The sequence below is a fragment of the Polyergus mexicanus genome, unplaced genomic scaffold, assembly GCF_030449975.1.
Source record: "Polyergus mexicanus isolate NDT 795.1 unplaced genomic scaffold, iyPolMexi1.0 SCAF_15, whole genome shotgun sequence".
NCBI lineage: Eukaryota > Metazoa > Arthropoda > Insecta > Hymenoptera > Formicidae > Polyergus > Polyergus mexicanus.
Genome location: NW_027223335.1, coordinates 6,217,018 through 6,648,057, shown reverse-complemented (window position 1 = coordinate 6,648,057; position 431,040 = coordinate 6,217,018). Strand labels below are relative to the sequence as shown.

General features: G+C 31.7%; 6 protein-coding genes across 18 annotated transcripts; 3 read left to right on the top strand and 3 right to left on the bottom strand.

Annotated features, from left to right (window-relative positions):
- Positions 1–11,192: 11,192 nt before the first annotated feature.
- On the top strand, positions 11,193–51,933 carry LOC138939669 (uncharacterized). 4 transcript variants are annotated; one of them, XM_070307693.1, is made up of 4 exons: positions 11,193–11,340; positions 29,026–29,109; positions 35,240–35,546; positions 51,017–51,933. In XM_070307693.1, exons 1-3 carry the CDS (start codon positions 11,206–11,208, stop codon positions 35,378–35,380), a joined length of 360 nt encoding a protein of 119 aa, XP_070163794.1. In that variant the 5' UTR covers positions 11,193–11,205; the 3' UTR covers positions 35,381–35,546; positions 51,017–51,933. The 4 variants fall into 4 exon arrangements, with proteins under 4 accessions (XP_070163794.1, XP_070163792.1, XP_070163795.1 ...); XM_070307691.1 differs by lacking the exon at positions 51,017–51,933 and adding an exon at positions 37,619–39,416; XM_070307694.1 differs by lacking the exons at positions 29,026–29,109; positions 51,017–51,933 and adding exons at positions 23,381–23,431; positions 37,619–39,416.
- A 309-nt stretch (positions 51,934–52,242) lies between these two features.
- On the bottom strand, positions 52,243–63,776 carry LOC138939846 (Histamine-gated chloride channel subunit 1). 7 transcript variants are annotated; one of them, XM_070308077.1, is made up of 10 exons: positions 63,479–63,776; positions 62,675–62,741; positions 62,426–62,576; positions 61,711–61,795; positions 58,718–58,895; positions 57,998–58,224; positions 56,247–56,329; positions 55,591–55,902; positions 54,630–54,835; positions 52,244–52,920 (listed from the first exon to the last, which is right to left on the bottom strand). In XM_070308077.1, exons 4-10 carry the CDS (start codon positions 61,791–61,793, stop codon positions 52,744–52,746), a joined length of 1,266 nt encoding a protein of 421 aa, XP_070164178.1. In that variant the 5' UTR covers positions 61,794–61,795; positions 62,426–62,576; positions 62,675–62,741; positions 63,479–63,776; the 3' UTR covers positions 52,244–52,743. The 7 variants fall into 7 exon arrangements, with proteins under 7 accessions (XP_070164182.1, XP_070164178.1, XP_070164180.1 ...); XM_070308079.1 differs by having other exon boundaries at positions 62,675–62,737; XM_070308081.1 differs by lacking the exon at positions 63,479–63,776 and having other exon boundaries at positions 52,243–52,920; positions 61,711–61,808; positions 62,675–63,092.
- Positions 63,777–66,486: 2,710 nt separating this feature from the next.
- On the bottom strand, positions 66,487–353,403 carry Gfrl (Glial cell line-derived neurotrophic family receptor-like). Of its 4 annotated transcripts, none has more exons than XM_070308329.1 (17): positions 351,356–353,403; positions 226,025–226,147; positions 200,474–200,644; positions 198,439–198,583; positions 128,384–128,511; positions 118,670–119,584; positions 116,965–117,141; positions 108,352–108,457; positions 108,127–108,279; positions 104,892–105,029; positions 100,640–100,845; positions 97,696–97,983; positions 96,777–96,841; positions 93,872–94,076; positions 93,255–93,400; positions 92,692–92,820; positions 66,487–74,533 (listed from the first exon to the last, which is right to left on the bottom strand). In XM_070308329.1, exons 1-17 carry the CDS (start codon positions 351,783–351,785, stop codon positions 74,315–74,317), a joined length of 3,744 nt encoding a protein of 1,247 aa, XP_070164430.1. In that variant the 5' UTR covers positions 351,786–353,403; the 3' UTR covers positions 66,487–74,314. The 4 variants fall into 4 exon arrangements, with proteins under 4 accessions (XP_070164430.1, XP_070164431.1, XP_070164432.1 ...); XM_070308330.1 differs by having other exon boundaries at positions 119,477–119,584; XM_070308331.1 differs by lacking the exon at positions 118,670–119,584.
- Positions 353,404–363,762: 10,359 nt separating this feature from the next.
- On the top strand, positions 363,763–366,894 carry LOC138939935 (myogenesis-regulating glycosidase-like). The gene is made up of 6 exons (XM_070308288.1): positions 363,763–363,850; positions 364,037–364,207; positions 364,397–365,329; positions 365,591–366,114; positions 366,270–366,426; positions 366,621–366,894. The coding sequence occupies exons 1-6, from the start codon at positions 363,829–363,831 to the stop codon at positions 366,806–366,808; spliced, it is 1,995 nt and encodes a 664-aa protein (XP_070164389.1). The 5' UTR covers positions 363,763–363,828; the 3' UTR covers positions 366,809–366,894.
- A 7,462-nt stretch (positions 366,895–374,356) lies between these two features.
- Positions 374,357–387,488, top strand: Qvr (protein quiver). Its single transcript, XM_070307776.1, has 5 exons — positions 374,357–374,763; positions 376,051–376,193; positions 378,267–378,314; positions 379,323–379,469; positions 379,808–387,488. The coding sequence occupies exons 2-5, from the start codon at positions 376,169–376,171 to the stop codon at positions 380,062–380,064; spliced, it is 477 nt and encodes a 158-aa protein (XP_070163877.1). The 5' UTR covers positions 374,357–374,763; positions 376,051–376,168; the 3' UTR covers positions 380,065–387,488.
- A 556-nt stretch (positions 387,489–388,044) lies between these two features.
- Hdc (histidine decarboxylase) lies at positions 388,045–402,729 on the bottom strand. Its single transcript, XM_070307730.1, has 16 exons — positions 402,590–402,729; positions 397,612–397,644; positions 396,161–396,447; positions 394,763–395,017; positions 393,987–394,130; positions 392,513–392,579; positions 392,229–392,391; positions 391,193–391,263; positions 390,908–390,927; positions 390,552–390,650; positions 390,179–390,399; positions 389,888–389,997; positions 389,411–389,581; positions 389,027–389,103; positions 388,799–388,922; positions 388,045–388,726 (listed from the first exon to the last, which is right to left on the bottom strand). The coding sequence occupies exons 2-16, from the start codon at positions 397,637–397,639 to the stop codon at positions 388,389–388,391; spliced, it is 2,175 nt and encodes a 724-aa protein (XP_070163831.1). The 5' UTR covers positions 397,640–397,644; positions 402,590–402,729; the 3' UTR covers positions 388,045–388,388.
- Between the last annotated feature and the right edge of the window lie 28,311 nt (positions 402,730–431,040).

Genomic DNA, 431,040 nt, shown 5'->3' with positions numbered 1-431,040 from the left:
AAGCAGTGGTATCAACGCAGAGTACTAATAACTCCCACAGTTTTGGAGATAGGAGAAAATGTTTGAAATAAAAGTTGTATGGTATCGGCGGGGAAATCTTGTGGAAGTGAACTTTTTTTTTAGGTGGAGGCGCTTAGGAGATTTGAAGATCATCTTTATTTTTTTTAAATGGAACCAGTTAAATTTTTTTATACAAATCGATTCCTCGTAATATTTGGCACAAAAGAATATAAGGGTAAGATGGCCAAAAAGTGAATAGTTTACGAAATATTTTGTACTTGAGGAATCGATTTGTATAAAAAAATTAGGGTGGTTTCATTTAAAAAAATAAAGATGACTTTCGAATCTTCTAAGCGCTTCCACCTAAAAAAAAAAATGTTCACTTTCACAAGATTTCCCCCTCGATACGATACAACTTTTATTTCAAACATTTTCTCCTATCTCCAAAACTGTGGCACTTATTCGGGTGGCCTGTCTTAAGATGCCTCACCCTGATATATATATATATATATATATATATATATATATATATATATATATATATATCACATAATTTAATTTGAATTCGAGAAGAGCTTTTGATATTTTGTTGTTACATGATTAATTTTTTAATTAATGCATTTTTTAATTTATGATATGCTTTAACAGGTATAAGTAATTTTTTGCATGCTTAAAAATTATACAGAGATATTATTCCTGATATATTAATAATATAATATATTATACTTATTAATTTTTTTATATAAAATTGATTAGCAGAGAAAAATATTATATCTGCTAGTTTTATCAAATTGTTTGAAACGTGATAAATAAAAAAAAAATATTATTTTTATAATATATTTAATAAAAAAATTAATTTTAGATTCAAGTACATTGACGATCAAAAGCGATCGTGAATGTTTAGTTATTGCGGTAAAGTGTTTATATTTAGCCTGACATAATTTGGGAAGATTGGTCATCGTTATATAGCTAATTTTATCATTAAATTCGACATTTCCGATATTGCGACAACGGTGTCATTTCTGACGATGGAGTGCTTCTTGTATCATAGACGATGACGTCGTCGGGCTACGGGGTCAGGTTTTCAATCGATTCGTCCACGTCATCTATTCACGAAGCTGGCGAATCTTTAATCCGAACTTTGAATTTCGCACAAATTGTGTAATAATAGGTCTATTTTTTACAGCTGAACTGGCTACACTAGTTCAGAGCACTAATTTATCCTTTTCTCTCTATATTGGAAGGAGAAAGATAAGCTCTGGAGCTCTAGTACAGCCAGTTGAACTATAAAGAACAGACCCAATGTTTCCTGAGGGTGCAACCTTCGCGTGATCTCCGTTCGACACGGAGATATCGAAGAAAACGAACGATTTCTGCTGATCAAAGAATAATGTAGCGGATTTGCTGACCAAACGCAGCGCGAAACGCAAAATGCACTTTTGGACGCAGACGTGAACTGGTTTAGATATTTGTTTGATAAGCGAGAAGTGTGACAAATCAGGCATGCATCTTCTTTATTTTAATAATATATTATTTAATATATTATTTGGAAATAATTTTTCTAAAAGTTTGTAAAAAATAAAGATTTAATTTTCATAGAATTTTTAAACGATAAAAAAAGAAAAACGTGAAAAATAAATTAACTTAATATTTTTTGTTTATTGTATATGATTTTGATAAAAATGTAAAATATGATAACGTCGATATTAATATCGATATGTCAATAAATCGGGAAATAAATAAGGAAATTTCCGATATTGGAACGATCTTCGTAATGAATGGTTTGAACGGAGACTTAAGAGTTAAATTGAAGTTTATTGAATGTAAAATGCCATTTTTTTACGATAAACAATTATTCTTTTAGAACGCAAGTATACTGACATATTACTTTTAATTTATTTAAAATAATCTGTATTTTAATAAAAAAATTTGGAATTCGAGATTTAATTGCGGGAATGATTATAATATAAAGAAATTTGTCAATGATTGAAATACTTTTAGTTTTACACATCTTCTATATCACACGACATATCGCATATTAGACAAAATGGAATCTGGCATGTCGCGTGAAACAGAGCTACAAAGTTATTTGACAAATTTTTCATATAATGAAATAGAAATGATATATCTATTAAATATTTTTTTGTCGACGAAGAGAAGAGAGAGAGAGAGAGAGAGAGAGAGAGAGAGAGAGAGGAAAAAGAAATTTTTAATAAAAGAACACATTTCGCGCGATATGTTCATAAAAACGTTCTCTCAGAATTGAATATTCTCATCCAGACCCGTCACACACAGACGCGCTACCAAAGCGCATACTAGATGTACCCCTTTACGTCATCGTGCCGCTAGTATTCGTCCAAACGCGAAGATATTTTGAGAATCTGACAAGAGATAGAGTGGGGCTCTCTCCTCTTCGTGGATATTCCGGCGGAATCCTTGTGCCTTTCGTGAATTTGCATTGTTACACGTGAAGGGAGCGCATCACGGTAAGGCGATGAAATAACAGTGCAATCAACATTTCAATTTACGGATTATGCACTTCCCTTGTGAATAACAAATATGCGATTAATGATTTATCCTTTGCCGTTTATTAACGTCGTATTTCAGAATTTTAATATACTTCTTTTTCTTTATATAACAATTGCTTATCGACCCGGTTTTATTTCTATATTTTATTTTGTCACGATTTCTCCTCTTGAGAAAGTTTCTCTTCGTCTTTCATGGACGCGGCCAATCGTCGGTATCTTCAGGGCGGCGTATTGATTTCTTCCGGGACGCAGTCATAGGCTCGATCGAACGTCATCAGGATCGTAGACGTGGTACGTCGTCACCGTGACTAATTGTACTCCATCACGATATCGAGAAACGATTCGATGATAGCGATTGTCAGTTTTTTTTTTTCATTTTGCGTAGCGCAATCGTCGGGTGATAAAAATTATCAGCGAAAAGATTTTTAAGCGATTGGAAGATATATCGAAAAGAGATGGGAAGAGACAAATCTCGAAATCTAATGAAAGAAGATTACATTTTATTGGCCGGAAGCATCGCGAAAAAAATTTTTTAATTTTCTTTTTAAACCACGATAATTCTACTAGTAATAATTATATTTTGCAGAGAGAGAGAGAGAGAGAGATGGAAAGTAAAATCTGCTTGGGGGGAGGGAGAAGGGGGGGACTGATATAATACAATACTAAATTTTAGATTAAAACGGACACTCTCTCTTCTCGAATTGCAACATTAAAACCGTCAAAACTAGAACAAGTTTGAGGAGTGAATTGAATAAATATGTAAAGTGATCGTGTAAATTTTTAGAGAGATCATGTAAAAATGAACGGAATTATCGCCATTTGTTCTAGAAAGGGCGTTAATTTTTTTTTAAATGAAATGAGATTGTACGAAAAGAATATTTTCTGCGATAGAGGATAGTAATCAATCAAATAAAATGTATTAAGTGAATGAATTCCAATAAATAATTTAATATATAATAGATCGTGGCTCTTAATGAAGAATATTCAGAGTTCAGGTTATTAATAAAATATTTTTGGCGCGTTCTGAGAAATTGTTGGCGAAAAATGACATTTTCCATTAAAATTGAAAAAAATTTTATTATTAAGGATTGTATATTTTTGTTTCTTCTTCAGATATATATATTTAATTAAATTTTGTGGATAAAAAAATTTTGTGGATAAAAATAGTGAGAAAATGATAGTGCGCCCGAACAGTTCGTGAAATTTTGTGAAATGTCAAGTATTATTTCAACGAAAATTATATACACAGTTCAATTAATACTTGACATTTCGGTAAATCCAATGTGATACAACATTATTCTGGCCGAAATTAAAAAAAAAAATGTCGCATCCGTGTTCCCTCTTTTTTTCCGCTATTTAGATAAATTTTTAGTGAGTTTCGCCGCGCGTTCCGTAGAATAGAACATTTATTCGCATAACAAATGTTTCTCCGAAATCAACCCCGAAGAAACGGACGGACACAATGTGGCTATAGTTACGAATGCATTACCTGTCGAGAAGAGGTGGGTATGCACGGGCGCTCCTGAATTTAATATCAGCCAACTAGAAACGAATCTTTACCGGAAAGAGCGAAAGGCTAAATAGAGAATAGCAACGGAATGGAGCAAATAAAGTAACTGTATTCTGACTGTCGTGACCTGACAGAGAGTCTTTTCGGGTGGAGACGTTTTTGACCGTGAGAATTCTGCTATAGCGAAATAAGTAACGTCAAAATTTTTTAACAATTTATCATTTACGTGTTAGAGAGATACATTCGTATTAATATAATATATTTCTATGATCAAAAATTAAATCAAATAAACACAAAAAAATCTTACATATGGTATATTGTTATAATATCTACTGCAACATTTTTGATCAAAGGATTTTATTTATCGATCGTCTTTTCTATATTTCGAGGAATATTTTAAAATCATTCTTTTCAAAATATCAATATTGTATTCATCCAATTTGCATCTTCAAAAGACGCATTTCGGTCCTTTCATCAACAATTACAGTTATATAGTTCGTGTTACCGTGTAGCGTATCCGAACGTATCATTTCTGATTATTTTGATAAATCTGACGATTGGTCTAGTCAAACAGACGATGTCTGATATGCGGTACGTCGGTTTGCGGCTGATATCAATGCGTGTGCAACGGTCATTCCGTTGATTCCGCAGATACCGTGGCATTTAGACAATGCATGCTCGTAATTCCGTCGTTGTACTTCTGAAAATGCGTTTATTCTTGATCGTAATTCTGTACGTCGTCGCGGAATGTTGTAAAATATTTTATCAATCAAATAATCGCCCGCTCATAATTATCGCGTTGGGTAATGTCGCGAGGATATTTTATTTGTTATTATTATTTTTATTTGATTTTTATTTATTTTCATAATGATTAAATGTTGAATCCGTTTCAACATTCATCATTTTTATTTTTGAGAATTTTGATATATTTTTATTATTGCATATAATATTATTAGTTTATATGGATATATATAATATATTTATTATAATAAAATATATATAATATATTTATTATAATAAAATATATATATATATATAATATATATAATATATTTTATTATGAAATAATTTTATAGAAATGAAATATGAAATGGAACGATAGTCAAACAAACACTTTCATGTCGCGCCGTCTAATATTTCTATCATTAATGAATACGTAAAATCGTCGTAATTGTCATATATTCCAATTAATTTTCCGCAATCGTCATGAGAATTACATCGTTACGCGCATCGTTTCACTATCAACGAACCAAAACCGGAAGTTATGGTCCGATACATTCTCGTAACGTAGAGTATCTCGCGTAATGTAATGAACGAATTGTGCTAAAATTTCTGAGATCAAATGTAAGAATAAAATTGTCGTTTAAATCGACTCACTTGTATTTGCATTAAGTGAGATATTTACTTTGCGCATACACGACAATTCGCGTTGCGAAAGATATAACATTCTCGTACTGCTTTGTAAAAGTAAATAGTAGCGAGTGATTTTATGCGTACGAGAAACTTAAAGAAGACTTTCTCGAGAAATTCTAGTATGCACGATATTATACTCTAAGAAACATTGCAGGAAGCGATATCTTTTATGCGAATGGATGTTTAAAAGCTACCATTATATCTTTTCTCTTATTCAAAGTCGGCTCTAATATTTTAAATAAATTTGAATCGGTAAACAAATGCGATAATATAAATTAACTAATTTATCTGCTACGCCATTTTATTGTTATTCGAGAAAGTTTCTATATCTATATAAAGTAAATATAGCTTTGAAAGAAAAGATAGCAAATAAGAAGAAGAAAAGTTTAGCAATGTAATATAAATATAAATGATAAAAAAAATTATATAAAATATAAATATAGATATAAATGATAAAAAATGATAAAAAAAAAACGAGAATATAAATGATAAAAAAAACTCTCGATGCATATTTCACACTTAAATGCGATTATATTAAATTTTTTTAAAGTCTTTATTTTAATTAAAAAATGATAAATGGATAATTTGGAGATAAAATACACATGAAATCAACATGTAGTAATTATATCCTTCTATATTTTCCGAGAAGAAATGTAGAGAAGGTATAAAGATCTGCGAGTTTCCGAGAGATCATTACGAGTTACGTGTCGACTTGTCCTTTCGCCAAGTAAGGAATCGCATGAGTGTATCGGAACATCGTTAGGGTCGTAAAATCGCGCAGCATGGCGGGTCACGATGTCGTATCGAGTTATTTATGAAGCAATGTCACAGTCGCTGATTTACGAACGCCGGGAATGTGTCACGTCGGGAATGCATATATGCATCCCGATCGTGTCTTATGATTTCTGATCCGCCATTGTAGCTCTACATATATTGAATTATGATTACGAAAGACGAGCAATGATCGTGAAATAAATTAGTTTAACACGTGTCAATGTTTATCTTTGATCGAGCATGTTTGCAAAATTTACTGCTGATTTTTCCTTCTTCTTTCTTTTCTTTTAGCATTTAAAATGTATAGATTAAATTATATGATAATTTGTCGAGATGAGCGAGATCTTTTAAAAAGTCCTCGATACAATTCTATTTTATTAAATGCGAACGATTGAGCAGCTTGACGTATATCTATAGTAACGAAGGAACGCAAATGATTATATAGAAAACCTTGAATGAATATCAAATTTAAAGCGATACGCGTATCGGAAGGGGAAAAAGCCGCGCTGTTCGTAAATCTGAAGAGATTCTGATTTCACGTTAATTCCTCGTCCATCAGAGTACGGGATTGGCGAAAGTTTCGAGGGATCGATCGATCCATCGCACACCGGCGCATACAACCCATCCATCTTTCTGAAACCGTCATTACCGGCGTTCCCTTTCGCGCGCTACCCGCGCGAATAATTCGATACGGGCAGGAGAGTATCGCGAGCTCTCACGAGAAAATAACAGGGATAGGGGAGTCGAGCGGCATCTTTTATTGGACAAATATCTCTGTCCCAGCTCCTCGTTTTATTCCTACGCTCGGTTACCTCCTCCCGAAGAGGAGCAACGCGATAAGGACGAGTCTAATCTGGTCTTCGCGAAGGCAGCAAGGAAGATCCCTGCCGATAGAGAATAGGTCGGTCTTTCGTGAATAATCCTGTGGCATGGTCGCTATATCCATATAAATGTTTACCCAAACATCCGTTCTTCCCCTAAAAAGGAAAAAGAATATATATAAAAAAATCGGTAAAATGATCTCCGTTATATGAAATGCGTGTCTGCGCGTTTGAACATTACATTACTGATAATATACAGGGTGTCCCATTTTAATCTCCTCAGGCAAATATCTCGAAAACCAAGCCCGGAAGAGAAAAATGTTTCAGACAAAAGTTGTTTGGTTTCGAGGGGGCCATAAGACGGTACCATTGGTTTGACCTTGGAAAATCATTTGAAAGTCATGTGAAGGTCAATTTTAAAATCTTAAATGGAAACCCCCATTTTTTATTTAGTATTCTTGTAGCTGACATCGAGAGCTTTCCAAAACACTGTAATAAAGTGTTTTTTCACTTTTTGAATTATTTTATATTTTAATCTGACATATTTTGATATAAAAAATAAAATATTTCGTAAAATATTCAGTTTTCGATAATCTTACCGTAATACTTTTATGTACAGATTAATGAGACAAATTAATTAGTGCCAAAAAAAAATAAATAATTGTTTAAAAAAATACATTGTAAATAATTTTCTTAAAAACAATTATTTTTTTTTATACTAATTGATTTCTCTCATTATTCTGTACATAGAAGTATTACGGTAAAATTATCGAAAACTGAATATTTTACGAAATATTTTATTTTTTTATATCAAAATATGTCAGATTAAAATATAAAATAACACGAAAAGTACTTAATAAAAAAATACTTTATTATAGTGTTTTGGAAAGCTCTCGATGTCAGCTACAAGAATACTAAATAAAAAATGGGAGTTTCCATTTAAGATTTTAAAGTTGACCTTCACATGATCTTCAAATGATTTTCCAAGGTCAAATCATTATCACCATCTTATGACCCCCTTGAAGCCACATAACTTTTGTCTGAAACATTTTTCTCTTCCGAGCTTGGTTTTTGAGATATTTGCCTGAGGAGATTAAAATAGGATACTCTGTATATACATAATATTACTTATAATGTATTGCGAGATTTTCTAAATAGATCTTGCGGGATTATTATTGATAATCTTACATAATGTTTCTTGTAGAAATTGCATAACTTTGCGCCGGATTACGTTGACACGAATAATGAGAGTTTCACGAAGACAAATCGCATCTCTTCGGAAAGCTTGCGCGTTGAAATACGAACAGTCTCTCGTGAGTAATCCTGTAGTTCTCCAAGATCGGGTTTGCTAGAATGTGAGCCATCTGTAGCTTTGAAAGCCATGGTTTCCTCGGGGAATTCTTCGAGAAGCTGACGAAAACCGTTTCGTATATGAGGCGATAACTTTTCGTTATATGATATCAATGCTTTATATTGATCGATACTATTATATATCATAGGTTATTAACAACAGATATTCGCACAGTGTTTCTCTTTCTTTTATTATACAATATTAACGCACTACAGCTTATTAGAATAAAAAAATCATTAATCATTTAGAAACTATTTGATTTTTTTTTCTTATAATTGTCGATGCGCATATTAGTAAAATAATGTAAAATTATAATGATATTATTATTATATTAAGTTATACCGGAAACGGAGAATAGTGGTGGAGTAAAAATAAAAAAATTTGCATTTTTCATTCTTAACGTTAATCAATTAATGTAATCTGCGAAAGCAATCAAATATAATGTCGTAGCATGAACCTGTTAATTATGGAAAATGGCGAGAAAATATTTATCGCGGTTGCTATCGTGAACTTTCGCACGGGAAAAGCGTTTTCCCGTTTGCGTGAATCACGTTTACGAATCGTTTCGAGGGCGTTTATCGCAAAGGAGATTGAGGTGCTGCTCCATTCTGTACGAGCAATATCCTTTTTCGCGACGCCGAAGAAACGGCGACGTTCACTCGGCCGACATCGAGATCACTCGATAACCTCCTCATTTTTCCGAGCATTGTCCCCGCAGGGTTTCTTTAAGACATCTCGTTTCTCACATCTCGGATCACAGAATTTTCGTATATCTACTGGAGCTGCTCCAATAATCAACTAACAACAAGAGATCGCGCGCGAAGAATGTAAAAAAAAATCTAATTCATATAAATATTAAAAGGAAAGTTTCGCAAGATATCTAAAACGGCATATGTCTTTTTTTTTTCACTAAGTTGCATTTTATTTTCATTAGCATGATTCGATACATTTTTTTAATAATTAGCAGTAAGAGCGTTAAGAGTTGGTAAAAACATCGAATTTTGCAAGTGTGAAAAATTTGATTAAAAAATATTTCAAATAATATATTAATTTATTATATCTGCTATTGTGCTTGTTATTTTGATATAATTTATTTTCTTATTTTACGATAAAGAAAGATTTTTCACGTTAACAGATATAAAGTTAAACAATCTGCGAAATTCTGGACATTTTTCGTCTTCAAATATGTGTGATATTTATTCTTTTCTGAACACAATTTATCAAAACAAAACAAATTTATATATATATAAAAAAAAAAGTAGAAATTCCTCGAAATCTTTAACACAAAATATTATTGTTTTTTTTTTAGCTATTTAATAAGTAACGTATAAGAGATTGTAAATAGATAATATGAAAAAGATATCATTGGATTAAAAATGCCATTGATATCATTAAAATAAAATATCGATTTGGATTAAAATTAAATTTTTCTCGAGCAAATAAATAGGCAAGTATTGCTGATTGATACATTTGATCGGCATTTGATCTATCGTAACTCACTTAAGTGATAATGTACATGTAGGTGTAGTTAAAGTATTAATAACTGTCTTGAAATTAGTGCGAGATATGATGCGTTCTAACAATAAGCAGAAATTCATAGATGAAACATAAACATGGAATAGCTTAACGACGAGCAACAACTTCGCTGTTTGCTTTCTCGTCTCGCCGTAATTCGGGTTAATCAGCAACTTTGTATATAAATTAAACAATACAAGGCAAACTTAAGTCGGTAACATGTGGAGAAATACAGCTTTGTTTGTTTCGCAAAGATAATCAAAAGTATATGCAAAATAAATTAATTAATTATTTCGCTGTAACGAGAATTCATTATCCGCTAGAAATTAATATTTTATGAAGAATGTGCATTGTGTGCGGGAAAGAGTTCTATATTTTAAACAGAATGCATTATACATGGTCAAGAAAGTGTAAAATATATATATATGCTGAAAGCGTGCTAACATATTTTTGCCGCGATACACTTTATACACGATTAACCATTTTCATATTAATATAAGATATTTGAAAAAGAAAATAATTTATTAGATAATAATTCTATCATACCTGGTTAAAACCTGGTACGTGATGATGATTTTATAGATATGTTCCCGCTGTAGTTAATGTATCGTGTATAAAGTAGCAATGTTTTTTTAATCATTTCTTCAGCATGTCCAATATTATATGGAGTTACTTAGATAATAATTTCAACAACAGCGTAATTATTCATCACACAGTTTAAACCGAGCTTACCAGTAATGCGACTGGTTCTAATTAATTGCGTCCCACTTAAGAATCGGTGCCGTTTTCAGCTTCACAGCTCCTTGCTCTTTTTCATAAGACGAATGGAACTAGGATGATCTTGCACGTCGCAGTTTTTTCTTATTCTATTCTTCTTATCCGATCCAATGACTTATTTCTGTCCTTCAGTTACGTTGCGCTATTCATTGTCTCAATCCGTTGGATCTTCTCTTCGGCATTTGTATTATCATTCTTTTTTATAATCTTTCTTCCGATCCCTATATTTCTTCATCCTTTTTCTGTCTTTCTCATCCCCCGATTTCTTCGATAGTTTATCGGATATCCGTCGTGTCTCCTTTAACATTTTCCATTTTCGTTTCCTTTATTTTATCTTGCTTGTTCTCTTATTCGTTATCCGAGTTTTTCACAGTTCGACGTATCTTTTCATCAACATCATTGCGCATGAATGAATCTTTACGCCCTGTAACACCGCTCGTCTCTCGAGTGTAAGAGTCTCTTACTCAACCTTAACCTGTTTGTTATTGTTTTTTCCAGGACCGTGAATTCGTGGAGATGGAAGTGCCGTACAACGGTGCCCCGAAGAGGCCGGGCTCGCCGTCGCCCTTGACTTCCCCCGCGCACAGCACTGCCTCCAGGGGCGGCCTGCTACAGTCCTGCTGCGGCCGCTGCTACCCCCAACGTTACCAGGTACGCGGTCGACGTATACTCGCCTCGATTACCTCCATAAGCGAGACCGCGCCCTCGTCCTCCTCCCATTCTCATCAATCGCAACCCGGTCGGTCGCATTGTCAGCAGGCTGCGGTCGATCCAACGGCCGTGCCGAACGTCGTGTTCAACGTGCCGGGCGACGCTGACCGGCAGCGTCGTCAGGACACGAGCTCGTCCAGTCCGTACAACGAGACCAGGGTGTGAGCCAGGGGTAAGGACTATCGGCGCAATTATCCTAGCCACCCGGCTTCCGTCGAATCCAATTGTAGACTGTCGATTGGAGTTCTTGTTTCTCGAGGACGTTTCGATTGTTTTCTGTCGAATTTTCAGCTGCCGGTGAGTGATTCGGTGGGCTTTCGCGGATATTTCGCGGATTTACGGGATGTTGTAGCGTTATATTTCGAGTCTCGAGTCGTTGAAACTAATGGCTCCAAGAGCGACGAAAGTATTATTTATAAGCTCTCTTGGGCTCGCGGGCCAAATAAATCGACATTCTCGCACATGAAAGAAGTAAATCGAGACGAGAACATAGCTTGTAAAAGACTGCAATTGCACCCAGATTGCAGAATTTTAATTAAGCTAGCGTCTTCGAGCAGCATTCAGTTTGGATGGAGCGCTTTTAATCACCGTTGCGTTAATGAAAATCAGCTGTTCCCAGCTCAATGAACGACTTTAAGATCGCAGCTCAGCTAATTCTTGACGCTTTAGGGTTGCCCTAGTAACTCTCAGCCAAAGTTCACAATTAACTAACTAGGCTCTCTGACGATAAAGACTAACCGCAATGCGTATAAATAAAGGAATAATAAGACGACTGCACATATTCCGCCTCTTTTTATAGAGCACTGCAGGTACTCTATCTTTGTTTTCCTTGTCGTTGATATGTTGTGCAATTTTTATTCTAGCTGGAATGTTAATTATCATTATTGCGCCATTTTTTCTCTTCGGCGCGATTAATTTTTCTGAAGAATAAATCAAGTCAATGTCGACAGATTAATGGAATTGATGGAGATAATTATATTCATTCGGATCAAATCTTTCGATTCTCAAGATAACTTTGTGAAGATTCAAGAACGATTGATTATGCGGATTGAATTAAATCTGTGGATTTAATGTGTTCGTAATTCACGAGCTGGCTGTGCTAAATAATGAGATTACAGTCTGCGTTTCCATCGAGAAATTCATCTAATTATGTCGATTTTGTTGTTTTATTTTATTGTCTTTCTTTTAAAATAATGTTTATAAATGCACACAAGAATCTATTTAGATGAATATATAATTTATCTTAAACAGACACGCAATAGGAACTTTAATATGTTATCTGAACAGTATTAAATCTAATATATAAAAATATCTTGTTATTATTATTTTTTAAATATATAAAGTTACGAGATGAGAGTGATTAATAAGAAAAGAAATTTTTATTTTTCTCTTTAAAAGAGGAGGAACTCAAAATTCAAAGAATATAAGAATAGCATTTATGATAGGAGGAGTTGAAAGAGCTAGATTGGAAATGTAATCGATCTTATTTACTTTTAATGGTTTATCACAGATTAAAGTGAGAAGCGAATCTTGCAATTAGCAATATATCCCGATTGTCGAAGAGGATCTAAAGCTTCCATCTGATGTTTATCTCCCTTCGAAATTTTGAATTTTGAATTTAGTCTCTCAGGAATCAGCCGATAATCTCGATCCTAATCTTCATAAGGACGTAGCGATTAATCGGATCGTCGACGTTTTGCTTGCTTGGTTTCCAGAGATTTATCGTTAAAAATGTCCAGATTGGCAGACCAATGAGGTGTCTAGTATGCGAACGTTCCGATTTGCTACGTTATTGTTGATTAATCTCTAAGATTACTCAAGTATGCATTGTGGCCTAAAAATATTCTCGTACATTAATCGTGGCCAGTTAGGATTTTCTCGTAGGTAACTCTTAGCAAAGGACTAAAAAAGCGTTATCTTTTATAGTCATTATTATCCCTTTGCTAAATTCTAAATGGGTGTTGTAGTTATCAAGATAGCGTAATGACGAACGCATTGAAAATTTTCTGCTCTCTCCTCGTAATTATATTTGCCATTTTTTTTTTTTATATCATTTATACGATTAAATTCATAGCAAAAAAATATTATTCGTCCAGAGAAACGAGATAAATTATATTAAATTAAATAATATATATAATAGTTTTATACTTACGTATGCCATTATTCATAATATTTAATTTGTGTATATTTACATTTTTCTTTGCGATTGTTTCAATGACCTTTTTTCTATAATATAATTTCAGAATTTTTAATTTATTTAATTTATACATTTTTATAGAAAATTTTTATTTTGTTATTTCTTCGTGCCAAATGCGATTCATTTATAAAAATTTACCATCAAGAAAATTGCTATTGTCAAATTTGTATTTGTCTTTTTAAAATTTTTTCAAATATATTTTCGTTTTTGATCGGGTATGCATATGTGTATGTGTGTGTGTGTGTGTGTGTATTTAAATCTTGATCGTCTCAAGTAACTTGTGAGATGAATAAAATTATCGTGTGCGCGTGTGTATGTGTGTTTGTCTTCCTTCGTTATTTTTTCGGCTCTTTCTGACGTAGCATCATCTATTTTCGTTTTATCACTCTGAATGACAGTTTCAGATGCCGAACAAAATAACTGAGGTCTTCTCTCTGAATCGCTTTTGTGCTTTGAAAAAATCTCAGGAGTTACGCGATTTTTTAAAATGTCAATAAATTTCATAAAAGTTCAGTAATTACATTTTCTTAATAACATTATTATAAATATGTCAAAACGCGTTTAAATTGTTAAATTTTCAGCGGTTTCTAAAACAGCGTCTTTATTCCAACATTTGCATTGAGTTGCTCGAAACATTATAGACAATAAAATATCAGTTTTTTCTATGCATTATATTTTATATTAAGTTTCCTTTCTGTTTTCTTTTTCCTCGAACATTTATTATTTATTTTTATATTGATCATATCATATAGATGATGGAAGAGTGTCATTCTTGATCTGAAACTTTGTTTTCTGTTGAAAGAAATATTGCCTGAATTTCAAGGAAGTTTAGTGAAACAAGTCTCTAATCTCCCCTTCACTTGTCATATCGTAGAGTCACGAAGGATCCGAAATCCAATAAAATATCTTTCACTGATCTAGGATTTAGGAACAAGCACTCTCTATTATATCTCAGATTACGACACGCAACCCCCCATCCTTTTTTGACTTTATATTTTCATTAAGTTACCCACAATTATTCATAATTATAAATAATTGTAACAATTATACAATTATCGTTATGTAATAATGTTATAATTATATTTAACTTGCCATGCTCATTAAATTGAAATAACAGTATAATGAGTCTTTGATTTGTATAATTATTATTTGATATATATATATATATATATATATATATATAATTTTTATAATTTTGCAAATATATCAAGAAATGAGAAAAAATGTGCAAGTTACGAGGGTTGCGTTTCGTTGTATTTAGATCTATAGAGGATCCAGGATCGATCCGTCTTCCAGAAGAAATTACCGACCTCACCTCTCGCGGAGCAAGTATCTCCGCAGCCCCGTGTGTCCCGTGTCTTCCATTTTTAGATTAACTCGAAATATATATCGCCGCATCGAGTCCTGCCCTGAGCTCGCCATCACCCCGCTCTCGTCTAATATAATCGCTCATATTAATAACCCGTAACTCGATCTATATAATCCCCGTTCCATTACAATCTATCGAATCGCTTAACGCGAGCGCACCGCGTCAATAGTTTATCCGCAAACTCGATCCAATTTGGCCGATTCACGAACGAACAGCTAATCGATACGCTGAAATAAAAATCCAGAGCTCGTGTTTTATTATTTATAGAAATTATAACTGCTATTTTTGCGAACATACTGGCGTAACGTATTTTGACCGAAACGCGATGATGCAAAGCCGCTGTACTTTTAATCTCGACTTGTTTTAATTAAATTGTAATTAACTTGTTTTAATTGAAAACGTAGAAAGAGAATTGCGTGCGAGATAATCTTAAAGAATGTTCAATTTTATAATTGAATCAGAATTTATTGAATTTATACAATACATATAAACTCAGAATTAATTAAGCATAAAATGTTAAGAATATATGAAGACTGTCTGTAAAGAAACCGAACTTAAAAAAATCGTCCGAATGAGATGACGTAGGGTCATCCGCCTTGTGGTATCGTATAGTGAGGTTCTTGGCTTCTGCGGACTTTTTCTCGTTCAAAAAATTAAAATTAACGCTGAAATGCCGCCGTTTTTAAACGATAGAAAAGATTAAGCAAAATTTGCTATCATCTACGCACTATTCCAAAAACAGAAAATTGCCACGAACAGAACCACATTCAAGCCATCGTAAAACGTAAACTAAGAACGATAACGTCATCTTCTTAGTGTGAGAGAGTTGCTAAAGAACCTACACAGTGCCACAAGGTGGATAGTCCCACGCCATTTAAACGCGTTTTTTTTTTTAAATTCGATTTCTTTATGAACAGCCTTCATATATTGTATACTCATATTTGCATTAAGTCATAGAATGACAAGTTTATAATCGTTGAGATTGAAATTAATATCAAGATTATTACATTTTGCTATTTAATTTTTTTTTGTTGAAATTATTTTATACTTCAATCTTTAAATAACTTTCCGCAAAAAAAAAAAAAAAAAAAAATTATCGCATTTCTATCTAAAATCTACGTGACGCTAATGAAAATCGCGAATATCATGAATTGGCAATACCATAAATGATATCAACAATAATTATCTACGATAATTAACTTTCTTCGATAGTGGCAGAAAATTGCGCGAGGAATTTTGAGACTTTTTCTCATAAAAATGGTGACATTAGTCGCAAAAAAAAAAAAAAAAAAGAGATTTTGAAATTAAGTCCCCTGACGAAAGATCGATCAATAGGGGCAAGATTCTTTTTGCTCTGAACTAGTTTTAAGATGAATGAGTCCTTCCCCCGTAGGTAGATTCGACGATAGATAACGAAGAAGCGTTCGAATTATTACGATTAATTATCGATCGATAGCGATAATGCAACCGGTAACAATGTAGGAGCTCGCATGGCGCGAGAGATGTGTACATATACAATATATAATATTCATTAATGCCCAAATCGTTTCACGGATCGTTAGAGATTGGTTTTGATTTCGATACTTTATATCTAATTTTTTAAACGATTTTAATTTCGCTCACAATTTGAAATCTCTTTTTGCAGCAAGGAAATGATAACTCGCAAATTCGCAGTTGTAAGGCCATCAATAAAGGAATAACTAGAAATAAAAAAAAAAAACCTAGAATAATACAATACAAAATAACCTAATCTAACTAGCGGGTGAAGGATAAAACAAATCTTTTTTTATCGATTTTGATAATATCTTTAATATCGCATTTTTAAAGTTTTTTTTTGTTTAATAAAAAATTAATTTAAAATGAAAAGAGAGATAGTTACAAGAAATTTAAGTATTTGTAATTTTGAAATATATTTTTATCTGTACGAATTATCATTGCCTTGCTGTAAAGAATTCAATTATAAATATTGTCGATCGGATATCACATAGGCATCTTTTAATTTCGAGCCAAGCTCGTTTTCATGATTTGAAGGTGATAAACGGGGCGCATGCCAATTTGATACAAGTAGTTTTCCCACCGTGAGCGATTCACGTAGAAATACGGCGTGTTTTTTATTTATTCTTTTTTTTTTTTTACTCTCGCGGAGATTCGTGTCAACGTCATCCATTCGTCATGCAATCAATTTTACGAGACGATTAACGATCGATCGCAAACCAACGTGCAATTTTTTTTTTTTTTTTTTTAGGAAAATTAAAAATCAGATGCTGTCACGTATAATGAGTTCCTAAAGGGGTATAAAAATTTTTAATTTGGTTTGTCTAATTTAAGAAAAGTCATTACCCTATGCTTGAGATCACTATTCTTTTTCAAGATCTTTATTTTCTGAATTTTATAATAAAGTTTTTTGTTATTTGAAGAATTTTACATCTCGATATAACGTTGTATTGATTTATCGATTGTTATATCGATAATGTTAATGTACTATCGTAGTTTGCGATCGGCCCTTAACTTACATTTTAGCTACGAAATACTTGCCACATTCCAGAGCGATCTGTTATTCTCGATAATGCGATTATTTTTCCCACGTATCGCGGCCTAAGCGCGACACGATGAAATCAAATCAACAAAATCAAGGAAATAAAGAAATAAAGATTTTTTTAAGAAGCTCCTTTATATTCCTCGAACAATTCTTTTTGGTACAAATATAAATATCGTATTCTTTATATAATTAGTGATGAACGTATAAATAAAAATATTTAAAATATAATGTAATCACATTTTATAAGGATTTTTATGCAATAAAATGTCTCTTTCACATTACAAGTATGATAAAGTGATGATTTTGTTTTATGTATTTTTCTAGTAACATTTGCAATATTTTAACAGATTATACCAAAGACAAATTATTGAATGTGATATTTATATTTTGCGTGTAATATAAAAATCTTTTTTTTTTATACGAGACAAAAATTACGGGATCTACATTGAAAAAAATTTCGCAATTTATATCACGTTGATACGATTACTTATTAGCGCTATTTAGATAACATAGGAAAAAAAACGTCAAAATATTTGTAACATGACAAATTATATATATAAAATATCTGCTTGTTTTTTTATAAAATTTTTAAATTATACGCTCGATGTATACGTTTGTTAATCTCGGTGGTAAAGTTCGTATTGCGCATGCGGAAAAGAGATAATTTATTTACGTTATTTATTAGGCAGGAAAGGGGACGGGAATCGATAATACTAATTACGGCTGACAATTAAAAGTGTGAAAAAAATAGCGGAAAATGTTAGTCGGGCAAAGTAAAAATAAAACGTTTGACGAGAAAATCGCTGTCCCTGCGCGTGAAGTTTTTACAAGTCGCTGTACATAACCGCGTGTGGTCATCCTTGCACAATTATCGACTTCAAGTTGATACAACAGCCCTGACCTTAGGGCTAAGCCGCGTGATGTAATAACGCTTTATAAAGTGCGAATACGGAAAGTAGATTCGATCGTTTCTCTATACCCTTTCATAAAGCGACACTCGCCCATTGCAACGTTATATCGTCGAGATATAAATTTATGGGAACCAAGGTGTTATAAATGTATCCTTCGGAAACAAAATTTTCATCAAAAATGTATATTATTTAATTTAATAATTGGAAATTGAAAATTTGTATGCTAAAAATTTAAAATTGCTCATTTAACGTATATTATGAAAATTGAGATTTTGTATGGATAATTAGCTGTTGTTAATTATGCGCATTACGAAACTCACACTCTTTTCGTTATGGATTCAATCACTTATTTAACATATCCGGTAATGTATAATAATTTTTTGTCAATGTTGAGAAGAAAAGCAGAAATTATTAGCCAGAGAATATTGATATTGATACAGGAACTGAGAAAACATATTCTAATACATATTTTCTACAAAGACATTTATAGTCTTAAATGCTTTATGCAATGCGTGACGCATTATAATCAAAGACTGGACGGGCATGCAAAAATAACGAGGTATGCTAAGAGACACGCAAAATTTGGCGAAATAAAATTTACAATAATCAAAAATAAAAAAATAAAAAAAAGCCATTGGATACTTCTGTTTGATTTTTTTCTTTCATTTTGTTATATTATATTTTGTCAAATTTACATTAAGAGCTACAATTTATGATTCTTGATTCAATATACGGTACAAACGAAAAAGTGAAATTCAATCATTGATAAACAGAATTTCGGACATATCAATTTGCTCTCGGATACTTTGGCGGAATTGATACGATCGTGATTATTTATATTGTACAATCCGCAATCGTGCAACTGCGTACAGGTCGCGTGCAGTTTGTACATCCGTACGCGGCATACGGTTTGTATACATTGTATGATAAGTGGCATATCCACGTTACGAAACGATGATCGATCGGTTGGTACAATTCGCACGTGACCTCCTGTGTAATGGGCGAAACAGGCATCGCGAATGCACATCGTGTGAGAAACGTTTTGTGTACAAACCTGATCGACAAATTAATTTTAATCATGGCAATATCAATAGCAATATATCACGGCGATCAATTTCGGTATCGAGGAAGTTACTCTGCGAGTTATACGGGGTGTAACAGAGCGCCCGTATCAGCAGTTTTTTGAGGAAACAAGGCATTTTCGCGAAAAATGTTTCATGCAAAAGTTGTAGAACTCCGAGTGGTGATTTATATAATAATATTAGTATGACCTTGTGTAGCACCGTCAAGGTCATATAAAAATCACTTTGAACTTTTTAAATGAAACCCCCTATTTTTCATTACGCATTCTCGTATAGCTTACCTCGAGAGCTTTCCAAAACACTATAATAAAGTATTTTTTTTATTAAGTACTCTTTGAGTTATTTTATATCTTAATCTGACATATTTTGATATAAAAAATTAAATATCTCGTAAAATATTCAGTTTTTGTAAATCTTACCGTAATACTTTTATATATAGAATAATGAGACAAATCAACTTTATCAATATTATTATACAATATAATGCGCCACTTAAAAGCTCTACAACTTTCGCATGAAACATTTTTCACGAAAATGCATTGTTTCCTCAAAAAATTACTGATACGGGCGCTCTGTTACACTCTGTATATGCGCACAAACGATATATTTCTCTTATTATAATTCTCTTAATTTATTTCTGTTAAATTTTTAATAAGATATCTTTTACGTAGCGTAAAGCTAAATATAGCTAAAATAGATAGAAAATATAGATCTATATTTCTTCAATTTTTTGTATATATGATATTTTTTTTATAATGAATATACGTACGTATACTCATGAATGAATAGCTCGCATTTAATGTCTCAACTCGTTTAATTTGTAAAGTTAAAAGCTTAAAATTGAAAAGCTTTTTATGAAATATATATTTAATATTGGAAAAAATTTAAATACTATATTTATATTTTATGTAAATCGAAGAGTAACCGGACAGGAATAAATGAACAGAAAATATCGAAGCTAGATTTAATGATCGAAGATTTTATCAGTTCGTAGGTTACAGTACGAAGGCTACAGTCCCATATTAATTAAGTAACAGGATAGTCGCCGAGCATCGTCAATTTAATCGCTCGTGAAATGTCCGGGGGTTCTGAAAACAGTTTCTGATCATGCGAATATGTCACGTGAATAATTCATTCCTTAGAATCGGCCGAGTAAGATCCGTTTTTTTTTCTTTTTTCTTCGTCCGAGCCACCCGCGTTCCAATTAGAGCGAAACTTCGATCGTTCTCTGCTCGTTACGAAAACTCTCGTTGATCTTTTATATAGGCACGAGCGAGGAAAGGGCAAGATGAAAGGAATGGCAGCATGAAAGATACACAGAAAGAGAACGATGGACGGCCTCAGTAACTCGCGCACTCATTAAGCTCCGTTTTACTTGAGCTTTTCTCTAATACCTATCGCTTTATCCTCATTGCTTTTATTTTAATCAACGTCGATTTGCTCGAGAAGAAATTCGTATTAAATTCACATAAAATTCGTTGAAATCGACATTTGTTATTCTCGCGTTTGCATTGTTTTGAATTCTTGTAATATATTATATTACTTCTATTTTTTTTTGTGGTGCTCCTTCTCTGGTGGAATTAAATATTTTGAAATTAATTATGATATTTTATGATATTATTTTGATATGTTTCGTATCCTCGCGCAATATAACTCGATGTTTACTCAACAACAAAAAGTCTTTAAAAATACTTTTTAAGATTTCGAATAAATCTTTTTTTTTTTTAGAGAAATAAACTTTTAGATTTTTTTTAGATTTTTAAACTAAAATAAATTTTTTTAGAGAAATGTTTCAATTTGTCACACAGTAATACTCTTCTTCAAATGTTTGCGCGCAAGTATAATATGTTTTAGAAAAGAGAGCGCATAAATTCTATTATTCTCATATATTTAGAAACTATTGATTACTCAATACGCGGACAGTAATCAGATTGATAATTGACTAAATCTGAATCCATTAATAGTAACAATAAGCAACGGTATTATGTATCTTCGCTGTCCGCTTCAAATAATCCTCTATTACGCGGTATAAAATATCGATCCCGGCAAATTGCGATTCCGTAACTCCGATCCGTGTGATTATGTTGTGCTTTATGCGAATTACGAGTAATAACAGGTGGTTTACAATAAAATACATTTGAGATTACTTCAATCTATGTGAATCTTTAGTTTTTAAAAAATATATATAATTCGGTAATTTTGTGAATAAGATATAGTACGTACCATACGTTAAGTAATTATTAATTGCAAACAACAATGTATTTTTTATTTAACAGAATCTTAAGTTAATTTCTTTTTTAATTGTCAAAGCAGTTATATCAGACATTTAGAGCTAGAAGGAATCCTTAAGAAAGGATCTTTATTACAAATATATTTCGATCATTTTGAAATGTTTTTATAGCAGTTTAATATATATGTTAGATTAAAATGCACGTCATCTGCAAAATACGTAATATATGTTTTTTTAGTTTTAAATAGAATCGTCTTATTATATGTAGTTGGTACTCGTAAAGAAATTTCTTTTGACATCAAAAGTTTTAGTGATTCTATATTTTTTATAAATATTACTTTTTGAAATCGAGAAGCTCTATTAAACCTCGCTCGATATCGTTTAGCATACGATTATACATAACAAAAGAGTGTAAAGTCTAAAAGACGCCGCTTTGTGTCTTTACACGGATATAACGTGCAATATAAAGCGCTATTGTATATATATATATTGTATAAGCATGAATGTAGATATGTAGCTTCGTACGTGTATCTATAATCATGAAGTCATGTAAAATATAAAGTATCAATATGTCATTACGATCTTCGAAAGAAACATATTATCGATACAGCTAAATAATCCATGGATCATATTTTCAGACTATCTTTGACAATCTTACGCGATAGAGAATTTGAGAAAGCGGTGAGCTTTAGTTATTCCTTTTTAAATAATAGCGATATTAGAACATATAATATATATATATATAGAATTTATTAGAAAATTTTTTTAGTATTCGCTAAATGCTGTAAAAAAAAACGCGCACATATTTTTTTACAAACACGCAATGTACTTGTAATTGCTTCATTTTGTGTAAATAGAATCTTTCGCGCGGATATTGTAACGTTTCGTGATATACGTCAGGACATAATCAAAGATCTTAACGTTACACAATTATAAGCTTTCTGGTCCTTTTTTTTTTTTTTTTTTTTTAAATTATTATCTACAATACAATTTATCTTTCGATATTTGCTGAGTGTATTAAATTCGAAGACAGTATGGAGATATAAATATGGAAAACATCAATATAAAATTCAGAGAATGTTCGCGAAAATGACAGGCTGTCATTTTTGTTTAAGGAAAGCTTCAACTTTCGAAGATTCGGATGTAGAACTTTTATATTGGCGGGATTTTCGGATTCGCCTAAAGCGCAATCCGAGTCTTCGTCGGAATTTCTTTCGCGGACACGGGAATTCAATTAAGCCTCACGCGCAAACATATACGTATATATTGTCAGTGAAATCTCTTTGGATTGAAAGGTGGAATTCCGAGAGGTAGAAAAAGTTGAACACGGCAGATTTGCTAGCCTTCAGTTTTATCGCATTATCGTAATAACGTAATAGCTACGTAATATTATCAAGCTATAACCCAGTTTTCGATCCCTTACAATCGATGTCATTAATCATCATAAACGGCTATCACATTTTATGAAGACGTTCGGAAATTAATAGAGATCGTATCGTTAGATTAGCACGTTAATATTTATAATTTCCTACTTTTTCGTTCAAAAAGTCGTCAAAGCTCGCGCCAACGTTGGCGATGACGTCGCGCCGGATTAACCGGCGCATTATGCACGCTATAATGTAATACGAGTTGCTTTTATGAATAATGCATAGCCGAAGGAACAGCGGGAGCCTGTAGTGGAGCATCCACTTCAGATCAGCCAGGCAAGACAAAATTGAATCTTAAGTGTACGTTCTAAAAAGCTCCGTCGATCCACTACTCGTCGTCGACCCAGTAACAAGCACTGCCTTTTTAATCACCGTTCCCGGCTCTATTACTATTAATTGTTAACCATACGACAAAGGAGAGTCTAGTGCGCTCGATCGCGTAATTTTGACTCGCATACTTTGATGGAAGATATCAGTAATTTACATATTTGTAAATTTGCATAGACTTTTTAAAGAAATGTGTATACACATATTGTGGAAAATTAACATAATACTTTTGAAGCGTAATATTTGTTAAGTTTGATATTAAATCAAATTTATGAATCAAACAACTAGAACTAACTAAACTGATTAAAAATTCATTTAATTCAATTTTAATTAATTCTGAAATATCGAAAATTTGAGGATTAATAAAATAAGTGAGAGAATATAATCAAATATTGCTTCGGAAATAATTAAGAATAAAGGGAATATTTGTGGAATATTAACATTTTCCGTGAGAGAAAATGAAATAATTACAATGCTTAACAGCTTAGAAAATTGAGGGATAGGAGGGATTCGTAAAGCGAATAATACAATATATTGGGTAATTGCATAAGTTTGTGCCCGATTTAAATATAAACATCAATAGATTATATTTTAGAGATAACACTTTTATTAATCAATTATATAGTCTCCATTCTTTTCTACAATGGTTTTCCAACGATCTATAAGCTTGTCGATTCCATTTTTGAAGAAAGAACTTGGTTTTTCTCGAAAAAAGTTTGTAAGGTGGTTTTCGACAGCTTCCTCGGAATTGAGATTCTTGCCATTTAAACTATTCTGCAAAGATCGGAACAGATAAAAATCTGAAGGCGCAATATCTGGAGAATATGGCGGGTGCTGCAGAATTTCCCATTGCGACTCCTGCAGTTTTCCTGCAGCTTATTCCTTTCAGTCAGGAGATGCGGCACCCACGTATCAAGCTTGGAAATGTATCCAAGCTTTTTTAAATGACGAAAAGCGGTTGAATTATCGATGTTCAGCCTCTCAGCAATATCCTCAGTTGTAATCCTTAGGTTTCTTTCCACTAAGGCATGCACAATGTCATCATCGATGCCAGAAGGCCGTCCAGAGCGGGGTAGATCCTCCATGTTGAAATCACCATTTCGAAATCTGCCAAACCACTTTTTGACTGTTCGGAGAGCAAGAGCGCGGTCCAAATAAACGCTTTGAATATTTTTTTGTGCAATTCCAACACTCACGCCTTTCCGAAATTCATATAGCATTACATGCCGCAAATGCACCTTTTCGTTCTCCATTTTTAATGATTTCTCTTATGCACAAATGGACTTATCTGAACAATGTCTGACGCTAAATTGACATAAGACAACGTCGTCTATTCGGTGTAAGCAACAATTACCACACGAAAACAATAGAACTCCGCCATGTAGCAATTTAATGCCATCTATAAAAATCGGGCACGAACTTATGCAATCATCCAATATCATATAAAAGTGAAGGAAGCTGAAAATTTTTTTGAAGGATTGAAAATTGTATATTAGGCGACTCCATATAAAATTAGCATATTTATAAGATGTAGGACTGAAACTCATTACCGTAAGTCATTTTGGTATTACTGCAAAAACAATCTTATAAGCTATATTAATTCAATTTTAATAAATGATTTTGCCATGACTGTCATATTTGTCATGAGATTAATTAATTCAAGCATCATCCAATTATGTAAAGCTGCGTTGAAATTATCGTTAGGATGAGATGCGAAAGTGCCTGTTAAATCTAGTCAGTTGAAAATACTCGCTCGAGCGTGCCGGTGCTCTTCCCCAACATGTCACTTAATTTATGTGCAACACATGTCAGCGCGTACGATTACGATTACGCCTTGAATTTATTTAGTTTGTCGTGCGGACCTCACCTTGTACATATATATAATATCAAATACTTCCGATCGTGTAATTGCATGAATTCCAGTCGCAGAAATTTTATCACTTTGCATAAATATCGAAAATCGTATTTATGTACGTTATATATTTCTATATTCTCCATTTCTATCTCAATTACTTCTAGCAAGTATATTAAATACATTATACAGGTTGTCGCAAAGTATTTTTAAGAAATTTTTCTTTTACAATGTATCAATTTTTAAATTTTCCGTTTATAATACCGTAAGTCTCTTTTTTAAGTGACTTTTTAAATTATCTGATTTTTGAAAATTTGTACATAGTATTTAATATTCTATATTCAAGCTCTTTTCACACATTAATAATATATATTTTAGATATTTTGAATTTTTTTTTCGCGATACAATGGATTATATTTTCTGCCGTTTATTGTTTCGACGATTACTCTATCATGCTTATAATCGTATTTTTTTATCTACGCAAAGATCGACCGTTTTATCGCTCAAGTTACAAGTTTCGCGACGTCCTGTATAATTGTCTGTATATAACTATATACGTATATATACTATATCATCCGTTACTTTTCGGCTCGAGATCTTATTCCATCGTAGCGAGTAAGATTAATTACGTATTACTCGTTATTCTGTCAAGTGGCGTCGATTACAACCAGCCGGATGATTAATCGATCTGAAAATCGAGCGCTTTCTCCTTCGTTAATAACTCGCAAAGATTCTTCGCTATGTCCATCCACGTTACGATTACGCCGTCAATTTGCATTGATTAATCGGCGTCCAAGAGGTATTATGAGATCGGCTGTAAACGTCGCGAGAATGTCACGCTACAGTTTCGATCGATCGTTACGAAAAAAGCACGATACGCTTTTTTTTTTTAGCGATCTCAATCGGCATTTAAACGATGCGAGAAGCAGAGAGAGTATCAAAATTCGTAAATACATAATATTTTTTTTTTTATCATTGATGCTAATAAAATTTAAATAACATGATTTAAATTCATATCATCTATTCTGCAGTTATTTTTTGAAATTATTTTTTCATAAACTTGATAGCTCCCCTACCGTGTTGTCCAATAGATTTTTCTGTATCTTCAATATTCATATTTTCATAGTTGTTGTTATGTTTTGAAAGGGTTTAGCAAAAAGGAGAAAATTTTTTAGATCGAAAATATTATTCCCAGAATCATGTGTGCACTTTTAAAATATTCGTTACTGCATCGTTTTTTTTTTTTTTTTTTTAAGCAGTTGGTTCGCTAAAAATACGTAACATTTGTATATCTTATATTATAAACATGTTGACGTTTGTGTGAAAAGTCCTTAGGAAATATTTCTTTCTATATAAGGTAAGAATTGATAATGTACGGATCGTCTCTCTTTAATTCTTGACTTCGTTCTGTCTCTTATTGTACGTTTTGTACTCCCGTCGTTGGCAGCACACGATATATTGTTTAAAACATGCACTTATTTTCTTGCACTTTTTGTGTAAATATGATATATTAATTTATGTGTACGTAATTATTAATCTCTAATATTTATATTAATTTATGTATATACATAATTAATAATCTCTAATAATTATATCTTTTACCTTACCATAAACGATCTTGAATTTTTCGATGAAACTTATCGAATATGGAGACAATATGTGAACATACGATCTTTATTTCTCTCGCACGGTAACACCCGTTATTACGATAGCAATTTGACGGAAAATGATTGCATCGAAAATCGCGTTGTCTGCAGGCACTCATTAGTTTACCGCTTTGCCGATCAGCGGAAAACGTGCGATTCGTTCGAATGCGAAATTGTCCTTCGCGCTTTCGAATACGAATTGTTCGACTCGGTTGACAGAATGCACGCGATGCGTCACATCGACGTTTGCGAATTAATTCGTTTTCGTCGACGATGCGCGCAGTATGTGCGTCACTTCGTCAATTTGCAGGCTCTTTCGTCGTTGAAAATATATCCTTTGAAAATCGATGAAATCGATCTTATTGTGCACACTGAAAGGTCGGACTGAAAAACATTGGATCGTGAAATTAAGAAGTTACTTCCTTCCGGCACATACCATATAAGCTTATAATAAATGCATCCTTCAGGTTTTTTAATGAAAATATTAGTTAGGAAGCGGAAATTGCGATAAATAAGGAAGAGAATAAATATATCTTTCGAGATTACTTTTCATTTTTATTTGAACGTAAGAATATGTACTATGAAAAACTGTTTTTTTTTCTTTTTTTTTTCTTTTGTACGAATAAGCTTTCGATGATATACTTGCAATCAGAAACTCTATATTGTTGCTAATTAGAAAGACTATATTGAAAATAAATAATTACAATGAGCGTTTCTGAAACATCTTCTCTCATCTATGTCGAAAACTATAGCATAAATCAATCGATTGAAAAGTCAAATGGTTTGTTCGAAAAATTAAAAAAAATTTCATTTCCACACCCATTCACAAACACATACACACACACACACACACACACATACGTAGATCGATAGATTGCGAAAGTAGATGAAAGTTTAGGAAGAGTTTGTAGGAAGCATTAGCATAGGTATGCCTAGCGTGCAACAATGTAGTGTGTGCTTGTGGTTGTGGATTTCAGCAGGCGTACAGCCAGTACATCCCGGCTACAAGAGCCCAAGTGTCCGAGGCCCAGGTTGGGCAGACGGGGGTCGCCATGGAAGGCACTTACCTCGTCGAGGCCTCGTTCTGAAAAACCCCTTCGCGCACTGTAAAACTGACATTCTAAAACCGAAATCGAATCGGATTTTTCGACAAACAAACAAACAAACAAAAAAAAAAAATAAAGAATGAAAAATGATAAACAAAAAGATGTCGATACCGTGTCGCATTGTGACTTGAGAGCAATTAAAAGTAAAAATCGAGAAATGCATTAGAGGATGTGTCGGCAAAATAAAAATATAAATAAGTATCTAGAAATTTGGATCATATACATTGCGGATCCATAGCAGAGCTGAGACATGCTTGTTCGTCGACGTAAAGCGGATGTAATCTAGAATAACCGAAACGAAGATAAAAGATATAATGCATATAAACGCACGTGTTTAAGAAAACGAAAGAAGGCGACTGGATATATGCGAGTAGTCGGACGAGTAATTGAATGAGAGAGAGAGAGAAAGTATTTAAGAGTAAAGATATATATATATATATATATATATATATATATATATATATATATATTATATATATTATAGAGCCAAAATATATAATATATGTATATCCGATTCTCGCGTCAATAAACGTAGGCAGTCTAAGAAAATCACCAAAAAAGCACAAACAACACAAGTAAAGTCACACACAGTCGCGCAGAATCTACAGAAAGTCAATCAATCAAATTCTTCTATTTCATCATTTCCGTGCCATCTTCTACCCCCAATGATGATCAACAACGACCACAACGATGATCGCAATGACGCCGCTGCTTGGATCCATCGATGACGATTGGCGCCGCTTCATCATTCTTTCTTCTTTATCATCGTCCTTGGCATACCTGGTGGACGAAACCGTCATCGATGACGACGACGACGACAATGTGGACGAAAACATCGACAAACGCGGAAAAACAAACCATACAAATTTATGTATGACGATAATAATAATGTGATGGACGTTATTGCCTTCATCGAATGATCGATCGAAAATTACATAGAGTCTATCCTATCAATTAACTACGAACGAGAGCAAGGACAGAGTGGTGATCATATACGGCGACCGTATACAGGTGCGAAAAAAGGTAAAGAAACAACGTTGCTGCAAACAATTGTGGAAACGATAATAATAATAATTTTTAATAATGATGATGATGATGATGATACTAATGATAAGAGAAGAATGTGATGGGATATGACATAAATGTGATAGATTTATGTGTGATATATCAATTATTCGAGAAGCGCTTCTGCGTTTTCTGCCATGATATGAAGGACGCTACATCAGGATCTCCCCAGCAGTCCCTATCCCTCCCGGTGCTCGATAATGTCTTTAAGAACGATTTCTGGATTGGCTTCCTCGTTGTCCGCTTTCGAAAAAAAGAAAATCTTCTCCTTTCATTACGCTTGTTTAGGGATTCTTGCATCTTTCGAAGACTCGTCGCTGAGAGGCTATGCATTTAATATTGTACTTATACTATTTAATGTTCAATTTGCTTCTTGAATGTATGATTGCCATGCTTTTAGGGGGATGGTGTTGAATGCTTTTAGAGATATTTAATATATTCGTACGATTTTAAGGATAACTAATGGTTTTCTGCGCTGGCTGAATGATTTGTTTCGAATGATTTGCGCAGTTTATAGATATAAATACATGTATAAATATAAGATATAAATATAAATATTCTAAATCTAATCAGTTTTATTCGCACATTTTTTATTATTTTTGAATACATGTGTTTAATTCTATACGTGTATCTAAATTCATTATCGTGTTATCATTGAATTATTTATCTATTTGAAATGTTTTATCTAAATGTATGTAATTATATGTAATAAATTTTACTTAAATATAAAACATAATTGCGCAACTCGCACAAAAATCTCGTATATTAAATTAGCATTTAAAAATATTTTCTATTTTATTACAATTTATTGAAAGGATTTATGAACGCATTTAATAACATAACTATAATGTGATACAGGTAAAATAATTATTAATATTCCACAATGAAATTTCTTGGTTGGTCCTCAAAACGGTCGCTGTTTAATTAATTCTTGCATGATCGATGATGATTGATATGCTGCAAAATAAATATTATATGTAGCGATAATTCCTTTTCTCTCTGCCTATCTTTCATTAAATCTTTATTACGCTCACAAATTTATATCGATCTTTGCGCGAAATGGGGTTTATTTATGAGATTTATTATGAGAAAAAAGTTTGGGAAAAGATCATAGATATTTTATTTTCACCATATATTATATACTATGGATGAAAAATATATAATATAGCTCAATAAATTTATGCTATGCGACATTCGTCGTATTTAGGTATCGACATATTTCACTTAACAGATCTATTATCGCAAATCGAAATTTTTACTATTTTACCCGTGTGTGAATATATATTGCATTATAATTAAGTTAAACAAAGAAAATATTGGGGAGTTATCGTATTGTTAGTTTTCATTCGTATGGATATTTCTACTAGAAATATTGTATTTACCGCGCGCGTACAATTTGAGGTATTTTATTATCCTTACGAAGTTTGTTAAGTTAGTAATTTGATTGCGGTGAATATAAAAATTGACGATGAATATCGATATTATAATGCGCCAGCTTGGCTTTTCTTTTTTATACAATAGTATAGCGTCACTCATGTCTCTGTAATGCTTGCGGTTTCGTTGTATCTTGTAACTTGCAACAATCCCGATTTTCTTTTTTAATCTTTACACAAAACAAGCTGGATTTATTCGAACGAGAAGAAAAAATTGATCCTTTTTTTTTTTTTTTTTTTTTTTAAATTACGCTCGAAATATTTTGGCTATCTTCTTCAATCTTCAATCTTCTTACTCTTTTTATACATATGATTTATCTATTTGGATTGGATTTTTTTGTCATCATTTTGTTTGAAAAAATTTTAAACTTATTGTGAGCGACGTGAAAGTTGTGAAATATTCTTTAGAATCGTTTTTTAAAGAACTTTTTATATAAAGTTGAGTATTTTGCAAATGTAATATTTTTTTATAAGCATATAATGTGTTTACAATATTCTTTATAATTAGAATAATTTTAATCATTTTGGAAAGAGAAAGACAAATATCTTATATAAATCATTTTACAATTGTCAAAACATTTTAATGCCATTTTTTGTGATCGAATCAAATTTGAAATTAATTTTATTCAACTAATACTTTTTACTAAAATTTTAATAAAATAAAAAATATAATTTTCTCATATATATATATATATATTTATTTTAGTAAAATAAATGGTGAAAATCATATTTCATATCTTTATGAAAGAGAAATTAACTTTAAATTAAATAAAATGTATTTTTATTTTTAAATTATAGAAAATCTGACATCGTTTATTTATATGACTTTATTTATACTACTTATTCACTTTCAAATTATGAAATATAATATTAGTTTTAGTCCAAATATCGATATTTTGTCAGATACATAAATAAATTTGAATATCGCTGACTATGCTTTCATTTTCTTTTCTATAGCTTCTCGTACTTTTTCAACTACATAAAAATACGAAAGGCAGGTTTAGAGGAGAGGTAAAAGGGACGTAAACGAAAGCAACAGCCGTGGAATAGATCGTTTCTTTCTCTCGCTCTGTTTCTTTTTTCCGTAGCTGCGCAATTTTCTTTCGAGGCGATCTTTAAAAGTGTCATTGATTGGAATACAAAAGTTTCGTGTCTCTTTCGAGACTTTGCGATCTGAAAAATATCTTTGCAGTCGAATGCTCGCTTTTTTTCTCTTTTCTGTTTTTGCGATATTCACACGTGTACGACGAAAATATTTTTTTAAACGTTCCGCAAACGGATGATATAGGAATAGGACGACTCGTTGTAGCATTTGCATTCACGGCAAGGCTATCCGCGTGTTGTGTATCCCTTTTGTCTCGAGTTTTTTATTTTGTCGATTAATTTATTCCGCAAGTACATATTCAACATGACGAATTTTTTGCTTCATATTTTTTATAAAGTCATATAGTTGTGTGTACACACACATATAGATATGTAAAATAAAATATAGTTCTAAGGTATCTTCATATATAATTAATTAAAAAATTATTGGAAAGCGAGAGGAATACAGTAACTTTATATGTTTATTTTTCGCAACAATTTGAATTTAAAAATATACTCGTTTCAATTCCTGTACACGCGCGTGATTTTGCAATTCTACTCATAAAAAATCCATAACATTAAAATGCATCTCGGATGTCACGTAACAAACAAAACTATGGTTAAACAAGCGACTTTGTCGTGTTTGTACTACACACAACAGAATTTAATTTGAAATAATCAGAGGTTAAATGACTATCTCGACACTGCGTATTTGCCGTTCGAGTTGCAAAAAAACACATGCTTGTATAAATATATTTTGTAAAAATCGCAAACGGTTGTCGAAGCATTTGCAATTTTAATCAAAGTACTGTCGTTCAAAAAATAAGAGACATCAATTGGTGTAAAGAAAATAAAACAAGATTGACATTGAAACGCCTCCACCCAAGGTCAAACTAATGGCACCATCTTATGACTCCCTCAGAACCGAACAACTTTTGTCTGAAACATTTCTTTCTATCTTGCTTTATTTTTTAGATATTTAGGTATCTCATTATAAAATTTTATAAAAAATCAACCCCTTTTTACCGATCCTCACCAAATTCAATATCAACGATTCTTTAACGATGCTCTATTTATATAAAAAAATTTAACCCGATATTTAAAAATTTGCAAAAGTTAAAGCGTGTATTCAAAAAATTCAAAAGCATTTCGCAAAAAATTCCAAATATTATGAAAGATCAACTTTTTCATCGATTTTCACCAAATTCAATACAAATCTTTGATGATACTCTATTCATTTTATAAATAGAGAATTATTAAAGGATGGTTGGTGAATTGAATTTGATAAGAATCGATGAAAGGGTTTATACGTATACATACATATATACATGTATACAGACATTTTCTTAAAATATGATTTTTCGACGTTTCGAAACATTCTAAACACTGGCATAGAAATTTGGAAAAAAGATTTTATCACGAAAATAAATCTTCCTCTATGAAGAAATAAAAGAATAAAAAATAATTTTTATTACTTTTTTTTAACTTTTTAACGTTCTAAAGTTACGTATAGATAAATCTAAAATTTTTAAAAGATTTCAATTAAACATCCACATAAATTTTCCGCAAATTTCATTTGATAGATAAAATAAGACAAGAATGAATCGCGCGGTAATTGAATACGTTTCTATTTTATCTTCCTCCAATCGATCGTTATCTTGGCACATTCACGCTACTAATTGCAAAATCGATTTACGATTACCACTATACTGCGCAATTACTAATAGTATAATTAAACTCGGATAAGACCGATCTGTGCTGTTATTAGTCACGAAAGACGTATCGTAGAAAGTTACATTGGTTAAGTGCAATACAATAGCCGTACGATTATTGCAATAAAGTTCTGTAATAAACGTTTGAAAGGATCATGCTGCCAGGATAAACTGTAAACTCAACTTAGGAAAATGTAAAGTATAATGACTGCTTGTTGTGACTGTTACGCTGCGATATCATGATTATTTAATTTACAATTTCCGCTTGTAAGACTTATAACGCACCTCGCATGCGGCTGTCATAAGGATCTCTCGCGATCCTTTTATCCTGCGGAGAATTTTCATTTCCTAAAGGATATTACGGCTTTCTCTCACTATTATTGTACACAATAAGAAATTACAATTATATTTCGTTTTATATTAGTATAATTTTAATATAATTTCGATCTTTAAAGAAAAACAAAATGCGTAGCATGATAATTTATAATCACATTTAAAAGTTACAATTATATTTTAAGCAGAAATTTATCGCATGTTCTTTTTTTTTTTTTTTTTTTAAACCGGTATAAATTTTTTTATATATTGCACGTCTTTTTTAAATATCACATTACATTTAAATTTCAACAAAAAACAGGATTTTTGAGCATTTTAATCTGTGGAACGAGTTTGGTAAATTTTTTATTCTTAACTCTTTACAATTTAACATAATTTAATTATGACTTTATTAAAATATACGCAAGATATACATATCCTTATATTGCTTTTTAGAAATTATCTCTCAATATAGCATTGCTGTATAATATATATATATATAATTATATCTTTATCTTTAAAATTAAGATTTTTGTTTAGAAGAAGAGACATATATTGGCCGTTATAATTAATCTATAAATAAAATCTACGTTCTTTTGGCGAGCAGAAGAATAATTATATAGTTTATAGTGGCTCAAACTGCGCGTTTAAGTCAATTTGAACAATACATGTGCACATAACAAGTAAGCGAATCGAACATACGTACTGTATTACCACGCAAAGTGTCTTGATTCGGCCCTGTGTGCATCGTTTGCTTCCTTTTACCTTCGTCTTTTACATGTAATGAAATGTTTGGCTCGTTCTTGTTATTGTTGTTGTAATTGTTGTCGTTATCTTTCTTATTTGTATATTGTGTCGTTATTTGTTCCGTATCTTGATTTTCTCTCGATTGCTCCTGCTCGTTATATCTCTTTCTCATTCGTCGCATGTTTCTCTTAATGCACGCGTAATTCTTTCTTCGTCTTACTTCCTACATTCTCATCTTTCGATCTCTCCTCGTTCTTCTCTGTCTTTTTGGGACACGGAAGTCATCGAAAACTTTTCCCGAATCTCTCGTCCCCGGGAGATTTATACGGGTCTTGCGAGCTCGAGGATCGTTCAAAGTCGATCATCAGTTTGGGCCATGTCACTTCATTCCAATTCGATCACCAAAGATCGTGTAATTTTACACGATTGACATCTCAGCTCAATTATAGCATCAAGAATTATTTCTTTCCCGAGGGGGACGAGGAGCGAAAAGAAAGAGAGAGAGAGAGAGAGAGAGAGAGAAAGGGGTAGACATAATGTACGTACTTGCTTAGTTCGGATCTAGAGATTAGAAGTGAGAGAACGATTGAGGGCTAGAGTAAAAGTGGCGAGAATGCAAGTGTGAGCGAGAAAGTGTGAGAGAAAATAATTGAGAAAGTGAGAAAAGGAGATAGAAAAGAGAAAAAGAGAGAGAGAGAGAGAGAGAGAAAGGGAGCGCGAAATGGCAATAAAGAATAGCAGTGAGAGGAAGAGCGAGAGAGGGAGAAAATTCAAACATGTTCGAAATACCACTTGTTCCAGGACCTAAAGAAGCGCGATTCGCACATCTGCGACATGCAGGCCCTACAGCCACTTCCGGCCCCCGCCAACACCGCCAACACCGCGCCCGTCATGACTACTTCCGGTGGGCAACCACCGCTCCCGGTATCGGAGACCGTTTGAATCGCGACGATCACGAGAACCGATCACGATCGTCTGTGTGCGACAATGCGTTAATCATGCGTTATCACACCGCCGTTCACCTATAAACTCACCGCCGTCCCCCTCCACATCTGCGCTTGCTGAACCCGATGAACGAAACCACGGTCGACTACGGTCGAAGCAAACGGTGAGCCATCACAATCACGATCTTTAAAGGGCGCAAGCGCGAACCACCGGAAGTAGTCGTGGTTAATCTTGTTAACCCGTGCTGCGCATTTTTGTTTCGCATGTTTCGAAAGTTCCGTAAGTGATATCGCGATCGTCTGTTTATTCAAAATTTACGTTTATCCTTATTTTTATGTAAAATTTATTAAGAAAATAATTTAATAAATTTAATTCGAACTTTAATTGAAAGTTTTCATTTAAATAATTACCATAAATACTAATAATTAAATTTCTGTATATATATATTTTTTTTTTATATGAAATATATATACATAAATATAAATAACGAAGTCTTTAATTTATAATTAAATTAAAAATTTTAAGTTTTAATCATTTTGAAAAAAAAAATGAAACTATTATTTTAAAAAGGTTTATTTTATAAGTAACTGCCAAGAAAGAGAGAAAGAGATTGAGAGAGAGAGAGAGAGAGAGAGAGATTATGCCGCTTTTTGTTGCTACTGTAAATATATGATGCTTCAGATAGGATCGATCTGTATTGAATATATTCTCGAGTTATGATGCTCACTAGCACAACCTCGATAAATTACGTGCATCGTGATTGCAAGTATATCGTTGAATTCACGCGCCATTAGTTTTTGCTTACAAAATCTACTCGCATTTACTTCCGGCGATTCGCACTACTACCCTCGAATATATATCTAGATCAATTTCTATAGCTTGAGAAATTTGAGGTACGATGATTGAGATTTAAATGAACGCTCACAAAAGTCAACTCGAGTCTTATAATCAGAATCGGAGTTGATTTATTCATTTAAAAAATGACGACGCTAGTTTTCTACGATAGACGAATAGTTGGCTAATATTTTTTAATCATCCTTCTTTATACAACTTTGTACGTGTGTGTATATACTTGACGTATATGTAAGAAATTTAATATATAATCAATAATTTTGAATTTACTTTAAATTTGTTAATAAATATTAAAACATCTTCTGTAATTTATAGCAACGATGCGCGTAAAAAATTTGCGTCCTTCTCGTAAAGAGTTCTTATTTTTTATGTAACCTTTGCCACATTCGGGGGAAAAAAAAAAAGAAAGCAACCTCTCCTTTTCTTCTATTACGAAGAAATCATGCCGATAAGTAAACCAATCGAATCGTTCGAAAGCGGATCTGGACGATCGGGACTGGTCAAGAGGAAAGGTGATTTATGATTTATCGGTCGGCGAGTAATATGACAATTTTCCGAGATTACTTTCGCTTCGTTTGCCGCCTTGAAATACGGCGCGAGCCCTGAGTGCAGGCGCAATTTTTTCGGATTTACCGTCGTCTTTCCCTGACGCGGCCTAGTTTCGTCGTAGATTCTCGTTGAATCGAGCTACGACAAAGCAATCTCCCGAATCGCGGACAAATTTCTAGTGACACGCATCCTACAAATTGGATAATCGAATAGGCCTACGTGTCTTGAATTTGGCGAGGTGGGTAAATTTATACGCGAATCTCTTGCATTCTTCTCACGAAGATGCATTATTTTGTGAAAAGCAATTACATATGAAAAAAAAAAAAAACTTATTTTCTCTATAATATTTTCTCTTCTTGATGGCATATTTTCTCTTTCATTCATCCGATATGGAGTATCCTTTGCCCTTCGCGTAAATTGTTGTGTGTTACTATAATTACAAGTAATTAATTAAAAGATAACTATCTCTTACACAATCTCAATCATCATACAATCGCTATGTATCTTTTGCGAAGCGAATGTTTTGCTTCAATTTCAGGCTTGACAATTACTGCCTAATCAATATGCAGTGACATATATATATTTTTATTTATATATGTTGTAGGCTTTATGTATAAAAATTCAACTTTTTTTACAATTAACATAGGTTTTTTTAAGATATCTAGGCTTTTAAAACTGGCTTATAAAAAACGAGTTTTTCGACGCCTTATAAAAAAAAGGCTAACAATAAGTCTTTTAGTAAAAAGCCTACAATACACACACAAATACTATTTAATATTAATTCGAAGCCGTGCAATTACGTGGCTATGAACTTTTCGCGCCTTTTAATTCCAGTAATAAAAATTAATTGTTCGCATCGATGCCACGCGAGGTGGAGATCATCATCAGGTTCAACAGCATTCTATTCGCGATTGATTCGCTCCTCAGAGGACACGGTAATGGTTCGACGGGATTCACGGAGGATCTACAAGGAAGATTCAGATTATCGTGGATGTTCTTTCGCGATCTACTTCGCCGCGGATTGATCGTTATCGGAGCATGAGGATCGACGCGCGGTTTAACCCCTGTGATAATAATTCTATCAGGATTTGCGTCGTTCCGCAGATTTTAACAGTTGAAATATCTCATGTGTTAACACGTCCTCGTTGCAGTCGCATATTGGATGGATTTCTGTATGGAGGAGAGAACGTCGAGTCTCTTCTGCGGAAGATTGTGCCGCGATTTACCGATTAATTTACGCCAGCAGCGAGAGACGGGTTCGCGAAATGGGTAACCCAGGTGTGGCTGAGCGACTGCGATCAGGGTCGCGAATTATACGGGATTTGTTCATGCGGGATCGTGCACTCGAAGATTTGGCACTACTATTTCGTGTCAGACCGTTCCATAAATAATGTTCCTTCTTAATTGAGATTCTTGAAGGAAACGAAAAGACGCGTACCGTTTATTGTAATTATTTAAATAGTCAAGGATTTATTAATTAGTCAAGATTAGAAATTTATTTGCACAATAGTGACGATTAGTTACTTCACGATTTATAATGCTTATTATAACAATTATGAATACATATTAATAATCGGTGCTAAGCTGATGCTCACACATATCGTTAGCTCTATATGCAGTTGTTTGATTCTTTTATTGTCTTGGTATTAAAGAATTTGTATTATATGATGTTTTTTTTTTTTTTGCATAATTACAATACAGACAAATACGTTTCAGATCAGGCATATACCATTTAGCGATCAAGAGAAGAAGAATATGTATTTATATGTTTATTTCAGGGTTATACGATGCAAAATTATTTCCAGAAAACAAAACATTTTATGTTAATTGGTTATAGTATATAATATTACAGTTGAGAGAATTCTTAGAGAATAAAACTCTCCTACACACAAGTATCAATCTTAGCACTATATATGAATTCAATGATTTCTAATATGTATTGTACGAATTACATGCAGAGCACACAATTATGAAACTGTATATCATGGTAAATACTAATCGTTAAAGTTAATGAAATAAATTTAATAATTTTTTTTATGTTATTTTAAACATTTCGATAATCTCGAATATACCTATATGATTAAAATTTTCTTTGTATATTATATTATAATTAAATATTTATTGCATACATTACGCATTTATATTTCACTATTTATTATTTTTGAACATCATTTTTATTAATATTAATATATTTCTGTAAATACATATACATTCTCATGTAAAATTTTATTGTTTATTACACAATTTTTTAGAAAAAATTATCATTGTTTAATGATTTAACGGAACTTTTAATAGTATAGGGTTATTCATTTATTTTACACACATATTATGATAAGAATTATGATAATAAAAATCAAAGAGATCAGTACGAAATCAGAAGACAGAGAGACAGAACATATCAAAAATTCAAGAACGAAAGCCGCGGAGACATTAATTAATATAAAGTTGTCGAAACCAAATGTAATTTATTATGATTGCTGCTTTTAATTTTGGAAGAGAAATCACGAAGAATTTCATTATTTCGACAAATAAAATTATTTCGATTTATTTATTTTCTTCATTACGTATATTCGAGGTCAAATTATGTAATTTAAACAAACCATGATTTTCCAACAGAGAAAGAGAAAAAGAAAGAGCTCAATATATATATATATATATATGTATACAAATTTTTTTCTTAATTTTGGTTTTTGGGAAAGAAAATTATTATTTATATATATAATTTTAAATTTTAAATTTTCTACACAATTAATTCTCTTCATTTTACTGATACGCCTTCTTAAATAAATAAATTGCAGAGATTGTTGTCACGTTGTTATTTTTTTCTAGTGAGATTTGTATATTTTCATTGTCTTTTTCATATATATTTTGTTTAGTCTTTAATATATTTAAGAATGAATGTGAAATGTGTGTGTATGTGTGTCTCTATATGTGTGTGTGTGTGTGTGTGTGATATAAATATTGCTTTATTGTAGATCTCTTGCGACAATATTTTTTCTTAAATACGTTTATGTGTTTTATATAGATTAACACGAAGTAAACATTATTGCCAAGACGGTTTGACGCGACATAGTCAAGATGTGATTAACGAGTCGATGTAAAAATGGAGGTAGGGACCTACGTACCTTTATATTCTAACTTAGGATGATGCCCTCGTTCTTTCAAAGCTTCGCGGCCGATCTTACTCGATCGCGAGACTCTTAAGCAGTAATTAATTAAAACGAGATACCTCGTTCGATCACTTATTACGACGTTATCATAGCGTTGCTCGGCTGTAGCGATCGATCGTCCGCTTTCTTTTGCTAGTCATGAAACAAACTTGCTCTGACTTGCGCTATTTTATGGAAAATAAAAAGTATCTTTTATTTATTTTATTCTGTTTCTTTGAGAGAGAGAGAGAGAGAGAGAGAGAAATCATTTCTCTTAAGAATATCTTGTAATTTTTTATATCATGAGACCAATCGGAATTATATTTAAAATATTATTGATAAAACTTGATGAAAAAAGGATTAAAGCGATCTTAATATTATTTATATATAAATAATTATATTTGTGAAATATTATATTTAAAATTATATTAAAAATATTATTAATAAAACTTTATAAAAAAAATATTAAAGCAATTTTAATATTATCTATATTACTTTCATCCTTTTTTCATAAAGTTTTATTAATAATATTTTAAATATAATTCCGATTGATCTCACGATGTATATATATTGTGTGTGTGTATGTGTATATATATATATATATATATTAAGGTGATTGTTAAAAAAAAAAAAAATTATCGCTGCCGCCCCCTAAAAGAGTAATTGATAAAAAAAAAAGTTCTGTAAAATCCCAAGTCTGTAAATCAAAGGGAACAGGTGCCTCTTGAAGATACAAGTTTAATAATCTATTCTTTTTCCATTTTTTATTATTAATACAACCATGTGTTATAAATTATACAACTAATTAATTTGTTTTTACTTGAGCTGCTATCAACGATCAACAAATCAAAGATTTAATTAAAGATGAATGTTTCTTTTTTTCAAATTGTTTAAGAGTATAAAATGTCAATTTATTTAAAAGGTAAGAAATAATGGGGTAGATAAAGTCAAGTGAATAGCAGCTCAAATAAAAACAAATTAATTAATTGTATAATTTATACCACACATTTGTATTAATAATATAAAATGAAAAAAAAAAAAGAAAAACAGATTATTAAATTTGTATTTTCAAGAGGCAATTGTTTCCTTTAATTTACAGACTTGGGGTTTTACAGAACTCTCTCTCTCTCTCTCTCTCTCTCTTTCTCTCTTTTTTATTGATTACTACTCTTTTAGGGAGTGGCAGCAACAATTTTTTTTTTAACGACCAACCTAATATATATACAATATTAAAATTGCTTTAAGCGAATGAAATTTTCACGGTTCTCCGTTTAATATATTGATTTATGTTTGTGAATTAATAAATTTATTTTACGACTATTTTATGGCCAATTCAATAAAATTTTTAAGGCATTTTAGCAAAGCATTATAACGCGTTGTAATATTTATAATATTACAAGCAATATTATCAACTATCGGAATAAATGCATTATGCAAGGTTATTACAAAACATCACATCAAGTAAATTTCACAAAAAGAAAATAAGAGTTATATAAAGTTACATGAGATTCTATAGCACCGCGGACGATTGATTGATGCAACCAGATATGCCGAAAAAAAAATGAAGAGAAGAAAAATAAAGACGCTATATTTGAACAATAGAAATTGCTTAACAATATTGTAATGTGATGTAAATATTTGCGGAGTCTAGAAAGGAGAGAGGAGAGAAGAATGCACAGTTTGTCTGTAAGAAATCTTTGTAATTGATGATGTGATTCGCCCTTTTAAACAGAAGATTAACGAAAAGAATATATATAAATATGTATAAAAAAAAGATTATATTATATAACGTAAATATGAAGGAAGAAATATACATATGAGTCTATGATATACACGAACACACACGATACACGTACGTGAAGAGTGAGCACTCGCTCATTGCGATAACACACTCACATCTACTTGCAGCACCCTTGCATCACGCAATAAAATAAATTCTAAATTGTTCCGTATTAGAAAGTGTGCCTGAGTGTATGAGAAACCGAACAAGAGAGAGTGTTTAAAGAAAAAGTATGTGTGTGTGTATATATTGTATATATATATATATACACACATAAAAAAATGAGATTAATAAATGAAGAAATTAATAAATACATAATGCAATCGGTCTCTCGTTGTTCAAGGAGCACCGGTTATATTTGAGATAGTGTCGAAAAAAGGTAGCAGTTTAATTGAGGAGCAGCAAACGCGCGAGTCAAATGGAAAAAAGATATCGCAAAAATCGTCACGTGAATTTTTTTTCTTTTTTCAAGATTAGCTGTTAATAATTGCCTGCATTTTCATCAATAATTAATTAATCCGCGGGACACGCATCTACTGTGTACTTTCCCTGCGTGTGTGCCAAACTTATGAAAACAATTTATTTCCGAGCTTTGAAATGTGCTGAACAACCGTCCTTTAATACCACAGATTTCACACATACATTTACATACTTTTCAATTTTTAAATAAATTTATAATGATATAATGTTCAATTGTATTATCATACAATATTATCTGCATGATGTTTTTGCTTAATGAAAATTGGATATAAAAATTCAAGCATTATGTTAATAAAATTTATTATGTTAACGTAATTTCTTCATTGATGTTATATATTTATTGTAATTTAGATTAATCTTTCACAGACATTTTATTTTTGGAGATTATTTTCGATGCTGTTACATGTGTATATATTGTAATTTTAATCTATTAAGCGATCTATTTGATACACCTGGGATGAATTTTCTCATAAATCGATGTCAGGAGAGAATATTGAATTACTTTAATTAATTTAATTAACACGTAACATATATAGTTTATATATGACATCAGAGAGATCGACGACGCGGCGCGTCGCGATGCAGTTGATCGTCCTGTGAGCTAGCCTGTAATCAATAAATAATTCGTAAGTAATTTAAGCGTGCAATTAAGAATAAAAAGATTGAATAGAGACTTTCGTTGATGTTGTGATTCGTAGCGCGTGTGCGTGTATGTGCGTGTGCGCGCGTCTGTAAAACTAGCGCGCCGAGATAAAATTTCGCGAATTTCAGGAATTTCGCGAAAGTATTTGCGATTACATGTCGCCTTCTATTTTAATGTAAGAATTGAAATTTTGATCTAAATAGGATGCTATTACATTGTTCTTTGTTGTTTTGTTTTATTTCTTGGGGGAAATATGTTTTGACACATCTGTAATAAATTTCTGAAGAAAAATTTAGTTTTTTTTCTTTTTTCGTTCTTATATAGATGTTTATACTTTCATATTCTTATACACGTAGACATTTATGCCATCAAACTAATAATTGGCTTCAATTTTGTAATATTTATCTTTTGAAAAAAAAATACGGAACAAAGACAATTTTACTTCAATTTAAAATTAAATAATATATTCTACAAATTCGCGATACATTATTTTATTGGCGCATAGCGAGAAGGAAAAAGATGAAAAGAATTGTGTGAATAAACAGCGAGTAGTATGACTACAATAACGCTACTGTAAATGGCAACAGCAAGTCTAAAAGGAGCAGGAAGAACAAAAGCAACAAACAATACTGAAGCATACCGAAGATAAAAATGAGTCTTTCACAACTTACTACCGTACTGCCAATATTTTCCGAAGCAACGTAATAATTTTAATAAGGATATTAGGATGAAGAGTATAAGAAAAATGCGCACTCGTCAAGAGTTTTCCCTTTCGTTTCCTTTCGCCGCTCCAAGCCTTTGTGAATTTATTTGGAGGGAGGAAATATCTAAACAGGTTTTGATCTATGTATCGTTGAAGATATAAATTGTCGGAGGATCGAAAGATATAACGAATGCACGTCGCTCAGTGGGAAGTTTTTGAAACGATAAATATGCATATTTTGATATTAAAAATATGCCGGACCTCCATTTGCGATCTTAATTAAAAAAAAAGAGACGTGAAAACTATTCTAAAAAATTCTAAAAAAAAAAAAAACCCGTTTTATGTATAGTTGTAATATATTTCTTAAATACTGCATTTCTAAAGAAAAAAAGAAAAAGAGAAAATGTAATGAGAAGTTAAAACATCTTTTAATTAAAAGTTTGTAATCTTAAAATAAATAATTTTTTTTTTTTTTAATATCTTGTACTTAAAGATTTAGATTTCAGTGTTACATGTATTATATACATATAAAACGGTTAGATTTTTGTCTTAGAGACGGATGAATCTATATAGAATTTGTCAAACATACATCTTACATCTTCATTAAAATTCTATTTAAATTGCCGATTTGCTGCTGAGCAACACGAATTCGTAATGATCAAAATTATATCTTTCTTGCACGATCAGTACTACAATAATCAATTTGTCATTAGTGTATTCTATCTATAGCGTGTTTCACAAAATCGATGATATTGTATAATTAATCTCTTGACGTTAAAAACTTTTCCATGGGATAGCAAAAGTCAAACTATTTTCGCTTAATAATGGAGATAAACTAAAAATTGCGCAAAAAAAAAAAAAGAAAAGACTTTTGTGCAATCATGACAAACAGATAAGAATTATATATTATAAATGTCTTATGGCAATAATTTCGTATAGTATCGTTAAATAAAGAAGAGATTTATGCAGAGAAATTATCATATATGTCGCGGATATATCTAGGATTGCGATATAATTACTGATCGTGCGAGACATACTTACGGAAAAAATTTTCACCTTATTTTTTTCCACTCTGTAGAGAACTCGCGAGATTCGGGGCATTTGAAAAGCGACATCACTTCATTCTAGGCGTTGATTGATTCTTTACCAAGTGCACGATTATTTTTCCTTTTTTCTTTTTTTTTTTCTTAAGCAGGATACCGTCCACGATCTCGTCGAGTCTCGACAGATGCCGATAATTGCGGCGCATGACAAATTACTATATCAATTAAGCGATCAAGTTCCCAAAATTGTTCGATCAATCGGAGAATTCCTCGAAAAATTCATATATTCACAGACCCGCTGCATGATACGATATCATGCCGAATAGGATTTTTATACAATGTGTTATTATATTGAATAAGATATACTCAAGGGTATTGTGTCAATCGAGATGTTTTCAAATCAAATATCAAGATATTTTACATGATATTTTAACATAATTTTCATTCTTATATATGATTTGCTATGTTATTTAATACATTGCAAATATTATTATTATACAATTTTTCTATTAGTTTTAATAATCCTTCTGTATCGTTTATAAATAGATACAATTGGACATATTTTGAGACTTGATTGCTTGTTTGAAAAGTCAAGTGAATGAATTTGTTAGAAATATTTTTGAAAGTTTTTACACAGCGTTGATAAATTACAATTTAATTTAATTTAATTTAGTTCTCTTTGACATGTTATTCTTCTATATATAATTATTAATTTAATAATTGAATTTTCGCAAATTTATGCGATATAATTATTTCGTTTAGTTGGCTTTTCAATTATTAGCTTGCATATTCTGTGCATGTTACAAGAAATGAATGCTGACGTACATATGCGCGTCTTTTTACGTAAATATAACACTCACTTGTATGTACGGATACAACCGAGCTTGTATCGCATATTTCTCAGGTCAGACTAATTAAATCAGGAGATTACGACTCGTTCAGAGAGACGCGACACGACCGGCGCTTGAAATAAATGCGCGCACTGATTTTTCACTAGGGATGTCTCATTAAATCTAGAAATTATTTTAACGTCAGTTTCTTTTTATCAATATACGGAGTTATAATTTAAAATATCTTTTTAAAAAATTTGAATACAACTTTATCGCCTTTTTTCTTTCTTCCTTTTTTTTTCTTTTTCTTTTGACAGAGAAATTAAATCAAAAATTTAATTGCCGAGAAGATATTAAACATGTGAAGCAATTCTAGTGAATGAGATTTCGATAAATATATGAAAAATCTATTTTTAATTTATTAAAGAGTTATTAAAAATATTTTCTAAATAAAGTAAGAGATGTCCTGTATATTTTCTTGATCCGTTTCAGAAGTGTCGATGGCCGCGAAGTTCACCGGCGTGTTCATAAGATTTATGAAATCTTTGCGCGTGAATCATAGATCCATAAAAAAAAGATTATTCTTATTTACTTGTTTGGTACAATTACTTGAAATAATGTCTAATTAAACGACTAAATTATCACAATAATTAGTATTAATGTACAAAATGATACGCTGTTGTAATAATGGGAAAGCTAGCCTCCCACGGTCTACAAAGAGTTGATAAAGTGGTTAATTGCATCGGGCTGTACGTAGTATAATTTTAGAATAATTAAAGAAACTGTGTTTAGCGAAATTTAACAAGAGATCTTAATGTAAAAAAATTAATTAATATAAGATATCTCATTTTTTTTTTTCCTAATAATTTCACTATTTCTATGTATGCATGACGCGTATTGCAATTTTGTACTATATATTATCATAATTGGCGTGTAACGAATATAAACGAAGTGAAATATCATAATGACGTTTGAAACTTACGATCGAGATATTTATCGGTAAGAAGCGGTGGAGCTTTGACTTTTTGCATTCGCAGATGAGAATTAAAATTAATATTAGGAGGTAGGGATGAATTCGCTCTTGATCGATCCCTTGTACAATATTGTTTTCGGCGTACGATTTTTAGATTTATAAAAATGGACGCGAATCGAAATTCGAGAAATGCGCCGCATGAGCTGGGCCGTCGATATTGTTATTCAGGCATTTGAGTTGAGAATAATTCGGAGTACGAATACTCGAAAGAATCATTACTCAAAGAACTCAAAGATCTAAATTTTTAATACACCCAATGTCGTTAAGCATTCTATTAATAATTTATAAATTATTATTTTAATATACTTATAAATTATATTATTGCAAGCAATATGTAAATATTGTGCATATTGTTGTTAAAAGTAAGTTTTATATTTTATAGAAATTATATAAGCGAAACTGGTTATATAAATGTAATAGCATACGTTATAATATCACATAATCGCCGTATAATTTATTCTTATTTTGCATTGTGTAAAATTCTTTTGTCTTGTAATCATCATTATCTCGAAGGGATTTACATAGCGACATTCGAATGTGCAGATCTCTAGGATGTAAACTCGTCGGACATTTGTGCAACGACTGGCAGAATGTTGATACATCCAACGATAATAATATTTTTTATCGAAGCGTCTGGAGAAAAATTACAATATTCTAATTTCCGGCGATTGTAATTAGAAATGAAGACGTTTTAGCCAAAGATGTTGTCCATTTTCGGTAGCTTCCATGCCTTACTTAAAGAGAAAATAAACTAAAATTCATATTTCCAGCTCGACTTTACTGTAAACCCTATTAGTTCTTCTGCAAGAAACCAACATTCTTATTTCAACGAAAATTCAAGAAAGCATAAAGGATAAATCAATATTTGTATTTATAACTGTATATTATTGTCGCTTTTTATTGTTGCTTCTTGTATTTGTATTCGAAATTCGAAAGTCACTTTCCGAATATTGTAATAATAATTATTAGATATTATTCTTTAGCATCGTTTATATAGGAAACATAAATAAAAGAAAATAGCGGAGGTAAACGGAAGATAAATGAAGAGATATATAATTTTAAAAGTTAATCAGAGAAAGATACAGAGAACTAATATTTATTTAATGATTTATTGCCAATGTTTTATGTTTATTATCAATATTATGTTCATTAACATAAAAACTTCAATGATCTTTTTGAGAATTTTATATAGCTGGCAATGAAAGATCTCCTTATTCTTGTATAATTCCACAAAATTAGAAGACATCAGAAATAAACAAATAAATAAGTTCAAAGATACTTATTATTAGAAGGATAAATTAAAAAATTTATATTTATAACACATATCATTTTATAAAATAAAAATTATAGATGTGATATTTTTTTTACAGTTTTTTTATCGCGATTAGATTCTATTCGTATCGGATTAAACATAAAATTAGATTGGAACATAGAGCATGAAATGAACGTACACACGCAGGTAATAAATTATAATTTATAGTTTGAGTTTATCTCTTCTGGAAAGCGATACTACGTTTTCAACAATTAAAACGGATATCCGTTGAATTCCATTTATGCTTGATTTGCATAAATATCAAAGTGCTCTACGCGTCAAGTTTCTACCTTCATCATTTATTCTGTTATTCTGAGAGCACGATAAATTGTCAATCACATTCGTATTTATTTGTTAATATCTTCAAAATTACATAATTGTTGCTCTCTTCTTCTGGTCGCATTGTTGTGCATTTTTAATTGAGCCTTGAGTTTATTTAAATGTATCTTAAGCTTAGTGCTTTTTCGTTTAATGAAAGAAAAAAAAAAAGAAATAAATAAACGAAAACCGAATTAAACAAAAGGACTATTTTAATGCCGCGGCAAGCTATATTTTTCTAATTATATTGGAAATTGTGAGGACTTGACATATTTAGTTTTATGAGCATAAAGATTTTATTAACTTGTATGTAACTGACTATACTATGGATGACTGACAATTTGCGCCAAGTATAATAATTGTTTAGCCGCTTCTCCCTCTCCTTAGAATCCACCTACGTTATCTGGAATCCATTAACGATCGGTGGGACGCTCGTTAACTGCGCTGGCGACAGAAAGTCGATAGTTAATTACGCAAATGAAGGGATCTCGTTAACAACCATGGCAAACACGACTACTATAGATCGTTAAGTAACGTGCCCACCACTGATTCGATTGCCATCGAAAGTGCACAAATCAATGAGCTGCGTGTGAATATCCGATGCATTTCCATTTAGATCCCAGATGCAGCCATATTAGATTGCATTTGGCTTTTAAATCGGGCAATAACTTTTATATCCCCTTATTTACAATATTTTCAGTTCGTAAAACGACTGTCAAGAGCAAAATGCAGTCTGATGTAGTATCAGAATGCAATGTACACTAGCTCGATTGGATTTTACAACGAGTTTTCACATAATCATTATATGTATATACAGAGATATGTTAATTTAGATCAATTTCTTAATTTAAAGAAAGCAGAACTTTTCCTATTAAAAAGTTTATTTTTTTCAAGTTACATATTTTGGCACACAATATTATGCTTTAAAATAAATTTTTCTTTATATATATATATATATATATATATATATATATATATATAAATTTAATTCGAAGAATTTATAGCATAATATTTATTATATATATTATGAATATTCAAAATTTCCTTATTTAATTTATACAGGGTATTTAAAGCAGGCACTGCTAACTTAATTTACTTTATTAAATATAAAAGTCAAAGTAGACCGCGTACGATACTTTTACTCAAATAACATTAAATTAATATCGATTATACATATACGGGCTGCTGGTTTGATAGACGATAGGCAATTGTATTAATTATAATGGCTAATTAAGCACGGCACGCTCGTGACATGTGTCACATGCAGGTAACAGTTCGCGGCGAAATTATCGTCTGCGTTCTCACGGAAATGACAGATCCGTGAAGAAAGGCAGCGTCAGATCGAAACGGTAGAATAAAGATGAAGAGTCGGTGTGAATGGAATATTTTGGGACACGACGTATAAGGGGAAACGGATGACAATTATGATTTCTTACGTGAATGTAATTATTTGTGGCGCGAGTGCGGCCCCCTTCAATTACTTGCGCCTTGTCGAGCAATTACCGGATGATGAGGACCGATGCAGCTAACTACAGCAATTAAAAGAGAGATTAAAAGGGCATAGGTATCTCGAATTCAATCCTCACCGTATGTCCTCGCGATATATCAGAGGCATTTCTGTTATCCGTGATGAACATTACGGACATAGAGATCCGTAAGAGATGCTAAAATTTGCTTCGAGAAACTAGATTGAACAATTTTACTTTTAAATCTGTTTTCGCGCGATTAAATATTTTTATAAACTATCGTATTACTTTATATTATATTAACTACAATATTAATATTGCCATGTAAATCTGGAAAATCTTATCATTATTTCAGAAGAAAGATATCAAAAAGTTAAATAATCGTCTCAAGTAAATGTACGCAAAATTTTTATCGCGCTATCTATTTTTACTTGAACAATTTCGGACGTCTCGATTAAAATACTTTCGCATTAAAACAATTTCGATGTAGCTTAATTAAATTCGATCGTGCGAGTTGTGCTGAAAGTTTCAGTTAATTATCTATTTAATAAGTTTCACTTAATTAGTAATTTTATTTGCCAAGAATTCTAGATTATATTCATATTTTTTAATAGAAGAAAAATCCCAACTTAAAAATTCGGATGTCTGAAAGGAAAGAAAAGGTTTTTTTTTTTTCATTATTTGGTTAAGTAGATTTATTACATAATGCTTAATTAATAAAAACAACGATAAAAATGATATTGAGAAAACTTGTCACTATCATCTTTCTTTGTTTCTTTGCACTTTCTGTTCATGTTCTCTAAAAAAACCAGATGATATTAATGATGATTGGAAATTGTATATATGGGAAAGTATGGTAAAACCGGGTACTTTTTTGGATTTGATTTCCCACAAGAAATTAGAGAGTAAAAACAAAATCGCGCTAATCATTAATAATCTTCAGTGGATCTTAAACTATGAGAAAATGAGGCTGGTTGCTGGAAAAAAAATTTGCTTACCAAGGATAACAAGATTTTTTGGAGAAGTCAAAATACCCGGTTTTGTCCTACCGTAAAAGTTTCTCTCTCGAAGCATTAATTATGAAGAAAATTATTTATGTTTTATAAAGATAAAAAATAATTAATAAAGTAATGATATTTAGAATGATTTAATTATTTGTTTGAGAGTAATATTTAAGACTGATTTTCGGAGTTCTCGTTGGTTACTATGAATGATATAAATGATATGAGTGATATAAATAATAATTAAAATGTTTAAAGAAAGATATATAAAAATTACAATATAATAAAAAAAGAATATGATTTTATTTGTTTAAATTATTTTAAACAAATTAGATTTAAACATTACATTACGTTGTTTGCGCTGATAAATATTTTTTATTTAGTTTTCATTGTTACTATCAATTACATACGTTATGGATTTTATTTTCACGCTTAATTTCATCGATTTTATCGCATCTTATTTCTGTATTGCAGTATTGCGACTGTTGATCTGCGCTGAGGATCCGTTGCAAATTTACTATCGCTGCGCGTAGATCTTCAATCAAAAAAAGCTTGTGCAAGGATGACCCGGAATTTATTTAAATAATGAAAAGAGCGAGCGATCGTAATATAATCAAAAGGTGCTTAGATAATATAAATAATAATTAATTTTATTTTTATATTTATTAATAAATTACAATATAAAGAAGTAAATATTTTCCGCAACCGTCGTTAATATTAATACATTTTTATCAAATATGTATATTTTCTAAAATTCTCAACTTTCTTAATCGTTATATCCTAAATTAAATTTATATAATTTAATATTTTTATTTAATATATTTGTAAATATAAAATATTATCTAACAACCTTAGAAATATATTATTAAAATTTATTAAAATTTATATTAAGTGAGTTCTTTTTTTTTTATATATATATAATTATTTCTTTCTTTATTGATTACTCGAAATTTTTACTTTAAATCCTATTTGTATTTTTTTTCTAGTGTAAAGTTATTATAAATATTTTAAATTTATTTAAACAATTATTCGTAAGCATAGCAGGGCACGCTACATATTGCGTTATAGTTGAGAAACACTGACGCAAATGCTTAATTTATTAGTGCACCAGGCAGTAATGATCTGCCACAGTGGTAACACTCCGTAATATGTCAGACAATGCGCTCTATTATCTCACAAGACAAGGTTTAGCTCTGCTGGACAGAATAATGAAATAATGTTTGTGATATTTTTGATAGTAATTCAGGATATTATCAAGAATTCTAGAATAATATATTTTGCAAATTTTGTAATTATATTTTGTATAAATATTAGTTAAATTTATTCTTTTCAAATTATTCTCGTTTTCTTTCGCGATTGTCTTTTACTAAATCTCTTCAAAGATTTTATATATGTGCTATATATAATTCTCTTCTCTATTAATCAAATATTTTTTATTCCAATCGAAATTAATTAAATATATTTACTTAAATATATTTAATCCTATCAGAAATTAAACTAATAATTTTATATTAATATTATAATTTATGTCAATTGTGTCTAAGTATTTTGTTTTAGATTAAAATATTACAACACATAAGCATTAAATAATATTATCAGTATATTAGATTAAATTTTTATGCAAAATCGCATTATTTTATTAATGAACTTTTTATACAATAAATTATATGGTGTTTGACAAGAAAATTATACAATGGCACATCGAATAAAAGTTACAGTCACCAGAATATACAAATACAGCACAGATTACTTATAAATTTTAGAGATGATATGCTTTTTAAATTGCATTATAATAAGAAAATTAATATCTTAAAAAAATTTAATATAAAGATTAGATTAGTCAATGATCAAAAAATAAAGCAAAATGTTTTTAAAGTGTCTTATACGTAACTATTTTGCAACATTTCTTACAAGTTGTTATAGAAGTTGACTGTACTTTGTGATTTGTATAAAGATTTAGTTGAATTTATCGTAATTTATTAAACATATTTTCAATAAATGTGCAAATTTCACAATTTATTACATTTATTTATTACGTCGTCTTTTATACACGATAACTTATAGTATATAATTTTTATTAGCTTGTTTTAATAAATTTATTGCTGCGTATGCTATATGTATTGTATTTTTTATGAAATTCGATATCTATGAAAATATATTTGACCCTGGCTGAGTCCGGTAGGTCTCGTCTTTTAGTTGTATTACAGGAAGGTGCTCCAATAAACGACGTTAAGGATGAAGAACGAGAAAGGGAAGAAGAATCTGGAAACCTTGTCGATGTAAATGGCGGTGGCTCGTCCTTGGCAGCATTGCTCGTACTGAACCGTTGGTGTCCTCATTGGACTTCTATTTCTTTCAGCATCCGGTCTCATCGGCGTCTATCGGATTTAGAATTAAAAATACATCACGACATAAATAACATATAAATATAGAAAATTAATTCATGTGCACTATTTATTTCGATTTTTATCTTCTTCTTTTCCCTTTTCAATTAGCTTATATTATATTAATCAAGATTATATTAAAAGGTAAGTATGTATATATTATATTATTATATTTATGTTATACAATTAATTGTGCAATTAATTGTTATATTAAGAACGTAATTGCGATACGATCAGAAATATAGAGAAAGAATTAAATTTTATTTTTATAAATCTTTTAATATAATATTAATATATATAATTTTTTAATGATACGTGTCCTTAAATCATATACAGGGTGAGGCATCTAAGACAGGCCACCACAAAATATTTCGTAAACTATTCACTTTTTGGCCATCTTACCCTTATATTTTTTTGTGCCAAATATTACGAGGAATCGATTTGTATAAAAAAATTTACCTGGTTCCATTTAAAAAAAATAAAGATGATCTTCAAATCTCCTAAGCGCCTCCACCTAAAAAAAAAGTTCACTTCCACAAGATTTCCCCCTCGATACCATACAACTTTTATTTCAAACATTTTCTCCTATCTCCAAAACTGTGGGAGTTATTCGGGTGGCCTGTCTTAGATGCCTCATCCTGTATAGTTTAGCATTGTTTTCATAATTTACATCGCACGTTAGAATAAATTTAGCATATTTATTAAGTTCAAAAGCTTTTATGTATTGTTTTTTTTTGTGCAAATAGACTATATATTATTTTTTCAAACTTCGTATGTATTATATAATTGCTATATTTGCCCGTAATATCACAATATATGTATATTTAAAAAATGATAATTACATTGCTTGACAAAATAAAAAGAATTAGATTTGACCAAATATTGCATTCTGATATCAATTTGTCTGCTCAATTAAAGGACATAGCAGATGATAATAGAAAACATATTTAAACTGTGAAATATAAAGTAACCTTTATTTATCAGCTGTCAAACAATGATGATATATGTTTAGCGTATAAACGATTTATTGTTGTAGAGCTAGTGAAAGTAAACAGTTGCGCACAGTAGTACAAGTAAATATCATGCGCAACGGATACAGTGAAAACAGAATACGTTATATGTATAGCGCTCGGCAAACTGCAAAGTCTGCATAAACTACACGAAGAAAAGGAGAGAACAGAATATTGCTCTGCAAATTGAAGCGGAGGATGAATGCAATAAAATAGAATTTTGAAACTTATAATAAGAGAAAAGTTACTTGCGACAAGTTACTCGCCAGGCTATACGAGCGATTGTCTAATAGAGTGATTGTATTTTGAATGGCACTTTCTGTTATCGATGCTATTTCTAAATCTTCATAAGATGAATTCTTTACGTATGTAGAAAGAAAATTATAATTCACAAATGGAAACATTTGGCTCAAAATAAATTTTCTGTGTGGTTAGATTGTACGCGAAATATTTATTTTCTCTTTCTCTCTCTTATCAAGAAAAATGATGTAACATTTGTTACAACGATAGTGTCATCTATTTTAGGCGTTTTTATTCAATTGAGCGATAACGCACTGACGCGATGGAAAAAAATCGCATTATTACTCTTGAGCGATGATGCCTGCATATTTCGCTTTATCTCGACTATCAATTTCGCGGAGGCCAACAAAGAGCGTTTGTGCCGTAACAAATATTGCGCCTTTTCTCGTTTACCTTGAAATCGTCGATGGCCTCTCGAAGATCTTCGTCCGAATAGCCTTTCATGGCCTTCGTAGCGATTGGTCCCATGTAGTTGTTCACTACTGCAAATTCCATGAGGGACAGAAAGACGAATACGCTGCACGAGGACATCCACACGTCGATTGCTTTTACATATGAAACCGGCGGCAGAGATTGCTGAGATTGCGTGTTTTGAGTAGCTGAAGGAAAAACGTTAATCCTTGATTTTCATATGATGACTATGTATATACAATAATTCAATTGTTGACGTCTATCTCTATCTTTTATTTATGTATTAGAGATCATCTTTTTATGATTATCTCGCAAATTATATTAATATCAATTGTCGATTACAGAGTTTAAAAAAAAAAAAAAAAAAAAAAAAAAAAAAAAAAAAACACCGAAACGGGACTAATTCCGTTTCCGAAATTGCTCCATCACGTTAGAATTTTGAGAAATTTGCAATTAAAGTTGCAAAAGAGGGTTATTTTCATGAGCTTTATCATATTATAACTACAATATGTGACGTGTTGAAAAAGTTTTATTGCAATTAAAATAAAGTATGTTGTTAGGACTTTCAACCCTTAAAAAGAATTTTTGGTATCGAAAAACCTATAAGAAACGACTAGTTTTCCCCTTCCAGTGTTCGAGAAAAAAATCATCTTTGGTCGAACGGTGTCATTGATGTTATACGTACATTCTAATTATTTCCGTTTTTTTTTTTTTTAAGACAAAAACCATGTTGATATTTATCGCAAATAATTTTATTTGAACAATTACAGAATTAAGTTAGTTTTATTATAAAATCAAAGGATACGTATTAAAATTTTTTTTATAATAATCGATTAGTCGATATTCATGCCATCGTTGTTATATCTCGATTAAAGGCTCTACCTTAGTTGCACATATCATGAATAGTTAACGTGAACAATGGATATAGGAGAAGTGGTCTTACCGAGGGTCAGTAGTGACGTCACGCCCAGAGTGACACGTGCCGGGATAGCTTCCGGCTTGATCCAGAAGGCGATCCAGGACATGACGACGATAAGAGCGGACGGGATATACGTGTGGAACAAATGATAACCCAGTCTCCGGCGTAGATTGAAGACAATCTGTATGCACGTAAAATTTCCGGTCGAGTATTCGATCGTACAGTCGGTCGTGTAGTTGTTCGATATGTCGAGCTGCGGTAGCTCAATCTCTGGATTAACTACAAGAGGATCCGTCATGTTCCATAGGAATACCAGGTCTTGAGTCGTGTGCGAAACTGCGAAAAAATTAGGCATGTTTATACATATATAGGAAAAATTGACGCGCGCAAAGATATTATACGGAACAATAATATAAAAATAAATATAAAAATTATACAGCTTTAAACCGAATGGATGTTGAATATTTTTATATTAAATATAGTTGATATCTATATTATTAATTATAAATAGCTTGTGTGTTATAATTAATGTTATAAATATTGTAATTACAGAGATAAATGTCTCAGTGGCAAAATTGTGTCATGTATAAATCGTCGTATGGTTTTTTTTTCTGGAAGATTAATTATGAGAAATATTATAATACTACGATTTGTATTGCTGCTATTTATTATGTACTTACGACTCTCGATCATCATTGAGCAAATTTGTGTGTCGTGAGGATAGGATTCAAACTTCATCGCGCAGGAAAGCACCAATGTCAATCTAAAACGAGTATTGCGTTTTTTAATATTATGTAATCCATTAATCAAATTGCATTTTAATCTCTAGTACGAGTTAATTACTCTATAGCGTTATTTTCGAACAATGACAAACACTATTGAAACATTTTACTATTTTTCTTTTTGACGATGCGGATCATTCAGAACAAGAGAATGTAAATTTGTATCTTTTGTTGACAATAAAATTTTTGACAAAACGAACGACAACAAACTTGCCTATTCAATACGCCGAATTAAAATCGCCTACAGATGGAAACAAATGTGAGATCGAGATAGAGAGACTTTTATGAAGCAAAAATGAGTGCGACGTATGCACGAATTGAAAATACATAAATGTTGAATTGAATATATAAATAAATTGCGTTCCTAAAAATTCTTGATTAATAATTTAATATTTTAATTAATAATAAATTGATTTAAGAATATTAAAAAATCTATTATTTAAATTATAATTGAAAGTTCTCTGAGATATATACAATACTTTTACATAATCACAATTATTTGAACATCTAATTATTGTATATTCTAAGAAACGTAATTATATATATTCAATACTATTACATTACCTGAAAAAAATTATACGCAAACGTAATAAAATATTTTACAAATTTTAAATATTGCTTTTTCTTTTCAATTTAAAACAATTTATATAAATAATATAGAAGTTTAAGAAGTACCAAAAGAGTCGCGCGTGTACATACTTATCATTCGAACAATTGAAACTTTAGAGTTAATAGCACTTCGCAAACGAAGATCGCCAAAGCTAAAAGTAAATTTGCTAAACTGTAGTATTTCTTTGAGTTCTAATGTGTGGTGTTGGATGTGTGGTATATATCTCATTGTGATAGTCTCGTTCGCTCAAAGGGGAGTGCTTTTGTAATCGAGGAATAGAAAAAGAATAAGCTAATATTTTTCAAAGTTTTTCCTCGAAATGGCTCTTCCTAAAAAAAGAACATATGCTTGAAAAATATGTTTTACATTAAATTTTGGAGATTATTTTTTTTTTTTGGGGGGGGAGGGGTATTTCCTGATTATGTATAGTTTTTAATCATAATATATCGTTTGTTAAAAAAGAATATCTCAGAGAGAAGGTTTTAAATATTTTTTATTTTAATTAAAAAAAAGAATATATATATATTTTTTTTTAAGTCATTTATTATTAACGTAATTTGAATTTCCTATATGTGTGAAAAGACATGCGCAGAAAAATTTTTGTTTCATTCATATTTAGCTTATGTTATTTAATAAGATTGTAAAAATAACCATCAACACCATGAAAATTGTATTGGGATAAAAGATTTTTGAACTCTTCTACTAACAAATATAATTTTTGTACATTTGCAGAAAACTCTTTTCATCGCATATTTAGCGCTACGACGATGATATGATTATTTGATTCCAACTATTTATTATGTGAATGTTATGTAAATGTTATATAATATTATATCGCATTATAAATATTTTCAAATTCGAATATTTAATCATTCAGCTATAATAATATTTATCTAATTAATTATTATTAATATTGATATTATTATTAACTGTTATTAATATTATCTATAAACTCTGCACTATTTTATACGAACAAAATTCGGACAATCATATTTATTGCTAAATATTCAAGAATAATGTCAGAATTTATAGCTCTTACTTGGACATGTAAAGCAATGTCTTGTCGTGATACAGCCAGAGATAATGGTTTGGTATTGACATCTCGTGAAAGGTAACCTTTTTTGCGTTTTTGAAGAAACAATCAGGTCTCCAGATGTTACGCAGCCAATCCACGTCGAGTATTCTGTACTCTTCGGACATATTCTCCGGCAATCGCAATCTAGAGTCCCGCCAACTCTGCGCGAGAAATATATCGGCCACGTACGTCTGTTGCCGCGGAAAAACAATGTGTGAGAACACAGATGCTGCGCTTTATATATGCAAACATAATTATTTCTAGGTGACATTAATCAATGTTTCCCCGAATAAAAAAACCTTATTTGACCTATACAATTTAATAGGATCTTATGTTATTTATTCTTATGTTAATTATTGCTATGTGATTAACAAAATTTGTATATGAAATAAAATGATAAATAGTCTACTTGATCTCATCAATAAATATATATGAGACAAATTCTTATATATATTATTTCATGTAACATATAAATACATTTATCAGCTATTATGCCATCTTTATTCTTCTCTTACCAAAATATTTTACTACAATCAAGATTAATGTAGAAAATAATCTAGTAGAGATAAATAAAATAATAATAAGAATAGGCAGATGTGATATTTTTAAGAGCATTTGATAAACGAGAAAATGAATTTTTCGATGTGTCGAAAGATACAATATATGTCCGACTCCTTCACTCACCATCGATTCTTCATTTATCGAGTCTAGGCTGAGCACTGTCACGTGAAAATAAACGATAGTGGGCTGTCCGAGAAATTTCGGTGCTCTGTGCTTGTCGTACTGCTTCGGATTCAAAGGCAGGATGTCCTTTAGCGACAAAGAAGATTCCTTTTTCCCGTACTCATCAAAGTCTAGCTGCCTGAAATGTCAGCAGATGCGAGAAACGATCTGTTAATGGATACGGCGTGTACATTCCTCGCGTCTATTTATCAAAGATTATCTTGACTGTGATAAATCACATTTGATGCAATCTTTCGTACAATATTTTATGTTTATAAAAAAATAGAACTCAAGGTTATTTATAATTAAGGTGTTCTTCTTCATATATCGCTTAATTAAATATTTCTGTTAAAAATATATTAATTTCAGGGTTGGGAAGTAACGCGTTACTTGTAACGCCGTTACCGTTACAGTTACTTTTTTTCGGTAACTGTAACGGTAATGGCGTTACAAATTTTATTTGTAACGGAAAAAGTAACTTTGTTACATTTTTCGGTAACGAGTAACGAATTTAACAGTTACTTTTATCGTTATTTTTTTCAAATTTTTTGATTTATTTAAGATATTATTCTTGCTATTGTGCGTGATAAAATTTTTATCTTAACCGTAAAGCCGTAAGCAAATCGACCAATTAGCATTCTTATTATGTTGTAATCTCATTTACTACCAGTTCTAAGTACCTTGCAACGAAAATTAGAAAATCTCAATAAATCTGACCTTATAGATTGCCATTCATTAGTTGAAGCTATTCAGCAAGGTTTAAATAAAAGGTAACTTATTAATTTGATTAATACATATGTTATTTAATTTTAAATAAGGATTTAATTGAAAAATATTATTTTATTTTAAACTATTGATTCAAAAGTATTAATTTCAATAAAACAAACAAACTTAATTTACTATATTTGATTTTAGATTTTTTACAATATTTGAAACAAAAGAATTAATAATACCAGCATGTTTACATCCAAAATTTAAGTTAAACTGGTTAACCGGAGAAAAAAGAAAACGTGCTGAAAATTACTTGGAGGATTTATTGGGAATCCGATCAACTGAAAATTCTTCAAAAGCTGGAAAATCTGACGATCACGATGATTTTTTCATTTTTGAGCAAAAAACGGTGCAAAATGAATCTGAACAAGAAGATTTGCAACGGTTTTTAAAATGAAATAATTGTAATATAGAAATGTTAAACGACTATCCAAAACTTAAAAAACTTTTTATTAAATATAATACAGCTCTACCAAGCAGTGCATCTGTAGAAAGAATGTTTAGCATCGGTGGCTCTGTATTAACATCACAAAGAGGGCATTTAAATGATGATACTATGGAGCAACAAATTTTATTAAAAATTAATAAAGAATTTCGATAAAATTTAGTCATTTATTTTGTAATAAACCTTGAATGAAATCTTGCTTACAATTTTTTAAAAGTTTTTCTTATGCAAAATAATTTATTAGTTTGTATTGTAAAAAAGTAACGGAAATTGTAACGACTCGTTACTTTTTAGTAACTGTAACGGTAACGAGTTACTTTTTAAAATTAGTAACGAGTAACGGTAACGAGTTACTTTTTAGAAAAAATAACGGTAACGGTAACGAGTTACTTTTATAAAGTAACTTTCCCAAGCCTGATTAATTTTAAACCATGTAGCGCTAAAAAAATCTGCAGACGTATAGAAATTTCGAAAAATTTTCTATGTTATTCAGAAAACAATTGTTTCTTAAAATAATTTTTTTATTCTTAGATATTCTTGAGAGTTATCGGTTAACGCGTATACTTACATCTAAAATCTAGAATAATGTTAGAATTAATAATTATGTTGTTCGTGAGTGAACAATTCAAACTGACAATAATTAAATCATGTATGCTGTATTTTACGTGTATTGTAGTAATGTAAATTCGTCTTAAAATCGTCTTATATCACTGTGAAACCTGCCAAGCCGATAATACATAACAAGGCTTTCGAGAATTTTTCGCCTATTTCTAGCTTTCTCGGAAATGTAATTTAATACAACAATATCGAATACAACATAAATATATTATTAAATTTTGTACTTGATAGTTTTGACAAAAGAAATCAAATTATTTCAAGACTTTAATTATTATCAAACATATCTTATTCTCGCATGAGCGTCAGCCATTGAAATTGAAACAAGATGAATCAATCGCGATAAAAAAAGAAAAGGAGTTTTGCATTCTAGCTTTTAATTTTCGATTGCGACCAATTTGCAGCGATGACCTTAAAAGTTAAATAATATCTTCGGCAGTGGTATAGATTTTTATTGCGACATCGACGATACTCGTAAATTATTCACAGACTATAAGAACCAAGCACGGTCAGAGTCGACAATTTATTATTACAGAGAATGGATCCTATATATATATATATATATATATATATATATTTTTTTTTCAACCAAGCCGGTCACATCGATGTCACGATTGCTAACTGTACGATTTTCTTTGTTCAATTAAGATGTGATTGCAGTTATTGATTGAGATACCGCAGTATATAACATACGTTGGTGTAATATATGCGACACTCACTATTAAATTGAGAGATGTTTACCATGTTACGCGTACAAATATAAAGTATGACGCAATATAATAATAAAATATAGGTATCATAATGAAAAAATAGCCAAAAGAGCTTATGGATTTATTTTTATAAATTAAGTAAATTTATCATTATTTATGTTTAATCAATTTTTCTTTTTACGATTATCATTAAAATACAGTTAAAATACAATTATATGTGTATTCTTAACAATCTCTTCTTAGATATTAAATTTTTTCAAGAAAGAAAGAATATAGTTTAAACAACAAGAAAGCAATAAATTTAAATGCAAAGTACCTTTTTCCTTGTGCTAAAATTTTTGATACAAATTTTATATTTCAATATAAGAGATCTCTTATGTTCGGCAAAGAATGCAATATAATTGCGTACTCACGAGAAGTTTGGAGCAGTCATGCCAAACAGTGTATACAAATAGCAGCATATGAAGCATATTATCATCCGAGAGTGTCTTGCCATTCCTAGAGAAAGAAACTAATATGCTATATAGAGTACGTTATAAAGAATTCACAGACACACCGAAGAATCAATGAAATTATATTAAGCTTGCGGTCATTAAATCTTTTACACTTTTAAACGGATACGTTCGGTTCGTCATGTTACACCGATGAGCGGTATATTAAGTCTATTAATATTCCAACGTAATTGCATAATTAACTCAATGCAATTCAATTAATAATATCTCATTTGCTTCTATTGTCAATGTCGCGCGGTGTCGAATAATAATGGACGATTCATTATGGAAGAAGACAATTTATACAAGGCGTACAAATAATAAGTCAATTATCTATTCTAAATAGTGATTAATATATCATTTGAATGTATGTTTTGACGAAATATGAAATAATATTCGTCGTCATAATAAATGAATGGTGCAATAGAGAATTTAATAATCTTGATTTGCATTGTTTCATAAAAAGGCACTCTTTATTATAACTATAAAATTATATTGTACATTAATTAAATAATTTACTAATATTCCCGTGTTTCTTATTTATTTGCGATCTAAATATATATTTCACGAGCAATTTCCTGCATCGCGTCCCTTATTTTAAAATTTTTATGGTCTTTCGATCAAATTTTCCACTCACCGATCAGCTGCACATTCTATCGTTCGGAAATCCGGCGAATGCTCTCGACGAAGATCGAACGGAAGCTATCAGCCGCTCGTCCAAAAATCTCCCCTATCGGATCTTGATCGCTTCCGGTCCCTCGTGAATCAATGAACATCTGAATTTACATCTGAAAATTTAAGAATCTAACATAAAAATTATAACTTCATCAATAACTTTTATCGATAAAATTTTTAAAAAGAACCTTCAACGATGAAGCTCTCTTACCTCGAATTTTTTGATTGATCTTTCCTTGACCGTTTATAATAATCCCTAAATAATGAAACTTCACTGTCTTTGTTTAAATAAATTTACAATTTTTTTTTTACAATTACAAAAGAATAGTTATAGTTAGAACTTTAAACCGAGAGTTGGGTTTACTAACTATAAAAAAGTTTATTAACGAATTTGTGTAGATGTATAGTAAAAGCATAAGCTGGCTTTAAAAATCGTCTTAAATCACCTATATAAAGTGTATCTTTTAAGAGAAGATAAACGTATTAATTTTTACAACTAAAAATCGTTTCCGGATAGCGTTTTATAAAGATACAAATAAAAATTAGTTGTAATGAAACTTTTAAATGCATAAATTTTAATGTGAACATAAGATCAAATTATAAATTATATAAAAATAAAAGTACGTTTGTATTTTACAATAGAAAATAAGAATTAAAAAGAGATTAAAGAAAAAAATAAAGAATTAAGTTTTGCTATCGATCTTTTATTCAAAAATTCAAAAAATAATTTCAAAAATAAACGATTTTTAAATTAATAAGATATGAAAGATCTAATCAAATGCATTTTTCTGATTCTATAAACGATTAGATATTAATATTATTAAATAAATAAATAAGTAATTTCAATTAATATATTTGGCTTTTGAAAGTAATCTTTTTATTTTGGTTTTAATATCAACTACGAATGACATGGAAGCGTTGTTGCACTAATTTTTGTAAAAAAAAATCGATTAATATATATTGCAATCATTTTCTTGATTTCTAATGAAGTTTTCTAGTAATATAAATTACGGACCTGCTTCTCTATTGCCAGACCTGCCGCTTCTTTTTGTCAGCTTTGATTTAAGGCACGTTAAAAGGTCAACAACAGTTCAATAATGTTTCGATCAAGATTTTGTTTTGTAATCATGACCTCCGGAAACTTATTTGTTTATATATATATATTTAACTCCCAAGGAAACTTTAAGAATGATGCGTCGTTATCGCATCGTTGGACTTTCTCGCTCAGTAGATGCTCGTGAGGTTGTCAGACAGAAACTAGTCATACCCCGTTGCACTTTCTTTTCCGCTGTATAAACCACCCCATCGCACAGCCGTCTCTAAGCCAATTTGTTTATCGACTAACTGATTAAGCCCTACTCTCTTTCATCGGCAGTATCGTATGTCAAAGCATGTGAATCTTAATTAGAGATTCTGTAATTTTTCAATCAAAAGTATATCGCAAAGAGCGTAAGATAAAAAAAACGTGAAAAAAGAATTAGATTATATTTTAAATGTCAAATCCAATTAGCGTAATTTATAGATAAACTCATACACGTGTTTACATTGACAAATATACAATATAAAATTTACAAAAGCTATGTAAGAGTAAACTTTATAATATAAATTATACGTACGTAAAAATGTATAAAATAAGTTTCTCTTTTTTAATTAGACTATATTTTATTAGAGACAGAGAAAGAGAGAGAGAGAAAGAGAGAGAGAGGGGCAAATATAGTTTTCTTACCAGTTAAAAAGAACATTTCTGTTAGCTAAAATTAAAGATTACGTTATTATATTTTAGTTAATAATTATTTAAAGTTATTATATAAATTCAATCATGATTATAACAACAAAATAATAAGCAAATTAATTAATTTTTTTTTTTTTTTTTGTAGTAGAAAAAGCGTGATACTTTTAACGATAATGTATAATTTATGCTTTTTAAGTTTACCTCCGCATATTTTACGTTCAACGTATACAATTAATAAATTTTAATATGTAATAAAATATTATTATATATGTGAATAAAATGTGAATAAATATCGATAGCCATGTAATAAGAATTTAAACTTATCGACATGTGTAAAATTTCTTCTCGCCATCTCATAATAGACGGCTTAACCAATTCGAGGAATTATTAGAATTCATTTTTCGTATATATTTGTTTTTATTTATAGAATAATTTACTTATATTTTAATAGAAAATCTGATATATACTTTAGAAACATATTGAAATTGTATGTTTTCCTTAATATTCGCAGTTGATACGGAAGCTTTCTCCTCTTACTGAAAGCTGTTAATATGACCACCGACGAGATACTATTAATAGACAAAAGCCTGAAAGACCATCAGAGATGTTTTCTATAAGAGCAATTATTTTTGATTTTCTTATTTTCTATCAACTTAGCAAAAAAATTTTTTAATAATTATTTCTTTATGATATTTAGAATCAAATATATTTCATCTGATACTTTATTGTTTGAATTCTTGACGATTTAAATATAATTCGGATTGAGAAATTCAGATTGCATATACATAATTGATATAAAATTATATATATTTATATATAATCGAAAAATTAGAAAATATTAAATATTAAGTTACAGATAATGTTGTTTCGAATAAAAGGGAATAATTAGTTGTGTGATGAATAAATAAACAACAACTCCAGTGGACAGAGGATTCTCTTGTATATTTATATATCATATATTAAATTTTCCAAGATAATCCTTGGAAGCTGCGCATATTATCGCGCGATCGAGCCGCTTTGCGAGCTCTCACATGTGTTTCTTATCGCGAAAAGAAGAGTCGAAAAAAATAGAATCTATGCGAAATCAGAATAGAAATCTGGATATATATTTTTTTTTGGCTAGCCTTTTCTACGAGGCTTTGATATGTTCAGTTGGAAACTATTATCTTTGTTTTCGGTTTTGAACAGTGAAAATAGTATAACTACACATTTATATAATTCCTTGCGTCTTATAATTTTCACAAATATATCACTATAAAAAATATAAAAATATACTTCTATAATAAATATACAATATTATAAAATGTCGAAAAAATGTACGAAAAGATTAAATATTTTTTAAATAAATGCTGAAACTAGTATATAATATTTATATTCCATATGTGTAAATATTAATTAATGTTATGTATAAGAATATAAAAAATGTAATATTAAATTTACCTTAATATATCGAATTTATTAATTTTGTTTCATAATTTTCAATTTGTTTTACTTTATTTATTTATAGCTGCAATTCAGTTCAAAATTGATATTTATCTCGATAATTGATTTTATCAAAATTGTCCTTTTCAAACATTTCGACAATTCAATTTCATATAACACATTTTTAATAAACGTTTTTTTCTTAAAGAATGAATTGATGAATTGGATATAATAATAATGACGCAAGGAACTAATTGATTTTAACAATTAATCAAGTAATCATTATAATTTCGATTCGTTTGTCTTCCAATCTCATTTGTTGCAAAATATGTTCAAAGTTGCTGACATAACCGATTTCGCGGGTCTTCGTACTTCACAATTGTCTAATGACTAAATTAATTCGTATTTTATAACATCTTAACAAGATACCCTAATATTAATAATTTATCATTTACAATGTAACTCTCAAAGCATATATGGAGCTATAAGAAAACGACGAATCGTTGGATATGACGTAATTGACAGTTACAGATAAATTGTTATTTTCAGACCTTTATAATGTAAAGCTGTAGTACCTTAAACCATTATGCATCCGATGAAAATATCTATTATCGCAAAAAATAAATTATAAGTTTAACTCTATAATATTAGCATCTAGTGAAAATCAAAAATTTTTATATCAACAAAGATATATTTCACCAGAAAATGAATATATATATCTTTATAATCTTATATATTATAATCGTCAAATTTAATTATAATAGAATATGCGTAATATATATATATATATATATATATATATATATATTTATATATATTTATAATAATAACAATTAATATTATATTAATATATATCTGTGGATATTTTTATTAGTCTATCAATTTATTTAATCAAAATCAAAATATATATGGATATTCAATAATTAACGCATATTTTAATTAAATTTGGTATTTTTCCATATTACTAAAAAAATGCGTATTGCAATATTTTATATACAATTGATGCATATGGTTTAAGGACAACGCGCGAAAGAAGTGAAACATTCTTAATTATACAATATAATATATGTATAAAATTTGTTTTATACATGTTGCGTTTGGCGCAGTTTTTTCTTTTCTTTTTCTCGTCTTTTCTTCAAATTTGTCGATTATTTCCTTAATAGCACTACATTGAAAATAGTAGCAAAGTCATAGTTATATGAAATTTTAACATGTAACACTATTTCTGCGTTGTAACAATTTTTGATAAACATTTTTATATATTAAAGGATTCATTGTAAAATTACCAGTAAGATTGTATAACTTTGTTACTTAATTCGTAACATTTTTTTGATAGTTTTAACAAACTCGAAATTATATACTCGACGCCCCGTAAATCTTCAAAATTATTAATCCTTGAAAATTTTATACATAACCGGATTTGCGTAAAATTCATAAACTTTAAAACCACTTTGTGGCATTGCAATAACTTTCAAAAGTCTAACTTCACATTTGAAAAAAAATTTCTATTCGATTAAGAACGTTTCTCTCTGTATCGACCTAACTTTATTATAATATATAGCGCGTTTTAAAGAAACACGGTATATATAGATCTAATTATAATAGAACGCCATTGTTTCAATAAACAATTTATACGATTGAGTTATTTAATTTAAACATTTTCGATTATATTCGCGCATGAAAGCTGATCCTTTGAAATATTCCGTACATATTTTCTAAAATAATTCATCAAATTGCGACAATTGGGCAAAAGATTTGCGGAGCATCTTATAGAAGAGCGTGTATTCTCACAAGAATTTCGTTAAGTTGTTTCGACCAGTATGACGAAACGGTTAATCGCGTAGATTGCAATGATTGATACACGACAAAGTCAGAATTCACACGATTTGTACGAAGACCCACGCCCGCAGTTCATTTGGAAGAAATTCATATCTTGAAGAGAAATCACATATCTTGTAATCGCGACATTGCTTCGTTGAGAATTTCCCTTCCAGAGAGAACTATTTATAAATAATTACGGAATTTAATTTAGCTGCAAATTGCTGTGACAAATTTTTCAGAATGTATGAAACTAAAAAGTACGAGAGAATTATTAAGATAATTTATAACAAAATATCTAATATGTATATTGAATAAAACAATATTGATTTCATAACCAGCGCGATATAATTACTAATTAAATCTTTTAGTTCTTATACAAAATTAGGATTAAACTTTAAACCATATAATTTACAACTTATAGATTGCTATTTCGTAATTTTTTTTTTCCACACTTCATTAGTAATTAATTTAATAATAAATAAATTTTTTCGATTTAACGAATAAGATTTACTACAGCTGATAAATATCTGATGTTCACAAAACACATTGTTTCGCAAACTTTATAATTAAACAAAATGTATAATATAAATTTTATACTAACGCAAGAGGGAGAATGACTGAATATGAGAAACGTGAAAGTTTGTCAAAATTCTCTCAAACAGGATCATCGTGTTAGTTACTCCTCACAAAGTAACGTCGCAAGTCACAAAGCGGGCTCTTTATAATAACATATCCTTTGACGCGTCGGTCACACATACTCACATACATATGCGCGATCTCGCATGCATGCGTAATTATTGCATCGTCGTCGTGTCGATTTTTACGATTAAGCAGTCATTCTCACGCTCACACGAAACACGGAAATTATAATGTAACGATGATATGAGAAATGTTAAGTGAGACGTACGAAAAAAAGACAAAAAAAAGATCAATCAAAATAAAGTTGTAAAAAATTATTCTAGGATAGGAGAGAGAACAAGTAAAATTATGTTATAACTAGCGAATTAATTTTTTTCTTTTAATTTTTAAGGGAAAACAATTTTTCTTTAGCAACAGATCATATCGATGAACTTTTTATTAAGCTATCTTAAAGCGTATTTATTATATGATAAAATATGACAGGAATGACTTGTCATATTTCAGAGATCTATACCGAGCTAGATATTATATTCGAAATCGTGATTTCTCGACATGCGCGTGTATCTAATGCGCGATATATTACGGGGAGTAATTAGGCCGTGTGCAGTCTCCGTGACTTTGAAGTCGGGTATTTGATTATCTGATTCAGCTGGACCGTATGAGATGGCCGCGAATAGATACACGAGCAGTATTCAGCGTAGATTAATAATGATTACGCGTGCATATACGCTACATATGATTAGCATATTCATTGAAAGAAAAAAAAAAAAAGAAAAATATTGCCAGAGAAATTGCTTCTGGCAAGAAGCATGGAGTTCGATTTTGCAAGAGAGAAATTGAAAGAAAAATTAAATTAAAAAGTGCAAGAGAAGATATTAAAGAAACAATGTACGCTTCTCGTGCGTGTAATATAAAACAAATAATAAAATCTTCGATTAAAGATTTTCTACATGACAGATTAAATGTGTGATATAAGAATTCTGTGTATATAAGGTCATAAGAAAATCTCTTGTAATAAAAAATAGAGCTTATTTGCAAATATGTTTGGCGAATTGACATACACATCGTTCTGCGAAATGTCCGTGCTTCGCGGAGGAAAGTTGCATCCGCGTTATTAACGCAGCAGTATTAAAGCTACTCGCCCTCTTAGCGAATCTTAGTGCGTCAAAAGTACCTTGCCAGTGAGTAGTAATTGAGCGTAATGGTTCTTATCGGCTGATTTCGTGCATCTACAATCGGCGTTCTACGATCGCCAGGGGCGTTTCTTTTCTTTTTTTTTTCTTTTTTTTTTTTTGCGCAAGTATTTACAATCCGATGCAGCAAGCGCCTTCGAGCAAACGCCGTCGAATTCGTCGAGAGTTATTCTACTCGGGCGTATTTTCGAGACACCCCATGTCGATCAAGGTCGAATTATAGAGAATTCTGAGGATAACGATCGTGCAATATTTTCGAGTAAAGATTTCATTCAAATCCAGCATGATTTAGAATGCACAACGCGTTTCATTAATTATTAATTAAAATATGTGAACGCAGTCATAAATGTGCGGAATTAATTAATATATGACATTTTATGGAATATAATTAATGAAAACACGCTATATTAAATACATGGAATTAATATAGGCATTAAATTAACGAAGGAATAATTCAAGACAATAAAGTATGCAATTTGCATTTCTATCAAACTAATTGAATTGAGTGCCCATTAAATTTTTTTTAACGTGCATTATATTGTAATCGAGCACGAATCTCTCGATTAGATTTATATTAGCAATAATTAATGATAAAAATTTGAAACGTCCGCGCATCCGTTTGACGCGTCATATTTTCACTTCGCGGATTGAAAGAGGATCTCTCAATCTTGATCCTTCAACCTTGATCCACTTTTTGTGAGATTTTCGTCCATTTGGTCCATATCTTCGAGATTGATCGAGATCGAGAAATTAATCTCACTTCTCGATCGATTTTTCCCGAAGAGTCCATCTCGTCGCCGCTGAAACGATTAGCCACGCCGCTTTTTAACTAGTCAACATATATTCTCGCTACGTGCATGTATGTATAACGTGACATTAACATCCGCTGTCTCTTTGAGCGATGTACCCGCGGTTCCTAAATTTTATATTTACATTATTGCTTTTCCATGTCGCGCACGCACAATCTGCTCTGCGCTCTTTTTCCTCTCTGTTTGCTTAATACAATAGTTTCCATTAAATTGTCATTATTCGATAAAATATGTTTCTTTCTGTTTTGTTAAAGAATGATCATTAGTCAAAATTAACAAATATATCGGAGAGAGATAAATCAGTAAGAATATCAATTTCTATTTGTTTCATGTGCAAATTTGCAAATAACACTGACGTAAAATTCTCAGTGTTATGATTATAAATTATTTATATTAACTTTTAATTAATTTTACATCTTAAAGTAGAGAGCACAGTTGAACAGAATACGAAAGAATAAAATACCAATATCCACGTTTATGTAATTATTTTGTCATTTGCTAATATCACTTACATTATAGTTTTTAATATAATGATAATTTTAGGGAAGCGAGCGCAGAAAATAATTGGCTTGCGCAAACGCACTCTCGCATTTCGCACGCAGGACTCCCACAAAAAAAGACGCAACTCACATTCGCGCCTAAGATCGACGAGTGCCACCTAATTGAATTACCGTATTATAACTTGTCGTCTTATTCGTACTTGTCGTCCATGTACAAACAATATGACAGCCAGAACGCGCTGGCTGTCCGCCTTTATCTCTCCGCGTTATCTATATTTATATTTATATATGTATATGCACTTATGTATAACGTGTATTTATAGAGTATATCGTACGCATAGAAGGGCTCTATTTATTTGCCGTATTGTTCCTGCCGTTACATTGTCTAGCAAGTTTCCATTAGTTAACTCCGGAGGGTCACATAGATTCGCCCGAAGCTTCAGCGCAATTATAATCCTCGGGATCCCATCTGACGGATTCTCATTACTTTCTTCAAATGGCGAAAGTCGCAAGGATAACGAAAGTCCTCGTGATAATCGTTTCATTCGTTGCATTTCCATCGACTCTTCGTATAATCCGTATCTACTTTCGGAGATTTATTCTTTTCATTTATCGATCGTAATTCTTTTTGGTAATAAAAATAGAAAGATAAATAATTAACAGGTTATAGAAATTTAATGAATTATAGAAAAATTATAAATATATTAATAAGTTATAGAAAACAGAAATTAAAAAATTATTTTTAAAACGACGAATTTTCATATGATTAAAAGAGAGAATGAGATTTAAAATATGATCGACAATATGTATTTTTACCTTTACCATTTTTCCATAATTTGTCGAGCGTTTATTTATAAAAGGGAAATAAATTATTACATTTCATATGACGTGATTATGCGGTGATTTTTTTAGCATAATTAAAAAGCGAAAACAATTTTTTCAAGTCTTAATTAAAATTTCATCATTAAATTCAGCTATTATCTTTCTCTGATTTACATCTATAATTGATATATCTCGATGCGTTTAAAATTAAACACATTAAACACGCTTTTGTTGGTCAAAATATTGTAAATTAATGATAAAAGAATCATTGAAATTTTCTATCAAATTCAGATTAATTTTCAGATTCTTCTAGAGCACTAAATTCGTTATATTCTAGTGCCATCTGAAAAACAGCGTAATGATAATCGTGAGATCGTTGCGGGAAGGGATAATTATAGGAATCTCGAGGATTATTAATCGCCGGTATCGAGATTATGATCGAGTCAGCGGAAGGACTTCTCTCTCCCACACACACACACACACACACACACACCAGCTTGCTGAATAATTCCAGTTCGTGAATATCTGAGTAATTTGTAAATGTCAAGCATTTGCCTACCGTTTACAAGTTTTCCGCTTCGTATCCCCTTCTCTCGTCTTTTATGTTGACAAATCGACCGTTTATACAATACATATATAGTGCCATAGTCACGAACTATTGACATTGCGCGTCATAATTAGAGACGCGATGCGAAGCGATGTGAGGCGCCGTTTCGCATTTATATTTGTCGTTGTTATCGGCGTCATCGGCTGATAAAATAATCGATGACACGAATACGACAGATAAAAGGGCGAATAAAAGTATACCTACATTATAAATAATTGATATCGGTCGATGTTTAACGAATAAATTATCTTTTTTTTTTGTTATAAGTAATAAAAAAATTATATCTATTTTTCAATGATACGTGATTGCTTTTATTTTAAATAAATTAATAGGTCATTATTAAATTTGTGTGTCAAATTTCATTTTTAAAAGTACAAGTAAAATATAGAGTATGTTCGAAAATATATGTAATAATAGTATTGGCGATATCAATTATCGGAGTTTTGTGGCCATATTTTATCAGCAAAAATCTGATTGGACGATTCGCCTTATAAATTTTCTGAGACATCTAATATATTTCTCCAATAATATTTAGATATATAAATACGAGATTCAATAATACAGATAATAAAAAAAAATGAGAAATTACTTTTACGTTAAGATCAATTTGATATTGCAAAATACATCGCATATTGACGCGAAGAAACTTGGAAACGCGCGGGCCGCGATCGAATTTTTCGTTCCATCGTATTTTTAGCCTATCTCTATTACACACCTTCTGTTTTTTTTTTTTATACTTACGTTGCTATCAACAATCTACATTTATCTACACACTCGCGACGCACCGCAGATGCGCGTATGGTTTCGGGTTTAGGTTTCAACTTTAACAAACACCTAATGGTCCAGTTACGGGAGAAGATTTGCGTTGTTTGGCCATTAATTATACAATAGATCAGTGCTTAGCCATTTATACAGACTGCATCTCTCGCGTTACGATCGATTTATATTATACACGCGTCATATATCAGTCTTGACGATCCCGAATCGCGCTCACCGTTCTTTATCTCGATTTCTCTCTCGAACCTTCCTCGCGCGAGGCTAATTTTGAAACTACAATTTTTTTCATTTATTTTAGTTATCGATTTTTTTTTATATTTTCGTCTTTTTTCGATTAAGTAATTTATCGAGATTGTTACCTGACCGATTGCATCACAAGTACAATGCTGATTTTGTGCGAAATGTTCGGTTACCGTTTACGTGAACATTGCGTCGTACTATCAACAATTATATAATCGCAAAAATTTTTAACATTTAAAAATAAATACTTCGAGTATATATATATATATATATATATATATATATATATAATATCCTTCAACAATTTGCAAGAAAGTATTCGTAGCTATCGGCGAACTCTGCGTTAATTATCTCCCTCAACATGATTCTAACAAATTTAATTTCTCTGCCAATCGTAGGCATCGAGAGGAGAAATTTTATTCTACACATACATTTGATATAGAATATACATATTATTTATATATTTATATTGGCTAATTGTTTATGCGTTAAAACGTCAATAATTTCAATTATTTAGTTTTCAATATTTTCCAATGCATGCATATCTCGTCAATTGTTCTCTACTAATCATTCGCTTGCAAATCACCGTGTAACCAAACATCATCAGCACCGTACGCGATTGTTAATGCTTGCGATGCAACTCTTGTGTTGAAGTCACGTCGGTTGCATGTCGATCGCGCGACCATCTCGTCACAAGACACTTTTGACGGTGAATTATATACCGAACGCGTAAAATGAAAATACGGTTAAATAATAAGATAAAATAAAGAGAAACAAATAGACGAGAATATGCTAAAATTTGGAACATTTATTTTTGTTGTAAATTTATCATTTTATATCTTCTAAGAAAAATAACTTTTTATACAATTATTGTACGTTCTAGTATTAAATTCGGAATTATTCAAATCGCGACTGTTAAAGGGTTAAGAAGAAAATTCGATGAGACTGCATACGGAGGTAGGAATAAAAATATTATTAAACATTTATATACATTTAATAATATCTTGAACGGCGTGACGAGCGATTCGTGATCGGCAAAATACGTACAGGGATCATCGCGCAGATCTGTCGATCGATCCTTACATCAGATCCTTACCGGATCAGCACGATGATCGAGAAGGTGAAAAATCCTTCTCTTCGTTGTTTTGTGGCCTTCAAGGCCACAAGTACTCCTTCCTTTGGATAGACTCCGTTGTCGGAATCACAGTAATCGCGTACGCGCGACACGTGGCGATCCTTCGCGAGGGAGACGTTCGATATAGACTTCTTATGGTGTCTCGGTGTCCCTGTCACGAATCGAAGAGACACGTCGAACCGAAAAGGCCGACTGCCAGTAGAATGACGAGAAGGACTAACGATGACCTGAAGACAGCCGCCTCGTTACTGTATGGCATTTTTACCTCTACCTCGGCCATCTTGAAGATCGAGAGTAGCGGATGCGAATGCACTTCGTGATGCTTGTTGTTGATCTTGTCGCTGAGATCTTGCATCATTGACGCGCATTCCTCCTGCAAATCGAGTATCTCGATCAATACGTTTATAAAAAAATATCTAGTTCGAAGCAATATTAATTCAAAGTGGATTCTATTTTAATAAATTTCCACATTTGGCATTTATTTAATATTTAAATCGAGAATATATTTTTATATCGTATATCTATTGTAATAATCATATTCTTGCTTGATACCTAATATCTCAATACGATTATAAATTCGCAGACTGCTCTCGTTCAAAATCACATACGATATGTTCTGCTCTGAGTTCTTATTTATATTCGATATCTCTTCATATAATTTTATACATCAAAAACGATTTACGAGATACACAAACATTTCAAATGGAAGAAGAAATACCAATTGTTTTCGACTCAAGGCACATAATACAAATGAAAATCAATTCCTCCAATAATTTTATTTATAATCAATCCTGTCATTTTGACAACAAGATATTGTGATTAATAAAACTGGTACGTAAAAACGGATTAATCAGAATCGATAAAATTCATATTTCAAAAAGTTATCTCAAGATTAGAAGGATTTGCAAATTAAAAAAAAAAGCAAAAGAGATGCTATGATAAATTCTAAATCGTTATACAATGATATACAATGATACAAATAAATTTCCCCCGCAAAAGTATAAGATTCGCAGAAACACATAGTATTTTCCGTTTCACTATCGATAGTTGTTCTTATAGAATTCGAGTCACTCTCGAATACGATTTAACGACGTCGAATATACTCTCCCTCCCCCATCCTCTTCATTCTCTACTTTCTCTCAGACCGAATTCGGCATCGATTTCCATTTTCAACCCTCTCCCTCCCGTTATCCTCCGCGCGCGAACCTTGTTCCCCGTCCCCGAAAATTACCCTCGGCTCGTTGAATCTTTAATTTCCGGCGTAGAAATTCGTGAGGCTGAGAGCGATTTTTGGCGATGTCTTTCTGGTGCGCCACGTGGCCCGACCAGATTTCTCGTCGCCAGCGTTTCGTCCGCGCGAGCTTTTCAATGAGATTAAATTCCGCGTGGAAGCTGGAATCTTGCGCGAATAACTTTGCCGTGACGAGACGGCATAGCCTCGAGCGTGGAATGAAACTTTCGACGAATTCGACGAATGATATGTTTGGTGTCCATGAAAAAGAACACGCTGAATTATCTACAATAATTTGAGATATGTTTTCGAACAATTTATATTAAAAATATACACTCTAAACTCGATTATATATATATATATATTTTATTTCAACGTAAAATAATTTCAACAGTGATCCCATGATCTTAATATCGTAAAAAGAATTTTTCTTTCTCCTTGGGAAAAAGGAAAGATTCATTTATTGTTAGATAATTTTTATAATTGCGACAATATATCTGATATTTGCACAATTAGATTAGATCTACTTCTCTGAAATTCATGTAGTGCGATTGTTCGTATTCTTTTCGAGATTCAAGTATTTTATAGGATACTTGTGACATATGTCGCGGCATGCAAGAGTAAAGATGTCGCGAACATTGTAGCGTATCCGTATATTCAGTACATTAACCCGCATCGCGCGAGAAACTCGGGACTACAATTAGCACGAGCCAATACGTAAAATGAATTATCGGGAATTACTGGGCTTTTGTCCGGCCGTGTTTGGGTCATTACTGCTTCGCGCAATTCCAGTCAATTAGCTTAAAAACTTGGCGAAACACATTCTCGGCATGTTCCGCGGTTCCTTTTCATCAATAGCCAGTATAAAATGGCAAGTATGTGAATAAATCAAAATAAATAGAATTAAGTTAGAATATAAAAATAGTTTAAATCGTACATAACGATATAAAAATCTTTAAAGAAACATTTTTTTCAACTCGATTCACTTCTCGCAATTTGATCCTCTATACACTCTCAGAAAGGATTTCTGATAACGAGACAAAAAATATTCTTGACATATTTAATCGTATCACAACCTTATGCGGTACAAAAATAAAACAATTTTAAAATTAAATCAATAATTCCTTTTCTTCTCTCTCGAATTAAATAAGATTGTCTTACTATCTTGAGACAAGAGTAACATATACAAATCTAAGCTTATATATTCTTGCATTTAGAATAACTTGATGTTAGATCGCTACAAATTTCCATCTTCATGTTTGTGAGAAAATTAACGGGATAGCACCAAGAGCATTTTATTCTAGATTTAAGAATTTTCCATTTAAGATTAAAATATTCCTTTTTCAATAATAAATATGATTGCCGCTATATCGATCCTATTTTATGATAGATTGAAGAGTAATAGCATTAGATCCGGAAATCTTTTCTGCGGGTGTAATTCAAATGCTATAATTTAAAAGAATATGTGTACAAGAAAAAAATAAACATTACAAATATTACGTAAGCGAATAAAAAGAGAGAATAGTTGTTACGCAATGTAATTTATAATTTATTTTTGAAAATTATATCCCCCTGCGAAGAATTTTCGATTGTAGACGAGCTCATTGTTCAAAAGCTCTGCGTTGTATAATTTGTGCATTAATTAGAATGGTTGAATATGTGAGAGTCGCTGGTTATTTATTTTACTTTTTGCTATATCATCATAATTTTGTTACGACGAGAAGTCGGAGAGCCTTTTAATTGCTACGTGTGTGCTCGGTTTCCCTACCAGAATAATCCAGCTTTGAATGCAAATGTGCGGCCTGGCTTTTTCTTCCATCGGGATTATCCGACAGATTCGCAACAGTATCGCATGCTGCGGATATGTAACTCCTATTTTTTTACCTCGTCGATTGCGCTGCTTATCTCTCATCGTGCTTTAACATTAGCCGACACGTTCTTAATTTTTTCCCTGGATAATATTTTATTTAATCCTGCCTCTCGGAACATAAAATAATACATACATATATATATATATAATATACGTGAAATAATTTTTCGCGAGATTCTCATTTGTTTCTTTAAAAGTTCTCGAAGAATCAACCCCACAGTGGAAATATCAAATTACATTCAACAAAGATTTTAGTGATGTTAAATAAAGTCAAACCTTTTTTAAAATTCAAATTAGATAATTTTTACAGAGATTTCTATGTTAAATTATTCTTGGTTAAACTAATTAATAGATATACTTGATAAAGAAGACTTCACATTTTGCGTAACAATAATAATTCTATTTGAGATTGTATGCTTTTAATTATTAATGTTCTTTTAATTAATAATATATTAGAAGTATTTGACATTTTAAATAAAACTCGCTCGATAAATATTATCGATAAAATTATATGCACAATAACATCCTTCATATATCCGTATTGCTTAACGAACAATTTCTGGCTATTTAATTTTTTTTTTACGATTGTTAGCTCATTATTATTTATTTATTTTTTGTTTTTTTTTTTCGAAAAAATATTCTCGTTATAATAATTTCATTCTACTGAAATAATTAATGGTGATCAAAGTAATCAAATTGATCGTGAGTTGCCGCGATTTCGTGCTGAATGTAACATTCCGCTGTTTACGCTGGTTGTTTAACGTTATGGTTTAATTAATACCGAACCGTGCCACACGACGAAACTCACCGGCAGCTCGATGGCTGTTCTAATTTACGCTCTCTTGTATTATGCGGTACGTGCCTCTTCTACCATATTAATCCATGGTTAGAAGTACATCCGTATTACGTCGCGTTTCGAAATTGTATTCTGAAATAATTTCGCTTTACACGCAGATACGCGCTAATACAATTATTCGGATATTTGCAAATGCATGAGTAAATATATACAGGTAAAGCTAATAAATTATTTACATAAATATGTAATTTTAGAAAGCCTATTACGAATAATGTTAAACTTATTCACAAAGGATCCGTAGTGTAAGCGATCCTAAGCGGCTTAGAAATGAAAATTATTAAGGCTACGTTTAACGATCATAGGTGGAAATAAGTTAAGTATATTTAAGTCTTTATTTTATTTAAGTTTGAGTTAATTATTATTAAAGCTATTTTTCGTCAAATAACTTGTATGTGATAAATGTGTAGAATTAAAATTAAAAGCAACATGATAAATTTTCATAAATTTTAATACGCATATTAAATTTTTCAAATAGCATTTATATAATTTTCAAGATAATTGTTAAGTTATTGTTATACATTATAATACAGTAAAAATATTAAAAAAATACAATAAAAATATAAAGAAATGATAATCAAAGAAAATAAACTGCAGAATTACTTTCACTGGTAGTACAATTTAAAATTAGTCAGCCTTTTTCAAGTAGTGTAAATCGAGATTAAACGGTGCTTATTTTTAGACGAAACTGTTAATTATGTGTGATATATTGGTCTAAGAATTTATTGAAGAGCAAATTAAGAGATTTTAAGAAATAAAAATCAAACTTTATATTCAGTAGCGCAGTACAAAATTAGTCAGACTTCTTTCAAGTAGCATAAACTGAAATTAAGCAGCAGTAATCGTGCTTATCTTAACAAGAAACTGTTCAATAGCTCCAAAGAAATGTCGCGAGCTAAAGTGCAACTCGAGGATGATTGTGCAGTTCCCTACAAAAGACGATCTCAATTCGCGATCACCGAAAACCTAATGGTTCTCCTTACAGCTGGCGTAGTCACGGGATCGGCCATTTATCCCCGCGTGAATGAAGACAGGTGCAAGACACAGTGCAGTGCACCGGCAGGTGCAACTGCAGCTGACGATGGGGCGGATACTATTATCTCTTCCGTCAAGAGGAATCCCTTATTAATGGTCGGCTAATTGGATTTCTGAATGTAGGAGTGATTATGTCAAAACACGGAGACGTGCATATGTTGACAGGAAAGCGATATAAGATAGGAAAGAGATATACAAGGTGTCCTCAGTTTTTTTCAGATTTTCTCTCCGTTATAAATTTTTTGATTTAAAAGTAATTATTTTTTAATAAGGAATTATTTTTTTTGAATTATAACCAGTTAAACAATTTGAATGTTCTTAACTCAAATTTTATACAAAGAAAAAATAATATCTTATATTCTTGTATCTTATTTCACGTAAATTGTATTTCAAACAATAGATTCATGAAAAAAATTTATTACAAGAAAATAATATTCGGAATTAAACATTTTATAAATATTACGTAATATTACGAAAAAAGTGATATCCAAATTTTCGTAAAAAATTAATCAGCGTATGTATTATCGAGAAATTAAAGCGAATTCTGGAACACTCAGTATGCAGTTAATAGCAGATAGATTTATCATACAATATAATAGTTATCCCTCTATTGGACCTTGCATCTCACCCGATACCCTCCCTTTCAATCGAGCAAATGCATTCGATAACGTGGAATGCTTGTACCTGTCATCCCTCAAAGATGACTCGTAATTGTAACTTACAATGATGAAACAATCTCATCCCAATATATAATACGCGCGAATACAGAATTTATATGTAAATTACGCGACGATAACTAGACGCCACTGTAAATAGATGATAAATGATTATAACGGAATAATTGTACTAGTTTGTAAGGATTAAATGTGGAACGTATAATAGTTTTAATGTTATATAATATTAATTTATATAATATTAATAGTTATAAATAGATTCACCCTCCCTCCCCCCCCCCCGAAATTGTGTTCTTTTTACATAGCGGCAAAAAATTCAAATATGTAATATTTTTATTTGTATTTCACGCAAAATTTTCTTTCGGCAATATTCTTTTTCGAGCATTCCTATCAATTTTTTTACATATTTTTTAAAATAAGTACATAGCAAGTACATACGAATCTCTCTGAGATTTTCTATCACAATTTTTTATAAATAATTACATACGTATAATAATGTTATTTAAATTATCATTAATTTGTTAAAGAGCGAGAGAAAGGAGAGGGGGGAGGGAGAGAGAGAGAGAGAGAGGGAGAGATGGGAGAAAGGGAGAGGGGGAGAGAGAGGGGAAAGGAAGAAAAGAGTATAAAACAGTGTGCAGAAAAATTATAATTTTTACAAGCAACAAAATAGTTTTTGGTGTAATAAAATTTCGCGTGGCTCAACAGAATTTTTTGGCATTAAAAATAGCGATACATCCTAAGTCGCGATTACGTGGCATCGCGTCTCGTGCCTCGAAATTTTTCGCCGTCTAAGTCGCCGCCGAGTCGAGAGGAGGGAAATTGCCGTCGCAAGTTCAGCCGCCAATAAAAATTTCGCCATTAAAAAATCCAAGCTCGCGCTCTCGCGTGGCTACTTAATCAATAACGACGTCGAGAAGTTCGCTCGCCGTTGCTCGTTAGGAGGGACGTAAAAAGAAAAAAAAAAAAAAAGACGAAGGGCCGCGCGAGCAAAATCCGTCAGGATAAGAATGGGTAAGCGTCACCGAGGAGGGAAGAAAGAGAACAAAGAAAAAAAAAAAGATTCGAAGAGAGGGAGTAACGACATGCAACGCACCCTGGCTTTATAACACGTAAAGGCTTGCGGAAAGCGGACTCGTCACGCAATGCAAATGAGCATAACGCCCGCGAAAAGCGATAGCGACTTTTCCCTTCGGCAGGCCTTTCACGTCGGGGCCCTTTAAGAATATCAAGTTATCTCTCGGTTATAAATGCCGGAAAATGAAATCAAAATATAAGAATCTGCGACAGAAAACTTATGGTTTCACAATATTATTCCATATTTTTACAAAGTAGTGATTTATAAGAATCGTAGTGATTTATAAAAATCTCTGTGTAATAATTTTTACTTTCTTATTTCGCATAATTTAATATTATTCTCTGTTGTGTAAATTTATGACTTCGTTGACTATTTCCTTACAATTCTACGTGTCCGTACGTGCCCGATTAGTGTACCCGAGTAAATGTGCCATAAAATTCTATGAGAAGATTCTTAGAAGTTCTAGAACACGAAAATATATCCTGTTTTACAATACTTTGTTCTACGTTTAATGCTGGCGCGTAAAAAAACCCTCGACGCTTACACGTTAAGGAGTTCGTCCCCTTTTCTTGCCAGAGGATGCATCGTTAACGGGATCTTCGTTCATATTTCATCCTCAGTGTATCTCATTGAAGCGAACGGAGACTTCGACTATCCAACGATCTCTCATTTTTCTGCGTCTGTCCTTACTCGAGGGTGCAAATCTCGACTTCAGTTCTCTCGAGGCTGACCTTTCCTTCCCTTCCTTTTGGTCTTTCTGCGAGCGAGCGGTCTTCGCTCGTTCGAGTAATCGTCAGATTTGGCGAATCTTACATCCCTCGCACGTCGACGCTAATCGTCATCCGGTTTAAAAGCCCTTCAAAGGGGATAAGAGGATTTGCTGCTTGTAAGTGGTCGACAATTCATCCTGACTCGTCACAATATTTCTAGCAATTCTCGATAATACAAATAGAGAAACTTCTATTTCCCATCGATTTTAGAGCGAAACGTTTATGATCAATACAGATAATTTCGTATCACTAGATATAGTTTTACTTCCTCTTCTCCCTTTTTTTTCATCCATCTCAATTCCGAGCACGTACTGTCATGAATTATTAAAGTGGAAGAAAAATTTCTTACGAGACTTATTTATTCATACATCTTGAATACTTATATTCGGTATTCTTCGCGAAATCTCTGTGATGGCTGATTTTATCAAAGCCAACACACAAATTGATTGCAATTAAAAATAGACGATAAATAAAATTACTAAAAAAACTTGCCTAAAAAAAAATTACTTTGATACATTATACACGATGTTCTAAATATCGTCATTTTCAATTCATTGATCAATTCTTTATTTAATTAATATTGATAATAGAAAATATATTTTGCATATTGTTGCATTTTTAATTACATTAAAATGGTGATATAAAGGCAAGAAATATACAATATAAATATTAAGCACAATATATTTTAGCTACTCCTATTAGAAATATGCAAATTCATGCGTGATTTTTATTAACTACATTAAATATAATAATTATACAATTTAAATAATGAATGAATTCATACCTTTTCATTCCTTATCGGTTTATCTTTTGTAATAATAAATTCTATAGGGATATAATAAAAAATTAGTCAGAAATATGGAAAAATTATAAGGGAAATTTGCTTCAATACACGCATTATTTTTATGCATTATTGTAAAAATATTGTATGCAATATAACGACTTTGCGCCGATTTAGCCCGATTTAGTTCTGTTTTATATCAATTATTTATTATTCGTTATTTGTAAAACCGTCTTAGAAAATTCTCGATTTTAATTTAATAATATTAAAATAATAAGTTCATTCTGATTAAAATATGTAAGATACAATATCATTATATTGAAGTATCATAAAAATATTATCTTCAATATTCTGTTATATGTTTCGCGAACACACGAACAATGCTCGTGCGGAGAAACAAAAGAAATCGCGCCGGCAAATTGCCTCGCTTTCGAATCTTGTTCCAATTTACTGTCTGAAGAGGTATCTTGCATAATGGAGCCGCAGCCAAAATCACATTAATCTCCAAAAACAATTGGCACGAAAGCGGCCCCCCATTGTTGCTGAGCGTGTTGCAAGCGGTAGGTAGATAAGTACGTGCAAACACATCGCGGCGTTAGCTTACGCGAAAACTTTTTAAGTAAACGAAATGAGTCAAGAGTAGTCGACAGGAAAAAAAGACAGTAACGTGTTGCAGTAATAAATTCTCCTAAAAAAAAAAAAAAAAAAAAAAAAAAACGGCCGCATTGACAGGGTTGTTTTTACGCGAATATTCTTTATGTAAAAAGATTTTAAAATCCAAAAATTTAAATTATAGTTTCCTAATACATATTATAATTATAGATGTTTTCATTAGCATACGTTTCATGTGTATGCATTTAATAAATATGTAAAAAGTTGCAGACTGAAAAGAAATTTTAATATAATACTATATGACAGAGAAAAAGATTCTCTCTTTTTTTTCTCTTATTTTTTTTATATATCGTCAATAATGTTTCATTTGTATACTTATATATTGTGTACGAGAAAGAAGAAAAGAGAGACTTGCGCTTATATATTATATTTTTAATATTTTTATTCGATTTTAAATGTATGTGTATACATATAATAAAATTTCTTTTCGAAAGAGTGAAACGATTGCATGTCGAGCTCGGGGATTCAAAAATTGCAAGAGCGACCCTGTCAGTTGCAGCCTGCACGAGTTGTTTCCCTTTAAATCGGCGAAAATAAGGGGTTTGCGTGTTAAAGGCTCTTTGCCGTTGTTCCGCGTGTTCGTTCTTAAACTCTAAAGCCCTCGAGGCGTCGGCGCTCCGTTGAACTGTTCTAAAAATGGAAGAGAGAGATTTCGTATACTCCCACGAAGATCGACTGTTCAGACTTCAGAGCGAGAAGAGTTACTTGACACTTAACATTTTTACGAACGAATATTGAGCGCAAAGGAAAATAAAATATTTAGTCTTGTAAAACAAAATGTGTTACACTTATTTTTCATTATAAATATAAAATTATTATTCTCAACTTTTAAGACAGTTTTCTGAACTTCTTTTTATTTACTGGTTAAAAAAGAAGGAAATATAGTCAAGAATAAAATATAAGAAGTAAATAACGTAAATTACACTATAAATATAAAAGATATAGGGGAATAATTATATTTTTCATTATACATAAACAAGGAATTATATTTTTTATTATACAATACAAGATAAAAAAATAATTATAAATCCTTTTATTATTTTGAGATTGAGAAATAATAATATCTTTATTTATTTATCAAATTTAATTGTGCTGTAAGAAAACTGTAAGAACTGTATAATAACTGTAAGAAAAGATTCTCTTAAATAGATATAATACTTTAGAATGTAATAATGAAAAAACGAGATTGTATGTCAATTTTTTTATTTTTATTAATCTGAAGAATTAAGAATTTCTTCCGTAAGTCACTAGTTTATATTATTATTTTTGTTGTAAGTAAAAAAAAATAAATATTATATATAATTCATTTGTGAAATTATATATATTTATAATTATATACATATACACGTAACATGTATACTTGTCAGTATTTCGTCGAATTTCGATATTAAAGCGTGATTAAAATTGACGAGTCGACTGTGTCAAAGAAAGTCCCTTTTTTCAAGTCTTTCACGTGATCTTAAAACGCCCGTAGCATCGACGTGCCACATTAAAAATGAAGGATCGCTCTTTTCTGACTTTCGCTTTGTAGTCGCGCCTTTCGTACCGTTGTCCCGATGTTGCTGAACTTTAGCCGGCAAGAAGATTTTGCGTACGTCGAGTTCGTAGCCTCGATATGTTTTAGAATGGGATCGATTTTTGAAAATTTAAGGGAGGATCATTGGACAAAATTTTCAGACGCAGCAAAATTGAAATCGCTATTAATTATTTTTCCAATCGTTATCCAAATATGTTAATTATATTCTATCAATTTTTGTAGCGGTAAATTATTTATATTGTTTATAACTTTCGTTCAAGATATACAGATTTATCTGCGTGTCAGATGGTCGAAAAGCAATAATGCTGCTCTGATATGCTGTGTAAGTTACAAATCGCAAAGGATGGCTTCAGCTGAAGGATCATCCGCGCACGTCAGCTCGAACAGAGGCAGAGACTGATAACAAGCAGCTTTCTGCTTCGTCTTTCGCTGTTGCAGAGCGAGTTGATAGACGCCGAGGAACCGCGTCGTTCGTCGAAAGCGATCGTCGCGGAGCGTGAGCGGAATCCTCGCGTGAACACGTAGCGCGCGAATACGTGTCTCGCCAGCCGTGACGACAAGTCATTTCTCTTCTCGTCGAATTGGCAGCCCGGCAATACGTATATATATAAAGAGCTATTATCAGAGGCGCGTCGTTTCACAGCGTTGTCGTTCTCTTGGGTATCGCGATGCTAAAGCAGATAACGAAATCTAGACTAGCTTTCGTATAGCGCCATGTAAGATGATTCTATGGATTAATGCAAACTCTGACAAATCCGAATTAATGAGAAATTATACGAAAGATAAGAATGAGAAAAAAAAAGATAGACGAAGAGAAGGAGACAGGGGGGAGGCATCAGAAAAAGGCAGAGAGAATCAGATGATGAATTTCGCTGTAATATTTAAACGAAATATAGAGCAGAATCTTAGAGATAAGTCGAAAAGTTTTTTAATTCTAATTATCTGGTTACCTCATTTTTATAATTATTTAATTCGAATTCGTTAGTATTTAGTCAAACAGAAAATTAAAAAAAAAATATTTCATTAACACGCTACGATCGACAACGACTTTACGCCGGAGTCGACAATCGCTATGCAACGCGTTTCTTCTATCAAACAAAAATCTAAGAAAGTCACTCAGTGTGTCGGATAGTTTGACGCTCTCATGCATCTTCGATGAAGCCCGTAAGAAGCCTCGGGGCTTCGGCCCGTTTCTCTCCCTATTTCTCTTCCTCTGTCCCTCCTCCATCATAAAATTTGGATCGATCTCTTTATGACACACGGTTGGAATGGCACTGCCGCCTCTAAATTATAAATCGAAATTTCAAATACAACTGGTTATATCGTACAACTGAAATATTTAATATTCCGTGGATTATGACAGGGGCAAAAATTGTGCCGTTTTTTTTTTATGAAGATATAAGAGAATTAACATCCAATACAGATTATCAAATATTTAATTGGAGGCTTTAATGGAGACTTGTGTATCTATGAGAGTCATGTAGATGCTATTAGTTCATAAAACTTTCCGAAAAGTGTGTCGTTATTTTTATTTCCAGAATCAAATGGCTTAACAATTTTATTTTATTTTTACTTCAAAGGGTACATGCAATTTCGATTATTTCCTATTATTATTTAAAAGAAAAGAAAGAATGAAAAAATAAAATTATTAAAATAAAATAAAATAAAAATAAAAATTATAATAAAATATATATATTTAAATACTATCTATAAATTTTATATATACATACTAAGAAAAATAAGTAACATCACTATCGCGCCTGTTCACATCGACATTCTCGTTACACAAAGCGCCGACAATGTTTGGATGTTAGATGGTCTTGTTCGATAGATCGATCTATTAATGTATCGAGACCTTATCTCAATGAAGATGACGATATTACGCAAACGAACAGAGCATCATTTCGAGTCCTATCTCGATCGAGCGATAAACACCAAACTGCAACGATATCACATCATGTCTATTATTTCGAATTTTTTTATTATAAGACTCATGTACAGTAAAACTTGCTTTATAATTTATTATTATTTATTTCAATTACATATACATAAAATTTTCCTCATTACATTATTATCGATCAAAAAAAAAAAAAAAAAAAAAAGATAAAAACGCAAGAAGATAAAGTTTCTGTCATAATTATCCTATCATTGTAATAAAAATCTTATCAAAGTTTTATAACATAATCGAACTCAACTAAAGATAAAATAGCAATGCTCTCCGTTTCGTTTCAGAACCATCGTTTGTTCGCTCTTTTGTCTTAAGATTCTCCCATTGTTCGATCTGTCGCGATTCGAGACATCGAGCAGACACAGGTGTTCCATATAGATAGCAAGGATTGGCACAAGGCCAATAAAGGCACCTATATCTTCCCCTTTCCCTTTTCCCTTGATATTCCCTTTTGCCCTCCCGTCATGTTCAACTCCGCATCTAAGTATCGATCTTGAAACTCCCGTGACTTTTCATTGAATTTTTATGCGTTACTTAGGAGATCTTTCTTTGATACTTTTCTTTTCTTTTTAACCGATAGCGAAAAATGTTAAAAGATCGTTAAAACTTTGTATTTTTTAAAAAGGTTGTTTTTCAAAAATATCTAAAAAAATATAATCGTACATATATAAATATACTATCGTTTCGTTATCATTAGACCTTTAAGATAAATGATACAACAATTTTTAATTAAAAATATATTCTAAAAGAATATTTGATAATGATATTGTTCATAACATTACCGATTTTAGTTAGTGGAGGAAAATATTAATTTTAAAAATAATTTGTTATTATATTGTTAAAGCTCGTCGATAATTGAAATTGAATTATTTTCCATTATTTCTTTCGATAATGAAAGAGGATTAATAGTAGCAAGAGGGTAAGATAGTTCTTCTCGAACCACTCCTTGTACCTCGTTTCATGACAAAAGCCTCGTTTCCTTGCGATTTGTCCTTCAAAGCACTCGATTTCTCGCACGTTGTCGTAAAAACCTACCTTGCCTTTTTTGTTATAGTCGCGAACGATGTTTAGCGATGACGTTGAACCAACTGTCCTGTCGATTTAAGTTGAGATTTTAACAAGCCCCAATCTTTCTGTTATTCTCCTCTTAATGCCAATGTAAAGGATTGAGCGGCAAGCGGTGAAAATATGGAAAGAGGTCGCAGATCCTTACAATAGCATCGAAACAATTCTTTGATATTATTAGAAATTCTGCAGACATGTCTGACTTTTCTATTTCTTGGTTTTTAATTTTCTGTTTTGACGATATTCACGAATAGAACGCTCTACATTCCGATTTTTTCAGATAATTGCCTTTTGTACGAGTAATACGCGACGTTTATAAGAAATTCTAACAATCCGCGAGAGAGAAATTATCTAAATTAAAATTTTTCAAAATTTACTGAGAAATAGAAAGATATTCAATCTGTTTACATTATAGTACGCGCATTAAAATATATATACACAATTCTTTAATATTATATTAACATTTTCTATCTATTTAATGAAAATGCTTATTGCGAAAAAAGGCAAAGACGCGAGGATCTTTGGACAATTTTGGGAATTTAAAACTTTCATCGCATAAAATCGGAATAAACAATAGTAACGAGCATACTCGTGGATATCACGGGAACACCGAATGTATAGCGCCGTAAAGATGGTGTGTGGCGTTGAATTATTGTTAACCTCGTAAATGCAGTCCGGCAGCTGTCGTCGCGCTCGTCGCCGAATGCGACAAGACATTCCGGTAAAATATGCGAATGCATAATTGAAAAATGGCGCGGAACATCGGCAAACCGTGGCTTTTTCGCCGTTTCTCGAACTGCCGCAGAATAGGATTGCGCCGTCACACGGAAGTAAGCGTCGCACTGAATAAAGATCCTAGTGTCATTCGGTACCCAGGGGAATAATTCGTTAACTTCACTTACGATATTTACGAGATTTTGAAATCTATCTTTATATTAGCGCGTGGCAAGGTTTGCCTCGCATAATGTTTTAGCTCATTGTTCTTCGATGTAAAGATTCTCGTCCCGAAATAAAGAGAGAAATGTAGTAATTTCTTTAACAAATTAATTATTTTAATAAAAAAAGGAAAATGTACTAATCAAATGTATAGAAAAAAGTGTAAATTATAAATAAATACAATAATACTATATGGTATATTTTTGATATAAACAATAGTTATTAATATAATAATATTTCTAGAGATTTGAAATAAATTTTTAACTTATTTTTGCATATCGACATTTAAGATAACAATTATTGGTGTCTTAAATATTTATTTGATAAAGAATTGACAAAAATCAAATTAAAAACTTAGCAGAAAAGTATTCGACAATTTATAAATTAAACATCATTTAGAGATGTATTTCGAAGCTTTTGTAACTATAATCATATAACTGTAATTATAACTAGAACGAAATAAAAATACATAATTAAACGAGTATACATAATTGAGCTCATAAATTCTAAAAGATGTTAAATTCTAAAAAATGATAAATTCTAAACAATGTTATCAAGTCAGATCAAATTATCAAACAATAACAATTGAATCAATATTCATATAAATCGAACGAAAATAGAATCGTTCAGACGATAGGTATCTAGTATACTCCCAATTAAAGACAATCAATATTTTCTCTTCGATAGAAGGCACTCGATTGCATTTGACTTATATAAACGATTATGTGATTCAAATAATGATTTAAATAACAAGCGTAAAATTCTACACCAGCTACGAATTAAATAAATCCAATTCGATATTGGATAGAGAAAAAGAAGAAAGAGAGAGAGAGAGAGAGAGAATGAGAATGCGCAGGAAGTTAAAAAGTGAAAGATGAGAGAAAGCAAGACGAATGCCGACTCGGTAGGAGAGAAACGAGCGATTTCGAGTCAAAGACGGCACCGCGGTTCTTCGCTATATTAGCAAAGTTTTATGACATATGTAGCTGCGTGTAGTCACGCCGAGGGAAAATGCAAGTTTCCGTACTCCTTGCTCTCTATGGTGCAGTCCGCTGCCGTTACGAGCCTCATGGGTTTTGAGAGAGAAGGGAGACGGAGTTGGGAACGAACCACGGGCCGACTGCCATAGAGAAACTTATATGAATCTGAAAATTTTTAGATACACTTCGCGCGAATATGGTAGATGTACGATAGTTGGATATTTTTAAATGCCATTTTATACACATAGTAAAATTAACACTGTTAATCTTTCGTTATTTGGAGAAAAATGCACATTATATAATTAAGTACAATATATTTGCGCGAAATTGAACTTGAACATATGTATAATGTTTCTATTATATTGTTAAAAAATAGTTACTACTTAGTAGAGTAACAATATTTATCTATCGACATGTTTAAAGGGTAATTTAAAAAGATTATATAAAAATTATATTTCCAAAAAGAATTCTTTCAGTTATCTCGTGATATCAATAAATTCATTCAGTTCCTCAAACTGCTTTTTCTCCGCGATCGTTGCTTAGCGCGATTCTCAATCGATTTATCTACAATATATATCTATCGTATAGTTGCCCATTTTGTTCGAATCGAAACTTGCTATCTCTCCCGCAGGTAACGGTAGAAACGAATTCCCGTAATTCTGTCAGACGTTCTCCGTCGAGCCGTTATTTAAAGCCGTCCAACGGATATTCCATGAGCGAAGCCACAAAATAACACATTGATATTGTTCGTACTAAAATACAAATACAATTTCAATTTTTAATTTAATTTTAAAAATGTATTATTTAATTATTTAAATAAAATCTTTCAATTTATTATATACGTGTGTTATCAAGTTCATTATTGGTAAAAGTAAATAAATTGGTATTACAACACTGTAATTTTTTTTTTATTTTTTGCATTTTAATATAAATCAAGTTTGCGATTAATAATTTTTGTGGATATTATTATAAAGATATTGTTGGACAAATTTACAAATTAAATTAGCTCGTAATAATAAATATACTCTATCGAATCCGTAATTTTCTCTGCAAAATTCAATGTTATAATTTATTTAAAATTCATTACAGTCGTGCCCCTCTCTCTCTCTCTCTCTCTCAAACGTACGAGATGGCGTTGAGAAATTCTTTCGCCAGCGTTTTCGGTGCACCGTTTAAAAAATCGAAATAGTGTGTAATTTTCCGCCAATATCGTTTAGTATCGATTGTGATGCATCTCCTCGACACCCTGTGTGTCACTAAATACGCGTTGCTTTCTGCTCGCAGCACGCATTTTACACAGTTGTACAGGTTCCCGGGGCGATTTCCAATCTGTGATCAAGCGCTGGTCCATTTGCAACTTGATGGAGGTATTCTGGATTCAAATTGGCGTGTGTTGTTCCGTTGACCGATCCATCCTCTTTCCGCGCAAATTTCTCGCGATGACAAAAATTCGCGATTATAAAAATCTCATTCGCGTTGAATATTCATTGCAAGCGAACGTTAATCGAAGAGGTGAGAATTCATTATTGCTTTTGGTGATTATGTTCAATATGTGAATAAATATCATCATCACTAATTGCTTTCTCTGTTATTTTATATGGACAATTATTGTAGCAAATTATTATGTCGAAATATTAAACTTGATTATAATATTAAACTTAATTGTAAAAGCTATTGTATTTTAAATATAAATTAAAACTTAAGATTTAAAATATATAATGACTTATATTATTAAATATATTAAGGATTTATTAAAACGACGACAGATTTTCTATTAATTCTATATAATTTTTAATTATTATTTTAAAAATTCATAAAAACTTTTCACGTTTATTGTCAGTGAATGGGAACTTTTAATTTGTTAAGAAATTTCTTTTTTTCCAAGTTACAATAATTTTTTCAATCACTCAATTGATCAATTAATATTTTTTTTTTTTTAAATCAGCTGTTTGATTCTTAATCAGTCATTACTTCTTTAATCAGCTGTTATAAATATTTGAATCGCGACACTGTGTATACGAGCCGGTCATGAATCACAAAGTTTTAATTACCCCGCGTGCATTTTAAGCGGGCGCATTATGTGTTCCGGACACGCGTAAGGCTGCATTATCGCGTGCAATAATGCACCGGAGGGAGATCGATTTGCTATTTGTACGCTCGCTCAAGATCTATCGCGGCGCGAAGGGTGAAATTCGGCAAGCGGATTAATCGCGATAATCTCTTTCGAGCGACGCCGAGATATTTGCTTGGGGAAATTAAAACTTTCGCGAGAACGCGTTATATACATTGCCCTCCCGCACCGACTTCCTGTCGGGTGCACGCACGCGCGTGCATCGAATCGCCATCGTTCACGCGAAGCTTTTCTTTAATCCAGGGCCGCTGCAAGAGATCCTCGCAGATCCTATAAACTCACCTTAGCAGTTGTAATCTTACCCATTCAAGAATAATAACAGTCACTTTCTTTTAATTATAATTCTTCATAAACGTCAAAGAAAAGAATAATAAAGCCTAACTTCGAGAGAATAAAACTATATCACGTCTTGCTGGCTTGTTACGTATTCTAATCGGATTGCATGTTATTACTCTTGCTATATTTTTAATATATTGCGCTACAAACTTTTAAAGTAATAGCATTCTATGTCGTATATGTAATATATGTATGTGTGTCAAATTCATAATATTAAATCATATGATAAATAATAACTAAAAATTTACGTGTATTTATATAAATTATAAGAAAATATATAAAGAGGAAATAAAAAATATATAAATCCCTGTTTAAGTATAAATCTTTATTTTGGTCAACATGTACTTTCAATGTATAAAGATAAAGTTTCAAGATTAAAAAAAAAAAAAAATGCATTGCGTTAAGCTTAAATTGTTTCAATGCAAGCGCAGGATCTAAAAAAGTGATGATAAAAAGTTCTCGTATATTCGTAGAAGAAATAATAAAATGTTATTTCTCTCTTGATAACACAGGAATTTTTCCTTGTCTCGCGGTTTCTCGAATACTACATCCCCGTGGGCTTATCCAGCTCTCCCACCAAAGCTTTCAATTTTCGCGCACGCAGTGCGAAAAGGTCCATCCAAGATTCTCTTACCTTGACACGTAACAGGTGCTGTAGATTCTGTGCCTGGCTGCTATTTAATGGTGGATTGTCGGTCCTAAGCCGTGCTACCGCAATCACATTTTCTCGGGTCGCATTGTACAAGAAGAGCGTGCATACTGTCTGTAAATGGAAGACGAGAATTGGCCTCGATAGATCGGTAGCTAGGTAGATTGGCGCGTCATCCGTCGCGATGTACCGCGCGACGGAATTTATTAAATTCCGCGCTGCCCGATTTACTTTTTAATCGACGGGCAGTTTGACGAGCCATTACATTTCTCATTGACATTTCTCATTATCGGAATTTCGCGCTCCGATCGGAGACGCTGCGTATTAATTGCATTCTGGGAATTTCTCTACGAGACCTAAATCGACTGATTTTAGATTCTTTTCTAGGTCGTCGCATTCGTATAACGGATTGTTCCAAAATAATCTTGATTTCGAAATTTTAGCGATATTTCTCTGTACTAAGTCGTGAGATTTCTCTCCAAAGGATAAAAATTTTCAAGTGTCATCCAGCGAAAATTAACGAATAGGAAAGACGACGTCTCTCTCACCTGATTATTGACTTCCTCTCTCATGAAATTGTCGAGAGATGATACCGCGTCCAGCACGGTTACATTATTGTGCTGCTTCAATAAGGTCTCGTCTTTTTCGCTGTACCCCAGGAACATGAAAACCCCGTGCGGTATATTGTACGTGTCTGCGAAAATAATACAATGCTGGTATTATACGACGCGAAGAGAAATCGTTTTCTACGTCGGATCATTCCAAACTTGTTATATTTCATCCTGCGATCAAAGTTTAGAAAAATAAAGAAAAGGAGAAAGAGAGATTTTCTTTTTTTTTTATTAAGCATGCGTATAATATAAATCACAAAGTAATTATTGGATACTTAATGTGTGACCAGCTTATATAAAAAATAAATCATATCTTAATTTGGCTAGATCTTAAGTTTGCATAAACTGCACGAGATAAAATATGATAAATTTTGATTCTTTTTAACTTACTCATTTTTATGAGTATAAAACAAAAATATATACGCTAAGAAAAAATATAATAATGATTTGGAAACCGCGCACGCACGCGCCTTCTAAAGAATTCAATAAAAGTGTCGTTCGATTAATCGATGTTTCATTTAACAGTATTAATCGTGAGAAAGATGATCGCTCACCGGGCGAAGGCCGCATGCATATGAAAGCACCACTATAGCAAAGGCAAGGACCTCGATGTGCCTGATAAGCCGGCGCTTCGTGGTTATAGAAAGCGAAATCCGTCTTGCAGGGTGACGAATCGACGCAGATGGTGTTACAGACAAGTTGCTCACCCTCGCTGCAGTGACAGAGCTCCGAGCATTCGGGCTCGTCCTCACGATACAGCTACATAAATGCATGCGATATAATATATAATTAATACGTTCATCTATCAATGTACGTACATTTTTTAAAAGTACCTGCTAAACATATAAAAAAGATGTATAGATTTTTATGTTATTCAGTTTTGACATATAGCGTTATAAAGAATCTTCTAAATTATACCAATATATAATATTTGCTTTACGATCAAAATATAATCTTTATTTAATATATTTTTATTAAAAAAAAATATATATATATATATATATAATGTATATACACATATATGGATCATATATATTTGTAGGTAATCGAAACAATGTTTGCTAAAAATGTTGGAAGAAGAATTAATAAATTGCCATATGTTCCCTGCGTGCGCAATAAAATTTTCGTCTTATCAAAAATCTATAGCTTCTTTATAAAGTTTCTAAAAAAATGTTTACAGCTACATAAATGCATGCAATACATTATATAATTAATACGTTCATCTATCAATGTACGTACATTTTTTTAAAATACCTGCTAAACACATAAAAAATATGTATAGATTTTTATGTTATTCAGTTTTGACATATAGCGTTATAAAGAATCTTCTAAATTATACCAATATATAATATTTGCTTTACGATCAAAATATAATCTTTATTTAATATATTTTTATTAAAAAAAATATATATATATATAATGTATATACACATATATGGATCATATATATTTGTAGGTAATCGAAACAATGTTTGCTAAAAATGTTGGAAGAAGAATTAATAAATTGCCATATGTTCCCTGCGTGCGCAATAAAATTTTCGTCTTATTAAAAATTTATAGCTTCTTTATAAAGTTTCTAAAAAAATGTTTACAGCTACATAAATGCATGCGATACATTATATAATTAATACGTTTATCTATCAATGTACGTACATTTTTTTAAAATACCTGCTAAACATATAAAAAAGATGTATAGATTTTTATGTTATTCAGTTTTGACATATAGCGTTATAAAGAATCTTCTAAATTATACCAATATATAATATTTGCTTTACGATCAAAATATAATCTTTATTTAATATATTTTTATTAAAAAAAAAAATATATATATAATGTATATACACATATATGGATCATATATATTTGTAGGTAATCGAAACAATGTTTGCTAAAAATGTTGGAAGAAGAATTAATAAATTGCCATATGTTCCCTGCGTGCGCAATAAAATTTTCGTCTTATTAAAAATTTATAGCTTCTTTATAAAGTTTCTAAAAAAATGTTTACAGCTACATAAATGCATGCGATACATTATATAATTAATACGTTTATCTATCAATGTACGTACATTTTTTTAAAATACCTGCTAAACATATAAAAAAGATGTATAGATTTTTATGTTATTCAGTTTTGACATATAGCGTTATAAAGAATCTTCTAAATTATACCAATATATAATATTTGCTTTACGATCAAGATATAATCTTTATTTAATATATTTTTATTTAAAAAAAATATATATATAATGTATATACACATATATGGATCATATATATTTGTAGGTAATCGAAACAATGTTTGCTAAAAATGTTGGAAGAAGAATTAATAAATTGCCATATGTTCCCTGCGTGCGCAATAAAATTTTCGTCTTATTAAAAATTTATAGCTTCTTTATAAAGTTTCTAAAAAAATGTTTACAGCTACATAAATGCATGCGATACATTATATAATTAATACGTTTATCTATCAATGTACGTACATTTTTTTAAAATACCTGCTAAACATATAAAAAAGATGTATAGATTTTTATGTTATTCAGTTTTGACATATAGCGTTATAAAGAATCTTCTAAATTATACCAATATATAATATTTGCTTTACGATCAAGATATAATCTTTATTTAATATATTTTTATTTAAAAAAAATATATATATAATGTATATACACATATATGGATCATATATATTTGTAGGTAATCGAAACAATGTTTGCTAAAAATGTTGGAAGAAGAATTAATAAATTGCCATATGTTCCCTGCGTGCGCAATAAAATTTTCGTCTTATTAAAAATTTATAGCTTCTTTATAAAGTTTCTAAAAAAATGTTTACAGCTACATAAATGCATGCGATACATTATATAATTAATACGTTTATCTATCAATGTACGTACATTTTTTTAAAATACCTGCTAAACATATAAAAAAGATGTATAGATTTTTATGTTATTCAGTTTTGACATATAGCGTTATAAAGAATCTTCTAAATTATACCAATATATAATATTTGTTTTACGATCCAGATATAATCTTTATTTAATATATTTTTATTAAAAAAAAATATATATATAATGTATATACACATATATGGATCATATATATTTGTAGGTAATCGAAACAATGTTTGCTAAAAATGTTGGAAGAAGAATTAATAAATTGCCATATGTTCCCTGCATGCGCAATAAAATTTTCGTCTTATTAAAAATCTATAGCTTCTTTATAAAGTTTCTAAAAAAATGTTTCGTTGACGAGAAGGATCAAAGAGATATAGTATCGTGACGTGCCAACATATGAGAGAAAAATCCCGCTCGACTCGCTCGCTTTATAGTAAAATTTCTCTAGTGCACGACGACCGTAAAACCCTCGTTCTCCTTCTGTCTCACGAACGGTTAGCCCTCGAGAGCGACGGTGGTTTGTATCACCAATGAGGATCGCGAGAAATTTGCGAGATTGCTAGCGACTTACCCTTTTGCCCTTGCCCTCTCTTATGTATTGGTGGCTGTGTGTCGGCCTTTGAACCACGCAGAAGCCTACGAGAAAAGAGTAACGTAAGTGAGAAAAGCTATCTTTCCCGTCAGTTTGTTTCTCCAACCCTTTATCAACATCTCCTTCCATCGCATCTTCCAACGCCCAGAGGCGATCTACCTAATTTGCTTCTCGATGCGGCAGACGAAAGAAATTAAAAACTGTTTTTTTTTTTTTTTTTTTTTTCCCTTAAGCTTCCCATACGCGGAATTTTATTTGTAAAAAACAGATTGAATTAAAAAAAATGTAGATATTTAAAATACATATAATAATTGGCAAACCGAAAGTTTCAAAATTCAAAATGTCAGAAATATATATTTAACGAATAATAGGATGAAGGATTACCATCAGAAATAATGTCTTAAAAATAGAAATAGACTTCGTCTGCACTTGGATAGTTTTTAAAAGATATTGCAATGAGTTGAATTTTCATCATTAAATATGTAACTCTCATTTAAATCTCATCGACAGATAAAATATTAATATCTAATCTTGATATATAAAATTTATATTTAATCTATTATGTAAGATTTATATAAATAATTTTTTATATATGAATTATATATATGTATATGAATACTTAATTTTAATTTATCTTTCTCATAAAAATTATAATATATTTCATTCAGTTCATAATATATTACTATGAATGTGTTTCTATAAATCCAAAAATTCGCATCAATTTGACAAGCGTTTTGTGATTGAAATTTAATCATAAGAAAAATTAAGAATTAGATTCTTTCGATTAATAAGAGTTGATAATAAAATGTAATGTGAGAGAATTTGATGAAACAATAATTATTAGAAAATTATTTTAATAAAGAAAACTAATAATCTTTCGGGGTGCTTTTACGCTCACGTGGTGGCATAGTAGTAGTCGTAGTGGTCGTAGTAGTACTCGAAGTGGTGCTCATAGCGGTGGTTGTGATTTCCCAAGTTTCCATGGGTTCGGTGGTCGGCCATTTCGTCACTTCCGGTATTTGATTATCCTCCTCTTGTTCGATCGTGATGGTCGCCGTCATGCTCGCCGGTGGCCTCATCGTCGTCGTCGCGACGGCCGTCGTCGTCGTCGTCGTCGTCGTCGTCGTCGTCGTTGTACGCGAATGATGGTGTTTCTTGCGCGCGTGATAATCCTTCTGCGATTCCACTGTAATTAACGACATTGTACTTGAAACGATGCGAATTAAGGAAACGAAACCGATTGAGACAAGATCGTAGAAAAAACACGAAATTACATATGTACAATAACACGGATAGCTTTTTAATGTCAATATAAAAAAAAAAAATTATAAGTTTATATTTTATTTATAATATATTTTCATTTATATTAAATTGAAGTAGATTATAACCCCTTTGTTGTTTTGGAGGCAATTTTATATATCGTTGAAATATATTTTTATATAAAAATATATGGAAACGATATTATTTTTTTAATATTAAATTATTAAGTAAATTCGATTTCCACATATAAGCTATCTATTAAATAATTCTTAATTCAAACTCTTTCATAAATTTTATCATAATATTTATTATTTCGCGCGCCATTACTTCTGTATAAAATTATCTATTATAGATTCTGCGTTTTACGATAATTCATACTGATATGAGAAATATTGTCATAACTTTCTTTTTTCTTTATAGCATTTCACGGTGCAATAATCAATTCTAAGAAAAACTGTCGACTCGAATCGGCATCGTTGCCTTGAAGTAACTTTAACTTAATACCTTCTCTCGCGCGCGTCAGGAAACGGACGTGTGACCGCAAATAACAAACCGCTAAGCAATATAAAGTGCCGAACGGAGAGCTTGTAAAATTGCAGTTGAATGTACACGTGTAACCATCCGACGCGGAAGTATGAAAGTATCGGAAAAGTCGCGCGGTCCCGTATCGCCAGCGGCACAGCTGCTGCGAAATATTTCAGGTACTGTGGAGGGGACTCTAGGGTGATTACACTTTCAAGGGGCACTGCCTCTCCTCTCACGGGATCCGTGCGAGCAATAATAGGGAACGTAAGATGCGCGTAATAATGTTTTATGAGCAGCAACTTGCAACTTTTATTTTCGCGAAATAGATTATATTTATCAGCATTTGGAAATTGGCTATGAAACGGCGGCGATCCGGTTCTCTGTTTTTCTTTCTTTCTTTTTTTTTTTTAACATGTCAATTATATGTAAAAATTGACAATAATGTGTGTGAAAAATATACTAATAGAATAAATAATTATAAACATATATGTTACAATTGCTCGTATATCAAACAACCTAAATAAAATATATCAGTAGAATTATAAAAATTTCAGAATGAACAAGATTCAGTGATGCGACGATCTCTAACGATCTACGACAGTCTATGCAGTTATACATCGTGATGCTACACGCACAATTGCAATTACACCTGTGTCGAACAAACGACACAGCCCTTATCGATCCTTCTTGACCCCGACGAGTTGTAAAGCACAATGAGTGCAATGGGCTGTATTCAGCCGGTAGATAAGTCATTTAGATACGAAGAAATAGCATCTCCTACTGCGTTCTAGAAATGCATCGTGTCGAGTGCATCGGCAGCTTTTCTGTCTGTTATGCGCTATTTATGCGCTGTAATGTTTGTATATATAATGACTTACAACACAAAAAAAAAGAACTAGCACAGATAACTTTTCTCTAGTAAACTTCCAAGTATTAAATATTAAGTATTTAAGAGCAAATTGAAAACTAAATTTAATTTATTTTAAAATAAGATAAAATTAAAAGATAAAATTAAAGTTGAAAGATAACAATTTATTAATTAGTTCTTACATAATTTATAATGTATCTTCTCTTCAATCTTCAATATTAGACAAATTATTTACATCAAATTCAGCTTAAATTTAAATTCTATTAAAGTCGAATAAAAATTTAAGAAAAGGGGATACAACTTGATGTTAATATATAATAAGTTTATATAACTTACGGCACAATTTATTCTCATAGTAAATCGTGAAAATATTTTCTCACGGATTAAACAGATACGAGATACGCTCGTTGTCGCTCATTAAAACGCCATTTTAATGAAGAATCGAATGCCGATATCGTCACGCGGTTGTTCACGCTGATAACATTTACGAAGATTAATTAAACTTTAGAACAATATATCGTCAGTCTGCATTAATTAACATTCTTACATCGGCTAGTATCCGTTTATTTTTATTTAGTTCCGATAATTCGATATATTGATTTAAATTAATTTTCATATTTTTGCGAATAACTTATCCAAAATATTTATACTTTTTAACAAATAGTTTAACCATTTCAAAAAATATTATTTTTGTTATAAAAAATTAAAAAGTATTGATCATTTTTGCCCCAATATTATATTGTTAAATAATATATAAATAAATGTTTAAAAATTATAAGTAAAATATGTATATATATATATGTATAAATTTCTTTTTATGCAGGATTTCTATTTGTTTTCTTTTTCAATTATAATATTAAAGAAGCGATACATTATAAAAAGAGACAGAAATCAATTTTATAATATTAATATATAATATTATATAATACGTATAATAATATTATAATATTCAAAGATCTCACGTTTTTGACACTAAAAAGTTTTGAAGTATAAAAGCATTACGATGTTTTTACAGTTGCACCCCAATGTAGCTTAAAGTAAACTTTGATTTAAATAGATGTTCTCTATCTACATATATCCATTATTTATAAAAAAAATAGTAAATTGTTAAGCCCGATCTTTCAATCCAAATTACTATTGTAATCGGGATTGCAAATAATGAATGTCTTAAAGAGAATTTGTCACTTACCTACGCAAGGATTCACCCAGAGAAGCCGCTGCCAGCCTAGGCAGCCATAAAGCTGACTGATCTCAGTACCCTTGCACGCGCAATTAGTGTGAAGATCGGTGCCAAGAATACCCAGCATCGCTTTTCTGCATTCCGAAGTTGGTCCGGCGCATTTCTTCGTCACGCTGTCAACCGCGCAGCTCTGTTCGTAATACTCCAATCTAAGTCTAAAAATTTGGTATTTTATTTTTGATATTGCTCTTGGCGATCAACGAAACTATAAACAATTTATGATCAATTCTATCAGCGGTTTGTGTAAGAAAAAAATATAATTGAAGATTTTCAAAGAGTATCAAGGATTACTTTTTGAGAGATAAATTAAAGAGTTAGTAGTTAATATATCGCAAAATTAATACATCGATTATTATGATAGTCACAATCAGCGCTCATACTAATACTTATATGTTTAATAAAAAAAAAAAATAAGATTAATTATTATATTTAAAAATTTATTATACATTCTCTATCATTAGAGAAGACAAATTAATATAAATTAGTACCACACAAGATGTATTTATTCTAAATATTTATAATTTTTTAAAAATGCTAAACGCTATTGCAAAGACTGATATTTATTTGTTAATTAATTATAACTATTTTATTATTGTAGAACGTCAATGATTAGCTGTAATTAAAAATGAGGCTTTATCAAATTATTAAACGAAAAATTGATTTAATTGACAAATAGATTGATTGTCTAAGTCTAGACAAATAATTAAATTAATTAGAAAAATGTCTGAAAGAGTATTTCTGACATTTATTGATAATTATTAAGTGGTATTCTAATAATCATTAAACGTATTCGTATGATTATTAATGTTAACTGATCGAGGGAATTAATGTTGGAATAATAGATAATCGCCGGATGTATATATTCTTCATGACCATACAGACCGTAATTGGTGTAACAATTGATCGATTTGTTCAGGCATTACTCGGATCCGATAATCTAAGGTACTTTCAACACAAGACAAACCTCATATAAATACACGGTTCACCTCGCTGTTTGCTGCACGTGACTTGACGCGAGACAGGACACGTGTCTCTTGATACATAGGTATATATAATGTCAATGAATACATAGCAAAGTATAAACTTTGTTTTCCTAAAATCGTTTCAGCTAAAATATATAATTGTTAATTGTATAATAATGATTTGTGATATAGTGATCATTAATCTATTACTTAATATAATGCACAAATTAATATAATAAAATAAATATACTGTAATTAAAATAAATCTTACATTATATTAGATTTTTATCTATAAATTAGTATTTTTATACAATTTGTATTACAAATTAATAAAAATTACATTATGTACAGATTTCTATAAGTTAAAAATACGCAAATAAATAAAAATAATAACTCCTGTATTAATAAAACATAATAAATTAAGATTAATAAACATTTAGAAAACTTAATAAAAAGTAATAATATAATTAAATAACTTAATTAATAATTAATAAGTTAATCAATGATTAGCCAATCAAATTATTTTGTGCATTATGTTAATAATTATAATAATTTATTGAAATAATTCTAATTTATTTATTACAGCAAACTATTACGGTAAAAATGATAGGCATATATTTCAAGCAATCATTGTAGAAAGCAATTAAATAATAGAAACTATCGAGACATCTTGAAGCGTGGGAATGCATCAAGGTACAAAGTGTGCATCAATAGCACGCGGCAATCGCTCGTTTTCGTATCGTCCATAGATATCTCTAAATGGCAAAATTAAAAATGGATTCGTTCGCCCTCGGCGATAAATCAATTAAAACGCCGATTCAAGCCGTGCGTGCGTGCGTACATGCACGCATGTGCTAATTTAATCGATCGGCGAAGCGCGTACACACGATCCATCGCGCGCGTTTGTGCGCCCCTTCCATTCAATAATTTTAATCCGTTATACCCGCTGGTTTTTTTTTTTTTACTATATTCATTAGCGCAAAGTGTTTTACCCTCCAATATAATGTTTCAATTTTCGTTGTTATATCTGATATTTTATTATTTAATAAAAATAAAAAGAACAGCTAAAATATCTCCAACTTGCAATATACAATATTATACGTGTGTGTGTATTACTGCTTATATATATATATATATATACACACATATATATTTTTTTTAATAGATGAGATATATCATAACAAATTTGATTGATAAAAGATTCTCAACTAATCTATTTATTGAACTCTAAATTATATCTTTTATATCCCGAGTAATAGTAGAATAATCGGCGCCTCAATATATTGCGTGATGATTAAAAGAATGTGTCGAACTAAATGTAAGTTATTGAATTTCTATAAAAAAATGTAAAATAAATATATAATAAATATTTAATATACAAATCATTAGAATGCAAAATATATTTATTTATCAATATAGATATGCAATATAATTTTGTATAAGAAGGATGATGAATCATTATCATTTTAAGAAAACAACACAGTCATATATTCTTAGATCAAAAAATAATATATCTCTGTGTCTTTCTTAATAATCTTTTTTAATAAGTAGGAAAGTTATTTTTTTTAAATTTTTTATGTCTGTATATGTAAATACTTATTTATTCTTAAAAAAAAAAAAAATTTATTATTTGTCGCGTATCTTCGATAATAACGAAATATATAAAAAAAAGTATCTTTTACTAGGGAGAATTATCTTACTTTTAATAGAGAATTTTAGTCAATGTCTAGAATTATAATACATTTTCTGTTCCGTAAAATTAATATAATTAAATAATTGAAATTAATTAAATTTGTATTAATAAGAATAGAGATCACGTGCAGTTTCAGGCAGTAGAGTGACCGGGAATTAGACGAGACATGAATGATGCATCGTCTTATTTTAGAAACTTGCTAAAATTGATTTGCATCAATAATTTAAATTAACTGATTCTAACTGATTGATTAGTCCTTTCTGTCCTTCTCTCTGAACTATATCCTTAAATCTTAAATAATAAAAAGAAAAAAAAAGGAAAAGGAAGAAAGATAGAAAAAGGCAACGTTAATTAATTGGAATAACGTTAATCGATATTTTGATGTTACTCTGATTTTATATATTTCTATGTTATGTGTCGATTGTGTAGCTTTACACTTTGCAACCTTAATTTACGATAGATTTTTTCCTTAATTCAAGATAGACTTTTTAAACTAATTTACGATGTCAAGGTATCAATATTTTTTGAATATTAATCACGTGCGGTTACTATTCTACCTTTATGCCTTGATTATAATATTCATGTACCACTTAGCTTGTATAGAAGCTAATGAACAAAATTCTCAGACCATTTTGCACGAGATGTTTAGCTCAAGTTGTTAAATTGCAATGTATCTTCCGCAAGAAGCTGCCGCTTTAAAAAATGAATTACTCTTCTTCGCATAAAAAAGAGAAAAAGATAAAGTTTCTCTTTTCTCGTCTTTGCAGTTTACCAGGAGATTCTTCACGGCGAGCGAATATCGTCGTACGATGTAAAACGGAGCAAAATTGACATGTAAATAATAATGTCCAATTAGAATGAGACGCGATCTTATCTCGCTGAGTAAACCAAAGAAGTACCCTATTAAACATCGCAAACACGTCATCCCTTATTTTTTTCTCGCGGTTCCGCCGGAACTTTTTCAATTTTAAAGTTAAATCGCGATTCAACAAGATTTATTCGCGCGCTAATGCAATATTTCCTTAGACAAGAGGACATTGGTCGGAGGATCAGTGCGACTATGAGGGATGAAAATAATCGTCCCTTCATTTTCTGCAACACGAGTATGTGGCGGTGTACATGAATGTCGTTTTAAGTAAAGCCGTTTAAGCGCTGAGAAAACCATTTTACTTTATAGGAGAGAGATTTTTGTATCGCTTTGTATCCGATAGAACTTTTAAATCCGATAAAACTATTAAACGATAAAATCGCGATATCAAATCTCATTACGATTTTTTTGAAAATCTTTTAATTCTTAATTCTCTATAATTATAACAAAAAATTCCGCTTTGAGATCAATTTTTTTTTCTTTTTTTGGGTATTGTTCGTAATAATTATTAACCCTAGAATTAAAGCACACATGTTATATACATTAATTTTAACCGGCTACTATTTTATATATTTTTTTCACTTTACGTTTCTGTATGCAAAATCTGTAGCGACGCACGGATAATTTATGAAGAAACACGTAATTTTTCTAAAATATGAATATAATATGCTGCCTCACCTGCAACTTCTAATCTCTTTGCAAGTTTCAGCCAGGCTGTGACACGTCGGCATTTCAGCGCCGTCTATGCGCTGCGCGCACATCGGATGCATTTTTTCTTGCGCCATTATGCACTCGTCCTTTTTGCTATCAGTTTTCCTATAACAGGAAAAACAAAACTACAATAAGACGTAGAAAAATATAAATTTTTCACAAGGTATTATAGTCTACGAAGAAATACTCTTTGTATACAATATATATATGTACATTGTGACTGAAATATTACAAGATAATTGAAATAAAAAGTAATCCATATTTATGTAAAAATAATTAAAAATTTTCAAAGTTGATAGAATTTGAAAACTAATTCTTTTTTATCATTAAATAATTAATTTATCATTAAAAGGCGTATAATTAGTGTATTATAGTGGTCGTAAAAAATTTAAAAAATATATAAGTGATATTTTATAATACATAACGTTTTCTTTTTTCTGTTTAGCTGAAATATCTTTCGAATGATTTTTTTATCACATTGTAACATGACACAGAAATGGACAAGATTGGAATAATTAATTTTTATATTTTCTAACCCACTAATCTGGATTATAATTTACAAATGAGTATTTATATAAGTAGTTCTCTCTCTCTCTCTCTCTCTCTCTCTCTCTCTCTCTCTTTCTCTTTCTCTGTTGCAAGATAATAATATCACAATGCAATAATTATAGAAAATATTTGAGAGAACAGAATTTGCGCGGCATGTATTGTTTAGCAAATGTATAAAGTAACGATTATATATATATATTTACAATCAGCTGCATTTTCTTGTCTTATCTTCTCTGTACTTATTTTAAGACGTATGTTTGAACAAAATGACGGATTCGATGGAAAAGATTGGCACAAAGATTTCGGCGGATAAAAATAAGACGCGAGGCAAGAACGAAAAGTTTCCGCATTGTTTCGCGGTCGAAAGCCACTTAAAAGTTAAAGAAGCCTCGTTAAAAAGGACGGATCTCCTCAAGACTGATTCTCCCGCGCGAGAGGAATATTGGTCACCTTGGAAAATACCGTCGAAATCATCATTGCAACATTTTGAAATCGCTCTCCGTTCTTTCTTTTCTCCTCCTCCTCTCTCTCTCTCTCTCTCTCTCTCTCTCTCTCCCTCTCTTTCTCTCTCTCTCGCGCGCGCGCGCGATTTTTCCTAAGAGCTCATTGTCAGATTTTATAATTGATTGCAGGCTCAATATTAATTTTTAAAATTGGCTTGAAGAAAACTTATCTAATTTCAGCAATTTTTTTTCTTAAATTAATCATTAAGATTATAAAATATTTTGTAAAAGAAATTGCAATTATCTTACGCTAAGGTCAAATTGCATTAACAATTATTTTGTGCCGTAATTTGTATGAAGATTGTTATTTAATATCGGAGAATATAATTTCGTAATTACAAGTATTTTTTCCCATTGTTTTTCTTCTATTAATTCCATCGACTCGGTTTTGTACTTTCTTTCACATGATTTCCCTTCACGTCAATTATATATTCTAAAAGTAATTTATGTTTATAAAATAAATTTATTAAAATCGCGCTAAGAACATTAGTGTGCAACGTGCATGCAACACATAAACAGAGAATTCTTCTTATTTAAAAATAAAATAAGGACAATAATAAGGATTTAACTTGCTAATGCTTCTATCTTTTCATTACGACTACATTGAAGAAAACTTCTCTTCTATCCAGAGAGAAGAAAAGGATGAATAGACGTATTTGTAACGAAATGTTGCGGCACACAAGAAATATTGTGGCTTATCATTACGTCTATATAATTCTAACTTTTCATAATACATGGAACAATGTGGATCGCAGCAATCGTGCGTTCCTTATTTCTTTCCCTTTAATTTATTCGGTCCTGTAATTCCGCATATTGTGCTCATGATTATCTTCGTCCGAACTCAACAGAATGCATAATGCACCGAGCTGCATCAGCTATGGATCGAGATCATGATCTGGCATTTCTGTCAGTTAAACGCATTGCACATTTTCTTTTTCGGCATGTCGATCGGTTGCGCGTAACCGGATGCAACTCGGCATTATGTATCGCGATTCAATAGCTCGATATGCCAGATTTCGGAAAATTTTTCATCGCGAACGTGCGCGCATCGCGCGAGCGTAATTAGGACGCAGAGTTAACAACGCGGCGCGTTCTTCGATTAATTTCCAATTAATTTACAATCGATGCCGATAGTTGATTCGTCGCGCGCAGATGCGTCGCTTGCGCGTTACAATAATAATTCACGTTATTAATTCACATCGCACCGCGCATTGTGTCGCCCGCGATGCGTTAATAATTTAACGCGACTTTCTCGCAACAATAAAAGTCCAATTAAACACTTAACTCAGATGGAATACAAACCGAAAAGCGGTCATCCTCCCAACATATTTTTTCATATCAATATATTTTTTGCTAGAAAATATGCTATTAGAATGAAACGTGAAATATGCGATCTTCGTATTTTCCAAATGAACTGATTTGCAGTAACAAATAATGAATGTAAATAATGAAAAACAGAGAGGGGGAGAGAGAGAGAGAGAAAGTGCAGGACTCTTTAAAATGATATGAAAAAAAGAAAAACAAGTTGAAAATTGTGCACATTAGAAGAGGAATTTTATTTCGCTCACAAAGCTTAAGCTTCTTAAAGCAAACGAGTTTTTCAATTTTGGCTTCCTCATAGAGGAAGTAAATTCAATACCATTATCCTTTAATGATACTCTATTCATATAAAAAGATTTAACAGGATATTTTAAATTTTCCGAAAGTTACAGCGTGCACAGACAATCCTCGAAAAATTCAAAATTTTACAAAAAATGAACCCTTTCACCGATACTCGCCAAATTCAGTACCAATCATTCTTTAATAATACTCTATCCATGTAAAAAAATTTAACCCGATATCTAAAAAATTGCGGAAGTTAGAAGTTGTACCAATATATTGCGTACACATATGGTACACACACACACATACATACATACATGCAGACAGATATTTTCTAGGAATACGAGTTTTCCGTCTCTTAGAACATTCTAAATACATTGGGCACAGAAAACTCGAAGAAAAAAAATTTTGTCGCGAAAACAAAGCTTCCTCTATAAGGAAGTAATACATAAAGAAGTACAAATTGAAATTAAAAAAAATAATATAAGAAACAATGATGAGATAGCAATGGAGTTGAAAAAAGAGATTGCTATATCTATTGAACTAACCTGCAGAGACAGAAAGCGATTTCCACGGAATGTCTGTGATTGGCGGTTTTGTAGAAATGCTGCAGCGCTTCCATGCACTCGTTCCTCGCGCACGTCGTCGAGTCGCAATGATTCAGAACAGGCTGTAGCAGATTCTTGCATTCCGGATCGTTTCTGCGCAAGAGAAAAAATTTTATATTGTTTATTCGGTGTAATCGGTGTCGATTACCAGACTTGAAAACTTACTTGCAAGATGTATAAGCATGATGGCATGTGCTGGGCAGAATAAGTTTAACTGGCGGCTGAATTTTGTCGATTTCCGACATGGACGATGTTGATGTCACGCCTATTTCTAGAAAATAAATAAAAAAAAAAAAAAATTACTGAACAGAAAGCGCTAAGTCGATAATTAGGAAGCTAATAGGGCCTGATTTTAATTCTTTTGCACGTCATGGATTGTGCATCTTTAAGCGAAACAATAGTATAAATCACATTTTCTTATTCTATATAAAAGAAAAGGGCAATTAATTTAAAATCCGATTATTATATCATAATATCTCTTTTCAATGTCAGTCCATTATTATAAATTTTATAAAATAAAGATTTAAAAAAATTTTATGTATCTGTTGCAAGTTAAGAAAAAGCTTAATGTTTATAAAAGTGAAATATAAGAAATACAGTTGCGCGATTCATATTGATTCTAAATATGAAACCGGAATTTTTGTATAGAAAATACACGTTTATTGTATGAAAATGATAAAAAATATTTTATTCCAAGTATTGCCCATTGCTAGCTATACATTTTTCCCATCTCTCTGACAATTTGTGGATGCCACGCCAAAAAAACTGTTGCTCCTTTGAGGCAAACCAGTCATCGAGCCATTTTCGTACATTTTCGTAAGAAGTGAAGCGCTGCTCAGCAAGTGCGAGTCCCATCGATGCAAATAAGTAGTAATCGGATGGAGCCAAGTCTGGTGAGTAAGCCGCATGCGAAAGTATTTCCCAACTAAACGCCTCAATCGTTTCCTTGACCGGTTTTGCTGTGCGCGATGATGCATTATCATGAAGCAAAATCACTTTGTGTCGCCTTTTTTGATATTCTGGTCGTTTTTCACGCAAAGCCTGATTCAAATCGAGTTGTTGTTGCGTTTGAGCGTCATCCTCATCCAACAATGTTTGCAATTCGCTGTCTTCAAACTTTTTCGGTGGTCTTGCACGTTCTTCGTTTCTCGCGTCAAAATCGCCACTTTTGAATTTTTTAAACCACTCAAAGCACTGTGATTTACCAAGAGCATGCTCACCGTAAGCTTCGACAAGCATTCGATGCGATTCTGCAGCAGTTTTCTTCAAATGGTAACGGAAAATCAATGCTGTCCGCAAATCGTAGTTTCCAGGCACAAAATTCGACATGTTCAACGCTATTAAATACTATGCTGTTGTATGAAACTTGTATTGTTATGAGTTGAAAATCTTTATCAGATGTCAAAACAAGAAAATGGCGCCAATGACGCGATTTGACGGTAACTACATTGACAGCTAGGGCCAGCTATGGGCAAATTCCGCTTTCATATTTATATACCTGGTATACACCATATGCACGGACACGCATTCACAAAATGTCTTACTTTAAATTTATATTGATCGAGTACGCGTATGAAAATAAGAAAATAAAATTTTCATTATAACGGGTGAAACTTTTCCAATTAGCGCCATGTTATGCAGTTGTACCACAGGCGCGCGCGGTCGTATTTGATAAATTGTGAAAAGCATCGTTTATCATGAATACGTCTACTATTGTATGACGTCAAGATTCTTCCAGCACAAATTGAAACGCTAGCTTCTATCATCGATCGCAACATCGAGCGCAACACCTTTCCTTAAAAAAGATCGATATCGATGTAGTTAAACATGGTAGCCTGAGCTCTTCGTCCATTATATATGTAATGTTTACACAGCCACTGAGGAGACCCACTTTTCTCACCGGTGGACACAAATAAATGATAAATCATCAGCGTCGTACCGAGTGCATTGACGCGTTATAAAAAAAAAAAAAAAAAAAAACGATGAATATCGTCTCTCCGTTATATCCAAGAGCTCCGTGAACGCTCATGAATTAGAATTGGAACAAATGATTAAAATCTCATTATCATTTAAATGCAATGTTATTAAAATTCACAAAATTTTTGATCAAATTTGATGAAACCAAAAAATTGATCAGACCAGATTATTCTGACCTTTTAAACGAATATTTTCCCTATGGATTACAAGAGAAGAGAAATCGATATTTCGCGTCCTGCAAAATGTTTCCCCGATTGGAAACATAACAAGGGATCGTCGTGGAAATATTTGTTGCACGATTCCAGATTTCATAATAGAATCAAATCCAACAAATAATTATCATGGGAGGAGGAAAAGGGTAGTTTCCTCCTCCCTTCAATGACGAATGACTATCATGATTAACCATCTGTCATGATTAACATCCCCTCTTCGATTGATGGACTCCGGCGACGGGGTTAATGATCGCGGGAAAGAAACGCCCGTAAATATCGGGAAGAAAGAAAGAAGCTACCTTTTAGCCGCATAGAGGGGGGAAAAGAAGAGTCTAGGATTCCCCATGAGAAGAGCCGCCCTATCAGATGACTGACCATAACTCAACCACCATAGCGAGCGTGGCTACGACGCACTTTATTAAGACAAACGAGCGCCCGCCAAACCCCTGGCAGTCCTTCGGAGGCCTTAATCGCACCCCTGAATCGTTTGTAAGCTATGTATTGTATATACGTGTATTTGTTTCGACATACAGAAAGGAATACCGATTACTGTTTAAAGTTTCAATAAAAGCGGCGATCAAAGATAGATAATTTTTACAGAAAATTGCAGTAATACGATATAACAAAAAAATGTTAGTTTTAAAGTGTAAAAGTTTTAAAAAAAAAATTATTCTAGCTTTTATCAAATTAATATTAAGTATAAAGATTAATGGAAAATATATTATTTAGTTTTAAAAGACTCTCTTGATATTTTTAAATAATTCCGATATATTCGATTATTAATAACGAGAATTTGAAGAGAAATTAAAAATATCTCCTTCTATTTTTATGTGTATTGATTTAATAAAAGTCGGAAGTAACATATATGAGACCGCAGATACCGAAGTCCGACAAGATTGAAATGTATTTCGAAGATTGTCAGAACGTAAATCGGAACACGCATCAAGCACATTTCCGATAGAATATCAATATTACAAGTTTCAGATCCGTTCGGCGCATCGCAGGAAGAAGAACAAGGGCAATTCCGAACGGCAGTAATTGAAACTCGTGTCACCTGACCAACTTCTCGAAATCGATACCGGGCTCGCTTTTGCGGGTCGCAAGATATATCGCGGTTTCTCGATCGGATGAGGATCTCTCTTCGGTGACACAGGTGCACGGATGCAGAAACTTGCTTGGCGACTCATTAGACTTTCGTACGAACGACATCATTTGCTCGTGGAGAATGCAGCCGGTTAAAACGTCGCGAGTAAAGCATGTGCTCATCCTATGCTCAGCACTTAGGCTAACGGTGGCAAATATTGTATAAAGTGCACTTTTCGCGATATCAAGCGAGAGAAATCGTGTTTATCTCAAATAAAAGATATCCTCGATATTGATTTGAATATCTAAGCGTTTTACAAAGTACTAAAATTAATTAGAAAAATGTAAATTATATAAGATCCTACAGACTAATATATTGTCGATAAAAAAATTTGATAAGAAAAAAAGCGCCAGGTAAGAGATACTAGTAAGTTAATATTCTCAGTTCTGTGACTGACCAACACAAATATTTTTAATATCTTTGTATTAGTTATTTTAAAGCAAGAGAACGCACATATATTTCTTACAACATCAATAAATCCACGCGCGCGTTTTAATTCGGTAAAATAGATTCATATAGATATATATATATATATATAAAATGAGACACAATGAGACACATCACATAGAAAGGATGAAATGTGACAGGAGCTGTCAGGATGTTTGAAACCCTTCAAACCAGATTGTAATTTACGCTTGACTTCACGTTCCTGTGACTTCTATTAAATTTCACTTATTACACCCAGAATCGTGAATGCGTCTTTTAAGCTCGTGGCCGCGATTTTTGTCGCGATGCAGCGCGAAGTTGACGGGAACGCAAACTCGTCGGTTAACGAAATTGCGAAGTTTAACGTCAACGCTCAACGTGACTTGTCTGTTCGTATTGCATATTCAGCGCAGACATTAAACTGGCGAGAAGCACATCCCGACGTTGCGCGATCCTAACGATCGAAAGCGGTTGTTAAAGAAGATCAAGATTCATAGTGTAATTCACTTTCTCATTCGTCGCAAGACCAGTTCGAGAAATCTAAAATTATTAATTCTTCTTCATAGCCGTGAGCTTTAGCGTTAAATTAATAAAATCGACTGAAATTTTCTCATTATATATTCGATTTGAACATTAAATGTTTTATGTAAAAAAATATTGAACGTGATACGTAAAAATTAAATTAGATAAAATTAAATAAGACGTTTGTCTCTGTAATATAAATTTATAACGATAATATACCCCTTCATATTTTATTTCTTTTATGTCATATTTTGTTCTTTTATTTTATTAGTGTAAATTAAATATGTCTAAAATTAAATATTGTCTAAAATTTTATTACATTTAAATATATATATATATATATATATGTATATATAACTTAATGTAATGAAGAACTCAAAAATATATAAAGAAACCAAGTTTAAAGAGAAAAAGAAACAAACAAATCAAATAATGATAGAAAAACTCTTCTCTATAATTTACATTATATAATAATAGTATTAATTTGACAGTTCTTTTAATAAAATAATCATGTATATAACAAATTATTTTAATATGCAAAATAAAAGGGAAAATACACAATCTGTCAAATGTGACGATTAATAAAGAAACGAGCAAATATTGTGTGCTAATTAATTATTAGCCTACTATCGTAGAGCACATCTCGGTTTTATAACAGTTATTTATATATGTGAAACCGCAATAAATATCCGTAATTGATCGGCCAACCGAGTAATTAGCGCAGCTGTAATTGAGAGAAAATCGGTTTAAAGAAATGCGCAAAACGTTGAGCGAGAAGCGTTTCCCGATCGCAATTGTATTTCCCATATTTGACGTTAATTGGTCGCGCAGGCAATTAGCAATAATTATAGAGAAACAAGATCTGCGCTGGTGCCAAAAACACTGGCTAATCGCGACTGTTATTTACAGCGTGATGTCAGACAAAAAATTTACCAACGATCTAATATTATTGTACTTTAATCAATGAAAAGTCTAAATTAGTTTATCTACGTTATTTCCAATAAACTGTAACATTTATCTTTTTAGGAAAAAATATAACAAAACAAAAAAAAGATCCCTGTTTTAAAGCTGCAAGATAAGCACGATAAACCTTCTTGGTTATGAAATATATTTTTATATTTCTTAAATCTTTTATTTCGTTTTAGCAAAACTAAAATAAAAAAAAAAAATTTTTGTAAGTTTACAGCTCGTGTGCTATATATTATATTATACATTTCAGTTGTTTTATTATTTTAGGAAAAGAGACAACAGTATTATAAAACTTCGATATCTTCGAATAATCAACTTTACATGTTTTTGAAAAAATTGGTTTTATACTTAATTTTTTTCTGGTTTCTTAACTACTCAGATGCCGAAAATGTATATAGACGATAGATATCATATCGCAACGTTAACTAGTTAATAAGAAACTGGCCAAAGAATTTGTCAATTGACAAGAAAAGCGGGCGTAACGCGAGATATTATTAGATAGGATTTTAATTACTAGTTGTTTCTTTCGTGGTGTTAATTGCTGCAGCAGAATTCCAATGTGTCTATCTGGATACATGTGCAAGCGTGGTTTTTTCATTTCTTTTTTCTTCATCTTTTTTTACGTTCATCATTCCCTTGAACATGACAATGTACAAATAAATGGATACGTGACGTAGACACAAATCGTTATCGACAAAACTAAACAATTATAATTATAATAAATGCCCTGTTATAATTATTATAATTATAATGAACGAGTACTGATGTTCATCGAAAACACGATATCTACTGTCAATTGGCAGTATTCCGAATGCTATAATATTTTGTGAGCAAATTTTGATATGATTTATTAAATTGAGCAAATAATAGAAAATAAATCTTTATATATTTAGAAATTTAGCTCTGATATTTGTCAGATTGCAGATATGTAATTTGATTGAGAAGATTGAAATATAGTTAAACTACATGGCAAATAAAAATTCTTTATTTAGTATTTCTAATTTAACATAAAAAAAAAATTGTTGAAAAATAGATTTTGATGGTGATAAATTTGACAAAGGAAGTGACAAGGTGTCAAGATATTTTTGCAGCTACAAATTCGCAATTTTACAAATTCTTTTTTTTTGGAATTTTATTTTATTTGATATGAGTCATTTTAAAATTAAAAAAAAGCAGTATATGTATGTGTGACTATAAATCATTGCCCCATAAAAGTTTCTATCTGTGTTTCAGTTGAGCGTACCATATACAATACAAATAAATACGAAAAGAACTTGAAAATATAGACAGAACAGAATTAATCTCCTGACAGAAAATATTTCTCTTAATCAATAACGAATGAGAGATCAAGTGAATGCGCTTGCTTTTTCAAGCGAGTTTCTCTCGTGTACGAGAAATGGCGGTTTCACTGTATGTAAAATCGTAGTATAATATCGAATACGACGAAAACTTGGGCAAATCTTGGGCACGATGGCGGATTAAAGTTCGAAATCCGGCGGCTTGAGAAATAATATGCGAACGCGCAAAAGAGATACGAGAAGCGGCAGGAAATGAGAGTAACCGGAGAGAAAGTCGAAATTAAATTAAACTTTCGCCGCGATAAATCTTACTCGTTGAGGTGATATCTTTGCGAGATGCGATCGATCGTCCGCTCTTTCATCGTGTCGACGAAAGATCGCGATCGTCGAAGTAGTCTGAAGATTAATTCCTACTATTTGCCCGTTCGATCATTTATCTTGATTACCCGCGGATTAATAATTGTTGATATTATATTTTTATTATATTTTCTATATATATATTTTTCGAAACTTTTTCTATTTATAAAGTTTCTAAAAAACTCAGCTGTAATTGATATATTTATATTAAGTATCATATAATCTTGTTTTCTTTTTAATTGTATGCAGAAATAATATAATATATATTTTTCTCGCTATATATTTTTATTATATAATTTTTTCAGGATAATATCTGCATAATTTTAATTTTATAGTATAGTATATTATATAATGTATGGTATATACATATATAATTATTTAATTATTTATAATTAAATAATAAAATAAAACTATGTATACAACATATAAAATAGAAACATTGAAAATAAAATACTATAAAGGAGTAAAAGTTTAAAAAATCAGTTTTTGCAGGTATCTCGATATATATATTGTATATATATATACCAAATGAAGCAATTTATTTATTTGGTATGTAATAAACTTGCACGTGGAAATATATTTTTTGCATGAAAACTAATGAATTTCACTTTTTGGTGCATTGAATCGGTTCACTGGGAAGCATTTCTATTGTAATTAATTATCACTATTCGATATTGAAACGGATATGTTTTTTTTCCGTCAGGAACACGAAAAATTATGTCGGAAACGCAAAAATTCACCCAACCGCGATGTAATTAATATTTTCTGCGGATATATGTTATATAAATTTTAATATTATGTTATACATTTTCAAAATTCTATCGTAATACGATAAACTTCCTCCCTCTCTCTCTCTCTCTTTTATTTATCTCGTTTTCTGTATTTGCCATATGCAAACAGATTTGAATAAAAAATGTTTACCGCGTCACATTTATTTCTCGCGTATGAAAATTAATTTTTAGTTTTTGTCTTTTTTTTTTTTTTAAATAAGAGTGCACAATTATTTTTGCATTTTATTGCTACGTCTTATAAAGATAGAGAAATGAAACATTTGCAATACATTCTTGTATAAAACGACTCATTGCTGTTCGTCGAAACTAATGACAATTACCGCATCACAATCAACAATGAAAGTCATATACATAAAAATAGTCTCATATATCCATTTTCTCTAGGTTTGCCTCGTGCAAAACTCACGTATCCATCAACTGTATGCTGTCGCGGGCAGTTTGTAGAAAGATACGAATTCGCGCGGCACATTAAAACAAATGGAATTTTTCATGACGTGCAACAGTGATGTTGCGATATTTTCAACATTTTTAATCCACCGCCACAAGCAGAAGTGATCATCTTGGTGGAAAAATTTATGATTCTGCATCGGGCGCGTTGTTACTTGTACTGATTGCGTCCAATTGCGTGAATATCGAAGAATGCAGTCGTTGGCAGTTCAGTTTTCACGCGTCATTTCGCATAAGATAGTTCATGGTAACGATGAACACAGACAAGACAATTTAAATAGTTCAATTTTTTTAAATTATAAAATGTATATTTGATAATAAATATAATATTATAAGTAATTTTAAAATTAAAATAATTCGTATATCTTTATGTTATATGTATAATACAAAGGAATATATATAATTAATGATAGATATACGTATATTTCTAAGATCATTATATTAATATGAAACTATTTTAACTTTATATTTAGTCAAAAATCAAGTCAAATTAAGTCAGTCACATTTATTCTGCACGAGATGCAATATCCATTTTTATTCGCACATATGGCCACATTCTTTAAAAGATAATCTATTAGCGTACTAATTTGTTTAACATGTTAAGAATAAGATTACAATGGCGATGGAAAACTCACGTTCGAGATCATCAGTTTGATTTCTCTTGTGATGAATCCGATGATGATGGCTGATTGGGATAGGGATTTGCTTCATGGTGAGTAGATCCCGATGCTTAGCGTCGATCAATGGATTTTCCAATTGCGACTCAATCACTTCGAAGCTGGTAGAATTGTCAGGATGGGCGATGACCTTCACTGTAAACGACCGAGCGTAACAAGTTGCGCATAGAGAAAGTAATCTTCGCAATAAATCCACGCGAAAGAGGACGTCCTTTAACAGGATCTTTCATTCATCTCCCTTATAAAGAGGAAACGGAAGAAAAATCGTGATCGCGCGCAATTTGGAAAATTATAGGGGAATCGCGCCCATTTGAAATTACAGCTACCCCTCGCTTGTTGCGAAATTGCAAAAGCATCATCTTTGAATAATCTACGAAAATATTTATGATGACAGCGAAATTTGCTGTGAATGATGCCGCAGCGCAATGCGACGAATCTGAAAAATTAATGCAACAAAATTGAAAGCTTTTTTTTCTCAGCTACTGCAATCGCATCAGAAAGAGGCTAAGAACGAGGCAAATGATTAATCACGACTTTCTGATCCGTCTTAAGTGCACTCAGAGGCATTAGATAATTTTTTTTTTTTTTTACTGAATAAAGAAATAAGCAAAGAAGTTATTGCCCTTCCATCTGCAATAAAATTTATTCTTTTTTTTTCATTAATAAATAAAAAAAAGGTCTCAGATAATTCGAAATATTGAAGAACGCTTAAGATGAATATTTCCTTAATAATCGAGATCTGTTTTCGATAATAATAATATGTCATGTCTATAATAAAATTATTATCTTATATAATACAGTATTATCATTTCTTTTTTCACTTTTTATAATATTTGTATAAGAAACATTAAATTTTACTGTTCGATTTTTTAAATTCGATTGATCCTTATATTAATATTAACGTAATTAATAATTTTAGTTTTTATTACGTTAAAACGAAATAAAATACTTATAAATTCTAATATTTTTGAAAAAATGTTATTAATATATTAAAAAATTATTTCTAAAGTGCGTCAAAATAATTCAAAATGTGGTAAGCTAAGAATTATAAAAGAATGTATTAACTAGTAACATAAATTTTTAATCTTCCCTTCCATCTTGCTATCAAAAATTCATTCACATTAATTCTCTCTGTTACTATTGTAATATTATAAGACAGCATCAAATATATATCTTTATCCATAATCTACCTATTCTATATTTATTGTACATGCGTTTATTGTACATAAATAATCAGTTCCTCTTGCTGTTAAATTAACGAAGCGGATTACATTGACAGATAAATGGATATTTTCATTTTTCATATCAATTTTATATTCTTAATTTTAAGGAAATATAAATTGTAAAAATTTTTTTTCTTACTTGATTAATTATCGTAATTAATAAAATTAATTAAACTTAACAGCTTTCTTATCTCGATCGATCATTTCCAATTCTAATTAAAAATTTTTCATACCATCAATTCACCTCTCTCCGTTTCTAATTTCTCGAATCTGTCGTTGTCAAAGTACGATTAAAGAAAAGACACGATTGTGTCCACCATCGCAGTGCTCGACATACTCGCGCGATTTGACGTTTTCTGCCAGAGTATCCTAACGTATCTCTGGCTAGCGCCCTTCTCAAAATAAGATCCCTTGAGCGCGTCGGTGGGCCCAGTACGAACCTTGGTCGACGAACCCTTCGAAGATCTGGGGATCGAAGAGCCGGTCGACGGGCAGCGCGCCTGGCTTGAACTCGTCATCGAGATCGTCGTCGTCGACAATCGCGCGGTGCTCGTAGGTAGGCCTGGGCGCGAACTTCCTCTGGGCCGGAAGCCGGGGCGGCTCGGCGTGGCCGGGCCCGCGTGCCCCTAACGGCTCGTCCAGCACGGTAGGCGTGGGACGAGCGGCCGCCGACGCGTACGAGCCCGCCGACGACGACGACGACAGCGTCGCGACGACGGACGGCGGTGCAGGTAGTGCAGGGTGCTGACGATGGTGGTGGTGCTGGTGATGGTGGTGTTGGTGCCGATGCTGGTGCAGGTGCGCGTCATGCTCGCTTTGGGGCTGCAGGTGCACTGTGCTGGAGACGCGATCATGCTTGGACAACGAAGAAGAAGAAGAAGAAGAAGAAGAAGAAGAAGAAGAGGAAGAAGAAGAAGAAGAAGAGGAGGAGAAGGAGGAAGATCTATCCGTCGATCGATCCGGATGATCAGCGCCTGGAGGACGCGAGGTCGCCACACGATCCTCGTACCGATTCACGTCGGTTTGGTACCGATGTAAATCCATCCGAGGATCGTACGTCTCGACGACGAGGACGGCTGGATTGCCGGGTATTTCCGGCGCCTCCTGGTAGCCATGATGATGCCGATTGCCGAGACGGTGGTGGTCTTGGCGTCGGTCGCCGGGCTCCCGTAAGTCGTACGTGCTGTCGGGGTCGTAGTACGATGGGGTGCGCGCGGTCCCGGGGAACAGAAAATAGGGGTACATACTGGTCGGTGGCAACCAGATCTCCTGGTAGTTCTCCTGCTGCGGGTCGAACGGGTACAGGGCCGAATCCGTGCCCGACAGGTCTACGGAGATGGAGGAGGGCAGGACCTCTGTAACACAGAAGCAGAGCCGCGGACGAGAACGGAGTGAGTGAGGGTGCGCGTTCGCCATCGGTAACGCAACGTGCGAGGTCTGCGTGCTGTTGTTGTAGGGTAGTGTCGTGACAGTGATGATGGTGGTGATGGTGATGATGATAATTATGGTGCATTGGCATTACGGGCATTGACGAAGGATCGTCGCGAAGAGTAGATTTCGGCACGATATCGTTAGAGAATGATACATCAGCTTATATCTGTCGCGACCTAAAGAATCGCGATTAGATCTTCGATATTATCGATGCTCCAAAATGTTAGATGCGAGAACGAGTAATTACGTAACATTACATCGTAAATTAATTAGGAACGTTTCAATTACTAAATGCATCTATACATTCGTGTTTCTTTCGAAATTTTATAAGTATCGGAAATTTTATTTAGACGGCGAATTTTTTAGGAAAGATATAAATTAAATGGAAAGGAATAAATATATTATAAAGATAACGACAAACAATTGTGAGATGTTCAATCAAAAATTAAAAAAAAATTAAAAAACGCGTTTAAATCAATCATCTTCTAAACAAATCTAAATTATATTGTCCGTTTAAATGTAGTATTTAATTTCGCTCATTATTCGATAATATTTATTTAAAAAAATCTTAATACCTTCGATATCGTATACAATTCTGTTTAAAAAACATACTATCATATATTTATATTTATTTTTTAGATTTATGAGTTCTTTTATTAATAGTGTTTTTTTTTTTTTTTTTTTTTTTTTTTTTTTTTTTTTTTTTTTTTAAAGATACTTGATTAAAAGTCAATTTTTTGCGCAAAGTTCAAATTTTTGTCATTGAATATTAAATTGGGAAAATTTTTCCATGTACAATCGCTTTCTCTGTCACGTTATTTCAATACTTTTGTTATGGAAAAATCGAGGAACAAAATTATAAACGATAGGAAATATGATAATACTCTCATTCTATTGTTCTATATTTGAGAATTTAGCGAAATGAATATGTCGAAAGAGTATATGAGGTAAATTAGAGTGAGAGAAGCAATATTGTACGCAGAACTATAATTACGGAAAGAAGATATACACGTGGAAGTAAACCCGGGCAATTGTACCACGTTGCAAATAAGATAATCAACGAACAATGCTTCGTTGCGGACCGTGATATCCAATTGTTTTTGAAATAAATATCAAACACACGCGGATGTATTCAGAGAAATTGCAATAAAAGAAATTAAAACGTCCGTAAATGAATAGGTAATTTAACTTGCTATTATTGGATTCTCTTTTAATAGTCAGTTAAAAAATCCACTTTTAATATATCTGCATTTTTAATCATTCCAAATACGTTGATAACATATTAGTAAGAGAGAACAAAAAACCGGTTTTTTTTTCTCTACACATACTCGCAATAAAAAAATTTCAGCATTATTAAATTTATTAAATACTGTAAATGCAAATCGTATATTTATAAAATAAGATTTGACAACAATTTATTTTACTTATTGTATCTGAAATTACTTGTGAATCGAGTTCTGTAGAAACAAGAAACCATTCATTAGAGTATATTATTAGAAATCGTTTTTAAAAGGAATATCAAGCACAGATACATTCAGGCAAATAACAACGCGAGATATCTTCTTTCCTTTAATTGAAAAATCCACCTTTCTCACAATTCGCTTTTAATTCTTAAACTTTCAACTGGCATGAAACTAATTTGATCCAATTGCCTTTGCGAAAGAGATAACGAACGCAAATATACTCGGAAAATCATGAAATGGTATTTGAGAGGAAATGGTAAGTACCATTTAAACCAATTGACGATTCAATCGAAAGCAATTCAAGTTCAATCCTCGGAACCAATCCTTGAGGTTCGATCCTTTTAACGTCAATTATATAATTCGGTTTTATCGCACTTTTACATTTACACTTTCCGCATGCTTATAATGTGATGTCAAATTTGATTCGGCGAATGAAATTTATTTTATCGAAGCTCACATTTCTATCATCGGCACTTTCGACATTTTTAAACTACTGCTCGCGTAATTAATCAATTGTAAGTTACTTCGAGCGCGTTATTAACGAGCCGCGAACATCATCGTAAATCTCGCGACGATGTTGATATTTTCTCGGTTTGCCGGGCGCGACGCCGGGAAATAAAAAGCTGGCCAGAATACGAAGTTAAACGAACCGGCCGGTAATCGAAATCGACGGACGATCCCGGATCTCGGGCTCCTTCGGGAATTTCACCGAAACTCCATTCAGAATCGAGGGATCCTCGCATCGAGCGTTACTGCGCGCGAGAAATTATCCCGGAGTGACGCGGTGCTCGTCGGGCGTGATTTTGTTCTTAAGAGATTTTCGGATTCCCGAGGGATCGTCGCAAGACTGCCGACTAGGACTGCCGTTAACCTTCTGTTCCACGTCGATCGTTCGCAAACGAAATAGAGGTCTGAATAAATTATTCGCATCGCGCGTACCATTTCCTCTCCCACGCGCACTTAATTATATTATTCTTCCTTCTCAATCGTCATATGTTAGGTTCTTTATCTCGAAAATCTTTTATCGCGAGTGGATTTGTAATTGAGAGAAGAAAAATAAAGATATCGTATATTGATATAAATTTATAATCTTGTTTATTGAGATTAGATGATATACGAATAGTGAAACTTATTTTAATCTTGATAAGGATTAAATCATATCATCAGAATTCAATTCGTTTACTCGATTAGTTTTTTGATTATTCATTTTTTATATTTTCAAACAAAACATGTTTATATAAAAGAGAAAATTTTACAAGATACTTTGTTATACTTACCTATTGGATATTTTTACTAGAATATAAAGGAAGGACGTTAGATACTTTAAGAGACAAATTTATTTTTATTAGAATAATAAAAGTTATTTTTTAATCGTCGAAACGATTCATTTGTCGTCGAATAAACTCTGATAACGATCTGGTGTCTTTCGATAAATCGTTCGACGACGCTGGGGAAAGAAGGGGAGAGTATAGTGAGTCGAGTACAGAGAGTAGATAGAGTCGTAGTAGACATACTATACACACTAATAGGCTACACATTTTAGATAGAAAACAAGCTGTAAGTTACAGGCATGCGGATGCCGATTCATCGATTCTCCAGTGCGGATTCTCAACATGCAGAACATGCGGTGCACGATTTCTGGTGCTCTCCGCCCCGTAGGATCATCCGGGAGTCTTATCGCCACCACTTTTGACTCGCGCTTCATCCGTCAAGCGTTTCATATCTCACGATCCGAGCAATCTTGACCGATCGTGACGTAAAGATTCGTCCTAGTGGATTTATGACAATAAAGGAAAATTGTGGGCGTCGATGCGAGCGATCGAATCCTGCCAATCATTTTATCGCAGTAGTTCCAGCAGTACAAAAGGATTGATAAGTCGATGACGCCATGAAAGTGTGATACAAAATTGGAAAAGTGTTTGGATTTAGAACAACGTAAAAAAAAAAAAAAGAGAGAACGTAATTAAAAAAGGGAATGAATTGCCCGGTGTAGAATAATAATCAAACCATGAAAATACCTTGTGTCGATTATTCATAGAGACTGCGAAAGGGAATAAATCAATTACAGCCATTAATATTAGAATAGAGAATCCGACTAAGCTAATGTAAGAGTCGCACAATCGCAAATATTATGCAGCAATATTCCCATGACGGCGCTTCGTATCGATAGTGTTTTCCCCATCTCGTCGATTTATCTCGCGAATGTTTGTCGATAGGGCGCGAGCGATCGCGCGTCGAAATATTCATGACGTATATATGGCACGAAGTGGAAATATATTTATATGTGTATATATATATTATATACATATATGTACTGCGGGATCGCAGACGGATGAGACGAGAGACACTCTCGGGGATAGCCACCAAGGACGACGGCAAGGATATTGGTCTCGGAATGCGAATCCTCCCCGGGCGGAGTGCGTCCTTATGGGGGGTGCCGGGGTGCGCTTTCTCGTGCAGACGTTTCTCTCGTACGTTCCGGGATTTCGAGGATCGATCTTCGCGCGCGATTCCTCCGGCTATCCTCTATCGGAGGAGAGAGGGGAAATATAAACCGTCTTCCTCTCGTATATCGGACCGGCAAGGAGGAGGACACTCCCCCGCCCCTCTCAACCCTGAACCCCTTCGAGGTAACGATCGTACGTCTCGAGACGTCTTCGATTCTGAGTGTCACGTGCTCCGTTGCGCCGGTGTGCTTCTTTTTATTAACCTCGGATGAGTAACGTGAGACCCAGCGATAACCAAGATAGCTGGAAGCTTTGGTGATATTTGAAGAGAGATACGATAGTTATAGAAAGAGTTTAGTGCCTTACATTTTGAAAATTTTCGTACTTTTACGCAACGTGGTAAAAATATCTCTCAAATATCATGGCTGTTGAATTCGGATAGATGTCAGCTATCAAGGCCGTCAATATTGAAACATCGCACGTTACTAGAAATATCGCACTTTCGGAATGTTATGTGTCCAATATTAACAATCGAGCGACGATCTCGTTGGAATCAGATTTCTATCTTACTGAAAAGACAGTTTGACTTTTCAAATAATAAGCAGAATTGTAAAAAAATAATTGTGTGAAAAAATATTGATAATACTTTATTATTAAAAAAAAAAAAAAAAAAAAACAGTTAAGTGCTCAAAATTTTGTAAATGCTATTATTAAAACAAATGATCACTACTAATAATAGTTTAAATATTTCACATTTTTGCAATCAATTACAGATTTAATAAACGAGATTCATAACAAGTTCTTTTTTAGTATATTAATTTTATTTCACAAGATCAAACTTCTCTTTCTATATATTAATTTCTATATACAATATTATAAAGGAAAATAATTTTTTATTATTAATATTTTATATGCAAAAGTATTAAAAATTATTACACCCATACATCAGCTATAGAATTAAGAGATAAAATTTATTATTAAACAAAAGTTAATAAATAAGTAATTACCTATAGATAATTAAAAATTATATATAGTTAATTAAAAATATAGATGGAAATTAATTTGATCTTTTAAAATTAAATTTTGAACTTGTTTATAAATATCCTGAATTTAATAGCAATTATATTTTATATTTTCAAATTATTGATTTAATATGTCTAGAATGATATGTAGAGAATTTAAAATGTGATGTTGACGTCTAATTTGTATCAAAATTATTGCATTTTAACGACAATCACCTCTCGTTTGCTTGATATGATTATTAATAGATATGATTATCAATAGCTACTAAATAATATTTAAGTGGTAACATAAATTATCATCCATCTTTTGGATGACAGATGATTATCAAACCGCGAATAATCGATCAGCGAAATATATTCTTTCTGATTAATTTGCAATTCGCGAAAAGATAGAAACGTAATTGAATGATCGATAGATACGACTGAGTAACAAGGCAAGTCTGGAATACATCTTCGTGTCGAAGATTCGATCGTTCGCAACAACAAGAAGTAATTTAATTCGATTGCGAAGGAATAGCTCGAGCGTTTAAATAAATTTCGTGTTGGAGCGACGCTCCTTTTCCTTTCTCGCTCTCCTTTCTCCCTCATTACTATTCATACACCTACCGTCTAGTTGTTCGATATCTTGGGGAAAGAAGAACGGAGCATGGCAAAGGGCCGGCCTATTTAAAGTCGCGCTTCCAATTTCAATTCAAGATCCAGATTTACATATCAGACGAATCGTTTGGCATTACCACGGCTCGAACGTATAGTTTATTTTTAAGCTTGCATGGGGGCGAGAAACAGTAACTAAAAAATCAATTCGCTTTTAAAGGCGTATGAAAATTTCTTAAAGCAAAATTAAAAAAAAATCTTTTATCCATAAATATTTATAATTATCAGATATATTCTATAGTTGTTGAAAATTTTTCACACGTGTATAGAAATACTCGAAAGTACAATGTGTATATTATTCAATTAGCTATCAAAGTATAATTATATTATATAAATATTTGTATATATTTGGAGAGAAATTGCGATTAATAATAATTGTGCTTTTAATTATAATTATTATATGCATATGAGCAGAAACGATAAAATCTTCGACAGTGAACAAAGTTGAATACGAGAGACAAATTATACGTTTATACGAGAGACAAATAGCATTCCCAATATCAATTTAAAATTCTATTTATCAATTTGCAAAATTTTCAATACATTATTTATTTTAGTGCAATATTTTTCCTTGTAATAACTGTATTTCGAATTCATTGGTTTATGGATGGAAAAAATAATTTTTCCAGGTTGTAAGAGGCATTTGACATTTGAATCTGTTACGAGAATTGTCGCTAAATTATATCAGTTTGCATTTGTTATAGCTGAGCTGTCATCGAGGTAATGTATAACATTTAAAATTAATTCGAAATTGCGGTAAAGAGGCGCAGAATTTCTTCTTCGCAAAGTAAAGTAGTTTGCCCCGTCGAGAGCTATTGTAAACCGAAATGTTTGTACATTATGTTCGTGTAGCGTCGAGGTTAATTACGTAATAACATTGTTACCGTAATAACTAATTGTTCGCTTATGTTTCCGTGCTGCAAAACTGCTCTCGACCAGTCACGCATTCCACAAATGTTAATGCTATATCGTAGATAGAATGTGTATGCCGTATTCATCGCACGCATATGCATCGTTGGCGCGCTTCATTCGTCAAACGCAACGCAAGAGACACATTTGTCACACATGCGTGTGGTGTGTGTAAAGATACTTACGTTTTGTGTGCGCGCACTGCACGCTTGAATCTTAATGTTGCCTTAAATTATGATTGCGAGGCACGAGCGGAAGCGTCGTCGATCCTGGTTATACAGTCGATATCTCAATATTTAAATAAAATACAAATGATGATAAAAGTGCAAAAGTTTTGCATAAATAAATATAAGTATAGGAATCGGCTTTTGTTAATATTTTATAAATAAGATATTATATCTCAAGTATATATATATCAATATATATATATATATATATATATATATATATCATATCAAAATATGAAGTTTAAAAAGCTTATTATTACTTTTATTAATAATTAATAGTAATATATTATTAATAACACGGTTTTATAAAAGTTATAGAAAAGGATAATAATATTGAAAAAATGCGTTAAAATAGCAATAAAAATATAAAAAAGTAGTAACACATTATGAAAAAATATTGCAATTGCTAAGTTATAATATTTCAATCTTAATAATAATATAAAAATTGAATAACGTTCATATTGTAAATCCTACTAAGTAGCTGAAGTTATAGTATGAACATTTCGAAATAAAATAAAAATTCATCAAAGGGATTGTAATTGAAAATTACATTTTTCTATTATAAAAGATTCTTGTTTCCCAACTGTTGCATTACGATACATATTTAAAGTATCATTTATTATCTTTCTCGAAATTAGAGGGCTTATTGTTATCTTCATTTTAATGCCTGCAACTCCCCCTTATTTAGTTAATTACAAAGAAAGTAGCTTATCCGAGGGTGAGGATAACGTTCTCCGACGAGTCTTGAACACCGCGGTACCGCTTAAAAGTAATTGCCTCGTCGAGCAGCATCCTACCTTGCTCGCAACTTTGACGTCCGGGAAAAAAATGAGAGAGTAACAGGAAGTGGCTTTAGTTTAGTGCATGTCAGTTCTCAGTCGTTGCAAATGCGAGAGCGATGCAACAATGAGCCTTCTCGTCTATGCACTATGTTGATAACAAACATCATACTTTGTCGTAAAAACTTGAGAGTAATGTCGATTATGTGTATAAATATAATCATCGTCGTATCCCTTAACGTTAAACAAAATTTTTTTTTTAATGTCGCAAATGAAAATTATAAATATTAATTATATAATTTTCCTAAAGATATTCTAAATTTACATTATATATATATATATATATATTTTTTTTTTTTTTGCGAGAAAACATCTTTATACATAACATCTAAAACAATACACGAAACATATTTAAATTAAATAAATATTTTAAAATAATGAAAAATTCAAATCGACTGTTATAAATGTAATTAGTTTGTATCGATTAGAATCTACGTATATCGTGCAAATCTACACACTAAATTATTGAGATTTATCGCTGTTGTCCAGGATCGACACGGACGCTTCAATGTACACATAAAAAAAAAAAAATAAAAAAAAAACTGGTACAAGATACACACAGACAGACACGCAAGGGTAAACCCCATAGACTCAACGAAGATACGATAGAGAAAAAAAACTTCTTGAATATTGAAAATTATTTCACAAAACACCGACAATTGCTTTTCACAAAGTGCTGATATAATTGTACTCATGTTCATTCATGTCACAACAGTCCGTTCGAATCTCAATTTACGATAAAATTTGTTATCAAACGAAATCCCATACACGTATTTACGTGTCACGTGACGTACACGCGTTTATGCACACCGATAAAATTTAATTAACAAACTATTTATCCGGCATTCGAATCCGCGAACATATTTCTACCAATAACTAAACTTGATAATGAGTTTGCTTTTGCAGCGACACAGCTTTTGTACGATTACCAATTTACATTCTAGTAATAGAGAGCACATTAAATTCTTACTTTTTACAATCAAATAGCAATTATTGCTTGTTGACGGGAAGCCAGCGCAAAATTTTCCACGTGACATACGCAATTACGTGTACGATGGATATATATATATATATATATATATATATATATATATATATACGAACACACGATAGAGAGAAGGACAGAGAAACTTTACGAATCGCGTATTATAGTTGGACTCACCAACGCAGGGATTATGGTTCACCGTCAAGAAGATCTTGTCGCATCGCCGCTTCATGTGATTATTCGGGCATATACAGCCAAACAGTGGCGATAGTCGCAGCTGCGTCCAGGACTCATAGCAAGCTTCTCTGAAACAGTAACGATAAGACGTGGTTACTATCTCTCAAATGCAGCTACTAGAAGATTTTATATATCGTGAATTTTAGATTAGAGAGAGGAAAATTTATTAGAAAATACCTTAAAGCATTATTCCGCGGATATATATGCATCATTAATTATAAAAGAACGCGTCCGTTGCACTAATATTATAATATAAAAAAATAATAAAAAATATATAAAAGTAAATAAAACAAAATAATAATATGATAATAAAAAGAGGAATGCATTAAGGCGTCAGCTTTATAAATGAGAAGGTTGCGCTGCACGTTTAAATGCAGGATTTAAAATCACGTTAACATGCCATTGCGGTGCATTGTAATTGCTGTGACCCCCGTTGCTTTATAAATATTATTAATTAATCGCGATGAATTCCCGCTTCGCCATCGGGCGCGTAAATCTCTCGCTCGGAGGATTAATGACTGGCCATCAAATATATATATATATATATATATATATGTGTATATATTGGCGTTTTGCCAAATACGTTGACCCACATCTGTGCGCGGCCCCTCCAATAGCCGTAATAAATATTAAAATACGCAAACTCCGATATTCACCGAGCTGCTGTACCTCCAATATTTCGTAATACTTTTGCGCACGTCTGTGTTCCAATAATCCGCGGTAATTGCAAGACATTATCGACACGATACATATCGGAATTTCAATACGCGCGTAATTAGTGATCGCTATCTTCGGTGTATACGTATATTAATGCAGAAATGTATAGAAATAATCTTTTATAAAGTGGCAAATTTTTAGTTGCCACGTGATATAATAAATAAATTTCACATATATAAACGGTATATAAAATTAAATTTTTTATAAAATGTTTTACAAGATAATAAAAGAAATTTTACAATTTTTGATTAATTTTGCGAAAACTTGATAACATTATTAAAATTGATATAATATCAAAGCCAAATTAATTTTACGCAGAAATACTGAAATAGTTATATAAAAATATATAGTATAACAATATAATATAATAGTATAAGTATATAATTTTAATACTTTATTCTTCTATATATATACAAAATCATTTGTATAATATATCGTTTATAAATTCATTATTATATAATATTTTTAAATTTTAAGCAACGCGTTATTTTAATTATTACGAATACTTTTCTGGAATATCCGAACAGATTGAAATTCACGAATCTACAGAGCGTATCTGTTTTAGATTAGAATTGGAAAGCGATATTTCGGATATCCCGAAAAGTTTGATATTGAAAACGCTATATGAACTTTTGAGGAAAAAAAAAAACAAAAAAAAAACAAAAAACAAAACATGGAAAGTATTTTTATTAACACATGCAAACAATATATTTTTCAAATAATACTAATAAATAAGAAAACATTTCCAGTTAAACGACTAATTATATTAAAGCATTATTAGAACAGAATCTTTTAGAAATAGAAAACTTGGGTCATTGTTTACTCTCTTCTTATTTTATCGATCCAATTGACGCGCGCGCACGCGCTCTACGGATAATACCGGAGAACTTTGACCATTATAGTTGTAAATAGAAGTTCCTTTCCCCTCTGTGGTAAAAGTTCCGTTAGCTTCGGAAAGTCAATCGCGTTTACACCACGCGCCATATCTGGCGTGAGAATCCTGATCGAGAACCGAAACGTACTCAACTCTTTCCTCCCTTCTTCCGTCGAAGGTAACGTAGAAACTTTACGCGAGAGTGCCGATCAATTGACTTTTGAACTTACACAGGAACGTATTTAAGGAACTTTTCCTGCGCCGACAATCCGCCGCGAAATTCGATACAATACAATATAATCGATGACACGTTGAGCAATTAAGATTATCTCGTTGGTAATTAGAAAAATTATATCAGATATCATTTTGCGATAGTACAAAGTAAATTATACCGGATAAAAAATATCTTGGCGCATGTTTTAGGCGTGCGCATACATAATTAATGCATAATTAATACTTATTAATAATAGTTGTGCGAACTATTATATTACAAACAGAACTGATATTAGACAACTAAAATGAACTAAAAAACTAACAATGATAATAATTATAATAGTAATTATGCAATTAATTTATTTGTGGAAATGTTCTTTTTTAGAAATGTTCTTTCTAAGCTATGTTTAATGGTAAACCATCATCATTTAACCTAAGTTTTTATTAAGCCAATTTTTTTATTAGGTCACTCTCTCGACGGGAATAAAGAAAAATATGGACGAGAGAGCAAGACAGAAGAGCGGATAGCTAAAGAGAAATTCGATGTGGAGACTCTGAAATTCAAAATTATTTGGGTTAATGGCACACACGCTACGGTGAATTTTGCTCGTTGAATTCTCAGAGGTCAAAGGAGAGGCAAAAGCGAAGGGATGGTAAAGCTGGAACTGAAGAGACGCCGCAACCAGCGAGGAAGACGCATCAAAGGGTTGCAAAGGTTCACATAAGAACCAGAACGCGAGTCACGTTTCATTCCGCATCGTGTGATTTTGTTTGACTTCTTCTTCTCTTTCTTTTTGTTGGAATTATTTTATCAAGCGACGCGGTAGCGTCGCGACGCCAAGTATTGTATATAAAAAAATTCTTTATCCGGTTTATCAACACTTTTGTCTACGTACAGGGGCCGCGGCGCCGCTTATCCGGAATTTCATGTTCAATAAAACTTTCGATTAAGATATTTTAGGAACTGAAGCCGTAATGAAAAATCTAATTGGCACTTTTATTATATAACGTGAATATAAGCTTTCGATTGCGATCAGTTTTGAATAAGATTGGTGCAATCCTGAGAAATGATAATATCATATCGGGACTTTCTTCATTTCAGTCATTCTTCAATTTTCCGTCTCACGTACGTATGCCCGCACGCACACACGCAAAGCGATTTTGTCCCTCAAGGCGCGTTTGCAACGCTCGTGTACGATTATTCGCTTGAGTGCGCAAATGCGCCTTGAGAGACAATGTTGCGTATGTGCGTATGTACATATAAGGTAAAAAATCAAAACTAAATATGAAATCAAGTTAACTAGCCAAGTACATAGAAGCAGTTCAATTTGTGAGGGTTTGTAATTTGGAATATATTTGTCATAAAATCAATCTTGCATTTATAGAAATATCATAGATTCTCTCGAGAAAATTAAAATGTATTTTATTTTTATAAAATTACGCTATTACGTCCTCCCCAAATAAATATTATATATAATATATAAAATACTATTATATCGTGGATCTCGTTAGAAATTAGTACATCATAAAACTACTTAATCCTTACTACAATAACATCGATCACATCGATCACCAATTTCGAGTTTAAAAGTGCCCTATGTCAAACTGATCGATTTATTTTGAAATTAATTTTATAAGCTTTACCAGATAGGCCCGGAACGAAAGAATTAAAATTAAAATGACGTACAGAAACTCGGCGTATACTTGTTAGAAAACGTCTTACGAAAAATAACGAATTTATTATTACTTCTATATTCATGTCTAAAAACACTGTTTCTGAGATAGAGAACATTTTTTATAAAAAGAGTAACAGATTTATAAAACAATTTCATATCTAAATTATGTAATTAACATAATATATATATATATATATATATATATATATATATATATATATATATATAATAAATAAATAAGGAAAAATTTTATATTAAATATTTTTTGAGAATTCATGCTACAATACATTTATATAATAATTCCAAATGTGGATTAATTTATAATTTAATGATATTTAAAACATGAAGTATCAAATTTTGTTTATTGAAGTATTTACACTTGCTTTACAATCAAAGGAATTTAATTTAGCTACATATTAAATTACTTTTCGTCGATACTATAATGTTAAGCATACTTAAAAATAGATATTATAACATTAGTATGTTGGTATATTAGATGTTCGAAATTATATCTGTTTATATATTTTCTTTATTTCACCTTATTATTTAATATTTTATATTATTCCTTTCTTCGTACTCTCTACTTATCTGCATCGTTATTCTATTGCCGTTATACTTGATCGCTTTGATAATATTGAATTCATGTGGCAGCTGCAAATTTCGCAATCCAGTGACCCGCGCGTTTACGCCATTGGCGTAAATAAATCGTGCCATCGTGATATGAATGCGCATAACCGGCTGAAATGTAAGAAACAATAGAATATAGAGATTCATGAACCTCATATACCGATTTCCCCGGATTCGTTGTACGTCTTGTATCCGATCGATAAGTAATGTATCCGTTTTCGTTCCATCAACTGAAAAAAACTATTTCGAAGAAAGTCCACATGCTGAGACAATTCGTTTTTCAACGTATAAATAGCAGTAACGGTTCTTTCTGAAGTCTCCCTCGTTCTTAAAGTTTCCCGAATTTTGTATAACAAGATCAAAAGGATATCTTACGGAACATTAATTTTTGACGTATAAAATCGATCTAAATGAAGAAGTTAAATAAAACACGCAAGTCAGAATAAAATAGAAAGATATGTTTTATAATTAGATCTCTGTGAAAAGTTTTATAAAAATTAAGATTAAACTTTCTAAAAATTAAATAACAATATGTATTACTTTATATTACTATAATTATAAATTATTTTTGTGAATGCTGTTAAAAAAGTATAATAGTTATATCGTTTCTTTTTCTTTAATATTTTATTATATTTAATAAAACTTATTATTTCTTAAATAATAGATATTTGAATAACTATTGGTATCGCTATTTCACGAAACATAAATTCGTGTTCCGGTAAAGTCGAATGAGTCTGAAATTTGCGCGGAGAATCGATAGCGAGACGAAGTAGTACAGACGCGAATTAGTCAGCCGCTTCTGCGGAGGAAATCGCGATGGCTCGTAGGAGTTTCCACGACTTGGAGTGTCGACGACAGACACACGAGATGTCGTTTCCTTATGTTCTACAGCCGACCGGTGGTTTTGTTCCGCTTCGAAGGTAAACCATAATCCTATGCACGATTTCGAGCTATTATAATGCGGCTCGAACAGACATAAGACGAAAGATAAACCTTCTGTCAAAAGACAGAAGAGATTCGCTCAACAAAGTAAAAAAATATTGTCGACGTAACATTATTGCATCAATATTGATCGACATATATCATCAAATAACTGTTTCATTTAGTATCCAATAAAAGATTAAAATTATAGAAAAACATATTGAAATCCCTAAAAGAATATTTCTGAGACGGATTTTGCGAATATGTATAGGCAAGTGAAGAAAATCGCGCGGAAAAGCACGGTTTACATTCATTAAACACGCGGTGTTTTGAAATATTAGCGCGTATTTAATATGCAGCGCAAGTAGAAGAAGGTAAAAATTTATTAAATATCGTTACATCAAAAAAGATATTACGATTTCCACGATTCATTTATTATACAAGATGCAGAATTAATTCGCAGAGATGTACATGTATTGCTAACTTGTTTAATTCTTCATTAAATGTTAATTCTTTACAGAAGAATGATCAATTAGAATACTGTTAATGAGACGTTGATTCATTTTCACACTAGCATCTCGATTTTTCTTGTATATATTTATACCAGGTATATAAATATGAAAGCGGAATTTGCCCATACATGGCCCTAGCTGTCAATGTAGTTACCGTCACACCGCGTCATTGGCGCCATTTTCTTGTTTTGACATCTGATAAAGATTTTCAACTCGCAACAATACAAGTTTCATACAACAGCATAGTTTTTAATAGCGTTGAACATGTCGAATTTTGTGCCTGGAAACTACGATTTGCGGACAGCATTGATTTTCCGTTACCATTTGAAGAAAACTGCTGCAGAATCGCATCGAATGCTTGTCGAAGCTTACGGTGAGCATGCTCTTGGTAAATCACAGTGCTTCGAGTGGTTTAAAAAATTCAAAAGTGGCGATTTTGACGTGAGAAACGAAGAACGTGCAAGACCACCGAAAAAGTTTGAAGACAGCGAATTGCAGACATTGTTGGATGAGGATGACGCTCAAACGCAACAACAACTCGATTTGAATCAGGCTTTGCGTGAAAAACGACCAGAATATCAAAAAAGGCGACACAAAGTGATTTTGCTTCATAATAATGCATCATCACACACAGCAAAACCGGTCAAGGAAACGATTGAGGCGTTTAGTTGGGAAATACTTTCGCATGCGGCTTACTCACCAGACTTGGCTCCATCCGATTACTACTTATTTGCATCGATGGGACACGCACTTGCTGAGCAGCGCTTCACTTTTTACGAAAATGTACGAAAATGGCTCGATGACTGTTTTGCCTCAAAGGAGCAACAGTTTTTTTGGCGTGGCATCCACAAATTGTCAGAGAGATGGGAAAAATGTATAGCTAGCAATGGGCAATACTTGGAATAAAATATTTTTTATCATTTTCATACAATAAACGTGTATTTTCTATACAAAAATTCCGGTTTCATATTCATATACCTGGTAATATCATTATTTCTCTCGAATCATATTCTTTAGACACATATACACATTGAAGTAGCTCTTATATATAAAGAAACAATTTTATGTATATATAAAAATTTATATCTATACAGGCAATACTTTGATACGAAATGGGCTGCTCAAAAGTCCTATAGCGGTCCGTAATAAAATGACCGCGTTATCACGAATAAATTACATTGAGGGTCCCATATGCGGCCGATACTGTCCCGCAATAGAGACCCACCATCTTTCCACACGAGCCCGATAGGTTTTTCGACGAATGCGGCCGCTTGAAACATCGACAAAACCTATGCATAACCGGCATCGAAAAGCTACTGAATAATACATGTGCCTATCGATGCCCGCGTTCGAATGATTAACGACGCGTGAGGTCCGAAAAGTCGAACCATTTCTTTTTTACTCGATTTTGCTCACCCTTTCTCTCATCTTCTTGCTTTCTCCAGATTTTTCAGAATATCCTCGAATATATTTTTTTTCAAATACAAAATTATAAAGCGTAACAATATGTGCGTACACATTTAAAGATAATGCTCGCTCTTTAAAATTAGAAAACAGGATAATTTTTTTTTGGCGTAAAAAAAAATATATATATATATATATGCAGCGAATTTATTATATCAACTTTAATTCATATCTATATTTATTTTTAATATCTTGTTTTTTTAGTCTCATTTCGCGATGCAAAAAGTTGCAAGTTCCTTGCATATAATAAATACTTTGACTTTTACCGCTCGCTAAAATGTCACCGTTCGCATCTCTCGTGGACCATCTTCCGACCCGTAAGATCATAGTGACGATAGGAATTTGCAGCTTGGTTAAGGGTTGTTTGACAGCGCGGGTACGAAGCCCGACAACGAGGGACAACCCTTACACGTATCACGTGACGATACGGTCTCATCAAAATTCATAAAGCGATTCGCTGGTTCTCGTTTTAGTACTCCGCGTCGTATCAAGCGCGTATTATATATTTATAGATGTCCATGTATATACGAGATACATATATGTCTATACAAGTTATCTCGGTTTCACATGTATCTACTTGCGCGATTCAAAATACACGCACGTATCTCATTTTGTATATACGTACTGTATATCATTGATTTTGCTTATTTTTTATTTATAACTTTTAGAATGAAAATGAAACTTCAATGTGATAAAAATACTTATACGAATAATTAGATTGTTAAGAAAATAAACTTTTAAAAATCTTATAAAAAAATCGTACACAAATATACTGATAGAAAAAATTATCAAAAAATATATTTATTAAATATATTTTTCTATCTATCGTTACTTCTTTTTAGAAAGACTCTTATAATAAAAAAAAAATGTTCGCTTGTAGCGCGCAATTACTGTTAGAGTATCGAAATACGGTATATAATTACGTCGTGTTAAAAAATCACGCCAAACAGGAAGAAGCTTACAAAAACTAAAATGTATTTCTATGTACCTAGTATACGCGCTTTCCATTTCTCTCATCGCAACCAAAGATTGTTCCTCTTTCCTTCACTATTCCTACCGAACCACTTTTACTCCACACGTTCCCCCTTACTTTCTTCTTGTTCGCTTTTCTCAAAAAGTTACATCAGGCAAAGTCGGTGAGCTCCAAGTTCCGCCGGAAACTCGCACTCGCAACTGCATTCTCCGATTGTGTTGGGCGTTGGGCGTGCGCGCGCGCGCATACGGGAAAAGTTCGCAATTAGCGCTAATTACGCTCGAATGGTCGACAATTAATTCGTGCAATCTGCCTCTAAGTCTCGATCACGGTTACCGGGTTTTGCGAAATAGCGCGACCGGCGCAGTTGCACTTCATTTGACTGATGACGTTGGACTGAAAAGCCAGAAATAATTTACCGTCCTTTGAATCATTCATTATCCAAAATTACGTAGTTTGTTATCGATGCTCTCTAAAATGTGAACATTCGTATATTAACTCTCCTCCTTATTCCCTCTCTTGTCACAATTTTATACCAATTAAATATTTTTTGTAAATGATAAAGACATAAATAATTGTTTTTCAATATTGTTACATAATATATCTTTTCTCTTTTATTTTTGAATATAAAAAAGAACATCATGAATATTAAATAATCGATAAATACATATTACAATATTATATCTCTTAATGTGTGTACAGCAACATATTCATTATTATGCGCCATTTATCTATTATATAATATATAAATTTTCTCTATTATATATATTGTATAATTTTTAATCAGAGAGAGAGAAATTATATATATATATATATATATTCTTTTTTTTTCTTATTTAGTTCTAATGAAATTATTTTTCTACAAATGTACGATCATTATGTACAATTTATTTGGAAATATCTATATTATTTATACGTTTCGGTAACACAAGAAACTTAATATTCTTCGCTTAATGTTCTCAATTAGTGAATATAGAGATTTTGCATTCTAAAGCGTTTCGGAATTACATTTTACGAATATGAAATCGTATTTCACGCCGAGCGAACATACGAAGGTAATGGTATTTGCGATGAAGGCAACGCTACATTACTCTTTATTCATATCCTGAGAAAGTTGCAATAACTTCAGCACTGTGCGATAAATGAAAAGTTTTATCGAAGTTCGCGCTCGGCACTCGCGCGGATTGCACGCGTTCCTCGCCTCCCAAACTTCGATATTAACGCTAATTAAGGGACGAGATTAATTTCGGTACAGGAACCGCCATCCAGTTGATAACCCGCAAAAAAAAAAAATATGACTTAGTCAAAGAAATTTAATGGCAAAGATAATAGTACGGAAAAAAATCCTTCCGAGAGATAAAAATATTGAACATTCTTGAGAAGGATAACATTATGAAAAAATTTGTCTTTTCATTGTTGAAAGAAATATCAATTTTTAATTCATTAAAATATTCTACAATCGAATGACTATAAAGCGACGCATACGATGCGCGATTTCGATTTATCATTATTTAATTTGCGCGCTTCAATTCACCTAAGATAACAACTCAAGAACGCAGAGACGATTATTAATCGCGCAATACCATGCTTTAATTAACTAACCGCGTATTTGCAATCGCTTCCATATGACCGATAGCAAGAATCCATATCATTGCCATCGCTCTCCTTAGTCGCAATGCGCCGGAATTCCGCGCTGAAACCATCGAAAATCCCATTACGGAACTACGTCGTCGTAATTATGGCGTGGCTGGTTACATATGTGCCGTACGTATGTTGCATCCTGCCGCGTTCGCACATTCACATGCACACGCACACGCACACGGGGATTCTCATTGCGCGCTCGCAATGAGAAATATAGTTTTACGATAAGGTCGTTGCCGCCGAAGGAGCGTTTGTGAAATTATGATCGATTCATCGGAAGATAATCACAAAGTGCAGAATCTTAAACGTACAGTTTTCCCATATATCGATCACTCTGTATATAAAAAAAAAAAAAGCAAGAATTCTTTTTCTTTCGAATAAATGTGCATCCGAGTCTCGAGCCGATTACAGATTTTTAATATACATCATTTATTCGAATCGTAAGATCTATTTTTTTTTTTTAAATCTCTGCAAAGTACACTTTAATTCACGTGTACACACATGTATACTTTTTATGTCTCGAAACATGAAAAACTTTTAAGAAATTACGATCAATTTTTGGATAAAAGTATCAATGGGGATGCTAATGGTGTGCTAAATATTTAAGATCTTTTACAGAACTAATATATGGAATCGTGTAAAAGATGGGACTTCTCGTCTCTCTTAGAATTGTCATCGCGACGTTTTCAGGGAATGCAATTTACGGGACTGCGTTTACACACGATGAGATATTCAGGATTCGTTAGCGTAGTAATGCGATCACGATGATTAAAGGGCAGTGGAATGGACGACGTTGATGGCGAGAGAAAGAGAGAGAGAGAGAGAGAGAGGGAGGGAGAAAGAGGGATGCTGAAGAAGGTTGCTTGAAATATATGGAAAAGCGGGGATGGCAGATGGAAGAGACCCGTTCTCACCTGCATATTGTATGGCGTATGCTGCGAGTTTACCGTACTGAATTATCCACCGCCGTTCCCCCGGCGGTTGCCTTCACGGCACGTCCTCTACATCCCCATCGTCGATCCTCACCCCCCCCCCACCCCCCTCCACCCCCAACGTTGACTCGCTCGCGTGGTCGCGTAGTACGCCAGGCACGGGGCTAACGCATAAATTAACACTTTGCCCTCTCTTCGTTCCGGCGAACACGGAAATTCTTCGGAACGCGGACCGCGCTCGAGAATCCCGGTGTAATTAACCCTCAAGTTAACTCCGCGCGTCGCGATTATCATTGCTAGGGGAATCCCGCGTATTAGGGCAATCCCCCGCGGATCCGCGCGCACGGGATGGGATATCGGTCTCGATCGCGAGAGAATCGCCACGGGATTTCGCTCGGGTGAGATACGGTCGTGATGGATGATACCCGACTTAATTCCGCTCGTGTTCCCGCGTTGATTACGCGTTAAAAGTAAGTAATATCGAGGAGATAGAGTTGCGCGAATTTATATACAATTCTTGATACAGATTAGATTCTTTGGCTAGTGAATAATAAAAATGTATTTTAAATTAATTTTTTTAATATTTAACATTAATTTGAATTTTAGTAAATGATCAGTTTTACTTCATCCTTCTATACGCGTGATAATAAAAAATATAATGATTCAAAAATGAAGAATACATGCGTAAACGTATCTTCGATAGAGATATAGATATAAATCTCTTTACAGATTTTTCGACTTGCTACGCCTAAAAATAAATATCCCGCAGTGTGTTCGCGTCAGCTATTTCTGCCTTCAGCTTTTATTATGTCAGAATGCAATGATGCGCCCTGACGCGCGGGCGCCGTAATTCCCGGTTGCTCTCGGCGTCAGGACGTGCGTAAAAAGAGCTAGCGGAGAAGGAACTGGACCGGAAAGGACGCAGGCGGGCAAGCGGCGGGATGGCGCTTTCAACCGCATTGCAGAATTACCCGGCCAAGTTCCTGTTCGGGGAGCATAAAACAACCGCCAGCGGCTGCTGGCCGACGCGAAATTTATGACGCGCTTATATGCCGAAATAGAAGCGCGTCGGAAGTCGGCCCCTATCTAAACTCCAACCGGGCTGCACGATTTTATCGAAACTCTACGCGGCCATCGTGAATCATAACGATACATAAATACCATTTTTTTCAAATCCTTAATACTTTAAAATTCAGTCTATTGCGGTGTGTTTATGTTATAAATTATATTAGTTAAATGTATATTATTTATATTAAAAATCTATCCTCTATGAAAAAGAAGTAAAAAAATATATACGTTTCCCTCTAAATTTGATAAATATTATTAAAAATTTATCTCCACGCTTATTTCTTTCTTTAAGTGTCGAATTCTGTAATTTTTATTTCGGCATTTACATTTTTCTTTATATCTTTAATTGTAATTGTTATAAAAACATTCGATAATGAACGTTGAATATCGGATCAGTCAGACATTGGTCGTATCTTTAGGTAATAAATTACGAGGATCATATCGAAGCGAATAGCTTCGTCAGGACTCGTTCTCAAAGAGAAGCAAATTCGCTCTTTATACCGAATAATTGGGCTCGCTCTTCTGGGTTTGATGGTCTGTTATAGGCGTCTACTAGAGCTGGTCTTGTCTTTCTACCTTCTCTCCTTATTTCGCGTGCGATTCCCGTTGTAAGCGTTACTTCTCCGCGCCAGGAATCGCGTCCACGTCCGTGCCAGTTTCACGAGATGTAACTCCGGAGATCGTGACTGCGCAAAACGACCCGAGGGAGACATACGTTCACCGCTCCGTCGTTTCTCCTCCAAAGTATCTCGATGGGCGCAATGTCTTGGATCGAGGAGTCCGGTGTAACGTCAAGAATGCAACTCGTGTGAAAACTTGTGAGAAAATTTGTCCTTCATATTTCAAGTATTTAAACGATAAATCCAATTCTTACGCTGTCTGGCTCGATCACAGATACTCGACTTTTTGCTATTTTTCATTAATTTCAGATCTCAGAATATTCACGCGTTTGAAATATTCGAATATGCGGATATCGTGTATTAAATCGATATGTTGTGACCGTTAATGGTACAAAAATTTTCGTGTTCGATTAGATTATGATACGCATACTAAAGAGTATCGAGAAAATTGATTAATTAATTACTATTACCATGAAAGACCATATTAATTAATGACGATGTTGCGCAAACAGTTTCTGTCGAAATTACGAACGACAATATTGTTGTCGAACACGATCAGTCGTATCATCGATTATGCGTTCGCCAAATTATTACGTGTGCGTGTCATTATTATAATATCATAACACGACAGTATATATGTTTTACACAATTGCAACATAGTTAATACTTAGAAAGCTATATGTATTTCGTTATCTCATCAATATTAAAGCTATAATTTTATTAAAGATTACGCGAAAATATAGAACGGAAAACACATTATTTCTTCTTAAAATTCATTATCGAGATACAATATATGACGATACTCTCTCGATTGACCATTCGCATATATCTCTGACTGTCCATGAATCAGTCTGAGATCCAACAAAGAAAGATGAATCCGTTTCGCGATCTAAGATTTGCGTGTCGGAAAAGACAGCGAATAAATCAAATAGCAAATGCATTTGACATGCAGTCAGATTGCCAAGTTTTTCGCGGAATTGGCCACAAAGGCTCTATCATCGATCAAGGCGATCGTGCGTTTGTTCCGCGCAGTTGTTCGCGTGATTTGATGCACAAATTTTATCGCCAGGAACAGATGCATCGCTTCTCTTTCCCGATTGCGCTAGTGCGAGAATTGTTATGCAGGGTGTCCCCAATTTAAATGGCAAAACTTCAGAAGCGTGTAAAGGACCAAAAAGCTAAGACAAAAAGTCCTTTAGAGGTTTGCTCGTTTTTGCTCCATTTTAAAGAAAATCACAAAAAAAAAGAAACGAAACAAGTTTCCATTTTTTTACTTATTTATTTGCATTTTATTTATGTTAACATCTATTTAATGCAGATATTGTTTAAAATGTTGCCCTCTCGCAGCAATGCGAGCATTACATCTAGCACTGACCTCATTAATTGCAGCTAGACATTATTCAAGTAATATTTGGTGCACCGCATCTATGATTCGGTCTCTTAATTGCTCTCTTAAATTGATTGGCATCGTAAAGGAGAACATCAAGTGTTTACATATGTAAGGAACCTTGAAGCAGAAAGTTTATTCGGTGCCAGTCGACTCAAGAGAGCAACTGACAATGAGAGATTGAATTTTTGCGATTTTCTCTAAAATGGAGCAAAAACGAGCAAACCTCTAAAGGACTTCCTGTCTTAGTTTTTCGGTCCCCTACACGCTTTTGAAGTTTTGCCATTTAAATTGGGAACACCCTGTACATTGGAAGATACCATGAAGATGTCACGATGCGACGTAATGTTGAAGAATTTTATTCGATTAATTTATTTGAAGAAATATATACGTGTATATACTTTTAGCAATTATTTATTTTTAGCAATTTATATTATATATTGTATATATAATGTATACGCATATTGTATTAATCTAAATACATATATGTTTTTAAGAAAAAAAAAATGATATCGATCTCGACAATAAATAATAGATTCCAATATCTTTAACACGAATTTAATGATTACGATAATCCTTTTTGAGAATGATCGTAAAATTTGCTAATCGGTCTGATCGAAAATTGAGCCCCTTCGATTAGTTGCGTAATTAGTTATATGTAATACCGTGGAGAATACGCGGGGAGGTTTGAGGAAGCTGAACGAAGGAGGGACTCCGGGGATTAGTGAATCCGGTCACGGTGAAAATTAATTTTCGACGCGCAGAAGGAGAATTTAACAGCTTCCACTCCGCTTTATTCTCTCATATCCTTGTAAATACTCGGCCGAAATCATCCAAAGAGAATTTACGCTAAAGTCAATACGTATCAATTTTCTCGATATAATCAATTATAAAAGTAAAAATGTTAAAGTAAACATCATTTGAAATTAAGTGAAGTATAAATTTGCATCTATTTATTGTGCTAAAATTTGCGAAGCGTTAACATTTCTATATTTTTGTATCTCTACAAGATGCAATTTCTAAATAGATAGTAAAATTGAAAAACAAATTGTTCAAAATGCTGGAAATTGGGATAAAAGGATGATAGTTATTGGATATACGATAGGGCCGATGAGAGATTCCGATCATAAATATATAAATATATAATATAATATAATATATGAATGTATAAATCAGATTACCGATCACAAGATGACGGAATGATTAATCTCCTTTTTTTTTTTTGCACAATTTTCCGAATAGAGAGAAGACGAATGAGACGCGATTATAAAAACTGGTGCCCGAAATCGGGTAAATATTTATCGAGCAACACGGGCGATCGTTCGGTCATGTGAGAGCGGCGGCGCTATTGTTACGTTCGGACATTAACGGATGGCTTCCGCGGCTCGGCTGTGCATAAAGATGCAATCGTTTTTTTTTCTCCTGGCCACCGACAACTTTTCATTCTATACCGTACGCCGCATTCGATCGCGTGCGATCGATGTGTTCCTGCCGAACGTCCCGATTTGAAACTTAATCAAAATTGCTTACGACATTTTGATAGTGCCAAAATGTACCGTTTTATATTGCTCTCAATTGTACTGTCTATAATATATGTCTATACTGTCTATAATATATGAAACTAGTATCCAAAAAATTATAGATTTTAATTTTTTTTTTTAATTTATTTTAAAGATTTATCTTATTATTCAATTTTTTTATATCATTTTCAAATGAATACAGGAGATAGCTGAAAGATTCAATTTAAAAATAACTTTAAATATATCAAGATGTAAACTTTTTTTCTTTATACATTTATGCGCTATCGCGTCGCTTTTGTACTATTCATTATTTTGAAAACAACTTTATATGAGAATTAGAGGGATGATGAAAAGAAAGGGAGGAGAGAGCGCCAAAACAAGAGGGAATGGCGGCATTGATTGTTCGCAAAAAGCCCGTCCTTCGTTAAGAAACCGCCTCATCGTCATCTTTGTTCATTTTGGCGTGCTCATACGTGAGTCGCATCATCCGTTGCAATTACGCTGACTTCGAAAAACTCGTTAATTCGGAAGATAATCAGCCGGCCGAAATGCAAGCTCGAACGCGCCGCGCTGCGCCACGACGGAATCCATTAAGTCTCAATACGTGCGCGGAAAATTAGTAAGATAAATCCGCAATGGCGAAAAGAGTGGAAGTCACAATTATGAATCTCAGTTGCAAAATAATTAAGATACTTTTCCCGTAAGATATTTCTCTTACAAAACACTAGTCAGAATCATAGACGCGCATACAATTTTTAATAGCACTAGAACAAAATACCTGCGCGCTACGTGCGCGCTATTTATTGTATTTGTGTATAATTACTTACATATTAATTCTAATTCTCTGTTTTTTTCAAAATCATTAGATAAAATTACACACTTAATATTTGAATTCTCAAGTGCGTCGCTGTCAGTCATGATAAACTTTTATTGATATAAAATAATGCGCAGCGTCGAGATGACCAATCAACATCATGGAAAAAAAATTAACGATACTTGAATATTGATTTAACATGCCTTTTTAAAAATGAATATCTCGATAAAAGCTACTCATGCCATATTATTAGAATATTACAAAATGTATGTGTGTATGTGTGTTATATAAAATATTATAAAATACGCGCCAATTAGTTTTTATAAATGATAATAGATAAAAATGATTAAAAAATCGCGATTTTTCTTGCAACATTGATTGGAGCGTAAGAATGTTAAGAGATTTTTTTTTTTTATATCTCGTGGAATGCTATCCAGAACTTTAAATAAAAAGCCGGAATTGCGAAAAAATTTACTTTTGAAATATTTAAAATTAATTTAAAATATACGCTTGTATATAAAATTTAATATTTTATGTGTGTATATATATATATATATATGTGTGTGTGTATCATAGTACGTAAAATATTTTGGCAGCAAATAATCAATAACATAGGACATAGGGTATCTCTCAACTCTGTTATCATTCGCGCAACGACACTCGACCAAGAAAGTAGTCGTGCAAAAGACGCTCCGTCAAATTCCTTCTCTAAACGCGATCGCGATCGGGAAATTATTTGCTATTATAATATAATTAATAATTAATTAACATTTATAAATAATATGTAACTATATATATATATATATATATATATATATATATCGCGACGATAGATCTCGAATCACATATTTTGTAATTTATTCATTTTTAATTACACAAATAAGAATTAAAGTAATAAAAGACCAAATTACAAATCATTGTTTCGTTGCGACAATAATTATTTCTTTAACAAACACAGAATCAAATATATACGATGCTATAATATATCATTTGACTTTTCGACGATCTACATAATATAATTTGTATTAAGAACGTGCTGTAAAACAATCGAATCGCAAAATTGAATAATTAATATAACGATAAATTCCGTGATACATTAATCGTTTAATAAATAATTAATCCAATTTGAAATACTTATATAATAATTTAATATCTTGTAATATATAATACGCAAAATTTTATAATACGTAAATTATTTCGGCAACGAATTAAGACGATACCTAACATGGTTCTTGGCCTTGGCGGCGTAAACATTGACGCGCGTAAACATTGTTTACGTATCACAGCCTTGTTATCATTCGTATGAAGACACTTGAATAGAACTGTGGTGAGGTGAGACGATCCATTCCTTTCTTAAACGCGAGCGCGACAAGTATCGGGAAATAATTTAATAAGATTAATAATCAATTATCTTTTACATACTTTAAATAATACGTAATTATATCACAACAATAAATCTTCAGGCGTGCATGTCGCGTATCAAGCGACGCGGCAGCTTCGCGACGCCAAGTACATTTTTTTTTAACTTTCTGACATTTTTCGATACATATTTAATCGAGAGTCGAAGTGAAGAATCAAAATTGTAAATTATTGTTTTGTTGCGATCTTGTTTTTTTTTTTGGTCTCCCTCTTTCCCTTCCTCTCTTCACAAGCAATTATTTCTTTAAAGATTATTACTTAAAGTTAAATGTATTTTGTCCTATGCTTTATCGTTCAACTTGTTGACGATTTAAATATGATTCGGATTGAAAACGGGCAATAAATTAATCGTTTATTAAATAAACGATCTATAATTTGAAATATTTGTATAATTTAACACGTGATATTCCTTCAGTCTTCATATCTTGTCAAATTCCTTTTCTAAACGGTCGCGCCTATTATCGACACATAATTGCTATTATTTTAATTATTACAATTAATAATTAATTAGCTTTTGATAAACGACGTAAAACTGTATTGCGACAGTAATAAAGTGCGTATCTCGTGTAATTGTTCTACGATCGAAAATACGGGGCAAAATCTTGCAATAATATCGTTGTGTATGCGATTAATTATAATTAATCGTATTTTGCGCGAATGAGTGTGAGTGCTATAAGAAAACAGCAGATGAGAGCAAGAGGGGAAAAGAAAATTTGAGTAACGGACGCATCAACAATATGCGGTAAGTAATTTATAAATTATTTAATTATTTTCAAAATAGACATATTGTGTGTTCCTTCCTCATTTCCTACGATAGTTCCTCGATCCTTAGAAATTGAAATAATACGGTTAAAATTATAGGAAAATATAATAAAATAGATCTCCGTGTTTCGGAAATTATAATTTCACTTATATCGCATAAATATGTATCTGTCCTTTGAGAAAAGTAGACCTTCTCGCATTTTCGGCTTTATAATTAAAATTCTGAGTTGAATTCGACGCGATATAGAAGACACTCTTAACATTAATTATTTATTAAAATCAATATTGCAAAAAAATATCGCGACTTTTTGTATGACACTTTGAGTTAATTAAGAAATGAAATATCTCGAATAAGCGTTTAATGTTTAATCACGGCAAAAAATCTTGTGCTTCGAAGGGAAAATAGGAACGGAACGTGGACAACATACATTACTTTTTGGTCAAACATATATTCATGGCAAATTTGACTTAATTGCTCTCAAAGCGATCAAACCTACTCGAAAACGCTAATAATTACCGGTAAGTTCACCTATACCGAACAGGTCAAAGGGGAAGAGTCAAACTAAGAGAGATACCGTAATTATTATATATATATATATATATATATATATATATATATATATATATATATATATATTAATATTTCGAAATAAAATAGAAGCAAAAGAGACAGTAATCGAGAGAATAGAGAGAAAAGGGGCACCAAAATAATTTTCGTACTCCCCTCGGGGCTAATTTTTCTATAGTTTTGTAATCTTTTATTTTTTACAGAATTTTAATCAGTAGCAGCATTAATTAATTTTTTTTTACGTTCATATGGTATATAGGTATACTGTCAGGTTTTCGTAAAATGTTATACAAAAAATCGTGATATCTCTTGCAATATTGGTTGAAGCTACACAGGATTCTAATTAAAAAATGGCCGGAAATGTGAAAAATTTACTTATCCTAATACTTGGATGTGTCTTTATATCACATGCGGAAAAGTGTCTTTTTGAATCCATGGAGTTTTAATCATTAATAGCGTTAATTTTTAATTTTTAATTTCTTTCACACACATTTATAAAATTATTTACATATTAATCAAAATTATACACACATACTTAATATTTGAACTGTCAAATACACGGCTTAACCGTGACAGGCTTTTATTGATATGAAATAACGCACAGCGCAATGTCGAGATAAGCAAACAGCATGAACGGAAAAGAAGCAGGGATACTTGCCAATATCGATTTAACGTGTCTTGTTTAAGAGTGGATAATATGCACAAATTTTCATTGCGTTTTATTATTTTTTAACTGATATGTAAATAGTAATTAGCAGAGTTGAAACATATACAATTGCATAGTCGTTTATATACAAAATTAACAAATTATTAGAATTTATATTAAATAATTGAAGAGAAAGATGCGACCAATTATTCGCATTAACAAACTAAATCCTTATCTTTGTGAATATTAAATATACGCAAAATTTCATAAAAATTGTAAATTTTAGATTATTTTATACATTGCGTCGATTAGACTCGCTTTCGCGGTCGTGCATTTAATCAGTGTGCGGAATTTCTTGGGAATTGTGACGGCAGGTCGCATACGTGCGATTGCGCGGACCAGGCCAGATAATATGTAACGTTGGGCGGGGAAATCCCATATGAATTATTCCGCGTACGATAGATTCGGTTGACCGTCTGCTGTGTCGTCACTTTCGGATGGTCGCCTCGACGGGATTTCTACGATGCGCCAAAAGCAGGGCGCACTCGCAGCGCGAATCGGCATTCGCCGCAATTGGCCGTGTAATGAACGTTTGCCGAGTAATTAATGCGACCGCGTAATTAAGAAAACGTACGGGCCACATCGCTTTCCTCGTATCTCTCCCGGCAATTTTTTTTTCTCTCCGACTAGACTGGATTAGCGATATTCTCACGCGCTGATGCACATCGCGCAATTCAGCGCGAATTGCCCGCGTTTGCGCGATATCGAGATTTTTGCGAGGATTACTTGGGCGCGTTACGCAAGATTTATTTTCGTAGCCAGAGTAAAGTTGAGTATATAACGAGGTGCCCCCAGACTGTGCTGCGTTTAAAAATGTTTAGGAAGTGGCGTGTGTGTTTTATTCGATAATTTCCTAGAACATAGTTCCCAAGTAATATATATGTATTATTAAATTGTTCGGAAAAATTGCCTATAAAACTCTCCCTTACAAAACCCATTTTATGTATATTGATTACAGATCTCAACAATTATAATATTTTTTAATTTAAAGAAACAATTACTGTATCATCTCTTATTTCTATCTTTTTATTTGTCAATTTATTTATTGCGATATTTTCGATGAAATCAATCTTTGTGCTGGATATTTCTAATTTTGATGATAATTCATATTATTAATCAACACTAAGAAAAATTTATTTTTGCGGTTGTAGTTAGTTTGATACTTTAATTATGAGTTTATTAGATATAATTTTTAGTTTGTGAGATGCTGCATTTTGATTTATTGCTTATGAAACGTTTTATATTACATATATTATAATAATTAAATCCGTTTGCTGGCTCTATATTGGAATTGTATATTTTTATTTCTCCTGTAATCAAAATGAGATATTAATCTAATTGATTTTAATTATTCAATGTCAGAAAAGAATCAAGATAATCCATTAATAATATAAAATATAAAATATAAAATATAAAATATAAAATATAAAATATAAAATATAAAATATATTAAATATAAGATTCGTATCAAAAATTCAACAAATTTCAAAAATTCTGTTATCTACAAATCATAAAGAAGAGAAAAACTATTGTTTACTACGATACTTTAACATTATTTATTCATTGCCGAGCAAAGGAGCTGTAAGCAACGATAATGTGTTATTACTTATTCCAAAAAATTAATCACGCAAGTCCTGTGGAATTTTGATCTAGAGCAGGCAAAAACGAACTGACAATCTGTACAGAGTGTAGCGCGGCAACAAGGATGAGGTCTTCGAGGCGGAATTGAAGGAACGAAGAACCGATGGAACAAAATTGCCTGATGTACGATGAACGAGGGCGGGGATGAATCGCGAGGGAGAGTTAGGTCCCCGACCTCGTTAAGACACAATAAAATTACGCGACGTAAAAAAAGGCCGAGAGACAGAGATTGCCCCGAGCGATCTCCTAATCAAGCTTCCACTTCCTCCCTCTTTCTCTCTCTCTCTCTCTCTCTTGCCCTTTTTCTATCTTTTTCCTTCTCGCAATCTCGGACACTTATTATCGCTCGCGGCGCCTCGATCTCGATCGAGACGGACAGAACAAAAATTCGATCTCAGTGATGATGTTTTGATCGATAGGAATTTTCATGCTGGCGTGTCCAAATTTTTCTAAATGTCTATGAAATATTTTCAGTATGCATTATTATGTTTTGGATTAGAATCAAATTATGATTTCTTCTCGCATTTTGTGTGCATGGCTCATTAATTTAATCTTTCATTTTATATACATTGTTATATAGATGATATTTAATATAGATATATTTTATACTTTATGTTAATTTTTAATTTTAGATAAAGATAATTTTTTTAAAAACTTTTTTATTGTTAGATTAAATATTTTTATTATTAAATTATTATTTATTATTATTAGCATAACGGACAGAACTTGTCGTCGCGGGCTCGATATTACAATTTTCCTTGTTCTTTAAAAGCAGTGACATTAAGTTCGCATCAAATAAATAAAATTACTTATTATTAACTCCTACTAAAATTTATTACACTAGTAATTCCTTCACAATATACGAGCTGTTTAAATTATATGATCTTTGTTCACATCCTCACTGAGATCAAATTTTTATTCAATAAGAGATTTCCATCCATACGAAGTAATACGCATATCGAGATTAACAATACGGTAATCTAACAATTAAAATTAATATAAATATATCATTTATATTAGCTTTGTGAAGATTCTTGTTTTTGTTTCCTTATAGAGGAAGCTTTGTTTCCGTGACAAATTTTTTTTTCGAGTTTTTTATGCCAATGTGTTTAGAATGTTCCAAAACGTCGAAAAATTATATTCCTAAAAAAATGTATGTATGCATGTACGTATGTATGCAACTTTGTATTGTGTAACTTCTAATTTCCACAAATTTTGAGATATCGGGTTAAATTGTTTTACACGGATAGATTATTATTAAAGGATGGTTGATATTGAATTTGATGAGAATCGATGAAAGAGTTCATTTTTTATAAAATTTTAAATTTTTTAAGAAATATCTGTACACATCTTAACGTTCGCAAATTTTGAGATATCTTCCTCTATTAGGAAGCCAAAATTTAAAAACCCGCTTGCTTTAAAGAGCTTAAGTTTTGTAAGCAAAATCAAATAATTAGGAAGCAAGTTTCTAATTTGCATAATTTTCAGCTTGTTAATCTTATTAAGGGGATATACCCGTTTGAAACCTCGAAAATTGAGTACATTTTCTAGATTTTTTTCCAGCGCAACGACTTGATAAAAATTTTTAATTTTTTAACGATATTAATACAATATTATTAACTACTTAAATACAAATTTCCAACTTAAAAAAAATTGTTTTTTTAAAGTTAGATTTGAAATATTTGCGAAGCTTCTACAAATTTTAGGTGGCTGCACGGTGTGCATGAAAACGTTCGCAGATCATATCTAAAATTAAAAATCGAAGTTTTTTCTTATTAAATATTGTAATAGCTATCTGCTATCCAAGCGTTTCTTTAAAATTTTAAAAAATAAGAAAATGGTGGCGTGTTAAAAAAAAGTTCCGTTGTCTTTGAAAGAAAGTCCATCATTTTTTTTTATAACAAAAATAGGAAATCGGATTAAAAAAGGGCTTCGTTGGCAGATGTGGAATCTTATTAAAAACTCGCATGTAAAATTGAAAGTCAATCCTGTCGAACGTAGCCCGAATTTTCATGCATACTGTGCATGAAGATATAAATCTGCAAACGTTCACATAATCCTTAATTAAAAAATTGTTTAGGCTGAAAATTTTTATTTAAGTAGTTAATAATATATTATATTAATATTGTAAAAAAAAATTAATTAAATTTTTATCAAGTTGTTGCGCTGCAAAAGAAATCTAAAAATATGTACTCATTTTTCGAAGTTTTAAACGGGTATGCCTTAAAGCACGAATAAATTTGCCGATTCTCTTTGACAATCTTTTTATTCTTTTTCAACAAATCTCTTCATATTATACATATACTAGGCTTCTCAAGAGACTTATGACTATTAAAATAGATACGTAAAAACTTGATCGTCAATGTGACGCTAAATATAAGCAATTTATATTGGCTTTGTGCAACATTTTATTATTGTCATCGTTAATTAAGTTCAACAATTCTCTCTCTATAAAAATTTTTTATTATTCTCTAAAAAATGCGTTTTTTTACTCACACATTACATTTTTGCTTTTAATTAACTATTACATCTTCTGGCACAAATACACGTATTAAAATGAGGGATGCGAGAATTGGCTAAATATATCTCAGCCGTAACAGAAAATTGAACCGATAGAGGAATTAAAAATATATATAAACATCTATTGAGTCAATAGTAATAAAGCTTTGTTTTATTATAGAAAAAGATTCATAGTCGCAATTATCGTAATAGAAAGTTTGCGTGAAATAGCATAATGATTTCAAAAGAGCTCTCAAACAACAGATATTTCATCTTCAAATATATATATATATATGTGTGTGTGTGTGTGTGTGTGTAAGAAAATACTACGTATTTTTGTTCTATCCGTATAGATTTTTTTTTTTAATTTTTTAACGTTCAACAATATAAAAATCTGATTTGATAATTTTTTAATAACATATTTTTTTGCACTTGTGTATCTATACTTTATATATATATATATATATATATATATTTAATAAATAAAGGCAGAATTTTGTTTATTTGCATATTGATAAAAGTATTATTTCCCGATCATATCCAGGCTTTCATTCGCTATTCGAACAAATCGTGAAACAATAATTCAATGTTTATTGTCTATTGCACAAGTATGCTGGAATTCGCATTTAATCGCAATTCTTGTTTACAGTAATTTTGATTTACGATGAGATCCGCAGTGAATCGGCTATAATTTTGTTCAATAAATGTTTCAAATATTTCTAGAACATTGGCGTGCATGATTTTATTCAAAATCGCGAAACGTATTATTCTGAATCAATGCCGAAGACAGAAACAAGAATTATATCGTTAATCAATTATTAACGACAGATTAAATCGACCGAGAGAGAGTTTTTCTCGATACGCTAATGTTGAAAAATTATTTTACTGTCTTAAAATATTCCGCACAATTATTGTATTTTAATCTATCAAAAAATTTCTCTATACAAAATATCCCAATTCTCGTGGCGCAATAGATTTTTTTTTTTTTCGTGAAAATAAATAGTTTGAAAACGAGAGGACACATGTCACAGTTACTCGTAGAAAGAGACGCGGGGAATATTTCACGAAATCTGACGTGCGCGTGTGCTGTTGTACACGCGGTGCATTTAGGCGGTTAATTCGGTAGACAATTCCGGCGCGCGCGCGGAACGCGCGGCATAATCGCGATCCCGGGAGCCGCTGGCGCGCGCGCGCGCGCGCGTGTATCGGCGCGGTTCTAATTTGTCCGGATGCAGCCGGGATTGCGGCGTAATCGCGTATGAATGCGTGCATCGCGCGAGCAACCGCGGCGTATCGTAACGCGCATCCCAACGGATTCCAACGCGTGATCGCATCCAGAGTAGAATTTTCATGAGGTGAACGAATTACACGACTATGCGTATCTGGCCAAGTTAAAATATCTCGCAAGCTTGACCGGGACCTTTTTTTTGAAGCTGATGCTTTCCTTGCGGATCGTTAAAAATGCAAAAGGTATAAGAAAATTAATAAATGAATGTCTTCTGTGTAACATAACATGGACACGTAATATGATTTAGCAGATAAATCAAATATTAATTAAAATTAATAAATAAAATAATCAGTATCATATATGCAGTATGAAAAATTATAAATTTAAAAATTTGTACCAAAATATCTAATGCATGCATAATGTAATAAAAGGCGTAGTAAATCTAAATATTAAATATTTTTCTTCATATTTTCTTTTTAATCTGTGCATCCTGGTAAGATATTACTTTCGTAGAAAGTAATCGAAACATGTTGTATCCATGCAATACTTACACCGGAAAAAATAATTACGATAGATCTCTTATTGACATAGTAAAAGTTAAGAATTAATAAGATATGAATGGGAAATAGCGACATTTTAAGCTACACAAAGATTTCATAATTTTATTTTTCGGTACAACATGGTTTTCGTCTAGACAGTCTAAAAAAAAAAAAAAAATTATAGTATATCTATTTAAAGTGCGCTAGTAGACAATCACGGATTTATTTTTAATATTACGTAATTTTACGCAACTTTTGCGCGAATTTAATTGGTTTATTGGTTCGCCTCACGTAGCGCTATTTATTTAAAATGCTTGTCATTTATTTATAAGTTCATCTCGATATCATTGAATAGAGCCCGAAATGTGCCGAAACGTTTGATATAATGTAACAATTTTTGTGTCACCATAATACATTTATTTACGCTATAATTACTGCGTCTGGGCTCCGATTGACCTTTTTATTAATTAATTTTATCTTTTGAACCCTTTATATATATATTTTATTTTTCATTTATTTTGTTCTGCTGTTGTATCTGCGCTGTATTGTTTTACTCTGGAAAAATTTTATAGCATCTTTATAAATCTTTCTTTATAAATTGTTTTATATAAACTATATTTAGAGAAAAATCTACACGATAATTATCTGAACAATGTGATACAGCATTTCTCCTAAATTTAACAGTTGCAAAATTGTAGCCGACGGATAATATTCTCTCAGAAATCGGCAAGTCAGATGTTTGCAAAAGCGGAAGTGTGCAAAGTTTGATAGAGAATTGGACGACTTGTCTGTATAATCCACGGTTTCCGAATTTTCATATCCATCCGTACTTGAAATTCTAGTTTCTCGACCGGGTTAAACCACTGTTTTGTATTCATCTAAAGTTTGCTCAAGAAATTCTATCCGAGTCGTATTATCTCGTCGCGAGTGGCTTTACTGACGCTTCTTATAAATTGAATTTCGGAGAGACTTTAATGCAACACGCAAATCATGTGTGTATCGTTTGAAAGTAACAATTGTGCGTGCACGTATACATTTTTACTTTGATTTATTAATATATTACGCGCGCGTTTATATTTCTAAAATACTCACCTTAATACTATAATGTTATTTATTTATATTAGCTCGTGAAAATGATATCCTATATAAATCTATCGTATAAATTACGATAAGAATCCGCATCGATAGTACGGGACATGGATAACGCGGTTGTGACCTCAGTTAAATAAAATGTCATTGAGAATATTTTGAAAGGCAAAAGACTGAAGAATAAATACGCGAACGCAATCGTCTCGTAATATTTAATGCTGCAGAGACGACAGGGCATCGATCGGTCGTAGACTTCTGTCTAGAGCCATGGCCTCAACAAGGTCTCGCGTTATTTCATCCAACCGAATATGTAGCCATTGACATAATTTTACAGCGATAATTTTATATAATGTCTGATCTTTTATTTTTAAGTAAAATAAGATAGTAAACGATTATACGAAGCAGATATATCAGCAGCAATATTGCACTTTTACTTAAATTGATCGTATTGTATACTAATAATATTTAACATTTGCATATATATATATATATATATATATATATATATATATATATATATATAATAGCAATAATAAAACAGATTTTAAATAATAATTTTTAACTTATAAAATTTTTGTTCCCGTATATTAAACTCTATTATCAAATTCTAAAGTGTAGAGATTTCAAATTAATATTTTTTATTTGCTAAAATCACCAGATTGTCAAATTTTGCCGAAAATAATATTCTTGAAAATTTATCAGTTCGTCCATCTTGGAATCATAATTTTAGAATAATTAATTTTAAATTATTCGCGATTTGAAAACGCAAATTTTACATTTCAAACATTCTGCAAATTGAAGAGTTAAAAGTTTAGCATTATGAAAATGTGAAGATTCAGAAATCTTGATATTTGCGAAAATCAAATAAGATTTGAAATTTGATTAAAATATAAAAATTGCAAGTTTGATAATATTAAACGTTACAAATAATTTTGGCAGCATGACAATGCCTATAGAGATTTCGCTGTTCAGCAATTTGACAATGTGGACATTTGAAAATTTTCGCGACCCGTCGTAAAGTATCGAAAGTTCGTGGATACAGCAACTTCGTGAAATTTTTATTCCCGCAGTTGAAACAAATAAAACCATCCAGCTTCGATTGGACGATCGCCAAAGATGGCACCAAACCGCGCGCAATGGAATCATCAAAAATATTCGGATTGTCAAACTTTCATATTTAAAGATCCATTAATACATCCTGATAACGCGCGAGATACAGAGAATATAATATCGGCGATACACACGTATGCGTATATACATCGAATAATCTCGACCCCAATATCCGACTGACGTTTTGCGACGGTGACTGCATCTCCTTACTATTTCATACTTCGCCATTCCCAGGGGGAAACCCGGCTTCCTTTCCGTTTCTCGGAAAACCTATTTCTTGGGATATCCGGACGGCGGCGAAATAAAAGGGGTAGCTGAAACAAAAGGAGCGGATAAAATAAAAGAAGGGCAGTGGCGAGATCGGCGAGGTTTGGCATTCCAACTTTGCAACGGTACAGTATAGAGATCGGCCCCTCTCTCCCCATTCCTTGTTCGGCTCTCAATTCTTTCCCACATTTTTCAAGATATAAAAAAAAAATTCGACGCATTCGTGAAAATCGTACATCTGATTGTTTATATCAACGCCGAAGAATTATGTACGCTGCATCGACATATCTACCGAGTGTCTCGGGGAAAAACGGAGGATGATGATCTTTTTTCAGATATTCTTCTCTCTTTATGCGCATCCCTTCGGAAATAAAATTATTAAATCCAATGTGCACCGACGCGAACCCGTCAACTGGTATCGCATGTCTCTTAAATCTCGGTATCTTCTTTTGGAAATCACAATTGTGCGTATATATAGAGTGACCTGAATGTGTCGTAAAATAAAAGAAAATCTTATTTAGATATTGATTGAGAATCAAGTATAGAATCTTATTTTATATCCGGTCGGCTCATAATAATAAATAATAGATACACTGATATAACATATTATTTTAATATAAATTATCAAAAGGTATATAAATTAAAAATTTAATTAATTCCATTTAACCTGAACTAAAGTAAAATTTGTCATTTTAGTTGAAATAAAAATAATCAAGTCATTTTTATTAAATTGATGACAAGTCGCTATTAATGATCTAAATTTATGCCAGGACAAAAGTCAAATAGCCAAAATTTTATTTAAAGCACCCGATATGTATAGAGAATTCCCGATTTCCCAAGCGTTTCATCTTCTCCACTTTCTTCGCTTTCTGCTCCATGCTCGCAGGAAAACGAGTGGTGGAAACACTTGGCTCGGTGACCGTGTCGAAATCCGGCACGTGTATGTGTGCATGCGTGTTCAGCAAATACACACACGTATAGTTACAGTTACGTTTCGAGTAGCATTCGTTCTCTCCATATCCTAGTGACGTTATATGATAACGATTGCATCTCATTCAACGATTTCATGCGTTCTATTCCATCGAAAACCATTTTGTATACATATAACAAAGTAATGCAAGTTAAATGATGCAATAGAATTGACAAAATAGAGAAGTCATTGTTAAATATTATAAAAATATGCAGTTCAAACAGTTATAAAAATTAATAAAAATATTTGTATAAAAATTTTAATATTTCTCTAAAATATTTTTATCGGTTGACATCACTTTCGGTGTATCGCTTCGAATTGACTTAATTTTTCTATATTCGCCGTTCTCTCAATTTAATATCGTTTTATCATCCGGATATCGAAAATCATTTGAATCTATTCGTGAGATCTTCGCGCACGATTTAACATATCAATCGCAATTTGTCTCGTGGCTTGCGTACATCGAAGTGCGCCTAAAATAACGGAAGTGCATCGAATGTAATACAGTTAACGGAGAGTGCAATGTATCGTGGCGTATAAACGATATATGCATAGTTTGTCAGACAAGGTTTTACCACGGGAAATTTCCAAATAAATAGAAGCTGCATACCACGGAACATACATCCGGGCTTGCAAATACTGTGAGGGAGTTTAGTCGACTAGAAAGTGTGGTGGAAGTGAAGATCATAATGCTGAGGCTTGCGCAAAATGTACGCGTTGGCAGAAACCCGACGTTGAAACACACTAGCGTAATCTTTATATATATATAATATACAAGGTGTCCCCAATTTAAATGGCAAAACTTCAAGAGCGTGTAGGGGAGCAAAAAACTAAGACAAGAAGTCCTTTAGAGGTTTGCTCGTTTTTGCTCCATTTTAGAGAAAATTGCAAAAATTCAATCTCTCATTGTCAGTTGCTCTCTTGAGTCGACTGGCACCGAATAAACTTTCTGCTTCAAGGTTCCTTACATATGTAAACACTTGATGTTATCCTTTACGATGCCAAACAATTTAAGAGAGCAATTAAGAGACCGAATCATAGATGCGGTGTACCAAATATTACTAGAATAATGTCTAGCTGCAATTAATGAAGTCAGTGCTAGATGTAATGCTTGCATTGAGTTGCAAGAGAGCAACATTTTGAACAATATCCGCATTAAATAGATGATAATATAAATAAAATGTAAATGAATAAGTAAAAAAACGAAAACTTGTTTTGTTTCTTTTTTTGTGATTTTCTCCAAAATGGAGCAAAAAGCAACGAGCAAACCTCTAAAGAACTTTCTGCCCTACACGCTCCTGAAGTTTTGCCATTTAAATTGAGGACACCCTGTATATTTCGAGTACTAAATATAATTACAACATTCAAGTTTTGCTGATTTTAGTTGAGTTATAATTAAGTAAATTAAAATTGAATTCGATATTAGAGCATGACGTATGACTTGGTGAACATGTTTGTTTTATATGATTATAAATATCGATTAATATAATAAAATTATATTATGCGTTTATTGATGTGATAATTGATTTTATCATTACATCATATCTATTATTTCTTGCATACAGAGCTTTTAATAAATATTAAAAATTATTTTCATGTCTCTATAATATTTAACCCTCTAGTATATTTATATTGTTATCTCTTTTTTCTCATATGATGCAAATCTTAGACAGATTATTAGTGTAAAAATGGTGAATTTTTAAATTTATTGCAAACAGCAGTGCAAATGTCCAGTCTCCTCGTTAGATACTCGTATTATCGATGTGCGAGAGAGGCTGAGCTTCGTCAATATTGGTCTCAAGTGACAAAGGACTAATCAGGACTAGGTCCAGTAGTGGACATATTGCTTATTACTACCATTGCCCGTTTATACAATCTCACATACGAACCTTGTAACATACCAATGTCTGGTGAACAATACAGATACCGCTATGTAGGCGCAGGTTACGATTAGATCAATTGTGTTCGATTGGTTCGTCAATTCTTGCGATAATTGCAAATTACACATCACACCAGAAAGTTCGAAAGAGAAATTATATATTTTTAATATATAAAAAATTGGAGCAAAAACAAGCAAACCTCTGAAGAATTTCTTGTCTTAATTTTTCGGCCATTTAAATTGGGAACACTCTATAATACTGTTAAATAATGCATTACGTCAAAATAATCAGTTGTTGTCAGTATGCGTCATTAAAATTTTATCTTTCTTATCTTCCTCTTTTTTCCATGATTATTATCTTTTGTTTCATTATTCTTTCGGCGACAATTCTTAGCGAGAAAATAATGAGAAGCGATTTGCATTGCGGATACGCGCTCAACAACAATGCACGAGAATTCTTCGCTCAATAGGGGAGGTTGTATCCTGAACGCGATTGGAAGTAGTTCTCGCAGTTTTGCCAGTAATTGCATATCTTCAGCTCTCAATCGAATGCATTTTAATCGTCATTCCATAATATTTTCCACGTCTCGATATAGCAATTAAAAGCAAGAAAGACATCAATCCGAATAATTATTGACACCGCGCGCAAAGTATATTGAAAATATTCACTTTGATTAATTAGAACGATATTGAAATAACAAAGCTAAAATTAATTAAGAATTTCTATCAAGAAATTAAATTTACAACGGGACATCTATTCGTCTGTTATTGTTTGAATGTACATAATTTAACGAATTATATTGTAATAACTTCATTGAAATCAGCACTCTATTGTAGACAATTTTCTACGATTCTCTCTGATCACTCTGTTCTTCCTATTCTTCTTTATGGATACAAACATGGTAACATTTTGCGCGCGCGCATTTCAACGGTGTACAAAAGCTGGCGGAGATATTCGTTTCTCCAACGAAAGAACGGACGGCACGAATATTGAGCGGGAATTGCTTGCTGCCGGATTAAACGCTCGCGTTTCCATGGGCGATCGATCAAAAGATTGACTGTCGAACGCACGCTGTTGTCTGAATCCAATGAAGCCGAACGTAATGTCAGTTTAATCCTCTGTACGTTCCTCATCTCTGTCACACTTTATCTGCATTGCACTCGTCATGTAGATAAGTGTTCTTATCTTACGCCGTTTGCGCGTTCGCATCACATTACAATATTGACTCTCCCTAATGTAATGTTAAATACTTAATCCTAATTCTCTTTTTAATTTTTAACTAACATAATATAATATTATATAAAAAAATGAAATCGTGTTTTTTAGAGATACGATATCAATCTTAATTTTCAAATTATGAAAGATGCAAATGTGGATAAATGTATTAAAGTAATATCTAAAATCTAAAACAACATATAATGCTAAAAAAAAAAAAGATATATATTTGTTCTGTATTTATTATATTTAATAAATGTGTTAAAAATTTAACGGATTAAAGAAGATTGATTATTTTGCAAGTAATTATTGTTTCCTTCAAAAGATTTAATTTTGCAATTATAATATAACCAGTCAGATAAATTCTTCCTTGAATGCAATTAATACAATCTTATTTCGTGGAATATCATATACCTCTTTCTCTCTCTCTCCTTCTTCTTCTTCTTCTTCTTCTTCTTCTTCTCTTTTTCTCTGTTTCTTTTTTTCTCTCGACGACAATATCAAGATAAATTAAAAATTATAAAACGTAAGGAAAAAATCCAACAATCTCTTGTGACCGAGGAAAAACGCAAAGAGATACAAAAGACAGGATGAGCAAAATAAAATTTGTTTGTCCTACGATGGAATAAAATTCTATTCTATTTCGTTTTTGCGATAATTCGTAATTCAATTAATTCGAAACAATAAAAAAAGTGCGCGAGATATCGGGATAAATTATATGATTGCTCGATGCAATTGAATAATATAATATACGTTATTGTATAAATCCATCTATATAAAAGAAACGCAACATGCGAATTAGTGAGAAGAGAAAGGCGAGGGGACAAGATATAGTGGGTAAATGTCATCCTTCTATTTCCTTAGCGATGTATTGATGTACAAAGAATCGAGTCGATCGATGTCAAGTAGATACTATCGCTTGTTATGACTAAATACGGTTCGTTTCATGGATATACTTTTATTTACTCCGATTACAATTGCAGAACTTCTGTATAATCATACAAATAATACGCGGATTTTTAGAGAATACATTGTCGGCATTTTCACTATTGAAGAATGAAGAAAAACGAATAAATGTTCCGTATACAAAAAATTCTAAGGATTTGTTAAGTTTTTAATATTTACCTTCAGATTCTTTAATTAATTTAGACTCAATATCTGAATAATACGCTATTCAAAAATCTAGAAAAAAAAAATCTTTAAACCTTAGGGATAAAATTTTTTTTTCTCGCATCAAGAAAATCTGCTTTAATCTATCATCCTTTAATGAATGTTAATTTTTAGGCTAGATGCAATAGATATTTTACATATTAAATATTTGTTTCGCTATTATACCTCTTTTATCTCGTCTTATTTTTTTTTTTTTTTTGTCGTATTACATATTTTTAAGCTATATATTATAATCCTAGATATATGATATCTCTTAATGTACATATTATTTTTATCGTAATTTTTCATAATTAAATATCTAGATGCGGCTAATTTTCTCATCTTTGCAAATTCCATATGAGTGATATCTGGTTCGCTTACATTTCTTTAGCTTACCAATTTGATGTATATTACAGAGGCGTACGGTGAGGGGGAGGGGAAGGGGGGGAGAGGGAGAAAAATATCGGTTCACACACCGATCAGGTCCCGGCGCCCAAGCGCAAACATTGCGGTCGGAGCAAACAGGTGGCCCAATATCTAGCGTGTTTGCAGGCGAATTAGCGATTCTATTGGATACTTTATTCCGGAGCAGCGACGTCAATGCTGACATCGCATATACTATACATATGTTGTACAATATATAAGCCTATTATGTATAAACACAATGCATAGTAAATCGATTTAGCTGACCACATCGCTGTGTTTCGTTCAAATATCGCGTTTTTAGATGGCGATCATCCCCTCATCGGCCTCACCTGCGACACTTTGTCGGAAGTGCCGGCGACACGTGTTCCATCGCGCAATCTATCGATAAGAACGGAACGCGATCGTACGTCCTGCCAACTCCGGATAACTCGATAGGATAATTACCCCCGTACTGACCTTGACATTCGATCGCGCGAGGGTGCGTTGCGCGAAGGAGACGTCGAAAATAGAAAAGCCGATGTGGGATGCACGCGAATACTCGTGACATAAATAGGCGCTTAAGAACGCGAGAGAGAGAGAACTTGTGTATATGTGCGCGTATACGTATGCATGCGCGGACGCGTGTATGCGTATCGTCCCCTTATCGATTCGCCAGTGTCGCTCGTGTCTATGTATACATTGCGTCCTGCAAATGTGCATACACCTGCGCTTTCACCGTCGAGATTTACCCGGCCTTGAGAGATACATACATCATTCAGCGAGAACGAGAATGTCGAGAGGCCCTTGCGTAACTTTGCGCGCCCGAAAACGCCGACCTACTCCACTTCTCGATCCGAGAGAGAGTTTACTTTCGGCTATAGCAAAGCTTGAAGACATATAGACATTCCGATGGAATGCGAAAAGTTGATGCAAGATATATTACATAAATATAAATGCATCGCAAAAGATCTAAATAAGCGCATAAATTTCGAATAGTAAGTACAGTTCTGACGCAAATTATTATTTTATTATTATTATTATTTTTTTTTTTTATCAAATTCACATGACACATCTTTCATAATTGATCTTAAAAAATAAGTGATAGGAAGTGGCTAATTTTGAAAAAGAGCGTTAAACTTTTTCGGCATTTTTTAGAAAAAAAGATTTTGTATATATGAAAAAAATATCCATGCTAAATAACAAATAATATATGACGAAACTATTTTCTCGCTATAAATAATAAATATAAAATATGTATTATCTATAAATAAACATATTTAAATTTCTCTTATATCCGAAATATTTCTAGTTTTCACAATTTTAATCTTAATAATTTAAAAATTATTTATCTTATATTATAATATTTTGAATAAAACATTTTTATTTATTTTTATTATTATTAAAATATCTGCACGTTCAAGTATATCGCGTTCCGTTTTTAGCAGCAAGAGATTTAAATTTCGCTCAGCGAATTCTAACCCCGTTTCTTACATCTCGCTCTAAAGCTCAACCCGAAGACGAAGATGCCCGGCGCGGCGCTAAACATTCATCTCGCGCGAGGTCGGCACGATTGATGCTCACCATAATGCAAACCGAATTGCCAGAGCCCTCATTCTGCGGGGATGCCATTGTGCCGTAACCATTTTTCACTATTTTTGCGAGCGCCGGAGGTCGATCTTGGAATCGGTAAGCGGCTAGAAAGAGGAAGTGTAAATTCCATAGGGGTTGCGACTTTTCAAGAATGCGGCCGTAAACATATTCATAAGATTGAGAATTATGCGTACGGTTTTGCGTTCGAGTAGCTAAATTCTGCTAATATTTATTCACGGTTTATATTATCGGTATTCGACAATGAATAATAAAAACTCATTTTTTTGTTAACAATTTATATAAATTATTTAATAATTAAATTTAAACATCTAGTTTAATTATAACTTTTTATATAAATTAATATTAAATTAAATTTATGAAATTTTTAAATTTAAATTTAAATATACATATATTTCTTAATTTATTTAAAAATTGCAAAATTTTTTAAATATATTATAATTGTTATGTAATTTTACCAACTTGTGACAAACTAATTTTAAAAAATACAAATAGAAAACAAATTTTTTTTTACTTAATCTCAACTAAAAAACACTTAATAAACATATAATTTTAAATTAAAGATATAATTATTTAAATTTTTATAGATTTAAATTGCATTACTTGAGAAGTACTTTTAAGCTGATCAGAAGACGCGTTAATCCATTTTCTTCCGATACATATTGTGTATATTTTATCGATGAAAAACGAGACTCGTCATTTTTGAAGGCAGCTCGTAAAATCACGTTTCTCTCTTCAATTTCTCCATTACCTCTGAATTGTCTGGAATTATAGCAATGTGTATAAAGCATTAGAAGAAAGCGGGATTAGCAGTCGGGTAAATTGCACGCATAAGTAGAACGCATGCCGGTGTTTATTGTCGTGTGAACATCGTCAAACGCGAAGTAACGACGTGATGGTGTACCGCGTAAAGCAAATTATACGGCCTCCACTCTAGAGGAAAATTATCGTGGCATGCATTTCACACGGTGGTTAGACACATTCTTATGCATTATATCGCTGTTATTTTCAAATGTACTCCAAGCAAACGTTTTAGTAATGAAGGCATATTTTGTTAATACAATCGCACTATAATTGTGAAAATTTTCTTTGTTCATTGCATAAGAAAGATTATTTATGCGCTAAATATCTATCCCTCTTTTTTTAATGTATGTGATATATATAATAGCAAAATTTTTTTTTTTACGATAATTTACAAGAGGTTTAGAAAAGGCGTATTTCTTCAATTAGCGCATATATTGTTGTATTATTCATATTTCAAAGAAAGAGAAATTATTTTACGATTTAATCGGTCCACGGAAGAGGATTAAGATAGAAAATCCTTAATTTAAGTTTGTAAACCAAAGAAAAATGGCCGGATTATATCACGCAAACATATATGCGAGGATATCGCGAGTTGGGAGCCGTTGACACGAACAACGTCAAGTGCAAAGTCACGAGAAAGCCACATCGGTGTATACAGCAAGCGATATACGTATAGTTTCACCTACAGTTCATTGCATAACTTTTGCATCACGTTAAATATAATTTAACGCAGCTATGATTTCTTCTTATTGTTAGCGCAAATGTAACGCTGTAGATCTTTTATAAATTTTTCGTTTAAAATTTTTTCTCCAATCTGTAGAATAAAAACATTAAAATAGAATTAACGTTAAGTAGGAAATAAGTTTTCTTCATCCGTCTGTTGCTCTGAAACCTAATAAGTTTTCTTAAGTAAAAAGTATTTAATATTAAATAAAAAATCAATTGCATTATATTGACTGTTCAAAGATTCATCCATTAAAGATTCCCTCGATATCTAAATTTATCTTACAAGTAATTTGCGCAAAAAATGAGAAGATCGAACACTAGGATATCGAGACAAAATTAGATACAAGACAGAAATTAATAATCAATTATCAAGCGCATCTGTACCAAGAATTGATGCATCACGAGTGACGTGATTAATTGTAGTTGCGGCAGATTCGCATTTGGCAATTTCATTTCTGTTCATTCTACCGTACAATGTGCCGTGAGAGAGCAGGAGGGTGAGAGCGATATTACGGCAGCCGTAGCACCGCAAAGAGGGTGATTGTCGTCGGCCGTTATTGGCGAGCCCTTAACCCTAACCGTGTGTGTGTGTGTGTGTGTGTCGGGGCGCACATTACCAGTCGTCCCGAGTTATCTACGTCGGCCACCTACGTTACCGTACAAGCTCGACCCCGTCGTCGAGCAGCTGCACTACGAGATCCTGATAGCGCACGTATCGGCGGACTATGTGCAGCGTCGAATCCAGTCGTCGTTCATGCGCTTGCTCGCATCCTATTTCGATTCTCCCTCTCAGTCATGACGTAAATGACGATTTTAGACCGCGGATTTCCGAGAATGACATCGCGATATGCGGCAACAATAGATTATTATAATAATCCATTATTGCGTTATACAGGATGTCCCCAATTTAAATGGCAAAACTTCAGGACCGCGTGTAGGGGACCGAAAAGTTAAAACGGAAAGTTCTTTAGAGGTTTGCTCGTTTTTGCTCCATTTTCGAGAAAATTACAAAAAAAAGAAACAAAACAAGTTTTCGTTTTTTTACTTATTTATTTACATTTTATTCATGTTATCATCTATTTAATGCGGATATTGTTCAAAATGTTGCCCTCTCGCAGCAATGCGAGCATTACATCTAGCACTGACCTCATTAATCGCAGCTAGACATTGTTCTAGTGATATTTGGTGCACCGCATCTATGATTCGGTCTCTTAATTGCTCTCTTGAATTGATTGGCATTGTAAAGGATAACATCAAGTGTTTACATATGTAAGGAACCTTGAAGCAGAAAGTTTATTCGGTGCCAGTCGACTCAAGAGAGCAACTGACAATGGGAGATTGAATTTTTGCAAACTTTAGTTTTTCGATCCCCTTCACGCTCTTGAAGTTTTGCCATTTAAATTGGAGACACCTTGTATAATGATATTATAGTAATATTTGCTTAGTAAATATTTATGATCCTTTTCTATATTTTATGACAAAGTTAATTTTTTTAATACGGAAAATGTTACTATGTAATCCATTTCATTTTTATCTTTTATTGACACACGGAGGGCTAATTAAACCTATATTAATATCTCAAATATCTTTTATATTTTATTGACATTTATTAGTTATAATAATTGATAATTTTGATATGTGTGAGAATTTTTCTATTATTGCACATGAAACAAATATCAACATTCTCGTCTAAAAATTGAACGAAATAGAGTTTATCATGTTTATTATAGAAGTTAGAAGTTGATAATATTAAGATAAAATGGAGAATATTTACTTCTGTAGATTATTTTGAATAGCAAGCAATTAAAATCGCTTTCCCCTTTAATGCGTCGTAAATAGTCCGAGAAATTATTAATTCAATCCTCGTTGATTAAAATTTAAAAAAGCTTGATAAAATCACTTAGCAGAATATATTTTAGTTTCACAAAAAAAAAAAAAAACATATTCTATATATACATATATATACGCACATAATTGTCACGTCAGCCGGAAAGGACGACATTAATTCCAGATTTTTGTCATGGAGGCTACACACATTTTGAACAGGTCTGCGTATGTGCTATACATGCCCAAGTGCATACGTGCACAACGACATGGCTGGAGGGCGGTAAGAAGAGTGGTTTGAAGAGATTGTAGATTTAAGTCATGTCTTATCGCGAGGGAGTTATAACTCGCGAACCAGCATCAAGGCTCATCGTTTTGAGCTGGCTCGGAGATGCCTAGATTTTCATATGCATCTCTCTATACGTACAGATTCAAGAATCGTCCTCAAAAAGAATCGATATATAAATTTGCCAATTTGCAATAGCGTAAATTTAAGCCGAACAAGCATCTCATAACGTTAGAGAGTACATGTATATTTTCTTCGAAAAAATTTAAAGCGGAGAGAAATTGAAATTTAATATAAATCGAAAGAAAAATGTAGATAATCAGGTTGAGAGAGAGAGAGAGAGAGAGAGAGAGAGAGAGAGAGAAGATAAGAACATATATTTCTGTAAAATTAAATGACTAAAGATACATGTTTTTATACTCTACACTTATTAAATTATCAAACAATTTTAATATTTAATTATTTGTGTGAGACGATTTTTCGTATCACAAGATACATTTATAAAACGTAAATAGAGTGAAAAAATTAAGTCTACTCGATAATTAATCGCTTTCGACTTTGATTTCGCTACGTCGATGCGCCAGGCGGCCTTGTGCCGCGCTTGTTCCCCTGTTAAGTCTGACTCTCGTGCCTAGCTATGCCTGAATTACATGCACACGTGGACGGGCGACTGCATTGCAGTACTCTCTCCTCCATATGCCAGGTCGGCGTGCATCGGTCAAGAGAGACCTCATGGAAAGAAAGAAAGAGATGGAAATAGTGAAAGAAAGGACGACGATTTATCGAGTTTTCGAATTTCAAATTGCCCACCAACAAACTTTCTTATCGGATTATTTTACAAGTGATCGATATTACGACGAACATTCCAAGCTAAATACGCGCTTCACAACGATGGAACGATAGCTCTTTGTGATTCCTCTATTTTTACATTTCAAGATTCAGAAACAGTACTCTCTTCGATTCTTTATCTAGGTAAAAAATTATTATGTAACACTTTCAGACAACAAAACAATACTAAATAAAATTACTTTTAAATAAAATGAAATAATCTTTGTAACAGAATAATTATTTTATAATAGAAATAGCTTGCATATTTGCAAGATATATAGGGGAAAGTTGGGTAAAATCGGATAGGCGGGTCAAACCGGGTACCCCTGTTTTCTCGTAATAAATACTGCTATCTATAGCTAACTTGTGTTTATTAGTCGTAGATTGGCGCCATCATTATTTTAAAACAAACCGTACCCCTGTGTACACGATATTTCTTTTTTAATAGAAGCTGAAAGTTTTTAGCCCGCAAAAGATCGATATCGAGGCAAGAATCGAGTCGTCGTGCACTTTTTTTTTTTATATAGAGCATCTGTTTCGATAAGTGCAACAATGCACTCTGTACATATTAGAGAGTATATCATATTGGTTTTGATCGGCACTTTGTACGCCGGAATATACAACCGCCGTATTTGTTACTTTTCTTGTGTTGGGACAAAACCGGGTACTTATACATCTCATATAATAAAAAGAGGAAGAACTTTTATCCTGACTATGTGTCCCTACGAAAAGCGGTTGGAAACAAAAACTAATGTTCAGAAAAAGAAATGACTAAGGAAAAAGTTTTTTAAGATCCTTAAAAGTTAAAAAGTTAAATAAGGAATTCCCGCGACAATATCGAACGAGAGGATATCTTCATCTATGATTTTTGTCAATAGAATACATCTTTATATTGTATTTTGATTAAAATAAATGTAAATTTTGTAATTTCACGATGTTTTGCATATTTTCAAATGGTTACCCGGTTTGACCCTATCGATAGGACAAAACCGGGTACTTTGACTTCTCCAGACAAAATCTTGTTATTGTTGGTAGTCAAAAATTTTTTTTTTCAACAACTAGCTTTATTCTCTCATAGTTTAAGATTCACTAAAGGCTACTAACGGTCGGCAAAATTTTTTTTACTCTCAGATCTTTTGTAGGAAGGCAAATCCAAAAAAAATACCCGGTTTTACTTTACTTTCCCCTGCGTATAATCTATCTTACAGTAATAAAAAGATTTCGGTATAGATAATTTTGCGAATTGTTGCGAAAATCTTCAGTCAGATGGATACAGCTAGCCGAGTATGTAATGCACCGGAGAATTCTCTGACAATTTCATCTTCCTCGATCATACGCGCGTAAAATATCGCAAAAGGAAGAAGTAGTAACCTGGCTCACGTAGACGAATATGAAGGCCCTTCGGGCGCTTTTGGATGATTCTTCTAAAACCACGTATAAAATTAATTATAACAGATTGTTATTGAAATTATAAATCGTTTCAAAAACGTATATTTCTCACAATTAGTAATTAAGATATATTATTATTCTTATTATGTAAAAATATATATGTGTAGAAATCAAATTTTGAAAAAAATGTCAAACTCTATAAAAAACTGTATATTCTTGTTGAAAAAACAAATACAGTAATATTCTCTCTCTCTCTCTTTCTTTTTCTCTCTTTGTCTCTGTCTTTTCTACTAAACTTTTTCAATGGAAGAGATATATCAAGTTTGATAAAAACACAAAGAAATAAAATGTCGAAAACGTGTGAAAACCGCGACTCTTTGTAAAATCTGTAACCTTTACATTTTCAAAGAGGCAATAAAATTTTTCCGTGCAACTCGAGGAAACTCTGATATCGTACATAGATTACGTAAAGAGACTCAATAATAATCCCACTATGCAAAAATGAAAAACGTGTAAAACTCGTGCTTGTTTCGAAAGAAATTCCCAGAGAGGCCAAGAAAAATTCTTCGAATCAATGCCTTTTGTCATGAAAGACTCGTCTTTCTCATTCTCGATTCTGCTCAAAGTTTTAACCAGAATGATAGATATAAGAAAGTGGGCGCGTAAAAAAGTCTCATAAGAAGCAATAGTGTCGTTCGCTGTAATTCAACGTCTCGCGAGAACGTCTACGGTAAATGGCGGCAGCTCTGGCAGTTTCGAAAAGTACATAAGACTGCAAAAGGAGCAAGAGACTCGGTGAAGGACGACGGTACGCGAGTGCGAAGGAAAACGGATGCGCCGCGCCGTAGAGGGATGGTGGAGTGGAAAAGGGATGGGAGGAAGGATCGAAGAGAAGGTAAAGGTGGAGGGTGACATATTTTCCGGGTGCAACGTCGGACCGTGGCAATTTTGCCACGCGTGTTTTTCCCAAGATTTATGTCCGACCGTGCCGCCGTTTAACGGGGGGTGCCTCTTGCCTTCTCCACGGTTATTATCGCCCCGACGCCGAGGGTGCCGCCCCGCGACGCTCCACGAGTTATCGTCCGATAACAGTCTGGCCTTTTCGGCAGCGCGATGCACACGAAATTCCAGAGGCAAGCCCGACGACGACGACGATGTTTGCATGGTCGACCAACCGGCGCGTCGCGATGCTTCGCTTAGCATTCCGGACATTACCTCGCACCGAATTAGATCTTTATCGCGCAATTTCGGAATTTTACACGAAGAATCTGAATAAACGAATAAGCAATTGTATAATTGTAAACGCATATGTAAGTATAATTTAACTATACATATATGCGCAAATATCGAACATATACAATCGAAAGCATTAATGCCGTCCGGTATGCTTATTTTCAACGATCAAAGTTTTCTTTAGTGTTTAAGAAACCTATATTTTTATTTATATAGAGTCAATAAAACTCGTTACTTTACTTTGTGAAAGAATAGAAACACACAATTGCTAAATTATCATCAAGTCTTTTTGTGAATGCGAACATATCGTGGCAATAACTCTTCTGATTTTACTTCATGTGTATTATATTATATAAATTATTAATTTTTTAACAAAATTATAATTATATATATATACCATATATATATATATATATATATATATATATATATCAAAGAATTTGTAACAATTACATTATAAAATTCTAAAATAAGGATGTAATTAAAAAATATTTATATTTATATTTATATTATAAAATTATTTATATTAAGAAAATATTTTGTTTATTCAACAATTTATACACAATATATACAAGTTTCCAATTATTCGTATAAAAAAATTATTTAAAAAAGTTCTAATTCACGATTTGTTAAAAATTGCAATTCTTCTCTGCATATATCTTTTCAATTTAATAGCACAATATTTTCAAAATACTAAAAAAATGTCTTTAATAATATTCGCGTGACTCTGTTCTTTATTATCTCTATCATAACTATATTTCGCTCGTCGAGACAGCAAAAGGAAAAAAAGAATCGAAGCGTGCGAGAAGAGCCGCGAAATTAGAAGCGCGGCTGCCGAGATCCTGCGGGAGAATCCTTTTTGAAAATTTCGATAAGGTCGGCCGACGGAAAACTAATTTTTAGCCGGAAGATTACAAAACGGACGACGGAACACGGTTCGATGGAAATTTACCAGCTGGATCGGTACGCTTAGCGAAAAATCGAGATCTCGCGCCAACGGCTTCGATCGGGCCCGACATAATTGCCGCAATTACAGAGAACTGCCGTCCGTCCGAGCGATCTGAAGAGGCTAAATCCTCCGACTGATGAGCTCGTCTTGCGTAATTGTTATTCCACCTGTCGCTCGTACCGAGAACAGACCTGACGATCGCGCTAAACGGCTGTCAATCTTTTAAGAGCGATAACTTTAGAAGCAGATGCGAATAGGTTTTTCGGGGTCTGAAAAGAACATCTTTTTTTTTTTTTTATAAAATCAAGATTTTATTGTAATTTCACGTTTGATTGTTCTACGTTGACATTAGATTTCTGCGCGATATAAAATTATTGCATGAACTCATTCTATAAACTCCATATTTATCGAAGAATTTGTCATTAAGCGTTAAGTCTGTTAAAAGAATATGTATTGTATTAGCTATATTATAATTAAATTTTTAAAAGATGCAAGGTAATAAAAAAATAGAAAAGAATGAGAAATAAAATAATCAAAAAACTAATAAAAAATACAAAACTAAAATTAAACATAAATATTGCACAGTTAAGAAAAATAGTCCAACTTCATTAAAATAATATGTATTTTAAAGGAAAGTGTACCGACCACTATTCACAATCAAGACCTATTTAAGGAGAACGATTTTCAAACCATATCGTATAAAAATTCTGACCAGATTACATTAATTTCCGTGAGAATTTATTCATACGTTACGCTCGCGAGATAAAGGTCGCGCGAGAGAAGGAGAAAAAGACGAGGCAAGTCGGACGCTTTCACGCGTTCCGGCATTCAATGAAAAATTGGGGCGAGTGCTTTGAAATTCGGTTGAAAATGGGAGAGAGAGAGAGAGAGAGGGAGAGAGGCGGGAAAGGAAAGGAGAGACGAGAAAAAAGCGAATTTCTAGTACAGGCGAATTTGGAGAGAGTCTTATTTCGTCTCTGAAAGGACCGCGTACACTCGTCCGATACTTGTTATCGTCCTGTATCTCGATTATCCCACACGGAGAAATTTTCTCTCACGCGAACGAATTCGTGCTTTCTTTCTTCTCTTTCCTTCTTTCTTTTTTCTACAGCGCGTTTTCTCACTCTCCTATTTTACTGTTACCCTTAAAAAACACGTTGATCGCCTCAGGGATGATTTTCAATCGTGTTTCTAATTGTATCGCGCGCAAAAGTGCACCGGTACGTGCAAATTGACAGAGCGCGCACACATTTATACGAGTGCGTGCATTTTCTTTGTCATGAAAAAATAGGGAAAATAAAAAGAGACGTAGACTCGAGTGAGCTTTTTGCGGTCTTTTGCGTCGCGAAATGAGTGTATTGTCCCGCAAGTACATACTTCATTCAGTCGATCACAGCGTGAGGCAACCGAATGACGTTTCGTCCGGATGTCATATTTATATTGCAATAATTAGACTTCTGCAAAATTGAAAAAAAAATTAAATATAAAATAAAAATAGATTATGTCAAAATCATTATAATAAAAAAAAAGATTATTTTATTAAAAAATGCCTGTATAATATAAAAATGGCATTTTTATATAGGCATTTTAAGAAAAAGCATATTCGCAAAATATATATAGTAGAAAAATGCCATCTCTCTTCTTTCCCTTCTCATTTCGGAATAAATCTCTCTCGCGATTTGTCTCTCTAATTAATTAAATTCCTATCGAATATAATAATGCAAAAAATATTGATTACTGTAACATAGTTCATATATGAATTTATCACGATTACAATAAAGTTTGATAATAACATTTAACATCTATAAAAATACAAACTTTACAATTAACTAAATAATTAAAGCAAGATATATTGTTAAGCGTACAAGTCTCTTTCTCCTCATTGAAGCAAGTCAATAATTCATCAACAAATATGTTTTCGTCAAAGCTGTCATCGTCACGTTACCGTTGTTGAAGAAAAACATCCGCGAGACGTTATGCTGTGCCGCAAAATGGCGGACGGAATTTACCACCTGCAGCTGGACGAGCGGACACGTAATTAAGCCGAGCGGATAAACACGCAATTACCTCGGCGACGACGTGGGGTTGGGTGATGGTCGTACTTGGTAGAACCGACGATGGTGTTGGTGGTGATGGTAGAACCGTCGGCGGCAGCGCTGCTGTTGTCGGACGAGAGACGCAAGGAAGAGAAACAGTTGTTCCCAATCCCGTTACTTCGCCCCGCGGCCATCACTTTTTACGTTACCCTTACTGCAGCAGCAGCAGCATAATAATGTTCGTCGTCGGGCGCGCGACTTGTGCTGCGTTAACTTTCCAGCATTATTAATCCGCCCGAAAGACCCCGGATAGATAATAATGATGCTGTCGAGGATAAATTACGAGCTTAATCCTGTCATTATCAACGCGCTTCATAATATACGCGCTTACGCTAATATACGATAGCACGGAAAATTTCATTATCTAATTATGGACATAAAAGTGGAATTAAGATAATATAGTTTTTTGGACACTTTTATATATATATATATATATTTTTTATCTCTACGGATAATGTTTACAGAAAAATAATATACCTTAATAATAAAAAAATTATATATATATAAATATAAAGATTAATAAACTTTATAAATTTGAAGTACAAGTGATCGAACTGTTTTACTTTTGCGTTATTTAATATCGAACGAGACAATTATAATATTATACCATCTTCTATTCTCTTAAATACACTTAAGTTCTCTTACTACAACTTCAACAAATGAAACAAAGAAAGCAATGTCTAATATCTGTATCAAAAGTTTCATGTTGAAATACCGGTAGCTTTATAATCTACTTGTACTGCGACGCTCACCGACTAATAAAAGGCAGTAGGATTTTTCACGGTAACAAATCATCTGGCCATTTCTTCGGTTTTTGACAGCCGAATTTTCCGCTCGCCGACGCGCGAGATTGAAATATGGCCAGGCAAAGGAATCGCATCGCACGGCTGTTGCTCCATTCCATTGGTGGCAATACGAGTTTCTCGTTCTCGAACTCGCATCTCGATAGAAAAATGAGATTTCGCGGTCGACGAGCACTATTTCTTTTAGAAATGAATAAAAAGCATGGATTGTATCGATCTATTGTATATTTTAATTATCTTGATAAATTACAAAAATACCAAAAGTAATAAGATATAAAAACACATGATGCTTTTTACTATGAGAAATAATGTTAGTTTATTAAAAAGAAATAAAACGGAATTTTCTTTAAATAAGATAATTCTATGTTAGATTTCATGATATTTCTTCTTCGATCCTTTGTTCTGTAAAAATGTAAAATCTTGTTTTTGTAAAAATTTACATATTTTTATATCGAGATCTCTTTTTCTGTGTACGTGCATGTATTATAATTTTATACCTTCAATATGTTTTTTTTTTTTTTATTTTGAACGGGATTATATAGAATTATTTATTTTAAAGAATTTGCGTACAATAATGTTAAGCCGATAGCATTGCCGAGATCTCTACAATTATACAATTTCATTAAGATTTGTCGAAGCAAGAACAACGAGTATTTAGTGAAAGCTTTTCATAATTTATTATCCGACTACGTTCCAACTTGCGGCACATTGTGACTCTATTTTAAAAGTATTATAAAGTAGGGGGGAAGAAGATTTAAGCGGCGAATACAGAACGGAAGTTGTGGCGGAGTTTCGGTTGCAATTTATTGTTTTTCCCCGTGTGGCGAAAGCTTTCGGGGTGTAGAAGCCGCGAGCCGAAGCCGGAGCGCGCTCGAGCAAGCATAATCGTGTTAAGAACAATAACGGAGGTAATAATGGGACTTTATTACACGACGTCGTGAAGCCAGGTGCCGGCTGTGTACCCCGTTACAACGCATGAGTATTATAAGTAACGGGAGAAATTACGGCTCCCGCGAGATGCTCAATGGCGAACAACTGACGTCCAAGCAGAGACACTAACGAGATTTCAAAGCTGATTTATAACCGATTGTATTTCACAACATCGACAAATGTCAACGAAGCGAGAAACGCGAACGATTTGAAAATAATTTTATGTTAAAAGAAATTGCCAATTGAATTAAGGAGAAAGGGCGCCGCTAGAGCAAGAGAGACTATGCGAGATTGATCGTATTTAAAACACATTGTTGCAAGAGATGGTTGCTTCGTTAAAAATAAAAAGGAATTTATAATTCTTAAAAATAAAAAGTTTGACATATACAAAAAGAGAGGGAAATTGAGATTATGATCGTGTCAGTGACGACAAAATATTGTACATCTTTAGAGAGGGTACGAGCGATCGTCGTTGTTGTCGCGAACTTGAATTGCACTAATGCAAACGCGTCGAGTTATATTCTGACTCCGGTTGTATACACCAACATCTCGGGAATTACATGCGCGGGCATCATTGAGCGATTCTTGGGGAGGTTCATTAAGGAAGATAAGGGCCTTTACTGTGCAAGAAGGTCGATCCCTTCTCCCCTTCGTGGAATCGAGAATCGACGTCCTTCAACGCTGCATTCTCCCCTCTAGCGATTGCTTGGAAAACTTTTCGCGAGGAAATCCGGGGGTGGGCGTAAAGGATAGACTAAATGGAAGTGAGAGAGGAGAAGGAAGGGAGCGACTTATACTTTTGCGGCTGGAATGTGGGGCGCGTGAAAATGCAATCTTCTGCCTCGATGTACCGTGCAATGGCTGGTATCCGTAGAGGATCCGTAGCAATTTTCTTTATGTTGGATCATAAGTGGAAATGCGTGGTGTGGTTATGAACTGTGTATTGCGCGCTGTGTATATAAAGCAAATCTTCCATTAAAAAGATAATGATTGCGATTATAAACTTTTTAGAACAAGCAAACAGCATCATTCATAAAAAAATTTAAGACTTTATAATAATAAATTTTGTATATTAATTATATATTAAAATTCATTTAGCCTATCATAAAAATTATAATGATATCAAGATCTCATAGAAAAAAAAGGAAAAATGTGATGTCTAATAAAGGAAAAAATTCAGTATACAGGGTGTCCCCCTGTATTTTAAATGGCAAAACTTCAAGAGCGTGTAGGGGACCGAAAAACTACGACAAGAAGTCCTTTAGAGATTTGCTCGTTTTTGCTCCATTTTAGAGAAAATCGCAAAAATTCAATCTCTCATTGTCAGTTGCTCTCTTGAGTCGATTGGCACCGAATAAACTTTCCGCTTCAAGGCTCCTTACATATGTAAACACTTGATGTTATCCTTTACGGTGCCAATCAATTCAAGAGAGCAATTAAGAGACTGAATCATTGATGCGATGTACCAAATATCACTAGAATAATGTCTAGCTGCGATTAATGAGGTCAGTGCTAGATGTAATGCTCGCATTGCTGCAAGAAGGCAACATTTTGAATAATATCTGCATTAAATAGATGATAACATAAATAAAATGTAAATAAATAAATAAAAAAACCAAAAACTTGTTTTGTTTCTTTTTTTTTGTAATTTTCTTCAAAATGGGGCAAAAACGAGCAAACCTTTAAAGGACTTTCTGTCTTAGCTTTTCGGTCCTCTACACCCTCCTAAAGTTTTGCCATTTAAATTGGGGATACCCTGTATATATAATGTATTTCTTTTGTTATATAAATTATGTATACAAAATATATTTTCAATATTTTTCTCTCTCTTCTCTTAACTTAGGGATAACTATCAACAGAAGATGCTTTTGTAATCTTTGCCAAAAGCTTTATGAAAGTACAAATAAACATATCGAAGGCGCGGATCAAAGGTGCGCATGTTACTTTTGTCGGATGTGAACGGAACATCGTCGTAGTGTAATGGCCGTACATGACAGAGTATATCCTTTACTATCTCATCCCCTGCGGCCCATTTACTGCTCGGAAGATGATCCAGTTCGAGCTTAGCGGTTCGATACACGTGACCGATACAGCCGCTGTGCACTTTGCCATTAAGGCATAATTGAGAATCGATAGCCGATTCTACACACGGCGTATCCGATATCAGGGCTCCCCCGTGATTTTAATAAGACGACGCTGATGCCTTTCGAGGTGCCTCGTCGTCTGATTCGCCAAAATTGCTGTAGAGACGAATATCGACACTTTATGTAAACAAAAATTGCTTCGATCAAATCTTTTTTCACTTATAGATTCCACTATGCTACGAACAAATTATAATTATATACCGCGTAATGATAATAAAAGTAGCCTAATAAATAAATAGTAATAAATAACTAATAAGATATATTCTTTCCATTACTAAAAAAATAAAAATTTTATTTATTGTAGTTTGTTTAATTAAACAAGAATTTCGAAAAGAAATTGTGTCCAATTATATATTTTATTTCAGATAATTGTCAAATAAATGCTGTCAAAATTTGATCCCTCGTATAAATTCAGTTCTTCTCATTATATAATTCTCTATAAATAATATTAATTTTAATTTTATGATGCCAATTTTAACCTTTTTTTTTTTTTTATTTTTCTCGCATGTCACCGTTCAGATTTTTCCACAAATTTTTCGCGACATTTGCTCAAACTAGTTTTATGTGCGAGTGTGTATTGTTATGCAATTAGTATATTTAAAGTTTTCAAGTTAAGGAATTTGCAAGTAAATTATAAAATTTCCGAGAGCTTTTGTTTCTTTCTCTTTTTTTCCATGTAATTCTGCTTGCAAATCCTCTATTTTTTCGTCTTGCGATCGTCGAAAGCAAATCCTCCGTATCATCCCCAGGAAACTTATCTCAGGAAATTTATGTATAAAAATATTTAGAATGTATATCTGTATTATATTGGGTTGAACGGAAAGTTCGCGCTGTTTCTTCGATCTTCATTTGTTAGCAAAAAACGGCACAAACTTTCCGTTTAACTCAATATATCGGGATTGGCCAATTTAAAGAAATCAAATTAAAATTAAAATTTATATTATTATAAAATAATTATTATATATATAATTATTATAATAATTAATAATAATAATAATAAATAAAATAATTATTATAAAAAATATCAAAAACTGCATAAAACAATTATCATATCCTCGTATTGAAAATCTGTAAATCTATCGAATTTGATGATGACAACTGAGCCCTTTCTCTGTTCTCATCCGTTTTTTTTTTTTTTCATCTTCCCTTCCATCGTTTAGATATACTCGATATTTCCCGCAGCGTAATTTCTCATTATAAAAAAAAATCTAGAGTCTTCATAAAAAATTTTCTAATCCTCTAGAAAAAAAGATTCGTATTATTATTTCCTCTCTTCAAATATGCAATATTAAAAAGCAATATATATTATAATTTATAGTATATTATTTTAATTTATGCATAACATAATTTATTTTACATGAGAAAGAGAGTACATTTAGTCTCTTTATGAATAAAATATGTTTTACTCACTTTATCATGTTTTAAAAGTAAATTGTATACTATAATGTATATTCTATAATTTTATATCCTATGAAAATTTAGCAAAAGGTCACAATCAGCTTTATTTATTTATATTTTAAATATGAGTAAATAGTAACGTATCGAATCAATTCAATAAAATAAAATGATGTATCTTATTGATTTTGTGATATACTCGCTTTTGTTTGATAAAATATGTGTACATATATCCCATATTAATTATAACGTCCATACTAATTTATATCGTAAAATATAAATTTCATGGAAGTATTATTTAATCATAGATAATTATACATATATCTGAAGTGAATATTTCTCAGACAAAAAACACGATTGAAGTAAAATGGCAATATAGTCACTCTTTACAACAATCACAATAATTATTAAATGAATGTTTAAATAAACCGTTAAATATTGAACAAAAGATTAAACTATTGGCGGGACTGTCATTTACGATCACATATTAAGGTATTGAGAACATTAAAATAACAGCAGCTTTTTGCGTGTTGAATATATTGAAATTTTGGCACTTGTTCTTTTTGATGACGTAGAGAAAAATAGAGAAAATAAACTAACAATTAATTGCCGGCTGTATTCGTGTTAATGATATCGTTTTGGCACATAATAACAACTTTTAGTCGCCGTTTGGATTTACAAGTTGTATCATGGTTACGGCACTCCAACAGCCATGATGGAGTCTCTTGGTAGGCTGAAGCGATGAATACATTAATCAGCAACATGCAAATTAAATATCGTATGCAAATGAATGCGACAAAAATGTTTTTTATTTTATATTCTGAAAGCAATTGAACGAACAAGCTATTAGGAGAAACAGTTTTGTAAGGAAAACACGAAAAAAAATTGCAGTGGATCTCTGAATACATAATTGACTCAAAATGGACTTTCCGCTGTAGCTTTTTGTCTTCCAAGGGACGCTTTTAGGATCAAATCGAGTTTCAAAAAATACTTATTCTAGAAATAAAAATTAAAAATATATATTATATCCAGAATCTAAAAAAAAATTGTAAAAATATACAATAGAAAAGAATTAATAAGAATCAAATTGTTGAAGAAAAAAAATTAAAATATTGACAGAAACATAAATATTATATGATCAAATTGATGTAAGAGGTGAGGAGTTAAAATTTATATTTTACGCATAAAAAAGTAATTACGTATTTTCTATTTTTCAGTTCTTCTAATAAATCTATAATTAAAATTTGTGTGTGTTGTGTGTGTGTGATAAAAATTATTAATAAGATCTTAATAATAAATAATAAATTCTTATTAATAAATCTAATTTTATTAAATAAGTTTACAATTAATAATATTAAATAATTTAAACAAAAATTAAATTAATATTTTAATTTATAACTCAATTATCAAATTATTTGCTGTCAATAATTAAAGAAACAATGATAGCCTTGAAACAAATTTACGTATAAAACTATATATATAAAATATAATTCTTGTGTGTGTATGATATGCATTATATATATAACAATAGATAACGAGTGTGATTGTTACAAGAGTATCAAGCTTCATCTCGTTAATGATACGTAACATTTGACTCGCATGATTAGATTCGTGCTTGACACAAGCTTTTGATTATGGGATAATAATTGATCTGATTATGTCGGCTATCGCTATGCATTGTTCCTATTTGTTTGAGCATTATCAGTATTATAATAGTCTATAAACAGTCATAATTTTCTAATCAAACATTCATGGTTTTCGATCGATGAAAAATAAATTGAATTTATTACAAGTTCCTTCTTTTTTGCATAACAAATTTGCAATGGCTAATTAATATTGATTTTTACATTGCAACGACTAATCAATTCTGATTTATAATAAAATTTGTACAATTAATTGCTACGTTAAGAATAATGTAAAAGCATGTATATATATGTGTATAAGTAGTTTTAAAAAATATATTTTTCTACACCTTTTCAATTTTTGAATAGAATATTTTGCGTATGTGAGTATAAATTTTCTGTTATAAAAAAAATATGAGGTTCATCGATATATAATATATTAAAGTATTAATTTTAAAATTGTAAATTATTGTAAATTAAAAAACAAAAGAATTTAGATTATATATATTATAATATTATTTTTTATATTTTTTATAACTAATAATTAGAAAAGTAAATTTATATAAATATAACAAATAAAATATATTTATAATGAAATATATAATATAACATATAAAAGAAAAAGAAAGTGCTCTATAAAATATTCTCGCTTTTAACTTTCCGATCAGTTTGTACATCGCAGCCATTATTACGAAGGATCTAAGACTTCTTGGACTTGTTAAACAAGATCGGCTCTCAAGTGACGATGAGAAAAAGTACGAAGGGACCGCATTTGAAAGATTGGCGCGTCGATCGAGTAATTAGTCACGACGCGCTGGAAAGCGACGAGAAGAGCTTTGCGGAAAATAAGAGGAGCAAATAAAGGCGCAATGAATCACGGTCCGCGATTTGTAGGCGCAAGGCGATCGTGCGAGCCGTTCGAGCTCGTTGAAATTCCGCGTAGGCACCAAGACTTTTTAAGAATAAACCGTTTGTAAAAAAGCGCGGGCTCCTACCGGACCAATTAACTTGCCGCGACACGCGAGAATGCAGATGTTCTGCGACGATCCAAACCTCTCGCGAGATAGACGCGGAGAGTTATCGCAAAATGCCAAAACTCACATGTTTGTCATAAAAAAATTTTTTGTCCACAATTTCACAAAACTTCTCTATTTTTCCAATTAAACATTTATTTCAATTTCGAGGTAATTTAAAGTTTGCACATTAACAATCGTAGAATTTCTGCAGAATCGATATTGGAATTTTAATAAATAAAAATATTGAATCAAAATTGTGCAAATAGAACGATAGGAGGATGCGAGATTTATTACAGATAATTACAGTGACAAAAATTATTATTCATTATTAAAGATTCATTTCATAAATATTATGTCGCGTAATTATTATGGTCAAAACTTATCCTTTATAAAATAAAAACGTAATTAAGCATAATTAATTGCCAGTACAATTTACGGGTCATATCTATTAACCTTTAGGAAACTTTTTCCTGGGTAGACGGATAAAGTTTACGCTTTAATTATTACTTGCTACGAATGCCTAATATTATAGAAGAATTTTCCGTAGCACAACTAATTAATGTAAATCGCGAGATCTGAAATACACGATTGCTATAGAATCTTTCTACATTGTTAACTTACGATGAGATTTCTTTCATTTAGATTATTTTGATGAATTACGTCGAAAATACTCTCACGCATTAGACGACGTAAATGTCGAAAATTATAATTTGTGATATTATAATATAATATAATAATATTATATAATATTATTTGTATATTCATAATAAAATAAACAATTTAAAAAGTGATGAAATGTCGTGACGTTATAGTACTTTTATTTTATTTTTTTTTTTCACAAAAAGAAAAATAAAAAGTTTAGACGTAGACTGCGCTTATAAATGATATTATTCGTTCCGTTCTGTGGCGCGTTTTGCAACTAATTTTAAGCGTCGAATATTGCGCGACCAACCGTGCGAACACTCGCGAAATTGACTTGATGCGCTCATCACGAAACTCTCGCGCGGATATACGAATATTAAATACATCCCCGCAATGTAATTTTGCGCGAGCAAGTTTAGTGCCGGTAGAGACGAGTGGCTGGTAAAAGCCGATAAATTTACAATAAAATTACATTGTCAATCGAGCCAGGTGCCATACTTTATTATTGTCATTATGCTTAAACGATTTATCGTGTATCATAGATCAATTTGATAGTCAGATTGATAATCGTCCCAATGGCGAATGTTATCATATACGGTTTATTTTCACGCCGATTTATATCCTAATCGCTTAACAAAAACGTCAATGCGCCAAATGGATGCAAATGTAAGCTGTAAAAGCTGTCATGAAACAATCTGTTACACGCGATGCCACCGATGATGGTAGCAAAAATATTAAATATTTAATTCAATGATAATTAAATCTCAAGAAAAGAATAAGTTCTATATATATATTTAAAAATTTACGTTCAAAGAGAGCATATCAAATTTGTCACGCATACAGTTTAAGGAGACGATTAAATTTATTTTCTTTTTTTACACATTATTTAATCATTCTCTCAATATACATAATAGAAAATAGAAAATATCACTAAAATGTAAAATATATAAGAAAAGATTTGTCTCCAGCTTATACGAGAGATGAGTAATCGCGTTTAAGTGGCATTTTAATACTGCTTGAGGCTATCTAGCTATTCTCGTCGATGTTTTTCAAACTCTCTTTTGCTTATGCAGGGCTGCGTTCGAAAACGTCATCCGTCTTCATCGAGCGTCGTTCTATCTTTGTTATTTATTGAAAGTTGAAGAAAGATAATCAAACTTATTTGCATATTTGTAAGCTTTTTAAATTTGTGGAATTACAAATGCAATATTGGCTAAAAATGAAACGAGAGAGGAAAATGAGCTTGTCAAAATTAATACACAATGTATTAATTTGTGTATTAATTTTTATTCAGGCTAATAAACTTACAGAAATATAAATGCAACAGCGAAAGATTATCAATGTTCGCAAAACCTGCACGCAATCATATTAGATCTTGTCTCGTCTACCACCACCATTGCATTGCATGCACAAATTTTGATAGATCTTATATAAAATTATTAATCTTATAAAAAATTTTGCAAAAATATTTTATGATATTTATATAAAAGTACGTAAATGTATATATATATATATATATATATATATATATATATATATATATATATATAGCGAGAAAATTATATCCTATAAAAGATGTTATTCAAATTCCGGATTAATTCAGCTTCTAACTAGTAGTAGAGCTTTCGCCTGATTATCGCGGTGAAAATTATCGCAAGAGGAGAATAAATAAAGAATAAATTTAAATGACTTTGCGAAAATGCATTGTTCAATTTAAAATGTTGAATATTATTCAATAATAGCAGCTCTCAAAATATTGTACTTTCCAGTGATATCACGTTTTTCGTTTCAATGTATATGATATTGCGATATAAAATATTTATAAAAATTTTCAGCTGTAATAAACTTTTCTCAAAGTAGAAAGTTTTATAAAAACTTTTACAACTTTTACTTTGCAATCTTTTAGGTTTAAAAAAAAAATGGCTATATTATATATTTTATTTTCGGAAAACATTTTTAAAAATGTTTATTTTTTTATATTATTATTAACATCTAGAATAACAGATACTATGATAATAGACAATCAAATGGGTACATACTGGAACAACAGCTGTTTCGAATCTTTCGAATGGATGTCCTGTATCCTATTCTATTCAAGCGACATGAGGCGTGCTACGCTTGCTCTTTTTTCTCTCTTTTTATCAATAATCGGAAAACAATCGCTCGTTGTCATCGTTCTTCTCGCAAGCGCTTTTATTCGTAACCGACCAGTCGGCGTGTGCTAATTTCTAACGTGAATTCGGCTTAACCAGCGAAGAGAGTTCGTCGACGCTAAAATAATCCGACTAACGCGAAAACTCGCATCAGACACGCAATTCGCGCTAATTGTCCGACTAGTCTTTTTAGACGACTTCATCTCGTTTTTCGCCGGTATTAATTGCCTGTCTACTAATTTCCGAACACGTGCTACAATACGGTGATGATTGCTCGAATGATATAATTCGTTATCCTCGAAATGGAGAACATGACAGGAGAGAATATCCTTCTTGTCGATTCTCTTTATGCGACGCTCTAAAATGTGTCATCCATTTATTCAACAATTTTAAATAGTCCAGTAAATATAATCTTGAAAAAGGAAGCGTGTGCTAGTGATTGTATAACTGAACATTGATCTAACGTAAAATAATCTTCAAACAATCGCTAAAATATTTAAATAATGAAATATCAAAATGTCATATTGCATGACTAACTCTGAACATTTTTGAATTTTCATAAATATTAACAGTTTTTTTATATTTTTGTATTTTAATTAAAAACATTTATACGATTCGTGATCGCCTGTATTTTATTTTCGGCGATTCTCTCGGTGTTGTAGTTTTTGAACCGAAAACAATGCGTTTAATTGCGCGAAATTATCGCGGGAATAGTTATTCTTTATACTTCTATTTCTCGTTCTATTCGCAATAGATTGTATCTCTCCTGGCAGTGATCCATCTCCTTCTCGTCGTTCGTAGATACATGTATTTATCTGAACATCCGTCTAGCACGTACATCTCCAGAGAATTATAGCTCTTCGCGCCCCGAAAAGTACTTTCCGTTCACTGCCTCGGCAGGGTCCTCTTTCTTCTTCAGTCTTCCCTTTTCTTCGATCATCTCTTTTATTCCTTTTCTATCTATATTTCGTCCCTTAACAATGTAAGCCCGTAGTATTTGCATATAAAAAAGTCGAACTACGATGGTTCTCGCGCTTACGAAAACTATTTTTTCATAAAATACTATAATATATATGTACCGTGAGTAAATCTCTTAATGAAGAAAATATTGTGATCGAGATGAGTTGAAATTTTTTAAAAATACGATTATTTATGTTTTCGCGGTAAAAGATTGAACTTTTTAACTGACGCCTTTTTCTTGTCAAATGTTTTAAATTTTTGCAAAATCTAAATTTGACGCTCTTTCCGGAATTATGGCCAAAAAAAATATCGTCAGTTTCGGAATCGAAAGAAATTCACTCGATTGGCGGTTGCATTGGCAACTACGACGCGTAACGAGGCGAGCAAGAAGCGCAACGGGATGTGTGTGGTCATCGAAATGATTCATGCGTTCCGGAGCGGCGACAAAGCGACGCGCCTCCGAAAACTGACACGCTTCATAACCACAGAGGACGCACCGGGTCGGATAAACGTGTTATTGGAAAGCAATCAGCGGGATAACGTAATTATCGAAGTGTACGCTACGCATAGGATCGTTATGACGACACGAGTGTTTGTCACGAGCTGAGAAATAGAGCGAATACTCGACGATCGTGTGCGGATATTTCCGATAAAACGATCGACCTCAAACGGATAAAAGACCGAAAATATACAAGCTAACCGCAATCTGAGTTGTCTTTTTTTTTTTTTTTTTTTTATTTCATATCAAACCTTTCGACAAAATTCAGATATAATAATTAGTAATCATTTGATTGAATTCCAATAAGCATAATCATGTTAAAATAAACATGATATAAATATTTTTATTAAATATGAAGCTTATCGAAATACCGATCTGCGATACATTTTGTTTAAGATATCCAATATATATCTATAGTATATTTTATTGCGCAGTAAACGAATGTCGTAAGATCTGCTCCGAAGAAGTCGTATCGGAAAAGCGTAAAAAAGGCCATGTCCCTCCGTCGAGTTGTTCTCGTGACGCGAGAAACGCGTCAATGTCAAAAACGAAAATCAAGGTAAACTTGAGAGCCGGGTGGAAATGACAATCCGGGCGGAAGATGAACAAGCAAAAAGCTATCCACCCGGGGGCGAATAAATATTAATTCTTTTATAAATATGAAACGCGCTCGGCGCATCCTCTTGTTACCGCCGACGAACGAACGTGGCCGCGGGGTAAGAATAATGGAGAAGCGTAGAGAAACGGAAAATTGCCATGAAAGTACAGATTAAAAGAAGCATAATGCATATTGCGCTTTGCCGGTGCTAGAATTTAATTTACCATCACCGTCTATCGATACTGTTGATGTTAGCGTCTGAAAAACAGCACAGCATACTCCAATCTTAATGTATACTTTATTGTAAAATAAAGAAGTAAATAAAGAAGTAAAATTTCTTTAGAGATACATATTAAGAAATAACATAAAAATTATAACTTATTAATAATAAAAATTATAACTTTTCGTTCGCGAATATTTCTAAAAAAATATTCTAATCCACCAAAAGTATAAATATATATATATATATATAAATAATTGCTTCTTCCCCCATAACCGTTTTAAAGATAAAAGCTAAGAATACAGTCCCCTCTCAAAAAATGCAGTGACTGGATATATGTCCCCGAGGAGCCCGAAGAGTTCCCCTTCTGGGAGACGTTCCGTTCGCACTACAAGCGTAAGCGCGGATTTCAATAAACTCCGCCTCGGAAACGTATCGAAGTCTCTCTCTCTCTCTACATATGGAAATCCAGTTTCGCCCGGCTTTTCTCATGCTTTCCGAGAAGATTCCGGAAGCTCGTATCTCCGCTAAACAGCAGTTCGAATCGTGGCACGGAGCGGAAAAGAGAGAAGAGCGAGTGCATCGAGAAGATGCACACGGGAGAGAGGAAGGGTGGCTAAAGCCGATTCAAACAATCGACGATCAGTGTTCGGTGATCCCGCTCGGAAATAGCCGAAGAAAGGGGGAAGAAATCTCGCAACCTCTCTCTCCCGTTTCGCGAACAATCCTCAGGCGTCGAATAGGCTAAATCTTCGTCGGATGCAGCCGCCTCACGACAGGGAAATAAAAGCGGCGGGATTTAGCGGCGGCTTGTCGATAAATTTTGTATTGATTTATTTATTTTTTTTTTTTTTCCGGGGGAGGATTTGGAAAGGCGATTGTGAAATTCGCGTTATGTAATTGACGAAATGCTCCGTCGAAGCGTAAAGTTTTAACCTAAATAAGTTATGTATTGCTCAAAAGAGAGATATATTTATTGCGAGAAATATTTCGTCAAGTTTGCAATTTTTATGAAACATATTTTATATTTAACTTTCTCGCAATAAAAATTTAAAGTTAGCTTTATGCAAAAAACTTAATTTTAAATTAAGCTGAAGAGAAAGAAAGAAGCTTAAGTTATACTTTATAAGCATAATTTGAATTTAGATAAACAAAATGTATACGAAAACTCTGCAGTGAAAAATAGATAGACTATTGAATATGACATTACTGTTGAGGCGCCAAAAAAGACCTCGTTACCTCGACAATCTTTACTTAATTAATGTTTAATTATCCTAAAATAGTTTCGATTAATTAAAGATAGAAGAAAATCGACGTTTCGACTAAAGAGAATTCCTTCGTGTTCGATACTTTGAAATTCTGTCCGGACTTGCTAAGCCGTAAACGCTAATGCACTTCGGTAACTCAAGATCCATATATATATATATATATGTGTGTGTGTGTGCGCATGCATTTAGCACGTAGCTTTGAAAATCCCAGACCACTTATAATAATGAAATTATTTCTCTCTTGATACGCCAAGACGGCGGTGCTAGCGCGATCTCCGAGGAGATCATAATGTCGACTTTAAATTTTCATCACGGTTACGTATGTTGCATACATTGTATCAAATAAATCAAACATAAACAATGTAAATTTTAAATATTAAAAATTAAAAATCTTTAAGCTATCGCAAAATTGTAAAGCGGTTGCACAAAAATTAAAGTTTATTAAGTTAATAGTCGGTGATCTCGATTGCATTTACTGTTAAATCGCATAAAATCACACAACTAATTTAAGACCGTAATAAAATGTCACTATTTTAAATTTTATACTAACGTTTGTTATTTCCGGAATCGTTCGATTCTGTATCGAGTAAAAAAATCCCATCGTGGTACTCGATAAACGATTAACGACGTTCGATCTTGGCCGGAAATGAGATGGAGACAGCGCCTCGACCCTCAGGTGGTAAAGCCCATCGTGCCGTCTTCGTCTCGTTTCTCCGGTGTGAAATTGCCGGTGCAATCCACCTGCCATCTACTCCCTTCGCATTTTCTCTATCATGAGATAGGAGAGATAGTGTAAGCGAGAGATTCTGCGCGTAAAAGGCCTTGCCGCGGATCAAAGTAATTTTTTCAAAGCTACGTTTTCCCGCGGGGATCGACGAGAACGGCCTAGTAGGAGCGACGATATTTTGGGGATGGGGTATATTTTTGCCTCCAAATTCCTCAAAGCGAGAACGATGGTATAAAAAAAAATTCGAGATGAAAAGATAAATAAAAATTTGATGGACATACAAGTGTTTCTTTGAATTCTTTGCGCGTGTATAGGTTTATTTTTAAAGTGACTCGAGAGAGTTGCAGGGGTAGAACTGCAATTGACAAGTCGGAAACTGATCAAACAAATTTTTTTATTTTGATCAATTTTTACATTTTACAATATCCCATAATCTTATCTGAAAAATAAATGTTATAATTAATGTTACTTCCTTTTTTACCTAAATATAAATACATGTAGATGTATAAAGTTTATTAACAGTTTAATTTTATACTCTAATTGATTTAATTAACGATTCTATATTAATTCTAAGTAATGTTTTAAATAATATAATATAAATAATTTATAAATTGCAAATTTTAATGAATTTTAGGATAAATATTTTTAAATTACAAAATAATTATGTATTGCGTTTTTATTTTATAGAAAAAATTGTAATATATCTTTCAACTGCTACTTCCTTGTAAGAAAAAAAATCTAAGCATTATCCTAGTTTGTGTACTTATCTATGTACTTACTTTACTTCTCACTGAAAATCTTACATTCTCATTCTCTCACAGACGGCATTAAGAAATTAAAAACCACGAAAAACTAATTGTCATAGAAATTGTCATTTCGTTCATCGGCCTCGCCGTGAGCATGGGAAAGAAGGCGAAGAATTTTTAATTAACGAATAGGGAAGAAAATAAAACGAGTTTGCGTAGCCGAGATCGGCCAAGTTGCATGTCCCTCGATGAAGAACAAACGCACGCGACGACTTGCTGATCGAGTAAAGTTGGAACTCGGAGAAGGCTGTTGACATTTAATTTAAATTGAGCGGGGTGCGAGACGAACTTTTGCGGTATCGATCGCAACCGGTTACGGCGATGATGAGAGAATGCTCGTTACATTTGTCTGACTTTCATTCTGTCACGGAATCTCTATAAGAATTATTTAATATTGCAACCACGTTGCTGTGGTTTCGTCCGTGTAAAGGTGCTGGAGAAATTAATAATTTTCTGTTTTCGCTTGCGAAAATGGACATATGTATGTATACGTCTATTTTAAATGATTATACGATTATTAAAGAAAAATAGACAAAAAGGATTCTTTTTTTTTTTTTTTTTTAATTATTCGTGGGGTAAGATTATCTTTGACATAACAAAATGTAATTATCGTGTTATACGAAAGAAAAATATTTTTTAATATAAATTACTTTTTAACATTACATGACATACAATACATCGTATACATATTATTATATATTATAAAAAAATAAATAAAACTATAACAGCAACATGGAATAGATTTGTGCAGATAAAATGAAAAATTTATAATAAATTTTAAAAGAATACAATTTATCTGAAAGAGAAAAAAAGTATTAAATCTATTTAGTAAAAGATATTGACGCGTTTTATAGAATAAACTGCATCAATTGAGTTAAATACATCAAAATTGTTTAATAACTTCCATTCCGAATAATTTTCGTTTTATCTCGGCTTGCTCATTAATTTTCGCGAATAATTCGTCATATGGCTTCGCGTATTTGAGAGATCGACACGACGACGCCAATGTGATGTACCGATCGATGCAATCCATTCGTTTCGGACGTCAGTTCCTTCGTCAGGGACCGACAGTCTCGCCGACACGTCCGTAATTATCTTCGCTTTCCGATCCTTTGAGAATTCCGTGGCAACCCTAATTAACGCGCTACACAGTTTGGCCATTTCGCGTCATAAATATTTTCGACGAGAGATGCGTTCTGTCACGCTTACGTCCGTTCGTTCGCCGCGCCGATATGACGAAATTCACGAATCTAATTTGCCCGAATGTAATTACGAGATATAATAACTTTTTTAACAGTCCCTACTTATAATGCTTATTTAAAACCGTAATAATTATTATTCGATGTCATGTAAATTAATATAGCGATCTTTTCTCATGTATTTATTTTATCCACTCTTCATTTCAATTTAATCTCATCTCATTTTAATTAATAATAATTTTTTGTTACTATGCGTATTCTATATGGCAAATTATCGTTACGATTTTTTAATGCCGATACAAATAAAATAAGATAACATCAGATATATTAGAATAATAAATAGACAAAACAATTTTTAGAAAATCATTTATTTTAAAAAGTTAATCAACTAGTCAACGAACCAAATAAAAGGAGGGTTCTAACAAATTGAAAATTAAAACTTTGAAATTTACAAATGATTTTTATTTAAACCTGTTTCTTCTCAGATTCTGTTTTTTTTTTTTTTTTTTTTTTTTTTCTCTCTACAAGTCACTACTTTGCAATATGCTTTACGTTATGAAAAGAAAAATGTTTTACAATTTATAGAGTTATCTAGAGGGATATATTTTATGTAATAAAATATATTTTATATGTGTGTTCCAGAACTTTGTTTAGTATATTATATTCTGTACGCGTTTATTGTTATGTATTATTATCAAACATAATTTAATGTCGATAAATAAAATTACTTGAAGGAATAAAAATATTAATATATACAAAATATCTAAAGATTATGAATTATAATATAAACAACTTTGGCACGATTACGATCGATTCAATTTCATTCCGCAATCTATTTCGAGCATCCATTCGAGTCGAGATATCTTAGATGAAATTACGAAACTCATTTACGGACACGAAGCTTGATCATCATTTAATAAAGGAAACGTTAAGGATTTTTTTCGACAGAAAGATCATTGTTTCCAGAAAAGTGTATTATATTCTCCTCTTTTCTTGCTACAAGAATACACGCGTAAGTGTGTGCGTGCGCGAGTGGATATTCTTTTACTACGACGTCGCGGATGGCGAAACGCGCCGTCGAGAAAGGTTTGTCTTCGTCAAGACAGCCGAAAAGAGCGGAAAAGCGGCAGCTTTTTAGAAAGCACACTCTCTCTGCCCTCGTCTTCGAGACGATTCACTCGTCGGGGAGAAAGATGGTGTATTGCCCCTTGATAAATGAATAAATCGTCAGTGGCGAGAGGAAATTCTGCACTGTCGAGCCAATCGGCCTCCAACGAATGACGCAACATATTTCGCAACAATACTTGCGAGAGACTATGTTTTGAACCCTCAAAAAGATCTCAGCAGATTCTTTCTGTTTTTTTATTCACAATAAAATAAAATTATACATATATGATATATTATAAATCGCAGAACATAATATAGTTTGTGACAGAATAAAATTACATTAATTTTTAACTTTAGATGAAGAAAGTATTTTTCTTGCGGATTATCATCCCTCGTTCTTGCACACAAGCTCTTTCGTTTTAATTATTAACCCGAGATTAATCCCCGACATAACCCCCGTACAACGCATCCGGCGATGCATCCGACGATTTCTCTCCTCCTTCATCATCGCTACGTCTCGCTCACGCAAGAAACTCGACGCAGGTCGGCAAGAAAATTTCCGCCCCTCGAGAAGGAAAGACAATTTCCTCCCTGCTTAAGGATCCTCATTCTTCCGGCCCTCGTAGCATCCTCGCTGCACCCTCTAACGATACTTGTACTGGATGCGATGGAGGAAGGAGAAGAGAAGGAGAGAGAGAGAGAGAGAGAGAGAATGATACAGTAGAAAATCCGCACGCCCGCGGGATCCAAAGTTTCCAGCAACATGTAAGTGGGTAGTTAAGCCACACGATAGTGACTCCGACTTCTCAATCCCTTTCCCCTTACATAGTAAGGTGGACTTTCTATCCTTTACTCAACTCATCGTCCTAATTAATATCAATTTCGCTAATCTGTAACGCGAGCGTCATTTCGCTCGGTTCTTCTTACGAAGATATTTCTCGATTCCGATTACACGAGTGATTTACTACGACGTCGTCGTTTTCAAATGTGTTCGCGGTCACGTCTATTCAATTTCTACTGCGCGATATTAATGATAACTCGACGAACATTAAAGAGATAAATTTAATATTATAATAAAAAATTTAGATAGAAAAAACTATATTAATAATACAAAAGAAAGATGGATGTTTTATTTATGAATTGGACAAGATTTCAAACGAGATATAAAACTTGCAATTTTAATTAAAATTATCGCCTTACGTAAAATTTTATATCAATAATGAAAAAATATACAATAAAGAATAATGTAATTTTCAAGTAATGAAATTTTCTTGAAAAATATAGCTAAATTGTGGGGTGTTATAGTTTTTTTTTTTTTTTTTATCGGTACGTGATTTATAATCACAATTTTATTTAGGTGGGTTCTTTGCGTGTTCAATATGACGTTACATATTTTAATTTTAAACAACAGTATATAAATACCTATCGATATTATGCTAATATCAAATTTAATACAGATCATGTTTTAGTACAAAGTGCCGACTGTGTAGCGTATGAGTAACATACGTATAGCATGATATTCTAAATGCTAATACGCGGACAATGGGATATACAGAATTTCTAATAATTTCGAATAATCCAATGTTTGTAATCTCAAATTTTGATTTCAATAGTCGGATCGCTAGATTATTGTTACAAAACACACACAAATAATTATAATTAATTTACGATCAGTTATTTAATAAATTAAAATAAAATAATTTTAACGCATTTAATAAAATTAATCTGAGCTGTAATAAAGAACACATTTTCTAATCTAAAGAATATTTCTTTTAGTTTTTATTCTTTTTTCATTTTTAATAATAGTTATCTTAAATCTAATGTATTCTTTACAATTTAAATTGAGAAGCGTAATTGGCAGTATGTGTGTGTTTAATTATCGATAAAATATTTAAAATATAGATGAATTAAAAATCGCATTAGAATTTAGCCAATCAGATAAATTAAAAAATGCAGATTTTAACAAATTAAACACTGAACAGAAACAGAATGCTGTTTCATAATTAATTCTTAATAGAATTTATTTTTATACTTATTTTATTTTGTAGTATTTCTAGATAATAAAAATAATGAAAAAAACTTTTAATTAACTCTTCTTTACAATAATATATGAATATTTACGAAAAATAATCAGTTGTATAATAATGCGATATTTTCAAGATATGCTGTATTTGTAATTGTTGTTACGATAATTAATCGCATCGTTCGCAAAGTTCATTTTCTTCAACGACGAGCTTGCGACGTTTTTTCGAAAGAAACTCTCGCGACGTCACCGACAGAAATAAAATAGAATCTTATTGACACGCTAGAAAAAGAGAGGAGAGTGAAAGGATTTTCCACGTCTAAAGAAGGTCGGCGTTTCGATATCGAACTTGTTACATTCTCCACCGATCGACAAATTCTCAATTCTACTAATTGAGCCGCCGAATGCAATAAGAAGGCAAGAGGGTAGAGCATCTTCTCTCTTTTCTTTTTTTTTTTTAACTTATTCCTTCCATGATTTCGAAGATCCTCGGTATTATGTCACCGACGATGACAAGAATATCGTGGAAGGCAATAAAAAATTGATGAGAGAAGAAGTATGAATTTTTTGATGAATTAATTTGATTAGGTATTGAAAGAGGACAGAGTATTTCTTTAATCTTATAAAGTAGAGCCAGTTTATATTACAAATGAGAAATCTATTTATTGCATTACGAATAATATTTAATAAGAGAAGTGCGCTAAGAAAAATAAATTATATGTATTAGTTAAAGAGTAAAAGCAAATAATTATTACATTTTGTTACATATTTATTACATACTTGATACGATCTCTTTCTCTCGCGATGTTGCTTCAATGTAATTATTCGCAGATTATTATATATTATTTCCGGCGTTGAAGAAGCTAGCAATAGTTATTTGATCCCGCCTGTTTAATTATTAATGCTCGCGTGACAGGATTGAATGACCGGCTGATCTCTCTGAAAATTGTAGAGGCGATAACAGTTTCATGGATCCACCATCTTGCTCGATCTCGATATCGCAGATTAAAGGAAAATGGGAACAAGGATAAAGACCGATGATCGAGAAACTTCACCGGCGAGGTTTACTTTTATCAGGAAGAACGACGGATTGAATTTCAATGTTATTACGGATAAGGAGAGCACTATCGCGCACAGGAGAGAACGTAAGAAAACGAGACCTTAAGAGAACTTTACGGAGACTTCTTCGGAATTTTGCAGAACCATATTCGTGACGCGACTCGCGAAAAGTACGATATTATTTTATAGCGTCGCTATTCAAAACTATCATCGATATTTGTTAGTTCGATGCACTTTATAATCTCCATAACTATTCTCATTATTATTTTTACTGTGAATCTACGATTCGATTAATACAGATACAATTAATTACATTATAAGGAATGGATATAAAAGTTAATGTTATAATTAAACAGTAAAGATGTAGTGTCTATACGTGATGTGCTTTTCTTGCACTCGTCTAATCGTGTCATAAAGACACGAGAGTTCGCCGCAAAATCGTCCTTCGAGCAGTTCACACGAATTTACGGAGATGCGGTATTCTCGAGCAACTCGAGACGTTACGATTAATGATCCTGTTAATTTAATTAATGTTTACCGTAAAAACCGCAGTTGGCTTAGAGTTAGATTTCATCTCGCAGTAAGAAGAAACGAGTAATCCTTGAGATAAGGAATATGAGCGAGGTAATCTTGCCTGAAATAATTACATATGATGTACAGTTTTAGTTATACCTGCGAATATACTGTACGTGTAAAAAGTTCTTGAAAAGAGGTACATTTTTCTTTAATCATAGATAATAGAAATTAAATAAGAAAAAATACTTTTTTATAATAATTACATATATGGTATATTGAAAAATTTATTTAAAATAAAATTAAATAATATTACTTATTTTAATATCTTAAATAATTTCTGTTTTAACATTTTAATATGTCTACAATTGTATTGGATATTAAAAAATAAAACATAAAAGGAAATATCAATTAAATTTCTTTATGTAGGAAGATTGATATTGAATTCAATAAATCGTGATTTTTGACAATATTGTATACACTATAGATAATAAATAATTATTTATATAATAATAAGCCATAATTATATCATGTAACGTTGATTTCATGTATTATTCAGCTCTCATGAAATATTACTCGCACGTTTTACTCTTCTCATAACTCATTTAAAATATTATTTTATAATTTCTATACAAAATAATTTTATATTCTCATATTATATTCTTATCGCATTTAAACGCTTATTTTATATATTTACATTAACGTATAAATCAAAATACGAATTAAGGATCAAACAGTCATATCCATTATCAATGTTAAAATGCAATAAGAGAAATACACCAGAAATATTTTCCTCTTTATCAAAATGTGGAAATGATTATTTATAAAGAAATAAATGTGACACGCTATTCTAATTTCTATCAATTTACATTAATTTATCAGAATACTGCTATTTTAGCAGTTTCACAAAAATAAATCGATTGAATTGACCCATATACATTTCTTTTTCGTTCACTTCAAGAATCGCAAAGTGAAGAGAACAAAGTGACAGTACAGCGAGCTAATTCATTTCCACGAAGGAAATTATGTGGCGTTGCATGCGATTGCAGTTGCAGCGCGCTCGCCGATTATTTGCAGAAACGTAGTCCGGCGTTTTCCCACGATACTTTCAATCCGGTAATTTTAGCGCCAGCGACGCTCGTGTCGCCTCTTTGTGCGATTAATGAGCTAATTTGCACATGCTGCTTTAACGACAATTAGTTTATTGACATTTCGCAAAGACGAGTACATCCATGAATACACAATTGCTCTCGAGAATCAAAGATTTGATACGCGGTTAATTTTAGTTTCTAATTAGGTGGAATTAAAGAAATCAATCCTTTTATACGCGCACTTTATTTAAAAATGTATAATAAAGTCCTAATAATCTATTCCATTTGAAATTTCAGATAAATTAAGAAGTAGATTTTTCTGTAGTAGAAGAAATTTCGCAGATATCGGCATTAAAAGAAAATAAAAATCATAAGAAATATCAGAGGTCATTCCGCGTCGCGAAAAGTTTGCTCGTAAACCTTTAGCTAATAGTCGGAGAACGCCCATAATTAAAAGTGCGTACGCGTGTGCATTTGATAAAATTGATAAAATTGATTGTTGTTCATCAAAATCAGATATATTGCTTATATTGTATTATCGCGCACTCTCAAAGTATTTGTCACAAATTTTCTCCTCTCTATATTGTACTATTCTGAAAATTCAAATCTCGCAAAATCAAGTTTACATGTAGAAAAAAAAATTTATATACATACATATATCTATAAACATATAATAGTATAAAACTAAATTTCTTTTTTTCTCCTCTATATATGCATATTCTCGAAATACAATTTGTTGAAAATTTTTAATGTCAAAAGTTCCTTCCCTTAATTTCAATCCCATCGTATCTCAAATTTTCTCTTTAAGAAGAAAAATAAATTTTCCTTTGACAAGTTTATGAAACTGTAATAAGATTAAAATTATTCGACATCTTGTGCCGAGATCCTTTCGATAAAAGAAAACTTACCGATATAAAATTTTTGCATTATCCAGAAATGTGACGATCCGATAAATTATCGTCTATGCCTCGTTTATGGATCACACAGCTCATTGTCTAATACATCGCTGATCTCGAAAGTTCGCAAGCTCCGGCCTCAACGTTAACTTGGCGGAGTTACGATACTAGACTAGAGGGGCTCGTATCTCGAGGTTTAATGGGATCGGGACAAAGTGGCCGCGAAAATTCCGCAGCGAGATAAAACGAGATAGCAGAGTGGTGCGAGATGCGCAACTTTTAAAACTACGCTGGGAAACATAATTTACTGTCGATGCTATTATGTAGCGCGACAATCCCACTTTGTTTCTACGAGTTAATTGCATGCAAACAATTAATTAACCGCGCGTCCATCGTCGTATTGTTTGTCTTCGCGAATACTTCTCCGAAATGGCCGAAATTTTTCAAATTATTTATCATTGTTTCCACTGATTCCATTAATTTTTAGCGACGCAAAGTGCTAACTTAATTTAGTTAAAGCAAATTTTAGAAATGCACGAAGAGATGATAATTCTTAAATCTCTACTAATATTAATCACATTTTGTTTATTTTAGAACTGATGCCAATCCCTTTTTCTAAATAATGTTAAATTTTTATTTGTTATAGCGCAAAGCTAATTTTTAATGTAATAAAGTTTCATCACGTTTTATATTTACATTGTAAATTTGTCGCGTAATCATAAAAATTCAACTCTCTCGCAACATGACAATTTCTCATATCATTTTGTTAGAGCCGCATAAAATGAAATATTCCATTTATATTTGTTTGTAATGTATACAATTTTATACTAAATATATATAAATATATGATATCACCGAGTTATTATACTAATACGTACGTTAATGCATAACGGTAAAATAAATAAAAGAAAATAAATTAATTTATGATCCTCGTAGAATCGAGATTCTCAATTAAATCTTCCCCTATATATTCTCTCCATTTCAAAGTAAACACTCACGCCGTTTTATTACAGTAATACAAAATTTAATTTTTTTATTATATTCAGTCAAACGTATGCAGTTTTTACTCTATCTCCGCAATGTTGTGGTGCAAGAAACAAACATCGCAACATAATCCAATAACATTGGATTAATAAATGAAAAACAAATATAAACAAACTGGTTGGCTCACTTACCGATTTTCCATTTTACACTGGCTCTCTTGAATTTTGCAGTTGGTTTTGAAATCTTTGTAAATCTGATTGCAAGACTTTCCACGTTGACAAACGTTGAGCGCGTGATTGCACGTTGGCAATGCATCCACTGGATATGGATCCTTGTCTGTAAATACATTTACATACGAATAATTAAACAAACAATTCCTTTAGATACGTTTGTCAAAGATTGATATTAAATAAATCAATAAGAAATAAATCAAAATGATAATAAATAAAATTAAAGCTTGACATAGAAAACATCCATTTCAATGAGCAAATTAAAGTTTATGGATTTTAACAAAGCAATGATTATTCTCATAGTCAAGATCATTTATCTATCTACGTTCGCGACTCATTGTCAATGCACGTTTTTGTTTTCAAATACGGTCGCGCTTCCCTTTCGCACTAAGCCCACCCATTGTTTGTCAAAGAAGTAAAGAAATAGGCTGTTGACCGACCATTCTCTTATCTTGCTTCACTTATCTTATCAAAAATCAAAAAATCTCTGTAGAAAAATATCTAGCTAGTTCTCACGTATCTGAAATTTTTAATTTTACCTAAAGAAATATATGCAACCTAGTAATATATACACTCTACAAAACTAAAGAAAATTCGAGAAAGCTGCACTTTTCCGTCTCTAGGAACATATAACGAAGTTTGTTCAAATTTTTACAAACTTTTATAGAAAGAGTCATGCTTGTGTATGAAATTGTTTTGACTTTCTTAAAATTTTTTGGAATTGCAAACTATGAAGTATGTAAAGTTTAGTAATCTACCTCTTGATCTGTATTACTTGACACATAACATACATATATACGTATATATATATATATATATATATATATATATATATATATATATGTAATTTAGCTTGCGGTTCGGGGGCCGAATTTTTTTGCAGCCTTCCCGCTTCCGCTTCCTTTTTCGAGAGTGAATTTAATCTCATTAAGTGCCGAAGCTTCCTGGTTTCGTAGCCGGAGCCGGTTACGCTGCGGGGTTCCCATTATCCGTTCCCGTATGACCGGCTTTTGGATAAATGTAATTAAGCCGCGATCCGGAGTGGCCTAATTGCGCAACTTATTACCTCGTCGAATTATATTCACCCCTCTTTGCCGTAGTTTAGCCGAGTTATAGTTAGTCGTCGATCTACGTAACTAATTTCTATATAAGCTGGATAAGAAAATGTATTTTAGTTTCTGTTCTAACTGATTTAACTGTTAAATATATTATTGGCATTAGCCAATAATATAAATTAACAAAAATATAACATTTAATTAAATGTACTAACTTTAAATAAGAGAACGTGCTTACTGTGTCAATAATTTTACGCCGTATCAATATTAAATTAAAAATAGAAAATGGGTATAGTTTAAATCAGAAAATATATAACTAAAACCGTTAAGACGCGTAAATATAAAATTGTTGATCCGTACGGTGAATCTAAAATTTACGTTTCGATGTCTGAAAATATCTGTCTATAAAGAGCTTTCTCGAAGATAATGATTTTTTCTAGAATGAAGGATAGGAATTGGAAATGCAAAAAATAGAAAAGATACAGAGACGAAGAGATAGAACGAGCAGAAAAAGTGCACCATGAAAGAATTATCTGTGAATCATTTGGAAAAGTTCAACGGCGTGAATCGAGTGAGAGAGTTCTCGGGAAAATCAAAACAATAAAGCTTGTAGAAGTAAAATTATATAGGATGGCAAAGTAATATAAAGATTTCATCAGCCTTTCATTTTGTCTTTAAAGAAAAATGCCTGACAATAAGTGATTATTTCACTTGTGCATTTTCCATAATGTTGTCCGCGATCGATGTTTTTGCCTTTACATAGAGAATTTATGTAGTTTAAAAAAAGCATTATAAAATAATTCCAAGTGTTGACAGAAGAAATAACGTATTTATCATTCTCAATTATCATCGCAAAATTAAATCAATAATATGCATACATATGCATGTAATTAAAAGTTAACTTTTCTTTTGCAATTTATCGCAGATACGCAGATCTTTACCTTTCCATACTACATAGTCGCACGGATGGTCAAACAGGAAGTTCTGAAAGCTGTTGCAGTCCGGATCGACATGCGGCTCCCTGCAGAGGCACGTCGGTCGGAAGTAAGTGAAAGCCTGTAGGGTACGCAGAGCCGCTTGACACTTAGTCACCGTCACCGTCGAGCAAGCCACTGCAAACGCGAAATTATTATTAAAGCGACGCAGCGATGTCTCGGCCGGGTATGACAAATTACACGTGCGAATTTTATCACGCGATAACGGCTATCGTGCACAAATTGGCATGACAGCATAACATATAAGCTTCATGTGACTCTAATAGCACGCTAAATATAAGTCGTTGTAATACTAGAATTTATGCGCAGAGTATTTTTATCTATCGAGAGAGTCTTATATATGCTTGTGCTTTTAAATTGATATAGATGCACGGGATGATTTTAAATCGCGAATGTGCAAGCGCAAAACACACAATATCATAACGTTTTCTCGCACGATCATTATTTGCGAGAGAGAGACTTCGTTTTGCGAGAGATTGTTGTACAATACGATGAAGCGAGATCTCCGCGGAGTGATTAATTTCTCTATAGATAAGTTCTGTTCTCCTTCGTTCCCCATTTTCGTGTTGATCCGATCAGTTTCATCGGCAACAATCCAAAATCATAGAGCGTACAAATAATTGGTTAAATTGTCTCGTGTCTATAATCATATTGAAATAAAACTAACATATAACGAAAACAAATCTATGAAAACAATTTATGAAACAATCATAAATACAAAAAAAAAAAAAAATCAAATATTAAAATTTTAGTGATATGTTTACGAAAACATGTCATATTATTACTTAAGCATAATAATTATAAATAATAACGTATTGTGTAGAAGGTGTCCAGCTATGGTAAATGTATAAATACAATATGGACACATCGGATTGTGTCGAATGTCCGCACATGGTTGTTGAATTCGAAATAATCATGAAATTTGGACAAAAGTAATTATGCAACGCTCGAGTAGATTTATCAATAATATAGTGCTATGTTGTAATGTAACAATAACAATTATTCGCTATGGCGCATGTTCGTGCATTAATCGTGTCGCAACTATATGATGGCATTAATGCGAGTATTACACAACGTTTACCATATGATTTTCTTAATTTATTTTTTGGTTAATAAAAGAAATTTTGTCTTTACAAATTTATTATTTATTAAAAAAAAAAAAAAGAAATATTTGCAGTAGAAAAATTAAAAAAAAAATGTCCAAGTTTTTTTCTTTTTCTCTATATGTATTTTCTTTTGATTTTTAAAAGCTTAATTTTTTAACTTGCATTCCACAATTATTAAACAAATATTTACGATTTGTTGATTTTGATTGTAATAAAGATTGATTGTGAGTAAGCACATCTAAATGTATTAAGATTATGAAAAAGAGATTATTTCACAAAGATCTGTATAGCAGACATAAATAACTAGCTAAAACTATGATTAAAACACTCTGTTTAACGATCGATATTAATATTTTAAATATATATATATATATATATATATATATATAGGTATTACGCAATATGTTTTTTTTTGTGTTTTTTCCAAAAGATTTGGGAGTGGCTTTTTTAAAAGACCTCCAAGCAGTGAGTAGCTTGGGGTTTGCTATGCTCGTATTCATTATTGTGAGTCCCTGAAGAAAAATTTATTCGACGACTGCGAATATATAATACGCATACTATTTTCTCCCTTCACTTTTTTTACACAATGAATAATTTTTTATGAAACATTATATTTTTCGGCGCGACTAAGACGATGTTCTAAACCTTTTCTATTAAAACAGACTAAAGACTTTATTCAAGATTCCAGCTTAATTAGTATAACGTCGTTCAGAAAAAAAAAAAAAAACGAAAGTGAGAGAGCGTCTTAATTGCTATCCCAAGACACCGTAAGTTTCATAATAACTGAGCGGTGCCATATACTATAAGTAATGAATCCAGATGTTGGCGTTACCGTCGACGTTGGCGTTCGTCGTCGTCGTTGCCGAATGTCAGACAGAAAAATAACGGAGCAGCAGTGCGAAAGTTTCAATTTCATTCTGATGTTATCACCTGCCGCTTCCTCGTTCCCTTTCTTCAATTCATGCCGCCTTTTCCAATGTTAAACCCCATTCCAGACCATCCCATCCTTGTACCCCCCCACGTTTCTTCATTAAATACGAAGCCGGGCACTTAAAACGGAACATCTCTCGGTAGTTTGCGAGTCAAAAGGAAAAAAAGGTTTTTGCGAGAAGTTTCAGGGGCTAATATTGTGACAGGGGGTAATCTCTTATCGGGTCAGCTGTTTCGAGCCTTCTCAAAAGCAATATTAATTTGCATCAGTCTCCCTCAGGACTGATCGCGTGATTCCCAAAGCGACGATTAAAAATGGCAGATGGACAACTAAGAAATTTTATGAAAAAAAAAAAAAAAAAAAAAAAATTACTACTAATTAATACTTTAGAATTGTACATAAGCTAATAGAACTTTTTTATCCCGATACGGCAATTGCATTTAAAAAGTAAAATTTAAAAAAGATTTTTAAAAAAATTTTTGTAAATTACATTAGTCAAATATTGTTGTCTCCTTGTCTATGCAGCTACAAATGGAAACTGTATATGTGACTTTGTGTTTTGTCGAAATAACAATTATCCTGCATTTACATAGATTTTTATCGATATTACACCTATACAAATACACACACATACATATAACTAGAAATTCGTCTAAATAAAAAATACTGTAATATAACCAATGGATTACTACATAAATAATAATAAATTCCTAATTTATTAAACTGCTAAAACAAATAATCATTTATTGCATTATATATGTATTAATTAATAATATAAATATATATATATTAATTTAAAAAGATAAAAATATTTAAAGAATTTGATAGCAAATATTAAGAAAACTAAATTGTGTAAGTGTATGTGTGTGTGCGAACTGTCAAAAGCATTATATATTAACAAATTATCAAAAACGTATAATCGGTGATTAGATGGCTCTTTCACTTTTTCTATAATTTTTAAGATTATTAAAAGAATTTGATTTCTATTGTTTGTGAATATTCTTAGATATTCTCAGTTTTCATAAAAATATATTTATTAAAGCAAAAGTATATTATGCATACATACGCAGACAGATATGGAGAAAAAAGTCGGAACGGGACAAATGAACTATCGGCCAGAAAAGTCTAGAAACGTACTTTTTATTCTCGCGTAATAAAAGCGAGGAATGTATATGTATATGCAAAAGTAGTTTTGAATTCGGCGCTTGACTATCACTTGCAGGCACGTACCTACATCTGTCTCTGACGTGTTCCTGCTTTCGAACAGCTGTAATAATTGCACAAAATTTATCGCAATATTACATATCGTACGTATTATATACATAATAATTTTAAACCTATTTGTAATGGTAATACGTAACAGTTATGCATTTTAAAAATGATTTTGCAAAATTAACTTTACGAATAAAATTTTTTAACTAATAACAAAACTAGCTGATATATAATAAGAATAATTAACTAATCATAAATAAACATATTTGTCGTGCGCAAAAATTTACAAATGTTAATTTTAATATATACACGTAACAATTTTTTAATTATTTAAAATATTATCCTCTCCACAAAAGTGGTTTATAATAATTGTATTAATTATAATTTAATAGATGTATTGTATTTGTCTTTAAACTAATTTGTTCTTTCAAAAATTATCATATGACATAAAAATATTGCAATATTTATGTATATATATATTATTAAATTTTGTTTCTAATATAAGTTTCTCTCTACATAGTTTTTAAATAAATTTAAATTCAAATTCTTCGCTCCTCTTTCGTATGAAACAAATTATATATATCTTTTTTATAATTCCAAATATTTATTAATTAATTTTTCTTAATTGGGTTATGTAGATACAAGGCGATATCAACAAGAGTTAAAAACCCGAAACAAAAATTTCTTGCTGAGGAAATGTTTAAAATAAATATAAGGCTGGACTCATCCCGCGAGGTCCTGCTCCGCTTTAATTATCGGGATGTGTATCCGCGAACATCCTGCGATGATGAACGGCGACCGCGGCTCCATAAAAAGCGAGTGTTCCAGAATCGTTCTACCGTGAGCCATAATTCATGGATGGGAAAAAACAGTATCGGAAAAAAGTGTGTCAGAGAAAAAGAGAGAGAGAGAGAGAGAGAAAGAGAGAGCAGAGTTGGGAAAAGTTGTAGTCTCCGCGCCGAAACTGACGATGCGTATTCTCTTTTCGCGGGCACGCGCTATCTTCCTCCCGCACCGTCGCCATTGTACTCGAGGGTTGTGCATGCCGCTTTGATATAACAACCTACATTGTACTTCCGAACAATGCTATCCTTCTGTCAGTCTGTACAACCATCCTCCCTGCATCCCCGCCGTTTTCTACCTTATCGTACGGCGGGAGCTCGTCCCTTTTTTCGAGCCAGGCTTTTTGGAAGGATAAACGACAACACGATTGACAGTTAAGGGGGGTGCGAATAGCTCGTGTCATTTCGAACAAGCATCATAAAATCGAAAAATTGATGAGCTAACCTTGAGAGTCACTTATTTATTTTTTTAAGAAATTGTTTTCATAATGCAATATAATTTTTTGACATAATGATTATCTCATCCTCAAAGAACATTTTTTATATTATACGACAATATATTTCCCGTAAATTGATATTGGAAATTGGAAACTTGAAATTGAAAATTGGGAATCATTAAGGCAAACATAAATATAGAAAAAAAAACTGTTTTAAGATGTTTTGTCAGATGTTTTAATTATTGCAATCTTAATAACTCGACCGTTAGATGTGCAATGAGCTAACAAAATTACTTGAATGTAAAATAATGAAATAAGAAAAGTATGCCAGAGAGGAAGGAAAAATGGCTGTTTCTTTAGCATTAGCGATGCCAAAAGACGACGAGTAGCAGCTGCTCACTCAAAAACTCGCTCAGCCTGATGATGCCGGATTTCAAAGTCCACTCAGAACTCGCGGCCCTTTAACTCTCATGAAAGTACTGGGTCAAGAATTTTTCTCGACCCTACGGTAATGGCCGCTACATTGCTCACTCCTCGTGAAAGTTTTGCCGGTTAAGATGGCACGCATTATTCAAAAATTTTTACTATTCTTCACGCCAAAGTGGAATTATCTTATTTATATTTTCTCGCGTAAAATATTATCATCGACACAGATTATATTTATATCAATATTTTTGTATAGAATAAGTATAATGATTTACCACGATAAATAATCAGGGTTGGGAAGTAACGCGTTACTTGTAACGTCGTTACAGTTACTTTTTTTCGGTAACGATCGTTACTTTTTTCTGTCTGTGACAGTAACGGTAACGAATTAGCCGTTACTTTTATCGTTATCTTTTGGTTCTTCATTATCTTATATCTACTCAATAGATGTGTTTTTTAAAAAATATTTTGTAGCCTTCTATCATAGGCTGCATTCTGATAATCACTGCCAGTACTGAAAATAACGTAAATTATAGATTTTACGATACTGACAGTGAATATTGGAATACACTCTTATTAATATCAATATTTCTCTTATCAATATTTAAAAACAATGTTTGATAAAAATTTTCGACAAAATTGAAATTTGTAAATTACAATTTAAATGCATATAAAGATAAGTGTATTAAAAAGTAAAGATATTAACATAAAAAATTAGAATCATTAAGTAAATTTAATATTAAAAAACGCATGCTATATGAAGACTAATTTAGAGTTTTTAATTGTAACATAGATTATTACATTTAATATTGATTATTAAATAATTTTATAATCTAATAGCTTATTTTAGTATTACAAAAAACAAACACATAACGAAAAAGTGACGAATCGTTACTTTCCAAGTAACGGTAACGGTAACGCGTTATTTTTATAGAGTAACTTTCCCAACCCTGTAAATAATATAATAAACTTTGTAAAGAATACGCAAGAGCAAAGAATTAGATGAAAAATGAATAAAAAGAAAAATGAATAAGAAACACATGACATATATAATAAAACCTTGCGTTGTTGTATAAAAAAGTTTCAATCCTTTCCAAGTTCCGTCGCTCTCTTTACATTGGATTATCTTTTTTTTTTTTTTATGTTGAGAACATAAATGAAATAAGCGGCACGCTATGCATCGTTTCTAAAATAAAGACTTGTCCATAACCCTTTGCCCAGTCAATTGCTCCTCGTTTCCTATGGAGATTACCATACACTATGAGCACTCTTTTTGAAGATAGAATTAAGTGCGGTGATCTGTAGATTGTATTCTGATTAAAATTGATTAAAATGATCAAAACTTTTCGAGAGCTTCGTGAATTAAAATCTATTCTCTTTTCTTCTCGTAATTGCGAAAATAAATATAAATATATATGTAACATTTGAATGAAAGGATTGCGTTACGCAACACAATTGAATTAAGAAACTAATAAATATTTATTTTAATATATTATATACATAAATAATTAAATAGTAACAGAATAATAAAATTATATTTATAATATAAATATTTATGATATGTATATAAATATTTATATTATTAATATAATTATACTAATTAATATTACTAATATAAATTGTTCTGAGTTCCGATAAGGCCTTCGTTTCAATAATTTATTTTGATAATTAAATTCTACAATATATTACTCATATATGCATATCTTGATTTTTTTAATTACTTCAATATATGTAATCGTCATTTTTTTTCAATAAATATGACAATAGAGACGAACAGTCGAAAGAACAGCCCATAAATTAATAATTAACATCCATCTAAATTACTTAGCTGCATGCAAACATTTCTTTAATCAGATTACAAATTGCTACGTAATGAAGCAGTTATTAAAATTGATCAATCAAACAATTTCATCATTTTCTTTTCGATTTTTCAAGATGTACAAATTTATAACATTTATTAATTTGTAACAGTGATATACTATGCCGAAATCGATCGATCGGTATCGAGATATAACGTCGCAACTTATTCATGGCTATAATTCAGTTCTGTATGCAAATTAATGTACATATATGGTTGCGCACAGCCGAGCTCATCTTCTCGCGCCACATTCGACGACCTGATTAAAGATAAAATCGAACTCGCTCTCTCCGGCGCCGGTACTCACATTCCAGCTATTATTAGATTATCAGTTTGATAACAGTTGGCAAACCAATCACGATCGTCGATAATGCGACGAACCCGAAACAATACGCAGAGAAAAATCTTTTATATACAAGTTTTGAAGACACGGTAATTGAGAAAATTTTACTATAAAAATATCTTGAGAAATTTTAATTGATTTATAAAATTTCATCAATTCTTTTATTGCAATTCAAATGCAATTGTCAAGCAATTAAAACAGAATATTCATAAATTCTAAAATCTGCTTTCTTTCTTTCGTAATATAATAGAACTATACTAAACATGTTTTGTTCTACAAATAACAATAAAAAAACATAAATTTGGTTTTTTTGTTTCCAATAAATTTTTTTTTTTTTTTCGCACATACATGATGCAAAACGAGCGTAATCAGCCTAGATAACATCGACACCGACAGATTTTCACGTAGTTATTGATTACTGGCTCAAGATAGAGAAACAATTAATTTTATTTGTTGCAATCAAAGGAACGTTTCTTCATAATATAATCTTTTTCAATATTCTCAACGGTATGCGAGGCAATATGAGTGCTTTTATTTATGATCTGGCGCTTATATACAGGTCGCCATATTGCCTTCGCGGTCTGAAATATTACCGCTGCGTCGAATATATTCTGCATAACTACTGGCCATGGCAACGATGCAACAAGCGTCCTTTCTGTTCCGTTTATAAATAAGTGAAAAGCAAATATTAAGCGACGCCGTGCGTCGCATTTTACTTGTATATTTATTAATGCAATCCTGGTTGGTATTTTAATGCTGAAAAATAGGGTTTGCATAGATTCGGCGGCAGACTTTTCGCTTGCCATAAGCAAAATACACAGATATTTCATAATGCTTATGTAAACCAAAAAAAATATTTTATGTTTCATTTGGTTGGTGCTTTTCAGGTAAAAATAGATTTAATTACAAAATTATATAGCATTATTAATCAATGAATTAATAAATCGCCTTAATAATGATTTAATGAACTAATTGTATGTTAAATCATGTAATTAAATAGAGACTATTTTCATATTTTTATTTTTATTTAGCTAGGCTTTTTTAGATGTTAGTTTTATCTATTGTCAAAATAAAAAATGTAAAAAATTAAAAAGAAGATGAAGAACGGTTATTAACAAAATTCTTAAATTAGACAGATTGATATTTCAACTTTGTTATTATAAAATTATCTTTACTGAAAAAAGCTCTATATTTGATTCTTTTAAGAATATTAAAAGAAAAGAAAAATAAAGATAAAATCCTCACTAACAGATAAAAAATAGAACAAAAAGGCTTTAAGCAGCAAAATGTGAACGTACATGCATATATTTAAATTATAAATCTCGAAAATATTGAAAATATTAAAAAATATTAGCTAATTTAATCATGAATTTTATTAATCAAATTTTATATATTTTTAAATAATTAATTACAAAATTAATGATAAAATTTTGAGATTTGAAATTGCTGACTTAATACAGTAGATTAAAATACGGAAATTGCATGCACTTTTTCGTATTTTAAATAGAGATAAAAAGATGTTTATTTAAAAAAATCAGTTTATATGCAAATTCGAACGATGTTTGAGATTCTAAATTCGCTATTGTAAAAATCCCCAAAATATCTAATGTGATATTTTTCAAATGTTTTCATTAATTTCAAATTTCGAGAATTGCAATTTTAATGTTTTACATAAAAATTTCTTAAATTACAAATAATTTTAATATTTAACTATTCTATTGCAGGTTTTTACAGAAAAATTTTCAGTTTTTGCGAAAGATTTTTCCACACGAGTATTTTGTATCAGTATCAGTATATTGTGCTTTTTCTTGGAAATCGTACATCTGTTGGCGAATATATCTTCAAAGTGGCAAAATTTCATGGTAAAATGCGATCAGCCGTGTACGGTTAGCCGCGAGTCAGTGACGGTGACTCCGGCGACCCCGGTTCTGGCATGCCGTGTGTCTCGCTGGCACTTGCAACGACGAGCCCGCGGCCCAAGAAGAGCGATACGACCTCCACTTTAGAGTCGGACCAAAATCTCCTGAGTGGTCCAAACGCGCCTTTGGACCCCCTCGGAACTGTGCGCTTGACAGCCCGCGGCGGCTAACCGGCTGCCTTGGCAGAAACGGTCGAATGGATAGTAGTCGGTCCGGGGATTTCCGACTCTGTAGAAGTGTCAATGTGTACACGTTCTATCGGCAAAGCCCCTTTCTGCACAATCCTGCCGCCTTGTACAAGCCGAGACGTCGTCTATTCCCCAAAGTTCTCTTTAGATTTATTCGCGCGACACCCTGTGAAAAATTTTCCCAACGGATTATTATAAAAAATCGGAAGTCTTTTTCACTCCATAGAGATATACGTGTAATCTATTTATCAATGGAGAAAATAGCGGTCTAGTTTATGGTATATATCCCCATAAGTATCTGGAATATAAAACTCAAGGAAATAATATATATAATCAGAATTTTCAAAGTTATTATATATAATAATAAAGAATTAAAGTAAAATATCAATTTATTATTTTCTACAGATGGATTTAAAAGTTATAAGCTATTCAAGATCTATTGGCTAAATTGATAATAAAATTTGGACTAATTTTGAATAAATAATTAAAGTATGTACAAGTTAATATTTTAAGATATATTGTTATTATATTAAACTAAATATGTAAGTGCGTGATATAAATATATATCAAATATATAATATAATATGTGATGTTATGTATATATTATATATAATAAGTTTATAATGTAAAACAGCACAAATTAATGATTTATTATCAATAGTAGGGAATCGGATTAACCTAACTAATGATTTATTAATTATTTTCGAAAGAAACATTACAGCAATATTACGCAATAATTAACGATAAGAAACGTACTTATATAATATATGAAGATACTATATGTATGTAAATTAATCTCTTTTGTTAATATCCCCTTGTTATCGGCGGTATCACTATTACATATTATGTATAGCGTTCTCAAGTCTCGATTGTGTATTGTTAATAAGTTAATAGAACTTTATAGTATGATCAGGAATGCACGCACCACCGTTGCGATCTGTTCATCATATTGGGCAAAACAAGTCGCATTGGCTGAAAAAGCGCAATGTTATTTCGAGTCAGTCTTTTAGAGCAAGCCGCTTTTTACATGAAAGATTCTCAAAACCCCATATCGTTTTTTGTACATTAATTGGCTATTAGGGGAAACATGCGAATTTTTTAACTAGATTTTTTAATACTGCTAGTTTTTCGTGACAAACTAACGCAATATGGCCTACAAATAATCAATGCATATCTTTCAGTAGATATATAATAAAAAACAAAAAGCGTAACACTATTTATTGAAATACTAGCTTTAAGATCGCGCTACGCGCGGAAGTAGATTTTTTTTTTTTCTCGTAAGAGAGGGAGAAATACGTTATATACACCCTGTCATCAGGTATGGCAAAGTAATGTGGAACTCTCACCCACTAAAAATCCTCTCTGTACACGACTTCCTCTGGTCAAAACTAACAATCTTATTCCTTTTTGCGATATAGCAATTTAAAAACTAATTTAACATTATATAGTTCAATGTCTATGTATATCAGTCAAAATCACATAGTAGCCATTCTCGAAAAATTAGCAAAATTTTTGTACTATTTTCGAGAAAATTGGTCCGTGGAACATAGTGTGTGGGTGGAGGTGTAAAACTAAAAAAAACGCATAATAGCCATCCCCGAAAAAGTAGCATAATTTTGGTACCAATTTCGAGAAAAATCGGTCCATAAATGTGGAACATAGTGTATGGATGCGTTAATGTAAAATTTGAAAAAAAAAAAAAAAAACACACACATAGTAGCCATCCCCGAAAAATTAGCAAAATTTGCAAAATTTTGGTACCAATTTCGAGAAAATCGGTCCATAAATATGGAAGTAGTTCGCGATCAGACAGACAGACAGACAGACAGACGTCAGCGATTTATATATAAGATATGTTATATGTTCTCTGCTTTTTTAACAAATAGAACTTTTTCTAGAACTCATATAAAACTATAAATTAAATCTATAATATTTAAAAATCTAAGAAAAATTGCATGAAACTAAATAACTTTGATAATGCTAACTTATAAATCAAATTAATTGGTAGAACAATTTGCAGACTTATTTAATAAAATATCCTTTTTACAGTTTATTAAATTTGAATATTAATTATTCTAATAGATTTTAAAGCGTAAAGAAAATTTTTTGAAACTTTTCAAAACAATAAGGTTCGAGGGCATGCAGTTAATGCATCCGCGAAAATTCGCGAGACTCACAATTGACGGGCCGTTAACAATGCGGGCCTTTGCGCATAGTATCGAAATATCGATCTCGGTGAGGTTTTCATGGCTTGTTCAAGTTGAGATTTCGTCAGTGGAAAGTGATAGAAACAAGTCAGGCGGAAATACAAGCCGCGTTCTCACGCAGGTTATTATCGTTCTATGAAACCCGCACTGCAGCAGGGCCGACCCTCTCAGTAACGTTATCCGCAAGCCCTTATTTCACAGCCCACTACTTTGTAAGATGAGCATTGCAGACTGGTCCTTACTTCGTTTCCCGCGAGATTTGCTCCATCCGCGATGTTGCTAGATGGGCGTATTTTTTCCCAAAATGGGAGAATTACAAAGAAATTATACATAAAAAAGAGAGAGAAAAAGAAACTTTAGGAAAAATAAAATTAAATGTAAAAAAAAGAAAATATTTCTTTTTACTTAAAGAATTGTTGGAAAATAAATTTTTGATGTCTATACTTTCTCTAATAGATCGTTATTTAAAATTTTAACTTAAATTTATATAAGAAAAAATCTTTATGGAAAAGAAGAAGGAAGAAAAGGGTACAAAAATATGCAATGAGTGTAAGAATATTATGTAAAAATAAATAAAAAAAATATTCTCATTGAAATTTTATATGTATAATAAAACACTATAAGCGCGCGCTACGTGCGCGCCATTTATTCTGTGTGTGTATAATTATTTATACATATTAATTCTAGTTCTTCGTTTTTAAAAATAAATTAAATAAAAATTACACACACAGTTAATATTTGAACTGTCAAATGCGTCGCTCGGTTATGACAGGCTTTTATTGATATAAAAAAATAATGCACAGCGCAGTTTTGAGATAACCAATCAGTATCGATTCAACGCACCTTTTTAAAAGTGGATATCTCAATGAGACCTGCTTACGGCATATTATTAGAATGTTATATGTGTATGTGTTATATATAAAATGCACCATTTAATTTTTATAAATAATAATAGACAAAAATGATTAAAAAATCGCTGTATCTCTTGGAGCGTAAGAATATTAAGAAATTCTTTTATATCTCACGGGATGCTACCCAGAATTCTAAATAAAAAACCGCAATTGCAAAAAAATTTATTTTTGAAATATTTAAAATTAATTTAAGATATATACTTATATATAAAATTTAATATTTTTTTTATGTTGTAGTACGTGAAATATTTCGCAGCAATAATATGGTATTTAGCTTGGCGATACTGCGAAAAAGTAGTACGAGACGCTCCGTCGAATTTCTTCTCTAAACGCGATCGCGATCAGTATCGGGAAATTATTTGCTATTATAATATAATTAATAATTAATTAACGTTTATAAATATGTAACTACATATATATATATATATATATATATATATATATATATATATATATATATATATATACTCGCGACGTGCCAGCCCCAACCATCCGGTAGCCACTTTTTGTAATCATTATCTGTATCACAAGTTAAATTTATATTTTATTTCTTACTACTTATTTACTGTAAAAATATATAATTAAAAATATAATTAAATATAATTAAAAATATTTAAACTACCTTATTTTAATTGTATTTAACGGTAAGAATAATTTTTTATTTAGGCAGAAATGAATAAATATCGCGATGATAGATCTCGAATTATATATTTTGTAATTTATTCATTTAATCAAATAAGAATCAAAGTAATAAAAAATCAAATTATAAATTATCGTTTCGTTGCGATCTTTACGGACAATAATTATTTTTTTAACGATACATAGAGTTAAATATATTATATCCACGATGTTATATCATTTGACTTTTCGATGATCCAAATATAATTTGGATTAAGAATGTGCTCTAAAACGATCGAATCGCAAAATGAAATAATTAATATAACGATAAGTTACGTGATACATTAATTGTTTAATAAATAATTGATTTATAATTTAAAATATTTATATAATTTAATATTTCCCATATATATTTTATAGGACGTCAAATAATTCGGCAGCGAATTAAAATAATATCTAACATGGGCTTTGGAGGCGTAAACATTGACGCGCGTAAACATTGTTTACGTATCACAGTGTTCTTATTATTTATACGAAGGCACTTGAATAGAACTGTAGTGGGGCGAGACGCTCAAATTCCTTTCTTACGTGTTTGTTATCATTCGCGCGGCGATACTCGGGCAGTAATGTAGCAGTGCGAGACTCGATAAAATTCTTTTCCTTAATACGATCGCGATAAGTATCGAGAAGATTAATAATTAATTAGTCGTCGGTACCGTCATCGTGCCGCGGACGGTTTTCGCATCTTTCGCGTCGCGTGTCCGTACAGCATTGCCACGAGTCGCACAATGGCTCATATGTGGCACGCGCATTTGTGCGTTGAACGCACATTAGTGCGTCGTCGTTGCCGTCATCGTGCCGTACGAGCAACGATGCGTCGCGTCGTCGCGTCTTCGCGGTGAACTTTTATCTCGTTTTCATAATTGTCATCGAGAATCATACTTTTATTAATAAATTAAAATTATTTCAAAAATATAAGAAATATATTTAGTTTAAAAATATAGAAAATATAAAAGTTTTATAAAAATTTTTATATATTAAATAAGAGCACTTTGTTTGACGTTATAATAAATTTATATAAAATAGTTTTTAATGTGTATCGGTGCGCACTAATGCATCCAAATAATAAATTCATAAATATAAAAATTAATTATCAATTAGAAAAAGCATCTTATAAAAAATTGCAGGCTTCTCTTCGCTTACAATAATTTTAGCACCTATTATGAGAATAACTACGATTTAAAAAATTTGAATATAGCGCCTTTTCTGATTCGCGACAAAGCGAGCAATTCACAGTTTATCGTTCCCGCGTTCGCGAAACGTATTTCGTTGCATCTAGTTGCGTTGCTCGCAATGAGCTTTGAACTTTCGATTGCAAAACTAAAGAAGATTAGGAATTTCAGGTAATTTTTCTACAATAAAGTTATTCATTATTAGTATTAAAGCGTGTAATGTAATATTGTTGAAAAGTTGTTGCGGGAAAGAAAATATAATCAGAAATTTATATCGCGCTATGACTGGCTTCAGCGGACGGTATACGCGCTTTTAGGTTTGTATATATTTTTTGAGATCGCATCGTTTTTTCTCAGAAAGATCTAAAATTGATACAAGACATAAAATATGGTTTTTGGCCTTGGCGGCGTAAACATTAGCACGATATTATTAACGTATTATGGTCTATCAGTCGCACGGCGACACTCGAACGGTAAGGTAGTAGAGCGCGAAACATTATCAAATTCCTTTTCTAAACGAAATCGCAACAAGTATCGGAAAATAATTTAATACGATAAATAAAATTAATTATCTTTTATCTTATATATCTTAAATAATTATATCGCAACGATAAATTTCGAGGCGCGTATTTCGCGTGATATACATTTAACCAAGAGTCCAAGTGACAGGAATGAAAATTGTTTCGTCGTGATTTTTTTCTTCCTTTATAAGCAATAATTAATCTCTTTAAAAATATTTCAAATTTAATAATATTTTGTCCGATACTTTATCGTTTGACTTTTCGACGATTTAAATATGATTCGGATCGAGAACGCGCAATAAAATAGTCGAATTGTATCCGCTCGAGTAATTAACGATAAGCTCCGTAATATTATTAATCGTTTATTAAGTAAATAATTTAAAATACTTGTACGATTTAATATTCCGCGATATATGTCATAGTACGCAAAATATTCGGCTACAAATTATCAATAACATGGTTTTCGGCCTTGGCGGCGTAAACATTAGCACGCTATTGTTAACGTATTATGGCCTATCAATCGCACGGCGACACTCGAACAGTAAGGTAGTAGAGCGCGAGACATCGTCGATTCTTTTTCTAAACGAGATCGCAACAAGTATCGAAAAATAATTTAATGTGATTATTGTAATTAACAATTGATTAACTTTTAAAAATAAGAGATAAAACAAAATAATTCAATAATAGAGATAGTATTGTTGTAACGAGTGGCGCATGATTTTGGCGTCGTATAAAATCAAGCAAATCGTATTTTTCATATTTTCTCTCTTACGATATAATAAAGTGTGTCTCGTGTGATTGTTTCGTGATCGGGAGTGCCGGTACAAAGTACGCCGCGATCGTCGCATATTCGACTAATCGTAATTAACTGTGTTTTCGCAAGTGAGTGTAAATGTCACGAGGAATCAGCAAGGGATGAACAAGAGAAGAAAAGGAAATTCTGATAAGTATCCGACGATGGATGGAGCAACGATATGTGCGATAAGTAATTTATATTTTTATTTACCATCTATATTATTTTCAAAATATATTACGGCCGAACAATTAAGTTTCGAGATTCGCTTCGCATTTCCGAATGTTTAATCCGTTCGTGCTGCTATTTTAGGGGATTATTCACAACTCAATACTTAACATGTGGTGTAAGTTTTAAATTATTTAAATCAATAGTTAACGAGATACAATTACGCAAAGTTGCGTTAATATAATTTTGTTTAAAAATCTGTGTAATGGAAAGAACGCTTGACAACGCGCCAACATTAAATTCTGCGTTAAATTAGCGAAATCTCTAACAGAACCGTTACAAATGATTCAGCAAGCCTAGTTTTCTGAAGCAAGCCCTTTTAAAATGTGATTTACGTTTTTTTATGTCATCTATATGTAGGCTTGTTGAATCATTTGTAACATTTCTGTTAGAGACTTCTCTAATTTAGCACAGAATTTAATGTTGGTGTGCTGTCAAGCGTTTCTTCCATTACACCGATTTTTAAACAAATTTTTAACACTACTTTGCATAACTGTGTCTCATTAATTATTGAACCAAATAATTTAAAATTTGCACCAAGTGTTGAGTATTGAGTTGTAAATAACCCGCTAAAATAGCAGCGCAAACGGATCAAACGGAAATGCGAAGCGAGTCTCAAAACTTAATTGTACATTGCTCGTTCTTTTTTCGTTTCTTTAATAATGTATGAGATCCAATCTAAATTATCGTATAATATTATGCATGTATTGCTTGTTTTTTCAAAATATATCTACATCGCATCTCTTTTAATCGAGGAAAAAAAAGGGATATATGCGATATAGTTAATCTCTCAATTATAAAGTATATTTTTCATCTCTCTTAAGTTATATATTATATTACAAAATTATTTATTGTATAAAATAACCCTCCATGGGTACACCTTGACGTGGTGGAGTGGCTTCAGTACCTGGACGGTATGCCTTAAGGTCCTAAGGGTCCTCAAGGTTTACTGTGAAGGGGAAACCAAGTACCCAGCGTCGTTGTTGCTGTCATCGTGCCGCGGACGGCCCGCCGTATCGTTGGTGCTGTCATCGTGCCGCGGATGGCTTGTCGCGTCGTCGGCACCGTCATCGTGTCGCGGACGGCTTTCGCGTCTTTCGCGTCGCGTGTCCGTACAGCATTGCCACGAGTCGCACAATGGCTCATATGTGGCACGCGCATTTGTGCGTTGAACGCACGTTAGTGCGTCGTCGTTGCCGTCATCGTGCCGTACGAGCAACGATGCGTCGCGTTGTCGCGGTATCGCGTTTTCGCGTCGTCGCGTCTTCGCGTTGGACTTTTATCTCGTTTTCACGATTGTCACCGAGGATCATACTTTGTTGCCGACTAAATGGGATGTCTCTCAGCGTTGCAATCTTTAATATATTAATACCTATTAATATAATTAATTTTATATTAATATCAGTTAATATTAATACTATATTAATATTATATATTATATAAATATTTATGTATTAATAAATTTAATATATTAATGTAGGCGCAACGTTAAAACGCCTCAGTATCGCGGCTGAGGTGAATGCCGGCCGCGTAGCAACGTATGTTCGTGCATAGTATAGATGCATGTTCGCGCGGTTAATCTTGAACTTCGGTTCGAGAATCGGCTGTTGAGGGCACGTTCTGCTCCGACGAACGGTTCGGCCCGAATCGGTTAGAGTTCGGTCGATTGTTTTGGAATCATCGTTAATGGGTCCCTTCTCTTGTACCGTCTAACAGCACATTGTAGAAATACTAACATGTTTGGCATCTGAGGAGTCGGCTGTTCTAATTAGGTTCGATTTTCGCTCGCTAGAGAAGTTGATCTCCCGCTTTCGAAATGCTAGATTGTTAGCACGTAGAAGGTGGGTATCTTCATTCTCGACCCGTCTATCAGCCTTACGATAAACCCGGCTCAGTCTGTATGATAGAGACTTGGTGGTTCGTATGAAATCGTTCCTAACGATGTTCTAGTCGGCCCTCGATGGGAGCAGGCGCGGGTTAAGAGTCGAGCGAACCCCATTCGCGATTATTCCATCGATCGATTTCGTCTTCTTCCGCTTCCGCTTAACCTTTGCTCGAAGTAATCGGTGAATTCCCGACTTGTCGACTCGAAGTGTGATTCTCACGCGAAGCGGGATTCGATCGTATCGAAATTCGAAAGTGCGGGAGTGTCGTTCGAAGTATCGCGCGTACAAGTGCGGAAGTAATCTTTTAATAAAAGTGCGGGAGTGCCGTTTAAGTATCGCGTGTGTAAATCGATCTGAGAGGAGGAGGAGGCCTAGGAGAGGCATCGGGCACCGGTCAAACAACCCTGTGGTAAGTAATTTGTTATTTGTATATTAATTATTTACTAATTGTGTAAAATTTACGTACAATTTAATTTAAACAATTGATCGCGAAATTTGGCTTTTTATTTATATGATTTAGACAAGAGAGAATTAGAGAAAAAGATTTTTATACGAAAGCTATAATCTTGTAAAAGTTTTCACTTTTAAATTATAGCTTATATATGAAATTATTAGTAGTAATGTTTTTTTTTCAAAATTTATAAAATTTTATTAATTTGCATATTAATATATGCATTGAATACAAAATTCAATGCGTATAATAAATTTTTTTTAAATATTAATTATTTTGAGCGCTGCTATAATTTCGATCTTCTATTTGCATGTTACAGAACAACGTAGCGACCCTTACATCCTGGGAGAAGGAGAAGGCCTAGGAAAGGCATCCTGCACCGGCGGAGCAACCCTAGGGTGAGTATTTATTATTTTTATATCGGTTGTTAAAAATCGCGTACGCGTATTAATTCGATCTCATTATTTGAATGAATTAAACAAAAGAAAAAATTAGAAAGAAATACTTTTGTATAAATCCTATAAAGGTTTCCATGTGAAAAAAAAATCTCATTATAATTTATAAAATTTGATCTATATTTATATAGAGCTTCTTAGTATTGTTCGCATCGGATATAAAATATTTTGCACGAAATATTAATTATATTTTGAACGTTGTTATAATTTGGACTTTATATTTGTATATTACAGATAACGTAGCCTCAAGACCAACAACTCCGCTGTTGCGCATCAGTGCCGGTGAGTGATGAATTTTATTTTATTTCGAGTTAACGGATCTGTAGATATTGTAGATGCAACTGTAGATTGTAGATTATAGATTGTAAATAGATCCGTTGCCTCAAAATGGATGGGCTAGAATAGATTAAATCAAATAACTTTTAATAGATTCTTTAATATATATTGAAACATATTACAGATCTAATTTAAAGTATAAATTAAAGCAAAAAATTCGAAAATAATGTAAAATTTTTTTTCAATTGATAAATTTTATTTAATTTATTTTATGAAGAAGGCGCTAGTAATCTTATTAATTATATGAAATAATTATAATTTATTCTCATATTGCGCCGATTTTATACTAATTTTGTACAGCCCATTCATCTATATTATCATATCAATTAAAAAGCTTTGCTTTAATTGATATAAAGCCAAATTATTGATATATTAAAGTATATGTTTTATTTAATTTTATTTAAAGTAAATGTTAATTTTTTTTAATATAAATTATATATTATTATAAATAATATTATATTATTATATAAGAATGCAATCAATTAATTTTGATATTATTATAAGAAATCAATCAATTAATTTTGATTGATAATTTGGCATTATATAAATTAAAGTAAAATTATATCGAAACGATGCATGACAAACGATCGTAATATCTCACGACCATAAAAGAGCGTAAAATTACGCCCATGCACCGACGATAATGATTAGCCGGTAACGGAAGGAATTTCTCTCCTTCGTTGCCCCTTGATTAAGGTCGAAACTACATCTCTGGCTAGATGTAGCCAGAATGAATATGGTCAAGATCAACGGAAGGTAGGTCCAACTGGTCCAACGGAAGCAACACACGGTGCATTTTATTAGGGCACGCGAGTAGGGCACGCGGTTGGGACAAATTTCTCCCCCAAATTTCGATAACCGCGAATTTCCGCTGACTTAGCCAGCAAAGTAGGGGCTAGGATTATTAGGATCAATTAAAATTAAAAATTATTATATTTTCTATAATTTAAATTAAAAATTAAACTGTAGGAAAATTAAACTTAATTATAACATTTTAAAAATATACATGCTACGTCTTTTTTAATAAATCAAGGATTCCATTTATATTTATTATGTAAATAAAATTAGTATTTGTTAAGTAACAAAATTTAATACATATATGTTACATTTTATTTTATAGATTAAAAACTTGTATATATTGTATATATTTATTATATTGGTATGTCAATTTATGTAATATTGAACTTTTGGATGTAAATGCTGTCAGTATCAAATTATCTGCATTATTGGGTATATTGGATATATCTTTTTCATACTGTTAATATCATTAATTGTAAATTGTACTCTAATTACAATTGTATATTAATTAATTGGAATTATAATTGTGTTAATAATACTATAATTTATATATATAATATTTTCCTTTTTTTTTTTTTTTTTTGGTAAATTACACGAAAATTTACCGAAAGATCATATATAATGGCAATATAATAGAAATTCTAAATTAATATATTTGTTAAATATTAGTTTTTCTATATTATTTATTTTTTAAATATTTATAAATTTAGAGCTTGTGTTTTCATGTCAAAGAATCGTTGATAAATTCGGAAAATTTTATTTCAAATTTTATAAATATCATCTAATTCTTCTGGTGTTTAATAAAAAAGTTATTGAATAAAAATGTGAAGATTCAATGTTAAGTCGACGATTAAATATTAGCTTTTCATGCTAATATCGATTTAACATGTCTTTTTAAAGAGTGGATAATAGTTCGTGAGTTACAAATATTCGGAGAAACTTTTTACTAAAAACTATTAAATTATTTACTAAGGTTTTAGAAGTTTACATATTGATGTAATAAATATGATATAATAAATATTTTATTCAATTAATAACAATATGAAGTTCTATTTGTTATAATTATGTTTCTATTATGCAAACTATTAATTTACATATCTCCACTGCGATATAATAATAACATTGTAATATTATATAATTTGAAATCGGATTATGCTTTACGTTCTCAAAATATGCGATGTACCATATAATGCAATAAATAATTTTTTCTCAAAATGACCATATTTTAGTTTTGATCAAATTCATTTTTAATAGATTCTTTTTTTTTTTAAATAAAAAGAAAAGTTTTCCCAAGAGAAAAAAATATGGAGTCTTGTCATTTTGAGAATTAACATAATAAAGAATTAATTTCATGAACACTTACGTATTGTTGTTAATCATTATACATAATCTTTTATTATAGATGTGTGTAATATTGACAAGAAAAGAAGCGCAATATATATATATATTAAGTTAAACATAATTCCGCGAATAAAAATATAATATTATGCAAAGAATGAAGATTTCTCGCACGCATATTTAAATAGCCGTGATATCATAATTCGTTGTAATTCGTACATAAATAGTTTTCATCATTAGTAAGTGGGATTAATCGAAAATTTGATTGCACGGACTATAACATTTATCTCGTTGTATTAATTATAGTTTATTGATGTGTTATAGTTAATTTACATACAACAATATTAGCAATATTATTAATATCAAAAATTATACGTCAAATTAATTCGATTTAACAAACACACTCTCTCTCTTTCTCATTTTTCTCTCCCCCTCTTATTTTTCAGAATTATTGGACGTATTTAACTTTATAATTAACAAAAACTTAAAAAAAAAAGAAATAACGATTAATGACGTGCATAGTAATGTGATATCCAATATTATCTCATATTATAGATCTAAAAATGAAAAGAGAAGTAGATAATTTTCAATCTTGATAAAAATCCATTTGAAGGATAAGAATAACATGTACCTTTTTAAAATGCGAATCAAAAAACTTGTTTTAATATCTGTGATAAAATTGATAAATATCCCAAAGTATAGAGACAAATAAATTAGATCTCGTAAAGATTAAATTTATTACCAGAAACATATATAAAGTTTCGGATATAAAATTTATCAACAAGAACGAGGCGAAAAAGAAGAAGAACGTATGATCAAACTTGCTATATTTTATAAAGTCAAAAATGTTATTTATTTCTCAAGCTAATCCATATTTTGGAATGATCATTGTAATGAAATTTTAGTATGCAAAATTATATAAATGTGCATAAAAATTACTTTTAAAATATCTTAAAAGATTCATTAGCAAAGATATATATGCCTGTATATATATACATATATATATTTAGAGACAGAGAGAGAAAGAGAGAGAGAGAGAGTGTGTGTGTGTGTGTTTAATTATAATAATTTAAATATGTAGAAGATCGGTCCTATGTATGGATCCAAATAGATTTCTCAGTAAAGTTCGAATTTATTTCAATATATCTTTCGAAATCTTTCGATAATACCGTTACTATTAGGCAAAATAATACGACAATCCGATAGCAAATTACGCGCGCGGATCTATTATCGCGATTCCATGATGATCAATAAATTATTTTTCGGTTGATAATTCAATTGCAAAATCTATTTATTATCAAATTCTTCGAGCATGATATTGAGGTTTTTGCAGTTATTAGTTACCGGATACTCGCAATATTCAAGGGGAGAAATGAGTTTGACAATATTTTTATTAACTTATATATAAAACCATGATTTCGTGTATTAAAACGGATAAATCTTTCGATAAATATACACATTAAAAGAAGATAGCAAAGTATTTTAAAATATTCAAATAAATTATAAAACATCTTACTGTTTTTTCAACAATATATAATATAATTTAAAAATATTTTATTTTGATTCTTTAATGCGTGCGTGCATATATGACGAATAGAGTACTGAAAATTTTGAAATTTATTAATATCTGACCAAATTAGCATTCAATTATTCATTTCTGTTTAATTAATTTACGCATATAATATAATTACGCATGCGTATAATTATATTATATAATTATCGAAAAAAAGCGAGCGTAATTCGTCGCATTTCACGTTGATGTAGTTTAATTGCATGAATTCCTCATAGCAGAACTCTTTCCACGGACATATAATAAGCGTTTCCGCTTTTCGCCTTTCATTTTCCTAGTTAGCATGTAATAAAAACAAAGAACAATTATTTGATATAGAAATAATTGTCACTGCGTTCTCGATAATCGCATCGTGTCAAACATTTTTAAATCTCCGCAGTCGACTTATTTAAGCTTTTTTTTTTTCCGAAATAATTGTCCTTGCGCGAGCGATTGATTCAATGACGAGATAGAAGAGTGTAGAGTTGAGTTCTCCATCATCCCCGACGCAACCGTAACGAGAGAGGGAAAACGAGGTCGACTCGAGAGGATACGGTCGACGACCTCGTTCTTCCCATCTTCGTTGTCCCCTCCCGTTCTCAGTCGTATCTTTTTCCTTCGTCGCCTCCGAATGGAAATCACGTTACGAACGATCGTAGCGCGAACTGTTAAATTATCCACGACGCCGATAAATCTCACCATCATCAGGTGCCTATCGCATCTAATTGTCACGTTGCCAGCGAAAGAAAACTTAATACACGTCATCAAGAGAAAATCTTCAAAGTTTTATTCTTATTTATTATTAATTTTTTATCTACACAAATATATACGCGGAATTTATAATTAAAATAATTTTAATAAAATAATACACGCTAAAAGAAAAAAAGAGAAAGAGAGGAATTTCTATAATCGAAAAAATAGTAGTCCCTATGTACGACAGAATTAGTGTAATTTAAATGGTATCGCTAAATCTTGCAAATTTTAAGATCAAGTTTTTATTGATAAAAACGAGACAATTTAAAATTATTTTAACAAATCGGTATGAGTTTCGATTAAAAATTATTAGATAAGATCAAATTACTAAATCTTTTAAAACTTCAAAAGTTAACTTTTCATTAGTTTTTATTACATCTTAATATGTAAATAATATTGTGTAATAAAGCTTCGTGTTGTCACTTTTCTTCATCTATCTTTTAATCGCAAACGAAATGCGGTTGTCGCCTCGCAAAAAACGCGTCCGGAGCTCTTGCTGTCGTCGACGTGCAAAATGCAAAATGACGCGTGTCGCGTTAAAAAGCAGGTCCAGCGAAGTCAATGGGCACACGCATGCATGCCGTTATATGTATATTTTATTTCGTTCGACGTAGCCGCGCACGTGACTTTTTAAAACAAAGACATCGTCCATTGTGATTTATGCCGCGGCTTTCGCGCTCCTTTCTGATACCGGCGAGTTACGTGAATAATCTATCATGTAATCGCCAAAGCGAAAGTAAAACAAATGGCATTGCTTTCGGGAAGCTTTTAGCTCGGAAAACCTACCGAAGCTTTTACTCCTGTATCAAGAACAGTGTGCAACGAGGATACGTCTTTTATTTATCAATGTCCAATACGGAGCTACTGTTCAAGGCATCCATTATGATTCATAATCATTCCGAAGAAAAATGGCGTTGTAAATTCTATAGATAGTATCGAGAAATTTAAAAACAGAATTTTTCAACTTAATGAAATATATTAGGAGTGCAAGAATTTAGATATTATGATATGTATGTACGTGTGTATGGAAAGATTCAAATTTATATTATATAAATATTATCAAAATATCATTAAATATCATTGAATATTCATAAATCAGATTAACGCTAATCTATAATAAATTCTAGCAAGATGGTTTCAGAAGATTTATGAAATTTTCACACAGAAATCAAAATTCAGATAATAATGTCATCATCGTTTCCATAAGAAATTTCTCGAGATTTCGAGAACCGCATGCAAATTTCATGGAAATGCGGTACGGTGTCTCGACATTGCGAAATTTCAAATGTGATGCCGTCGCGCTTGTGGGACACCTTTTATTGCACACAGATCAGATGAGATGTACTATTTAAAACAATGATTATTACAAAATCAGACATAAATAATGTATTGTGCGAGACTCTAAGTACATGTGTTAAAACTCTCGCTCAAATTTTCTAATAATAACAGATTGGGCTGTTATTTTCTTAACAAATATCGAAACTGTGTTTACTCGGATCATAAAAATAATGGATTATATAAATATATATACAATATAAATAAAAATTAAAAGAAGACAATACTGGCGCACAGAGAGCAAATTAGTTTCTATTTTCCAAGACAAAACTAGCTTGCATTTCGATTGCATCCTTTTATTTTTCCTCTTAAATTTTTTGATTCATCAATTTATATCGATATGTATGACATAAATTGTTGCTAATGATGAAATGACGCAAGATGCATTGTATGAATATAAATATACGCAAATAATGCTTCAATTTTTGATTGTCTCATTTCGATTACTTCCAATAATGAATATAAAGATTATTTTAGAGCACATGAAAGCTGTATATAAATCAGAGAATTTAGATATGAAATTCAATTTGATTTTATCTGAATTAAAGTTCAATATATAGAAATTCAAATTATACATGTCTCTGACCTATCAACTGTACTGTTAGATAATATCATATAACACCAACTGCCTCAATTACCATTGATCCGGCTATCATTAATTCGGATTTAACCCAATATTGAAAATCCAGATTAACCACGCATGATTAATATTGAGGTATAAATGAGGCATAAATGTGTAATTAATAATTAATTATTAACGCAATGGTAATTAATTAATTATTCCAAATTATGCTGATAAAAAAAAAAAAATCTGGCTCACTTACCTAATTCCGGACCACAGACTCTCGGTATAATCTCCAAAATAGCGCTACACGATGAGTCTTCGTAGCACAATTGACGGGCGTAGAGACAATTCAGTATGGCCATCGGCACCTTGATGTTCAATCCTGAAACAAGATAGACGCGATATTAAAAAGCCAATACGCGCATAAAGAATGCGCTTTCAACATTTTTCTCGCGTTGCAGCGCGACGGGCAAGATTAAAACCCGACATTACGGTCGGGAAAGAAGAAAAGGAAAGGGGAATTTCATTGAGATCAGTTTGCCAGCGCCGAAAAATTCGGGAAATTCGTCGTTATTACGGCAAATTATCGCGTGACAAAACCGTTCGAAGGACGATGCCGCGGCGTGGCAAGGGTGGAGATGCGAAAGTATACGCAGTGATTTAATATCCCCGGCGCGATAAAACGTTTTCGTTATTTATAACCGGCCGACGTGAAACTCTCCGACGACGACAAATTATATTTCATTAGGCGCGCACGGATAGTTTGAACGAGAATAAAAGAGCGCGAATAAAATGGACGCACGCGTCTGTACCGACTCGTCGTAAATCAACGCGAATAAAATGTCATGTCCGAATAGAATACTTTTTGATAAGGATAAACGCATTTGGGAGAAAAATTTTTTTCTAAAGCATCGAAAAATCTAGTTAGCTTTGATACAACAATAAAGTTAACGAAATAATTAAATAGTTTTATCTAAAATTTATAATTTTTTCGAAAAAAAATGCAATCGACAATTCATGATTTTACAGAATCTTGATATGTGGAGAGCTCCAACATGCTTTATGAATCAGAAATATAAAAACTATTTATATTAAGATATATGTCTGGAAAAAATATATAGATATCAAAAAATTTTGAATTAAAAATGTAGATTAGCATATAATTTTAAAATTTATTGACTTATGTTAGATATATACATTCTATAGAATATTTTTAAAACTAATTTTTTAAAATTGCAGATATGAGAGAGAATAAAGTTCAAAAATGTCGCTTGTTTTAATATTGATCAAATTTTAGAGCTTCTGCAAAAATTGTACGATCGTAAAATTAAAGAATTCTCGTTAAAAGAGTTTTATAAATTTTGAAATTCTCATATTTATCCATATATTTCTGAAAATTTTCCAATTCTCACTTCTTCATTTGAACGTATAAAGATTTGCAAGCAGACAATTATGTGCGTCCTACTTTATCATTTATATACTATGCAATTTTTTGCAGCCACAAAAATGCAAATTGCGTTGCCGTTAATGCATCGATAAAGCTGCATTAAACGAACTTTTCAGTTAATCAAACGATGTGATCAGATGTGCATGTGTATAAAATAGTGCAATGTGACTCTTCGATTTCGTCAATACATGATAGTTATCTTTCCGTGATTTATTTTACCTAATTCTTATAATTCTGTATAATTCAATTTATATAAACAATCGCGAGTCCTTTACCATAGGATCGTTTTTTCATTAGAATTTTTATTATGTGTGGAAATATATATTCATATGTAGTAAAATTCATAAAATATATTTATATAGAAAATAAAGATCTCTCTCTCTCTCTCTCTCTCTCTTGTTACATATACAAAAGCGTAGAATTCTTTTCAAATGAAAATTATTAAAAAATAGAAAACTAAATAAATCATTAATAAATAATAATTTTTATTACATAAATAAAATATTGAAATAAATTATCTTATGAAAGGATGATTACTTTTTTCTAAAAAAGATATTTCTTATTTATGAGAAAGCAATATATCGAATGTCAAATAATATTTCATTCTATTTCTCCGAATACCTGTATTGTCCTAGTAAACAGTATCGAGAATTGAGTTGCCACCGTGGAGATGTCTTTTCGTATTACTGTATACCGGAAATGTCGTTGGCAGTCGGATTACATCCTGCGAGATGAACGAATGAAAGCGGCGTTGTCGGAGCAGAAGAGGGTCACGAGCATCGCTTATGATACCTTATGATATCACAATGTGCCCCTCCGTGCGCGCACAAATTTGTTTCGCGTTTGATGCATCGCGCAATAGCGTAACGGAAATACGAATCTCCCCTTTCATTTCTCTTTCTCTCTTTGGACGAAATTCTCAAAGATGTAGGAGCACTTTCGGAAATGGCCGCTGTCAAAGACTGCATTCGACCCTCGCGATTGCAGAAATACGTCTATTTCGGCGCCAAACGCGAGGAGAAATACGACATTGTGATCTGGGCTCTTTCAAAATAGCTCCGACGATTGTCAAAGTTTCCCATTTCTCGCGGGATTGTACCGCATCGTAAATCGCAAATGCACGAATATTTCCGAGCGTATAATTAAATTTCCGTCTTTGAAATTATGTTCCCTAAAATTCCCAATATTTGATTATAATTGATTCAGTAATGTCAATAAAATATGCATACATAATATATGTGCATTTGTTTGTATAAATGTTATATTATTTTATACTCGGACATTTTGTCGTTTGCCTAAATGGTTGATTAAAAAAACGTCGCTTTGATCAACCATATTAACATTACCTTCTCGCTTATATTCGCGAACGTATTAATATATCGCCGCTATATAATATAATATATATATATATACCAGTTAACTACCGCTGCTATAAATTCTGCCCCTTATTCATACAGGATGATCGGAAAAATCCTGCTGTCACAATGTGGTGCCCGAGCCAATATACGCTCGAGTACGGTCACGGGGCGACTGCGTTTCCTATATACAGAATTTTTTATAGTCGCTTGTACCCGCCAAGGGTCCTTTTCCCTGCAACACCCTGCTCGTTCACCCCTTCTCCATCGCGAACGTTTCGTAATTAATTACTGTACAGGCAGAAGAAAGAACCGTGCACTCCTCTTTTATCGACTTCCTTTTCGTGAGAGACTCGTAAAAATCCGCGCGTTCGATTTTTGCCGTATCTTTCTCGCTCTCTTCCATATCTGTTTTACCCCATTTTCTCCATCCCTCTATATATATTCTCTCATCGTCTGTTTTTCTCTCATCGCGAAAAATCTCGTTGCAGCAATTCACTGCTATAATGAGAGAGGAACGAACAACGGATGGATTGTTAAACTAGAATAGGCAACATACTTCCGGTATTTCGTGTCGCTGGAAGATGAGGACATTATTTAGTTTATATAATAATTGCAATTCTCTAAATCGGTTACATATATGCAAATTTATTATTTAGGATCATAGTCATAAAAATGTCGAATCTTTTGTATATATAATATTTGAAGTATATATACATATATAACAATATTATACTATAGTTTTAAAAAAGATTAAATATTAATTCTTAATTAATGAGGAAATTCTAATTGCTGATTATCAAAAACTTCAATTCTTGCATCAGTGAAATAAAAAAAAAAAAAAAAAGAATCCAATCTTGTCTACTAAATTTTCACTTTTACTATAAAAATCATTCTCATTAAAGAAACACGAATTTTAACAAATACATGCAATATCCTTAACAATAATATCCTGTATCCTCGCACATATCTCAGTACTCATCAATTTTTTCAAACTTCATCTATTCCGGTTACAAATCGGTTTTTAAACCGAACGTTCCTTTAAAATTCAATTTAACGAATGGATTTCGCGTGCACGCTTCTTCTCAAGATGCACAGCGCTTTATGTCCTGCATTAAAAACGAGTAGTACTACTTATTTTTCTTCCCGCCGTCGTTAAGCGAGAAAGTGCCTCCGCGAAAGAGTGCAGAAGAAAAAGAAGAGTGGCAGAGAAGAGAATAAAAGAAGGTATACATAGAAAGAAAGAAAGAAAAAGAGCGCGAGAGAGAGAGAGAGAGAGTAACAGAGAGAGAGAGAGAGAGAGAGAGAGAGAGAGAGAGAGAGAGAGAGAGAACTTTCATTCGCCTAAAACAACGAGCGATTATAAAACCGCGGCCGAGACGCCACAAAAAGGTTTAGAGGGGGAAAAAAGCTGCGCGCTGCAAGGAAGAATAATTATTCCACGGAAGAAAGGCAACAAATGGCGGTAAGGAGAGAGGCTTCTGGACCAGAGCATATAATAAAGCAAAATGGAAATATTATTCCGCCCGCTTCTCTTTTTCTCTCTTCGTTTTTCCCGTCATTTTTACGATGCGTTGATGAAGCACAAACAATACCATAATATATACAGGTGTTTGTGTGAAAATTGGAACTTCTATATCCGGTAATTCATGGTAAAGAGTATGTAAGATAAAAAAATTTCTGCGAGAGTAATCTGGGAGCGCTCAAGCCCTCCGCTAAAAGCATTTTCAATCATGAAAATCATGAAAATCATCTTTTTAACGTCGCTTTTTTAACAGTTTTATAAAGTATTTTAAAATGACAGTTGTACTGAAATTAATTGTAACACAAAACTATTTTCTTTTGTAATAAATAAATAGAGTAAAATTATATACTTTTGTGTCATGTACAATACATGAGTACAGTTGCGTGAGTACAATACATTAGTTATTATATAGCCCAACTGTATTATACGACTGTTTCATATACACACATTTATGTAATAAATATGCTTTGGGTATACTTAAATAAGAATATTTCCTTAGGCAATATCTTTGCTATTAAACAGAGAAATAAACAATTAGGGAAGAAATATATAAAAAATGTGTCCACTGTTGTATACAATCTATTGTATCCTCTTTCTGAAACGCGTTGACCCATCTCCGCCGAATAATCCGACGATATTTATCATGCGCGTGTTCGAAGAATCAAGATAAGCGAACAATATTGTACATCTGGTCGATTCGCAGGACCCGTTGTGAAAATCAGGCCGCCATCAGTCACAATTATATATTGATATTCGAGTACGTCACGATGTTTCTGGGCAAGGCAAGCGCACGCAAGTTTATCGCAATGTAAATCATAATGCGTAGCGTGTGATTACAAATTACGCTACTACCTTCGTACTCAGCGCCCTTCCATCATGTCAGCATTATTAGATATATCGCTGTTAAATCATGTATGGAGGTGGCATTTGTATCAAGACGTATCCAAGAAAACTTTATTATAAATACACAATACAAAGATACAAATTAGAAAATAAAACATTTAATGCGCATGAGAATCAAACGAGTTTTGGTGTCTGGTGTATTATTATTTTGAAAGATATTAAAGATATTAAATCTAGAACGGAGCAAATTAAAATTATATGTCATGATTGGATGATTTTATAAAGAAAAAGCAAACTAAACCACAGAAAACTCTCTATTCCAAATCTAAAAAAAAAACCAAGATACTTTACGAATTCTAAAAAAGCTGTAAAAGCTTCTCTCTCTCTCTCTCTCAAATTAAAAAAAAAAAAATGAAAAACATAAATTAATATATTATATTCAAAATTACACGCCTTTTTCTAATTGTAGATATTTCAAAAAAAAACATGCCTGTTATATTGAATATATTATACATATAAATCTTTCTCGTTATTTTTTAATTCGATTTAATTTGAGAACAACGAGAAAAGAGAGAGAGAGAGAGGGAGAGAGACAAAGAGAGAAAGATATTATTAATCATATCTCAGATCATTGAATATAAATGAACTAAAGATGTATACATACAAATCTACTGAGATATGCATTAATTTAAAAAAGTATTATTCAAAAATGTCTAAATATCAATTATTTGTTTATTTATAAATCACATAGAAAATTGTAAATTTATTAAAATTCCTTTCTGAGCAATACAAAAAAAAAAATCATTTATAGCATTTAATATTTAAAACAGATAATTGAACTTGTCGAGAGCCGTGATCACAAATAAAATTCTGAGGGGGAGAAATCCAATAGGGAATTCATTGATTAAAGAATGAGCGACGGTCGAAAAATGTCGACTTCAATTTTCACCAGTTGGTGCAACACAATTCCGTTTTTAATTTATTCGTTTTCCAGCTGATTTTTTTCGCTTGCCGTGAAATCTCTCAGTGCTTAAAATTGCTTCGATTATTTTCGTCCTTTTCGTTTTCATCGAAGCATTTTGATGCGCAGAAATATTTATAAAGATAATTTTTTTTTTTTTTTTTTTTCCAAAAGCATTGCTAGTTAATTATTATCGTGCATAGTACTTCATGTGAATTTCTTATATATATTCTTGCTTAGTTGCAACTTTAACATTCTAAGTTATCTCTTGATTAACTACACGCTTATATACATACGCATATCATTAGATTTCTATAATATAAATAATGATTCATTATATAGTGGTATCGTGGTATTTATATAAATTTACAAATTCTCATATTTTATAAAGTCAGCAATTTGTAATTCCTTTCGTCCTATACTTCAAAGCGATCTTTTTCATTCAACTGCTTTATATTTTTAATTTCAATTGCAATTCAATAGCTTCACGCTTTAATTAGTCAAATATATACAAAATCGTTACGTGTTTAATTATCTTATATACAACATATGCTTTAAAGAGAGAGAGAAAGTTTCGCAAATTTTAAATATATTTCAATATTACAATTGCAATTTTCAATCACAAATATACAATATTTTTATGTCCAGATATTTATAAGAATTGCTAAAATAAATTATCATAGAAATCTTATATATATCTGGACATTCATATAATGTGTTGATTGTTTCAATGAAAATTAATACTATTGACTTAACAAGACTTTTATATAATTTAAACCTTTATATAATTAGCGAAAATTGTATCATAACTTTATAAGCAAATTTCAAACAAACAAAAGTTATAAAAATACAATAGTAAAAAGATTTATGTTGACAGAACGCAGAAGAAAATTTTATTAAATTTGTGTTCTTGTATTAAAGATAAGAACGCAGGGGTAATCTTTTCTCTATTAAAGCTTGTCGGTTTTCGCAAATTAAATTGGTTCCTTCGGGACGTCGATGTCGCAGTGTCGCGAGCCAAGAATCGCGCTATATGCGGCATAATAATTACAGTCTTTCGTTTGCGACTAACTTTGTCGAGTGGAAGTTCGCGCGGGGCTAACTCGATTGAAATAAAAGAAAAAATGAAATTTAATGGCGCTTCTCTCGAGAGATCTATAAGGCAACAATTTTAAACGAGATTCTTGTCGTGTATCACACCTCGGAAGACAATAAAATGGCGATTTGCGCCACGATACTGTTTTCTAGAAATAGATATGCTTATGTATACGCGTATGCTGCAACGTTTCTCGATTTATTGTATGCCGCTGCAAGCAGCTGCGCAACGCACAGATGTGCCGCGACGGTACTAATAAAAAGTTATTTTCCGTATGAATCTGCACCGAGATTTCGAGTAGAAATTATTATACAATTTTCTATATTAAGAATCGTAAAATGTGTAAAATAAAAATTTAAATAAATATTATATATTATCGACTTGTAAAAACGTTTTTCTATATCATAAATCTTACATAGAATTAACAATATTACTGTTGATAAAAATTTTAGTTTCTATTAAGTTTCTATTTTAGTTTCTAGTAATATTGTTAATTTTTGTGTGTGTGCGCTTTAATACTAATATTTTGCATAATAAAATAACACAAAAACCTCAAAAATATTGAAATGTGAGACAATAAAACGAATAATAAAATTTCTAAATTATGTCAAAGGCTGTTACTAAGATATCCAGATATAATTATGATAAATTTAACGATTTGTTTTTTTTGAAGACTTTCTTAAAAATAAAAATAAGCTTAAGTTTTTTCTGGATATCAGAATATGAGCAGTTCGTAATTTTGTTGAAATTATTACACTTCCTGTAAGCTTTGCAACGTCATGACTAGTATAACTCGAGACCCGCTTTAGCATGACAAGATCATCAACAAAGCGAAAAGAAAGCTTCAATGATATAACGAGAAAAGCAAGAGAGACATCGAAAGAAAGAAAACTTTCCCCGGCAGCGCTGTTTCTGAACAGGAAAATCCTTATCGCGGCCCTCGTCCAGACGAGAAAATCCATTTGAGCATTTTCCGTGCGCGGATATATTTAATTATCTCAGACGATAGCGGGACCGGCGCCGGCGGAGTGAAGGATAATTCCGACGAAACTTTCGCGCTCGAACTGCGCGTCGCGACCGACCGTGCTCAGGCAGAAAGTATAACTCTCCGTCTTATTAAATATAGATCCAGTCGGTAATTGGAACTTCCGTCCGAGCAGTTACTTCCGTCTCGTTTCTGCCTTCCCACTTCACTCTTCTTCCTTTAACCCTTTCTATTCGTGGATCGCGCTTAAGACGGTCAATATTGCTCGACCCATTTTACGTCCCCTCATCTACGTCGGCAAGGAGCAATTATGTATTAATCATTATTATCACCGCGGATTAAAGTTTATTTAGGTAATGCGCTTGCGAAATAAAAATATTGTCATAAACAGCGCACCTCAATCCACAACGTGACTATCGTTTCAGTAAAATTTTAAGTGACAGATTATTTATGATAAAATTAGATAATTGTCTTCTATCCAGAGAGTCTATCATCTCTATAAAAATTGATAATTTGGTAATTACACGATTTTTTGCATATTTTTAAATGGACAAAATCGGATACTTTGACTTCTCCTCACAAAATCTTGTTATTCTTGATAACCAAAAATTTTTTTTCCCAGCAATTAGCATTATTTTCTCATAGTTTAAGGTTCACTAAAGACTACTAACGGTCGGCAAAATCTTTTATACTCTCAGATTTTTTTATAGGAAGACAAATCCAAAAAGATACCCGATTTTATCCTACTTTCCCCTATATATATATATTTTTTTTTTTAAATATTGCATTCTCTTTCTAAATACACTATTTTCTAACGTATTTCTCTATTTTTTGACGTACAACTATTATGAGACATTAACAGAAAAAGTACATTTTTACATATAAATATATCTAATTTTTATGAAGAAAAAAATATTTTCCATGGTTTTTTTCTTCATAAATAAAAATCAATTGACAACTGTGTCATGACAACGGCAATATCGAGCAGATGCGTATAAGCAAAATTTCAAACCTATAACCGCGCGTTAATTCGAGGGGATAGCCGTTTTATCGTGAAACGCGTTTTATCGTGGAACGAGCAGCCTGTTTTATCTTGCGCATGAAGAGTCCGATTTTTCAACCGCTCGTTATCACGCAGCCGACCGCGTGTTGCATAATTTGTTAGGCGTCCCCTTCGCTGTCGCACATTGCATCCACGAAATCCGGAAAATCCTCTTAGTATTCATATTCGGCCAGCTGACTGAGGATTATACCGATTACAACACGAAAAATTACTTTCCTCGACAACGCATACGGCGAAAATGAGCAAAAATGGACCGGTGAATTTAACACGAAACGGATCGTCGCTATATTTTCTATTACTCGTGGATCTTTCAAAATTTTTTTAAATATTTGTATACTTAAATTATTTCTAAACAATAAAATTTTATCTTTAAGCATTAACTGTTTAAAATCTACAAATTTTTAAATTTAATATTTAAATATGATTTTAGTGTTGAAATGAGAGATGATCTGTTTTTTAGCTTAATTATATAGTAAGCTATATTATATACAGGGTGTCCCCAATTTAAATGACAAAACTTTAAGAGCGTATATCGACAACAAGTCCTTTAGATGTTTGTTCGTTTTTGGTTCATTTTAGAGAAAATCGCAAAAATTCAATCTCTCATTGTCAGTTGCTCTCTTGAGTCGACTGGCACCGAATAAACTTTCTGCTTCAAGATTCCTTACATATGTAAACACTTGATGTTATCCTTTACGATGTCAATTTAAGAGAGCAATTAAGAGACCGAATCATAGATGCGGTGCACCAAATATCGGTAGAACAATGTCTAGCTGCGATTAATGAGGTCAGTGCTAGATGTAATGCTCGCATTGCTGCGAGAGGGCAACATTTTGAACAATATCTGCATTAAATAGATGTTAACATAAATAAAATGCAAATAAATAAGTAAAAAAATGAAACTTGTTTCGTTTCTTTTTTTGTGATTTTCTCCAAAATGGAGCAAAAACGAGCAAACCTCTAAAGGACTTTCTGTCTTAGCTTTTCGATCCCCTACACGCTCCTGAAATTTTGCCATTTAAAAATTGGGAATACCCTGTATAATATTATTTTATATCCTAAAATTCTTTTAAAAAAAATTATTTTCAAGAAGAAATATATAAAAGAAAATAAATCGAAAACATTTAGAATATATTTTTTTTAGATTCGCTAAAGATACTTAAAATACCACAAATTTGTGCGCAAGATTATGTTTTCGTATTGAAATAATAGACACGTCTGACACTTCTTCCAATCTATAACAATAAGTTTTTCATTTGACATATGAGCATTCTTCAATGATGGTCTGTGCATCGAATAAATAATATTGTATGAACAAAAATTACAGATATATATTTTTTGAAAATTTCTGCAATAGAATTTTTATTTAAAATTTCTCTTTTTTCCCATCTTTTTGTCATCAGGATATGGTATGATATATAATTTTGCTATTTGACATATTAACGAAAATAATAAAACGTGTGCATTAAACATTTTCATGGGAAAGTTGAACGGGTTCGCGAATAACGAAGCACAGGTAAAGGGACGTATACGTTTAGAGATTCGACAATCCGGCGAATCGATATATGGGACACTGATTTTCAATTATCGGCTCGACGCAATGCGGAATTTGCGCGCCCCACGTTCTGTTCATCCGTCCGACAGATCATGAGATGTTATCGTTTTCGGGACGTGCAACGGCGCGAACAATCGTCCTCGCGCTACCTGCAGCTTGCGCGAGAATTGCCGCGCGATGCACGAGTTGCACTCGTTCGGGATTTGCCAGGGATTTTCTCGGTGCAGTTCGGCCGTTCGTACGCGATTAACCCATGAGTGTCCGCGTCACGAAACACGCGTCCTTTTAAATTAAAATAGCGAAGTGTACAATGAATATCGGTGATGCCGAATACGCAAATTATACAGTGTCGTCCCTTGCTTTATGATCACACTAAATATATCATTCTCTTAAAAATTATATTTGCGCTGAATTAAAAGTCAAAAATTCATGATTTATATACATTTTTACAACTTAACTAATTAAAGATATTTAATTTTTATATGTTTCTAATTGAAAATTATAATTTACATCTAAAAAAGTAATCAAAAATATTTTAACTCCACCATTTAATATAATTCAAATCTATGCTATATATATTAAAATAGCAAAGTACAACATAGCGGATATATAAAAATATCTCTCTATTTTATTGAAAGAGAGAAAGAGATTCATAAGGAGCGCCTATTGAGATATAGACAACACGCTGCAAATGGGCTTCCACACGGTGTGTTCGACGATAAAAGCAATACAAATTAATTATTTTATATATTTGTTTTCCACTATTTTTAATAGTATATATATATTTTTTTAAATTTATATGTAAAAAAATAAATGTTTATATTAGAATTCTATATATAATATTTAATAGATAAGATAAATAATATTGTAACAAACATCGAAGAATAAATTCTTATCAATACTATAAATCGTAAATCCGAGCGATTCTTTCAAAACAGAATTTCGATAGGATTCTACGAGTCTTTCAAACTGCGAAAGCGATTAAAATGTTCCATCACCGATAAAATACATCCACACGAAGCGACTATGTACACAATGAAATAGCCAAAAGGGAATCAGACGGGTGCGAAACGCTCGTTTAATTTCGACGAAGGCCGCGAGCACTCGATAAAAGCGGGTGTTTTTTCCGTTATAAATCCAGATTATGCTACAAAATACGACGTTCGTCCGCGATGGTTGTTTGTGACTAAAGGGTAGGTTTACAACGCGCATAGATAATGTCGTTGCGAAGTTGCTTAAAAATCGTATCATTTTTCCCTTGGTATAGCTTGTGCAGAAGAAGTTCATTAAGTATCATTATATCTTTTAAAAATATGGCAGAAACTTTGAATCGCTTTTAAATAATCTATATTTATATCCCATTTCTGCCTTCTTTTAATATTAATTTATATATATATACATAATATATATCATAAATATTTCATAAATTTAGATTTGAGTACATATAATATAGAGAAAAGTAACCAACTTACAACTTAAATTAAAATAACGTAAATTTCAAAATAAAATAAAATTAGCATTAACGTTTATGCTAATGCGTTATGTTGGCTGATAAAAATATCATTATTACATAAGTATTATAATGCCAAGTCTTAACAATTCGCAAAATATGAAATAAAAAAGAATTTTATCTAGATGATATCTAATCTATGTTGTGGAACATAAGGAGTATTTTCAGGATCGAGTATTATGCGAGTTCGAATTAATGTATGCGAAGCATGGTCTAATAGAGAACCGTAATCGATTCTCGTACCTAGTGGTCGAATATTGTCAGCGATCCAACCGCTCATTCACATTCTCGTTGTTGTTCAGTTATTAATGCTTGCGATCGACGATAACAACAGCGAGATAATTTTGAAATAATTGCGAAGTAGTTGAATGGCGGATAATGCAACGCTAGGCAGTATGATAATTGGCGAAATACGATAGCCGTTCGCTTCTATGACGGGCGTTCGCAGACAAAATAAAGCTCAACGATGCAATTTGTCCAGTATCGAAAATTTTACACACACCGAATGAAGTTCCGTTTAATTTCAACAAAGCTCCGCGATCAGCCGGCTGTCGGTGCATCGATATAAATTGAGATTACGTCGTAAAAAATGCATCAATACACACGGGACTGTTTTAATTCTCTTACGTACAGAGGAATATTAAAAACAATACAAATACAAATATTCTGCTTTGATCCGTTTCCTTCACTGATTTTAAAACAAATATTTTGTAAATTGTCTGATTAATCGATTAATTACGGAAACGTACTTTCTCGAACTTTGCTTATGATTATCTACGTAGTTTTATAAATTTCTCGTGATTATTCAATTTCATTTAAAATAGACTCAAGTAAATCTCGTGTAATAACTTTGAGTAAATTTCTTTGTTTTTTCCTCAATTATTAAATCAATTTAGGATTTCCTTGTGAACAATATGCATTATTGAAAACGCACAATTTAAAGAATTGACCAAAATAAAATCTTCTTTTAAATAACTCTTCAAATAATCTTTTATCATTATTTATCTCTTTCTTTCTTATTATCTTTAATTAATTATAAATAATTGATTAATCTCAATAATGTTTTTCATTATATTAATAAAAATGTTTTGCTAATAAAAATTCCAATAATAAAAAGTAAAATTAAATTATGAACAATAAATGCATTGGAAATTGTAAGATGCAAAAAATTTTTTTTTTTTTTTTTTTATGTAAACGCTGAATATATTAAATTTATCCTACGGCAGAATAATTTTATCGTATAGAGTTTTTATTTTCTCACCGTATTTTGAAAGCCAGTGATATGTACCGGATGCATTAATTGAATTATAACTCATCCATACACAACTGCAATATTAACGAATTGTTTATTATTGCGACGAAAATTCTATAGACTCTTAATTTTGTATTACAGAGTTATTTTTATACATAATTAATTATTGTCGAAATTGAACATTGTTTCTAACAAAGAAACACACTATCGATTTTCTTGTAAAATAATATATTGCATTTCAAAATTCGGTATTACAGATATAATAAAATTAATGATTAAGACAAAATTATCGAATAATTCATGTTGATTAATGGATATTAAGAAAATTTACATATTTTAGCGTGCAATTTGTGTTTTAAAATAAAATTATTATATCGTAAAAAATAATCGATCACAAATGATTACAAAAATAACTTTCTGTGGCTTCTAAACTACAGACAATGAATAAAATCATTAATTCTAATTTAATTAAAATTCTAAGAAAATACGATTATTCATTCTTACGCTTACACTTTCATGTTCATTTTCTCCTTGACAAGTGGATCATCAATCATACATTGTCGCTCAACTGCATCATGCGACTGCTCATGTTCGCGCGTAGACCGCAATTTCGATCGCGCGATTATGGCCGAACGAGCACACGTAAACGCCGTAAATTGCATAACCCCTGCGGCCGCGGATCGACGGCATTGCAGTTAATACACTCGCCGATAACAAGAAGTGTCGTGCCCTCGAACGCTCACATCGAGATTCTCGAGTGTATGTTAATTAAATCAAAGTGTTTTCAAGATAATATTCTGTAAGCAATTAGGCGACAGGGGCTATATACGAGATATATGTATATACACATAAATGAAAGAAAACGTGATATAAATCGGTTTATAAGATCAAAGTCTTTTTTTTTTCGAAAAAACAGATAGTTCCAATGATTTATCGATATAATAATAATTCATGGTTACAGTAATTAGATTTCGGAGAGAGATCAAATGTGCATTAATGGAAACATAAGCCATACGACTTATAAGTCCAATATTCAAATATAAGCTCTAACTGTATAATTTAAACTGAATTCTTGCTTGTAATTAAATTATGAAAATGTATTTTCTTGCAGAGTGTATATATATATATATAAAAGCAGAATGTATAAAAGCAGAATATATATATATATATATATATATATATATACTCTGCCTTTATATACACTTTGCAAGAAAATGCATTTTTATAATTGGATTATAAGTATGCAGTTAAAATTATATAGTTAAAGTTTATATCTGGATATTAGACTTATAAATTGCTTGGTTTATGTTTCCATCAATTATTCATTTCATCTCTCTTCGAAATCTAATTACTGTAATCATGAATTATTATTATATGGATAAATTATTGATATCGTTTACTTTTTTGAAAAAAAAAAAAAAAAAAAAAAAACTTGAATCTTACAAATCAATTTACATCATGTTTTCTTTCATATATGCTTTTGTAAAGAATCATATTAGAAATATACATGTAAAAATTTATAAAAAATTGTCAATATGTTTTTATTCTAAATTATAAAGGTACTTGTTTTGACAAGGAATGCGAAATTTGCTTTAATATTTCAATAAAACGTTTTTATATAAATTATAATCTGTGTGGGAACAATTTTTCTAAAACAAAATCTAAATAGAAAAAAAATGTGCAAATGTTAAATTCAATTTTTGTTAATAGAATACTAAAAAAGAATTTTTTTCATATTTGTTCTAAATCGTGTACGCGAGCGCGCGCGTTTATCAAAAGACGTTAAAAATATTGTAGAATAGATTTTTGATACAGAAATAATATGTTAAATACTTAACCGATGGTCCACTGTTTCTGCAGAAGAGAGATATAAGACCCAGGAAAACTCAAAAAGCGAGCAGTTTCAATAAACGCACACTCGCCGATCAGTGCAAGTCGCGTTTGAAAAATACATGAAAACTCCGCCAAGGGAAATCAAAAAAGCGGACTCGTAACTTAGCGAGATGGCAAGACGCGTGTATCCATGTGTATATGTATGTATTACATATATATATATATATATATATATATATATATATACGCACCACATATGTAGATACGCATATATATCGATATATGTATATATGCCATCGATATCTCGAGCTTGTACATCTACAATTCATCGCAGAAGAACCATGTCTAGTAACGATATAAATCACACTATAAGACTTTTCACTTTTTCTTCTTTAAACAATGTTTATTCGCGCTAGCGGGGAAGAATGATAATATCGGCACGTAGGTACACTTACATAAAAAGTCAAGAAAGTTAAGAACAAGATTTTCTTGAACGATTATTATGTTATCTATGGTTTATTCCGTATTTTTAGTGTAGAAAATAAACTATTACATAAATAAATAAAAATGATTAAGTAAATGGAGATTAGATATATTTACAATCTCATGATTAAAAATAATTAAAAAATAGTTGTTGCTCTTCTTTCTTGATTAAACTATTATGAAATGTGTAATTATATATTATCATATAGGGAAAATCCTTATTTTCTTTCAAATTCTTTTTATATAATATATAATATTAAATAATATAATATATAATGTTAAATAATATTATATCATATTTTATATTATATGTAAATTCTATTTATATATAATATATATTTATATAATAATTGTTAATTTTAATATGGTGCAAACGTGGCAACTCTTTCTTTACTTCTGTTTTCATTCTTTCGATAATCTTCTAAATAATTTAATAAAGTTGAAAATGACATCCAATATCGGCATCCAATATATACTTTGTAAATATTAAAATTATGAATCTTTTCAATAATCTGTTATAAATATTGAACGATAATTTTTTGACAAGAAATATATTTGACAAATTTTGTTTTCCTATATTTAAGTTGTATTATTTTCATAAATATTTTCCTATCAATTTTGTTAAAATCCACAACTGATATTCGTTTCTTGCAAAAACATTATGCGATAGAAGGCGAAGATATTTCGAAGATTAAGTACGATCGGTGATAAAATTGTGCATCCCCCAATCGAACGACCCTCAAAGGGAAGCAAGTCGCGCGCGCCTATTTTTAAACTTTTAAAAACATCTCCGAAACTAACTTACGAAAGTGCCTATCCACTCGCCTAATCTTCCCCTTCTCGTCTTCTTCCACGACTTCTCGATAGCAATATGGGAATCCGAAGCGGCGCGGCATCCCTTCGAACGTTGTCCATTTGTATCCCCGGATGCATTATCCAATGGAGCTCGTCTCTCTCCTGCCGAGTCGTAAGAAGTCGAAGCAAGGGATAACTTTTTTCTTCGGTTGTAATTCCGCGCGTTTTTTCCTACCGTGCAAAATCCCGTGGAAAGTTGCGCGCAAGCAGAGAAAGGAAAAAGAAGAGGATACAAGGATGCAAAGAGCTACATTAGATATCTACACGAATATTACAAACATAGTGAGCTCGTCTACGGATTGATACCTGAATTTAAACTTAGATACCATCCTTTTTTTCTATTTTTATAAATTTTACTTATAATAAACAAATCGAATAAATGGATTAATAAGAATTAATTTGTGTCTCTACAATCTTGCAACTTTTAAGAACAACCTTCGATAATAACTGAACATCTATTTAAAAAAATGAAACATACATATTTTTGAAATATATTATTCTTTCACACCCTATAGTACACCATTTTCAGCCATTCGTCCCTTCGATTGAATTGAAAGCCACATATGGTGGTTTTCTAATCAAGGAGAATGACGAGTGAGAATGAAAGAAAGGTAACCGCATGCAGCCTCGATCACGAGGGTCAATCACGGTAAAAGATAATGATCGCATTGGGACGCACGCCAACCTAGCGAGGGGATGGGTGACTTTAATTGTCGGGTAGAGATCGATTTGTCGCCATGAGGTGACATATCGTGCGCACACGAACTACTTTTTAGCCCCTTTCTTTTTTTACCCACGTCTTTTTCCTCTGCCCAGTTGGTTGTTGGAAGCGTGAGTGCGTTTTCACGTTGCGAAAACACTTATCGTTATTATGCCACGTCGCTTGCAAAGCCGCCAAAATCGAATATGAAATCCAGCGTGCGAGTGAAATTTTCCGACGTGCTTTTGTGCCGCTTAGACATTTTTTATACGATGGAACAATGCCGTCTTTTTATTTGATAAAATTTTAAAATCGTTGTAGAAAGTAAATTATTCTCGAACTATCTTTTCTCCTATTTGCAGCTCGATTATCAAATTATCGATTATTAAATAATCAATCATTAAAATAAAATAGGGAAATTATTATCATGTGGTTTATGATCAAGATATTATTGTTGTGATTAATATTATCATGTTTAAAATAATTTTCACAAAAGTCGCAAACATAAATTGTTCGAATAACCAATGATGGTTCGAATTATTATTTTAATACTTGACATCTGAAATTTTAATTTTTAAAATATAGATCTTTTTCAATAAAAGCTAGATTCGAAAAAAATATTCGAAGCAATGTCGACTGCAGAATCGCATACCATGCAACGTTAACTGCCTGCAAAATTCAAACTAAAGTCCAAAAGAATCGCAATCTTTTTTTAAAGACGAACGTTTTCTTCTCTACTATCGGCAGTTTGTCTTCATAATGGTTCTTATCTAGCGACGATTCGCGCACGGGCGTATTCCATTATCGATTTCGCTTCATTTCACGGCCAGAAAGCTTCGAGCGCAGAAAACGGCAGAGCGTAGGAACGCGCGGCATTCCGCATCGGAATCGCTGCGATGTCTGTGAACGATGGACGATTATTCGAGTTTCCATTTTCTCGGTCGAAAAGGAGGAACCGCGTTTGTTCGGTTACAAGTATCGGTTCGGTTATAAGTATTTTTTGCATTAAAATCGTAGCCGATCGACATATTTCACAAATACACATATCTATAATTATGTTAAAATTTCGAAACTCAAGTATAAACTTGGGCGGCTTTGTCACAAAAGTTGTATAACTTGAAAAATCTTAAGCTATAAATAATGACACATAATTAAAGAATGTTTAAGGATTGATTAATTATTTGCGCGACGCTTGTCCAGCGAACTTTCAGCAAGTCTACAAAGATCGTGAGAGGACTTTAAAAGTAACTAGGAGCTAGTTATCGAGTTCTTGCATATTACATCTAATCATTTTCACGATCGACAAGAGAAACCGAAGGGACGCGGGCGTTTCACGAGAGAATCGTTCAACGTCTATCGGCGATCGACGAGTATTCGAGTTTCCCAAGCGCGAAGTAATTTCTATAGGAGCAAATTGCACTTACAAATGCATGAAGTCGGGGCTTTTCCGCCGTTCGGCATTTGTTGGCAATCTCAGAAGCTTGATCATATTAGAGAGAATCGATGAAACTAATAAGATTGACCCCAAGTTTTTTAAAATTGCCCAAAGTACATAAATTGATCAGTTTTTTTTTTTTTTTTTTTTTTTTACGGAAAGGCCGAACAAATTATAACATACCTCGTATAAATTCTCCATATTTTTATTTATATCTTTGAATATTTTTGTGAGTTAAAATTTTAATTTTTATATAATATAACAAATTTTATTCTTATATTAAATGTAAGATAAGAAAATTATATGAAAAAATAAATCCATTTAAAATCGTATCAGAAGCAAAGTTTTATTATTTTCACTTTTCAAATTTAATTCGCTAAAGGATCTTCAGCTGCTGATAATTCAAAAGCTTTTCAATCTATGTTAAAATAAAGAATATTCTTAGTTTTATCAAAATAATGTTGACAATCGAAGAAAGTACCATACACGATGAACACAACTTTATATAATTAAAATGATGTGTAAAAAAAAAGAGATAAACTATATTTTATTTATTATCCCAAGAGCAATCGTAATTTATTAAATTAACAACAAGCGTGAGAGTGAAATCGCGACGCAGCTTTAAAATAAAAGAAGGAGAGAGAACTTTCGGCAAGATTTATGCAAATTAAACGAGAGAATTGTGCACAGAAAGCATGCGTTTCAACGTTCCGTCGTCGACGAAAGCCGGAAGCTTTTAACTCGATCTACAGTCGTCCATTTATAGCGGATTTACGGTGGCTTTAGCTTAAACGCGATTGTCTCGCTGCGTTTACTGCCTGATGCGAATCATCTAATATCAACTTCGTTTACCGTCAAATTTTGCAGTACATCGACAGAACATTACGCGGGATGCACTCATTGTACTTCCGCATATGCATATTAAAATGTAACATGTGCGATGTAATCTGCGCCTCGCGGGATATTCGCTGTGCTATTCATTGGCCGTGATTGAAATATTTAATCCGACGCGTTAATATTTAATCGCAAACCCTAATTAATAGTTTAACGGCAAACTAGTGTGTTATAAACTTGTTTATGAATTAGATCACATTTTTTAATAAATATGTGGAGATGATCTTTAAACGGGGACGTGTAATGCGACGACAATAATAAATAGACATGTGTGTACATGCCATATAAAATTTGAATCGAGTATTAGAAACATGTTCTTTAACAACACAGTTGTTCCTCAAAAAATATTTTATATTCAATATAAAATATGCTGTTCTTCCACTATTCTCAACAATATTCGACATTTAATGTCTGGCAATATCATATTTCAAGTTATATAAATTATAGTTTCTGGGTAAAAAAAGTAAAATCATTCTAAAGGTGATAGATTTTTATTTTTAATTATTTCATATTTTGTACAAAACGCATATAATATTCAACAAAATACTACGTATTATGAATCGTCATGAGTTTCTCGAGATAAAAAGTAAATAAGCGCCCTACATAATTGTACATATGTTGCTAAGCATCGATCCCATGCTTGCGTAAAGTCTCGTTAAAAGCACAGTTATTATAGTAATAGCCATTTACATGCGTGTAGAGAATAAGGAAAGCTCCGTAATTACTGAAAAGCTTGAACATCAGATTTTCTATGAATGTAGTTTGCAAAAAGATAATTATGCCTTGCTTAAAATCCTTCAAAGAATCTGTAATATTGATGTCGAAATGATATAACTGACTTAAGAGTTCGCTACATTTTTACATAAATATCTCTCGTTATGTAACTTTATAAAATTATGTATTTTTGGTGTGAAATAAACATAAATCTATTATTTATGAAGTATCTTATTAGAATTTTGCGCTGATACACTTTACATAGAATCGCAAATTTAATGTCTCGTCCAATTCTATGCAGCTGTAAACTATTTCAGTTCTTGTATACATATATGTGAAATAGGAATTCAATTTATTTCTCCAAATTAAAATAAAATATAGCTTCTTAAATTTGCAAATGGCTTAGCGAAAATCTCATCGCGTTTAACAATCGTAATAAAAATATATCCAATTATTTAATTTAAATCAATTATTCGTAGTATGTCTTCTGAGATTCTCGCGAACGCAGTTCAGTAGATTGTCTTAAACGTTGAACAAATCTTAGTAACAGGACAGAAAATCCCAAAGGTTGGTGCTTGTCACTGTGTATACAGTTATGTATGACGTGCTGTTTGTAAAATTACCGTCTCGAGAGAAATTCTCACTCCAAAAAATATGGTATCGTGCGTAGTGTATATTTGAATCGGATACACAAAATATACAAAATAAATGTGAATTATTCTTGATATTTTGTTGAATAATATCTTTAAAAATAAAAAAAAAACTACACTTTTAGCTATCTCAAATTCCCAATGTATTTTACATATAATTCTTAATATATTAACTTATATTCATTTCGTTCTTACAATACATATAACAGTTACGTCCATTTTAAAATGCATATTCTTCGTTACGTAATTATATTCGTGCTATATCGTTTTATTATTATTATTATAAATGTGTAATATATATATTGTTACATTATTATTAATACAGCTACTTATTATAATAAAATTATTAAACATTTATTATTATTTAATATATCGTATAATATTTCTTTATTATTATCCACACGCTTCAATAAATCGTAATATAATTAATAGTAAAAATAATGCTAAATTATTTTTTCATTTTGCATATAATTGCATTTTTTGGAGATTATAATACTCTCTTACTAATTGATAAGTTCTAACAAAATCAATTTTAATTTAAAAATACATGATTAATAAAACAATTGTTTTATTAATCAGCACAAGGGTGTAAATTATTCAACGATTTTAGCAGCATATAGTGTGCAATGAGTTTTGATTAATTTATGATTCTCGTGGCGCGTTTGAGAGCGTGGTTTATCGATCGAATCTATCTTATCGGTAACATCTGCAGAGCTCACGGATTATTTAAGTAGCCACCGCAAATGACTATAAAGTCAGCAGTTACGTCGAGCCCAGCCCATATGCATAATGCGTTCTATTAGAACGGGAACGATGTTTGCACAGCATAAAGCACCGTGCACACTGCGCACCCTATTATTTCTTCGACTCTCCCCCTGCCCTGATAAAAGCTTAAACTTATGCAACATGCCGTCCTAGAAATTCGTTATGTTTACCGTAGGACAAACGAATTACAATAAATTTATCATCAAGGTACGGCGGATACTGATTAACATTTATAGAAACAATATCATGATAAATGCTTTGTTCCATAAATTTATTGCAAACGTAAAATTTTTGGTTACACGAATCTAATTTATTATAAATATCCTCATTTAACTGTTATATTTTAAAATGCAAAATTATATAAATTTGTCATCTGATTATTCTTCATATTGGTTTCTATCGATTCACTCCATAATACATATATTGAATAGTTTTTTGAATAAAATGATATTAATTCTCCTGATGACGCATGATCTATAATTGACGAATGAATAGAAAAATCGATATTGTTTCTTTCTTTCATTTATTCTAAATTATTGATCACTGCAGTTTTATTTAATCAATAATCAACTATCAAATTAAAGAATACCTTAATAAAGATCAGTACTAGGTCCGTAATAAAGTTTTTTTTTTTTTTTTTTTTTTTTTTTTTTTTTTTTTTTTGAGTGTCTACGTACTGATAGATTAAATACTGTATTACTCAAATGTTAATGTTTGAAAGAACTCGTCTAGCTTAAATATCCTTATTTAAAAGTATTTAATCTTCTGAAAAAAAGATATGAGATAATTTCGAGTGAACTTATTACGCAATATTCCACAGTACAAGGTGATTCAGACGTAGAATAATTTTTCCAAAGTATAAATGCCGCGCTGGACGCGCTGCTATAAGTAAAATATATTATTTTTTACATATTTATTAAAACTGCTTCATCAGGACGCGTGTGTGCGCGTTTTTCAATTCTGCTCCGCCGAAGGTACGCGCGTCGAAAAAGCTCGTTTTTCTCTCAAATTACGTTAGCCGTGCAGCCTACAAAATATTCGTGTAGCTCGCGGAATTGAAATTATAACGAAGAAATGCGTGAATAGAAGTTGACGATGTCGATAACGATGTGCCGGTGATGTGATTCGGAAAAGCATGCAAAAATCGATGGTCACCGAACTAAGAATACTTGAGAAGTTTTATCTTTTATGTAATGGAACGTATATGGTTGGATTAATATTATTCACACACTTAATAAATTTGCGAAAATAATATTCAATAATTATTGTAATATTTATATATGCCTGCAAGAAAAAAATTATATCATACAAATATAAATAAAACAAATATACTTGTGCCTTAAAACACACATAAGTTCTCTACAAATTATACACCTATTACATGATTGGATTTGCTATTACATGATATGTAATAGCAAATATAATAAAATAAATTATAATAAACGTACAATATCAAGATAAATAAAAATGTTTAAATTTGATTTTTGCTAATAAAAAATATATTTAATATGTAATTAATATTATATATGTATACAATAATATTATAATATAAAAATAATAATATTAAACTTTATGTTTAATAAAGAGTAATAAGTAATAATCCTTCGATTTTTTTTTTTTAACCTTTTTAACCTGTAATTTATGCAACTACAGAATTATACACTATAGAAGATACAACGAACTCAACAAAGTACATTATGAAATATTATCCAAGTAAAACTTTGCCTCTGTACAAATCCGACGAGATCTAATTTTGTAATTTCCTGAATTCTCCACCAATAGCGTTAATACCATCAGCATCGCAAAGAAACGGGTAAATATTTTGAATTTTCTCAATAAAATGTCAATTGCGAAAAAATTTTATTGTAACTTATATCCATACAGATTCATTTAAGTTTTGAATTATTTCTTTCAGTTTTGTAATAAATTGTGTCGAAAAATCCATTTATATATATTGCTTTATGTGTTTTATCAATATTGCACAAACCTATGACTTTTAATATTCACTTGATTGTAACACTAATTTATTTAATAATTTACTTGTAAAAATCATAAATTTTTAATTGCTTATAATTAAATAATTTTTCTTGATATTTTTTTATAATTAATTCTAAATAAATAAATACTTAATTAATTTAATTAAATGCAATTTCATCAGTTGTAATTTCATTCTTTTATTATAAAAAATAAAGAAATATTAAGTAGCTTCTCTCACAGACAAAATTCTCAGTTCTCAATTTGAAATTAATCGCCACTACGCGCGAAACCGCTGTGGAGAATCTCCGTGTAAAAAGAAGAATGTACCGAACAGTGAAAACGTATGACGATAAACGGTAAAGAGACTTCGTGTCAGCATATTGGAAATTTGATGTCCCGCGGCCGATAAAAAGCGCAATAACACGCGCTTGTAAATTATGTTTTTCCATTGACGTAAATTCTTCGTCGCGCTATGAAGCAATCCGAGATCACCGCAATTTCGCGATTAAACTGCAACAAGCTTCTCCCACTGCTAATTGGCTAGTTCATTATTCGGCATCATATAAACGAGCATGACGCCTTTGATTGCGAGTTACGATTGCTCTGACAATAAGATAAGGAAAATAATGAAATAAACTATTACTCTACTGTTGACTTTTGTTTATATAAATCATTATAAAGCAACAAAAATATATTTTAAGATTAATAACAAATAATTTAAAGATTAAAGTTGGAATAATTTAATAACTGCACTTAACGTAACTCTACTTCGCATAAGAAGGCGACATAAGACAATTGAATTTTTTTCATGGATCTAATGTCGTCGTAGAGACGACGATAACTTTCAGTCTGTCGGGATATTTATATCACGGACGTAAAGTATTGTGGAATGGTGAGAAATGTCTCGTCCGGAATGTTGATATTGCGCAGGAAGCAGAAAGTACAATACAACAATATCTTTCGATTCTGTTCCGTCGCGATAAATCGCGATTCCCGCATGCTGTAAATTCTTGTCAATGAAAATCGAGCTTCGTTCGCTTTCAATTTCACGATCCTCGTATGAAAAGCTCGTCTACCTTTGCTTACGACTTTAAGCATTGAACTTAGATACAATAAAAAAATATCCTTCATTTTACTTATATATATTTTTTTTTAATATAAAAATATTTACGAATTACACATATAATAAAAGAATAAAGAATTTGTCATAAAAAAAAGTCGAGACGGATCTTTCTAATTACTGGGTTTATTTTTATTCCCGCTTATCTCGCTCGGATTTGCTTTATTTAGGATAGCGGCATGAATTTTAAATGCATTTTAAAAGGAAAATTTTTCAACCCTCCGGCATTTCTCGACGTGAGCGTCTCGACGGGCGTCATTAAAATTAGCGCGGGATAACGAGGGTCTCAATCGGTGATCCCGTTGGGTTCTCGATTAGCGAACGAGCTCTCGAGAAGATTAAAGACGAAGCAGTTGAGGATCGGGCGCAGCCGCGTACTTAATGAAACGTAATTTCGCGTCCATTACAGCGGAAAAACTGCACTCGCGTACATTTTAATACAACGCGGACTCAAAGAGGACGAAATTTGCGCAAGTTCGTGCCAGTAATATGCGCCATGCGAAACGAACACAGATTCGCCCGACCTATTTAGAACCTCTGCAATTTTTATTTCGCCGCAGAATGCGCGACTGTTGTGCTCGCAATTTGATCGCTAACTCTTGCGGAAGAAAAAAGTATTGGCGCCTCTATAACGCGCTTAACACAGAGTTCCTTTTGAAGCAGTTTGAATAATCCTTTTTTTTTTTTTTTTTATGAAAATGCAGAAACGCATGTGTATGTATTTAGTAATTTTTGTATGATTTTTATTTTACTAAAATTAGTTTTCAAAAAATATCACGCGTATTTATATAATAATATATCTCTTTTATTTCTCCGATGCTTGAATGCTAATTTTAAAAGTAATCAGACAATATTTTTGTGAATACTTAGATCATTAATGATTAAATCTGTGATAAAAGCAAATCGAGAATATATATAATAAATAAATAATTAATAAAGTAAAATAAATCAATAAAATAAATTATCAAAAAATTTGTATGTACTTTCCATAAGTTATTCGCATTTAAAACATCTCAATTTATTACTCCTAAAGCTCCGTAACGAGCGGAGATATATTCAAATTTACACTCGTACACAAAATTTAAACCGCTCTTAATTACTTCCACCAAATTTCAAAGAATCGGATTCGGTTCTTAATTGTGAGCGAACAAATGCATAAAAAAAAAAATAATAATAATAATCATCGTCACAAATCAAATCAAACGTCAGGAATAATCATCGTCGCGTTTGATTTATACAAAATCGACGGTGTTTGTCCAGCACGCCCGCAAACGTACGTATGTCGCGTTTTCCCGGACATTTTCGTCTCGATAATTACACGAGAGAGCGGACACTCGCTTCTCCACGTGTTCCCTCGCGCGTTTGACGTAAAGAATGCATGCACACTCGAACGGCCTTTCCGACTTGTATGTTTTCAAGTGGACTCGACCTCGCACGAAGAGAGAAAAAAAAATTGAAAAAATAAAAGGGAGAAAAAAACACTATCCATCTCACCGGCCGCCATGAATCCGTAAGATCGCTCGGTATATCGGCCATACATGGCGGAGAAAAAAAAAGAGGGAAAGGAAGCCCGACGGAAGAGGATGATTCTCCACACGTTGCTCGTACGCCTTCGATCGGAAAGGGAAGAGGGTTGCAACGATGTGTGCGAACGCGTATACAGGGTATGCCGATGTTAACACGCGGTCCGATCTACGCGCGATTAATCATGATCATGGAAACTATATTTATCCTAGCACGGATAACTGGTACTATTACTTAGCTCTCGGAAATATATTTTTACCTTAATTTTTCATAAGAAAAATTATATTTGGAGAGAGATCTTTTCTCTTTTTCGAAAAAAAAAAAAAAAAAAAATTTATTTAATACGAGTTACTATTCTATTTAATAAAAATTAAAGTTAACGATAAACAAATTATTTCGTACGTACACATACAGTCTTTTTCCAAATTGCAATATTGCTACGCGCGCGTAATTGCGGTGAAACTAAATAAATCTTATCTTATTTTTTATAATATTCATTATTTTCAATGCAAATAGAATAATTTAAAATCAAGAAAACTAAAACATTGTAAAAAAATAAACTTGTTTCCTTAAAATCAATGTTTTAAATTAAGATTTTCTACAAAATTAATGATCAAATAAAATGTTCAAATCTACCCCTTATACGGAGAAATCACAGAGATATTTGAATTTACTTTCCATAAATTAGTAGAAAATCGTTCAAATTTGCCTTCCAGATTAGGGTCGTACAAAGTATCCCATTTGCTTCCTATTTTCCACGGAAATCTAACGCCCGTAAGTTTACTTTCAACACTCCGCGGTAATAGCGAGTACTCAAATTTACTCTCCGCAAGTTGCATCAAAGATTCGACGCAATTTACTTACGTTCCACAAACCGAAATAACTCGGAATGTACGTATTCACTCTACGAGAATTATGGAAGTCCGAAACATTGCGATTTACCGGATCTGAGGATCGCAGATTCAAAGTATTCAGATTTCCGTTATTTCGGGGACACCCAGTGCACGCACGCGCGCACAGAATCCTACAGAATCCTCGGGAGAAGGTCGACCGAGAGCCGGAGATGAAGCCAAATCTAGAGGAAAATTTTATCGTATATTCAGGACGCGCGTGTTTCGATTCGCAAATGCGCGGTCTGTTAGAACGAGAGAGATGGAAAAGGGAAAAGACGAGAGGGAAGAGGAAAACGCGCTCGCTCAGTTACGCTCCAACAAGATAGAGGGGATAGGCGCCCGGAAGGGACGACCAAAATCGTTGAATTTTATTGCCAGCTTAAACGGTTTGCAGTCGAACACATACACGGCCGGTCACAAAATTGCGCAGCCATTTAGCAGCCATAATTTTTGTCACTGGCTACATATCGCAATAATATTATATATTTAAAGTAGAAAAGCGCGATATATTTCTTGAGATCTCTTAAAACTGAAATTACAGTCTTCTGCGCTTCACTTGTATTTCAATTTGGAATTTTTTAAGCTGTTTGTATTTCAGATGTGTAAACTACGGTTTTTCTCTAAGAAAATTTATACTTTGAAAATTTTACAAAACTTTACGTACACGCGCAAAAATATCTTTGAATAATTTTTACAAATGCAAAATGCACACACACAATATACATGAAGCTGCATTAGCGCACATGCATTGTGAATTTTCAAACCTTCCTTTATATATATCTAGACAATAAAAAGAGAAAGATACTATAACTTGTCGTATCTTTATACATTGACAACATACGTTCGCGTATCTTTATACATTGATGTCTTGATAAATTTATTTGTGCTATATTATATTGCGCTGGTTCCTAATTGCCATTTCTATTTCTATTAATTATTAAGTTTTACTATAATTTATGTTTGAAAATATTTATAAAATTTCAAAATAATTTTAACATGTAAAAAACTAATAATTATATATATATACAAAGTAGCCCCGAACGTTCCAGCCAGACATTGCGATCTTATAGGAAATATTTATTCTGAACAAAAAATTTCCTACAAACATGGGTCGAAAAATGCTTGCTTAAGAAATTATCGCTCAAAAACTTCTGAAATCGTGATTATTTTACACATTTTTCCAAATATCATAGAAAATATGCTTTCGATCAATTAAGGTTGAATCAGGAGGAAATCCGTAAAGCGATCATTACTCGATACCGAAAGTGTATCGGAGCTAAGGAAAGACATTTTGAGAACAGTTAGTTTTTTCACGTCTTTATTCATTTTCTACTATTACGTGCTATTTTAGTTTTAAAAAAAAATTATTTTATTTTCATAAAAGAAAAAGATTTTTATTTTTTATTTTTATTGTTTTTTCAAGAAATTTATCAAGTTTTATTTCCTTTTTATTTCATTTTTTTTCACCTTTTGCTCTTCCTTTCAGAGGTTTTTGAGCGATAACTTCTTAAGGAAGCATTTTTCGACTCATGTTTATAGGAAATTTTTTGTTCAGAATTAAATTTCCTATAAGATCTAAAAGTCTGGCTGGAACGTTCGAGGCCACCCTGTATATATTTAATAAAATATTATTAAATATTTTTGTATTTAACAATATGATAAAAAGAATATTTTGTTTTGACAATAGACTCGATTAAAAAGCATTACGTTTTATATACTTCTTTCTCTCATGAAACCGATTGCTAAAAGTATCACAAGAGAAAGTAAAACGGTTTTTATCGCGCTAAAAATCACAATAAAGCGGATCTATCAATTAACTTTTTCCTCGTCGCGGATAAATGCGCCTTTTTTATTTCCTTCAATGCAACGTAAGGTGCGGACGCGATGCGACATTGAGAAGTAATTACGCGGGGGCGAGCAGAGATGAAACGGGAAACGTTTTTGAAAAGCTCTACGTCGCCAAATGACAATAATAAAACTGGAAAAAGTGGATAATAATTCTAAGAGCGACAGAAGGATCCGCGAGCTCTGGCGCCTCTCCAGAACAACCACGAGCTCGGCGGCCATTACGGGCTTGAAAAAAAAAAAAAAAAGATAAAGAAATAGAAGTAGAAGAGAGAGGACTATTGCGGCCTGAGACAATTCCGGCAAATTCCTGTATCGCGGAATTTCGCGCCGAACATGCAAATTCGCTTGAATGAGGAACGTGGAAAAATGCACTGCGAACAATGCGCAACTTTTTCCATTTTGCGCCGCTATTTCGCGTTCTTGTGCTCTCTCTTTACCGTTGCGTGTCAAATCGACGACACATTCGTGATTCAATCTCTCGCGGCAAAAAACGTCCCGCGACAAATGAGCTCTACTTGCTATATTTTCTCATTTGCGTCGTTGGATTTATGGGGCTTGAGAAGAGAAAAGTTTGTCATACGCGGCATTTCTTGTACCGTTGTAACTCAAGCCAGCCTGCTCTAAAAAGTTAAAAAAACAACAAAATAGCTTGTGAAGATATAACAATTAATATTTGTTTATCTCAATAATCCACATGTTCATGTTAAAATTTTACTAAAGGTTAAAAAAAAATATTTTTGAAAGAATAAAATTATGTACGACATATTATAAGAATTATGTGATCTGCATTTAAAAAAAATTGATTCACTTAATCCGATTTTACATACTGAATGTCTGCGATAAATGAAATTAGATATCCATGATTAAGTCTACGACTAAGCGTTATAAGTTAATTCTGAAATCGCTTTCTTTCATATATTCATATTCATTGAGCTGTTAAATATTATATTCATACATTTATCGCAGCAAGAATAATGAGAGGGAGAATACATTAATTAACTATGTTTAGAAATTCATTAATCTCTCAAAGTTGATAACTCTATAAATTTAACTAAATCTATTTTATTTTATTTAAAGAGAAATTAAAATGTACGCAATTGAAAGATTAATAAATCGAAGCAAAACATAAAAGTTATATTGCATTGATACACGTACGTATGTATGTGTATACGTAGTGTAAAATCTGTGCGAGCTGCATTAAAATCAGATAATCAATGGTCGCAAGTCAAGCATATGATTCGCGCAAAACGTAACTGTCTTAATCAAAAAGATCGCGTTAATGCGACTGATTGCGTCGGAAAATTCGCATTGTACAAAATTTCTCGCGAGCAATTGCAAAAATGCACGAGTGCAACGAGCTGATAATTTCGCTCGAATGCACAAAATCAAAGCATCTTAAATACGGCTGTAGCAGTCGAATTCAAAAGGCCATTGACATTGTGACATTTGACATCGAGATACAATGTCTATTGATATTGGTACGCGTAGTTGACATTTCTCTTCTCAAATACGTACAATACGTAAATATGATGCATCAATTGTGAATAGAATATTGCACTAGTCCATTAACTGCCGTTTCCAATTGAAAGTCGTATTGGCATTTACAAAAATAATATACTTGCTAAATATACCATCCATGTATATGCTACGTAATTGAATTGCTTTATTTTTCAGTGAAATCAAATCTGTCGATTAGCAGATTACGTAAATAAACATATATAATAAAAAAATCTGATTTCAATATCAGAGAGAAAAAAAAACAAATTGCGCTACAATTTATATTATTCAATTTTCTTTCCGCAATCAAGATATCTAGTAATATAAAAATATTTATTTATTCTTTTAGGCGTAAAATTCACAATTCATATTCTAATCTTGCTATTTCTATTCGAGAGAAGGCGTTCTCCTCGGACATTCCGTATACCAAACCGCCATACATCTTAAGATAATAGATTCGCTAGTCGATCGATCAGCTGCAGAATGAAACGAGCAATTCTACCCTCGATATAATGCATCAATCGCGCCCTCGTTACCGACAGCTTCATCCGCCCCATACCTTGAAGATTCTTCCGGAAGGGAAGAGAGGATGGACATTCTCCCTCCCCTTGCTCTCCTCATCCGCTTTTCGCTCTTTGTGGACAATGTTTCGTTCCTTGTCAACGAAGGATTTGCCAGTGACCGAGGAGAATAAGAAAAAAAAAAAAAGAAGCCGAGGAGGTTGGAAAGCGTGCCATCTCGAAGATCACGAATGTTGGCGAGGCGCCACTCTCTAAATGCCGGATACAGAGAAAGATTGATTGGAAGGGGATTACTTTCGCGCTTGTCTTACTAAGCAACGATCGACGTTTCGTTTAAGCGTTTTAGCGGAAAAAAGAGGAAATCTACCATCCCGTCAGTTCGCTACCTGCAGTGTTACACGAATCAAGAAGTTATCGAAGTTTCTTGAAAAAAAATTTCCAAAAGCTCAGGTACAAATATGAGGCAGATCTGTTTCTCGAATACTACAGATAGAACGATTGATGCGAATATAATATTGTTATTCAGAAAAAAATTCATACCCAGACACATTTAAAGATTTATCAATATTCAGTTATATTAATAAGAATTATTGCAATATTCTACTTTTTATTCTTTTTTTTTTATCTTTTTTATATTCATTGAACGTAATATTGAACCATTATTTTTATTATAGCTAAGTAGTAAACAAGTCGCTTATCGCGAAATAACATTTTCTAATTTTTGTATTTTCAAATCCTTGCTATTTCGAGATAGTCGGCGATTTTCTGAAATTAAAAACGGACTCGCTCTAGAATTTTGTTTCGTTGAGATACGTTTGTGTATGTTTCGTGCAGTTTGCCGTATAAACAGAAACACTAATACGTGATACGGAGTTATACAATAGTTTGAGGATATTCAACGGGTGCAGTCAGTCTAACGGATAGTGATTTCATAATGAGTTTTGTGCATTGAGATACGTCAACAGAACAGGAAGTGTTTGGGAGCACTTTGTGTTCATTCGGGAAGACTTGTGTTTGATAATACGTTATTTTAATAATTAGCTTATATATACATGTGTGTTAATTCGGGATAAATTATTTCGGTAATTTAAATATTAGACACATTTTACAGATAATAAAATAATGTAAAAAATATACATATATATACAATCGCACATTTTAGAAAGCGTTAGAAGAAAAGAAATATTACTAAAAGCACATTTAAAAAAGATTAAAATAATTAAGTCGATCAACCAGATTAAATAACAATGATACATATATATATATAATAATTTTTTTTTTAAATTAAAACATTTTCTTTTATAATACATTTTTTCGTCGAATAAATCATGCAATTTAGATACTTTATATAACACACCTAATATAGATACTAAAAAATATATTTCTTACATTTTCTCACTTATATTATCAATAATCATTTATTATATTTCATTGCTGATAAATGTATTAGTCCGACAAAATTCACGCGATGCGAGCATTAGATGATGCATTATTGAAGCGAATTAAAATTATAATTGAAGAACGAGAAAATATCAGAGCATATCTATACGAGTAGCAACGGATACTCAGACGCTTTGACTTTCCAATTTGTACAATCTTCTTTGAAAATTAAAGAAGGAAACTTTAAAACTTACAGATCGGGCACACTCATGCTTTCAATCGTGTATGTTTTAACAATTGCTCTATAATATTATTGTCATATTTGATCTCAATTGTTGTTAGTATATATGTAATGTCTGTTAAACGAACAAGAAATAATCCGAAATTACCACGTTCAGGAATAAAGCCATGCGACGCCATTATCTACAGCCCCTATCATCCCCGGGCCCTTTATCCCTTTATCCACCGTAGCTTTCCTAACGACAAAAACGCCGGAGGAAGCGGGGGGATGGGGGGAGCGCTTATCCACTGTCAGTCCCAGAAGATACCGAGAAAATGTCAATGAGGAGAAGGAGTAGGATCAGAGCTCGAGGGGAGGGCCCACGGCAAATTTGTCGAAGTGGAAGTAGCAAAGGACGTATTATCCGAACGGATCGAATTGTCCTGCTCGTCATTCAAATTCGTTTAAGCCGAGCTCCTCGACGACCTTGGATATCTTGAAAGCTACGCCGGTAAGAAGGAAAGCGTTATCATTGTCCGTGAGACAGTCCCTCCCCATCCTCTTGATCGATCCTCCTTTTGGCCCTTCGACAACATCCTCGACCCTTCGAGAGAGAACCGACCAGCAAAAAGTACGAATTGAACCGCCCGACGAAAGTTCCGCTCGTTGCCGCGAAATGATACGTTCTGTTTTCCCTGATGCGGAAATCGGTTTAGAAATTGCTGCCGATAAAGCGATTTTCAGAAATCTTTTAGTCCAATTAATAAATAATTTATTAGACTCAAATTTTTTACGTTATTTTACCGATATTACAAAAATTGATCTGTATGTTTGTGTATTTGTGTTTAACTATTTTCAATTAAATAAATTTCAAATAATAGTAGAATGTATAGAGCGCATAAGGCGTTAAGAGATTAATTTACATGAGAAAATTATTTATTGCAAGATTTATAAAAATTTATAAGAAGATTTATAAGAATTGTAATTTTCTTGATTTGTAAGAATTGTAAAATATATTAAAGACAAAAGATATGAAAAGTGGATGTGAAAGTGATGCTTCTCGAATTAAAGATCTTCTAAATTTATATCATAAATGTGTCTCCGCACGACGGTATATCATTGTCGGTCATAACCATAGCTGCATTTTCTAAGAGCATCCGTAGGAAAGTGCACTAAATCACTCGAATTAACGAACGATGTCAGTCGTTCGCTGGTGCTTCCTCCGACAGGCGTGCAGAAAATACAGCAAGATCTTTGAAAAGATTTTCGTTACGAGCTGAGAATAGAAGAGGCAATCGAGGGCATCGACTTAATTATGCGATAATAAAAACTCAAAATATTATCTACGTTCATTTAAATACACACGCCAATACTAGCGCCCGCTCAAATGTCGAGATTTTGCTCGTTAATTTCCTGGAACGATCTTGCGATATATCGAGCAAGATTCTCCTCAAAAGATAGAATTTCATATAAAGATGTAATATTACGATTGGTCTTTGGATCATCAAGATTGAAGAATATAAAAAAATATTTAATAAGTATACGGAATTTAATAGACTATTCTGTTTGTCGATAAAATCAAACTCATTTGTTCCGAGAATGAATCTCTTGTATAATTCAACAATTAATTTTAACCACGATGCGCGTCATTTGCCTCTGAGGTTGAATCTCTTGTACAACTCAATAATTCATTTTCACCGATGTGTGTCCAATCAATGCCGGTAGTGTGTATGTGGTGATGGAGCCTTTATTCATTCATAAATAAATTATCCACTAATTATTCCCATATAACTACTCAATATGCCCTTGAATAGCAAAGATCAATTATCTTATTTCCCATTATCTAATAAAAGAACTCACTCTCTTTCTCTTTCTATAATAATGTATTTATCTTACTCTTTTTATTTTTTTATATTCCAAAAATTGATATTTTAATATGAGATTAATTAAAATTTAATTAAAGTTTAATTTAACATGATTGTACAATGTATAATCAAAACTCACTCTCTTTAAATTTCTGTTAAATGTATTAATGTAAAATAAAACTAATGATAATTTTTATTTCTTTATATTTAAGTCTATATATATTATTTTTCCATTACAACATTATCGAAAAGAAATATTTAACTCAAATTCATAAATATTTCCAACTTTTATATTAAACAGTTTGAATCCGTATAATTTAAATATCTCCTTTGTTAACCAAAAGATAAAAAAATAAATACAAATATTTTTCTACATTGTAATGTATTATTACATCCCTATAATGTACATATATCAAGGACAGATATGTTTGAAATAGAATAAAGAAACATTTGAAAACCAATAATTCCATCCTAAGAGCGTCATAGGATTCCGTGATGGAAAACGTTCATTGCGTTCGCGTACGAATATCCTCGACGAAAAACCGTGTCTTACGCGTCGCAAAGTTTTCGAGAGAGATGTGGCAAACGGAGTTTGCGCGACGCTGAGAATTTGCCGAGCAAATGCGTTCCAACCGGCTGATTGATTTTACTTCTCGAATTGCATCGCAGCCCGGCTGAATTCGATTCGACCTCGACCGAGTTATGCGTCATGTAAAAGAGAATGACAAAAAAAATGTCTACGTGAAAGAAAGATATGGAATGTTAAGGAAAAGAATTCAAACATAGGCGCACAAATATTCGTTGAAAATTAGAATAAACAAGCATTGTTTAACATATATCAAACTGCAGATAAATTTCTTCGTAAATGAGAGATTACTTTATGCGTAGATTTTATGCATGACATAATTTTGCGCAAGTCAGTACATCAGTAAAATACTGAAAAATTATAACTTATATTAATTTTTTCGAGATCACCCTTTCTTTTAAGTGTATAAATAAAAATCTTGTTTATATTGTATATATATATATATGTGTGTGTGTGTGTAATATATATGTCTCTCTTTATCATTATTTAAAATATTTTACGATAGAACAGATTACACAATCATTTTATGGCAACTTAAAAAAATTTGTGTAAATGAAAATATAAGCTACATTTTGTAAATAAAATATTACATTAAAATATAAATTCTAAAATCTTAAAATCAAATGTATATTACCAATATACGTATACGGCAGAATCAAACCAAATCTTTTCTCACTGTTTAAAGCAGTCGAACAAACAATTAGTAAAAAATTTCATGATATGCAGTTTAAATATGTTGTAAGATAACAATATAATAAAAACGGAGAAAGTTATATATAATTTAAAAAAAATTTACAATAACAAAATAATGTTTTATGTTTTAATAAGATAGTTAATTTTAGAATATATATACATATACTATACTCCATTAATTTTTTCGAATGAAAAAATTAGAACTAGATATAGAAAATATGATCAAACATCTATATCTATACATATTTAATATACATATAACATCATTTTTTTAATATGAATCATGATTAAATAATTTTAATACATTTATAAATTCAAAAATAAACTAACTTTATTTTAAACTCTTAGACCACAAGAGTATGTCAAGTATAAAGCTATGAAATCAAAATAATTAGTATAATTTATATGTTGACATTGCATACTATATATATAAATTTCCGTTATAGATCATTTATCCAACACATTAAATGTCTCTATATTATTATTACATTATTTAATAAAAAATACAATCTAATCGTATGTTTAAACATTTGTTTAAGCTTCCCATTATCGTTCATCTCGTTATGGAACATTTAGCAGAACTTAGCTAACTTCAATATCGGAGATATCAATCTTGCCTGCGCAGAAATATTTCTAAGACGAAGTGAGCTTCATGGAAAGAAAGATTCCAAACTATGTATGGCGCCATATCGGTTTTTCATTACCAGTTTATCTTGTGCTTTATCGAGTGAAAACTTCGTTAGAGGGAGAATTAGCGCGGGCAGGCATACCTTTGACTTTTAACAAAATTGCAACGATGATCCAATTATTACGGGGACGCGATTAAATTTCTTGATGACAATAATTGCACTCAAAAGAGAGATAGAGAAAGAGAGAGACATAAAGAATTATGCGCAAATATTTCGAGCGAGCCATATTTCGAATCATGTTAAATTTTATTTTGCTTGGAAATTAGAAATAAAAAATTGCAATTGCAAGAAGAGCGAGCAATCTGAAGCTTTCTCTATACATGTATATTTGCTATATAATATATTTTTCCTTTATATATTTATTGCGTAATATATTTAATACAGATTTGTGTGTATTGTTAAATATATATTCTATCGCCTCTTGCTATAATTGTTGGTTGAAATTCCTCTCCGATGAAAATTGATGCTACGCATGCACATCATCATTATAGTGGAATATTCAACGCGAGTATCTCCCTATTTCAAAAATATCATATTTCGTGTATTGATATATAGAGAATTTCTACCATTTTGGATATTATACTAAATTTGTTCTAAATGTTGTTGTGTTAATATTTCTATTTTTTTTAGCCATGCATGTCACGCTTTCACAAGCGGTTCGACAGAATTCTGAGTCATTCTGTTTAACGAAAGGAGCTTTTTGTTTGGCTTGTGCGTGAGAGGGTGCAAATATTTTGAATAATTTCACAGAACCAAAACGTAAGTTTTCAAATGCTAGAAATTATGCTAAAGCTAATTTTAAAACATTTTATTATAAGATAAACATTAAATTAATATATCTAAAATTATATTATAAAATATTTAAATGTACAAAATAATTATATACCTATATTGTTATATAAGAGATTATTAAACATTATTTAAAGTTAAATATTCTGTTATAAATAAAAATAATAAATAAATAAATTATTTCAAAAATATCGAATATATTTACGATTGTATTATACATTTTCTTAATGCAATTAAAAATTACTTGACTCTAAAAAAATTGGCTAATAGGGTGACGTTAATATTGCTGGAATTACCATGGATAATAATATAGTTTTTCTTTGACAAAATACAGTGCCAAAAATACAGTGTTTCCGGCAAGAGTTTGCACTCTATCCAACAATAATTTACCATCGATTTCGAGATAAACATTGCGTGACGGCAATGGAACGCAGATACCTGACCTACATTCGGATACAATCGCATATGTGTGTACACATGTAGAATGCATACATACACTCGCTTCAGTATAATTATCGACGCTTATCGTTCAGCCGCACTCGAGATTCCCGAATTTAGCTTGCGAAATTAATTGCAAAAATTGATCTTCTACAGCAGCGGATAACGTTACTTGTAATTAATTCAATAATATACGTACGTATAATCGACCATTAAATTTTCACATGGTTACATGATGTAACAGCCAAAAACAGCGTAAAGCTGATTCGACTTACCTGAAACAATAAATATGAAAAATGTGTTAGTCCAAAAAAAGTATTGAATTATACTCTATTTTTATTATAATACAGATAATCTTGAATATAAATAATATTCATAAAATTTAATAGACTATTCTTACGCAAAAAAGAGATATAATCATCGATATGCATTTGACATAAGTATGTTCAATTAAACGTTAAATATGTAAATAAATAATATGTATTGTGTATTTATATTTTCTTAACTTTAATTTTTTTTTTTTTTTTTATCAAGAATATATTTCGATCTCCCCTTTTATCTAGATATGTAATTTAAAATATTATCAAAGTGTATGACAAATGATAGCTGTCCATTAAATATGCATCATAATAAAAATGAGCAAACAGCTCAAAAGCTAAAAAAAAAAAAAAAAAAACAGTCAGCTTGACACACCCTATATATTTTTTCAGACACGCTACAAATGCGTTATACATATAAGTCCGGAGGTGTATATTCGCAGTGCCTTGCCGTGAGATAAAAGCGTCATAAACGAGCGAGCTCGATCGCGCGACCGCCGATACCAAATGCGCGCCGTGTATAAATCGACGCGGGCATCGCACGTATGCAAATTATCACGTATCGCCATTAGATTACTTAAGCGCAATTAGTGTCGCATAGGGCGCGTGCATAGTATCCTAATTGCCGCGATCGCAAAGCCACTTTCAATGCCCGAACGCTCGGGAAAGATCCTCAGTATACTCATATACGGTTTTCGATAAGCTGTTGCTTAACAAGGGATTTTGCCATCAATATTTCAACAATCCGATACGAGGAAATCCAATGCCGTTTAATATCTTGTAAGTAAAAAAAAAACGGATATCTTGTATCGATTTAATAACTTCTTTCTTCTGCTCTTCTAATCCACAGAAGGTTATTGTTTCGTGTTTCGTTCTAGAGATATTGATTTATATATTAAGAAAAATATATATCATATTCTATATATATCCTGCACACGCGAAAAATAAGCACGAGCGTTCGAAAGAAAGGAAAAGCAATATAATTCAAGAATTCGATGCCGTTAAATAAGTAAAGAAAAACAATTTTACATATTTCTTTACTGCGTAATTAGTTGTAATTCTTAGAATGGACTTCTTTTTTTCATAATCTGTTGTAACTTTTCGCCATTTTTTACAGTGCTATAACCATAGACATTACAAAGTTATCAGATAAGTTATGATTAAAATAAAAATAATTAAGGTCATTACTTAACAGTAATAAAGATTATTAAACGGCAACATTGAACACTTTTATAAAAACGTTTTTTCACGGTACATTAATTCAATAAAATTCATGTTCTACCATTTCGCGATTCTCGTTTCTTTACCCTTTTCCCATGTTTAATGCAATCCTCGATCGATTCGTCCTACATCGTCATCTGAAGGCCGAGTAAATTCATTCCTCTTCCCAGAAAAATGTCGAAAAGTTTAAAGGAGGCTAAGGATGCAAAGCGAAGCTGACATGAAAAGAGCCGCGGATATCGGTGTTGATCGTTCGCTTCGAAGCGGCCGAAGCGCTGGATGGAGGGCGTGAGAAATTTCAGTTTTATAGTGGCCTGAAAAATCGTCGTCCGTATTCCGCTGGCATGAAAAATCACCCAGAAAGCCCGGAAGATCCTCTTTCGATCGACAGCCATCGCTAGCATGTCGAAGCTCTTTCTCTCTTTCTCTAGTTAAATCAAAATTAAAAGATTGCGCTGCTGAATAAAAAAAAAATTTCTTTAATTTATTTTCAATTGGATTTTCAGGTCTTATATCTAATTACAATTCATATTTCATCAAATAGATAATGAAAAGCTATTTGCGAGTGTGCATATTAAGAAGATAAACAATTAATTTTCAAATCATTTTACTTTAGAAGTATAAGCCCTTCTCTTCCTTCCTTACTCCTTTGGCAAACCAGATATTTTAGCTTTAGCTATTCGTTTTATCCCGATCGATGGATCGGTAAACTTTTGAATAATTATAACATGAAAGATGATATATGAACGGCAATCTGATTATATATAAACCGGATCAGGCAGCCAGAAAATTGGAATTGGCTCAACCGATGGTACGGAGATCAACTTTTACTCCCTTCCTAATAATTCGCCTGGTTACCTTCTAAATTTTCGTTGAACGGCAAGAGAAAATGTGGAAAACTTGCGACAACTTATATTATTATATTATAATTAAAGAGAATTATATCAACATGCAAGACTGCAAAGGTTGTATTTCTTTATCGTTTGTTTCATAACAGAAATTATGAAGTACTCTTAATAATATTGAACTATTAAATTTAAATATATTTGTCTAAATATTATATGTATTGTAGATATGCTTTATAATAATATAGATTAATAAAATGCACAGGAAGAGTTGTGTTATTTCAAAATAATTCTAAAAATAACTCTAAATATACTCTAAGAAATTAGAATGTTTAATTTTTGTCGTTTGCTTTCATTATATTAAATTTTTTAAACGAGGTAACGAAGGTAAAATCACAGGCAAATTCACGAGCCTCTTGAAAGTTCGCGTCATTTTTTTCGGAAAATTTTCGATCCTCCCTTCCGTCGATGGCATCTCGACACTAACGATTTATGGCATCGCGGATGCCGCAAAAGTTTGTGCATAAATTTCATGCCGATTCGAAGCGCCGGCACGTTTCCCTCTTTTTGAATTCCAAGCTTTCCGTGACCCGTCATAATTATAAGAGATGACTAATGTTATTCCACGTCAATCGATCGTTTCTTTAAAAACACCTTTTTCTATTATTTATACATTTTATTCGATTTTTATGATGTATTTTAACGCGGCGATTGATTTCGATGCTTTTAAATTGTTTAAATAACATAACTTAGTTTCTATAAAAATTCTGTTATTGCAAACATTTTTAATCAGTACGATATGCAAAGTGTTTACGTAAAGAATCCTTATAGAAATATAAATAATTAATTGTTTTAATGGAAATCTGGATAAAAGTGACAAATGCGATAGCCAACTAGTATTATAATATTCATTTTGTTAATATTTAACATCTATCAATCAAATGTGGTTACGGTATATGTTAGTCTATACGGGGTGTATTTATAATGCGCATGCAACTTTAAAGTTTCTCACTTTCATTATGTTGCACTCGCGAAATTATGGAAAGCAATATAAGAATAAGTCGATTATTAGTCAATTTTTCATTTCTAGATAAAGCCAAAATAATTTTAGAATGATGCGTTTTCCATGCCAATGCAGATTTGGATAATGAGGGTATATTTTTATAGTGAAAAATTTTGCATCGGCAACGGGGAAAAGAGCAAAGCTGTCGGATCGCATTATTCTCGGCGCGATCGTCGCACTCTTTGGAGTTGGCGACATTGACGGATCGTCGGCGGCGTCGATAATGAAATAAAAGTGACGAAAAAAAAATGGAAGCCCGCAGAAAATTGATGCATTGAACGAAGCGGTCCATCGAGCCGCGGGACTTTAGCGTCACTTCGTCATCGAAAAGGTGTAATTTCAAACAAAATGCACGCTTCCGGACAGCAACGAGAAAAGCTTTTACTTGTTGCGAAATCAATTTCTCGTCCGAGATGCCTGTCATCATCATTTTATCGTATCTCGACGCATTTTATCGGCGCAAAATTAAACGCAGCAAGCCACGACAGTTTGATAATTTCATTCGCGATACTGAAGCTACATGTATTTTACTCATCTAAAAAATAGTTGTACAAACAAGCATAAAGAAGATTTCACAATCGTAAGAAACCCCTAAAAAAACGAAACACACATATAACGTAGTCTTAATAATTTCAAACTCGCGAAGATTCCATGTAGATAATTAAAGTTAATTAAAAATTTTTGCTCCCATCCAATTCAAATTATTGAGATTTCACTGTTCTTAAGAGATTAATCAAAATTGATTAATTAGAATATATTCATAAATGGATTCGCGGATATGTTAAAAAAAGTGTACGTACAATATGTCGAGCGATGAAACATTTCATTCCTATGCGGATATCTTGTTCCTGACCAATTGATTTGTCTAATGTCTAATTAAAAGAGCTTTCAACGATCGGCAGTTCGATACGAGCTTCGGACATGTAAGCATGGGAATCGCATTTATTTATGAGATGCAAGCGGCTTTATTACAACAACAATCTACTATGTCTGATAAAAATAGTTTTGAAAGGAGAAGTTTGTATATTTTAAAATCGTATTAAAAGATCGCTGATTTATAATATGAAAATGATGAAATTTTGTCTGAAACATTTCTTTCTATCTTGTTTTATTTTTTAGATATTTATCTCAAAATAAATGTTCCACCCTATATATATATAATATATAACTTAAAAATATGAATTATATATATAAATGTATGTATATATGTATGTGTGTATATGTGTCAAAAATTATAAGAAAATATTGTATTTCTTAAGATTTGATAAAAATTTTAAGAGTATAAGAAAAATAGCATAAATAAAAAAATAAATATAATAATGATAAGGACTTATACAATATATGCGACTCGTAATAAAAATAAATTAAAATCACAGTACTAAAAAAAAAAAAAAAAAATCACGGTTTATATATATTAATATTAATTTTAATTTTTGTTATTTGTCTTTTTCATGAATAAAAATTGAAAACATCCAAATTTTACAATCCGGAATTTTCCATATCGTTAACGTCTATCAAATAAACAAGCCGCTCGCGAAATGTATTACCTAGCATTAATGCAAACTCAGTCTTCCTTTTCGCACAATCGAATTGCATTGAAATGCAAAGTGTATCTGGACTTTATAAAATGCAGATTCCGCTCTTTAAATTTAAGGTTCCCTGGGACGGAGCTTTCTACTCTGTTAAGAACAATAAAAACGAACGTAAACAGAAGAGGAACGTGGAAGAAAATGTATTGTAAAATATAAATCGTTATTGGGAGCGAGTGAATTATAAATAATTCATTAATATTCAACGTTATTTTTTTTTAAATTTAATTATAGTGCGATAATTAATACCGTTGTGTTTCAGTTCCGCTGAAATAAAAAGTTATAGAAAAATTAATAAATATTATAAAGTAGTACGTAGAATAAAAATTAATGTGATATAGTAATAATAATAGATATGTAATAAAAAAATGTAACAATCAAATATCTCTCTTAATGCGTAATATTTAAAAGATAATTAAACTCGTAATAATGTTTCGTTACGCTTCAATGCTTAACAATAATGTTTAATAAAAAGAGCATAAAAAGATTTATGTCTATATCTGCCAAGCACATTTGCATAATGTTCATTACGACGTGGTAATTAGGAAAACTTTACCATCATCTACACAGTTTCAATGATCCTCTTAAAATTTCAACAGGATTTATCAGTTTCGGTAGTAATTTCATTATGGAAACTTCTCTCTCGAATTTCATTGGACATTGGTAGCCGCATATTACTATCGCATTAAACACGTAATTAACCATAATTAGCGGGCAGAGGAAAATAAATACATTGTTTGTGGCAGTTATTAATAAAATTAAATTTAGATTAATATAATAGAATAAAAGATTATATCTAGAATCAAATGCTTGTAGAGATAATATTTAAAATATGGTATCTTAATAAATAAATAGTAAGAAGAAGCAGTTATATCTCTTTACTCACTTATATATTCTTTATTCACTTTTTATCTCTATTTTTAATAATAATAATAATATAAAAAATAATTATTATATTTTTCAATTTTAATACACAATTCGTATATATATATTAATGTGTTTCGTGCGAGTAATTTATAATTAAATTCACTTCATTTCGTACTTTACAATTGATCATTACTCTCAAGAATCGTTTCACGATTGAGTTCCCGCGACCTCGGTAAAGAATAGAGATCCCGTATCAATTTTCTATTAAGTGCGTAATCACCCGATATAATCTTTAAAAAGGAGACTTCATCTCTCTTCAAATAGTCCATCATAGTTATTGTATGTGTGTGTGTGTGTGTGTGTGTGTGTGTGTGTGTGTGTGTGTGTGTGTGTGTGTGTGTGTGTGGAGAGAGAGAGAGAGAGAGAGAGAGAGAGAGAGAGAGAGAGAAACGCAAAAAGATTTATTATAAAAATTTTGATAAGTAAGTTTTAATTAAATATTTTTTATTTAATTAAATATATAAAACGCTTCTAAATAAATCATCTCTCAGCAGTATCTTTTCCTTCTTGTCAAACTTTCGGTAAGTTTTAATCTTTAAGCATTTCTCATAAATTTTATTGTATCTCTGATTGCTTATTATCAATCATTAATAAACATTCGATCGGTTTCAAATGGCATCTTATATTTGTTAAAAACACTATTTCTAATTCCTTTCGAGTGTCCAATTTTTGATTAATATTCCAACAATGATAAAAGCAACATACCGCGAGCGAACTTAGTCGTTGCACGCTCGACATTAATAAAACCATCAAAATAGATAATCTCTGCAATGACAGCCTTTCTTGTTTTAAGCTGGAATTTCCAACATAAAATATTTATAAAGCTAACGATCAATGTTGGCAAAAAATGATATTTTCCGGTTAAAATGAGCCGAGTCGCGATGCTCATTTCCCGCTTACAAGTTGAATTGTTTGTTTAAACAGAAATACAATGTCGTAAATATTCAATGGGCCTGATATTATTCTCAAACTACGCGTATTTAGCTTAGCGATAATAAAGCAACGTGTATAACGGATGTCGTGACGTTTACAGAAGCGACTTATGTTTCCGTCTCACGTACAAAGCGATTTATTTCGTGCCAACGTTCTTCGCCGTGAGCTTAATTAAGGTCATCTCACGCCCGTAGACACGCGAAGAGGAGACCGCTTTGACGAACGCGTGCGCTCGCACAGTGATATGATCGTGATTAACGATCGAACGAGACAAGACGACGACGACGGGAGATAAAAGATGTCACCACGATATATTATATACATTCATCGAAGAATTTATTTGATTTCTTTCGATGTGTCATGACTGAATTTTGAAGGGTGCAATGATTAAGAGATAAGAAAAGACATCCATATATCGCTGCGTATTCATAATGAGATATGCAAACTATGTCGAAACTATGATGTATAGTAGCTTGCGTAATGTCATTGCGTAATACATATTTATACACGTAGAAATGAGAAGCTAGTATTCTTTAATTAAAATTCCATGAATTTGTTGCATGACTCAAAAATGGAGAATATAAAAAATATATAATATTTATATATTCATTCAACGTTGTATAAATTTTTTATATTATTTATTTATGTATAATTTTTTATCTCATGTCTGAATTATATATTAATTTATTTATTTATTTGTACATTAATACTTTTATTATGCGTGCATGCAATTACAAGCAATATGAATACTTTTATCGTACATTGCATCATCATATAACAATTGCAATCTAAATTTGAATTATTCAAATTAATTCGAATAACGGATTTTCTATTTTTATTATTCCTTCAAAAGGCATTCGTTCTATTCCGTTTTGTCTTTTTGGGGAAATGACAAAGCCTCGTTCGGATCGGGACTAAATCGGGATTAAATGCGCACGAGCGAAGAGAAAGGGAGAGAAACTCTCTTTGGAAAACTTCCGAGAAAGGGGATAAAGAGTATAAAGAAGTATAAGAAGAAGTATTTCAAGATGGGGGCAGCGATCTATCTACAAAAGGTTCCGCGAGGGTTGCACACTCGATCGGACGAGGCATCTCATCTCTATTGTCGCAAACGCTGAATCCGTTTACGGCGATTTAATTGAGCCAAACTAATCGGCCATTCAAAAGCACGAGCTCGAAAGACACTCATTGCGCTAAAGAAAGAAAAGAACGTGTTCGTCGGACTCGCAAATTAATTTTTTGCTTCTCCCATATAGCCAATTATTTTTAATCTCGCGCCGTATGGATTTTTAATTTAATTGCTTTTAGAATTAGATTACATCATTATTAAGAAAATTGAGAATATGTAAGTTTAAAGTTTTTTTTTTTTTTTTTTGATTGATTAAAAGAGAGATTATTGAAAATGCTTTATTAAACAATTTTTTTATAAAAAACCAAAGTACTTCTTTGTCTGACAAAACTAAAATAATATTTTTTATTCATTAGTTAATAGTATAATTAATAAATTAATGATTAGAGAATTATGGTATCAATAAATAATTTATAAATTATTAAAGCTAATTAAGCTGATACTTATTGCAAAATATTAGATTTTTGATTGGTAAATATCGGAAAATATTCATATTTAATGTTTCACGTGCGTCGTCGTATTTGTCTCGTATCAATATAATAAATATGATATATAATATTAATGTAACACATTCAATAATAACATTTATAAAATTAATGATAATTTCAATTGCACATCAGTATTGAGATATTGAAGTTATAGCAATAATACAAACGTTGAATAATTATGACAAATATAAATTTACAGATTTTTGTATGAAGAAATGTAGAGATTTTTTTTTATTAATATCTCAGGATATATTCGATTAGGAATTGCAGATTTTGATTCATACATGAATAAATGTTGTTTTTCGTTTATCCTCATCACACACACATTTTTCATGATTAATCGAGTACGCGACTTGATTTGATTTCATGTGACATAAACGATGTGATTATTCTGGTAAATTTCTATAATAGACTATAATAAAGTTTACTTTTAAATCCTGCAATATTAATAATAACCAGATAATTTATTTTTACTGATATTTGTCATAGTTTATCAATTTAATGAGTTACGGATGTTATATATATATCAATCTCAAAATTTTTCTTATATATTTTCTTCCATTTTCCTGATTCGTAAATGATAAAAGGATATATAGGATAAAGTTTTCTTCGCAAATATACGCAAATTCGAAGCGTATATTATTCGTAGAAATCACGTAGCAAAAACGTTTAATATATTTATTTATATATTTAACATTAACTTTATATAAATTATATTTATCTAGGATTACTTCAAAAATATTCGTGTATAATACAACGTACTAAACTATGAAATAGAATAGAATGCTTTTTCAATAATAGACAAAATATTATGGAATATTAATGCCGTTTCAATGCTTCAAAATCCTTCTTCGTCTCAGAATTAATGACAGACGGAAAAAACAAATCACATTTATTTCCAAAGCTGGAACAATTCGCCTGGCATCGCTCTTTTATTTCCTCGCGGAGTCGCGTAAAATTGGTCGAGTTCGAGGTTCCTTCTTGGCGGACTCCATTTCCAAGTGTCGCAAATTGGTCGTACGAGGTCGACACACCTCGGCAACGAAGTTAAGTCGCTTTCTGGTTAGAGACGGGGTTGTTCCGGCAAACCTCCGTTAGATTCGCCGGTGTGTAACTGCGCGTGTCGCCCTTAGTGACGACATTTTAACTAGAAAGACCATTCGAACAGTCACGAACAACTTCCATCGTGTACCTCACGCGCGCAGTTACCCCGCGAACTAAGCGTAGGAGATTCCGCCTCCCGTTGTTCCGCTGCGATACGAGACGATATACTCTTCCTCGTTGCCTTCAACAATCTCCGCTGTAGAATGCTTGTACAATAATATCCCGTTCATAAACTGTGAAAACGATCGGATGATCGTATCATATCTTCTTTAAATCGCACAAATCAAAAGTACGGCCCAATAGCAAAAATTGAAATCATAATTATTTTATATACAGGGTGTCCCCAATTTAAATGGCTTCAGGAGCGTGTAGGCGACCAAAAAGCTAAGACAGAAAGTCCTTTAGAGGTTTGCTCGTTTTTGCTCCATTTTGGAGAAAATCACAAAAAGAGAAATAAAACAAGTTTTTGTTTTTTTACTTATTTATTTACATTTTATTTATGTTAACATCTATTTAATGCAGATATTGTTCAAAATGTTGCCCTCTCGCAGCAATGCGAGCATTACATCTAGCACTGACCTCATTAATTGCAGCTAGACATTGTTCTAGTGATATTTGGTTCACTGCATCTACGATTCGGTCTCTTAATCGCTCTCTTGAATTGATTGGCACCGTAAAGGATAACATCAAGTGTTTACATATGTAAGGAACCTTGAAGCAGAAAGTTTATTCGATGCCAATCGACTCAAGAGATCAACTGACAATGAGAGATTGAATTCTTGCGATTTTTTCTAAAATGGAGCAAAAACGAGCAAACCTCCAAAGGACTTCCTGTCTTACTTTTTCGGTCCCCTTGTACGCTCTTGAAGTTTTGCCATTTAAATTGGGGACACCCTATATACAAAAATATACATATATCATGATTTAATATCTCATTCAAAAGTTATGTAAAAACATGTTAGATTAATTGCATAATTTGACTTTTATTAAAATTTATCAAAGAAAGTATGTCCATGATTTAAAAATATACATCTTCTAAAAATTAGAATGCAAATAATAATGTTTATATTAAGAAAAACAATGTTTGCTAATATATTTCTATTGACTTAATCATAGTTAATATAGCTTTCCATATAAAACAACATTATATCCATATAATAAAACGTCAAATATCATTATCATATTTTTAAACTTATTGTGATGGGATTTGCATTATCGATCCATCAAAAATTGGATATAATATACTGTGGAGATGAGGAAAGACTCGTTATACTGATGATCGTAACGAATTTTCGTTTGTCGCAAGATACATCGATTGAAAATGACGGTTTAGTCTCAACTTTCGAGATGTAACTAATCAAAAAACGGACTACTGTCGCCTTTTTTAGGGATTCCGATGTAATCACAATTATCTTGAAAAATGAAATTGTGAAGAATTAATACGCGACTTTTGTACATGTCAACTCATGCATCATCCTGATTTATTTTCGCTTTATTTCACAATGATTATTCGCATACATTAGATGATCCCACTTACATTTGACTTTTGCTACTCGTATCGCAGTATCGAATTTGCTTTAAAACAAGTACAAGAAATTACTTAGCGGTTGCAAATTTAGAAATATATAAAAATTTGTGGTAATAATATGCTATTTTATTCAGTTTCTAAATTAATATAACCATTTGCATAAACTTGAAATTTTCAATTATTTTACAAATTTTTAAAGAAATTTTTCTTACCTTCAATAATCATTTTATACTTTTGATGATTATTTTAAAATTTTAAACAAAATCTCACTACGAAATCTTTAAATATTATAAATTCTAATAATTAATTTCAAAATTATGTACATATATTATTATACAATATATTATCTGCATATTCATCGATTAATTTTGTTTGAAAGAGAAATATCATCTAAAAAAATTGAATAATAAAATAAAATACTTGTTCTACCATTAACTCAGTATATTCTTTGATCTTTTATTTGTATCTATAATGCATGCTATTTCCCCTAGATTCACTAGATCGCTTTCGATCTCGCGGTGAGACATTCTCGATTGTCGCCAAAATCCTGGCGATCGAGCATCCTTGGCATGGAATTCCACACACAAGACATTCCAACCATAGCGAGCAATCATACCGTTCATTCCAAATAGATTGCGACTACGTGCGATCCGACTGTTCTTTCCATATGACAGGCAAGATCGAGAGCCGGGATCGAGAACCGAAAAAGACTCGACTTTACACTTTATTTCGCGCGCCATTTGGCAGGCTCGCTTTTAAGGTACACTTTATCTTGAAGTAGGTAAATAAGTGGATTTACCTATGCGTCCGCACATATGAACCGGGGATAAAGAAGGTTAACGAGATTCGGGTTTACTTTTGGTTAAACTAGCAGATGGACGAAATAAAAGAACATATTAAACATATTATCGACTCAATTAAAAATTGATGAATTTGGTTCATAATACAAATAACATACACTACGCAAAAAAATTAAAGGGCTAGACTTTTTTCCTTCTACAAAAAAGGTAATTTTCAAGTGGCTGCAACTTCGTCGCATATAATCGGATTGAGATCAATAAAAAAGCGTTATAAGGCTTCAAGTTTTAGAATCTTTTACTCAAGTTCAATTCTTTTCATTAAGTTGAATTGATTTAAATGAAAAAGGGAAAAAGTGCAATTTTTACTTGATTTGAAAGTAATGTTTACAATGAATATTAATTGAAAAAGCAATTAGTGCATGTTAAAGTGCCAACTGTTTCCTTTAAATTGCTTTTTTAATGTGCGATAATTTTTTCACTAGTTATGAACGCTCAAAGTCAATAGATCGATTTTACTTCAGTAGTGAATAACTCGGCGAAAGAAGACCATAGGACATTCATTAAAAAAGCAAATTAAAGATAAAACTCTGCTCTTTAAAATCCAATTAACGAAATTGTGCTAAAAATTTTGTTTTTCTTCGGCATTCTTTGACAAACTTTTGAAAAATTTAAGTCAATCGACAGACGTTTCATAATGTAACTTCGTAACAAATGAAAAGAATTAAACTCGACTGAAAGATTCTGAAACTAGAAATTTCAATCTTTGTAACGCTTTTTTATTGATCTCAATCCGATTATATGCGACGAAGTTGCAGCCACTTGAAAATTGCCTTCTTTGTAGAAGGATGAAAGTGGCCCTTTTTGCGTAATGTATAAGAAATTACAATAATAAAATAATATTTTCGTATACATATAATATTATATAGTGCACAAAATTGTATTATTTTATTTATAAAAAAATAAAAACCATTTAACTGTTACGTTTTATTATTTACAACTTCTTCAGTTATAATCAAATTAGCCTCCGGCTAAAGAACTAATCTAGTAGCAACATTGCTATAAAATTACAGACTACAAGAAATAATTTAAAACTATAGGAGGGTGATGCTTTTAAAAAGATACATATAATGTATTATATATAATACTTGAAACTAATATGTATCACGCCGAAAATATTGACGTACAATTATAATCATACCACTTCGACGTAAATGTTTATCGACGTCAGCTTAAAGCTTCAGATTGCGATAGCAAACAGATCAAATTTCTGTTTAAACTGTTGGTCATCCACGCTTCCCCGAGGGAGAATGCCTCTGTGCACGGGCCACGTGCGGTATGCTCTAACTACTTGCGAAACTGCAGCGAAATCGCTAGCCTGCGAACTTGATCCTCTCCTTAAGCGTTCGAATATGAATCGCGCGCGCTTTGCGAACTAACACTAGAGCGAATCGGACGGATCGTATTAATCTTCAACGACTAAAAACTCCAAAGGTTTGTTGAAGCGTATAACGACTACGCGGTTAAGCATTCGTAACCTAATATTTAAATTTAGTTATTTAAAAATAATATTTTTTTTTTTTTAAATATAATATTTCTATATTTATCATACAAACATTTATATTGTAACTTACTTTATCTCTCCCTCATTCTGTGTATAGTATAGGATTGTAAAATATATTTGGAAAACATGATGTGTTGAAAAATCCTGAAAGTATTTTGAACAAAAGTATTCTTTAAAATGTAACATATTGATGTACTCAAAAATATATATATATGGTATATATAATTATTGTTTATTAATTTGCATTTTTTTATAGACAAATCTAGAGAATCTAGAAATAGAGAAATATTCTTTAAACATGTGTTGAATAATTCAACTACTAGAAAAAAACTTTAGAAACATTTAAAATGCTAAATATATTTAATATACCTATATTTGCGTGTTACGCTTTTCATTAATTTTATTTCCTTATAATACAGAGAAAATTTTCGATCTTTCATGATGTTAAATATACAATTTCTTAACAAGGGTTCGCGTTAACGTTGTCAACTGTTAAATCGCTCCTATTTTCAACGAACCATGAAATATAAGTGCTTCATCAATTTAACGTTCGTTAACGAGAACTTGACGAAGCTTGTCGAAGTGGGTCATCATCAGAATATTTTGCATTTATACGCTATAACGCGTTGCGCGAACAAACCGCTTTGCTCAAGGGACACGTTTCTCAATTACCATAATTAAAAAGATTCGCGCGCGTCGCAAGTGTTAATCCGCGAAAATGTAAATCCTCGTTGCTCGCACTGAGTATGCTCGACTTTTTCAAATTTTTCTCAAATTTTTCACGCATGTGCCGAGCGAATTTCATGGTTGCCTCTATCATCGCAAATTACGTTGAAACTTGTTTACTTGGTAGACGGTGAGTTTCTTGTTTCACATAGTTCCACTCGTCTTCGACAATTCCCCGATGAGATCCCAAGAACAATGAAGTGGCATACCTGGTTACATTAGAAGTAGCAAATCCTCGTACATGTAAACCCAAGGGATTAATCAAAATCTTCCGCTACAGTGCATGAGAAAATAGCTACACGCCAAGTCGAACGCAGAATTAATTTTCCGCATATAAACGCCATTTAATATTCGTCTCGGTTTTATTTATATCACTTTTCGTTTGTTTTTCCGTTAATATTTTTTTATGATAATAAAATATCTTTCGAGTAAAATAAGATCTTAATTTTAGATCCTTGTAGCTGCAAGAGCTACTTTGTTGTTGATGAGCTTCTTAACGTCAATTATTTATATCCTTTCGCACAATATGTATTGTTTTAGTCATACAAAAAAATTATATTTAATACATTTTTAAATAAATAAAAAGAAGATTATTTTATAGTATTAAAATATAATTTAAATTAATTTTATCATTAAAAGAGAAAAAGAGAGAAAAAGAAAAATATCTGCAATAAAACGTTACATTAAGTTTTCTTTGTGCGATCAAGAACAACTTCTATATAAAACAAGCTATAATAGTCTCTATATGAAAAAGAAAAAACTGACTCTTATTTAAAATATTTATATAAGAAATCTTCAAAAATTAACTACAGCGACATCTTTGAAATGAATTCACCTTATAATAAACTTCAGATTATTGTTCTGAATCTATTTTCAAGTTAATCTTATGCATTTGTTAACTCTAATATCTTAGCATCATTCTGATTTTATCTTCATTCAATATTCGTGAGAATGTCTCGCGGAAGCAAGCCAACAAACTCTTGGAAGCGCAAGCATCTGAGATCTGTAACTGCGCGTTTCAGCGCCATAATTAACGCCCAGTATGTCGTTTATCCTTCTGTTTCATTCGAGAGCTTACGAGATCGATAGTCGGATTACGGAGAGCCACTAAACGCTCTCGTAGTCGCGGCAACATTTGCTTCAATCTTCACGATACGGATCTGTAATCCCGCGATTAGCTCTGCGCCGACTTATACATACGCGTTCGAATTCACGCGAGAGAGATGCTATGAGGGGTTGGCAGCAGAGCGCCGTGATTCCAATCGATCCGAAACTGAATTTAGGTGCCTTTAACGACTGTTCGAACCGTATTTTGATACAAAGCAACGTCGAAAAAAATCGCCGATTAAATCTTATCCTCAAATTTAAAGAAAACTTGAAAAAAAAAGGTGTAAAATGTTATATATAAAATGTTAAATATCATTTATATGAGGACTTATTTATCTTATAATTATCAATTTTTATTTTGCCCAAAGAATTTAAAATAGCATTTAATTCAAAAAAGGAATAAAAAATAAAGTTTCAAGGAAAATTAAATGTGAAATATATACGCATTTATATTTTACCCAAAAATGATAAGGAAATATCTCATTGTTAGTTGATAAGAAGTATCATTAGTTCTTATCAACTAACGATAAGAAACATATTCATACATATGAATATTCAACTATTCATTCTTCTTTATAGGAAGACTACAAAATATAATATTTTTTATAAAAAATAATTTTTCTTAGAGAATTCTAGATTATAATTAACAAGAATACTACAAAGTTTTCCTTTCAAAATCAAATCTATAATCTCACGACTTAATAAATTTTATATATGGCAATAAATTTATGTTTAATATTGCTACATATATTATTGCAATATAATCATCTTACTGAATCGATCAACAAGAATTAAATTTTCCAACTGGACAGCAACACAAACAGACACGTTCGTCGCGTGTCGGGCGATAAACGAGTCGAAAAAGGGACATAATGATAATTTTAGCAGACCTGGTCGTCTCGGCTTTACGAGGCGAGTGTGAGACAGGCGAATAGGTATCTACGTGCCTAATGGGAGGTCGCGCCACGGCTTATTGTTTGATCAACGAGTTTGTGCAGACGACTTCTGCTCCACTGCGAGCTTTCGCTCCAGCATCTCAAACGTATTCGAGCTGTGTGCCGTGTGTCGACCCACCGTTCCAATATCCCCCATGGATATTTGTCAAAGTGTAGCTACGCCGTTTGGAGACCAATAAGTCCGCTAATACCAAACAACTCCTATTGAATTCCAAGCAGAGAAACGCGTCATCGCGGATCGATGTTGTTCTTCCGAAACGAACGTCCGTTATCGCAATATGTATGACTTCTTGTAAGGAATATTCCGTAAAACAAGATCTTTCAATTTTGATTGATTCGGCATTTGTCAATAATAAAAATAATATCTAGAAAATGTATTATTTTTATTAATTTTCTCCATTCGTTTGTACGCTATTTGTAATTCGATTAAAATATTTTAATTCGAGCTAATTCAAATTAATTCATTGCACATGTAATAATCAAAATTGGGTTCTGATTTTTTCGAGGTAAACTATGAGTATGTAATATGTGTATTTCTGTCGTTATGAGTGTTTACGAACAAGAAACTTTTCATGAATAACACACGATGACCGAGAGATTAATCGAACAAGCGACAAACGCGACAAACGATCGCCTGCGCGACGCGACGCGTCGTTCAGAATTCATGAATTCGTTAACGAGCATAGAACTCTTTTTTAAAGGGCGCTTATCGCGGATACGAGCCTGCGCGAGAAAATTAAAAAACCGATCGCCCCGCGGTGCCCGGCAATTTTTCAAGCGTTACTGTCGCCGCTGTCATCGTCGCCGTTATTGGCCTCGTTGTCGTTCGCGTTTTCGTACGACGGGTCTTTTTGCGGGAATCACGCGAACCAGGTATCAATCAGACGTACCTGCCCTCGGCCCGGTATCACGATAACCCCAGTTTCGACGAATATATTTACGTACCGGGCAAAATGCGCGCGACACGACAGTTGTTTGACGAACAGAACTCTTATGACATAATTTTTCATCTAAAAGTTGGCTTTTTGCGAGACTTAGTTTTTATGATCGTTCTTTTAAAACAGTAGTTTTTCAGATCTTGAAATGACGCTAAGAAGAAATATTTTCCATCCTTGAATATATCCATCGTTATCGATAAAATAACTTCCCCCTCATGACTTGGCAATTTCGATCTGTCGTAAGATTTATTTTCAAATGTTCAACTTTACATGTAAATGAATATGTCAAGAATGAAATTATGATTAATGTCACTGACGTTTTACAGATTTTCAATATCGCAGTTTTTGACAGATTGCGATTTCTAATTCTTAGATACGAACTGCATATAACATATGTTATGTAAAAGCAAGTCAAATAATCTTTTAATCTCTGACCTCTTCTTTCCTAATACTTTATATAATTAAAACGTGCTTATTATTTGTTTAAACGAATCTAATGACCTACTGCGATCTCTGTGAAAAATTGACGCGTCCTCGCAAAGGGATGCCATAGTCACGTGCTCGGCAGCATGTCGAGCTAATTTTCTAATTTCCAGTTCTAGCGTTCTAATTTGCCGGCTAATATCCCATTAGGTTGTGCCTCTCCGCCTGCCTCTAATTCTGTCGTTAATATCTAATTAGCCATCGGGCTTGCAGCCGATCCAACTAGAACGCCGGCGAAGGGCTTTCCTCCAAGATCCACATGCTCGCGCAGCACGTGATTGTGCAAACGGTGCTTTCGAATTTCCGCGGAAACTTCGAAAACAATCGAAAAAATCACAGCTTGTGGGAATAATATTGAAATAAAATGCACCTTTTCTCTTGCAAATATTAATGAAGCTCTCTTAATTCTAATCGTCGCGTAAAATATGTCAAAAAATTATAAAAATAGTAAACTCTCTACTCGATTAGATTAGCGTGGTAAAAATATTCAGTGAAAATGTATAGCTAACGAATGCGGCATCGAATAAATTCTAAAAATCTTTCGACGCCATTTAGCATCAATCAAAAATTGTAAAAGAAAGAAATATTGAGTTAACTTGACAGTTATATGATGTATTACGTAAATAAATAGGATTGCTTTACGATAACTGGAGTAGAAAAGAGGAAGATGAGAAAGATCGAGAACGCGGTGGACGTCGTGGTCTGAGAACGACTGAAATAATTAAATGGGATACCTTTAATCGTTTATTTACCGCAAATAATTGACGAAGGAGAGATTCTAGAGAATGAATCTTGTTGCCTGTAAAGGCACAAAATTGGTACGTCGATTATAACTGCTTCACCAGATACAAGAAACCGCTACAATCCAGTATTTCGTATAAATTAAACTGTATAACATTTATCTCTCCTTTATTATATTTTTCACTTTTGTATCTTTAAAATAAGATACTTATTATTCTAAAATACAAATATATGTAGATAAAAACTGTGATAAAAATTGTGTCTTATGTGTGTGTGCATGTAATTTATAATAAATTTATTTAAAAAAGATTTTTTTTATAAATATATAAAAAGCTATACAAGATAATCTCACAAGATTAAGAGTTTTCAAAATTATTTCATGTTGCAATAGAAAATCGGAAATTTACAATCATACGGGCATATATATATATATATGTCCAAAATTTTTCGATTTCTAGAGATTAGAATCTCTTGTCTTCAATAAAAATTTATTATATTTAAAGCAACGGAAATTATACATAAGTTTGAAAAAAGCGCTATGCGATTAACCGATTTGCCTTTACTTTGAAATCAAGATTCGTTGCGTTCATTTTCGCGGTGCTCCTTTAATTAAGAGCCAAAGTGGAAGAGATAAAAAAATGCAATACAGATCGCAGAGTCATATGTGCCTGACAAAGTGCGGCCGCCATCCCGGGCAGACGTATAAATTCACAACTCTTTATTTTAGCGGTACGCGTTCGTCCGCAAAAAGGGGATAAAGAGTCGACGAAAAAAAAAGGGGGACAAAACGGAAGTCGCACATCCGTCCGTTCGCCGGAAAGTGTGACTTGATTAACGAGCCCGTTATTGGAATTAGTTATCCATAACTAGTCTCTGCAAATACTTTTTCTCGCCTCTCTCGGTGCAGCACCACTTCAACTTCGAAATATAGCAAAAATGAGGATAAAACAGGAGAAGAACGTCGTTTGTCATTAACGCAAATGAGTAAAACACTCCCGTCTTCGAGAAATCGGCGAAAAAAATTTGTTTCTTTGCATAAAAATTGTGCTAATTTATCATTGATCTGATAAGAAAATTTTGAAATTTTCAAGATATTTACAAAAAGACAAAAAGAAGTTTTAACATACAAAAAAAAAACAAAGTTTTATGTAAAAAAAAAATTAATTAATTTAAAAAATTCATTGCGAAAGAAATCGAATTAAAAAATTTATATAATTTTTTAATTATATAATATATACGAGATAATTATATATGTAGTAATATATAGTATATATATATATATATAAGAATTATTTTTGTGCACGTAAAAACTTTTTCAAATCTTAGTTATAAATTATTGTAATTTTAAAAACATATAATTAAGAACCGGTTTGGTTAAGCTCATTACAAAAACACTTGTACAATTAGATTAAATTCAATTTTAATAACTAATCTCAATTAATATTTCTGTTATTAAATTCCAACATTTTTTTTTTTAAATTACGTTTAGCTAAGATTATAGGTGTACATTTGTATTACAAATCCATGTTTTATCATCTTCAAGCGCATACATCAAACCATTTTCCTTTCCTCAAAAAGGGTATCATTTAGATGTTTATGGGCAGTTTACAGGCGAGATAACAGTACATATATGGAGCAAGCTTGCTTATCTCTGCCAAAGGGGTTGGAATGGCAGCAGACTAAAATACATCGTTATGGCGTCCTCGAGGCAGCACACGAATTAATTCATAATATGCCATACAATTAAAGCCTCTGGCAAATTCGAGATCGTTGTTATGAGTTAAAGCTAGGTATGCGAGCTAAGTATACTTCCTCTTATTCTTTTTTTTCTCGCTTAGGAAAGCAATTTTTTGATACAACAGGAGCTTTAAAGTTAGTTTAGTGCTTCAATCGAGTCGAAACTTTCTCCCCCCGACTTTTCTGTTTTTCCCTCTTTTCCTCTTCCTTATATTTCTTTCACTATCGCAGACCTCGTTCCATCGAAACGTCTTCACTCGGCAAATGTTAGAGGGGATAAAGAAAACCCGGAGGGTGCTGGCGCTTTACAGGAGGCTTAACGACAAAACTTCTCGATTAGGGTGACGACGAAAAATTCGCAACGGCCAGAAGCTACATATCTGCTGTGATTTTTCAGCCTTGCTTCCTTTTACAAATGACGAAGCAGACGCAAACACTCGATTAATCGAGGAGACACGAGTCAGATGGTTGTTTGTTCGCTCACTCGATTATTCACAACGATGTTTAATGTCTCGGCTGGCAAATAAATCTAACAATTATAGATAATCGTGAAAAATAATCTAAATCAATTTATCTTCTTGCAGCTCAATCTTAATTTATTCATTTCAGATGATATCGCTATAATGCAAACTAGGGCAAACAGATGTTATTTTATATCACAAAAAATATAATTTTATCGAAAAGAATAATTTCAAAATTAAAATATAAGAAAGAAAAATTTATTTAAGTACTTGACATTTTGTTTTGTTAAAATATAAATTTTAGATAAAAATGTAAACATATAGATAAATTTACCATCTTCCTGTTTTCGCATTTGTAAATGCATTTGATATTTATCGATCGTTCGCGCGAGGTAACTCATAGTGGTTACGTAAGGGAAACACGGAATCGAGAGGAATGAGGGAAGATCTACAGGGTGCATACACACTGTTTCTACCGGAGAACAGGATCGCCATATAAATCTGAGAAGGCGGTAGTTTGGGGATTTTACTTCCATGCTCGCACGGCGAATAAATCTCACTGGCGGTCCCGAATGCAGGAATCGAGCCGAAAAGCTCGAGATTTCGTGGACGATTCAGGGAGCGCGCGCGTTTTCTCGCCGAAGTGGCTCCATTAATCATCATTTGTCGAAGCGATTGCCGAGATCGAATCGTGCACTCGATTAATCACGACACCGCGAGTAGGGATAAAGCCGGGAGGAAGCGAACTCGTCGCACGAATTTTCTACGAAATTTATTCGCCGTGATAATTTCAAACCACTCTTCAGATGTCGCCGTTTTCCCCACAAAGAGGATGAGGTTTATTTGTATCTTTTTAAACTGCTTTAAAAGAGATTAATTGTTATATTACTTTACGAGAGAAGTTTAGTGTTTCGCTCTCTTTACGATCCGTCATATTATTTTAAAAATATATAGATGTAATAATATAAATGATATTGATTAATAAATACGTAATATGGAATATTGTTAGAGAGCATTTTTAACATTTTGAACTGATAAACATCGGTAAACCCTACAAGCATAATGTAATAAAGAAAGTGGGATTATCGATATTCCTTAGTAAACCTTCTACGAACAACCTTTACGATGCCGTTCGATCCTTCAAGCTTTCCAAGATACTTGAACAAAATTGATGCGAGTATCAATTTATTGATGTCAAATAAAATGCGTTCAAAATGCTTTGTACAATCGTGCAGATCCATTAATATTTCTCCATCATATTCGAAAGATAAATATTTTATCAATTATAGCGTTCGAATTTGAAAGATATTTAATAATTCGATTGGATTTACAGTTTATTTTCTTGCATTTATTTCAATATTTCATATTTAATAAATATATAATTAAAAGCAATTTAATATATTCTTAACAACATAAAAAATTGAAAAATACTTAACTATATTAAATTTTGCGCAAGAAAAGGGAACGCAACTTTCATAAAATATATAATATCTTTAAAATTGAAATCAATGTATGAAATTTTGCTTATACAATATACGATTGATCAGCAAATAAAAAAAAACAGATAAATTGCATGTTTACAATATTATGCACAATATATTTTTATCAAGATTGCGACATCATACAAGGGGTTCGATAAAATGGTCCAATCCATCCTGCAGCCTCACATTTTGGCTGTCAGATTATAGACCGTTCAATCGCAATGCTATTTTGCCTCCCAATGTGAGATCGACCATCGAAACTTGCTATGTATCCACAGGCGGTACCAGATTTAGTCGGGATTTTATTTTGCAAAATAAAAAGAAAAGCGAGTCGAACTTTCAAAGCAAGAGAAAATCCAATTACTATTTATCGATATTAATCGAACATTGCAACGTTCTAATTTATGTCTAATCAATATATTAATATTTTATTAAGCAATTTATTCGCTAACTGTATAATTGCTGAAAACAATTTTATTGCAATAATATATTTTTAACATTTTATAAGTTCTTTCATATATATATATATATATATATAATTGATAAGAAAATTATATTAATTAGTAATCTGTAATATTTGATCCCGATCAAAGAGTTTTATGCATAACTTTTCTACAATCTTTTATTTATCTTTTTATTCTACAATATTTTAATACAATCTCTTCATTTATGATGCAAGAATCTCTTGGATTAATATACTATTTTATCATCATATACTATTCATACTATAGAAATTTCTACTTTTTACTTTATCATTAATCCAACCTTTATTACACATAATTTATTATATGCTTCACAACTTGCTTGTATATCTTTATATCTTTATCGCGTGTATTGCATAAATTATACCGTAATATATGATATCATTGTAAGACATTTCGAAATAACTTTAAAATAAAAATTATCACAAAAAAATAATTTACCATTCGCAATAACACAATACGTTCCGTGTCTAATCAATGTCGTGCGTCAAACAAAACTGCCCCTGACATTATGAACAATGCATGTATCCAAGCACTCGTGCACCGACGCGGTGTATGACATTTGAAGAGGCCCTCCGTATCTTCGTCGCAGCGCAGTATGAACCCTTCAACTCACGCCCGACCCTAGTCCTCTTCAGTTCCACCACCGGAGACTTATTGTCTCGAGCGAGGAGCTGCTTTGATTCAAAGTCATCGAGAGAGGCTAGCTCCCTTGACGAACACACAAGTGATTTTTGAAACTTTTTACGATCTTTTCCGAGGCCCTTTTCTCACTCCGCGTGTAACGTAGCTCTTCTATCGTGGCTTCGAGAAAATGATAGAAATTTTCTATCACGACAAAATTACGTATAATTTAAGACTAAAACTTCCTGTATGTGGTCGACTCTCGTAACAAGAAAAGACATATATATTTCTTCTCTAAATTTTTTATTTTATATAAAAGATTTTATATTTATTTTATTTTATATATTATAAAAAGGAAAATGTTTTATGTATTTAAAATTATCTTATATGTGTTCGTTTTCTTATTAATTTGCCTTTCAAAGAAACATAATGAACATTGACTTATAAATATTTAATATTAATAAAAACTGAAATATTGTAGCGTTAATTCTTATCTCGAGATAACGGTTCTGCCACGTCGAGTTTACACATTGAGCCGTATAGAAATAAATTTTACGATATAGTGGACCTAGATATGTGATGCGATCGATGTAATTTTCTTCCCGGGCTAAGCTGCTTCTGTAAACTTACAGGCTATGTAATGTGCAATCATTCACCGTTAGTTTTCTTTTCCGGACACTTCATTTTTCATATTTCTCGTCGCAGTTGACGTATAGTGACACTTTCGATTACCTGTGCAATCTCCATGCATGCCAGTACATATATTCGTGTATGTGCATCTCGAAATATATTATGTGCTTTTTCATTGATGCTTCTCTCCATTTTATTATTACATTTTTATTATAAATTTTATATGAATAATATAAAACCAAATAATCACAAAATTTCAGACACTTTTCCAACCATTTTTCGATTACTGTTATAATTATCTCTCATTGAAAATAATTCTGAAAGATAATCTTTTACATTTACTAATATACACAACGACTTTGTAAATTAAAATATTTTAAATTTAAATATTTAACTTTTTAGATTATTTCAGAAATTATAGTAAAAAACATAAATTGTACAATGTATAACTTAAATTAATGCTAAAGTAATTATGTCTACAGTAACATATGATATTGAAGAAAAGTAAAATATAAAAAAAGATAAACATACTTTCATCGAACTTTAAAATCGAAACTTTTAATTCTCATTCAAACTGAACGAAAGTTCTTGGAAACTACATATTACGCGCGTACAGATGCAACCCCGGAGCTAAACGCGGTTATAATTGAGTTATTTATTCGTGGCATAATTTCCCTCGCATTTCCGCCTCTCGCACCGCCATTCCATCCACTCTTCCGCTCTTTACGCCTTTCTCCACCGTTTATCTCCTTCTTTCCGAGCACTTCATTTCATATATCTCGTCCCTTCGACGTATTGTCGCTTTTTGCAATTTTCCATACATTTCCGTGTCGCGTATTTCACGTCACGCCGACCGCGCATCCACCGCTATTTTTGCGACACGGCTAGACGTTATCGCATGATGAAGCAGATGAGGCGACATAGGTACACGCCAGTAAATTTTTGATTTACCTGTCATAAAGAAATCGCATCGATCCGTACGACCTAGACAAAATCAGGACCGTTGCCAAAAATTTTCACATCCCTGCAGAGTATTTTTTGATAAACGTTACTCTAAGTGACATTAGATTATTGCAGACGTAACTTTGTATCACAGTGAACAAGGTTTTTACGAGTTGTTGAGTTCTAAAAAAGTAATTAACTTTGACTCTGTCCTATTTACAAAAGAAAATAATTAATTATTATTTTACTAATAACAATTTACTCATAACAATTTTATTAACTACACAATTTTGAGATAAGATTTTTAATATTGCGCAAAGCTAGTATGTAACAGACCATATTCAATTTATTAAATGCTGAAAGTGATAGAGTGTTTTCTACATTTTAAACATTTTATAATGTTAAATGTTAAAAGTATTATATATTCCAGTATTAATTTCTTTTATATTAAAATTATTTCTTTGAATATTTTGGAAATTAACATTTCCAAAAAGTGTAGTACATGATAATAGATTTTTAGGGATTTCGGCATATGTCACTTGAATCACATTCAAGAGATGAAAATTATTTGTAAATTATTTGCAAATAACATTTACAAACATTTTTAACATAATAATAATTTTTAAAAAATCATCGAAAAATAAATTTTATTTTCATAGATCCAAGTAACGTATGAAATAATTGCAAACAATAAAACAGTATAAGTTATTCCTCAGTTAACATGCAAATGTGGCAATATACTTTCTGGATATATCAGTGTCACATATCATTCATTAAAAAAGCATTAATGACAAATATACATTTTAAAAATATAATTATACATTATATAAAATATTATTCTTTACAAAATAATATAACTTAGATATAGAAAGATATATAAAAAGAACCTACAAAAAAATTCATATAAAGAATCATCATTATGTTTAATATTTGTTTTCTTCTCGACATCTTTTAACGCTATTTGTAAGTTAGATAACTGTTATCTCCAGAGGGAATAACTTAAGACAATTAAAACAAGTAAAGAAATTGCCTGTAAATGAGACTTATGTGCCATACTTATGCACAATCTTTCATCGTAACGTTCATGCTGACTTTAATTCGAGCCATCCCTCGGATAAGGTAGTCCGGGTAGGAAAGCGAGGGCAAAAGATCGCGCTATAGTTGGTATGCGAAGGGTTGCTCGCGCACCGGGTTCGTGTATCTATCACGCCGGTTCGAACAGCCTCGGCGAAACTGGTCGTCCCTCACCCTGCGAGCCACGATAGGGCTGGGAGAAGACAGATGCGACCCGTACTTCGCCGGTGAGCCACGAACTGACGGGAACCAATCTCCGAGTCCCGTCCTACCCCGTGGTACCCGCCGGCAACCCACGTTTCGTACGCGACCCCGAATGGCTAAACTGGCTCTATCCATGCCACGTAGCTTGTCTCGAAAGATCAACAGAGCGGTCTAATTCCACGTTAAACGACTGTAACAGACGGTACTTTCGAGCTTTGCAAGCCACAAACGATTACGCTCTAGTATCGGAGGGCAAAACGCCCTCCGTTCACCGATCTTCCAAAAGCTAATTGCGCATTGGAAATATCGGGCATTGAACGAGAATGAAAACCCTTGTTGTTCGCAATGTATAGAGAAATATAATATAATATATATATAAATCTAAATATAAATGTAAATCTGATTTAAATAAAATAATAAATTAGTTTCTCTTAATTATGTCATGTCATTCTTAAAAAGTTTAATTACGAATTTTAAATTGAATAATATATATTCTATAAAGTATATTTTTAGTTTTCATTGTGTATCGAGAGAAATTTATCGTATGTGTATCTTTCCAATTTTAAATATATATTCTCACATTTAAAAACTTATATAAGTTAGATAACGTTGATATATTAAGCTGATTTTATTTTTAAAATAAATTAATGATATGATTAAATAGCAATTAAGAGTCAATGCCATAGTTGGTGCGCGTACATTATTTATAATTTATTACAATGTAAAAATCATCAAATTACAGTAAAACGGACGCTTTGACCCCTTTTTTGGGTCTTCATCGGCCTAAGAAATACTTTAAAATACTAATTATATAATTATGTTCATTGTAGACAAGTTAATACTAGCGCAGTAGGAACTTAAATAGAACGCAAATGTTATGTTAACGAGAGATTAAAATACATGTAAATTAAAATCCACTATGGAACAATACCAGGGACCCGAAGGTATGTCATCCATGATACGAGATGTTTGAATTCCCCTCTATCCCCGGTTGACTTGCCGGGAAGCATGAGAATTAATCAGGGTTAAAAATGTGACGTGTTCACGATTATGTGCTTCATGGAAATCAACAAGAATGGGATAAGTCATCAGGCATCACAGTATTATTTATTTGACAAACCACGCCAGTCAATATAATAAACACATAGCAGATAAATAAAAGTCAGATCAAAAAATGAAAAATTATGAACTAATTATTTTACAGAACATAAAACTAATATTAAAATCAAGCATGAGTTAAAGTTAAATGTAGTCATGTAAATAAAATTAAAATTGTGAAAGCGATTAGAATGTTAACTTTATTTTTATCAAACTTAATCGCTTGCTAGTTTTAAAAATATTTTTTTTTGCTTGTACATTTCTTTTATGCATAATATATTACAAAATATATCAGCATTCAAAGTCAAACTCACGAAAATTAAAATCGTTAATCTTAAAAAATAACTCTATGTTTCTAGTAATAAAATCCAAATGTGAGAATAATTAAAACTTTCTCTTGAATACATAATAGCATCTTGCAATATCGATAAATCTCTCTCAAATAATCAAGAATTTTATAAAAACTTATTCTATATAAATGCCTTTACTCTCAATGTCCAAATTGATTAGAAAAGATGCTCGGTTTGTTTTAAAAATACAATTTTTAGGATAATCTTAGAATCGAATTAAGAGGTTTTACAACAAGAGTGTTTACATTTCTGTAATAATCGATTGAAATTGCGATATTCATGGGAGCGTCGTTTCAGCATGGCGAGTATCGATAAAACAAGCTTCACTAAAGACAAAATGGCACAACTCCTGATTCATCCTCGTCTTTATCGTCCTAAAACATTAATCTACCATCGGAATATTGCAACATAAAATTGTTTATATTTTGCAACTTATAAAAGGGCATGTTATTCTGTGCAAACGTATCTACCTAGGTATCGCTAAATTTATATAGAACGTAAAATTGCTATTGCTATAACGGTTAGATGGAATACTGATATATTGACGAAAAATTTTCAAAGCTACCAGATCCACCAAAAACGATCGACGCTAAATAGATTTTCGAAACTCAATACCTAGAGCTAGCGTATTGATATCTTCTTTCCTTTTCTTTTCTTTCTCATACCGTCTTTATCCCTTCGCCTCGTCTGCCTTTGAAACTTCGATTTCATGCAAGTATGTATACGTGCATGCATGAAAGAGTTTATATAAGGTATTCTAGAAGCTATATATTGTACTTTTTCTCTTTTGTGTGTCTAATAAAATCAAATCGTTGGCCACGAGTGTTAAATTTTCAATATTAAGTATTTAGATAACTAAATTAAATCTCATAAATAGAATTTCTATTGAAACAAAAATTTTCTCAATTTGTTGTATATCTATAATTATTTAAGATTTTGACACAATGGTTCGGAATAATTGAAAAAATGGCATGTAATAAAAACGTAATTTAAAGAATTATATTTATTAATCTTTTTGGCCAAACAAAAATAAGAAACACAGTATACTTGTTATTGAGTTTTATTTATAACTTTCTATACCTTAATCAGCATAAAAATTTTCCCTACAAATTTATTATATCTCAACTCTCTATTGCTTCAATTTTCTTTTTAATTATCTTTTTCTTGAAAAGGACCGGGATATTTTTGGAACACCCAATATACATGTACGTGCATGTATTCGATAGAAAATCGATCCGAAGCTCTCGTGTTTCTCATTGTCAACCGGATAGCTTCTCGTGGACCACGCATTTATATTGTAAAAGGCGCTTGTATCTCTCCCCTTGCCCGCGTAGGATCGCAAATCCTTCCAGGATATTTTCCGATCCCGGCGACATCCAGCTTTAACGTCATCTTGCATTTATTCAAATGCATCCCTCGCCTCGAGCTTAACGACGCTGATATCCGTATTCGCGCCCAGCGTCTTCTTTTTCGCGAAGCAATTTGTCGCGCTATTGAAAAGCGGGTATCGTTGTGAATTTTTCAACTTTATTGCATTTTATTCCGCCCCGTTGCCGCATTCTCACGGTAAAGAAATCGATATAATATTGACAGTCGCGTCAACCTCGCGTTTTGTCGCCGCAGAAATAATTTAAATCAACAAGAATGCAAAAGCGTCATATCTTTGTGCAATTTTCATATTTCCGCAATTCCTTTAAAAATATTCAGCTTCAAACCATGTTATGCATTTATATTAAAATATTTTAAAATAATTTTTTGTGTTATGTATATATGGGTGTGTGCGTCCGATAAAAAATGTTACGGGAAAATCTCAATTATTATATAATTACTTGTGTTTTCTATCAATGTCTGAGATTGATTATAAAATTTTAGAGACAACTTTTTATTAGCAAGAATATATATATATATATATATATATATATTCTTTATCTTTATTAAAAGACACACAGTGTAAAGATAAAACATAATAGATCGATCAAATATTAAACATCAGTTTCCATTTTCAGAGATTGATATCAAAGAATGAACAAATCCAATGTTATTACTTTTCACGCGTACCATCAAAAAGTTATCGTACATCTCGATGATTCGATATACATATCTCGCATCTATACCAACTATAGTCCCTACATACAAGAATAAACGTACGTTGAAATTAATTCCTGAAATTGAAACACTTCCGAACGTCGACCGGTTATAACGTTTCCAGCTCACCGCTGGATTAATGTCGAGGAACCAACGGATTCTAGAACGTGATTTAACTCGATGGGAATACAATTTCACGGCAATTCTGCAGACTCTTCTTTCTGAAGCAGATAACGATTTGATTCCAATTCACGAATTTTGCATACATATGTCATCCCTATACTATAAAAATATGCAAAATTATATAAACAATAAGTGTAAAATTATACACGACAATTATATATTATACATTTTTATTACTTATCGTGTAATTTTACACTTATTGCTCATATAATTCTACAGTATTTCTTACAGTGTATGTGAGATTGCAAACTAGAAAAAGTATTCTTCACACAAAATTAACAAAGTCGATGAAAATTAATACATAAATAAATTTCAATTATTATATTGACATTGATCGGTGTTAAATTTATGTTTGGCTTGATTTAAAATTCTATATATTACAGACAAATATATTGAATTTTCTTAAATACTTTTCTTGGATTTTTTCAAAAATGAGAAAGAGATAGATCACTATGTTCAGAATTTGTTTATAGAGTAATTAATTATACAATTATATTTACTATATAATGATATACCATATATAGCAATATATGTAACTCTAATAAAATAAAATATTTCTTTTTTTTGTATTTATATGTATATCTTGATTGTGTTTATAAAAATAATATTTATGCACACAAATTATTCGGTAAAAAGAGAGAACCGCAAAATAAATTATTCGTTTCTTACATGTATCTACTTACTACTGTAAATAATCAAAGAGACTCATACTTTCTAATCGTCTCAACTTCAGTTTTAAAATGCGCTCAAATATATTATAAATTAAATATATATATCAATTTGTATCTTAACAGCAAGCAAGAACAGCATAATAGTGAAATTTTTTTCTGAAGCTTTACTGTTTATAATTTTCCCTCGATTAAACCAAGATCAGAATAAAACATTGTACGTTTGACTATTTATCCGTATAAAACAAAATAGTTTAAAAAATTATGTCAAAAATAAGTAATTTTCTATGCATTTGGTTGGATATTTCAAATATTTCTTTTCCCATATCTTCAATCGCCATTTCCCCGCCTTATATATTCCTCTATACAGAGACCCATGGCGAAATTCCGACACAGCTTATCCGAAAAACATTTGATCCTCCCCTCACATGGCTGTCTCTTCATCCTTTAATCCTGAGGGTTAAGCTGCTTGCGGTGGCAAGCGGTGACAAAAAAAGACGAAAAGAATCACACCTTTTTGTTCCGCTTTTGTGTACGATAATGCATTGTTTTCAATCCGCGGAAAGTGAACGTGAAACGGTAATCCTGATAATTGTTGAGTTTATATTAGAAAATAATAGAAAATATTTTTATATGTAATTATGAAAAATAATTATCTTTAATTTTATTCATAAAATATATCCGTTATTTTTTATTAATCTATTATTAATTCTGTTTTAAATTAATCTTTTTTTTTGTTTTCTTTGTGCAAATTTTCTCTCCTTTCTTTCCGTTATTTATATTTGATACATACAATCTTATTTAAAATATATAATCCTTTATGTATATTTTTTAATGTAAAACACACAATTTTTTTTAAGACGGAATATTATTTCTCATCCTTCTTTTTATAAGATAATACTATATAATTTTAAGAATGCAATTTTATAAGCAGTTTGATTGCATTAAATGAACTAATGTATATGTATGTTTAAACTATGAAACTCAGATTTGCAATCGAATTGTATTGATGTGATCTAATCAATTGATCGAGTCAAATGCGATCTCTCATTCAAGCAAGAGACATCGGCTCTGCTTTTAATCGGATTACCATGATTGATCTCGAGAATCGATACACAAAGCGCCATTATCTAAACGCCTATCGCTGCTGTTCCGTTAATTTTCTGGTTGCTGCAGGATTTCTGATTGTCCGGCGTACAAAACATTGCTTCGCTTATTGCTTTGAAAAGAAGAAGTTCTCAATTGTGCTTTCTAAACTCAATCCATAAATTAGATGTTTGATAGCAATGTAAATTTCTACCTAATCCATTATACAATATCCGAATAAATGTAATATTTGTTGCGCATTTCCATAAACATTTTCATGCAAATAAGATTCCTTGTTTCGAAATGTCTAATTTCATAATTTCTCATGCTCTTTCCCTCTCTTTTTTTTTCCAGAAAAAAAGAATAAAAGTAATAGTAAATTTTCAGAGCTATCGAAGAGAATACAGGTCACAGAGGATTGTGCAATTTCCCGAACATTCTCGGTGTCGCATTGATGTCGACGGCGCGATATCGATAACTACATGTATCCCAATAACTGCACACATTAGCCTCGTTTATCGCGAATTTACGCGAAAATTTATATAAAGAGCCCCTGGAATATTCTTTCGGAGATTGCTATTCGTATATCAGTACTGTGATATAAAGATATTTCAGAATAGATTCCATCTATATCGAATACGTATGACAACTGGAGGAGCATGTGATTGAAGAAATTACGTCCCATTCTTGAAAAAGCTCGTTCTCTAGCGAACAAACCTCGTTTGTATTTCATTTACTATCAATTTATAATTACAGATGTGTATGTAATAGTTTTTTTTAATTTATCAAAACTTATTTATTTTTCTTAATAAAATCGAAAGAAAGATAAATATATACTGTATTTTATATATAATATATATATCTGTAAATTAATAGATATAATATCGTATAATCAAGACTGTAGTACAATTTCTCATTATTCGTATATGATCTAATTTCTATTCAATTTCTAGGAAAATGTCGCTAAAGATATGTAATAAGCTTATACGGTTTTTTACTAATTCAGAGTAAAGTTTGTCTCGTCATCCTTTGATGTGGTGCGCTTTATGCTTCTCGCATACCTGTTCTTATCAATAGTCAGGTTATTTCACATGCAAAATTAAAAATTCTGCGGTGCGCGTGATGCGATCAATGCTGCTACAAAGAGCGCTTTAACACTTTGTGAAGGTAAAATGTTAATTAATATGGTAATTAATTTTGTGACCGCTTTTGCCATAGCGACTTCGATTCTATATAACAATACTCTTTCGAACGTCAAATGTCTTGTATGAGGAAAGATGTAAATATCACTGAAAGAAATTAGATGAAAAAAAAAAAAAAAAAATACAGCTATGTATAATTGTTCTATCCGCTATCTGAGTATCAAAATAGATTGTAAATTAAATTCAAAAAGAATATTATAATCTTGAGGCTCACGTTAATACATACTTTATATTATATTAGATGATATCACGCATAAATTTTACATTGGCGCATATCCATCAAGATAAAAATATTAAATATAAAAGCATATTGCAGTATTAATATTTGCGCTATAAAATAAGCATCAAATTAAATATCAAAATATTATGTCAAAATGTATATAATAGATAATCAGATTTAAATATTTTTTATTTAATATCATATATTTTTACAATAATAATTTTACGAATATTTAATTTTCGATAATTTTTCGATAATTTTTTCCATAATTTTATTGTAATACCTTTATGTTCAGAATAATAAGACAAATCAATTAATATAAAAAAAATAATTGTTTTTAAGAAAAAGTATGTTATTATTTAAAATGTATTTTTTTAAACAATTATTTGTTTCTTTCTTTACACTAATTGATTATATTCCACCTGTTACGTTTGAAACTTAACACCCTGTATATATATTTAATTGCAATTATAAAATAAACAAATACGAATAAGAAAAAATTAAATTATTGAATCGAATTAGTCATTTATTCTTTTCTTATTATGTTGCTATTAAATTGTGTTAATTAAGTATCGAACAAGTATTGCGACATTTCTCGATAGTCAATGGTTTGAAAATAAAGTTACCAGTTAAAATTACCAGTATCTCTCAACAGAAATTGGATCGCGGTTGCATCAACTTTTCGATTTCCTCAATCTGGAAGAACGATTGGATGAAGGAAGAAGCCCTTTTCGTGTTCGAATTACTTTCCGTGTTCGTACAATAGAAGGAATTCGCTTTCCCCGATGCACACATACCGCCAACAATGGCGGACAATGGCAAAGGGCTGGCAGTTTGGAGATGAGAGATAGATACGAACGAAGAGACAGGAAAATAGGAAAGAATTACAAATGTGGCTGCAGCGGAAAAATCTGAGACGATAGATGGGAAACTCGATCAGCGGCTCACATATACGTGTTAAACAAGAATCACCGATCAGAAACTCATTCTCTACCGAGTATATATTACATATTAACTTATTTTAACTTACTTATATATATATATATATATATATTTACTAATAAAGAATAAGTAAAATATATTTTTTTGAAATTATTTCTCTCTTGTTTTATATAATTTGTGTAGTCACAATATATGACAGTATGTATTGAGAATATATATAAACGCAATAATAAAATAAATAATATATTTATGATAATTATATTATCTATTATTAAATTCATGAGTATATTCGATTAATTATTAACTATAATAAAAATATTAATCATTTTGAGCTTCAACATTACATATTGAAAATTTAAGGATAATAGAAACTTTGAAAAATTTTAACATTGTAAAATATTTTATAGAATCGAAATAGTAGATTTATTGATCTTTTGTCGGTGTATTAAAGTTTGTAAAGCTATTGAAAGGCGAGAAATGTGGTCACTCGAAATCTCGAAATCTCTTCGTCTTATCGTAAATTCTCATCTCGAATTTCTTGAACGAAGAGTAAGTCCAATTTCTCGAACGTATTTATCGTCTGCTCAAAAGAAGCGATGCCGATGATTTAATTATAAAATTTGCGAGTACTATTAAAAGAATACTTAAATTAAACAACTGATTAAAATAACAATTGAATAACAACGATCTAAAATCAGATATTCGTTAATAAATAATGTGTAAATCATACGCGCAAAAGAAAAATTTATTCCGAAGAAGCAGCAAATCTATTATATATATTTATACTTTTCTCATTTAATAATGCAATAAGAACGAGGAATGTCAATAAAATATATCAGAAGTTCAGCAAAGTACGGACTCTGGAAGTAAGTTGACGCGAGTTATACACCGTGACAAAAACAGCGAGATGGTACACCATGCACGGTTGCTTTTTCTGGTCGAAGGTAAATAACTTTTCGCCTTAAAGTCTACCTTCTCTACTTTCGACTTTTTACAAAGATCGAATTTGCGAGAGAAGACTTTTGACGATGTTTAACGCAACTCTGCGATTATCGTAAATTTTCGAGAGAGAATATATTGATTTGTCGAGAAAAATTATTTTTTCGATATGCGTACATATAGAAGGATTTATTTCCCGAAAAAGGACAGTTAATTACATATTCATCTCAACGTAAAACGCCAATTGGAAAATATTGTACCTCGCGCGAAATCTTGTATTACGAAGTATTTAAGATTATATTATGTTTTTTTCAAAAGTCTCACATTCCATTTTTTAAATATATTTTCTGAAATGATTATATAATATAATAATAATTATTTAACAATTATTCTCTCTCTCTCTCTCTTTCTCCGTCTCTTCCTTCGTTTCTTCTTTTTGCTATAGCTTAATCTTTCCCTCGCCGTTGCGGTTATCGAAAGGCCATCGTCTGCGCGCTGCGAAATGGCAGACTTGTACAGCGGAACTATAATGTTGGCCGACGCACGTAAAGGAAAAGCAATGCGGCGGAAGAATTTCCGTTTTCTGCTTCTGATGCCGAGTGCAACGGAAGTTCGTAAATATAACCAACATGGAGAAGAAATCGCTTTGTTACTGAAGACTGAAGCAACGAAAAAACGATTACACAACGGATCATAGAGAGATTGAAACTTGTGGAAAACAAGCACTCCTTCGCTTATCGCACTCATTCTTGAAAATCAAAAGAATCGAAATTTTCAATTGCACAATATTTAATTACGCCGATTATAATACCGATAAAATCTATTGGTAATAATCATGTAAAATAGAAAAATTATTTTACATATAATTAATATAAATAATATACTATTTATATTAATTATTATATGTAAAATAATTTATTAATATAAATAATATATTATTTATATACGTATTTAATTAAATTTTATAATCTTCAATAAATCGCAGCTAATATTTTTAAAAAATACAAAAAGCATTTGTAGTACAATAGAATTAAAATATTCAAATCATACATAATCGCTAATATATTTTAATTTAAGAATTTAATTAAAAATAAAAAAAAATAAAAAAGATGTATATCCATTAAATATATTATGTTTAAATATAACATACTATAATGGCCAACAAATAGCGTAATATTCTCTTGCATTGTTCACGATAAAAGTATTAAGATCTCTACTGGAGCCTGAGGCACTGATATTATTCCTACTAGAGGACATTATTCTGTCGCATTCGCGCTCTTAGAATCTATCGGAAACTTGCTTCAATCAAATAAACTCAATGTCGACTCGATCGATCTTTCCCATCTCTCGTTCGTACATCATTCAACCATCTCTTATCAATCTTCCATCTCAATTCACCTCGCGGTCTACATCGCCCTAAGGGATTCGCTCGTGTTCTAATCTCGAGGAAAGTGCAGTCGACGCTCGTCCACTACCACTTACCACCACTATCACTACCAGTATTATTACTAACTTCATCGAACACTCGAGAATCATCAGACTTGGCCGACCAAGCATCGCTCCGTAAGCGATTATTTTATCGCCACAGGGCGATATGCCATTCTTTAGTGTGCTTGCAATTCTTGCAATTTGTGCTGGAGTTTTGCCATTTGTGCACTTACCTCGTGTATTCGTTAACTTACAAATCAAATCCCAATTTCAGAATGAAAATAGGGCAATTCGAGATAGTTATCAGAAAAATGAAATCTAGATACGAAAGATTAAAGTAAGTTAATGGTGTTAAGAAAAATCTAATCTTTTCTACAATAGTCTATTATGACAAAATTATATCTTTTTTTTTTTTTTTTTTTTTTTTTTTTTTTAATATAAAAAGAAATCTTTGATTAGCTTACAATATAAAGTTAATATAATTTTATTTAAACAAACATCTTAATTCAAAACGTTTCTTTCGATTAAAAAAAAAGAAATTAGATTGGCTATCAATTAAAATGAGTTTAACAAACTGATAAAGTTAATATAATTTTATTTAAACAAACTCTATATAAGCTTTATCAAGTTAATATAATTTTATTTAAACAAACATCTTAATTCAAAACATTTCTTTCGATAAAAAAAAAAAGAAATTAGATTGGCTATCAATTAAAATGAGTTTAACAAACTGAGTTAACAACTCACCGAGTGCATTATTATCAATCCTTTTCAGAGTAAGCTTTATTTGTCCTATCATTAAAATATGCTCTTAATTCTACATAATCCATCCTCTTCAATAATCTAATGCTTACTTTATAAATACCTAAAGCTCTCCTGCCAGAAACTACAAAGCTTTTACAAGCAGCAATAAGAAACAGCATCTTGTTATAACAAGAAACGATCGATCGCAAGAGCGAGGAGCAAATGCCAGGAAGGCTGCCTCCTTTATCAATATCCAAATTGATTTCAGATCTAATGATATACGATAAGAGCTTTCTCACGCTCCTCTTCCCTAGCTTTTCCCCATTATTAATCGTACGAGACGCATAAACGCGCACGTATCAGACAATCCAAATGCAAAGTTACCGCGACGTCACGTACCCTACCAGGTATATAAATATGAAACCGGAATTTTTGTATAGAAAATACACGTTTATTGTATGAAAATGATAAAAAATATTTTATTACAAGTATTGCCCATTGCTAGCTATACATTTTTCCCATCTCTCTGACAATTTGTGGATGCCACGCCAAAAAAACTGTTGCTCCTTTGAGGCAAACCAGTCATCGAGCCATTTTCGTACATTTTCGTAAAAAGTGAAGCGCTGCTCAGCAAGTGCGTGTCCCATCGATGCAAATAAGTAGTAATCGGATGGAGCCAAGTCTGGTGAGTAAGCCGCATGCGAAAGTATTTCCCAACTAAACGCCTCAATCGTTTCCTTGATCGGTTTTGCCGTGTGTGATGGTGCATTATCATGAAGCAAAATCACTTTGCGTTGCCTTTTTTGATATTCTGGTCGTTTTTCACGCAAAGCTTGATTCAAATCGAGTTGTTGTTGCGTTTGAGCGTCATCCTCATCCAACAATGTTTGCAATTCGCTGTCTTCAAACTTTTTCGGTGGTCTTCCACATTCTTCGTTTCTCACGTCAAAATCGCCACTTTTGAATTTTTTAAACCACTCAAAGCACTGTGATTTACCAAGAGCATGCTCACCGTAAGCTTCGACAAGCATTCGATGCGATTCTGCAGCAGTTTTCTTCAAATGGTAACGGAAAATCAATGCTGTCCGCAAATCGTAGTTTCCAGGCACAAAATTCGACATGTTCAACGCTATTAAAAACTATGCTATTGTATGAAACTTGTATTGTTGTGAGTTGAAAATCTTTATCAGATATCAAAACAAGAAAATGGCGCCAATGACGCGGTTTAACGGTAACTACATTGACAGCTAGGGCCAACTATGGACAAATTCCGCTTTCATATTTATATACCTGGTATATATCACAAGGCACTCTTCTGCGTTTCCGTCCTCCGCCAACTTGTATACCCTTGATAATAATGAGCTACCTGCTTCATCTCGTAGTTCCATCCCTTACAGAGAATTTCAGAGCGAAATAGACTAGCATAATCGATGCAGCACGGTGCGATGCCGCTGTATTCGTGTTACGAGAAAATGTAACCTGAGATACATATTACCTATATGTAATGAACAGGCGTTTGAACATGTAAGCTTAGTGGTAAAATAATCGTTTAACTTGTGAGCTTAATTAATTGGAAAACTTTTTATTTTTATTTTGCAAATGTTATTAGTATTTTATAATTTTATTAACATTGCTATTCCTTCTAATGTAGTATTAATCTTTTATTCCTAATACTTCAACGACTTTATACCCTCACTGCACTTTTAATAATAAAACAATGCATACATACATACATACGTGCATGTACGTATACATTTATATTCTATTATTTTTATAATTCAATTAATTTATCTATTTTATTATTTTTATTAATTTTTACTTAATTTAAATTAACTTGTACTTTTCTATTGCATTTATATTAATGTACAATAAAATTCAAATTCTTTTTGAACAGATAAATCTTAACTTATATAAAAAGAAATTTATATTACATTTCATTGTATATTGATCTTAAATCAGTCAAGCCCATGTTAAAAAGGTATGGCTGACAGATGATCGATCGAGATAAACAGTGCATGGTTAGGCAGAAAATTGTCAACCATAGGTGTTTATTCGTAAATGCGACAGATCATCGGATTTAACTCGTTGGTGCATACTGATAGCAGCTTATGCGCAAATAAATTTTTGAACAAGCTGATAGCTAATGGATTAAAAAGGGAAAGAAGATAAAAATTAAAAATAAAACCAATAATATGAAATTTATGATAAAATTAATATATTATCTTGTCAAATTTATCTCTTTACTTGTCAAATTAATAAAATATATAAAGTCATAAACATTATTTAAATTATATAAATGCTGGACAAATTATTAATGATTAATTATAAAACATGTAGAATCTGAATATCTAAAATATTAAGTGACATAAAGAAGATTTACTATCATCTACTATTATTGCACGAATAAACTAGAAAAGCGGAAAGAGATTTTCTGGTTTAATTGGCTTGCCACTGAATTTGCTTGTGTGTATCCTTAGCGAATTTGGCCTTTTGTCCTCTTTTGCCCTGTGCGCCAGATAACATAGTCAATGTGCTCTCCGACCGCCATTATAACTTCATTCAGACCCATACAATACAGTGGCGAAAGTTTTTCTCTCAAACATTTTTGGCATAAATTATTAAGCTTTAAATATTGCAAAATGCGAAGAAAAATCTTTCAAAATAATGATAGATGTTTTTAAATTATAAAGTATCAATTTAAATATTATTTATGGATTATGAAAATAATTATGCGATCTCTTGCCACGCGCATACGAATATATTAACTAATGAAATACATTATTAATGTAGAATCATTATTTGTGCAGACATGTAATTTTTTAAAGTATAATTTATTAAAAACTATTAGTTAAAAAATATTGCGCTTCTTTTTAATTAATGCAGCAAAATATCTCGCGCCATTTGATTTCTGAACGATTTAATCATTTTACAACCGTTAAATTTCCATCAAAAATAAAATTCAGTAAACGATGAAAGCTTATGCAGCTCAAAAGAAGAATTTTTTCAAACGCAACATACTAATAAACAAAATCAAAAAGTTACAACTATGTCACATTATTTGATTAAATTATCAAAACAGATTGATAAATATTGCCTAGCAAATCGCGAGAGTCATAATTAATAAATTACATTCCTTTCATCTAATTCCCCTCGGGATTTAAACGTCAAACAGCTAATGACAGCATCCGAGGAGAATCGGCCGTTCGTACAATCGCATTTTATTATTTGAAGTACTATGAGAGTTGGATACAGCTGAGAGTGCAGCGACAGGCCAATTAACGAAGAGAACGGTTTAAATCCTATGAAATCGTTACGGTGAAAACGCTTTTTGAGGGTTCCGTTATTATTACCGCGGCACACACAAGATACCTTTGATGCCGCTATCCCGAATAGATAGAGGGAAAACAAAGCCGACTACACGGAAGAGAGAAATGGAAATTTTAATTACGCGAAAGGGAGAACCCGTATCTTTTACTCCCTTCTCTCTTCTCGCGTTTCCTCCTACTCCTTCCCATCTTCTGGATTATTTTCAGATCTTGACGGTAACATCCTTTTTATTTCTGCCTGTTTCATTACGTTCCTCTCCCGTGTCAGTCTCCTTCGGTTCGAACGAGTGAAGATTAAACGCGCAGCATTTAATGCCGGAATCGCGTTTTCCATACAATATCGCGTTCGGCGAGAAGATGATTTCACATAGCAAATATAAGAACAGCGAATATTATGCGATTTTGATAAATTTTTGATATTATCGAAGAGTACATTTTCCTCTTTATATAATTTTCTTTCATATAAGTTATTTCCTTGTCATATTTACTTTATCAATTGTAGAGATATAAAATAAATTCTAAAACAGTCTATATAATATTGTATTTCTGGAGATTATTATCTACAAGATATAAAAATAGGAAATAGAGGTAAATTGAAATGATTAATAGAAATAAGAAGAATTATTTCTCTCTTAAGTTTTCAATCTTTATTTTCTCCGATTGACTTAAATAAAAATAATATATTAGCTTCTTATATTCACAAAAAGTCATAAATTATTAAGTATTCAAATAGAGCATTTTGTGCACTATATATATTTGCCGATATACATTGTATTATATACCATGGCTGCGTATTGTATACTCTCTTGTTGTAAAAGACATTTGTTAACAATTCATCACAATCGCGATGAACACAACTGCATTTCTCGCACGTGAGTAAAGTGCATTCGCAGTGCGGTGAATTGTTTCGAACTTATAATGCCGAGACGCCGCAAGGCATTTCGAATCGATACAACGATGCCTAAACACTGCGAGAAATGCTTATCGATTAAGGAACGTTTCAATAAGCATCGCACGCGTTTATCAATGATAAGATGTCAGATGCACAATCGCCTGTTCCCTTCAATAATATATCGCTGCAAGGCGCGCATGTCTTGCTATCTTATCGATTCTGTGCGCGATTATCATTTGAGAAAATATTATCTGCAATAATAACGATGCGAGTGCCTCTATACTTAATAATTCCACAAAGGATATATACAGGGTGGTCCTGAAATAGTTGGTCAAAATCAGGGATTGGATTGGGCTCGTCATAAGGATGAAAAAAGTTCCCATAAAGGTTAGTCCAAAAACGTATGGAAATATATTAATATTGTATAATGAAAATTAAAAGTGAAATTATATTTGTAATTTTGTCTTTTCCCAGAAATAATACTTACTACCTCGGAAATACACTTATTTCTAAATTCACAAAAATATAGTTAATTAATATAGTTAAATATAATAGAGAGAGAGAGTACAATATATAGAAGTTTAAAATTACATTAATTTTGTTAAAATAAATATTAAAGTTAGACTATTTAAGATATTTTAAGATATAAATACCACTTGTGATATATAGCCAATATAAATTCATTTATCTTATTCTTTATTTATCTATATTCTTATTTCTGGATTTAAATTCAAAAATTAAATCAAATATTAAATTTTTAATTATTTTAATGATGAAAGACTTGATATAAATAACATTAATTGTAACAGTGCCCATAATATGTATATTGATTATTAACAAACATTTTGTATCAAAAATTAGTAAATTATTAATATCTTTAGTGAGATTTTTTTATCGCAATTTATTTATTTCCGAGATCAACATATTCTAATTTTAATATAGAAATAATTAATTCTTTAACATAATTAAGATTAATCGCAATTAACTTTTTATTATTTTTGTAATAAAGCTATGCTCTCGTCTACTCTCATAGAATCTTATGATTTTTATAGCAATTTTTCCAAAGCATTCGTTCGTCTTTCGTAAAGTGTCGCGACGCGAAGTGAAGTAACCGCGACGAGAAGGGCGAAAGTCGAGGAAAATAGAGTGTATATGAAAGGGATAAGCGAACAGCGAAGAGTTGCTTGTAACGGCACATTGAAAAAGAAGAAAAAAAATGAGAGAGAGAGAGAGAGAGAAAGTAGCGTATCTGCCATAACAATTATCGCGGGCTTTCTTCTTCGCATGTTGCGAGAGCAACAGGTGGCCGCGTTTACGCAATCGTTAGCAACCGCGCGGACAAATCGTTTAGGATAACGACGAATCGCAATCGAAGTCTGGTAATTAGCATACCTGATAGAGACTCGATTACCGCCGTCAGTTGAAGGGCAAACTCGATTGCACATTATGATCGAAACAGAAAAGGTATGAAAGCTGAGTTTTCGCTTATTTCTTAAGCATTATTTCGCATCTTTTATCTACAACACTGAATACTTTATCGTAAAAATATCAAAATAGAAAGAGAGAAAAATAATTATATATCAATCTGACTAAATTTCAAAATATACTAAATTTTTGAATTATACATAATTTTCATCACATTTTTTCAGGAAAAAATTGATTCTCTAAATCTTTTGTATTGTATCTGCAACATTATATTAAACCTTTTTAAAATAATTGCATTGCATTTTATCTTTATTTTAATGTAGATGAATACAACTGATAAATGTAAATAACAGAGAAAGAAAATAATTATTTATCTCGATTAATTTTATTATACAATTGATTATATTGTAATATATTTATATCATTTTATTCAGAGAGATGAAAATGCATTTAAAATCATTTTAAGAATGTATAATATGTAATGGACAGAATGGAAAACTAGAACCAGCATACAGGACATCACTATCGCTTTAGACGAATACAACTTTTCTTTCTAACAGGCTGTGTAACGTTAAGTACTATTTACATTGATGTGCTCAGCATGCAATCATCCTAATGGCGTATGAAGTTTAAAGGAACAAGGGTACTTTGGCCAGCTTCCCGACTTTCCTGTTCGCGCCCTTTGCACGGAAGGATGCACCTTCAGGGAGCTATTTGCATGGACTGATTGCAGCTTCAATTAGGAGAAAGCGACATAACTTTTTCGCGAGTTACAAAGGCGCCGCGACGAGCGGAGCGGAAAGGAAGGAGACTGAGAAAAGAAAAGAGGAAGAAAAAAGTGAGCAAGGTGAAAGGAGTTTGCCGTATTCTATTGTCGACGGAGAGTACAATGAAGCCGGCAATCCTTCGATAGATGCGACTGTTTTTGTACTAATGCAAAATGGATCGATCCATAATTCAAAAATTATAGTCAGACAATGCAATAAAAAATCTTGTTCGCAATATACAGCGCGATACAAAAGATAAATAATGCAAAGTTCTTTTATACGTGTCTTTTTCTATAATCTAAGATCGTTAATCAAAGAAAAAAATAATTTAAAAAAGTAATTATTTATTCCTTCTATTTTTAACTGTATTTTCATGTCACGCTTCTCTCTCTCTCTCTCTCTCCCACCTTCCTTCCTTTTTTCTCTTTTTTAAATTGTCATGCAATTTAATGACTCATTCATAATTACTAATGAAATTTATAAATAATGATAAACAACTTTGACAATTCAATTATCTTAAATAATTTATTGCAAGAGTAATACAGATAAAAAATTATTTCTCTCCAGTTACTTTTTATCTTTAATAACATCGTAGGTATTATCAGAGTTGGTAAAGTTATTTTGTAAAAGTAACTCGTTATTATTACTGGTTTTTTTTTTCTGAAAAGAAACTCGTTACGTTTTTAAAAATTAACTCGTTATCATTATCCATAAATAATGAGTTGTTGCAATTTCCGTTATTCTTTTTAATTTTAACATGGCCAAGGCATATTGATGTCGAGATAAAGTATATGGAAATTTTAATAATTTTGAATCTCTCACTCATTTCTTTTAAATATACAGAGTAAGATATTTAAAACAGAACACTTGACTATCTCCATCTTGAACGTACAAAGAAGTGACAATAATAAAAATTATTCAATGTTTTTTTCGGTAACTATCACTGCAACCTTAATTTTTTATTATTTTATTGATTATTATTATATTTCTTATATCAATACGAGCATATTGAAATAATTTCATAACAAGCAACTAAACAATTTAATAACTTAGTTTACAGATTTGCAATAAGATGTCAATTCGTCAATCTACAAACTTTGCTTATCTTGTGAATTATTACATTGTTATCAAATCATGAATTATTTATGCCTGTTAACAAGAGCCAAAAATTTCATAAAACCAGACATGTTCGTTTACCAGCGTGATGTCGGAATCAATTTAAAGGGGATCGCGATGAAGATCTGAACTAATCGGTCATCGCTTATTTTTATAGTTTTCCCATAATGCTAGTGATGAAAATTCTTAACGATTTATTATGTCTAATTATAGATATGTAAGAGTTATAATTTGAGATACATACACACACATACACGCTATACGTGGCAAGTTAATCTTTATAACACTTGCACAGCGTATGCAATTTAAATCGTAGCTTGTAATAAAAAATTTAAAAATTAATAAAAAAATTGCATTTATTTTTAGATATCAATTTTATTTTCTATAATAAAGTTGCAAAAACTAAAGGATCAAATATAAACATAGAATTACACTGATTCCTCCATTGTTTCATCTATTTTTACTATCCGTTCTAGCGGCAAGAGCATCGCGGAACGTATCCTCCTGTACGATTCGAAGCTCGTGGTCTCTTTCTGTCTTGCGACGATATATAAATTGCGCGCGTGTACCGATGTGTATCACTCGAAATTGAATTTCGAGATATGAACGCGATCCCATGTCCAATTCTCGATACACGCACACACAAATGTGTATACGTATACGTATATATGTATACTCGTATGTATGCACACACATACATACGTAAACGTGTGCATGCACAATCGATACTCTTCGACCTACTTGTGGAAAAGAGCTCTGGAAGCGGAGCATATATGTGTGTCGGAAAGACATTATATATCGGTATCTCTCGAGTTATAATGATCCGTAGGACATTACACGTAACGGGTCAATGCTTCCAATGTGAGCCTCTTTATTGCTCGCGAAAATGTCCCATCTCAAAGAAGTTGTCGAACGACGGATATGTCTGTGTAAATAATATCCGGCTAATGTTCTGGCACAATATACAGAGTAATCTGATAATCAATTAAACGAAGAAATAATGCGCATTCGAAGCATTTTTTTTGGGGGGGGGGGCGGTTTTATAAACAAAAAAAATATGTAGCAATTTTTCTCTTTCTCTCTCTTATAATATTGAAATTTCCAATTGCTATACTACGTAAAAAATATGTATTATTATAATTAATAATAAAAAAAGGATGTCAAAATAATAGAATCATTATTAAATGAGAACTAGATATCTTATATAGCTTTAAGAAAACAGAAATAAGCATTAACTCGATGTGTTAATTATTTATTGATAATTTTTTTATTCCGCCATTTATCTCAAGTGTAAATTGGGGCATTCTTGGGCGTAATCCGAGAATATGTAACTCACTATATCGGCATTAATCGAACTGATCTGTTTCATGGAGTTCTGGCGGAACATGCGAATGCGCAGTATGTGTCTGTTCACACGTCCGCGGATATGGCATTCCAATAGCTCACCAAACGGCGTTAATTAGCCGGAAACATGGAGGAAACGGTATTCAAAGATTACCATACACGTTTAAATTTTTGCGAAATTACGTGACGTGCTGTATCGGAATTTCTGTGCTGTTGTCGACATAATCAATATAAATAGAAACACAATTTTATTATCAATCTTAAAAAATTTTATTCTTAATTTTAAACAGTTCTAAAGATTAATCTTCGATATAATAATGCGCGAATAGTCTCTCTCTTTTAATTTTCTACAGTTTATTAACTTTTATCCTTTTAATCATAAATATTAAAAATTAATTTAGTTCACTTTTAATAAAACACTTCAAAAAAATAATGCTTATATGTGTAAAAAGTTTTACACAAAAGTTTATAAAATACAATACATATACATACATATATATGTATATATACGGAGGTATGTATATTGGTATAAAAATGTATATATTTTATGACTATAAATTCTGTTAAATGTAACAAATATAAATTCAATGATTATCAGAAATCACAATCTTTATTTAACATGACTTTTTTTTAACCTAAGTTAAATAAGATAATTATTAAAGTAAACGAATTTTGGATATCGTGATTTTTTTATATTTAAAATGATCTTGTGTCATTTTATGTTTGATATAAAGAATATAGCTTTATTATGGTAAATTATTAAAGTGTTAATAATTTTTTAGCTTAATTACTACAAAGAATTTTTTCAGCGTATATTGTGTGCGATTCTGAATTTGCTGCTTTAATTAATTATATCATTGTACGAAATAGAGTATAGAATCAAGGCACATATCTGGTTGCGAGGAAGTCAATGCGTTTCCTAACCAGCTATATCCCTACGGAAATTATCGAATTGCATGAAAGTAGGACTTTGTAATAAAACGGCAATCGGCAAGTAGTTTAATTAAACCTCGCCGCTAATTAACGCCCATTTTACAGCGTCCACATCTCTCGAGATTCGCGTCGCGGTCGAATAATTTCGAATGATCGTCAGACGTTTAAAACATTGCTGCAAAACGAAAAGTACAAAGATGCACGATGAACATCAATAAATTGCAATTTTAGTTAATTTATGTATGCGTCGATGATCAAATAAAGAATGTACCGAGCCGTATATGTGTAGAGTGAGGGGGAGGGAGGGATGATTCTTATATAATTACGCATTTCCGTAAATACATCTTACAAGCTTCTTGTTAGATATCGCAATAAAGACTATAAACAGACAGGTTGATGTTCTCATGAAATTTTTCATTAAGGAATTAGCCAATAAAGTTATTTTATAATTAAAAACTTGGAAGCAAAATTATAATAAATGCGGTGTTGAAAAATTGACGCGAGGAATGAACGCTATCATCGAGAAGCAATTCTCGTAGTTTCTAATTATATTATTGCAATAATAAAAATAACAAATCGTATTGTTGCAAAAATATTTAAAAAACAGATACACTTCTTTAGTATTTAATAAAAATTAATTCGTCTATATTTTTAAAATTATTATATTTTAAATATTTTAAAACTATTAATCAAAACTTGTAATCACTGACATCGATATTTTATAAAAAGACATCATATAAGCATGTCTAGCTTTGATTTAAAAAATAACGCGCATACAACACGTGCACATTACGATTGAATGAAATATTTTCAAGAAATTATGGCACCGTTTAAATAATAACATTTTACAATCAATGTTACATAACATATTCTATAAATTATGATGATTATTACGATAGAGAATACGCGCAAACAAAATAAATGAGCAATTAATTAAATAAATATATTGAATTAGATAAACCAATTGTTTTTATTTATTTAAAAAATATAAAAAAAATATAAAGATATTTAATTATAAAAAATATTGTGTTCTGTGTGTGTATATGTATGTATAGATATGAACAATAAAAAGTATACGAGAAAATTATACGTATCGTAATCTTCTCTCTGTGTATATACTTGTATATTTAGAAATATATTCTGATAAATAATAATAGGCAATGAATTAGCATGATGATTATTTGTTTGATATTTTCGGGGCTTATATGAATATTTAGAGCGTCTTTAATGAACAAAATAAGAACGTAAATAGTCCTTAAATAAAAAAAATATGATAGGATCCTTTCAACATATTAGCCGTATATACGTAACGCCTTTTCTGTCGCATTTACTGCCCACGAACAGAACATCGCAAACAACTAGGTATACGCTAAGCAAAACACTTTAATTAACACGCTACGACGATCACTCAATCTTAATTAACATGCCAGGCGGAAAGTTCACGTAGCATTTGCATAAGTTAACCCACCCATGCACGCAATATAATGATATAATATATAGTAAGAATATCTTTCACACACATTAAAAACCATAGTATTCATAATCTTACAAGTTAATAAAGAATACCAACAATCTTATTATTTACATATTTCAAAATATCTACTTCTTGTGCAAGCAACCAGTCCTAAATTATAAAAAATATAATAATTGATCTTGAATACATCATCAAATATATGTAGCAGAAATTTTGGCTTTTTTATATTTGATAACTGATATATACATATATTACAAAATCATCGTAAATTCAATCTGTAAAAAGTCTTTTAACCAATTCATTAGTGGATCCGAAATCAACATTTTGTGTCAAAATTGGTAAAACTAAATAATTTTGTATTAGTCATTGATCCAAAAAACACGGGTGTATCAAGTTTAATGTAAATCCGTTGAAAATTGGCATTCGTAGTGCTCATTTATGAGTTATTACCAGTTTTGCCACTTTTTTTTTGCCCATATATAAGTCATTATACCTAAGTCAATGAACTAGTTAATAAAGTGCCGTCCTAAAAATATTGATAAAAAATGCTTTATAAAAAGGCTAAGACTTTTTATATATGAGAAAATTATTTTATATAATTCTATATATATATACACATATAAGATAATAAATTTGCGAATATTCTATATCAAATATACGTATTAAATGTATAAATCTCTAGAATTTTATAAAATAATTTTCTCATATATAAAAAGACATATATATGAAGGTTTATATATGTACATGTATATGTATATATGTATATATATATATATATATATATAATTATACAATTAAAAATAATTTAAAACTCACCGATATAATGCGCAACGGTGGATTTGTAGTATATAATGTTGATCTGTAAAATACAAATTTACCTAAATTGAATATACTATAAAGCAATGCCCAAAATAATATTTATAATATATTTATGATGTAATATTTATAAAAGGAATTATTGCGTCCACATTAGAATTTTATATTTATTCTTTAACAAAATATTTAATAAAATAAGTTATGTAACCATCGAAATAAAAAATTTTATAAAATGAATAAAGTAATAAATAATATATATATATATATATATATATATATATATATATATATATATATATATATAATATAAAAAATCTAATTTTTATATTTATGTAATAATGTAAATAATATTATACATTTGAGATAATGTATTGAAACATATTAAATACATATACAGGGTAAGGCATTTATATTGAAACAACTAAATATCTAAAAAATAAAGCAAGATAGAAAGAAACGTTTCAGACAAAAGTTGTTCGGTTCTAAAAGGATCATAAGATGGTGCCATTAGTTTAATCTTGGGTGAAAATGCTTCGGAGATTTCAATGTCAATCTTGTTTTATTTTCTTTACACCAATTAATGTCTCTCATTTTTTTGAGCTTAAAATATTAAGGTAACATTATTGGAAAATAAATAATTTTATGAGATATAGTTTATGTAAAGTTATGTCGAAGTAAAGTAATAAAATAAAGTATAAAATATCTCGTAAACTATAATATCAAACTTTTGGCCATCATACTTCTATAACTTTTTATGCGGAATATTGCAAGGAATTGATTTATGTAAAAAAATTGGGGTGTTTCCGTTTAAAAAAACAAGATTGACATTGAAATCTCTGAAGCGCCCCCATCCAAGATCAGACTAATGGCACCATCTTATGACCCTCTTAGAACCGAACAACTTTTGTCTGAAACATTTCTTTCTATCCTGCTTTATTTTTTAGATATTTAGATGTCTCAATATAAATGCCCCACCCTGTTTATGTATATGGTATATGTATAAATTATTATAAAATTTTCTTATAAATATATATATTTTAAGATCTCAAAAATAAAAAAAGAATTTAAAACCCTTTATATATTATATTACACAATAATGAAACAATATAATGTATAAAAATTGCCGTTTATGTAGTAAAAATAAACGAGCAGTTAATTTCGAAAGTAACAAATAATAAATTCAATAAGTTACAAACTTCGCTTACCTCACAATTGATCCACCGTCGCCTGATGCCTCCCCGAGCCCTCACCTCGTCTTTTATTCGTGCTGATTTCTCATGGCGCTTACAACTCGCGAAAACAAATATTAATTACGATCGCACTAATCGCATACACATGTAACAATCACGCGACACTTTGTATGTACACGATCCTCCCGAGACTTTGCTCATATGAGACGTTCGCTTTATTATATTACAACAAAAAGAATTTATAGCCAAAGTCGCAAATCACTTGTTGATAATACGCTACCTCTTTTAATTTTAACGAATAATGTACGTAATACTATTTCTTATCCTATACATTTATATAATGTAAATGTATAAATTATTATTAAAGACAAATATATATTCGCGAAATGCCGTATTCGAAAATATCATCGTCACTTTATTGATTACCCGAACGATAAATCTCGATTGTATAAATCTCTTAAAATACACGAGTCACCGATTAAATGCCGAATTTTTAGTATATACGGTTGATAGGCATTAAGGTATCAAGTACATATCAAGTGTGTTAAATACTATTGCTAACTAATTGAATGCATCATAATGCCGTTTGGCTCAAAATCAATCCATCTTATTTATGGCGCGATACTACCCGCGTCAAAATAAGATTAATTTATGTTAGTTGAGACGCGATACTCGCACGAATTAATTAATCACGGATACATAAACGTCGAGTGATTATTACAATCACTGCTAATTCTAATAATATAATAATAATCGTACAATATAATTACGTTTGGCCTGTTATTTGTCACGATTGTTTATTTCGAGAGATAATACGACACGGAGCATCTCACGCCAGTACCTTCCTGCCTGAAAGTTACCGCGCGAAAGGACACGGAATACGGAATTTAAGTAGTAGGACCGCGAAAATAGCGCGCCAAACTCTCCCTCACCATGTTTACAAATACGGGCTTTATTTCCATTTGTTTCCTTCAAACGAATATATCGCACGAGATATCCGTTCGACGTACACCAGGCCAAACGTAATCACATTTCATACGATTATTAGAATTACAGCAACATTTATTATACGATTATGTACGATTAATTCCCGCAAATTAATATCGCGTTTTAACTACAATTTAATCTTAACTTGATGTAATATCGGGCCACATTAAATGCATCGCTTTCGATCCGAACGGCATTGTAACGCATTCAATTAATTAGTACAATTATATTTAACATGATGCACTGATACGCGTATCTATTATCACGTATCTTAATATTTGTCAGCTGCGTACTAACAATTCTATCGCGCGAGTAGTCCATAAAGCAACGACGTATTTTTGAATACGGCATTTTGCAGATATTTATCTTGAATTTTAATTTTGATATTTATTTTCATACTTACGTTGTAAATTATAAGATTATAATTAAAAGCGTACATTATTTGTTAAAATCAGATAAGTATTATCGATGAGTACTTCACGATTTTAGCCACAGATCGTATGTATGTAGTTTTCGTACACTTTCTTCTTGTGATATAAATTTAATAAAGTGAGCGTCTCGAGTGATTAATGTCGGAAGTACCATACAAAGTATCGCGCAATCATTGTATATCTAATAATTAATGCGCAAATAATATCTGTTTTCCTGAGTGCCACGAGAAATCAGCACGAACAAGAGAGGAGATGGAGGTCCGGGGAAGCATCGGGCGACGACGAAGCAACCATGAGGTGAATAAAATTTATAACTCAATTTATTATTTGTTGCTATTGAAATTGATTGCTTATTTATTTTTGCAATAATAATTTATTTTACATTATTGTGTAATATAATCCATATAAAATATTCTAAATTTTATTTTGAAAATCTCAAAATATTTGTATTACAATCTTTTATAATAATTATATATATGTATATATATATATATATAGTATATATAATACATTATCTCTAAAATCTATATTATTATTTAGATTGTATACCTCTATAAAATTTAGATTTTTACTTTTAGTACATTTTATAGAAATTTAATGTAAAAAAAGTTTTTTTTACGCAAAGGCCACATGTAATTTGATTAAATATGTGTCGAAGGATAATTAAAAATTTTCAATGAGGAGAGTGTTAATTATATTTTTTTTAATATTAATTATTTTGGGCATTGCTTTACTTAACTTAGGTAAATTTGCATTTTACATATCAATATTATGTATTACAACTCCCCTGTTGCGCATCATATCGATCAGTGCTAAATAATTTTTTATTGTATTGTATTTTTGAGATAATGAATTTACAAATATCCTATATCTTAGATGTTTGTATTAGATGTAGGGAAAGTAGGGTAAAACAGGATACTTTTTTGGATTTGTCTTCCTATAAAAAATTTGAGAGTAAAAAAAATTTTGCCGACCGTTTGTAGTCTTTAGTGAACCTTAAACTATGAGAGAATAAAGCTAGTTGTTGAAAAAAATATTTTTCGTTACCAAGAAGAACAAGATTTTATGGAGGAGTCAAAGTACCCGATTTTGTCCTACCGGTAGGGTCAAACCCATTGTGAGAATATGCAAAACATCGTTTAATTACAAAATTTAGATTTATTTTAATCAAAATATAATATATATAAAGATGTGTTCTATTGATAAAAATCATAAATAAAGATATCCTCTTGTTCGACATTGCTGCAGGATTTCCTTATTTAACTTTTTAACTTTAGGGATCTTAAAAAGCTTTTTTTTTTTTTTAATGGTTTCTTTTTCTGAGCATTTATTTTCGTTTTCAACTTCTTTTTGTAGGAATATAAAGTCAGGATAACACTTCCTCCTCTTTTCAACAAATGAGATGTATAAGCACCCGGTTTTGCCCCAACACAAAAAAGTAACAAATACAACGCTTGTACATATTGGTTTCGTGCAAAATTAATTTTCTTTTTATCTTTTAATAAAATTTATACGCTTTTTTATAATGTGCCAAATCTATATAGAACTATATGTATGTGTGTGTGTGTATGTGTGTGTGTGTGTGTTGTGTGTGCGTATGTATACGATTCGTCTTAAAATATTTTATAGAAATAGATAATATATTTAATAATATTTAATAAATATACATGCTTTGTGCAGTTTTTTGGAAACTCAGCTTTCTCGCGCACTATTTTTTTGACTATCTAAGCTTTTAATATAAAAATGCTGGTCTCTCTTTCTATATCGGTATTTTATTTTAAAAAATTGTCTTTTTATATATAAAATGCACTGTTTTTTTTGTATAAAATGCATGCAACATATATACATTTCATCTTCAATAACTATCATAAATTTTCTTTATTTACAAAATAAAATTCTACACGAAATTAAAAAATAATATAAAAAATATGCATTAATACACACTAAGAGAACTAATATTATATATAAAAGTGGATATATTATAATATTTAAAGATATTTAATGCTCTTATATAAATTTGCAAAAATTTTACGTAATTTGTCCAATATGTTATAAATAAATTCTATATTTATCTATTATTTATCTGGAATTATAAAAAAAATGTCTAAATAAAAATGCAAACAAAGGAATAAAGATGTCTCTTATTTGAAATATGAATAAAATCCGGAATGAGCTGGAAGCGAAACTCTAAGTATTCGGAAGGAACGTCTGCTCACACAAAAGATGAAAGCAAAAGAACTGGAAATAGTCGGGCTTTCAAATGGAAACCCAAAAAACGTATCCGATTTCAGTTAGACGAACGCGTTACTGTCGCTTTTACGTCCAGTTCATTCCAGTAGCGAGTAAACTTCCGACCGCAACGAGTAAATTTCCTATCGTGTCAACCAGCCGGGAAATAGCATTTCCGGATGGGCTAACGTTTGGAAAAGCATATTCTGACCAATCTGAAATTTGACAACTTTTGGTATTTTTATTTACTTCAGACTCTCGAGATGGATATCATTCGATGTATTTTTTTAAAGAACACAATGGGAACTTATTTTAATAACCGTTGCCATAATTATTGAAATATTTAAAAAAAAGACAATAGTATCAATTAATTGTAGTTATACAATAATAAATAAATTGACAAGAATAAAAAATAGAAGCTAGAATAATTCCCTCTCTTTCTAATTATTTTTTCAAATATTTTACATATAAAGCTATACATGTTTCATAACAAGATATATAATTTGCATTTATATTCTATGTTTACATTATCATAAACACTCTATCCGTTGATTAAATAAATTTCATCTATATATGGGATTCATCATCAAACCCGCTTATTATGATTTGATTTACGTTATATTTCAACACACACACACAATAGTATTAATTTCTCACCGCATTCAGCTCGCGTTTATTCGTTATTAAGCATCGCCGCGATGAAAGTCACGCAATTAATTCATCGTGCGATTGCCGTTTGTCTACTGCAAATGATCACCCATAACCGCAAAATTCTACCTTTAATTCGTTCAACGTTATCATCATGCATCTGATAATGCTGCCAATAAGGTCTCGTTAAAATTTGCCTCCACGCAGCAATTAGAGCGATCAATTTTTCATTATACGGTCGTGGCATCGTACTGGAAATTTTGGACAAAATCCGCAGACAAATAATAAACCGCTGCATTCGACGGCTGGTCAGCAAAAGCGATTTCTCACACAAAATACTGTATATTGATATTGGCAGAATATTAATATTTTCCTTCTATACAATATGTTCGTTATTTATATATATATATTCCTTTAATTTAAGAAATTATTAGATAAACTTAAAAATAAATAGCCTATACATAAATTGCTGCATATCATTACAACTGCCTTTCTGTATCAAATGTATGTTTTAATTGTATTTAATTAAGTCTTGATCTGTTTATTTAAACTTAAAATTTTAATTGAATAAACAATAGTTAAAATATCGAAAATAAATTTTTGAAAAATATAAACAATTTTTTTAAATAACCATTTTTTCAGTTTTATTGATAAAATTTTGTATAATGTAAAAAGAGAAAAAAATTGTTTTGCTTGAAAATTTGTCTAACCGTTAACAAATTTTCAATTTTCTAAGCGCTGTTAAAAATTCGTAAAATCCGTTTTTTTTTTTTTTTTTTTTTATTCCGATTAAACGATCAAAACCTGACTTTGTATCGTTGCAAAGCACATGAACGCGAATTTGGCTGTGCTGATTTTACAGAAAATTCCAATTTGTCATGTTGATAGCAAAATTATAACAATTAATTTTTAACGTGAACGTAATACTTGATGTATGTTGTCCAAAATAATGATTTGACAATAAACCAAACTAGCTGCCAATATTAAAATAATATTTATGCCAATAAAAACTGCAGTGTTTGTATCAACTATAATTTTATAAAAAATAACTATTTTTATTTCCCGATTGGATAAATGTAAAGACATATCTTTGTAAATTATTCTATGACCCGCTTTTACATTTTCGTTCATTTCTGAATAAGCTTTTCCAATATCAGCTTGGTCTGTTTGTTGGAGCTTTTTATTATACGTACGTATTTACAATGCACATATTGGATTATCGCTGTTTGATTTAATTAATCAACCAATATATTCTTTTTCATTATATATGCATTATGTTATATTTTTGCAAGATATGTACCATTGTTTATTCTCTGGTATTATATACTTTTTTAATTATTAATAACGTAATATATATGAGAGTATACAAGCGTATTATTACAATCCTGCATACCAATCGCCCAATTTCTAAATTTAATTTTCCATCACAAATTTTCTTGATAATGATTGAGAATATATTATACATTATTTTCAACAGCAGACACATAATAATAATTTATAGTTTTAAGTATAAAATTAGAATAAAAAGATATCTTTCTAATTCGTTTTATTTGACACATTTGCGTTAATTTCTCATTACATTTTTATGGAAACCATAAAATCGTTATAACGAGGACTTGATCCTTTTACAAAAAATCCTGTATTGGACAGTTAATCTTTCTCATGCAATTTTCAAGAACAGCGATTAAACTTTGCGTGCAGATTTGAATGCTATTGATGCGAGTTAACTAGCGAAGACTTATTGTTAATCAAATTTTTTTTTAATTTTTTTATAATATTTTCAAATAAATTAATATAAATATAGAAATATAATTTTTCTCGTAATAATGTAAAATTTTCAATAATTCAATAATTTTCAATAACAATGCTATCAATTTATTCGGATTTGTTTACAAGTTTTTTTGCTTCCATTTATATCATCCACCTTATATCACTCGTCCTGTGCCTTTCGATCTAGGTTTGAGATCGATCGGGCATAACGTGAGCGCGTGCACACGCATTGAATTTCTATGATATGGAATTCTCCATTCATTCATACCGTTTGTTCGCGATTTCATCACAGATGTATTCATACGAATTCATAACGCACTTCGTCGTTTCGATTCCTCGATCATATCGGAAATGCATCGCGATGAATGCAACGTACACACGCGAGGCTATTCAACACGCATTTTTTTTGACCCAATGCAATTTTTTATTGTTAGATCTAAACTTTCTAAATTTAAAAAATAAGATCTTTTTCTTATCTTTCTGTCTTTCCATATTATACATACAATAAAGTCTTAAGTATATTTTATATGACTTATAATTCGCGAAGTTTGAGACAGTTCTTATCTGTATAATTTTATGTATCATGTGTACAGGGTGGCCCCGAACGTTCCAGCCAGACTTTGACATCTTATAGGAAATTTAATTCTGAACAAAAAATTTATTAAGTTTCATTTTCTTTTTATTTCATTTTCTTTTCATCTTTTGCTCTTTCTTTGCATCAGAGATTTTTAAGCGATAACTTCTTAAGGAAGTATTTTTCGATCCACGTTTATAGGAAATTTTTTATTCGGAATTAAATTTCCTATAAAGAACATAAATCTGGCTGAAACGTTCGGGGCCATCCTGTACATAATACACACAGAAAGCATGTAAGGAAATTAAAAATACTCTATTTTAGAATTCATTATAAAATATGCTTGATATTGATATATTGATATATTGATACACGTATAAAGAATATACGGTACTAAAATTATAAATAAATGTTTATCTTAAATTTTATCACGAATTATAGATCGTCTAAATAAATAGTAACTTTAGCAAACAACAGTGAGATGTCCAAATATTGATTTTGAGATATAAACGAGAAAAACAGTTTTATATAGCACACAAACAGAAAATGCACAAATATAAATTTTAGATACAATTATTTAAAATTAGAGAGAGAGATTACTATGATAACAAAAAGAACATTATTTTATGTGGGTGCTATTGGTGCGATTGCATCATCGCATCAACGATGAGTCTGCATCTCGTTAAATATTTAACAATGTCTTCCCTATATTCTGATCATCGTTATCTTCTTACGACCTTATGTCGCGTTGCATAATGCAAGTCGAATTGCTAGCAGTGCTCGGCGCGAGAAAACCCGTTTGTCGTATAAATTCGCGGCTACGGAAAAACCTTCTGGTCGGCTCGCTCTCTCGCGAAAAGTGCTCGCCGAGACGAGCTTTATCGTGCGAAAAGCACGCCCGCTAGCGAGACCACGCGAACAATTTGCGTGCGAAATTTTTGTTTCGGCTAAACAAATGTTTCTTCATTTTTCAGCTACGATTATTGTCAGATAAATAATATATAAAAATCGATTAATAAACTTATTACGGTTACGTTAGTTATAAATGTGCAATAACTATTGATTAAAAAACTCACATTATAGTTCATTCTTGTTCGCCAATTTCTTTAAGTTTATTTATGTTACATAAATTATACATATACGAGATTTTGAAATATCACACTCTGAAATGTACTCTCTTTTTATATATTATTTTGTATATATTTTGAACTCTCTCTATTTGCTAAATATGTGTATTTGTGCGTGTGTAGTATAAAAAGTATAAGAGAGAACGTAAAATATGTATATGTATGTGTGTGTGTGTGTGTGTGTATGTGCGCATTATAAATCTTTTATGAATTTAGACTATACTGTGTTGGATACAAAATATTTAAATAGTAAATATTGCAAAAGATCGAGAAACATATATTTTTTAAACATATTAAAAAGTTATAACACACAATGAAAGATTTATTCCTGTATTTATACATTAAAAAATTTGGGCATTAAAATATTTGACGATTTCCAAAAAAAAAAAAAAAAACATTATCCATTTTTCATAAATTATCTCCGGCAAAATCATTGATACGTTAAATATAATTAGCATTATTTCAATATTCTTCTGCCAATTAGCATCAATCTTCGTTAACGGCAGAAACGGTAAATTTTTCTTATTTTTAACGAAATTTAAAAAAAAAAAACAGAAAATTTTTATTCGTTTAATATTCGTCAATGGCGATTAAAATTTGAACAGATTTTTGCTTTGATGATTTATTTTTTGCAAATATTTATACGAGGTATATCAGAGATTTTCTCATCTCTCGTTTATACTTCGCCGACAAAAAATATCGTTATTTCTTTCTTTCCATTCTTTTTTTCCTTGTTGCTTTGTCCTCAGCCGACCGCATCATGCGATCCTTTCATGGTTTTCTTCGCGAGTTTTGTGGCAGAATTCACCTGGGTGAACATTTGTTGCTTCCGGCGAAAGCTTTCGGTCTTTCAGCCGAAAACGTTTTCCCTTGATGCTAAGAAAAAAAATCGTAATTTTCCAGCTATTAAATTAATTCACAGATCTCAGCACTAATTTTGGAAATTAGAAACAAAATTAAATGACAATATTTTAAGACCAAAATGTATATATATATACAATATATATTGTTATTTTCAAAGATATAATTTTTAAAAACACAGACACATAATAATGCTTAAATATAATTTGCATTTATCATTCTGGTATTGGTTGGTTATTTTTATTTGTCAAGACACATTTTACTATTTCTATTTGTTACTTTCCATTTGTTTATTACGTAACTACTAACTGCTTAATTAATTTGAATTATATGGAAATAAAGAAATTTTATTTAATTTTCATATTTAGTTTAGTAATATCTTGATTTATTTTTTTTCCCTTTGTAATCGTGTTGTATAATTATTTTCTTTTCTTAATTATCTAAGTGAAAACTCTCTATAACTAATTTTACATTTTAAGTATCGACATAAAATTAAACGCCATTCATTAAGCGATACAACATTATATAGATTTAAGTAAGATTTTCTATATTCTAAGAAAATTACAAAAAACAATACCATTGATATGTATTCTGTTATAATGTCGTTTTTTTGTTTTAACAAAGAAAAGAATACCGCGAGAGACCATCTCGCCGTATTCCGACCGCTTCTCTCCTTATTTTCGAAAATACAATAATAACTTAAGACTGATTTGTAAAGTTCCTATCTCGTTGATGGGAGATACGCCTTTATCTCTGTATAATTCTCAAATGGAGTGCTGATGTAAAATTTAATCTTGCTTAAACTTTTGCGACCGATAAAACCTGACGATTGTCGGCCTCGTCGCATCATGGCAGGGTTCAAACTTCGCGATCGATCCCGATAAAAGCCGGCCCGTTACAATATCGTACCATTGTTCTTATCGGTGTTTTATTTTTACGGACGGTATGGATTTTTGCCAGCCGTGCCAAAGTATCAAACGTATCCCGCGATTTCCGTTATCCTATTATTTCCGTGTCGAGCGACTTTTTTCAGTTGAGAGTTTGAAATGCGTCATCGATGCGTCCGGCTACGTGGAATCAAGTTTTCATCGCGATCGTTTTTCCCCAACGACTGCTCAAGTGCATCGGGGATACCGGTAACTGGATAGAAAGACCAACACGCGATGTGCTTCCTCGCTTTTATAAAGCGAACTAGAGTTGCCTCATGAATCGAAATTGTTTACGAGAGCATTGTTTCAAACCAATTTCGCGATCTTACATCGATTCGCGGAGAAAATAAAAAAAGATCACTTATTTTATAAACTACACATCAAATTACTACACACAATCACATACTTTACATATTTACTTTAAAAAAATACCAATATTTAAATTTTATCTATTATTATCTTCCGCAAACTTGTACTGTAATCACAATAATTATTTTATCTCTTCTACCACTTTGAAATAAATATTTAAAATAATAACACCAAAATATATTATATATAAAATACTAAAGCACAAAATATTTGTCTTGTATAGGTATTTCAACACAGTTCTGAATTTTAATTGAATTAGCTAATCCGAAGAAAAAATCGCGTCGTTCAAAAACAGTTACATAATTCCATAAAGAGAAAGAAGAAAGAATACGGTTATTGCAATTTTTAGTGATATGAATATTTTGTACACGTCGAATAGAAACTATTATCAAAAATAAGCGGTTTTAGCGTCAGCTTCTTTGACACAAAAGAGCAAAATTTTCCAAGATCTGCAAAATTTACGGGGCGCAAAGTCGTGCTAGTTTAAAATTTAGCGAGAGTCTCGTTCTCGTAGCCTGAAGCCGTGGATACTCTTAATACATCGTTGATTCTTTCGAAGGCGAAGCTCGAGTGAAAAAAGTATTTCTTGGCTGTTAGACGCTGGCTTTCATCCTAGGTTTATAAGAAAAATAAAAGTTTGATAAAAAAATAATAATAATGACGAAAAAAATTCTGAATCTTTTAATCCATAACAAGTTAGTATTATATAATATAAATTCGTAATAATTAATTTTTGCAAAAAAAGTGTTTTTAATAAGATAATCATCTTATTAATCCAATGAAAAATAACGTAATAAATAATGAAAATTTTAGAGAAAATAATTTCCCAAAAGAATATTTATCATTAATAGTTACGTTCTGTGTCGTGTGTGTGTGTGTATGCGTCGTTATTTTTAACTTCATAAAATGTAATTAAATATATAGCTAATGTATAAAATATATAGCTATGTGTGTATTAAATATATATTAAATATATAGCTATTAACTATCATTTAAAAAAGTCTTTTTATTAATAATCTTATTAACAAAAATTTATTTACAATAACATCGTCAAAACAATGCTCTAAAGAAAAAGGAAAACTATAATACGGCAGCATGGATGCGTGCGAAGTGAAATAATCAACGGCAGGTCGTCAGACTTTCTAAAAGGGTCGCTTTTCCAACCACGTTTCAGAGATAGGGAGGCCGATAGAATTATGGTAAGAGGAGAGAGGAGAGAGGAAATAGTTACGGAAGAAAGGAAGTCCCGGGAAAAAGGAGAGAGAGAGAGGAGGATGTTACCCTTTATCTACTCGCGAGTTACGACGCGGTTGTTTGGCAGAGACCATTGTACCGTTTCTATGGTCAAGACACGTAACGTGCGGAAACAGCCGGCTCTTCTCTCGACTCTTTCCCTTTCCATCCCTAGCAGAGATGATCTTCGCGAAAGTAGAGGAACATTAAGGTATGAAACTTCTCCATCCGATCTCTCCGCCACGGATTCTTCCTGAACGAGGATATTTATTTTCGTATTTTTCGTCTCCGAGGAATAGGGGATTATATGCAAAAATTCTTTCAGACTGATGTTGGTGAAAATAAATAATCTTGAGTGTAATCAATAATAATTTCATTCAGAAGAAAGGATCTATATCAGATTCCTAATTGGACATATATAGTCTTATAAGCGACGAAGATAAATTTTTAAAAATATGGCACACTTATAGCTTTTCCCCCGTATATCTAAAGTATCTCCCTTAAAAATATCATCAGAAATATAATTCTTGAAAAAAATGTTCTTTTGCAATTTTATCTTTTTAAATATATTCCGAGAGCAAGGATTTTTCTCTGCAAGATCGGAGATATACGAATCAACAAGCATTCATTAAGAGTTGAAGCTTGAGAAAATGGTAAAAGGACGGGAATGTGTTCGGCATGGATAGAGTTGGTTCGAGCTCGTCCGTTCCCTGTCTAAGTCCGGGGGATAACAACCCGGATTAGCGCGCGAGGATGCAGCGTTAATGCCACCGCCCACCCGCCACTCGCCCGGTTCCTCTCGTTCCTTATGCACCAACGCACTCCTGATGCACTACGCCGAGTTAAATTCCCACCAAGGAAAACAGTAACGGGGTAACCGGCGGCGAACTTTCGACTTAAGTCAATCTGGCGCAGTCGACTTTTGCCGCCATCTTCGCCGGCTTTCGGATCCGTGAAAACAGGATTTCCGGCTAAGCATCATTACGCACTTCGTGTCGGGTGGTAGCTGCCGCTGTAAAATGTAATATAGGATGCGCGGGATTTGATTAAAATTGGGAACGCGAGTTCGCTGATTCCGCGATTATGACGAGTGTCGTGCAGAAAGTGCAAATGTCGTAGAATAAAATTGCAAATGAACCTTAAGAAATTTTACGAGAGAGACGGATTATTTATAATATTTTTCTGCGCAACACAATTTAAAACAAAATGATCGGTACTTTAACATTCAATAATTCAATAATTTCACATTTTCGCCTCTTTATTCTACTTGAAATCGTTATTTTCAAATTATTTATGCGAAGAAATTTTGTACTTTTCATTTCTTTTAAAGTTAAAAGGAAAATATAATTTGTTTTTCATTGAGAACATATGTGTTTATTCGACGAATATTTTTCTTAAATTTAAATATTTCGTAAATATGCATGAAAGGTTACACCTCACCGATTTTATCGCTATTTAAATATATAGTAGGGGAGATTCTTCTGAGTGATTTGCCGCAAGAAAAAAGTAGAGAAAAGCACTCGTTTAGAAGATATGACAAATTAAAGTTTGACATTAAAGTTTGTATACGCCGCAATAATATATTATTTTTTTTATTGAAAAAGGCTTACAACTTTAACGCGTGAGCGGGGGAGAGAAAGGACCCCTTCCCCTGCATCCCCGCGCCAAAGAAATTCCACCCCCGAGTTACAATTTAGATTATATAACGTAATCCAAACCAAATTTTAGTTTTAAATCAGAAATAGATTTGGATTAGGTTATATCTTCCGGAAGTGGAGCCTCCCCGGTGAGGAGGGGAAGGGGGGGAAGGGGGGGGAGGAGGAGGGCGGAACCTACTGTCCACATATATTTTACAACGCAAAGCAAGGTCCACCCTACAATTGTTGTGCGAATGGGAAAGTGTGGATGCAATGGGTTCCGTCCCTCCCCCCCCTCCCTCCCGGGGAAGGGCTCCACTTCCGGAAGATATAACCTAACCCAAACCTATTTCTGATTTAAAACTAAAATTTGATTTAAATTACGTTATATAACCCATCGATGATCCTGTATATATCTCGTAAATGTAAACAAAAACATTTCCTACGTCATCTGCAACAAATAAAATGTGGACAAATATATCACTGTTCCTAATTTTATTTTATAATACTTCGAAGAAAACGTTAAAATTGTAAAATTTCAATTTATTATATCTTCTAAACGAATGCTTTCCCCCCCCCCCCCCCCACTTGTTTTCTTGCAGGGAATTACTCAGAAGAACCTCCCTTACAACATATTTAAGAGGCGATAAAATCGGTGACGTATAATCATTTATGTATATTTACCGAATATTTATTGCGGACTGATAAGATTGCCATTACTTTAATCAACTTTTTATTTCAATCATACAACGTTTTTATTTTGATTCGTATAAAAGAAGGTCATGTACAAATGTGAAACGCTTAATAACGGTATGCGCTTCAATGTGAGACTGCATTCGACATATGAATATGACCGAAGATGCGTGCCCCTCGATTGCTCTATTAGAAATTATGAATGCCTTTCGCGGGTTCCCTTTGCCAATGCCCTTTATCAAGTCAAACCCTCGAGCGCCGTAATTATTGTAGCCGGTCGTGCAGCAAGGGCGGGTTTAAACAGTCGCCGCCGGCATGCATAAAATATGGATTGGTCCTGGGATGCTGATCACTAATTAATAAAGAAGACAAAAACGAAAGAAAGAGGTTTTCATTCGTCATTTAAGCGATTCGTCGTCTTTCCTTTAGATTCATGTATGTGAACGGAATACAATCTTATTATGCATCGATGAAGGTTCCTTCGGAGTTTAGAAAAAATGATATAAACAGAATAAAAGAGAATACTGTGTCTTAGAACTCTAATTATGCCTTCTTTATAATGACGAGATCATTGTGTCATTTGCATTTGCGGAGCTAACAGTTTTTTGAGTTTCTAGCATAACGAAGCATAGAAAGTTATTAAAGGAAAACGTGTTTTCCTCTTTTATGCTACAAAATGCATAATTTAAACAATTCTTCTAAATCTTTAGAATCATGAAATTCAAATTAAATTTTGTCTGTTGAAATCTTATTAGTTCTTGTCGATATATGCAAAGCCCATGCATAGTAAAAACTACAAGTGATAAAAAGAATTAATTTGCGCAACTGCTTTATGTTATTTGTGCTCAGTTTATTCTTCACTATAGTTTCGAAATAAAATAAACAACTTTGGTTGTTGGTAAATGTAAGAGTAGAAGCGATATAGTGATGCATTTTTGTGGCTCAAAAGTGGAATAATAAGTAAATATTGTCGAATAAATATTGACGCGCATCGAGCAGGCATCGTTTGTTCAACCGCAATATCTGATATTGCTGGTCTTTGTTGACATTTAATCGTATTTTGTTAGTAAAAGAAACGAAATTATTTGCAACAAAACTTTTAAATAATTTAAATTTTAAGATTGTAAATACACATACACATACACACACACACACACACACACATACATCATATATACATACACCACATATAAACTTATTCATTATTTATTTCATATAAGATAAAATAGATAAAATAGATCAACGAAATTAATAAAAAGAGATAGAAACTGTTACGTTTATAACATTCATGCGTAGAATCATGTACAAATTATAACATTAATAAATAAATTTAACTTATAGATTAGAGCGATAACTAATTAGCAAATTATAAAAATATCTATTTAATGTAGCGCGGAAAAATATTTATTAATTTAAACATTTCTTTGAACTTCTGCAGATTTAATGACAAAAATTGCGCGTTACGTCACAAGCTTGCAATTACAATTGACAAATTTTCGCTAATTAATCAATAAAACAATAGCTATCATTTAATTGATAAACACAAAATATAAGTTGAATAATGAGAATACTTTACAACTTGCATCTTTCCTCTAGATAATTCTCTTTACTGAAAATAAAAGTTTGCTCGTTAAATGTAAAAAATTGAGATATTTTTCCAGAAACTTCAAATATCAGTTTTTGCCAGGCATATTTTTCAAAATTGGAATAGTATTATTGATATTGAAAAAGAGATACTGTTGAAGGATGAAACAACAAGCTTCTAGTTCTACATCCATAATTTTATATTAATTTTATATTAAAGAAAGGAATATACTGTCCGATAAAAAAATTAAATGCAAAGAAAAGCACTTATTTACGTGTTTATTCAACATTTATGCTTAGACGCGGGTTTGTATTAAGGAAACGGCACTCTTATAAGTTAAGGCATTCCAACAAATGGCGGCACTCGAACAGCGTTTAGACCGACTTCAGTCGAAAGTTTATATGTCGTCATGACTCGGTTTGAAGTTAAACTCGGCGAAGTGCGTCAACGATGCATCAACGACATCGTGGATGTACAGAAAGACAGTGCTGAAGCAGCGATTAAATCGTCTGAGATGTTTCGCGATTTCAAACAAACGCCGCGGTTAAGACGGATGAGACGAAAATTAATTTTGTCGATCTTATCGTTTTGTGATCCGTAGTCTTAAAACGTAATGAAAAAAAGATCCATTTGATTGTATAATATATAATTGTAAAACTTGTATAAACTATATTATATAATCTATATAATCTATATAAACTTGTTTTATATAGATATAAATTCAAAAATAAAAAGAAAAGCACGCATTCTCTTTTCTTTAAAAATAGATTATTTTTCATATTTTTTTTTTTTTTTTGTTAGAAAAAAATTCTACGAAAATTATTCTGTTAATTCTATAATTTTAGAATTATAACTATACTAAAGTTATTTTAAATTCGACTTTAAAAAAATATGCGAAGACTATTTTCCTATATAAGTAGAGAAGTTTATGCTTAAGCTTTCGCATTATAGCATAACCATTATTATTATAAAACAAATATTGTTAGGATTAACACGTAGTCCGTTATGTCCGTTATGAATGTTCTAATCACAGTTCCACAATCCGTTTGGTTCGCTCTCAGCTGTTCCGTGCACTTCTCATGTACTCCAGCTGCAAACTCCAAGGATAACAATGAGATGACGGCGAAGGACAGAATTTCCGTCTTAAATCAGAGCGAGCAAGCAGTTGTTCCTCAACGATCGTTCTTATCCCTTTGAACCAGGTTCGCGAAAACAAGATTTTGCAGTTGACGGCCATTACTGGCTTCATTTCGCATACAGTTCGCTCGGAGCCGATCCATTGCGATTTATCTGTTTGATTTTCTGCCCCTCGCTCTTGTTTTGACTTTGCAAATTCACCCGTCACTTGTCAGAAGTGTCCTGGTTTTCCCGAGTGCGAAATTCACAGTGGATCCGCTTTGATGCATTGGCACGTTGCATCCGATATATCAACGCACTTCTGACATATTTTATTGATCGCGACTTCAAAGATTGGACTTATTGACATGAGCCAATTCGCGTCTCGTGAATAGCCTTGCTCCTTTTAGCACATAAATTATAAATCAAATTTAATGTGCAATTATTTTTTTTCTAATTTTACAAAAATTAGAAAAAATCAAGAAGAAAGCCAATTGAAAAACAGAAACCTCTCTCCTTTAAAGAAAATATAAGAAAAAAGATACAAGAGAATATTAATAATTATTTTCCATTACTCTTCAAAACTAAATGTACAATCCAATAGAATAATATAATATATTTTAATATAATATGATTTTACATAAGATTAAAAATTACTTATGTTATTATTATATAATCTTAGGAGACTCGTGTTGTATTTTGTTGTTTTAATTAATCCCAATTTCAAAGTGCAAAAGCAAACAGGGTTAATCAATAATCGGTAAAAAATAAAATATATGCAATAAAATATTTATACAAATATTTCGCTAAATTTTGTAATTTGTATTGTTATATAATCTGCATGGAAAATAGAATAAATCAACTTTTGGAAGTTCTATTGAAATCAATATAAATAAAATATCATACTATTACAATATATATGTATATACACATTTACATTCCCTACATTCGTCAATTTAGCTTTGAAATGAAGTGTTTGCATCGCATATAATATAATAAAGTATAACAAATAAAATAACGCAAATAAAAACGCAATGAAAAATACAAGTTATCTGCTCTCACAATTATTTTGGGACAAGTTAATTATCGATACATTTCTCTTTTTTCTCTAATTAAATGTATTAAATATATTTTTTTTTACTTTATCCTGTTATATGTTCTGACTTTATTATAAAAGGGAAGTCAAGAGATTACGAACATACAATTAATTTAAATAGAATATAAATATGCATATAATTTTTATTTGAATAAAAGCTTTAAAATTTATTTTACATTATTTAAAATTAATTCAATATTAAAATATATTTTTGAAAAAGAAATTGTTATCCAACTATTATTTAAATTAAATAAAAAATTAATTTAATTAGTTTACATTAAAACTTCGAGATTAACATTATCTTATTTTCTCTGCGGAAACGAAACTATTTTATGTAACAAAACACGCAGAAGCGTATATCGTCTCTTGAACGATAACATTTGTGTCGTCATGTCGTCATATTTTCCTTTATCTCTTCGCTGGTATTACCAGTTTCTAACAAACCAAAGTTGTCTTTATCGTTTCTATTTCTCTCGCAATTTACGGAAAATAAAGTAGGAAACTAACTCCCTCATTTTTAACAACGAGTTGTCGCAAAGATCCATCCGAGAAAATAATGGAACGATCTCTTGCAAAGTTCTTTCTTTCTTTATTGTACATTGTAACATCGTGTGTACAGAAACCGAAAACACGATCGCAAAAAGAAATGGGCAGTCGCCCTTCCTTGCTTTGTTTACTGATGGGTTGCAGATACTCGTCCGATTTTCCTCGGAGAGATCCCAAGAACGTTATGGGAACTATCTCGTTTTCTTCTTTCCGTTAGGTTCATTCCTTCGTTTGCGATAACAGAGACTCGATCTAGTGAACAATAAATATTATTCACAGCAAAAACTCGATCTCAAGCCGTAATAATTTTTTGTTTTCTACCTTGTTTTTATTTTACATTACTTCGACAAAAATCAATTTAGACTGTATGTTTCCCGCGTGCAAATTGCAATGTATTACTTCCTTTATTTTTTTAAACTGTTCTATATTTTTCTGCATTTGTTTTTTACACCTATTTTTATATATATTTTTTTTACTATTTGCAAATTTCTCTTGTTTAACTTATTTTTTGTATTTGTAAAAAATATTTTTAATTATTTTCTTTCTTTTATCAATATGTACTGATTTCTTTGATCGAATATATCAAATACATTAATACAATATCATTTGCAACAGAAAATTGTATCGACGGAAAGTTTCATTTTTTATTGTTGAAGAGATCAATTTGATTCACGAAATATAAATTGAAATATATTTTACTTTGCATTTTTTTATATATTTTTTCTTTAACAATATTTTTATGATTTTTCTCTTACAATTTTTCCTTTCCTTATTCGTGAATTCTCACAAACTTTTCCTTTTTATTATACTTGTTTCTTTTACAAATATAATCAATTTGTTGGCACACCGTGGCGACCGCCTGTGAAAACACAATATTCTACTCGCCACGTTTATAATTATCACCGTTTACGAACAGTCGATCGATTGTGTCAAAGAAGATACCGCTAAAAATGAAGTGTGATAATAATTAACAAATATTTATATGCCCAAAGACTTCAAAGCAACGAGCGCAGTAATCATAATCGATAAAAAATTATTAACCAATTAAAAGAAAGTACAATGCTTATCCTTTGCAGCCTTTGTTAATCTTTTGCATCATATATAAAATGTCTTTGCTAAACTACGATTATGGAGTATAACTTTTTTTTATTATCAATATCTAATTTAGTATTTATATAAGCATTTTTTTTCTTTATATAAAATTATGATCTAAGAACTATAAATTATGATTTAAGATATAAAATATAATTATCTCTGTCATACTTTTTAAGCTTTAAATAAATCTAAAAGGTCTATTTTTTTATTGCTTTAAAGTATAACCAAATCTGTTATCTTACACTTTCATGTAAAATTGAATAATTTAACGATTAATCGTTTAGGCGCAAGACGGCATCAAGACGGTTTTGTAATCCGCATTTTCGCAAGCGGAAACGAGCGGGAACGAGCAGACCGTCGAAGCGGCCGTCGTCGTCGTCGTGCTCAACCCGATCGATGCCTCGCACGAAAGTGAGGTCACGAGATTCCGTCGTTTCGTTTATAATTTTGCCGTACTCTGTCGAGGGAAATGAATCGCACGTGAGCGCAAAGAGACCAGCAGGAATAAGAATCGGGAAAGAAGGCGGCCCGTCGTTGGGAAATCAATAACGTACCTGGTGTGTTTTATAAACGGCTGCAAGATGCGCCATTGACATTTGTCGAGATGAAGTTTCTTGTTTATAGATGGCCATTATATCACGCAGATATCTATGTGTCTCGGGATTCTTTTTTGTTACCGATCCGAGATTTATTAGCGCGATATAATTTTAAATTGCACGGCCATAAAAATGTTACGCTCACGTGGCAATTTAGAGATAGTAGGATATCTAATATTCTCTTGCATATCTTTTGATAGGATATGTATCAAATAGATGTATGCTGATAATAAACAAGATATCGTATAAAAATGTCAATCACATAAAATATAAAAATAGATTGATTAAGGGTTTATTCTTGATTAAATTTATTTTCGAATGATTAAGTTTATAACTTTTCGCTACTTAAATCATTGTTCTTAAGCTAAAGAATTACAAAGAAATTTTGAATTGGTATCATAATATCTCATTATTGAGATATCTTTCAAGGTAATTCGAAAAATCATTAACATTCATAAAATAAAATGATCAACGCTGAATTCATTATAATTGAACGAGATCAAGGCGCGAGTAACAATAATCGCTCAACGTTATCGAGAATGACTTGTCGTCGGTAATATTTTTGAACCGTGTAATCGGCATGCACGCCTTTCCGTCCGCATCACATAATTGCGTTGCAACATGCTGCACAACGATGCAACGTAGCAACGAAATTGCAGCGAGCTTCCTATTGCTCCGTCCGACAATAATTTATCCGCCTAACCCGATGCGCCGGGCGTCGGTTTATTGCCAATATATCGTTGCACCTCCGGCGTACTTTCCTAATCTGCATCGCGCCGGCGATGCATCGAGTGTCTCACGACGAGAGAAGATCGCGCGCGAACGGATGCCCTTTCTAGCGACGTTAGAAGGATGATTTAGGTAAGCCGCACGATCTATCGAAATTGAGAAAATCTCTTCATCGTAAGTTTTACGTCGCAATAAACTTTAACACTCTTAAATATCGATATCGTATACCATTTCATGAAGAAGTCTTTGATGAAAGAGTCTTGTAATTGTTATAAGACCTTAATAAATAAAATAATAACAAAATTGTATTAAATTAAATGTAAACGTCTCTCTCTCTCTCTCTCTCTCTCCCCTTACTCCCTCCCTCTTAGATATTTTACAAGTTAAATAATCTTTTTCATTATTACTAACATTATCATTATTATTAATTACAAAACTTTCCCATTTTTAAAAATTACTATACACTGTGCTAAATTCTTTCATTTTTCGTAGAATCATATTTATATAAAAATTTATAATTAGCACGTATATATATATTAACATAATTTATTAATAATTATTAAAATGCACAAAATATCAATAATCAAATTTAAATTTATAACAATTACATAAGAATTATCGATATTGATATGATATAAAGTATTTCTAGTAGTAAGAGTCGACGGCGAGTGCGACCGGCTCAACTCGACTTTCGATCGATACCCATTGCCCATGATCGAATCAAATGTTTTTCTCCAAACGTTTTTGTGGTTTTTACCGCGGTATTTGCTCTTGCATTTTCGTCGCGATAAAGCTGTCATTTCATCGTGTAACTTTTACCAACGTGTAACTTTTACCGACCTATCACCTGGATGTCTCGGATAAAAACGCAAAAAGAGAAAATGATTTCTTGCAATCATAATTTGTAAAGTGGTATTAAAAAATATCGAATAAAATAATTTAATAACATTGTTCTAGAATTTCTAGAGTTAATGCTACATGAATCAAATATGCGATATTTGCGTGCGTAATACAGTATATTACGACCTAGTATATCTAAAAATATAATCAGTTAATCCTAGTATACACGAAAATATAATCAGAATCGGTTAAAACTTGTTTTGTATTCTTACCCATATCATTATATGATTGTTACATACATTTTAGCTATTGAATAGTTTTAATGTTGGCTTAAATGTTAATATAGGAACACATTTTACTTTACAGAATTAATTCATACAACAATTTTTTATAAAAAATTTAAAAGAGACATTTTTATAAATGTTTATATTAAATTGAATTAAAGTTTTTTATAATATTCTAAGATTAATCGATATAATATATTACAATTCATTCACGTCGCGAAAAGTAATAACGAAAACGTGTCTGCGAATAAATGCATTTCATGTTCCCCCATGGGAACTTATAAAACTTATTATTACTCGGCGAAGAGAGAGCGACCCCGCATACGTTTGCAAATTCTGCCACCTTTTCGCACGATCACCAGGAATCACGCCCGATCCTTTATTTTGGACTGAGGAACAAGTCGGGACTATGACGACGACTTCACACGCCACGTGGCGTACCAACCACCGCAGGTTTCTGTTTTTAATGTCGTCGCCGACACGCGAATTAACTTGAGGAAAAAATATAAAACCAATGTGGTAGAATAACTACAGAATGTCATCTCCAATGAACTATTGCCGCTTATTTCGTTTATGTAATATTTGATTTTAAATAATGAAATAAATAGTTATCTCTTTCTCGATAACTACTTCATTCTCTAGTTTTGAACCATCCTACAGAAAATGCTGCATTTAAACAAGAAATTTACAATTGTTGATTTTTTTAAATAAAAATATACAGAATTTTTGTTGTAATTTAATAAAAATTAATGTCAAATAAGACTAATTATGCATATATTGTATAATCAATAAAAAATAAATTTAAGATATCAAGTTTATGATATGGTAACACGAGAAGAAAGTATAAACATCATCTAGTAATGTTTATTTTCATAATTAACAAAAGGGCATTTGTCGATTTTATTTTAAAAATATTCCAGAGTTATAGAAAAAATTCTAAATTTTATCGCTATTCTTTATTTGAGATCTCCCTCCGTGTTCGCGTGTCAAAATCGACGACAGCATTAAAGTTAACGTATGCTTACCGGATGGCGTGTAAACTTGTCATCGTCGCCCAAGCGGAGGTCGAGGGCGGAGCAGCCGATCGTCTAGAGAGCCTCTGATGGTCATAAATGACGGTGAAGGTTGATTACAACGCTCCTTTCATTATATGCCTTCTCGCGGCTCGACGATGATTTTGTTATTCAATTGCAGTGAATCGAACTGTCTTGGCCGGCAAATTTGTGACGGCTGGCCCGCCTATGGAAACTCGGCTTCTCTATACTGAACCCTTCATTACTGAAATCTATTTTTAGCATGATACTCAATTGATAATGTATACGAGAGTACAAAAATTATTATGCATATATTTTTTAATATGCATTATTTTTTTATTAATTGCTTTGCAAAGTAAAAATGTATGTTAATATTTATTCCAATATTTTATTAAATAATTGGATGATAATAACAATAAAATAAGCTGCTCTTGTAATTATAAACAGATGTAGAACAAAACGTACTTTTCTCTCGATTGTTTTATTGAATTTCTCTCTCTCTCTCTCTCTCTCTCTCTCTCTCTCTCTCTCTCTCTCTCTCTCTCTGTTTTAAATTTTAAGTTTAAGTAATAATTTTTACAGGATTTCTATCGGATTTTTCTATCATTGTTCTATATATTTTTATAGGATGCTGTTTTCACTTCGATTTTCTTCAAACAAAAATATTATAACTAAAACTATAAATATTGGATGAGATATTGTTTTACTTAAACTATTATCTCTTACCGCGGGATATTATTTTTGAGCAATGTTTATCAAACTGCGAACATCTAGATTATTTTCAAAGAATTCGTTATACGTGTATTTTTTCAAAACTCAATATTCGAAGAACTTCGTGAAAAAAAAAATTGCTAAAAATAAATATTTAGTTTTATTTTAGACAGCAGTAACGGAAGCAAAAATAGTAAAGGCGGAAAAAAATAGAAATCTACAAGAAGTAGATTATATATAAATAAAAAATACGTGTATAAATTTTAAAATCAGCAAATTATCCATAAGCGTGGTCAAGTTTAAAAAAATCGAAAAGATACGAACGATCAATGAAGGATTCGCCGAGTCCCTCCGCCATACTTACGTGCGCCTTTTAAGAAGCCAGAATTCGCGTCACAAATGCTCGCGTATCGAAGGAACCATATGCTCTCGCATATTTTTATAACACTGTCGCCACACAGTGCTGATCGGGGGAAAGGAGGGGAGGGGAGGGATGGGGGAGAGAGAATTGTCGTAGACGTAACACGCGAAGGGGCGTCGGGTTTCGACACGAAAGCTCCGTGAACGGGCGCGTTTTCAGGCCTTATCGCAAACGTGGGGCCCTGGTGGAGCTTAACCGTACGAAGGAAAGATCTAATCTGACCGGCGGTTTTTCCTTGAGCTCGCCGCTGCTCGTTCTCGTGCTCGCTGCTCTCCTACATCCTGCGCAAAGAACCGTCGTCACCACCCTAGAAAATCATCCCACCTCTTCGCGCTCTCACCCTATCCATCCCCCTTCTTACCACCGGCGATCGCGGCCGATCGTTTACTTCCGTCTGGCGCTCGACACGATGACGACGATCTCGCACGCCACCCGCAAGAAAGCGAACACGCTCGCACGCTTTAAACGCGAACGACCCGGCGTATGTGTACATGTGTGCGTTTTCCAGATATATTCCAACAGCGTCGCGTGGAGTCGCGCGGTCGATCATTTATTCATATGTAATCTATAGGGTAGGTAGCGAAGCGCGCAGTTTGCCGCGCGCGACAACCCGCCGGGATCGAACGACCCGAGGTAGCGGAGCGCTAATCCCCGTTAATTGCGTTTTGCGATAAGGCAAACTTGAGATTTCCATTAATACTTATATGGACGGAAATTAAATTTTGACGGAATTAAAGAATTCTGATGAACTTTACACATCTATAGAAATTCGCAAAATGAAAAGTAACTCTCGAGTTAATTTGTACAACAGCGGTGCTTAAAGGTTTGATAGATTCTATTCTTACTAATATTTATGAGGATGAGATTTTTATACTGACTCAATATTCGATATATAAATTTGTGATTGTAGAAATTTTAAATATTTCTCAACTTTGTTATAATTGATGAAAATATATATATTTCAGAATACTCTGATACAAAAATACCGATATACTCAACGAATTCGTATTTCCCTACTATTTTCCTTCCTATTTTTCTCATCAAATTTGTAACGGCTGGTTAATTTTATTTGCTTATTATGATTATTTCATACAAATTATATCAATTTTAATAAGTGGATTATATCTGTAATTTAATCTCGAGAATTTTTTTCTCACGCGTTTCAATTCTATAGACAAGAACAAAGAGTTTTCCAATCTACAATATTTATTTCATCTCTTTCTGTAAATTTAATTTTTTATTGGCAATTTATTTTTGAAAATCAGTTTGTACAAATAGTAATTATAAAAATGTATAATTCCGTGTTCGGAATATAAGAAAATCGATTCTAATTTCCACATCAAAATGTGTTTTGGATAGATAAATTAAACAAGGTGCGAATTTGGATTTCTCGAAATTAGGATACGTCAATATGATGCTGCGACGATTCATTACAATGTCCCATCAACGCGAATGCATCGCGAATGCGTAATTGCATATGGAGAACGTTTAATGCAGCGTTTTGCCGGAATAATCTTTCGGCCGTGTCTTCGCCGACGATGTATATCGACAATATGTATTCGCGTACTCGTGTTTGTGCACGTGCATGTGCAAACCACTCGGTCCACGTGCGCGTTTCTACGTGATCGCGCCGAGGCGCCGACTAGCATAGCATTATGGCAGTTGTAACTCATCGCGAGTCGCCGCCACGTTTGCGGAAAAATGGTCGTAGCGGTGAGAAAAATACGCCGCATGCATTTCCGAGCGGGCTCGATCGCTCGGAAAACTTCTATTTTACCGCACTTCCGATTTATCGCGGGCACGTCGCGAGCTTTAGCGCGCTTTCCGCCGTACAGTATCCTAACGATATTACGAGTATATACCGTCATCACGATTTTATTTCATATATGGTATAAATAAAATACAGATTAAGATAGATATAAATTATTTTCTGCGAAATTGGAATATCCCTGTTTAGAAAAAATCCGGAAATGTTTTTCCCAAATACTATATCCATTCAAAATGCTAGTCACGTTATGTTCAAACGAGTGATATCGTAATATAATATAATTCGATGTATGATTTTTATAATCCGAATAGTAATATTTCATCGATCATTAGAAAAAACACATACTTCAATTATTTCTTTCAATAACGAAACATAACATTGTCGTAAAATATTTAACACATTATATATTAACTTTGATTAACGTAATTATTTGTTGCAATATTGCATAAGGAACATAAATTATTAAGAGAGTGTGTAATCGATTATTACGATTAATATATAGTAATTGCATGCATATCATATAAGAAAATCTCATGTGTGAGAGTATTTGTAAATGATTTTTTTAAATCTGCAAATACTATATACAATATATATATATATATTTTGTAAAACATCAATACTCGACAAAGCAATTTTGAAGCTTTTGTGGGTCGCATTGTAACTTGTCACATTACGTATAACGACATTATACGTGATTTACTATTTGTATTTTTACCAATATATATTTATAAATAATAAATTTTATGTGAAATAAAATAAGTAATTTCTATCAAATATATACAAAAATAGGAAAAATTAAGAAAATATTTAAAAATAATAATTATAATTACTGCCTTTTATTTGCTTAAATTAAAAACAAAGTAAAGTGATTTATACATATTTATTATACGTAGTTGTATAATTATAAAAATAAATAATTAATTTAATACGTTAAATAAACTTATCGGTCAAAGCCTGATTTTAGGAAAATTTAAGAGAAGAAAATTCAGATTTGTTTCTTAATAAATAAAGACATATAGGAAGAAGATTGAACAAACTTACTCTGCTTTTCAATTCACAACTTCGTTCTAACCAATCATGTTGCGCACCTAATCAAGTCAGCCGCTGTTTTTATTTAAACACAGCCGGCATATTTAGCGGGCATGTTGACACGAGAAAAGAGAGAGACGCGACTCGTTTCGGTAATCATATTACATAAATGTACATGCACACGCGAATGGCGAAGAGCACGAAGGATGCGTACGTAAAGAGCCGGCTCGAGTGCTCGATAAATCGCGTTCAAACGCCGGTGATATTTGCGTCCCGTTTATCTTCCGGGAGTTTACTCAGAAATCATTGGCGCGAACGAGGCGCAATTTCTACAGACGAGGCCTGTAATAAGGATGTAAACGATGAACCGACGACTTGGCGTCCCATCGAGAGTCTCTTCGCGATTTGACGAATATACGTGCTATGGCAATAAAAAGCACATAAAAGAATTTTTCTCGCATTGCAATTCTATAGAAAGTCGCTTTTTAAGAATACTTTCCTAAAAATATCATTTTTATGTAATAAGTAAATAGAAAATGTGTTACGAAACTTAGCAATTAAAGACAAAAATCTTTCTACAAACTAAGAAAGTAACTTCAAGAAGTAGATATAAGAATATTTTCCGTAATTCAAGATAATTTCAGGTAAAATTTAATTTAATTCAAAGCTCCCATTTGTGGAAAGCTCCCAAATATTTAACGTTAAAAGGTTAAAAAAATCTAGTAAAGAATAATTTTCAATAAAATTTTGAGCAAAAATTTGGCTTCGAAAGCTTTCGCGCGCGATCTTTCGCCGGATAATAGTTTGCATTGTATTTAATACAGTATAACACACTAAATTTTTAAAAAGATTAAGCCTACGCGCGCTAAAGCGTCCATTTTAAAACGCGATACACTCGAAAATCGCATGGGTGTAATATCGAGGGTCATCCGAGAGATTGATAACGGACTCCATTTCCAACTGTATCCGAATGAAAAAAGCTATTTCATGAATTCGATACTCTTCGAGATCGACAAACGCCAGTTTCGTAACATGGTATTTCATACACGGTGTGCAGCGAAGAATTCCATGAGCCGCGAGTAGTTGTTCCACGCGAATGCATTTAATTTGGGAGATTTCAAAACGATCGATTTACAACGTGCTATACGCGTGCATTCGTTCAAACATATCTCATTGTCGCGTTTATATGACGACAATTATACTTCTACGTATACACATTTGCTTTATTTTAAAAGATGACTTAATTTAAGCTTTAACGAAATTGTATAAATTTGATACAATAATACTTGTGTGGATTTATATTTCATAATATTTTCTTTCTTTTATTGCGTAAACGCTGCTGCGTGTTATAAGCTTATGATAATATGTCTTTTGAATTATATCAAGAATGCGTGGTTATAGCAATTTATAAACTGACAAGATTGAAATATAGTCATATGATTATACGCTCATTATGTAACATATTCTAAAAAGATATTTTTGTGAATTGTATTTTTTTATCCTGTTTGTTGTATATGTCGTGTTCGTGTGTATTGTGTTAACTCATCGGCAAAAATCTCTTATAAAAAAGGATAATAATAGTAAAAAAATAGCGTTTGTGACGACTGACGCAATAGCGCTTTGCAAGTAGAAACATCATTTCGCGGAAAATGTAACGTTTTACGAACGGATAGTTATACAACCCATGATCGATGAGGGTAACGGACGCGCGCCTTATTTTCCTCCTTCTCCACCATACCCCCTCTCTATCCGGTTTCCTGCTTCTTCGCCGCAACGCTATTGCCGGAAGTTGCCTTTGCCCAACGAACTCGACCAGGAAACTTTTGTCTCGCAGCAACCGAGGCTTTGCCAATATTGGTTTCTCGAACGTTATTTACCCTTTCCCCTGACCCCGGTCTCTCGCGCAACCCCTGTAACCTGCATCAAGCGATGCTGCTGGTTCATAATAAGGGTTCGACGCCCCGCGAAGCGTCGACTGATTCCACTGAATTGCGATGGACGTAATGCCAGATCGCTTTCGATTAAATATATCTGTTCTGTCTTTTCTGTATCTACTGATCTGCAGGAATATTATAAAGCAAATCGAAGCAATAATAATATTTATTATTTTATATGAAAATTAAATTAAATTATTATTATTATATTATCTTTTCGCAATATTATATTTGTTGAGGATTTTGAGAAAACAGTAAACGAAAGTTAAAAGCTATCACTGTCGAACTATCTTTTGTAAAAAATCTTTCAGAAACTAGTATGTATTAATTAGGAAATAATTTTGTCGACAGTCTAGTCTAGTTTGAGAAATATTATGAACATTTCAAAATGTTTCCAATTAAAATTTTATAATATTAAAATAATTGTTACGTATTATAATGAGATATTTCAAATTTCGAAATGAAATATTCGAACAGTCTCTGAAAATTTCGAAAAAATAATGCTAAACTGTTTCCTTGTCAAGTGACCACAAGTAAGTAAGATTAACATGGATTAACAACGCTTCATATTTTTTAATTACTTAATTTTATTTCAAACAATTCGATATCGAGCTTACTCAATTTATTTTATTTCAGTTAGAACGCGCTTGTCTTGTTTATTTTCTCTCGAGCAGATTGCGATCTCGTAGTCGCTTAACTTATCTTATTGTTAGTTTTGTTAGACTGTGATTACACTTATCTAATCTATTTTATCTTAATCGGATTTTAATCAGACTTATCTATACTATTTTGTTTTAATTGAGACGATCTTGCAATCCGTATATTTTCTATTATTTTAAAGTATATTAAAATATTATAGTTTAATTATATGTATCTAAATTTATTTTAATTTTATTTATTAGCAACATTTATAGTACTTTATTTTAATTATAATAAAAGTTTAATTATCTATTTCTTTTTTGAACATTATTTACAACACTTAATACTTACTTTCATTAAACTTATTATTTTAATGATTAATTATATCTAGTTACATTATTAGCTAAGTTTTTTTAGAAATTTATAATAAATGTAATCTTTGTAAAACGAAATCTGTTTGAGGGAGAAAGAGAGAGAGAAATTAATAGTTATTATTGTTATACATGTTATACATGTAATGTGTGATTCATTAATTTTAGATATTAAGCAGTTTCACAATTACAATAGATTATTTGATTTGCAATAGATTTCCTTTAAAAATACTATGACATATATATATATATATTTTTATATAGATACTTTTCTTTTCTTCATATATATTTCTTCTTCAATTAATTTATTATTATTATATATATATATATATATGTTTGTCACAATTTTTTCTACATTCAAATATATTAACTATTTTGCTTAACAAAATTCTCCGGAAGAATTTTTCTGTGCGAATTTATCTTTACTGTCTTCTCATATTGCGCGACGGAAGCAACCCCGAAGGCGGCAGGAAGCATCATATACCACCGCGAAGCTGATACGTCCCCAGGAGGCGAGTTTGACGAGCAGGGCTATGTTCAAATAGACGGAAGAGACATAGAGAGAGTAAACACTCGAGCGCGGGTGAAAAAGCTGAGACGAGTAGACACGTGGAGGAGTAGGACGACACGAAAGGGCTTATATGATCCGAGTGTTCAACCGGTGTAGCTCTTCTTCTTGATGACGTTGGAATTTCGGGGTGGTCTCGTGAACGCGGCTACTCCGTCGCGATGCCGCTGGACGACTTTGCCGGCGCGCATATGAAACGTCATTCCATGTGATTAACGGCCGTGAAATTAATTTTCCCGCGACGCCAAACGTGCTTTAAGCGCCGTCATTTGAGAAGAATGCGCCAACTATTTTGAGCCGGTATGGCATGCTCGATTACACCGAACGACGAAATAAAGCGTCTTTTGTGTAGACTAAGATTGTTAATTATATTTAAAATTAAATATTAAGATAGAAATAATAATTTGATACTTTTAACTCGATGACACAATAATGTTTTTTCACCAAGGAATAAAATTACGCGATTATGACGGGGATAAAATCGCAACACTAGCTGAGAGTTGTGGTAAAATTTTTGGTGAAAACGATATTATCGGAACAGTAAAAAATTTCGCGATTGCCAAACGAACGACCGGAAACGTCGACTTGAAGGCACTTTGAATTTGTTCGAAAGCAAGCTCGTTACGGCGCGACTCGACATAAAGTAGGTCGCATGAAAATAGCTGCGACGTTAAAACCGGTCCAGCGTGCGATTTAACATCAATGAAAATATTCATCCCTGCCTCTTTTGCATCGTCACTCTGCTTTTCATCCTACGATCTTATCTATTTTATACATGTGCATTGTGTGACCGAAATAAGATGCAATTCAATATTTAAAAGACCTGTTTAAAAGATGTTGATGATATTTTTAAATAATATATGTATAAAACAAGAATGTATAAAATTATAAATTGCTACTTAAAATACTTAATGTTATTCCAAAAGATACTTTGCATTTAAAAATTATTTAATTATTTTTTATTATTTATTGATTAATTATTTAAGATAAAAATTATTATCTATCTATTAATATATACATATATATATATATATTTTTTTTTTATTAATATAATTATTATATAATATCTTTAGTGATAAATACATTTCTTAAATTAGGATACATAAAATACATATTTTCAGTGAGAAAATCAATATTATCTAATAAATATGTTTTATGCTTGTAGGCATGCATTAAAATATCTTCATTGAGAATATGATTTGCGATTTATTTTAATTAAAACAATTTTTATTTTAGATCTCTGAATTTAGAATTGTCTAAATATCTATAAACATTATATTACATATGTGAACATTATATGTTATATATTTCTATTTCATAATAGTAATAACTTTTTGTATAGGAAAAAGTTCAAAAACAAATTAGAAAATGATTTTAATAATTAAAAGAACACATATTATTCAAAATGGATTCTAAATTTGCAAAAAATGTTTATGATTTTTATATCATTATTAAATTTCTGTTAATAATTATATAATTAACAGAAAGTTTTAATGTATAGATAAAAATATACATTCTCAAAAATGCAACACTAAAATGTTAGTAAAGAAAAGACATTGCCAATAAATCGTTGATTATGCAACTTTTCTTTCTCTTATCGGATTGATCTTCAAGGAAGGAAAACGTGTCAAGATGCAAACGCTTCGAGAATTTCTTCCCCTTTTTAATCTCGCAGTTTGATATTTTATTTTCTCGAAAAAGTTTCTTTTATATAAACGAAGTGGCACCTTCCGCTATACTGCTTGTCTTAACGCATTTCGGCAGATGTAAGAAGCGCTTTGACACCCGAAATGCACGACAAAGAAAGACAGTTGATGCAAAGAACTTGTTAGTATAAAAAGCGCATCACAATATACAAAGAAATACATTTTTTTTTTTTTTTTTTTTAAATAAATAAAGAAGTCAAGTTATAAAAATAATTGAAAATCTTTTCAATATTAAAACCGTAACTTTCAAATCATAAACAATAAAAAGTGCAAAAGACTTTATAGATTAGAAATATCTGACTTCAAGATATTTTCAGGTCACTTTTCTAAAGTACAAGATAAACTGTGCATCTAAAAACTAGGTTTTAAGAGAACACAAATAGCAAAATCTTGTTAAAAGAGCGCTTTATCTGTTACTCTTTGATAAGAGAAAAAAATCGATAACGAATAGATTATATTTTATTTTTTAATAAGAGAAAGAATTTTTGATGTGCATTTGTGATACACATTGTCCTATTAAAGTGTATGAAACTGCTTTCTATAAGAATATAAAATTCTTGAATGAATTTATAATTAAATTAATGTTTTTTAACCAAATATTTTTAATTAATTCACATGTTAATTTTTTTCAAGATTTAAATTAAAAACATCTAGAAATAATTTTTTGTCTAAAAAATGAAATAGAAATTGTATAAATTATACAATACTTTAGAACACTACACATATACTTGTGAATCGATATTATACACAGAATAAAACAGCAACGTCCGAGAATCCATTCGGTTCGTGTCGTGAGGAGTATTCTGTGGTACGATTCACAAATCCAGCGTGCTAAGAATTGATGAATTATGCAACATATCGAACGATAAATCTTGGGATTAGCCAGGTTTGATCGGATTAAACGTATTTCGTTATTTATACCCAACGTCTAGATACAGTCAATGTTTCGGACATGCGGCACTTCCATAGGGAAATGAACAATTTCCATCGTGGAATGTCTACTGATACCGTATGGCGTGGAAATCAATACAGAGATATCAATATACATTACGTTGCAGGTTAATTTAATTATTTCAAATTATCTCTTGATTTTTCATTATTTCAATGCGCTAATAATGGATCAGAAATTCGTAACTCGCAATAGTCACGATATTTGATCATTGTCGCGATATTTTATAATAATTTTTAATAAGTTTTATAATAGTTTTATAAAAATTTTTAATGTGTGAAAATCACGAATTGAACGAGACAGACAGAATTTAATTACATTATGTCGCTATTCTTTGGAAAAAGCTATACACTAGAAATTAATATTTTACATATAATTCACAAATTGTAAATTTTCATTGAACGGTAATGAATATTGCTTTGTCTTATATTATGTATAATACAAATCAATGCCGCTATATGTCATTACAAATCGCATAAATTTGATGTATTTAACAACTCTGATTAATACAATCAATTTGTAAAATCAATATTAATTTAAATGAAATATTACAACACTTTTGTCTTCGTAATAAAATTTTGCGTAATATGTGCACACTAAATGATAATTTGAACACAGTGGAAAATATTGTTAAAAAGATTGATATTTCCCATAAATGTATTTAAATTATTGTAGAATTCTATAAAAGATTTATTGAAGTTATCTTTTTTTATCCCATAGTATGTTGAATGCCATTTGATGTCATTTTGCACGACATGGTAGAATTTTATTCTGGATTATGATGGATTATCTGAGTGCTTAACTTCCAGCAAAATTGCTATCAATTCTTGGGGCAAAGTTTTCCAATTAACGCAAATTAAACGTTCTGCCGCAAGTTTTGCGAAGAGAATTGTTTCGTCCTCGATCGGTCCGAACGTTTATGAAACGCCGGCCGATAAACGAGCGATAAATTGGGGCCCGCCCGAACGATCATCTTTCATCATTAAGCAGTAGAAGACCGCGCCACCGCGGCGAAGTATCGTGGGGGAATGTAAGACGATTCCCTCGCGGAAGCTTATTTCGGGATGTCACGGGATGAGAAGGAGTGCAAACGAACCGACTGCAATTATGCATTTACGTGACTCCCGTCTCGCTTCTGATTACTTGGCGAAAATTCAGCGCCCCTGAAAAAGAAGCCGACTACGTTTCGCGAGCTCATAATCGCCCACCAGCAAATTAATTCTACGATCGTTAAGCGGGGCAATCGATGAAGCAGATCACGTTTCGTCATTAAATCTTTCCCGATAGACACTTTGCAGGAAACGTTTATATAATATGCTCGCGAAAGAGAATAGCCTATAAGTAAAAAGTATCGTTTCTTGAACACTTGACCGACACATAGCGAATATAATTAACGCGAATGATTATATTTTACAATAAAAATTAAATATTGAAAATTGTATAACTGAAATTATTTCTATATATTGCTTATTGTCTATTTTTGTTTTTCAGCGTTAATTAGCGTTTTAGTTCCGTTAATAGTAACGGCATGCCAATTCTACTTAGGAAAGAGAATGATAAATTCGATTGGTTTCTGTTTATGCGCGATTGCATGGAAATAAAGAATTATTTGGAGCAAAATGCGTTAAATGCCAACGGTAAAATATGGATATAAATAAATACGGATGATTTTAAATGGCAAAAATGCGAGAGTAATTACATTTGTGCGTAACGGAGTAAAAATTACGCTCAGCTATGTTTTGTATTCACGTAGCCATATATATGTACAAAGTGTTGATTAAATCGGATAATTTCTCTTAACATGTAAATGAATTGCATGACGTATAGCGTGTACTGAAAATTCTAAAACTCTACATTATTATAATATGGATAATTTATCATAAAACTATCATTTATGGCATTAATAATTTGAAAATCGATAATTGACGATTTCTGAAAAAAAAAAAAAAAAAATTCTCTTTATTAAAGAAGCTATTTATATGTAATAGTTCATCTACTTGTATTCATAATTGGAACAGTGCCAAGTAATATAGTTCGGGGTCATCTGGTATAAATTTGCGAATAGAGCGGATCGGGTTGATCGTCTTTCATCATTAATGCTCTCTATGGTCACGTAGCCGACGCCTTGCGAGAAATTCCACAAGGGGTACAAACGGCTTCCACTCTGCCAGAACTTACGCTATCGCTCTAGAGCGAGCGAGGAGCGTAGATAATCTTCGATCGCGAGCGCGCGACCTCAATCGAAGTTCATCCGGATACGAGGCTGGAGTGCTCACACGGACACAAATAATGCGATCAATTACGCGGTAACTTCCCTCGTTATTTTATACAGCGACGCGGCACAACTAGGAACTTCGACTTAATTCGAGAAAGCCATGAGTCGTGAGAAAGTCGTGTGAGCCATGCTTTACTCGTATTGGCAAATCAAAAAACTCTAAAGATTTTTAATATTAGCTACTTAAGTTCATATTTACATTTGCTGCATAAAATGTTATTAACAATTCCATAATATAACATAATATAAATAATACGTTTGATTTTTAACTCTGTGCTATAATTTGTGTATGTATATGTGTATGTATGAGAGTCTTTCTTCAAAAAATTTATTGATTAACTGTCACTGAGAATTTTTTCTGTTAAAAAATATAATGCTTTTAGTAGATATTTTTATAAGCGCTATTCAAATAATTTAACAATTGTTCAGCGCATATATCATTATAATAAATAAATCAAAACGTTTTTTTAGATATTTTTTCTAAATAAATCTGTAATTTACCTTTTTTCTATATAGAGAAAGCTTAAATCTACATTATTATCAATTCTTCGATTTTGTATTAAACATTACGATCCTGGAAAACTGCTAAGGTTTAGGTAAATCAGTATCATGACAAGCAATTGAGATAAATTACACATGTCAATTTTTGATTGCGGTAATATTTGTATTAATCATATCCCGATAGCGAAGTTAAAGACACGCGAGTTATGGACTCGCTGGGTTTATCACTAAATTTATAATGCGACAAACTTGAGTTGGCTATGCATTGTTAAATTAATAAGCCGTTATAACCGAATTAATGATCCGCTCATCCGCGAACAGGAATCGTAGTATCTACAATAGTAGCTGTGGTTAGCGAAACGTGGCTAGGGCATACCTACAGTTATTGGTTTCCGTCCAATTATTGGAACCTATCTTCCCTCTGCTGTCAGTGTATTCTAGTCAAATAGAGAATATTATATTATATGGCATAAAAAATTAATATTTTTAAAAATAGAGATTAGTTATACGAATATACAGCACATTTTAAGACCGTCACATAACATCTATTATTTTTGACATTTTCAAATTTACAGTACTCTCTTTTACTTTGCCTTTTTCTATCGATTTTACTTTCATCTTATTTTACATCATAAATATTTTTTCAAATCGTATTGTTACTCCATAAAACATATCTTATTGTTAAAATTAACTCTACGAAAATATACATTTTTATTTTATGCCAATATATATATATATATATATATATATATACATATATATATTGCACAGCATTTAGTTTTACAGGAGTACTAATAAAAATGTACTCTTATAGCGAATAACTATATAGGACCGCTGTAATTAAATTGGAATTTATTTTCCAGTCAGTTGCCAATAGTGCCGGAATATTATTTCATTGTTTCGCTAATAATTGGCGTTGTGTGCAAATTGCATGAAAGCAGATTTTCGCGCTCGTGACCCGGTTTATATCCCCTCGGTATCTCATTAAAAATCAAAATTCACCGGCGTTGACCTTAATCGATAAACGCTATTGATAATAATAATATGCATAACTAATAGCATAATAAATTTTATGCTCGTTTATATTTACAGATAAAACAATTTTTAGCTAATTTACAATAATCTTTTCTCAGAACCTTATATTTTGCATCTATCTATAATTATTTTTATAATATTATTATGTAAAGATATATACAGGACGTACCCAATTTAAATGGCAAAACTTCAAGAGCGCGTAGGGGACCGAAAAACGAAGACGAGAAGTCCTTTAGAGGTTTGCTCGTTTTTGCTCCATTTTAGAGAAAATTGCAAAAATTCAATCTCTCATTGTCATTTCTTGAATCGATTGGCATCGAATAAACTTTCTGCTTCAAGGTTCCTTATATATGTAAACACTTGATGTTATCTTTTACGATGCCAATTAATTCAAGAGAGCAATTAAGAGACCGAATCATAGATGCGGTGCACCAAATATCACTAGAACAATGTCTAGCTTCAATTAATGAGGTCAGTGCTAGATGTAATGCTCGCATTGCTGCGAGAGGGCAACATTTTGAACAATATCCGCATTAAATAGATGATAACATAAATAAAATGTAAATAAATAAGTAAAAAAACGAAAACTTGTTTTGTTTCTTTTTTTGTGATTTTCTCCAAAATGGAGCAAAAACGAGCAAACCTCTAAAGGACTTTCCGTCTTAGCTTTTCGGTCCCCCACATGCTTCTGAAGTTTTTCCATTTAAATTGGGGGACATCCTGTATATCATAATTTTATTTATTGTTTTATTAATAAATTTATTTTTATAATCTTCTTCGTATCTCATATCCTATAGATTAAAAATATCTATAAAAATACTAGCTATTATAAATTTATTATATATGTCACTTATATGTATTCTTCGACGTTTTATAAATAAATATGTATTCATAGCGGAAAATTTCCCCGCTACGTACCGACATCCGTTTTTAATTCCGTATTTAAAATACGATTATTTTTGGTATTAAGCATATATTCCTTAAGACGACTCACCGCTCCTTCCGGTCGGCGTCGGCGCGGATGTGGACCTGCCGGTGGGTTCCGGGATCGGGTAGGGTAGGTCGCAGCATTCCCGTTCGGGGAATTCACTGGCGCGAGCGCAGCAGCAGGACAGCACGACGAGCAGCATCGTCAGGGTCGTCAGTAGGGCTCGCGAACGCGACGCGAGCGTCCCGATGACGCGCGGCGTGACGCGCGCCGTTAGAACATCATGATGCCCCGTCATCGGTCCTATCAATCGTGGACTGCGAGCGAATTCGCACCGCGAGATCTCTCTTCCGTTCTTCCCGCTCGCAGCATCCTGCGAGCCGCGGTACCACCCGGTTCCCCAAGTATCACTTCCGCCGTCGTCGTCGTCGTCGCCGCCGCAACCGCGAGTCACCTCGACGGTCCCCGCGGCGCGATCGTCATCGTCATCACACATACACAAACGAAAATCCTACGCTCGCAGAAATGCAACTTCCGCCGGCGGATACCCGGATCCGTCTGCGAAATCGATGGCACGGCGAGAGAGAGTTTATCTTCGCTCTCAATGTTGCGATGACTGTTTCGAGATGTTGACTTGATTATTTCAGGACTGTTCCTATCTCTATTCGATTATTCGGATCTGTAATTAGTTCTTTACCGCATAGCGTCTTGAGTAAATTAGCTGAATGCGGAAAATTAAAAGATTTCAATACTTCCCATAAGCGTTCATTGAGAATTTACGAGAGATCCTTCTTCTATCATAGATTTAGATCTAATGAATAATCGATCATACAAGTAATTCTGATTTTTAGCAAGATATAGATTAATCGAAATTTTTTACGTACATATATTTAACATTTATAAATTATTCTCTCAATGCTGACGATCCTAATACACCGTGATACGAACACAAAATGGAAAAAATTAAACGTTTTATTCAAATTTTTATCATATTCTCGTGGGTGCAGGATCTATCTAGATCAGTCACGATCTTTTGGATAAAAATTAAAATTATGTAGATCCACAGATCGAAAAGATCGAAACATTGCTCGATGAAAATATTTAGCAAGATTTTACTGTGTGTATGAGAAAGCCCTTCCTCTTTCTCTCTCTCTCTCTCTCTCTCTCTTTCGTGCAGACTTAGAATTTATAAATTCTTCTCATGATACTAAGAACCTTTCTCCAGCGAGGCGTTAAATGAATTAAAGGATAAACACTTTGCAAAAATGTTCTCCAACGCTTTTCATTAAGACACTTCTTGCAGTTTTAAAGATCTTTTTTTTTTTTTTTTTTTTTTTTTTTTTTTTTTTTTAAATTTGTAATCTATCTCATTTGAAGCATCTCTTTTTGTATATCAAGTTTAAGACACTTTAAAAAAAAATATTGCACTACTCCCCACTACACTGAATCTTCTTTTATCTCTCAAGATTTAGGATCGATAAATTCAAGCCAAATCCAAGAAGCGAGGATTTTTTTGAGCAACGCGCACGGCTTCGATTGGAAGAATATCGATATTGAAATAACGAGGATCACGCGGTCTTCTCATTCATCCTCTTCGGATCGTAACACACACGTGCACATATATACACACACTTACAATCTATCCATTAAAAATTGTCAATCTTCCGGAAGATTGAATTATCCGCGACCTATTATCGGTGTTCCCCGCGCAATCCCGTTGACAGATTCTCACGATCGTCGTCACTCGCAAGAACGACAAGTTGGACGATCCGCGATAACTAATATCATCTCTCGCACGAGATTGATGTCCCCGAGAGAAGTCAATTGATCGCTGATCCCGGAGCGACGTCGCGATCTTCCTCGAAATGGATCAGCGAATTTTCCTGCTTTCAGATGCGTGTCTCCTTCGAGGAAGCTCGCGGTTGGCTCGCGCGATTTTCGCAAGTTCGCAAAACGAATATTCCAGCGAGGAATCCCCTCAAAAGGATTCCGTCCTCGTGTCACGGCACACTTGGCGATCGCGCTTTCGCGTTTCGGAACCGAGACGGCGTCCCGACGCCCAATGACGCTGAGGCCGCTCGGCGTACAAGCGAGAACCGCTACGAGGACGTCCACCCCCGCCAACCCCTGTACCCTCCGGCTCGTCGACACGCGATAGCTCCTGCGCACGAACTGGCGCTGGCTTGCTCGCCCATGTGTACGGGGTGGCGCGGATTTACCCCTCGATAGCGGAAAATAAGTTATGTGCTGATCGTTCCATTTTTTGTGTTATAGCATCCCGATAATACCCGAGAAATTTTAATATCCGCGATTCAAGTACATTATAAATTCCATATCTCACTCTTTGATTTGAAGAGTAAATTGCAACAATTTATAGAATGTTGCCTCTCTTTTAATTAGATTCAATTTTAATTCTAGTTTTAACACGAAAGAAATTTTTCGACAAGCTTAATCATCGAAAGATTTAACGCTTAAATGGCATGTGTTTTATATCTATTCGAGAGTTGCATTAAAATGCGAATAATGCAGAAACGAAGATAACAAAAAGATCATGTATTAAATTACAAATTTAAAGTTAAGAAACAGATCTGTACGAATCAGGCATCGTATTTAAGATTGAAAAAAGTCCCCTTCGTCGAATTTTCGAAAGAAAGATCCTTTCATTATTAGAAAAGAATTCACGAGTCGTAAGGGGGACGATGCGAAAAGTTTCCGAACACCCCATAGAGTACGTATGCAGGTGTGTGTGACTGCGCGTTGCAGGTGTGCAGGTGGAGTGCCGGCGACGGTGTCCCCGCGCTGCGTCGTCGCGTCGAATCGAGCCGAACAGTTCCGAGAGGGGCAAACTACCCCCGGCTAGGGGCAGCTAGCCTGCCGCGGCGCCGGTGGGCCGCGGAAGCAAACGCGCGACCCTCGTTCGGCATCGTGTTCGCCGTTCCTGACCTCATTTTGCCCCGGCTTGTCGAGGTCGGTTACGCGGAAGTGCCCGCCGGCTGGCTCGACTATAGTCGTCGTTCGTAACCAGTCTGGGGATTGTTTAAATATGTATAACGATGTATTGATATATCCCTTACTCTCGCGCACATTTTCGACGTCGAACACCGCAAACACCGATAACTCGATACTCTTTCTGCGAACGGTATCTTCGGTATCTCGCTGTATTGACAGTGTCCGCTATAACCGAGAAAAGCGGTGTCTAGAAGCGATAAATCAATACGGATAAAGGCGAATAATTATCATAATTGTACATGAGCGTTTCCTAGAATCGACAGATAACTGTTTTTCGTTTAACATTTTGTTCAGCGAGAACACGTCAATAATTTCCACACGATACTGGATTTTAAATACTTTTGTAAATCTCTGCAGTATTAAAATATTTGATATCAAATTTCGCATAATAAGAGTAACATATCGATTAGCGCATTTTCTCTTTGTATTGTTACAAGATGGATATAATTTGTATATAATTTAAATAGTAATATTAATCATGAAATTACATATAATCAAGATGAAGCTTAATATAAAGCGGTTTAAGACTGAATTAATAAATTCGTTTAAAAAGATCATTTTTCATATATAAAAGACATACTTTTTTGCCATGATTCTACACACCGCGGGGTTACAGGTATTCTATAACGAGAGATCAAACATGACCTAGATTTTCCATTGTGTCTCGAAAATTTAAAATTCATACAAATATTAATTAAAAGAGATGGATTATAATATTTGTACATACGTTCTCTGGAAAAAAGATGCTTCACATTTTCAATTAAAAGTTATTGCTTTATCAAGATAATTTACCTTCTTACAATTAGATAAGAATATTTTCTTTTTTAAATCCAAAAGGATATCTTTCACCTATGTCTTTTATATACTTGGTAATAATTTTGTGTCTGATGGTTTGTGTGCGTATGTATCTTTTCAGATATTTTATTATCTTAACAAAGAGATATATGAAAGACAATCGACAAAAGAAATAAAAATTGGACGAAAATAGAGACCGTTCTATACATCTCGTGTAATCGATGTAAATGGCATTACATACGAATTACACGAGACATAACGCTTTTATACAAGTAAATTTAATTTAAAACTATTGCTCGCATTATACAAAATCGACAAAAAAGTTAGCATGTGGGCAGTCGAGATTAATCAACGCTAAATGTATGCGCTCAATATATTAATTTGCTGTAGATTCGACTATCGACAAATTTTCATCCTGCGGTTACAAAATTGGCATCCGAAATCGCGGTTTAACCTTTTTGATTGCGCGCTCCAGTTTTTATTTTGTCCTTCCCCTTTCGATCGATAAATGTGGAATTAACCTGCAAGCGTCATGCTTTGAGTGAATTATTTGCTCTTGTTCATTTTGTAAATCGTATATTTGATAGAACTTTTTCTATAGATATTTGTGAAAGCGAAATTATATCGAATACTGTGAAGAGTTATTTTACAGTTTGCAAAATTATTTACGATCAAATGCTCAAAATTCTTTTTAAGATAGCATTGAACAAATTTGTTTTATAAAAGTATTATGATCGTATATTCGAAATACTAACTTAAGAGAGAAATGCAACGACTATTTAAGCCTTTTTATACGCTTCATTAAATGTGCATGCATTAAATATAATCAAATTGCTACTCTATGAATAATTAGCGTATGCAACTATATTACACAGTTTCTAATGCTGGTCAATATAAATTCTACTTTCCATTACTAATGTAAAAGGACGCGCACCGCGCACAATCGTAATTCGCTTATGTCCATTAAGCGCGATTGAACTAATATTGGCGAGTAATATTAACTAAGTTTAATTGCTCGAGATCGTAATTGTTTGATTAGCAGAGTGCAGAAGTGCTGATGGATCGCTCTCCAACTTCGTACTCTTGATTGCAATCGTTTCAACTTTAAGCATTTGTACGACATAATGTTATCGACATCACATTTTCGTGATTAATATGTTTAAAATTTATCTTTTTTATTTTTATTTTCCCATTGCTAGAATTGAAATACTTCTTTTACCCACAGACTTCTATATATTTTATCTAGACTGCTAACAGCGATGTGATAGATAAAGCCAAAGCAGCCATTTAGAATTGAGCAGGATATATATATATATATAGATTGGGTTAATACACATTTGTGTGTATTCTTACATTTACTTACATATACATTATATATATACTTCCAATTTGTCCAATTGTAAATAGTTATTCTTCTTTCACATGTCACCATATATGAAATATAGTTGTGTTAATAATTTGGGTATAATGTACAGGATACTCTCGAATTAAATAGCCAAACTTGAAATATGAATTTAGGACCTCAAAACAGAAACCATTTTTCTCTGGAAATATCCTCGCAAACACTTCGTTCAAGAGATATTGACTTTTTAAGTTACAGAACTATAGAAATGAATAATGTCGTTCATCGAATTTAATACCATTAGATTTTATTATATGGAATGTTCTCAAGCAAAAGGTGTACGAAGTGCCTGTCAATGACTTTTAATCATTAAAACGGAGGATAATGCAAATGTGCAAAGAAATTACAGACGCACAATGTCAATCGCCCACTCGTTCTCTCATTGATAGGTGCAATGCTTGTCTCCGGGTTGGAGTCCATCATTTTGAATAAAACATTTAATAATTAAATTTTAATTACTCTAAAGCAATAAAGAGAATAAACCCAGATTATTTCGACATTATTCATTCCTATAAGTTATAACTTAAAAAGTCAATATCTCTTGAAGGAAGCGTTCGCGAGCATACTTCCAGAGGAAATTTTTGTTTTGTTTTGAGGTCCTACATTAATATTTCAAGTTTGGCCATTTAACCCGGAAGCACCCATTTGCAATATACAAAAAAATTAACTTTTTTCTTAAATTTGACTTTTAACGTGTACGATGTAGAAACTTATGCAATACGTGTGTACGTACATAAAACAAATTCATTGGAAAGATTCGACAACATATTTTCAACAATGTTATTTACAATTACAATAATTAAGCAAATCTTGCATCGGCAAGTAATAAATTAGTACAGTCACTTATCAGTCAAATTTACTAATCAGAAAGTATGAGTAGAACTAGTATTTTATTGATGCAACAGACGCTATTCCTCTTTATCGGTAAAAATAAAAGTTTACTATATATTCAACGAATCGCGCGTTCTGCAATAGCGAAATTGTCGACACGTCAAACTGTACAATACTTGTAGAAAAAAAAAAAAAAAAAACACGAAGCTCGTATTTCTGTTTTTTCTTGAATATGGAACAGTAAAATTGAATATCAATTTAATTTGTGTGAAAAAAAATTTCTTTTTATTACAATTTAAATTTATTTCACATCTGCTTTTTTAAATATTTTAATAAACTTTAAAATTTTACTTAATTTTATTATTATAAAATGTTTTTTTTTTTTTAACCCAATCCTTATTTAAAACAATGCGTAATTGTGCAATTTGTTTTCTCAGCAATAATATTTTCAGTGGGCTCGATAAATATAGCTGTAAGAACAAATAGCACATACTATAAACAACATTCGTGAATAAATCCAATGATCCGAAAAGATAACTGTAGAAACGAATGGATTAAAGCCCTAAATTTAAATTTAATCTAAGTTAACTATATCGCATAGTTCGATCATATCCCTTCTCGTCCAATTTTAAAGTAGGCCATGCGGTCATCTTGCCGCCAGCTCAAAATCAAATTGGCCAAGCCGGCTCGCTACTGAAATTTATATTTGAGAAAGTTAATTCGGTATATCTTCAATGCAAAGAGAGAGAGAAAGAGAAATGTGCGATCGACATGCACCAGTGGAGGGTATGGAATTAGCGTAACGAAGCAATATTTTACGAGGCTGGCGCCAACCACCGCGGACTTATTTCAGCAACTGTGCAACGTCACCGAGCGCAAATAGGATTCGTGAAAGAATATGTAAAGGTCAGGGAGCCGGTGATCACGCAATCGCGATCATGCATCGCATGCCCTGACGATGAGCCGCAAGGGACGATCCTCAAGTTCGGTGATTTATCTAATACTCGCGAATATTTAATATGTACTTATAGCGTTGGCCAAGTGTTTCGATCGGTCAACTCGGGCAAAGTTAAAAGCTATCCTAGCGCGAACAATACAAAAACCTACCAGGCTTAATTCGCATCTGTTTGCAGTGTAATTTGACTAATGGAATAATTGATGTTAAAGTAAGTGACGTTATGTCATTTAAACATATAATTTATTCGCTCTATTACACTAATAAAGAAAAATAAATTAAATTAAATTATAATTATGCATGATATTTTTTATGAAATATAATTTGATCTATAAATGCTTGTCTAAATACGAGGATTATGCATTGAAAAGAATTTTTAAAAATCACTTTAAATGCATGGTTTATAGTGATAAATCGGTCGATATAATCACTTAATTCTAAACTTGTTTATACAATTTATAATTAATTACTTTGAATAATTTCATCATACGTGTGTGTGAGTGATATATCAAATAATCGTCGACAGTATGAATTTACCGTGAAGCTGGGTTTACGACAATATTCTCGAAATGACAATCGATCAAATTAGATTATTAAAGCCGTCAATAAATGCTAATTAAGCGACTAATCAAGCAATAATATTAATATGAAATAAAATGTCGGATAGAAATATGAATTATATAACGCTCGTTTTGGGATTGAAAAGCTATTTAATTATAAAAACAAAATAATGCACCTGAATGGAAAATAATATTTGTTACAAAATTTATTTATCGAGTTTAATTTACACGGAAAATTGATCACGTAATTACACTTTGGTTACTTCGACAACAATTTGTAACGTGGTTCGGCATATGCTTGTTCAACGATTATTAGTGGGAGCTCGCTATAATCAGCGGTATAAGCGGATTATCGTGATATTATGGAATAGGCACGCTTAAGATTAGTTATCGATGATTTCCATATAAAATTATTTACGAATATCTGATCTTCAATGTATGAACAAGGATATATTATCAGCTCTTTTTTAGCAACTTAAGCTATATAATCTTTTTGTTTTAATCCTTCAAGATCTCTATGAAAATGCAAAAATTCTAAATTATATCCTTAATACTGTAATAACGTTAACAGTTAAAACTCCATTTATCGAACCTAGCAAGCAGTAATGTGAAAATATACTTCTTTGGCCTACTTTTCCCTTAGTTTTATAGCTTTTAAAAGCTGCAATGATCTAGTTACAATTTCTAAAATTTATGTAAAATAAAAATTAAATATATATTATACAAAATTTTAGGAAAAAATTAAGCAATTTATTATTATGAGATAAAGATCTCGCTAGAAATAAAGGGAATACAATAAATAATTTTTTAATATTAATAAAAATTAACAGAAAGTGATCTTTTAGTCGAAAAGAAGGTAAATCTTCAATGTAAAGATCGATTCTCCCCGTTAAAAAGAAAAAGGTTTAAGTTTTAGCTAAATTGGCCCGCGAGCTTTTTCAGGTTTAATCTTGCAATGACTCGAGACCTCTATCGAGGTCCTCTAATAATATAATCGATAAAAGGGAGCATCGTATCTTAATGTGATCGCCCTTGACTTTGTTTGATTAAGTTCGCTGATTTCGTCAAAGCGAGTTTCTTTAAACTCGCGAACGATCACGTGCCGAATGAGTTCCTCGGGTTTGGCGTGAGTTCTTTACGATTCGAAAGATATGATCGATCCACGATAAAGCTGCGAATCGCAAACTAGCTAGTATAATAACTTTTGGCGATGGCCAGCTGCATTGTGACACTGTGATTTAAGTCGGAAATAATTGCTGCATATCGAGATTTATGGACTGCGCAACTCGCAGTTTACCGATAAAAATACTGCTCGTGAAAATAGTGAGTGAAACGCGTGAGCAAAGATATTTAAATGAAGAGACGATATATGGTATATGTAGGTACACAAGATGAAGCTGAATTGAGACGGAGGTCTTTGACCTGAATTCTCACGGTGCATTTAAAATTAAATATGCTTGAGGATCGTTTCATGTGTACATCGCGTGCACTCTGGATATAAACTTAACATCAAATAGAAACGCCAAATGTCTGCTAAATTCTATTTAAAAGAAAAAAAAAAGAGGAGTAGAGATTCTCTGTATTATATAATCTTAAAAGCTTTTCAAATTTTAATTCGTAGGCGTCATTATTTATTAATTTAAAAATATGATTATATATAAAATTTTCTTATTATTTCTAATTTATACAAAAAAGCGCTATATTGAAACTTGATCTGGGAGTAATAGAGCAGAGAGAGATTGCAATACATTAAAAAAATTATCATTGTTATAGTTATTCTACTATTAATTGAAAAATGATGTTTTAATTTGATTTATTCTAATTAAAATTGTAATACAAAAGAAAAATTTGAAGTGCTATTAAGAAGGAAGAAATAATTTCATATGTGAAACAAATACGGTTGTAGGATTAACAAATGTGTGACGAGAAAGCGATCGCGTCCCGTTTTGTCTCACACCGAGAATCATATATTCAGTGTGATATAATAGATTCGGCGGTTCGCCGGGGGCGGGAGAGAGACGAGATGAGTATGCATCGTGTCCGGATGCGAATGCACCGGGAGTCAACACCGGCGACAGTCGACGCTCAACGTCGGTCTGCGGTCGCGGGTTAAAGCCAGAAGCGACAGGCCGCGGCAGTACCTGCATAATGACTCGACTGCAGCCGTGCACTGCGGCGCGCGGGCTCTGCGCGATGCACCGCACCAGTGCGGCCTCTGCACCGGACTAATCGTGACAAGGCCAACTTGCATGCTCTCCTCGTCCCGAGATACATCGATGCATCTTCCACGGATTGGGAGTCGGAGCGTTTTTCGAGCTTTTCGCGGGTCCTGAGCACGTCCTTGCTCTCTCTCTCTCTCTCTTTTTCGGAGATGTCACATACATATATTGGAGCCCACGTCCCGATATTCCCATTATAATAGAATTGGGAGAAGAGAACTTTTACAATTATATTTTTAAAATTATTTTCGGAGAGACGCTGTAACATAATTTCAATATCAAGAGCAGTTCTTTAATAAAATCTAATTTATTAGTTGTAATAAAAAGTTAATCAAATATTACTATCGTTGATTTGTTAATAATATATTACTTAATTTAATGTTGTAATTTGAAGCTAATGAACTAACTGTTCAAACTGACTTGCTAAAAAGTTAAATTACTTATTTAATAATATATCATATATTATAACAAAAAATTATTCTATTCCAAAAATATTGTATAATAAGAATAATATATTAAAAAATAGTTGCTTTAAAAAAGAATAAAAATTAATTATTATTTTAAAACGCAAATGGACGATAAATTAAATATTTATTAAAAAATCTTTAATTTATCGTCCATTTGCGCTTTAAAATAATAATTAATTTTTATTCTTTTTTAAAGCAACTATTTTTTAATATATTATTCTTATTATACAATATTTTAGGAATAGAATAATTTTTTGTTATAATAATACTGATATCGAGAACTTATGTTATATATCGGTGACATAATAAGAAAATGAATTAATAATTTTAATTGCATTGCAGATATTTCCATGAGTTTGTGGTCAGTTCTCCGATTGCAGTACGTAGTTTGTAAGAGAAATTTCGGTAAATTTACTCGCTCTTGACGTCAGTACAAAAGATATATATAACTAAATCGATTGTCATACCAATTTAAGGCAAAGTACAGTCGATATAATGTATCTTTGATATATCATTATTTTCGTTATATCGTTATTTCACTTGCAAATTAAAAAGAAGAGAAAGAAGAGATTTGTCTTACAATATAAAAATAATAATTAACATTATTTTATGATTAATAAATTTCGTTATGTGCGAAGAAGCATAGTCCTCGATTTTATACACGGTCGACATCTTTCGGTTGTATCACTTGCCACACATTACTACGGTAACTCTAGTTTACCGACATTCTCTCTCTCTCTACCGTATTTCTTCAACAATAAAATTAAATATCGAGGGTGGAACAAAAGGGGATTTGCTTTAACTTGAATCTACTATTTTCTATGCCAAGAACTTCTGCTCAAATTTTGCAACATTTTTTTCTAGCATATAATGATGCAGAGATTGTTTGTCTTTTATTATATTTCTAATATAAGTATAATAAAAAAGAATGTACTGCTAATAGATAAGAATATAGACGGTCTAGTCCCACTATTCTACCGTCTGTTTCCGGCCATCGGTGTCTCTAGAATAGCAGATCTTGAAACGTTAATTGCGATACGTAACTGGGAAAACGCGAGAGAAAAACCAGTTGTGTATATATATATAGCAATATATTATAATATAATGATATATACAATATTTTGTTGGGGTCACACGAAATTATTTTATGTTACAAGTACGCGCAAGAAATAATCTCTACGTTCACCGACGATCGATGTGTATCGATCTATTTTTTATCTAGAGCATCGGAAATTGACCTGAACGAAATATTATACGCTTTCGATCTCGTTCCGAAAGCCAAATATTTTTTAAATAAGTTCTATAGATTTAATTGTAGATTTAATCGGAAGAATCGTGACGTCAATCGTGTAATACTATGACATATAATCAAAGTAGATATTCTTAATAATTATAATGACGATAATGAATTTCTTGTCAACGAAAAATTACAATAATCTATTAAACGATCGTGTCAATGTTTAACAATTTTTCTGATTACTGATCTTGTTAAAAAATCGTTAAACTAATAAAAAATCTTAGTATGTGTCAGTTTTATCAATTTTATCATTTCTTCTGGGATGATACAGTTAATAATATCGAAATATTATAATGAAATCAATTCAATCTTTTAGGAAATTCTATCAAATACAGATAAACATTTTGGATTTATATAAATATAAATGTTTAACTTATTTAATAATCCAAATAGGGGTATAATTTGTGCAGAAAGCATATATATATATATATATATATATATATTTTTTTTTCTTTGAAGCTGTGTCATTTGTTATTCAGATGTATAATCAGATATAGTCACATATAGTTATATATATTTATTAGATATAATTTGCAAGAAAATAGATGCAAATAATCTTTGTAAATTATGTCATAAATGAATAATTTAATTAAAATAAAAAAAACAATGCAATATATATATGTACATATGCACTTTATATTTTTTGCCTTAACGAATCATTTTTGTTATATTCGAACATAGAAATTTGTCATTTGAACGTAACTTGCTTATCAGCGTAAAGTGTGGAATAAATATAATCATAAAAACTATAAAAGGTGTATAAACAATTTACGAAAGCAATATTGCAGAGATATCGATGTTGAAAAATCGGATATCAGATTATTATCTATCTAATAGTGATTTGTTATCCGATTTTTAATTATCGATTTAATATGTGATTACGACTTTACACAACTGATGCCGAGTATTAGTAGGATGCAGTGTTTATTATTGTTTGGAGCAAGTATATATAAATTGATGGGGAATGGCGCCGCTGATTCAGTCGTGACTAGGACTAGTGCAAGATGCAACTGCTGGTACGCAACGGTAAGTGCATAGTTTTTTTCGATCAAGATAAAACAAGAGATGAAAGACGTATCTGAAGTATGTATTTAAAAGGTGTCATTCTGCACATCTCTTTTAAACGTTTAAAAAAAAATTTATATAATTTAGGAATATATAACATTTAAAATAAATACAATAATTCGATAATATCTGCTACATTTCTTTTAGCAATGCGTTCGTCTATAATATTGCTGCTATTCGCTTTCGGCGCGTTAGCTTACGACAACGATGTTGAGGAAGTCGACAATCTAAGTACAGGAATAATTATTCCCATCAAAAATGGCCTTCTTCAAGTAAGCATCATTAATCGCATCATGATTCTCAATCTTACGAAAAATGGTAAGTTATAGTGATGAACATCTTTAACTTTCTCTAACTTGTTAAATTTTTCAATTTATTCCTATTAATCTCACAATCTGCGTGTGTACTCAAATAATATTTTTTTTTTTATAAATTGGTACAGATATTTTTATATTTTGAAAAATCTTATTGAAGAAGCTATACTGATGAATATAATATTTCTTCCAGACGGCGAGAATATGATAAACATTCTTTATACAAAGACTCCGCGGCAAACTCTGTCGAAACCCTTCGTGCTTGAACAAAATTGTGGCGGTAATAATAGACTTTGCGTAAAAAGTGCCAACGTTACGCACACTATCATTTATGCTAGTACGGATCACGAGATCATCAGCGTTACTCGTGTGGTAGCTGATCCCGTCGCCGAGCTTGCCGATTGTTACCAGTTTACCGAGGGTACGCAATGGTTCGGTGGACCGCAACTCCGCTATCAGCACTGGCCTGTGCAACATATGTATTTTGAGGAAGAGCCATATTTGCCGACACATCTTGTAAACATGGCATTGTCCGAGCGTTACTGGTTATCTAGCAAAGGAGTCTACATCTACGTGAACGAGACGAATCTGCTGTTCCTAGATCAGAATAATTATCGAGACAATTATCTTTGCCTGATCGCAAAAAATAAGGCGCCCTATCGACATCGCGCTAGCGTCCAACTCGACTATGAGCTAGGTGTCTTTCTAAATCCGAAGGCCGCTCATGAGCACGTGGTGAAAACCCATTTGGGTAAACCGATGGGTCGTCCCAACGAAAGGATGATTCGACATCCCATATGGTCCACTTGGGCCAGATACAAAGCTAACGTAACTCAGAGGATCGTGGAGTCTTACGCGGACGAGATTATCGTCAATAAATTCAACAACAGTCAAATGGAAATTGACGACAATTGGGAAACCTGTTACGGCTCTGCCGTATTTGATTCCATCAAGTTTCCCAATGTAAGCGCCCTAGTGCGACGATTGAAACAGAAAAACTACCGCGTCACTTTATGGATACATCCATTCATCAACCAAGGCTGCGAACCCGCATACTCCACTGCATTGAACAACTCATATTTTGTCAAAAATCTCGACGGAAGCGTACAAATGTCGTGGTGGCAAGGTGAAACCGATTTAAAGTCAATCTCAATTTAAAGTAGATGTTCCTTGTTGAATGTTATGATCTTTTCCTGTTATTTTTCCGTCTTAAAGCGAATAAAGTTCCGATATTAAATGATAATTAATCTTGCTAATTTAGTTGTATCACGAATACATTATTGCATCGATATTAATGAAAACGTATCTGATAACATAAACATATTCAGAAAATTATTCGAATTTCAGTTACTTGAATGTGATTTTTTTTTTTTTTTTTTTTTTTCAGGTGTGGACGCCGCCACGATTGATTTCACGAATCCGAAAGCGGTAAGTTGGTGGGTGGCGCGATTGAAGCTCCTTCAGAATCTTGGCATTGATAGTTTCAAATTCGATGCCGGTGAAGTGTCCTGGTTGCCGCAGGTGGCAATATTAAATGGCTCACTTGATACGCAGCCCGGAATATTTACGAAAGACTACGTCGAGGCGTTAGCAGCCAATTTCAACGATTATATCGAGGTGCGAGTAGGATGGCGTAGCCAGGAATTACCGATATTCGTTCGAATGATCGACAAAGACACCAGATGGACATGGAACAATGGTCTGCCCACGTTAATTACCACGCTGCTACAGATGAATCTCAACGGTTATGTCCATGTGTTACCTGACATGATCGGTGGCAACGGCTACCTGGATGGTTCACTTAATGGCACGGAATATCCGCCTAAAGAGCTTTTTATCAGATGGTTGCAAGCTAACGTTTTCATGCCATCGTTGCAATATTCCTTCGTGCCGTGGGATTTCGATAATGAAGTAAATAATTTGAAAAATTCTATTCGTTAATTGATATATATCTTATTGATAAATGAAATTATGTGGGAGAATTAAAAATATTGTCGCGAATATCATTTAATTTTTTTTTACAAAATATTGTTCCGAGATAATAACACTTTTCTATATTTTATCAGACCATCGTTATTTGCAAGAAATATACCGATTTACATGCTAATTACACGCCAGAAATTATAAACGCCATGCAACAGGCTGTCATCAATGGCACACCGGTAAATCCACCTATCTGGTGGGTTGACCCAACTAATAAGGAAGCTCATAAAATTAATGATGGTAAGTTTGTAAAATTCTACTATAGAATATTCCAGACTTATAATAAGTCATTTTTTTTTTCTTCCTAATCTATGAAAGTGTATTTACATATGAAAGAAAGATATATTAGTGACTTAATATATAAGGACTGAAAAATACAAATGACACGAATAATATGTATTGTAATTAAACATGACTGCTTAATTTGATTACAGAATATCTCCTTGGAGAAACTATACTGGTTGCTCCCGTAATTGAAGAAGGTGCCATTAGTCGCGATATCTATTTTCCAACGGGAACATGGCTTGATTTAAATCGAGGAACGATCATTAACGGACCAAAATGGCTGAGAAATTATCCTGCTCCCCTAGATACACTTCCATATTTCAAGAAATATCAGTAATAACGCTAAAGAGAATTAAAGTCTCATATATAAAATATTTATTTGTACAAATGAATATAAAATGTCTTGCTATGTACAATCATAAATTTTTAAATCGTATATATGTTTTCCTGCATAACATAGAAATATATTAACCAACAAATGTTAAGCCAGAATATAAATTTGCCATCTGTTTACCAATAAGAATCGTATCTCTGTGTTAAGTTTTTTAATCATTATATCATCGGCCGCGTAACTTCCGGTTTTTAAAAGAGAATCGCGTTCCTCCCTCAATGCCTATAACCGGTCATTGTACTCTTTTGATTTGTCAGACCCGATTTTATTATCATTGCAAGAAATCTTAGAGTAAACGTCATTAATCGTAAATATTTGATTGTAATATTTCGGAGGGAAGGATTTTTTCGGCTTGATCACATCAATCTCTTTCTGAAGTTCCTTCAGCAAGATTCGATCGTTATTTAAAACTCTTGTGTCTAAAATTTCGGCCAGATTGAAAAATGAGATTTTGTATCTTATCATATTATTATGAGATATCGAAATATATAAATAAAGGAGATTCTATATCTACTAGATTATATTTAAATAAAATCAATTTTTGTAACAAATTTGAAATTAACGTAATTAATTAACGCTGTCAACAATTAAAAAACTTAAAAAACAATAAAACACGGTTAAAATTATAGGAAAATATAATTAATTATGCTTATATAAAGTTGTCTATAATAGCTCTTAATGTGCATCGGTGCGCATTAGTGCATCTAACTGAATTAATAAATTAAAAATTGAAAATATCTGCTACACGTTATATTTAAAAATTACGAAAAAAATTATTATAAGAAAATTAATTTAAGAAAATTTATTTCATTTTACATATGCATATAAATAAAATTACTTCAATTATAATTTATTATGGCTGTAATATATATTAGAATGACAGAACATCACGCGCATTAATAAATCCATAATATTTCTCCGCAATTTTTGATCCACGATATGTGTTTAGCATGGACATGCACCAACCGATCATTTTACCATGGCATCAAAAAGGGAATCCGGAATCTGGATCATGGAATCTCCATGTAGTTTCGCGGGCTTTAAAATGGATCCAGTTATAATATTTTAATTTTTCTACAATTCTTTTATAATTATTTTTCAATTTTTAATTTTTCCCCCCAAAAATTCTATCTTTCAGTTTTCCTAAGATTTTTTAAGCAATTAAATGCTTAAAGAATTAAATGATTATTTTATTTAAGTTTAAATAATCCTAATAGATAATCCTAAGAATCTTAATTTTTGTTGGCTAAGCCAGCGGGAATCCGGGATCATTAAAATTTTGGGGAGTATGTCTTAATAGTGTGCCCTAATCGCGTGCTCTACTCGCGTGCCCTACTCACGTGCCCTAATAGAATGTACCGGTAGCATTCTTGATTACGTGCCATTGCACGTAGAAATGCGCAAACACATGTATTGCCCAATATGTGTATTTTTGCGCCTTTTGACCACAATATTGGTCAACTATGCTGCTTCCGTTGGGCCAGTTGGACCTACCTTCCGTTAATCCTGGCCATATTCATTCCGACTATATCTAGCCAGAGATATAGCTTTGATCTCTATCGGAGATCAATGAAGGAGAGAAGTTCCTTTCGCAGCCGGCTAGTTATTATCGCCAGTGCATAATTTTACGGTCGTGAGACATTACGACCATTTGTCATGCATTATTTAAACATAACTTTTCTTTAATTAATATAATGCCAAATTATCAAACAAAATTAAAATTTTTGATTAAAATTCTTATATCAATGTATAATAACATATAATTTATATTAAAATAAAATTAATAATTACTTATATTTTATATAATTTAATAGATCGATAGATCGAATTTGGCTTTACCTCAATTAAAACAAAGCTTTATATAATATTAGCTAAATATAGTATAGATGAATGGGCTATAAAAAATTAGGATAAAATTGGCGCAATATAAGAATAAGTTATTATTATTTTATATAATAAATAAAATTACTAGCGCCTTTTTCATTAAACAATTGAAAATCTATAAATTTAAAAAAAAAATGGATTGAATAAAATCTATGAATTGAAAAAAATAGTTTATATACTTTTCAAAAATTTATGCTTTTATTTATATTTTATATAATACCTGTAATATATTTTAATGTATATCGACAAAATCTATTAAAAATTATTGATATATATTGATTTAATCTATTTAATCTATTCTAGCCCATCCATTTTGAGGCAACGAATCTATCTACAATCTACATTTACATCTACAACATCTACGAATTCGTCACCTCAAAGTAAAATAAAGCTCATCACTCACCGGCACTGATGCGCAACGGCGGAGTTGTTGGTCTTGAGGCTACGTTGTCTGTAACATACAAATGTAAAATCCAAATTATAGCAGAGTCCAAAATATAATTAATATTTCATGCGGAATATTTTATATCCGACAATACTAAGAAGCTCTATATAAATATGGAATAATTTTATAAATTATAAAAAAACTCCTTTTTCAAATAGAAACTTTTATAGGATTTATGTATAAGTCTTTATTTTTAATTTTCTCTTGTTTAATTCATTCAAATAAAAAGATCGAATTAATACGCGTACGCGATTTTTAACAACCGATATACAAATAATTAAATACTCACCCTAGGGTTGCTCGGCCGGTGCAGGATGCCTTTCCTAGGCCTCCTCCTCCTCTCAGGATGTAAGGGTCGCTACGTTGTTCTGTAACATGCAAATAGAAGAACGAAATTATAGCAGCGCTCAAAATAATTAATATTTAAAAAAAATTTATTATACGCATTGAATTTTGTATTCAATGCATATATTAATATGCAAATTAATAAAATTTTATAAATTTTGAAAAAGAAACACCACTAATAATTCTAATAATTCTATATAAAAAAGCTATAATCTAATAATAGAAACTTTTACAAGATTATAGCTTTCGTATAAAAATCTTTTTCTCTAATTCTCTCTTGTCTAAATCATATAAATAAAAAGCCAAATTTCGCGATCAATTGTTTAAATTAAATTGTACGTAAATTTTACACAATTAGTAAATAATTAATATACAAATAACAAATTACTTACCACAGGGTTGTTTGACCGATGCCCGATGCCTCTCCTAGGCCTCCTCCTCCTCTCAGGTTGATTTACACACGCGATACTTAAACGGCACTCCCGCACTTTTATTAAAAGATTACTTCCGCACTTGTACGCGATACTTCGAACGACACTCCCGCACTTTCGAATTTCGATACGATCGAATCCCGCTTCACGTGAGAATCACACTTCGAGTCGACAAGTCGGGAATTCACCGATTACTTCGAGCAAAGGTTAAGCGGAAGCGGAAGAAGACGAAATCGATCGATGGAATAATCGCGAATGGGGTTCGCTCGACTCTTGACCCGCGCCTGCTCCCATCGAGGGCCGACTAGAACATCGTTAGGAACGATTTCATACGAACCACCAAGTCTCTATCATACAGACTGAGCCGGGTTTATCGTAAGGCTGATAGACGGGTCGAGAATGAAGATACCCACCTTCTACGTGCTAACAATCTAGCACTTCGAAAGCGGGAGATCAACTTCTCTAGCGAGCGAAAATCGAACCTAATTAGAACAGCCGACTCCTCAGATGCCAAACATTTTAGTATTTCTACAATGTGCTGTTAGACGGTACAAGAGAAGGGACCCATTAACGATGATTCCAAAACAATCGACCGAACTCTAACCGATTCGGGCCGAACCGTTCGTCGGAGCAGAACGTGCCCTCAACAGCCGATTCTCGAACCGAAGTTCAAGATTAACCGCGCGAACATGCATCTATACTATGCACGAACATACGTTGCTACGCGGCCGGCATTCACCTCAGCCGCGATACTGAGGCGTTTTAACGTTGCGCCTACATTAATATATTAAATTTATTAATACATAAATATTTATATAATATATAATATTAATATAGTATTAATATTAACTGATATTAATATAAAATTAATTATATTAATAGGTATTAATATATTAAAGATTGCAACGCTGAGAGACATCCCATTTAGTCGGCAACAAAGTATGATTCTCGATGACAATTATGAAAACGAGATAAAAGTCCAACGCGAAGACGCGACGACGCGAAAACGCGATACCGCGACAACGCGACGCATCGTTGCTCGTACGGCACGATGACGGCAACGACGACGCACTAATGTGCGTTCAACGCACAAATGCGCGTGCCACATATGAGCCATTGTGCGACTCGTGGCAATGCTGTACTGACACGCGACGCGAAAGATGAGAAAACCGTCCGCGGCACGATGACGGTACCAACGACTAATTAATTATTAATCTTCTCGATACTTATCGCGATCGTATTAAGGAAAAGAATTTTATCGAGTCTCGCACTGCTACATTACTGCTCGAGTATCGCCGCGCGAATGATAACAAACACGTAAGAAAGGAATTTGAGCGTCTCGCCCCACTACAGTTCTATTCAAGTGCCTTCGTATAAATGATAACAACACCGTGATACGTAAACAATGTTTACGCGCGTCAATGTTTACGCCTCCAAAGCCCATGTTAGATATTATTTTAATTCGCTGCCGAATTATTTTACGTCCTATAAAATATATATGGGAAATATTAAATTATATAAATATTTTAAATTATAAATCAATTATTTATTAAACAATTAATGTATCGCGGAGCTTATCGTTATATTAATTATTCGATTCGATCGTTTTCAGCACGTTCTTAATCCAAATTATATCTAGAAATTATATCGTCAAATGATATAACATCATGGACAATATTTATTTCACTCTATATGTTGTTAAAAAAATAATTACAAGACGCGAAAGCCGTACGCGGCACGATGACAGCACCAACGATATGACTAATGATATATAATTAATAGCGCGCTATACGTCACCAAGATCGAACATCTTGTTATTGATAATATATATAATATATTGCCGAAATATTTCACATACTATGCCGTATATTATATATATACGCGGAATATTAAATTATATAAGTATTTTTTAAATTATAGATTAATTATTTATTAATTGATAGATGTGTATCACGAAACTTTTCGTTGAATTAATTACTCGATCCTGCGATTCGATTATTTAATTGCGCGTCCCCAATGTGAATTATATTTAGATCGTCGAAGAATCGGACGATAAAAAAAGTACCGAAAGAAATATATTTAACTTTATAGTATCCAATTTAAATTTAATTTAAATTTAAATTATATTTAAAGAAATATTATTAAAGAAATAATTATTGCTCATGAAGAGTAATAGCAACAAAACGATAATTTATTATTTTGAACTTCTGTCACTAGGTTTTGTACTTGAATAAATGAAATAAAATTTAATTAAAATTAAATAAATAAATTACGCAAAATACGTGTTTTGAAATTTATCGTTGCAATATAATTAACATATGATTTAATGTATTTAAAAGATAATAGTATCCTTAATATATCGTTATTTATTTTACCTGCAACTTTTTTATCGAAACAATTTGGACACATAAAACAACGATATACTAAAAAGAAGAGATTTGTTTTGCAATATAAAAATAATAATTAATATTATTTTATGATTAATAAATTTTGTTATGTGCGAAGAAGCATGGTCTTCGATTTTATACAAGATCGACATTTTTCGGTTGTACCACTTTTGCCACATACCTATTATTACGGTAACTCTGTTTACCGACATTCTTTCTCTCTCTCTCTCTCTCTCTCTCTCTCTCTCTCTCTCTCTCTATTGCATTTCTTCAACGATAAAATTTAATATCGAGGGTGAAACAAAAGGGGATTTGCTTTAATGCAAGAATTACTTGCTGCTGTACATAGGCCGCATTTATCGACCTACTACTCATAATCCCAGCAACGGAGAAAGAATCTTTCAGATTCCTATATTTGCTGCGGTAGATATCTTTTCCAAGCTGTTGAAAAGCAGTATATATTATTATGACTATGACATTTGATATAATTAAAAATTTATCGTTGAACGTTTCAAATAAATATAAAACATTACTTTAGTAAATGAGATTAAAAAAAATAATTAAATCACAATGTCGTATTTTATTATATTCTTTAATTATACTTGCTCCAAATTATTAAATACTATATTATTTAATGTATAACGATAATAATTTCCTAAAAAAATTAATGAGATTTTTGAAGAAGTATGGCTTTTTTATCATAGAGAGAACCCTCTATATATTGTGATCTAAGAATATTCTTATTATCACATTCCGTAGAAATATTTACGTGTTTACAATCAGTTGAAATAATTATTATCTTAGTTTGAATCCAAAGAATTCAATTTATTGATTTCCAGGATTTTTTTAGCTATTCTCGAGTAAATATTTTTTGTTCCAAGATGCTGTTTTCAAATATTTTATCAATATTTTTACAAGTTTAAAAGCAAATCTATATGTGAACTGTGGAATCTTAATAATAATGTCATAACATCGTTAATTCAAAAACAAATCTATATGAACTTTGAGCTTTTAATGATAACGTCGTTTGACATAACTCGTTTAAAAACAAATCTATATAATTTTGGAATCTTAATGATAATAATCACCAATAGTAAAATGTCAATATTTGCAATATTATTTTTAATTGCGATAGATTAACGTTATTTTTCTTATGTCAGAACTTTTCCTGAAGCTAATCCGATTAAAGCATTGTATCTTTTATTATATTAAATTTTATTCTAAATTAATAAACAAGAATTTTTACATTTTTGTTTTCATATTATTATTATATTTTTCTGAGAATATGTAGAAGAGAGTAATTGTTAATCATTGTTGAAAAAATATTTAGAACTCAAGGAGAAGAAATTATCGTCACAATTACGATAAAATAAAAATAGAATTCTGGAAATTTTTCGATTTTAGGTAAAAGCTCTCCAAATTCCCATAATTTAACAATCTTTCTTAAAAATTCTCCTCTCTGTACAGTGTCTCAAAATTTCTATTCTTCTATTAAAAATATAATGGCTTAAGTCGATCTAAATTTAAAAAATAATTATCGATCGTATAATATTAAAAATATAAAATTGACATATTATTTTCATTATATTTCTATAACGGATTCTACTTTCTATATTTTTTCATTTTTCATTTACTATTTATTCATCTTTTGTACTTAATTTAATAGAATTCTGAATTCTCTCATTTTTTCTGGCTTTCAAATTTCACTGGAAATCTATGCCACAGACTGCGCAAGCGTTACTAATGGGCCGACCCGCTTATATTCGTCTATATGTCTTGATATCTTTTTTCATTAGCCTCACGTCAGTCCTATGGCTGATCAAAAACTTACACGACCACTTCTATTTTCCAAGCTTCGTGTTGAATGATATCAGCGAAAGCTATTGTGCTACCAAGCATACTTTGTCGAGTAGCAACAGCTTCGTCGGTATAGTTGCCGCAATGTGAGCACGTGGCATGAACTGACGACTCCGTCATATTGATCGACCTGAATCCGCGCTTTAATCGGCGCGTCGACTCGCGCACTTCCCCTCGTCAGTTCCCTGAAAGTATCTGTGTACTCCGCTTTTACGGCATAATCGCGGCCGCGTAGTCGCACCGTGGCATCTCACGAAACTGCATCGTGCTGCATCGTGCCCTCGTTAGGCTCGTTCGCCATCGCCATGCACCGGTGATGTAGACTCGTCGATAGACGCGCTGAGGGGTTCGAGCTTGAAGAGAGTGTATAGGCGCAGAAGGGTGCCAGATATCGTTGCCGGGTTGACAATCGAATCCGAGATCGCAAGGAATGACAGTAATCGGTAAAAGAAAATAGACTTTGTGTTCAAGACATCTTTAAAAAAAAGAGGATACTAGTGTTTGCCAAGAAAAAATTGAAACTTCTAGATCTGGTGGTGCGAAGAAGAAAAAGTATGTGCAAATTATTAAATTTAAGTATATAAATGCATTTAAAAAATCTGCTTTACAGCCTGAACACAAATAACGCAAAACTTTTCGATTACAATACAATATTTCGATTTTATGTACCTTTAATCATATGTTTCCCTGAATATAGTTAAATAATTATTTTTCACCTGTTATTATTAACATCAAACGATACAGTTGCGTATGAATACCGTATAGATTTTTAAAAAATTATGTGCAGAATTTTATATCTGTGAAATCTTTATATATTTTGAAGTGTAATTATATAAATAAGCAATTTCTACTTTAAATTTCTACTGTAAAATAAAGAAATAAGCAAATGCTTTATGATACAGGAAAAAATTAATTTTACATATTTATATTAATTCTTCTCTAAAAGAATTATATTACTTGATTTTTTTAAATTTCTATTAATTTTTTTAAGTCACCTATTTTTTACAGAACAATAACTTTCATCCCATGTTTATGATTAAAATATTTTATGTCATTAGAAATATTTTGTAAATTTATTTTTTAACAAATAGTATTGTGTATTTATTTAATATGTAGTTTGTTCTTAATGAGATATTACATAATTTAAATAAAATAGTTTTTTAATGTTTCAATATACTTGGCATAATAATTTATTACATTATCTACAGAATTATCATGAAATTCAATATCGCTGACCCTCATGACTATTTAAACAATTTAGTGCGTCACAGTTTATTTCATTTAACTACTAAGTGCCTTAAATTGAGTCCTTACTTTATGACAATTCTCAAATACATACGTGTTACCATATACACGCGTTATCATCTAAATGTAAGACAAAAGACGCAAACGATACAAACAAAAAGAGTTACTAATTAATTTAAAATGTTATTTAAAAAAAAAACTTTTCTGTGGATCAATTTTTATTTAACGGACGCACGCACACATATATAATACATACACTAATATATTAATTTAATAATTAATATATAAAACTATTAAATTAAACTGCACTAGTAACAAATTACGACAAATCATTTTTTATTAATGCAAAGAAAAAGCAATATAAAAGAAATATTTTAATAAATAAATAAAGTAATAACTAATTCACATACTTATTTTAATTAAAAATTTGACTATATTATTATTATTATTGTCTCAAAAGCATAAAATAAAATCAATGAAAAATATTTATCATAAATGATATTCTAACGCAAAGCTAAATCTCTATGAATCTTGAAAGATCTGCTTTTAGATATCTGAATTTCATTATTATAAGATTAATTTGCGTAATTTCAGCAAGATTGTCTGAAATATATGGCCGAATCAGCTCGTGCTAATCGATCATTGTTCGATGCTTGAGAAAATCTCGATATGACACAAAGCTAGACGAGGTATAAGGACATCCGCCGTCAGGATGTGGACAAATCACTTGATAGTGGGTAAGTGCGTCCTTCACGAGCTTTTTATTTAATATCGAAAGATTTTTTTATATATCTCTCTCTCTCAGGAAGATAACATAACATTGGAAGAAGCTTTTCACTTGCGCAAATTATTCGAGCATATATTTAATATTTAGCTTCTATGGCTTGCAATTGGAGAATAATCAACGTAATTCTGTTGCTTGGAATTTCAGATAAAAAAATGTCATAAATAAAATATTAAACCATATATTATATAAAATATAGGATATGTTTTCCCTTGAGCGCAAATTTTAAGTTAACAAAGTATCGCGATTGGTTACGCATTGGGACGTCGGTAACTCTGGAAGAGATTAACTTTATAAATTTTAGCACAACTCTTATTTCCTATAAATCTTATTACGACTCTAGATTGTAAATGTTATTACGTATTTGATTAATCAACACGCGTGCGGCCGCTGCCTCCGTGCTGATAAGTACGTGGACATGTACGTACGTAATATCCATGAAAAAACTCCGCATTTAAAAAAGATCTAAAGGACTTCGTATAATATATATATATATATATATATATATATATATATATATATATATATATATATGTATATTATATTGTTATATTTCTTAATTATTATGTTTTATTATATTTTATTACATTATATTATATATTAATATATTTCTTAATTAGTCATTTAAAAATAATTATGTTAAGAAAATAGATTTTCCGAATTTATAATTTTTTTATAAATGTTATATTAATTAAAAATACAAATTCTTTAGATTTAATCAAATGCAAAGTTTTATTTTCAGATAAGTGTGCCAGGCATCTCCAAATTTTCTTGTTTATTAATTCAAATACATTTGTCTGAATATCTTATCTCATTCAATATAATAAAATCTGCAAAATATATTAGAAAATATAATTTATATGTTTAAAATAAATTAATAATGTTTTATTAACAATCAAATTACATTGATATTTTAATTAAGTGACACAATCACAAAAAGCGTATGTTTCAGGCCTTTTTTATATTTCATACAAATTACGTCGAATTGTCTGTACAATATGCTGCGTAACAATCACCACCAAAACGTGCCATTCAAGCATACGAATATCGATTCAGTTCACTTACCTCTTACAGAACTTGCTATATAACACGCTTATAAACTTAAGTTCGTGTTCTACATTATGCAGCAAACCATGAGTAAAATGCGATCTTCCCCATTAATTTAAATAATTCTTACACAGATTCCACAAAAGTTTTTAATCCATGCCCTTTTACACCTACGCGTATTACATCTTTGCAAAAAATATATAATTTTAAATAACTACCTGCACATGTATTATAAATATGTAACTTTAATTAAAGCACATTTAGATATATTATGTGTTATGTGTGAAATGTATATTTTATTTTTTCAATGTAATTCTTCAAGATGAAAGATTATTGTATAAGCGTATAAAGTAAAATGTGTTTTTCAAAGCTCTTTTATGATCAATCAAGAGTGCGGTCGAGTTCAATTGTTAAATTACAGCAGATATTACGTCATTTACTGTTCTATACTTTGTTCTATATACTGTATGCTTTGCGTATTCTATTTACGTCCCTATATGCACCGTGTACATATACGCCATATATTCCATATCCATGTATATGCCATATTCCATATCCTACTCTACATACTGTATTCTCGGTCATGAAGCACCGAAATTTTTTACCATACATTTATTTATAATTGATAAAGATAAAAAGTCTAGGAAATTTCAACTTATACAACGATTCGACAAATTTGGACGTGTCTGCCGCATTATTCCTCTTTGATCGATCGAGCGATAGCATTATTAGCTAGCACAATTGTCAGCGGTCCCAACATCATTAATACCAATACGCTAGAATCGCACTATAGAGGCAGTAGCGGTTGTAGTGATAGTCGTAGCAACCGTAGCCCGGCTGTATAATAGCGCTAGTCGCTTGTCGTTGTTATCTAACTCATTATATACACGTACACATCAAGTTACTTAAACTAGTAACCTGCGTACACACATTGCCAACGCACATTACCTAAATACAGTAACCGATTTTTCGTTTTCAGCGGCAATTGTACTCGCGGTTGCCAACGTCTGTCGTGCGGAGTGCCAGAGTGAGTGATTAAGCCAGCTTACTCTCCTCGGTGTGCCCGTGCCGTGTCGTCGAACTCGTTCGCTAGGGACTCGATGAAGCTCGATGCATCCGCGGCCAAGTGACTCTCGTCAGAGTACTCGCTCCCAGGATATCCTCGGGGGCCCGGGGGAAAAAGCGTTCTCCGCCGGAAATTAATTGGCCGAGTTCGCTTTAGATCTTAACTGAACGAAGAATTAGGGAACTTGTTTATTATTAAGAATCTGTCGTTTGAGGACTATTTCAACAATCGGATTTCAACAATTGAATTTTCTATAAATCAGAAATAAAATCACAAGTGTCAATCGACCATAGTTTAATCCTATTCTCGTCCAGTCTTATCGAGCACATAGCCACGTCACCGAAGCATTCGCGCTTCTTTATTGTGCCGTGAAAAACGAACAATGTCTGATATTTGTTCTTTAGAGCTCGCGCGCGCGCGCGGGCGCCTATCGATGCGAAAAAAAATCTTACATGAGAAAATGTGCACTTGGAAAGCGATATGTTCGCGAAGTAAAAGTCTTTAGCCTCTTAGATTCTAGATGTCTTGATCAACGTGACTGAGATCAAGATTAAATATATAATTTATTCAAATTGAATAATTCGATTAATCTCATGTATTTGATTTTGGGTTTGTTAGCTAAAGTCATTTCCTTTTCAATTTTTTACACTTTAGTCTATTATAATTGCTTGTTTAATGCTAAACACTGTTTAAATTAAAGTTTGCTACAAATTTCTACATAATATTATGCTCACTATTAATACCATATATATATATTCTATTTTACAAATATATCTGTTACAAATGTAATACACTAAAAAGTCATATTTAATACTAAACGCGGAGTCAAAATAGGGATCTGTGAAAAAATAGAGCACTGTCGCTCTGTAGCTATCACGTAGATGAATCAATATATTTTGGCTTCGTGTACATTCTTTTCCGAGTGCGATAAAGGCGATGCGCGATTTTTGAAAATATTTCTATTCGCAGCTCGCTCCATTTACTGTTACGAGTGCGACTCATGGACGGATCTCAGGTGCAAGGATCCTTTCAACTACACTGCACTACCCAGGGACCAACCGCCCTTGCAGACCTGTAACGGATGCTGCGTGAAAATGGTCCGCAACGCGAAATCACGTAAGTATTGAATTTCATTATAAAAATTTTTAATTCTCTTTTTCTAGAAAGAATACAAATTCCTATGTCAGGTTTTAGATTAATTTTTAATTGATATAGATTCGAAGAGAAAAATTTAATCAAATAAAATCTGGCGAATATTTAAAATATATTATAAATAATTAATATATATTTATTTTGTTGTAATAAATAATTAGTTGTATAGGTATCATTTTGTAAAAGATATATATTGTATTTTATATCTTATATTGTATTATAAATTATATAGATATGTGGAATGACAATTTTATAAGGCTGCAAGAATTTAATTGCTGCTTATCGTTCTCTTTTGCTTGCAGCGTATGAGAGCGTGAGGAGAACCTGCACCTCGCAGCTACAAATAAACTTATTCATGGTGGACCACGTGTGCATGATGGAAAGTACCGGCACTGGTCACATGTGCTTCTGTGAGGAGGATATGTGCAATCGTGTACCCCCGACCTCGCGCTCGAATCCCGTACTCCTGCTGATCCTGTCGACCATCCTTGTTCTACGCTCGGCCGTCTTAGGAGCCTCAGCTTGCTTTGTAGAACGTTGCCATGATCACGTCGTATAACACTAATTATCTCGATCCACCCATCGCAATGGCGTCCAATCATATCCTTCGTAGAAATTCTAGCGAGTCGACAACACGACCACTCGTCGGAACGAACGATCGAGCTGGCTTCGATCCTGAAGGCTAGATCCTTCGAGATGTAAAAGAAAAAGGTAGCCGAGAGAAAGTAAAAAGCGATGGACGATCGACGTGTCGTTCTAATCATCATTAATTTTGTGCCTCTTTCAAACGCACGTCGTCGATCCATCCAATCGCGTGTAGAAATATAAAATATATTTCTAATTTATATATATATGTATGTATATGTAAATATACATATAAATTTTATCACAGTTGCATATCTTACGATAGATAATAGATGCATAACAGAGAATGCGAATGCTGAAATGAGCTTGATACATATTGAACGTTGCAAAGAAATATATATATATATATATATATATATATATATATATATATATATATATATATATATATATGGATAGTAGATCTCTCCGCAAAAATAATATTTATCTATCTATTCTTATAAGAGATTTTATTATGTATTATAATATTAAATTAATTTTACATTATACTTTTAGGAAAAAGAAGCTGAGAAAAAAGCTGAAAAAGAGCTAATATTAATTTGCATTCTATGAAACTTGATCATATTATATAATTGTAATGCTTAATTCTATGATATATGATAAACAGAGAAAAAGATTTAATTTTCTTTGACTGCGAGAATTGCACAATCTGTGTGCATCGTTCGTTCCGATTACTGGCCTTAGATAGCATCGAGAATATCTAAGCGTTTCTTGTGTAGAGATCATCCCGACTGTCCAATCGATTTCTCTGACGATTTTGACACGAGTTCGAGTTCTTTGTTAGTTGCTCTTCGAGCAAGCACGACCAGCATCTTCGCAATGCATTCGTGATATAAGCTCTGAGGAAGGAATTTTATTAAAAAAAAAATATATATATATATAAAATAAATGTTTAAAATAAAATATTGTATATATACGGGGTGGGGCATTTATATTGAGATATCTAAATATCTAAAAAATAAAGCAAGATAGAAAAAAATGTTTCGGACAATAGTTGTTCGGTTCTAAGGGGGGTCATAAGATGGTGCCATTGGTTTGACTTTGGGTGGAGGCGCTTCGGAGATTTCAATGTCAATCAATGTTTTATTTTCTTTACACCAATTGATGTCTCTCATTTTTTGAACTTAAAATATTAAGGTAACATTATTGCAAAATAAATAATTTTACGAGATATTTCATATTTTATGTAAAATTATGTCGAAGTAAAATAATAAAATAAAGTATAAAATATCTCGTAAACTGTTAAACTCTTGACCATCATATCCCTGTAACTTTTTATGCAGAATATTGCAAGGGATCGATTTATGTAAAAAAATTGAGGTGTTTCCGTTTAAAAAAAACAATATTGACATTGAAATCTCCGAAGCGCCTCCACCCACAGTGAAATTAATGGCACCATCTTATGATTCCTTTAGAACCGAACAACTTTTGTCTGAAACATTTCTTTCTATCTTGCTTTATTTTTTAGATATTTAGGTGTCTCAATATAAATGCTCCACCCTGTATATATGAAATATTAAATATATTGAATATTTAATATTAAATATCATCATCTCTTTGAATGATGGATCTAAATACTACGTTTGTAATATAAAACTAAGATAATACAATAATTCTATTAGAAAAAACATGTTCGATTTATACAATAATTTTCTAATATAAAGCATACAAATTACTCCGAGTTACCTAACTACCTAAATTATGTAACTTTGCGATATTACTTGTTTAAATTTAACATTCTTGGTGCTTTACATATTCAGCTATACATCATAAAATTTAATTGCACTGTCCAATTTTAGAATTATAAATGAGCATTCCATTGAGTAAAATTATCGTCAATATCTACTGAAATTGAACTCCTTCCTCGGCGTTGTCGTTGCATGTACTCAACCGTCGTCTGGGAACATCGATGATGGATTAATCGTTTACCCAAATAGTACTACAAAGAGAAAAACCAATGTGGATACTCTAACTTTCGGTTTTTTCTCACGAAAATGCACCTCACTGTGTCGTTTCTCTCATTCTAATGCGACAATGTTCGACGCGACTGGTCGAGTTTCGTACGATGCGAGAACTTGTTGAAAAGCACAGTAACATTGCACGACGTATGAACGCCGGTCTCTATATAAGATGTAAAAATGAAAAAAAAGAAATTTGCACATAAGAATGCTCCAAAAATTTTTAATTTTTTAATAGAATTAAATAAACAAATTAAAATTTTATTAATTCAAAAATTGTGAATTTTTTTATGCAATAATGCAAATAATGTATAAAAAAAGTATTGAAAAGCAAGTGACTATAATTCTTCAGGATAATTAAAATTTTACATGACGTATAACGGGGAAAGAAATTGAACGGACATCTTTCCGAATTATATTTTTGCGTTTATATCTATCGCTTCATACATGCGTTATTTTCTGCAATTGTCTATTTAGTAAATATAATATCGCATGTATATATCAATTCTCAAATAATTATTACATAACAATAATGATGATATTATGAAGAAAAATGGCGCTCATTCGTCAAGCAAATTTAATCGATTTAGCAAAACGCTTCCTTGATTCTTCTACTCAATCACAACTCTTATTCACTGTTTTTCACACCGTCTTTCTATCTCTTTTTCTCTTTAACACACAGCCTGATTCTTTATCTATGCACTCTTTTTTTTTGTTCTTTTCATTCTTCGACAGCGCAACTTTCTCGTAGATATCTTGTCCGTTCGTTATTCTGATAAGACATTCTCATACTCGAAGTGACGGGAAGGCATTGAGTTTATGATAGAAGAGGCGAGCTTGTATTATAGAAAGACTACTTTAGATGGCATGGTTGCAGCATGCACATCCAACAGACAGCACCGACAGATGCAGAAAGAACCGGCCGGAGACGAGCAGCGAAGATGACGTTTTCGAATACCGGAAGTTATCTAAATATACATATGCGCATGTTTTTCGAAACAAGTAGAATAAAATTAATTTAACATTATAATAAGTTTCATAAAAACATTTTCTAATAATTCTGTTTAATTTCGACTTATGAAGATTAAAATAAACAGAAAGATTAAAATTTTAATACTCAACACTTTGAAATTCTAAAAATAATAAAGATTTTCATGTTTTAATTCTAAAAATTTCAAAATTGTTTTAAGAATATCAAATTTGGATTTAAAATTCTTTTAGGATTTGTGGGAACTTGAAGAATCTGGAAATTTGAGAAATGAAAGTAAAAATTTAACAATTTTCTAAACATCTTCTAAAAACGGGCGCACACTCAAGGGCATAAATAAATACAGTGATGAAGTATCAACTTACAATTAGAAGAAAAGTTGCGTCATAGACGAAAATGAAGTTGAGTGCATGGATTGTAGAGTTCACTAGGCTGTACGAATTATGGAAAGTCAGCGCAGAAAAATTTTATTTTTCTTTGCAATATCTTTAATCATAAATCTGAATCTCTCTATCTGCACACAATAAAGATTAATATGTCTCGTGTGTATGTATGTATGTATGTATGTATATAATCATATATTTTTGGGAGAGAATGAGCATACACAAGGGAAATAAATTTTTCAAGTGTCTCACTATATAATTGAACAGAATTTCTGCTTCTAAGTAAAAATATTTCTCTTTCACAATTTCATATAAAAACATCTTTTATATATATCTACAGAATATATAATATGCTTTATAAAATATTTTAACATAATTGATTTTTAAATAATTGTTTCCATTATTCTTTCAGATAAAATATTTTATATACAGCTCGTTTAACTATGCTCCAATATGCAGGGAACAGCTTTGACGTTTGACTTTCAAATAACCGTACAGCAACACTTTGCATGAGACTGCATGATCCTGTCGTTATTATTCTTGCGTGTGAACGAGTATTCCACTTCCACAGTCACTGGTCGAAAGCGAACAGCATTTTTACAATCAATTCTTGAATCTTATAACATATACATTATTGAATAATATACATAAAGTTATATACGTGATCAATGAAATCTAAAAGATTCAAAATTTTTTTCCACGCTTATACAGATCCAAAAGAATCGTGTTGCTGTTTCTTTCCATCCATGACTTGTCCGAATGCAATAACAACAAGAACAATAAGCATTAACATAAATAACAGTTATTACAACTATGATAACTATAAATAACCCACGATACCTTCCACCCCGACGAATGCAACGCAAAACAGACGAAAAGCAAAGCACAACGTGGGCCTTCAGCTTCGTTTGTGTCGCAATTAACGAGCCTGTCGCTTCTGATAAAAATCGTGTTCGGTTGCTAAATCGAATTTAATCTCACTCGTTCAAATCTCAACAATTTAACGAGGAAAACTGTTGAATCATCGACTCGTGGCAGTCGAGTCCGGTATACGCATCAGTTGTATACAGCATTATTTATATACATATAATACATGAAATGATTTTATTTTTTAACGGGATGCAAATCATGATATCTCTACCGTTAAAAAATATTGTGCAACAGTGAATGCAAACAATTTAAATCACCGTTTGTCATTCGATGATGATGCAATCGTAGCCTCTGCCGAATGCGATCATCGATCGACAAAATCGCTCGCGATTGGCACGACCAAGCTGAACGCGCATGTCCTCACAGAGAGGCTTTCGAAGCGGAGCCTCTTGCCAAATAAGCTTCGGTGCTTGCTTGACCGATGGCGAGCAGACCGATGTTTCTCTGGCAAGCCATGCGGCTCGTGTCGCGTCATTTGTTCATTGTCGCACGCGCGGCTGCGAGGCTAACCGTTCACGTTTCTGTCGCGATCTATGCCGCTCTTATATCTCTCCACTAACGGGTTCCCTCTGTTTCTTGAATCTATTTCATCCAACATCCTTTAATCTTCCAATTTAACGCGTCTCGTTTTTACGACAGATAATAAGCACTCTTCGCGCGAGGAAATTGTTTCGATTGAATTGTACTAATAACACTCGACTTTTTTCTACAGCTATATCATAAATTGATTTTAATTTCTTATGAGAATGGGGGGTTCTTTGATTTAAACAAGAATTGAACGTAATATTTAAAAAGAACTTATTTTTATATCTATAAATATGTGGAGGGATAAGTCTCTTGCATAGTTTGTAATAAAAATGTCACTACTCATGTCACACTTTATTGCAAAATTATAGAACATACGATTATAATTTATAAAAAAATAATAAGAAATAAGCTAAAGCTTTCCTTAATTAAACCAATTAAATATAATTATCTAGTTTATTAATTATTTCTCTTATAAAATTCTGAATCATATTTTTAGTCAAAATACGTATACAGAATATTTCCTAATATATATATATAATACTTAATAAAAGAGTTATTATTGAGTAAAGTCTGGCTAATCAGCGCCGACCTTTAACCGGACGCACGTCGGTGAGCCGCGCGCTGTGAAGTGTGCAGGGGCACACTATCAGGCTTTATTCAATAATAAATTTTTTATTAAGTGTTATAGAAAAAGATGGTAAAGGACTTTTCTCGCTCTAGCTGCACACGGTGATGCGATTGACGCCGGACACCCTGTATATATATATACATATATATATATATTAAATTTTGAAATAATTTTGCATTGAATTCACGATCTAATGAGTTATCTCTGACTAGCAATTTTTTATCATTCTATCATGATCATAAATGTGTTAAAAAATTAGCTGAAGAATGTTGGAAAACAAACGATTCGAGAGAGCACATTTCCTCGTTTTATGTCTGAGCCGCAACGAATATGGGAATTTCAATATTAAATCCTCGCTTAACAGCAGTAATCGGTACTAAATCTGGCCTCGCAGCTGAAAAGTATCCACGTATGTAACTAGTAAATCAGTCTATTTGCGATATGTGGATTATTTAAATTAGCAACGACACGCAAGGACGAAGATAGATATAAGAAAAAATATTTTAATCCTTTAACCCGATGATTTAAATTTCTAATTTTATATATTAGAAATGATTATTTGTCTTATGATAAATTAAAAAAATATATAATATTGCATAAATCAAGATCAACTCAAAATGACAGTTAAAGGATTAATTTTTGGAATACGTTGTATTCCTATGATATTGTACTTCTATACATGTGCGATTGTATAATTGTATAAGTATATATGTATGCATAAGAGATAATTGAAAGAGGTAATTTTAATTTTATTATAGTATATCACAAAGTCGTGACATGTGTTAAATTTTATTTCTAAATATAAGAGTAAAAAAGACGATTATTATATATAATATATTTGTTATCGCCTAGAATGTAAAATGACGATAAACGTGTTCCTCATTCTGAAATCGTTAAATAATTAACGTGTTTTATCATATCAATAGGCTTTAATCTATTTTTCATAAATTGATTTTTCATCAAAAATATCGACTCTCAACTTCTATTAATTAAATCCAGCTAAATCTTATTTATATGGAAGAACAAAGAAAAGCTTCTCTCTCTTATTCAAATGTATTTATGATATTAATCTCCTTGCTTTTAAATTATTACGACATATTCTGTCGCAAATTTGTAAATAGCTTTGCAAGAAGAAGGAGGACATTTTTTTTTTAAGTTATATAATAAACTAACAGAAAAGTGTTAAATATATGTATATTCCATAATTTCGAATTTAATGATGGTAAATATAAAATAATTCTTAGATAAAAGATAATTCATCAATACTTTATGCTCAATTTTGTATCGTCACTTGTGTGGCAAATGGTTTGAAAAAGTTACAATATTATATTTCTTGCAAACAAGTCAATGAAAATGTTATCTGAGATTGCGGGATATTGTATAATTAAATAAATTTTCTCAATTGCAGATATATTAATTAAACAATACATTTACATTGAATATTAATATTATTATATTTATTTATCTTTTCATTAACTTTTAGAGATTATTTCATAACGCTATATTACTCATATTAGGCTATATTACAATGCCAATCCAGATTTAATCGATATTAAGTTAATTTAAAAACACATTATATGTATATACATAAAGTCGAAGTTTCCTTGATAAAATCAACTATATATTTAATTATACCATTAAATCCATGAATTCATGTTTTACATAGAATTACATATAGAATTATATATTTGTGATTACTATTTTATTGTTTATTATTATCAATATCACGAAATTTAAATTTATTTATTGTTTTAAAGAACCAGCACGTGAAGCGTTTTAAATATTTTAGTATTTTCATGATTTTGTCAATAATTATTAGTAAGGAATAATTAAGATTTGGAACAAGGTAAAATACTGTAAACACAGAAGATATAAGCAGAGAAAATGATTAAACAAAATGTTCTCATTTGTATATATAAATGTTATAAATAAATGAATGTTACGAAAATATTTTTTAATTTCTATAGATATATAATTATTTCTAGCTTAAAATCTAATATTTTTTTAAATATAATATTAATTTTTTTAATGTGATATTAATTATCAATATTTTTGCAAGAACTTTTTAAAAGATGTATTCTATGATAAAATATACGTATCACATTTTTTTTATATATATAATATATTTTTAAGATCTTACAGAAGAAGAGTTAAAGAGTGCGGGTAACAATCAATATACCATTAAGTATTTTGTTATATTATGCATTTATTTGGTTTCATACGTTGTTTACAAATATTGCACTCTACGCCATCTTGATCGCTACAGTTTTTTTAACAAGTAACAAAAACCATAGTAATATTAAAACTAAACTTATTTTTTTATATGTTATTCTTTTAATGCATTCGTGTAAAGACAATGCTACAGCGTTTTATAGATTTAGTTATTTTAATAAACAATAAAATTTTCAACTATATATTATAATTATTTAATTAATTTATAATTTTAACAAAATCTATTAATGTGTATGTATCTATTTGTTTTAAATCTTTAATTTTTCTTACTCATTTAGAAATATTCCATCCTTCAAAAGATTGTAAAACATGTAAATTTACTGTGTAAATATTTTCAAGATAGATATTTTTTAGATCTTTCAATAATTCTGAAGTTAATATTCTAATTAATCACGAGTTATTTTATTACTTCTAAGATTTTTACTTAGCGAGTCAATGTAACTTATTCGTTACTAATTCCGCTTGATATCAGGTTAATCATATGTATATCGCGAAAATAATTTTAAATTATTAAATTGCAAACGCAAAAGTGGCTTCGAGTGCAAATGAGTATACTTTTTAACGTATGAAGAATACGTAATGCTGGACTAATTACTGACGTGTAGAGTAGTGACCACATTTTTTACAGACTTCTTTATTGCCGTCATCTTCTTCATTTCCTTTCTCTTTTATCAATTTTTCTCTCAAAACTCGAATGGGCTCTAGATCACCTGTATAAGCTCGACTACCAATAGCAGCTATGGTCTCACTTCTGGGAAAGCCTACGTTGGCCGAAGCAATAGTTACCGTATTATTGTCATTGTTTTCGGCATCGATACTGACCAGTGCTCCGTTTACCACTGCGTAATTTGAACTGGCCTTCGACAAATTCCTGTCGCATCCTTTGGAACTGTCAGATTCCGCCCAGTTGTTACGAACAAGTGATTTATCTGTAATAACCATATTATTGTAGATTCTGCAACGTATCATCATATTTTTACTATTTACAGTAATCGATATACCATTATCAGATTCGCTCATTTTATCGACGTCGGATATTGATTCGCATACTCCAGTGTATTCATCTTCTTTCATTAATGGTAATTCGGAAGGAGAAGCCAAAAGTGGACGGCTGTAAACGAATCCCTAGAAAACACATGTTCACAACACCATGTAGTTACTCAGTATAATTTCATATATACAAAGTACTCTTAAAATATTAAAAATAAAAATTAGCGATTTAAGTATACCTGGACGAGATCCATGCGAGAATCCAATGAGAACTGTTTGCCTGACATTAGTATTCCGCGAATACGACGACGCATGGCTAAAATGACACACATGAGATGATATATCGATTTATAAATATAGAATATTGATTTTGTTTTATTACGAAAGGAATATGCATTAGATATTAAGGAATATACATAGATATATGTATTTTCTTATTTTTGTAATCTTGTTTAATTAGAGTACATTCGAAATTTGTATTGGTAAATAAATTTTTTACACACGTATTAAAAACGTTTCTCTAATGAATATAGTATATATTAATATATATATATATATATATATATATATATATATATATATATATATAACAGTTCATTTCGAATCGCACAATATATATTTACCTGGACTATCCCTCGCCTCGAGGTTAATCTTCCCAAAAGTTTTCATGCATTCTTCAAATACATCGGCCGTGTCGTATATAGCAGCAAAACTACCATTCACGATTTTCGGTGACATCGGCGAATTAGCCAATAATAAGCTCGATCCGAAATTTTCATTCTTCAGTCTCGTATCTTCAAATCATTGAAATCAATTTTATGTTTATTATAAAAAAAAAAAAAATGTTTGCAACTCATTTTTATATAGAAATTAATTTTAATTTATCATATTTTATTATATATTAAACAGACTAAATATGATCCAAAATATTTTTCACATACACATTTATTTTATGTATCGATTCATGATTTATGTCTCTATTTATATCTCTACTTTATTTTACTAAAAATTTCTTTTTTCGAAAAGGCAATTTAAAATTATCGTTATTATAGATTTTTGCCTATCAATTTATCTGAAGGTATTCCGATACTCGTTATTACCTGCGAGAGGAACTCTGGCTCGTACAGGTGATTCAGAAGTATCACCTAAAATCTCATTTGCGGTATTTCGTATTTCTGCCCAATCTCTTACAATGTCTTGATTTGTCGTGCTAAAAGAATAAATTTTTACTTATAAGTATATTACGATAAAAACGTGTGCAAGCATTAAGGGATATATATCTATACATATATATATATGAAATATAATTAAAATTAGCATCTATTCGAAAAATATTTAAATTTTGAATAATTTAATTTAATAAATTTATATTAAAAGGTACAGGGACGTACTTTGTCGAAGTAACTGTAAACCTGATAACGTATTTCCCATGCAAGGCGGCTGGTACGCAATGTAATCGACCTCGCGAATTAAGCTTCTTTAGTAAACGTTCAGTCAAAGTGTTTTCACCGCGAAGACGGAGGACCACCAAGCCAAGATGTCTTGGAGCAGGAATTTCGAAACGGGCATCGGCGAAGACTAGAGCTTCAAACTTTTGTGCTAATCTCACACCCTTTAAATTCAATTTTCAAATTTATGTTATATATATTTAATTTTTACGTAAAAGGTTTAAGAGAAACGCTAATTAATTTGACTTTTTATACATTTTTAATTATATTTAATTTCTTAATAAAAAAATATATACATTTATTTTATATTATTTACCTCACGTATATGTTTTTGCAGACCCGTAATTCCGTAATTTCTGATAACGAACCACAGTTTCAGAGCTCTAAATCTCTTAGATAGAGGAATCTGCCAATGCTAAAATTAACATTCAAATAAAAAGTAAGTATCGATTAAAAACTTACACATATGTATATTTTTTCTATTAAAAATAAAGTATATAATATCGAAAAATAATTTGTTATATGTACAGTGTATGAGTAAAATTCTTATTAATTTCCTCTTATTTTCCAAATGTAACCTTTTCTTTTTTTTCTTTTACAATATATTATTATAAAACATATTTATAACATGATACATTATTATAAAATATATTTATATGATATTTCGCTTACCATATAATCGATAGCAAGACCTATTATAAAAATTACAATTTTGTCTTATAATTTATTTTTTATTATTAATAAAAATGTAATTGATTTAATATTCATAAAAAGATAAAGATATTAAATAATATCAACATGTTTTGAAAATATTTACGTACAGTACAAAAACTTATTACGTATATTTGTAAGAATCAATTATAAGTAATATAAAAAATTTAAAATATATAGTGATATCTAATAATTTATATAACTATTTTCTCTTTATTGATAGAATTTATTAAATTATAAAACTACCTGTATTTTCATGTTTCAAATACAGCGGATCTACATTAAAAGTTCTGTGCAGCGCCTGACTGTTCTTTACCCTGAAAATAAAAATATACGTTAAAGAGAAATTAATATTTAATTTTCTCTTTGACAATTTATATATATTCATTACATAATGGTCGATATAAAATGTGTTTCTTTTAACTCGCAGTCCGCTTCGCTTACGTTTTCTAGATTATATTTTATTCGATCACATGCGAAATTAGCGCTCACGTTATTTATAAAAAGAAAACGTAATAATAATAATAATTTTTTTAAAAAGATTTACCATTATTTTTGACTATCGTAATATTCACCATTGATATAGATTCTAAATTGGAAATATTTTTGAACGCATTTGTCAGATGTAATCATCTTATAGTTATTTGCAATCGCGTTTTACATTTTGCAAATTTGATCATTATCGATACTTGCATTTGCATTTTTTACAATCTACTGTAATAAAGTAAGCTCTTTGCATAACTTCTGTTGTTTAACTGAGTAACTATACGTACATAAAAAAGTACTACAATCATATAAATATGTCGCAATACGAAATGATAAAAAATATTATTAATTCGTGATTTGAAGCTATCGGCTTTAAACGCAATTCAAATAATATTCTGAAAGATTGTGAACTGCGTTCGATCGTTGGAATAGCCTCGATAGGAAATTGCGGAAGGAACAGAAAAAGATGACCGTACCTCCGCAATTCAACTAATAAAACGAGAATCGAAAATGGTAGATAATCTCTCAAAGCGCGTGGCTTACTTTCTTCAATTTTATCACGTATCAATTAATAGTATACGTTGTAAAAGGTACAAGTGCAAGTTTTGACATATCGTAATCATTTTCTTTATAAATCAAAGATAAAAGTATAATTATTTCAATCAAATTTATTATGCGAATATTCAGACTGTTACTGCTAGAGATCGATGAGGAAAATTATTTTGTTTTTGTTACACATTTTTTTTTTTTTTTTATATTCACAAAGAAGATAAATACATTGTGACATGGCTCATACCACATGGCTGTGCAATCGAAATGGACCATGAGCCACTTGCTTGGATTGAAGGCAATGGAATCGGTAAGTTCTACACCTTGAAGCCAACCGCGAAATTCAGGACACACAAAAGCGCTACCCGCATAGGCAGTATCGACATGTAACCATAAGCCGTTTTGTTGACCTATAATAATAGCATAAAATATTTAAAAGTTATCGTAACACATTCTTTAAAAATACATATTTGTACAAAAAAAAACAGACTAATAAATACAATTGACACTTTAAGTAAATTTCATACTCACATATTGGTCCGATTTCTTTCAGATTATCGAAAGAGCACGCACCAGTTGTGCCTAAAGTTGCGCATACCTATGCAAAGTCGTTTCATTATGTGCAGAGAAAGATATTTTTTTTTTAAATAATTAAGTATAATAATGAGTTATTTCTCTTTTTTCGTATCCAATTTATTCTAAAATTTCTAAAGTTTCTCAGAACAACTTTAAAAATGTATTTTTCAAAATGATACAATCCCTAAATATATATATATATATATATATATATATATATATATATATATATAATATTAATAAAAAATAAAAAAATAAAAAAATTGTTTGTATAAGTATTAGGTATTAAATACGTTCACAACTAAAACACGAACTAAGATCGTTATTCCATAAAAGACTCAATTTTAATTAAACGTAGTATACATGATACCTAATATTAATATATATGTTATAACATATGAATATATATGACATATATGTATACTTTAAGTATATATATATATATATATATATATATATATATATATATATGTGTATAACAAATTTAACACATTAATCTACAATTTGTTTCAATGTTTACTTCTTTTGTTAATTTTAACATTTATTAATATTAATCGTATTATTATTGTTTCTATTTCCCATGGCAGAATCTAGGTAGATATATCTAACCGATATTAAAGGAATTGACTGTTAATCGCGCATCTCTTGTCATTATGAAAAATTAATAATTCGCAAAATAAACTCCGGAAAAATATTATTCCATTGCGAAAAATCTCGATTATAAATATTTTTATTGCGGGCAAACTCGCAAGACTGAAATCGGACTAGGAGATTCCTATGGGACCAACTAGCGCGACGTCAAACCGGCTTGACTCACGGAACCCGCGCTCGTCCGCTGCAGGAGATATATCTATAATTGGCGAACCGGCCGATCTAAACGTATACTTGTACTACTAGTTTACAAAGGCTTGCGCTTGAGACGCAACATTAGTAATCGCGGATTTAGTTGTTCCTGTGTTATTATTAGAATCTGTGCTACGTTACGATCTGCTCTAGGTTGCTATAATAAATTTTTAATAAGAAAGTTACATAGTAAAATAAATAATGAAACTCTTGCAAAAAAAATATATGATAAAGAATTATATTTATTATACAGATAATAAAATAAAATTATAAAACAATAAATGGTCTAATAGAAGATGTCTTATGCTTTAAATATAGAGAAAATATAGAAAAGGAAAGAGAGAATAAAGGATAGATATAGTATAATTATTTAATATAAGAGTAAAAATAAATAAATTAATTATTATTATATATATGAAAATCTCAATAATTCGAGAATTACAAGTAAAATAAAATTATACATTCTATGAGATAATTAATAAGCGGGTTGTACCAAACGTATTCATCAAATTGTCTGGATGCAAACATGCGTTAAATATATCAAAATCTTATATTTAGCAAAACTAGACCATTTATAAAAACTTACGAAAAAAGGAAGCAATCCCTCAGCTCGATCACGCGTTAACGCTTCAAGTAAAGCATCCCCTCTCATGCTGAACTCACTATCGGATTCGATATATCGCATTTGAACCAGTCCTATAAGTCCAGCTTTTTCCACGCTCGAATGTGCCTATCGAACAAATAACAATAAACATAGAAAATAATTTATAATATACGTCTTCTAATTATTAAATCATTTGTTTAAAAAAAAAATATTCAATTTGTTACTTTACGCAAGCTTTTAACTCTTACGCAAAATTTTAACTCTTCTCATAAATCAAATTTTAAAGTTATTTTCCTAATCTTTATAAGAGCTAGCTCAAATATAATATTTTTAATTTAACGTGTTTAAAAATGTTAATAGTTTAAAAATAATTTTTAATGCGAAAACACATCGAGAAAAACAAACGCTTTATTTATTTTATATATATCCATCAAGGATAATGACAAAATATTTTGAAACTTATTCCAATACGCGAATATAGTATACATCTTCATTTACCCATGTAATATATCTAAGTGCATTGTAAAAAGCTCTCAAAGGAACGCTTTAAGATTTCTATTCATCGCAATATGCAATATTTATTATTCTCCCTACTATTAAAACATTTATTATTTCTTTTCTCGTTATTTTTACGTATTGCTCCCAATCGTCGCATACGTTCAAATAAAATGTCAGAAGAATTTCACGCTCTCTTACACTTTGTCTTTTAGATACGTTTCTAAATTTCTTACACTCAATCAGATACTACGACTACAGACCTGATCTGAGCAGTATGCAACTAGTCGCGAATTGATCTCCGTCGCCAAAAGATCCGGCTCGTTCTCCTGCACGTCCCTGATAGCTCTGGTTCTGGCTGCAAGTAAACACACTAGCGTCGCTTCTGACGCCGTCGTTTGAATGACGCCGCCACCAGAACCGCCGGGTCGATGCAGAAAATCTTCAGGCAATCCAATCATTTTGCCTAACCAATTCATGACGATTGTTTCTAACTCGGTACACGCCGGACTGGAAGCCTACATAAACAATCTTATCAAATTTTAATCATATCGCATCAAGACGATTAATTTCTTCAAGACTTGTAGAAATGAATGAATTGTTCCCTGTGTTATTAATTAAATAATTAAAACACGTTAATATATTATATGTGAGATAAGCTTTAAACAATTAATATAAAAGACATAAACCATGTGTTTTAAGTCTCATAATGTTTTGTTAAGTATCCCATATTTTGCAAATCGTAAAAAATCTTAAATTATTTTAGATCCCAACTAGAAGTAAAAGAAGATATTTTAAGAAAATATTAATCGGTCTCTTAATTAATTGAAAAGGATTCGATATACGATTATTGCGGAATAACGAAAATAATTATATTAAGGGGCCTGTTTGAAACATCGAGAAATGAGTACATATTTTTAGATTTTTTTGCAGTGTAATGACTTGATAAAAATTTTTAATTTTTTTTTAAATATTAGTACAATATTATTAAATACTCGAATAAAAATTTTCAGCCTAAAAAAATTTTTTTTTAAGTTATGCAAATATTTTTGCAGATTAATTTTTTTATGCACATGGTGTGCATAAAAATTCGAGCTACGTTCGTAATAACTTCAAATTTTATATACGAGTTTCTAATAAGATTCTGCATCTGCGAAACGAAGCCTTTTTTTAAATCCAATTCCCTATTTTTTTGTTATAAAAAAAAAAAGATGGACTTTTTTTCAAAGAACCGAAATTTTTTTTCAGCACGCCACTATTTTTTTATTTTTTGAAATTTTAAAGAAACACTCGGATAGCAGATAGCTATCACAATGTTTAACAAGGAAAAACTTGAAATTTTGATTTCAGATAGGATCTACGAATGTTTTCATGCGCACCGTGCAACCATCTAAAATTTAAAGCAGCTCCACAAATATTCCCATAACTTTTAAAAAAATTTTTTTTAAACTGAGAATTTTTATTTAAGTAGTTAATAATATTGTATTAATATCGCAAAAAAATAAAAAAATTTTATCAAGTCGTTGCGCTGGAAAAAATATCTAGAAAATGTATTCATTTTTCGAGATTTCAAACGAGTATGCCCCCTTAATATATCGATTATTTTACATATTATATATGAAAAAAAAAAAAAAAACAGGTATACACAATATTGTGCTTACCCACGTGAAACCCAAACAGTTTATTGCGTCGGCCAGCATGTCGCCCAACAAACTGGCAGGTGAATTCAGAGCCGGAAAGTAGGCATGCATGTGGGGACTCTGCCAATGCGTTATGCCGGGCATGATGCATTTTTCAACATCGGCGAATATGTCTTCCCAAGACTCGCCGTCTACTGGAGCCGACGCCGGCAGAACATTTCTCAAATATCCCGGCGAAACTGCTGGATAAACGCGTCGATAACGAATATTTTCCAGATAATCGGCGATGTAATCTACCATTTCCTTTCCTATAAAATTTTTAAATATTTACGATTTTTGCTGCTATAGAAATACTGCAGCGAGACTTATATTCTTTCATAATTGCCATCAATTGCCATTTATTAAAAATTTTCTAAATCAAAGAATACGAACATGTATCGGAATTTAAAATTGTAGTGGTAAGCATTGTAAGTAAACTGCAGAAATTGAGTTTGCGAATCCTCTTCGCTTAAAATTTAACGTATTTGTCATTATCTCGTAGCTGAATGCAATCGAATAGAAACAAAAGATACGTTGAGGTATCAAGAAGCTATTCTGTGCCAAAGAAAAGTCCAGATTTTTCAAAGGTAACACTATCTCGCACAATCCTTGTTTGAAAAACGTATTTGAAAAACGTAATTGTACGTAATTGTTCTTTCTAATATACCATCTTATAGCATCTTAAACAAGAGCTGTATTGCTGAAATGCATTCTGATAAATAAGAACCAGTTTCAGAATAGTTTTTTAATTATTTTCTCTATCTATTTATTTACTTTAATTTATATTCATTTATTTATTAATTTACTCTATTCAAATATTTTTATAAGCATTGTAAAAAAATAACAATAATTGTATCCATTGTTATTACTAACAATTATCGATAAACGGATAATCTTGTATCGTAGTATAAAGTGATATATTGTATTTTATATCGTCAGCTCTAATTTAGCGGGACCGATGAACAGAACGATCGACCGAGATTGAAATCGCGGGAGAAAAGCGAGTCCACGCCAAGTCTCGTAGTTCCGAAGAGGAAGATTTAGATTGTAACGTCACTATGTTGTATTGGAAACAATATCGCACCTATAAAGCCTCTACCAATTCTACCAGTGATCTCTATTTATTTGATGCTGTTTCAATGTCGCGTAATCATTGCTCTGAAATAGCTGGATTTATTCATACACGGCAGATTCTAACACGTGACTCTGATTCTGATCTATACTGATTTATATTAACAATAAAATCTTTTAATTTTAAACTATTATCAGATATATCACTTTAATTTGTTTTTCCTTTAATATTTAAATGAATTTATATAATTAAATATCATTTTATATAAATAAATATTAGCTGATAAATAAATTCGAATAATGATAATCTCACAAATTTTTATTAGTTTTAATGTCATGTTCATGTATGTATATTTACTCACCATGTCTGCGGTACTCCTCCAAATTCATTCTATCTGCAACAGATGATATAAAACATTTAGAATTGTTAAAAAATCCTAGAAATTCATATATTTCGATATAAATATTGTATTAAACAATTTATTAATTTATATAGATAAGAAAGATCTTTTATATTGCAAAGATCTTTCATGTTGCAATTGATTGACAATGGGATCGAGAAAATGCGCAAACAAAGAACTTCCCCTCCCCTCAGAAAAAAATTGTAAGCGCTAAATGTCAGAAGTAATATTTTCATAGAAAAATATTGCTACGTATAGTACAAAGGTAATGACATACATAACTACAAAAAATTTTTATAATAAAATATATATAACATAAAAAGATAATAATTTTTATACTAAAATTATATATTATTTTACGTCATTTACAATTTATCATTGATTTACTAACCGTACCTTATCGGTTACATATGATGATTTCTTATCAGATCAGATCACAAAAATTAACACTGATCTGATCCACCGGGCGCTCTTCAGCTCAAAGCTGATAAGAAAATTAATCAAAGCTTGCAACTTAAAATCAATGGAAACAATTTTTTAATTACTCGATGAAGATTCGTGGAATTTACTCGCGAGGCTTTTACACGGGCATCGCCGACCGACGCGCGATTACAAGAGAACGAACGACGTTGACATAGTACGAAAATTCGCGATGCGAGTTAATTTCTACGGATTCATCATCGATCGCGGTAGCATCATATGTGTGTCGAGCTTCTTAAGATTTCGTCACGGCCTAGAACCTAGATTGGTCGTCATCAGATCTTCGTCAATACAACAGTGACGCATATAATCCTCAAGTACGATCATAGATTTTAGTTAAAGTTTAATGCACATCCTATACATCTTTGACAATTTCAATTATTCGCTTGAGACAAATACGTCTACTTGCTTATTTTTGCGATACTTATTGTTTCGGAAATTAAAATTGTCGTTAAAAGGAAGATTTTTTAATAATATTAAAAATCTTAAGGGGGGGTTTCTTTTTACTTTGTCAACATTGAAAAACGGGGAAAAAAGTTTTTCGAAATTTTTAGGGAAGGAGCTAATAAAGATAGAATGATAAACTTTGGTATCCACAAAAATATATCTTTATTGAATAAAAAAAAAAATCGCTATGATATTTGAAGCTGTGGGGGGGAGGTCGAGAGGGCGGATCAAGCAACCCGGTGAAATGAGTGACGGTGGAATTTCCAGAGTCTCCAAAAATTATCTGAAACAAAAGAATCGATCAGTTTTATAATCTGTAGATGTTTGCGCATAAAATAGACTAAAATAAAAAAAATATATAAAATTTTGAGTGAATTATGGTTACTCAAAAAAAGGCAGTCATTCTTTTTGGAAAAAATTTTTCTTCCTTTAAGTAACCATAACTCATTCAAAATTTCTTATATTTTTTTTATTCTAATCTATTTCATGCGCAAATATCTACAAATTATAAAACTGGTCGAGATTTTTTTGTTTCAGATAATTTTTGGAGACTCTGAAAATTCCAAATTTCGAAAAATTGCCTATTTTTCAATGCTAACAAAGTAGAAACCCCCTCTTTTTATTCATTCATCGTGTTATTAACTCTTGTGTTGGTTTTTCTAGATTTATGATTATCTAAATGTATAAAATAGATATAAAGATAAATGAGATCGTATTATGAGTTTGTAAATAATTATTTCTTGTTTTAAAAACTAAAAAACCACCAGTATTCACTATTCGGCAGTTTTTATTCGCGCTAACATAAATAAACTTGAGAAATTTTATCGTCGATTATATATTGATATGCACAAATCTTTTTACAGTTTATTCATAATCGAATGAGTTATTAACTCATTTTAATGCCGAAAATCAAATTTATTTTTTGTACACTTATTTTACTAAAAAATCATTGTATTCAAAGTCTTATTTTTAATAAATAGAGCAAGATTTAATAGAAAATTTACATCATAAATATTACGTCACACACACACACAACTCTCGTATGTTATTACATTTTTTACATTTTGTTATTACATTATTAGTAAAGCTTTTCTCACTGCATATAATATTTCTGAACAGATTATTTATGAACAAATAATTTTTTAAATTCGCTCTCTCCTTCTTTCAGAATAAATAATTAATAAAATATTAAAGAATTTAAAAAATTTTTTTAAGAATGCACACGAGAAACATATGATAAATCTTTAAAAGTTAAGATCAAAAATTCTTCAACTTTTCTTCCGTATTTGTCAAAATTTATAATTTATTTTTTTATTTGTAATTTCAAAAATCGTCCACAAAAAGATAATATTATATATATATAACTGAAATCATTAATATCATTATACGGATGCATTTTACTTACATCTAACATATCTTTGTTTACCATCTGCGACATAATTTAAATAATATTGGCACAATGCAATTTGAAACTTATTTTTAATGATTATTTTGCAGTAAAAATCATGGCAAATAATAATTTAATAATTCTTATTTTATATTTAAAAACAACAGTAATACAACAATAAAAACAATTATATATACACTAATTATATTTTTAATTAACTGAGATTAAATCTCTTAGAAGCTGCAAGGATGATACTCACAAATAAAACTTTATCTAATGATCATTATAAGATCATCTGCCATTTAATAACTACAATGAAAAATATCCAATACTGGACAACAAATCTAGTACTATACAATTTTCCCTTTCACTAAAACAATATTACAAAAGAAGATTTGCATAGAAAAGATAGAATCGGTCTATTTGATTTAGCGATTCAAAATAACTCCGTAAATTTCGATTATTATAAATAGATCTTTTTATGATTTCATAATATAAGAATTATTTTCATTTTTCATTTCTTATTTTTCATTTTTTAATCATTATGATAAATTGATAATAATGCTTAAAGTATATTCTCAGGAAAAAAAAAATAAATAAGAATATTATAAACACAACTTGCAATTTATATTATTGAATTTTTCACGTTTCGCGTTTTTCTCTTGTTCAAAAATAACTCGTCGTGATTCAGATCATTCCAGACTCTTCGTTTATTAACGAATTTTGTGATAAGTGGAAAAAATGCTTTTCTGACTACAGACAGATCGAGATCGCGTCTTTGACAAGACAATCCACCTCATAGATGTGGAAAGAATTGCGAGACGAGCGCGCAATAGAGAATCGAAATAGTCGCAAGCAACAGCGAGGATCTAAAGCCAGAATGACGCCCGGTGATATTAAAAGCTCGTCCTTTCTCTGTTTCCGCTTCCGACTTTTGTAATTTCCCGTAGCTTTCACCATCGTTGCGCGGTTTGCCGAGGGATTTATCCGCAACGCGGATTCTTCTCCAATGATTCGCGATCCAACGCGGAAAATGCCAATAAGTGCCAGTTAGGCCAACGATACTATCAAATCGCTTTGACGATTATCGAATAATTTAATGTCAAATTATCAAATTTCGGAAATACACGCATAAGCGAACCAGTTATCTTATTTACATGCGACCTTTAACATTTAACAAAAAAATACATTTTTAATGAATTGTGGAAAGTAAACTTTAAATATATGTTAACAGAGAAAACTTATGGCATGATAATAAATATATTGTTGTATAACCAAGACACCATCTAAAATAAGCTAAGTATAAAAATAATTAAATTAATTGTTAATTGCATGCGTTTTATTGATTGTTAAAAACTTTTTTTAGAGTCTAATATTTGAAACTTTTAGATAATGAAACTTATTTTACTCGTGACAAAACAAATTAAGTGCTAAAAAATATATGTAATATTGTTTTAAATAATAACGGTATTTTGCCAAACATAAATTATTAGATATTTAATTATCACACATACAAAGTATATTTTTCTTCTTGGCGATTAATACATCGGTTATCGAAATGATTTCTCAAATTCTCGCAATTAATTATCCAATATTGCATTTACATATATCGAGAATTCAGTCATATCATCTTTATGTAGATCACATGGATTGATATTCTTTCCACGATCACGTAAATAAATTTAACAAATGCTACAAATATACTTTACATTTTATACATTTCATCAAACACTTACTATAATTTTTTAAGTAAAGATTATACACAACTACGATATTGGTTACTACTTATTAGATAGTGTTAGTCGAATTAATCAAGATACGAGAAGAGAGAGAGAAACAGACAGACAGAGAAAGAGAAGTGTATTAAAGAAATATTGCACTCTGTCTATTTAATAAGTTTTAAATATACATTCAAAATATGTATCATTTTTGGACTACTAATTCTTTAAGTATACTTTTATTTTGCCAAAAGTATATTACTTAATCTATATTTATATTAACAAAAATGCGACAAAGTTTGCCGTAGGTAATTCTTGTTATTCACGATTTTATATATATACATTACAAAATTATCTTTCTCATTTTAATTAAAAATACTTATATTATTTATATATTTCTTATTTTTCTTTTTTCTACTGCTTCTTAAGAAAAGGCAGGTATAACGAGAAAATAACTTTTACTTTCAGATAAATTTCTGTTTCCCAGATGCAATGATATTTGTGACAGTTTATATATGTTAAATTATTGTTATAATTTTTTTTTTTCCTCTATTTAGAATGTTCAAATATATATAAATTTATTAAATATATTAAATAGACAGGAATTATTTTCCTAAAATTATCTTTATTTTTATTTTTGCGTTCATGAGTTTGCGCTCGGCTTTTTATTACTTCGTTTTTTATTTCATATATTTGTAACGTAAACTTTTTTTACTTAAAAGGTAATTTTTTTTTCGCGAATATATCTTCTTCAATAATTGATATATAATATTAATAATTTGAATAATAAAGATTCTACTGCATTATAAAAGCGTTTTTGCAACAATTTGCATTCGTATTTAGAGAGCACACAAAATCAGCCTATTCTTTGACGTGCGTTAATTTAGTTTATTTATGATCAACTGACCTGATCGAAAATCCCACGTTAATTATTCGTCGACGAATTGAGTTAGAAACGTGACTTGAAGTAGCACAATACAGGAAATACCGTCGTGATCACCTGTCGGATGCTTTCCTTCTTCGTCTTCGAGCAGAATATATCCGCGACGGAAGCGAATCGGCGGAATGCGTGTCGTTCAACAAGTGGCTGCTTTTATACAGCCGCGCACTCCGCGTACGATTCCTCTTATAGCGCAAGCGTAACAAGAACACCAGAAAAGAAGAAATCCTGCCATCTATTACTTAGTATTCCTCTAAAGTTAATTTATTGCGCAAAGAGATTCTACTTACTGCAATAAATATGAGTTTTTTTTTTTTTTTTTTTTTTTTTTTTTTTTTTTTTTTTTATCTTAAAAAAGTTCCAAGTATCACAAGAAATCGGTGGACGCCTTTATGTGTATGGTAATATCTCAGAAAGAATATATTTCTGTATACATATACGAATATTAAAAATCTTACTAGTACGTAAGATTATATTACATATTCGAAAGTATAAAGAGATCAAAAAACGAGATCTAGAAAATAATTTATAAAAAGTTTTATAGAAATGTTCTATTTTATAAAAAAAAAGTTATTATATAAATTCTGTTTTACATCATAAATTAATTGTGCTATGTAATATATTATGTAATAGAATAATAATTACATACTATATACTAATATATGTAAATTTACAAAATCATTTTCTAAACACTTTATATTATTATACATGACAAATTTAAAAAAAAATTTAATTTAATACATATAGCAAAAAAATTATATCTGTTTCATTTTTGTACGATGTATTTAATCAATATATCTTTGATTCCACAATAAGTATAATAAAATAAGAGCATTAAATATTGTCATTCTAATTTTTTAGACAGATTACCTCTATTCGCCAATAAAAGTCACCTTTGGATTGTAATTGGCAAATGGAGGATTGTAAAATATATATGGCATTTTAAATCTCAAATTATTTTAATAATTTTTTTAATAATTATCTTTCTAACTAAAAATTACTTTTTTAGATAACTCAAAGAGTTAATATTTGCTACAAAATTATTATATCATAATACATATGTATATTTATTTGCATATGTACATTATTTGCTTTGTACAAAATATCCGAACGTTTGATATACATAATTAATATAATAATGACAAAGCGATAAGTTTTCAACCGTTTTATTTCGACAAGCGCATGCTTCTAGATTGCGTATTCAAAGTATCGATCGATATGACTTCATGATGTGAATGAAGCCCCCAAGTTTTCAAACCGATGTGTAGTACGATAAAGTATTTAAGGTTTCGCTACAGAGATTGCATGATCAGCAGATCATTATCGTCCAAAACTCGAGATAAAACCAAAGAAAAGAACCGATGTAGTTGTACAACCATAATTGCCATATATACATGTACATATAATTTTTTTGTATTGTTAGAGAACAGTTCTTTACATAGGAATACTAAAACAGTTTTTAGTATCTATACCATATAATATTATGGCAATTAATAATTATCTTAAAATAAAATATTATTATTAATGTATATAAAACAAAAAGTTAGAGAGCTATAATTTTTCTTAAAACGTTACAAAAAGTATAATAATTATTTATAAATTATTCTAATTTTTATATTAAATATGCGATATTTTTATAACTAAAAAGAAAAGGAACACAAGAAGAACGTCTTATCATGCGTAGATATCAATATAATACTTCGGGTATAAAAAAATTTAATTAGGCGTATGCATTATATGTGACACGAAACGCGACAAACAGAACGAGATCTATATTCTAAACAATGCTTTTTCCTGATTTGCTTTTATTTGGCTTTGACAAATTAACGAAGATCAACGAAGATCAAGGACTTTATATATAAATGTAAGCAAACCGAAATCAATCGTTAACAATTATAATCGAGCAGAATATTTGATATTACGCGTAATGAGATCAAACTTATCAAAAAGCACAATCGAATCGGATGTCGTTCCAAATATAAAATGATAAGCACACCCACCGAAATTTGAAACAAAAACAAAATCAAAACAAGAAAATGCGTACAAAATAATGTATTAAAAAATTAAAAATAACACAACAGAATTATATCGATGGTTACGCAATAAAACTTAAATTTCACATATTAGCTTTTTTCGTAACGTGACATCTTAATAAGTGAAGTAAATTGAGTAAAGGGTAAAATAAGATTTCCTTCAAATTGGCACAAGTATAAGCACACAATCACAATACAATGTTAAATGTAATATAATATAGTCTAATAATTACAATGTATATATTATACGCAAGTGTGTGCAATAATCATTTTTATATAATACAATTTTGTAAATTTTTTTTTTATAATTAGAATTATAAAAAAAAAGATATTTCTAATATATTTTATTCATTTGAAAAGTAATTTAGAAAATATTAATAATAATTTTTTTCACGGAGAATGTTGTGATGATAATTGAATATAATTTATAATTGAATATAATAAAATCAACGATTCACACTTTAAGTCGGTAATATAGCATCTGGAAACACGACGGAAGATAATCGTGCTATTACCTTCCTCTCACTGACAATGAGTATACCTGAATCTTTCGTTCTTTGCACGTCGATGGCGCATCAGTTACGAAAGGTTCTTTCTTAGAAATTAAAGCACTTTGTTGATAAAATCTATAAGTTTTAAAGTGTCTTATATTTAAAATAAATAATATTTACAAACGCTAAGATTTTTACACATAAAGAATTTCCAACATTTATTTTTTTACCCTAATTAGTTTACACATATAAAGCGATGTACTAAAAATTGTTGATACATATTGTAGTTACAGTAGATTTTTTAGACACAAATTCTCTCTCTCTCTCTCTCTCTCTCTCTCTCTCTCCAAAATCTGTCCCATTACTTTTATTTAAGATATAAAATAACTTTATTAAAGTATCACTCTTTGATATAGATAATATTTTGTATTAATCCTTATTTGATAATTCTTATTTACGTATATAAGATCCACAGTTTAATATAGTAAAATAGTGCTTTGCGTTATTGTATTTGGGATACAGATAAAGATATACATATTAATATTTATCCCTGTTTTGCTTTTAAATCTTCTTAAAATGGTAATCTGGTAAAATTGAAAATCACAGGGAAAAATTTATTCATATACAAATTGTACGAAAAATACAGATTTATCACAAGATTGTTTCAAACATATATTATTTATTTTTAGAAAAAAAGATATACATATTTTATTAACACACCTACATATACAATATAAGATAGTACAAAATTTTATACTTTGTATATTTTGGACTTGTGATAATTTTATACTTCAAGGTATGTTAATATAAATGAAAAAGGAAGCGCCTTGAAGCAGTTAAAGACACATCCTGATCATACGCGTCTCAACTTTACAAAGAATGAAGTGCGATATGTACATAGTACCATATAAGACGAGAAGATTTACATATTTATGTACAGATTTATTACTTCCCTCCCTCCTGAAGTAAGAGCACACATATATACGGCTGTACACACTTACAACCGCCGTACCAGGCATTACGAGCGGGTGCGATGTACCGTTGGATCGCCGTGGGCGTCGCAGCTCTCCTCTTTCTTCGTTGCCGATTTCTTCTCATCTCCGTCTCTCTTGTAGCATGCGTCCCGTTCGAAACACAATTCTCGGATTCAAAGAATCGAATATCAGCGATGATGCTTAATCATGTCGAAAATTACAAGGCGCACAGTTTTGTATAAGCATCTCGATTAGGGTTGCAATCGTAATTAGAATCACACAAATATACCGATACTCTTAATTCTTTTTGATACCTGAACACCGATGTAAAAGGTAAAAATTTGAGATAATACTTTTACGCTCAATCAATACGAGGAATAATGAAACATTAAACGATTTTTTCGAAGTTAATTGAACATATTTGATTTTTGAACGAATATCGTCGAAAGAATCAAAAGTAATACACAAGTACCCAGATGAAAGTTTTGCGCTGTTTAAAATTATTACAGAATTACGGTTACATTTTTATAGAAAATGACATTTTTTGCATCAAACTCTAACGATATCATTTTAATTTGGCCTGCAATTTATTAAATAAATTACTGAAGCAAAAACATGGTAAATAAAATCCACTATATCTCTGTTTATTAGAATTATAATTTTTCAATCGGAGCTCTTTTATGACAAGGAATGGTATAAACTTAATCAATAGTTTATTAATCCTAAACTAGTAACATATAAGATGTTAACAAAATTAGAGATGTTAACATAAGATAACAAAATTTGTAAGATCTTATGCAACTATCTTAATCTTCTATGCAGTAATGGTGTAATCTTATTGTTTTTTACATATTTATAATAATTTATATTAATAATATATAATGATTTATAATAATAAATACTACAATCTCTTGTAAGCAAAAACTTAAATAATTTCTTGTTTTAATGCGAAAAACATTCAATAAGAAGAACTTTGAGTTGTACGCAACAAAAAAGCATTCCGTTTAAATTTAAATGTATCATTTACAGGATGATTATTACATATATATCGCGAGACAGTTAAAACTTCCATAGAATGAAGAAGTAACCGAAACCGAAAAAGAAAAGGCATGAAATTTAAAATGCAGGTTTTATTATACGCGTGGAGAGACGAACGGTCCGCGATGACGAAAGAGCAGCCAACAAACGACCGACCGTGAACTTCGCAGAGGATGACGTATGCAAAAATGTATGGTCAGTGATACAGTTTCTTCCAAAAAAATGCGATTACTCATTTTTTACAAATACTACTTCGGTCAATATCGTGACGTAAACATCTGACATACATAAAAACTGACATAGATAACAGCAAACTTTATTGAAATTTAAGATAAAATGACAAAATTTAATAATGGAATATATTATATCAGTCTCTGGAAATTATAAAAATTATATCCTAAGGAGTTGCATAAATTTCTAAAAAAAAACATGTGAATAAATACCAGCTGAATTAAATTCTACTTTCTTATTCAATTTTCATTACTTTATTGTCATAATAATTTTTTTAATTTTTTTATTGAAGTAATGAGGCTATCGTTGGTATCCGCAACAAGCAATTCGATTTACTTGATGATGTTTAAAATAAACTGTCTCGCCAAATTAATATTAGAAATTTGCAAATTGCCGTCAGGAAAATTGACGTTTTCATTGTGAAGAATTATTATCACTTTAAGAAGTATCCAAAACTAGAAAGAGAGGCAAAATAATCATAAACCAGCAATAGACGCAAATGATCGATTGTAAATTTCAAAGTTGACAGGTCTCTGAAATTCCGATACCCGAAATACACGGCTTTGCCAACTTTAATCATGATCAACCGTTAGATGTATCGGAATTACATTGAAATTACATTACGATTACATTGAAACGATGTGGAGCGTTAAAACACATAGAGTGAAAAGATCATCTTTTTAGAAATGCTGGTATCATTCAGGAGACTGAAATAAAATTAATAGAATTAACAGAATTTTAAAATAATTTTTTTGATATTTAAAAATAGACTAATAGTTATCTATTACGGTACTGTTTTAAAAAATATTAATATATAAGCCCAAGATATCGCTTATATTTTTTCATCAAATTAGAAAAGAATAAAAATTATATCTTCAAGCTTTTATAACAAACTTAAAAATTTCTTACACTACATTTTTATTTTAAATCACGCGTGGGATATTAAAAATAAATGAGTTTGGAATTAAAAATAATTCAAACAAATATATCCGGAAAATTACTTAAATTTTCAATTTTATGATGAAATAGTTGAACGGAGCTTCGCGGACGCCGCTAATCATTACATCCTAGTAAAAGAGAAACAAACAGATTGTTATTGCTCCAGCAATAGTTTTTACAACGCTCTATAGCGGCGCGATATTATCATAAAATACCGCTTGCCGAGCTATCGGTCACGGTATCCCACGGAAAATTAAAAAACCGGGTTCCCCGGTACGCGCGCGATAGCCACGAATTACGACTGTCCGTGAACCCCGAGGATGATTTCATCGACGGTGGGGATGCTGTACCGCTATGTGTTACATCGTCGATCTCCACTTCGCGTCGTCCCCTCCCCTCCCCTCCCCTCCCCCCTCCCCCCCCCCGCCTGCCCTTCTTTTACTCTCGTGCCCTCTCCTCTCATCACAATTTTCGCAGTCGGGGGCACAACGGTTACATTTTACCGTTGCGAGCCGTTCGCTCGCATCCGTGCTGCGGTTGCGACTCGGCGTCCGGTTATCTTCGCTCCCCAGCACGCCTACTCGCGCGAGAAGCGCGAGGTTTTGCGCGCGCCTGATTCCAGCTCCCGCGCATATCTGAGCCATCGGTAAATTCAAGTCGGGTCCAGAACGCAGAACAGGCAAATCAGCACAAACGGATATCGAGAAACGAGCGTGAAAAAAGGCGTTAATTATGTTTAATTTCTCTTAATTTTTTATAACATTTTTTTTTTTTTTTAAATAAAATTATTAATTAAAAATCACGCTCTCTTCTTTATTGATATTCGATATTCGTTCGCTTGCACGTCTCGGGTTGAGCGTTTATCTATTCGGGCCAAGAATCCATCTATGAGTTACCTCTTTTTTTTTCCTATAATCCATGTCCCATCAAATATATTTGTTCTCCGAAAAAAAAAAAACAGGTTTCTTGAAATTAATCTACTGCGGTAACATGCATTTTTACTAAGCAACTTCTTAACGAATTCATGCGCGAGAGTGTTTATACTTAAAGCAAATGTAATCTTACGCACGCAAGTTTCTATGTAGCATGTCTGAATTTGCGTAACTCGATTAAAAAAGCGTAAGAAGCTCAGATTGAAACTATAAAGAATGCTTATTAGAAGCTGACGAACATGATTATTATTAATAAAATACATGTAGTGTCTATAAAGAGAGAAACTCTAATAAATGCTAACTTTCATATGCTTCTATATTATATTTACATCAATAAACGTCAGCATATTACGTCGTGTGATCTTCATCGATCGTGTTGCACGTAACAGCATCTGTATGGGTCAAGAGAAACGATCGGCACAAAGAGAACGGAATCGAAGAGAAGGAAGACCTTCACCTTCGAGCGACTCGGCGAACCTTTCCTACGAAAGATCCGCCAATAGCGCACTGCCAACTCGCTAGCACGGGGTTGCGCGCGACTCGAATCGATCGTCGTTTCCGGTAACATCAACGTCATGCCATCGTCAGCCGCAGAAAAAAAAAAAGATCAAAAGACCCGTCCACCGGTAACGCAAAATGTCATCGAGCATGAAAGACCGTAGAAAAATTTATCCAAACTTTATCCATGTCAATGTTTCGCAAAAAAAAAAAATATATATATATATATATTATATTCCTCCAAAATAAATATTTTTAATAAATTAAAAGATATCAATGCTTTAAATTTTATACACAAGATAAGAATTATATTTATATATTTTATTGCCGAACAGTAAAACTTGATACTATGAACTTTGATCGATGTAACCGATGGATATCGAAAATCAATCGGTATCAAATAATATATACTCCGAACAGAATAAATCCGAAAAAATGAAGGATCATAGGCACGACGCGAATGCGAAAATTCATTGAGCCTGTTTAAGAAAAGAAAGAAACGGTAGAGCATTCGCGCATACGGATACGAAGATCTATAACCGAATACCTGGTAGCAAGCGTTTCACCGAGAGTCAGGCTAGCCTTGGGTTTGGCGCCAAAGACCGGCCTGAGGTCAACGACCATCGGAATATTCACATTCGGCCGGCGGGTTCGGTCCAAGCGATTCCTCGAGATTATCGCGTGTTCAAGAGTACGAGAGACACGACGAATCGATTTCACCGAAAGGCAAATCTTGATTCTCTCACCATTGACGCGAAATATCTTCTTTCTTGTGATGCTTTTTTTCGCTGCATGTTCTTATATAAAATATCCTAAATTAGAATTAAAATCTGATTTAGTTTCTCAAAAAAAAAAAAAAAATGATAATAATAATAATAATGGGGAAGGATTTACATAAAACATTTCTTCTATGTATGATAATAGGAAATATTGTAGAGAAATCAATTCTAAATTCAAACAAAAACAAAATTTTAATTTAATATCAAATTAATATTTAATATCAATTTAATATCAAATGTTAATATAAATATTAATTCGTATTAATATATGTATAACATTAATAAGTAGGTATGAAAAATTTAATATGATTCTTATTAACAATTTATTTCATAAATTAATATGTTCATGAAATACAAGTATTCGTATATTTTGGATTTTATATGGCAATCTTGTTTTATACTTCTAATGAAGTTAGGTATTGTTTAGAATAACGATTTCCTAGTAAATAGATATATCATGTAGGTCCTCTTACTTGGTCCTTACCTGTAGAAGCATTTTAAAATCCAGTATTTACGCAACACGTCTACTGGCAATATCGAATTATTTCACTAATATATGGAAAATTTAAAATTTTATAACTACATGAATCTTTGCGGATACTTTTCATAGAGAACTAAAAAAATTTTGGGATTTTCAAAAAAATTCTTGATCTAATTTCTTCTTGATATAATTATTGATTACAATTGTCTTTTCAACATCACAGTAAAGATACTTCTCTCTCTATAATATTAATATTACAATAATATAATTATATTAATTATAATTATTAATTATTAATCATATAATATTTATATTATATTATATAATTGTTAATTATAATTATAATTATAATTATATAATAATAAATTTATTAAAAACTTAAAAATTCTCTTATGCTTTTACATATTCTAATTTAAACGAAGAACCAAATGATAGTTAATGCTTGCAAATTTTTTATTGAAAGATTACATACATTTCTTCGCAATGAATAGGTTTGAATTACATAATTAAATTCTTTTTCTGCGATCAATCTTTCTCACGGTAAAATATCTAAAATAACAACTGTACGAAAAATCTACGAAACAATTAATTCATTTTTTCAGTGCATGATGCAGTTGATTCCACCTGCAATTCATCGATAACAAGTGTATAATTCATCAATAGCTAGCTGCGTTCAAATTCATTAGAGACATTTATCTCTTATGATATAAATAACTAATTTATACAAACAATTATTCCATAAAGAAATATATATATATATATATATATATATATATAAATTATTTTAATCTTTAAATAAACGTTAGATTTTATATGCAAGAGTAGTCGATTCATCGAAATAAACAACAAAGTAATATTCAATATAAACTTATATTACAAAATATGAAATATTTCTCAGGGGAGGGGGATGTCAACAATACATTACTTCCCGAACGGTATTGAGCTTCGGTGTTTATGACGTGTAACATACTATATTGTTAACAACAACAACGCTCGTTCCCTTGTCATTTGCGTGGCAAGATTCGAGCAGGACAGTCGTCGCGTGAGCTATTCCATGTATCGAATTATCCTTTGAGAAATTCGATCATTCTTTATAATGATTGCAATTAGCGATTAACGTCTCGTAAGTATATCGAAGCGATAGCTATTTCCGCACAATTTAGAAATCAAAGCGATAGTTATGAATTATAGTTCTATTCCGATATTTTTTTTAGAGTGATAATTTTTTATTATAATTATTACAATTAGCGATAAATTAATCATAAACGTATCAATAAACAGATATATCGCGCGACTTATTAATTTGAAATAGGAATCGGAAGTAATCGGAGAATAGAAATTTTGTGATATTTGTATAAGTGTCAATTATTATTTTAACGATGCTTATTAATTCGAATGTATTGCATTACGCTTTAAATTTTTCTCCAATAATTTGTTATCATTATCATTTACGAATTGAGAGAACGAAATTGAACGCACGTATAATTGAATCGAATAATTTAATGAGAAACTGTGATACTCGATTATTATTAATCAATTAGAAACGCTAAACCGAATATTCAGCGTAAAATTATAAATATTTTATAAAATATTAAATATACATATATATACATATTAAAATATATATATATATATATATTACATCCATTTTTCCACAATCTAATAATAAGCATAATCCGAATTTAAAAAACTAAATAGTAAAATAATTGAAGAATCGCAGAGTTTAGTAATAAGCATAAAGAAAAATTCCGCGATATGTCAATGATTTAATAAATAATTAACATATATAATATTATATTTCTATATAATTTAATATTCCGTGTATTTATATGTTATAGTACGTAAAAATATTTCGGCAACGAACGGATAATAACACGGTGTTGTTCGGCCTTGGAGGCATATAACGCGCTAATGTTTACATGCCACGACCTTGTTATCATTCGACGACACTCAAGCAGTAAAATAGCGGTACGAACGCTTCATATATTGTCGAATTTCAGACCCGACTAGCATCGGGACATAATTCGCTATGATTATTACATGATTCACTTAATGATTCATTAACTTGTAATTCTCTCTGTTTCGCTACGATGAATCTTATCGGCGCGATCTGTCAATATTGCAAATAAGATTGAGATAAAAATAAAGATTATAAATTATCGTTTCGTTACGATTCTTAACTCTTGTTCGAAGTAATCGGTGAATTTCCGGTTTGTTAACTCCAAGTGTGCGATTGTCGTGCGAAATGAGATTTTTCGATCGCGTCGAAATTCGGGAGTACCGTCCAAAATCTTGCGGGTCCAAATTCGATAGTGTTGTTCAAAGTGTTATGTGAATCAGCTGAGTCTGATACTCTGAGAGAAGGAGGAGGAGGTTTAGAAGAGGAACGGAGAGTAACTTTGGAGTAAGTAATTTATATATATATATATATATATTATTTGTATATTAGTTATTTATTAATGGCATACGCGCAGTTTAATTACGTAATTAATCGCGTAATTTGATTTGTTTATTTAAATAATTTAAACAAAAGAGAATTAGAGAAAAAAATTTTATATAAAAGCCTTAATCTTTTCTGTAAATATTTCTACTTAATAAGAAGTAAAATCCTTTATTTTTAGAATTTATAAAATTAATCCATTAAATATCACTTTAGTATTAATATAAAATTCAATGTGTAGAGTAATAATTTTTTGAAATAATAATTATTTTGAATATTGCTATAATTCGTATCCACTCTATTTGTATGTTACAAATCAACAATAACTTCAACTCCGCTGTTGCGTATCGGTCGGTGAGTGATAAACTTTTATTTTATTTTGAACTAACGGATTTGTAAAGATTGTAGATATAGATTGCAGATTATATATAGGTCCGTTACCTCTTAAAATGGATGAGTTAAAACAGATTAAGTTGAATATTTCATTGTAGATATACGATCATTCGTCGATTTATCGGTTGCACGAGAATGCATTTGCACACGCACATATAAAGCTCAACGAAAGAGAGCACGTTGTCTCAATATCATTTATGTATATGTATAAGATTTATTTATATCAATATTCTGTCTTATGTAACAAAACACTAGTTTACACTTGCATAATTTTTATTGATCTTGTACCTTGTAAAAACAAAGATTAGAAAAAAGATATTTACATATTCTACGCATTTAAAACGTGATTTTTCTCTTTCTCTCTTATAATCTATAGGATAAAATATTATATAAATTGATTCAAAAAAGTAATATTCAATATTTTTTTATTTTTTTTTAATATACATCACAAGCGTAAATGAAAAATTATAAGAAATATTCTATTTATAGTAGATTTCTCATCTAATTTAATTTGTAAAAATGTTAATAATTATTAATTATATAAATAATTATTAATTATGTAAATAATTATTAATTGCGTAAATAATTATATAATCTTCTCTTTTAACGCATCGAATTTATTCTAATTTTTTATAGCCCACCCATCTATTTGATTCATAACTTGACTTTATCATCAATTAAAACAAAGTTACGAATATTATCAAGTTATATTAGAATGTTTAACGAATTACGATCGTAGCATCTTTAAACGACTATTAAAGAATATAAAATCTTTACCGGCTCTGAATTATTAATTAAATAAAACATTAAATATTCTCTTTTTACGTTAGATATAACCAAAAATAGTTAATTTATACATACGATATATAATTACATTTGGAATAATAATAATTTTTATGAAGCACAAACGCGTGATTAAAAAAATAAAATTAAAAATTTATAAAATATTAATTATACAATAAATTATTAATATACATATATAATAATAAATCTCAATTCTCTTTGATTTTGGTTAGCATCGCTTGCTTTCTTATTTTATTAAATATCGAGATTGCATATCTTTGATTAATCCGCGTGCTTAATGCATGACGGATCCGGCAAGATATGAAACTCGAAGAGGGTAGCATACTGCGGGCGAGTAACGATGAACGGCGTGACCGGGTGACATATGTCACGTTAGAGATCCGCATGCATGGGGAAGCGGAGGCGGCGAATAAAATAAAGAAAAGAAAATGTCAGAATCGCGCGGAAGCGAATATGGTAGACAGCCAAGAAAGACGAAAGGCAGAAAAAAAAAAATGATCAGGAGACGGGAATCGTCAAAGAAAAAGAATAGAGAGACGGAATAGAATGAAAGTCGCAAAAGACGAAAGAAGAAAGAAAAAGATGAAAGAGCGGAAGAAGAAAACGTGAGATGAAAGTAGGGAGCAAGAGATTCAAGCCAGGGGGACCGACCAAAAAAGAAGGAGAGAGCGCGAGAAAAATGGAAAAGGATAAAAGACGAAGAAGATAAAGGAGAAGGTGGAAGAGGAGGAAAAGCGTAAGAAGAGGACTACAGAAGAGGAAGACAGTCATTTTGGTGGGGAATGAAGAAAGACCGCTCGCTTATATGCTACCGCTCGTCTGGTAGGGGCATGCGAATGACGGCAAACCGGTGGTGGAGGCGGAAGAATGAACTGGTGAACCCATGTAGAAGGGGCAGGGTGATGGTGGCGGCGACGGCGGCGATGGTAGAGCGGCGGTTACGGCGGCAGCCGACGGTGGTGAGGGCACGACGACGAGCAACACCGTGCGCGAGCACCTGTGGATCACCGCGGTAGAGTCACTCACCAGCTACCACCACCGGACCACCGCCGAACCTCGAGGAGAATAGGTAGAACCGAACGGAAACGGTACGGCCGCGCGCAATACGAAGAGACGCGGAAGAAAAATCCCCAACAAAAATCCTTAAATGATCCAAAAATAATAGGCGATAATCGTGATTGTGATCGCGCCACGACGATCTTCGAACAACAGTTCATCGAAGAGGCAAAAATCACTTTCTGATCGCGCGTGTGAGCTTTCGGTTTTCTTGAGGATATAAACGAGGATAATATCTGATTATATATTACGAAAGTAATTCCTTATAAAGGGAAGATAAAAACAGTCGAAATTGCGAAAGAGTACATCAAATACGAGTGCAAATTTGGGATTACAGTGATACACAAATAAGGATCAAAATGCAGCAGTTCACATTTACATTGTATTTGTGAATATGACCTCTGAAAGATTAAAGGATTCGATCGCAATCTATATCGAACTTTCTATCCTGCTGTCGCGGTTTATCGATTCTTAATCGTGCCAATTCCGGTTTCAAAAGTAACATCTTTGTGATCAGTAACATCTTGTAGGGACGCATCGTGTTCGCAAAGAGCAACCAACTCGCTGTTCAACGATTTGTAATCGAGATTTAGTCGATATCAAGCTAATTTTATGCAAAATTATGAACCGTTTATTTTGCCGAGCCGATTCGATGCATCATCTAATAATCAATTAAAAGGATCAAGTCTGGAAAGATTGGAAGAGCATAAAATTGAGGCCTATATAACAAAAACTTGTACTCGTGTCTTTGAAATTGGAACAGTGCGACAGAAAAAAAAGAAAAAGAGATTAGGATCGAATGTGCGAGTGTCCCAACAAAAATCCAAGAAATCATAAGTGGAGGACGAGGCTGTGATCGATTCTGGATCGAGTATCGGCGACGCTATCGATATCAGTATGCGGTCGTGTGACGCGCTCTTTAATCTCTGATTTTAAGGAAGGAAGTGTGAATGTGGTTGAATGACCAGTGAAAAACCGATTGAAGGAACGAACCGAAAGAGACGGAATTATTCTTAATTCGCGCGCAGTGATTAACGGATTTGCTTAAGTGGGTGATAAGTGAGAGAGTCGAGGTGAGATAAGAGCGATTTTTGGGAGAGACGGCGTGGTGAATACCAGGATATGCGAGCTCTACAAGATGCCTAGCACGATAAGAGGTGAGTGACACGTTGTATAAATAAGAAGAATTTTATGCAAGCCGCGCCTCGTGCAAAAATGTTTTGTGATACTTTTTGTGCTATGAAATATTATAAGCTGGTTTTTTTTTTTTTTTTTTTTTTTTTTTTTTTTTTTTTTTTTTTTTTAATTAGAACGTGTCAACCTGTTAACGATAATTAAAACGTATTAATCTATTTCGTCTTGTGCATTATTACGTAAAGTTTTACTTGTTTTCGATAATATTGCGGTAAAATTTATTTCTGGCGTAAAAGGTGAAAGACTTCGGAGAATCCCACGATATAAGCGAATCCGAGTGTGTAGATTTAATGGACGCCATCAAAGATTCACACGGCATCGATTCTTTGAGCGCTTTAACCCTTTTGTTGCGGCCGACTAATCTAACGGAGAAGAGGCTCGCATCTTTTTTGCCAAGTGCTGGCTTGGGTCACTGTTATAAAAAACACACTGTATATCGTGTTTATTGTATTAGTGCGAACTAACAATGTCATGCTCTCGCAAACATTATAGTAAATTGACAGAATGGAATCTCGATGAATTCAAGCATCTACTCATTGATATCCGAAAATTATTGACGTGTAAGAGATTTGGAATTGAATTGATCGTCAATAATAGTGTTTTTTTTTTTCACGGTATCTACTTATTTTGCATTATACACATTTAATCTTTTGTGACATCACTATTATAATGATAACATAATTTATTCCTTCATAGATACTTTTAGTTTCACGACAATCTATTTTATAAACATCGCTGCTTTTCATTAGCTAAATTTCTAATCCTTTATAAGATACGTAAATTATGTTTACTTCTTTTCAGAATTTCGTTAAGTTGATGAAATATTATTCATTTTTTATATATATTGTAAGGGATTATAATGATGTTAGAGAGAGAAAACTGTATGGTATGCACGGTATTTTGACAAGCGAATAATAAATTTTACATCAATGTTCCATTCCTCTATTTTTCCTAAATTTATAGACGTTTGGTTTCATTCATCAAGAAGATATTAAAATAATAAATTCATCCCGCGGATTATTCAAAGATATAGAAAAATAATAAAAGGAAAATATTAAATTAGAATAAAAAAGAATAATAATTATAGAGAAATAGGCTCGTTCGCAAAAGGTAGCGATTCGCGATGTTGCGGTCATGATGGCAGGGTCACTCGAGGTCAGTAACATACTGACGACGTGGTCGCGTAATCCGCGACGCTCTTCTGAGATCCATCGAGTGTGCGCTCTTGATTTGATCCGCGAGCATCGGAGCATCTTCGATCTCTCGAAATCATTATACTTTAACAATTATCAATCTTAATTATAAAAATAACCAAACTTTATGTGCTTAATAATTTATCAGAATCGGGGAAAGCTTATTTCATCATTTGATGCAATTTAAAAAATCACTATTATATTACTGGCATTTCAAAGATTTTCCCAGATTTACAAATGATTCACGTTTAAACAATATATATAATATCAACAACAAATATATATAATACCAGCAAATAAGAGCTAAGGCGCGGTTATTGGTGCGCAAACTTTTTATTATTAAATTTTAAATATGCATTAAAAATGTAAGTTTTTGGTCCATCTTTAGCATAGATAGAAATATATAAAGAGTAATGTTATTATAATTTATTCTATTTATATGTAATTTCATTATATTTGATTACATTTTAAACCAGCGACGGATATACATGTGACGATGGCGTTTCGAAGTTGTCCATTAATTTGCGCAGACTCTCAATTTGAATTTCGACTTCAAAAATGAATAATGTGTGTAGATTAAGTTTCAAAAAATCAATTTAATCTTTATATTATACTTAATCTTTAATTTATATTTCTATCTGTGTTGATGATGATCAAAAAACGGTAACGTATATTTTTAATGCAAATTTAGTACTGAAATTTAACAATAAAAAGTTTGTGCATCAATAACCGCGCTTTGGCTCTTATTTGCCGATTTCCCTATTTAGTATCGTTAGTACTCTGAGCCTATTGTTATTATTGTTATATAATACCATATTTACACGCAAATGTCGCTATTGCTATCGATTCTATCCCTTGACAATTGCGATATAACATCATCATGTGTTGACTGCTCTCTTACGAATAATTATAGTTAGTATAATTTCGAACATCGCGAGTACGATAATTTTAGTCAATCTTACCTAAAAATAAAATAATTCCGCTAATATTTAATAGCTTCATTGTATTGTACAAAGAGTAACAATTCTATTATATCTATTATATTCTATTATATCTGGAAAACATTGCGGATAATCGGCTAATAATCGAATTAATGATCGACTAATCGGATTTAATATATAAGAGAGAGATACATTATTAAAATTATATTAATTATATTAAACTGTTATATTTGTATTGTGTATCATAATAAATACGCATGATTAAATCGATTGATGATTTTGCTATCGTTACAAATTACAAAAATATTCTTAATCGATCTGCTCTTATCTCGCAATTTATCAGAAAATCAAGTGAAAAATATAAAGATTTAAATAATAATAAAAATTTTGTTTCCATACAAAATATTGTTTCCACTTACGTTTCCATAATAATCAGAGTTTCGTTATAAAGGCTTAAATGCTAAAATGGGATTAATATGAGATATTAGTAATGATTGACTGATAATTTATTCCATTAAACAGAGAGTATATGTTAACAAATTATATGAGAACAAAATATAACAAAATAATTATAAAATATTTTTTGTAAATTATTGTAGTTAATCGTATTATATATGTAATAATATTTTAAATTGTATAATAAAAATAATATGAAAAGCAATGTAAAACAAATATAAAAAATATAGAATAAAACGATCTAACAATAAGAAAAAAATCAAGAAACGGAAATAAATAATAAAAGCGCGCAATAAATCATACTTTGTACATTGATGGATGTAAAAGTTAAATGACAAGGTATAGATGTGTCGATATTAAAAGAATGTATGCAAAAGCAGATGTGTGCATGTGTCAAATTACATCAATAGGCTGAAAACGATAGCTACGTAGTCATTTTAGAGCAACATTATACGAAAATAAAGATAAGCGGAGGAAGCAAATTATAAGTTATACAATATAACTTTAGTCCTACTATAGAAATATTTTTAAAAAATATATCATATTAATAAAAAAAAAACAGGCAGATCGCAGAATATCGAAAAAATGACGAGTAACTTAAAATTATTGTATAAATCATCGGGATTATTGAAGAAATATCGGGATCTAGAGATTCCAAGAAATATTACGCAATCAAAAATTGAGCAACGTAGGAAAAAGAAATAAATGGAGTGAGAGGAGGGACCTCGAAAAGGCGGAGAATCAGGAAGGAGCGAGAAGGGAAGGACAGATAATGAAAGGCGAGATTCTCTTCCTGCGACAGGTGGTAAAGACCTTGGTAAACTTAAGGGCGTTGCGATCGATTACCTAACTGGGGACGGCCATGAGGAGGATTTCGGTTCCCGATGCGGCCCCGGACCCTGATGGGCCGGCGGCGCCCATCGTTCGGCGCTTGCCGAACTAAGCGTCGACAGACTCGCTGCTCGGTACACGAACAAAAGCGAGGGTCAATGAACCCTCTCAGCGTATACCGCACGCACGCACGCACGCACGCACGCACGTGATCCCACCACGCATTTGTGCGCGCCCGCTCTCTGTCTTTGTCCTCGGCGCTCTCCCTATTTTTCTTTATCCTTATCGCAGAACGCGATATGGACGGCGATGTCGTGGACGAAATTTCGGCGTTAGCAGACCGGAAAAGAATTTGTTTGAATCGGTGAAAATAGGAGTCAAATCGAGACGTGTAAGGAAACTCCATTGTGCGAGATAGATAAAATTGTGGTCTAGCTTCGTGTGGCTTTTTATGCCGGATTTTATCGCGAGTTGAAATAATATGAAACGCTTCATGACGTAAATCGCTATGAAAATTCATAGTTATCACGCCGCAAAAAAAATGAAGGCGTTATACTACAATGACGTGTAATTAAATGTAGATATTTAGGAGGAGATGAAAAATAAATTCACAATATGAACATACAGAGATTTTTCGTATAGTTTCTCTCAATGTATATTTTAATATAATAATTGAAAAAAAATTGGAAAAAGTAAATAGTCATAAACTTGATTTTTTTGCAAACAAGCAATTTATTTTATACGCATAATTTCTTTTTATTTTATTTTTCCTCTTATCTTTTTATTGTATTTTTTAATTTATATATATATATATATATATATATCAATTTTGTGTTGGTATATTTTCTATTTTCAGATTGTATAAAAATCAAGTTCTGATTGTTATGATGGACAAGAAACGAAGCGTACGAATACAGTTCATTACTTGTTAAAACAGGATCAATTCTGCGCGCGTAAAATTAATCATCAGAGTTTGTCTACCTTGCTGTTTGGGAGGATAGTTAGATAATACAAGCCCGTCATTAAGGACCAATGCAAATGTTTCCGTTTTATGGAGCTTTTAATTAATACAAATTCAAAAATAAAAATATTCCGATTAACAATTAATATTATTTATGACATTTACGTTCATATAATATTGCTTAATTAATCACTAATCAAATATATCAATTAATTTTACCATTTATAATTTCAATAATTAAAATAGTGTTTGTATTTGAGGCTTTCATGCATCTTACATTAGAGAACAATCTTCTTGAGGATGAATTAAATGCATCTTACACGGTAATTTTTTCAATAGCCACAAATTTTTTGGATTTTCATTTATACATATCATTTGATATAAACGTTTCGGCTCTCGGGTTGCAATTGTGACGACGACAATGAGTGTCAATTTAAGGTAAAAATAATCAAATTTAATAAAATATTGATGCTTTGCTTTATTCGATGTCAAACATTACACAAGCGTCAATATTATCTGCTATTTTATTGGCATAGTTTGATTATTAAGATAAAAGATATTTTCTCTATAGTATATCGAATAAATGAGCGAAATTTTATCAATACCCTATTAAATTTAAACAATTTTTTTTTTTTTTTCATTTTCTATACAATCCTGCGTGATTGTATTTTGTGCGTACATTGTAAAATGGCAATATTTTATGTCAAAAAGTATAAGAAAAAAGTGCATAAAAGAAATATCGATGTGTATTATGATTCGGGATTCGTCAAATTATTATTTTTACATATATCTTGAATTTAAATTTTTAGAATTTTAACACAGCACACGTACAAAAAACCATCTAAAATTTAAGCAAATATCAAAATATTTGCATCTGTCGAATAAAAAGAATTAATTTGAAATAAAACATATTGAAAAGAGAGCAACTTGAACCAAATATTATTATTCTCAATAATTGATAGTATTAATAATCAATATTTTGCTTTGAGATATTTTCTGCAAAAAATTATATTACTAATTTAATATAATACTATATATATTATATCTGCGAACAAGCGTAGATTCATCAAATTTGCTGTCATTTTTTTCAAACGACATAAAACCACCCCATTAAGCTGCAATCTTTCAGAATGCGCGAGAATGAAAGAGGGCGGTAACCCCGGATATTTATTTATATCGTCGTAAGTCATGTAAGTACGGCCTGACCGATGTAAAGACATTAACCCAAGCACGTCGCGTCGCGCACATCGAAACGCACGGAGGGTATAAGCAGGCGATGAACCGAGCCTGTATATGTCGATGAGAGCCTCTACCCAAATTACGCTGCCGCGTGTACCGTTATGGTAGGCCCATGACCGAGCCATTCTGAAGCGATTTCAAGCAGTCCGAACGATCCTTGCAGTACTTTTCTTCCCGTATCTCGAGGAACAATCAAAAGACGCATGCGTCACGCAAAAGGCTTATTGTAAATTACATTACAAAAGAGGTAACTTTACACCGTATAATGAGAAAAGGAAGGAGAAGTGAGATTATTTTATATTTGAAAAAGTGTACTTGTACTATTCACATAAATTATAGTATTATTGTCTTATGTAGTATATCATGTCTTTATAAAATTATTAAAATAATAATTCTTGGTTACCGCGTAATTTCAAAACGTAAAGTTTTATATTACTAAATAGAAATATATAAAGTGATGAGTTACTACTATTTCATCTTATTAATATGTAGATTTGATGAATTTAACATCAACCTTTTTACTTAATTATAAGCTTAATTATATAAAATATAAGAAATGTAAAGAAATATTAAATATCTTTAAAAAATATATATTATTCTTCTCGTAAAGGACATGTTATAGTCTGTCTTTGTTCCTAAAGAAATATCGCGTATACGAAGTCATTTGTACTTCAGTAAACGAAGACCATTACTACGATTTTAGAATCTGAGGGCCATTACTAGGCGTGACTAGAGATACAACCGATACTACAAAACCATTCAAGTATTAATAGAAACTCTTCTATCTCTGTTTCGCAGTTCGTGCACGGCGAATCTGTTTTTTTTTTTTTTTTTCTCCCCAAAAGATTATCACTACACTTTTTATCACTATCTAATAGATATTCTAGATATTCTATAACAAAATGAAATTGACAGTGAACTAGCTATTGAACAATTAAATGCAAAATCATATTATTTTAACGGTTTTCAATAAATATTCCAAAACTATTTTTGACAGTAGTAATATAACGTAAAGTTAGATATCGATATTTAAAGGCACCAATATTTCTTCATCCCTATACCGAATGCAGTACTCATACCTTCACTCGAGTTAAAATATCGATATCCCGGCTATCGGAGTAGTAAACGGGTGGATGTGCACGTACGTACATTATGCGAACATGCGTAGCTACGCGCGTAATTGCGCCACTCGACGTGCGTCTACCTACCTACCTACCTACCTACCTACCAACCTACCTACCTACCCACCTACCTATCTACCTACCTATCTACCTACCTACCTACCTACCTACCTAAGTCAAAACCAGACTCTTTCGCTCCTTAGTTCTCCAGTCATTGAACTCGCGCGACTCGTTCAACTACCAGCTGTTTCTTACTACCCCACCCCCACCCGCGTCACATTTTTCCCTCATCCTTCGCGTCACTGTACTACTATTACTACTATTACTATACCGTTCCATTCCGAACCGACCCCGGACCGTGTCTCCTTCAACATCTTTATGATAATTTACAGTAGTAGATCCGACCTGCCCTTGTGCAAAAGATCGATTTGAGTACGAGATATGTCTCTCTCTCTTTCTCTTTCTCTGTCGCTTTCTTCCTCTAACAAAACAAAATTTTTCTAGAGATTCAGAATTATATATTATCATTAATTTATAATTTAATCATATATTTAATATTTCATGACGCTTGATTATAAAATACACTTGCCGTCAATTATTCCATGATGTTTTCATTATTACAGGAACAATATGTTGCTTTAATAAAAAAGGAAAGACATTTTAAAAACTATCATAAAAATGTTAACTAAAAGGAAAATATAATATATTTTAATATAAGAGTTTAAGCCCAGATAAATCATTTTTATATTATATGATGTGTGTTTTATATATTACTCTCATATATATATATATATCACATTTATCGTCTCAATATATGAGATTACAGTATAAATTATTTACTTTGATTAAAAATCGTGAAAGGATTGTCACCTATAATTTAATTACTTTCTTTGAATGGTATAAAGGGTGAAGATGAAAATTCTATCTGCGCTTACGCGTTCCAAACAAGTTCTTTCCGCATCTTGATCGTCGAGAAGAGAAGAACACATGCGCAAACTCCGAGATTCTCATTCAATAAGACTGGAACGGGAAAGTCCGTTAGTTGGAGTGCGAGTTCGTTGCCCGTTAACGTGCGTTAATGTTATATCGATCAGCAAAGAATTTAAACATGAAGCGATTCCGATCTCCTCGCTATAATTAGCTCCTCCGCGACAATCGTCAATAAATCACATGGACATTAAAGATTTATTGATGCAGAAGAAACTTGTATCAACGTTTAATCAGGATTATAAATTAATTTATCAATTAACGAGCGCCAATGCTAAATAATAATCAAGTTAATTATATTTCAAACTGTACACACAATATGATTGGCTTTGATATCTCTCTTAATGAACACAGTTATATAAAATATATTCTGTATTATAAAGATATATGTAGATATATTTACACACGAGTCGTTCTAATATCATATTTTTAAATCTGAAGTTAAAGATTAAAATATTGTACTTCTTTCATATACTATTTCTCAACAAATTCCTAACAATTGAAAACAGAAAGAAATTTTTTATTAAACTAGTTAAAATTAAAAGCAAGAAAAAAAAAATTAATTTCAACAGAATTACAGGAATATTTCTTTAGAATATTCATTTAGAAAAATTGGGTTAAAAGAGTTGAATTTGAAATTGAGGAGAGAAGAGAGATATTCTCAAATAGCTCGAAGAGCTATTTTAAAGAGCATTTGGAAAGAGACGGAACGCGCGATAGCGAGAATCGACTCGTGACGAGCTCGGTCACTGCCACGCTCCATCCATGACTCATAGAACGATATCTCCTCTCTTCTGGAGGCAATTCTCGTTGCTGTTCGCGCTTAAGGCCGCGAAGGGGAAGGTCGAGCCCACGTTCAACGCCCTTTCACGTATTTTTTTTATTCTATTCGACGCACGCGATAGTGATATCGACGTAAAGCGACTAATAATATTAGAATTTGATAATTTTTCAAAAATACACTTTTATTTATTTGTATTTGTTTCGAGATGTCTTTGCTTATGTTGTTTTTGCATTATTAATATTTTATTAATTGCATGCGATACATTTTAAGAAGAATATATATATATATATATATATGCGTATGTATTTTTTTCTTTTTTAATTATGAAAATGTCAAGACAACTGTGATAGTTTTAAATTCTCTCCGTTTTTTTTTTTGTTTTTTTTTTTTTCAACAATAAAAAGATGGAATATACAAAATGGGAAAGATCTAATGTCATTAAACCATTTTAATATCTTGATATAAAATAGTGAGAAACTGAAAAAAAAAATTGGATCACATGTATCCTTACGGAAACGCACAAGTCAATGTATAAATTGTAATAATCTATGTGAACATAGCGATACGTGTATCCTAGTATTTTAAAAAATCCGTCGTATTAATAAGTCACGTTCATACTAATTTTTATAGTTATTTCTCCGCCTTTCTCTCTCGTATATAAATAAAATTTTTCCTACAGAGAGAGGCGAATCTTACAAATCTAGACATACATACATAAATTATTAATTTATTCGGAACAATAATCTTTAATTTTTTAACAAAAGTTAGAAGGACTCCTTCTCGGAAAAGGCGGTTCTCGAGAGCTTAAGTCGTATCAAAAATCGCGATTCGATTGCCGAATCGAAGCCGTCACGGGCCGAAAGAGCGAGTCGTTGCGTCGCGGCAGGTATTCGATAGCACCGCAAGGGTCGTCGACCGCAGGTGTTACGCGTCCGTTTGCTCGAACCGCTCGGTTCGGCTTGTCCTCACCACAGCCGAAACTCGCGTCCGCCCGCTCCTATCCGGAAGAAATTCATCGAAATTCGCGAACACGGACCATGTAACGTATTTCCCTTCCAGCGATTTCCTACATAGATTGAGGGAGAAATCTTGCGCTGCTTTAGGAATATCTTCGAGAAGCGATGATATCGAAGATAACTAATTATGAGAGGAATGAGAAAAAATATGAATGATAAAAATCAATACTGTTAAGTTATCAGTAAATCAAAATTATCAGTCAATAGGAAGATTCAGATAAGTTTCACTGCACTTTAATAAGGCACACTTAAAAGATATTATGTAGAATAATTATAAATAATCGAAATATTTTTTATAGATATTATCTTTTAAATGAATTTTAAAGTGATTCTTTTACGATAATGTGTCTTCAGTTCGTAAAAATATAACGATGCGATTCAATATGAAAAAATGATGTCTGAAAATCTTTATATATATTCTCCGTATACACATTACATATTATATTTAATAGACTATTTATAATAAACTGTTATAAATTACAAATAAATATATCAATAATCAGTAATCTTGTCAATCTTAAAAATCTAATATTAGCGTCAAAACAATGAATGCGAGGTATAATCTCGTATCATAGCCTATCGTAATGAACACGCAAACGCGTTTGCCTTCTCAGACATTCCCTTTGCTGATCGAAAAAGAACTTTGTAGCAAAGAATGGCCCGGAAGGAAACCCGTAGGCGTTAGTAATTAACCCTTTGTCTTCGATGTACCTACGGAATGATATACTCAACCTCGTATCGTTCTCTGCACGCGTATCTATTATAGCGCGATGTACAATATACACGATGGCACATCAATCACGACGGTCTGCGCGTGATGGCTGTCGCGTGATTGAACCACGAGGGGGGGTCGACAAAAATTCCTGACGGTATCTACGCGGAACAAAGAGATGGATCGCGGCGGGATCGTCTCGTAAGACGCAAAGAATGAACGGCGGGATGAACGACGAGAACTTTAGGCAAGTCCGCGGCAAAGTCACCGGCCGTAGCTCACCTCCACGAGTGCTCACCTCCATGAGCCTCGTCCAGAGGACATTGACCCCCGGCGTCACCACGTGGCGAGAGAGCGATGTCTCTCCTTCGCGTCGAAGCACCTTACCTGCCTGATTCGAAGCAATCCCACCCGGCCGTAAAACTTCCTAGGGCCATTTGTTTATCTTCTACCTCTCGCTCTTTCTGGCTCCTACCCTTCGATCGCTCTTTGTCACTCCATAAAATTCTCCTTGGCTCTCCGTGTTTATTAGGCCTACTGGTATTCGTATCTATTCGCGCGTAGATCACGAGAGTTGAGAACGAATTAGCGATGACGCGATAAAATTAATTATTATTTAAATTAGAAACTATAGTGCTTTCTTTTAGCAAAAGATTAATAAATTTAAGACCGTAGTAATTCGAGTGAAATCGCTATTTATTAATATGTTGAATTATATTTACAATTTAATAATATTCAAATATAAATCTGAGAAATTTTCGTACAAGTGATTAAATTATATAATCAAACATACTATGAAGAATAAATTGATATTGAAAAAATATTTTTAGATTGCTAGAAATTGAATGTTGTAATGTTGAAAAAATTTTTTGACTTTAATTTTAGTAACAATTAAAAAATTATTATAGAAGAATCATATTCTCCAATTACTTAAATTACATTCGCAATAACATCGATAGCTAATTTGAATTGACGATAATTGAAAATATCAAATATTTATCTAAATCGATTCCATAAGAAAAAAGAAATATCTTTACTTAAATATAAATCATTTATCTCTCATTAGCGTCCATTGAATTACATTGCTCCCTTCGCAAACTCTTTGTCGACTAATAAGAATATTGGGCAGCGGAGAACAAAAATGATTTCGCGATGACGAGGCGAGTTAGATGGGAATATTTCCGCGCAAGTGATGTCAGCAATCCACGATACAAAAATACTCACGTCATCATTAGTACGTTGCGTTGCAGCGATTGCATCTGCATTTTTTTTCCACTTCCGCGACGTCCACGCGACGTTATGTTTCCGAACATCGCATTCCGTTTAGTACGTGTCAACGACACGGAGATACTCGGCGGCGTTCGAGCCAGGGAGTATCGAAATGGAGACGAATGACCGGAACCCACGCGTATTCCTTTATCGGGCGAAGATCTTCCGTGACCTCCCTTACTTCCGTCTTTACACATCCTTTCTATCTCGAACTGATAAAAGCAGACTCCGCGAGATCATTGGACGAAATCGATCTATAAAATACGCAAAGAATCGAAGAATCATAGATCCAGGAATCTCTACAGAGGATCTATAAAACGAGGATCCATTGTACCTATATTGTGAGATTCGTAGTACTGTCGATATAAAGACGTACTATGAAAGAGATAGCTAGGAGATTGAATAATTTATATATTAGAAATTTATGAAACAAAAAGTATATAAATAATCACGGATTTATTGATTCCATGATATCAAGAAAATAAATCTAAAATAATGATAATCTATAGAATCTATAAAATACTTTATTAATATAAAAACACAATGAGACATATAAAGAAAGATGAATCAATTTGTAGAAGAATAAAAGCTCTTTGTAGAGATAGAGATTCGAAATAAAATACGAAATATTTATATTTATACATTCAGATTTAAAATTGATATACTCGAAAAACTGTTGTCCTCCAGAATATTTTTCTAAATTTCGTTAAATTTTCAATAATTTAAAAAAACCCTCAGATTTTTTCCAGCGATTGAAATTAAATGCCTCGATGAATCCAGCTTGTCAATATACAATTCGAAATCATTCCGATCATCGACAAACAAAATTCCATATTCATTTATTATCGCACGTGTCGTAATATGCAGCGACCGTTTTCCCTGCCGTGCAACCTGCCGAATTCCGTATGCTAGCTTTGTTTTCTTGCGCTCTTCCCGGGCGCGCAGGGTCGACGATCCTCCGGAGGACGATTATTAAGCGCGGTCGCGTTGCGTGGACCTTCGGTAAACGGCCGCGGTTCGTGCAGCAAAGTGCACTGACCGCAGATAGAAACACGTGGACGCGGATCGCCGACAGGCAGACGGAGGGTGTGGGAAGGAGAGGTCCGGGTCGAGGGGTGGGATGACTGGGCCGGACGGGGTTGCGGAAGGGTCTGGTGATTTTAACCGAAGCCAGCAGGAACGATAAAGAGCGATTTTGCAAAACGTTTAACGAAGCGTCGCGCCACTTGGCGCTGGACTCGTCCATTGACTCGTCGCGTCGTTTGATTTTCTATATAAAAGATAATAATGACTAAGAACAAACAATAAGTCTCTTGAACGATAACGGTACGTCAATTCGAACGGTAAAAGACGTTCTTTAGCTATTTATAAATCAACGCGCAAGAAAGTTGAAAAGAAATTAAATTAAGCATTATTTAGAATTTAGATTATAAACCATATTATATATATAGTCCAAGATAAGATTTGTAAAATTGTAATATATTTATTTGGAAAAGTAGAAAGTTGATTATCTTGGGAATAAATTTTCCAATTCTAGGCTGATCTAAAATAATCAAAAAATGACAAATCGAAAAATATTGTCTTGTAATTTATTAAATGTACGATACATCAAAATGTACTTGAGAAATTTGTATTTTGAGAAATTCATTGAATAATCAAAAAATTATAATTAAACAAATTAATTTACTTCAATGTTTATTTAAAAGAATATGAGACATGTTATAGATAGTTTATAATTTTAATATAACTTAATATCTCGTTTACAAGTTTATTACTCTCATTTATAATGAGAACGGTAAGCGCTTGTTAATATGAAACTTGAGAGAAAATTAGAAAATTAAATGAAAGAGATCGATGAAAAAAAAATTTCGTTACCGAGCGCAACGGGAGCGATTCGTTGCACGCGATGAGAATTTATCAGGACACGCATCGGTTCGCATAAAGCCAAACATCCGCAATTCGTACTCACGCACGTACCCGCGCACGCATGAAAAACTTAACGGCAAACGGTATAAAACTAGCGGGAATCCATGATTCTAACCCACTCTCCTTGATTCATGCGGAGAGTCAACGGCTGTTTTGGCCCGATTTACTTTTACGAATTCAATCGTGCGACGCTGAACGCATTTCGAAACCGTATGTGCCTACTTTTATTTCTCGCGAATCAATCTAAATTAAATTAAAAAAAAAAAAAAAAAACTGAAGCATTTTAGTCAATTTTCTTTAAAAGATATTTATTTTTTTATTTTTTTTTTTTAATATTATCTTTATTTTAAAAAATAATCATTTTAAATGATTATTCTATTTACCTAATTTAATTTAACATAGTTAAATTTCACGAAAGAGATATATTTAAAATACAATTTTTAAAATAAATTTAATTTCCGCTTTGTTCGTGAAATCTATTTAATTTTTAATACTTTGTAGCATATTATTTTGACACACACACACACACACACACATGCATATATGCGTGCATAATCTCTTATCTTATGCTTAACAAACAATCTACTGCTTAATTATTAAAATTAAATTATTTTTCTCTATTTATATTATTAATAATAACTTAATCACATTTGAAAATATTCAAGATATATCGAGATATATCAAGATATGAAATATCTC

Excerpts from the sequence above, each read along its gene's own strand:
- LOC138939846 (XM_070308077.1), bottom strand. The coding sequence starts at position 61,793 with ATGGCAAGACACTCTCGGATGATAATATGCTTCATATGCTGCTATTTG. Across the intron at positions 54,836-55,590 it reads GACGTCACTACTGACCCTCG|CTACTCAAAACACGCAATCT; the intron begins GTAAGACCACTT and ends TTTTTCCTTCAG. Across the intron at positions 52,921-54,629 it reads AGGCCATCGACGATTTCAAG|ACGCCGATGAGACCGGATGC; the intron begins GTAAACGAGAAA and ends TAAATCCGATAG.
- Qvr (XM_070307776.1), top strand. The coding sequence starts at position 376,169 with ATGTGGACAAATCACTTGATAGTGG. Across the intron at positions 376,194-378,266 it reads GACAAATCACTTGATAGTGG|CGGCAATTGTACTCGCGGTT; the intron begins GTAAGTGCGTCC and ends TTTCGTTTTCAG. Across the intron at positions 378,315-379,322 it reads CTGTCGTGCGGAGTGCCAGA|CTCGCTCCATTTACTGTTAC; the intron begins GTGAGTGATTAA and ends TTCTATTCGCAG.
- Hdc (XM_070307730.1), bottom strand. The coding sequence starts at position 397,639 with ATGAATTTGGAGGAGTACCGCAGACATG. Across the intron at positions 396,448-397,611 it reads GGAGGAGTACCGCAGACATG|GAAAGGAAATGGTAGATTAC; the intron begins GTGAGTAAATAT and ends AAAATTTTATAG. Across the intron at positions 392,392-392,512 it reads GAAAGAAATCGGACCAATAT|GTCAACAAAACGGCTTATGG; the intron begins GTGAGTATGAAA and ends CTATTATTATAG.
- LOC138939669 (XM_070307693.1), top strand. The coding sequence starts at position 11,206 with ATGGAAGTGCCGTACAACGGTGCCCCGAAGAGGCCGGGCTCGCCGTCG. Across the intron at positions 11,341-29,025 it reads GCTACCCCCAACGTTACCAG|AGTCTATCCTATCAATTAAC; the intron begins GTACGCGGTCGA and ends AAAATTACATAG. Across the intron at positions 29,110-35,239 it reads GTATACAGGTGCGAAAAAAG|GACCTAAAGAAGCGCGATTC; the intron begins GTAAAGAAACAA and ends CACTTGTTCCAG.
- LOC138939935 (XM_070308288.1), top strand. The coding sequence starts at position 363,829 with ATGCAACTGCTGGTACGCAACG. Across the intron at positions 365,330-365,590 it reads ACAAATGTCGTGGTGGCAAG|GTGTGGACGCCGCCACGATT; the intron begins GTGAAACCGATT and ends TTTTTTTTTCAG. Across the intron at positions 366,115-366,269 it reads CGTGGGATTTCGATAATGAA|ACCATCGTTATTTGCAAGAA; the intron begins GTAAATAATTTG and ends ATATTTTATCAG.
- Gfrl (XM_070308329.1), bottom strand. The coding sequence starts at position 351,785 with ATGTGTGATGACGATGACGATCGCGCCGCGGGGACCGTCGAGGTGACT. Across the intron at positions 108,458-116,964 it reads TCAAACTGATGATCTCGAAC|AAATAGGCGTGACATCAACA; the intron begins GTGAGTTTTCCA and ends TTTATTTTCTAG. Across the intron at positions 93,401-93,871 it reads ATGCATGCGGCCTTCGCCCG|ACACGTACAATATACCGCAC; the intron begins GTGAGCGATCAT and ends TTATTTTCGCAG.